The 576716-nt window shown below is 43.0% G+C and overlaps 5 protein-coding genes, 1 long non-coding RNA gene, 1 other non-coding gene and 3 pseudogenes across 18 annotated transcripts in view; 5 read left to right on the top strand and 5 right to left on the bottom strand.

Annotated features, from left to right (window-relative positions):
- Window positions 1–152660: 152660 nt before the first annotated feature.
- WDR27 (WD repeat domain 27) lies at window positions 152661–386632 on the bottom strand. The gene is given in 26 exon segments (XM_010331306.3): window positions 152661–152973; window positions 239995–240093; window positions 273264–273366; window positions 287508–287605; window positions 303589–303710; window positions 305043–305140; window positions 307410–307543; window positions 308652–308773; window positions 313821–313910; window positions 315343–315440; window positions 316793–316870; window positions 318827–318905; window positions 328847–328929; window positions 329348–329469; window positions 329691–329758; window positions 331014–331117; window positions 332155–332275; window positions 333796–333916; window positions 335413–335483; window positions 337227–337278; window positions 339374–339504; window positions 339507–339576; window positions 340586–340710; window positions 342879–343020; window positions 362012–362207; window positions 386217–386632. Coding segments are annotated over 26 exon segments (2976 nt in total). The 3' UTR covers window positions 152661–152940.
- LOC120362807 (large ribosomal subunit protein uL23 pseudogene) lies at window positions 201525–202053 on the top strand (annotated as a pseudogene).
- On the top strand, window positions 386322–388140 carry C4H6orf120 (chromosome 4 C6orf120 homolog). Of its 2 annotated transcripts, XM_010331304.3 has the most exons (2): window positions 386322–386379; window positions 386697–388140. In XM_010331304.3, exons 1-2 carry the CDS (start codon window positions 386347–386349, stop codon window positions 387204–387206), a joined length of 543 nt encoding a protein of 180 aa, XP_010329606.1. In that variant the 5' UTR covers window positions 386322–386346; the 3' UTR covers window positions 387207–388140. The 2 variants fall into 2 exon arrangements, with proteins under 2 accessions (XP_010329606.1, XP_074253234.1); XM_074397133.1 differs by lacking the exon at window positions 386322–386379 and having other exon boundaries at window positions 386631–388140.
- Window positions 388094–407921, bottom strand: PHF10 (PHD finger protein 10). 2 transcript variants are annotated; one of them, XM_039466945.2, is made up of 12 exons: window positions 407744–407921; window positions 404886–404992; window positions 402666–402796; window positions 401689–401766; window positions 400156–400289; window positions 399911–400060; window positions 398943–399052; window positions 396665–396818; window positions 394488–394643; window positions 389873–389981; window positions 389396–389584; window positions 388094–388300 (listed from the first exon to the last, which is right to left on the bottom strand). In XM_039466945.2, exons 1-12 carry the CDS (start codon window positions 407831–407833, stop codon window positions 388215–388217), a joined length of 1494 nt encoding a protein of 497 aa, XP_039322879.1. In that variant the 5' UTR covers window positions 407834–407921; the 3' UTR covers window positions 388094–388214. The 2 variants fall into 2 exon arrangements, with proteins under 2 accessions (XP_039322879.1, XP_039322875.1); XM_039466941.2 differs by having other exon boundaries at window positions 401689–401772; window positions 407744–407920.
- Window positions 407922–409539: 1618 nt separating this feature from the next.
- On the top strand, window positions 409540–468793 carry ERMARD (ER membrane associated RNA degradation). Of its 10 annotated transcripts, XM_074397129.1 has the most exons (22): window positions 409540–409626; window positions 437670–437759; window positions 438626–438784; window positions 439265–439522; window positions 441176–441344; window positions 442916–443055; window positions 444094–444195; window positions 444462–444551; window positions 446725–446822; window positions 447603–447739; window positions 448398–448512; window positions 450187–450289; window positions 454976–455005; window positions 456280–456348; window positions 457739–457912; window positions 460831–460914; window positions 461383–461454; window positions 462618–462694; window positions 463289–463414; window positions 463804–464028; window positions 466442–466555; window positions 468605–468793. In XM_074397129.1, exons 4-22 carry the CDS (start codon window positions 439448–439450, stop codon window positions 468786–468788), a joined length of 2184 nt encoding a protein of 727 aa, XP_074253230.1. In that variant the 5' UTR covers window positions 409540–409626; window positions 437670–437759; window positions 438626–438784; window positions 439265–439447; the 3' UTR covers window positions 468789–468793. The 10 variants fall into 10 exon arrangements, with proteins under 10 accessions (XP_074253230.1, XP_010329601.2, XP_010329600.1 ...); XM_010331298.3 differs by lacking the exons at window positions 409540–409626; window positions 437670–437759; window positions 439265–439522 and having other exon boundaries at window positions 438625–438784; XM_010331300.3 differs by lacking the exons at window positions 409540–409626; window positions 437670–437759; window positions 438626–438784 and having other exon boundaries at window positions 438820–439480.
- On the bottom strand, window positions 417724–418772 carry LOC101042464 (L-lactate dehydrogenase A chain-like; annotated as a pseudogene).
- On the bottom strand, window positions 425950–438580 carry DYNLT2 (dynein light chain Tctex-type 2). The gene is made up of 4 exons (XM_003943437.4): window positions 438461–438580; window positions 430999–431205; window positions 429279–429437; window positions 425950–426136 (listed from the first exon to the last, which is right to left on the bottom strand). Exons 1-4 carry the CDS (start codon window positions 438578–438580, stop codon window positions 426026–426028), a joined length of 597 nt encoding a protein of 198 aa, XP_003943486.1. The 3' UTR covers window positions 425950–426025.
- A 6931-nt stretch (window positions 468794–475724) lies between the features above and the next one.
- Window positions 475725–481483, bottom strand: LOC101045864 (uncharacterized; annotated as a pseudogene).
- A 65114-nt stretch (window positions 481484–546597) lies between these two features.
- On the top strand, window positions 546598–546703 carry LOC120363400 (U6 spliceosomal RNA). Its single transcript, XR_005578956.1, has one exon. It is a non-coding gene; the product is annotated as a U6 spliceosomal RNA (small nuclear RNA).
- A 22009-nt stretch (window positions 546704–568712) lies between these two features.
- Window positions 568713–576716, top strand: part of LOC120363234 (uncharacterized) — a 10722-nt gene continuing 2718 nt past the window's right edge. The window contains exons 1-4 of the long non-coding RNA XR_005578869.2: window positions 568713–568897; window positions 569117–569328; window positions 569832–569890; window positions 570002–570169. This is a non-coding gene — a long non-coding RNA (uncharacterized LOC120363234). The remainder of the gene's footprint in view (window positions 568898–569116; window positions 569329–569831; window positions 569891–570001; window positions 570170–576716) is intronic.

The following is a 576716-nucleotide window of genomic DNA, read 5'->3' as shown; positions in this document are numbered from 1 at the left end:
TCCATTGGTTAGATAAAGTTGTTTAAATAGTTGGTAAATCTGATTTTCTAAGTTGTCAACCTCAGGTTATGTCCATAAAAGTTGAGCGTTATTACATGTGTCCTATGTCTCTGCAGACATTGAGGACCCAGAATAGCTTTTCTGGCATTAGATGAAATATTCATAGTGGAACGTTTACATCTTTAATACTTGTAAAATGTTCAACCATAAATATCATTCTCCACAATAACCATAAGGTTTAGAAAGGGAAGTGCAGTTTAAAGCTCCCAGAGGAATTATGACTAACCATCGATGTTTAATAATGAACATCAAAGCCCAAAACATCATTTATATAACCAACTACGCTGTTTCTCACATGACGTGCCTAATAACGTCTTGTACTAAATGTTGATCCCAAAGATATCGTTTCCTTCTGGTAAGTTTTCAAAAATGTTGCAGATCAAACAATGGGCATGCATGTTCACAGCAGCAGCATTCACAGTCCAGAGGTAGAAACAGCTCAAATGCCCCCAGCAGATGAATGGCCAGACAAACTGTGGCATATACCCGCAATGGAATATTATTCAGCCACAAAAAGGAGCGAAGCTCTGACATGCGCTAGAGCGTGGATGAAACCTGACAGCACTGTACATCCAACACGAAAGCACGTCTATTGCATGGTTCCATTCATATGAAATGCCCACCCTGGGCAACTCCACAAAGACGGAAACTAGATCAGTGGTTTTGTGGGTTTGGGGGTGGCTGCTAAATGGGTGTGGGATTGCCCTTTGGGTGAGGAAAATATTTTGGAACTAGAGAGTGGCAGTGGTTGCACACGTTGGAAATTTACTAAAAGCCACCAAACTGTTCACTTTAACATTGTTAATTGTATGGGATGTGAATTTCCTCTCAATAAAAAAGCAGGAAAAAAAGGCGGAGGCCTTGCATTAGAAAGGTCACAAAGAGGTATTTAAAATTCCAAGGGAGGAATGTAATGTAGTAGCAAGATGGAGAGCCTGCTCTCCCCAGAGTGAGGGAGCTTCCATCCCAGCGCGAGCAATCCGCACAGCCCAGCCAGCGGCTCATCAGCCAGTCAGCCTCCACAGCCCCTTCTCCGGGAAGACAAGAGGAGCATCCGCCTTGCTTTGTTCAATGCACTGCTGTGAGTATGAAACAATAGAAAAACACAAAGACACACGTGCCTTTAAACTCTATAAACAAACAAACTGAGCTCCATAGAAATGCAAAGATGCAGACATCCAGACATGACCTTTTGAGGGTCGCCATTTGCAAGGGAAAAATGTGTGTACTATTGAGGATTCGGCTGGCACTCCACACTGGGTAATGTTTCCAGGGAACCACATGGTATCAAATGGGATTATAATTTATAGAAAATGTTACAATAATTCCTCTTTCCAACACTCTTCTCTGAAAACAATGTAAGTTCAATGTATTTGTGATGGCCAATGAATCGCTGTTTATGATGGTTTGTGGAAAACATTACTGACTCAAAACTTTGTCATCTTCAGATATTTTGGGAAATGTTCTGTGGTTGTCAAACATAATAAGTCCAAAATCTCAGGGTATAAAGTGCTCGAAACATTGGTTTATTGTTTCTATTTCTATTCTGTTTACATATATAATCATGTCAAGAATTTACATGTATTTTAAAAAATTTAAAGAGCACAGCTGCAGTTTTGTTACCTGGATATGTTGTGCAGTGGCAAAGTTTGGTATTTTAGTGTATCCATCACCAGAGTAATGTACGTTACACCAGCTGAGTAACTTCTCGTCCTCACCCCCTCCCGTGCCTTTACACCTCCAATGTCTATCATCCCACACTCTCGCGTTTACACATTATTTAGCTCCCACTTATAAATGAGAACATGCAGTATTTTACTTTCTGTTTCTGTGTTATTCACTTAAGATCATGGCCTCCAGTTCCATCCATGTTGCTGCATAAGACATGATGTTATTCGTTTTTATGGCCAAATAGCATTCCACTGTGTATATAGGATTGTATCACATTCTCTACACTTTGTCACATTTTCTTTATCCAATCGTCCATTGATGAACACTTAGGTTGATCCCCTCTCTTTGCTATAGTGAATAGTGCTGCAAAAAAGTTGAGTGCAGGTGTCTTTTTTATATAATAATCTATTTTCCTTTGGGCAAATAGACACACAGCAGTGGAACTGCGGGCTTCAGTGCTTGGTCTGTCTTTAGTTCTTTGGGAAATCTCCAGACTGTCTCCCATAGAGGTTCCACCAACGGGGTGTCAGTTCCCTTTTCCCCACTTCCTTGCCAGCATCTGTTGTTTTTGTCTTTACAGTAATAGCCATTCTCACTGATGTAGGATGGCGCCTCATCGTGGTTTTAATTTGCATCTCTCTTGTGAGTAGTGATTTGAGCATTTGTTCACATTTGCTGGCCTTTTGCACGTCTTCTTTTGAAAAATGTCTTGTCACGTCCTTTGCCCACGTTTTATGGTAGTTAGTTTTTGCTGCTGCTGTTGTTGTTGTTGTTGAGTTGTTTCGGTTCCTAGTAAATTCTAGATACTTGTCCCCTGTTGGGTGCATAATTTGCAAATATTTTCTCCCATTCTGCAGGTTGTCTATACACTCTGCTAATTGTTTCTTTTACTGTGAAGAAGAGTTTTAGCTTAATTAAGTCCCATTTGTCTATTTTTGTTTTTGTTGCATTCACTTTTGAGGTCTTTGTCATGAATTACTTGCCTAGACCAATGTCCAGAAAAGTTTCCTCTGGGTTTTTTCCTAGTATTTCAATAGTTTCAGGTCTTAAGATTTAAATCTTTAATTCATCTGAGTTGGTTTTTGATATGGGGAGAGATAAAATTGCAGTTAAATTCTTCTGCTCATGACAATTGATTTTCCCAGCACTATTTATCGAAAAAGGTGTCTTTTCCTCAGTGTATATTTTTGTTCACTTTGTCAAAGATCAGTTGGCTGTAGATATGCCACATTATTTCTGGGTTCTCGATTCTGTTCCACTGATTTATGTGTATGTTTTCATACCAATAGCATGCTGTTTTGCTTACAATAGCCTTGCATATGACTTGAGATCAGGTAATGAGATGCCTTCAGCTTTTTACTTTCGAACTGCCTTAGCTATTCAGGCTCTTTTTTTGGTTACATACAAATTTTAGGACTGTTTTTCATGATTCTGTGAAAAACGATGTTGTTGTTTTGATGGTGCATTGAATCTGTGCACTGCGTTGGGCAATGTGGCCATTTTCACAGGGGTGATTCCCAGCGGAGCAGTCCTCTTACAAGAATAGGTGGGGCAGGGCCTCGTTCTGGAGTCCTTAGAATGCACTGGGGCACAGGTGAAATGGATTCTATAAAACCTCTGTTCGTTTGAACACGTAGACAGTAGACACGGGAAGGATGAAGCCCTGGCAGTGAGGACAGCACCGCCCTGCCATGATCCCCAGAAGAGGATAAAGCTGAATAAACACAGGGAGAGAGTGCGGGGACGATGTGCTGGGCCCATTTTAAAGCTCCTAGACCACTGATAGAAACCGCGAAGAAATGAGCACAGGTCTGCTGATGATGAGGATGGCGGGGATCATAGAGAATGTGAGACCACGGCCACTTAAAACACTGTCTGCGTACACGGAACACTCTCTAAGAACAGGCTCTTCCTCAAGTCTCCTCAGTTTAAATACACCAGAGAGGGTTTAGTCTTGGGAGAGTAAAGTCATTGTACGATGTTGGACAAGTCCTTTCAACCCTCGGAGTCTTTATTTTCTGTAAAAGGAGAAAATAGCATCACCTAACATGCTGGAAAGAGAACGAAATGAGACAGCGTGTGTAATTTCACAGACTTCTGTGGCACCATTCTCAGTTCTTTACAAATAGGAGCTCGTTTCAATCCTTTACCCACCCGATAGCTGCGGCTCTTACTCTCCTTACTACACAGTGAGGCAACTGAAGAAGAGAAGTAAAGGGAATTGCTCACAGTCACACAGCAGGTGAGAAGTCAGGCTCGAATGTGAACCCAAGCAGTGAGGCCCAGAGTCTGTCCTGTTACTAATCACCATGCTATGTGTATAGAAATATATATATTCTGTACACCCACACACAGAATATTGTATAGACACATAAAATGCATTTATGTGTCTATGAAATGCATGTTAAAAATAAATTGTCTACAAATGATGGCTATTACTATAATGAATACCAAATCTACTTTGAAAAAGAGGAAAAGATGCCATATTTGGGTGGTCTCCTTAAGTCATGTTGTGGAAGAAGCAGACATCACATACAGAGCCATATAGGCAGGAAGTGAAAAAATCAACAACATATTTGACTCAATTCTCTATGCACATGGTTACCATAGTTTGTTTTTCTGAACACACATGAATATGCATTTACTGTGTCTGTTTAGGCTATCTGAGAATATCTTGGACTCTTGTCTTGATGTCTGGTTTTATATGTAGCTTTCATCATCTAGTTTGATCACAAAAACCAAAGTACATGAGGCCAAATCAGAGTATAATTTCTGACAAGAGACAAAGTGTGTAGACAGCACCTGAATCCCACAATGTCATAATTCCAAATAGAAACCATGTTTATGGAACAAGAGTCAATGGTGTCGCATTTCCACATCCCTCTTCTCACGGCACCGCAGGGTGGCAAGGCAGAGCTCTCAGGGGAAGTCGGAACACAGCCCTGGCAGTGATTTAACCTCAGCACACAGCTGCGTGCATGATCTGGGGGCACCTGGGCTCCTTCCAGCAGCTGCCTCCCCGGAACCTGCAGAAATAAGATGATGCACGAGGAGGGGGCATGAGAAACCCAAAACGCATTTAAACTGTATTCTGAATACTATGCATACAGACGGAGATGGGAAAGACCTCTCAGCCTTGTTCATGAGGGTAGGCAAGTATCCTGTGCATCTGTGGACTGGTGATGTTTGAGAGCAGGCCACCAATGAGCCACTGGCCATGGCTGGATTTCTGCAGGGTTTAGTGGCTCTCCCGGCTCCAGGATACACCAAGGCAAAACCGTGGGCCCCAATCCCCAAGATTATCTCGTGGTCCTTGGAAGTTTCTGGTGAGAGGGAGGGAGAGAAAAGGCATACTCGATGACTCCCGAGAGAGACGGGCGTGCCTCGACTCAGTCACCACTCATAGCGTGATCTTTTAGACATAAACCTACCTTATGATACGAAAAAGAATTAGAAATAAAATGTGGCTTTAATCAAGGAATTCTAGCACTATATAATTCCTCTGGATTTCTACACCATAGAAACACATGAAATTGGACTCACCCAAAGTTCTTCAATGACACAAAAGAATTACTCTAAATTTTGGCTGGACATGGTGTATACACCTGTGGTACCAGCACTTTGGGAGGCTGAGGCAGGTGGATCACAAGGTCAGGAGTTTGAGACCAGTCTGGGCAGTATGGTGAAACCCTGTCTCTACTAAAAATACAAAAAGTTGGCTGGGCGTGGTGATGGGCTCCTACAATCCACTGGGAGGCTGAGGCAGGAGGGTCGCTTAAACCCAGGAGGCAGAGGTTGCAGCGAGCGGAGATCGCACCACTGCCCTCTAGCTGGGGCGACAGTGCAAGACTCTGTCTCAAAAAAAAAAAAAAAAAGAAAAGAAAAGAAAGAAAAAAATAATTACTCCAAATTTTATTGGAAAAACAGAATTCTACTGAATGTTTTCTAAATCCCCAAAGATGATTTTTTAAAAACATTTGTTGCATAAATCATGATAAAAGAAAAACTAGCATGTGCTCTCAATCTTATTTGCATATTTCTTCAATTGGAACACATAGTGTTGGTTTAGAGGAGACACGTCATGTGGAATCAATCTTATAATTCACTTGGAATCTTCTCTCAAATGGAATGCCAATCACTGAATAGTTCGACGTGAAGCAAAGTGAGTAGAATACTATGAAATACAAGAATGTTTCATTAAAGGAAGCCATCTTGGAATCCCTCGAAGATGAGCCCGTTATTTAGGTATAAAGGCTGTTTCCACGGGGTGCCACACTGCCCCGGCCTTCAGAGCCAACGCCATGCCCCTGTTTTCTTGGCCGCCAGCAGCTCACACAGGAGGCGCTCAGCTAAAGCAGCCTCCTGAGATCTCCGCTTGCTTTTGCTCAGCCGAGCCTGCCTCCAATTCCGTCCGTACCCACCTCTGTTGAGCTGGTTAGGGAGCTCTGAGCTTGCTTCGGGCCGTGGGTGTGGGGCTTTCCTCCAGGCTGGAACTTGCTCACTGGTGTGACTCCCGCTCCTGCTCCCAGAGCTTCTCATGACCTCCCGAAGGAGCCAAGCTCTGGCCCTGTGGAAGCCACATCCATCAGCCCCCACTTGTGTCCTGCCCACATGACGTCTGGCTGCCCTGAGAGGCAGGGTAGGTTTTCTGTATTTCACCAGAATCCACGGTCAGTCCCTGGAATCTCCCATCCCCATCTCACCCCCTACCTCAGGTTCCAAACTGGAAAGGCTTTCGCCATGCCCTTTGCCTGGAATGGGAAGGCGAAACCACGGGAGGATGGCATCGAGCACGTTTCTCTTTTTTACGCTTGTATGTCAGAGGTGGAGGCTGGATCACTTGCCCTGAGCTTCCTGCAGGCGATGCAAGGCCAGTCCGTCACCGGCTGTGCATTCCAGCCTTGTTTCCTCCTGGGAAATCAGCGGAATTGGAGGCACATTGAAGCTGCAACAGAGTGACAGCGACGGTGTTGGGTGGTTGGTGCCAGCGCTTGCGGGGTCTCCAGGGTGGCATTCCACAGTCACGGAAAAACACTGCAGGGGGTCCAGCTGCAGCATCATCTTCAGAGAAGAGCTCTGCAGAGGCCCGGCTCCTCCAGCACATCCCACAGCTCTCAGCTAGCGCAAACCAACTCTGTCAGGAGGGAGGTCGGGATGCCGGAGAGCTTTCCAGAGGCTGATGAGTGCAGACCCACCTCACCTCACCTCTGCCTGCCACTGTGCACGGCTGAGAACACAAAAGAGCCCTCAGCCGACGCTGGCTACTCTCATGGACAGCAGGGGAGCAGCCTGAGGCGGGACAGCTGTTTCTCTGCACGACGTCTCTGTGCAGGACTCTGAGCTCAGCAGCTTCAGCTCCATTGCCAGGGACAATGGAAGGGACCAGTGGTGTCCAGCCTGGGTGCCCAGAAAAGGCAAGGGTAGCTCTGCAGACCCACTGCAGTGAGGGCAGCTGGATCCCATCTCCTAGACAAATGCAGGTGAATTCAGGCACTTCAGGCAGCTGTGAGATAAGGCCCTGGTCTTTCAGGCCGCTAGTGGACCAAAGTCCTTTCCAATAGAGGTGGACATGTGTTCTTCACACATGCTTCTCGCCCTCTCCCTCCCATCACTGTCAAAGCTCAGGTGCCCCAGGTAAGAAGCCGTGCTCTGGCCATGGTCTGCAGCAGCACATGGCCTCGCTTCCAACAGCTGCTCCCAGGACACTGTGCAGGCCTGGTGGCCTTCCATCCACCCCCAGGTCCCACTGACTGCGACTACTCAAGGCTACTAAGCCCTCCCTAGGAAGGCAAAACTCCCAGGAAAACAAGAGTGTATCATCGTAGGGCCCCTGGAGAAGCTGGCGTCGATGGGCCTGGGAACAGACGGAAGCCCACAAGGCCTCCATGGTGTCCTGGTAGCAGCTGTTGGAAGTGACTTCCATGTGCTGCCATGGCCCATGGCCAGGTCAGGCCAGGTCCCACCTCAGGGCAGCATCCCCGTGAATGTCTGCGGTCACCTACTCCCAGCCAATGAGAAAAGAAATGGCACCAGCTGGGGCAGAAGAGGCTGCCCAGGTGAGAAGACGCTTTGGTTTTTTGATCTATAATATTTATACAATTAAAATGAAAACTGGGCACCTCTCCTCTGTAACTGTCAATCTCACTACAGGAATGAGTCCACCATACCACGTTTGAATTCCAGTATTCCCTCCATGGGCGGGTCAGTCTACCTTCCAGAGCCCTGCTTCTCTCAGGGCAGCGCTTCCCCCTGGCAACACCCCACAATAGGGAGGGGGCATGTGGAGTTGAAGCCGACCTGGAAGAAGCACCAGGGCCCTGGGGCCACGCAGCGACTCCAGTGCCCGTGAGCGATGGGCTTGGGGTGGGGCGTGGGGACCCTCCTGCCTGAACACCTGGGAGTTCAGTGGACTTCCTTCTGGACCAGCTTTAGGAAGCCCAAGTAGGAGGGTGCTGTATGTGTGAGTGTGTGTGTTCGTATGTGTGTGTGTTCATATGTGTGTTTGTGTTGTGTGTGTTCATGTGTGTTCATGTGTGTTCATGTGGGTGTTCATATGTGTGTGTTTGTGTGTGTGTTCGTGTGTGTTTGTGTATGTGCGTTTGTGTGTGAAAGTGTGTGTGTGTGTGTGTGTGTGCACCTAAAGAAGATCTCCACCTCTGGGACAAAAAAAAAAAATTAGCAAGGAACAAGGCTTTTCATTCAGCAGTTACTTATTACTTCAAAGAGATCAGTCAAAATCACTGAAAGGTGTTACGCCTGCAGCAGACTCGCCAAGCGCTAAGGCCCCGTGCTTGAAGCTCATATTAGAACCACCTGTTGAAGGAGCCACTGTGTAATTTGAAAGAGAACATTTAAAATGTTTAACGTTGATTCTGAATAGACATTTTAAAATATTTCTACAGTTGATTATTAGTTTAGTGATAGTTTACTCATAAAACCAACTTAAAAATAATTCTTCTGAACACATTAACATGGCTTTGTACCTGGACCCAACTCAGGGTCGGGCTGCGGTTTCTCACTGCCCAGTAACAAGCGGGTGAACTGGGAAGGGAGAGTTTTATGTCGGTGCCAGTTACAGGAGAAGGCCTGGAAATTATCAGACCAACTCTAAATTACAAGGTTTTCCAGAGCTTATAAACCAAGCTCTATGTCTATTTGTAAGTGGGCATTCATCTAAAGATCTAAGTGATTAACTTCTTTTAATCTGTAACTAAGGTCTGAGTCCTGAAAAGCCTTCCTCTGAAGCCTCAGTAAATCTGCTTAATCTAGATGGGTCCAGGTGCTGGGGTGATCACCTTTACCCTGTCTCCTGTTAATCACAGAGGTTTGAGGCCTGGGGAGTTTCTTCTGACTCCCAATAAAACTTGTTTAATCATAAACAGGTCCTGTTAAAATTCATTCATTATCTTGTTAAGGCCCAGGAAAGGCCTGGGCAAAACTCTTGATGGGCTTTTGTTACATCCCAGCCTTTGTATAAGGGCACTGGCTTTTTTAGGTTTTCATATTTAACTTAACCACTTGCTCGGTACTGAAACAGTTGTGATGGAGGCCTGTGTTAGTGAGACCTGGCCTGCTGCAGCTAGAGGGGGCCGGCAAAAAATATGTTTTAAACTAGAATAGTGAGCATACGTAATAATCCAGGTTTTTTTTAAATCAAAAGAGCATGCATTATAAACTGAGAAAGGGGGGCTTCCGGTGAAATTGGGGGGGCTCAGCACTGGAGCTGCACGCAGTGAACCCCAAGATTCCAGAACACCCAGAAATAGAGTTCTGAGGGTGCCATGCAAATGTTCACTGTGATAAAAACAACTTTCCCTTAGAATCAGCGGCGACTCCAGGCTGTGTGACCTCGGACACAGGTTCTAAAGCTGCGGAGCCCTGCCTCCCAGTTCCCATCTGAGTGACATGCGGCCTCAGGGAGCATACATTTCAGTGGTTCCTTCTGGAGTCGGAATGGGAATCACATCTGAAATTCAAAAACAGCAGTGCCTTAAAATTGTCTTCGCTTCCATGGAAAAGGTTAATGAGGAAATTAGTCAATTAAAGTTTGCAGTGAAAAAACCTAAACTGTATCTCTATTTTCTGTTAAATGGCTAAAATTCAAATGGATAGAAATCCATTGACCAGTTAAAGTTAGCTTTACTCTTGGAGATTCAGGAAATCACCACTCTGAGCTTTCTTCTTCAAATTTAACGTGTGTTTTTTAGGTAACCAGAGAAATATTTAAATGTTTTCAGAACTAGCTGCCTTATGGAAAATAAATGTAGTGGGACTCCCTAAGAGGGTAGGAGTTTGGAAGGACAAGCCCTGTTTTCAGCCACCAAGTGGCAACTGCTTCTCCCCACCCTGCCTCTCAGACAGTTCCCTCTGGCCATAGCTACACTCATTGAAACAGAATATAAAGATGGATAACCAGGGAAATAAAGGAAATACTGATAACATTAACTTACTGATAGCAAGTGTCTTACAGTAAGTACCATTTACGGTTCTCAGAGTTTCCCTTCCAAGAGTTTCAGGAGATACTGTGAGCTCTGCAGCCCTTTCACAGCAAGCTGTTTTCCTACGGTCAACACCAGCGCCCTCTGAGACCACGCACAGGGTCAGACTTGGTGCTGAAGACAGAGTAGGTGGGCTGGCCCTGGTGGCTCTCTTTTTTTTTTTTTAATTGCATTTCAGGTTTTGGGGTACATGTGAAGAACATGCAAGATTGTTGCATAGGTACACACGTGGCAGTGTGGTTTGCTGCCTTCCTCCCCCTCACCTGTATCTGGCGTTTCTCCCCATGCTGTCTCTCCCCAATTCCCACCCTCCACTGTCCCTCCCCCATTTCCCCCGACAGACCCCAGTGTGTAATGCACCCCTCCCTGTGTCCATGGGTTCTCATTGTTCAATACCCACCTATGAGTGAGAACATGCGGTGTTTGATTTTCTGCTCTCGTGTCAGTTTGCTGAGAATGATGATTTCCAGGTTCATCCATGTCCCTACAAAGGACTCATTGTTTTTGATGGCTGCATAATATTCCATGGTATCTAGCACACAGGACAATGCAGTGCTGGCTCTGCAGGGACTCCGTGGCACCCGAGGGCCCCAGGCTTATCTGAGCAGGAAGCAGGAGTGAGTCTTCCTGTCTCCACGGTATTGTCACAAAGCTCTCCCTGCCTTGTTCTCAGCCATTGGCCTGACTCTTTCCTCCTGGGCAGACCCCAGTACTCAATTGTAGTGATTGTTTAGTCAGCTCGGAGCATTGAATACTGATATTGGAATGGGAATTCTTCTCACTGGGTGCGGGGAAAGTGCCTGGGGCAGGTGGAGACGGCCCTCCAGTCTCGGTCAGGTGTGCCCAGGCCGGCTGGCTCTGCCCTCCCTGCTGCTGCAAGGCCTCCAGCCCAGGCAGAGCATCCTCCTAGGAAAGCTCTGAAACCCCGAGAAGCAGTCCCCAGGGGCTCATAAACACGTTCCCTTGTCAGCTACCAAGTGGCATCTTCCTCTTCCTGCCCCACCCTGTGCAGCCACTGGCTTGGGTGATGACTCACACCCCCTGGCAGGCATGCCTCGCCCGGGCACGGCTCTCGCTGGCTGGCACAGGGGCTGGCTCCAGGGTGCTTGCGTCCATCCACGAGCTGAGCCAACAGCGAGCTCTGTGCAGACATGGAGTCAAAGGCCCGCTGCCTGTATCTGCGGGGCTCCACAGATTCCTGTGAACCAGCTCTCTCTCCACTGGCAGGGCCTTCCCAGGAGGCCAGGAAGAGCTGGTGTGGGAGAAAGACCCCAGGCAATCAGAGCCACACCTTCCCCGAAGTGCCAGGATCCTCCCACACCCAGGCTCTGCCAGGGCCGGTTCTCCCAGCAAGAAGAGAATGCCCTGGGCCCCAGAAAGCCGCACAGCCTTTGTGCAGGACAGAACCCCTGCCCCCACGTCGGCCACATCAGCAGGAGGCGGCCAGAGCCCAGTGAGGAGGGGAGGCCCCCGGCCAGGGAGCCAGTGTCTCCCAAAGGCTTCGCTTTACCTCACAATCCAGTTATCCACGACATTTCAGGAAGGCATATCCATCACCTAGGAGGTTCCTCCAGGGAACTACTGGCTGCCTTCTGCCATAAACCTTTCTAGTTAAAAACACGAGAAAGTTTAAGAAGTGGGTAACACTTTTCAACTTTTAAAATTGCTAACTACAAAATTCTAATGTTTGGTCATCGATAGTATCAATCTGTGTACCTGCCATTCTTTATCTGCAACCTCACAGCTTTCTAAAACAAACCATTTATTTACATTTTCTTCTGCCTTCACCACCCCTGAGACAGCAAGACCAACCCCTCCTTCCTCCTCCATCTCCTCTTCCTCCCTGTCTTCCTCCTCCTCCCTCTCCTCCTCCTCCCTCTCCCTCCTCCTCTCCCTCCTCCTCCCTCTCCTCCTCCTCCCTCTCCTCCTCCTCCCTCTCCTCCTCCTCCCTCTCCTCCTCCTCCCTCTCCTCCTTCTCTCCCTCCTCCTTCCTCTCCTCTTCCTCTTCCCTCTTTTCCTCCTCCCTCTCCTCCTCCCCCTCATCTTCCCTCTCCTCCTCCTCCCCCTCTCCCTCTTCCTTCTCTCCCTTCTCCTCCTCCTTCTCCTCCGTCTCCTTTTTCTCCCCCTCCCCCTCCTCCTCATCCTCCCCCTCCTCCTTCTCCCCATTCTCCTCCTTAGGACTTTTAAAATAACCTGCTCTTTACCATAGCTTACTTTATTTTGAGAATGCAGTATACAACATATACAACAGCAAAACGTGTTCATCATTTATATCCTAAGGCTTCTGGTGAATAGAAGGCTCTAGGAGTGTAAAGTTACATTCAGATTTTCAGCTGTGGGGAGTCAGCACCCCAACTCTTGCATTGCTCATGGGTCAGTTGTGTATGTTTTGGGCCCCATGAAGCCAGGAGCTGCCTGACCAGGGCCTGGAGCAGCCTCCAGACTGGCCCTGCTGCACCTGCATGCCCCTCCCCGGCCCCGCTCCCCTGTCCGAGCCTGCCACCTGTCACAGCTGTACCAAACCCTGGCGTGCGTTCTGCCCAGATGCCTTCCCCTGTGCGAAGCTCCTTCCTCGTGGGCTCTCTGCCATCTTCTGCATCTCACCCTCTACCCTGCTTGTCCTTCTCCACTTCCCATGCAGGCCAGCCCCTGACAATGGCAAGGCCCCTGTCCTTGACCCCACTGCTCTTGTGCAAAAGGGAATCACACTGTCTGTTTGGAACGTTCTAGGCTGGAGTCCGCCTTAGTCTCCAACAACTTCAGGCATTTCTCGGAATCCAGCCCCTTGTCTGACTGCTCAGTGAGCCTTCCTCTTAACTGCCTCTGTGACTGCGGTTGCTACACGGCTCCCACGGCCCGCCGGAGGGCTGGGCTGGGTGGGATATTCAGTCAGAGGCACCCTGGTCAGAGAGGAATCTGAGCAGTGTTTAAGGAAGAAACCCAAAGACATGCGGACTTACCCTCAGCGCAGCCACGCCGGCTCCCTTCCCCAGCAGGCCCTGTCCCGGTTCAGGCCTGTGATGCCGTGGAACAACGACGAACAGCCGACTGGCCACGCTCAGAAGGGCCCCAGTCCCTAGTCCAGATGATAAACTCGACAGTCACCCAGCTTCAACACCACGATTCACACGCACTGCAAACCCACGGTGAAGATGGAAACAGCTCTCTTACCTCATCGTGATTATTACTGCTCTGAGTATGGAAGTTATTTAAAATAATTTTACATAAGAAATAGTTTAATAAACCACAACAGTATAAGAATGTTTAAGGAACAGATGTGGTGGAATTAAGAAATGTGTTAATTTTGGCTCATGGGAGAAAGCATTAAAGTCTTGAGCATAAGACAATTTGGGGCCATACTGTAAGGGGTTGTAATTAGAAGCCTGTAAGTTGTAAGAGAAAGAGCCAAAGCTTTAGCTTTAGCTGTGACACAGAGAAAACTCATGTGTGTGTGTGTGTGTGTGTGTGTGTGTGTGTGTGTGTGTGTTTTCTATACTTGCCCTTCAACTTGCCCTTAGAGAACTAAGAACTCTCCCTCTGAGCTTTCAGGGAAGCTGGTGACCCCATGGAAAATCATGGCTGTGGAGCAGGCAGTGGAAGGGCAAGTCACACCCTGCGGGGTTTCTGGGAGTGAACTTGTGGTGGGGCAGGTAGGAAGCCAGAGGTCGTGGGGCACCATCAGCTCCCCTGCCTTGCCCGCGTAGGCACCCCGCCTAACCGCGCTCTGCCCTCTCTCTCCGGGAGACTGGTCCTTGCACCCGTGCTCCAGGGTGCTTTCCCGATACCGATTTCTCTAGAAGTCGACAGCAGGTTTCTCACACACACACAAATTCTACATTCCTGTTGAATGTTTGAAATCTTCGGCCCTCAAAGTCTGGTCTTCTCTGGAGCCTTCCCATTCTGTGGTTAAAGTGGACACCCCGAGAGAACAGCGGCCCAGATGAGTCTGGAGGCAGCTTGGGCCCGGCCCCCGCCTTGGGGCGCAATTCATGCTAGAACGGCAGGAAGGTGCTGGTCTCCTTCTTGAAGGTGGACAGGGTTCACAGCTGCTCTAAGCACCAGTGACGTCGGGAGTCTGACTCCGGCTGTATTTCCTGGAGCATGGACGGCCAGGAAAGCCTGGCTCCTTCAGGACATAACAGCGTCTGGGCAGGTGCCAGAGTATGAAGATGAACACGCAGAACTTTACCCTCCAAGGTTTCGATATCCAATTGGATAAATGTAAGCTATACATAAATTATTGCAATGTGAAGGCCAATATACATTAAAACAATAGAAATGTACATGAAAGAAAGTGGAAATAATATAAATTCAATTAACACGTCCTTTAAAAGCAGCGGTTTAAGACAAATGTGTGTCCCTCAAGTTACTGGGGAAGCAAAACGTCAGCCAGATACGGTCCTTGCTAAGAAAATGAGAGATGCAAAATCCGAAAGGAAAACACGCGAGGAGGGAAGGAAAGCCACGTGGCCCTGGACGCGCGTGGACGTGGATGCGGTGGATGCATCTGTCAGGATGCGCCGCAAACATGCGTGGCTCGGTGCCCCACCAGCCAGAGGGGCTGAGAATTCCACCTGCTTCCACGGAAGGGCCCGGGAGCCGCGATCCGAGGCCGGGGCAGGAAATTCCCGAGCGGAACCTGGAGCAGCCGAGCTGGGAAATCAGGAAGCGCTCGGAGGTCAGCGGGACGCGGAGCCCACAGAGGGCTGAAGCCTGAAGCGAGCGCCGTGGGTCCGCACCGATTCAGACAGGGGGGGCGAGGGCATCAACGGAGGGGGAGTGAAACCTCCCACGCGAGGAACTCCCGCCGTCCACACGGACGCCCAGTCCCACGGACGCGAGCTCGGCCCTGGCCCCTCAGAGTGGGTCGCGCACGGCCACTGCCTTCCACAAAGGGCGGTGTGGACACAGCGTGGCGGGGGAACCACGTGGGGAAGGCGCACGCCCACGCCCCTCCCTCACACTGGGGGGCACAGGAGGGCGCGGGAAGGCGAGGCGGGCTCTGTTCACCTGCGCAGCTGGGAAGCGGGGCCCCTAATGCCGGGTCCTGCCCCCGCACCCCGGCCTCCTCCTCCCGCCGCCCTCCCGGGCTGCGCCGTCACTGGAGGGTCTGGCGCTGCAGACGGGGTTCACACTGACTGGGGTGTTCGGTGGTGTTGCTACACAGGCGTTTTCTTACATCCGCTTCTGCTAAAACTCAGTCTGGATTCCCATTCTGACTTACATGATTTGGGGGAGAGTGTGGGCACTGTCTGCCAGCCTGTTCCTAGGAGCTGGGCAGACAGGGTGAAGCGAATCCTGCCCTCATTGCCCAGGAACAAGGGACTGAAAAACCCCACGAGGCTTCGGTTTCCTAAAACCCCTTCCACTTCCCTCAGGTGGCGCGGCTGTCGGGGCGCGGCTGGTGGTTATAGCATAAGGCGGGTGGTTGTGGTTGTGGTTGTTTGGTGACAGGGTCTTGCTCTGTCGCCCAGGCTGGAGTGGAATAGTAAGCAATCCTCCTGCCTCAGCCTTCCGAGCAGGTGGGACCACAGGCGTGTGCCACCATGCCCGGCTAATTTTTTGCATTTTTTGTAGAAACAAGGTTTAGCGTGTTGCTCAAGCTAGTCTCTAACTCCTGGGCTCAAGCAATCGCCCCCTCAGCCTCTCAAAGGGCTGGGATTACAGGCATAGGCCTCTGCACTGACCTCATAAGGTCGTTTTTAGAAAAGATCATTGCGATCCAGTCTCAGGATCAGCCAAGTTGCGTAACTCCGCAGCTCTCATTCACATTTCATTCTTGGATTAGGTGGGTTCACTGTGCTAGATGTCACAGGTCAAACACATGGTCTGGGCAATGGTCTAGAAACTGAGAAGAAACTAAATCTTGGGACCCCAACCTCATTAAGCCAAAGGGAAAAGTCAAGCTGGGAACTGGGTCGTGCAAACCTGGCTCCCCCTTTTGGTTCCTAAATAAGACGGCCGCACGATGAAAAGCCACATGCCTCACCCACATTTTGCCCACAAGGAAATTCCCAGTGAGCTCCAAGATCTTTAGTCTAAGGTGCTTCCGTTAAGATTTGACCGTGGCAATGCAAAGTGATAGTTTCTCCTTACAGGCGCAGCCACCTGCAGCCCACCAGACACAAAACATCTGACTGCTGCCCTGCCCCACTGTGTCTGCCACCTTCTGTCAAGTGCAGATTCCCTGAGTTTTTCCTCTGCCCCATCTGTCCATGTCATCTTATGTAAAAATAAAATAAAATGCAGATTCACTGAGCCAGACAAAGGCACGAGTGATGACTTTTCCCTATGCCCCTCTTACATGAAAATTGTGTACTTCTCAGTATCTCACCCTTTCCCCTTTAAATGTGGAGCCCTCAAAATCATCCTTGGAGAAAGGCATATATCTGTCTCCTGGTGCGTGTTCTTAACTTTGGCAAATAAACCTCCTAAAATGACTGGGGCTATCTCATCATTTTTCTTGATTGACAAAAGCTAACAAAGAAAACATTTTTAGTTGAGGAACTCAGTAAGTCTTCAAACATTTGGAGTGCATTATAAGATGTTCTCTTAGAATCAACCCCATGATTTTCTTTCTTTCTCTCAGTAAAGAAATATGCACATTTTATTGTGTATATATTACTGTAATAAAAAAAGTCACACCTGCCTAAGGCACAAGGTGCCACATTCTCCCTTGGAGCATCTGAGCAGGGCAGGGGGCAGGAGGTGCTCGAGGGACTCCCACACACCTTCGCCTGAATCCAGTGGCTGCAGAGGCTGAGCTCACCTTGAACCAACTTCCACTCCATCCATCAGGAAACCTATTAAAACGTTCCCCGGTGGTGAAGGTTCATTGTGGTTCATATTCCTTTTTAATCTATTTGTTATTTTTGAGATGCAATTTTTCCTGAGTTGAAAAATGATGGATGTTTGGGGGAAGTTCTGGCCATGGCACCCTGTCTTCCACTCATCTTCTTATTAAGAAATATATTGGCTTTAAAATATTAAACTTTGACTTTATTCTTTTGCTACTTTGGTCCTTTGAGACAGTCACAGAGTAAACTTGCTCTACTTTTTGGATTCTCTTATTGTCATCATGTCAGGCTCACTTAGCCAGTGGATGCATGACATGTGGTGTCCCCAGGTGGCAGAGCAGGGAGGCCCTCAGGGACAACCCACTCCCTGACCCGGATTCCAGTCCTCACACCCGGGCGGCGGCACGACCTCACCAAGGGAGGATCTGTTTGTTTTCCAGGTCTGGACTTCATTCTTCACCCAGCTGGTTGCTATTACTGCCTTTGCAGTAGCAGCAAGAGATTAACCACAGCCAAGTCTCTGAATCTTGACACAGATTCAACCCAAATTCGATCCTCCACGTTCATAAGGAGGTAAGAGGAATAGAAGAAGATGCCATTTCCATATTGCTCCTAATTTTATGACTTTATATTATCATTTTGGGATGTGCAGCACTTTTTAAAAATCCACAGGGTAATGTGTATTTAATTAATGTCAGTGGATCTTACAGGTGACATTTGCTTTTCCAGGTCATTTTCATGATGCAAAAGAAATGAAAGGAACTTGGTGCGTAGCAAGTTAATGAAGAATTACAGAATGTGGAGCCCCTGGGGTGAAAGTATCTGGAGCTTGTCTCAGACAGCTGTGTCAAAGCCGGCCTCAGGTCCAGTGCAGGAGTCATGACACGGTCAGTTCTTACTTCAGGTTTAAAATGCATGAGGCAGTGAAGATGAAAGACTGCACCTCTGTTCCCTCTGCAAGTCAGGAAGGCTTGGCAGTTTTCCAAAGGAACATTGGGTTGTGGTTCCTGGAAACTGGAGTGACTTCTGCAAATGGTGAACATTGAAATCATTGGTGAGAACATACCGGGAGGTGCAGGGCTCCGTCTCAGAAGCTGCTGGTTATAGCAGTGTTTGTGCACCTTCTCGCCGAATGCTCTGTGAATCTGTGGCAGTAACGTGGATGACTGCATTGCGTTTCCCTGTCCCTCTTTGTTTTACTCTGCAGGATAGGCCACTTTCTGTTGTCACAAGCAACTCTGTAATCACCAGTACTGTACACATATTTGCCAGCTTTACTGTATGTCTCAAAAATGGCTTCCATTCCAGCCCTGGTAGCTGATTAAGTTTCATGAACCATCCTCTAACTGAAAATACTAAAATTGTGAGTGCAATTTAAAAAAATTTTTTAAGTGCATTGCTGAGCTAGCAAGTAAGTAAGAAGTCCTCAGTGGCAAAGAAATAGGGTGTATGCAAGAATCTAGTGAGGCAAGAGGAACCTGAGACTGCCCTTGGTGTGGGGAACCTGATAAGCCTCAATCTCTTGTAATGGCCGCTCAGGTGAGGGAGTCTCTGAGTACAAGAGTCTGCTGCGTAGGGCAGGAGCCCCAGGGCCACAGTCTCCTCAAAGTGAGCCTCAGACCCCTGTAGGGGCCATTCATCAATTTCCTGACTGCCTGGGTGCTAAGTGGAGAAGAAATCATTCCCCAGACAGAATCTACAATTGTCAGCCAGCTCATCCACAAGAAATCATCCCCCAGACAGAATCTACAATCGTCAGCCAGCTCATCCGCTGTGTATTGGGTCCATGGTCAGATCCTCTCCAGTCAGGAGCTCACTTAGAATGATAGCAGGTTGTTGTTCACTCTGCCTTTATTGACACATTTTGATTCGTTTTGCATATGTGTTCCATCCGTTTCTGAGAGAATATTACAACCTTTCTTTGATTATAAAATTGTCAACTTCTATTTTTTGTTCTGTCAGTTTTGCTTCTTGTTTTGAGGACTCTTTTATTAGCCACATGCACCTTTATAAATTATTCTAATTTCCTGATAAAGCATCATTACATCATTACCATTATGCAAACTCCCTGTCTGTATGTGGTGATCCTCACTGGGTAGGACTTTGTTTCATCTGATACACAGTTACTCCAGCCATCTTCCTCTTACCATTGCATAGCTCGTCTTTCTGCATCCATTTATTATCAACCTATCCGTGTCTTCTTAGTTAAGGTTTGTCTCTTGTTGGCAGCATATAGTTTGGTCTTGCTTTTACCCATCCCGATAATTTCGGCCTTTTGATTAGAGTGTGTAGACCATTAACATTTAGTGTAATTACTGATCAAGTTCAATTTAACTCTATCATTTTATCATTTGCTTCTTTTTTTCTGCCATTTTTGTTTTGATTCTATATCTATATCTGTTCATTTTGTTCTATCTGTCAATACATATTTGTGTATATGTATGTATATATATATATATATATATATATATATATATATATATACACATATTTGGAGAAAGGGAGAAGTTAAAAAAGACTCTTAATTTTTATAATTTTTTAAAATTATACTTTAAGTTCTGGGATACATGTGCAGAATGTGCAGGTCTGTTACATAGGTATACACTTGCCATGGTGGTTTGCTACACCCATCAACCTGTCATCTACATTAGGTATTTCTATTAATGCTATCCCTCCCCTAGCCCCTCACCCCGCAACAGGCCCCGTCGTGTGATGTTCCCCTCCCTGTGTCCACATTTTCTCATTGTTAAACTCCCACTTGAGTGAGAACATATGGTGTTTGGTTTTCTGTTCCTGTGTTAATTTGCTGAGAATGATGGTTTCCAGCTTCCTGCATGTCCCTGCAAAGGACATGAACTCATCCTTTCTTATGGCTGCATAGTATTCCATGGTGTATATGTGCTACATTTTCTTAATCCAGTCTATCATGGATCGGCATTTGGGTTGGTTCCAAGTCTTTGCTATTGTGAATAGTGACACAATAAATATATGTGCACATGTCTTTATAACAGAATGATTTATAATCCTTTGAGTATATACCCAGTAATCATATTTCTGGTTCTAGATCCTCGAGGAATTGCTGCACTATCTTCCACAGTGGTTGAACTAATTTACACTCCCACCAACAGGTAAAAGTGTTTCCGTTTCTCCACATCCTCTCCAGCATCTGTTGTTTGCTGACTTTTTAATGATTGCCATTTTAACTGGCCCCATGATATGGTATCGCATTGTGGCTTTGATTTGCATTTCTCTAATGATCAATGATGATGAGCTTTTTCACATATGTTTATTAGCCACATAAATGTCTTCTTTTGAGAGATATCTATTCATGTCCTTTGCCCACTTTTTGATGGGATTGTTTTTGTCTTGTAAATTTGTTTAAGTTCTCTGTATATTCTGCCTTTTGTCAGATGGATAGATTGCAAAAATTTTCTCCCATTCCTTACATTTCCTGTTCACTCTGACGATAGTTTCTTTTGCTGAGCAGAAGCTCTTTAGTTTAATTAGATCCCATTTGTCTATTTTGGCTTTTGTTGCCATGCTTTTGGGGTTTTAGTCATGAAGTCTTTGCCCATGCCTGTGTCCTGAATGATATTGCCTAGGTTTCCTTCTAGGGATTTTATGATTTCAGGTCTTACATTTAAGTCTTTAATCTATCTTGAGTTTAATTTTTGTATAAGGCATAAGGAAGGGGTCCAGTTTCAGTTTTCAGTATATGATTAGCCAGTTTTCCCAACACCATTTTTTAAATAGGAAGTTGTTTCCCGTTTGCTTGTTTGTGTCAGGTTTGTCAAAGATCAGATGATTATAGATGTGTGGCATTATTTCTGAAGTCTCTGTTCTGTTCTATTGGTCTATATATCTGTTTTAGTACCAGTACCATGCTGTTTTGGTTACTGTAGCCTTGTAGTATAGTTTGAATTCAGGTAGAATGATGACTTCAGCTTTTTTCTTTTTGCTTAGAATTGTCTTGGCTGTATGGGCTATTTTTGGTTCTATATGAAATTTAAAATAGTTCTTTCTAATTCTGTGAAGAAAGTCAATGGTAGCTTCATAGTAATAACATTAAATCCATAAATTACTTTAGGCAATGGGGCCATTTTGACAATATTGATTCTTCCTATCCAAAAACGTGGAATGTTTTTCCATTTGCTTGTGTCCTCTTTACCATTATATAATGCCCTTATTTGTCTTTTTTGATCTTTGTTGGTTTAAAGTCTGTTTTATCAGAGACTAGAATTGCAGCCCCTGCTTTTTTTTGCCTCCAATGTGCTTGGTAAATATTCCTCCATCCTTTTATTTTGAGCCTATGTTTGTCTTTGCACATGAGATTGGTCTCCGGAATACAGCACACTGATGAGCATTTACTCTTTATCCGATTTGCAGTCTGTGTCTTTTAATTGGGGCATTTAGTCGATTTATGTTTAAGGTTAATATTGTTATGTGTGAATTTGATCCTGTCATTATGATGCTAACTGGTTATTTTTCCCATGAGTTGATAGAGTTTCTTCATAGTGGCAATGGTCTTTACAATTTGGTATGCTTTTCCAGTGGCTGGTACTTGTTGTTCCTTTCCATAATTAGTGCTTCCTCCAGGAGCTCTTGTAAGGCAGTGCTGGTGGTGACGAAATCTCTCAGCATTTGCTGTCTGTAAAGGATTTAATTTCTCCTTTGCTCATAAAGCTTAGTTTGGCTGGATATGAAATTCTGGGTAGAAAATTCTTTTCTTTAAGAATGTTGAATATTGGCCCCCAGTCTCTTCTGGCTTGTAGGGTTTCTGCAGAGAGATCCACTGTTAGTCTGATGGGATTTCCTTTGTAGGTATCCTGACCTTTGTCTCTGGCAGCCTTAACATTTTTTCCTTCATTTCAACTTTGGTGAATCTGATGATTATGTGTCTTGGGGTTCCTGTTCTCGAGGAGTATCTTTGTGGTGTTCTCTGTATTTCCTGAACTTGAATGTTGGCCTGTCTTGCTAGGTTGGGGAACTTCTCCTGGATAATATCCTGAGAAGTGTTTTCTAACTGTTTCATTCTCCCCATCACTTTCAGGTACACCAATCAAACATAGGTTTGGCCTTTTCTCATAGTCTCATATTTCTTTGAGGCTTTGTTGTTCCTTTTCATTCTTTTGTCTCTAATCTTGTCTTCACACTTTATTTCATTAAGTTGATATTCAATCTCTGATATCCTTTCCTCTGCTTTATCGATTCGGCTATTGATATTGCTGTATATGTCATGAAGTTCTTGTGCTGTGCTTGTCATCCCCATCAGGCCATATATGTTCTTCTCTAAACTGGTTATTTTAGTTAGCAATTCCTTTAACCATTTTGCAGGGTTCTTAGCTTCCTTACATTGGGTTAGAACCTGCTCCTTTAGCTCAAAGGAGATTGTTATTACACACCTTCTGAAGGTCTCCGCCTGTCGATTCATCAAACTCATTCTCTATCTAGTTTTGTTCCCTTGCTGGCAAGGCGTTGTGATCCTTTGCAGAAAAAGGAGCGTTTTGGTTTTTTGAATTTCAGCCTTTTTGGGCTGGTTTTTCCTCACCTTTGTGGATTTATCTACCTTTGGTCTTTGATGTTGATGGCTTTTGGATATGCTTTTTGTGTGAACGTCCTTTTTGTTGATGTTGATGCTATTCCTTTCTGTATGTTAGTTTTCCTTCTAACAGATAGGCCCCTCTGCTGCAGGTCTGCTGGAGTTTGATGGAGGTCCACTCCAGACCCTGTTTGCCTGGGTATCACCAGCAGAGGCTGCAGGACAGCAAAGATTGCTGTCCATTCCTTCTTTTGGAAGATTTGTCCCAGAGGGGCATCTGCCAAATGCCAGCCAGAGCTCTCCTGTATGAGGTATCTGTTGACCCCTGCTGGGAGGTATCTCCCAGTCAGGATACACAGGGGTCAGGGACCCACTTGAGGAGGGAGCCTGTCCCTTAGCAGAGCTCGAGTGCTGTGTTGGGAGATCCACTGCTCTCTTCAGAGCCAGGAGGCAGGAACAGTTAAGTCTGCTGAAGCTTCACCCACAGCTGCCCCTTCCCCCAGGTGGGAGATGAGAGTTTCATCTATAAGACCCTTACTGGGGCTGCTGCCTTTCTTTCAGAGATGCCCTGTCCAGAAAGAAGGAATCTAGAGAGGCCATCTGGCTACAGAGGTTTTCCTGAGCTGAGATGGGCTCTGCCCAGTTCTAACTTCCCAGAGGGGCAGTTTTGTATACACTGTGAGGAGGAAACTGCCTAATCAAACCTCGGTAATGGTGGACGCCACTCCCCCCATGAAGCTCGAGTCTCAGGTTGACCTCAGACGGCTGTGCTGGCTGGGAGAAGTTCAAGCCAGTAGGTCTTAGCTTGCTGACCTTCATGGGGGTGAGATCTGCTGGGCTAGACCACTTGGCTCCCTGGCTTCAGCCCCCTTTCCAGGGGAGTGAACGGTTCTATCTTGCTGGTGCTCCAGGAGCCACTGGGGTAGGGAAAAAAAAGCTTCTATAGCTGGCTCAGTGTCTGCCCAAATGGCTGCCCATTTTATGCTTGAAACCCAGGGCCCTGGTGGTGTAAGCACCCAAGGGACTCTCCTGGTCTGCAGGTTGCAAAGACCCTGGGAGAAGCGTAGTATCTGGGCTGGAATGCACCGTCCCTCATGGCACAGTCCCTCACGGCTTTCCTTGACTAGGGGCAGGAGTTCCCTAAACCTTTGCACTTCCCACGTGAGGTGACACCCCACCCTGCTTCCACTCACCCTCTGTGGGCTGCACCTGCTGTGTAAACAGTCCCAGTGAGATCAGCTGGGTACCTCAGTTGGAAATGCAGAAATCACCCACCTTCTGCATTGATCTCACTGGGAGCTGCAGACCAGAACTGTTCTTATTCAGCCATCATGCCAGCCACCTCAATTTTTAACATTTTTAATAAGAGTGAGACGCTAGTTTTGTGGGCCTAAATGTTATACAACTTGGAGAACTGTCTATGAAAATTGCATGCATAAAATTATAAAGACTTGAGAATATTGAGAGTAAGAAAATAATTTATGATAAATTAAATATTCTAAATATGATAGTTACCACAGATCACAAAATTCAAGGAAATAGCATTTTAAAAAATTGTTTCAGTGCTCAGCACACCTCTGTCATACTTTAACTTCACTTTTTGGCTACATATTGTTTTCTTATTTATTCATAAGTGGCCATAAGGCCATGCAACTTTGTAACATGATGCTGAGTAAGTCAGCAGAGCGTGTTACTACTAGAGTTGTTTTCAAAACCATTTTACTCTCAGAACAGAGAAATGACTATGACCATACACACATCCTCCACTGACTCTGAACCAAATGCACCCCTGGGTCTACTTCGCCTGAGACAGACTTGAAAGATGCTGTAGCAATTCTGTCATCATTTCCTACTATGGGAAATACAACTGCAGGGAAGTTGGATAGAGAAAAACAATCCTTTTTGCTAATTGCACTTAAAAGTCTTTTGAAAATATCACAAAAACACATGCATCATGCTGCTGGAGGCCCAACACTTCTGGGGAAGGGCCTTGAGTTTCAGCATTGTTAGTTTTATGGTTGATCCACGCTGATGTCAATGACATGACAAGAACTAACATTTCTCCTGTGCCTGTGCTTCTCTTCCAGCCCCCAGTCATCGGATTTCTCCCTGGCTTCAGCATCCTGGAGAATCTCCTTGTCTTCACATTTACAGCATCATATTCCAGAAAACATTGAGGTAACATTTCCAGATGTAAAGGAGAAGTGTATTCATCAAAAGTCCTTTCTTCATTTCTTCATTCATTCATGCAATCGATATTTAAGGAGCCCTTGTTATTCCTCAGGCTCTACTTGAGTTGTGAGAGATACAGCTGGGTATAAAATAGATGGACTTACCTCCCTGATAGAGTTTAAGATGCTGTGGGGAGAGGCAGAGAAGAGATGATTACTCTGAGTCATAGAAAGACATTCCTCATTATGCAGGTGAGATTAACTCAACTCACAAAGCCTTCTTAAAAATTTACCTCTAGAGCTATGAAAGCCAACTAAGATATTTACATGACAATCCATGAAATAATTTGGAAGAACTATAGGAGAGTGTTAGAAAGCATGTGCTTTGAGGTGAAACGCCTCGGAATTCAATCCTGACTAATGCTACTCTTAGATTTTAATCCTGACTTGCTGTGTCTCTAGTACTTACGCAGAAGTAAACTATATAAACATAGTCATATTCAGGACAGTGAGTAAACGGAATTAAACTACTTTAAGGTTATTACACATTACACAAAGTATTATATAATACTAACTTTAATTAGAATGTGATCAACTAAAGATCCATGTTGCAATTTAGTAATAGCTAAATCGAATAGGAACAATTTGAACAGCAGCATAAATAAACAGCATGAAAATGTAGGGTGGCTGCTGCTAAAATAATAAAATGCAACCACATAGATCCAAAAATCCAATGGGGAAATTAAATTGTATACCTAGAATATACAACTAACTAAAAGAAGCAGAAAAAAATGATCATACCAAAAACAGATGGGACACATAAAACATAAATAATATGATGGCAGGCACAAACTCAACCACATCAGCAGTTAAATATAAATATAATAAGCACTCCAATAAAAGTCAGAGATTCTCAGACTTTTTAAAATCACAAGCCAACAAAAGATAGACGGTAGGAAAAGATACAGCATACCCAGTAATATTGGACAGGCAGGATGTTAAGCCGTGCTGCGCCAGGGCAACACAGATTATTAGGGCTGGGCGTGGTGGCTCATGCCTGTAATCCCAGTACTTTGGGAGGCCTAGGCAGGCAGTTCGCCTGAGGTTGGGAGTTTGAGACCAGCCTGACCAACATGGAGAAACCCCGTGTCTACTAAAAAAAAGTACAAAATTACCTGGGCGTGGTGACACATGCCTGTAATTTCAGCCACTTGAGAGGCTAAGGCAGGAGAATCTTTTGAACCCAGGAGGCAGAGGTTGCAGTGAGCCAAGATCGTGCCATTGTACTCCAGCCTGGGCAAGAAGAGCGAAACTCTGTCTCAATAAAAACGATGATCAGGAATAAGAAGCAGAATTTCAAAATAATAAAATGATCAATTTATTAGAAAGATATAGAGCTTCAAAATCCATGAAGCAAAATGTTTGAATTAAAGGGAGAATTAGAAAATTTCACAAGAATAATTTAAGATCTTAATACTACTCTTTTAGTAACAAATAGTAAAAAAATAGTAAGACTATGAACAATTTGAACAGCAGCATAAATTAACTTTACCTAATTAACATTATAGAAGACATCACTCAACAAATATGGAACTCAAGTTCTTTTCAAGTACATGTGAAATATTGGCCAAGATATACACATGTGGGCCATAAAGTATGTCTCCATAAACTTAAAAATATGTCTCAATACATTTTGTACTACCCAGTATGATCTCTGACCATGATGGAATTTAACTAGCAATTATTAATAATAAAGTATCCAAAAATGCCCTTGTAAATTTCACAACAACTTCTAAATCATCCATGACTCAAATAACCGTGCTTTGAAGGTTTTGGGGTGTTGTTGTCCTTAGTTACTTTGCTCTTATTTCGCTCCTTTTAAGTTACTATCAAACTAACTTTTTCTTACTTGTCAGTACTTGCTTTTGATTTTAACAGTTCCTCAGTGTTACTTTCATAGGCTTTATGAATCTCTCCGTCTCATGAAGACTTGGGATTTCCCTTCCTTGTTATTTATGCTTACTTGAATTGGATCAGTAAGTGGGACAAAGGTAACATTAAATGAGAAAGAACATTTAGGAGAGGCCTAGTTTTCAGAGTGATGAGTTTATTATTGAATGTTTTTGAGTATGAAAATGGTTTTGAGTTATGTTTTTGAGTTATTTGCTTCATTACGCAACCTTGTAACTTTGGAGATTTTTTATAAACATTCAGATAAATTCTAAGGACTATCATGCCTATATTACACATCATGAAGTGGGGGAAACCAGTTATAAAAGTTTAAGTGAAAACAGTTAACATAGATGTATCCCCCAAATTGCAATTATGTGTGTGTGAGTGTGTGTGTGTAATATATAAGGGATGGAGTATATAAAAGAAAATAGTAGTTTGTTTTATCAAATATATTTTCTAATTCTACATCTTTAACGTGCTGCTTACTTTCTTATTTCTGTCATAAATTTCCTGAGTGTTTTTATGTAGTATTCTCAATCTGATTGACTGTTATAATAATGATTCCTGCTAATTTGTTATTGATGCAAAAACAGCAACAGTGCCATGTCCTGATTCTGCCATGCTGAGCGCATGCGTGAGTGAACCTGCAGGCTTACTTCCAACCCCCTTAGGACTAACGCATCATTCCTATTCCATTTACTTTATAAATGAGGGGAGTGAGGCTAAGGAAGGTTAATGAGCTTGAAGGCTGCTCAATTCGTAAGAGGCAAGAAAAAGGTGTAGAATTTTGCCAACACAAGTACAACCCACTCTCTCCATCACTGCCTCTGGGTAACATCTCCAAAAGTCACTGTCCCTACGTTAACTCATATACTCAACTACAAAACCCTTTAAGTGAGGGCGATTTTGACCAGTCACCTCTGAATCTTGGTCTCACGTGGGGCTTGGCCTGGGGCAGGTGTCCAAATATCATTTGTGGGTGGAACGTGGAATCTGACAGCGGGGCCCAGAGGAGCCCGCATGTGTCACTGTCTTGTGCAGAATGCTCAGTAATGGCATTGGTATTCATCAACAAACTCTTCATCTCATCTTTCTCTCTTGGCATTTGCAGAGAATAAGCCTATTTTGCAAACATTGTGTCAGAATTTGATATTTTGGTTTTTGGCATGGAGTTTGGAATACTTCATTCACAGCAAGGACAGGAAATGGCACTACCTGTGAGAAGTTGGACACCTGCTTCCCTTGGTCGTGGTCATGCTAAACCACAGGAGAAGCTGGAGCCCCAATCCTGACCCACCTTCCAACCTGTGTTTCTCTCTTGTATCTCCAGAGACTTTCCAGAAGGAATCCCTGTGCTAATGTTCTGTTACGCTTAGGTAATATATCACTTATTCAGAAGAAGGCATTATGAAGACATAGCATCTTTGGTACCCCTGAAGAATAAACTATTACTGTTTCTGGTACTGGTGTTGAAAGAGCATTTATATCATGTTACTTAAAAACAATTTTCCTATGTGTCTACAGTTTGATTGTAACTAGAATCAGGAGAGAAAATAAATAGATTAGGACCTTTCTCTGGTAAAGTGCTCAGATTTCAAAGTATTTGTTTCCAATCAAATACAAATAAGGAACATCATAGCAAAAACAAAAACAAAAACAAAACAAAAGCAAAAACCAATTCTGAGGAGTTATTAAAATGATATCATGGATGATTGTTTAAAAAGTATTGTAAACCAGAGACATAACACTTGAAAATTGAAAATACCATGATTATGTGGCGTGATGCATTATAAAACATAAAATGAAATCTCAAAAATTGGTTATAAGGTTATAATAAGATAATTTTTTCCTTCTTGTTATTACTTCCACAGCAAAAAATAAAAATATAACTTGGCTAATCACATACCTGCCATGTGTTACACCCACAAGCATCCCTCAACAGAGGAGCCTGATGAGCTCTGAGACTGGGTTTATGAAAAGCAAACCATGGACGGGATTATTCATCTCTCTGAGGAGGAACCTGGAGGCTGAAATTACATCCCCAGTGATGAAGTAACAATGGGGGGTGAGCATATGTTAATTCCTAAGTCATTACGGTCTGTAAAAAATAAAATTCTGGACAAATAGGTAGCTTTATGCACCCAGTGGAATGAAATAAGAGGGCTGAGTCGAGTAGGGACAAGGAAATCGAAGCCAGGTTCTCCAGGATTGGCTAAAAAAGGCCTGGCTGGACGGTGGACGATGCTAGAAATACAGTGTTTCACAACCATAAACACGCTCATTGGACATGTGATTGGCAAATAATAAGGCATCTGACAGTACGCAGGGTGGCATCCATGCAGCCGCCGTGGCAGTCTGACTCAGCACCGCGGACTCACACCACATTCAAGATCGCCCAGGAGCGTTTTCCTTCGGGAGATCTCAGCAACGTGAGCGCGTTTCCAGCGGCCTGGCCAAAGGAGCAAGACCCAAGCGCCAGCCAGCGCTGGCAGGGGAGTAAAGCGATCCTTTCAGAATAAAGCTCCATTTACTGTAGGAAAATGGTCTTTGGTGAATTCCAAACCTTCAATCTTCCCTGGTGCTTGGGCAGCGCTGTGACCTGAAGTCAAACTCACAGGCATCGGAAAGGCCGCGTTTCAACCCCAGCAACTAGTCCTCTTGCCTTTTGGTTGATTTCTCTACCGGGATTTGAACATGTTGAGCTCGTTTTGAGACGGTACCTCCCATGAAAATGAATCCATTAATCAGGAAGAGGAGGGGCAGGGAAGGAATTTGTGTGTGTGAGGGGGGAGCAGAAGTGCTGTGGCCAAGCCAGCGAGACTTTTCCCCGGAACAAATGTCTTTTCACGTTCATGCCAACTAGTCTCCGTCCACCAGGCAGCTGCGAGGATGTCAACGCACAGCTACAGACGCGGCCTGGAGGCCCGACGTCCCGGGGGTGGGAAATGGACGCCGCGCCCGCCTTCCAGAACCACAGGTGCACAAACAGCCGTGCCCTGCCAAGCCCTTCACAGCAGAAAAGCACCACCGCCCTATTCCACTTCCCGCAGGCTCCGGGCGTCAGCAAGATGGATTTGCCTCACTGCAGCCGCGCGTTGTTTCGCCTTTGAGGGAACAGAACGAAGGGGAAATCTCTTGGAACTCACGCACGTGCTCACAGGCGTCACCGCCGCGGACTCCCATCGCTCCCACAGGTGTGCGCGTCGCCGGGGTCAGGCGCGCCCAGCGTCCCGGGCGGGGAGGCTGCCCGCTGCCCGCCGCTTGTCGTACCGGGACACTGTGACAGGAGACAGGAAATTTCCCAGGTCCCCACTCCAGCTTGGAATCCCAAACACGGTACCAGATAGGCATGAGCCTCCGTTTCCTGAGACGCAATGAAACAACCGTGGATGGCTCTGGCACGGGGAGGCTGTGGGGATTCAGCGGAATGAATACCAGCGGGAATATCCCCAGGAGGTTCCAGGCGCAGGGGCGCACAGATACGCGCAGGAGGCCAGGCGCAGGGGGCGCACGGATATCCCCAGGACGCTAGGCGCAGGGGGGCCTTGAGGCCTCAGCCGTCGCTGGTGTGGTCTGCACTGCCCTGCGCAGTCCTTCATCTCTGGCACGTCGCCAGCCAGAGCGAATTAAACGAATTACAACTGGACAACCACACAGAGCTTGAAAATTGTGTGTGTGTGTGTGTGTGTGTGTGTGTGTGTGTGTGTAAAGAGAGAGCGGGGAGACAGAAATAGACCCTGAGACAGAGGCTCCTTCCTTCCTTCCTTTCCCAAGCACGCACTGAGCACAAGGTGGTCCAGGCCCTGTGGTGAAGCCGGGTCCCTTGCTACCTCCCATTGTGTTTCAGGAGGAGAAACACATCCGCCACCAGGCTGCACGGCAGAGAGAACGTGGCGGCCCGTGACTGCAGCCTCCTCCTTGTCTGTAAACTCCCACAGGCAGGGACACCCCTGGTGTCCTCACTGCCGAGGCCAGTTCCTGGCAGGCAGTGGGTGCTCAGCAAAGTCTTCCAGCGGAGCTGGGAAAGGCCCCTGGGGGAAGACACAGCTGTGGGCCTCATGGTGTGGGGAAGAACAGCAAGCCCAGCCTGGGCATCAAGAGCTGTCGGGCTGAGCGGCCTTCCTCTAATTTTTATGCTCAAGTCCTGACCACCCCCCCACCATCCCTCAATGTGACTGCATTTGGAGGTTGGGTCTTTATTTTTCTCTCTTTAATTTTAGATTCAAGGGGTGCAGGTGCAGGTTTATTACATGAGTATACTCCTCATGCTGAGGTTTAGGCTTCTGCGATCCCATCCCCCAGGTACTGAGCACAGCACCCAACAAGAAGCTTTCCAAACCTTTCTCCTCCCTCCATGCCCTGCCTAGAAGTCCCGAGAGTCTGTTTCTCCCACGTTTCTGTCCATGTGCACCCAGTATTAGCGCTCACTGAGCTAATGCGGAGGACATGCTGTATTTGGTTTTCTGTCCCTGCCTTAATTCTCTTAGAATAATGGCCTCCGGCTGCATCCACGCTGCTGCAAGGAACATACCTCATGCTTTTTCCGGCTGCATAGGATTCCATGGTGTCTGTGTACCACATTTTCTTCATCGGTCCACTGCTGATGGGCACCTAGGTAATTCCATGTCTTTGCTGTTGTGAACAGTGCCACGATAAACATGTGAGTGTCTTCTTGATAGTTATTTTCCTTTGAGTAATGAGACTGCCGAGTAAAAGTGGTAGTTCCATTTTTAGCTCCGAGAAATTAGAGATGGGGTATTTACAGACTTAAGTTAAAACAAGGCCATGAGGGTGCCAAATCCAGTGTGGTATGCATCCTTGGGAGAAGAGGAGATTAGGGCGCACAGAGACACCCTGTATTTGTGCACACAGAGGGATGGCCACGCTACGACACCACGAGGAGGTGCCCTCTGCCAGCCAAGAAGAGAGGCCCCGGACAAGCCAACCTGCCCACGCCTTGACCCTGGCGCTCCCGCCTCCAGCACTGCCATGAATACACATCTGGGTTAAGCCTAGACCACAGTGTTAGGATACCTAATTGCTTGGACTTAGACGACACCTCAACACCCCGTGTCTCCTTATTCCTCATGCAGGAGGAGGAGACCCCAGCAGCTGCGCTCACCTTTGAGGACACAGCCTGTGCCCCTGTGGAACACTCTGGAAAGCTAAAGGAGCATGGAAGCATGAGTGGCCACTCCCAACACTATCGCGGCTCACACCTCCTGTGGAACACTCCAGAAAGTTATAGGTGCATGGTGGCATGGAGCCTGCTCTCAATGCCATCACAGCTCACACCTCCTGTGGAACACTCCAGAAGGTTATAGGTGAATGGTGGCATGGGGGCTGCTCTCAACGCCATCACAGCTCATACCTCCTGTGGAACATTCTGGAAAGTTATAGGTGCATGGTAGCATGGGGGCTTCTTTCAACGCCATCACAGCTCCCACCTCCTCTGGAACATTCCGGAAAGGTAGAGCATGGAAGCACAAGGAGCGACTCCCAATGCCATCATAGCCTGCGACTCCAATTTTGTTGTTGTTATTGTTTGTGTTTCTTTATCCTGTCAACATCCCTCCTGAGAGTTTCTTTGCTTCTGTAGGAAAATCTGGATCGTGTTCCTGCTCAGGATAGCAGTCCAGGGCCTGGTTCCTGCCCTCAGGAGGCAGACGTTTCCAGTGGCGACCAGCCCGCAGCACGTGTAAACAGCAATGGCGCAGACGCCAGGCTCGGAGGACAGAGTCACAGTCCAGAGCAGCGGGGACAGGCATTCTCTCCAGTGCAGTCCAGGCCACCACGTCTTGGTGGAAATGGAGGTTTTTGAGTTGATTGTTGAGAAATAAATGACAAAGCAGAAAGCACAAGAAGGGATACTGGGGAAGGGAACAGAAGGAGTGAAGACGCAGCAGGATGACAGCTTCTGAAGGGCTGGAGAGACAGGCCTGCTGGCACAGCTCCCTCACAGGGAGTGTGCAGAGGAAGCGGGCACAGAGCCGTAAACTCCAGGCCTGTGTGCCAGGGATTTGTGTCAGGGCACTGCGTGACCAGGGCTGAGCTCGGGAAGAATCACCGTGACGTTCAACAATCAAAATAGAACCTCTTTAAAAATTAAGTAGGTACAAAGCACAGCTCTGAACAAGTTGATGATCTTTTGAGATGTCAGGGTGATAAGCAGGAGATGTGGCATCTCAGAATCTGAGACACTAAGGAGCCAGACCTTCCAGCTCTTTAGAGGATCCACTCCCTGAGTCCACAGGCACCTTCGCCCTGGAGAAATACCATCATTTAGTAGAGTCTTACACAGCGTTTATTCTGTGCACGACTAAGTTAGAAACTGAGGAAAATAAAGAAGGAAAGTCTGTTTCACTCTGAAGAGTCCCACAGTCTGGTCAGGGCGTCAGCCACCTTCCCAGTGAGCTACAAAGCCATCCACCCTTCAGTAAGTGCTGAATGAAGGTCTAAGAAATTGGCAAGGGCAGCTCAGAGGCAGGAGGGAGGGCGGCATCCAGGCTGTGAGGATGGAAGGGGCTTCGGGGAGATGCAGCATTTGAGTGGATCTTGGCAGGTGGAGTGAGCCCCCATCTGCACACCACTCACTGAGGCTCCAGGCCACCCATGCTGACTCAACTCACTGGTCTATCACGAGGTTCCTATGCTCTGTTACTGCCAGAAAATACTTCCCTTCTGAGTGGCTTCCTAAAGAAAGGATGTGAAAGATTGCTCCACAGACACAGAACTTTTCAGACACCACCTGTGTCTTCCCTAATCAGCCCCTGTGTGCAGCAGAGGATGTGTAATGTAGTTTCTTGTTCTTTCAGAAACACATCCAAATTTTAACACTTCTCTGAATGAATTATGACCTTTATGGAAAACTGTATTTGTTTGCAATCTTACAGAATGGCAAATGCCATGATGGCTCATAAAACATTTAATAAATTTGTTTTATTGCTAATTAATGGTGTTTTAGCATCTCTATGGGAAGTTTTCTGGTTATTATTCATCTATATGGACAGCATTTGAAACTACTACCATTTTCAAGAAACTTAAGTTACTTAGAAATAGATTAGGAAGACGAAAGCAGTATGAATCGCGGAACTATGCAAGCCACAGAGGTGCAGTCGCCTTTAGTATATGCATGCAGAGGTGTGGGGTAAGGTGAGCCAGCTGAGGCTGGCAGGGTGTGGCGGGCTGAGTAGAAACCACAGTCCACATGGAACACGAGGCACTGGGAGAAACCAATTTACACTTGAGTTTCTATGGCTTTTCCTAATTCATAAAGCAACCACATATAATTTGCCAGGAATTATTATATCAGCTCAGGATTTCAAAAGTCTCCAGGGGACAATGCCTGGCCTCTCTGGTCACTTTTTGGCAGGAAAGAGATGCAAAACTGCTTCACAGCCCCAAATGATCCCCCTCCCTCCCATGCCCTGAGACCTTCCAAAGTTATCTTAATTCAGAGGTCACTCTCGCTCCTGCAGCTGCAGCTGGCCCACCGCAGGGCTGGGGCATCAGACTGTGAGGCCCTGCCCCGACACCCCCTGAGGCAGCAGCAGGGCTTGGCTTCGGTGTCCTGGCAAGTCCCAGGAGGTGCTGCTGCAGGAGGCCACCCACCCCACAACCGGGACCACACTTGGAAAGTCCATCTCTGCCTTGACTCAGCAAACAAGAGAATCCACGTGGTAGATACAGACGAGGTGGCTGGCTGGGCCTCCAGGGCTCCTTCTCTCTGCCCACGGGGAAGCCCAGAGCTGTGAGGAGGAGGAGGAGCCAGGCGTTTTTTCACACTGCTTGAAATACTGTGCGTTTTTTTCATTGCAGAACCCTCCTGACAGCAGTCTCGAGTTCATAGGAAAGCCCAGTGGCTCATGGAGGGCACATGGGGGCGGCATTTCAGACCCGTGGGCCCCGACGCCTGGCAGCCCAGCCTCTGCTCCCCACCCCGCATGTCACCCCCACCCACGGCCTTAATGCAGGCTCTTTTCTTCACTGATGTTTTTGATGGCAAGGAAAATGACCCAGAAACTTCAGCAAACACAAACAACAGAGGATGTTTTGGAAAGCCACAAGGTGGTTCACAGGATGAAACCCAAGGCCACGGCTCCCTGCAGTGGATGCTGCAGCTGAGTCCTCCTGTCCAGCTGAACGTCTCGCCTTTTCATCAGTGTGCTGCCAGCCACAGCCTCCCCCAGACACCAGGTACTGGGTGTTTCCGACTTCTTAAAAGAGTCGTTTTAAATGTTCTCACCACAGAAAAAGATAAGCATGGGAGGAGATGACAGTTAATTAGCCTGACTTCACCATTCCACAGGCTACACATGTGTCAAAACTTCCCACCAAAACCCATCAATATATAACAATATACAATTATTTTTTAACATATATAAAGGGAAAAGGAAGGCATTCAATACTGAAAGGACAAAAAGCAAAGCCATCAGGCCTCCAGAGGGCAGCCGTGTGGGAGGCCCTGGGAACCCGTGACCGTCCCTCCATCCTCCAGGGCACTGCCTTGGGGACCCACCCCACACAGCGAGTGAGAAAGCTCCCATCACTTTCGAAGACTTGATGTCCTGGGAGGACTCAATCGACATCCTGTGGTAGGTGGTGGCTGGACCATGGCTGGCAGGTGAAGGTCACAGGGTCTGACGTAACCACCCAGTTCACCCCACATCCTGCTCCAAGGACCCTCCTGGAAGCCCGTGGCAACTCAGGGCAGGTGCCCTGCTGGGCTGACCCTTGCTGGGCTCCTCCAGGCCCTGAGTCTAGGCCACCTGGGGATATTTTTATTGACAACCATGTTCTCCACCCAAATAGTGTCCCTTGCTGGAATCTGTGTCACACATCTGGTTCCTGGGGCTGCACCAGGTGCTCCAGCAGCGCATTCCAGTGACAGCTGGAAATGGAAAAGGAGCCCCCAGCACCAGAAAGGGGCCCAAGGGGCTGTCAGGGAAGCCGAGAAGGAAATGCTGGGGAGGCACGCAGAGAACAGCGCTCCCATCCCGGGCTGAAGAGCCAGGCAAGGCTCTCCCTCTCTCAGACACACACAACAGACACACTACACACCACACACACCACACACTACACACCACAAACCACACACACACCACACACCACACACACACCACACACACCACACACACACACCACAAACACCACACACACACACACACCACACACACACACACCACACACATCACACACCACACACACCACACACTACACACCACAAACCACACACACACCACACACCACACACATACCACACACACACCACACACACCACACAGCACACACACTACACACCACAAACCACACACACCACATACACCACACACACCACACACCACACACACCACACACCACACACCACACACACTACACACACACTACACACCACAAACCACACACACCACATACACCACACACACCACACCACACACACACCACACACCACACACACCACACACCACACACCACACACACTACACACACACTACACACCACAAACCACACACACCACATACACCACACACACCACACCACACACACACCACACACCACACACACCACACACCACACACACTACACACACACTACACACCACAAACCACATACACAACACACACCACAACACACACACACCACACACACCACACACACTACACACACACAACACACACACCACACACACCACACACACGCCATACACACACGACACACCACGCACACCACATACACCACACACACCACGCACTGCATACACCACACACATCACACACACCACATACACCACACACACCACACACCACACACATACACACACACACACACACACACACCCCAGCATTACCGTCCAAAACTCTAATCCAGACTCTTCTACTACAGAGCCCACTCCCAGGATGCAGATCTAATTCACCTCAACTCAAGGAGCTCAAGTGAGTGTGGCTGCCCCAGGCCCAGACTCATGTCTGTGCTTTTGCGTTGAAGGGCTCCTCCCGTCCGAGGGGGTATTTGCTGCACACCTCGGAGGTGATGGGTCCCGGTTCCCACAGCCAGGCACCTGCCGGCATCTCTGACTGAAGAGCACCACGCAGCCCACACCTGCTCTGAGAACTCGGCATCTCAAAGCAGGAAGCCCTGCTTTTGGGAACTGTCCGAGATCATACAGGGAGTCTTTGCGAAAACAGGATTCAGGACTCAACCCCAAAGCTAACAGTCTGGTTTAACCTAATAACGGCGTTCGCAGCAACCAGGCTGGAGCTAGAGGCCATTATTCTAAGTGAAGTAACTCAGGAATAGAAAAACCAAACCTCGTGTGTTCTCACTTATCAGTGGCAGCCAAGCCATGAGATGCAAAGGTGTAAGAACGACGTGATGGACTTTGTGGGGAAGGCTGGGAGGGGTGAGGGATAAAGCACTACACACTGGGTACTGTCTACACTGCTCGGGTGACAGGTGCCCCAAAATCTCAGAGATCGCCACTAAAGAGCTTTTCCATGCAGGCAAATGCTGCCTGTTCCCTCAAAACCAGTAAAATAAAATAAAATAATAAAATGTGCATGTGAGGTAAAAGACAAAAAGAAACAAAACTAAGTATTTTGTCTGATGAGGCTGGGTTTCGCTTAGTGAGCCACCTCCCTGGCACCTTTAAATTACTGCAGTGCCAGGGAGAACGGTGTTCCTTGGCTTTGAAGTGACAGCGTAGGACAACAAATGCAGATTTAGTGAAATCGCATGCCATTTGTACTAATGCTCCTTTCTTGTTTCAGGGAACGGCCTGTGACATTTGCAATTGTATCCAGAAATGCAGGACAGCCTTGTACTTCAGGAGCCAGTCTGTCCATGTGAACCCCAGGAGGGTCAATAACAAACTCAAGGTTTTCCTATGAATTAAGTAACACATGTAGGCTCTCAGAATTTTATTACCTGACCTATTGCATGCAGATGAAAAACATGTTTTCATTCACTCAACTAATATTTATTGAGCATCCACTCTGCCTCCTTCGTATGTGAAACTTCTGAGTGGGGTTCACATTCCCCGTATGTTCCCTTGGCCCTTTTTAAGTCTGTAACTCCATCTGGAGATCACCACTCTTCTGATTTTTGTCATCATCAGTTACTTGTGTCTGTTTTGGACTTTGTGGAAATGGAACCAGACAGTGGGGACTCTTCCATGCCTGGCTTCTTTCACGCACATGTTTGTTGTGAAACAAGCATCAGTATTCTTGGTACACTCATGGTTCATTATGTTTTCTCATGCTACAGTTTTCCATCGAAGGCCATAAAAATGCATTTAGCTCTTCTCGTGTTATGAGCATCTGGGTTGTGTCCAGTGTGGGTCTACTCTGCATAAGGCTGCTATCAACCTTCTCACACATCCCTCTGTAGTTAGAGCTAGGAGCAGGATCTGGGTCATAGGACAGGCGTAGCTTCAAACTTAGTAAACCCTGCTGAAGACTCTTCCCAGAATGGTGGAGCCACTTCACATTCTCAGAGCGACGGGTGACTTGTCATCGCCCAGTCCACCCCAGAAGTTGGCATTTTCATTCTTCAGCCTTACCCATCCTGGTGAGTGTGCAGTTCTCCCTCACTGTGGATTTAATTTTCATTTTCTTGAAAACCAATGATGCTGATCACCTCCCCATATCTCCATGGCCACTGGGACATACCGTTGCGTGAAGTGCCCATGCAGGTTTTAAACTGGGTTGACTGTCTTTTTGACTGATTTGTTTAGGGGTTTTTCCTGTGTTGTGGGTATTAATGAAAATGCCTGCTTTTCACTTTCTTAAGGTCATCTTTTGATGGACGGATGTTCTAAATTCTGCTGAAGTCCAATCAATCTTTTTATTAGTATTTTTAGTGCCTTTTAGATCTTAAACTATATTAGCTTCCTGACACTCATGAAGATAATTGTAAGACCAGTTTCTAGAAGGAGGTAGTTCAGTCTGACTTGGCAACAACATGAGGATGCAGTAGGAAGAAAATCAAGTTTACTGTATATGACTATTTTCTTTTCATCCTATTGACTTCATTTCTCCATCTCCCAGTTGACTGATAACCGAGAGAAAGGTTGGTATGAAAAATACCCAGAAACTGGTTAAAGCCAGAGTGTCTGAGGAGACACAGCGAGTGAACCCCGGGGCAGAGGGCGGAGGAAACCAAAACAGAGGCATCTCATCTGAAGACAGATTCTGCCTGTAAGAATTCTTGCAAAAAGCAGATTGTCTCCATGCCCAGGTGCCATTTTTAAAGAAATGATTTATACAGATTTCACAAAAAAATGCCCAGTCAAAGGACATGAGTTCAAGTGACTTCTTCAGCCTGGCATAAACACTCATGCCTCCAGCCAAGAGGTCGTGTCCAGGCAAGGCTCGTGGCGTTCCTGCTGCGAGGAGTCATCACTGTCATCCAGGCTTCAGAATTTATACCAAGTTTTGCCTCTAAACTTTATTTTTCTTTTTTCTTCAAAACTTCAGGGAACACACTGCTGTTATTGTTTTGTTGCAAAAGGAATGACTGGGTTTCTGGTGAGGAAAATTTGAACAGACAGTTAATGTTACTAAAAAGTTTTGTTTCTGATCTCAGCCCACATTCCAGAGCAAATAGAACAAAGGGATTATCTTTTTGGTAAAATCTGAAGTCAAATTCTCCCAGCTGCCAGATCCTTCTGCTCACAAAAACCAGAGATAAATGTGTGACAAGATCTTAGGGCATTCCAAGATCAAGTTCGGGAATTAGGAAGGCACTTTAAATCAAATTTGCATTCTATCATTTTTCTTATTTCTCACTAATAGCTTTTATCAAGAAAACATGCTTTGGAAAAGGAATTCTCACAATGACATTCAAACATCTTTTAAAATATTAAAAACAATCAATTATTTACAATCAATTTATTCCCGTCTTTTTATTTTGTGTAGATTTTTTCCTAGCCTGTTAAAATTACAACAGAAAATACAATTACAAGATGTGTTAAATCTATCTCTCCCCTGCTACCTCTTCTTACTGGTGTCACCATTGCTGAGGATTATTATTTTCTTCTCCTTTTCTTCCATTGAATGAAGGTGGTTTTAATTTTGGCAGTTCTGTTAATATTGCCAGTCTTTTTTCAAAAATATTTGTTCTTGTAGCATAGACTGGAGGCCCATGGGGCAGCACATCCCAGACACTTGCTCTCTGGGTCTCTGTCGCTCATGATTCCATGCCCTTGACCATGACACACGTGCACCAAGCCACTGGCCTTGTTGTGAGCCCTTGTGCTGCTCTTCTTCCAGAACAGTCTCCTCTTTCCCCACTGCTGCGCTCACTGCTTGGCGTCAAAAATAAGGTCCCGCGCTCACACTCCTCACTGTTGCCTCCTGCCACCCTCCTGGCCTTTCCCAAATTGCATCTGATTCCCGGGTCTCTAGCTCCATCTTCCTCTATCTAGCAAGACACCTGCCACCCTCTAAGGTGACTTCAGTGTCCACAGGGACAGACCCAAGTCCTGACCTCCTAGGTGCCTTCAGGTCTACATGGACAGCACCCAAGTCCTGACCTCCTAGGTAACTTAGTGTCTACACAGACAGCAGCTGAGTCCTGACCTCCTAGGTAACTTCAGTGTCTACACAGACAGCACCCAAAGTCCTGACCTCCTAGGTAACTTCAGTGTCTACACGGACAGCACCCAAGTCCTGACCTCCTAGGTAACCTCAGTGTCTATACAGACAGCACCTGAGTCCTGACCTCCTAGGAGACTTCAGTGTCTACACAGACAACACCTGAGTCCTGACCTCCTAGGTAACTTAGTGTCTACACAGACAGCAGCTGAGTCCTAACCTCCTAGGTAACTTCAGTGTCTACACGGACAGCACCTGAGTCCTGACCTCCTAAGTAACTTTAGTGTCTACACAGACAGCACCTGAGTCCTGACCTCCTAGGGGACTTCAGAGTCTACACAGACAGCACCCAAGTCCTGACCTCCTAGGTAACCTCAGTGTCCACATGGACTGCATCCCAGTCCCGACCTGAGGGCTCCATGCTGGTCTGCTGACCCCCAGCCATCCCCGAGCCATCCACGGCCTTCCTCTCTCCCAGGCACACCCTGGTCTGCAGGAACACACAAGAGCGGCAGTGAGCTGAAGAATGCAGCACCTGGCCACAGCCTCCTCTCCTTCCTGCCAACCTGTCGATAGCTCCCCCACCACCAAATCCCCAACATACCCACCATTAGGGCATCAGCCAGTGTCCTCCAGGGAAGCAGCACTGACTGGCATGCATGCGTGCACACACACATGCACGCACACACACACACACACACACATAGTCACGCACATGCACGCACATGTGCGCACGCACACGCACCACACGTACACCCGTGCACACACACGCACACACACATAAATTCATCTTAAGGAACTGGCTTATGCAATCATGGGGCTGGCAAGGGTGGCATCCCCAGGGCAGGCTGGCACACTAGAGACCCAGGGAAGAGTAGATGGTGTAGCTTTGACTCTGGAGATTCAGGCAGAATTTCTATGCTGCTCCCTGGAGACAGAATTCCTTCTTCCTGAAGGGACCTCTGCTTTTTCTCTTAATCCCTCCAACTGACTGGATGAGGTCCACCCAAATCATAAAGGGTAACTCGCTATATTCAAAGTCTGCTGCTTTAAATGTTACTCACATCCACAAAATACCTTCACAGCAACATCCAGCTGATGTTTGAGCCAACGGCGGGCAACGTGGGCACCTCCTGTGGACTGAAGTTCCCATCTGCCTTCTCTCCACAACAACCTGATGAAATAACTGTGGTTAATACCAGCTGTGTTCCATATTCTCACATGCACACCATGTGAAATGCTGAAATCCCAGCAGGTCCAGGTCCCCACAGGCTTCCAACCGCGGCATCTCCTGATGTGTGGAGTTCCCAGCAAGCCCAGGTCTCCGTGGGCTCCTACACATAGCTGCTGGTGTCCAGAGCTCGCCCTCTCTTGGGCTTTGCCACGCCATCATGGCTTCCCTTCTCCTTCTTCCTCTTTGGCTTTTCCAAGACCTTAAATCTCTGCATTCCCTAAACAGACCATGAGCCTCGACCTGTCTCTCTGCACCCCCACAAGTGGCCTCATTTGTTCTGAGTCCAACACCATGCACATGCTAATGAGTAAATATATGCCCCTCCGGAATCTTCCCTGAGCACCAGAACTGCCTGGATTTTCCTCAAAGACTGGAGGAAGCATTGTCAAGAGCTCTGCTGAACACAGCAGCCTCGGCTCTCCTGGAAAAGGCATTCGGTGTAACACAATGATGTTTTCAGAGACAAGCTCCCTTCCAGTGCAAAGCAGCAAGCAGCACCTTCAAGGAAGGAGCCACGCCAGGGGACAGGCCAAGGGGCTGAGACAAAATCTGGCAGCATCCCAGGACAGGGCCTCAGGAAGCCCCCGTGGCCTCATCCCACATGCAACAGCCCATGCGCTCCTGGGCCCAGCTGCCCCTCCCCGTCACCGTAGGGCCTGGGATCTCACACATGGACAAAGCCATTGGCTTCATGCGGGTCTCACTGACGTGAACCTGAGGAAGCGTCGTTCACTTTGTGGTGCCCTGTCTGGGGGAAATTCCGAGGTTTTTCTGCTCTTCTTACAATTGCAGATGACCAGAAAAAGAACCTGGAAGTCAGGAGAATGGGGCTCCCCAGTCCTGAAAGACCTGGCCCTGTGCGGTTCTAAGCTGCAGTTACCTCGGAAAGAGGAGGCTACCTTTGGCTGCAGGTGCAGGAACATTCGCCCACATGGCTCAGAAACGTCCTCATGCGCGTGGAGCTGCGTCCAGTCGGCAACGGCCACAGAGCTGCACCCACAGCCTGCGGAAGCTCGTGGCACCCACAGCCTGCAGAAGTGTGAGGCAGCACACACACCCCCTTCTCATGTCACCGTCAGGACTTGGTGCATTTTATTGAGTGTTTGTGTGTATGTATGTGTGTGCGTGTGTGTATGTGTGTTTGTGTGTGTGTATGTGTGTGTGCATGTGTGTATATGTGCCTGTGTGTGTGTGCATGTGTTTGTGTGTGTGTGTGTGTGTGTGTATGTTTGTGTATGTGTGTACATACAGATTTTTTCACAACCTGTGATTCCAGAGCCTTGTACACCTCAAGTGAGACCAGCAGTGGACTGGGACAGTGGTTTACAGAATGGGACACGCAGCTCCCAGCTCCTCATCTAATGAGGACCCCAAAGCAGTTTGTGGTCCTGAACTCACCTGGTCTAAAAAGGCTGAGGTCTGTGCAGCATCCTCAATGCAGAAAGCCAGGAACACTTCCTTACAAACATTACATCACCAAGGGAGGGCTGTCCCTTCATCACTTTGTAATTGAGCAGACATTCACAGGAAAATATTTCTGCCAGAGAGGCTCTCTGAAGGAAGAGAAGAGTCAGGCTGCAGCCCAGCAGTGGGGCCCCAGGCCAGCCTGGCCCGAGAGGAGTGAGAGGAACCTGGAGCCTCCATCTGCACTGTTTTAACAACCAAAAGTGGCCACAAAGCTCAGGACCTTCCTCAGATGACACGGAGGGGCTGAGAAGGAGGCCCCAGGACCAGAGGCTGGCCCCCGTGAGCCAGCTGGTGGGGGCGTCCCACAACAACAGTCACAGGCCCACCCCCTGAGGCCTCCAGTCCAGGTGGAGAAATTGCACACAATGAGGGGAGCTCCATGTTGGAAACGGGTCTCCGGTGAGGCTACCACCAGAGCCTTGTAAGACAATAAAGACAAGAATTTCAGGTGCGCCGATTCACACGGCAGCGCGCAGACGGGAGCAGCGCGCAGACGGGAGCAGCGCGCAGACGGGAGCAGCGCGCAGACGGGAGCAGCGCGCAGACGGGAGCAGCGCGCAGACGGGAGCAGCGCGCAGACGGGAGCAGCGCGCAGACGGGAGCAGCGCGCAGACGGGAGCAGCGCGCCCGCTATCTTCCGGCATTACAGACACTTACTCACTAAATAGTGTTTAAAATCATCATCAGTGCTTCAGATTTAAGTTAACCACGCACATGATCAAATTTTCCTTAAAATTTCCATGCTTTGAAAAAAAGCAGAAAACCGCCTGGCAATACTACTAAAATTATTTTTTTCAAATGATTTGCGTTTAATTAGACATGTTTGCTGAGTCCAGTAACACGGCTGCTCAGCCGTCTCAACTAAAGAGAAATCAGGATGAGCCACAGGCAAACCTGAGTGCTGCTGCAAGCCCTGCAGTGACCAGGATTCCACAGATTTAATTTCCACATTGTGCCTCTGTCCATCTTTTTCCTGTTCAGTCACATTTTCTTTTGCAATTAACTCCAGAGACAATGCCTTGGTGTGTGGCAGGCGAGGAGAGAGAGCAGTAGGACAAATACCTAATGCATGCAGGGCTTAAAACCTAGATGATGGGTTGATGGGTGCAGCAAACCACCATGGCACATGTATACCTATGTAACAACCCTGCATGTTCTGCACGTGTCCCAGAGCTTAAAGTAAAATTAAAAAAAAAAAGTCAAAACTCACTTTCTAATTTTTCCATCTAGTTCATTATATACTTACGGTTAGAATGAAAATGAATAGTTATCTCTAGAAATAGCTGTTAAAGAAATACCACCAGTATTAATTAACCAACATACAGAATTTTCACCCCCATGCAGAAGATCATCAGCTCCAATGCATTCACATCAAAGGCTCCTTTCTGGGAAACAAACTTGTATTTTAAATTTTGAGGATAGTCAGCTTATAACAAAGAAATCAGCCTGAAGTAAAGTCATTTTATTTTTTATTAAAAACATAATGCTCAAATACGTGTGTGTATGTGTGTATATATGTGGTATGTGTATGTGTGTACATGTATGTGTACGTGTGTGTGTGTGTGTGTACACGTCTTATTCAGCTCCAACTGCTATAACAAGATACCCCAGACTCAGTAACTTTAACAGCAGACGTTTACTTCTCACAGTTCTGGGGGCTGGAAGTCCACGGTTAAGGTGCTGGCCAGTTTGGCTCCTGGCAATGGCCTCTCTTTCTGGTCTGCAGACAGCGCCTCCTCCCTGTGTCCTCACTTGGTGGAGAGGGGAAGCTCCAGTGTGTCCTTCCATGTAGCCACTGATCCCATCGTCAGCTCGCCAGGCCCCACATCCCAACAGCAACAGCAGAGGGTTCAGGGCCTCAGCATCAGAATGTGAGGAGGAAGGGATGCAAACATTCACTCCATGTCAATGTGCTTCACAGATGAACTTGAGAACAGCAGGCCCCATCCCAGTCTGTCACTGGGATTCATTTGCCAGGTTCTAATGTTTTAAGGAGGACTTTCAAATAGGATTTTATAATTACTCATAAATTTGAAATTACTCAAATTGAAAGGAAAAGTATTTCTGAAATCAGACTTTCCACCTCATCCCCAGGGAGCATGGCTATCTACTCAGGTGTCTTCATCATTACTCTTCTTTATGAACTGACTAGTGTGCACACATGTATGCACCTATATGTTGGTATGCAATGTGGAAAGGGGTGTGTATGTATCCTAAAATACGCATACATATCCTAAAGTTTCCATGCGTACCTAAGTTGCATACGTGCGCTCATGCACACAGCAGCTGTATGTTGCTGGGACCACAGAACTCCTCCCCCAGAAGGCTCCGGGAGAGACAGGGTCTCCGGGCTGTGATGGCCTTGGCTTCCTGAGACAGACCGGGGCCTTCGGGGCCAAGGCCCCGCAGCGGGGGAGCATGTGGAGGCTGCTCTCAGAGAGTGGGAAGAGAATATGGGCGGAGCTTCCCCCACTCAAGGCCTAGGTCCTTCCTCAGCAGGAGGTCAAGGCAGAGCCCTTTTGGGACGTGCCAGTGTCCTCCATGCCAATCCAGGGAGTGGCATGCCAGTCAGAGATGGCAGCAGCCTCCGCATTCCTGGGCAGAGAGACCTGCAGGCCTGATGCCTGGGCAGGACCTGCACGTGAGAGGATTCTCCTCACCCTCCCCACCCAGCACACCCAACTTCGGCTCCCTGGTCTCTTGTGTGTTCTATTTCAGCTTCCATTTTGTTGGGGTGCATTGTCCACTGGCTTCCTGAGAAACGGTGCCTGGGCAGTAAAGCCTGTAAGATCTCACATATCAAAAGACATCTCTATTCTCTCCTGACACTTGACTGACAATTTTCCCAGGAGTAGAATTTCATGTTAGAAATTAATTTCCTTCAGAACCACAAAGGCGATTCTCCATGTCGTGCTGTGTCCATTGTTTCTTTTGAGAAGCAAAAGCCTTCCTGTGTGCCAGTCTTTAGCCTGGACAGCTCCAGGCATCTTCCTGCTGCTCCCGAGTTCTGAATGCCACAGTGCACAGCTTCATGCTATTGTTCTCCTTCATGTGTGAGTTCTTCTGCTCTGGTGACTCATGTCTCAGCAGCCTGGGAAGCCTTCTTGAATGACTGTACTTTTACGTGGTTTTGCTCTGTGTCCCCACCCAAATCTTATGTCCAGTTGTGTTCCCTACGAGTCAAGGGGGGGAAGTGATTGGGTCTTGGGGGTGGTTCCCCCATGCTGTTCTCATGACAGTGAGTGAGTTCTCACATGATCTGCTGGTTTTGTAAATGGCAGTGCTCCTTGCACTCACCTCTCTCTCCTGCCACTATGCGAAAAAGGATGTGTTTGCTTCCCCTTCCACCATGACTGTAAGTTTCCTGAGGTCTCTCCTGGCATGCAGAACTGTGAGCCAATTAAAGCTATTTCCTTTATAAATGTCCCAGTCTCAGGCAGTTCTTCATAGCAGTGTGAAAACAAACTATTACATTTGTTGTTTATTTTCAGTGTTCTTGATTTTCTTCTTCTACAAATCCTTTTATTTTGGATATTAAAACTTCTGGACTGATTTTGCAGCATTTTAATATATTTTCTACATTCCATCTTTTTGTGATTTTTAAAAATCTTTCAAAGTGAGTTTTTGCATAATGCTAACAATAAAAAACATCTGTATATATACACTATTTTCTCTGATCGATTCTCTCTTCTGAATGCTCCTTTGCTGTGGTTTTCTGTTCTCAGCTCATGAGTGAAACATCTTCTCATCTCTCCAGGGCTGTTCACGGCAGGTCTCCTTCTGTGCCACCGGGACAGCGTCTGCTCTTCCAAGCTGTTTTTCTCCACTTGTGTTTTCAGTTTTGTCCTGATTCTCCTATGTGCTCATTCCGCCCTGGCTGTCTGGTCACAATTAACACCCAGTGACCAAAAAGCTGATTGACAACTCCAAGATGAGCAGCCCTTGTACTACCTGCCGGGGTCTGTTCGGGCACAGACTGCTGGGACACGGGTGCCTGTGTCTTCACCTCTCTAGACGATCCTCAGCAGAAAGCCTGATCCCCCCTGCTGATGCTGGGCAGACCTCAGGAGGGAGGAAGAACTATGGTGCAGGACTCAGTGTGGGCATGAGCACTCGAGGGACAATGTGGGGGCAGCTGCTACACCCTTGAGAAGACCAGGTGTTCCTCAAATGCCCCAGGCTTCTGCTAAGAAGAGGGCAGGTGTGTGCCAGAGGCATATATGAGATCTGGCCTAGAGATCCCTTCAAACTTCTTTTCAAACAGCCTTCCCCAAATTTCTCTTTTGGTTCCACCCTTCGTCCCCAGTTCTAGAGGTGAATGCTGGCAAGGCCTGAGGTTTGTGGAGACTTTGTGGCACTGTTCCTGCTGGCCTCGGCTTTTCCCGCTGCTGCTTCTGGACACTGTGGCACCCACTGAATCAGCCACTGTGAGTCTGACTGCCCACCCTGTCCCAGAATTTCATTACCACACATCCCTCCAGTGCATACCATCCTTGCGGCATTTTTCAAACAAAATGCCTTTATGTTAGATTAGGTGCATTTTCAAAATAGAAAGATATGTGAGATGTCTGTCTCAACCTATCACCTTTGATTTACAGTTGTCTTCCCAATTCAATTTGACATATAACTCAATGTATTTGAAATTATTTTGGCATGTGGTAGAGATAATGTTCTAACTCTATTCAAACAAAACTTTTTTAAAATGCCATTTTTTGAATAATTAATCCTTTGCTACTCTAAAGCATGATGCTGCTGTTATTATAAATTAAGTTCTTAAATCAGTTCAACTGGTTTTAAGATCATCCATGTCCTCCCATGGATCTGAAAGTCAGTTTTCATCCCATACTGACCAGTGCACCCCACCCTCACTCACACTCTCACTTTCACACACTTTCTCACACACATATGGCATGCAAGCACACATGCATTCACACACATGGCATGCACATGCTCTAACATACACACACACGACATGCACATGCACACGCTCTCACATACTCACACATGACATGCACATGCACACACTCTCACATACCAAGAACCAGCTCAGCTCTAGAGACCCCCACCCAGGCGGTGCTGAAGGAACTGAGAGGCAGACACCTAGATAGAGCAGCAAAGTGGGTCTATCCAGGGGGCAGCAGCCTTCCGAGCCGAGGGCCTCAGGGGTTGGCAGCATTCCTGGCTGAGGGCCCCGAACAGACTCTGACCCACGCATTTATTGTCTCTCAACAGATGATTATCACTAACAAACAGATGTTCGGTATTTTCTCATAACAAAAATATACCAAGTAGGCAGCTGGTGCCTGCTTACCACTGATCACAGACAAACTAAAAAGTATTCTCCATGAGGGAGCCACAGGGGCAGGGGCAGATGTCCCACGCTTAAAGAAGTTATACATTGTCCTGCCACTTTAGAATGCCCAGGTACTTTTCTACTTCGGTGGTGGGGACACAACCAGGCTTTCGTTGCCAAAACAAACAATAGATTCTATCACACACTCAGCAGTTTTCAATATTGACACACTTAGCATTTCTCAACAACTTAACATTACTAAACACTCACATACACAACATGCACACACACAGCATACACATACATGCACTCACACACGGCATGCACATGCACTCTCACATGCACAACAGGCACATCCACATTCACATGGCATGCACACACACACAGTTACATACACAACATGGACATGCACACACAGCATGCACACACACACATGCACAACATGCACACACACTCATACACACAACATGCTCACACAGTCTCACACAATGTGAACATGCACACACACAGCATGCACAGGCACACACTTTCACATACACAACATGCACACACACATTCACACATGGCATACACATGCACTGTCTCATATACACACTCACACAGGGCATATACATGCACACATGCACTCACACACATGAAATGCACTCACACAAAAACACACACAACATGCACTTACACATGGCATGCACACATACACACTCTAACATTCACACATGCACACATACGGTCTGCACATGCACACACACACAGCGTGCACATGCACACACACAGCATGCACGTGCACTCACACACACAACGTGCACATGCACACACACACAGCATGCACATGCACACACAGCATGCACATGCACTCACAAACACAGCGTGCACATGCACTCATACACACAGTGTGCACGTGCACTCACACACAGCGTGCACATGCACACACACTCTCATGTACATCTCCTGGTTTGATCTTCCTGGCGTAGCTGTCTCTGAGTGGACAACAGAAGACTTTCAAAAGCAGCCCCAACATGTGCCTGGATGCCTGTGCGTCCTCTGGAGGGTCCCCCACTTCTTTCAGGTTGGTAAGTTCCTGCGTTTTGGGCAGCAAAGTCTGAGCCAACTACCAAGTGGTTTTCTCACATTAGCCTACTCATTTGGCTCCATCATTTGTGGAAATTCTCCCAGTGTTTTGGATGTCAGAAGCATTTGAAATAGCATGGCATATTTGAACAAATACTTCAAGCCCAAATTTAGTGCTTTCTCCACTGTCATAACAAGCACAAGTGTTGCCAAACAAAAACAAGCAAATGAACAATAAATAAGTGGTAAAGACTAAGTAATTTCTTCTGACTGAACAAATCTGGGGACTCGGGTTGCCAACACAGCCATGTCTAGCTTTGAGTCATGGTTAGATGTAACATCGTGTGTGTTTGTCTTTAAATCAGAGAGAAAGGAAGGACGCAAAGAATAGGCCACTCTAATTATTTCCTACCTTCCAGAAGAAAGAAATTGCCTATGGCCGACTTGGAGAAGAACTTGCGGAAGTGCTGACTGACTTCCATACCCAGAAAAGGCACTGATGCCTGCCGTCCTAACGGCCTCCAGCAGCTCGGGTCGGACTCCACGCAACGGTGCAGTGGGGAGAAGCGGCACCGAGAAGCCAGGACGGGGCAGGACGCACGTCCCGAAAGCGCCCGAAGACGGTGAAGACTGAAAGGCGCTTGGGCTGGAAGTCAGGAACACTGAGTCTTATCTCAGAATCTGCTCTAAATTCGTTCTGTAACTCAGGGAATTAACATATCCTCTCGAAAAATAGGGCATCTATCCTCTAAAAGGCCTCAGCTGTCTCCAGGTCACTGCCCTCACAGGTCGCCCCTGAGTAAATGCTCTGCTGGGCCCCCATGAACAAGGATAGGTCACTTGTGACTTCAGGATGGCAGTTTCAGCCCAGCTCCTGAAAGTAAAGTCTGTTCAATTCCACACCGGCCATGTCATTACAAGCCCACCCCCTCAGGTGCAGAGCAAGGTCAAGGTGAGATTAGTCACACCCGCACCTACCCAGAGATGTCTTCCTTTCGTCCTCCTTCCTTCTCTTATGTAAAACTAGATTTGCTGGGGACAAGCTGAGGTCTCACAGGAATGCAGCCCTGCAGCCTCACCACCTACCTGCCTCTCTCCCTACAGGCCCCCTATAATTAGGAAATGGATCGGCACTAACCCCCCGAAGACCTCCCCAAAAACACACAGATGTGTGTGTGGCTCCCGTCCCAGACGCGCCCTAATGCCAGCATAACAAACCTCAGTGATGAGACCTGCCTCAGTCACTCATTTCGGTTTTCAGTGTCAGCAACCCACTTACACTGGCATTTAAAAAATGGGGCATTTATTCTAAGGATGTAAGGGCAAGTGATGCCACTCATTAAATGAGGAGCCCACCTTGGCCCCACATTGTCTTTGCCTCTGCACACTCTGTGCTTTGCTGCTGCTGTTCCCTACTCCTGTCCCTGTGGCACCCTGCAGCTGGTTCCCTGCTCCCACGACAGTTCCTCAGTTCTCGGTCTCTGCTCCAGGTTCTCAGGGGAAATAACCTGACCACTTACATCAGGCAGATGTCACGCCTCTGCTCATGCTGTCAGCTGTGACCCACAGAAGGTGCAGGCTGGGTTGTGTCTGCCAGGGACCACTCCTGTGATTCCAACGGGAATTCCCAGAGAAGAAGGTCAGGAAGATCCTCCTGTAGCAGCCACCACCTTCAGAGACACACAAGGTTTACTCTTGAGGGGAAATTTAGAGTCACCCTTTTTTAAAAATCTTTTCCCTTTTTAAAATATTCTTTTTCTTTCTTCCAAGAAATCCGTATGGTAAATAGAAGAAATAATTCATCTAAAAGTAGTCCTCTCTGTGAATCTGTATCCAAAGTATTTGAAGTAGCCATTCCAAAAAAGTGTTACCTGCTCATAAAATGCATTTTCTGTTTTAGCTTTGAGGCTCAGCCGGTACTGATCAGACGTCAAACCGTGGGAGGGGGGAGGTGCCTGTGGTGAGGGTGGCTGAGGCAGGTTCAGTCCAGTTTTCCAGCTGGGCTGTGGGCCAGTTTTGCAGCCTGGAACCACACAGCTTTGTTCACAGCCGTCTGGATTCCAGGATGTGTAAGTGAGGCTTCCTGGGGGCCAGAGCCCTGAACATGAACAGAGATGGTAAGAGAGCAGATGCTGTCTCCTGTGTCACGCCACAGCCCGAGAGTCTCAGCATGTTCCTCAGAAGCCCAGGTGCGCTAGGGGCCAGCAGCCTTGGATCAGCAGCAGGAGGCCTGTGGAGAGCACAGTGTGCAGTGAGGGGAGGTCATCACAGAGTGCCGAGGCCACGCAGGAAACAAAACGTGGGGACGCTGGGCAAGGCTGCACCTGAAAACCTCTGTGGAGGCTGCTCCTGAGAAGTAGGTCTCAGCTGGGGAAGACAGACAGCCCCACCTGCAGAGTCTCGGGAGCCAGAGCCATGTGGAGCAGCTTTTCCTCCCTTCCGATCGTAACCAGCTTGGGGGGCTAACCTTCAGCTGTGGCGCATCTCAAAAACTACCCGGAGCTCCCTTTCTCTCCACATATGCTCTTCCTTCCCCGAGAACAGGCTTTCTCACATTGTCCTCAGCTTCAGCGGCTCAACTGCTCAGCCAGCCAGAAGCCCTGCACTCCAGGTCCTCCTGTGCTTATTTGCAGAAGGCTTGTAAAGGAAACGAACAATTTCAGGACCCCCAAAACTTCTTATGCAAAAAAGAGAAAATCCCAAATCCATAACTGTCACTGACATCATGTATCAGCCAGACCCAGAGAGAATGGGAAAGGCCTCAGGCATCTGGAAGAGCTACCCCCAGAGATCACCCCCAAGGAAACTCTCTGCTGGCCTCCCATGAACAAGGACAGGACTTGCTTTATGTATCTGGGGGCTCCTGTATTGGGTGCATATATATTTAGAATCATTAACTCTTCTTGTTGCATTGATCCTTTTACCATTATGTAATGTCCTTCTTTGTCTCTCTTGGTCTTTGTTAGTTCAAAGTCCATTTTATCAGAGACTAGAATTGCAGCCTCTGCTTTTTTTTTTCTCTCTCTCTCCATTTGCATGGTAAATCTTTTTCCATCCCTTTATTTTGAGTCTGTGTGTGTCTTTGCACATGAGATGGATCTCCTGAATACAGCACATCAATGGGTCTTGACTTTTTATCCAATTTGCCAGTCTGTGTCTTTTGATTGGGGCATTTAGCCCATTTACATTTGAGGTTTATGTTGTTATGTGTGAATCTGATCCTGCCATTTTGATATTAGCTGGTAGTTTTGCCTATTAGTTGACGCAGTTTCTTGATTGTGTTGATGCTTTTTACCATTTGGTGCATTTTTGGAGTGGCTGGGACTGGTTGTTCCTTCCATGTTTAGCGCTTCTTTCAGGAACTCTTATAAGGCAGGCCTGGTGGTGACAAAATCTCTCAGCAATTGCTTGTCTGTAAAGAATTTTATTTCTCCTTCACTTATGAATTAATAGTTTGGCTGGATATGAAATTCTGGGTTGAAAATTCTTTTCTTTTAGCATGTTAATATTGGCCCCCACTCTCTTCTGGCTTATAGGGTTTCTGCTGAGCAATCTGCTGTGAGTCTGATGGGCTTCCCTTTGTAGGTAACCCAATCCCATCATTCCTTAAGATGATAAGCAACTTCAGCAAAGTCTCACTATACAAAATCAATATGCAAAAATCACAAGCATTCCTATATACCACTAACAGACAGCCAAATCACAAGCAAACTCCCATTCACAATTGCTACAAAGATAATAAAATACCTAGGAATACAACTAACAAAGGACATGAAGGATTTCTTCAAGAAGAACTACAAACCACCACTCAAGGAAATAAGACAGGACACAAACAGATGGAAAAACATTCCATGCTCATGGTTAGGAAAAATCAATATCATGAAAATGGCCATACTGCCCAAAGTAATTTATAGATTCAATGCTATACCCACCACGCTACAAATGATCTTCTTCGCAGAACTGTAAAACCCACCTTAAACTTCATGCAGAATCAAAAAACAGCCCACATAGCCAAGACAATCCTAAGCAAAAAGAACAAAGCTGGAAGTATCATGCTACCTGACTTCAAACTATAATACAAAGCTACAGTAATCGAAATAGCATGGTACTGGTACCAAAACAGAGAAATAAACCAATGGAACAGAACAGAGGCTTCTGAAGTAACCTCGCACACCTATAACAATCTGATCTTTTACAAACCTGACAAAAACAAGAAATGGGGAAAGGATTCCCTGTTTAATAAATGGTGTTGGGAAAACTGGCTAGCCATGTGCAAAAAGCTGAAGCTGGACCCCTTCTTCACACCTTACACTAAAATTAACTTTATATGGATTAAAGATTTAAACATAAAACCTAACGCCATAAAAAAAACCCTAGAAGAAAACCTAGGCAATACCATTCATGACATAGGAATAGGCAAAGACTTCATGACTAAAACACTGAAAGCAATGGCATCAAAAGCCAAAATAGACAAATGCAATCTAATTAAACTTAAGAGCTTCTGCACAGCAAAAGAAGCAATCGTTAGAGTGAACCAGCAACCAACAGAATGGGGAAAAAATTTTGCAAGCTACCCATCTGACAAAGGCTAATATCCAGAATCTACAAAGAAGTAAAGTAGATTTACAAGAAAAACAAACAAACAAACATATTCAAAAGTGGGCAAAGGATATGAACAGATGCTTTTTAAAAGAAGACATTTATGCAGCCAACAAATGTGAAAAAAATTCTCATCATCACTGGTCATTAGAGAAATGCAAATCAAAACCACGTTGAGATACCATCTCATGCCAGTTAGAATGGTGATCATTAAAAAACCTGGAGAGAATATGGAGAAATAGGAATGCTTTTACACTGTTGGTGGGAGTGTAAATTAGTTCAACCTTTGGGGAAGACAGTGTGGCCATTCCTCAAGGATCTAGAACCAGAAATACCATTTGACCCAGCAATCCTGTTATTGAGTATATACCCAAAGGATTATAAATCATTCTATTTTAAAGACACGTGCACACATATGTTCATTGCAGCACTGTTTACAATAGCAAAGACCTGGAATCAACCCAAATGCCTATCAATGATAGACTGGATAAAGAAAATGCTGCACATATACACCATGGAATACTATGCAGCCATAAAAAATGATGAGTTCATATCCTTTGCAGGGACATGGATGAAGCTGAAAACCATCGTTCTCAGCAAACTGTCACAAGAATAGAAAACCAAACACCGCATGTTTTCACTCATAAGTGCTGTTGAACAATGAGAACACATGGACACAGGGATGGGAACATCACACACTGGGGTACATTTGGAGGTGGGAGGCTAGGAGGATATCAGGGGGTGGGGGGATTGGGGAGGGATAACATTAGGAGAAATGCCTAATATAGGTGGCGGGGGGATGGAGGCAGCAAACCACCATGGCATGTGTATACCTACGTAACAATCCTGCAAGATCTGCACATGTACCCCAGAACTTAAAGTAAAATTTAAAAAATAACAGCTGATGAGCCAAAAAAAATCTCAAAATAAAATCTCATAATGTTTTAAGAAAGTTTATGTATATGCATTGGTTGGGCCACATTCAAAGCCTTTCTGGGCTGCATGCCGGCTGGACAAGCTTGTTTTAAAGGGAGGGAATACTGCCCGTCCCCGCTGAGTGGAGCTGACCCTGTGCTCTGTCTTAAACACTCTTGGGCCCCTCTTGCCTGCAGAGTGACTCTGAGCACCTCGCATTGTGGGAGCTCACCTTGCTCCCTGCTGCACTGCAAGCATCCTGTGGCTGTGCAGCCCTCAGAGCAGATCCATGAGCAGTGTGCATAGACGGTGGCACTGCAGCCAGGACAGGTGGGCAGGGCTACCGTCCACAGCTTGGGGCCCTCCTTGAACGTGTTATTTTTGTCCCAGTGTAAATGTCTATATCCTGATTACAAGAAAAATACAAGAGTGTTTTGTCTCCTGAAGTTTTCCTGTCAACAACGGATTTTGAGCATCTTTCAATGTCTGTAGTTGCTCCACCAGCCCGTCCCCTAATCCTGGCTTTCTTCCCTCCCTGCATTAGGAAGGCAGCAGGGAATACACATCCCTTTCAAGGATGCCTCCTTTCCCTTGGGTACAAACGGAGTTTCTTAGTGAAGCATGTTTTAAGATCAGCCCTGAGTCTCAGCAGATTCATCTATGCTCTGAAGACAGGAATCTGACCTAGAGGAGACCATGAGGTTTGAGAATCGTGTTTCACATCCGCAGAGTGCTCTAAAGCAAGTTCTCTGATTCACACCCTATTGGGAGGGGATGCTTCTCCCCACATTTCTAACTCAGCCAGCAGGATACAAAGAGAAGATATTTAATTTGTGTGAGTTTGGGCTATAGTCCCGAAAGACACACTACCAAATGTCATAATCCTGAAAGTTAATTCCTAAAATATCAAAATCCCAAAAATATAGTTCTGCAAAAAACAAATTTTAAGTGGTTTAAAAGACTTTTATTTTCACTTTTACAAGGGGATTTATTTGAGATATGGTATGAAAGCATGAAGGAACACTTCACAGGCCACTTTCCATAATAAAATAGGCAAAAATAACATATTTTCGCAAGCATAAACATTCAAGTAGACTAATGACAGTCACATAGATATAAGCTATGAACTATATTCATAAAGAAATGGGTCAAAAGGGAACTGTGGAATGCGTTGCGCTGAGGTTGGTGATTGTGGGCACCCGGCTCTACACCTGTGGGCGTCTGGAACGCCATGAGGGCAACCCGAGTATGTTGAGATCAGAACTGCAGCGGCCACCACCACCTCACATGCAGCCGCCCAAAGAGCTGAGATCTCAAGAAAGTTTCTGTCTCACAAATGCAGATGTGAAAAAGGGCATCTCCTCATTTACCGAAGAAGTTTCAATGCTTTTATGTACATGCACAATGCTTACATACCAAGTACATTGTGATAATGTACTTTCACGGAATGAAATCTGTAAAAAAATTGCATAGAGCAAATTAGAACTCTCTTAAGTCTTTAAGCAATGTATACATCCAGGACTGGAAATGATGTAAAGAAGAAATACATAGTGAATTCTAATAAATAATGCTAACAACTTAAGGTAGTCAGGGAAAACCCTAAAAAAAGAAAGAAAAAAAAACAGAAAAACTAAAAATAAACTGACATATGAAAAAGCATATTACAAGGATGGCAATGGGCAGTGGCGTGGAGACAGCCCTTAGAGCTGGCCGACTTTCAGGGTCATGGACTGTATTTTGAATCTTGCATCACGATGAGTGGCTGCTTTTTGCTTTTAGAACTTGGCTCTCCTTGGGAATGTGTTTGCATTCACTTTCTACGAGACGCTGCTCTTTTTGAAATCCTATGATTCGACGTGCACTGACACAGACATTTCCTATTAAATGTTCCCATCTTCTGTCCCATGCTTTTGCATTGCTTTGGGTTTTTGATATCCCTAGGGCTATAGGTGTGCTCAAACAGAGTGAAAGTTTACTATCTTCTAAAATCATTGTCGGCTCGACCACAAAGCCACCTAAAAGGCTAAGGTTTTTTATTTGTTTAGAGAACATTATGATGATAAGTGTGGATTTTTTCTTGCTGTCACTGTTTTGGTTTTGCCAACTTTTTTCGAATTCTTCAAGGTTCTTTGTTTACTTATGGAGGATTTTCATATTCGATGTTAGCTCACATATTGATCTAGTTTTATCATTGCTTAAAACAGGAGGTTAAACCTGCTAGTTATGCCATCATGCCCATGAACAAAAATCTCTTATACATATTTTTAGGCGACCAAACGGATGGGTTGCTGCTAAGTGAATGTTGGGAGTGGAACTGCTAGAAGGTAGGCTTGTGTTCGTCCTCTGTAGGTTCTGTCAAATAATTTTCTAAAATTTTTACTGGTTCAAATAACTTCACTTTCAGTTCTGTTATTGACAATGTCAAATTATCTCTACAACGAACCCTTATTAAGAAGAGTATTTTATCCATTTGTTTTCTGAGTCAACATGACTTAAGAGAACTCCCTCTCATCTTTGCACATGAACGTCTTGGCTAGTAGACAGTCCTACGAAGAGTATTTTTCTCCCATTATCTGATCATCTTTCTTTTTATCTCCTGGAATTTATTGTTGCTGAGATGCCCACCAGATAATCTGTTATTATCGTTTTTTAATTACTTTGTTTTTTTAATCAGAATGTTGAATACAACTTCTGCTAGAGTATGTTTTCCTGTAAGTATTCTTCTATTCATTTGGCCCATGAAGTTCTTTCTCTTTCTAGAAATGTGCACATGCATACACACACACACACACACACACACGCACACACACGCGTCCTCCACGGCGCCTCTCCCATGCCTGGCACTGTGAGTCCTGGCCCCACACATCTTCCTGTAAGTTTCCTGTCTGCTCAGGCACAACCCTCCCTGCTGCGTCCTTCTTATAGTCTGTCCTGGTCAGCGATGGGCTGGGCTTGCAGCACTGTTAATCATGCCCACACTCCAATAGATAGTATCTTTCAGATGGCCAGTATCAGCTTTATTCCAGAACTTCCTTTCTTTAATAATTCCAACTTTTATTTAAATGCTGGGGTGCATGTGCAAGTCTGTTACATGGGTCTACTGAATGATGCTGGGGTTCGGGGTATGGATGACCTTGTCACCTGAGTAATGGGCACAGTGCCCAGCAGTGGGTCTTTCACCCCTCGCCTCCATCCCTCCTGCCAGTGGTCCCATGTCTGTGGCTCCTACCCTGTGTCCACGTGTACTCAGTGTTCAGCTCCCACTTGTGAGTGAGCACATGCAGTATTTGCTTTTCTGTTCCTGCCTTAATCGCTTAGGGTTGTGGCCTCCAGCTGTGTCCATGCTGTTGCAAAGTACATGATCTCATTCTTTTTTATGGCTGCATAGTGTTCCATGGTGTCTATGTACCTACCACATTTTCTTCATCCAGTTCATGCTGACAGGCACCTCGGTCGATTCCATGTTTTTGCTATAGTGAATAGTGTCGCAATGAACATATGGGTGCATATGCCTTCTTGGTAAAACAATTTATTTCCCTTTGGGTATAATACCAAATAATGAGATTGCTGAGTGGAATGGCAGCTCTGTCCAAAACTTCCTTTTATCAGTTCACCTCATTTCCATCTCAGTAGGTTTCTCTATTTTTAAATGACATATCTTCTCATATTTTATTAACTTTTTTTTTTTGAGACAGAGTCTTTCTCTGCCACCCAGGCTGGAGTGCAGTGGTGAGATCTCAGCTCACTGCAACCTCTGCCTCCCCGGTTCAAGCAATTCTACCACCTCAGCTTACCAAGTAGCTGGGATTACAGGTGTGCACCATGACACCTGGCTAATTTTTGTATTTTTAGTAGAGATGGGGTTTTGCCATGTTGGCCAGGCTGGTCTGAAACTCCTGACTCATGTGTCCACCCACCTCAGCCTCCCAAAGTGCTGGAATTACAAGCACAAGCCACCATGCCCAGTCAATGGTTTCTGGAAATAATTTTCTACATTTTAGAGAACATCTACTTTTAGAGAAGACATACTTTCCCTTTGCACCTAAATATTTTAGCTGTAAAAATTTTTACATTTTTATTTAGATATGTTTGTAACAGGCAGGAATAATCCTGTTTTCCCCTTTTAATTTATTCATAAACAAGGTCATTTTGGGTACACTTCTGTGGTTATAGCAAGAATAGTGCATTTTCCTTAGTCTCATTCTCTGTCCATTAGTAAAATGGTTAAAATATTTTCTCAAACATAACAGGAGACAAAGTGAGGCAGGCAGGTTTAATGGTTGATTGCAAGTTTCACCTCACCTTGTACATAGAAAAGGACATTACCCAGGTTAAATATTAGATGTCTTCTAACAACTCACTTCTATAACTTTACCACTTAGAATATACCAGGTCACAACTGGTTTTCCTGTAACTCGTGTCAACGCATCTTCTAATGTTTGCAGTACTGCATCACCTTCAGAAAATTACAGGACAGAGAGATATTAGAAAGTCATCTGTCCTTCAGAACTCTACCTCACACAGTTTCAAAAGAGTTATGAGCGTGTGTTGTTATGGATTGCTGCATGACAGATTACCCTAAAGCTTCATGGCTTCGAGCAACTAACACGTGTCATCTTATAGTTCATGTAGGCCAAGAAACCACGGGACTTCTCTGCCCAGCTTCTCTGCTGGAACTCTGCTCAGGCCCCTCCTCAGGCCGTAGCCGCTGCCAGTAAGGGCCGTGTTCTCTTGTGCGGATTGAGCAGGGAAAAGGCCTCATGTGGCATTCACAAAGATGGCTGACGGGATGAACCTCAGCTCCTTAGTGATACTGGAAGGAGGCCGTCAGCCCTTGCCCATGCTGCAAGGACGTCTTCACAGCGCTGCTCACAACCCACACAGGTGCTTCCCCAGCATCAGATCTGAGAGCACAAAAGAGACTGATAACAAAGGAAAACCTCAGATGGTAGTCGCGTTTGTTTTCAGATCTAATGTTCAAAGTCACGTCCCCATGTCTCCTTACTTTTGTCATCCTCTCTTCATTAGAAGTGAGTGGGTGATACCACCAGTCAGGGGTGATTGCCTGGAGTTGGGCTCCCCTTCAATGGAGGGGGCCGTCTTCAAGGCTGTCAAGCCTGAACAGTAACCTGTGCCTCTTTCTAGAGGCTTCTGTGCTCTGGCCAGGGACGCATTGGAGAAGCAGTATGAAGCAACTCCCCACCGCTGTTTTCAGGTACAACTGCCAAGAACTAAAACCGGGGCCTTCCATGAAGAAGACTAAAGCCTTGGTTGGCTCTTCTTCATTTGTCTTCATCACCACCGGTATTTATAACTGCAAGGTTTTGGTATTAGATCGTCTGTTGGTCTGAATTTTTAACGTCAAGAATTTCTGTCTTTAATTATATTTGCTGTAATGTTGGATGTAAAACATCGCATGGATCTTGCTAGCCCGACATTAAGTGTCTTGCATTCTTATTTTTTCTCTAGCTCACTTTTGAACTAAATGTGCTTTCTAAGGAATAACTAGAGTTAGAATTAGATATATAAATCATGTGTATGTGTATGGTCTAGGAAGGACTCAAAGCAATGCTAAAAAGTATGCATATAATTTTAGGGGTAAGTTTTACTTTTATTTATTTGTATGTAATCACATCATGTGATCTCAAATCCCAAATAGGATAGAGGCATATTTGACTTAGGTATGAGGGCAAACGTGGCAACTTAAATACCCCCAGATGTTTTGCTAAATTGAAAACATAAGGCACATATGTTTAGAGTCTTGTTTAGCAAGAATGTATACTAGAGTTGTTATGACTATCATAAAATTACAGTAATACTATGAAACAGAGTGAGAACGTTTTTTGACTCAGTGGTGAGTCCACTGGACGGGACTCATTAGCATGTAGTTTGCATGTACCTGCGTTGACAAAGGCACAGAAGGCAGCAGCGTGTGTGGCCGTTGACAGGCAGAACTGTTTAACCCCATTTCCCACCTACACATTCATGACATGGTCACCACACCGTTCTTTCCGTGCAGATGAAGAGACGGACTGCTGGAACCCGGATCTGAAGCCGCAAGCCGGACCCTGGACTCGGGCTCGCTCCTTAGGCCCTCTAACCCCAGGCTCCGGCTCCCAACCCGCGCTGACCTGCCGCCTCCATCCAAAGCTGGAAGAGGCACCTGACCAGAATTTGCCGACTTCCTTAGCAGACTATGAACAGCTGAATGAGTGGATAAACCAGATATCATTTTAAACAGAATCTAAATCAACTTAGAGATACTGTCTTTTCTTTGGAAGCTTCTCATCCAAATAAATGTTGCCTGCAGAAAAAAAGCTGCTTTGTATTATTTTTCTTAGTCCATACGAAATCATGGTAACGCCACTTTAAGGGTTAAAAATTAAGAAAAAAGCGTCATCACTACTGTAAATGACTTTTAAGTGTGCAGAGTATTTCTGTCCACCCTCGTCCTTTATCCAATTCCAAAACCTCAGCTATGTGGAGAGTTCCCAGTCACCTCCTAAGACTTCTGGTGCTGGAAGCAAGGCCTGAGCTCCTGCTGAATTACGGCTGGAAAAATCCATGCTCCTCAAGTTTTTGCCATGTGGTGGGCTGAAGGCCTCTGTGCTCCAGCACGGAGAAGGCCAGCACATCTCCCCTGGCGGCTTTAAAGCTTTTATAAAGTGGAAAATATTTTGCTTCGTTGGACTGTGCAAGCTACGAGAGTGAAAGATGTTGCTCTTAGGTTTGGGTGCAGCACATTTATTTTTCTGCAGATGGTAATCTCTTAAATCAGTGTGATTTTAAAGAGTTTCAGGTTCTCAGCTTAATGTAATAATAAAAATGTGTGTATTTTTTTAATTAATATTTTGAGTACAGTGTCTCTTCAACTTTATTATAATCACATTCATTTATCTGCATTTTATTATTTTTCCCAAAATGTTACACGTTTTTAGTTTCAAATAAGAAGTAGAAAAAAAAAAGAGTTAGCTTTTCTCCATCCTGAGAAAAGACAACTGAAAATAGCTGAGGGACTCAAACAAGGCAGAGCTGCCACTTCCCGGTTTTCCGCTGCAGCCAGGGCTCCCTTCTGCACACTCCTTACAGCACACGGAAAGATAAAGAGCTCTCACAGCCAGGCTCTCTGAACGCTGATGCTTTTCATTGTTATCTCAAGTAGTTCCGTAACAGGTCCAAAAATTGTTAATAAGATGTTGGATTAGATGATTCTGACGAATGGCCTATTGAAACGGGCTTGAAATGAGATTTTCATCATTTTTCATTGCTTTCCAAAGAAAATAAAACTTGGTAAAATTACTAAAACTGTCCTGAAGGTCTTTATTTCAGCATGTTAGGCTTTGTTTTCTCTAATTTTCCCTTTGGCCATTAAAAGAATCATTTTGTTTTTCCAGGGGCTACTCCCATTTTGGCTGAGACCATCCAACATGGACGTTTGCAAAGATGAAACTGGAAATGAAAGAGAATAAAGGCCAGGCACAGTAATTCCGGTTTCAATTTTTTGTTTTACTAATATTATTTTACTGTGAGGAGTACATTAATATTTCAAGAGGTTTGATTTGATAAATGGTTCTTTGCAATTCCTTTGCCAGATGACAGCAAACGGATGTAGGGCTGGGATGGATTAAGGTGGGTAAGAAGGAAAATTCTGCTAAATATAATTTTGCAAGAGACAAGCTTCGAAACTAGAACATATTTTCTCAGAAACTTTTGAACTAAGTTGAAATAATGAATAGTAAAGAACTTAAAAACTTATGTTTCCAGCCAACCAATTTTATGACATTTTGCTCAAGGAGTATTTATTTTTATATCCTCAGATACTCTCTGGTAAGTGCATTAGGTCCAGGTCTATACATCCAAGGTACATGAGCAATTTGCTAAGAAAAGCAGGCAGACAGCATGGGGGACAACTCGACCCGACCGTGAGAGTTCTGACCTGAGGGAGCAGTTCCAGAGCTTCCTGCGGCCCACACCCCCAGACTGTTTAAGCTCCAAGTGACTGGCTTTTGTAAGGAGCTGGGATTTTATTCAGAGACTCTGGGCAGGGCTTTTCTTTCTTCTCCTAGATGGAGAAATGGGCTTTCAATAATTCACCTCTAAGTTTAACAATGTAGTTTATTTTTATTCTTCTTTTAAAATCTTTTTTTAGATTTTAAATATTGAGGTTAAATACACATAACATAAAATTCACCATGATAACCATTTAAAGTATACGACGAAGTGCGTTTAGGCCACCCACAGTGTGATGCGACCTCAACACTAATTGCTCCCAAACTCTTTTGTCACCTTGAAGGAAACTGTGGTCATTAAGTACTAACTCCTCATTCCTCGCCCCGGCAGACACAAATCTGCTTCCTGTCGCTATGGATTTGCTGATATGGGACATTTCATGGAAATGTGGTCAGATCAGACATGTTTCTGTGTGTCTGGCTTCCCTCACTTCCCACATTGCTTTTGAGGTGCACCCATGTTGTGTCATGTATCAGTACATGGAGGTTTTCTGCTTTTTCCAGACATAGCCGTAAATGTCTTCATTGCTATATTCATCATCATTACACGCTGTGCCTCCCCCATGCCCAGGATTCAGTCTCCCCAGTTATTCTCAAATTATCCAAAAGGGCCCCTTGAAAAGAGGCTGATTCTAAATTTTGTGCAGGAGAATGCAAGGTGATCATGAAAGTTCTTCTGTGATTTTCTTTTTCTGTGTTAGGTTTAGGGGAGACATTCAAAGAGGCCTGGAGATGATGATGAAGGCATTATCTCGTAGAAGCCCCAAATGACTTGAGGGAAACGGATGGTTACCCCCAATTAAAAGTGGTCAAGTTTGTGAAAAGACCTGAATTCCTGGGCTTAAGAGAGGCAAGCAGCAGAAAGTGTGCTGGAGAAATAAGCCATGGTCAAACAAATCAAAGGAAGAACACCCAGTCACAGAAAACATAATAAATGACAAAGTTGCTGGATACATGAGCAAGTTTCAGACGTGCATTTCCAGGAACGAGACTTGTTCTTATGATCCTTGGTCCCAACAGACTCAGATAAGAGAGGTCAGAAAGTGCCTTTCTAAATGGCTGGGAACCTGGAAGCAGATCTGTGACTCTGGCTCTGACTTCTGGTCCCAGTGAAGACCCAGCTCTGTGAATGCTGGTTGGGCTCAGGAGCAGGGAAGCTGGCGCCAGCAATGTTCCCATGCATGGAAGTCTCTCAAGGCTGTAGCAGGTTCATCAGAGTGGGGAGGTGACCCGCACGGAACACAGAAATGTGTTCTCCTGACGTTTGGAGACCCCATCTCGTGTGGCCATCCACACCAGCACTGCTGCCCTGCCAGCCACAGCAGAGCCATGCTGAGCCATCCTGCCTCCAGTCCCTGCCTTGTGTGGTGACCCCGCTCCCCAGGAGCCTCCACATTGTTAGCTAGAATAAGGGCGTTAGTCTCATGTGGGAAGGTTGTTCTGGTGGCTCTTCCCATAGATGAGGAGCCACTGAATACCCTGCTGTGTGCTCTTTCCCTAAGAAGGAACTGCCTGGAGTCCCATGGTGAGGGACCACCTGGACTCCTTGGTGTGTGTCCTTCCTGTAGAGGAGAAATCACCTGGAGTCCCGGCATGAGCTTTTCCCATAGAATAGGAACCCCCTGGAGTCTTGTGAGCTCATGACTACTTGCCACTTAGCATTCCATGACTGTTGTGCAGTCGGATGGGGAGTCTCAGAACCTGAAAGGACAGGGGAAACTTCACATGATTATATGAGAAGACAGGCTTTCCATATAAGTGGGGAAAATAGAACTTTTTCCATACGACAGAGTCTGAAACCACAGCTAGCCTTAGGATCAATGGGCGCAGACCAGGTGGTCAAAGGCTTGACATTTGGATCAGAAGCCAGTGCTTAGGTCAGGGCAGTGATGGTCCAATCGTGTTTCGTGCAGGCTGGTTCCGAGTGTTATTAAGACATTCCATGTGAATAACAGACCCATGGCCAGCATATGCAGGAGATCCTGGTTGGTTCAGTAACCAGCATAAAAATATATGGTTGTTTGCTCTGAGATTTCTCAGTGTTTCACTGTGATAATCTGCACTGAACGATGCTCGTCGGTCAGCTCCTCTTCTGGTTCCAGCGTCCTGGGGCACACAAAGCTGCAGTTGCCCACACATTTGGTCTACTCCCACCTGGGCTGGAAGGCTTCTCTGCAACGGCCCGGTCCTGTCCCTTTGTGGTTGTCGGGTTACTCTCCATCACATGCACGGAGGCCATGCTGTGGGTGAGGGAGGCCCACAATGCAGAGCCCCTCATGATGCGATTCCTTCTCACTTACTGTCAGATGTGGATCTCACATTCAAGCAGACCATAACCTAGGGCTGATCTTATGGGACTCCCACAGAGACATCTGTAGGAACACACTGGCCTAACCTAAAATGAAAAGTACTCTGTCACTGCTGGGCTCATCTCCCGTTACACAGATGACCAGGGGCAGCCACGGGGCAGCCTCCCGAAGATGAGGGCCGACACACACAGCACCCACCAACCTATCCAGAAAGGTGGGCACAGTCTTTTGGCAAATGGCAAATGTCAATGTTCCTAAGGAGAATAAAGTTAGGACCAGGCAAACAGGACAGGTTATGTGGTCCATTGCATCTGGGGGAGCAGAAGCTGTGAGGTGGAGTCAAATGGGGCAAAGAGCCACAAGCAACGGCGAGCAGTGCAGGCAGGGTGAGCCTGGCACCGCAGCTGGAAGGCAGCCCGACAGCAGATTTTCACAGGGTCTCTGCTGGCCTCACATGGAGTCCTGCGCTTGCATTTCTCACACTGAGCAGGTGTACCAGCAGACCATGGAGAGAAGCGCTGCCATTGCAGCTCAGACCAGGGGGAAAGCAGCAAAGCTCCACCCACCACCAGTCGCAAGAACCTTCTTCCCTTTTAGGAATTTTGAATTCTCCAAATGTGGGCCAGGCTGCTAACTAAACATAAATGGTACTGGACAAGGTTCAATCATGATGTCAAAAATAGACGACATGACATTCTGCAATTAAACCTATGGCATATTGTGGTTTACAAAACACTTTCCTGTGATTACCTGTTTAGAGCTTTACAACAACTGTGCAAAGAAAGGAAGTACGTATTCCAGAGTCCTGTAGGAGACCACTGTGCCAAAGAAGCCATGGCTCATGCCTGTAACTCCAGCACTTTCAGAAGCTGAGGTGGGAGGATGGCTTGAGCCCAGGAGTTCATGAACAGCCTGGGCAACATGGTAAGACCCTCTTTCTACAAAAGAATTTTTTTAAATTAGCCAAACATGGTGGTGTGTGCCTGTGGTCCCAGCTACTCCGAGTGACTGAGGTGGGAGGGCCACTTGAGCTTGGGAGGTCGAGGCTGCAGTGAACCCTGATTGCACCAATGCATTCCAGCCTGGGTTACAGAGCAAGACCCTGTATGTTCTACAGCATAGTTACGGCATGTTAACAAGTATCAATTAGGACACTTCTACTTTTGGCCACAAAGTAATAGCTTTTATCAAAACATCAGCTTAATTCTCCAACTCTTATGCCAAGAACAACTCTAAAAGCCAGAGAGGGTGCATACACAGAAACAACGACAATATAAGGCAAGTTTTTGAGGGCACCCACAGGCAGCCAAGGCAGGCAGGAAGTGAGGAACCAAAAGCCCCAGAAGAAGAGACGTGGACTCAGGTAAGCATCACTTTAGCTTTTTTGTTCTTTCCTTCAGGACATTTATAAATTGACACCGAGGGAAAAGAGGGCCAACAGAAAGTAGTGGCTAGAGGCTTTGGTGCTCTGGCTGGTTTGGGAGGGTCAGGACTTGAGTGGGAAAAGAGAAATGCAGAGGTTCATGCCCAAAATTCTGGCTCTACTTTTTCCCTGGGGCATTTGCTGGGTTCTAAAGGGTGCATGAGAGACTTTCAGAAAGCAGCATGGGACAGGAATGGGAAGGATAAAGCAGAAGCTGCTGTGCAGTGCTAGGGAAACAGAAGTTAGAGTTCAAGGCTTGACCAATAGGAGAGGACTTGCCAAACACCTTGGGCTTTCAGCTGAGTTTCCAAAATAACTATGCCCCAGAAATAAGGACAATTTGGAAATAGCCCAGTGCCAGCAAAACCTAAAACTGGATAAAACTGGATCAAAATGATTTGTCAATATTCTATCTATTTCCAGGAAGAAAGTTAAATCTTTCATAGATAAAGATGAAAAATGCCAGGATGTCTATAAGTTTCACACTAATGGCAAGCACTACCAGCCATGCCAAAAAGCAGGACCAAAACAACTGAAAACCAAGACGAAAAGCCAGATAATACAAACAGACCTACAAGTGACCTTATCTGGGGACTTTAATAAAAGTTTCATTAGTATATCCAAGAAAATATAGACAATTTATCTAAGAACTGCCATCAATAATTATTCTAATTTTTAAAATCGAGTAGCTAAAATTTAATGTCAGTAGGTGGGTTTAATAGCAGTCAGACATAGCAAAAAAAGTGGAATACTAGATGATCAATCATTAGAAAATATTCTGTCTACCATCAAGAGAAAAAAATATTAAATTTTTAAAAAGCAAAAGGGCATTTGCAACAGTATGAAAAATTAAACATTTATATAAATTGATTCCAGAAACAGAAGAGGAAGGGAGGGAAGGTGAAATGGGGGAGTGGGAAGAGAGAGAGAAAATGTGAATATGAATGCATTAGAAGCAGAATTAGACAAAAGAGATACTGGCTGAGATTTTCCCTAAAACAACAACAACAAAAGGCATGAAACCACAGATTAAGGCTCAAAAGACTTCAAGCAGGGTAGGTAGGAAGAAAGCCTCACCGAGTTATATAACGCAAAAGCCACTGAAACCCAAAGATGAAGAGAAAATCTTAAAAGCAGGCAGACAGAAAAAAGACGTATCTTCAAAGCAACAATAATAAGACTGACAGCTGATGTTTCTGAGGGAAAATATGGCAGACAGAAGAAAATGGAAAGAATGTTGAAAGAGCTAAATGAAAACTGCTAATCTAGAATTCCGCATCCTATAAAAATGTCCTTTAAAAACGCTTTAGAAAAAACTAAAGCTGATAGCATTTGTCAACAACAGATCTACATTAAGAGAAATACACAAAGGGATTTCCTAGGAAGAAAGAAAATCATCTGAAAAGGAGGAAAAAATTTATCGAGAAATAAAAAGCACTAGAAGGGTTAAACACATTGGCAATTCTACATTAATATTCAAAACAAAAATAATATTATCATTCAGAGTTTGGAATATATGTAGAATTAAAATATATGTAAACAATTGCACCCAAGATGTTGGGAGTAGTGAATGAAGTTAATTTGCTAAGATTCTGCATAGTCCTAGACATGGTGACAGTACTTAAGTATGCAATTGCAATGTCTAGAGTAACTACCTAAAGAATAACAAAATGTATATATAATCATCCTGCTAATACAGGGCAAACTGAGTAATTGAAGAGACTTGATTAATTTGAAAGGAACATAGAAAGGAGGAATAATTAAAACAAACTGTTTTATATGCAATTAGAATTAGTCATCTGATTACAAGGTGAAAATTATCAGATTTATAAGAAAGAAAAACTTAATATATGCTGCTTACAAAAGATGCAGCTTAAAATCAGGACAAATAATATTTGAAAATGAAGAGATGGACAAAAGATATTCCATGCAGATACTAGCTAAAAGAAAGCTTATGCACCTATATTAATATTTGATAAAATAAACTTTAAGGTAAAAATATTACCAGAGATAAAGGTGTTTCATAAATGTTAAAAAGGTTCAATTCAGCACAAATATATATCAATCCTAAATTTTTATGTGCTCAATAAAATAACTCAAAATACTTGAAGCAAGAATTATCAGAAATAAACAGAGTAAAAAACAATTCTTAAACCACAGTAGGAGGTTTTAAGATACCTCTGTTAGAAACCATTTGAACAATTTGCATAACAAACTTGACCTAATTGGCATCTGTAGAAATCTATCCGTAAAATCTTCAAAGCACACATTCCTTTCACATGCACATGAAATACAGAATGTTCTCTGACCACAGTGGAAGTAAACTCAAAATTGAAAACAGAAAGAAAACTGAAAAAAATATCAAATATTTTATAATAAAGTAATAATAGTGGATTCTTTCATTTTTCTTTTTTTTTTTTTTTTGAGAAAAAGAATAATAAGAAAAAGAATAAAAAAGAGAAAGAAAGAGAAAGAGGAAGAGGGAGAGAGAATGGGGGTATTGCTTTGTTCCCCGGGCTAGAATGCAGTCTAAATATGGGTATGCCTATAATTGTCCTTAATAATGGAGACATGAAAGAAAATGAGGGAAGAGAGTAACAAACAAGGAGCCAACCAACATTTCGTTTAAACTTCTAAGTTGATATGATGTGGTACTGATAAGAGTATATATTTTGTGTAAAGTGGAGAGTTCTATAAATGTTAATTACGTTTACTTGTTCCAGATCTGAGTTCAAGTCCTGGATATCGTTGTTAATTTTCTGTCTCATTGATCTGTCTAATATTAATGTTGAAGTCTCCCACTATTACTGTGTGGGAGTCTAAGTCTCTTTATAAGTCTTGTATGTCTGGGCATTCCTGTATTGGGTGCGTGTATATTTAGGACCTTTAACTCTTCTTGTTGTTGCATTGATTCTTTTATCATTATATAATGTCCTTCTTTGCTTCTTTTGATCTTTGTTCTTTAAATACTATTTTATCAGAGGCAAAAATTGTAACTTCTGCTTTTTATTTATTTATTTTTGCTCTCTGGTTGGTTGGTAAGTCTCTCTCCATCCCTTGTTTTGAGTCTTTGTGTATCCTTGAATGTGAGATGGGTCTGGATGCAGCATACAGTTTTAGTTTTTTGTCCAAATTGCCTGTCTTTGAATTGAGGAATTTAGTCAATTTAAATTTAGAATTAATAATGATATATGTGAGTTTAATACTGTCATTTAATATTAGCTGGCTATTTTGCCCATTAGTTGATGTAAATTCTTCATTATATTGATGTTCTTTACTTTTTGGTATTTTTTAGAAAGGCTGATACTGTTTGTTCCTTTCTATGTGTAGTGGCTCTTTCAGAAGCTCTTGTAAAGCAGGCCTGGTGGTGATGAATTCTCTGAGTGCTTGCTTGTTCACAAAAAACTTTATTTTTCCTTCACTTATGAAGCTTAGTTTGGCTGGATGTGAAATTCTTGGTTGAAAGTTCTTTTCTTTAAGGATGTTGAATATTGGTCTCCACTCTCTTCTGGCTTGTAGGGTTTCTGCTGAGAGATCTGCTGTAAGTCTGATAGGCTTCCCTTTGTGGGTAACCTGACCTTTCTCTCTGGCTGCCCTTAGTATTTTCTCCTTCATTTCAACCCTGGTGAATCTGACGATTATGTGCCTTGGAGTTGCTCTTCTTGAGGAATATCTTTGTGGTGTTTTCTGTATTACCTGGAGTTGAATATTATCCTGCCTTACTAAGTTGGGAAAATTTTCCTGAATAATAGCCTGAAGCATATTTTCCAGCTTGGATTCATTCTCTTCATCACATTCAGGTACACCTATCAAGCGTAGATTAGGTCTTTTCACATAGTCCCATATTTCTTGGAGACTTTGCTCATTCCTTTTTATCCTTTTTTCTCTAATCTTGTCTTCTCGTTTTATTTCATTGAGTTGGTCTTCGACCCCTGATATCCTTTCTTCTGCTTGATCAATTCGGCTGTTAAAACTTGTGCATACTTCACGTAGTTCTCGTATTGTGTTTTTCAGTTCCATCAATTCACTTATTTTCCTCTCTAAATTTTGTATTCTTGTTGACATTTCGTCAAACCTTTTTTCAAAGTTCTTAGTTTCTTTAGATTGTGTTAGAACAAGTTCTTTTAATTCACAGAAGTTTCTCATTATCCACGTTTTGAAGCCTGCTTCTGTAATTGGAACACACTCGTTCTCCATCAAGCCTTGTTTCGTTGCTGATGAGGAACTGGGATCCCCTGCTGAGGGAGAGGCGTTCTGATCTTGGGTATTCTCAGCCTTTTTTGACTGTTTTCTTCCCTTTGTTGTAGATTTATCCATCTGTGGTCTTTATAATTACCGTCTTTGTAATTGGGTTTCTGAGTGGACGTCCAACTTATTGATTCTCAGCGCCGAAATCTGAGCAACCCACTGTGCCGACCAAATCAGCGGCGTTAAGATTGATGGTGCTTTTCTGACTCTGCACCAAGAACCGACGCTCTGAGGCGCCGGCAAAACCGCCTCGCCGGTCACAAGAGTCGCGCTGGCGACCCGTGGGGCTCCTCCGCTGGGAATCTCCTGGTGCGTGAGCAACAAGAATTCATGTGAAGGTGTGGCGTCCTCTCGTTCTTTGCGTTTTCAGTGGGAGCTACAATCCCGAGTTGCTAGTGATCAGCCATCTTGGATCTCTCCAATAATAGTGGATTCTATAACCCAAATCAAAAATTAGAATAGTTAAGGAAAACATGACATCTCAACACAGGTGGTGTGCAGTTATAACTGCACTTAGAGTAAAATTTCTAACCTGGAATGAATGCATTAAAAAAATGAAAGGCTGAAAAATTAAGGATCTAAGCTTATATCTTAAGAAATTAGATCAATATAAAATTAAACTAAAATAAAATATAAGCAATAAAATCATTAATATATGTGCAGGTAATAGAGATAAATTAACAACACCAAAGAATACAAATCATGTATTTCTATATACTAGGGCACACAAATATATGTTTTTGTGTACAATTAGGCCCCATAATGTGATGCTGCTCTAAACCAATTCCAGATGTCTAAAATTTATTTTAAAATACCTGAAAACTAATAATATCAGTTGTTCATACGGATATGAGACAGATGAAACTTGCATACTCTACTCCTGGGAGTGTAAGTTGATCCTAGGAAAATGCCTTGCAGTATTTACTTAAACTATAAAGATCATAACTCATGTCTTAACAATTTCACTTCTAGATATGTGCCCCAAATAATATAAATACATGTTCATCAACACACATGTCAGCATGTTCATAGAAACTGTCTTCATGACAGCCTATGACTGGAAACCACTCAAATAATCCGACAACCTTGGACAAATCAGTTAGATGTGTAAATATAATGCATTTTACAATAATAAAAAAGAAGAAAGACCTGCTTCATGTAACAACAGAAGACTCTCACAGACATAATGGTGAATAAAATAAGTGCAAGATATTAAATATGGTATTGTTACTTTTATAATAAGTAAAAGTAGGCGAAACAAATATATTACCGTAATAATGGTTTCTCTCATGGAGAGTAGGTAGATTATTACTAAGATAGGCCAGGAAGCAGGCTTCTGGGGAATTGGTAATGTTTTGTACCTTGAACTGCTGGGTCTATGGTAACATTTGCAAACTTTATCAAGCTACAGAATGTACACTAAATATTACTATATTTTACTGTTTAATGAAAAAAGCAAAGTGAAACACAAAAATCAGATAATTTCAATTTCACTATCCCTGTTTAAAACTATTTAACAGCTTCCATTTTAAAAATGTACAGTAAAATTCAGGCTGCTCGTGCTGGCTGACCAGGCCCTGGGTGACCTGATTAATGAGTCACTGGCCAAGTTCATCACACACCACACTCCCTCTGCCCTCACCACACCTCAGCCTGAGGTCTGCTCTGCCACAAACCCTGGCTTCTCACTCTTCCTTTTGTCTGAAATGTTCTTCTCACAGCTTCCCTCACAGGCCCAACTCCACTCTTTGCATCTCAGCTCCTAGGAGTGTAAGTTGATCCTAGGAAAATGTTTTGCCATATTTACTAAAAATCTAGTAAAAGCTAGTTCTCTGTGATGCCATCTCATCACAGAGACCTTCCCTGGTCACTGTGTCTCAGTGGCCTTCTGCTGTGTTCCTTGCCAGACAGGGCCCCGGGGCAGCAGGACCTCTGGCACCTTCACTGTTGGGTGCCCAGCATCTGCTAGTGCCCGCCACGCAGAAGGAACACTGGGTATTTGTTGAAGGCATGAACCATTTCCACTCAGCCTTGCACATCCTTTAGTCCAATTTCCAATATCTCTTTGTGACAGAGACTCTTGTTCCTCTTTTCACTCTAGGATGAAAGCTCTGTGGGTGCAGAAATCATGTTTGTTTTTCCAACTTCTGTGTCTCGGTAGAGAGAGCAATGTACAGATTCTGCTGAATAAATGTTCTGAATGAAAGAACGGATGCCTGGGTGAATAATCTGGCAGTTATGGTAAGGAAGTAAAAATTAAATATTTTAACCAAAACTACATTAATCTGAGTTTTTTCCTATATGTCAGACTTACAGCTGCCTTTCTGTGCTATGATAAATGCTAAGACCAGCAGTGTGAAGTTCAGCAGGAGGCAGAGGGGCAAGGCCCGAGTGCAGCTTGGCCGCCTCGCCAGGCACCGTGGGAGCATGGCATGGGGTGGAAGCATTTCTTGAGAAAGCCTTGAGTCCTCAGAGCATCCCACAGTGAACAAAATCAGTCAATCGGCTTCACACAGGAAATTTCCATGGTGGTGGGGACAAACCCAGTACTGATGCCCCAAGACCCTAACTTACTTTCCAGATATAGTTGATAAGATAAAATCCAAGAGGAAAAACTAGCCCAATTTATAAAGAAAGGCTTTTGAAGTGAAAGATGCACGTGAAGCTAAGAGAATAAGTCAATTACCAGCAGGTGTATTTTATGTCTTTGTTGATGATTAATAATAATTAGCTAACTTAAATGTGAATCCGATCTTCCTCAAACTGAAAAACAACTTCAGTTATATTTCATGAAAAAGTTCTGAGTAGTATTTATTTAATTTAAATATTTTTAAATCAGCCTCTAAAAGGTTTAGATATTTATTTTATTACATCCCTGAAGCACAGCTTTTAGTACAGAAAAGGGATGGGATGTAGCTGCGGGTTTTGAAACATTCTCTTTCATCCTGGGCCTTTTCATTTCATTTCATTTATTTATTTATTTATTTTGAGGCAGGGGCTTACTCTGTACCCAGGCAGATATGCGGTAGCACATTCAAGGCTGTTGGAAGAAAACATGACACATACAACTTCCTGTAAGTAGTTTGCTAGGAGAAAAGAATATGTCAGCCGTTTAGAAAATACAAAGTAATTTAACGTTGAACAAATGACTGATGCTGCCATCAGCTGCATAATTAATAGGGTCCTCAAAAACAGTTCCTGGATAAACCTTCAAGGACTATTGAAATAGCACCAAGAATGTTAACTGAACAAGCCTTAGTTTCTAAGGTTTATACAATCATTTGAATTTTACTAGCCCTATCAGTGGTTAAGAAACAAATTCAAAAATAGATTCCACCACTTCACAAGCAAACTTGCAATTTATAAATCCTGGAAATACAAGAAACAAACCAGTTGTAAAATCGGAGGATGCTTGGGATGAAACAAGGCCATTGGCCCATAAGGATTGTTTCCTCCAATGGAGCCTCACAATTTGTAAATCTGAAGAGGATTTCACCTCCAGCAACATGGTTTTGCTTTAAAATTCCAAGTAGGGATTCCAGTGAGGTCCCCACGGCTCGTCTTCACAGAGCCTTGCTCTCACACCAGGTCAGCGTCTGTCCCTATGCAAGGAGGCGGCGAGAGGTGGATCAGTGAACCAAGAGTCTTTTGTGCTCAGGTTATGGGATTTGAAGACTGTCTTTTCTTTTTCTTTTTCTATTTTGTCTCTTTCTTTCTTTTCTTTTTTTTTTTTTTTTCGAGGCAGGGTCTCACTCTGTCGCCCAGGCTGGAGTGCTTAGGCACAGCCTTGGCTCACTACAACCTCTACCTCCCAGTCTCAAGCGATTCTCCCACTCAGACACCCAAGTAACTGGGACCACAGGCGCCACCAGGCCTTGCTAATTCTCATATTTGTTAGTAGAGATGGGGTTTTACCATGTTAGCAAGGCTGATCTCAAACTCCTGGCCTCAAGTGATCTGCCCACCTTGGCCTCCCAAAGTGCTGGGGCGACAGGTGCCCAGCCGAGATTGTATTTTCTTTCTCGGGAAACATGGCTTTTTCCCAAGCCTCCACCCACTGTGGAATCCCACCCTGTGTGTGTTGCATTTTGCGAGCATAACATTTCACTTTAGTCAACAGAGTGGTTTGTCTCAAGGATGCTGGAGGCGTTCCCACAAGTCCTCTGCCTGTGGACTGGGTGCCAGCCAGCCAGAACCCACCTTCCAATTGTCACTTTACCCTTCGACAACTAGTGAAGGTTCCGTTCCAAACGCAAGCACCCAGGAAACCAGGCAGGAAAAGGCACCTGAGGGAGAGAAAGGGAGGGGCCGGGAAGAGGACATCCCTCCAGGTGTCTGAAGGTGAGTGCAGGCGGCTTTTCAACGCGTGCTCCACATCCCTGCTTCTCCGGGGAGGTAGATTTTGCAAAATCCCTCAGCAGAAGTCAGCACAGCGTCCACACTTGACCTGTGTGGCTGCTGGAGGCTGAACATGGCCACATCTCCTCCCACTGAAGACCCCGCTCCATCAGGACCCTCTGGACTTTCACCATCCTCCAAACCCTCCCTCCTCGTCTACCTGGACCCACTGACCAGATACGAATTCTCAGTGATTTTTCGCTCGGCTGTTTCTCATATGCACCCTCCAGGGACTCTCGTAGATGCCTCCCCTCCTGCGGTGGGTAGCCGCTGCTCTCTGATTGCTCCGTAAGCTCTGTTCAGTCACAGCTGCTTCTCAGCAACAAGAGAAACAGCTTGTCCTGCCTTTGTCTCTGGTCATCTGGACACTGGCAGGTGGGTGAAGCCTGCTGGGCATTCAGTGCCCCGGTCACCCGCTGGCCTGTGGAGTGTCTGCTGTGGACTTCTCAGTGTGTTCAGGACACACAGGGTGTGGCGACAGGGCGGGGGTTTGTCCTCCAACCACCAGGTAGCTGTCACTCGCATCTCCCTAGGAACAAAGAAGCACCAGGCGCTTAGGCAATGGCTTTCTTTTCGAAAATGACACCACCGAGATCTAAGCTAAAATCAGTTCTCCAGGACACGCTTGACCCGTGAGCGTTTAGCTTAGTGTTACTCTAACTAGACCAGGCAGAACACAACCGACACATCATCAATTCAGAGGAGTTTCTCCTCCTACGAGAGGCTGAAATATTAGTTGTGTTTGCTGTTCCTTCTCTGGTTAAGAAGATACATTTAGGTCGAAGATGACAGCATTTCTTGAGACTCGGTGGTTTTTCAATCACGCAGTAGCCAGGTGTGTGGTAAAAATCTACCCGTGCCCCCAAAATGCCTGACATTTGTCCTCAGCTCCCGGGAGTGATCTTTATCCTTCTGAGGGCCTTGGGCTTGCTGAATGGTGACTGAGTGGGGGCTCCAGGCCAGGCAGCAGCAGGGGCCCTGCTGGTTGTCACACACAGGGCCTGGGGAAGCAGCACATACCGGGGCTAAGGTGACGGAAGTGCTGCCTTCAGGGACTCTCCTGGGCGCTGACCGGGACGCTCCGCCCTGGCTGATTTTCTCTGTCCCCTTGCCGTGGGACAAACTGTCACCATGCGCAGCAGCTCTCAGGGAACTCCCAAGTGCATCCAGTGACTCATCGAAGCTGAGGGTTGTTTCAGAGCCTGGAACCTGCATTTGCAGCAGGCGTTGAGCATCACGTTGGCAACGTGCCCTCCAGCTTCCTTGTCTAAACTCCTTGCACCAGGGTCATGTTTTGGAAAGCCGGATCAAATCTAATCATTTTTCTGCTCAAAACCATCCAGTGGCTTCTAGCATCACTCGAGATCCTTCAAGCAGCCCACCATGACCTCGCTACAAGCCCGTGCCACACCCCACCTGACAGCTCACGTCTGAGCCCAGCTCCTGTCCCCGCCATTTCCTGACTCAGTCCCAGGCTCTCCCTGCCAATCCCTGGCCGGGCTGAGTTCGGGCCTCCCCAGGGCCCTCGCACCCGGTTCCTCTGCATGGCTGCCCTTCCCCTCATCATCCAGACTGCCCGCCCCTCATTTCCTCATGTGTCCCCTAAAATGTCGTCTTGTCCTGGAAGCCGTGCCCAGTACTACACAGATGCCCCAGTGGGTGCTCCATACCCGTTTCCTGTTTATTTTCCTCCAAGCGCTCCCGACTTTACAGTCCACACTGACTGTCCTGCCCCGTGTCCTCCCTTAGCTCGGAGGAGGAAGCTCCGTGGGCTCTGTTCACTACTCACCCAGCAAGGGGAACAGGGCCAGCAGCGAGCACTCGGGAGCCTGTTGTGAAGGCCTGAGGGCACAAATGCACAGTGCTTCCACTCTACAACACATTGCAGATGGAAGGAAATAAAACAGGAAGAAAAGGCACCACCTTTAATGAACGAAACAGAGATGCGTGCGATAACTGGGAGGCGAGAGCCACCAGGTGCATGCGATCAGGCCTGCGTGTGATGGAACCCACGCGTTTGGAGGGGAGGAGGCTGCGCCCTGGTACCGAAGGGTCTCCAAGTGCTCAGTAAACTTAGAGGAGGGTCTACTGAAACAGGAAAACAGAAAGTGGATTCACCACCTGAAAGCTGAAGGCTGAGGTCGAAAGGGTCACCGTGGAAAATGTGACTGGGGACCGAGAGGGAGGAAAAGCATCAGAACGCAGGGAACGGCCAAAGCGAGGGGGAAGGAGCCGCCACTCAAACGGGCCGCAGCCCAGCAGAGGCAAGGTGGCCTCACTGCTCCAGGACCTTCGAGGTGGGATAAACCCGGGTGCTGGCTCAGAAAAATCAGGGTGATGGAGAATGGCAGAATTTTAAAATAACAGTTTTCTACATCAAGGGAAGGACACATTGGCTCCATCTGGAGTAAAGTTTTTAAAAAGGCACTGAGGTAAACTCAGTGAAAATCCAGACAATGCTTACTCCCTGCAAATATGCAAAATAGCCAGTCTCATCTCTACCTTCATTAGGGCAAGAAAGGAAAATAATTACTCACTAGCAATAGAGATTTTCCGGCAAAATGCAAGGAGGAGAAAATGCTGACTCGAAATCCCCTCTGTTCACAGCTAAGCGGGCCTGACAGTGTCCAGCTCGGCTCACTCAGAGCAGAGTCTCGTGGGCTTCCCGGTCCAACCCTCCGCTCAGAAGACAGAATGCCTTTGAGCATCTCGAAGCGCCTTGAGCCTGTCCCGAGGGGAACCCACGCAGCTGCAGTTAGCGGAGGGGCCATTTCCTCCGTTCTGCTGGGAATATCTGCAGCGATTAGCATCCAGGAGCCTGTGAGACGCACGCATCTCTGTGCTCTTCTCACGACCTCTGATGACCACATTGTGCCGAGGCCCAAGTGCTTCGCCAGGTCATTTTCATCAGAAGAAAATGAACATTTCTCCAGAGCTTGGACCTTCTCTGGCAGGTAGAAGGGAACGTGAACTGGTCCCGAGTGCAGGCACGATGACGACCTTCTAGAATGAAAAGGGGCATTGTTCTGCGGAGCGGCTGGAGGAGTGAGCAGCACGGAGAGACGCCGAGAGCCGAGGGCAGAGCAGCAGGAGGCCAGGTCACAGCGAGCTCTCCAAGGCTGACTCCGGCAAAGACCAGAACGCTGCAGGCTTGGGTGGAAGAGGCTGTGGGGTGACGCCATCGAACAGTCGGACTCGGTCAGAACCTTTACTAATGCTGAATCCCACTAAATACCTGTCAATCAAAAATACCTATTGAAGGTCCACATGATGAAACCGTAGGCAGAGAGTGTCGGAGTGCCTTCCGTGAGGTTCAGGGTCCTTCCTGAATCAGGTCAGTGCAGAAGAAGGAGTGGTGTGGAGGCTGCACACTGACTCAGGCACCAGCCCATGCAACCTACAGCCCAGTCCTTTTCCTCCTAACAGGCAGGACGCCTTCCTGGGCGCACGGGGGTGTTACTCCTGCTGGAGGTGCTTCCTCCCACACCTGCTCCAGCATCTGTGAGACCCGCCACAGACCAGGAGCTACTGTCCTGCTCCTCCCGGCTCTTGAAGCAAAGCCACAGTCGAAGTACTGGCCACAGGCCCCTCTGATCCTCCCACAGCTCCAGACCCTCCTCGGGGCGCACAGATTCAGAGTCGCCATCATCTACACCAGGCAGAGGCATAGCAGCCCCTTGTTCTCCATCATCTCCATGCGGTCCCTTGTGAACTGCTGGACTTACAACTCTGTCTCTGTGTTTCCAGCTGGAGGAGGACACCTCACAGCCCTGGATGCCTCTGCGGTTCCTCATGGAACCCCCATCTGTGCTGCCTGGCTGCCAGTTCCCCTCATCCAGCCAGGCCCTTCCTGAGAGCCTTGGATTCTCCACTGCACGTGGCCCTGTGTCTCTCCAACGCGGCTGAATTCTCGGAATGTCTGTCAGCTTGGCATCTCCTCAGCGCTACCTGGGTGCTGGCAACACACTGTGCCCTGAGAATACCCCCCAGGCAAGCCAGTTTGAGTCCAGCTGAGCAAGAGGAAGTCCAGGGACCTCCCCATCTGTGCACAGGAGGCGTCTGGGAGTGCATGGGGGGTGTCTGGGACCCTGGGGAGGCATCTGGGAGCCTGTGGCCAGGAGGAAGGAAGCCTTTGGGAAAGGCGAAGCCTTTGGGAAAGCTTGGGGAGGTGTCTGGGGTGTGTCAGTAGGTGTCTGGGAGGGTGTGTGAGGCCTTTGGGAAAGCTTGGGGAGGTGTCTGGGGTGTGTCAGCAGGTGTCTGGGAGCATGTAGGGGGCGTTTGGGAAAGCCTGGGAAGGTGTCTGGGGTGTGTCAGCAGGTGTCTGGTAGCGCCTGTCTGTGGAGGTGATTGTTGCACCTTCTTGCAGAGCCCAGCCCAGGCATGGACACAGCCACTTTTCTTAGGGTTCCACACCTGAGGATTCCTCTCACAAGAGCTCAGAGTGAGGGGCTCATTTTCGGATCATCTGGGGCAGTGCACATGCTCGTTTCCACAGCTCAGCCCACTGCTCCTGGAGACCCAGCCATGCTCCCTGCACTCCTCCGTTTTTCCAGAAACTCCGCTTCCTCCTCTGGGCTTAAAGGCACCTCCTGTGCTCTGATGAGCCAGGGACACACACCCAGGTGCACTGATCTGAGCCATTAGAGGAATTAAAACACTGGCCTCTGCATCACCTTCACCTGGCAGTTTTTTGAGAACGATGGAAAAACTCCCTTTTCTGCTCATTTCTTCTCTTTCCTCACCTGTAAATGGCCAAAATAGCTGCAGTCAGTTCAGGTGAACATCACTTAGTTGTTATTACATGACCAGCAAGCGATTGCAGCTCAGGAGTTTTGACAAGTCATTTTTTAACGTTATTGAAGGTCAACCATCTCAAACTCACAGTAAGATATAGGCTTAGTTTGTAAATGATGTCCATCAGAGCTATAACATTGATATCTGAACTATTAAGAGAAAAGCACTGGAAACTTCACGTGTCCCTTTATTGTGCCCGTTGAGTTCTGTGAGAGCTGCTGGAAGCTCCCCGTGATGCATCCACAGTCCGCCAGCCTGTGCTTCCTGCGCTGTCCCAGGATCACGGTGGGCCCCAGCAGTGATGAAAATTGGGATCTGTCCCTTTACTGGGTTCCGTGGGTGTCACTGTGCTGCACAGCATCTGCTGAAGCCTCGCCATGCCCAAGCACAGTGCCGAGCACAGGACACAGAGGTGCGAGTGGCCACACCTTCACACCCACTCTGCACCTGCCTGCTGCCTGCCTGCCATGTGCTGGGACTCCTTAGGAAGGGAGGGGACCCATAGAGAAAGTGCAGCTTCACATCCCTGGCTGTAACCCCCCCAGATCAGGGCTGTGGCAGTGCTGCAGCTGGCGGGGAGTCGGGGCAGGGGATGCCATCCTGTCCTTGTCGGATCAGAGGAATAAACAGACTGGCAAGAAATCAGCAGGTGAACTGCGGGAGGGACAGCCGGGAGGGACAGTCAGGAAGAGACAGTCGGGAAGGGACAGTCGGGAGGGACAGCTGGGGAGGGACAGCCAGGGAGGGACAGCCGGAAGGGACAGTCGGGAGGGACAGCCGGGGAGGGACAGTTGGTGAGGGACAGTCGGGAGGGACAGCCAGGGAGGGACAGTTGGTGAGGGACAGTCGGGGAGGGACAGCCGGGGAGGGACAGCTGGGGAGGGACAGTCGGGAGGGACAGCTGGGGAGGGACAGCTGGGAGGGACAGTCGGGAGGGACAGCAGGGGAGGGACAGCCAGGGACGGACAGCCAGGACGGACAGCCGGGAGAGACAGCCGGGAGGGACAGCCAGGGAGGGACAGCTGGGGATGGACAGTCGGGGAGGGACAGCTGGGGAGGGACAGCCAGAAGGGACAGTCAGGGAGGGACAGCCGGGAGGGACAGCTGGGAGGGACAGTTGGGGAGGGACAGTCAGGAAGAGACAGTCGGGAAGGGACAGTCGGGAGGGACAGCCGGGGAGGGACAGCTGGGAGGGACAGTGGGGGAGGGACCTCTGGGAACGGACAGCCAGGGAGGGACAGCCAGGAGGGACAGCCAGGAGAGACAGTCGGGAGGGACAGCTGGGGAGGGACAGCCGGGGAGGGACAGTCGGGGAGGGACAGCTGGGGAGGGACAGCCAGAAGGGACAGTCAGGGAGGGACAGCCGGGAGGGACAGCTGGGAGGGATAGCCGGTGAGGGACAGCTGGGAGGGACAGTCAGGGAGTCCAGCCAGGGAGGGACAGTTGGGGTGGGACAGCTGGGAGGGACAGTCGGGGAGGGACAGTCAGGAAGGGACAGCCAGGGAGAGATAGTTGGGAAGGGACAGTTGGGAGGGACAGCCGGGAGGGACAGTCGGGGAGGGACAGTCGGGAAGAGATAGTCGGGAAGGGCTCCTCTGGTCTCAGACCTGAGACCCCGGGCTAGAAAGCAGGTGTTGGGTCCTAGGAGCCTTGGAGCAGAGTGCAGGCATTGCAGAACTGAGCAGGTGGGGAGGCGGGACGGGCGTCACCACTGAAGCGCTCGCCAGGAGAGCAAGTGGCTACCTGCTCTCCGAGAGAAGGGAGCACAGTAGGTGGACCTGAGAACTCCTGGAGAGGCAGAGTCCAGTCCATGGGATTCAGAGTGTGATGGGACTGGGCTGGCTGAGAGACAGGGAGGACCCAGGAGGATTCCGTGAGGATCTCCCTCTGTCCTTAAAACTGTGCATACTGGTTTGGAAGCTGAAAGGAATGTTAATTCCTTTCTTAGAGAAAAGAAAGCCCCCTGTCTTAGAAGCTGAAAGGAATGTTAATCTACCCGTAAGCAAAGGCTTGTGTTTTTAAATTCGATCATCTCAGATCCAGAGGGCTGAAAGACAGTGTGCACAGGGGACTTGGGTGGACTCCCTGGGTCTCTGGCATCTTTTCCCCAAAGTGTCCCCTGTGTCTGCAGGGCAGGAGTTTCTGCCACTTCTCTGGATCCCAGCCCCTTGCCGGCCCGTGAGTCCTTTCTGTTCTGAATCCCACCTGCACCACAGGCCTGTGTGGAGAAAGAAGGAAGCCTAGAACCAATGAGACAGAGACAGGACAGGGGCAGCCTCTGTCTCGCCTTGCTTCCTTGGGACCAGTGAAGAGAAACAAAAACCTATTTCCAGCCAAATGGCCCGGATCCTTTTAGCCAACTCCATAGCTTTGGATAAACTTGGGCTGAGCATGAGAAGCACGCCTTTTCCACGTCAGCTCCGTTCACAGCAGGCTTTCAGCAAGAGAGCAGGACGGAGGCCCCAGAAGGGTCCCGGAAAACGCAGAGGAAAGCAGATTAGACGTTTTCTGAAATGCCAAAGGTCTAGCCTCCACTGTAAATCTCTGCAGTTCCAAAACGGAGGGCTGAGTCTTCACGCCCATGAAGTCAGGGGAGCCGGGAGAGCCATTCAGAAAGCAGTTTTTCTTTTTATTTTATCTTTTACTAAATATTGAGAATGGAAACTCCCGGCCTTTCCAGCACACATTTCCTCCAGTGCAGAGCTGGCAGGCTGAGCCGTCTCTTGCCCTGTTTTATCTTCTCTGAGGTCTTTTGAACTCTCCCCTGAGTGGGCTCAAAAGGGATGATTCAATCTCCAAGAAGCCCAGAAATTACTTTCAGAAAGTTTAAGGAAAGATTTGCAGCCATTTCAGAAAGTTTAGAGTGGTTTTAGTTATGGAATCTTAACACAGTTCTAAAGTTGCTGTGTATTCATTATTTGTTCTTAAACAGATGTATTTTCCAAAGTGAATGCCACAATTTTCTGTGAACATATTAATGGATGTCTCAGAGAAAAAAAATTATTCGTGGTCTAAAATGTTTGGGAAACCATGGGTGAAACAGTGTAAAACAGCTTTCTTTGCTGTGTGGGGCTTTTGCTCCTTTGATAGCAGAATCTTCACTGCAAAGCTCGAGGAACAAGAGAAGCACATTTCCCAAAGGCTGCAAGGAGGTGCCTGCTGTGCAGGGAGGGCTTGGCCTCCTGTGCTGAGGGATGGGTGGCTGGCACAGCATGAGGGTGAGCACTTGCCTTCATAGAAGGTGCCTGCCTGGTGGTTCTGGACAAGTCCCTTCCTTTCCCTGTTCACCTAAAGGAAGCCTGCATCCCACTGCACAGGGCTACCGTGAGCTCAGAGGAGGACGCGTGGCTTGTGAGGCGCTCTCAGCAGCCAGGGTTGCCCTCGCTGGTATATGGAGCTTGCACCACACTGTGAGTAGGGCAGACACAGGCTTCCCACAGCAACACTCCCAGGCGGAAAGCAGAGAGTAGGAAGCAGCATCCTTGGCCCCAAGAAATGGCAGATCCTGCCCTCAGCAGTCCTGCTCCTGCAGCCAGAGGGAAACATCTGTCCACCTTGTTCTCCAGCCCCAGACTTCCCTCTCCCAAGGCCACATCACACAGCACTGGGTGGTTTGCCTTCGACTGGTCCACAGGCCTGAGGACCCAGGGGCACTTGAATGCTTCACGGGCACAAACAATCCAGGCTTTACTTGATGACACAAGTGCCTGACAGCTGTGAGGGCTCCTGGTTGGTTTGCTTCCATCTCCCCCTGTGCCAAGGAGCCCACTGGATTGCTTCAGTGTCCAGGCCTCCCTTGCACGGGCATTTGTGAAAGAACCACACCCTCCATCTCATCTCTGCAACAAGACTAAGCCCTTTTTTTTCCAACTGAGAAGTCTTGCTTTGTCATTGAAAGACTTTTACAATTTTATTTCTGATTGTCTGCAATCGAGAAGTGATGAGTTCTCCCAGCACTTCGAGACCTCACATTACTGGTCTTTGTCTATTTTGTGTCACTTCTATTTGGAAATCAGTGGACTCCATCCTGGCCTCCTTTCTTTCTTATGGCGCTTTGCTGAAGGACAAACTAAACTCAGCACGCATGGGAGCAGGCGTTTCGACTTTGTTGGGCACCTTGGTCATCTGAAGGGTTATGAAAACACAGATTTCTGCAACCCAGAATTTCTGACGGGGGCCTCTGGGGTGGGCCCAAAATTTTGCATTTCTAACTTTCCAGGTAACAATAATGCTGTTGGTCTGGGGACTACAGTTGAGGTGCCCCGGCCTTAGAGCTGTGGGTTTAGGTGGTAAAGTCCTATTTCCAAGCAATTTCAGATGACAGTTTTACCGGATGTTTGCCACTGTGTGGTATGGGTCAAAACCCAGATGAGTGTTTTCCTTCAAGTTGTGTTTCAAGGCCAAGGCCCCTCACGTCCCCTGATTCCACCATCAAGGGTCCCAAGGTCACTGGGCTCATCTTCTCTGAGCTGCAGAAGGGCACAGGGCATGGGGCTGTGTCTTGAGGGCTTTATAATTTGGCCCTCAGGTGGGACACATCATGTCTGCCATATATCATGGCCCAAACTCCATCATGCGGTCACATCAGGCTGCAAGGGAAGCTTTGGTTCAGACACAGAGTGTAACTGTGCTACCTTAAGAAAGAGGGAAGAGCTTGGGAGTACCCACCTACCTGCTACAGGGGAAGGGAAGGCAAGCCTCTGGGGGGCCGATGCAGCAGCCAGAGGTTGGCAGCCTTTGAACAGGCCCCACCATGTAGTAGGGGATTGCGGCGAGGCTTGGGATATGCTTTGACCCAGGAGCAGAGGGTCTGGTAGAGAATCAGACGTGTGGTGTGAGAGAAAGAAGGGGGTCAGAAATGAGTACACCTTGGGCTGAACAACAGGAAAAAAGCAGGCTCTGCACAAGAGGCTTCTGTGGCTGTTTTGTCCCCTCCTAGATCTCCAATCCCAAGAGCCTGAACCCTAGCAGGCCTCATTATATATCCTGAATGAGGACCAGGGAAGTTCAAATGGAAAGCTGTAGCTTCCACAAGGATGAAGAAGGAAAACGGGACCATCACAACCCGGATGAAACATTACTGACACTTTCAAACGAGGCTCCACTTGGTGGGGCAGCTCCCAAGTCATTCTCTGGCACAGAGCTGTCCTCATCTATAATAATAATGATAAAGAATCTCGTAAGCAGAAAGTCATTTGAAGAAACGTACATGAATCTTTTCTTGTTAGAATTGTGAACCCCATGATTAGCTGGAACAGCTTTTCCTGGTGGGGAGAAGGTTGGTCTTAACCATAGCATCATAGGCTGCCCCCTCAAGTGCCTACTGTGAAAAATTGATGCTATAAATCGGAATTATCTTATCCTGCCCATAGAGACTATCATAGGGACCCGGGGCAGGAGCAGAAACACTCAGAGCACATGACACCTGCCCGAGGATTCTATCTGCTGAATGACCTGCTGCAGAATGACTTGCTGTCACCTAAGATCAGTTTTCCCTGGTAGCTGCCAAAGTGAACTGCCATGGCTCTAAGGTCAGTGTTACCTTCAACTGTCACTCACCAGCCAGGGATGACAGTTCCCAAAGCCTCACTAGTGCCAATAATTTGTTTTTCAAGATAATATATTTATCTTTCCAATAAAACCCTCAAACTTCTCTTTGTGTGTTGGATATATCCAAGACCACCCCAGTCTGTATGTATGCCCTAAATTGTTTCTAATTTTCCAAATAAGACATTTTATTTAGAGGTTTCTCTCTAAATTTTCATTTGACTCTGACATACTTGGTGTCAGAAGTGGGATCCAAAGTGGACTCACTTCGAAACATCAACAGCTTCTGGGACTACAGCACACAGCACCCACACTTAGTCCTCTTAAGCCCTCTGCTTTTCCAGGTCACCTTTCTCCTGAATAAGTCATTCTTAGATGGAGCTCCCATTTTTATACTGATTATTTGGTTTACTTTGGGATTTGTTTAAGATGTGCCTTTTCCCCTTCTGATTATATGCTTCTTGTTTATGAGGGATTTTTTCCCTGGTTAAAGGTGGCTCACCATCCTTCCTGATGAGTATGTACTTTGTCTTTAGGTTCTTTTGCCCACTTGAATTTTATTTCAGTTTTTGTGCATTTGATGTTAAAACAAATCACCTATATAAATTTACTTACAGTATGGACTGTCAAAGTTCAAATATTTGCCAAGATAATACCTCAGTTCTGGGACTCCAGCCTGTTCAAATGTTATGAGACGCATTCAAACAGTTTATTTTTCTTAGAACTAAACTAGAAGAATGTGGCTTTATATAAAATATACAGTCTAAATAGAACACATACCTCGGCTGGTATCTTAAGGTTCCAAAATGCTTTCAAAACACAAAGATTGCCTCACTGAAAACTCCAAGTGAGCTAAGAGTCTTTCTGTTTTGGTTCCTTCTCCCCCACTTCCTACACTTCCTCTTTTTAATCCTCCTGTAATCTAAACTTACTTGTTTTCAAAACTCCTCAGCTATTCTGGCATACTGACTATTTAAGTGAAGACACTTGAACAACAGCAGTCTCTCTCTCTCTCTCTCTCTCTCTCTCTCTCTCTCTTTCTCTCTCTCTCTCTCTCTCTCTCTCTCTCTCTCACACACACACACACACACACACACACACACACACATTTTTACCATCACAGTGTTTCTCAAAAGCAAAAGAGAAAATTCCCATGTAAAAGTAACCTTACCTACACTAGAAAGACAACACTTTTATTTTCAAGGATGAGAAATTGAGACCAAAAACATACTGTAAAACTTTATTAGAATAACTCTTATCTTTTAAACCTCTTCACATAATTTCACAGTTAACTATTTTCACAGTTAACTAGTCTTTGTCCAATCCAGTGTACTAGTAACTGACTTAAACAGCTTTACCAAAAATTTGATTCAGAGATGAGATCTTTGGTTGTGTCCCCACCCAGATCTCACCTGGAATTGTAGCTCCCATAATTCCCACATGTTGTGGGAGGGGCCTAGTGGGAGATAATTGAATCATAGGGGCAGTTCCCCTCTACTGTCCTTGTGATGAATAATTCTTACAAGATCTGATGGTTTTATAAGGGGTTTTCCCTTTTGCTTGGCTCTCATTCTCTCATGCCTGCCACCATGTAAGATGTGCCTTTAGCTTTCCACCATAAATATCATGACTCCCCAGCCATGTGGAACTGTGAGTCCATTAAACCTCTTTTCCTTTATAAATTACCCAGTCTCAGATATGCCTTTATCAGCAGTGTTAAAATGACTAATACAGTAAACTTGTACTAGGTAGTGGGGCACTGCTGTAAAGATACCTAAAAATGTGGAAGCAACTTTAAAACTGGGTAACGCAGTGGTTAGAAGAGTTTGGAGAGCTCAGAGGAAGACAGGAAAATGTGGTAAAGTTTGAAACTTCCTAGAGACTTGCTGAATCACTTTGACTATAACGTTTATAATGATATGGACAATAAAATCCAGGCTGAGGTGGTCTCAGATGGAGGTGGGGAACTTGTTGATAATCGGAGTAAAGGTGACTCTTGCTTTGTTTTTGTTTTGTTTTATTTTGTTTTTTACTTTAAGTTCTGGGATACATGTGCAGAGCATGCAGGTTTGTTACATAGGTATACATGTGCCATGTGGTTTGCTGCACCTATCAACCAATCATCTAGGTTTTAAGCCCTGCATTCATTAGCAGGGGTCTCCCTCCCCTTACCTCCCAACCCCAGAGGCCCCAGTGGGTAATGTTCTCCTCCTTGTGTCCACGTGTTCTCGTTGTTCAACTCGCACTTATGAGTGAGAACATGTGGTATTTGATTTACTGTTCCTGTGTTAGTTTGCTGAAAATGATGGTTTCCAACTTCATCCATGTCCCTGAAAAGGAAATAAACTCATCTTTTTTCATGGATACTTAGTGTTCCATGGTATATATGTGCCACATTTTCTTAATCCAGTCTATCATTGATGGGCATTTGGGTTGGTTCCAAGTCTTTGCTATAGTAAATAGTGCTGCAATAAACATATGTGTGCCTGTGTCTTTATAGTAGAATGATTTGTAATCCTTTGGGTATATACCCAGTAATGGGATTGCTGGGTCAAATGGTATTTCTGGTTCTACATCCTTAAGGAATTGCCATACTGTCTTGTACAATGGTTAAACTAATTTACACTCCCAACAGTGTAAAAACATTCCTATTTCTCCACATCCTCTCCAACATCTGTTGTTTCCCAACTTTTTAATGATCGCCATTCTAAATAGCATGAGATGGTATCTCATTGCAGTTTTGATTTGCATTTCTCTAATGACCAGTGATGATGAGGTTTTTTTTCCGTATGCTTTTTGGCCACATAAATGTCTTTTTTTGAGAAGTGTCTGTTCATTTCCTTTGCCAACTTTTTAATGGGTTGTTTTCTTCCCTTGTAAATTTCTTTAAACTCCTTGTAGATTCTGGATATTAGCCCTTTGTCAGATGGGCAGCTTGCAAAAATTTTCTCCCATTCTGTAGAGTGCTTGTTCAATCTGATGATAGTATCTTTTGCTGTGCAGAAGCTCTTTAGTTTAATTAGATCCAATTTGTCTATTTTGGCTCGTGTTGCCATTGCTTTTGGTGTTTTAGTCATGAAGTCTTTGCCCATGCCTATGTCCTGAATGATATTGCCTAGGTTTTCTTCTAGGGTTTTTATGGTTTTAGGTTTTACATTTAAGTCCTTAATCCATATTGAGTTAATCTTTGTATAAGGTGTAAGGAAGGGATCCAGTTTCAGTTTTCTGAATATGGCTAGCCAGTTTCCCCAGCACCATTTATTAAATAGGGAATCCTTTCCCCATTGCTTGCTTTTGTCAGGTTTGTCAAAGATTAGATGGTTGTAGATGTGTGGTTTCATTTCTGAGATCTTGGTTCTGTTCCTTTTGTCTGTATATTTGTTTTGGTGCCAGTACCATGCTGTTTTGGTTACTGTAGCCTTGTAGTATAGTTTGAAGTCAGGTGGCATGATGCCTCCAGCTTTGTTCTTTTTGCTTAGTATTGTCTTGATTCCATATGAAATTTAAAGTTTTTGTGTTTACTTTTCTTTTTTTCTTCTTCTTCTTCTGACTCTTGCTATGTTTTAACAAAGAGACTGGTGGTATTTTGCCCCTGCCCTAGAGATTTGGGGAACTTTGAACTTGAGATAGATGATTTAGGGTAATTGGCAGAAGAAATTTCTAAGCAGCAAAGCATTTAAGATGTGACTTGGGTGCTGTTAAAGGCATTCAGATTTAAAAGGGAAACAGAGCATAACATTTCAAAAAATTTGCAGACTGACGATGCAATAGAAAAACACACACTTTCTGAGGAGAAATTCAAGCCAGTTGCAGAAATTTGCATAAATAACAAGGGGCCAAATGTTAATTGCCAAGACAGTGGGAAAAATGTCTCCAGGACATGTCACAGGGCTTCACGGCACCCCTCATATCACAGGCCCAGAAATCTAGGGAAAAAACAATGGTTTCATGGGCCAGGCCCAGGGCACCCCTGCTGTGTGCTGCTTATGGACCTGGTGCCCTATGTCCCAGCTGCTCTAGCTAAGGCTGAAAGGAGCCAAGGCATAGCTCAGGCTATGGTTTCAGAGGGTGCAAGCCCCAAGCCTTGGCAGTTTCCATGTCATATGGAGCCTGAAGGTGCACAGTAGTCAAGAATTGAGCTTTAGGAACCTCCATCTAGATTTCAGAGGATGTTTGAAAACACCTGGATGTCCAGGCAGAAGTTTGCTTCAGGAGCGGGGCCCTCATGAAGAACTTCTGCTGGGGCAGTGCAGAAAGGAAATGTGGGGTTGAAGCCTCCACACAGAGTCCCCACTGGGGCACTGCATAGTGGAGCTGTGAGAAGAGGGATCATCTGCCAGACCCTAGAATGGTAAATCAAATGACAGCTTGCACTGTGCACCTGGAAAAGCCACAGACACTCAATGCCAGCACATGAAAGCAGCTGGGAGGGAGGCTGTACTCCGCAAAGCCACAGGGGTGGAGCTGCTTGAGGCTGTGGAAATCCACCTCCTGCATGAGTGTGACCTGGATGTGAGACATGGAGTCAAAGGAGATTATTTTGAAGCTTTAAATTTGGCTGCCCCACTGTATTTCATATTTGCATAAGGCCTTTAGTCCCTTTGTTTTGGCCAACTTCTTCCATTTGGAATGGGCATATTTATCCAATGCCTGTAGCCCCATTGTATCTAGGAAGTAACTAACTTGCTTTTGATTTTACAGGCTCATAGGTGGAAGGGAGTTGCCTTGTCTCAGATGAGACTTTGGACTGTGGACTTTTGAGTTAATACTGAAATGAGTTAAGACTTTGAGGGAATGTTGGGAAGGCATAATTGGTTTTGAAATGTGAGGACATGCGATTCGGGAGGGGCAAAGGGCAGAATGATATGGTTTGGCTGTGTCTGTCTCATATATTACTATGTTTTACTCATGATTATTTTTTAAATAAAAGCTGAAAGGTCCTTGTTTTTAGTCATTTGTATGTTTTTATGCTTTTTCAATGTCTGTATGTTATATGTATACATTTTTTCAACCAGAGTATGTAAAAGAGCTCTATTAGCTTAAAGAGAAAATAAACATTTAATTAATTTATTTATCAGAAATATAGTAATTAACCCAAATACCTCTTAGTTCTTATGACTTAAGTAAATTTTTGATATATAAGCTGATTTAAAATTTGTTCATAAAGAAAAAATAGAGCTGTTTTCAGAATTGTCAGCATACATTTTTGCCTGGGTTTATTGGTCACACAGCATTATATCTGTCTCTACTAAATGTTTTAAGGTCATAAAACTATAAATCCAGATTAAAAGCAAAATAATCTTTGTTGATGTAACTTATTGATGAATAAGACTAGTTTAATATTACTGGTTTAATGAAAACAACTGTATCTTCTGAGTTATCAGCTACGTATTCATATATGTAAGTTTAAGATTCTTACTTAGATGAACACTTGACATTCACATGCTGTTAAAAATACGATTAAGAGATGATAACATGAAATAATTACTAGCTCTGTCTAAAGTCTCAGTTTTCATAAGTAAACTATGAATAATTGTTAAGATAAATTAGGTAAATGTAAATGAGATATTTACAAACTTTTCATGTAATTTGAAATTTTACCATTATGTTGAATTAAATCATAGATTTGACAAAATATATGAGTCATTTCTAAATAAGCTAAAATACAAATTAATTGCTAAACATAGATTAATGTTTATTTATTTCAGCTTCTTAAATTTTATTAAAAGACAAAAAGTATGTGGGTCCATTAATATAATGTCCTGTTCCACATTAAAAGCTATTCTATAAAAATATGTTTTTATATATTATAAAATACATATTTATATGAGATAAAAATACATAACAATTCAAAATATCTTCCTGGGTTTTTACTAAAAATTAAAGTTACTAAAAATTATGACTTCTAATTAATATATGTAACTCTGTATACAAAAAAGTTATATGCAAAAGTAAAGTATATGACTAAGAATTTTGTGTGGTCTCAATGATAAGGGGAAGAAAAAGTTAAATTTTTTTCTGAGGCATAATCAGTGCTTCTTCCAATATTTTTAAAAAGGAAAAAATAGAACAAAAACTGGCAGGTCTAAGCAAATCATGGAGAGTTTATGAAGGATGGATCTTATAAAGGGAGTTTTGTATGTGACTGAATCGGCTAGAATTGGAAAGAAATGGTTTGTTTTTCTAATAATTAAGTATTGGTGTCAGGGATGCAGTGATTAAAGGCCAAAGTCTGGTACCCTATGTTTGAAATGGTTTTCTCAGATTGTTGATCTGCTGTGGGTTTAAAGAAAAATTGCAAGGGATTTTTATTTTAATTCTGAATTCTGTTTTTTTGTTTTTTGGTTTTTTGGTTTTTTTTTTTTTACATGTTCATCCATCTTCTGAAGTGCAGCTTTTTCTTATTTTACAGTTTCTACCTATGTTCAAGTTAGAAGTGCTATCTTCTTCTTTTGTGTATGTTTGTGAGATGGAGTCTTGCTTTGTCACCCAGGCTGGAGTGCAGTGGCGTGATCTCAGCTCACTGCAACCTCAGCCTCCTGAGTTCAAATGGTTCTCTGCCTCAGCCTCCCAAGTAGCTGGGATTACAGGCACCTGCCACAATGCCCAGCTAAATTTTGTATTTTCAGTAGAGACAGGTTTCACCATCTTGGCCAGGCTGGTCTTGAACGCCTGTCTTAGTGATCCACCCACCTCGGCCTTCCAAAGTGCTGGGATTACAGGTGTCAGTCACTGCACCAGGCCCGCTATCTTCCTCATATATGGTGATAATTTCATTTCTTAAGGTAGAGCTTTCCTTTTGAAGATTTTCAAACCCATATCTTCCTGGCTGGGCTTTATATGTAACCCACTCCATGTGATTTGTCTTCTGTTTTTTTCTTCTTTCCTTAAAAAGAAACATATTGTTGTTTAACTGTAGTGGTGACTGTCCTTCAACTTTTTTGTTCGTTTTTGTAATTTTTTTTTTTACCTATAACTACTACTGTGGCCTGATGCTGGGAATGTTTGTCTTAAAGTTCCAGGATAACTATATATTCTCTAGTAACATAAGATTGTACTCTTGGCTCTTCTTTTTTAATATGTAATTTAAACTTTTATTTTAGATTCAGTCGGTACAGTTTCTGGTTTGTTACATGGATATATTGTGTGATGAGGAGGTTTGGGGTTTGGATCCCATCACCTGGGTAGTGAGCATAGTACCCAATAGGTAGTTTTTCAACCCATGTCTTCCTTCTTCACCCCCAAGTAGTCTGCAGTGTCCATTGTTTCCATCTCTTTTTTTCCCATTGTTCTCATCTTTCTATTTGTTTACTCAGTGTTTAGCTCCCACTTGTAACTGAGAACATGGCTTTTCTTGATGTGTCTTAATTGTTCTACACAACCAGGCAATTTCACATGTTTTTACTTTTTCTAACAGCCATGCATTCCCCTGATCAAGGTACCAGTTTTCTTATTTACCTTATTCCTTTGTAATATAGTGTACACTCATAATCTTAGATACATACTCTTGCAGTGTCTAATTGGATTCAAGGACCTTTCCATGAGGTTCAACTTCTAGGTTATTCAAATGGGCTTCCCATAAGAAAGGCAGTCATACAGGAGGAGGCTTTTCACTTACCTTTTAAGTAATCGGCCTAAGAAACAGATATTTTGTGTTTTAAGATAATTTCTTGTGCTTGGTGCTGTCTTTATTAGTTTTTTTTTTTCTTCTTCTTCTTAGAAAAACTAGGTCATCTCTAGTATAGGTCTCAGTTTTTTCCCTCTGTACTATGTAACTTTTTATATTTGTTTTTGAAGTCTTTTAATAATCACTCTGATTAAATATTATCTCACGATGTCATCTGATTATAATTAAAATTTTTAAGGTTTTTTAACATTTTTAACAGACCTCTCCAAAATAAAATTCTAATTTAAGTATTTTTTAAGCTTAAATTGATTTTGGAATTTTTCAGTTGGGCCCCAAGAAAGCCTCAAAGGATGTGTCTGCCATGATGTTTATTTGATGGGTTGTATTGTATAAAAAGCACTGTCAAATAATAAAGTGACACTAGATCTTACTAAAATTATGTTTATATGGATGTATTATTGATGTGAATGCTCTAACATTTATAACATTTATAAAGGTCTGATGCTATTGGTAAGGATTTTGGTTGTTATCGTAAAATGCCAAAAATGATAGAAATAACTAATAGAAATTAGAAATAGAAATTAGTTATTTCTATTAGTTATTTCTATCGTAAAATGCCAAAAACAATAGAAATAACTAATTTCCTGATCAGTTGCTGAACTTTTATCACATTCTAACCCTGGCTGTTCTACTTTTTTGGTCATCTACAGTGCCAATTCTTATCTAGAGTCATCTGCAAAAAGATTAATAAAAAAGACTCCAGCAAGTACTCCTCAGTACTGGTGTCTAGTAACTTTAAGATTCCTTGGACTAAATAAAATTTCTAAAATACTAATAGATTCATAAAACTACTAATCAAGATAATGCAGAACAAAATTTAATTACTTGAGATTGAATAACTGATAAAAATTATGATTTTTATGACTTTTACTTGAAACATTATTGGTCCTTCATTTAAATATTTTGTTTTTCATATTTAAAAAAACTTTCTCTCTTGAGTTGCCTATAGCTTACAGCAATTTGGTAAAGTGCACTTTTGTGAACAAAGGTAAAAAACATTTACTTTTCCTTTCTACTTGATCCTTCCAAAGCTTGAAAACTATTCATGAGTTTTTTATGTTATGACAATATGATTTTAATAGGATGCAATTATAATTGTTAATTATATTATCAATGCTACTATTGGTAATATATTTAATATATCACATTTAAAATTAATATGATATCATATTTTACATTGTTTACACTCACACACACTGAAGATAAAATATAAAGCCTGCCTTGATTTGGCTTCCTAGCTTCAAAATCTTTTTAACAAAGATCCGATCTGAGGTTCAATCACTTTGCTTGCTATATTAATATATATTATCAAGCCAAATCTAATAAATCTGAATTTATCTTACAAACAAGTTCATCTTACTCTAATTATCTATTGTAAAAATTGGGCTTTCTACAATATATCTGTTATTAGACCATAATGCTATGCATTGTTTTTTGAGTTTTTATTGCCTAACTATAGGCCGGACTAGATACTAAACTCTCCTAGGTTCCTCTAGTTCAATTTTTCTCTCGTGGAATTACTAAGAAGAGAAATAATTATTTCCTAAAGCTCTATAAACAAATTATAGTTTAAATTTAGTTTTTAGTTTTCGTTTAAATGCATTTCAAGGGACATGCCTAATGTGTGGGCTACACAGAGTTCACCAAACCACCCAATGACATAACGGAGACATTCAAACGGCAAAACTGCTCACTCTGTGCTATAGGCAGCTTTACCCAACAGCACTAAACTGAGACTCCATGTTCTAATGAGACCCTTGCCCCTCTTAATGCCTACATTTTTCACTTTACAGGATAATCTTGTAATTAAAAGTTTAGAATCATACCTGCTATGAGAAACATAACAAGACCTGACCTAAGCAATCCTTAAGTCTGCCTGTTGGATAACTTAAATATCCCTAAAACAATTTTCTGTTCTGATTATACCAGTGGTCCTTTCTACAGAGCTGGCACTCTGCTTTAATTCCTCTTCATCATGAAATGCTACTCCGTAGCCACACTAGGTCTTCCCACTTTTCCTATGACCTTTTCATCTGCTGAGTTGGCCGCCCTTAGGCATGAGCTCTTGGTTAAAAAGCTTTGTACAGATTGAATTTGTTATATTGTTGCTGAGATTTTTGTTTCTGTTTTTGTTTTTCTTTGTATCATGCTGTTGATATCTGTTCATGTGTTTTGTCTGATCTTTGTAAAATCAGTTCTCTCAACAGGATAAGGTTAGCCAAATACTTTGAGATTATTCTCAACTCTTGCCAGTGCCTAACAGACTAATACGATAGAACTTGATGCTAAACTCTAGGAAAACCTGCACTAAGAGAGGTGTCTGTTGTTTCATTTTGTTTTTCTTTCTGGCACCTTTGGTGCCCAAATGTGGCCTGGGTCCCTGACAGTGACTGCCTTACCTTCCCCTGATGGGGTCCAGATACCACCAGGGCAGGTCCGACCGAGCACCAAAGACAAGCCTAATCTCAAGACAGTTGATCAGTGATGTTTTCAAAAAAAGATCTTGATCAAAAGCGGGAATGTAAGAATTAATGATGTGAGGTGGTGTTAACACTCAAGTAGATTAGAGTCAGGAGACCAGTGGCAGGTGGGAAGCACCGAGGCACAGGTCACTTGCCCAGGGACAGTGTCACCAGCCAGCTGCCAGGTCACTTCCCCAGAGGCACTATCATGCCAGCTCCATGTCATTTACCCAGGGACAGCATCACCAGCCAGCTGCCAGGTCACTTGCCCAGGGATAGTATCATCAGCCAGCTGCCAAGGCACTTGCTGCAACCTTAAGGCCACTTTTACCTGGGAGCTGCTGAAACAAATTTCTATGACTCCAAGACTAGTGTTACCCACTCTTGTCACTCACTGATCAGAGCTTGCCAGCTCCCCAAAACTTTGCTCGTGCCAATAAGTTTTCTTTCACAACAATACATAACATTTCTCTTTCTAATAAGACCCTTAACCTTTCTTCTCTGGACATACTGAAGGCCACCCGGTCTGTGTGTGCCTCAAACTGAAGTCTGTTCTCCAAAATAAAACTTTTTATTTGGAGATTCATCTCTACATTTTTATTTGACTTTGACAATACTCATATACCAGCTCAGAAGCAAAATGTTTTAAACAAGAGAATATGGCTTTAGGAACACCATCAAGTAGGTTCTATTTTTATGTTTATCTATATACACAGCTATGATATTCAGTCAAAAAAAAATAAAATATTTCCCCTGACTTGTGATGGCCATTGGCAATTATATGAAAAGTCATCCTAGAATTGAAAAGTTCAGTTATGCCCTGCCTCATGGGCCAGGTTCGTCTTTAGAAACACTCAGACAGCAAAAATTAAATGGCCCTCATCTCTGTTTTCTCAGTGTTGTGTTTGGAACTGAAAGTCTTTTCCTCCCTTCTTAATGGTGTTATTTGCATCTTCACCAATAGAATTCAAAAGGCTCCCTTTATTGCCCGCACGATATGCTCTCCTGAGGCTAATAATTTAGACTCGAGTAACTGCCAAGATTCCTGGAAACAATAAACCATGTTTACACATGTCTTTTAATGTTTTGTGTCTGAAATAATTCTTATAAAATTGACACCCAGTATCTGGAACTATGAGAGATATGGAAACTTCCTTTCAGTTTCTTTTTTGTTATGTTTTACAGGTAAAAGATAAAACTTCATATTTTTATTTCCTTAAGATCTTCTAATTTTAGAAAAATACTGTATCATTTTTTCCCCCTCCACAAACAATCATTCTTTTTCCTAGAAACATCTTGACTCCCTTCAGGAATTCCCCTTCTCATGGGGTGATAGTGGTGGCTCTATCCCCTGTGGTCTCCTGCCTTTCCCTGGCCCAGGAGTAGGTATACAACCCAGTGGCACCACACCTTGGAGTCTGGAGTGAGACTAGGTGGGCAGCTCAGTGGAGAGCCTCTGCAGCCACCTGGCCCTGGAGTTGTCCTGTCCTGGCAGATGCAGGATAACTGAGCCTGTACCTTTGCCTGCACCTCCTCTTGCTGCCTGGGCATTCTGCAGGCCACCAGCACCCCCATACATTCCCAATGCTCTCAAGCACTCCACAGTTATTTTCTGTGGCTCACAACCAAACAACTCTAACAACCTGTACAACTCTGCAGAGCCAATAGTCACAGACTACCAGAGGCAATGAGAGAGCAAATTCCAAAACACAATGTGATAAGCATTTAAAGAATTACCTATGTCTGAGTGAAGACCTATGGCACACATGCCAGAAAAGTGGGTTGAGGTTGAGAACACAGGAATTGTTTTCATGAGGTTTAAATGGTTCATGCGGATTGAAGCCAGAATGGCCTCCATGTCCTCCAGTCTCTCCTGCCCGTCAGCCACAGAACGGATGAGTGCACAGCAGCACGTGCAGTCATCCACACTTAAGCAGAACCCTCGCCTCCCAGCCTGGGTACTTGGAGCTAGGAGATTGTTTAACTCTCCTGTTATTCATTTGAAACACAAACTTTGATAGAAATAATTCTTCTTCATATTTAAGAGAATGGTTCCTTTGATAGGCTTCTTTTCTAGTCTATTTTAAAATACTATTCTATAGTGACATATGGAAATTTGCACGTGGGGTACACATTAGTGGTGCTGTGTGCACATTTTACTTTTGGATATCGGTAAGGCACCACAACCTTTCAAGATGGGAAGATTTATTTCCCTGTTGTTGGAGATGTCTGGAAGGCTGAGTGCTCTGGCCCTGCTGACCAACAGGAAGTCCATGCCAGAGTCGCGTTCATACCAATCAGAACAGAAACACTGGAGCTAAGCCAGAAATCTCGCAAGGGACCTGGACAACACGCACAGGCTGAGGAGGGGCCACGGAACACCTGACAGACCCTCCAGAGGCAGGGAGCGCAGGCCTGGTATCATTGCTCAGCCACCAGGGACATGCATTGGAAGGTGGTCCCTGGCAGCTCTGGGTTCCTCACAGCAGAGAGAGGCGGCTGCCTCCAGTGGAAGACCTCCTGAATGCTGAGACCCTTGTCTCTCTTTAAGGCCACAATGCCTCCCAAGAGGTCCAAACAAGAGGTGCCTTCAGTGCCATTCAGGCCTGGGCTTCCAACCTTGCATTGCCACCTCCACCAAGTCACGTAGGGATGTCAATTTCATTATTTATAAAAGGAAGACGCCGGCACAGACATGAGCTCCTTGCCGTAACTCCTCCTTTAGCTGGGCAGGTTGCAGTCAAGGAGCTCAGATGCTGGATGCCAACACTGGCTCCATTCCCAGGGTCTGGTGCTGAAGCGTGTGAAGCTCGTAGTCACTTGTCCAGACAGCTTTGCAGATGGCCATGATTCCATCCCCACAAGCACAGGTGCTGCGACAGCTCCCTGGTCACCCATATCCTTTATCTAACTCCCTCACAAACTTCTCGTGCTCCCGGCCTGGCAAGGAGTCTGCTGACCCCTCCTCCACCTGCCCATCCTTCACCTCCCAGGATCCCATAATGTCCTATTCATACACCATTGAATGGTGGTCTCCTCTGAAAAGAATGTGTTTGGCTCTAGGCTGTACAGCATGTTTGTCCTTTATCACCCCCATCTGCTGCCAAGGGCATTCGTCACGGGTCCCCATGTCAGATGACTTCAGCAGCACTCAAGTGTGAAACGGGCCTCTCTGGGATCCTTTGATGCAACTCAAGAAGCATTTCTGAGAGTCCGTGCTGCCCCTGCTCCGTCGTGGCTGTCCAGAGCCGGGGCCACACCTCTGAGGCCACCCACAGCTGCCTCCTTTTCAAGCAACATCTCGAGAGTCTCAAGCCAGTGATTGGTGCTTTCACTTTAGAAGTTGAATCATGAGCCAGTCTTCAAGAGATGACAGACTGCTTTCTTGCAGTGGTTTAGATTTTGCAGCTTTAGAAGCAACCAGATCCTACTAGAGGCAGAATCCAAGTAAATCTAAGTGAAGAAAGTGTACGTACAGGTAAAGACAGTCCTAGCCAGGGGCCTCTGTCATTCCCAGGGCGTGAAGCAAACAGTGTCACTGTTCTTAGCTCAAGTAGCGCCATCCTGAGCTGCCGTTTGGCCAGAGGCTTCCCAGCCCTCTGTGCACGCAGGAATCAGGCACGTTCTCTTATGTCCTCTTCTGCAAATGGAGGACAATAGTCTCCCTTACGTCATAAGCTCAAAGTGATGGCCAAATGTGTTAAAATAGGTAAAGAGCTTAGGAGAGTGCCTGGCACACGGGATGGGATTCATGTGTCATTCAAATACAAACAGTGATGACGGCTTGCCTGGCACAGGTCCAGCCCAGCGAGTTGAGGTGAGTGAAAATACCAAACTCCCCGTAGGAAAAGCATGATGCTATCATAAGAGTTGCCACCTGCGTAGACAATGGCTTGGGGTTACAGTTCAAAATTTGCTGGTTTTGTGTTGAACCTGAATACATTTAAAGCCCTTCCCGCGTTCACTGAGACTATGGTGAGTCTTCTGTGCTGCTGGAAAATCCCTAATAAATGCCCAGTGGAGATTTCCTGGGGTCTCCACCGCCGGTCCTGATCATGAGCCTGCACTGTGGAGGTGTAGGGTCTCCGGTGTCATTCCCACTTCCACCACTAGCAATCAGGCCATAAATGCCACCCTCTGCCCCAGTTTCCCCAGTCATAAAATGGGATGAACACTAGGTCCTACATTATGGTGGTGTTGGGACAACTGAATGAGTTAGTGTGTAGACAGTGACCGTCACCCGGCAAACACTGTGTGAATGTTAGATGTTACTACAAATGAAAATTTAAAAACAAGATCAGTCATTACCATGGAGATTTCCTGCCAGTCCCTTCTGAAACTCCAGGGGTGAATGGAACTACGAAATGCACCTGAGAGCTCTCTGGGCCCGCCCTGCTGCAGCCGTCAGCACTGCACCTTCGCCCTGCAGTCTCTCCCATCACAGCGGAGGACTGGCAGCGACGTCCCTGCCTGCAGCTGCAGACCAAGGCAGTGCTCCCAGCTCCCTGGAATCCAGCAATAGCAGGTGACGTCTTGGTACCCTGAGCGAGTCTTTGCAGGCTGGGTGGGTGAGGTGGCGGAGGCAGGACCATGCAGGCCCCCACTCCCTCTGCAACAGAGCTGGCTGCCCCAGCCCGCGATCTGTGTTCACATGGGCTTCCCAGTGAGGTGTGGTACTTAAAGAAAAGGCTCTGTCACTTACCAAGTGAAACAGGGAGACTGAAGACCAAAGAGCTGGTTACTTCTTGTGTGTGAGGCAGGACTACATGAGCTCCAGCCCAGAAGGAGCGAGGAGCGCTCAGCTCCCTTCAGTTCAGCACAGAGGAGCTGATCTGGTGCTGAGCTGCCCTGCAGCAGGAGCTGGGGACATGAGAAACCATGACCCACAGGCTTTGTCTTCAGAAAGCCTGTTGAGGGTGGCATGTGACGGGCACCTGAACACCCAGGTCGGAGGCGGGGTGGGAGGATTTCACATGACAGGGTAGGGGGACTTCTAGGAAGCCAGCCCTGAGTTAAAAAGTCTGGAAGCCCAGGGTGGGACTGGGCTGCTGGGAAGGTGGGCAGGGGCCGGGCACGAGGCGAGGTCTGGCTTCCATGGTGTGGTCCAGGACTTCTCAACATTTCCTCACCATGGCACACACAGAAACAGAAAGGTCTGTGGCACACAGCGGCAAACCACAGGATCTGGAGCGTCAGCAGGGGGCAGGAGGGAAGAAAATGCTTCCTTTTTTCTTTATATTATGTAATCATGAATGAAAAGTAAAACACAAAGCATGAGGAACGATCTTAGAAGGTTGAGTTTGAACAACACTTCCAGCAAAAGTCTATTCAAATTTTAAATGAAAACTTTCGCTTGTTCTTACAATCACAACTCTTTTACACCAAGCTTTATGAGTGCATTGGCTACAAGAATTGCCTGATTCAGAATTTAAGGAGAAACTGCGATGACCAGCACTGGTTCCAAAGCAGTCCTGCTCTGACGCTTCAGTGACGTACGAGTGGCATCCGCATTGCCACTTCTCCTGGTTCACTGAGTGCCCTGTCTTGCCATTAAACAAAAATTGGAAAAGTTGGTCTTTTTAAAATGGGCTGAGAAGTATGTGATCATTCTATAAATCTTTTTTATTTTCTCTCATTGAAAAACATAGTTGAAATTTTTATGATAATGCAAAGAGATTTCCAATCTAATGGCACTTTTAGAAATCAAATTTTTCAAAACAACAATAAAATTTTTCCATAACGAGATGCAGATATTTCTGTACTAATTTTTTACTTTAGGACTCAAATTATAGCACTACATAAACTACACATGACTGGAAAACCCAATTTAACACTTTTCCAAAGTTGAATTTTGGCTTCACATTTATAAGCTGTGTTTTTGCATTAGTGTATTTCAATTATATGCAATTGAAATATGTCAGTGAGGAAAGCCAGTTTTTGAAGAAAATACTACCCTAAACAGATCTTTTATAAAAAGTCTTCAATTTTTTTTTAATGTTTGATAAAACTTTCTGGGGTCATCAGGCATTTTAGTGGGAAATTTCCGAGTGGTCTTCGGATTCCATTTCTTCTCATGAAGTTAAAATTGGACAGAGAAATAATGACTTGCATTTCAACAACAAGCCATCATTGATCATGGAAGTCCCGATTTACAAGTAATTCTGTTATTCGTTTTTACATAAGGAAACTCTGTGATTAGTACTGTGCAATCCTGGAGTCTAGGGATTTTCAGAACAAATTCTCAAGTGGAGGCTGCCACACCTCCTCTTACCTCATCCACAGGCCAGGTGGACAGACAGGGGTGCGGTTTCCACCAGCTCATTTGTCTCGAGTCTTCAGTTACTACTTTGGATACTCACTCGGGTTGTTTGTTTTGGTACTTCCTTCAGGACAAATTATGTTCTTCCAAGAATGTCCCTTCAGGGATTCTAACCGGGGCTATTAACAATCACTAATGTCTATATACAGAATAATTCATCTGCAATAAAAACTTTTTCAATCAATTTCTGGGTCAGAGTTGGGAAGTCAACGAATTGGGTTATGTACTTACTTCCCTCACCAAAAATGATACAGCAGAAAGAGTTGTCTAGCTAAAACTCTATTAGTACTTGGGAAGTTATACTAAATCTACTCTTGAATATTTCCCTAGCTCAAACATTTCTGAATACAAGAATGCTATTTTGTTATACTATTAATAATGTTGAAGTGCATAACAGTTAAAAATATACTAATATTTTACACGTATTTTTTATCAGGCAATCAGTGGGATCATTTCTTTTATCATTCATAGTAGTGTTGAGGTCATTTTTTTCTCTTTTTTCTTATCACCACTATTTGGGACAGGGTGTATGGCTGCTCTGCTGTTGCTGCTGCCGTTGAAGGTATTTTCTCCACTAATATTTGTTTTCTTTACGGTTGTGCAGATACAGTTGAGGTTCATAAAGAGAAGCTGTGTCATGTGCACTGCTACGTACATGCAAGGCACACACTCCTGAACTCAGCTGAGGCTGCACTACACAGAAGCCTGAAACAGTCCTCAGAAGCCAGTGGGAGCTGCACTTCTGCTCCTAATCTATGCTTCCTTGTACCTGTATCTCAAGCCCTTTGCCAGGTGACTTTGCTATGTCCCTGGTGAGAAGAGGTGAGCATTCCTCTTCACCACATTCACTGACCTGGCTGTGGCTGTGTGGCCTGCTCTGGACTGCAACAGACACTAGGAGGGCCTCCAGATGGGCTTGCAGTTTGCTGGCGTCCTGCACTTCTGTCCTCTGCCATAAGCAGAGCCGATCCAGGTGGGCACTTGTCCACAGCGAGGAGACACCTGCAGGACTCTAACCCACATCCAGAGCAGAGCCCGGCCACCCCTGTGCAAAGCCACTAGCATTATCATGGCAAAGTGCATGCAGGTACTAACTGCCCTTCCAAAATCTCACTCTTTCTGTTTCCTTATCATATCACAACCCATACCAAAAATTATCACTAGCTTGCACATCAGAACTAAAACATAGGTCATATTTTCTATGTTTAGCTAAAAAACTTGCCTATGACTTGTATTGTTTCAAAGGCTGACAATTTCTCTCCAGTCCTGGTTTTTGGCAACTTGAGCAATGGATGTCTGAGATGGGAGACTGCCATACAGAATTTAAGCTACCAAATATATATTCAGAATCATATTTTCTGCAGAGATTACTACATTTTGAACGGCATTAACTTTCCATTGAGTACAAGCCACTCATTCACCCCTCTCCTCTATTCCCAGTCCTTGAAATAGTTGATTTCAAATGTTTTCGCCTAAGGTAAAGAATGACACATGCAAAGCTTTTGTAAGAGCTCCAGGGGAATTCCCAAGAAATCTCACAAAGCTTGAATCTACGGAGACAAAGGAAATTGTGCAATGAGTGGTGGTTTCCTTTCGCACAGTGCAGCAGACATGACCACATGGCCTCCAATGTGGGAAGTTTAACAGGCTGGCCCGAGGCAAGCCGGAGGCCTTCGCCTGCTGACTCCGTGGGTTTGTCCTGGGGCCTGAGCCACGTGTGGGTGCCTGGACTGCGGTCCTCTCACCTGCCCGCCCCAGTCCCACCATCTCTTGCCTGGAGGTCATTCAGTCAGCCCCTTAGCGTCAAAGGCAGAGGCTATGAGAAAGAAGGATAGGAGAGGGACGCAGGCCAGTTTTCACAACCGGCAGGAGGGGCAAGGTACCAGGAAACACGAGGTGAAAGGTGAGCATCCCGACCCAGGAAGGCATTTCCAGGTGCAGAGGAAACAGTCACTAAAGCGTGTGTCCATAACCATCGTGGAAACTAACTAGGGCTTCTGATGAGAAACATGTAAGCGAGAGCCCAGGCACACTAACCTACCACGATGTTTGAGCAGCAGAGTGAGAAAGAAGCCAGTTCTGCAACTTAGGAAGCTTAATATGGTGCTTGAATATTTGGGGTGGATAATAATACTCAATATTTTAAATTTCTCTTTGAATAAATATATTTGATTTTATTACCTTTCTTCCAGAAGTCACACTGACCAAAATCCATTATTTTTCACGTATGCCAATGAAATTAGAGCTATGGCCTCTGACCCTTTCCCACTTTTGAGTGTAGGTCTTGGGAAACAAAAACGTCATTATGAAGACTGCGGAGGGTCCGCTCATGGGCACCGCTGCGTTCTGCATGAGGCAGCCCTACGGTGGCCAGCAGGGAGCTTTGGTGGTGCCAGATCCCCTGGAGAGAGGAGGCTGCACCCACGTGCTTGGGGAGGCCTGGAGAAAGCGGCCTCTGCAGGCTCTACATATAGCGGCCTGTGCTCAGGGAGCCCCCAGGGTGACAGAGCTCGCCCATCGCCCACAGGGCGCCTCTGCCTTGTCCAGGCAGGGCCCAGAGCAGGCTCGGGTCTGGTTTCTCTAATCAGAGGTAGTTTGAGCCAGTCTAGACACTTCACAGAATCTGGGCACAGAGCACACACCCTTTCGCACCTGGGTCTTCCACTCAGCGTAGTGGTCCCGAGATCCAGTGTGACTCTGCTGGGATCAGCGGTTTGCTCCTTGATGTTGCTGAGGAAAATTCAACTGCATGGAACACCACCGTCTATCCACATTGGACAGACACCAGGTGAGTGCCTGGGTGAATGAAGCTTCTATGAACAGTCTCAAGTATGAAAGGAAAATAAATCAGTCACTAAACCAAAAGGAAAAGCCAAGCTGGCAGCTGCCTCCTCTTCTATTCCTGAATAAGATAGCTACAAAGATAAAAACGCTGTTCCCCACCGCCATCCGCCCCACACACGCAATTTGCCCACAGGGCAATTCCTTGTGGACCAAAGACAGACACAACTCAAAGTTACCCCTCTGCTCCTGTGAGACAAACGCAGATCTGATTCCTACATTTGCCTACTGTTTCACTCAGCCAGACTAAGGCATAGTGACTGTTCCTGTCAATTGCGCATTCAGTGAAAAGCTCATCAGAAACTCAAAAGAATGCAACGGTTTGTCTCTTATGTACCTACGACCTGGAAGCCGCTTCCCTGCTTTGAGTTGTCTGGTTTTTCCAGACAGAGCCCATAACATCTTTCATGTACGGACTGATGTCTCACGTCTCCCTAAACATGTAAAACCAAGCTGTGCCCGACCACCATCGTCAGGACCTCCTGAGGCTGCGTCACGGCGCGTCCTCAACCTTGGCAAAATAAACTTTCTAAATCTATTGAGACTTGTCTCAGATACTTTCTGGTTTACAAAGGTGTCTGTAGACATGTACATTCATCTCTCATAAATACCTAGAAGTTGAATTGCTTAGATACAGGAGTAGACGTATGTTTGACTTTTTGAGAAATTCTCAAGCATATTTCGAAACTATACCGTTTTCCACTCTCTCCGCATAATTTAAAGGTTTCCACCGAACCACATCCTTGTCAACTCTTGGAAGCATCAGTGTTTCAGTTATTGGCATTATTCTAGTGAATGTGCAGAGGCTTCTCGTTTTGGTTTTAATTTGCATTTTCCTCATGATTAATAACACTGAGAAATTTTTCCTTTCATGTTGACATATATGTAACTTCTTTCTTGAAGTGCCTCATCAAATATTTTGCTCATTTTTGATTGGCTATCTTTTTATTACAAATTGCGGTGGTTTTCTATATTATCTTGACACAGGTCTTTTGGCCTGATAGAATATTGTAAATATTTTCTCCCATTCTGTGGTCTCCTGATTGTTTCCTAATGCTGCCCTTTGAAGAGGAAAATATTTTTCTCCACTTATGAAGACAAGATGGTTAACTTAGTTCTTCCAAAGTGTTTTTAAAATTCTCGTTTCTTTTAAAACAACCACAGCGAACTGCATGGATTTGTTCCACGTCTTTGGAAGGAAAACATTATTTTATTTGTTTCACAGTGGAAGATCAGTGGGTATGGCTCCACTTAGGCAGGTTTGGTTTTGTTTCTTCATGCCTCTGCAATGCCGGGGAGTCGCCCACGCCTTACTCACTGCGGCTGGATCGAGACCAGCCTCCTCACTCCTCCCACAGCCTCCCGCGCCAGCCGCTCCACATTTGAAGGCAAAGTTAGAGATTTTTAGTGGAAATGTTCGTGTTTTCTTGGTGACTAGTAAATGGCTGCAAATTAGAAATGTAGTCCTTTGGGTGTAATAGAAGGCTGTTGAGTATTTCTGTGAAGATCACCCTGTGAAGAAACGGCTGCAGTGAGAGAGCAGCACGAGGTGGGACGTGGGGTCAGAAAGGAGCTGAGTTCGGGACGGAACGCAGGAGGAGACCAAGGCGGACCCCAGGAAGGGCCAAGTGGGCAAAGCCAGGGCTGGAGAGGGGAGAGCCAGGATTCGCGCCGCGTCTGACAGGGATGGCACAGAAGCCCGAGAGGCCACGGCCAAATGTGGAAATTAGCTTGGCCAAATCTTGCATTTCAGAGAGAAAAGGCAATATGGCATTCATGCTTGCCTTGTTTAATTTTTGTAATTTTCCCTTTCTTCCTGCCAATAGCTTGCTTTGTTATCCAGAGGGTAGCTACAATTTTAGCTCACAGTGATGTCAACTTGAAGCTTCTCTCCACAAGCAACTGCCACCTCAGCTAGTGCAGTCAGCCTTCCCAGCCTCCCTCCCGGGCCTCCCTGGTCTCCTAGGCACAAGGCTCAGTGCTGGCTTCACAGTCACTGCAAGTGCACCACCCCCAAGGCCTAGGACTGATCAGCATGGACAGCACCCAGCACAAAAAGTATGAAGAAATAGGATATGAGCTGTTTGTTCTCATGACTATAGCACAAACTATAAAGCAAAACACCTTCTTCCAGAACACAGCAAGCTGGATGTGTGGTGATCTGGACAAGCATTTCCTGTAGGTTTTGCAACTGGGGTTCAATGAGTGCTGGGCTCCCCAGGGCATACGTGTGGAGACAGTTAAGTTGCTCCCATTTTCCAAGACTCAGAGGGGTTGTATTTACATTAAGATTATAAATTTGCTATTCATGCAACTGCAGAATGTCCAAGTCATCTGTTGGAGAAAACAAAAATCGAGAAAGTCTGGGGCTGGTTTGTGCTGTTGCTGCACGGACTGCTCCACACCCACGCCCCGCTCACCTCCTCGGCCTCCGTCTCTGGGAGTCCTACGCTCTCTCTCCTGTGTTGCCTACGTATTCCTTTTGAAGTCTTCATGTTAGTGACAAGTTCAATTTTGTCTTCAACTTCAAAACTGCAGACAACGAATTTCTACTTCCTAGTCAAGTAGTATCATTTATCTTCCATGTTAACTTCATTTCAATTAAACTTTTAACCGTCTGGAATCTTTGCCCACTTAGGTGACAAAAATAGACATTAAATTGTATAATTTCTTAAATTCTCTGTTGAAAAGTCCTAATAAATTACTGTATATGATACAGATTAATAAGAATTTGGGCCCATTAAATATAAGATAATTTTGTAGTTTAAGGTAATTTCATAGTTTAAGATAATTTCACACCCCAAGGGACGTATAACCCAAACAGAAAGCAGATAACTAACATTAACTGTCAGCTGTCCACTGAAGAACTATACCGGGCAAAAAATAAAATTTGGATTAGCTCTCTATGGTACATGACACTTTTTTGAACCATCTCTTTTGGGTTGGCAGCTGCAGTGCATTCTGGGAGTATATTAATGCTACAATAGCAGTCAAAAGAAAATTAAATTGGGAACATAGAGAAAAAAGAAATTGATTACATTACTCCTAATGAGGACCTGAAACAAAGTTGGCCCTAAATAAAATTTTGTCAGAAAGGAGAAAAGAAATGAGAGAAAAGAAAAGAGAGCATAGCAGGATGTTATGTTCTGCTCCCTTTTTGGAAAAACGTATCTGGGTGAACCATATGGGATTGCCATTCAAAACCACATGCATGGTGGTCCTTGTGTATGGCTCAGTCTAGACTTATCGCCATGGAGATACCTGTGAGACTGAGGAAGATTCTTGGCGGTCCTTTCAGATGGTGAGTTGGTGCTGCCACCTGACTCCTCCAGGCTGCTTGACCTGCAGGTGCGTGCATGGCTCACACAGGTCATCTTTTTCGCCATTAGCCAATACTAGACAGTGAAAACAGCACCTTTACTCTGAAAACACCCAGGCATCCTCCTCCAGTAAGTCTGAATACACAGTTTCAGACTTAAAGAATACTTAAGACTTAAAGAATCCACAGTTTTCTTTAAGCTAAGGAAAAAGAATGAGCTCTCACATCTGCAAAGAATGCCTTTAAACAGAATGTCAAAAATGAACAGAAATTGTTTATTCCAGCATGTTCAGACCACCCCCTCTGTGGCCAGACTTGGGGCCACGATCACATTCTTGCTTTGTTGTCTAAAGAATGTGGTCTTGCCAAAGTTGTGCAAGCCCCATGACATGTGCCACATGATATGAGTCATTTTATCACGCAAGCACCAGAAGGAATCTTCACAGCCGTGTCATTACAGAGACAGCAGGCGAGACAGAGCCGGGCTCATCCTTCCTCCCCTGCACACCCCTGGCTGGGCTGCCAGGGCCGCAGGTGGACAGTGCCTGTCCACTGGTGTGTGCCCAGCTGTGGGCTCCTCACCAGCCTGCGTCCACTCGGTTGGTGAAGCAGAACCACCACAGACCTCAGAAAGCTGTCCTGGGGCATGGATAAGCAAAGACTGCTGGCTCTCATACCAGGCGACCTGGCCTAGTGTCCAAACCTGCACTTTCCTCGAGACCTGAGCGCCCTGGCCTGAAGCTGAGCCCTGAGAGCCATCCTGGCTGCCCTGCCCTGCATGAGGTGCAGCTGGAAAGCCTGGCCCAGCCCTCATCACACAGACCTCAAAAGAGGCCATGGCCTCTCAGCCTGATCAAGCCGACAGATTTTGTATGGGAAAAGTAAGCCTTTAAATGGATTTCCCAAGACAGAATGTCATGGCCTCTCTCTTGACAAGTATTTGGAAAGGGGGCTAAGAATAACAACAATGCCTATCAAACACACAGGGCTATTACAAAAATGAGATGATGAAGTGGAATCAAGTGAGAAATAAAAAGTTCTACATAAATATATTATTTTTATGACTACCTTTTGATGAAGGTAGAGCAACCAACCACTTTTACATGATAACACATTGTTCACTACTTGAGAACATTTCATTACGGATAGAATAGCACAGATAAAAAAAATAAGCATGATACATCACACCATTAGCAAGGCAAATCTCTAAGGCATCCACTCACAGTATCACCTACTCTTCCTCTGAGTGGCATGGAGAGCACTGCTGATCAGAACCAGGCAGGGGATGCCTTCTGAGTGCAGAGACCACACCAGAGCCCTGCTGTCCATGTCCCGCCGACTTTGTTCTCTGCCTTCCTGGCTGCTGTCTTCCCAGAAAGTCCTCAAGGGCAGAGGACTTACACTGCTGTTCTTATATTGCAAGCTGACACAGCTCTCTTCTTAGCAGTGGCTTTGCCAAGTTTGCCCTAAGTCTTCCCCTGATAGAAGTCTCTAAGAGATTTGGTATTTTACATAGTAGAGTTTCCTTTTTTGACATATTATTCAGCTATTATTATTTAAATATTTTTATATTTCTTTTTCTTAGAGTCATATTTGGCATAACTGGAATATGACTTACTTTGGAAAAATTTATATAAAAACCATAGCAATATGTGTCAGAAACAATATATGTCAAAATTTTAAATGATTTACTGAAATTAAGAATATTAAATAAGACTCTGGGTTTTCTTGCCCTTTATCTGCTTTATCTATTTTCAACTAGCTTTAAATAAATTTCATTTTAACAAAGGGAAACAATATATTTTTAAATGCTTGGGTAACTAAGTATTAGAAAAATAAAAATGAGTTATTCTAGACTTTTGCTTCTCAAAAATGTTAAGAGAAAAATGCATGAACATTTATGGTGAATGTGTGAAAGTTCCAGTAAGGATCCCAGGAAGTCAACCTTGTGACATTTTGTAGAAGGTGAGGTCACAGCACACTGCATTTCTTTCAAAAATAGAGACAAGTGGCGGCCAGTGGAGCGCCGTGTGGGATGAAATTCCCCAGCTCCCTAGTTTCATGGATAAGAGAGAACACTCTATATCAGGGCATTCCTAGCTGGTCCTGAGAGTCCTCACGTGGGGCACCACAGGCTGCTGAGGTTATCTGGAATCTTGAATTGCCTTGGAAGCATCCTCACTCTTCTAGGATCCTATAACCATGGGGTTCTGGGATCTCAGGAATCCCATCTACGCAGAGTCAATTCCCAAGACAGCTATTTCTCACTGATGAACATGTCCAAGCAGTCTGTGGAGCCCTGCCTCAGTTGTGCAACCATCAACTGTGGGAGGAAGGCCCAGAAGCCATGCCGTGCACACAGACGGCGTCCTGGGGCAGAGGCCACACTCACCACGCAGAGCCATGGGCCAGCTAATCAGAAGACCAGAGCCAGTTAGGACTGCTTACTGCTTTATTTTCACTTCTCAAAAGAAATCCTCTCCCTCTTTTTCCTTCCAGGTCTAATTATCAAACAAATACTGTATTACGTTTTATTGAAGGATATTCTGTTGTAACTTTGCCAAATTCTGTGCAGAAGCACTGGAGGCCATTTCCATTTTCCCAATGAGAGGTACCCTTTTGAGGAGCAGAAAGACTTAAAAACGTAGCAGTGGAACACGCAGGGTGCAGGCGCTTGCATAAAGGGGAAAGCTGAAGCAAGTCTCCGAGTATGAGAAGCAATTGCTGCCCTGGCCCGGGATGGATGAACCACCATTTCTTACTTTCCAGTCGTCCCTGCAGCATTCCTGCGCCCAGCTCACAGGTCAGCAGTTACTCAGCTAGAAAGAGCTGGAGCTTACCATCCAAGGTGGCTGTGGTGAGCTGTAATTGAAAATAAAATACCATGTAATTCCAATCACCTTTTATTAATTGAGAACTCTGTAAGAAAATAAGCCGCTGAAAGTGTATATTTTCCTTATTTGTAATGTTCTGGATCATAGAGTAACATGTACTACCATAGTAGAATCTATATATACAACAGATTGTATGCTGACAATTAATTAATTAATTCAAACTTCATTTCATTGCTGTTTTAATAATTTTAGGGACCCTGGTCAGAGCTGATCCATCTTTGGTGCACAAAAGGGCATGGGACATCCTGGTTAGCACCTGTGCACCTCCTTCCAGGCAGAGCTGAAGAGCAGGGCGCAGGAGAGCACTCCTGATCGACCAGGAGGAGGAGGCGCCAGGAATCTGCCCCCACAGACAGCAACTGCACTGGGAAACTCTGATGTACACACTTTCAGTGCTTCGGATTTCTGGAGTCTGTTGAAGGCTTGCAACTTCCAGGGGGAACACTTGAACTATAAACTGCGGTTAATTTTTGTCAACTTCAGATTCCGGCACATTAGCAGCTCCCCTTCCCCTGTCCCCATTCCCATGCATACCTTTCAAAAGTGATCTGCACAGGGCCTGCAGAAACCAGGATGGGTAGAAAGCACCCAGCCTCCAAATATCAGGGATCTGTGCTCTGCTCAGTGCTGGTTGCTGCTTATTACAGAGGTGCAAAAAGCCAGGCAGCCATCGTTACCCCTCCCGCATGGCGATGAGCCTCTCTTCTCCAGGAGAAGCAACTTCCAGAGCATTGAAGGAGCCAGCCCCCTTGATTCCCACTTTAATTTTCTCTCCTCCCTTTATGGGAGCTGGACAGTAAAAAATGAGACTTCAAAAACAACTATGTACTTGGGAAAAATTAGAAAGTGACTAAGGAAGCTGAGGTGGGTGGATCACTTGAGGTCAGGAGTTTGAGACTAGCCTGACCAAAATGGTGAAACCCCATCTCTATTAAAAACATAAAAATTAGGTAGGTGTCATAGCAGGCACCTGTAATTCCAGTTTCTCTGGAGGCTGAGGCATGAGAATCACTTGAACCCAGGAGCTGGAGGTTGCAGTGAGCCAAGATTGTGCCACTACACTCCAGCCTGGGCAACAGAGCAAGTACCTGTCTCAAAAAAAAAAATTTAAAAAAAAATTTAAAAAAGTGACTGTGGACCACACATGCCACAGGAAAGGCTCAAGAAAAAAGAACTAAGAAGATTTGAACTTTACAACTCAGGCTGGTCCTTGGGGCAGAGTCAAGCTACACCAATCAAAATAAACAAAAACAATAAATAAAACAATGACAAAAATCAAACCCAGGGGAAGGGGGAGAAACTAACTTCAAAATTACCAAAATACTACATTCACTTGTCAAGTGTTCAATAAAAGGTCACAAGGCATTCAATGAAACAGAAAAGTATGGCCTATTCAAAGGAAAAAGATAAGCAGATTAATGCAAATTGTCTCTGAAAAGAATCAGATGGCACATCTACAGCACAAAGACTTTAAAACAATTGTTTTCAATTACTTGAAAATTAAAGAGAGATGTGGATAAAGTCAGGAAAATTATGGATGTATTCATACATAACTTTGGAAATATCAATAAAGAGATAGAGAACCTAAAATGAAATAAAAAATATTTTGAAGCTAAAAATATATAACAATGGAAATAAAGTATCCCCTAGAGGAATTAAAAGGCAGAGTTGAGCAGGTGAAGAAAAAATAGAAACAATCAAGTCTGAGGCACAGAAATTTAAAAAAGGACTGGAAAAAGTGAACACAGCCTAAAGGGCCTATGGGACACCATCAAGGGTCCAACTTACACATTGCAGGAGAAAACATAACAGTGGAAAACTCCCAAATTTGATTTTATAAAATGGTTATAAATGTATATCCAAGAATTCAATAAACTCCAAGTAAGAGGTACTCAAAAAGTCCCATACTGGGACACACCACCATCAAACTTTCAACGGCCAAAGGCAAAGAGAAAATTCTGTAAGGAGCAAGAGAAAAGTCTTATCACACAAAAAGGATTCTCTGAGATTATCAGCAGATTTCTTCTCGTAATAAAGTTTGCAGACCATAAGTGGTCTTACTCACTAGACTAAAATAAAACTCAAACCCCCAAAAAACTATCAACCAAGAATCCTATACCAGCAAAGATGCTGTTCAAAAGTAAGGGAAAAATTAAGTCATTCCCAGATAAATGAAGATGAGGAAGTGTGTTACTACTAGACCTTGCCTGCCAGAAATGTATAGAAGGGCACCACAAGGTGGGAAAAAAAGGACTCTAGACAGGAATTTGAAGCTGTATGAAAAAATAAAGATCTTAATAAAGGTAAGCACATGGGCAGTTATAAAAGCTATTATTATAGCAACACTGTATGATTCCACTTTTTTGTTTCCCACATGATTTAAAAGGCTAAAATATTTTTAAAAGATTAGTCTAAAAGGTAGTATTGTCATAACTTTGGTTTGCAACTCCACACTTTGTTTTCTACATAATTTAAGAGACTGATATATTTAAAATAATCATTATTTTATGTTTGGGGGAATAAGATGTGTAAAAATGTAATTTTGTGACATCAGCAACTGACAGGGTGGGGAAAAAGATGTAAAGGAACAGAATTTTTTGTGTTACTGAAATTTACTGTTATAAATTCAAACTAGAGTGTTATAATTTTAAAATAAACTACATGTAATTCCCATGGTAGCCACAAAAACAAAATAGCTATACAATGTACAAAAAAGAAATTGGAAAGAAACTAAAACATTTTTCTAAAAATTTTACTAAAGAGTGAACAGTAATGCAGAAAATAAGAGACAAAAACTATAACGCATATAGAAAACAAACAGAAACATGGCAATAATAAGTCCCATCTTATCAGGAATTAGTTTAAATGTAAATGAGAAGGTAGATTGACAGAATGGATTAAAAACACATAATTCAACTACAGTCGTCCCTCAGTATACTTGGGGAATAAGTTCCAGGACCCCGACATAAAATTAAATCTGTACATACTCAAGTCCCATAGTTGGCCCTGTAAAGCCTGCATATACAAAAACTTGACCTTCCATTTATGCGAGTTTTACATCCCATAAATACCACAATTTTTATTGGCATTGGTTAAAGACCTGCACAGTTTGAACCCATGTTGTTCAAGTGTCAACTGCCTATGCTGTCATATATATTCTTTTTGAATGGAGTGGTGATCAAAAGAAAGCAGAGATAGATACACCAATATCAGAAATAAAAAGGTTTAAGTCAAAAAGGCTAAAAGAAACAAAAAAATTATATATAAATGAAAGATATAATACAAGAAAATATAAATATTATAAACATTTACATATCTAATAACAGATCATCAAAATATATGAAACAGAAACTAATAAAATTTAAGGAAGAAATAAACAGTTTTACAATAATAGCTGAAGATCTCAATACCCCTCTTTTAATAATGGATAGGACAACCAGACAGAAGAGAGGCAAGGATATAGAGAACTTATACAACATGATAAACCAACTAGATCTGATAAACACTTTACCAAACAAGAACAGCATACAGCATACATATTCTTCTCAAGTGCACATGGGACGTTTTCCCAGGATGGACCATATGTTAATCCACAAATTAAATCTCAATAGATTTTAAAACATAAACAACATACACAGTATCTTCCCTGACCATACAGGATGAATTTAGAAATTGAGAATAGAAGTTACACTTGAAAAGTCAAAAACTGTGGAAATTAAATGACACAAACAACCAATGGATCAAAGAAGAAATAATAAGAAAAATTAGAAAATACTTAGAGATGAATAAAAATAACACACCATCAGATCTCATGAAAACTTACTCGCTATCATGAGAACAGCATGGAGGTAGCCACCCCTGTGATTCAATTACCTCCCACCAGGTCACCTCATGAAACATGGGGATTATGGGAACTACAGTTCAAGATAAGATGGGCAGGACACAGCAAAACGATATCAGCTCTCTCTCACCAAATATTAACTTGGCAGGGCAGGATCTGCATTTTGAGGGTGAAGTCAGGAGAGTGTTAAGCTCTTTTGCCAGATGTCTCAGTCTGTTCAGGCTGCCATACCAAAGTAACACAGACAGGGGGCCTAAACACAGATATATAATTCCCAGATTATATATTTTAAACACAGATATAAAATTGATTTGCTTATGTTGAACCAGCCTTAACTCCCAAGGATGAAACCAACTTGATTGTGTTGGATACATTTTTGATGTGCTGCTGGATTCAGTCTGTTAGTATTTCATTGAGGTATTTATCAATGTTCATCAGGGATATTGGCCTGAAATTTGTTTTGTTGTATCTCTGCCAGGTCTTGGTATCAGGATGATGTTGGCCTCATAAAATGAGTTAGGGAGGATTCTCTTTTTCTATTGTTTGGAATAGTTTCAGAAGAAATGGCACCAGCTCCTCTTTGTACTTCTGGAAGAATTCAGCTGTGAACCTGTCTGGTCCTGGGCTTTTTTTTTTTTTTTTGGTTGATAGGCTATTAATTGCTGCCTGAATTTCAGAACTTGTTATTGGTCTATTCAGGGATTTGACTTCTTCCTGGTTTATTCTTGGGAGGGTGTAACTGTCCAGGAATTTATCAATTTCTTCAGATTTTCTGGTTTATTTGTGTAGAGGTGTTTATAGTATTCTCTGATGGTAGTTTGTATTTCTGTGGGATCAGTGGTAATATTTTTTATTGCATCTATTTGATTCTTCTCTGTTTTCTTCTTTATTAGATTAGCTAGTGGTTTATTTTGTTGATCTTTTCAAAAAACCAGCTCCTGGATTCATTGATTTTTTTGAAGACTTTTTCATGTCTCTATCTCCTTCAGTTCTGCTCTGATCTTAGTTCTTTCTTTTCTTCTGCTAGTTTTTGCATTTGTTTGCTTTTGCTTCTCTGGTTCTTTTAATTTTGATGTTAGCATGTCAATTTTAGATCTTTCCTGCTTTCTCTTGTGGGCATTTACTGCTATAAATTTCCCTCTACACACTGCTTTAAATGTGTCCCAGAGATCCTGGTACGTTGTGTCTTCATTCTCATTGGTTTCAAAGAACATCTTTATTTCTGCCTTCATTTCATTTTTTATCCAGTAGTCACTCAGGAGCAGATTGGTCCGTTTCCATGTAGCTGTCTGGTTTTGAGTAAGTTTCTTAATCCTAAGTTCTAATTTGACTTCATTGTGGTCTGATAAACTGTTTGTTATGATTTCCATTATTTTGAATTTGCTGAGGAGTGTTTTACTTTCAATTATGTGGTCAATTTTAGAATCAGTGCAATGATCAGTGGTGCTGAGAAGAATGTATATTCTGTTGATTTGGGGTGGAGAGTTCTGTAGATGTCCAATAGGTTTGCTTTGTCCAGAGCTGAGTTCAAGTCCTGGATATCCTTGTTAACCTTCTGTCTCATTGATCTGTCTAATATTAACAGTGGATTGTTAAAGTGTTCCACTATTATTGTGTGGCAGTATGTCTCTTTGTAGGTCTCTAAGAACTTGCTTTATGAATCTGGGTGCTCCTGTATTGGGTGCATATATATTTAGGATAGTTACTTTTTCTTGTTGCATTGATCCCTTTACCATTATTTAATGCTCTTCTTTGTCTCTTTTGTTTTTTGTTGGTTTAAAGTCTGTTTTATAAAAGACAGGATTGCAACACTTGCTTTTTTCTTTTCACTTTCCATTTGCTTGATAAATATTCTTCCATCCCTTTATTTTGAGCCTATGAGTATCTTAGCACATGAGATGGGTCTCCTGAATACAGCACACCTATTGGTCTTTACTCTATCCAATTTGCCAGTCTGTCTTTTGATTGGGGCATTTAGCCCATTTACATTTAAGGTTATTATTGTTATGTGTGAATTTGATTCTGCCATTATGATGCTAGCTAGTTGTTTTGCCCCCTAGTTGATGCAGTTTCTTCATAGGATTAATGGTCTTTACAATTTGGTATGTTTTTGCAATGGCTAGTACTGGTTGTTCTTTTCCATGTTCAGTGCTTCTTTCAGGAGCTCTTGTAAGGCAAGCCTGGTGTTGATGAAATCTCTCAGCATTTGCTTGTCCATAAAGGATTTTACTTCTCCTTCACTTATGAAGCTTAGTTTGGCTGGATATGAAATTCTGGGTTGAAAATTCTTTCCTTTAAGAATATTAAATACTGGCCCCCACTCTCTTCTGGTTTGTAGAGTTTCTGCTGAGAAACTGCTCCTAGTCTGATGGGCTTCCCTTTGTGGGTAACCTGATCTTTCTCTCTGGCTCCCCTTAGCATTTTTTCCTTCATTTCAACCTTGGTGAATCTGATGATTATGCTTCTTGGGGTTGCTATTCTTGAGGAGTATCTTTGCGATGTTCTCTATATTTCCTGAATTTGAATGTTGGCCTGACTTGCTAGGTTGGGTAAGTTCTCCTGCATAATACCCTGAAGAGTGTTTTCCAACTCAGTTTCATTCTCCCTGTCATGTTGAGGTACACTGATCAAATGTAGATTTGTTTTTTTCTCCTAATCCCATATTCTTGGAGGCTTTGTTCATTTCTTTTCACTTTTATTTTTCTCTAATCTTGTCTTCTCACTTTATTTCATTGAGTTGACCTTCAATCTCTGATATCCTTTTGTCTGCTAGATCAATTTGGCTATTGAAATTAGTGTATGCTTCATGGAGTTCTCATGTTGTGTTTTTCAGCTCCATCTGGTCATTTGTTCTTCTCTACACTGGTTATTCTAGTTAGCATTTTGTCTGACCTTTTTTCAAGGTTCTTAGCTTTCTTGCATTGGGTTAGAACATGCTCCTTTAGCTCAGAGGAGTTTGTTATTATCCACCTTCTGAAGCCTGCTTCTGTCAGTTCGTCAAACTCATTCTCCATCCAGTTTGTTCCCTTGCTGGTGAGGGGTTGTGATCCCTTGGAAGAGAAAAGACCTTCTGGTTTTTGGAATTTTCAGCCTTTTTGCACTGGTTTCTCTTCATCCTTTGTGGATTTATCTACCTTTAGTCTCTGAAATCAGTGACTTTCAGATGTGGTCTCTGGATGTTCTTTCTTATTTTTTTGACATTTAAACTATTTTTTTCTGTTTGTTAGTTTTCCTTCCAACTGTCAGGCCACTCTGCTGCAGGTCTGCTGGAGTTTGCCAGAGTTCCTCCCCAGACCCTGCTTGCCTGGTTATCACCGCTGGAGGATGCAGAACAGCAAATTTTGCAGCCTGTTCTTCCTCTGGTAGCTTCGTCCCAGAGGGGTACCCACTAGATGCCGGCTAGAGCTCTCCTGTATGAGGTGTCTGTCAGCCCCTCCTAGGAGGTGTCTCCCAGTCAAGATACATGGGAGTCAGGAAGCCACTCGAGGAGGTAGTCTGTCCCTTAACAGAGCCTGAACACTGTGCTGGTAGATCCACTGCTCTCTTCAGAGCTGCCAGGCAGGGATGTTTAATTCTGCTGAAGCTGTGCCCTCAATCACCACTTTTCTCAGGTGCTCTGTCCTAGGAAGGTAGGAGCTTTATTTAAAAGTCCCTGATGGGCTGCTTCCTTTTTTTTGAGATGCTCTGCCCAGTAAGGAGGGAATCTAGTGAGACAGTCTACCTGCAGTGGCCTTGCTGAGCTGTGGTAAGCTCTGTCCAGTTCAAACTTTCTGGTGTCTTTGCTTACACTGTAAGGTTAAAACCACCTACTTGACTCTCCCCCAACCAAGCTCACACATCTCAGGTTGAGCTCAAACTGCTGTGCTGGCTGTGAGAACTTCAAGGCAGTGGATCTTTTTGCTGGTCTCCTTGGGAGTGGGATCCACCAAGCCAGACCACTTGGCTGCCTGGTTTTAGCCCCCTTTCCAGGGGAGTAAGCATATCTGTCTCATTGGCATTCCAGGCACCACTGGGGTATGAAAAAACAAAAACTGCTGCAGCTAGCTTGGTGTCTGCCCAAACAGCTGCCAAGTTTTGTGCTGGAAACCCAGGGCCCTGGTGGTGGTGTAGGTATCAGAGGGAATCTCCTGGTCTGCGGGTGGTGAAGATCATGGGAAGGGTGCAGTATCTGGGTGGGAGTGCAGGATACAGACCCTAATGGCTTCCCTTGGCTAAAAGAGGGAGTTCCCTGACCCCTAGCACTTCCCAGGTGAGGCAACACCCCACCCTGCTTCAGCTCACCCTCCTTGGGCTGCACCCACTCTCCAAACATTCCAAATGAGATGAACCAGATACCTCAGTTGGAAATGCAGAAATCACCCACCTTCTGCATCAGTGTTACTGGGAGTTGCACACCGGAGCTGTTCCTATTTGGCCATCTCACCAGCAACCCCTCCAACCTCACTTATAAGGTGTTATTCCCACTCATGAGGGTGGATACTCATGACTTAATCATCTTTTAATATGATCACATTGGGTATTAGTTTCTAACACATGAAATTTGAGGGGACACCATCATTCAGCCCGTAGCAGGTCATACGTTATCAATCAATAAGTAGCATCATAGGATGATCATTTTTAGATGATTTATCTATCAGTAGCTTCCTAAGCTGATAATTTTTAGATTATCAATCTATCAGTTTCCTATGCTGAGGAGTCTTAGATGATCAATCTATCTGTAGCTTCCTAGGCTGATCATTTTTAGATTGACATTGATAGATCTTTGCTTTCATAATTGATTAAATGAATCAAACATAAAAAAACACAGAAATAATAATAACAGGACTTTTTAGTGCTATTTCAAACAGGTAATGCCCTAAGTCTGATATATGTGTGTGTGTGTGTGTGTGTGTGTGTGTGTGTGTGTGTGTGCATATCTCCTTCTTTAATGTAGGATATATAAATATATCTATCCTACATTAAAGAAGACTTGCAGAGCCATTAGAAGAAGCACAGAGAAGCATCTAGACCCCTTATTACTTGGTTAAAATTTTAAAATATATTCTATAGTTTCTGTGCAGTGATTATAAAAACAGACTCTAGAGTCAAACTGGTTCTCTCATGCATTTGCTACATGATTTGAGGGAAGTCACCTAAATTCTCTTTAACTTAGTTTAGGACAATTATTGAGCTAATAATATCACCTATCTAAAAGTTGTAAGGATTGAATTAGTTAACATATATAAAGCAGTTGTCATAGTGCCAGACACATAGAAAGTGTTACATAAATGCTAAGAATTAAATAAATGACAGATATAGATAAGAAAGAAAAAACTGTAAAATTTTCAGACTAAGTATTCAACTTACTCTTATTCCTACAAGTAATAAACTAATATTTATAGAACAGATTTTGGCCTGAGTGAGCATACTATCCTGGAGGGAGAAATTAATTATTTCCAGGCAAAAAAAAAAAATCTGATTTCATGTTGGAGTGAAACTGCATTTGCTTAAAAGTCCCAAAATAAATTTACGCTCATAGACACGTCAAATTTAAAATTTTCTCCTTAACTGGATTATAACAGAGACAATAACGTTAAGCCACACACATTCTACATTTTTTTTAAAGTGAGGCTTATCTGTTTTGAATAACTCAGTCTGCAAAACACTGCTACAAATTTCATACCAATGACATCTTGGAACATTAATAACTTGCTTAGGACAGCTCTTGAAGCAACATAAAAACACTTTTCAGATAGCTGTGGCACTTCTATTTCCAAATTTTTGAACCATTAAGAAAAAGGAAATGGCAATGAAGAAAAAGCAACAAAGTCCAGCAGATAAACATATTAGGGCTTATTCACATGAATCCACTTTGAATTGGGCTAGGATCAGATCTCTTCATGTCCAGTTTGTGCATGTAAACAGAAGATGTGCCACTTGCCCCCAGCTGTCTGTCCACGTTGCACCATTCCCAGAGGCAGGTGTGCTTGGAGGCTGAAGAGTGACAAAAGGGAAGAGTGACAAAAGGAAAAAAGGGGTTGGTTGCCCGCTGAACTCAATGACTAGCGTTGAGTTTTATTTTATGGAAAATGGGGCTGCAGAAACTGGGGAATGGGTTATTTTTAGAGAGATTTTTAAAGAGATATAGTGACAGGAGAGCCTCTTGAGCAAGGTGACAAAGTATAACCTAGAATGGGAAAAAAAAAAAGGAAAACTCTCCCAATGTCTCTTCAGTGATGAAGAAAAGGTGCTGTGATAATTTAGAGTGAATGACTAACTCAATGGCAAGTGACAGAAACCCAACTGGCACTAGTTTAGCAGAAAGGCATTTTATTGTATGGTCATTAGATGTCTAAAGGAGCTAAAGGAAAAAAAAAAAAGAACAGATTTGGGGGTTTGGGAAAACCAGAGCCATAGACATAAGTATCACCAGCATTTCATTTCAGTTTCGTCACCTGTGTCTATTTGCTGATAGAGGTGTTTCTCGTTATGCTTCTTTCACGTTGGAAATCACGTGTCTCCAGTCCTCTAACCCACATGGCCAGAGAAAACAAAATGAGCAAGCAAAACAAACAGCAACAAAAAGCTGGGATCTCTTCAGCTTCAGCCTCTTCTTCTCCATTTCAGTTTCAAAATATGGCCCAACTGGGGCCATGTGTCAGTCATAGCTGTCCCCAGGGTAACTGTGTGTGGTGCATGGAAGTTTCCCAGAAAAGCAGTAGGCTGAAAGGCAAGCTATGAGGGACAGGAACAAATCCTTTCCTAAAGTAAGTTAGGATATCTCCATAAAGTAAATCTGTAGCCACAGGACTTCCCTTATGCAAGTTTTCAGTTTTAATTTATGCTGTCCACATGCTTCAAATACAACCAACTCAAGAAATTAACAAAAACTATATATATGTATATATGGTCTTGCCTAGCAATATTCCTGGAGCACTTACAGAAGCAAAACTAGAGCTCCCTGCAGGGCCACATTCTGAACTAAAGCCACATGTGATCCTCGAGGATAAACTCCGCTGAAGATCATCTCTCCATAAATTATAGTTGACAATAAATAGCAGAAATAAAGTACTAAGAATGTTAACAATATAACTGTAATATGAAGTCTTTAAATAAATGTTTTTATTAAATACAAAACATTAACTGGGCATGGTGGTGTGTGCCTGTAATCCCAGCTACTCAGGAGGCTGAGGCAGGAGAATTGCCTGAACCCAGGAGGCGGAGGTTGCGGTGAGCCGAGATCCTGCCATTGCACTCCAGCCTGGGTAACAAGAGCGAAACTCCATCTCAAAAAAAAAAAAAAATGTTGTTTTATTATTAGAAACATAGTGAAAGAAAAAGACATTAGTTACAATAGAAATACAATTGACATCATTGATGATAAACATTGAATTCATGGGTGAAGACCTGATAAGAAATAGCTAAAGAGAGAATTAGTGAATTGGAAAACTGATATAAAGAAATCATCCAGAATATAACTCATAGAGTTGAGAGGATAAAAAATGTGCAAGAGAGTTCAGATGACAGACTAATTCCAATAGTCATTTAGTAGGAGTTACACACAAAAAAAAATACAGTGAAAAAAGATAAAGCAGAATAATAATGAAAATTATCCAGAATTAAGAAAAAAAAAACATCATTTAGGAAGCAAAATGAGTTCCAGGAAAGATAAAAGTAAATCCAGACCAAAATTACTATCAAATCTCTTATGTAGGATGCACAATAATCTTTGTAAATCAATGGGCTTCATTCTGAATCTATATCACATGGCAGTCAGCTCTTGATAAATAAAGTGCCCACCCCATTCACAGAAATTCAGTTTCAGTTAGTGTTCCTTGAGGTATAACAAGTGTAGAGGAGGGCCCCCAGTGCTTCTCAGGTCTAGCAAGAATGAAGGCCCACTTTTTAATATATTATTCCTTTCTCCACTTTAAACATTACTGTCAGTTGTTGGTCATTAACTTTGTCATGGTGTCCTTCATTGAAAATAATTCTGTTAACTACATTACATTTTTTGTCTCATGTTTTATACTTTTCAAGTTTTATTTAGAAAGTTTTTCCCAATCACAGGTTACAAAAATGTTATCCTACATTTTCTTCTACTTACTTACTGATTGATTTCTTTTGAGAGAGAGTTTCATTCTTTCACCCAGGGTGTAGTACAGTGGTGCAATCTCAGCTCATTGCAAAGTCTGCCCCCGCCCCCACCCCAGGTTCAAGTGATTCACTTGCCTAAGCATCCCAAGTAGCTGGGATTATAGGCACCCATCACCATGCCTGGCTAATTTTTGTATTTTTAGTAGAGATGGGGTTTTGCCATGTTGGCTGGGCTGATCTCAAACTCCTGACCTCAGTTGATCCACTCGCCTCAGCCTCCCAAAGTGCTAGGATTACAAGCATGATCCAATGCATCTGGTCTCTTCTACTTACTTACAGTTTTACCTTTCACATTGAGATATTTAAATCATATATTCAAATAGAAATAGTTTTATTTTTCACAATGGAGAGAGCAAGTTTTTTTTCTCTAAACAATGCACCAAATAACTCATTTTTTCCCCATTATTTTGTGCTGCCATATTTAATATGTATCAAGCCCAAAAATATACTTGGGTCTCTCTGAATTCTCTATTACATTCTTCTGGCTTAATTGCTGTTCTTGAGCCACTGCTCCATTTTTTTTTATTTCTGTGTCTTTGAAAGCATTTTTTTATTCTCTAATAGGGAAAATAAAAAGTTGACTTTATCTTTTACGGACGTTTTTTCTTCTACATATTTTTTGGGGGAATAAGATTACTGAGTCCTACTGGAATTTTGATGGAGATTGCAGTTAATTTACACACTAATGAAGAATTGACATTTTTATAACATTAAGTTGTACCATAAGCTATTGAATGATATGGAATAATCAGATCTTCTATGTAGTTTATTAGAGATTTAAAATTTCCTCCATGGTTATTCTTTTTATTTTTATTTTTAGATGGAGTCTCACTCTCGGCTCACTGCAGCCTCCGCCTCCTGGGTTCAAGTGATTCTCCTGTCTCAGACTCCCAAATAGCTGGGACTATAGGTGTACGCCATCACATCTAGCTAATTTTTGTATTCTTAGTAGAAACAGGGTTTCACCATGTTAGCCAGGATGGCCTTGATCACTTGACCTCATGATCCGCCCACTTCAGCCTCCCAAAGTGCTGGAATTACAGTCAGGAGTCACTGCACCTGGCCTCCATGGTTTTTTGTTTTTGTTTTTGTTTTTGTTTTTTTTAGATAAGCCCCTAGATACTTTCAAAAGTGAGTTGACTATATAAATGAAATCTTATTTTTAAGTTAACTTCATTATTGCTAGTGTAATTACTGTTGTAACTAGATATTACATGCAGTGACCTTGTGGAATTATGTTAATTATAATAGCATAATAATTCTGTTGGTCTTTCAAGCTAAATTAATAAAATCACCTGCAAAGTTTTTTCTCTACCAGTCGTTACCACTCTTGTCTTTCTTTGTTATATTGGACAGTATCTCCAGTATTGTATCAAAAGAAGTTGCAAAAGTGACATTTGTGTCTAAAAAAAAAAACCTTTCTTTGTCATGTTCTTATATTAAAGAAAATGCATGTAAAATTTCATTAAATATAACAATTACTGTAAGCTTTTGTTTACAGTAATTGTTATAATTACTAAAAAGATTCAGATCAAGAATCTCCGTTTTGTTCCTACTTCACTCGATTTCATTTTAAATCCTAAATAGTAACAAAAGCAAATGCTTCTTCAGTATCTACTGAGATAACACAGTATCTTCTTTTTGCTGTATCAAAGTAGTGAATCAAGTCATTAGATTTTCTGATACGTAACTGACCTTGACATTGGAGTAAACCCTATTTAGTCAAGATGCATTTTAAGAGCACAGGTGAATTCAGTTGGCTCATGTTTTATTAGGATTTACATAATTTTGTTAATAATTAAAATGGGCCCACAATCGTCTTTTTGCATTATATAGCTGGTGTTCAAATAAAACGTACCCCATTCTCACTGCAAAAACAAATGTAATTCTTTTTTTTTTCTCTTTTTTTTATTGCATTTTAGGTTTGGGGGTACATGTGAAGAACATGCAAGATTGCTTCATAGGTACACACATGGCAGTGTGGTTTGCTGCCTTCCTTCCCCTCACCTGTATCTGTCATTTCTCCCCATGTTATCTCCTCCCACATCCCCACCTCCCCGTCCCTCCCCAATTTCCCCCCAACAGACCCCAGCGTGTAGGGCTCCCCTCCCTGTGTCCATGTGTTCTCACTGTTCAACACCCGCCTAGAGTGAGAATATGCAGTGTTTGATTTTCTGCTTTTGTGTCAGTTTGCTGAGAATGATGGTTTCCAGGTTCATCCATGTCCCTACAAAGGACACGAACTCATCGTTTTTGATGGCTGCGTAATATTCCATGGTGTATATGTGCCACATTTTCCCTGTACAGTCTATCATTGATTGGCATTTGGGTTGGTTCCAGGTCTTTGCTATTGTAAACAGTGCTGCAATGAACATTTGTGTGCATGTGTCCTTAGAGTAGAATGATTTATAATCCTTTGGATATATACCCAGTAATGGGATTGCTGGGTCAAATGGGATTTCTATTTTTAGGACATTGAGCAATCGCCAAACTGTCTTCCACAATGGTTGAATTAATTTATATTCCCACCAACAGTGTAAAACTGTTCCTATTTCTCCACATCCTCTCCAGCATCTGTTGTCTCCAGATTTTTTTATGATCGCCATTCTAACTGGTGTGAGATGGTATCTCAAAGTGGTTTTGATTTGCATTTCTCTAATGACCAGTGATGATGAGCATTTTTTCATATGTCTGTTGGCCTCATGTATGTCTTCCTTTGTTCATATCCTTCGCCCATTTATGAATGGGCTTGTTTGCTTTTTTCTTGTAGATCTGTTTTAGTTCTTTGTAAATTCTAGATATCAGCCCCTTGTCAGATGGGTAGACTGCAAAATTTTTTTCCCATTCTGTTGGTTGCCGATTCACTCTACTGACTTTCTTTTGCCATGCAGAAGCTGTGGAGTTTGATTAGGTCCCATTTGCCTATTTTGGCTTTTGTTGCCATTTGCTTTTAGTGTTTTGGTCATGAAGTCCTTGCCTACGCCTATGTCCTGAATGGTTTTGCCTAGATTTTCTTCTAGGGTTTTTATGGTGTTAGGTCTGATGTTTAAGTCTTTAATCCATCTGGAGTTAATTTTGGTGTAAGGTGTCAGGAAGGCGTCCTGTTTCTGCTTTCTGCACATGGCTAGCCAGTTTTCCCAACACCATTTATTGAACAGAAAATCCTTTCCACATTGCTTATTTTTGTCAGGCTTGTTGAAGATCAGATGGCTGTAGATATGTTGTATTTCCTCTGAGGCCTCTGTTCTGTTCTATTGTTGGTTTGTCATAAATAGCTTTTATTATTTTGAGATACGTTCCATCAATACCTAGTTTATTGAGGGTTTTTAGCATAAAGGGCTGTTGAATTTTGTCAAAAGCCTTCTCTGCATCAATTGAGATAATCATGTGGTTTTTGTCTTTGGTTCTGTTTATGTGGTGAATTATGTTTATGGACTTGCATATGTTGAACCAGCCTTGCATCCCTGGGATGAATCCTACTTGATCATGGTGGATGAGCGTTTTGATATGCTGTTGCAATCGGCTTGCCAGTATTTTATTGAAGATTTTTGCATCTATGTTCATCATGGATATTGGCCTGAAGTTTTCTTTTCTTGTTGAGTCTCTGCCGGGTTTTGGTATCAGGATGATGTTTGTCTCATAAAATCATTTGGGAAGGTTTCCCTCTTTTTGGATTGTCTGGAATAGTTTCAGAAGGAATGGTAGCAGCTCCTCTTTGTATGTCTGGTAGAATTCGGCTGTGAACCCATCTGGACCTGGGCTTTTTTTGAGTGGTAGGCTCTTAATTGCTGCCTCGACTTTAGACCTTGTTATTGGTCTATTCAGGGTTTTGGCTTCTTCCAGGTTTAGGCTTGAGAGGATGCAGGCGTCCAGGAATTTATGTGTATCTTCCAGGTTTACTAGTTTATGTGCATAGAGTTGCTTGTAATAATCTCTGATGATGGTTTGGATTTCTGTGGAATCTGTGGTGATATCCCCTTTATTGTTTTTTATTGCATCAATTTGGTTATTCTCTCTTTTCTTTTTTATTAATCTGCCTAGTGGTCTATTTTGTTGATCTTTTTGAAAAACCAGCTCCTGGATTTATTGATTTTTTTGAAGAGTTTTTTGTGTCTCTATTTCCTTCAGTTCTGCTCTGATCTTAGTTATTTCCTGTCTTCTGCTAGGCTTTGAGTTTTTTTGATCTTGCTCCTCTAGCTCTTTCAATTTTGATGATAGGGTGTCAATTTTAGATCTCTCCTTTCTTCTCATGTGGGCACTCATTGCTATATATTTTCCTCTAGAGACTGCTTTAAATGTGTCCCAGAGATTTTGGCATGTTGTGTCTTCATTCTTGTTGGTTTTGAAGAACATCTTTATTTCTGCCTTCATTTCATTGTTTATCCAGTCAACATTCAAGAGCAAGTTGTTCAGTTTCCATGAAGCTGTGCGGTTCTGAGTTAGTTTCTGCATTCTGAGTTCTAACTCGATTGCACTGTGGTCTGAGAGATTGTTTGTTATGATTTCCGTGTGGTGTGGTGCTGAGAAGAATGTATATTCTGTGGATTTGGGGTGGAGAGTCCTGTAAATGCCTATTAGGTTTGCTTGTTCCAGGTCTGAGTTCAGGTCCTGGATATCCTTGTTGATTTTCTGTCTGGTTGATCTGTCTAATATTGACAATGGGGTGTTAAATTCTCCCACTATTATTGTGTGGGTGTCTAAGTCTCTTTGTAAGTCATTAAGAACTTGCCTTATGTATCTGGGTGCTCCTGTATTGGGTGCGTATATAGTTAGGATCGTTAGCTCTTCTTGTTGCAGTGATCCTTTTACCATTATGTAATGTCCTTCTTTGTCTCTTTTGATCTTTGTTGCTTTAAAATCTATTTTATCAGAGATGAGAACTGCAACTCCTGCTTTTTTTTTTGCTCTCCATTTGCTTGGTAGATCTTCCTCCATCCCTTTATTTTGAGCCTTTGTGTATCCTTGCATGTAAGATGGGTTTCCTGGATACAGCACACTGATGGGTTTTGGCTTTTTATCCAATTTGCCAGTCTGTGTCTTTTGATTGGGGCATTTAGTCCATTTTCATTTAGGGATAGTATTGTTATGTGTGAATTTGATACTGTCATTTTGATGCTACCTGGCTGTTTTGCTGGTTAGTTGATGCAGATTCTTGATTGTGTCGATGCTCTTTTACCATTTGGTATGTTTTTGGAGTGGCTGGTACTGGTTGCTTCTTTCTATGTGTGGAGCCTCTTTCAGGAGTTCTCGTAGAGCAGGTTTGGTGGTGATAAAATCTCTGAGTACTTGCTTGCTCACAAAGGATTTTATTTTTCCTTCACTTATGAAGCTTAGTTTGGCCAGAAAGGAGATTCTGGGTTGAAAGTTCTTTTCTTTAAGGATGTTGAATATTGGCCCCCAATCTCTTCTGGCTTGTAGAGTTTCTGCTGAGAGATCTGCTGTGAGTCTAATGGGCTTCCCTTTGTGGGTAACCCGATCTTTCTCTCTGGCTGCCCTTAGCATTTTCTCCTTCATTTCAACCCTGGTGAATCTGACGATTATGTGCCTTGGGGTTGCTCTTCTTGAGGAATATCTTTGTGGTGTTCTCTGTATTTCCTGGATTTGAATATTGGCCTGCCTTGCTAGGTTGGGGAAGTTTTCCTGGATAATATCCTGAAGAGTATTTTCCAGCTTGGATTCATTCTCTTCATCACATTCAGGTACACCTATCAAACGTAGATTAGGTCTTTTCCCATAGTCCCACATTTCTTGAAGATTTTGTTCATTCCTTTTTGCGCTTTTTTCTCTGTTCTTGCCTTCCCTTTTTATTTCATTGAGTTAATCTTCAACCTCTGATATCCTTTCTTCTGGTCAATTTGGCTGTTGAAACTTGTGCATGCTTCATGAAGTTCTCGTGTTGTGTTTTTCAGCTCCATCAATTCGCTTATAATCCTCTCTATGTTGTCCATTCTCGTTAGCATTTCATCCAACCTTTTTTTCAAGGTTCCTTGTTTCTTTGCATTTGGTTAGAACATGTTCTTTTAGCTCACTGTAGTTTCTTACTATCCACCTTCTGAAATCTGATTCTGTCATTTCATCACACTCCTTCTCCATCTGGTCTGGTTCCCTTGCTGGTGAGGAGTTATGATCCCTTTTAGGAGGAGAGGTGTTCTGGTTTCGGGAGTTTTCATCCATTTTGCACTGGTTTCTTCCCATTTTTGTGGGTTTATCCACCTGTTGTCTTTGTAGTTACTGTCTTTCAGATTGGCTCTCTGAGTGAGCTTCTAGTTCATGGATACTGAAGTTACTTATTTTTTTTTTAAGCTTTCCTTCTAACAGTGTGGCCCCTCTGCTGTAGGACTGCTGAGGTCCACTCCAGGCCCTGCTTGCCTGGGGATCACCTGCAGCAGCTGCAGAACAGTAAGGGTTGCTACCAGTTTCCTCTTCCGCTATCTTTGTCCCAGAAGGATGCTCGCCAACTGTCAGTCTGCTCTCTCCTTTATGAGGTGAGTCTCTGGATCTATGGGGGTCAGGGAGCTACTTGAGGAGACAGTCTATCTTTTATTGGGGCTTAAGTCCTGAGCTGTGAGCCCTGTTGTTCATTCAGAGCTGCTGGGCAGATATGTTTAGGTCTGCTGCAGCTGAACTCATAAACCCCTTTTTGTTCCCAGGTGCTCTGTCCCGTGGAGTTAGGGCTTTATGAGTTTCCATTGTGCTGTTGCCCTTGTTTTTTCTTTCAGGTCTGCCCCGCGCAGCTAGCAGCCCACCTGGCCACTGTCTGCCTGCAGAGGCTTTGCTGTGCTGCTGTGGGCTCCGCCCAGCTGCCCTGTGCTCTTCCCTGCAGTTCTGTTTATATGGGTGTAGTTAGAATTGCCTTGGCAACAGTGGCCTGCCTCCATAGCGGTGGACAGTCTCAGTAATGGCGGACACCCCTCCCTCACCAAGCTGGACCATCCCAGGTTCAGCTGTGCTTGCTTTGAAACGCTCAACCCAGAGGGTTTCCAATTACTGTTTTTGTTTTCCTTGTTGTTGGGGGTTGGGGGTAGGACCAACCGAGCCTGATCACCTGGCTCCCTGACTCAGAGTCTTTTTTTTTATTTTTTAAGTTGAACGACCCAGCGTTTCAGTCGCTTGTTGAAAAGGCACCGGGATCTCCCGTGCTGCGACTCACTGAGTCGGCTCAAACAGCGGTGCTGCCTCCTGGCGGATTTTTTGCCTAGGAATCTCCTGGCCTGGCTCACTATTTCAGATGAATGGGCAACTCTGCCATCTCAGGGCTCCAATCGCCAGCTAAGAGGGCTCCCAGACCAGTGGCTTTTGTATGGAGAACCGCCGCAACACGGTATGGTCACAGCAGCCGCGTGGGCCAAATCAGCCCCGTGGGGACCAAAACAGTCACACCGGCTGGAACAGCGGCGCTGGCAACCCCTCTGCCTGGGTATCTCCTGGTCTGTGGGCAATAAAAATGCGTCTGGAAATGCGGCGTCCACTCACCCTCTGCACTTTCACTCAGAGCTGAAGTCCTGAGCTGTTCTTAGGCGGCCATCTTCCCAGCATTCACAAATGTAATTCTTATGTGTCCCTCTGGTAGGAAGGTATAATTGCACAGTTGCTTGGAAAACAGTTTGGCAGTTTCTTAATTTTTTAAAATTTATTTTTGTTTGTTTGTTTGGTTGGTTGGTTTGCTTGTTGAGACAGAGTCTGGCTCTGCTGCCCAGGGTAGAGTGCAGTGGTGTGATCTCTCAGCTCACCACAACCTTTGCCTCCTGGATTCAAGCAATTCTCGTGCTCCAGCCTCCCAAGTAGCTGGGATGACAGGCATGTGCTATCATGCCCAGCTAATTTTTGTATTTTTAGTACAGACAGGGTTTCTCCATGTTAGCCAAGCTGGCCTTGAACCCCAGGCCTCAAGTGATCCACCCACCTTGGCCTTCCTATGGGATTACAGGTGTGAGCCACTGTGCCCAGCCTGTTTGGCAGTTTCTTATAAAGTAAAACACACAAATAATACATGACCTAGAAATCCCATGTGTATTTACTCAAGAAAAATAAAAATATGCATTCCTTCAAAGAGCTGTCCGTGAATGTTTCTAGCAGTCTCATTCTTAATAGATAAAAATTAGATACAATCAAAACATCCACACACTGGTGAATAAATACACGAAGTGTGACATATCTATGTAATGGAACATGATATGGCAATAAAAAAGACTACTGATACATGAACAAATCTCAAAAGCACTACGCTCATGAGGGAACACACAACTAAATGCACACGGCACTTTCCAACTTACATGACTTTCTGAAAAAAAAAAAAACAAGATTGGAGGAACAGAAGTCAAGTCAGTGACTGGGGGTTGGAGGTGCCTACAAGGGGTCCCATGAGATCTCTCTGGGTGGGGGTGTTCTTCATTCTGACTCTGGAGGTCACATGATGATGCCACTATAAATTCTCATTTACTTGTGAACACAAGAATGAATTTTGCTCTATGTAAATTATATATCAATAAGCCTTCATTAAAAAAATGAAGGAAAAAGTGATGTTGGAAAAAGTGATGCAGATAATGGAAGATGGCAAAAGATTATTCAAAAGAAATTGTGTCCAAAATTCTTATTGAATAATAAAATATGATTTTGTATTTTAAGTCATATAAAAGATGCTACTAATAAAATAATGTTGCTTATATCTCAGGTTAAGTGGGATGTATATGTATAGTAATACTTTATTATAAAGAATTATAAGCCCATGTCATAAACTAGATTTTTAAAATTCTAGATGTTTAAATGACCAAGGGAAAAAAAGTTGGCTTTTCTATATAATATCACATACCTATGTGCCCATAATAAAGCAATCTTGGAAAATGATGATTAAAAATCAGATGAAGCAAGTAACTAAAACAACATCGTACTGGGGGAAAAAAAAAAAAAAAGACACATAGACCAACGCAACACAATGGAAAACTCAGAAAGAAAGCCACACATCTACAACCATCTGATCTTCAACAAAGCTGACAGAAACAAGCAACGAGGAAAGAACTCCCTATTCAATAAATGGTGTTGGAATAACTGGGCAGCCATATGCAGAAGATTGAAGCTGGACTCCTAACTTTAACCATATATAAAAATTAATTCAAAATGGACTAGAGATTTAACTATAAGACTGCAAACTATTAAAATCCTGAAACGTAACCTAGAAAATACTCTCCTTAACATCATTCTTGGCAAATAATTTTTTGGCTAAGTCTCCCAAAACAATTGCAACAAAAGTAAATATTGACAAAGGAGGCCTAATTAAACTTTCATTTAATTTTGCTTCTATACATCAAAAGAAACTCTCAATAGAGCAAACAGACAATCTTTCGCAAGATGAAAACTGTGTACTTAACAGGGCCTAGCACCCAGAATCTGTAGGTAACTTCAAGAAGCAAAAAACTAACAATCTCATTACAAAATGGGCAAAGGACATGAATAGACACTTCTCTAAAGAAGACATAAAAGTGGCCAAAAAACAAATGAAAGAAATGCTCATTATCAAAAATCATCAGAGAAATGCAAATCGAAACTACAATGAGATACCATCTCCCAGTCAGAATGGCTATTACTAAAAATACAAAAAATACAGAGCTGACTTTAAACCAACAAAGATCAAAAAAGACAAAGAAAGGTATTACATAACAGTAAAGGGTTCAATTCAACAAGAAGACTTAACTGTTCTAAGTATCTATGCACTCAAGACAGGAGCACCCAGATTCTAATGATTTAGGCATCTAGTTTTTATTTGGTGACAGTTAAGAAAAATTGTTCATGATATAAAAATAAATGAAATAAACAAAATCCAATTTAATAAGTTACTATTTCTCATTTTGTACTGTATATCTAAAATGATATATGCACATTAGCTGCCTTATAACAACTTATCAGCATCCTATCAATCATGAAGTCATTTCTTTTTTAAATTTTATTTTAACTTCAGGGGTACAAGTGCTGGTTTGTTACATAGGTAAACTTGTGTCATGGGAGTCTGTTGTAGAGATTATTTCATCACTCAGGTATTAAGCCTAGTACCCATTAGTAATTTTTCCTGATCCTGTCCCTCCTCCTGCCCCCTACCTTCGAGTACATCCCAGTGTCTGCTGTTCCCCTCTATGTGTCCATGAGTTATCACTTAGCTCCCACTAATAAGTAAGAACATGCAGTATTTGGTTTTCTGTTCCTGCATTAGTTTGCTAAGAATAGTGGCCTCCAGCTACACCTACGTCCCTGTAAAGGACATGATCTTATTCTTTTTTATGGTTGCATAGTATTCCATGATGTTTATGTGCCACATTTTCTTTACCCAGTCTATCACTGATATACATTTATGTTGATTCCATGTCTTTGTTATTGTGAGTAGTGCTCCAATGAACATACATGTGCATGAGTCTTTATAACAGAATTATTTATATTCCTTTGGGTATATACCAAGTAATGGGATTGCTAGGTCAAATGGCATTTCTGTCTTTAAGCCTTTAAGGAATCACCACACTTCTTCCACAATGGTTGATCTAATTTTACTCTCTATAACCTCAACAAAATCTGTATTTTTTGACATTTAATAATTGCCATTCTGACTTGCATGAGATAGTATCTCATTATGGTTTTGATTTGCATTTCTCTCATAATCAGTGATGTTGAGCATAAAGCAAGATCTTAGAGACCTTCAAGGAGATTTAATCTCTCATACAAAAACAGTGGGAGACTTCAGCATCCCTCTGACAGTATTAGACAGATTATTGAAGCAGAAAATTCACAAAGATACTCAGGGCTTGAACTCAACACTGGATGAAATGGACCTGATAGATATCTACAGAACTTACCACCCCAAAATTACAGAATATACATTCTTCTCATCATCACATGGCACAAACTCTAAAATCAATCACACAATCAGACAAAATAATTCACAGCAAATGCAAAAAACTGAAATCATACTAACTACTCTCTCTGACCCAGCTCAATAAAAATAGAACTCAAGACTAAGAAAATTGCTCAAAACTATACAATTACATGGAAATTAAACAATCTGCTCCTGAATGACTTTTGGGTAAATAATAGAATTAAGGCAGATATCAAGAAGTTCTTCAAAACTAATGAGAACAAAGATACAACACACCAGAATCTCTGGGACACAGCTGAGGCAGTATTAAGAGGGAAATTTATAGCACTACATACTCATATCAAAAAGTTATAAATGTCTCAAATTGACATCACAACTAAAAGAACTAAAGAAGCAAGAGCAAACCAACTGTAAATCTAGAAGAAGACAAAAAAATAACCAAAATCAGAGCTGAACTGAAGGAGAGTGAGACACAAAAAAATTCAAAAGATTAACAAATCCAGAAGTTGGTGTTTTGAAAAAATTAGTAAGATAGACTGCTAGCTAGACTAATAAGAACAGAGAGAAGATCCAAATACATACAATTAGAAGTGATAAGAGGGATGTTATTGTAACACCACAGACAGACAAACTACCATCAGAGACTACTATGAATACCTCTATGCATACAAACTAGAAAATCTAGAAGAAATGAATGAATTTCTGGGCACATACATCCCCCCAAGACTAAAGCAGAAAGAATCTGAACGAATAACAAGCTCTGAATTGAATTGGTAATAAATATCCAAGCAACCAAAAAAAAAAAAAAAAAAAAAAAAAAAAACTGAAGACCAAATGTTTCCAAACTTGAGTTGTACCAGATGTATATAGAAGAGTTGGTACCATTCCTACTAAAACTATTCCAAAAAATTTAGGAGGTGGGACTTTTCCCCAACTCATTCTATGATGCCAGAATCATCCACCACATACCAAAACATGGCAGACACACACACACACACACACACACACACACACACACACACACACACAGAAAGAGAGAGAGAGAGAGAGAGAGAGAGAGAGAACTACTTCAGGCCAGTATCCTTGATAAGCATTGATGCAACAATCCTCAACAAAATACTAACAAATCAAATCCAATAGCACATCAAAAAGCGAATCCACCACAAGCAAGTAGGCTTTATCCCTGGATGGAAAGTTGGTTCAATATACACAAATCAATAAATGTGATTCATCACATAAACAGAACTAAAGACAAAAATGCATGATTATCTCAATAGAAGCAGAAAATGCTTTAGAGAAAATTCAACATCTTTTTGTACTAAAAACTCTGAACAAACTAGGTATTGAAGGAACATATTTCAAAATAATGACAGTTATCTATGACAAACCCACAGCCAACATTGTACTGCATTGACAAAAGCTGGAAGCATTCCCCTTGAAAACTAGCACAAGACAAGGATGCCCTCTCTCACCACTCATATTCAACATAATATTGGAAATCCTGCCCAGAGCAATCAGGCAAGAAAAAGAAATAAAAGACATCCAAATAGGAAGAAAGGAAGTAAAACTATCTTTGTTTGCAGATGTTTCTATATCTAGAAAACCCTAGAGTCTCAGCCTAAAAGCTCCTTGATCTAATAAACAACTTCAGCAAAGTATCAGGATACAAAATTAACATACAAATATCACTAGCATTCTTATACACCAGCAACAGCCAAACCAAAATCCAAATTATGAATGAACTCCCTGTCACGATTGCCTCAAAAAAAAAATAAAATACCTAGGAATACAGCTAAACAGAGAAGTGAAAGACATCTACAATGAGAATTACAACTACTGCTAAACAAAATCTGAGAGGAAACAAACAAATAAAAAAACATTCCATGCTCACGGATAGGAAGAATCAATATCATTAAAATGGTCATACTGCCCAAAGCAATTTACAGATTCAATGCTATTTCTATCAAACTATCAATGACATTCTTCACACAACTAGAAAGAACTATTTTAAAATTCATATGGAACCAAAAAAGAGCTTAAGTAGACAAAGCAATCCTAAGGAACATAGCTGGAGGCATCTCATGACCCAACTTCAAACTATTCTAGAGGGCTACAGTAACCCAAACAACATGGTGCTGGTACAGAAAGAGGTACAGAGACCAACTGAACAGAATGGAGAGGCCAGAAATAAGGCCACACACCTATGACCATCTGATCTTTGACAAACCTGACAAAAACAAGCAATGGAAAAGGACTCCCTGTTCAATAAATGGTGCTGGGATAACTGGCTAGCAATATGCAGAAGATTGAAACTGGACTCCTTCCTTTAACCATATACAAAAACCAACTGAAGATGGATTAAAGACTTAAAGGTAAAACCCAAAACTATAAAAGCCCTGGAAGATGACCTAGGCAACACCATTCTGGACATAAGAATGGGCAAAGACTTCATAACAAAGACACCGCAAGAAATTGCAAAAAAGCAAAAATTGGCAAATTGGATCTAATTAAACTAAAGAGCTTCCGCACAGCAAAACAAACAACAAAGTAGACAACCTACAGAATAAGATAAAGTATTTGCAAACTATGTATCTGACAAAGGTCTAATATCCAGCATCTGTAATGAACTTAAACAACTTTACAGAAAAAACAATCCCATTAAAAAGTGGGCAAAGGACACAAACACATACTTTTCAAAAGACATACATAAAGCCAATGAGCATATGAGAAAAAGCTCAGCATCACTGATCATTAGAGAAATGCAGATCAAGACCACAGTGAGATACCATCTCATGCCAGTCAGAATGGCTATTATTAAAAAGTCAAAAAATAATGGATGCTGGTGACATTGCAGAGAAAAAAGAACACTTATGTTGGTGGGAGTATAAGTTAGTTCAACCATTGTGGAAATCAGTGTTGTGATTCCTCAAAGATCTAAAGATAAAACTACCATTCAACCCAGTAATCCCATTGTTGGGTATATATCCAAAGGAATATAAATTATTTTGTCATAAAGTGTATGTTCATTGCAGTACTATTCACAATAGCAGAAATATGGAATCGACTTAAAGGCCCATCAATGGTAGAATGGATAAAGAAAATGTGGGACATATATACCATGGAATAATATGCAGCCATGAAAAAGAATGAGTTATGTCCTTTGCAGGGATGTGAGTGAAACTAGAGGCCATTATCCTTAGCAAAGTAACTCAGGAAAGGAAAACCAAATACTGCATGTTTTCACAAGTGGGAGCTAAATGAAGAGAACGCATGGACACATGAGGGAGGAAACCACAGACATCGGGTGCACCTGAGGGTGGAGGTGGGGAGGAAGAAGAGGATCAGAAAAAATAACTATTGGGTAATAGGGTTAGTACCTGAATGACAAAATAATCTGTACAACAAATCCCCTTGACATGATATACCTATATAACAAACCTGAACATATACCCTTGAACTTAAACTTTTTTTTTTTTTTTTTTAAGAAAAATATCAAAACACAATAGATGCTGGTGAGGCTGTGGAGAAAGGGAACACTCATACACTCTTGCTGGGAATATAAATTAGTTCAGCCACTGTGGAAAGCAGTCTGGAGACTTCTCAAAGGACTTAAAACAAAGCTACCATTTGGCCCAGCAAAGCCATTACTGGGTATTTACCCAGTGTCCTATGTGTGGGTCCCGCCCTGGCTGCAGCACAGTCTGCAAGTGTCACTGTCCACCACCCTTCTGTAGTCACCCAGCCTCGCAGGCTCCGGCAGCCTTTGTTTTCTCCACCAGGAGGCAGGATTTTAAAGCTGTCGTTTTCCTCAATGTTTTCACAAGCACCAAGACTTGTTTCCTATTCATTGACAGCCATTTTTCAAGTTTGCAAAAGGAGGAATAAATCATATCTAACTCTAAAAATAGTGACTTTCTCTACAATCCAAATTCTTGAGAGCCTTTGTGCTTTTATTATTTCCTATGCAAGTCCTGATGCACATGGGTACTGGAGGGCAGCACAGCAATTATGAGCAAACCAGGTCTGGCAGCCCAGGTTTGAGTCCTGGCACCACCATCCACCAGCTGTGTCATCTAAGGAAAGTTCCAAAGTCTCACCTTCCTCAGCTCCTTTATCTATAAATGGGGCTAATAAGAGCATCCATCTTAGAGGGTTGATCTTAGAACTGGATTAGTTAATATAAATAAAGTCTTGGAGCAGTACTTGACATACAGTGAATACCATTATTTTTATAATGTGAACATCAACCTCTTCTGATGACTAGGAACATGCCAGAAATATGTCTCCTCCACTTTGATCTGAATGAGGAACCAGGTCATTAACAGCTCCAGATTCTATCTGCTAGCTCCATGTGTCTCCTCAAGGAAACTGGAGAGAAGGCCCTTTGCAAAGAGAAGGAGTGTCAACAAGCAGAAGACGCGTGCTCACCCTGGCTCCACACGTGAGGGCTATTCAGACGTTGAAGCCTTGCTGCTCCCTGGGTTATAGGATCAAGGTGTGTGAAAAGGGTGGTAAACCCCATGCCTGAAGTTACAGGAGGACAATGGGAAGATGTTAGCATAAAATAACCAAAAGTGAGCCATGAGCCTCCCTGTAATAAAAATCCAAAACTTTCCAATGCACTATTTTGCCTGCATGAATATGGCCTAAGATAAGACTTTTTTAAAAAGTCTGGCACTGTAGTCATCTTCAAGCCATCCTTTCACTTGTGTTTTCTAAATGTAAATGAATCACCAAGCACAGAACATCCTTGCAGAAAATTAGGAAAATCATCACATTTACTCTGATCGATGAGCATGAGCAAATCTTTACTTCAGTCATGGTTAACAGTAGGAGTTTTAAGGACAGCTGATGAAAAGTGCCATAAAAGAAGCATGTTTAGTCTAATTTGCTTGAAACTCTGATTGAAAATTGTCCTAACAGCTGAGCCCTTTTACTCCCAGAGACACAGCCCTCCCTCTGTTCCCCTCTGAAAATTCTAGTCTCTGACTCCCCCAGCTGGGGGTCATGAGGAAATTGTAGAAACCTGGCACATGAAATGACAGACAAGTGCACTTTCCATAATTCCTTGGAGTTTTCCCTGTTTATTAACATAGAGGCAGAGAAACCATCATGTAGTTGCAATGAAGAGAGAAATCCACAGCCCTGTTTTACTTGATGGACCTGGAAGCCTGCCTCATTAAAACACACATGCGTTGAAGCTGCATGCACCCCCAGCTCAGAGCAGCATCTCTGGCATGGTGGCTGCTGTTGCTGGAGAAGCAGCCAGGATCTGTCTGCTTGTGTGCTTTGCAGATCTCCATGATGGAAGGGGCAAAAGGTCTGAAATTGTCTCACAAAGGAAATTACTGTTCAGCCTTATCCATCAAAAGCAGAAATCTAGAAATGAGACTTTCAAATGTTGCCTCAAGTAGAATTTTAAGATCATGTTCATGTTACTTTTCTTATCCAAGTTCTTCTAGCATGATAATGAGCAGCAAAGAAGGGAGAAAATGAGCAGCGTCAGAAGCACCTGGCTACAGCCAACTCCAGTTACCTGTCTTCAGATGCACAATGGACACTGGTTTTGATCTCTGCATTCCATTGCAAAACCCCCCTCGTCCTGTTATACTTCTCCATTCTCTTTGTTTTGCAGATAAAGGAGAACTTCCCAACTGTTTTCCCTTTTCCATACTTTGTGAAAAACAAACGAACTTAGAGGCTAGCAGGGAACAAATGTAACAAGAAGACACAGACTGCACAGTGGGAACAATGCAACCAAAAGGTGGGAGCAACAACACAAACTCACAAGCCAGAGCTCTGGTCCAGTCTTGGAGCTCAGGTGAGCTGCCTGTGCCCTCTGTACCCCTCTGTCAAGTGCGGATGGCAGCATAATTGTCCTTTGGAGTGTGAATTGATATGCACAATGTATAGGTCATATTAACGTAAACTCACTCCAGAGTATGGGTGGATGTCTGTGCTGCAAATGACACATTTGTGCAGGACATTTTATGCCCCTGTTTTTGCATATCTTAATTAAATCCTTTGTAAATTCCTAATGTTGACTTCTGTTGATACCTAATCATTTAGTTAGGCCATATAATTTCAGAGATATCTCAGAGACATCTAGTTTGGTGCTTTTATTTCCTGACAGTGGCGCAGATGCAGAGGTGTTCCGTTCATTGGTGCAAAGTCACTGAGCTGCCAGGAGCAGAGGCAGATGAGAACCCAGGTGCTCCAACCTTCTACTCAGCACCTCCTGTGCACGGCACCTGCACGAATGCCTCAGTGAGCACATAGGCTGTAAGATGTGACGTTCCACCATGTGAAAACTCTTAACAATGTCTCGAGCAAGTACTTTTCTTTGACAGAGGCAGTGATGGCAAAGATTTCATGTGGATTAAAAGCCTAAGGCAGTTTGTATTAGGAAATCCCGGCTCTGTGAGACTCTATGGCAGACAGCTGTCTTCCACTTCTGCACTGGACAGCCAAGGCTGTCACCTGCTGTGATCTAGATTCAGGAGAAAGAAAATCCCATGATGTAGCATTGGACATCTCTGTGAAAAGGCATTTCTACCATTTGATCAGGGCATTACATGCCTCAGTTTAAGGAGTGGTGTTGATTTACTCAGACTTCGTGAGGCATGACTGGCTACTGATCAGATCCCACTCCAGATCAATTCACTCAGCATTTCCAGGTTGGGGCCTGGGCACCGTATTTCTGAAATCCCTCCAGATGGTTCCAATGTGTGGCCAAGGCTCAGCTCTCCAACGACTTCAATTCTATAATTTCATTATTTCTCAAATGTCTCTAATCCAGGATAAATATTTCCACTTCGTTTAAAGTTCCTGAGTTCCAACATGTGGAAGCGCTTTGTGGTAGTCTTTCTGGCTTCATCCTCGTGTGCTGTTCCAGTAACTCAACTTCACAAACTACATTCTAAGCAACTTCTCTACCCTGGTGTGCAGGGCATTCACACTGGCTTGGGAACAAAGAGGTTGGCCTGGGAAAAGGCCCTCCCACAGGGGTCGTTACTGAACAGGACATGGACTCATAGGCTTTCAGGCTGCCCTGAACAGGTTACAAAATGCTTGTCACCATTAAGGGTCCAAGGCACATTTCTTCAGCACAAAGGTTTAAGCCAGGTGTCCTGGCAAGAACCAGATTCGAGGAATCACGTTCTCCCTGTTGGACTTTTTACTAGAATAGGTTTAACCTCTGTGCTGAGCCTGTGCAGGCAGCAAAGCTGTGACTGCAGTCAGTCAGCAGGACTTGGCTGTTCCTCACATGTGGAGGAGACAGAACCCATGTGGGATTTGAACACCATGCCAGTTTGTTTCTAAGAAGTTTTGGGATTGTACACGACAAACTATTCTTGTAACAATGCAAGTACGACATCAAATCATCAGGGAGCTGGGTGTGTGTGCAGAATGGGCTAAAGGAGTGCACGCGTTGCTTCTCAGCGCTTTCCACTGCAGCTGGCTGCAGAGCCTCCATGTGCTCAAGTGTCTGAAAAGGAAGGACCCACAAACCTGCCAAGGTCCGATCTTGGATGGGGGTGGGGGCTAAATGCTTTACCACTGAAGCGAGGTTGCTGGACTCAAGTACTCTCTCAATAACTATTCTATCAGCACAAGAGAAATTCACATTCTTTAAAGATATGGGGCTGAAAACAAGACAAGCTACTGGCTGGAGTTTCCTTAGTATCTCAGCCTCCAGTTCAAACAGGCAGAGAATGAGACATGTACTTCACATAATTATGTAAGTATCTGTGGTCTCTCTCTCTCTCAGCCTGCATCTCTGAAGAATCATGGCATGCTTTCATGGCCTAGAAATCTCCAGATTGCAGCATTGTAACTCTGAACTGCCCAAAATGTCCCCTGCAGGATAACAGGGTCAAAACTTCCAAGTGGCCCCCAATGCAACACACTGCTTTCAGCCATCCATACACCACTAATCATTCACAAAAAAACAAAAGCAATGCTGCATAGAAAAATGGGGACTTACGTGCTTTCCAAGTAGAAAATCCATTCACTGATACAGAACCCAAACACTTTCTTAAAAAGAGAGAAATTATACTACAGAGTTAGTGACTAAGGGTTACTAAAGAACACGGGCATTTAAGAGCTTCCTGGAAAATGAATGAGATCAGCTCCAGCCATTACCCAAGAATGAACTGACCCAAGAGAAAATATGGCTACTTCCTTAAAAATAATGCATCAAATTTCTCTCTAGGTTTTATTAGACAAAGTGAAACAAACTTGCCAGTAATAACCATGGAGGTTATTGCTGGAAGTAGGGTGTAGGGTGGAGTTACTTAGTAATTATTTTTTGTTTGTTAACTATATCTGAAATGTGAAATATACTGGTACTTTGAGAGAAATTTATATATTTAAATGCCAATTGTAAAAAATATAAATAAAATATTCAACTCAATAAGCTAGGAAATTACAAATACATTATGCTAAAAAGAGAAAGAATAAAAAAGAGGTATGAGCAAAAATTAACAAAAGAAAAATAAACTCTAGCGAGTATTAACAAGATCAAATGCTGCTTCTTTGAGATAACTAATATCTACACCGTTTCTGGCAATGCCAGTCAAGAAGAAAGAAGAAATGTTCTGCTTTAGTGAGTAGGATTAAAAGTAAAACATTTAAAAATAAAGAAGAAACAAATAAATAATGTTGAAACAATAAAGTATATTTGCCAACCAAAAAAGGTTAAGAAATCAATTTCAGAAGCATGCATACTACTGCCTCACTGACAGCTCAATCAATTGTCTAACAGAAATCTCAGATTTAAGATGTTCAAATGTTTTATTCTTGTTTAATCCCAGAACTGCTTTCCTCTAACTCTGTTTTTCTCCATTTCTACTAGTATAAACACCAGTCATCAATTGCTTTTATTCCTGTCTTTGGTTTGTTATGCAATAGTAAGTAATTGAATATAAAGGAAAATATTATTTTAAATATCTTAAATGTACTACATAATTAGCTATACTCAACCTACCTTTTTTTGCACATCAAGAAGACATAAGAAAAATATGTTACAGATATTATGCTATTAGTCATATTGTTGTATAGTTTTAAGGTACTATATGTAATATATATGACAGGCATATGTAAGTTTTACATAGGCTTTTGAGAAATAACATAATATCTAGCAACATTATTAAATAAAGAAAAATAACTCAATCTCTTAACTCAATTAATAAAAGAACACTTTTCCTATGGGATAAGAATGTAATTCCAGCGATATGAGGGCCAAATGCAAGTATGAGGTTCTCTTTTCCCACTGATACTTTCAACTGTCAGTTACAGTTAGATACAATGTAATTTCCTTATTTGCTGTGTTTATATATGTGTGACAATGAGTAGTGTCATTATAATGGTTAATATTCTGTATCAACTTGACTGGGCAATGGGATGCCCAGATATTTTCTCAAACACTATTGTGGATATGGCTGTGAGGGTGTTTTTGATGAGATTATTTGGAACTGTGGATTGAGTAAAGCAGATTCCCTCCCTAATGTGGGTGGGCCCCATCCAATCAACAAAATGGCTGACCCTCTCTTAGGTAAAAGAAACATCCTCCTGCCTGACTGCCTTGAGCTAGGACATTGGTGTGTTTTCCTTCCTTTGTACTTGAACTGAAGCATCAGTTCTTCTTGGGTCTTGAGCCTGTTGCCTTCAGACTACAATGCACACAATTGTTAAGGCTAGCAGTGCAATATATTTGTTTACACCAGCATCACCACAATCACTTGAGTAACACATTGCATTATGATGTTAAAATGGCTGCTACATTACTAGACAATAGAAATTTTCCAGCTCCATTATAATCTTAAGAGGTCACCATTGTATATCCAGTCCATCATCAGCTGAAATTTTGTTATGTGGTGCAAAACTGCATTTACAACATTTCCTCTCTAAGCAGAAAGGTTTACCCACAAAGGTTGCTGCCTGCTGGCCAGTGCAAACTCTTCTATTTTGAGCACCAGCAAGTCAAACCTAAAGTAAGTTCAGTATCAGATTGGAAAATTGGCTGCTAATGAATTTTTCATTACTAACTAACTACCTATTATTAGCCAGAGGTCAATTTTCCTGTGGAATATTTTGTCTCAAGCTCCAGTAGTCAATGTGCTTGCTCAAACACACGTGAAAGCATTTACTAAAGTGCTCCAGGTTAACATTGTTTTTCAGGCAATTATTTACTCTTTTAAGTACTCACACATTGTGATATAATGCTGAAAGAGAAAATGCACAAACATTAAAATCCACATACACATTATTGTAAGTCAATGTTTAAAATACACAATGTAATCAGTGAATCTTGTAAATTATGAGTTCATGAAAACATTAGAAAATTAATATAAAATACATAAATTAAAAGAAATGGCACGTGACAGATGATAGATGGCAAAGATAGATGACACATAGAAAGATAAAAACATAATAGATGATAAATGAATACATAGATCAGGGGTCCCCAAACTATGACCCGCAGGCCACATGCGGCCCCCTGAGGCCATTTATCTGGCCCCCCACCGCACTTCAGGAAGGGGCACCTCTTTCATTGGTGGTCAGTGAGAGCACAGTATGTGGCGGCCCTCCAATGGTCTGAGGGACAGTGAACTGGCCCCCTGTGTAAAAAGTTTGGGGACGCCTGACATAGATAAATGAATGGATGGATGGATAAGTGGATGGACAAAGCCATAAAGTTAGCACTTCTTTTAGAGTCTCCTAATATATGGGAAACAGAAAAAGCAGTGCTAATGGGAAAATTTATAGCTATACATACTTACATTTATAAATAAGAAGATTCTTAGATGAACAACCTAACTTTACAACTTAAGGAGCTACAAAAATAAGAATAAACTAAACCCAGGGCTAGTAGAGAAACAAAAAAAGAAATATTAGAGGAAAGGTAAAGAAGATACAAACCACTGGAAAAATCAATGAAACTAGCCAGGCAGAGTGGCTCACACCTGTAATCCCAGCACCATGGGAGGCTGAGGTGGGCAGATCATGAGGTCAGGAGATTGAGATCATCCTGGCAAACATGGTGGAACCCCATCTCTATTAAAAATACAAAAATTAGCCAGGTGTGGTGGCAGGCATCTGTGGTCCCAGCTACTTGGGAGGCTGAGGCAGGAGAATCACTTGAACCCAGGAGGCAAAGGTTTCAGTGAGCTAAGATTGTGCCACTGCACTCCAGCCTGGTGACAGAGCAAGACTCTGTCTCAAAAACAAAACAAAACAACAACAACAATAAAAAAACACAATGAAACCAAAAGTTGATCCTTCGAAAAGATTAAAAAAAAAAAAAAAAAAAAAAAAAAAAAAAAATCCTGACAAAGCTTTAGCTGGGTGGACTAAGAAAAGAAGATTCAAATTACTAAAATCAGAAATAAAAAATGTGGACATAACCACTGTTACTACAAAAATAAAAAGTATTATGAGAGCACTATGAAAAATTGTACACTAATTTGATAACCTAGATGAACAAATCCCTGTAAACATAAAACCTATCTACCAAGATTAAATCACAATAAAATAGAACATTTGAATAGACCTATCAGTAGTAAGAATAATGAATCAATTTCCAGCGAAGAAAAGCCCTGAATCTGATGACTTCATTAGTGAGTTCTGCCAAAAATTTAAAAAAGAATTATTCCAATTCTGCTCAGACTTTTCCAAAATTGGAAAAAAAAAAAATCTTCTTACCTCATTCTGTGAGGACAGTATTATCCTGATATCAAAACCAAAGATTTCAAAAGAAAGTGAATCTACAGACCAATATCCCTTATGAATACTAGTGCAAAAATTCTCAACAAAATACTAGCAAACAGAACTTAACAGCATATTAAAAGAATTATAAACCATGATCAACTGAGATTTACTCCTAAAATGCAAGGATGGTTCAACATACAAAAATCAATTAATGTAATATACCACATTAACAGAATGAATGAAAAAAACACATGATTATCTCAACTGGTGCAGGAAAAAACATGATTATCTTAATTAATGGAGAAAAAAATTCACAAAATTCAACAACCTTTTATGATAAAAACACTCAACAAAGTGAAATGGAAGGAAACTACCTCAACACAAAAAAAACCATATATGAAAAACACAAAGCAAACATCTTATTTAATGATGAAAGCCTGAAAGCTTTTCCTCTAAAATCAGGAACAAGTCAAGAATGCTCAATTTTCCCACTTCTATTCAACATAGTATAAAAGTTCTAAACATGGCAATTAGGCAAGAAAAAGAAATAACAGTTATCTAAAAAGGAAAGGAAAAAGTACAATTATCTTTGTTTGCAGATGGCATGTTTTATATATAAAATGCCCACAGAGTCCACAAAATTATGTTAGAACAAATGAATATGGCAAAGTAGCAGGATAAAAAAATAAGCAGGCAAAATTCAATTGCATTTACATACACCAACAATGACCACTCTGACGAGGAAGTTACAAAAACAATTCCCCTCACAAAAGCATCAAAAAGAATGAAATAGTTGGCAACTAAGTTAATCAAAGAAGTGAAAGACTTCTATGATGAAAACTGCAAAACCAAAATTAAAGAAGACATAAATTAATGGAAATACATCCCATGTTCATGGATTGGAAGACAATATTGTTAAAATATCTCTATTACCCAACGTGATCTATAGATTCCATGCAATCACTGTACTAACCCCAATGGTGTTTTCTGAAGACATAGAAAAACTCATCCTAAAATTCAAATGGAGTCTCAAGGGACTGTGCATAGCCTAAGCCAGGCATCCCCAAACTTTTTACACAGGGGGCCAGTTCACTGTCCCTCAGACCATTGGAGGGCCGCCACATACTGTGCTCCTCTAACTGACCACCAATGAAAGAGGTGCCCCTTCCTGAAGTGCGGCAGGGGGGCCAGATAAATGACCTCAGGGGGCTGCATCCGGCCCTGGGGCTGTAGTTTGGGGACGCGTGGCCTAAGCAATCTTGAAAAAGAGCAAAACTGGAGGACTTGTACTCTCTGATTTCAAACAAAAAATCAGTAATCAAAAAAAAACAATACACTAATCAAAACAGAATAATACTTGCATAAAGACAGACATACAGACCAATAGAATTAAATAGAGAGCCCAGAAATAAACCCTCAAATATAAGATCAAGGGTGCCAAGACCATTCAATGGGGAAAAAGTCATTTCAACAAATGGTGCTGGAAAAGCTGTATACTAATGTGCAAATGGGCCAGGCACAGTGGCTCATGCCTGTAATTCCAGCACTTTGGGAGGCCAAGGCGGGTGGATAGCCTGAGGTCAAGAGTTCAGGGTGGTGAAACCCCATCTCTACTAAAAATGCAAAAGTTGACTGGGTGTGGTGGGGGGCGTGGCGCCTGTAATCCTAGCTACTCAGGAGGCTGAAGTAGGAGAACTGCTTGAACCTGGGAGGGTGAGGTTGCAGTAAGCCAAGACTGGGCCACTACACTCCAGCCTGGGCAACAAAGCAAGACTCCGTCTCAAAAAAATTAAATAAAAATAAAATATAAAAATAAAAATGTGTAAATGAATGAAGTTGGAACTTTACCTAAAACCATATACAAAAACTAACTCAAAAGTGCATCAAAGGCCTGGATGTAAGACCAAAAACAATAAAACTCTTAGAAGAAAACACAAGACAAAAGTTTTCCAGCATTGAATTTCTTGGGTATAACAATCAAAGGCAAAGCAACAAAAGAAAAACACAGGCACATTGGACTTCATGAAAAATTTTTAAATGTGTGCATAAGAAGTCACTATAAACATAATAAAAAGGCAATCCATAGGATCAGAGAAAATATTTGCAAATCATGTATATAATAAGTGATTAACATCCAGAACATCTAGAGAACTCCTAAAACAAAACAAAACAAAAATCCAGTTAAAACATGATAAAGGACTTGAATAGACATTTCTCCAAAGAAGACACACAAATGCCCAAGAAATGCATGAAAGATGTTCAACATCACTAATCATTTGGGAAATGCAAAACAAAACTACAATGAGATTGCACCTCACACCCATTAGAATGCAACTAGCAAAAAAATTAAAATAACAAATATTGATGAGGAGGTGGAGAAATTTGAACCCTTGTACACTATTGGTGAGAATGTAAAATGGTGCAGCTGCTGTGAAAAATAGTATGGCATTTTTTTTCAAAAAATTAAAAATAGAATTATCATATTATCCAGCAATTCCACTTCTGGATATATGCAAAAAACTGAAAGCAGGGTCTTGAAGAGATAATTGTTCAAATATGTTCATAACAGCATCATTCACAATAGCTAAAACATGGAAGCAACACAATTGTCCATGAGTGGATGAGTACATAAGCAAAACATGGTACGTCCATACACAGAGTATTATTCAGCTTTAAAAAGGGAAATTCTGATAAATGCTACAATATAGATAACCTTGAAGACATTACATTAAGTGAAAAAAGCCAGTTACAAAAGGGCAAATGCTATATGATTCTACTTATATGAGGTATCTAGAGTGAAAATCATAGAGACAGATTCAAATCTCTCATCTGTTCAGAAACAGATCTGTATTCTGTTCTGGAGTGGTGGTTTACAGGAGCTTCTGGGGAGCAGGGAATTGGGAGTTAGTGTTAATGGGTACAGTTTTTCAATTTTACAAGATAAAAAGTTATGGAGATACAGTGATTAGTTACCCTAACATGGTGAATGCATTTAATATTGCTGAACTATGCACTTAAAATGGCTAGGATGGTAAATTTTATGTGTATTTTATAATAATTTTAAAAATGGAGAAAAAAATACATCAGGGACTTAAATGTAAAACTATTGGAATTTTAGAAAGCAAAATAGGAGAAAATCTTCAGGATCTAGGGACGACACCAAAAGTAGATTACATAAAAAGAAAAATAAATAAATAAATTGGTCTCCATCAAAATCAGAAGAAAGTTTTGCTTTTACTCATCAGCAGAACCAGGAGTTTGTTATGATGGATGTGACCATCTAAATGAATCTTCAGAGAAGACGTGAAGTAAAAATAGCTCATCTTAAAAGGTTTTATAGTATATGATCCCATTTACATGACATTCTTAACAAAATTAATAGAAATAGATAACAGATAGCAGTTGCTAGGGGTTATGGATGTGGGTGAGGGAGCATATGTGATTTAAAAAGGACAACAGGAGGGATGCTTGTGTGAGAACTGTCCGTATCTCCACTGGTGGCAGACATGCAAATCTAGACACATGTAATAATACTGCATGGAACTGCATACATACACCCATACATGACTACAAGTCAAAAGAAAAATGTGAACAAGAGCACCACATTATGTCAACAGTAATACCCCATTACTCAGAAATATGAGAAGTGTCTTAAGCTACAGCACTGACATGGAAAAGTCTTCATGTTGCTAAGCAGGAACAGACGCTGTATTTACAGCTCAGTAGACTGCACATCTCAAAGGCAAGAACTTGACTTGGACTCAGTAATTTAAACTTTGAATCCAGCCACACCTCCTTTGCAAGGTGAAGTCTCTTCTCCTGGAGCGCAGCATCAGCACCAAGCGTGCACAGCAGAAAGCTACACAAGCGGAGCTGCGTGGTTCCCAATGCACACTGTGGGATGTGCGAGGCAGGGCTCTGAGAAGCTGGGACAAGGGCAATGTGACAACAGCGTCTGGATGGCAGTTTCACACTCCATGTGCTCACTCCAGCAGCCTCACACAGTTTCAGGTATTCATCTGACTGGTCAGATTAAACCTATGCTAAATGGGGGGAGGTGCCAGAAGCATCCTGGAATGTGATCAGGAAATTCAAAACGTCTTGATATTATAGTGTGAAGTCATCATCAAATAACGACCCCTCCTAACCTAAGACAGCCAGAAGACAGTCGTTTCCCACAGTGTTGAGAAGGAAATCCATTTGTGAGAGCAGAAGAAAGCCCTGGAGAAGACAGTATGCACAGACCAGAGCACAGGAGAAGGTGCTGCCACAGACAGGCTCCTGTTTTCACTGCAGATGCTGGGACCCTGCCAAGTGGGCCACCTGAGTTCCTCCTCTAGATTAGAGGGTGGGGCCCCTCTCACAGGCAGCAGTAGGGACCTGGCCTAAAGGGCTGACTTGCAGCGACTAGGAGTAGCCCACTGACCATGGAAGCTCAAGAATCCATATATGTTCAATCAGTGCAGTCCCTGTGCACACCCACAGGAGATTACCGGTAAAGGGCTGAAGTCCGTCCCGGGCACCCAAGGAGCGCTCTGTGAATGCCTGCTGTTCCTCCCCCAGTTCCTTGGTGCATACTTAGATGGCCGTACTCAGCAACTGGCAGGCTCCCACACTGGCTCCCTGCTCTGCAAAACGTGGACTATTGTCCTAGGAAAGGAAATGTGAAGTGCTACTCAGTATAAAATTTTAAGCCAAAAGCAATATCACATCCACGAGGGAATTGCAAAGATTAGCACCACAATCAAAGACTTGGAAAATGATGAGTTTTTATTTCCTTTTATCCTGATTTAGCTCACAAGTTTGGCCTATGTGGAATACATGCTTCTTGGAAAATAATAGTGGGTTTTATAGCAACATGGTGACTAAAATTGTGCTTGCTGTTCCAGATGAGGTCTGTACTAACAAGCCAGGGCAGCCCCTGGCCTCAGGTTATCCATTACTGTCTTGCAAATGCTTAGTTGCTGCTGTCTTGGTTTTCTACTGTAAGAAGAAAATTCAGGAGCCACCTGCTTTCTCTTATCAAGCAGGGTCACCCGCCTTCATCTTCTCACCTTAGACCCACACTAACTTCTGAGCTGGGATCTAAGAAACCTCCCACTGTCTACGACCAAGAGGGCATCACTCAGAGAGGGCCTGCAGAGCAGGCTGTGGTAGTGGCAGGTAGTGCTGGTGCATTCTGCGGGGTGGAGGAGAGGCCATGACCATCCAGGACTTGCCCTCCAGGAGCTCTGGCTGCCCAGTGCTGGAATCTCTCCTTCAAAGTGGAAGCAGTCACTGCACAACACTGTCCTCACCACAAGGAGAAGGCACACGACATGATGGAGACAGCAGTGCCACCAGTTAGTGCTATTTTTCTAATCAATGAGGGGCTTGGAAATCTGCTGGCTTTGACTGGAAACCAAAGCAGCCTCTGCACAGCTGCAGACAGCCATGTGGGCAGCACTAGGCGGGGGCCCCGTGCACGGCAGGACACTTGCGCAGCCAGGCATGATGTGCTCCCTAGATGTGGACACCAGAAATGCTCCGTTGTCCTCTTTGTTCTCCCCCCTCACAGGTCAGGGGCGGGGATTCTCTGCATTTTAAAACTCCTTGCCACGAAGCCTCCAGTTGAAGCCTCCGTGTGAGATCTGACGGCAGACGAGAGGGAGAAGCCACTGTCACACCTACCATTTGGCAAGCAGGTGTGTGGGATTTGGCGACTGGGCATTCTTTTCACCCACTTTGATCCTGCAAGAGTTGAAATCACTGCAAGTTTCCCAAGTTGGGTGGAGATGAGATGAGGCTGATCCACCTGCGGACTGAAGGAGAGCGGCCCCACCGGGAGCCCAGACCGGCCAGTGTCCAGACATCCAGCAGGTCCAGCAGGAGAAGCAGCTCCCCAGGCATCCGGGCCAGGGCCAGCCACACCCACCCATGTGTCTGTGAGGACAGGTGGTGGCTGTTCTAAGCCACCAAGGAAGGCATGCAGCTTTCAGGCAGTAGCCTGCGGATGTACCTGCTCCCAGCCACAGAGAAAAGCAAGCTCCTTCTATGTGCCCGGTGTCGTACCAAGATCCATAAAATAATTTATGCCACAGAGCCAGAAACAAAAGATATTTAACGAAAATGAATCTAGCCAGCAGGAAAAGATGCAGTGAACTTTTGAATCTGCAGTAGCTAAAATGCATAAAGATGCATGAGGAAGCAGCCTTTCCCACGAACTGTAAGACTCGCCTGGATATTCTCACTGAGTGACTCTGGAGTGAGTGGGGTCTTGGTTGGCTCCTTACCTCACCCGACCCTTTTCTTTAATTACCGAGGATGCACATGGTATGGTTAAAACAGGAGTCTGCAGTCGTCTACTCAGTAACCTGGGGAAGCCCCAGGGCTGCCCTGCCCGCCCCCGCCGCCCTCGCGCTGGCTGAGGAGGCGCTAACACAGGACTTGGTCAGTGAGGCAATCCCTCCCTCCATGCTTAGGTCTGAACCCGAGGATCCCAGATCGTTCCACTCACACGAAGTCGGCTTAACAGCTTCGCCATCTCCCCTGAGACCGCAGCCGAGGCCTGGGCCCATCTCTCCAGTGCGACGCGGCGCCGGCGGCCGTGCCCCGGGGATCCAATGCCCGGAACCGAGCCCGGGGGATGCACGCCCCAACTCCCCCCAGGCCGGGGGCTGCAGGATGCTGGGGAAAACACTAAAGAGGGAGCAGGTCTGGTGAGGAGAAGCGGCAGGGCTGGAGAGCAGCAGGCCCGTGCAGAGGGGGAGGCGCCTGCGCGGGAGGAAGCGCGGCCTCTGAGGAGCCCGGCGGGAAGGCGCTGGCGCCGGGCGGGACCTGCTGGGCTCAAGCGCCGGAGAAGTTCCCCCGGAAGCAGAAGCGCATCCCTCAGAAGTTCCGCAGGAAGCGGAAGCGCGATGCTTCTGGAACGGGCAGGGTTCCGGAACATGGACGGTCCCGTTGCACGCCGCCGACTTGAGGGTCGCGTGCTTACCCTGTATTTTTTTGCTGCTGCCATAAAAATCACCGTAAACTCAGTGGATTAAAACAACACCAATTTATTCTTATGGGTCTGCAGGTCAGAAATCACGAATGAGCCTCCCAGGCTAAGATAGAGGAGGCAGGGCTGATCCCCTCCGGAGGCTTCCGGAGAAAACCCATTTCCATGTCTTTCCCAGCTTCCAGGCAGACCCGGTTTGGGGCTGTGGACGCTTCTCTTACCTCCTTGGCTCACTCCTTGGTGCTCCCTCTTGACTTCCTTCGTCATCATACTGGGTCCCCGTGTGACCTGGGGTGCTCCCCTCATCTCAAGGTCAGCCGATCACAGCCTTAATGTCATCTTCAACCTGGCATTTCCCACGTTCCAGGGGTTAGGACTTGAACACTTCCAGGGCTACAGGTCTGCTCACCACAGACACTGACCCATTCTTGAGGGGAAGCCAAGAATCCAGTAGATGGAGGAGGTGAGGAAGGTCTTGAACTACTTCTATAGGCCTCCCAAAAAACTTTAGACAAGTCCTAGAAAGCACTGGTAGCTAATCCCATGAAATTTCTACCTGGTCAAAATAGAGGAAAATGAGGTGACCATCACACTTCATGAGATTCAGTGGAGTGCATGGACCACAAAACACCTGGGAGGTTTGTCTCTGGCTGTGCCCTCAAGCAAGACACCCTCTGCCATGCTGTGAGCAGAGTGACTAGAAAGAGGCAGGGGCAGCCGATGCGGTGGCTCACGCCTTGTAATACCAGCACTTTAGGAGGCCCAGGCTGACAGATCACCAGGTCAAGAAATTCAGACCATCCTGGCCAACATGGTGAAACCTCGTCTCTACTAAAAATACAAAAAATTAGCTGGGAGTGGTGGCGGGTGCCTGTAATCCCAGCTACTCAGGAGGCTGAGGCAGAAGAATCACTTGAACCCAGCAAGCGGAGGTTGCAATGAGCTGAGATCGCACCACTGCACTCCAGCCTGGCAACTCAGTGAGACTGTGTTTCAAAAAACAAACAAAAAATAAAATAAAGAGGCAAGGGTTGGGGTGAAAACTTCGGAAGGACCAGTTGGGAATGCTCAGACCTACTCAACTCAGGTAGACAGCCTGAGTTCAAGCAACAGGTAACAGCTTCTGACACTAATTAACACGAAAGGGTCATAGACAACTAGGAGGAAAACTTCAAAGACTGTGCAGCCATGGTGAAACTTCATAAAACATAAGAAAAAGTTACATCAAAGGTATGTAATCATAGGTCCAAAGCTGAGCTATAAATGTACTGATAGTCCAGTCAGTGAGATGGCCTTTGTTAATCTAACAACAGATGACCTACCCCTCACCCGTGCAATGTGTAAACATTTCTGGGAAGAAATAAGAGTGAAGGAGTTCAGGGAACCAGATTCTCTTTCTAGACTTCCAAGAGCCGTCTCCAGACACTACAGCCTGTCATCTACTGGTTCATTAGATGCTCCTTTTTTTGGAAAGAAGATGAGAGAGTTTGACAAAAAAAATATAAGAACTTAAATGTGTTAGTTACATGTTTTGGGAACTTTTCAGTACGTGTGGTTTCCTGGCATTTCTGATTTCTGCTGTAATTTCCAGGGCCTGCTCGGTAATTCCACAGCCACAGAGAGTAGAAGAATCCATTTTCAATTAACTTCTAGTCACTAATACATCCTTTTCTCATTATTTTGAAACTATATCAATCTAGCTTGCCATTTCCATAAGATTTCAGCCAAAAAACACACAAGCAAAAGCTAAGCAGTCCATTCTTCATTATGTCCCTGGTGTGGTTTGCTGAACTTCCATCCCTGAAAAGGAAGGCGTGCTAACAAGTGAGACAACATTCTCGTTTAAAATAGAAGCAAAAGGCCAAGCTAAAAGTATGCTACATAGCAAATTATGGGGGCAGTGTACTGATGTGTAAAAATTACTTTAAAATTCATCAAAAATCGGACATTAATGAGTGGATAGAGGAAAAGATAGATGAACAGTTGTGTGGTTATGTGATAAATGTGGTAAAATATAATTGATAGAATATTCTAGTAGGAATTCAACTGTTCACCGCAAACACTTTCAACTTTGATGTATATTAGAATATTTTCATAATAAAATGTTAAGATACATAGTAGACTTCTGTCTTAGATGAATGTATCATGTTACTCATGGTTTGGCTCTGTGTCCCCACCTAAAAATCTCACCTTGAATTGTAATACTCCCATGTGTCAAAGGCAGAGCCAGGTGGAGCTAATTGAATCATGGGGGGTTTCCCCCATACTGTTGTTGTGATAGTGAATGTATCTCTCAAGATCTGATGGTTTTATAACTGTCACCATGTAGGATGTGACTTTGCTGTTTGTTCACCTTTGCCGTGATTGTGAGGCCTCCCCAGCCATGTGGAACTGTGAGTCAATTAAACCTCTTTCCTTTATAAATTACCCAGTCTCGGGTATGTCTTCATTAGCAGCCTGAGAGCAGACTAATACACTCACTTAAAAAAATTTTTTTTAGACAGGGTCTCTGTTGCCCAGGCTAGAGTGCAGTGGCATGAACTTGGCTCACTGAAGCTTCAATCTCCCAGGCTCAAGCGATCCTGCCTTGCTTGAGAAAAAGCCTCCTGAGTAGCTGGTACAACAGGCATGCATCACCATATGTGGCTAATTTTTAGGTCTCGCTACCCAGGCTGGTCTCGAACTCCTGGCCTCAATCAGTGCTCCTACCTCAGCCTCCCAAAGTGCTGCCAAAGTGCTGTGATTACAAGTATGATCTACCATTCCTGGCCTGTCACCTGCTTTATCTTTTTTCAAGACTTTTGTGAAAAATCTATTATTGTAGACAATAGAGCTTCTAAAAAACAAGTGAAAATTGTATCTTTTACTTCATTTTGCATAGTTTGCCAAAGATCCTTACATGAATTCTGGCAAGAAAGACAGTATTACTTGGCTACAATTACATCTGGAATTAATAAGTGATATGCAGTATTCTGTATGAAAATTATTATGCTACACTTAAGTAAATTTTCCTTTGCAGATGAATGCAGATCATATAAAATCATATCAAATTGAATATTGCTAGTTATTGTAAATATTCTTAAGATCCTTAGTAAGCTCCAATCAGTTAAAATTCATTTGCTAATTATCAAGATCTAGTTCTATTCATGGGGTGGGGGTGAGTTAATGTTATGAGTGATTTTTCTAATACTCCAATTAACACTTACATTAAGCCATCAATCTTAACCTATGAGGGCAATAATAATAGAAGCTCATATTCATTTATCTCTTATCACAGATAGGCACATGCACCATTTCATTTAAGCCTCAAAGCACCATTAGAAGATAGATACATTTGTTATTTCTTCTCAATACTTAGGGAAAGAGGGACTCATAATTTGAGAAATTTATCCTAGGTTATCTAACTTATTGGCAGAATGAAGAACTAAACCCAAGTGGACTGACAGCATTCCTATACTCCAAGAATAGTCTTCAGACCAGAAACAATCGTCATCACTTGCGAGTCTCCAGCTCACCCCAGACCTATCGGATTAGAAGCTGCAGTGTCAAACAACCTCAATTGCGTAGAAGGCACACTGAAGTTTAGAAGTGCTGGCAGATCCATCCCTTCACCATCATGCCATGCCAGTAGCTCTCAAATTTTGTGTGAGCACAGTCATCTGGAAGGCTTAAAATGCTGAGTGCTGGACCCTCCCAGCTGAGTCCAGAGTTTTGACTCAGTAGGACTGGGCAGGAGCCCTGAGAATCTGCATGTCTAACACATGACAGGTGATGCTGAGGCTGCTAGGACAGGGGCCATGCTTTGCACACACTGCCCACTGCCCACATGCACTGCCTCAGTCACTGTCATCATCAGAAACACATATACCACCTAAACCTCCTAAGCTTTTAAACTCATAAACAAAGCTCATAGCAGTTAACTCTGTAGCACACATTTGCATTTTTACATTTTCCTTTGTTTTCAACAGAATTGTGATTTCTTTAAAATTGTGCTGTATTTCATCTGAGCTAAAAATTAAACATATTGGAACTTTAGAAGCTCTGAAGAATTCCTAAGCATGAATTTCTCCATATTTTTCATTTTACTCTTGTTTTCTTCTTGATGGGAGAAAATTGGCATACACATCACATTCATCTGAGACTTCCAGGGAGATATGGAAGATCTTATAATGTATCTTCAGGATACATTATAATCCATATGCCATTAAGATACTCTGTCTTACAAAACAAATATTGAACAACTGTAATTTTTAATCTATTACATACTGACAGAACTTGAAGTAAGTGATTAAAAAAAAATCAAGGATCTTGTTGGTGCTCATCTTAATGGAGTAATTTTCCCAAATGTCTGGATTTGTAATTTCTAAATTTTGCCTCCTCTAGTAATAACTGTCTGGAAGTCCAGTGAAACAAAAACATTGTGACTAATTAAGAACAAGCTTGACTGAATAAGGAGAGAAATTATTCCAAGAATAAAAGAAAACCATAGATGGCAACAAATTTACAGAAGCACATTAGTAGAGTGAAAACATGGTTGTTACAGATTAGCTGTATACCTATATTTATATCTTCAAAAACGGTGTGTCCTTTGCAAATATATAGTACCTTGCAAAAACAGATTGTACTGGAATTGAAGGTGAGTAAGAATAACATGGACCAAGGGGCAAGATCCAAGATGGCCAAATAGGAACAGCTCTGGAGTGCAGTTCCCAGCAAGAGCGTACAGAGGGTGAGTGATCAGCCCATTTCCAAACGAGGTACCAGGTCCATCTCAACGGAACTGTTTGCACAGTGAGTGTAGCCCAAGAAGGGTGAGCTGTGGTAGGGTAGGGCATTGCCTCACCCAGAAAGTGTAATCCCCAGAGGACACCCCTTCCTACCCAACATCAGGGGCTTTTCCATCCACTCTAGTACCCTGGTTCAGTTACTGTGCTTCTCCTGCAGTTTATTCCACCCATAGACCAGGAGATTCCTCGGCTGAAAAGTTCCACGTGTTTTCAGCATGGCTGTTTCAGCTGGCGCTGTGAGTTTCCACACAAAAAGTCACACAAATCTGGGCAGCCAATTCAACTGGTGCCTGGAAGGCCAGAGAGACAGAGCTGCCCATTCAACTGAAAAAGGGGGCGCTGAAAGCAGGAAGCCAGGTGATCTGGCTTGGTGGGTTCCACCCCCACAAAGACCAGCAATCTGAAACGCTCTGGATAGAGAGTTTCACAGCAAGTGTAGCTGGACCCAAGATGGTTCAGCTGTGTCGGGGGAAGGGTGTCTGCCATTACGAAGGCAGTCTGCCACTACCGAGGCAGTCCGCCATTACCGAGGCAGTTCCCCATTATCAAGGCAGTCTGCCATTACCGAGGCAGTCTGCCATTACTGAGGCAGTTCTAACTGTACCTCTGTAAACAAAACTGGGAGGACATTTACACAGCAGCTGGGCAGAGTCCTCGGCAGATCAGCAACACCTCTGCTGGCAGACTGTGACTAGACTACCTCCTTGCTGGGCAGGGCATCTCTCAAAAAAGGCAGCAGCATGTCATGAACTTATAAATAAAGCCTCACCTCCCCAGGACAGAATACTTGGGAGAAGAGGCGGTTATGAGTTTCACTGCAGTAGACTTAAATGTACCTGCCCAGCAGCTCTGAACAAAACAATGGAGCTCCCAGCACAGAACTTGAGCTCTGATAAGGGACAGACTGTCTCCTCAAGTGGACAGACTGTCTTTTCATGTGGTCCCCTGGCCCCATATATCCAAAGAGGCACCTCATAAAGGAGCACTCTGGCTGACACCTGGCAGGTACCCTTCTGGGACTAAGAAAACAGAAGAAGAAACTGATAGTAACCCTTACTGTTCTGCAGCCCCCATGGGTGATTCCCAGGCAAGCAGGGTCTGGAGTGGACCTCCAGCAGTTCTGCAGCAGATGGGCCTATTAGAAGGAATACTAAAAAACAGAAAGGAATAGCTTTAACATCAACCAAAAGAATCTCCACTCAGAGACCCCTTCCGAAAGTCACCAACTACAAAGACCACAGGTAGATAAATCCATGAAGATGGGAAGAAACCAGTGCAAAAAGGATGAAAACACGGAAATCCAGAATGCCTCTCCTCCTAAAAAGGATCACAACTCTTCACCAGCAAGGGAACAAAGCTGGATGGAGAATGAGTCTGATGAATTGACAGAAGCAGGCTTCAGAAGGTGGGTAATAACAAACTTCTCTGAGCTAAAACAACATGTTCTAACCCAGTGCGAAGAAACTAAGAACACTGAAAAAAAGTTTGACAAAATAGAGTAACCAGCTTAGAGAAGTACATAAATGACTTGATGGAGCTGAAAAACGCAGTTCGTGAACTTTGTGAAGTATACACAAGTTTCAATAGCCAAATTGACCAAGCAGAAGAAAGGATATCAGAAACTGAAGATCAACTCAATGAAATAAAATGAGAAGACAAGATTAGAGAAAAAAAGAGTGAAATGAAATGAACAAAGCCTCCAAGAAGTACGGGATTACGTGAAAAGACCTAATTTACATTTGACAGGTGTACCTGAATGTGATGAGGAGAATGAATCCAAGCTGGAACACACTCTTCAGGATGTTATCCAGGAAAACTTCCACAACCTAGCAAGGCAGGCCAACATTCAAGTCCAGTAAATACAGAGAACAACGCAAAGATATTCCTCAAGAAGAGCATCCCCAAGGCACATAATCATAAGATTGACCAGGGTTGAAATGAAGGAAAAAATGCTAAGGACAGCCAGAGAGAAAGGTCAGGTTATCCACAAAAAGAAGCTCAACAGACTCACAGTGGATCTCTCGGCAGAAACCCTACAGGCCAGAAGAGAGTGGAGAAGAATATTCAACATCATAAAAGAAAAGAATTTTCAACCCAGAATTTTATATCCAGCTAAACTAAAATTCATAAATGAAGGAGAAATAAAATCCTTTATACACAAGGAAATGCTGAGAGATTTCATCACCACCAGTCCTGCCCTACAAGAGCTCCTGAAGGAAGCACTAAACATGGAAAAGAACAACCAGTACCAGCCACTGCAAAAACATACCAAACTGTAAAGACCATCAACACAATGAAAAAAACTGCATCAACTAACATGCAAAACAACCAGCTGGCATCAAAATGGCAGGATTCCATTCACAAAAAACAATATGAACCTTAAATATAAATGGGCTAAATGCCCCAATCAAAAGACACAGACTGGCAAATTGGATAAAAGTCAAGACCCATTGGTGTGCTGTATTCAGGAAACCCATCTTGCATGCAAGGAGACACATAGGCTCAAAATAAAGAAATGAAGGAAGATTTATCAAGCAAATAGAAAGCAAAAAAAAAAAAAAAAAAAAAAAAGCAGGAGTTGCAATCCTAGCCTCTGATAAAACGGACTTTGAACCAACAAAAATCAAGAGAGACAAAGAAAGGCATTACATAATCGTAAAAGGATCAATGCAACAAGAAGAACTAATGATCCTAAATACACAGGCACCCAATACAGGAGCACTCAGATATATAAAGCAAGTTCTAAACAACCTATGAAGAGACTTAAACACCCACAGAATAATAGTGGGAGACTCTAACGCTCCACTGTCAATATTAGACAAATCAACTAGACAGAAAATTAACAAGGATATCTAGGACTTGAATTCAAATCTGGACCAAGCAAACCTAAAAGACATCTACAGAACTCTCCACCCTAAATCCACAGAATATACATTCTTCTCAGCACCACAGTGCAGCTACTCTAAAATTGACCACATAATTTGAAGTAAATCACTCCACAGCAAATGCAAAAGAACAGAAATCATAAAAACAAGTCTCTCAGATCACAGTGCAATCAAATTGGAACTCAGGATTAAGAAACAACTCAGAACCACACAACTTCATGGAAACTGAACAACTGACTCCTGAATGTTAACTGGATAAACAATGAAATGAAGGCAGAAATAAAGATGTTCTTCAAAACCAAGAAGAATGAAGAAACAACATACCAGAATCTCTGGGACACATTTAAAGCAGTGTCTAGAGGGAAATTTATAGCAATAAATGCCCACATGAGAAGTGAGGAAAGATCAAAAGTCAACACCCTATCATCAAAATGGAAAAAGCTAGAAGAGCAAGACAAAACAAAACAAAATAAAAGTTTGCCAGAGACAGAAATAATTAAAATCAGAGCAGAACTGAAGGAAATAGAGACACAAAAAACCCTTCAAAAAATCAGTAAATCCAAGAGCTGTTTTTTTTTTTGAAAAGATCAACAAAATAGACAGACAACTAGCCAGATTAATAAAAAAAGAAAAGAGAGAGGAATCAAGTAAATGCTATAAAAAACGATAAAGGGGATATCACCACTGATTCCACAGAAATACAAACTACCATCAGAGATTACTACAAACAACTTTATGCAAATAAACCAGTAAACTAGGAAGAAATTAATAAATTCCTGGACACTTGCACCCTCCCAAGCCTAAACCAGGCAGAAGTTGAAACCCTGAATAGACCAATAACAAGGTCTGAAGTTGAGGCAACAATTAAGAGCCTACCAACCAAAAAAAGTCCAGGTCCAGATGGGTTCACAGCAGAATTCTACCAGACATACAAAGAGGAGCTGGTACCACTCCTTCTGAAACTATTCCAAACAATATAAAAGGAAGGAATACTTCCCAAATCATTTTATGAGACCAACGTCATTCTGATACCAAAACCTGGCAGAGACTCAACAACAACAAAAAAAACATCAGGCCAATATCATGATGAACATAGATGCAAAAATCTTCAGTGAAATACTGGCAAACCAACTGCAACAGCACAGCAAAAAGCTTATCCATCACAATCAACTGCCTTTATCCTGGGGATGCAAGGCTGGTTCAACATACACAAGTATATAAACGTAATCCACCACATAAACAGAACCAAAGACAAAAACCACATGATTATCTCAATAGATGCAGAGAAGGCCTTTGACAAAATTCAGCAGCCCTTTATGACAAAAACTCTCAGTAAACTAGGTATTGATGGAATGTATCTCAAAATAATAGAAGCTATTTATAACAAACCCACGGCCAATATCATAATGAATAGGCAAAAAATTGGAAGTATTCCCTTTGAAATCTGGCACTAGACAAGGATGCCCTCTCTCAACACTCCTATTCAATATAGTATTGGAAGTTCTAACCAGAGCAATCAGGCAAGAAAAAGAAACAAAGGTTATTCAATTAGGAAAGGAGAAAGTTAAATTGTCTGTATTTGCAGATGACATGATTGTATATCTGGAAAACCCCATTGTCTCATCCCAAAATCTCCTTAAGCTTATAAGCAACTTCAGCAAAGTCTCAGGATACAAAATCAATGTGCAAAATTCACAAGCATTCTTATACGCCAAGAACAGACAGAGCCAAATCAAGAGCAAACTCTCATTCACAACTGCTACAAAGAGAATAAAATATCTAGGAATACAACTAAAAAGGAATGTAAAGGACCTCTTCAAGGAGAACTACAAACCACTGCTCAAGGAAATAAGAGAGGACACAAACAGATGGAGAAACATTCCACATTCATGGTTAGTAAGAATTAATATCATGAAAATGGCCATACTGCCCAAAGTAATTTGTAGATTCAATGCTATCCCCATCAACCTACCAATAAACTTCGTCACAGAACTGGAAAAAAACACCTTAAACTTCAGGCGGAACCAAAAGAGAGTCTGCATAGCCAAGACAATCCTAAGCAAAAAGAACAAAGCTGAAGGCATCACTCTACCCAACTTCAAACTATACTACAAAGCTACAGTATTCAAAACAGCATGGTACTGATACCAAAACAGAGGTATAGACCAATGGAACAGAACAGAGGCCTCAGAGGCAATACCACACATGTACAACCATCTGATCTTTGACAAGCCTGACAAAAACAAACAATGGAGAAAGGATTCCCTGTTTAATAAATGGTGTTGGGAAAACTGGCTAGCCATGTGCAGAAAGCAGAAACTGGACCCCTTCCTGACACCTTACACTAAAATTAACTCCAGATGGATTAAAGACTTAAGCATAAGATCTAACCTCATAAAAACCCTAGAAGAAAACCTAGGCAAAACCATTCAGGATATAGGCACAGGCAAGGACTTCATGACTAAAACACCAAAAGCATTGGCAACAAAAATCAAAATAGACAAATGGAATCTAATTAAACTCCAGATCTTCTGTACAGCAAAAGATACAATCTTAGAGTGAACCAGCAACCAACAGATTGGGAAAAAAAATTTGCAATCTGTTCATCTGACAAAGGGCTAATATCCAGAATCTACAAACAACTAAAACAGATTTACAAGGAAAAAACAAACAACCCTATCACAAAGTGGGTGAAGGATATGAACACTTTTCAAAAGAAGACATATATGAGGCCAAAAAACATATGAAAAAATGCTCATCATCACTGGTCATTAGAGAAATGCAAATCAAAACTACATTGAGAGTATCAACATCCCATGCCAGTTAGAATGGCGATCATTAAAAAATCTGGAGATAACAGATGCTGGAGAGGATGTGGAGAAATAAGAACACTTTTACACTGTTGGTGGGAGTGTAAATTAGTTCAGCCATTGTGGAAGACAGTATAGCTATTCCTCAAGGATCTAGAAATAAAAATGCCATTTGATGCAGCAATCCCATTACTGAGTATGAACCCAGTAAATTTTTCTATTATAAAGTCACATGCACACATATGTTCATTGTGGCACTATTAACAATAGCAAAGACCTGGAACCAACCCAAATGCCCACTGATGATAGACTGGACAAAGAAAATATGCATATGTACACCACAGAATACTATGCATTCACAAAAAATGATGAGTTCATGTCCTTTGTAGGGACATGGATGAACCTGGAAACCATCATTCTCAGCAAACTGACACAAGAACAGAAAGTCAAACACGGCATGTTCTTACTCATAGGTGGGTATTGAACAATGAGAACACACAGATACAGGGAGGGGAGCATCACACACTGGAGTCAGTTGCGGGGGCTAGGAGAGGGACAGTGGAGGGTGTGGAGGTTGGGGAGAGATAACATGGGAAGAAATGCCAGATATAGGTGATGAGGGGATGGAGGCAGCAAGCCACTTTGTCATGTATGTACCTGTGTAACAATCCTACATGATCTGTGCATGTACCCCAGAACCTAAAGTACAATTAAAAAAAAAAGAATAACATGGACCAGAGATATGTTAGTTATAACTTGGGATATAGCAACAGAGAACCAGATATTACCACATGCAGCTTGGTTATTGGACCATTTCCATATGTGTTCTTCTGATTTGATTAGGAGTCCATTCATTTATTTGGTATACCTCAATGTGTACCTTTATTAAGTGCTAAATGATATGGACTTTACCTTATTATGTAGCATATAAACTGCATTTAGATGACCTTAATAAGGATTAGAATTGAATCCAAACACTTGACATACTAAAAGTATAAAATAAAATCTGATTAAACTTTAAATTATGTAATGTTTTATAAATAAAATTAAAATATTTTGAGTCCTAAAAAACACTAAGCTTGCCATTTCAGATTTGATTTTCCAAATCCTACTTTGTCTCCAACTTTGTTTCCCAAAAAGTTTGATTGAGAATAAGGTAAGCACAAATGTGGACACTGTGGCATCTATAAGCTGCTTTTTTTCCCCCTTTCCTGTCCTTTTTGACCTGACTTATTGAAAGGAGTTAAAGGTGAGGAAAGGAAGAAGCAGCATGTATGTAAGACTGTTTTGACTGGGGAAAGAACATCAATTCACTTGCAGGTTCACACCCATAGTGGTTCTGGGCACATGTCAGTGCACACTCTGCTTCAAGGATGTTCTCATTGGGACCACCCATGACACTGCTCCATCTTGATGGGGCTCACTGAGAGCTTTTATCCTTTCAGATGAGTGAAGACATAGTATAACCTGGAGCATATCAGCCAGAAACACAGTTGACAGATTGGAGCTCCTAGATCCCTCACCCAGGACAGAAACTCTATGCTTCTTGTCTGCCAATAGTAAACCCCACCAGGCTTCCCTGTAACTTTCTTCCATAAGGAGGAAAGTTTTCAGCAAACTATGGCTCATGAAACAGACCTTTGCATTGCCTGTTTTTGCATATCCAGTAGATAAGAATAATGTTTACATTTTGAAATGGTTAAAAACACTAAAGAATATTTTGTGACACATGACAATTATATAAAATTCAAGTTTCAACATTCATATATAAAGTTTTACTGGCACATAGATACATCCTTTTGAGTAAATATTGCCTGTGGCTGTTTTATTGATACATGGTGAAGTGGAGTGGCTGTGATTGAGACCACATGTGTCACTCTCACAACTTCACAACTGTGCTAGCCACTTGACAGGTCATAGCAATGCCATTATAAACTGACTTCCAACTGCTGCATGTACTTCTGCACTGTGAATGGTTTATTTTAAATTTTCACAGCATACCCATCATGCCAAAACAGGAAGAGAAAAGTGGACCTCAAATGCCATGCTTTTAGGGCACAGCAGAGTGTGGATTATTTTTATATAGTTGAATGGTAGAGCATTGTGTTTAATACATTGTGCACTCCAATGGAGCTGAAAGCATCTATGTGTCCAGACCAGGCTCACATAAAATAGGCCCAACTTGCAGGACAACAATGATCAGAAAAACAAACAAAAAAAAAAAACCTTAAAACAGAACATCTCAACACACAATATTCAAAAGACTCCAGAAGCATCTACATGACCAGACCAGGCTTACGTAAAATAGGCGCAACTCACAGGACAGCAGTGATCGAAAAAAAAAAAACAACTTAAAACAGAACATCTCAACACACAGTATTCAAAAGTAAAAAAAGAAAAACATCAAAATCAAGCTACAAGCAAAGTAACTTTATGAATGGCTTGTTAGCCAAATGAGGAAAGCCATAAACCAACTGTGTGTTGATTAAATCATAGTTGATTGCAGTAGCCAGAAAAATGCATCAGAGCTAATTAAGCTCATCTGAGACTGTTAGGTTTTTGGCTAGAAGAGATGTTCAAGAGTTGAGGGGAAATTATTTTTAATTTCTTTTTTTGACTCTATGACTCAACAAATGTTATTGATATTACTTAGCTGTTGTTTAAGAGTGAATAGTCTAAAGTGACTGAAAATTAGTCTCTATCAATCATCTGCATCGAACAATTGCACACAATAATATTTTGAAGTGATTTGGGAAGACAAAGATTCAGTACAATCTGAAGTGGAATCTGCTAAGATGTATAACAACTGCAGGTGGTAAACATATTAAGAAAATATGAGGAGAAAAAAGCTTAAACAAGTTTACAATACTTGTGAAAATATAAAGTATTTAAAACGTATGTATTACATTATTTATCAGTAGATACTTTGTAGAAAATATTTGAATTTATCACATGTTATTAAACCACCAGCATCACTGACAGACTTTATTCACTCTGGTATATTTAACTTTAATCCTTAAAGTTTTGTTAGAAATAGAAGCTGCATGTCCTGACTTGCCCTCCACGCAGCAGCCCCATGGCTCCACAGCAGTCAGGTTTTATTACTGTTGCTGAGCTCAGGATGAAGACAAAGTTTTCTGAATGAGAAAAATTTCTTCCTCCATTTTTATCAAGCATGAAATGACTATGGAATTGCTTGATACTATTTCTTAATGAAGTCAACCTAAGATTACAAGGCAAAAAAATTATTTATACACAAAACTTTTCCTGTGGTAAACTCATTTGGGTGACAACTAACATTTGAACCACAAGCAGCATCAGCAGCTTTATACACTGCCCATCCTGTCAAAAGTTACAAGAAGCAAGATAACCATTCCCACACACATTTGAAGCAGAAATATTTTCCAATCTGAAGCCATCTGTTCCAGTAGTACGTTTCAGACTTTGATACAAAAGCAAAGGTGATTTCCACATTTCAAAATCCATTTAGCTGCATTTGAAGAGCTAGCTTTTATATAATCTTCTATTTAAAGTGATTATTCTACAATGTAATGAGATCTCAACAGGCCAATATCAAATGTAAAATCTAATAGCATTCTCTGAATGTTTATCAAACAATAAATATGTTCCATTAAAATCAAATATTTGTGGTTTTACATAAATGTTTGGCAGTACCTCTTTGTGTGAAGAGACATTTTCAAAGATGAAATATGTAAAATTTCATTACAGATCAGCACTAACAGATTATGATATGCAATCAATTTTGATGCTAGGGAATGCTAACTTTGAATCCCAAATAAACAAAACATTGCCTTCCCCAAAAAATATAATTTCATTCTCTCATTCATGGATCTGTAATATAAGAAGAAAATTCCAGTCGTTTTTTATTAGTGTATTTTGAATGTTGCCTATGAAAATACTGTATAAACTTGTTTTCTTTCTTATGCTATAAGTACATACATAACATACTCAGTTTTGCCTCCTGATCCATAAAGCCTAAAATATTTACTATTTGGCTATTTATCAAAAAAAAAAGTTTGCCAACTCTTGCTCTAGATATTATCTGAGTACCCAAATTATACTTAATATCTGTATCTACTCATATCTGCCATTATTCATAAGATAATTGATGGATGGTTGGGTGAATGGATAATTTACTATTTTATAATCTTTAAACATTACAGTCTATGGCCATTGGTTTACTGCTTTCATAAAAGGGAAATAGCATCTTAATAAAATGTTGCAATTGGGGAAGCAAAGATCTCAGTAAGGACTTTAATCCAAATACAGGCTGTCACACTCATGTGTCTGCAGATGGCAGTTTACATATTTTTTTCAAACAAAAGATGTAAGTTCAAATAATAGAACAAACAGCAATAACCAGTATATATAAATTATTATAAATTATTTCCTTTTAAATAGAAGTGTAACTGATAAATATATTTTTTAAAATTGCACTCCAAATGATAATAGCTTGTAATTTGCAAAATTTTAGTGTTTTCTTAGCAAGTGTGGAAATTGTATATCCACATGTCTTGGAAATGTAATAAACTATTGTTAATACACAAAAAATAGCTTTTTTATATTTTCAAAAATCCAATATTTAGATTTAAAATAATGAAATGTTATTTCAACTTTATGTCTATGTGTAATTTAAGTTGATTCCTAAATAAAATTTAACTTAGAATTTTTAAAGAGTTCTGTATCCTAGAATGACCAAAAATTAAATTAAATTAAATTTTAAAACCTGTCAAGTCTACAAAAGAGAAGTACCACTAGAGAGCCCAAGGGGAACTTTAATTTATAATGTTAATTCATTTAGTTACTTTATTCTAGAGGAGCTAAGATTAGTAAAGCAAGAAAATGTTTAATAAGAGCTAGTGAGACATCATAAGTCAATCCCACTGGCTTTCTAAACCACACATAAGCCAGATTTTAATGATGTTATTTTAAGGTTGTTTAAATGCTGCAAACACGAGCATTTTAACAGTAGAATGCAACAGAACCATTTGTCTATTTTTACCTCTTTAGATAGTAGAGGTAATGGCTTGAATCACCTTTGATTTTGTATTAAAAGAAAGTCATGTTTGATGCTTCAAGAAAGAACATGGAAGAACAGTTCATGGCTAGTAGTTTTGAAGCAGTCTTTTCATGTTAAAAGAAAATCTGTAAAGACAGACAACTAAGGCTAATAAAGAAAATCTGTAAAGACAGAAAACAAAGACTAATAGAACAGTGATGCCAACACATTTATGAAATCACAACCAGCTCTAAAGGAGATGGACATTGGATAAGAAAATATACTTTCATGAAATAAAGAATACATTTAAAAACATTTTTTTAAATGTTCCAGTTACTTATTGTTGCACCACAAGCTACCCTCAAACTTAGTGGTTTAAAATAATAACCATTTTCTTATATTTCACTGTTTTGTGGGTGAGACTTCTGTTTTGTGTTGTGCTGACAGCAGTCACCCTGTGGTGCTCTGTTGGGGGTGGGCTCAGCGGTAATTTCAGGGGGCACCTATACAGTCACCAGCATGGTGGCCGCAGTGAGGGGCCCCTTACAGTGCACCCCAGTTTCCAAGAGAGAATATTCTGGAAAACAAAGGATTACTAGAGGCTACATCTGTTTCTATGGCTTGGCCCTGGAAATTGTATAGCCTCCTTCCTGCCATGCACAATTGGTCAGAGTAGTCATGGGAACCCAGGCTTAAGGGGAGGGAACGCAGAGGCCCACCTCTTGAGAAAAGAAGTGTTGAAGGATTTGCAGCCATGTTTCCAAATTCTACATTCAGAACCCCAGTGTTAATTCCCTAATTCAAAATTTTGGGGAGTCATATAAACTGTAGGTCTCTTTTATCCATGTTGACACATACACATGGATTCAAAGGCAGTAACTTCCAGAAAACAACCAGGCACTAAGTAGGAGAGTCTAGGAATAGAACATTCTGCACAGTAATTACTTATAAACAATGTGTTTATTTATAAGTAATTACTTATAAACAGCAATGTATGCTGGAAACTGTGGTCATTCATTCACTTGTTGAACTAACATAGACTGAGTGTCTACCTTTGCTAAGCCCTGTGACAACAGACATGGGCCCTGCACTAAAGAGGTTGAAAATGTCTCTGCTGTCATTACTCAGAGCATTAAAGCTCCAGACAGCAGAGGAGGAAAGACCAGCCTTCTGTAGAGCAGAGCCACTGAAAGAAATGGCATTGCAGTTGGCTTTAGCTCTTATCTCAGAACTATGGGACATCAATAAGAGCAAAAGGGAACAGCAGCTGGCAATCTACATTGATTGCTGACAGATCCAAGTCTGGATAAGGTTCATGTTATTTCAGGATGGATAAAGAGGGAACAATAAAACCACACATTCACACTAAAAAACTAACAAGACTATTGTAAGGAAGGAAAACACACACACACACACACACACACAAACATATATATTTTTAAAGATATGTCCAGGTCAATCATAAACAATTTTTTAAATAAAAAGTTATCAAACAAAATCCCTCAATATTTAAAAATGTTAATAAACTAAGACCAAGTTGGATTTATTCTAGGAATAAAAGGTGAGTTTAACATTGTTAAAGACATTATTCTAATCATTCTAACTTACTAAAAAAGAAAAAAAGAAAAAAATATGTATATATATGATCATTTCAATAGCCTCAGAAATAGCATGTGTTAAAATTTAGCATACATTCTTGGCAAACAAGAAATAAAAGGAGATTTTTTTTGACAAAGAGTAATTACAAAAACAATGGTAATTATTTTTTATTTTATTTTTTTTTAAATAAATCTACAGCAAATATCAAACTTAATGGTGAAATGTTGAGAGCTTTCCCTATGAGACTGGAAACAAGATCTCACCACTTGCATTTAATGCTAATATATGCACATAAGAAAGATTAAAATTAAATTCAAAAGACTGATAACACCAAGTGTTTATAAGTATGTGGAGAAACAAACTCTTTCATGGGTGGTAGGTCTTTAAATTAGTATAACTTCTTTGGAAAACTGCCTTCATTTACTAAAGTTGAAAATACATGTAGCTATGACCCATCAAGTCCTGTCCTAACTGTGTATCAACAGGAATGTGTGCAAGTGTGCAGCAAAAGAAATGGAGAAGGAGATCCAGGGCAGCCTTACTCACAATGATCAAAGCATAAAACTGGACTGTGTGCTATTCATAACAGGTTCAAAACAGGAATACATATGCTTTAGAAATGTGTGCCTTTAAAATTAAAAATAAAATGAAAGCAGTAATGATCATAAAAGCTAGAATAATGAATATCGAATTGCCTTTAGGGACATGGATACAGATCTTATCAGGACAAAGCTCAATTATAAGTCATGAGGTTTGCATGTTTGTTTTGTATTTTTCTTAAATGTCAGAATTAGATGTCAAAGTTGCCATTATTTACACATGAGTACTTACTTTAAAAACTTAGTGGTATGTGAATAAAAGTGTTCAGTAAAATCATAATTTGGTAATTGAAAGCCTTTAAAAGGTAAAGGATAATGTAGACTTTATGGATAACTAAAGGTAAATATAATAAATATAAATAAGTATATATTTTTATTATATACTGAACTATTACAAACATTTAAAATATAAAGTAACAGTAAAATAAAAGATAAATTTAAAATTTGTTAAGGATAGCATATATATTTAAAACATTTTAAAGATATGTAAGAAAACACAAATAAGCAGAAAAGCATGTTATGCTCCCGGATGAAATATTCAAATTATAAAGATTTTAATTCACTGCAAATGTATCTATGAGTTGAATGTAATCTTAATCATTCAATAACTTCAATATGGATAAGTAACTCCAGCATTCATCTGGAAATATAAATACAATAATAGCTAAGAGGAGAATGGCAGAAAAATCAGAAATTCTGACTTTGGCCCTTCCATAAAAGCAATAAGAAAACTGTCAAAAACCATCAGAATCAACTTTCTTCAGAACTCTGAAAATTCACCAAAGGGGTACAACAACCGGAAGAGCCGTTATTCAATGTAACAGCTGAATCCTGAATCTGCCGTTAGTAAGAAATAAGGATAATGAGATTCGTTGCATTTTTACTTTCTCCAGCTCCATTTCCAACTCCCTAGCTCATTGGTAAGAAGCCATGAAAATAAGTATCCACATTCCTTGTACTGGATGGAGCAGAACAGATCTCATTCACAAAGACTTTTATAATTACTGTGACCCATCTGATGTCTCCCTGGCAGACCGGCTCAAAAGGCTTGTCGTCATCTCACCTGACTCAGAACTCCTCCAGGGCTAATGTTGCTGCCAGGGGAGGGGAGGACATTTATCTAAAACATTTTTAGGTGAATGTTTTAGTTGCTGCTTCCTGTAGATAACATTTGGGGAAAACGATGGACAAAGCAGAAACCTTGAGAGGGAAGACTACTGAAAGGAGATGTCCATAGGGCTTAAAAGCTCTAGTACATCCTGGAACTCTAGATGGCTGGATGCTAATAAAGAACCTGAGAAGGCTCTGAAGTCTCTGTGAATAAGTGAAAAGTAAGACAGAGGTGCAAACTGCCTGAGCGTTAAAGGCATGCCCCAACACATCACACACACACACACACACACACACCCCTCTTTAGCAAAGACTGGGAGATTTGTTGGTTCCAGGCATTTAGAAAAACATCTGTCCCGAGTGAATGGTGGAATAAGTTAAGACTTCGGGGGACTACTAAGAAGTCATGACTGTATTTTGCAATGTGAGAAGGACCTGAGATTTGAGGCTGGGCAGGAGGAGGAGTAGAATGATGTCGTTTGGATTTTGTCCCCACCAAAATTTCATGTTGAAATATAACCGCCATTGTTAGAGATGGGGCCTGGTGGGAGGTTCCTGGGTCATGGGGACAGATCCTTCATGGTTTGGTGCTGTCTTTGCAATGGTGAGTGAGGGCTCGTGAGACATGGTTGTTTAAGTGTATGGCACCTCCCCACCACCAACTATCTCCTACTCCAACTCTGCCATGTGACGCATCTGCTCCTAGTTCACCTTCATCCCTGAGTAAAAGTTCCCTGAGGTCTCCCCAGAAGCTAAGCAGATATCAGCACTATGTATCCTGTAAAGCCTGTGGAACCATGAGCGAATTAAACCTCTTTTCTTTATAAGTTAACCAGCCTCAGATATTTTGTTATAGCAACACAAGAACAGCCTAACACGGGGGAACAGAGTGAAGCCAGCCTGTTTCCATGTCGTTTTGGAACTAAGAGTCTATAACTGTTGTTTATAATTATTGCTTTTCACACCTGTACTATAAAAGATTTAAAAAGTAAAAGAAGTTACAACAAAAATACATTCATGCTATCCTTTATATTTACCTATTTAGTTATCTTTATTTTTATTTTTTTATTTCTTCACGTGGTTTGGGTTATTTTCTATTCAACCTAAACAAACTCCTTGTGTCATTGGTTATAGGGAAGTTCTGGCAACAGTGGACCCTCTTAATTTTTGTTTATATTGGAATGTCTTAATTTCTTCTACATTTTTGAAGGATCGTTTTGGTGGATATAGAATGATTGGTTGAACTTTTTATTTTTCAGCATTGGACCTCATTGCCTTTTAGACACCATGGTTTCTAAGGAGAAATCAACTGATAATCTTATTCAAGATCCCTTACATGTGATAAACCACCATGTCTTGCTCCTTCCAAAAATTGTCTCTTTGTCTTTTGGCACTTTGCTTATGACGTATCTAGGTACAGATCACTGAGTTTATCCGACTTGGAGTTTGTTGCAACTTTGAAACCCAGCAGGGCAGGCATTAAATCTTAAAGTTCCAAAATAATCTCCTTTGACTTCATGTCCCACATGATAGGCACACTACTGCAAGGAGTGGGTGACCAAGGCCTTGGGAAGCTCCACCCCTATGGCTTTGCATGGTTCAGACCCAATGGCTGCTCTCATGGGTTAGAACTGAGTGCTTGCAGCTTTTCCAGGCACAGGGTACAAGTTGCCAGCGATCTACCATTCTGGGGTCTGGAGGGCAACACCCCATTCCCACAGCTCCACTAAGCAGTTCCCTCTTCAAGACTGTGTGGGGCCTCCAACCCTGCATTTTCCCTCTGAACTGACCTAGTAGAGGTTCTCTGTGGCAGCTCTGTCCCTGCGGCAGGCTTCTGCCTGGCACCCAGGCTTTTTCACACGTCTTCTGAAATCCAGGCAGAGGGTGCCAAGCCTCTTTCACTCTTGCACTCTGCATTACTACAGGCTTAATGGCACATGGAAGCCACCAACGCTTATGGCTTGTGCTCTCTTAAGTGACAGCTTAAGCTGTACCTGGGGTCCTTTGAGCTGTGGCTGGAGCTACAGTGGCCTAGATGCAGGCAGCACTGTCCCAAAACTGCACAAGGCAGTGGGGCTCGGGGCCTAACCCTTGAAATGGTTCTTCTCTCCTAGATCTGTGGGGCTATGATAGAAGGGGTTGCCTCTTAGATCTCTGAAATGCTTCTGAGACCTTTTTCCCATTGTCTTGATTGTCTTTTAGTTATGCAAATTTCTCTAGCACATGGCTGCTCGGCAGCCTGCTTGAATTCCTCCCCTGAAAATACTTTTTCTTTCTCTGCCCTATGGCCAGGCTGCAAATTTTCCAAACTTATATGCTCTGTTTCTTGTTTTAATACAAATTGTAATTTTAAGTCATTTCTCTGCTCACACATCTGACCAAAGGTTGTTGGAAGCATCCAGGCCACATCTTGAACACTTTATTGCTTAGAAATTGCCTCCACCAGATATCCTAGGTTGTCACTCTGAAGTTCAAACTTCCACAGGTCCCTAGGCCATGAACAGAACGCAGCCAACTTCTTTGCTAGGGCATAACAAGGGTTGACCTTGCTCCAGTTCCCAATAATTTCCTTATTCCCATCTGAGACTTCAGTCTTCATTGTCCATAGCACTATCAGCATTTTGGTCATAACCATTGAACCAGTCTTTTTAACTTCTCTAAGAAGTTCCAAACTTTCCCTCATCTTTCTGTCTTCTTCTGAGCCCTCCAAACTCTTCCAAATTCTGCCTGTTATCCAGTTCCAAAGTCATTTCTACATTTTCAGGTATCTTCATAGCAATACCCCATTTTTCAGTAACAATTTTCTGTGTTAGTTCACTCATGCATGGCTAAAAAGAAAAACATGAGACTGGGCAATTTATGAAGAAAAGAGGTTTAATTAGCTCACAGTTCTGCAGGCTAGGAAGCATGGCACTAGCATTTTTTTGGTTCCTGAGGAGGAGTCAGGAGTTTTAATTCATGGGAGTAGACAAAGCAGGAGAATCATGTGACAGAGCAAGAGTAACAGAGAGTGGGGAGTGGGAGAGTGCCGTATACTTAACCAGATCTCATGAGAACTCACTCACTACTGTAAGAAGAGCACCAAGCCATGAGAGATCTGTGCCCATGACCCAAACGGTTACCACCAGGCTCTACCTCCAATGTTGGGGATTACATTTCAACATGAGATTTGGGTGGGAGAAATAGTCAACCTATATCATCCCCTACCAACAAAAGCAAAAATAATATACAGCACCAATATTATCACCATCAACATCCCAGAACTCAATATGAATATAAGACAGTTCTTGGGGCCACAGAAAAGTGAAAAAACTCTAAGCTGACAGTGAGAAAACCAGACTTACTTGTCTGTAATGGCTTTCCCTCAATTTCCAGGCAAGAAATACATGGAAAATTTCCCCCAACTCATGGTTTCTACACACAAAAAAGGTGAGATTGAAGTGGACAAGCAGCTTCCCCACTACCTTGAACTACTTGATGGGAGACGTCTTCCTGCCTAAACCCCTGGGAAGCATCAAGAGTGCCTAAAATGAGAAAAAAGAGAAATATCCCTAAGAACAACCAGAGACAAAGCGGGGAAGTGGGACTACCATCCCACGCTAGAAATTTTTCTCTGTAGCTTGACAAAAAGAGATACCAAATCGGAGTGACTGTTCAGCACCATCACACTGTAGGAGGTTTATTCCACTGCTCCCCAGGGCATGAACCCATAGCCAGCCACACTGCTGGGATATCCCTTTGGAACTTCTCCTGTTCAGGGTACATGGTACTCTGATTATTTACTAGAACTGAGGCAAACTTGAGCTTAAGGCACCATCTAGTGCAGGAGCCCCCGCAGGCCACATGCAGCCCCCTGAGGCCATTTATCTGGCCCCCGCCGCACTTTAGGAAGGGGTACCTCTTTCATTGGTGGTCAGTGAGAGGAGCACAGAATGTGGAGGTCCTCCAATGGTCCGAGGGACAGTGAACTGGCACCCTGTGTAAAAAGTCTGGGGATGCCTGATCTAGTGGCAGAAAGGAGGCAGCAACATAGCAGATTTTTTTTTAACAAAAAGGAAATCAAAAGGTAAATTACAAAGAATTTTTTAGTAAACATATCTGATAAAAAACAAAACAAGTCAGATAGAGAATACTGGAATAAATAATACTTTAATACAAAGACACAGATGTACATCCACAGGAAAGAACAGCAAACAGGGAACCATGACTTCCTCAAACATACAAAGCATGAAACCAGTGACTGATTCTAACAAGATAATGATATTGTGAACTCTCTGACCAAGAATTCAGACTAGCATTTTTAAGGAAATTCAGTGATCTTCTAAGTAACACAGAAAAGCAGTTCAGAAATGTATCAGAAAGAAATTAACAAAGAGATTAAAAAGAAAATCTTGGAATTGAGAAATACATTTGTTGAACTGAAAAAATCATTAGAGGCTCTCAACAACAGAAGAGATCAAGCAGAAGAAAGAATCAGTGAGTTCAAAGATAGGGTATTTGAAATACACAGAAGAGGAAAAAAGGAAAAAGGAATGAAAAGCAATGAAGAATGGCCATGAGATATAGAAAATTACCTCAAAAGATAAAATCGAAGAATTATTAGTGTTCAAGAGCAAGCTGAACAAGAACAAGGAGGTAGAAAGCTTATTCAAAGACATATGAACAGGAAACTTGCCAAAATTTGAGAAAGACATAAATATCCAGGTACAGAAGGTCAGAGAACACCAAACAGATTTGATAATCAAACTCCTAAACTTCAAGGACAGAGAAATAATCCTAAAAATGGCAAGAGAAAAGTAAATAAAATGTAAAGAAGCTCCAATTCATCTGGCAACAAATTTCTCAGTGGAAACTGTACACTCCATTAGTGAGTAGGATGACATTTTCAAAGTGTTGAAAGAAAAATAAATAACTTATATCCAAGAATATTGTCTCCTTAAAGCTATCTTCCAAATATGAGGGAGAGACAGTCTTTCCCAGATAAACAAAAACTGAGAGAATTCACCACCACGAGACCTGACTATAATAAATGCTAAAGAAATTTCTTCAATCTAAAGAAAAAAATTAAAAAAAAAAAACTAACTTGCAAGAAGAAAGCATTTCAAGGTATTAAACCCATTGATAAAATTTAGCACATAGACAAACCCAAAATGCTCTACTGCTATAACTGTGATGTTCAATCCACTCATAATAATAGTATGAAGCTCAGAAGACAAATATTTGAAAAACAATAATATCTACAGCCACTTTTTAAGAAACAGTTCACATAAAATATGTAAATTGAGACTACTAAAAAGTCAAAATAGCTGGAGTTAAGTGTAGAGTGGTATTTTTTTTTCTTTGTTTCTGTTTTTTCTTTGTGGTCTAAGGTAAGTTGTCATTTATTTAAAATAACTTATTATATCTATAAGATGTGTTTTGTAATCCTCATAGTAACCACAATGTAAAAACCTAAAATACAGTCACAAAAATTAAAAACAACACATTAAAACATGCTACCAGAGAAAATCAGTTAAACACAAAGGAAGACAGAAAGAAAAAAGAGAGGGATTATAAAACAACCAGAAAAAAGCAAAAAATAGCAATTGTAAGTCTTTACTTATCAACAACACTGAATGTAAATGGACTAAAATTTCCAATTAAAAGGCATAGATTGGCTGAATGAATAAAGAAATGTGACCCAACTATATGCTGCCTACAAGAAATTTACTTACTCTATAAAGACACATAGACTGAAAGTAAATGGGTGGAAAAAGATATTTCATGTAACCAGAAACCAAAAAAGATCAAGAGTAGCTATACTTATATCAGATAAATAGACTACAAATCAAAGACTGTAAAAAGAGACAAAGAAAATCACTATACAATGATAAAGGGGTCAATTCAGAAAGAGGATATAAAATCATAATTATCTATACACCCAACACCATAGCTCCCAAGTATATAAACATTAATAGATCCAAAGGGATAGACTGTAATGTAATAATAATGGGGAACTGCAATAACCCATTTTCAATAATGAAGAGATCATCCATACACAAAAATCAACAAATATTAAACTACCTAGTTGACCAAATAGGCCTAAATGTCATTTACAGAACATTTCACACAGTTGCTGCAGAATACATATTCTCTTCATTAGCACATGGTACATTCTACAGAAGAGGTCATATCACAGACCACAAAGTAAGTTTCAACAAATTTTTAAAAAGTAGTAATCATATAAATATCTTTTCTGATCAAAATGAAATAAAACTAGACATCAATAACAAGAGAAATCTTGGAAAATACAGAAACACATGAAAACTTAACAACATGCCACTGAATCCCCAAGGGGTCAATAAATAAATTAAAAAGAAAATTTAAAAATATCTTTAAAAATAAAATGAAATATACCAAGATCTAAGGATATAGCAAAAGCAGTATTAAGAGGGAAGTTTATAGGAATAAACTTTCTTCATAAACCGAAAAAGTAGAAAGCCTTCAAATAAACAACCTAACAATGTTCCTTAAAGAAAAAGGAAGAATAAGTGAAACCCAAAATTAGTAGAAGGAAAGAAATAATAAAGATCAGAGGGAAACAAATGAAATAAGACTTAAAAAGCAATAAAGACAACCAAGAAAATGAAAAGTTGGTTTGGTTAGACTAAGAAACATTTGGCTAGACTAAGAAAAATAGAGAAAAAATCCAAATAAACAGTATCGAAAACATAACAACTAAGACCACAGAAATACAAAGAATCATTAGAGATTATTATGAAAAATGATATGTCAACAAATTGGAAAATCTAGAAGAAATGGATAAATTCTGGACACATGCAATTTATCAAGACTGAAGCATGAAGAAATAGAAAACTTCAAGAAACCAATAATGAGCAGTGAGATCAAAGCTGCAATGAAAGTATGCCATCAAAGAAAAGCCCACAGTGTTGACTTCACTGCTGAATTCTATCAAACACTTAAGTAAGAACTAATACCAATTTCACTCAAATTCTTAAATAAAATTGAAGAGGAGAGAATACTTCCAAACTCATCCTATGAGGCCAGCATTACTCTAATATCAAAACCAGATAAGGACACAGCAACAACGACAAAAAGAAAACTACAGGCCAATATCCCTGATGAATATAGATGTGAAAATCCTCAACAACATACTAGCAAACCAAATTCAACAACACATTAAAAAGATCATTCATTGTGGTCAGGTGGGATTCATCCCAAGGATGCAAAAGTGGGCCCACATATACAAATTAATAAACAGGTTATATCACATCAACAAAATTAAGGACAAAATCCATATAATCACTTCAATAGATGTTGAAAAATCATTTCATAATATTCAACATCCTTTTATGATTAAAAAACTCTCAACAAACTACATATAGAAGGAACATATGTCAAAATAATAAAGCTATATATGACAAAACCACAGCTAACATTGTACTGCATAAGTAAAAACTGAAAGTCCTAAGATCTGGAACAAAACAAGAATGTCCACTTTTATTATGTTTATTCCCATAGTCTTAGAAGACCTGGCTAGAGCAATTAGGTAAGATAAAGAATTAATAAATATAATAGGAAGGGAAGAAATCTAATTAGCTTCATTCACAAATGACATGATCTTATACTTAGAAAAACCTAAAAACTCCACCAAAAACTCTTAGAACTGATAAATTCAGTAAAGTTGCAGTATACAAAATCAATATTAAAAAATCAGTAGTATTTATATATACCAATAAAAAGCAATCTTAAAAAGAAATCAAGAAAGCAATCCCATTACAATAGCTACAAAGAATATAAAATGCCTAGGAGTCAATTTATCCAATGAAGTGAAAGATTTAATAAGGAAAAATATAAAACAATGATGAAAGAAACTGAAGAGGACATTTAAAAATGGAAAGATGTTCCATGCTTACGGATTGGGAGAATTAATATTGTTAAAATATTAATTCTACTCAAAGTAACTTACAGATTCAGTGCAATTCCTATTAAAATTTCAATGAAGTTCTTCACAGAAATAGGAATTCTAATATTTATTATACACACCCACAAAAGACTCCAAATAGCCAATGTAATCCTGAGCAAAAAGAACAAAGCTGAAGATATCACACCTACCTGACTTCAAAATGTCCTCCAAAGTTATAGTAACCAAATCAAAATGGAACTGCCATAAAAACAAGTACATAGAGCAATGAAACACAATAAAGAACCCAGATATAAATCCAAACATTTATAGCCAACTCATTTTGACAAAGGCAGCAAAAGTTACAATGGAAAAAGGACAGTCTCTTCAATAAATGGTGCTGGGAAAACTGAATAACCATATGCAGGGAAATGAAACTGGACCCCTATCTCTCCTCATAGAATAAATCTTTCCTCACAAAAATAAAATAAAAATGGATTAAAGACTTAAATCCAAGACCTGAATTTTTGAAACTACTAGAAGAAAACATTGGGCTAATCCTCAAGGATTTAGGTCTGGGCAAAGATTTTTTTTGTGTGTAAAATCACAAAGCACAGGCAACCGAAGCAAAAATAGACAAATGAAATTATATCCAGGTAGAAAGCTTCTGTACAGTAAGTGAAACGTTAAACTAAGTGAAGAAACAGCTCAGAGGATAGGAGAAAATACTTGCAAATTATCTGACAAGGGATTAATAACCAGAATATATAAGAAGCTGAAGCAACATAATAGTCTTAAAAATCTAATTTTTTTTAAATCTGAAAAGACATTTCTCAAAAGAAGACATACAAATAACTAAGAAGTATAAACATGCTCAATATCACTAATCATCAGAGAAATGCACACCAAAACCACAATGAGATATCATCTCACCCCAGTTACAATGGCTTTTATAAAAAGACAGGGAATAACAGATGTTGGTAAGGATGTAGAAAAAGAGGAACCCTAATACACTGTTTTTGATAATATAAATTAGCACAGCCACTATGGAAAATTGTATGGAGGTTTCTCAAACAAAACTATAAATAGGACTACTGTATATATGATCCAGCCATCCACTACTGGGTATATATCCAAATCAATATATCAAAGAGATACATACATTCTCATGTTTATTACAGAACTATTCACAATAGCCAAAACATAGAATCAACATAAATGCCCATCAATGGATGAATGGATAAAGACAATGTGATATATATACACAAAGGAATATTGTTCAGCCATAAAAAAAATGCAATCCTGTCATTTACAGCAACACGGATGGAACTGGAAGTCATTAGGTGAAATAAGCCAGACAATAAGAGATAAATATTGCATATTTTCCTTCATGTGTGGAAGCTAAAAAAAGCAGATCTCATGAAGATAGACAAAGAATAGAGTGCTGGTTACCAGAGCCTGAGAAGGGCAGGGGAATGATAAGAAGTCAATTAATGGGCACAAATATACCACTGGATAGAAGAAATAAGACCTAGTGCTCGACAGGGCAGTAAGGTGGCTGCAGTTTACAATAATCCATTATGTGCAAATGGATCAGAGGCTTAAACGTCAGAGCTAAAGTGACAAAACTCTTGGAACATGGGAGTAAACCTTCATGATCTTGGCTTTAGCAAATGATTCTTTGATGTGACATCTAAAATAAGCATCCAAGGCCAGGCATGGTGGCTCACACCTATAATCCCAGCACTTTGGGAGGCTGAGGTAGGTGGATCATTTGAGGTCAGGAGTTCTAGACCAGCCTGGCCAACATGGTGAAACCCCACCTCTACTAAAAATACAGAAATTAGCTGGGCGTGGTGGTGGGTGCCCATAGTCCCAGCTACTCAGGAAGTTTAGGCAGGAGAATCACTTGAACCTGGGAGGCAGAGGTTGCAGTGAGTCAAGATCACGCCACTGGACACCAGCCTGTGTGACAGAGCCAGACTTTGTCTCAAAACAATAAATAAAAATAATAAAATAAGCACCCAAAATATAATGGGACTTCAACAAAATTTAAAGTTTTGCTTATTAAGAGATACTATAAAGAAAATGAAACATCGCCAGAATGAAAGAAAATAGTTGCCAGTTATATATTTGACATGAGTTGGATATATATTTATTATTCAGAATAAATAAAGAACTATTAAAGCTCAAGAATAAATGTCAACCCAATTTTATAATGGGCAAATAATTTGTATAGACATTTCTCCGAAGAAGATACGCAGATAGCCAAGAAACACATGAAAAGATATTGAACATCATTAATTATTATGGAAATGCAAATCAAAACCTTGAGGTACCATTATGCATGAATAGTTATACTTTTTTAAAATGGAAAATAAGTATTGGCAAAGATCTAGAGAAACTGGAACTCTTATACATGGCTAGTGGGAATGTAAAATAATGTAGCCACTGGTATAAAGATTTGGCAATTCTTCAAACAGTTAAACATAGAATTACCATATGACCCAGAAATTCCACTCCTAGATATATACAAATAATTGAAAATATATGTTTACACAAAAATGTGTGCATAAATCTTCACGGCAGCATTATTCACTATAGCCAAAAAGTGGAAACAACTCCAAAATCCTACAACAGATAAATGGATAAATTGTGGTATATTTATACTATGGAATTTTTTTCAAATATAAAAATGAAGTAACAATATATAACACAAACCTTGAGAACATTAGGCTGTGTAAAATAAGTCAGACACAAAAGGCCACATATTGTAAGATTTCACTTATATATATGAAATATTTAGAATAGGAAAGTCCATAGAAACAGAAATTAGACCAGTGGTTGCTTGACAATTCGGGAGTTGGGAAATGGGACTGATTGAAAAGAGGTACAGGGCTTCTTTTCAGGGTGATGGAAGTATCCCAAAATTAGACAGTGGTAATGATTGCATAATATATGAATACATTCAAACCAAGTGAATTGCATAGTTAAAAATGGTGAATTTTAAGTCATGTAAATTATATCTTAATAAAAATATCTAATAGAAATATAAAATATTTACAGATGAAATGCTATTTGAGATTTACTTCAAAATAATTTTGCTGGAACAGATATGAAAAGGGATTGGCTGGGTGCTACTGGTTTAAGCTGGTGATAGGAGCATATATTAAAACTTGCACAACACATTTTGTAAAAGTTCTACTAAGTAAAAGATTTTTAAAAGGACATTGAGAAATATTTATTGTAAAGCTACATAATCAAAATTGACAGACTGTTTTTGAAATAAAAAACGTTAAGAAATAGACCCAATAATACCTAAAATTTATTATGTGACAAGTTTGGCCTTCCAGATTAGTAAGGAAGAAATGATTCCTAACTGGGTAGCTAACTAATCTTTCAAGAGAAAAATAAATGGGTGATAACTTACACAATAACATACACGCAGATATAATCCACAAGGATTAAGTTCCAAATAAAATTTAAAGTATGTAAGAACAAATTACATAAATGTTTAATATAAAGTTAGAAACATATTAATAAATATGTTACATAGGGGAAAGTACTACATCTAATAATAAAAATAGAACTTTTAAAAATATCACAAACTACAAAAAAAATTATTCTCATAACATATGGAAAGGCATTACTGAGAATAAGAGTACTTCAATGAAAAAACTGACTTAAAAAGTGAATAAACAAAAAATGAAATACAAATGCCCAAGATACTAAATATGTTTCCATTTTTTTGCTAACAACTGAAACCCTTTCTGATCCAGAGAAATCCTTACTTTGGGTTTTTCAGGCAGGAATTGAGGGGCGTCATCCATAAGAAGGCAAAATATGTAAGTCACTTTCCCTCCTAGGCCCATCCAGCGTGGGCAAACAACTGTGACTTGTGTTAACAAACATCTTTAAAATAATAATTTTTTTTCTTGAAACAGAGTCTTGCTCTGTTGCCCAGGCTGGAGTGCAGTGGCACAATCTTGACTCACTGCAACCGCTGCCTCCCAGGTTCAAGAGTGTCTTGTGCCTCAACTTCCCAAATAGCTGAGATTACAGACATGGGCCAACACACCTGGCAAATTTTCGTATTTTTAGTAGAGACAGGGTTTCACCATGTTGGTAAGGTAGGTTTCAAACTCCTGGCTTCAAATGATCCACCTGTCTCAGCCTCCCAAAGTGCTGGGATTACAGGTGTGAGCCATCACACCTGGCCTAAAATAATTTTTATTCTTTGATGTAGACAAATAGTTTCCTCACAGTTTATAAGAAGATATACATGTTGGCCCAAACTTTTTAGGGAAAATTTGGCAATATGTATCAAAAGCTATTAAACAGTGAAGACAATGACTCAGCAGTTCATTATGAGAAAATAATCACCCAAATATAAAAATGTGTTTACAGCGATGCTTATCATAGCATGGTATATATTTATAACACAAATCGGAAGCTACCTGAATGTACAACAGAACATGAATCAAATAAATTATGCTGCACCCACATAAAAGAATTATATGCAACCATCAAAATTAAGTAGGTGAATAATCAGGCTAAAAAACAGTATTTGTACTAGAATCTCATTTCACTATGTGTGTGTGTATGTATGTATGAATAGATACATCCATGCCCACACGTTCAGGGAGAGAATTAGGTTTACACACTAGCACATTAGCAGTGGTTACCAGTGCGGGGTGGAGCAGCTAATGCTAATAAGCTATTGTGTTTTTTCCCTTAGTTTCCTTTGTTTTGTCTGTTTATACTTTCTATTTTCTAAAATGTTGTTTCTTTAAAAAGAAAACATTTAGAAATAATATTTCTGAAGTTAAAAAATAATTACATCAACATATTATTTTTCTGTATCTGCATCTTACATTTCCCATAAAATAACTACATATTCTACAAAGATTCTACTAAGAATAGAGGGTTGTTTTAATGGCCAAACTACACTCATTAAATCAGAGTATGGTTCACTTTTTATTCAACTCTAGCTTGTCTTTCAGTAAATAACTGAAATAAGTATGCTTTGGACAGGCTCATTCAAATGGACCACCATTTAAAAAGTCTATTAGAATACTGTAAGCACAAATGCTTCAAAATTTGCATAAGCTTTTACATTGTGGGGTTTTCTATGTAGAAAATTTCATTGTATCTTTTCCCTTGGTATTATTTGTTTACTTTAAGGCTATTTATCCTTGAAGTGCAAAAAAAAAAAAAAAAGTTGTCATATTTTTGTAATTCTCAAACTTCATTAGCACCGTGCCATAACCAGAAATAATAGAATTAGATGTGTAATAGGAATCCTATGTGTTGAGTATAACCAAAATGCTGCAACCTATTTCAAGATTAATTTTTCAAGTTGCATTTATAAATCATTTACAAAGAAATTGAGCAGAACTAAAATTACAGTCCAACTGTCACATTCCTGCGATGTGACCACAATGTGCTCGGGCTGGAAGCCACAGCAATGAGTGTTTGCAGAGCCGAAAGCTCTGCCAGGCCATCAGGAACAAATATCTCCCACTGGCCAGATACTGGATCAACAACCATTAAATATAATATGAACCATCTTCCATGGCCATAGCTCAAAAGCTACAAACACAAACAGTTGCAAATATGTCATTGGAAACTCAGGCACTCTCACACTGATTTGTCCATGCACTGCACAAACTGCCTCCATTCTAGCTCAAGAGAAATCCCCATGACCTTTCAAAACAGAGATGAAAACAAGTCCTCAGTGACTAATTTTAGAAACCTGCCTTTTCTCTTATCCCTCCTTTGATATGTTTCTTGTTCTATGCATCAACATATACAAATGCTGCTCTGTTTTCCATAAGTTGCACACACTAGGGCCTCCCCACCTCTGCTCCTCAGCATGTGTGACTGTTTATGTTTTAGGAGGGGACATAAATGGCCTCAAATGTATGAAAGCATGACACAGCCTTTGGGATGGTTCTGTGGTTTCACCTGCTCATCCACGTTATGTGGGAGGCTGTAGTGCATGGAAGCAGCTGATGTTAATGGCTGGTATAATGCAGTACTGCCCAGCAGCAGCTCAGCCTTCTTGAGGCCGGTGCCTCTCCATCCTCCCTCACTCACAGAGCATCAAACCTCTCCATTCTGTAAATTCAATGAAAATAACACGTCCATTACCAAAGGCTGAATTCTAAATTCACCAGGAGGCACAAGTCTAAATTCTGTGATTAGAGATTACATTTCTAAGAATTATGGTAAACTTTCCTAACATTCATATATGCACATTTCATGTCTGAGATGCAGCCATGTCCTTCTTCATCTTAAAAAGCTGATGTCTGCTCTGATCTCAGCCTCCCACACTAATCAGTGGCTTTGAACCAAATTCTACCCTTTCTGCCATAGCACCTAGCATTGCCTGACATGTTGTCTGTGTTTTCCACTAGATTAAGTTCCATGAAAACAGAATCTTGGCCAGCCCTGTTCACTACTGTTTTCATGGCACTCATAAATATTTGTGGAATGAATGGATATATGGATTACATTTTGTGCATAAAAATATACCCTCTTGACATTAGCATTTCAATAAGTGAATTGATGCTGGTTTTCTTGTTTTCTTAGATCCAGAGTTAGAAAGCAAGGAAGTTTTCTAGAGTTAAGAATGACATTGACTCTTCATTTTTTTCTATTGGAGTTCATTCATGTTGATTCTTTTCCTTAAACCAGTAAAGACTGTTGCCTTTCAAAACAAAAGACAATTATATCTTAATCCCATGGACATTGGGGAACAAACGCTGCTTCTGATCTATCTGAGGAACAGAAACACTTGGATAAGAGAAAAACAATTCAATAACTTGTCAAATACTTCCTGGCAGAGAGCAGACATGCAACAGACTCCTGCAGAACAGAGCCTGTTTCCCAGTAGCACTCAAGCATCCACCTCACTGAGTGTTTCCTGCTCTATTCATGGTCTGCAATCAACATGGAATCACAGCAGGTACACAGGGCAGGTGAGGAGTATTCTGTAATATAAACCAGTTTTATTTATGTATTTATTTATTTTTTCTGAGATAGAGTTTCACTCTTTCACCCAGGCCGGAGTGCAGTAGTGTGATCTTGGCTCACTGCAACCTCCACCTTCCAGTTTCAATCAATTCTTCTGACTCAGGTCTCAGCCTCCCAAGTAGCTGGGATTACAGGCACTCACCACCACACATGGCTAATTTTTGTATTCTTAGTAGAAACAGGGTTTCACCATGTTGGCCAGGCTGTTCTCGAACTCCTGACCTCGTGATCTGCCCTCCTCGGCCTTTATTCTCCAGGCAGCTCTGTGTTTGCATGTAACCAGTGTGATGTGTTAATTACTACTTCTTACAGTGGCAAAGACAGACCCTAAAGGTTCTATTGTAATTTTCTTTCTTTCCTAATAAAAATATATTTAAGTCTTAAATAAACTAAAATATTTCAGCTTTTATTTAAAGTTTGGATACAATGAATTGTATACTTATCACTGTACATTTTTAATTTTAATAAAAGTGAAAGTTTTTGAATAATTATTTGAAGACATATGACCTTCAATTTTTTAATTTCTTACCTTTTTAAAACTTATATTTTATTATAATGGAAAAATATTTGACATTTTCATACTTTACATTATTCCCTTATTTTTTTAATACTTTGAGCCATTGAGAATGAGTACAAGATAAGATGTTAATAGAAATAGAAAACACTAAAAATGAGAATCAGGAAAAAAATAACAATCAAAATAGAAAATCTTCTCAAAGAAATTTACTTATTTTTAATTGCAAAAAAAGAAAGCAGATATGGATTTTACCAAAGTCCATAAAGATCTAATATTGAGTACAAAATTCTTTTTATCAAATTCATAATTTGAAGAGAATTGTCTCAACTTCCTATTTTTTTCCTATTTTATTTTTTCTTATTAATAAATGAGAATTAAATACATTGCCAGTCTTTTAGCAGAACACCCACAAATGCACAATGATAATCACATTCAAGTGTCTTTGAAGTTTTGTTTACTTTAGTCATATAAATGAAATTTTGTTTAGTCATAAAAATATGGCGAGGGAGGTAGTGGAACGCAGGGTTTCGAAGGAAGAAAGCATAGGACACAGGTATGGCCATGTGGAGAGCATAGTGCAGAAGAAGGGAGACAGCCCACATGGTTGAAGTAAGTGGCTTTGCAGGAAAATGGGGTATGAGGTGAGAAGGGGATGTGCTAGACAGAAATGAGTCTTATATCCCATGCCCAGGAGTGACCCGGGACTCCTGAAACTTTTGTGTACAGAAATGACAAAAGTTACTAAATAGGAAATAATGGAGGATGTATTTCCTGAGAAAGATCCATCAGAAAGTAATGCCTAGTTGAAATCTCAGAAGCTCCCTAAAGACAGCAGGAGTAAGGTTTTAGGCACCCTTCTTTACTAGGTCATCCATTCCCTGTGTTCAGAAACAGAAAAGGCAGAGAGGGAAGAGGGAATGAGCCAAGAGCCCACACTAGGTACCATCAGCAATGGAGCTGCAAACACAGGCAGAGACCCCAGGGAAGGAGTTGTGTTCACAGAAACATGTGAGCACCAGCTCATGGTTCCATCTGCTGCAGTGATAAGCACATGCTTCACCTTGAAACTCTCAAGGAAGGTGACAATCCCACAAGAAACCATGCATCACCAACTGGTAATGGTTCTCAAGAAGGTAAGCCTGTGTGTGTGTGTGTGTGTGTGTGTGCGTGCGTGCATGCACATACATGTGTGCATGTGTTCTACCTAACTGCCCTGACTAGAACATCCAGCATAATGATGAATAGAAGTGAGTGGTGAGAATGAACATGCTTGTTTTTCCTCATCTTGGGGAAAGCACCTAGCCTTTCACCATTAAGACTGATGCTAGTCACGGATTTCACAGGTGGCTGTATTAGGCTGAGGAAGCCCTTTTCCATTTGCCACTGTTGCTAAGTGTTTGTACCATGGATGGGAGTTAAATTTTGTCAAAAATTTCCTGTGTATGTTGACATGATTGTGTGGTTTTTGTCTTGCTGCTGTGATGCACTGGATGAGCTAATATTTTCATTTGTTAAACCAACCTTGCATTCTGGGGATGAATCCTACTTCGTGATAGTGTGTAATCCTTTTCATAGATTGCCAGATTTGATTTTATTCCCTCCTCTTCTATCTATTGGAAGAGTTTGTGAAGAATTGGTATTAATTTCCTTTTAAGTGTCTGGTAGGAATAACCAGTGAAGCCATCTTATCCTAGCTTTTCTTTGCGGGAAGTCTTTGTTTATTTTTGTTTAGTTTGTTTACTAAGTTAATCTCTGTACTTGTTATAGATCTATTTCAATGTTCTACTTATTCTTGAGTCAGTTTCAGCAAGTCATGTCTTTCTAGGAATTTGTTCAGTTTATCTATCTCATTTATAATATAGTAGTTAAAATATTCATTGATAATTTTTAAAATCTCTATAAAGTTGGTAGTAATAGTCTCTCTTTTGTTCCTGGTTTTAGTAATTTGAGTCTTCTCTTTTTTTTTTTTTCTTGGTCAGCTCTAGCTTTTATTCTTTGCCTCCCTGCTTTAGGAATTTCACATATTCAACATCTGGATACAGTAATTTGTTAGCCAGGTAAAACATGAACTTATTTATACTTAAGAATATATTAGTATGAAAAATACCTATGAATATCTATTAAATTATTATGTGAATTATTTAAGGTATAATTTTACAAAAAAATAACATCTATAAAATAAAATATGAAATCATTAAAAGGCAAAATTCTAACTAATACTACAAGGCTACCATGGCATAGTGTGAAAACAGCACCAATCCAGGACTCAGGATGCCTCTATGATGCTAGCTCTGCTATGAACTAGCACATAATTTTCAATAAGTAACTTATTTTCTTTTGGCTAAAAATGGAATCAGGTGGCCTTTAGGTCTCATCTGGTATGAAGATTCTATCATTGATACCTAACAGTAGAGTAAACAACTACATTCACATCAGTGTCAGAGCACCTAAGAAACATCAGATAAAATTCTATTCAGATCCAAATAATAAATACAGCTCACCAGACACGCCAGGGTCCATTTTCCCTTTCCATGGTTTTCTTTAAGACTCAAAACTGTATTATTAAATTGTCTTGGATCTGACAATTAAAAGGTATTGGGGCCACATAGGAATACCATGAAGGATTTTAAACTCAAATTCAGCAACAAGGAAAAAATAGGCTAACCTATCAAAAGTCCTTTCTTTCTTTCTTTTATAATCTAACATAAATCATGAACATTCAAAGGCAAAATTCAAAGGCAATAAAATATGTTCCAGTAGTTCACCTTATCCTGGGAAGTGAGGCTTACTGTTGCCCAGATATACTTAATGCAGCTTAAAATGACCATGTCATTCTAAAGTGTGGGGCAATAACTTAACCATGTGCATCTGCCTGTCCAAGACCACCCTGGCTTAGGAAAGCTCCACTTTCATAAAGTATGTGGACCACAGAACTTGGTAAGTCAGACAAGAGCAACAAAGGAGGTTTAAGACGAAGGTTAGAAAATGCAAGTTTCTCACCAGAATTGTACACACTAAATGATAAACAAGAGCGATTATTGTTTAACTCTGACACCCAGTGTATTCACTTCAGAGTAATGTTTCCAGCAGAAAATGCCAGTGCTAAGCCATGGTTCCAGACTTTGTCTCCATTAAATCCAATACTGTTTCCACATACTTAATTTAAAGGAATTAAGACCAATAACTACACACAGGCTGAGAGATCACTTTACAGAAGCAAATCCAGAAGTTGCCAGCATGCCTGTAAGATTTCATCTCTGGAAAGCATTAAATTATCCTTTTGTGCCAACAGCAAAAACAGGCTCAAAAGGAATAAAAATGAAGTACTGGGCTAATAGTTCAAAGAAGCATGAGGCTTTCTGTGATTTATAACTTGAGGACTTCTTCCTTTTAAGATTCCCTTCAGGGAGAGCTTTTAAAAATACAACCATAAGACTTATATCAGGACCACATCTGATGTGAGCCTTGCATAACAGCAAGGACACCCCACTTCCCTCAAGCTCAATCCATGTGTGTCACCAGAGCTGCACTTTCACTCCATCAGTTACAGCAGAGTCCTTAAGGATTTGCAAGGGTGCATTTTCCAAATTAGATCCATTATTTTTATGAACCTCAATTCCAACAAATGCTATGATGAACCTAGGTTTATTTCTAGATATCTGGATCTCCCATTTAAAGTGCAGAATTAATGAAACAGGTCTTATTCTGACATGGATTGCTTATGAAGGAAAAAATACTACTACAAAAGAAAACCATGGCTCTGCCAACCACTGCACAAATGTGTGATCATGCTCACTCACACAACAAATATTCACTAAATGCTCTTTAAGCCAAGCAGTGCTCTAGGCTCTGGGATTTGGTGGCTGGGCTCACAAAAGTGATCAGATGTTAAGTCAAACATAAACCAGAAATCTCACCCAGGACCCAGCTTTTCCAATCATTTCAGGGATACAGCCACCAAGAGGCACCAGAAAAGCAGGAAAAGGTTCCGACATCCTGTGTGGGTCTCCAGGTCTTCCCTTCCCTCTTAGTCTCTGGGCAAGGGACATGGTTTAGTTCACGTTGGGGCAGGGATGCAAGTTATGAAATATCTCCATTTAATACCTCAAATAGCTTTCTGGTTCTCCAGAGGGCCACGACTCATGGATCCATAGACCACATATTTATTTACCATGCAATCCTAACCCAGAGACATCCTGCTAAAACCAGCACATAGAAAAGGGCTCTTTTCATATCAAACATCATGACTCTATTTACCAGGAGGTCCATTATCCTCATATAACAGAGACTCAAGTAGGTCATCTGTCTTACTTCTTTTTCTTCAAGTACCCCCTGGTATTCCTAGTGGCTGAGAGGGAGGAATTGTGGCCAGCTACCTCCCAGACATTAAATAACATAGGCAAGATCTCTCTTCTTGTGTAGCCTCTGCTCTGCGGGGAGGAGCATCCAGTAAGTAAATGTACGAATAGACAAGACAATTTTTGTATTTTTAGTAGAGACAGGGTTTCACCATGTTGGTCAGGCTGGTCTTGAACCCCTGACCTCGTGATCTGCCTGCCTTGGCCTCCCAAAGTGCTGGGATTACAGGTGTAAGCCACCGTGCCCGGCAGATCACTCTTAAGAACAGATATACCATCTTTCACAAGTTAAACTGCTAATTCTTTAAGTCTCTCCTGAAACCAAAAATAGATATTTTCTTTAGAAATGTTATTTTCCTACTCTTCTTATCCTTTTCTTCATTCCAGGAAAACTCACTCCCTTTAGGACCTTGCAATTTCAATTAAGGTCTCCCTTTTCACTGGTTTATTTTTATAGGCTTGCAATATAGTCAAGCCTCCACATAATGGAATATACACACACATACACACACACGTGTGTGTGTGTGTGTGTGTGTGTCATAATATGATATTACAATATGCAGTAATACCAAGATTTTTTGTTCTTCAGTACACATAGTAAATGACATTACTCCTAAGATAAAATTGCATGGAAATACACACATTCCAGGCTACCAAATAAATGTGTAGACCATATAGTTTCTAGCACTTACCCCGTTTTACCTTAATGAAGGAAACATAGCTCAGCTTAAGAAATATTTTATTTTGGAGACAAATTTGAATCTCCTCTCTCCTCTAATTTATTAGAATGGGTTGACATTCTTGTCCCTTATTAATAAGCAATAGCTTAGGGCATAATTCACAACTGGATGGGATGTACACTGTCCTTTCATGGTTTACATGCTTTCCATTTTGTACTAAGGATGTACAGAACTTTGGAATTGTTTTCATTGCACAGCCCCCTGGTCTGCTGACAGCCTCACCATAGCATCCCAGTCCCTTCTGTCTACTGCTTATAAGGACAGGATCTCCACATCGTTCATCGAGGGATCTCCCCCTTTGCCTTAACCCCTGGGTAGCAACTTGGTTGTCACTTGTCCACAGTTAATTGGACCAAGGATAGGCAACTGACCCAGTCATAATATTCCATTTCATGTTCACAGGAAATAGTGATTCCAAATAAAGCTCTGGCAGTCAGCCGTCTCCGTCGGTGTTTCATTTTGCCTACTGTCTCAACTACATCACTTCCTTCTTGCTCTGCAAATCATGTCAGACATCCACCACCATCCCTTACTAAAAACATAACTTAACAAATAACACGATTTACATCTGAATCTAAGTAGTTCAAAGAACTCATACCCCAAATCAACAATCTTTCATCCCAGCCCTCCCCACTCACAAGCCTGCCTCAAAGAGGCAATGTCAGCTCTAAGGCTGACCATGCTGGGTGCTGTTCCTGGACTGATCAAAACCAGCTTGTAGCCTGTCCACAGGTGGGGGTAAAAGAATTTTTAAAAACAAGCTTTTGTCTATTGATTCCCTCTTGTGAAAGAAGAGAGATTACCTCAGCTGCAATAACCCCTGTGGACTTCGTATTCCCAGGGCTACACAATTATATTATCATTTTTACTATTTTCTTCCATTAACCTACACAGACTCCTCTCTCTCAACAATGAGTCCATCAGCAATGCTATCTCCCAACATCAAGCTACCCACCTTTACTTCTCACATCTTTTAGCCAAATTTTAAATGGACAGAGCTGCTAACATTTAGGTGGCTTTCTACAGCTACAACCAGGTTTTCTAACCTTTCCTATGAATGGTATAAAGAAATTCAAAATCAACAATCAGTATTTACTTGCTTTTTCTTGTGTAAAATTATTCATCATGCAGTCAAGTAACATGCTAGGATTGCTCTTCTTTCTCTATGGCCCCTAGAATGATTATTTAGGTAACAAAAGTACGTAATTCCTGGCACCCTGCTGAAATGTACCCTTGCCTCACACCATATAACTTGCTTACAATCACAATGTTTAATATCATATTGACTTCTTTCACATTGAAATCACACATTCTTTTGTTTTCTTAAACTATCTAATTTTCCTTTGATTTCTTATTAATGAAACAAATATTTTTCTCATATCTTGAAGATTTTCTATCTTCTTTTTTTTTTTTTTTTGAGACGGAGTTTCGCTCTCGTTACCCAGGCTGGAGCGCAATGGCGCGATCTCAGCTCACCGCAACCTCTGCCTCCTGGGCTCAGGCAATTCTCCTGCCTCAGCCTCCTGAGTAGCTGGGATTACAGGCACGCACCACCACGCCCAGCTAGTTTTTTGTATTTTTAGTAGAGACGGGGTTTCACCATGTTGACCAGGATGGTCTCGATCTCTCGACCTCGTGATCCACCCGCCTCGGCCTCCCAAAGTGCTGGGATTACAGGCTTGAGCCACTGCGTCTGGCCCTGAAGATTTTCTATCTTCTCAATATTGCTCTTACTGAATAGAATCTCTTTTAAGCCCCAAATTTTCTATCTGCATGAACCTGGGCCTGTTATTTTCTAACCCTGAGATGCAGCTGAGGCCTGAGATTTCCTTCCATTACTCTCCTGGGTTAGATTAGTTATTTCCTAGATTCTGTGCCCTCTCTGTTCTCAGAACCCTCATTTTATTGGTGTATATGCTCAGTTAAACCCTCCAGGAGGAGTGCCTTGGACATGAACACCATTTCTCAGCATCACTGAAGAAATGTTTATTCTAGCATTCAATATAATTGATTGTTTGCTATCTAAAATAAGTCTCCCTCAGAATTTATGATAAATTACAAGGTGAATGAGGAAAAACAGACTCAAATAAAAATGTAATAATGAGCATTAAGGAAAAGCAAAGAAAAAAAATCCCTAAACTAGAAATCAAGTTAAAAAGACATAAAAAGGGCAAGAAAAACAGTAAAATGAATGAGAGGCAAACAAGAAATAACATACATAAAACAAGATTCCCTGAAGACAGTAAAAATAAACAGTGGAAAAAGCCAATATTTAAAACTATAATCTAATAAAAATTTCCAGATTAATAAAAGAGAATACAAATCTATATCCTGACCCACAATGATCTACTCTGAGCTGTGTGTCACTGAAACAATGTGACTTCAGTGATAATCCTCTAGGTTGGATCAGATGAGCAGCAGAGGAATTTGACTGTGTCAAGCACAGCATGCAGGGCAGGGCAGCACCACTGTCGGATCATGTTGATAAGAAAATGTGTGCTGATTTTGGGGTACATGTGAAGAACATGCAAGATTGTTGCATAGGTACACATGTGGCAGTGTGATTTGCTGTCTTCCTCCCCTTCACCTATATCTGGCATTTCTACCCATGCTGTCTCTCCCCAACTCCCCAAGCCCCGCTGTCCCTCCCCTATTTCCTCCCAACAGACCCCAGTGTGTAGTGCTCCCCTCCCTGTGTCCATGTGTTCTCATTGTTCAACACCTGCCTATGAGTGAGAACATGAGGTGTTTGATTTTCCGCTCTTCTGTCAGTTTGCTGAGAATGATGGTTTCCAGGTTCATCCATGTCCCTACAAAGGACACAAACTCATCGTTTTTGATGGCTGCATAATATTCCCTGGTGTATATGTGCCACATTTTCCCTGTCCAGTCTATCATCAATGGGCATTTGGATTGGTTCCAGGTCTTTGCTATTGTAAACAGTGCTGCAATGAACATTCGTGTGCATGTGTCCTTATAGTAGAATGATTTATAATTCTTTGGATATATACCCAGTAATGGGATTGCTGGGTCAAATGGAATTTCTATTTCTAGGTCCTTGAGGAACCACCACACTGTATTCCACAGTGGTTGAACTAGTTTACACTCCCACCAACAGTGTAAAAATGTTCCTATTTTTCCACTTCCTCTCCAGCAACTGTTGTCTCCTGATTTTTTAATGATTGCCATTCTAACTGGCTTAAGATGGTATCTCAATGTAGTTTTGATTTGCATTTCTCTAATGACCAGTGATGATGAGCCTTTTTTTTTTATGTTTGTTGGCCTCATGTATGTCTTCTTTTGTAAAGTAAAAAAGAAAATGTGGCACATATATACCATGGAATACTATGCAGCCATAAAAAAGAATGAATTCATGTCCTTTGGTGGGACATGGATGAAGCTGGAAACCATCATTCTCAGCAAACTAACGCAGGAACAGAAAACCAAACACCACATGTTCTCACTTAAAAATGGGAGTTGAACAATGAGAACATACGGGTACAGGGAGGTGAACATCACACACCAGGGCCTGTTGAGGGTGGCAGGGGCAAAGGGAAGGATAGCATTAGGAGAAATACCTAATGTAGATGATGGGTTGATGGGTGCAGCAAACCACTATGGCACATGCATAACTATGTAACAAACCTGCACGTTCTGCACCTGCATTCCCAAAATTTAAGTATAATAAAAATAAATCAATAAATAAATAAAAAAGAAAATGTGTGCTGAAAATTGCAGAGCCAGGCTGCCTGGCCTTCGGGTATGAGACCATAGGAAAATAGCTTTATCATGCAGGAACTTGGGTGTTCTCTAACCACAAACTCTTTTTGAGGGATCTAATAGAAGAAAAGCTTGGTCTAACTGAGAGATGTCTAGAAAATTTTCAGCAAAAGGATTGATGGCCCCGGTAACCCCTATTAGTTGCATCCATAAGCAAATCTGGCAAATGGAAAAGAAAAAAGTACTTAATGAATTTTATACTCTATCCAAGAAGTAGGCATAAATCAAGCAAATCTTGAGACCTAAAAAATTCTTAAGTGATAAATAATGATGATAAATCTTAACATATCACTTAATAAAGATTAATTATTTTCTTAATGAATGACTATTGCTAGTTTTTCTCCTCCTCCAGACAAATAGGGAACAAAATTTTATATTAAGTGAACAATTTCATGATTTCTGAAAACAAACTGTTACATGGGTCCACTGCTCCTCCTTCAAAACTTTTTATAATAAAAAGCTGTAGATTTTAGCTATTTGCAGAAATCCTGAGGATGACAGTTTCATACTGTATTGTCTAATATATCTCATAATTTAATTTAAAAGTGAGTTTAAGGAGGTAAAAATATATGTACAAAAATGCCAGTTTATCAATGAATCATCAAATTGGTAGTTAAAAGTTTAATGATAAATAGTATATTTATATCATTTCAAAGCATCTAGCCAAAAACCACTTCTTAATTTTATAAAGAAAAAAAAAATTAAAAAAAAAGAAAATACTGACTTTATAATAGGGAAATCTGATGAGCAGTATCTAAGCCAGTTATTAAACAAACTAGTTGGAACAAACCAATATCATTTAACTGCTGATATAAGAAAAATATGACTTTGTTTCTGTGGCATTTCTGGCCCCAAAAAAATCTAATTAAAAGAAAATATCAAAAAAGTCAAATAAGAAAAATTTTACAAAAGAATTGACCCTCACTTTTTTAAAATGTCAAGGTCAAGAAAGACAGAAAGGCTTAGAATGTATTCCAAGAGACTAAGATAAAATAACTAAATGAAATGCATCATCCTGAAGTAGAAAAATGTGACAAAGCATTTTTAAATGTTAAAATTGGAAGTGAACTGCAGAGTAGATAAACAGAGAATAGCCTTGTATTAATGTTACATTTCCTGACTTTGGTAACTGTCCTCCACTTATGTAAGGGGATGTACCAGGTCTTAGGGAATACATACTAAAGTGCTTAGGCATAAAGGGAATCATATTTCAACGAACTCTCAGGCAGTTTGAAAACTAAATGTATAATATATACAATCTAATAAAAATATGTAAGCCATATGTATAATCTTAAATTTTCCAGTAGCCATATTTTAACAAGTAATTTGATATTTGAGTTAATTCAGTACACAAAAATATTTCAATACATAATCAAGATAAAAATTATCATTGAAAAAACATATCTTTTGTATGTCTTCAAAATCTCATGTGTATTTTAGACTTACAGAGCATCTCAGCATGGACTAACCAGAGTGAAGGTGCTAATCAGCTACACGAAGGAAGAATGAGAAGGAAGGAATATGAATAAATAATAACTCAGTAAAGAAAATTATTTTATTTACATGTATAAATAAAATAATTATTTAATCTGGGTAAAATATATATAGTATTTTATATAATTTTGTTTTTTTCTATAAATTTCAAATAATATCAAAATTTTTTAAATTACAAAAGTTAAGCAAAAAATGATAAGAAAATGCAATGAACAACTTTACACCAACAAATTTGAAAACTCGGCAAATAGGTAAAGTTCTACAGAAATGTTTTACCAAACTGAGTACAAGGAACTATTTAAAACCAGAATAATCCCATCATAGGACAGCAGTTCTTAAAAGCTGTAGTCTTAATACCCTCTTCATACTCTTAAATTATTGAGGATTCCAAAGGGCTTTTACTCATATGGGTCATTTCCATCAATATTTGGCAAATTAGAAATTAAAAATGAAAAGTTTTAAAAATATGTATTTATGAATTTAATAATAAATCCATTACCTTTTAACATAACTTATTTTTAAAAGTAATTGTATTTTCCAAAACAAAAACAAACTTGGTGAGAAGAGTGTCGTGGTTTTATATTTTTTCATATCTCATTAATGTCTAACCTAATAGAAGACAGCTGGATCCTCACATCTGCTCAGCATTCAGTCTGTTGCAATCTGTTGTGTGGGTTGAAGACATGAAGTTGGGAAAGGAAGAATTATTTTTAATAGTAGTTTCAGATAATTGTGAATATTGTTTTTTTAATACTACTTCAAAAAATGATGAGTATATATTTTTTAAAGGTTATGTGAGTTGTGAAATTTGAAAGCTTGTCAATAAATTGTTTGCATTTGAAGCATTAAAATCTACTGGCCCACTTTGAATAGATTTTCACTAATGAATAATTTTGTAACAACATGCATTAATCATATAGCAAACATCGGTTTACTGAGTTATGCAGACTTCAAATACTGACATATTATATGATACAGCATCAAAATATCACAGTTAACCACACCAATAAGCTAAAAAAGAAAAATTATATGATATCAATTGGTGCAGAAAAGTATTTGAAAAAGGCAACACGTATTTATGATAAACAGCAATTCAGCATGAGTGGAGCATTGATATCAACAGCATCAAAAAAATACAACTAATGTCAGACTTAATGGTGATGATTGGATGCTTTCCCCTAAGTTTGGGTGTAATGAGAAAATGTCTACTCTCACACCCTCAGTCCACATACTACTCTAGAGTCTAGCAACTGAGATAGGCAAGAGTAGGACAGATTTGGGGGAGGAATGGACTGTCCCTACTTGCAGATGGCATGCTTATTTACAGAGAAAATCCCAAGAAATTTATAAAAAAACAAATCAAAACAAAAAAAACTTCTTAAAACTAATAAGTAAATTCATCAAAGTTGCAGGATATAATATCATCACACAAAGTCAGTCTGAACATCTTTTTCTTTTCTTTTCTTTTCTTTTTTTTTGAGATTGAGTCTTGCTCTGTCACTGCACCCAGCCTGGGGTGCAGTGGTGAGAGCTCAGCTCACCGCAACCTCTGCCTCCCAAGTTCAAGTGATTCTCTTACCTCAGCCTCCTGAGTAGCTGAGACCACAGGCACCACCACACCTGGCTAGCTTTTGTATTTTTAGCAGAAATGGGGTTGGCCAGGATAGTCTCAAACTCCTGGCCTCAAGTGATCCACCTGCTTTGGCCTCCCAAAGTGCTGGGATTACAGGTGTGAGCCACTGCACCAGGCCCAAATCAGCCTAATTTCTATATAGTAACAATGATCATGTGGAAACCAACTTTAATTTACAATTATTCTAAAGAAAATTATATACCTAGTATAACTTTTTAAAAAAAGTTTATAGTATTGCATGCTGACAATTATAAAATGTTGACACAAAATGTTGATAAATAAAATTAAATGTCAAAATAAATGGAAAGATAAACCATGCTACATGGACTGGAAGACTCAACATAGTAAAAATGTAAATTCTCTCCCACATTTATCTATAAGGTTAATGCAATTTTTATCAAAATCCCAAAAAGAATTTTTGTAGACACAGACAAGCTTATTCTAATATTTATCTCGAATGGCACAAGCCCAAACATAGCTAAAACTTGACAAACAAGAATATAATGAGAGGAATTACTCTACCTCGCAGTATAGCTTACTATACAGCAACACCAATCAAGTGAGTATGGCAGTGGGTGAAGAGATGTGACATGGAGCAATGAGACAGGATAGAGAATGAAGAAACAGACCCACACAAATATGCCCAACTGATATTTGATAAAGGTGTAAAAGAAATTATAAAATTGTTAGAAAAACAAATAGGAAAACATCCATGGGATCTAGGGTTAGGCAGAGTTCTCAGACTGCATCAAAGAAGAATCCATGAAAAGAAAAATTGATAAATTATACCTCATCCAGCTGGGCCTGGTGACTCACACCTGTAATCCCAGTACTTTGGGAGGCTGAAGCAGGTGGATAGCTTGAGCCCAGGAGTTTGAGGTGGTGAGACCCCATCTCTACATAAACATATAAAAATTAGTGCAACATGGTGGTGTCTATAAACCCTGGTACTCAGGAGGCTGACATGAGAGCATCACTTGAGCCCAGGAGGCAGAGACTGCAGTGAGCTGAGATCACACCACTGTGCTCCAGCCTGGGAGACAGAGTGAGACCCTGTCTCTGAAAAATAAAAATAAAACACTTTTGCTCTGTGAAAGACCCTGTTAAGAGGATAAAAGGTGAAAAAGCAAGATGAAAAGGAGAACATATTTTCAAGCTAATTATCTGACAGAAGACTAGTATCTAGACTACATGCTTTATATAATACACAAATATATAAATTGTATGATATATAGTGATTATATATATATATATGAAATGACTCAAAACTCATCAGGAAAACAACAAACAGTGCAATTAGAAAAAGGGAATAAAGACAGAAAAAGAGTAAGAGATATGAACAGATAATCTGTAGGCCACTAAGAAGTTTACATAGATGACAAGTAAGCATGTTAAAGATGCTGAGCCTCACCAGCCATTAAGGAAATGCAGATCAAAGCCGCAAGTGAGGTTTCTATCAGACACATCTATCTCTGCCTCAAATAGAAAACAGTGACACCATCCAATGCTAGCAAAGACAAGAAGAAATAAATCGCTCACACACACTTGGGAATGTAAGAAGGTACGGTCACTCTGAAAACAGTTCAGTGTTTCCAATAAAATGAAACAAGCAAGTGCCCAACAACCCAGCACCTGCATACCTAGACATTTGCCCCAGAGGAGAGACAACTTCTGTTCACAAAAAACCTGTGTACAGGAGCATTCATGGCAGCCCTATCTGTGACAGCTGTGCCAAGGGAACCTGGACTCTAGCTGCTACAGGAAGCTGACTCACTGCTAGCCTTCATGGACACTCCCTTCTGCTTCCCTTTCGAATTTTCCTGGGCCCGCAGGAGCTCAGGGAGAGCCGGGGACACTGAGGATAGGGCAGATGTGTATCCACGGTTTCCTCAGACTTGCCTGGCTGCAGATTCTAAACCATTGAAGCCACCCTCTTCATGCCACTGAGCATACCTGAGGCCATCTCTTCTCCAGTTTCCAGATGAGAAATAGGACATAAACCCCTTCTACCCCTAGACCCTCAAACCTATCATGGAAGGGTTCCACAGCTCAAGCAAAGCTTAGCATGGATGCTATGGTTGAGGAGCTACCACAAAATGAGAATAATTTTATGAAAGAAACTTTATAATATCTCTAGCTGTCTGGCCATGTTTCTAATCAACAATAACTATACTAGGAGTTCTGGCTTATGTAAAACTCAAACTACTGGAGAGACTTCACAGTCCCTGCTTAGTTTGTTAGAGACAATTTTTACTTATAATCTAGCTCTTAGCTATGTTCTGACAAGTCAAAGTGGGGAGATAGCCAGGAAAAAAAGAGAGAGGACACAAATTACTAATATCAGAAATGAAAGAGGGGATACAAGTACAGATCTTATAAGAAAGATAAAAAAGGAATTCTATGCACAATTTTATGCTCATAAATGTGATAACCTACACAAAATGGACTAATTCCTTGAAATACACAATATGCCAAAACTCACACAAGAAGAAACAAGCAATCTAAATAAGACTACAGTATATCTCAAATTCAATCAATAATTAATAACTGTTCAAAACAGAAATCACCAGGCCCAGGTTTGCTGGTGAATTACACTAGAATTTAAATAAGAAATGACTCTGTAGATGGCGCCGAAAGCGAAGAAGGAAGCTCCTGCCCCGCCTAAAGCCGAAGCCAAAGCGAAGGCTTTAAAGGCCAAGAAAGCAGTGTTGAAAGGTGTCCACAGCCACAAAAAAAAGAAGATCTGCACGTCACCCACCTTCCGGCGGCCCAAGACACTGCGACTCCGGAGGCAGCCCAAATATCCTCGGAAGAGCGCCCCCAGGAGAAACAAACTGGACCACTATGCTATCATCAAGTTTCCGCTGACCACTGAGTCTGCCATGAAGAAGATAGAAGACAACAACACACTTGTGTTCATTGTGGATGTTAAAGCCAACAAGCACCAGATCAAACAGGCTGTGAAGAAGCTCTATGACATTGATGTGGCCAAGGTCAACACCCTGATTCGGCCTGATGGAGAGAAGAAGGCATATGTTCGACTGGCTCCTGATTACGATGCTTTGGATGTTGCCAACAAAATTGGGATCATCTAAATGGAGTCCAGCTGGCTAATTCTAAATATATGTATATCTTTTCAACATAAAAAAAAAAAAAGAAATGACTCCAATTCTCTATAATATCCTTCAAAGCATAGAAACAGAAAGAATGCTTCTAAACTCATTCTATGAGGCCAGTATTACTCTACAAAAAAAAAAAAAAAAAAAAAAAAAAAAAAAAAAAAAAAAAAAAAAAAACAAGGACAGTACAATTAAAAAAAAAAAAAACAAGGTAGAGATTAACATTTCTCATTTACACAGACAGAAAAATCCTCAATAAAATATTAACAAGTTGACTCCAACAGTGTCCAAAGAAATTATACACCTTGACCAGGTGGGATTTATCCCAGGCATGCAAGGCTGATTCAACATTTTAAAATCAATTGATGTAATCTATCCCATCAATAGACTAAAAAAAATCAACAGATGCAGAAAATCATTTGACAAAATATAACACCCATTCATAATAACAATTATTGGTAAACTAAAAACAGAGGGAAACTTCTTCAATTTCATAAAGAATATCTACCAAAAATCTATATCTAACATCACACTTAAAAGTGAGAAATTTAAAGCTTTCCCATTAAGATCAGGAACAAAGCAAGGATGTCCCCCTTCACCACTGCTTTTTAACATTGTACTGGAATTCCTAGCTAATGCAATCAGATAAGAAAAGGAAATAAAACATATACAGATTGATAAAGAAGAAATTGAGACTGCTTTTGTTTACAGATGACATGATTGTCTGCTTAAAACATTTGAAAGAATTCCCCCCCCCCCAAAAAAAAATTCTGGAACAAACAGTGGTTTTAGCAGGGCTACAGAATTCAAGGTTAATATACAAAAGTTAATCACTTTCCTATATACCAGCAATAAAGAAGTGGAATTTGAAATTAAAAACACAATATCATTTACATTAGCACCCAAAAAATGAAATAGGTATAAATCTAGTGAAATAAGTACAATATATATGTGAGTAAAATGACATAACTCTAATGAAGGATATCAAAGAGGAACTAAATAAATGGAGAACTGTTCCATGTCCATGAATAGGAAGACAATACTGTCAAAGTATCAATTCTTCCCAGTTGGATCTATAGCTTCATTGCAATCCCAATCAAAATTGCAGCCAATTATTTTGTGTATATCAACAAAATGATTCTGAAGCTTATATAGAAAGGCAAAAAATCTATAATAAATAATAATTTATTGTATTTTTCAAACAGCTAGAAGAGAGGATTTTGAATTTTACCAACACCAGGAAATCAGAAAGATTTGAAATGATTGTTATGCTAATTACCCTGATTCGATCACTATACAGTGTATGCATGTACAATATATATCCCACTGTATATATGAAAAGCAAAATATCTTTCATATATACATAGAAATATTTAATATTTCATATACTGAGATTAGCCAACTCAGTATTGAAAGAGTAGAACAAAGTTAAAAGGGTAACATTTCCCGACTTCAAGACTTGCTATGAATCTATGGTAATCAAGAAAGTCTGGTGTTGAAAAAAGAAGAGACAAACAGAGCAATGGGAAAGAATAGAGAACCCAGAAATAGACAGACCCACAGAATACAGCCAATGGATCTTTGACAGAGGAGCAAAGATAATACAATGAAGAAAAAAGTCTTTCAGCAAATGGTGCTACAGAACAACTGGACATACACATGCAAAAAAAAAAAAAATGAATCTAGACATAGACCTTACACTTTTCACACAAAAGTTAACTTAGTACTGATCGCAAACCTAATGGCAAAATGCAAAGCTGTATAATTCCTAGAAGATAACAGAGAAGAAAACCTAGGTAATCTTGGATATGGCAATGACTTTTTAGCTACAACAAAAGAAGCCATGATCTACGAAAGAATAATTGATAATCAGGACTGCACTGAAACTAAAAACGTCTCTGAAAAAGATAATGTCAAGTGAACAAGAAGACAAGCCACAAACTGGGAGAAAATAATTGCAAAAGACAATCCGATAAAGAATGCTAATATATGTGAAAGAAAATAACCCAATTAAAAATTGGGCCAAAAACCTCAACAGATGCCTCATCAAAGAGGACTTACCAATGGCCAATAAACATATAAAAATGCTGCACATCATATGCATCAGGAAAATGCACATCTAAACAACAAGATACTTTGCACACCTATGAGAATGGCTAGAGTCCAGAACACGGACAACACCAAATGCTGGTGAGGATGCGGAGCAACAGGAACTCCCATTCGTTGCTGGTAGGAATGCAAAATGATGCAGCCTTTTTGGAAGACAATTGGCAGTTTCTCACAAAAGTAAACATATGCTTACCATGCAGTTCAGCAACTTTACTCCTTGGTATTTACCAAAAGCAGCTGAAAATTGTTGATCACACAAAAAAACTGCACACAGATGTTTACAGCAGCTTTATTCATAATTGCCAAAATATGAAATCTACAAAGATGTGCTTCAGTAGGTGAACTAATAAATAAAACTGTGGTGCATCCAGACAATTGACTGTTACACAGCACTAAAAAGAAGTGAGCAAGCAAGCCATGAAGACATGGAGGAAGATTAAACACAGGCTATACAGAGAAAGGCACCCATCTGAATAGGCTGCCTGCTGTGTGATTCCAATTCTATGATCTCCTGGAAAAGGCAACACTATGGAGACAGGAAAGAAATTAGTGGTTGCCAGGAGTTAGGAAGGAGAGAGGGATGAATAGGCAGATTCTCAAGGTAGTGGAACTACAGTATGTAGAGAACATATGCTATGATGCCGTCATGGTGGATGCTGCCATTATACACCTGTCAGAACCCATAGAAGGCACACCAGCATGAGTGAACCCTGGTAAACTGTGGACTTTGGTGACGATGATGTGTCAACCTAGGTTTATCAACAATGGTATTTGTAACAAGTGTGCCACTCTGATGGAAGGTGTGGACAGCAGGCCAGCGGGGACATGGGAAATCTCCATACCTTCCTCACAATGTTGCTGCGAGCCTAAAACTGCTCTTTAAAAATAATTCGTTTAACTTTCAGAAAAGCTGCAGATATCATTATAAGAATGTTCAGTTACTTTTTATGTTTCTAAAAGAGCACATTTAGCATCAACAAGAAGGCTGATGAGTCTAGGCACTCCCGTCCAGAGTGGGTGAAGCAGTACTAGGGTACCATGCCCACAGATCCACTTAATGTTTGAGGGTCATTCTGAGTTATTTTTATTTTCTTTTTCTTTTTTTCATTTTTTTTTAAAAAAAGAAAAGAAAGAAAAACTAATCAATTAATTTTTTTAAAAATGAAGGAGAGGAAGAAAGAGGAAGAGGAAGAGGGAGAGAGAACAGAAGTGTTGCTTTGTTGCCCAGGCTAGAATGCAGTCTAAAAATGGGTATTGAAAACCTCTTTTATACCAATAATTGTGCTTAACAAAGGAGACAGGAAAAAAATGAGGGAAGAAAATAAGAAACAAGCAGCCAACCAATATTTCATTTAAACCTGTAAGTAGGTGTGATGTGGTGCCAATAAGAGTGTACATTTTGTGTATTTAAAGTGGAGAGTTCTATAAATGTTTATTGTTTACTTGTTCTGGATCTGAGTTCAAGTCCTGGATATCATTGCTAATTTTCCGTCTCATTGATCTGTCTAATATTGATGTTGAAGTGTCCCATTGTTATTGTGTGGGAGTCTAAGTCTCTTTGTAAGTCTTATGTATCTGAGTATTCCTGTATTGGGTGCGTATATATTTAGGATCCTTAGCTCTTCTTGTTGCATTGATCCTTTTACTGTTATGTAATGTCTTTCTTTGCCTCTTTTGATCTTTGTTGCTTTAAAGTTTATTTTATCAGAGGTGAGAACTGCAACTCCTGCTTTTTATTTATTTATTTATTTTTGCTCTCCATTTGGTTGGTAAATCTTTCTCCATCCCTTTGTTTTGAGTCTTTGTGTATCCTTGTATGTGAGATGGATCTGGATGCAGCATACCAATGGGTTTTGGCTGTGTCTTTTGATTGGGGGATTTAGTTGATTTAAATTTAGGATTAATAATAATATTTGTGAGTTTAATACTGCCATTTGATGTTAGCTGGCTGCTTTGCCCATTCGTTGATGTAAATTCTTCATTATGTTGATGCTCTTTACTTTTTGGTATATTTTTGGAAAGGCTGATACGGGTTGTTCCTTTCTATGTGTAGTGGTTCTTTCAAAAGCTCTTGTAAAGCAGGCCTGGTGGTGATGAAATCTCTGAGTACTTGCTTGTTCACAAAAGATTTTATTTTTCCTTTGCTTATGAAGCTTTGCTATGAAGCTTAATTTGGCTGGATATGAAATTTTGGGTTGAAAGTTCTTTTCTTTAAGGATGTTGAATATTGGCCCCCGCTCTCTTCTGGCTTGCAGGGTTTCTGCTGAGAGATTTGCTGTAAGTCTGATAGGCTTCCCTTTGTGAGTAATCCGACCTTTCTCTCTGGCTGCCCTTAGTGTTTTCTCCTTCATTTCAACCCTGGTGAATCTGACGATTATGTGCCTTGAGGTTGGTCTTCTTGAAGAATGTCTTTGTATTTTATTTACCTTTTTTATTGTATTTTATTTATTTATTTATTTATTTTTTGATACAGGGTATCATTCTATCATCCAGGCTGGAGTGTAGTGGCACAATCTCAGCTCACTGCAACCTCTGCCTCCTGGGTTCAAGCAATTCTCCTGACTCAGCCACCTGAATACCTAAGATTGGAGGCATGTGCCACCACGCTTGGCTAATTTTTGTATTTTTAGTAGAGACAGGGTTTCACCATGTTTTCCAGGCTGTTCTTGAACTGCTGGCCTCAAGTGATCCACCTATCTCAGCTTCCCAAAGTGCTGGGATTATAGGTGTGTGCCAGCACACCTGGCCTTATTTAATTTTAAGACAAGGTCTCACTCTGTTGCCCAGGCTGGAGTGCAGTGACTCAATCATAGCTCACTTGCAGCCTTCACTTCCTGGGCTCAAGCAGTCCTCCTACTTCAGCATCCCAAGTAGCCAGGACCACAGGCATGTGCCACCATGCCTGGCTAATATTTGTAAAGAGCGGGTCTTTCAAGACCAGCTGGTCTTGAACTCCTGGACTCAAGTAGTCTGCCTGCCTAGGTCTCTCAAAGTGGAGGGTTTACAGGTGTGAGCCACTGTGTCTGGCCATTTTGAGTTATCTTTATGTGGGCATAAATTAAAATAAATAAGGAAAGTGAACTCTTCTAAGAAAAAATAAATGAGGAAAAATATTACAAAATTCCAAAGGCAATTGGGCTAGCATGTCCATTGATGCTATTTGGAAAGGTGAATGAGTCTCCACTTTATAAAAATCATATTTCATTTGGACTAAACCACTACAGTAAACAAACTGACTTCTACTACCCCTACAGCTAATGTGCAAGGCTCTAATCACTTTATTACGTAACTTAGACACAAAGAGACCCCATGTCCACCTTCACTGGGCCCCCCTTATCTGGGCTATGTTTTTCATAGAACTTACCACTGTCTCTCCCGATTTATTGCGGTCACCTCCTAGTTGGTCTCCATGTCCACCCTCTTCCTCTAGAGATTTTTCTCAACACAACAACCTTAGTGGTTCTCTTAAAACAGGAGGAAGACCCAGCACTTTGGCAGGCCAAGGCGGATGGATCATCTGAGGTCAGGAGTTTGAGACCAGCCTGGTCAACATGGTGAAACTCCGCCTTTACTGAAAATACAAAAACAAAAAGAAAAATTAGCCAGGCACGGTGGTGAGCACCTGTAGACCTAGCTTCTTGCGAGGCTGAGGCAGGACAATTGCTTGAACTCAGGTGGTGGAGGCTGCAGTGAGCCGAGATTGCACCATGGCATTCCAGCCTGGGCCACAAGAGCTAGACTCCAACTCAAAAAAAAAAAAAAAAAAAAGTCTCATTAGCAGCCAGAGAGTAAGGATGATTCTGGCTTTGAAGGCCACGTGACTTGCATCATGACTACTCAAATCCACTGCTGCTATCCTGAACGCAGTCACAGTTGACACTTAGACAAATGCCTGCACGCTGATAAAACTTTACTTACAAAAACAGTGTCATCTGCAGACCCATGTCTTAGAAGCCAAATTTTTCTCAGCTGTCTACTCAAAACCCTCCCATGGCTTTTGTCCCATGCAGAGAAGCTGCATACAGAAAGGCATCTGGGGTCCGTGCCCCACTGCCCCCCACCACTCAGGAGGTCTTCTGCTCACTGCTGCCCCAGTGTTCATCTTGCTCCTCCAAGCATCCAGGCTCCGGCCTGTGTTCTCATCGTCCTGCCACCTGGCAGTTACACAGCCCACCCTGACCACACATTCAGAATCACAGTCCCCACCTGCACAAGCCGCCCCCACTTCCTTTCATTTAGTCATAGAACCTGTGGCCTTTTCTTAAGCACATAACTGACCACTCATTTTAATACTGTTCATCTGCCCCACTGCACAAACACAATGCACTGAAATGCCAGCTCCACAAGGACTTTCAGCCTGTGCCCACTGCACTCCTCACTCCCAGCGCAATGCCTGAATGCAGAGGACATGGAATACAGCTGTGTTGGACAAATGATATCTATTTAACAGCCTTAACCCCTGCAGTAGCTCCTTCATAAACCTTTCTTGAATTAACTTAATAATATTTCACTGATGAAACTAGCAATAAAAGAGGTGAAATAACTTGTCCAAGGTCATATAGCCAGTAAGAGGTAAAGGCAAGATTCATACCAGGTTCCACTGAAGAAAGGGCTTGCTCTAATCATTCAACTGCCTCACTGGAACCTTATTTATTGTGATGCAATTATCCCTCACTATCTTCTACTATCTAATGTTTAAACATTGTTAGTGGCATTTTATCACCATATATGTAAAAAGAATTGTATTTCCATGCATGCCATCTGTAATTGAAGATTTTTTTTTTTTTTTGAGATGGAGTTTCACTCTTGTTACCCAGGCTGGAGTGCAATGGCGCGATCTCGGCTCATCGCAACCTCTGCCTCCTGGGTTCAGGCAATTCTCCTGCCTCAGCCTCCTGAGTAGCTGGGATTACAGGCACACGCCACCATGCCCAGCTAATTTTTTGTATTTTTAGTAGAGACGGGGTTTCACCATGTTGACCAGAATGGTCTCGATCTATTGACCTTGTGATCCACCCGCCTCGGCCTCCCAAAGTGCTGGGATTACAGGCTTGTAATTGAAGATTTTTAACTGGTTTAAAATACTCTCTCAGTTGAGGCTAAAATAATCACCCTTCATTGATGTCCTCATGGCATGAACCTGAGTTTTGCAGGGGCAGATGCTGTTTTGAAAGGCAGTTAACCACTGCTTACAAGGCGCTCTGTGTGTAACTTGGGGAGGACCCACCCGGGGTGTGTGTGTGTGTGTGTGTGTGTGTGTGTGTGTGTCTGTGTGTGTGCGCGCGCGCATGTGGTGTGAATGCAGGGAGGTGGGAGGGGCCTGGCGGGAACACCATCAGAAAGACCTGAGCACTGTGGCACAGCAACACCCACCATAATTATATGTGCTCAGGGAACTGTTCTCAGACAGCACCACAGTCCTGGCCATCCTGATGTGGCCCCTGCCCTAGGGAGCCTCTGACCCCTCACTGCCAGCCGGGCTGTGAGCCATCTCCCTGCCAATCTGTAAGCTTTTCTTTACTGTTTAGTACACAGGTCAGGGTGTACTAAACAGGTGCCAGGAGGAAGACATGGCACCATTTTTAGTCTTTAGAAAAGAAGAGCAATATAAAATATTCTCTGTCAAATTTTCATCGAATCTTTATGACACATCTTAGAATATAAATAAGAAATGAAGTGCCACAAAAGCATGAATAAATATGATAATAAAATGGAAAGGCCAAAACATACAGGTCAGCTGTTCTGTAGCAGGAGGATTTCTCATCTTGGATGCAGGATTTTTGCTTCAGAACCTTCTCTGCCATGTAGTAACCGAGTGGCGAGGGATCAACCTCAAGCGCTTTAAATCTCAGTCTCTTTTATATGGGAATGATAACACCTTCTTTGTAGGACTGCTTTGAAGGCTAAATTGATACTGACTTTATGTGAGCATTACAACTTGCTAGAAGAGCATAACACGCTTAAGGTGATACTTAAGGTTCTCTTCTCCCAGAACAAACCACAAATATTTCCAAAAATGTCACAAAGAAAACATTTCCACAAATGCAGGGGACGTTACTGCTCACATGTTCAGACTGCATTGTGTTCTGAAGCCCTACCTAGATGTTCTGAGGAGGCAGAATGGAGAGAGGGAGAGAATGCTAGCTGAGGGCGGAAGACCTGATTTTGCCCTAAAAGTTTGCCACAAATTATGTCTATGGCATTTTACAATTCCCGACTCCTCTAAATGGCGGACGTTTCATCTGTAAAATGTCATTATTCTTTGTAATCTTTTAAGTCACTTTTTCTAGTGTGCTATTGTTCTAGTTCTGCTAAAATTTAGCGTGAACAAACACAATGACAACAAAGTCATGATTACTTGAGGAAATGAAGTAATAGCACACGGAATGCGCTTCCCCAGTCAAGGCAACTCAAGAAACCCAACAGCAAAGCGCAGATCTGAGGGTAGAACCATGCGGCTATGCCCGGCTTCTAGTTCATGCACAATTCATGCCCAGACCATGTTCCCTTCAGCCTCAGGGTCTGGAAAGACTCAGTGGCTGGGCGGGACAGAGCTGCAGAGAGGCACGAGTGCCTACCACGCTCCAAGGGAAAGCTTGATGGTTTATGCAAGAAGACGGGGATGCATCAGCAGGGGCAAGTCCTCTGATTGAGAAAATATGAGCGAAGATGCCTGTCAGTGCTTTGCCAGCAAATCACAGATGCGCTACGATTCATAGCCCTACTTGTCAACTCCGGTACTTTTTATATAAATCACTGCTGGCAAAATGCAATTTTAGATATTAAAATAGCATAAAGGATAACCAAATGAAACTATTGAAGTGGGGTGCATACTTAAAACTATAAACATTTCTGTATTACAGATCCCAAACCTTTGGAGCCGCAAAGCAAACACTGCTCCTGTGTGGCTTCTGTGCCACCTGGATCTTCTGCACTTTAGCTCAAGCAATGACTGCACCACCAGCCTCCGTGCTAGTCAACCACCACCATGCACGACTGTAAAAGGGGATTAGTGGCACTTTCCCTGTGGGTGCATTAATAACCTCCTAGGTTATGTTACAGCCTACTTTTATGCATAAAATTCACTTGGCTTCTGGTGATTTATCATTTTAAATGTTTTAAAAGTAAATTTACTATATAGATTTTGCTTTCTAGAATTATGTGTGGTAGATTTACATTTTTGCCTCCATGATGATATAAATACTCTTGGATGAAAAATACTCTGCTTTCTAGGCAATATTAAAATAAGTAACTTGTTAGAAATAACTGGTTTTAACACAGAATAATATGGATTGATTTCTTTCACCAGCATTCATTGAGCATCTGATTTATACCGATGATTAGGCTAATAATAATAAAAATGAAAAACTATTCTTCCCTTGAATAACTAAAATTCCAGTGGCACACAGGATATATAAGTTGACAGTTTACAATAGGATGCCCGGACACTCTTCATATCAGCATCTAAAGCCTGTGATGGAGACACCAAGGTCTGAAGCTAACTTCATTTCAGGGGATGTCTCAGAAAGGGTCACACTTGAAGGAGGACAAAGGGATAAGGAGGAGTCTGGAAAGAAGGAGTGGGGAAAAAGTTCCGTGCAAACCAAAGCACAGATTGCTCCAGGCCAAGCTCATCTCCAGAGCAGAAGAGGGTTCTGGGAACCAGTGCACCAGAGAAGGACAGAAGGGAGACCAGTCAAAAAGGTAGACTTGGCAGCCTGAGGTCAATCTCGTTAGCACTAAATCCTTCAGGCAGTAAAGAAGATGAAAAAGCAATGATCACTTACATTTCTCACTAAAATTTAGGGGAAAAATAAAAATTTTGTAAAAACACAGCAAAACAATGGCCATATGACACATGAGGTCAATTACAATAAAATTAACTGATCCTAGTGGGTAACTTTCTGTAATAATGTTAGTGAAACTTCACTTTTGTAATGGAGCCACAAGATCATCAAACATTTTAGAGGTATCATTAGGAGAGACAATAATTTTCCTCACTAGGCAACTACAAAAACAACCAGACCATTGGAAGAATAAGCCAAATTCACTTAAAATATCTTTTGAAATTATGATAAGATTATTAAGCAAGAGATTTAACTTACAGAGATAATGAAGTTTCACAAAGGACACCAGTGACATTTAGTGGGAAAAGGAAATTGTTTTAACATATGTTGCTGGAACAAATAGATACTCATATAAGGAAAAATGACTCTTTATTTTACCTTTCTCCCCACCCAAAACCAGTTCATGATGGAGGTGGAGGAGGGACCCATGCCTTCATGCGACTCCTCTCTGTGAGCATGGGAGGTGCCTGTGACATAGAACCCAGCACGTGTGACAGATCAAGGTGTACCTGTGCACATGGTTGCATCTTGCCGGAGTCCTTCTCCCTTGCTGGGTTTGAGAACACATGGTTGTGCTGGGGACCCTGTGAGGAAGGAGCCTTGGGGGCCTCAGGCAGCTGACAGTGGCTTCCACCCTGTAGCCGGCAAGGAACTGAGGCCCACAGTCCTGCAGCCACAAGGAACTAAAATCTGCCAACACTTCAGTGAGTCTGCAAGCAAATCTGTCCCCAGGGGAGCCTCTGAAGGGACCCAAGGCCCTGCTAACAGCTTGGTCTCAGCCTTGTGAGACACTGGGCAGAGGACCCAGCTCCCTGACACCCTGACTGTTGACCCACAGGAGCTGTGAGATAAAAAGGGTGTGGTTTCAAGCCATGACGATTTTGCTAATACTGTTATGTAGCAATGGGTCATAGATCTAAAAAATAAAATAAAAACCACAAACATCCTAGAAGGAAAAAAAGAAGAGTATTTTCTCAGTCTCTGGGTTAGCAAAGGTTTCTTAGGACGCAGAAAGCATTAAACAAATCTGATTTTAATTAAAAACTAGATTTCATAAAAATGTAAAACTTCTGTTCATTCAAGGATGTCATAATACCAACAGGCAAGCCACAGATTAGGGGAAAATACTGCAATACGTATATCCCGACACCTGTCTAGGGCTAAGAATACATTTTTTAAAAAGTTCTACAACTCTATACTATTGAAAAGAACCCAATTAAAAATAGGCATATAAGTATACGGTAAAGTGTTCAATATCATTCATTACAAAAGAAATGCAAATTAAAACCACAATTTAAATACCACTCCACATCCACCTCAACGTTAAAATTAAAAAGCCTAAAGAAATGAAATGTAACTGACATTATGGCACTGGGACTCTCGGAGCTTGCTGGAAGTATCAAGCAATGCAACCCCATGCACAACTGAGGGGTGGTTATGTTGCGATTGAACACACTCTGCCCTCAGCAACTGCACTCCAGTGTCTCTAGTAAGAGAAGCGAGAACATGTGTTCACATAAACAGCTGTACAATAATTTTTATGGCAGCTTTATTTGTAATCACCAAAAACTAGACACATCAAAAGATCCTCAACTGAGGGGCAAACTGTGTTTCTCCCACATGGGGGAAACACCCCCATGATGCAAAGGAAGGAACTAGAATGCGTGCAACATTGCGGAGGAATTTCTAAATCATTATGCAGGTGCCAAGCAGGGAAGAAAACTTGCCAAATGGCATTCATGTGACGATCCAGAACAGACAAAGCCAGGCTGAGATAGACACTAGAATAATTTCCACCTTGGAGGGTGGAAATCAGGACAACTGGGAATGTGGGGAAGGCCCTGAAGTGGAGGATGGGGTGCAGGTGCACTTGTGCCATGGGACTGGGGCCTCTGGCTGTTCATTTGTTCATTAAAACCTCAAAGAAAGGAGCCTTCACGCTACGTGATTTAGAACACGTGCCTATTCAGTGCCTCTGCAGATGAACAGCCAATACTTTTATTTCTTTATTTTCAGCCTTTCCTTTTTCAATTCTCATTCCAAAATTATTTTATTTTGATTGAAAATATCAGAGCAATAGCTGGGCATGGTGGCCCACACCTGTGGTCCCAGACATTCAGGAGGCTGGGGTGGGAAGTTTGCAGGAGCCCAAGAGTTAGAGTCCAGCCCAGGCAACATAGGGTGACTCTGTCTCTAATTTTTTTTTTTAATAAAAATAAATACATTGAAGTGTTTTTAAAAACCTGCATTCCCCTCCACATATTCAATAAGTTGTCAGGACAGAAGATTATCACTAAAATAAGAGACAGCTTTCATTGCCCTTTTCTGTACTGCATACTATTTCAGACTTCAAAAAACATACTGACTTGAATATAAAAATGGGAGAATTTTTTATAGCAGCCTGAGTGTCTATAAAGCCCTCTTAACTTTGTAGTATTTCTATGATGGCTAAGAACTATGAGAACATAAATCAGGCCACTGTATTTCCCAACACTATCAGAAAATGTCTTGGTTCAAACAAGGCAGTGTGCCCTGCATTTCATCAGAAATTGCTCTAAGTCCAATATTCCCTTTGACATTTCCATTTCCCACAAACAGCAATGGCTTCTGCACATAAAAACTCACTGAACTGATCTTGTGTCAGAGTATGTTAATTAGTGATTTTGATAGTATCTGAATTTAGCCTCTTCTGATTGCTGTTCTAACAGATCAGTTGATATTTTGGCCTCAGGAAGCATCAGTTGAACAGGGCATGCTCAAAATATTACATTAAATATTTAATAATCCATGCTTAGAATATCATCGGCCAGGCTGGAAACAGAGGCAGGTGCACTGTAGATTGCCAAGTTCAAGAATAAGCACCGGGCTCCCGTCCCAGTGGAGTCCTTCTACCGGATATGGGTCTTGCCGGTCAAGTGAGTAGAAGGCAGCAGTGGAGACCCAGAGCACAGGCAGCTAAGGGTTGGGCAGTTGTTGGCAAGGCGGCTCATCTGCAAACGGCCAGCGAGCACCTCCAGGCAACAGGATGAAGAGTCTCCGCAGTGTGCCCTGAGACCCTGAAACAAAGTCCTGAGATGGAAAAGCCAAACTTTCAGGCTCTTCCATGGACCACTGAAATAAAAAGTCTGAGATAAGGGCACAGAAATCTTCATTTTTTTTCAGAAACACTCTTGTGGACTTGTATGCAGTTTCATTCTGTATGCCATGATTTTCCAATTCAGTTATTTGTCACTCCATGAAGATAAATGCAGTACTCATCCAGAGTCCATAAGCCACAAATCCACAGCACAGCAGGCTTCTCATTTTGACTACTGTCGGTGAGAGGTAAGATACTCACATTTGAATCCTGGAATAAACCAGCTATTACTGACTCGAGTTCAGAATCTCTTGTTTTACACTGTAGCTCATAATGCACTGCACTTGGAAGTCACAGGCCTGACAGGTTTGGATGGTTTACGGTAAGAATAACAATATCCCACCAGTTTCGTAGTTCAGTTTCCTTCCCTTTCTGTTGAAGAAATTCTGTTGGCAACCACAAATCTTGAAGCCAATCCCTTATTTTCTCATTGTCTTAATTTATCATCTAGACAGCTCATCTCTGCATGGCAGTGAAAGACAAATACTATGTGGAGTGCATTTTTCTTGGCTCTTATAAAAATCACTTGAATGTAAAGTAGGTAACGTGGCAATGGCAAGTTGCCTGCTTCTGTAGTCTGCATGGCAGCGTTTACCTTTATAGTTTGGCTGTCGCCTTTGCTAGAATCTGTAGAACATTTTCCAAAAGGAAGGTAGTTTAGATTCCTTAGGAATGAAATTAACATTGATGTGGACACTGATGAGGCAGTCAGGAAATATCTGGAAATGACGCACTTTTCAGAACTAGAAATTGTACATGAAAACACACATTTGAAACCACTCAGGGACTAAAAAAGAAAAAAACAAGCATTAATGCCACACTAATAGAAATATAATATATATTGCCACTCAAAGAAACAAGCAACTTTTTTGAAATGTTTATTTGCAACTGAGTTCTAGTCAAAAAATCTGAGAAGGAAACCTTTCTCCAGTTCCTGAGTGTCCATAATAAGAAAGACATGGCTTCTGCTCTTGAATCTGCCCCGAAAGGCTCCGTACAGCTCAGCCCCCTTTTCTTCGAGATGCTTCCTGGTCCTTGCTGGTGGTAGCAGAACTCACATCTCTCTTTTGCCCTTATACAGCTCTGTGGGTGGGTAGGTAGGCACCATACTGAAGAAGACAGAATCTGAAGTCAGATCAGTGAGGTGCGAAGTGTTGTGTGTTCACTCACCCACTGTTTGGTTTGCTCAGGCACTTTAACTTCATGTGCCTCAGTTTCCTTATCTGCGATAGGAAAGCAATGAAGTATCCACTTGCTAAGGTTGTGATGATTACATAAAGCACTTACAGTGACTGTGACACAGTAAGCACCTAATCAGTGCAAGTAAATGTTTAAATTGACCTCTGACATGGTTTGGCTGTGTCCCCACTCAAATCTCAACTTGAATTATATCTCCCCAAATTCCCACATGTTGTGGGAGAGACCCAGGGGGAGGTAACTGAACCACAGGGGCCTATTTTTCCTGTGCTGTTCTCATGATAGTGACTAACATTCACAAAATCCAATGGTTTTATCAGGGATTTCTGCTTCTGCTTCTCTCTCATTCTCTCTTCCCTGCTGCCATGTAAGAAGTGCCTTTCACCCTCTCCCATGATTGTGAGGTCTCCCCAGCCATGTGAAACTGTAAGTCCAATTAAATCTACTTTTCTTCCCAGTCTCAGGTATGTCTTTATCAGCAGTGTAAAATGGACTAATATAACCTCAAACTGTTTTGCCTTTGGCTACAAATAAGAAGTAAGGTGTGAGCAGGTGGCCCAGACAAAAAAGTCCAGGTAACAGCCAGGCAAGACCAGTGCAGGGAGGCCACCAGCACCCGACGGGATGGCATCAAGCTGTTGGGCAGAGCCAGGTCCAGAGGCAAGGCCTTGTGGCTCTGAACCCAAAGACGGGGTTGATGCTGGCCCTGTCATTTGTTGATGGGACGCTAACTTTGGTCACTTTACCCCAACATCCTCAGTACATATCCAGTATACACAATAATTATCAGACTGCTTTAGCTTTACTGTTTATATATACTGCACATTTGTAAAACATAGACTATATGTAAAAATGTAAAGTATACATTCTATACTACTGCAAGCAGATACACACACATGCCCCCTCCAGAGTGTCACACCATATCAATCCACTCTGTGGATGGGAGACCCACTCAAGGGTCACAAAGATCATATAACCCAATACCTAATTTTAGGGATAAGAAAATCTAGGTTGAAAAGGTTTGCTGAGGAACTACATGGGCAAATATACAGAACTTTTTTCTTATTATTTAAGCATCTTTAAGAAGTAACTGTTCAAACCAAGTCAGTAATGACGTAGTGTGGAATTTAGAACAAATGCTGTCTTCGTCCACTCAGGCTGCTATCACAAGATGCCATCAACTGGGTGGTTTCTAAACAACAGACATTTGTTTCTTACCGTTCTGGAGGCTGGAAGTCCAAGATCAAGGTGCTAGCAGTGTCTGGCAAGGGCCTCTTCCTCACAGACAGTGACTTCTCACTGCCCCTCACATGGCAGAAAGCTCCACCAAGTGCCCTTAGGCCTCTTTTATGAGGGCATTATTCCTCTCATGAGGCTCTTCCCTTGTGACCGCATCACCTCCCAGTAGTCCCACCTCTAACACCATCATCTTGGGCGTGAGGCTTTCAATATATGAATTTGGGGGGCATAAAATAAACATTTAGATCATAACATTGTGAAAGTAAAATGCATGGCAGTGATAGCACACAGCCTGAAGAGGAGACATGGAAGTCTGCTATTGTGAGATTAAGTGGTATCATATCATTTAAGGGCAGAATGCCACAGTTAAAGATTTATACTTTAAACCTTGAAGCAACCTCAAATTAACTAAACAAAGAGTCACCTAAGAAACCAAAAAAAGAAAAAAGATGATAAATGGAAATACAAAAAATATCCAATGGGGCCAAAAGAAAGCACAAAAATAAAAAGAAAAGAAAGATCAGATGGAGCAGACAGAAAACAAATCAGCAAAACGGAGTTTTAAACATACTCATGTTAATAATCATACTAAATATGAACGGTGTAAACACACACAGTAAAAGGCAGAAATAGTCAAACTGAATGAAAGATCAAGACACAAGTAAATACAGCCTATAAGAAATGCAGTCCAAACGTACAGACCCAAATGGGTTTAAGAAAATAATTTTAAAAGATATGCCATCTGAACACTACTAAAAAGAAAAGCTAGAGTGGTTATATTAATACTGGACAAAGTATATTTCAAAGCAAAAAATATTCCCAGGAATAAAGACCACCATGGCATTACAATAAAGGTGTCTACTCATTAAGCAGAGATAATAACCCTAACCTAATAAAATAGCTTCAAAATAAACAAAACAAAAAAAACTGATGTAAATTACAAGGAAAAGAGAAAACCTAGAGGTATAGACAGAGATTTCAATGCTGCCCTCAATACTGGAAAGGACAGACGCCACATAAGGACGCGGAAGGCTTGAGGAACACTCTTAACCAAAGTGACGTGTTTCTCAGATGCTCTGCCGCCATCAGCAGAGTCTACTTTCTTTTCAGGTGTACACAGATCACAAAGCAAAGGCAATAAATTCAAGCCATGCAAAGCATTCCCTTTGTCCACATGGAGTTAAATTGGAAATCAATAAAAGAAATATTTCAAGAAACATCTCAAATATTTGAAAACAAAAGGGCACACTTTTAGATAACCCATGAATAAATGACAAAACTCAAAAGAGAATTTCAAAAGTATTTTGAACTAAATGAGTATGAAAACATTTTCACAATCTGAGGGATGCCCTAAGGCAGCATATGGGGGAGCACAGGGCACCCACAGCTGTGTCAGGGGCTTCAGAGAACAGAAGGAGACCCTGGAGCTTCGTCAGGGGCTTCTGAGAACAGAAGGGAATGCTGGGAAGGCACAGACATGACTCAGACTCTGCAGGATGACAAGCTCCAGCCTCTACACCTCTACACCTCCATGCCAGGCTGCACGAGTCCCCTGGCACAGAGCAGGAGAAACAAGAGATAATGCGGGAGGGCACGTGGGCATCACAGTGAGACCAGCGAGAGCAGAACAAAGGTCAGCTTCAGGAGCATTTGAGACATAGAAACTGGTCCAAAAAAAAAAAAAATCTGTACAATCTGTGGAAGTGAAATAAGGAACAGAGTGGGTGGGGAGGCCAAGGAGACAGAGGATGAGCTTGCAGGAGGGTTCCAAGGCTCCGGCTCAGGCTCTGGGAGTTGCAGGTGACAAAGTCAGGAGGGGAGCGGGCTACAGTCCGGGAAGGAAACACCTGGGCTGGATCAGAGTCAGGAGTGTGAGCACAGCAGCGCTTCCAGGGGGAATGCCCAGAGCAAGTGGGTCTAAAGGACACACGTTGAGGCTTTTAGAAAATACTCAGAGATCATCGGTTAAGATGAGGAAAAGTATGATAAATTCAGAGGTAGCACAGAGTGAGGAAACAATAAAGCTGACAGCGGATCCTACAGAAACCCGCACGTGGGGTGACCATTTCTTGTTCAGTCTGCCTCCCCGAGCCGTGGCCTCCCGAGGCCCTCTGCCTGCCTGGCCAAGGCTCCTCCACTGCAGCCAGGGCTGGGGACAGAGGAAATGGAGTTGGTGAAAAAGGCAAAACAAAGCCAAAAAGTCACAGCTGAAGCACACATGAGTCCTGATGGGAGGCCATAACCCCAGCAGCGTCTTCACAAAGCTGGACCCTGAACACTGAAGTGTTCAACTCACACCAGTCAGACCTAACGTGGGTTCTAATCCAAACATGTGCCTGGACTAACATCTGTGTGTCTGTAACAAACCAAAGGTCATCTTCAGTTTAAAATGTCAAGTGTACCTTAAACGAAATGCTGTACTCGAGGCAGAGGGGATGTCTATGAAGCGGGGGGCCATGGGGAACTGCGCTCTCACGAGAGACAAGAAGGGGCGCTGGCCACAGGGACGCGGCCGCAGCCATCTCTTTCACTTCAACATCATTAGGAAATAAGTTTAATCAAAAGAGAATCCCTTTCTTTCTAATTTTACAATTTAAAAATCTAATCCATGAGGATAAGAAAGTCTACTTTCCAAATTCAGAGTCTGCCTTCGTTTTGTGATTTCTGAATCCACGCCTGGAAGGGGGCATGGGTGGGCGGAGGTGTAAAAGAAAGTCTGTTTCACGAGCAGCTCAGAGGCGCTAAAAACATATCTGTGACATGATCTGGCCTTCACAAGACAGTGGCTGCATGAGTCAGGGTTTCTGAAGGGACAGGACTCATGGGACGGATTAATATACGGAGGGGGTTTAGGAGGAAAGTTGACTCACACTATCACAAGGGGAAGCCCCACATTGGTCTGTCTATGAGCTCAGGAGCAAGGAAGCCAGACCCAGTCCCAAAACCCCACAGGTGGGGAAGCCGACAGTGCAGCCTGTGGCCGAAGGCCTGAGAGCCCCTGGCAAGTGATGGTGAAGGTTCAAGAGTTCAGAAGTCAAAGAACTTGGAGTCTGGTGTTCAGGTGCAGGAAGCACCCAGCACGGGAGATGGAGACCGGGAGATTTAGCCAGTCCCGTCCTTCCACATTCCTCTGCCTGCTTTTATTCCAGCCATGGGGACAGCTGATTAGATGATGCCCACTCAGACTAGGGGTGGGTCTTGCTTTCCCAGTCCACTGACCTCACAGACATACCCAAGACAATACTTTGTATCCTTCATTCCAGTCAAGTTGCCACTCAGTATTCACCATCACGGTGGTACGGGGAGCAGCAGGCAACAGGAGGCGGAGGGAGCTCCGCTGCTTTGTGGCTCCGGAGCCGCGTCCCTCCCCCGCCACTTCCTGCCCTCTCCATGGTTGACCACCCTCCGCATTTGGGGAGAGCCGTGCTGGGCTTCGAGTCAGGTGCAAGGCTCCCCACAGGACAGAGCCAGCTGCAGGAAGCTCCACCACTCAGCACCGGGACAGAGTGCAGCACTCACACTGGCTCCCATGCAAGAGGTGTGTGAGAAAGAGATTTCTCACACCTGGCGAGGTGGGTGGGAAATAGAGATTTCTCACACCTGGGGGAGGTGGGCAGGAAATAGAGACTTCTAACACCAGGGGAGATGTTTTCAAGAGCTGAGACTTCAGAGTCCCTCTGAACTATTAAACTGATAATAGATGTGGGGCAGTGTTCGGCCTTACCTGAAATAGTCTTGATTTCCTTAGAGGTTTCTAATTTAGAATAATATGTAGAACTTCATATTAAAAATTAAGTCTTCTGATGAGTGACTAAAGTTTAATCTTGGTATAAAATTTTATGCAAAAAAATTAGGCTTTGCATTTAGGACCTTGGGCTCACTCACCCATCCGCCCTGGGAGTGGCCCTGACCTCTCTTCTAGCACTGGAACACTCTGTGGCTCCCATCTCCTAGCCCAGTTTTCTGACCCTGTCACCCATTCTGTCAGCTAGCCCTTGATGTGCTTCAGGTAATCAACCTGTGATTAAGTGAGTGAGTGAGCGAAGTAATGAACAACCACATCCTCATGCAAACACCCATGTGGGCCCCACATGCAACCACAGGTGCAGAACGTGTTAGGGAGGTAAGTGACCACTCCAGGGACCTGCATCACTGGGGCCGGGGAGGCCCTGCCAGCTACTTGTCAGCATGTACCCGCTTCCCACCTGCACGCCCGTCCAGAAGCCTTGCCGAGTCTCAGAAGCCTCCCAGCCTGGGAGCCTGCTCCTGCCACGTTGCTTTAAGGTAGCAGATGTGTTCTGACCAGAACAGGAAAGAAAATGAGAATCAAGAGACACCTCGCTCTCCCTTCCCAGAGAACAAACTGCTAACATTGTTGTTTGTGCTTCTGCCAAGACTGAAGGCAAAGTCCTAAGAGCAAAGCTTAATTTTATCAAGACTAACTTTTAATATGAACTTCTACATACTATTCTAACTTAGAAACATCTAAGGAAATCAAGACTATTTCAGGTAAGGCCGAACTCTGCCCCACATCTATTATCAGTTTAATAGTTCAAAGGGACTCTGAAGTTTCAACTCTTGAAAACATCTCCCCAGGTGTGAGAAATCTCGATTTCCCGCCCACCTCCCCAGGTGTGAGAAATCTCTATTTCCCTCCCACCTCCCCCAGGTGTGAGAAATCTCGATTTCCCTCCCACCTCCCCAGGTGTGAGAAATCTGCATTTCCCTCCCTCGCCTTACACAGTGGAGAGACTGAGTGTTCCTTTCACAATGAACCTTCAAAATCACACAGAGGCTGGACGGGCTTAAGTAGGCACACGAAGCCACTTCACTTCCTTTAACTAATCTTTTCCTAAAGAGGGAATGGTAAAGAACAGGTTTTGTAAACCAAGTAACATTTTTAAAATTATTCTTTTGTTTAGATATAGGGTCTTGTTCCGTTGCCCAGGCTAGAGTGCAGTGGTCCAATCCTAGCTCACTGCATCCCTGACCTCCCAGGCTCCCAAGTAGCTGGGACTACAAGCCTGAGCCACTACATCCAGCTGATTTTTCATTTTTGTAGAAATGGGGTCTCACGATATTGCCCAGACTGCTATCAAACTCCTGGGCTCAGTGATCCTCCTGCCTCAGTTTCCCAAAGTGCTGGGATTACAGGCATGAGCCACTGTTTCTAACCCCTTTTTTAATTGACAGATAATTATGAGTTCAACTTTAACTTTTATCATCAATGTGTCTTCAGTAGATCAGTTTTGTCTGTTATTATCCATTAAAAGAAACCTGTAAGAAATAAAACATTTTGTAATGTAAACAATAGCACTGCTAGACAAAGCTGTGGTTCTCATTCCTAACATTCCTCAAGTCAATTCTGAGAGTGACAGCAGTGAAGGGAACTTGTGGCTAGACTGGCTAGACAGCAGCCCTGCTCATGTGGGCAGTGGTGAGGGCACGGTGGTCTGACAGCCCCCACTCCTGGTCAGGGAGCCCCCAGCCAGCAGAGGGGCCAGCTCTCCAGCACCTGCCACAGACCCTGCGAGCAGCCACTGTCTCAGGGAGCCTCAAACAGACTCCCAAACCAGGTCACGTGATGAGAAATGAACCAACATAACTCAAACCACGTCACACGATGAGAAACAACATAAATATTTTGATGATGACCATTAATTCGTTTTCACTGTTCTGCCATTTATTAAGATGTGCAAGTACAGTACTGTATTATTAAGATGGGCAAGATACTGTACGTATCTTGGCAGTACACCTGGCATGTAGGTCAGTCACACACACTTTGGGTTTGTCCGTGAGAAACACAATTTGAATGGGGCACTTTCCTACAGGTGTGAGGAGTCCACGTTGGGGCAGTTACAGAGAAGTCACCTCACAATGATGTACGGGGCAGAAAAGTGCATGTGCCTGCCATGGAACTGTAAGGTACACGGACCAGGAGTGTAACCTTCTGGCCAGTGCGAAATTCCCAGTAGGAGGTTCTCAAGCTCTAAGTAACTTAATTTCTTACAGAGACTCCATGGCTAAATGAAGCCAGGGCAGGAGTTCCTAAGGGGGCTCCCTGACGCTCCCCAACAGCAAAAGATGAGAACTTCCTGTGGAGCACCAGGCGCAGATGCGGTAGCGCGAAAGTCTAGGAGGTGTTTCCAATAACCACAAGCAAGACTGAAGGTCACACACTGAGAAACAGTGTGGCCCACACCCGTGTCATGCTCTGAAACAAAACTGTACTGGCCTGAAAGAAATTTTGGAAGTCCTTCCAACCCCCTCAGCCCCACAACTCATTCCTGTCTTAGAAGCAGCAAAATCCAGCGCTTCGAGTCCTGCTTTTTAGGATGCTCCCACGACTTGCACCTCTCTTTCCACACCAACTTGGAGGCTGCAACTCTGAAAATAAAGTAGGAATCCCACAGAAGAGGATTCAGAGCAGCAGACCACTGTGTTCCTAGAGAGGCCAGCCCAGGCACCCCAGTCACTCCTCAGAGGCAGAGCTGGGAGGAAGTGCCACCAACTCCAGTGCCGAGAATACAGCACAGAAAAGCAGCATCTGTGCTTCAGGATCAGTACACAGAGACCTGAGAGAGCTGCAGAAACAGCACTGCAGACAGGAGAGGGAGCTTCAGCTCCACCAGGAAAAGCTGCTCTCTCAAAAGGGCTTGGGGAGACCAGTGGTTCTCAAACAGGAGTCCGTGGAAGCCCAAGTCTGACGGCAACCACTCAGGAACCAGAGGCTAAAGGACAAGGTGGTGGGAGGGGAGTCCCAGGCTGCTACCACCTAGCCAGAAAGCCCCCAGGATTGTGCAAAGTTTCATTTTGACAAAGGATTTCAAAGTAAAAAAGTATTGAAAACCACTTCCAAAGGAAACAAAATATTTCTTATACTTGCTCCATGTCTTGTACATGTCTTCCCTGAAAAATGAGCAAGAATCTGTAGGAGCTGACAGGAAAGGCACAGCCGAAACGAGACTGCCACGCCCAGAGAGCAAAGACACAGGCTCACACTTAAAGTCGCTGAACTCAGTACTTCAAGCCACTGAGCTCCGGAGCGACTTGCAGCTGTAGGAAATGAAGTGGATGGTGTAGAAGACCCAGCTGAAAACAAATTCTCAAAATGCTGAGAAGAGATCATAAACCCTAAAATGCTCACTTTCTCTTTTCAAAGAAAATAAGATTCAGCTAACTGGTTGACAAGCAAGAAAAACCCAACTTTCCAACGCTGCATATTTCTGAGGAACAGATGGAAATGGATGGAATGATGACCTCACAGTTCTTCACGAGTTAAGGGGCCATGCAACACCTGCCAGGAGCTCCGCTGCTTTTCAATATTTATGCTTAGCTCTTTTATTTAAAAATTTCAAATCTTAGAAGAAAACAGAACTGAGAGAAAATGAGTTGTTCTTCCATTTCATGCCCCTCATCCCTGTGAAACTTCTCTGTGGGAAATGGTACCGTGTTTGAGTATGGATCGAAGGGCTGTGACACGCTATGATTTTAGGAGGAGGCCGCGTGCCCGTCGTTTGCTGTCCCTGCTCTCTCCCAAGAGGAAGAGACACTGTCCACCCAAAGGCTTTGGAGCCCCTCTTCTATCAACAGAGAATGCAGCAAACAATTCCACCGAGACAACAGGAATGCCACAGAGGCCAGAGTGGAAAGCAATCAGCAAACACACAAGAGCGGGCCGTGATGCCACCACAGTGTGTTTCCAATGCACCAAGATGGTTTTATGGTTTATTTTGATGTTCATAAAATTATTCAATTATTAAACACTTCACATTTTAAAACCTTAGTCTTTAAGCCTTTAATCCTACTTAATATCTTTTATTACATTTAGCAATCTAGTAAATTTTAACAATCACATGCAAAGTAGCCTTTGTTTCTAATTCGGTCAACTCACAATGAGCAGATTAAAATCCCTTAGGCAATGAGTTAAAGTTACAACTTTGATCGAATATTTTAAAATTGTTAAGCTTCATTTTAAATTTACTATATTAGATGTTCTTGAATACCTAAGTGACAATAGTAAAAAGGTGGTCCCAAGTCTTAATTATTAAAAATTGAATAAAACATACTTATAAATATGGAGAATTTTAAGTTCTCTTAAACATTTAAATACTGCCCAAAAACTTAATCATATTTTCCTTCCTCAGCTAAAAAGTCACAAGGCTGAGGTCAATATAGATGTCAAATTAGAATTTGATCTTTTAAAATATCAACATCCTTAAAGCATTACAAATGCCTTAATAATTATTCCAGGTAATTCCTAACTTCATGCAAGTCTATTAATGCTATGGCTTTGATGTATTTTGCCATCCCTACATTTAATTCTAGCCAGTAAAGAAACCTTTTCCAAACTGAAGTGACTTGGGACTACCATTCTAGGGGAGCCATAATTGTTTAAAGACCAAAGATTTTGCCCTCTCACACAACCTGGAGCCATATACACTCAGAATGAGTCTTCCTGCCCAACTCACATGCAAGCTCAACCCTTTTTGTAACTGCTATAACAGTTGAAGTCTCCAAACCCACAACCTTGGAGATCGTTCTAGAGTTATCAGGTTCAGGTGATGCCTTTTCCTGATTCTCTGGCCCTGCTGGAGGCGGCTATTTCTGTCTCCTCTTGGTTGGGCTTTGCTGTATTTAGCCCTCCCGAGGGCAGGAGTGTCTTCCACCCTGCTGGGAAGAACCTTGATGCCCTCCCATCAGCCACCACTGAATGCTGTTTCCTCCCCATCTACTCTCATGGTCTGCAGGGTCACAGTGCACCCACGTGGACTCGGCAGATCTCTAGTTTGATGACACTCATGGCCACAAGGAAACCACAGGTGCTCTTCATGAAGCATGGGGCTGGGGAGTGGTTTAGTCGACGAGAAAGACCTGGGTAGCGAACAACTTAACTTTGAACAAAGACAAACACATTGACTAAGGCGGAAATGAAAACCAAACTTCAACACAGATAAAGATGCTAGACCAGGTGGGACCCAGAAGAAAGGAGAGAAGCAGCCTTCTCCAACCACTGTGAAGTGCTGTCTTCAGGAGCACACGAGACCTGCAGTGTGTACGTGATGCTTCGCTCCCAGAAATACTTTCAGTAAATCATGTAATTCTCTTCATGGATATAGGTTTACTCATTCTCAGCAGTCCTTTCTGTTATCTTTAAAAAGCTCAATTAGCCACGGTGGATAGCTCCTGTAATCCCAGCACTTTAGGAGGCCGAGGTGGGCAGATCACCTGAGATCAGGAGTTGGAGACCAGCCTGGCCACCATAGTGAAACCCCATGGCTACTAAAAATATAAAAATTAGTCGGCATGGTGGCAGGCGCCTGTAATCCCAGCTACTTGGGAGGCTGAGGCAGGAGGATCACTTGAACCCAATAGGCGGAGGTTGCACTGAGCCGAGATCGTGCCATTGCACTCCAGCCTGGGTGACAAGAGCAAAATTCCATTTTCAAAAAAAAAAAAAAAACCTCAATTGAGGAAATCTCTCCTCCTAAGACAGGATGCAGGTGAGGAGCCTCCTGTGGTGGCCAGGAAGGAGGGGACAGAAGGAGGCTGCACATCAGCCTCGCCCTCCCGGCCAGGCCACTCCCTGCCCGGTATTCTCAAGGTACAAGAATCACACAGAGCAGACTGTTTAAATTGTGAGTACTTAGAAGGAAATAGTGTGATCTTGCTCCTGACTTTATAAATTAGCTGATAAAGTGATCACAAATATTACAGGTTTTTATCCCATGTAAAAAACAAGGAAAGTAACCTTTCCTCCAGGTACATACTTATGTCATTTTTCCTTGGCAAAGCTAAACCACAACTCTCAAAGTAATATGGCCTAAATAAAACACAGTTAAATTTCACACTCATATGCCTTAGTCAAAAGAAAAGTTTGGCAAAAGATGACTCATGGAAGAATACTGGAGATTTAAAGTTTCCCAGAAGTTAGCAAGGCTGTCGTCTTTGCATTTCTACTTGTACAATGACTCATAGAGATTACTTCTGATAACTCCACTCTCATCAAAGTCTTAATAATTAAAGCAAATGGCATGCAGCTCAATTTCCAACTTTTCTTACTCAAACCAGCAATTAGCAGAAAAAGAATCATGCTATCCTGCCATAAACATTTATGCTCCACATTCAACACCCAGCAACCATTCAAAAACTGCAATAGGCCAGGTGCGGCAGCTCGCACCTACAATCCCAGCACTCTGGGAAGCTGAGGCAGGAGGATTACTGCAGCCCAGGAGTTCAAGACCAGCCTAGGCAACTTGGTGAGACACCATCTCTCCAAAAAAAAAAAAAAAAAAAAAAAAATTAGTCAGGGGTGGTGGCTTGAGCCTGTAGTCCCAGCAACTCAGGAAGCTGAAGTGGGAGCATCACTTGAGTCAGGGAGTTTGAGGTTGTAGTGAGCCATGATTATACCACTGGACTCCAGCCTGGGTGACAGAGCAACACTGTCTAAAACAAACAAACAAACAAAAAACTACAACACACACCAAAAAGCAGGAGAGGTTTGGAGGGAGACCAACTGTCTCTCAAAAGAGCAATTAACAGAACCAGATTCAGAAATAACCCAGATATTGGCACTGTCAGTCAGGAATTAAAAATTATTATAATACATTAAAAGTTCTACTGTAATTTCAGCAGAGATACAAACCTCTGGAGGAAGTATTTTCTAGGCCTAAAATAATCAGAATAAATCAAACTGGAAAAAGAAAATGAAACAAAACACAAAAAGCCAAACCAAATCTAGAAGAAACATTTACTGAAAATACAAATATGAAAATTTTAGTTTTAAATTAAAAGCTATAGCAGTCATTAACTAAAACAATGAAGTATAAAGCAATGAAGGATATAAACACTCAATTTAAAAATTAAAAGAATTCCAGGCCAGGCGCGGTGGCTCATGCCTGTAATCCCAGCACTTTGGGAGGCCAAGGTGGGAGATCATGAGATGAAGATCATGAGGTCAAGAGATTGAGACCATCCTGGCCAACATGGTGAAACCCTGTCTCTACTAAAAATACAAAAATTAGCCAGGCATAGTGGCTTGCACCTATAATCCCAGCTACTCGGGAGGCTGAGGCAGAAGAATCGCTTGAATCCAGGAGGTGGAGGTTGCAGTGAGCCAAGATCGTTCCACTGCACTCCAGCCTGGCGACAAAGCAAGACTCTGTCTAAAAAAAAAAAAAAAAAAAATTAAAAAATTTTTTTAAACTTCAATACCTAGTAGACTGTGGGAGAATGGGCAATCTCACTAGTATTCAAAGAGAGGTAAATTAAAATTTGGGAGGTACTGTTTCTTGATAATTAACAAAGATAATTCAAGTGTCAACAACCAAAGCTGGTGAGGAAGCAAATCGGAGGAAACATTTTGAGAAGCATTTGTCCACAGCAGAACCCTTTAAAGGTTTATTTTTCTCAGTAATACTACTTCTTGAGAAAGTAACATATCTTAAGAAAATAAATCAGATACAAAAAACACTGTATGCCCAAAGACATATATCAAAACACTGATAATAGCAAAATATTGAAAAACATGTCTATGTCCACTCTAAATGATATAAATATCTTCAAGATAAATCAGTTCACAAATGTCCATTTCTGCCTTTCCTGTGTGTGTCCCTGGGCTGCATGCCAGCCACCAAGGCAGAGCTGTCCCCCCAGCGCCCTGCTGTCCTTTCCTCCGCAACCCAGCGTTCCTCCCTTCCCAAGAGGTTGTGCTGCAACCTGAACCACACCGGGTACACCTGGGCTCTGCACACGCACCTCTGCCTTTGTCTGTGTCTTGTGTTTCAAAAAAACTCTCTGAGAAACCCCCCAGATTTCTACCTTGTGTTCTAAGGTAACAGTACTGACAGGGTCTAGATGCAACCCAGTATAGCTGGAAAGACCAAAGCAAATCTTCTTACAGTAAATCCTGCACGACTGAAAAATGCAAAATTGAAAATAAAGCCAAACTACCCAATACAATATGAAAAGAGCTTTTATATCATCTTACATTAATCCTTTCATTTCATTACAGTTGACCCTGGGACAACATGGGTTTGAACTGTGCAAGTCTACTTATAGACGAAATTTTTTTCAACCAAACTTGGATCAAAAATACAGCATTCCTAGGATGTGAAACCCAGGCATACGGAGGGCAGACTTTTTGACTATGTGGGTTCTGCAGGACTTGAGTGTATGAGGATTTAGGAGCACGTGGGGAACCTGGATGGAACCAATCCCCCATGTACATGGAGGGTGACTGTAACTATTTTACAACTGACAAAAGATAAAACTGATGATTGTGATAGTAATAGAGAATCAATTAGGGGCTAGGCACAGTGGCTCACGCCTTGTAATATCAGCACTTTGGGAGGTTGAGGCAGGCAGATCACAAGGTCAGGAGTTCGAGACTAGCCTCACCAACATAGTGAAACCCCATCTCTACTAAAAATACAAAAAAAAAAGCTGGCTGTGGTGGTGCATGTCTGTAATCCCAGCTACTCAGGAGGCTGAGGCAGGAGAATTGCTTGGACCTGGGAAGCGGAATTGGCAGTAAGCCAAGATCCCACCACCGCACTCCAGCCCAGTGACAGTGTGAGACTCTCAAAAAAAAAAAAAAAGAAAGAAAGAAAAGAAAATCAATTTGATAATATAAGGTAGGGTGATATTTGTGACTCTGTTATCCATTCCAATAAATTTTCTCTCTCTGTATCTGCATGTGAAGCAGCTTTCTCCATACCTAACCTGTATACTTCCTATTTTTCCTGAACTCCTGTGTGAACAGTAGGCCCCCTCGGCAGGCCACACTTTCAAACTCAGGGACCCATCAGTTTACATCACAGCTTTCTTTCATCTTTTGCATCTCTGGTTTGAGATTCGTCTGCCTTGCTAGTATTTTGCTGGAAATAAGTCTTGCTTAGCTACAATCTCAGCCAGGATAATTTAACTACGAAGCTTCTTGAATTTGTGTTCCCATCCTAAGCAGTTAAACAGCTATACTGATATCTTATGATAAAAATGTCACTGTCGTCGGACATCCAATAAACTGGAGCTGACAATGCATCCCTAAGTCACATCTGACAGGGCGCATGTGGCGTGCAGCTGCAGTTCCTGGCAGGACACCCAGGTGTGCTTCAGAATCTTGGATTCCGAAGCCACTCTGCAGAGCCTGTGGTCCCTTGTGAGCTGTTATGGTTCCTTACTCATTTTTAGAGTCACAAAAATTGTCAGAATAATTTTGTAAGTATGAGTATAATCCTCTTTTTCCAAAAGACTCACAAGTCTTATTTTGATAATTGAGCAATAACAGTGATGAAAAACATTACTTTTTCGTTAACCATATCTAAGAAATTTACTTTGAGAGGCTCAAAACTTTAGTTTTGGAAAGGGGATAATAGTTCTCACAATTAAAACATGTTAAAACAAAAACAAGTCATGGAATCTGTCTCCTGCTTTTTGAAAGTGATGTGAGTTCCCTGAAACAAGATTGGTGAATGCAACATATGCCCCAGGTCACATACTGGAAAGCACGGGTCCCAGAACATGCCGCATCTCTGTCCCAGCAAGAGGTGGGAAGCTCTTCCTGCTGTGCCAGATCTTCAGGATGATGAGCCTGAAATTGTGGGGAGGGTGGGCCACCTTCCAGCACTGGATAAGTCTGTGGTGGAGGCCAGCATCCTGTCCCCAACCCTTTCTCACAGCCCAGTGCTCTCACCCTCAGTCCCGAAACCGCAGAAGCCACCTGGAAGGGCCAGGCCAGCCACACAGCCAGGAAAGAAGGGCTTGAAAGAATAGCTTATCTCTGCAAGCTCATATTCAAATCAGGGAAGTCACCCAAAAGCATGAGATGAGAGAGGAAGTGGGGAATGTGGGTGGGCATAGTGCAATCCATTGAAGGTCTGAATAGGGCAGAAAGGCGGAGGAGGGTGACTTAAACCCTGGTCTTTCTACCTGCCTGTTCAAGCTAGGACACTGGTCTTCCCCTGCCTTCAGTCTGGGACTTACACCAGTACCCCCCAACTCTTTCCCCACTCTCAGGCCTTTGGACTCAGGCTGGAACACCACCACCAACTCCCCTGGGGCTCCAGCTTGCAGATAGCAGATATTGGGACTTCTCAGCCTCCACAACTGCATGAGCCAATTCACATAAAAAAACTCAATCCATAGAGAGATGGATCCATTCATCCATCTGTCTGCTCAACCGTCACCTATTGATTCCATTTCTCCCTCTCTCTCTGTCCATCCGTCCGTTCATCACCTATTGATTCTGTTTCTTTGGAAATGTGTCTCTATAACATGTGTTTTTTCCTCCTACTGGAAAGTTGGTGTTACTGTGCCCCGCCGCTGATCCCTGGGCTGCTGAAGGCAGGCAGCCTGTGTTTCCCGTCTGGTGGGAGAGGGGCTGCCCTGTGGGACGTAACATCTCATTCTCAATGTGCAGCCTGGTCTCTTGGCTGACACATGCACTTTACATGTTAATATGCCTGGGCGGCATCTTAGAGGGGTCTTTTCCACAATAAAAATTTCAACTCATTATTTTGATGCACCATCTAATAGATTTTCTTAAAACAAAAGCTTGAGTCCCATGTTTCATTTTATGGGCATTATTTTAAAGATTATGTGTAGGGTGCACCTGGGATTTAATAAAACTGAGAAAGAACACGCTACTTTAAAAACAAAGAATGAATATTTTAAGATTCAACAATTTCACAAATGTTAGTGAAGGGAGAACATGTCTCTTAAAATCATATGTTTTACTGCAAAACGAAGGCTTCTCAGCCTATCTGCCATGGGTTCCTGAAGAAGCATTGCTATTTCAGAGACCTGTCTGATAACCATGACTGGAAAAAAGACAATTCGCACCAGATTAACAGCACTCTTAAAATTCAGTAACAACATAACAAAATGAAATACGGTCGAGTGTGTTCATGTTTGGAAATATTCATTCTCTGTGTCCACCCAACCTCAGGGGACTCACTCTCTGCTCTGCTGGGTGGGGCTGGACCTCGTGGTGGGTGTGACCATGGGGTCTGGGATAGCGGCCAGCCTCCACCTTGCCCCACAGCAGCCAGCAGGTCTGGTGGGATTTCACCATCAGCCATGCTCTGAGACCAAGGGGATGCCCAACTGAACTCATGACCTTCCATGAGTGTCAGGGAAAGCCTCTGGTATTTAGGGAGTTCTGTCATGTAACAAAACTCAAAGATGAAGACTACCATAAAATAAATTTTTTTTCGGGCCAGGCATGGTGGCACACACCTGTAGTCCCAGCACTTTGGGGAGGATTGCTTGAGGGCAGGAGTTTGAGACCAGCCTGGGCAAGATAGCCAGACCCCATCTCTACTCAAAATAACAATTAAAAAATTAGGCAGGTATGGTGGTGCATGCCTGTAGTCTCAGCTACTTGGGAAGCTGAGGCAGGAGGACTGCTTGAACCCAAGAGTCTGAGGCTGAAGTGAGCTGTGATTGCACCACTGCACTCTAGCGTGGGCAAGGGTGAGACCCTGTCCCCCACACAAAAAAGGCTGGAAAGAAGAAAAGAAAATGATTTTTTTTCGAGACTGGAATTCAAGTATTTTTCGAAATACAGCAAGTACTTTACAGGGTACTTTCTTAGCAGAGGAAACAAAGAAAGAAGATGGCAACTTTCCTCGAGGGCTTGTTTATAATTAGCACAAAGAGAATTATGAAAATCACACAGTTAAGTAACTACTTGATGTGACTATAAACTCATTAATCATACAGTTAGGTGTTTTACGTGACCATAAACTGGCTTCGTTGGTGGCAAGGAAGAAGGATTGTCTCAGATACGGTAAAGAAACCAACAGAAAGCTACCTGGGCCACAGCAGGGATGCCAGCGGTGACCAAAGGGAGAGCCTCCCGGCACCGGCCCAGTCCGCAGGGCAGTTTCCGGTCGGGTGGGCACCGGTGTCAACGGGAGGACCGGGGGCGCGGCGGGAAGGCGGGAAGACAGGAAGACAGGGGGCGCGGCGGGAAGGCAGGAAGACAGGGGGCGCGGCGGGAAGGCAGGAAGACGGGGGGCGCGGCGGGAAGGCAGGAAGACAGGGGGCGCGGCGGGAAGGCAGGAAGACGGGGGGCGCGGCGGGAAGGCAGGAAGACGGGGGGCGCGGCGGGAAGGCAGGAAGACAGGGGGCGCGGCGGGAAGGCAGGAAGACGGGGGGCGCGGCGGGAAGGCAGGAAGACGGGGCGCGGCGGGAAGGCGGGAAGACGGGGCGCGGCGGGAAGGCGGGAAGACGGGGCGAGGCGGGAAGGCGGGAAGACGGGGGGCGCGGCGGGAAGGCGGGAAGACGGGGCGAGGCGGGAAGGCGGGAAGACGGGGCGAGGCGGGAAGGCGGGAAGACGGGGGGCGCGGCGGGAAGGCAGGAAGACGGGGCGCGGCGGGAAGGCGGGAAGACGGGGGGCGCGGCGGGAAGGCAGGAAGACGGGGCGCGGCGGGAAGGCAGGAAGACGGGGCGCGGCGGGAAGGCGGGAAGACGGGGCGAGGCGGGAAGGCGGGAAGACGGGGGGCGCGGCGGGAAGGCAGGAAGACGGGGCGAGGCGGGAAGGCGGGAAGACGGGGCGAGGCGGGAAGGCGGGAAGACCGGGGGCGCGGCGGGAAGGCGGGAAGACAGGAAGACGGGGCGCGGCGGGAAGGCAGGAAGACGGGGCGCGGCGGGAAGGCAGGAAGACGGGGCGCGGCGGGAAGGCAGGAAGACAGGGGGCGCGGCGGGAAGGCAGGAAGACGGGGCGAGGCGGGAAGGCGGGAAGACGGGGCGCGGCGGGAAGGCGGGAAGGCGGGAAGACCGAGGGCGCGGCGGGAAGGCGGGAACACCGGGGGCGCCGCGGGAAGGCGGGAAGACGCGGGGCGCGGCAGGAAGGCAGGACCGGGTCGCGGAGGCGGCGGCGAGGGCGGCGTCCAGGACGGGCCGGCTGAGGGGCGCCTACGTGGAGCCGGGAACGGCACCCCCGGGTGTCCACACCGCGGTCTGGGCACCTGGAATGGGCGGCCACAGATCCCCTCACCGGGAAAAGGCACTTTGCGGGCAAGGCTGCGTCGGGGGCCTGGAGACGGGGAGATGGCTTCGGATGTTCCAGGTGTCCTCGCGGGGCGCAGCGTGAGGACAAAGGGGCGCACACGTGGAGAAGGCCGGAGCGGGCCCGTGAGTCGGGCTGCGCCCGGAAGGCCAAGGACGGACCCAGCGAGGACAGGCGCCTCCCAAGGCCGGAGAGGCAAGACGGGTCCCCGCAGCCTCCGACCCGCAAACCTGCCTTTTCCTCAGCCGCCCCGGGAGTCACTGGTGAACGGCAGCGACCAGAAGCCTCTCCGGGTCCCACGCAGGCATTCGCCGAGCCCATGTTTACACCGTTTGCTTTTCTGCCTGCCTGCTGGAGCCGGGACTCTGCGCTTCTCCTGCCCTGGGGCTGGGACTCGCTACCCAACTCTTCACCCCTTCTCGGGCCTTCGGACTCCGGCTGGAGCAGCACCCCCAGCTCCTGGGGCTCCAACTTGCACACGAAAGATCGTGGGACTTCCCAGCCTCTGCAACTGCGTGAGCCAATTCACGTTAAAAAAAAAAATTCCATCCGTCTGTCTCCATCCATCTATCGCCTATTGATTCCACGAAGCGCGTCTCTCTGGCATGTGTTTGATCCTCCTGCTGGGACGCGGGTGTCGTTGCTCCCCAGTGCTGACACGTAGAGCATGCTTAGTGAGCAAACGCGGGTCCTTCTGAGATTGCAGGCGGAAGGCACGCTCTGTGGAAGTGCGACAGGGCCTCGGAATAACGGTGCCCACACCGTGCATGAGGTGAGAAGCCAGCATGAAGTTCACTTCCTTATCCACAGCCACACTGTGGGCTGCCATTTGGAAAATAAAAACAATGGCACGGCTTATCTTCCAGAAAGTCCTCTTGTGAATGTGACAGGCCAGGAAGTTGTTTCAGCGCCCAGGAAGGACTTGCAAAACACGCCTGCATTTTGGATGAATGTGAAGTCTATCTAGATTTTTTTTTTTTTTTTTACAATTTCAAAAAGAACTTTAAAATATTTAAATACAAATGGCAAAAAAACAATGTGTTTTATCTCATTACAAATGTGTGCAGCGCTTAACAGATTTCCCGCACAGAAGCTCACAATGGGGTGTAACTGCGTGGGCTTGGAAGCTGTCGGGATGCTGGTGCACACTCTGCATATAAACTGATCTGTCTGCATCCCCACACTCTTCATCTGAGACACGGCAGCACTAACACTGCAGACAGAGCTACTGACAAGAACTCGATAATGAGGAAAGACGCTCAAACAGCTCCTCACTCTTGAGGGATGCTCAACAGTCGCTTTGGTTATTTTATATGACATCATTTACTCCCAAGCAACCTTGTAAAATACACACAAATGCTATTAGCGACCATCTTTGTCTGAGAGACTCAGGGAGATCAAGACGTCTACAGCCTGACAGACACCCGTGTTATGAAGGAATAAGAAGCGGGAGCTGCAGTAGACGTCATCAGGCTCTGGGTCCCTAATGTAAGGACTCTCACTAGCACCCTAGGTACCTGGCAGCAGCCAGAGTCTGCCTCCTGGCTGAGCCGATTTCCACGAGTTTCTCCCCCTAATGGAAGGACTCTCACTAGCACCCTAGGTACGTGGCAGCAGCCAGAGTCTGCCTCCTGGCTGAGCCAATTTCCACGAGTTTCTCCTCCTGATTGCAAAGATCATCAAAAGCTGGGTGTCAGTGGCACCAGCTGTGCTTCTGTGACATTTCTCCACCAGGTTACAACAGTCAATAGTGAACTGGCCATTCCCAAAACCTGCTTACTCCTGGCATCAGATGTCATCCTGCAATGACCAGCTGTACATTTTATCAAGAAAAACTTGATGAAGTCATAGATGAAAGGTCTGATCATTTGATGAGGCTGTAATGTGGAGGTAGATTAGAGAGACTTAAACCATCTAACAAAACAGCCTACTTCAAAGTAGTAGTAATGACTGTGGAGCTAAAAATTTATTTATCATAAGATAGATGTTTTAAATCAAATTTATGTAAGAGAGAACATTACCAAGTACCCATCAGAAATTAACAATTAGAGGGTTTGAGGCAGGGGTCAGCAGGGCTTGTTTCCAGAGCCTAGGTCATGACTCTGCTGGTCAAAACAGGATGTAGCACAGGAACTGGCCCAAACCAGCTGGGACCAAGATGGTGCCAAAGCCATCTCTGGTTGCCCTCATTATCGATTATGCATGAATTATAATTCATCTGCATAAAACACTCTCACTGATAGGGTGAGAGTTTACAAATGCATAGAAACAACCCAGACATTAACGTCTATGGTTCTGGGAACTCCCACCCCTTTTCCAGAAAGCTCATGAATAGCCCACCCCCTATTTGGCATGTAATTAAGAGTGGGTATAACAATGCCCACCAGCAACCGTGTGCTGCTGCCAGCAGCTCCACCAGTGGCGTGGCCCTGCTCTGTCTGTGCAGCTGCTGTTTTGCTGCACACTTTGCTCTAAAAAACGTGCTTTCTTTCACTACGAGTTCACTCTTGAATTCTTCCCTGAGCAAAGCCAAGAACCCTCCGAGGGTGAGCCCTAATTTTGGGATTTCCTGCATCAGGTCTGGACCTGTTCTATAAAATTCTGAATAGTTGATTATAATCAATAAAGAAAGTAGCAATTCCCCAAGTATGACCTGTGCTCTCATTGCTTCACTTCCCAATTTTCACAGCTCCAGCATTTCTCTCATTAACCAGATCTGATTGTTAGACAGGGGAAATGCTATTGGTGTTTGTGGCACAGACTTCCAGTATTTGACCATACTTGTTCCCATGTTTTCCTTGTATGTGTGTTTTTATATCATAAACAAAATAAACCATGCTTAGGAGAGTACTATCAATCCTTCCTTCAAAACAGCAGCACCCTCATATACTGCAAAATGGAATCACATATTAAATAAGAGTTTACCTCCAAGTTTACCTGTGCTTCACTTGCTACCTGATGGTATTGATTTTAAAGTGAAGCACTCCTTGTTTATTAAATTATGCAGGATAGGCTTCAAAGGTTGCTGTTTTACTGAGACTCAGCCATTTTTCTTTCATACATGCTCTTTGGTTTGTTGAAAGCCTCTGGTTAATTTCAGAGTTCTAAGGAAGCAGGTTTTGACAATTTCTGTTACTGTTTTCATTGCCTTTGTGTAGGAGAAGATTTTTAGTGTCCTGTCCCTCCATCCCAAGTGCTTCTTTATCCTGTTTACTTTTAACAAAACTTTTCCTGCCTGTTGTTTCCAGATCTTACTTTTACCCAATTTTATGTGGTTAACTGTCTCTTCAATACTTACTAATACTGTCCAAACTGATAAAATCTACATGATCAGAAAACATAATTTAAAAGTTATTGTGGTCATAATATTTTAATACCATTTAAATAACAACTAAATAACAACTGAAATACTTCCAGTTGTTTGATTTACAATGCTGGGAAACAGAGGAACGATAGTGAGGTGATATATGTGGAAGAAAGTGGACTAATATCAGTAAAGAAAGGAAATTTTAAAAAATTAACAAAGAACCAATAATTATACTCACTCCTATATACATGAATAAGTATAATGAACTTAGTGAAATATATATACAATTCAGTGTTATATCATTATGTTTAATGAATCAGTATGATGAATACGTATACATAACTGGCTTCTCGCTGCCTGATCTTTAGCAGCCCTTCATCAAGAAGCAAGGTTCGTGACAACTACAACTTGTTGCTTTTTCCTCTTTCTTTCTTAGAACGATATTTACGCCATATTTACTTCTTTTATTGATTAATCTCAAGGCCAATAGAGACCTACACAACTTTTCATTGAAAATTTTCAAATACTCAAAAAAATTCCCTCAGTCAGGCTAAAAGACATTTTGATGCCAAATACTGAAGTGTCAAGACAACTAACATCTGGTTCCCCCCATAAATCACTATACCACTCCCCGCCATCCACCCTGCTGGGTCTGGCTTTGCACTTTTCATCTTTCTTTCCTGACCACTCCTCCATCTCACTGCCTAAATGCTGTTCAAAGGACTACAAAAGAATACAACACAAAACAGTACATTTTAAAAATGCAGAAATAGGTGATGGTACAAGTATTATCTAGAAAAGCAGGTGCTTTACAGTGTACATGGCACAGTCTCATCACAGGAAGAGTGAAGCATCATCAAGATGTACTTTTCAGTATTGTTTATAATAGGGAAGGAAAACTTAAATTCAAATTCCCATCTGCAGCAGACTGAAAAGATACATTAGGGCCAAGGATGGAACTCTGGAGTATCTCGAAGCCTTCAAACCACGGTGATGATGGGAACTCTAGTCCGTGATAGCATAAGATGCACTTACTCATTTTCAACATTCAATACTCAGTGGCAGGACCACTTGTGCCAGGCACTGCAACGTGCCCTGAACCACAGCAGTCATTGTCTAGTGGAGAAGAGCAGGTCAAAAGACACATGTAGAGTGTCGTTCCACCTGGTCACATGCACTAGGCCAGAGCACACAGTCACACAATGACGCTATTCTATGAATCAAAGCCTCAATCTTAAAGAGACAAAATGAAATTATTTCCAAACACTGGAGTTTAATTAATACCCAATATTTATTTTTAATTTTTTTTTTGAGAGTCTCGTTTTGTTTGCCCAGGCTGAAGTGCAGTGCTGCGATCTCAGCTCACTGCAACCTCCACCTCCCAGAGTCAAGAGATTCTCCTGCCTCAGCCTCCAGAGTAGCTGGGATTACAGGTGCCCACCACCACACCCGGCTAATTTTTGTATTTTTTAGTAGAGACAGGGTTTCGCCATGTTGGCAAGGCTGGTCTTGAACTCCTGACCTCAGGTGATCCACCCGCGTCAGACTCCCAGAGTGTTGGGATTACAGGTGTGAGCCACCATGCCTAGCCAATATCTAATATTTTTAATCTTTTGCTAAAAGTCTCCTCTATATTTAACAGAAGACCATTAATTTTTATATACAATTGATTTGCAATGGTTATTTTCATGTTTTCTTCTAATTAAGAAAGTTTCTAGAAATGTTGTGGTCTTTTTTCCATAAGAATTTTCAAAATCCTGTTCTTACTTGCTCTGCTGCTTGCTTTTTTGCTGGCACTGGTGTCCATGTCAGTGCCCCAGGTAACTGTATTTGTCCATGGGTCTTCCCACACATTCCTGTTTCATTCGGATCAAACATGCACGAGTGATGAGTGGCAAACACCTTCATTATAAAGAAACTTTTCCAGATTCATTTTCCTACAATGAAGGTTTATTTCTTTTTCTCCCCAGTAGAAGTTTGTTTCCTAAGTTCTCCCTGTACTCAGTGAATGCTGGCATGTAACCTTAAATATTGTAAGATTTCACCAAAATAAAGTCATAAAGATACAAATATATAATGTAAGACGTGTGCAGCAGAGGTGCCCCGCCCACTCAGCAAGACTGTACCTGGGGTGCTGACGGGTTGAAGGCCACTCCGGTGACAATGTCTGTGTGCCCAGCCAGCCGGTGAGAAAACGTGCTAGAGCCCATTTCATACATGTAAGCCTACAAGACAAGATGACCAGGTGTGCCGTGTTAACTCAGAGTCAGTAATCAGTTATAAGCTACACAGAGCAGAGAGACAGTCTATACATTAGTTTATAGATTAGTGTCACTGATGAAATGCAACAGCAACAACTCAGATGGCTGACAAAACATCATCCAACTTGTGGAACTAACTTTATAAAATAGGCATCTTTTCCTCTTCTGTCTGTAGATTTTTAACATCTTAGTGAACTTATGCCATACTTTTAATTTACATCAAAAGCCTCCATAGTACCCTGTGAACAGTTTTAAATATATGCTCATGTTTGATGACTAATTTTAAGGAAGGAGTATAGATTCTGTAATTCAACCTTACCTTGAATTTCCAAATGGAATGAAAAAATAAAAGATGCTCTATTGTCCTCCCCCATAAACTTGATAGGTACATACAACATACTTTCCTTCCTACTCATCAGCTTAGAATTTGAACAATTCAAATACTTAGATTTTTAAAGCTGTTGATAAGTTCTTCTCTAATTGTGTATGTGTGTGTGCGTGCGCGTGCGTGTATATATATATATATATATATATATATGCACGCGCGCGCGCGCGCACACACACACACACACATACAAACAATTCTGGAAATATATAGCCAGAATTGCCATCAAATATTTTATTTCCGAGACAAACTCTGTTATCAGATACCATTCTAATAGAATTGAAAGATGAGCTCATCAGTAAGTAAAAAAGTGTATCAACAAATATTTTCCAAAGCCTGCTAGTAATAAAGAGCAACGTCACACTGTAGCAGAAGGTGTCAAAGTTGATTCTTTTTCCACGAAAACCTACTATTTTTTAAAAAAATTAAGTGTATTATGTATACTTGCAGTTTGTAACATGATCTTATGGGATCCATACCTACAGAGACAAAGATAATAGTACTAATAACTGTAGTGAGGCAGATTCGTGTATCTATTATCCCATATCACTAATTTTGTTTGCGACAAGAACAGCTAAAATCTATGCAGCTCACGAAAATCCCTAATTACTATGGTTTCATTAACTTTAGCACTTGTGCTGCATGTTACATACCTGGACTTCTTCATCCTAGCAGCTGCTGTTTCGTATCCTTTCACCCACATCTCCCCATTTCTTACCCCTCCCCACCTATCCCATTTACCACACTTCCATCATCTATCTTGGTGTCTTTGAGCTCTGGTGAAGACACAGATTTCACACATAAGTGAGATCCTGTAGGGGGGTGTGTGTGTGTGTGTGTGTGTGTGTGTGTGTGTCTAGTTTATTTCACTTAGCATAATGTCCTCCAGGTCCATCCACAGTGTGGCAAATGGCAAGCTCTCCTTTTGCAAAGCTGAATATTCTATCGTGTATATGTGTGTGTATACACATATGCACACACACTCCTGTATATTTTTTTTATTAATTTGTTCATTGATGGGTTTTTAGGTTGTTTCCATAGTTTGGCTGTTGTGACTAATGCTCAATGAACATGGGAGGGCAGATGACTTTCGTGATGTTGATTTTCTCTCCTTTGAGCATATACCAGAAGGACAACCGCTGGGTCATACTGTATTTCTATTGTCAATGTTTTCAATGGTGTTTTCCAGAGTGGCTGCAACAACCTACATTCTACAAACAGTGCACACAGTTCCCTTTTTTCACACCGTCACCAACATTTGCTATCTCTTATCTTTTTGATAATAGCCATCCTTACAGGTATGAGGTACTAGCTCAGTGGTTTTAATTTTCATTTCCCTTAGGATTAGTGATGTGCACTAATCATATATGAAAAGGAGCACCTTTTCATATAGCTTTTTGGCCATTTTTATGTTGTCTTTGGAGAAATGTCTATTCAGGTCCTTTACCCATTTTTTAATCAGGTCATTTGTTTTTCTGCTATTGAGTTGCAAGAGTTCTTTATAAACTTTGGTTATTAAACCCATATGTGGTTTGCAAATAATTATTTCCCAGCTCATAGGTTGCTTTTTCATTTAAAAAAAAGAAGTTGGAGGCATCATACTTGATTTAAGATTATATTACAAAGCTATAGTAACTAAAACAATGCGGTACTGGCAGTAAAACAAAAACACAGACCAATTAAACAGAGTATAGAGCTCAGAAATAAATCTAAATATATATGGACAACTAATTTTCAATAAAGCCATCAAGAGGACACAATCAGGAAAGAATAATCTCTTTAACAAATGGTGTTAGGAAAACTGGATTTCTACACACAAAATAATGAAATTGGACTTTTATTTTACTATACACAAAAACCAACTCAAAATGGATGAAAGGCCAAAAATCATAGAACTCCTAGAAGAGAACATAGTGGAAAAGCACCTCAACCTTGACCTTGGCAATATTTTGAATGTCACAACAAAAGCTCAAACTACAAAAGTAAATAAACGGGACTGCACAAACTAAAGAGCTTCTGCTCAGCAAATAAAATAATCACCAAAATAACAAAAACAAACCATTTTAATGTAAGAAAGAGTTCTTTAGATTTAGGCCTTCCCAATGATTCTGTCAAGGACTAAGCAGGTTTTGAAGTAAAGTCTACAAATGAAAGTCTGATACACAGTTGACCCTGGAGCAACGTGGTGGCTAGGGGTGCTGGCCCTCCATGCTGTCAAAAATCCACATGAAACTTCTGACTCTGCAAAAACTTTACCCATAACCTACTGTTGACTAGAAGCCTTACCAATAACATAAACAATTACCAAACATTTTATATGCTGTATGTATTAATGGTTTATTCTAACAATACAGTAAGCTAAAGAAAAGAAAATGTTATTTAAAAAATTATCAGAAAGAGAAAATATATTCACTATTCATAAAGGTCTTCATTCTCATCATCTTCATGTTGAGTGGTCTGTGGAGGAGGAGGAGCAGGAGTTGATCTTGCTGTCTCAGTGGCGGCCAAGCCACAAGAGATGGAGGAGGTGGAAGGGGAGGTAGCAGAGGCAGGCTTGCTTGATGTAACTTTACAAAAACACATCCTAATTTCTTCCTGACAGTTTTGCTTTTTCATTTCTCTAAACATTTTTCCATACAGTACCAATCCTTCTTCCACCATTTGCTTTTGTTTCGGCGCCCATATCATAAAACCATCCATGTTGTGAAAGACGTCAAAAGCATTGAGTCATCAGGACCCTTCTGCCACATTGTCTAATGTCAATTTGTTTGGTTTGAATATATTTTCTCGTCCTGATAATTTTTAAAATAACATTCTTTTCTTTAGCTTACTGTATTGTTAGAATAAACCATTAATATATATAGCACATAAAATATATGGCAATTGTTTATGTTATTGGTAAGGCTTCTCCATCAAGTGGTCTTCTGTTAATTCCTCTGGTGTGGTGTCTTTTAGCTCTTGAATTTCTCCAAGATCCATACCTTGAAACTTTTTTTGCCATATCCATGATTTCCTCATGATTTCCTTTGTTGGCCCTGTCATAAATCCTGTGGTGTCATGAACAACTCTGGACAGTTATCTCCAGTGGGAACTGTTTCAGGGCTGATGGCCTGCATGGCTTTTTCTATAACGCTAATGGCATCTTCAATGGTGCAGTCTTTCAGATTTTCATGATGTTCTCTCTATCAAAGTTCTTTTCCATAGCATTAACAATCCTTTCCATGGAGTTCTATGTGTAATGAGCCTCTGATCTAGAGGCTGGATTAGAGGCATTGTTTTGGGGCAAGACCACTTTGACATCTTTGGTGTTAAACTCAGGGTCCTGGGTGGCCAGGGGCATTATGCAATACCAAGAGAACTTTAAAAGGCAGTCACTTACTGGCAAGGTACTTTCTGACTTCAGGGACAAAGTATCAAAGGAACCAATCCAGGAAAAGGTTCTCACTGTCCTCCTTTCTTAGTAGACGATGAAAAGATTGGCAGGTGATGTCTATCTTTTCCCTTCAAGGTTCAGTTTTATGGATGAGGGCAGTTCTGATCACAAACTCAGCTGCATTTGCACAAACCAGCAGAGTTGATCTATCCCTTCCCAAGTCCTGGTGCTCCTTCTCTTCCTTACCAATAAATGTCCTTTGTGGAATGTTTTTTCCTAAGAATAGGGCCCAGGCTGAAGTGCAATGGCATCATCTTGGCTCCCTGCAATCTCCACCTCCAGGGTTCAAGCAATTCTCCTGCCTCAGTCTCCCAAGTAGCTGGGATTACAGGTGCCCACCACCGTGCCTGGCTACTTTTTGTGGTATTAGTAGAGACAGTGTTTCACCGTGTTAGCCAGGCTGGTCTCAAACTCCTGACCTCAAGTGATTCACCTGCCTTGGCCTCCCAAAGTGCTGGGATTACAGGTGAGAGCCACACCTGGCCCTCAGTGATTTTCTTAATGGCGTCTGGGAACTCATCTGCTGCCTCTTGGTCAGCAGAAGCTGCTTCTCCTGTTATCTTGAACTTTTAAGGCCAAACCTTTCTAAAATTATCAAACCATCCTTCACCCTCTTTTTGCTTTAAGTTGTCAGGAAAGAATTCACTTTTTCTTGAATCATATTAGAGTTTATAGGTATGTCTTTCTTACAGCAATCCTGCACCCACATAAAAGCTTCATTTGCAATATGAGATTAAAAAGGATTTAACAAAATGTGCCAGGTTTTCGTGCCTGCTGGCATAGCTGCAGCAGTGGCTTCACGAGTTTTCTTTTGTTACGCTGTTTCTTACACTGGATTCATTTATCTCGAAATGGCAGCCGACTGACAGTCTATGGTACATACCAAGCAATTCCGCTTTTTTTGTAAATTTGTGGCTTTCTCTGCTTCTTGGGAGAAGGTTCAGCATCTCTAGGGGCACTTCCTATGGGCCCCATAGTGTAATTCAGGGTTTACAGTATTGTATTAGGCACGATGTAAAATACATAAGAGCCGTAAGAGAGCACCTTTTACTGCAACACACAATTTACTGGACAGATGAACAGCACACGCAGAGGCGATGAGCATCACACAGTGTTTTAAGGGATACCTGCAACTCCTGAGCTCACCACAACAGCTACAGAAGGGGCGATGAAATGAGGACAGTAGTGCTGGATGGACTATAGTTAAATTTACAAAGAGATGATTTAATACTGCATTTCTGCATGTGCTTATGTTTCTCTTGACTAAGAATGTGCATACATTCTAATAAAGTTTAACTTTTTGTAAAGATGTGTGTATATTTTATCATAGTAAATGATAAAATAGACTACATGTAATTTATGCATTCATGACATACCTTTTTCAATTTTTTTTTATACTTTTAGAGTATGTAGTTTATCTTCGAGTTTTTTTTCAAATTGTTCAAAATCTCCAAAAATTGTAATACATTTGTTGAAAAAAATCATGTATAAGTGGACCCATGCATTTCAAACCCATGTTGTTCAATGGTCAGCTGTATTTTGAAGGAAAGTGGGGAAATAAAATGTCTATGTTTTATTTTCTTCTGTCACAAGCATATATTTATTTGAAAAGTATAATTTGCTTAACTCTGAAAGTTCCTGTGCCATTGCTGCTGGAAAGGGTGGTATAGGGCCAGGGGATGTGTACTCCTAACACGAGTTCCCAGGTCAGGCTGACACTGCTGGTCCAGGGCACCCAACTTTGGGAACCACTGGGTAAGGGCAACCCTAACATTTGCACAGGTTGTCACTATTTATAAAACACAACTGTTAACGTAAACTATTTACAATAAGGAGCCAAGGTGCATCCATATTTTATTGAAACTTAAATTTTTTACTGAGAAACTCATGACAGGTAGAGAGCACATTACCAGTCGAGCCCGGAGCCTCGGTGTTGAGATTCCAGACTGATTTTTCTGACTAAGTTTTTGCTGTTTATTTCACTAGGCTGCCAACGACAACTCCCATTCACACAGGGCTAGGGCATCCTCAAATTCCCTCTAATTTCACAGGTGTTTCCAAAACCATCTTTGCTTATTTTGCTATTTTTTTCTTCAGGACTGATTTAATATCAAAATGTTTCTGAGGATCCAAAACTCCCGTCTGTCTGCTTTTCAGATTAAATGGATAAAGGAAATTATAATGACTGAATCGCTTTTCCAGCCATTATTTCCAATGACAAAATACGGAGGTTGACAGCAGCAAGTACTTACTGGACACTGATTTTTTGCCAGGCACTCTGATAAGAATTTTATACAAATTTTCTCGTGTAACCCTCTCGACAGCACTATGAAGAAAACACTCTTGTTGTCCCAATTCTATAGACAAGGAAGCCAGGCTGAGGGCAGGCAGCCTTCCGAGGCCTCTCACCTCTGTTGAAAAGCCCTTCCTGAGGTCGACTGGCTTCTCTTTGCATGAAACCTCAAAACACACATAGAATGACATAATATAGTGGCAGGAAGCGAGGTAAAACTTATCCAGGGAACGGCCTTTTGTTTCCTCTTTGAGAATGGAATTAAATAAAACACACCTTTTGGTCCAGGGGATTCTTGGGGTTCATGAATTTTCTGATCATGACAACTTTACAAGTGAGAGAGCAATTTGAAGCCCAAATATCAGAAATATTTTAGTAGATACACAGGTTTCTTATGCTGTGATCCTACACAGTGTCCATAAAGACAGAAGGACAAGAGGTAAGCCTCTTGTATGACACAGAGCAATGGTAATGAACAGCTCTGCAAATGAGTCAATGTAACCACAATTCATGTGTAAAAAAAATGTTTTAATTAGAGGTACTCACTTGAGTCATGAAGCACTTCCCCCACCACAGAGAAACGAACTCTGGCTAAGACATATTCAGAAAACAAACAGAGCTAGAAAGAAAACCTATGTAAGTAAATCCTATGCCAGAACCAAATCACGAAGGCCTGAGAGAAGCAGCAAGAAAAAAGGAAGCAGTATTATTCAGGCAAAAGATGAGGATATGGCATAAATCTGTGGGTGCTGGAACAATGCTTGACTGCTCAAAAATGTTTTCACAAAAATCGTACAGGACTGAATGTACTACTGAAGAAGGGAAGTGTTTTGGAAAGAGGACTACACCGATTCATTACAACTATTTTGTAATTCTGTTGAGCCGTGTCCTCGAGGATGAAGTTTCTTTCATTTTTCCTTTCACAGAGTTCCTAACATGTGACCTTCATTTCCCTTTACCCAAATTAACCCCACCGAAGAAAGAGGACAAAGAATTACAAACAGAAGTGAGTTCTGCACTTCTGAAACTTCACAATGGTAGCGATGTTTTCCACAGGGGAATCAATTATTATTATGCTCACTTATTTTGTTTTTGAAAATAATTCCAGAAATGACATTTTCTGAGTATTCTGCACATTTCTTCAGATCACTGAATTTTTAGTTTACAAAACAGTAAACTATTCTCAGAAGACCAAAAGTTTCAAGATGTATTAAACTCACACTAAGACAGAAGCCTTGCCTTCTTACAGCAAGGGACAAAGGCTCTAGAGAATTCCAGCTTGTGGCACACAGGGCCACCTGGTCGCCTGCCACACAAGCCATGGGAGGCGAATGGCATTGCTCGGCACCACCTCATCAGGCTGCAAGGCTGACACACAATCTCCAACTCTTGTCAACCTCCATCAGTCTGGCAAAATAAATATGGCACACTCAGTAATAAACCCCACCCTTTTCTCTGGCACTTCCTCTTGCAAAGATGCAGCAGAATAGGATACTGGTGTGGTACCACCCACTGGTCTAACTAGTAGACAGTGGAAAATACCTAAGGCAGCAGTAACTTTTTAAGGCCTTGGGATAAGATGTCATTCCACGTCTACGCTACATGTTCCTTATCCATTCCTCTGTGATGGACATTTAGGGCACTTCCACATTTTGGATACTCTGAAGAGTGCTGCAGTGGCCATGGAAGTACAAGTATCTCTTCAATATACCGATTTCAGTTCTTTTGGACAAATACTCAGGAGTGAGATTGCTGGATCATGTGGAGTCTACTCTTTGCTTTGTGATGAAAAACACACCCTTTTCCGCAGTGGCTGCCTCATTTTGCATCCCCCAGACAGTGGTCAGGAGCTCCCCTTCTCTGCATCTTCATCATCACTCAGTACCACTTGTCTTTCTGATGTTCTAACAGGTGTGAGGTGGTATCTCATTATGTTTTTTACTTGCATTTTCCTTATGATTGGTGATGTGAGCCCTTTTTCCTGTACCGGTTGGCCATTTGTTTGTGTGTTCTTAAGCAAAATATCTATTATCCAAGCTTCCTTTGGGCCATTATCTCTATCTGATAATTTCATCTATTGATGTCAATTGCTTAAGTCAATTACTGCATCTGAGATTGCAAGAGGGTGATTTTCTAATTCTGTCATTCATCCATTCCCATAAGAAGTAACTTTCCCTTACCAAGTAGGGTATTTGGTTTACTTAAAATACAGTCTGAACAGGAAAGACAGACAAATGTTTAATTATTTTCATTTATAAGGCACATTTCTGAGTAAGGGACTGGTGCCCTAGTTACCTCCAATGGGGACGAATGACATTTGGTTTTGGTTTTGTTTTTAGGTACAGCTTTTTGGGGAAGTATTATCAAATATGATGAGGGTTTAGATATACAGTGTTTGAAGTCAATCATAGTCAGTACTCTTTGGATGCTCAGCCAGCCCTCCTTTGGCTGACAGAATAGGGCATTGGTGTGGTGCTGCCCAGTGGTCTAACCAGTAGACAGTGGTACATGCCTCACACAGCAGTAGCTTTAAGGCCTTAGGAACTGGTTGTTGCCTGTGGCCTTGTTATATGACTCCTTCTTTTGATTTCGCCTTTGATTTCTTCTTTTCTCTTTGGCAAAAGATATCCCTGGCTCATCTTGTAAGTCTTCTGCCATAGGCCTGGAACTAGCTCTCCACCCAGGGAGTTCTGGCTTCTATTAGTGAGGAACGGTATTTAGAGGCTGCAAAGAGTGTACTGAGGGTGATCACCGGAACATCGCCACTTCCAAGAACATTCCCCGGTGGGAGCTAGGAAATACTGGTATTCATGCACTGTTCCACATGGCTTTAATCTGAAAGGCTTATTTCTAACATAGGTTAATGGCTGACAGAGCAAGTTCTCCCCATTGTAACGTTCTTTTTTTCAGGGGTATTTTGATCACTGTTAACTTGTTTATTCTCCCAAGTAACTTTACAATCAAACAGTACAGCTACAGAAAAACCTGCTAGTATTTTGTTGTTGTTGCTGTTGTGGGCAGTGTTAAATTTACAAATTACCTACAGAGAACTGCCTCTTTATGAGATTAAACCTATCTATCCAAGAACAAGTTACAATTTTGTATTTATTTAAGTCTACACTTCCGGGGGAAAAAAATAAAATGTTCTTAATGCAGGTATTGTAGAAATCTTGTTAATACCTGAATGGTTTATCCTTTTTGCAGAAATCTTGTTTATCCTTTCTGAGGCTATTCTAAATGAGTTCTCCTCTTCCACTATAACTTTTCAGAGGTTATTGTTTGTATCTATAAAGATCATTGAATTCCATATATTAGTTTTAACACCACTACTAATCTTTCACTTGATTATTTTATTGCCACTAAGTCTCTTCACCTTTCCAGATATGCAATCTTGTCACCTATGAATAAAGACAATTTTAGCTGTTCTTTTCAGTGGTAATGTCTGTAAGTTCTCCTGTCAAATTTCATAGGGAAATAACCTCCGATACCCTGTAAAATAGTCATGGAATTAATGAACATTCTGGCTCTGTTCCCAACCACTTTTCTCAGTAAGATGTCAGCTTTTGGGCTGAGATAAGCATTTTATCATTTAAAAGCAGCATTCATGGATTCCTCTTTTACTGGGTGTTTTAGCAGAAATCCAGAATTTTGTTGAAGCATCTTTCTGCATCCAGGAACACGGTTATAAGAGTACTCTTTTTATATCAGTTAATATTACTAGAGAATTATTAACGGATTTATTCATAGTGAATCATCCTTGCATTCTATGCATAAACTCCACTTAGGCATAATAAATTATTGTTAATGCACTGTCTATGTTCCCATTTAAGATTTTGAATTAATATTCTTAGATTAAATATAACTCTTTTCTGAAATTTCATCAAGTTTTCTATCAGTTATGGTTACTTCAAAAAGCAATCTGATGTCTTATTTCTCTATGCTTTAAAACAGCTAGATATCTTTAAGACTCTTTGATGTTTAAGAGGTTAGTAAAATCCTCTGAGAAAGCACATGGGCCTGGTACTATTTCACAAGGAGCTCTTATAAAATGTTCTCTATTTCTTCTAAGAAAAGTGGCCTGTTTAATTTGTTTCTACTTTGGAGGGAAGTTTGATAAACTAAATTTCCATAACTCAACTATTTTTATAGAGGCTTTCATATTAATTTGCACAAATTATGAGAACCAGTTTCATGATTTTCAAAATCCTTCGGCTCCATGCTTTTGCCTCCTCCTTATTTCTTAATTATAGATTAAGCTTTCTCTATTTTTAAAAAAATACTTGCACTGGCTTAAGTTTATTTTGTTGCTTGTTTTTTAAAAAACTAGTGTTTTGGAAGGCACAGTGGCTCACTCCTGTAATCCCTGCAATTTGGGAGGCCGAGGCAGGTGCATTATTTGAGGTCAGGAGTCCAAGAACAGCCTGGTCAACATGGTGAAATCTCATCTCTACTAAAAATACAAAAAATTAGTTGGGCGTGGTGGCAGGCGCCTCTAATCCCAGCTACTCAGGAGGATGAGGCCGGAGAATCTCTTGAATCCAGGAGGCAGAGGTTACAGTGAGCAGAGATCGCGCCACTGCATGCCAGCCTGGGTGACAGAGTGAGACTCCATCTCAAAAAAAAACAAAAGGAAAAACAAACAAACAAAAAACCAACAACAACAAAACTCGTTTTAATATATTTATTAGTTCTACTGATTTTCTGTTTTCTTATCACCTGCTTTTATCTCTATCAATTTATTTTTTCTGATTTACTTTGTTATTCCTTTTCTGGCTTTTAGATACTCATTTTTTCCTTTTTAAAATTCTGTATGATATAGGTATTTGGTGCTATAAATTTTCCTCCAAGAACTGGTTTAGGGAAACAGCATTATTTTCAAGATATTCAACATTTTCATATTTTGTTTTACACCTTTAAAGAGTTCTTTAAAAGAATTTTAATATGTACATGAATAAACTTTTTGTTTTTAAAATTTGTACTTTGATTGCATTATAGTCAGAGAATGATGATTTTTTTTGTTCTTATTTTAATTTGAGTTTTTCTGTGTGGATTCATTTACAGTCATTGTTCATAGATGTTTGATGTGCACTTGAAAATAAGACATCTTCCTTGTTGGCAGACAAACATTACTATGAACTTGTTTCCTATAACCTTATAATTTCTGTGCGCTCAACCTGCCACAGACTGAGACAGACACATTTGTCTCCATTATTAATGTGTGGCTACTTATTATTTAGTTCTTATGGTTTCCACCTTGTGAAATTTATTTTCTTCAAGGATTAGATATTAACATATATTGTATTTTTGTTGTGAATTTTAGCCTTTGGAATCATAAGTATCTTTGCCTTGTAATTTTTAGTTGAGCTGTGCTTTGTGTGATATTAAAATCACATAATCTGCTTCATTTTTATTTTCATTTGCCTGGTACACATTTCATATCTCTTCTCTTTATCCTTTCTGGATCACTATGGCTTAAGGTATCTCCTATATTCATCATGGACTCAGATTTTTTTCCTCATCTGTAAAATCCAATCTGAAAGGTTTTTTGCTTTTTTCATTAAACGTCGATATGAGCCAGGCATGGTGGCTCAGGCCTGTAACCCCAGCACTTTGGGAGGCTGAGGCTGAAGGCTTAAAGCCAATTGTTTGAGACCAGCCTGGACAACAAAGGGAAACCTCATGTCTATAAAACTAATGAGCCAGGCCAGGTGGCATGTATCTGTAGTTCCAGCTATGCGGGAGGCTGCGGAAAAGGAATGGATTGAGCCCAGAAGTTCAAGCTCATAGTGAGCCATGATCAGGCCACTGCACTTCAGCCTGGGCAACAGAGCAAGACTCTGTCACAACAATAAACAAAACGACAACAACAAAGACATCAATATGACTGACATATTGTTTTATTTTTAATTCTATTTAATGTATGGTACTTTATGGTCTATTTTATTTGTCCTATCTAGATATTTCTTCGGGTACTTAAAAATGGCATAATTCTTGTTCCAGCAGGAATTATGTATTAAAATCTTTATACAAAACTCTCGGTCTACTCCTGCATAAGACAATGCATGTTAGCTCCCTACTGTGCCCAATAGTGAGGCTGTCTAGCGACTATTCTTCCATCTCTCTTCCTCCACATCCAATTTTAGTCATAATTATCTTAATATTTATGCTCTTAATTACATTTAAGGGTTTACAGTTCTATTGTCAGTTTCAACTGATCTCTTATTTAATTAACATCTACAAGAAGAATCAAGGGACTTATTCTACTTTCTATATTCTCACACCTCCCATTTTTGTACTATTAAACTCCAACAGATAAGAGCATTTACAGAGTATCTGGTACCTTCATTCCGATATTTTGATCTTACATAGTTAAACATATTCACTGTTAACCTGGAACCTTTTGCTGAAACTTCTTCAATCTTGCCTTGGTTTAATTTTATTCATTTATTTTTTTGAGACAGTCTCATTCAGTCGCCCAGGCTGGAGTGCAATGGTGCAATCTCGGCTCACTGCAATCTCCGCCTCCCAGGTTCAAGTGATTCTCCTGCTTCAGCCTCCTGAGTAGCTGGGATTACAGGCACCCACCACCACACCTGGCTAATTTTTGTACTTTTAATAGAAACGGGATTTTACCATGTTGGTCAGGCTGGTCTTGAACTCCTGACCTCGTGATCCACCTGCCTCGGCCTCCAAAAGTGCTGAGAGTACAGGCATGAGCCATCTTGCTCAGCCTTACCTTCGTTTTATAAAGCTTTTTTCTTCACTATAACTCAAGCAAACACCATTCAGTTCTGGCAGATTCATAACTGTGTGTCTGGTTTTATACTCAAGAAACAATTTAGCTAGAGAGTAAAATTTTTGACTCAGATTCTCTTTTTGAGTATGTTAAATATGTTCTTCCCAATGTTTTTTAACAACAAAAAAATGATGATTTACAAAAGTTCAATCCAAGCTGATACTTGTTCCCTTATAAGCATTTGAACATGTTCATGGATCCACAAAGTTGTTTTATTGTTAATGTTTATAGTCAAATAGATTTATTAAGCTATTATTTCTTTGCAAACTAGTCTGAGTCAATTTTCCCAGGCATTATTCAATATTTAGATTTAACTAATTTTTTTAACTTTAGGAAATATATTTTTGTATTTTTAAAAAATATTTATTCTGTTTAATAGCCGTTTTAAAAATTTACCAGGGACTCATTTATATGCAGGTTGAATTTCTTTTGCCAAACTTCTATATTTACCCTTTCATCCTGAATTTCTTTTATTATTTTCTTTGTTTGCTTTTCTCATTGGTATCCTTTTCCCTATTGTGCTCTCTGGAGGATTTGCCTTCTATTGTATTCCTTTGCATTTGGTCTTTATTTCTGAATTTTTTTTCTAATGCTTTCCTAACTTTAATCAGTTCTAACTTCATATATTCCTGTTGTATAGCAATTTCTGATGTTTTAGGTGTTTTCTTTTTAAACCCAATTTGCAAATATATCATTAGTTTTCACCTCTTTAGAAGACAAATTTTTCTGATGTAGTCTTGTTGTCTGTGAGAATACTGGTTCGTCCTCATTTTTTTTCTTTTTTGTATTATAAAAAGGACTGTGATATCCAGAAGTTGTATGACACAGAGAGTAGGATATATAGAAAAAAAGAGAGAGAGAAGGTAGATAGGTGATTTGGAGACATGTTGTAAAAGTCCTTTTAAGCCAGACATAAGATCTTGGTTCTACATAGAGAACTGGCAGAATATTGTAAACACACAGTATTGACAAAGAAAAGTGTAATAGTATTTACATTAAGAAGTGTCATGATCATTAATAATCTGTTTTCTTTCTAGTAATTAACGGAAGTTTGTTAAAGTCTTCCATGATGATTGAGGATACTTCTTTTTCTTCTTAGAGTTGTATCACTTTTGCTTTATATATTTTGAAACATGTTATTGGGTGCATACAGGTTTATGACATTTTCTACACAGACTGGCATCTTTGTCATTAAATGTCACTCATTATTTCTAGTAATGCATTAAGACCCAAAATCTACTTTACACTCAAGTATCATATTAGCTTCATTTCCCATCCTCCTACTTTCAACATTTAAGTATTTACAGTTTTAATTTCAAATAATATGTCTTTCAGTTCTAGAAAATTCCAATTATATGATAAAATTCTCCATCCTTATATCTATGGTCTCTGACTTCCACTCTATTTCCTTGAGTATATTAATTATGGTTATTTTTAAATTCTTGTCTGCTAAGTCCAATATCTGGGTCACCCATAGTATTGTTTCTATTTTTTTTCTTTTTTTGCTCTATCTCTTGACATATTTATAATTTTTGACTGAAGGCTGAATACTATGTATAAACCTGCTCTACAAGAACTCCTGAAAGAGGCTCTACACATAGAAAGGAACAACCAGTACCAGCCACTCCAAAAACACATCAAATGGTAAAAGAGCATCAACACAATCAAGAATCTGCATCAACCAACCAACAAAACAGCCAGGTAGCATCAAAATGACAGTATCAAATTCACACATAACAATACTATCCCTAAATGTAAATGGCCTAAATGCCCCAATCAAAAGACACAGACTGGCAAATTGGATAAAAAGCCAAAACCCAACAGTGTGCTGTATCCAGGAAACCCAGCTTACATGCAAGGATACACAAAGGCTCAAAATAAAGGGATGGAGGAAGATCTACCAAGCAAATGGAAAGCCAAAAAAAAAAAAAAAAAAAAAAAAGCAGGAGTTGCAATTCTCATCTCTGATAAAATAGATTTTAAAGCAACAAAGATCAAAAGAGACAAAGAAGGACATTACATAATGGTAAGAGGATCACTGCAACAAGAAGAGCTAACGATCCTAACTATATACGCACCCAATACAGGAGCACCCAGATACATAAGGCAAGTTCTTAATGACTTACAAAGAGACTTAAACTCCCACACAATAATAGTGGGAGATTTAACACCCCATTGTCAATATTAGACAGATCAACCAGACAGAAAATCAACAAGGATATCCAGGACCTGAACTCAGACCTGGAACAAGCAAACCTAATAGGCATTTACAGGATTCTCCACCCCAAATCCACAGAATATACATTCTTCTCAGCACCACATCACACCTACTCTAAAATTGCCCACATAATTGGCAATAAATCACTCCTCAGCAAATGCAAAAGAATGGAAATCATAACAAACAGTCTCTCAGACCACAGTGCAATCAAGTTAGAATTTAGAATGCAGAAACTAACTCAGAACCGCACAGCTTCATGGAAACTGAACAACTTGCTCTTGAATGTTGACTGGATAAACAATGAAATGAAGGCAGAAATAAAGATGTTCTTCAAAACCAATGAGAACGAAGACACAACATACCAGAATCTCTGGGACACATTTAAAGCAGTCTCTAGAGGAAAATATATAGCAATGAGTGCCCACATGAGAAGAAAGGAGAGATCTAAAATTGACACCCTATCATCAAAATTGAAAGAGCTAGAAGAGCAACATCAAAAAAAAAAAAAAACTCAAAACCTAGCAGAAGACAGGAAATAACCAATATCAGAGCAGAACTGAAGGAAATAGAGACACAAAAAACTCTTCAAAAAATCAATAAATCCAGGAGCTGGTTTTTCGAAAAGATCAACGAAATAGACCACTAGCCAAATTAATAAAAAAGAAAAGAGAGAATAACCAAATTGATGCAATAAAAAACGATAAAGGGGATATCACCACAGATTCCACAGAAATCCAAACCATCATCAGAGATTATTACAAACAACTCTATGCACATAAACTAGTAAACCTGGAAGAAATGGATAAATTCCTGGACACCTGCATCCTCCCCAGCCTAAATCCGGAAGAAGCCGAAACCCTGAATAGACCAATAACAAGGTCTGAAGTCGAGTTAGCAATAAAGAGCCTACCACCCAAAAAAAGCCCAGGTCCAGATGGGTTCACAGCTGAATTCTACCAGACATACAAAGAGGAGCTGATACCATTCCTTCTGAAACTATTCCAGACAATCCAAAAAGAGGGAATCCTTCCCAAATCATTTTATGAGACAAACATCATTCTGATACCAAAACCTGGCAGAGACTCAACAAGAAAAGAAAATTTCAGGCAAATATCCATGATGAACATAGATGCAAAAATCTTCAATAAAATACTGGCAAACCGATTGCAACAGCGTATCAAAAAGCTCATCCACCATGATCAAGTAGGATTCATCCCAGGGATGCAAGGCTGGTTCAACATACGCAAGTCCATAAACGTAATTCACCACATAAACAGAACCAAAGACAAAAACCACGTGATTATCTCAATTGATGCAGAGAAGGCTTTTGACAAAATTCAACAACCCTTTATGCTAAAAACCCTCAATAAACTAGGTATTGACGGAACGTATCTCAAAACAATAAAAGCTATTTATGACAAACCAACAGCCAATATCATACTGAATGGGCAAAAACTGGAAGCATTCCCTTTGAAATCTGGCACTAGACAAGGAAGCCCTCTCTCACCACTCCTATTCAATATAGTACTGGAAGTTCTAGCCAGAGCAATCAGGCAAGAAAAAGAAATAAAAGGTATTCAAATTGGAAAGGAGGAAATCAAATTGTCTCTATTTGTAGATGACATGATTGTGTATCTAGAAGACCCCATCGTCTCAGCCCAAAACCTCCTGAAACTGATAAACAACTTCAGCAAAGTCGTCGGATACAAAATCAACATGCAAAAATCACAAGCATTCCTATACACCAATAACAGACTTAAAGAGAGCCAAATCAAGAATGAACTGCCATTCACAATTGCTACAAAGAGAATAAAATACCTAGGAATACAACTAACAAGGAACGTAAAGGACCTCTTCAAGGAGAACTACAAGCCATTGCTCAACGAAATAAGAGAGGACACAAACAGATGGAGAAGCATTCCATGTTCATGGTTAGGAAGAATCAACATCGTGAAAATGGCCATACTGCCCAAAGTAATTTACAAATTCAATGCTATTCCCATCAAGCTACCAATGACCTTCTTCACAGAACTGGAAAAAAACACCTTAAACTTCATATGGAACCAAAAGAGAGCCCACATAGCCAAGTCAATTCTAAGCAAAAAGAACAAAGCAGGAGGCATCACACTACTGGACTTCAAACTATACTACAAGGCTACAGTAATCCAAACAGCATGGTACTGGTACCAAAACAGAGATATAGACCAATGGAACAGAACAGAGGCCTCAGAGGAAATAAAACATACCCACAACCATCTGATCTTCAACAAACCTGACAAAATCAAGCAATGGGGAAAAGACTCCCTGTTTAATAAATGATGTTAGGAAAACTAGCCATGTGCAGAAAGCAGAAACAGGACCCCTTCCTGATACCTTACAACAAAATTAACTCCAGATGGATCAAAGACTTAAACATCAGACCTAACACCATAAAAACCCTAGAAGAAAATCTAGGCAAAACCATTCAGGACATAGGTGTAGGCAAGGACTTCATGACCAAAACGCCAAAAGCAATGGCAACAAAAGCCAAAATAGACAAACGGGATCTAATCAAACTCCACAGCTTCTGCATGGCAAAAGAAACAGTCAGTAGAGTGAATCAGCAACCAACAGAATGGGAAAAAATTTTTGCAGTCTACCCATCTGACAAGGGGCTGATATCCAGAATTTACAAAGAACTAAAACAGATCTACAAGAAAAAAACAAACAAGCCCATTCAAAAATGGGCGAAGGATATGAACAGATACTTTACAAAAGCAGACATACAGGAGGCCAACAAACATATGAAAAAATGCTCATCATCACTGGTCATTAGAGAAATGCAAATCAAAACCACATTGAGATACCATCTCACACTAGTTAGAATGGCGATCATTAAAAAATCTGGAGACAACAGACGCTGGAGAAGATGTGGAGAAATAGGAACAGTTTTACACTGTTGGTTGGAATTTAAATTAATTCAACCATTGTGGAAGACAGTGTGGCGATTCCTCAATGACCTAAAAATAGAAATCCCATTTGACCCAGCAATCCCATTACTGGGTATATATCCAAAGGATTATAAATCATTCTACTATAAGGACACATGCACACGACTGTTCATTGCAGCACTGTTTACAATAGCAAAGACCTGGAACCAACCCAAATGCCCATCGATGATAGACTGGATAGGGAAAATGTGGTACATATACACCATGGAATATTACGCAGCCATCAAAAACGATGAGTTCACGTCCTTTGTAGGGACATGGATGAACCTGGAAACCATCATTCTCAGCAAACTGACACAAGAGCAGAAAATCAAACGCCGCATGTTCTCACTCATAGGCAGGTGTTGAACAATGAGAACACATGGACACAGGGAGGGAAGCACTATACACTGGGGTCCGTTGGGGGGAAATGGGGGAGGGACGGGGGTAGGAAGAGATAGCATGGGGAGAAATGACAGATACAGGCGAGGGGACGGAAGGCAGAAAACCACACTGCCATGTGTGTACCTATGCAACAATCTTGCATGTTCTTCACATGTACCCCAAAACCTAAATTGCAATAAAAAAATAAAAATTAAAATTAAAATAAATAAAAAAATTAAAAAACTCCCAAAGTTCAAAATTATGTTACTGTGCCCCAGAAAGGTGGGCAGATGGAACAGAAGACTTCCTTATTATAAACAGAGTTGAGCACACTCAAGGCTGGATTGCAGCTTGGGTGAGATTCCATGAACTCCTGGTTTATCCAGGGGTAAGCTGAGGTGTCCATTGGGAACTCCCACCCCACTAGCAGATACTGACATCTAATATTCATATCCTCAGCCCTGAAATATTGTTAAAAACCCCCACTCTGCTTCTAAAGGTTTTCTGCTGAGCTTATCAGTTTCCTGCCCTCCTTAGCTCCAGAACTGAATAAAATATGTTGACAGGAATACTGGTAGTGTCAGGCATGGCACTTGCTCTTCCACAGCCCTGAAGTTTTCAAGTTTTTATCTCTACATCCCTGCAATATCAAAAAAAGTCTGCCAATTTTTTACACAACTTCACCTCTTACCCTTCATACACACCCAGAGAGAGAGAGAGAGAGAGGGAGAGAGCTGCATCCCTCTGTAAGGCCTTTGCCTGAAACACAGGTCTCTTCTCCTTGTGGGCAAACTCCTTCAGAGAAAAAGTAGCTGCAAAATGTCAGCTGCCCCTTTGCATCTCACACCCTAGATAAACCTAGTTTTGTGTAGTAGTTCTGATAGGCACTCTAGTCAGTTCCAAGCTATTCCAACATAGCCAGTGCTAAGCCTGAATATGAAGATAATTCTGGAAACAGTATAGAAAAAGAGAAGTTAATAATGGACACCAGTTAATATTTATCGGGCAAGAGATCATACAAGTCTGAACTAATTAAATTATGAGAAATAAGAGGAGATGTTTCAAAGCACCAGAATATAGAGTTGGAGAATTTCAAAGGCTGAGCCCATTTTAAGGGTAAGAGAAACTATAATGAACAATGTTATTTTAATTGATCATGTTTGGGATTCACTGAAAGCTTTGACTCTGAAATTATATTTCTTTTACTTGACAATTTTTCTGTCATTGTTTTTTCAAATGTTTTTTTCTGCAGTATTTAAAGTCACAAAGATTGGTGTTGTCTATGCAGAGGACATATAATGAATAGGTAAATAATTCTGGACTTAAATCTCAGTGCAGCACTCATCCCCAAAAATAGTTGTATTCATTTCAAATACATTAGTTCCTTCCAGTGGTTTTTATCTTATCCTTCATAGCTGTTAGGAAGCAACTATATTCAGTATTAATTAAGAAAATACACATTTCTGTGATTTATTCTTTTACTCTAATTGATCAACACTAAAAGGTCTCAAATAAAATGTCCAAGGGAATCTAGAAAGTGTGTGATATTATTTAAGAAGACTGCTTGAAATGTACAGGTAAATTAATTTTACCTTTGCCTTATTTGTGAATAAGAGGGAAAGCAAGTATTGATATCTGCTGAGTCAACATAAGAAGATATTGACTAAAATAGACTTATATTATATTGTTAATGACAAAAACAGTATTTTTATTCTTGCAAAATAAATAATTTATTAATTATTCTACTTTAAATGTACCATTTGTAAGGTACACTCAGTGCCATCCTCATTTCGTTTTCTCCTGTTCAGTCCTCAGCTACCTGTTCATCTTCTATGGCCTCTGTTCATCACTGATCATTCCACTTTGCTGCTGCCACAGCCTGTTGAATCTTTCCCGTTCACTGAACTGCAGCTTTCCTTGGCCCTCACAGGAAACTCCACTTCCATTTTCCTCCTGTACCTTGAATCCTTTCTGTTTCTCCCCACTGGCTTCAACTGTCGAGGTTCTCTGGAATTCTACTCACTACCTTTTGGTCTACTCATTGTACCCACTCTTCATGGGCATCTTATTTATTACTAACACTTCAGTTACCATCTCTATACTGATCATTAGTCTTTATTTGTAGAGTTTTGATTTACATTCCCAACTTTAAACCTGCCTATTTCAACAGCAAATGGAATGACTTCAGATTTCTCATTAAAAACAAATACAGTCAGAAACCAGTGACATAACATGTTTAAAGTGATGTAAGAACTGTCAAGTCAGAATTCCAGACACAGTGAAAACATGTTTTAGCAGTGAAAGCAAAATAGAGATAATCTATGATGAAAGAAAATTAAGGGAATTCATAAAATGCATAAAAACAAATGCTTAAAAAATTCTCCAGGCCAAAAAAAAAAAAAAGAAAAAGAAAAACTATACATATTCCATTTCCAATGTTAAAAACTGTAACATTCCATTTCCAATGTTAAATGGAAACTTGAAACTTAAGGAATGAAGAAGAAAACAGAAATTGGTAAGTGTCTAAATAAATATATTACACTATTATTTTCCTCTAAAGTCCTTTAAAATATGTATAATTGTTGAAATATTAAAAAGTATAACATTTTGTGATGGAGTTCTGAACACATGTAGATGTAATACCTATGACAGCTACAGTACAGAATGGGAAGGCTACAGGGACCAATTTGGTGATAAGGTTTTAATTTCACTGAAAATGAAGAACCATCTCTAAGAAGACTAACAAGATATTAGGCATATATGTTGTAATCTCCAGAACCACCACACATACATGTATACAGCACTGTACAAAGAGATATGGTTTCAAAATACATAAATTAGGCCAGGCGTGGTACCTGACACCTATAATCCCAGCACTTTGGGAGGCCGAGGAAGGCAGATGTCTTGAGGTCAGGAGTTCGAGACCAACCTGGCCAACATGGTGAAACCATGTCTCTACTAAAAATACAAAAATTAGTGGGGGCGTGGTGGCACACTTCTGCAGTCCCAGCTACTTGGGAGGCTGAGGCAAGTGAATCACTTGAACCCAGGACGCATAGGTTGCAGTGAGCCGATATTGTGCCACCGCACTTCAGCCTAGGTGACAGAGGGAGACTTCATCTCAAAACAAAACAAAACAAAACAAAGATAAATTAAAAGAGAATTCAAAAAGTATTAAAATAACCTAAAAGGGGACAGGGAAAGTGAAAGAGGAAGCAAACAAAAAAATAGTAGGCTATATTCAAATGTACCGATAATTACATTAAATATAAAAGGACTAAACACACCAATTAAAGAGAGTTTGTCATATTAATTAAAAAATAAGACTCAGGCTTTCTATTAAGAAAAGCAAAGTTAAATGTCATGACATGGATAAATCAAAGTTTAGAGGAAGATATAAACACTGATCAAATAAAAGCTAGAGTAACTGTATTAAATATCTAAGTACACTTCAGAACAGATAAAATCCATTGAAATACACAAATTTTAGTTCATTTAATTTTTTAAATCATCAGAAAAATGTATTGCATAAGTGCTATGGACTAAAGATACCCCCAAGTGTATTTGTTAAAACCCTAAACCCCAATGTGATCACATTTGGAGGTGTGGCTTTTGAAAGGTGATTAGATTTAGATGGGGACATGACAGAGTGGTCTTCAGGATGGGATTACGGCCTTTATAAGAAGAGGACATATAAGGACACAGGAGAAGATAGCCATCTGCAAGCCAGGAGAAGAGCCCACACCAGGAACAGGCAGGCACCTTCATCTCGGGCTTGCAGCCTCCGGAGGCTTGAGAAATAATTCCTGTTGTTTAGGCCACCAAGTATTTGGAATTTTGTATGGCGGCCTGAGATAAATGAGTGAGCTGTGCCAGCTATGAATTCTCTTAGTTTTCTTTCATCATAGATTATTTTGCCTTTGTTCCTAAAGTATATTTTATGTGCATGGAATTCTGACTTGACAGTTCTTATAGCACTTTAAAAATGTTGTTTCACCATTTTCTGGCTGCATTTGTTTCTAATGAGAAACCGGAATTCACACCAAATGAAGAAATATGCCCCTAGTGTGCTACCTATTCCAGTGACCTACCTATATTGAGAATTGCACTCACATGTATGTTGAACGTAAAAAAATGGTGACGAAAAAATTTCAAGAAAATTCAATGTACATAGTTCACTTACATTTGCCTCCTAAAGGAATCGTGCATACTTAAGAAATCTCATTAATTTCCTGGACAACATACAGGGAGTGCTCAAATCTTTGAAACAAATGAAAGCCAGGAAGATATCATAGGCAACAGGAGGTTCCAAAAGAGAAGTAGATTTGATGAGTAGATTTGAATTGGTAGAAACCTTGGGTACATGGATACAGAGAAACAAATTAGAGGAAAAAAACAAAAATTCCATTATTTTATTGTTGTTGGTGGTGGGGGCTGGCGGGAGAGATGTTCAAAATTGCAAAAAAGTCACTTATTGTCATGTGTATCCAAACGGTGGCAAACTGGCAATACTGTTAAATAAAAGTTGCTTATTTTAAAAGAAACAAGTCGTTAGAGTGAATCAGCAACCAACAGAATGGCAAAAAATTTTTGCAGTCTACCCATCTGACAAAGGGCTGATATCCAGAATTTACAAAGAACTAAAACAGATTTACAAGAAAAAAAACCAAACAAGCCCATTCAAAAGTGGGCAAAGGATATGAACAGACACTTTACAAAAGCAGCAAAAGAAGACATACATGAAGCCAACAAACATATGAAAAAATGCTCATCATCACTGGTCATTAGCGAAATGCAAATCAAAACTACATTGATACCATCTCACGCCAGTTAGAATGGCGATCATTAAAAAATCTGGAGACAACAGATGCTGGTGAAGATGTGGAGAAATAGGAACACTTTTACACTGTTGGTGGGAGTGTAAATTAGTTCAACCACTGTGGAAGACAGTGTGGCAATTCCTCAAGGACCTAAATATAGAAATTCCATTTGACCCAGCAATCCCATTTCTGGGTATATATCCAAAGGATTATAAATCATTCTACTATAAGAACACATGCACACGAATGTTCACTGAAGCACAATTTACAATAGCAAAGACCTGGAACCAACCCAAATGCCCATGGACGATAGACTGGACAGGGAAAATGTGGCACATATACACCAGGGAATATTACGCAGCCATCAAAAACAATGAGTTCGTGTCCTTTGTAGGGGCATGAATGAACCTGAAAACCATCATTCTCAGCAAACTGACAAAAGAACAGAAAATCAAACACTGCACGTTCTCACTCATAGGTGGGTGTTGAACAATGAGAACACATGGACACAGGGAGGGGAGCACTACACACTGGGGCCTGTTGGAGGGAAATAGAGGAGGGACAGCAGAGGGTGGGGATTGGGGAGGGGATAGCATGGGGAGAAATGTCAGATATAGGTGATGGGGAGGAAGGCAGCAAATCACACTGCCATGTGTGTACCTATGCAACAATCTTGCATGTTCTTCACATGTACCCCAAAATCTAAAATGCAATTAAAAAAAGAAAAAAAAAGTTGCTTATTTTAATTTTTAGAATTGCTTTGATAAATTTTTAAATAACTTATTGGCTGCATGGTAGTTATTTTCTATAACACATTGTTTTCTTTGGAAAAAAAAAAAAACACAGGTGTCCATTTCTACACATTTTTCAAATGGTAACACCACTTTGTTCAGAGAGGAGCACCAGTATCAATCACAGCAGATGCTGAAGATGGCAGAGTGGGATGTTTACTTAATCATGAACTAGCAAAATTTTAGAATAACTTTTCCTATTTTCCATAAGAAAATGTTTCAATGTTCTTAAATTTAAATTCTTGCCAGTTAAATTGAATAAGAAAAAAATGTTTAGAAAATAAAACTGTCTCTCAGATCAACCGTAATTTTTTCCAAATAAACTTTATGATTCCCTTTAATTTTTGGAATGTCCTCATACATTATTTTTATCCACTCAGGCTGCTATAGCAAAATACCATAAGCTCAGTAGCTTATAAACAACACACATTCATTTCTGAAAGCTGGGAAGTCCAAGGTCAAGGCGCCAGTCAATTTGGTGTTTGGTGAGGATGGAATCTCTGGTTCACAGACAGCGCCTTTTCCCTGTGTGCTCAGGTGGTGGAAGAGATGAGGGAGCTCTCTGGAGGCTCTTTTATAAGGGACTAATTCCATCCATGTGGGTTCCACTCTCAAGACCTAATCACCTCCCAAAGACCTCATCTCCTCTAATACCATCATCCTGGGATGAAGGTTTCCACATGGGAATTTGGAGGGAACACATACACCCATATTCTGTTTTTAGAGAAGCCTTACAGACCAGTGACAAATGAACTACTATAAGGCTTAAAATATGTTCAAGTCTTAACTCCCAATACCTATGAATGTGATCTTACTTGGAAATAAGATTTTTGCAGATGTAATTAACTTAAGGGTATTGAGATCAGCTTGAATTTAGGGTGGGCTATAATCCATTATCAGTGTTGTCTTAATCTGTTTTGTGCTGCTATAACACAATACCTGAAACTGGGTAATATACAAATAATAAAAATGTATGTTCTTACAGTCTTGATAGCCGGAAAGTCCAAGGTCAAAGAGCCAAAATCTGGCAAGGCCTCCCTTCTGCATAATCACACAGCAGAAGGCGATAGGGCCTAGAGGCAAGAGGGGACACACTCAACCTTTGGAAGGACCCCCCCTCTCATGGTAATTGCATTCATCCTTGCAGGAGGGCCAGCCCTCATGGCCTAATCACCTCTTAAAGGTCCCGTCTCTGAATACAATACAATTTAAACATGGCAAGTAAATTTCAACACAAGTTCTGGAGGAGACATTCAAACCTAGCTAGTGTCCCCAAGAGAAAGAACAGGGAGACAAGTGACACACAGAGGAGGAAAGGCCAATTGGAGACAGAGGCAGAGGCTGGTGTGACACAGCCACACTCCAGGGCATCCCAGGGACTTGGCGGCCACAGAGGCCAGGGAAGCATGGAGGATTCCTCCCTCAGACCCAGCAGAAGGGGCCGGCCCTGCTGATACTTTCATCTCACACTTCGGCCTCCAGAGCTGGCAGAAAAATAAATGTCTGTTTTTTTAACCCTTTTCCTGGTTAGAATTTTAAAATGCAGGTTACTGTCAGTGCTCATTTAACTGAAGCAAATCTGACTGATTTTCAATGTGAAAATAAAATACAAAAACTGTTCTTGAAGTTATTTCCAAACAGAACATCAGAATCATCTGAATTACCAGAATCATCTATTTCAGAAAACTCAGATTCATTACATGAATCTTCAGCCAATAACTATTCAGGAAAGATATGAACATGACACACAGAAATGCTACATTTTCGATCCAAGATGGCCGATTAGGAGCAGCTCAGGATTGCAGCCCACAGTGAAAGTGTGGAGGGTGAGTGGACGCCGCATTTCCAGACCGATTTTTATTGCCCATGGACCAGGAGATTCCAAGGCGGAGGAGCCCCACAGGTCACCAGTGCAGCTATTTTGGGCAGCGTGGCTGTGTTGGTCGGTGTGGCTGTGTTGGCCAGCGCAGCTGTTTTGGCCGGCGCCCTGGTGTGGCGGTTCTCCGTACAAAATACACGGGTCTGCGCACTGTTTTAGCTGGCGATTGGAGTTCCTGGGAGACAGAGTCACCCACTCAACTGATAGAAAAGGGGACTGAAACAGGGAGCCAGGGCAGGAGATTCCAGGGCAAAAAAGTGCCACGAATCTCAGTGCAGCAGTTTCAGCCCATGCAGTGGGTTGTCACACAGGAAATCACACAGATCCAAGCACCTTTTCAACAGGCGACTAGAACACCTGGGAGACAGAGTCAACCGTTCAACTTAAAAAAAAAAAAGGGCTCTGAGTCAGGGAGGCAGGGAGCCAGGTGAACCAGCTCGGCTGGTCTCACCCCTACAAAAAAACAGCAATCTGAAATGCTCTGGATTGAGAGTTTCATAGCAAGCACAGCTGAACCCGGGATGGTACAACTCTGTGGGGGAGGGGTGTCCACCATTACCAAGGCAGTCCACCATTATGGAGGTAGTCCGCCATTGCTGAGGCAGCCCGCCACTGCCGAGGCAGCCCGCCATTACAGAGAGAGTCCGCCATTATAGAAGTGGGCCACCATTGTCGATACAGTTTTAACTATACCGGTATAAAGAGGACCTCAGGGAAGTTTACACGGCAGCTGTATGGAGCCCACAGCAGCTCAGCAAAGCCTCTGCAGCAGACATGACTAGGTTGCCTCCTCGCTGGACAGGGCAGCACTGAAAAAAGCCAGCAGCACAACAGGAACTCATAATTAAAGTCCTAACTCCCTGGGAGAGAGCACCTGCAGAAAAAAAAGGAGGGGATTTACGAGTTTTGCTGCAGCAGACTTAAATGTACCTGCCCAGTAGCTCTAAATGAACAAAAGAGCTCACAGCTCAGCACTTGAGCTCCTATACAGGACAGACTGTCTCAAGCAGCTCCCTGAAACTGGTATATCCAAAGAGTCACCTCATAAAGGAGAGCTCAGACTGACATCTGGTGGGTATGCTTCTGGGACAAAGATAGCAGAAGAATAAACTGGCAGCAACCGTTATTGTTCTGCAGGCACTGCAGGTGATCCCCAGGCAAGCAGGGCCTGAAGAGGACCTCAGCAGCCCTACAGCAGAGGGGCCTGACTGTTAGAAGAAAAACTAAGAAACAGAAAGAAATAACTTCATCATCAACAAACTGGACATCCACTCAGAGACTCAATCTGAAAGTCAACAACTACAAAGACGACAGGTGGATAAATCCACAAAGATGGGAAAAAACCAGCACAAAAAGGATGAAAACACCCAAAACCAAAATGCCTCTCCTTCTATAAGGGATCACAACCCTCCTCACCAGCAAGGGAACAAGGCTGGATGGGAATGAGTGTGATGAATTGACAGAATCAGGCTTCAGAAGATGGATAATTAGAAACATCTCAGAGCTAAAAGAACATGTTCTAACCCAATGCAAAGAAACTAAGAACCTTGAAAAGGGATTTGACGAAATGCTAACAAGAATAAACAACAGGAATTTAACTGAATTGACGGAGCTGAAAAACACAACACGAGAAATTCACAAAGCATACACAAGTTTCAACAGCCTAATTGACCAAGCAGAAGAAAGGATATCAGAGGTCAAAGATCAACTCAATGAAATAAAATGAGAAAGCAAGGTTAGAGAAAAATGGGTAAAAAGGAATGAACAAAGTCTCCAAGAAAGGTGGGACTATGTGACAAGACCTGATCTACGTTTCATAGATGTACCTGAATGTGACAAAGAGAATGAATCCAAGCTGGAAAATACTCTTCAGGATATTATCCAGGAAAACTTCCCTAACCTAGCAAGGCAGACCAATATTCAAATACAGGAAATACAGAGAACACCACAAAGATATTCCTCAAGAAGAGCAACCCCAAGGCACATAATCATCACATTCACCAGGGTTGAAATGAAGGAGAAAATGCTAAGGGTAGCCAGAGACAAAGGTCAGGTTACCCACAAAGGGAAGCCCATAAGACTCACAGCAGATCTCTCAGCAGAAACCCTACAAGCCAGAAGAGACTGGGGGCCGATATTCAACATCCTTAAAGAAAAGAACTTTCAACCCAGAATTTCACATCCAGCCAAACTAAGCTTCGTAAGTGAAGGAAAAATAAAATCCTTTACAAACAAGCAAGTACTCAGAGATATCATCAACACCAGGCCTGCTTTACAAGAGCTCCTGAAAGAGGCTCTACACATAGAAAGGAACAACCAGTACCAGCCACTCCAAAAACATACCAAATGGTAAAGAGCATCAACACAATAAAGAAACTGCATCAACTAACCAACAAAACAGCCAGGTAGCATCAAAATGGAAGGATCAAATTCACACATAACAATATTAACCCTAAATGTAAATGGGCTAAACGCCTCAATCAAAAGACAGAGACTGTCAAATTGAATAAAAAGCCAAAACCCATCGGTGTGCTGTAGCCAGGAAACCCATCTCACATGCAAGGATACACAAAGGCTCAAAACAAAGGGATGAAGGAAGATTTACGAAGCAAATGGAGAGCAAAAAAAAAGCAGGAGGTGCAATTCTTCTCTCTGATAAAATAAACTTTAAAGCAACAAAGATCAAAAGAGACAAAGAAGGCCACTACATAATGGTAAAAGGATCAATGCAACAAGAAGAGCTAATGATTTTAAATATATATGCAACCAATGCAGGAGCACCCAGATACATAAAGCAAGTTCTTAATGACTTACAAAGAGACTTAGACTGCCACACAATAATAGTAGGAGACCTTAACACCCTATTGTCAATATTAGATCAAAGAGACAGAAAATTAACAAGGATATCCAGGACTAGAACTCAGACATGGAACAAGGAAACCTAATAGACATTTACAGAACTCTCCACCCCAAATCCACAGAATATACATTCTTCTCAGCACCACATCGCACCTACTCTAAAATTGATCACATAATTGGAAGTAAATCACTCCTCAGCAAATGCAAAAGAACGGAAATCATAACAGACAGTCTCTCAGACCACAGTGCAATCAAGTTAGAACTCAGAATTCAGAAACTAACCCAGAACTGCACAATGTACCAGAATCTCTGGGACACATTTAAAGCAGTATCCAGAGGAAAATATATAGCAATAAATGCCCACATGAGAAGCAAGGAAAGATCTAAAATCAACACTCTATCATCAAAATTGAAAGAGCTCGAGGAGCAAAATCAAAAATACTCAAAATCTAGCAGAAGATAAGAAATAACTAAGATCAGAGCAGAACTGAAGGAAATAGAGACACAAAAAAACCCGTCAAAAAATCAATAAATCCAGTAGCTGGTTTTTCGAAAAGATCAACAAAATAGACCACTAGCCAGATTAATAAAAAAGAAAAGAGAGAATAATCAAATAGATGCAATAAAAAACGATAAAGGGGATATCACCACAGAGTCCACAGAAATACAAACCATCATCAGACATTATTACAAACAACTCTATGCACATAAACTAATAAACCTGGAAGAAATGGATAAATTCCTGGACACTTGTATCCTCCCAATCCTAAACCAGGAAGAAGTCGAAACCCTGAATAGACCAATAACAAGGTCTGAAGTTGAGGCGGCAATTAAGAGCCTACCACCCAAAAAAAGCCCAGGTCCAGATGGGTTCACAGCTGAATTCTACCAGACATACAAAGAGGAGCTGGTACCATTCCTTCTAAAACTATTCCAAACAATCCAAAAAGAAGGAATCCTTCCCAAATCATTTTATGAGAACAACATCATCCAGATACCAAAACCTCGCAGAGACTCAGCAAGAAAAGAAATCTTCTGGCCAATATCCATGATGAACATAGATGCAAAAATCTTCAATAAAATACTGGCAAACTGACTGCAAAAGCACATCAGAAAGCTTATCCACCATGATCAAATTGGCTTCATCCTGGGGATGCAAGGCTGGTTCAACATACGCAAGCCTATAAACGTAATTCACCACATAAACTGAACCAAAGAAAAAAACCACATGATTATCTCAATTGATGCAGAGAAGGCCTTTGACAAAATTCAACAGCCCTTTATGCTAAAAACCCTCAATAAACTCGATATTGATGGAATGTATCTCAAAATAATAAATACTATTTATGACAAACCCACAGCCAATATCATACTGAATGAGCAAAAACTGGAAGCATTCCCTTTGAAATCTGACACTAGACAAGGATGCCCTCTCTCACAACTCCTGTTCAGTATAGTATTGGAAGTTCTAGCCAGAGCAATCAGGCAAGAAAAAGAAACAAGGCATATTCAATTAGGAAAGGAGGAAGTCAAATTGTCTTTAATTGCAGACAACATGATTCTATATTAAGAAGATCCCATCATCTCAGCCCAAAATCTCCTTAAACTGGTAAGCAACTTCAGCAAAGTCTCAGGATACAAAATCAATGTGCAAAAATCACAAGCATTCCTATACACAATAACACACTTAAAGAGAGCCAAATCAAGAATGAACTGCCATTCACAATTGCTACAAAGAGAATAAAATACGTAGGAATACAACAAACAAAGGATACAAAAGACCTCTTCAAGGAGAACTACAAACCACTGCTCAATGAAATAAGACAGGACACAAACAGATGTAGATACATTCCATGTTTGTGGTTACGAAGAATCAATATCATGAAAATTGTCATAATGCCCAAAGTAATTTACAGATTCAATGCTATCCCCATCAAGCTACCAATCACCTTCTTCACAGAACTGGAAAAAACCACCTTAAACTTCATATGGAACCAAAAGAGAGCCCGCATAGCCAAGTCAATTCTAAGCAAAAAGAACAAAGCAGGAGGCATCAAACTACCAGACTTCAAGATATACCACAAGGCTACAGTCATCAAAACAGCATGTTATTTGTACCAAAACAGAGATATAGACCAATGGAACAGAACAGAGGCCTCGGAGGCAACACCACACATCTACAACCATCTGATCTTTGACAAACCTGAAAAAAACAAGCGTTGGGGAAAGGAGTCCCTGTTTAATCAATGGTGTTAGGAAAACTGGCTAGCCATGTGCAGAAATAAGAAACTGCACCCCTTCCTGACACCTTACACTAAAATTAACTCCAGATGGATTAAACACTTAAACATAAGACCTAACACCATAAAAACCCTAGAAGAAAACCTAGGCAAAACCATTCAGGACATAGGCGTAAGCAAGGACTTCATGACTAAAACACCAAAAGCAATGGCAACAAAAGCCAAAATAGACAAATGGGACCTAATTAAACTCCACAGCTTCTTCACAGCAAAAGAAACAGTCAGTAGAGTGAAACGGCAACCAACAGAATGGGGAAAAATTTTTGCAGTCTACCTATCTGACAAGGGGCTGATATCCAGAATCTACAAAGAACTAAAACAGATCTTCAAGAAATAAACAAGCCCATTCAAAAGAGGGCAAAGGATATGAACAGATACTTTACAAAAGAAGACAAACATGAGGCCAACAAACATATGAAAAAATGCTCATCATCACTGGTCATTAGAGAAATGCAAATCAAAACCACATTGAGATACCATCTTACACCAGTTAGAATGGTGATCATTAAAAAATCTGGAGACAACAGATGCTGGAGAGGATGTGGAGAAATAGGAACACTCTTACACTGTTGGTGGGAGTGCAAATTGGTTCAACCATTGTGGAAGGCAGTGTGGCATTTCCTCAAGGACCTAGAAATAGAAATTCCATTTGACCCAGCGGTCCCATTACTGGGTATATATCCAAAGGATTATAAATCTTTCTACTATAAGGACCCATGCACACGAATGTTCACTGAAGCACAATTTACAATAGCAAAGACCTGGAACCAACCCAAATGCCCATCGATGATAGACTGGACAGGGAAAATGTGGCACACATGCACCAGGGAATATTATGCAGCCATCAAAAATGATGACTTCGTGTCCTTTATAGGGACATGGATGAACCTGAAAACCATCATTCTCAGCAAACTGACACTAGAACAGAAAATCAAACACCGCACATTCCCACTCATAGGTGGGTGTTGAACAATGAGAACACATGGACACAGGGAGGGGAGCACCACACACCGGGGTCAGGCGGAAGTAGGGGAGGGACAGTGTGGGGTGGGGAGTTGGGGAGAGATAGCATGGGGAGAAATGCCAGATACAGGTGATGGGGAGGAAGGCAGGAAATCATGCTGCCATGTGTGTACCTATGCAACAATCTTGCATGTTCTTCATATGTACCCCAAAACCTAAGATGCAATAAAAAAATGAAAGGCTACATTTTCTAGAATTTTGCATTTTCAGCAATCAAGAATTACTACTGTATTTTGTAAATGAAAATACCACTACTAAAAACAGAATGCTATAGACAGAATGGTGTCTTTTGTTTCCAAAGCAAGTATACTAGTGCCATGAGAAAATAATAATAAAAGCAAGGTATTTTGTAGTTACATGATTTTGAGGTGAATCCTGCAGCTGCAAGGCTGCCAGTCAGTATTCTTGGGGCAAACGGGAAGAGGGTTAAGCTTCCAAGTTTGTGGTAGTTTGTGGCATCCCTAGGAAGTTAATACAGGCCTTTTAAAACGTATTATGGACAAATGGATGTGTATCAGTACCTGCCCCAAATCCACTATGAGGCATATGCACATAATGTGTAATGTGGGAGGACGGTGGAGGGCAATTTCATTAATATAAGCACATTGTTGCCTAAGGATCTAACTTAGGAAAGGATCACACCATTGAATACACAGGATCTGGTATTTCACTAATTAATATTATCATCTTTTAATAAAAAAAAAAGATAATGTGTAGCACAATGTTGTTCAAATAACAGGCACTCAACAAGTATCTGTGAAATGATTAATAATGAATTCTTGAGTGATTACTATTTATCATGCTTCAATAAACACATTTCATATCTTACACATTATTAAAATGCTATTATGCATAAGTCTTAAAATACTGACCAACGGTCAAGCTTAAAGTAGGCTTCTATCCTAACATGTAACAATATTAAACAGTCTAAACATTAACAAAGTCTAGAATCTCTGCATTTATAGACCCTCAAATAGTACATACGTGTCTGTCTTCAGCCCCACAAGCCGCGAATCGTCCACAAGGACTGAAAGCTATTCCACATGGATAGCCGCGGTTTGGATGCCCTTCAAAGTGGCGCTCACACCTATGGGGAGGAAAGAAACACCAAGAGAAAAATAATTTTTAAATTTTAATACAAATTAAATGAGAGAAAACAACTTGTTGCTTTTCTTCACAAAAAGGCAAAAATGAATAATGAAAGTATTTTATATGTGAGAATTATTAAATGGTTAATGAGTCTCTCTAGAGATAGTTAAAAATAATTCAAACACTATTCAAAAATCACAAATCCCAAAGATGACAAAACTAATAGTAAATAAACTTTTATCTATGATAAATATTAAATGTAATCATATTCTGGAAATTTTTAAAATATCAGAGCAAACCTAACAAATCTTCTAAAATAGTAAATTATTTAGATAAATTATTCCAAGACTTTTGGGAGGCAAAACATTCTATCAAGGGTGGTTAAGTTTCACAACTATTTAAAAAGTACCATATGAAATTTGTTTACTGTAAAAAAAATGTCAAGGAATTCTTATTAATTATGGAGAGAATCTCCAACACCTTTTGGGGATGACCAGAGCCTTCCTAAGAAGCCTCCATAAGCCTTGACCAGCACAGGGCTGGGGACCACAAAGATGCCCTGCAGGGTCCCTGCTGAAGGTGCCCTGAGTGGTGGCAAAGGCACAAAGCACACAGGTAACTATACAAAATACAAATACAATACAACACAAATATAATACAATACAACTGCAAATACGAAATACAAATACAATACAACACAAATATAATACAACTGCAAATACAAAATACAATACAAACGCAAATGCAAATACAAAATACAAACAAAAAATACAAAGGATGCACTTTTGTTATTTGTTCTAGTGATTAAAGTGATGAAAGAGCAGAGCAAAGACACTCTGCTAATTGTATCCCTGTGAATAGGTAGGTATATGTGCATGCACATACACGTAAAAATCCATATCAGCTTGTTATATTGTAATGTATATTACATATGCAGTGATCATAATTATCAGGAAATATATACTTTTTTGCTTAAACAGGATTTTATTTGTATATAAAATAATTTACGTTTCATATAAATACATAAAGTTAACAGAATATATGTGACAAACAATCTGTAAACAAAGCATATGACTGTTGATAACAATGTGACTGCCTAAACTATCTAAATTTGGAATGCTGGAAGCCAGTTCACATAAAGATATGTAACCTTTACATATCTAGTAATGGCTTTTACTGACATAAAATTGGCTGTAAAATAAAATAGCACTGGCAGAAAGAGTAATCAATTAGTTCTACATAAGCAATTTCATAACAATTTCACTTTTTGGAATAAATATATGTTTTTATTCCCTTAAAAAGGTAATTTCGGCTGGGCGCAGTGGCTCAAGCCTATAATCCCAGCACTTTGGGAGGCTGAGATGGGTGGATCACGAGGTCAAGCAACACCATCCTGGTCAACAAGGTGAAAACCCGTCTCTACTAAAAATACAAAAATTAGCTGGGCGTGGTGGCGCACGCCTGTAGTCCCAGCTACTTGGGAGGCTGAGGCAGGAGAATTGCTTGAACCCAGGAGGCGGAGGTTGCGGTGAGCCAAGATCACACCATTGCACTCCGGCCTGGGTAACAAGAACGAAACTCCATCTCGAAAAAAAAAAAAAAAGTAATTTTTGTTGACCACCTACAAGGAATACTGATTGAATACTTTATATTTACAGGAATGATTTATATTTTCAAAAAAATCTTAGGAAAATAAATTAAGATAGCTTAGCTAAATATTTTTTATTAACTTGTTTTCCATATGGTATCTGTAGTTCTAGATGTCACAGTAGAGGCTCACCCTAAGTCCTCTGGATCTTAAAATGCTTCTGTCCAAATCCTCTGAGGATTACAAGTACAAATCTTCAAATATTCATTATCCAAATTTCAATGAAAAGAGGCCCTGTGCAGTAAAGCAGTGTCCACTTCATTATACAACACAGCAATGGAGGTGCACAACGACTGAGCTATCTCTGAGCAGGGCTGATCTGGCTCCACGTGAGCAGCAGTTCAGCTGAAAGCACATCCCCACAACCACACCTATCATCCAGAATCATATTAAATGCAGCTACTGCCTTAAAACACTGGTTTGAAGAACAAAGCTATTTAAGCATGAAATAGTTCTACACAGTTGTGATAAAAATGCCATATCTATGTAATATCTTAATTTGTGTGTCAAGTTCAGTATTTTATTTATTGACTACCTATTACGTCCTATGTAGTATAAATTCTACAGAGATTTTTTTTTTTTTTTGAAATGGAGTCTCACTCTGTCACCCAGGCTGGATGGAGTACAGTGGCATGATCCCAGCTCACTGCAACCTCTGACTCCTGGGTTCAAGTGACTCTCCGGCCTCAGCCTCCAGAGCAGCTGGGATTACCACATCCAGCAAATTTTTGTATTTGTAGTAGAGACGGGGTCTCATCATGTTGGCCAGGCTGGTCTCAAACTCCTGACTTCAGATTATCCACCTGCCTTGGCCTCCCAAAGTGCTGGGATTACAGGCGTGAGCCACTGTACCCAGTCAAGATAATTCTTTTTTTTTTTTTTTTTTTTTTTTTTGAGATGGAGTCTTGCTGTGTCACCCAGGCTGGAGTGCACTGTCACAATGGCCAAGATAATTCTGTCTAGAAAAATTCTGTAGATGGTAATACAGTGCAGTAGAAAATAACCTGAACTATACTGTACTACTGAGAAAAGATTAAATCTTTGTAAAAATGTCATAAACATTTGTCATATATGTCTTTCTTTCTTTTACATTATTTTTTAAATTTTCACATTCTTCTTTTACTATTTAAAAAAAGAAACACAAAGAAAAAAAATCGTCAAAGCACTCATAATCCTTCCATTCAATGACAACCACAGAAAGTAATGTGGCACATGTACTGCACATTTTCTCTGCATATGCAAAGGGCTTTTTTTCTTTTAACAAAGTAGAGGTGCATATCCTGCTATGTCTACCCCAAAATACACCATGAACATTTTCCTCACAATCATTTGTTTCTTGTCTAATGAGCTCAGCGAAGAGGCCATAGAAAGCAATGGCCAAGACCAGATGACCCAGAGCCAGGTTCAACTCTGACCCTAGATCAGCCCCTTTCTACCAAATGAGCAACTCTGGTGAGTTGCTCACCTCTGTGCTGCAGCTTACCCATTCCTGAAATGGTCTTAAATAACTTCACAAAGTAAATTTCTTCTTACAGCAACTGGCACATAATTAAGTGTTCTAGAAGTATAATTAGACTGGGTTCAAGAGAAGTTTTAAAAATTTTGAAATAAATGAAGGTGATAACACAACATAGTAAAGCCTGTGGGATACAGTAAAAGTAATGTTAAGAGGGAAGTTTATGCCATTAAATGCCTATATCAAAAAAAAAAAAAAAAAACTAGAAAGGTCACAAATTAACAACGTAATGTTGTACCTCAAGGAACAAGAAAAGCATGACAAAACCAAACCCAAAGCTAGCAATAGAAAAGAAACTAAAAAGAAAGATCAAAGCAGAACTAAATGAAATAGAGACCAACAAAACAACTTAAAGGATCAACAAAAGGAAAAGTTGGTTATTTGAGGAGACAAACAAAATTGATAAACCACTCATAGACAAACCAAGAAAACATGAACTCTAAATAAACAAAATTAGAAGTTTAAAAAAAAAAGGCATTACAACCACAGGAATGCAAAATATCATCAGAAACTATTATGAAAAAACTACACACTCACAAAATAGAAAATCTAGAGGAAATGGATAAGTTCTTCAAAACACACAACTCCCCAATATTGAACCAGGTAGAAATAGAAAACCTGAACAGACCAATAATGAGTAGAAAGACTGAATCAGAGAAAAAAAAAGTGTTCCAACAAAGAAAAGCCCATGACCAGATGAATTCATAGACAAATTCCACCAAACATATAAGGAAGAACTAATATCAATCTTGAAACTGTTCCAAAACATCAAGAAAAAGGGAATTCTGCCTCATTCATTCTATAAGGTCAATATCACTCAGATACTAAAACCAGAAAAAGAAAGAAAACTACAGACCAAGATCCCTGATGAACATAAAAACAATTTTCAACAAAATACTAGCAAGCAGAATCCAATAGCACATCAAGAAGATAATACACCATGACCAAGTGGGTTTTATACCAGGGATGCAAGGATGGTTCAACATATAAAAATCAATAAATGTGATACATCACATAAACTGAATCATGAACAAAAAAACATAGGATTATCTCAACAGATGCAGAAAAAAAAAGCACTTGATAAAATTCAGCATCTCTTCACGATAAAAATCCTCAAACTAAGTATTGAAGAAACATACGTAAAAATAATAAAGCCATAATACAACAATCCAACAGCCAAGGTTATACTGAATGGGGAAAAGCTGAAAGTCTTTCCTCTAAGAACTGGAACAAGAGAAGGATGCCAACTATCACCAGAAGTCCTAACCAGAGCAATTAGGCAAAAATAAAAATAAAAAATAAAAAAATAAAAATAAAAATAAAAAGTTTGTTTGTTTGTTTTTAAAGAAGCAACCAAATTGGTAAAGAGGTTCTCAAATTATCCCTATTCACTGATAATAAAATCTTATATCTAGAAAAACCTAAAGACTTCACCAAAACCACTATTAGATTTGATGAATTCAGTAAAATTTCAGGACACAAAATCAATGTGTAAAAATCAGTAGCATTTCTATACATCAATAATGATTTAGGTGAGAATCAGACATTAGTCCTATAGACAACAGCTACAAAAACAATGAAATATCTAGAAATATAATTAATCAAGGAGGTAAAATATCTCTAAGGGAAAACTATGAAACATCAATAAAAGAAACTACAGATAACACAAACAAAAGTTCCCATGCTCATGGATTAGAAGAATTAATATCATTAAAATGACCATACTGCCCAAAGCAATCTATAGATAGAATGCAATGCCTATCAAAATACCAACGTTATTTTTCACAAAAACAAAACAAAACAAAACAAAACAAAACAAAAAAAACCCTAAACTTCAAAACTTCATAAGGAACCTAAAAGGAGCCAAAATGGCCAAAGTAATCTTAAATAAAAAGAACAAAGCTGGAGGCATCACATTCCCTGACTATGAATTATACTACAAAATCACAGTAACCAAAACAATATGGTCCTGGTATAAAAATAGACATATAGACCAATTGGAACAGAATCTAGAACTCAGAAATAAAGCTACATATTTACAGTCAACTAATATTTGACAGTTGACAAAATCAACAAGGGGGAAAGGACACCCTTTTTAATAAATAGTGTGAATAACTGGATGGCTATATGCAAAGGAATAAAATTGGATCCCTCTTATCTCTCCATATACAAAAACAAACTCAAGATGGATTAAAGACTTAAGTGTAAAACCTGAAACTATAAAAATACTAGAAGAAAATCTTACACCAAAATTAACTCCAGATGGATTAAAGACTTAAACATCAGACCTAACACCATAAAAACCCTAGAAGAAAATCTAGGCAAAACCATTCAGGACATAGGCGTAGGCAAGGACTTCATGACCAAAACGCCAAAAGCAATGGCAACAAAAGCCAAAATAGACAAATGGGACCTAATCAAACTCCACAGCTTCTGCATGGCAAAAGAAACAGTCAGTAGAGTGAATCGGCAACCAACAGAATGGGAAAAAATTTTTGCAATCTACCCATCTGACAAAGGGCTGATATCCAGAATTTACAAAGAACTAAAACAGATCTACAAGAAAAAAACAAACAAGCCCATTCAAAAGTGGGCAAAGGATATGAACAGACACTTTACAAAAGAAGACATACAGGAGGCCAACAAACATACGAAAAAATCCTCATCATCACTGGTCATTAGAGAAATGCAAATCAAAACCACTTTGAGATACCATCTCACACCAGTTAGAATAGCGATCATTAAAAAATCTGGAGACAACAGATGCTGGAGAAGATGTGGAGAAATAGGAACACTTTTACACTGTTGGTGGGAGTGTAAATTAATTTAACCATTGTGGAAGACAGTGTGGCGATTCCTCAATGACCTAAAAATAGAAATCCCATTTGACCCAGCAATCCCATTACTGGGTATATATCCAAAGGATTATAAATCATTCTACTATAAGGACACATGCACATGAATGTTCACTGCAGCACTGTTTACAATAGCAAAGACCTGGAACCAACCCAAATGCCCATCGATGATAGACTGGATAAGGAAAATGTGGTACATATACACCATGGAATATTACGCAGCCATCAAAAACGATGATTTCGTGTCCTTTGTAGGGACATGGATGAACCTGGAAACCATCATTCTCAGCAAACTGACACAAGAGCAGAAAATCAAACACCGCATATTCTCACTCATAGGCGGGTGTTGAACAATGAGAACACATGGACACAGGGAGGGGAGCACTACACACTGGGGTCTGTTGGGGGGAAATGGGGGAGGGACGGGGAGGTAGGGAGGTGGGAAGAGACAGCATGGGGAGAAATGACAGATACAGGTGAGGGGAAGGAAGGCAGCAAACCACACTGCCATGTGTGTACCTATGCAACAATCTTGCATGTTCTTCACATGTACCCCCAAACCTAAAATGCAATTTAAAAAAAAGAAGAAGAAAATCTTAAAAAACAAAAAAAAATCTTCCAGACATTGGCCTAGGCAAAGAATTCATGACTAAGAACTCAAAGCCAGAGACAACATAAACCAAAGTAGACAAATGTGACACTTCATTAAACTACAAGTATTCTGCACAGCAAAAGAAATAATCAACAGAGTTAATGGAAAACCTGCAGAATGGGGGAAAACGTTTGCAAACTATTCATTTTACAGGGGACTAATATCCAAAATTTACAAGGAACTCAAAGGACTCAACAAAAAATACCACAAATAATTCCATTAAAAAGTGGGCAAAGGACATGAATGGATATTTTCACTTTATTTCACGTTCCAGGATACATGTACAGGATGTGCAGTTACACAGATAAACATATGCCCTAGTGGTTTGCTGCACAGATCAACCCATCACCTAGGCATTAAGCCCCACAAGCATTAGCTACTTAACCTGATGCTCTTCCTCTCCCTGCCCCACTGACAGGCCCCAGTGTGTATTGTTCTCCTCCCTGGGTCTTTGCATTCTCATTGTTCAGCTTCCACTTATAAGTGAGCACATGCAGTGTTTGGTTTTCTGTTCCTGCATCTGTTTGCTGAGGATAGTGGCTTCCAGCCCCATCCATATCCCTGTAAAGGACATGATCTCATTCCTTTTGATGGCTGCATAGTATTCTATGGTATATATGTACCACATTTTCTTTATCCAGTCTATCATTGATGGGCATCTGGGTTGATTCCATGTGTTTGCTATCATAAATAGAACTGCAATGAGCTTATGCACACATGTATCTTTACAGAAGAATAATTTATATTCCTTTGGGTATATACCCAGTATTAGGATTGCTGGATCAAATGATATTTCTGGTTCTAGGTCTCTGAGGAATTGCCACATTGTCTTCCACAAGGGTTGAACTAATTGACATTCCCACCAACAGTGTAAAAGCATTTTTTTTTTTATTGCATTTTAGGTTTTGGGGTACATGTGATGAACATGCAAGATTGTTGCATAGGTACACACATGGCAGTGTGCTTTGCTTCCTTCCGTCCCCTCACCTGTATCTGTCATTTCTCCCCATGCTATCTTTTCCCACCTCCCCACCCCCCGCCCCTCCCCCATTTCCCCCCAACGGATCCCAGTCACAAGAGCAGAAAATCAAACACCGTATATTCTCGCTCATAGGCGGCTGTTGAACAATGAGTGTAAAAGCATTTTAAAAGAGGATATACAAATGGCCAGCAAGCATACATATGAAAAAATGCTCAACATCACTAATCATCAGAGAAATGCAAATTAAAACCACAATGAGATTTCATCTTACACCAGTCAGAATGCCTATTACTGAAAAGACAAAAAGTAACAGATGTTTGCAAGGATGCAGAGAAAAGGGAAAGTTTATACAATGTTGACGGGAATGTAAATTAGTACAACTTCCATGCAAAATAGTGTAAAGATCTCTCAAAGAACTAAAAATATAACTACCAATCATTCCAGAAAGCCCACCACTGGGTATCTACCTGAAGAAAAAGAAATCATTATTTCAAAAAGACAATGCACTCGTATGTTTACTGCAGCACTATTTACAATACCAAAGACATGGAATCAATCTAAGTGCCCATTAACAGATGACTGAATAAAGAAAATGTAGTATATTTGTGTATGTGTCATGCAAATATAATGTAACATTATTCAGTAATGAAAAAAGTAGATCAAATAACACATGTTCCCACTTATGTGTGGGAGCTAAATAATGTATACACATGAGCACAGAGTATGAAACAATAGACACTGGAGACTCAGAATGGTAGAGGGTGGGAGGGGGATGGAGGAAAAAAATTACTTAATGGGTACAATGCACATTATTTGGGTGAAGGATACCTTAAAAGCCGTGACTTCACCACTACAAATCTGACCATGTAACAAAATTACACTTGTACCTCCTAAATGTATAAAAATAAAAAAATACGTAAATAAGCAATTGGCTGTTTGCTAAATACTAAGAATGTGTCAGGAGTTAACTATACAGTCATGCATCACTTAATGCCGGGGATACATTCTGAGAAATATGTCGTTAGGCGATTTTGTCCCTGTGTGAACATCACAGAGTATACTTAACACATGCCTAGATGGTGTAGCAACTACACACCTAAGCTGTGTAGTGTAGCCTATTGCTTCTAGGCTACAAACATGTATAACTTGCAACTGTACTAAGCAACTGTAACACAATGGTAAGTATTTGAATATCTAAGCAAAGAAAAGGCACAGTAAAAATATGATATAAAAGATAAAAATGATATCTCCATAGTGTTTTCCATGGAACTAAAAATGGATAAAAGTATATCTAGCATACCATCCAGCAATCTCACTACTGGGTATCTACCCAAAGGAAAATAAGTCATTATATCAAAAAGATAACTGTGTGTGCATGTTTATTGCAGTACAGTTCACAATTGCAAAGATATGAAAGCAACCTCAGTGCCCATCAATCAATGTATTAGTCCATTTTCATGCTGCTAACAAAGACATCCCCTAGAATGGGCAATTTACAAAAGAAAGAGGTTTAATTGGACTTATAGCTCCATGTGGCTGGGAAAGCCTCACAATCATGGCTGAAGGCAAGGAGGGGCAAGTCATGTCTTACATGAATGGCAGCAGGCAGACACAATGAAGAAGGCGCAAAAGCAGAAACCCCTGATAAAACCATCATATCTCATGAGAATTATTGACTGTCATGAGATCAGTATGGGGGAAACTGCCCATATGATTCAATTATCTCCCACCAGGCCCCTCACACAGTGGGAATTACGGGAGTACAATTCAAGATTAGATTTGGGTGGGGATGCAAAGTGAAACCATATCATTCCACTCCTGGCCCGTCTAAATCTCATGTCCTCACATTTCAAAACTAACCATGCCTTCCCAACAGTCCCCTAAAGTCTTAACTTACTTCAGCGTTAACCCAAAAGTCCACAACCCAGTGTCGCATCTGAGACAAGCCAAGTCCCTTCAGCCTATAAGCCTTACAGTTTCATGGGGCTGGAGAAGCCTCACAATCATCAAAAGCAAGCTAGTTACTTCCTAGATACAGTGGGGTACAGGTATTGGGTAAACACAGCCATCCCAAATAGGAAGCACTGGCCAAAACAAAGGGGCTGGAGGCCCCATGCAAGTCTGAAATCCAATGTGGTGCTCCAAATCTTAAAGCTCCAAAATGATCTCCTTGGATGCCAAGTCTCACATCCAGGTCACACTGACACAAGTGGTGGGTTCCCATGGTCATAGGCAGCTCTGTCCCTGTGGCTTTGCAGGATACAGCCTACCTCCCGGCTGCTTTCACAGGCTGGTGTGGTCTGCAGCTTTTCCAGTCTCACAGTGCAAGCTGTAGGTGGATCTACCATTCTGGGTCTAGAGAATGGAGGCCCTCTTCTCAACTCCACTAGGCAGTGCCCCCAGTAGGGACTCAGACCCCACATTTCCCTTCTGCACTGCCCTAGCAGAGGTTCTCCAAGGGGTCCTTGCCCCTGCAAAAACTTCTGCCTTGGCATCCAGGTGTTTCCATACATCTGAAATCTAGACAGAAGTTCCCAAACTTCAATTCTTGACTTCTGTGCATCCGCAGGCTCGGCATCATATAGAAGCTACTAAGGCTTAAGGCTTGCACCCTCTGAAGACATGGCATGAGCTCTACATTGGCCCCTTTCAGCCATGGCTGGAGCGGCTGGGATGCAGGGCACCAAGTCCCTAGGCTGCACATAGCACAGGGACCCTGGGCCCAACCCATGAAACCACGTTTTCCTCCTAGGTCTCTGGGTCTGTGATGGAAGGGGCTACAGTGAAGACCTCTGACATGGATTAAAGACATTTTCCCCATTGTCTTGGCAATTAACATTTGGCTCCTCATTACTTACACAAATTTCTGCAGCCAGCTTGAATTTCTCCTCAGAAAATGGGATTTTCTTTTCTATCACATTGTCAGGCTGCAAATTTTCCAACCTTTTATGCTCTGTTTCCCTTTCAAAACTGAATGCCTTTAACAGCACCCAAATCACCTCCTGAATGCTTTGCTGGTGAAATTTCTTCCACCAGCGACCCTAAATCACATCTCTCAAGTTCAAAGTTCCACAAATCTCTAGGGCAGGGGAAAAATTCCACCAGTCTCTTTGCTAAAACATAACAAAAGTTACCTTTGCTCCAGTTCCTAACAAGTTCCTCATCTCCATCTGAGACCACCTCAGCTTGGACCTTATTGTCCATATCACTACCAGCATTTTGGGCAAAGCCATTCAACAAGTCTCTAGAAACTTCCAAACTTTCCCACATTTTCCTGTCCTCTGAGCCCTACAAACTGTTCCAACCTTTGCCTGCTATCCAGTTCCAAAGTCACTTCCACATTTTTGGGTATTTTCTCAGCAGCACCCCACTCTACTGGTACAAATTTGCTGTATTAGTCTGCTTTTGTGCTGCTGATAAAGACATACCCAAGACTGGGAAATTTACAAAAGAAAGAGGTTTAACTGGACTTACAGTTCCATGTGGCTGGGGAAGCCTCAGAATCATGGTGGAAGGCAAGGAGGAGCAAGAGCTGTCTTACATGGACAGCAGCAGGCAAAGACACAATGAGAAGGAGCAAAAGCAGAAACCCCTGATAAAACCATCAGATCTCACGAGACTTATTCACTGCCACCACAAAAGCATGAGGAAACTGGCCCCATGATTTAATTGTCTTCCACTGTCCCTCCCCCAACACGTATGATTCAAGATGAGATTCGGGTGGGGACATGGTCAAACCATCTCAACCAATGAGTGAAAAAAGAAAACGTGGTATATATACACCATGAAATACTACTCGGCCATAAAAAAGAACAAAATAATGTATTTTGTAGCAACTTGACAGAAGCTGGAGGCCACTATTTTAAGTGAATTAACTCAGAAATGAAAATCCTAATACTTTTTTCTAAAATATATGCTTTAAGTTCTGGGGTACATGTGCAGACTGTGCAGGTTTGTTACATAGGTATACACATGCCATGGTGGTTTGCTGCATCCATTACCCCATCATCTACATTAGGTATTTCTCCTAATGCTATCCTTCCCCTATCTCCCACCCCCTGCTACCTCCCATAGCCCCCTATCCCCCTACAGGCCCCAGTGTGTGATGTTCCCCTCCCTATGTCCATGTGTTCTCATTGTTCAACACCCACTTATGAGTGAGATCATGCGGTTTTTGGAAAAACCTAATACTTTATGTTCTTACTTCTAAGTGGGAGCTAAGCTGAGAGTACACAAAGGAGACTCACAAGGGGAGGGTGGGAGGTGGGTGAGGGGTAAAAAATGACATATTGGCTACAATGTATAGACTCAGGTGGCAGGTGCACTGAAATCTTAGACTTCACTACTATACGATTCATTTGCATAACCAAAAGCCACTTGTACCACAAAAGCTACTGAAATTTAAAAAAAAAATTAAATAAAAGATTAAAAAGGGTGCACCTGTATAGGGTCCTTGCCATGACTGGAGCCTGCAAGACTGGAGGCTGCCCTTAGCAGGTCACTGAGCAAGAGGTGAGTGAATGTGAAGATCCTGGGCATGACCGTCACTGCTGCAGACTTTATAAACACTAGACACTTAGGCTACACAAAATTTATTTTAAAATATTTTTATTTGCTCAATAACAAACATTAGTTTACTGTAACTTTTTTAGTTTATATACTTTTTAAAAACTCTATGCTAATGTCACTTAGCTCAAAACACAAATGCATTGCACAGCTGTACAAAAATATTTTATTTCTTTATATTCTTACTCTACATGCTTTCTTCTATTTTGAACTTTTTCTTACTTTTTAAACCTTTTGTTAAAAACTAAGACAAAAACACACACTGTAGCCTAGGCCTACATGGAGTCAGGATCATCAACATCATCGTCTTCCCCATCCACATCTTGTCCTACTGGAAAATCTCCAGGGGCAGTGATACACAGGGCCATAACCTCCTGTGATAACAATGTCGTGGCTGGGCATGATGGCTCACACCTGTAATCCCAACAATTTGGGAGGCCAAGGTAGGTGGATCACTTGAGGTCAGGAGTTCAAGACAAACCTAGGCAACATGGTGAAAACCTGTCTCTACTAAAAACACAAAAATTAGCCAGGCATGGTGGTGGTACATGTCTGTAGTCCCAGCTACTTGGGAGGTTGAGGCAGGAGAATGGCTGAACCCTGGAGGCAGAGGTTGTAGTGAGCCAAGACTGCACCATTGTACTCCAGCTTGGGTGATAGAGTGAGATTCCATCTCAAACCAACAAACAAATAAGAAATTGGCTGGGCATGGTGGCACTTGCCTGTAAACTCAGGAGGCTGAGGCAAGAGAAACACTTGAACCCAGTGGTGGGTGGTGGGGAGTGGAGGTTGCAGTGAGCTGAGATCGTGCCACTGCACTCCAGCCTGGATGACAGAGCACGACGCTGCCTTAAAAAAAAAAAAAAGGCTTCTTCTGGACACCTCCTGCAGGAACTGCCTGAGGCTGCTTTACAGTTAACTTTTTTTATAAGTAGAAGAAATTTACTCTAAAATCATGATAAAAAGTAGTAAGTAAATTAATAAACAAAAAGAATTTTTCAGCTCCATCATAACCTTACGCCACCAGCAATGTGATATGGTCAGGCATTGATCAAGACGTCATCATGTGCAACATGACTGCTCATACAGATTCTCATCACTAATTTGAAATCACAATTGTCAACAAACCTGCCATAAGTTTTATTATTGCATTCAACAATAAACAACAAATCTTGTTATATCATGACTTTTTAAATGTCAATAATTACATGTCAATATAACTGGTTTCCTTCATAATCCTATATATTTCATTTTATGCATTTAACAGTCTTCTTAAAAAGTGTCCAGAAGAGTTTATTGCCAAATTTTCAATGGTACAATGACAATAACAAGGTTAAGAATTCCTATCCTAAAAGATTTGCAAATATTTTCCTGATAAAACTAAGGTGGTTTCTAACTTTTTTGTAAAAGGCATTCTCAAAGTCTACTAAAGCATCTAAAATATGCATGATGTGAAATGAGAAGTAATTTACTTAATGATAGTATAACTAAGGAAATGCCCTCCCAACTGTGACGTGAGAAGCAGGAAAAGTAGAGTTAGGTACCACTGGTCCTGCGTTACAGGGGTGCTCGGCGCCTGATGGGCGGCACCCAACAGAGATGGGAACACGCTTGGGAGAGAGGGCAGTCATCACACCACAGGGGTAACTGTGGTTTAGGAGCTTCCAACCAATGCCTCCGTCAACATCACTGATGCTCAGGAGAGGCCTGCGATTACTCTCCTAAGCCACATGTGGCAGAAAGACCAACTAGTGCTTCACCATTCCAAAGGTAGAGCTACCTCTTCTGTGCATAAATCACCCTTAGATTAGTCAGTGTGCACAGAATAACCACAACCTCATTACATTCGGAAAAGAGCCGATTGCACTTAGAGCTCTTGAGCTCCCCACCTCTGCACTGCAGGGCACACAGCAGCCTTACCTCAGAGTTCTCAGGTCCCACAGTCTCATCCCATCGCCAATGGCCGTGGTCAGGAAAAGGTTATAAGCCTGAGGCTGTTGGGTCGTAAATGATGAACCCTATAATTGTAAGGGGGAAATCAAGATGTATTTTCAAAGGTTGAATTAATAAGCATTATGCTAATGACACCTCATAATTGCTGATTCTCAAGTAAGATATTAACACAACTATTTCTTATTTATAACAATTTCAGAATTGGACTGCAAAAACTTGTACATAAAATAGTTAATGAGGGTATATTTTGACCTAGAGAATTACTGATATATGTTCTTTTTATGTGTAATGCCACTGAGAGGTACGGAAGTACAAAATAGTCAAAGACCAAAAGACCAAGAGAGTAACACGCCACAATTTATGTTTAGAATATAGGCCATAAGCCATGTTCAGTAAATCATCTGAAACATGCCTCTCAACAAGGCATTTAAAGTGAAGGTGACTTATTAATCTACCAATTATCAACCCCTAAGATACACCGAGCAGGCTCCTGCAATGGTGAGGCAGGTGAGCTCCCTCCGGGCCTCAAGTCCCAGCCCTGGCTCTGACTTGCTCCCCTTTCCCTGTGCTGCTATCCAAACTAAGTGGAACTGACTCCATCTACAGAACCATTTGGCACAAAACATTACCTAAAAACTTCATGAGAAATAATGATTTCCATCCTCTTGGGTCAAGAATATTCAAAATATTAAGACAAATTTCATGAAGGATATCCAAACCATTGATGCTTAAAATGTGCTTAGACATCATCCTTCATTTGCAAACAGAAAATAAAAGCTTACTAAGTTCAATAATAACAAATTAATAATAATTCAAGGCCAGGTGCAGTGGCTCACGCCTGTAATCCCAGCACTTTGGGAAGCTGAGGTGGGCAGATCACCTGAAGTCAGGAGTTTGAGACCAGCCTGGCCAACATGGTGAAACCCCATCTCTATAAAAATACAAAAAATTAGCCAGATGTAGTGGTGCATGCCTATAATCCCGGCTACTTTAGGAGGCTGAGGCAGAACAATTGCTTCAACACAGGAGGCAAAGGTTGCAGTGAGGCAAGATCACACCACTGCACTCCAGCTTGGGCAAAAGAGTGAGACTCTGTCTCAAAAAAAAAAAAAAAAAAAAAAAAAAGCTGTAATACATATTTTAAAATAATAATAATTGACACTAATAATTCAGCAGGCATTTAACAAATATTTACAGATCATCTACTGAATGCTGGTGTTATAAGAGATACTCAGCATAAAAAAAAGAAAACGTAGACTTAGTCTAACGAAGACAGACAAGGCGGCGGCACCGACAACACCTTACACAGTGGCTACCGGAGGCTAAAGAGTAAAAACCTCAACAGAACGGAAATAATACGTAATGGCCAAACCTTTCAACAGTAAAGGTAAACTTTTTAAAAATGTGTTCAATCCAGTAGAGGGTAAGAAAGAAGAAATAAAGAACCAAAGAAAATTCATGACAAGGAGAAAGCAAAGAAATAAAAAATGTGTAAGAGAAAGCACAAATGATATTGAATATATGAATAATCATAATTTCAAACAGACTAAACTCAACAATATTAGGCTGGATTTCATTATTATCATTATTATTATTTCACTTTTATTTTAGGTTCAGGGGCACATGTTCAGGTTTGTTATATAGGTAAACTTGTGTCACAGGGGTTTGTTGTACAGATTATATCACCACCCAAATACTAAGCCTGGTACCAATAACTATTTTTCCTGCTCCTCTCCCTGCTCCCATCCTCCAGCCTCAAGCAGACCTCAGTGTCTGTTGTTCCCTTCTTTGGTTCATGAGTTCTCATCATTTAGCTCAAAATAGCATAGTATTGATAATAAAGCCACATACCTACAACCATCTGATCTTCAACAGGACTGACAAAAACAAGCAATGGGGAATGGACTCCCTGTTCAATAAATGGTGCTGGGATAACTGACTAACCTTGTGCAGAAGATTGAAATTGGACACCTTCCTTACACCATACACAAAAATCAACTTAAGATGGATTAAAGACTTAAATGTAAAACCCAAAACTATAAAAACCCTGGAAGACAACCTAGGCAATACCATCCTGGACACAGGAACTGGCAAAGATTTCATGACAAAGACATCAAAAGCAATCGCAACAAAAGCAAAAAATTGACAAGTGAGATCTAACTAAACTTTAGGGCTTCTGCACAGCAAAAGAAAGTATAAACAGGGCCGGGCGCGGTGGCTCAAGCCTGTAATCCCAGCACTTTGGGAGGCCGAGGCGGGTGGATCACGAGGTCTAGAGATCGAGACCATCCTGGTCAACATGGTGAAACCCCGTCTCTACTAAAAATACAAAAAATTAGCTGGGCGTGGTGGCGCGTGCCTGTAATCCCAGCTACTCAGGAGGCCGAGACAGGAGAATTGCCTGAACCCAGGAGGCGGAGGTTGCGGTGAGCCGAGATCGCGCCATTGCACTCCAGCCTGGGTAACAAGAGCGAAACTCCGTCTCAAAAAAAAAAAAAAAAAAAAAGAAAGTATAAACAGGGTAAACAGATGACCTACAGAATGGGAGAAAATATTTCCAAATTATGCATCTAACAAAGGTCTAATATTCAGCATCTACAAGAAACAGGCTAGATTTTAAGAAAAAGACTGAAAACTTAATTTAAAAAAAAGTTGAAAGTGAAAGGTGGAGATCAAACAGTACACGTGAACTACAAAGAGGTAAGATTATGTAAGCACTAGAGAAAAACAGATACAAGGTAAAGAAACTCTCATAAGAAACAGTTTCTTCAAGAAAATGATAAAAGAAAACTGCACATGAAAATATAAGACTGAACTTAAATATGCCCAATAACGTGTCCTTCAAATACATAAAGCAATAGTCAACAGACTTATACGAAGAAACTAAGATTACAACCACAGTGATAGATTTTAACGCATCTCTCAGTAATTAAAAAAATCAAGCAATAGAAAGCCTTGAACAATTTAAACACACTTAACAAGTGTGAGTCAAAGAATATCTGTGTAGACATGTACCCACTAATCAGCAAAACCACATTTTTCTCACACACCTATGTAATATTAAAAACAAACCATATGTCAAGTTTCTCAATAGATAAAAATCTCAAAGATATCAAGAAAATCAGTACTATATATGGTGATTAGCTAAGTGTGTTGATGGCAGCAGCTCAAACCAGCCACAGCAACAGAACTGGCTCGTCTGCAGAGCGTGTGCTTGCGCGCTCGCTCGCGCGCTCTCTCTCTCTCTCTCTTTCTCTCTCTTTCAAGAGAGGGGCCTCCCAAAGGAAACAGCCAGCCTGAAGTGGATTGTGCCAGATTTTATAGGCAGTCTTGAGGCAATGCCTGATAAACATAGAGCCCACAGATTGGTTCGATCAAGTATGACATTTACATGATGGGCAAGAAAGGGCTCGTTGCACCACCCTAATCCTTTTTTTTTTTAAGACAGTTTCACTCTTGTTCAGGCTGGAGTGCAATGGTACAATCTCGGCTCACTGCAAACTTCTCCTCCTGGTTTCAAGCAATTTTCCTGCCTCGGCCTCCCACGTAGCTGGATTACAGGGGCACACCACCACACTCGGCTAATTTTGTATTTTTAGTAGAAATGGGATTTCATCATGTTGGCAGGGCTGGTCTCAAACTCCTACAGCCGTGAGCCACTGCGCCCTGCCACCCCACCCTAATCTTGTTATGCAAATGGACTTTCTATTTGGCCAGCCCCATCTTGTCTGCTGCACACTGTACACGTGGCTGGTAGAAGAGAGAAGATGGAGCAGTCATTTTGAAGGTGCCTACTCCGAGGTAGCCTTTCCTACTGGCACAACTGCTGGCATTCACTGGTGTGAGCTTCCAGCCTGTTTGTCTATGTCTGCAGCTCGATTTTACAGCCTGCTCTTTGTTAGAAAAGAAAATGATTTGGGGTCTGCTTTTCGTTAAAAGGAAAACCTTGCCGAGGATTCCCATACCCTCACTATCGCCTCAGTAATGTCTTCTTAACTCCTATATTATTGTTTTTCAATGGGTACTAGGGAAAGACCCACACCAAATTCAGTAGTGGTTATCAGAGAAGAAGAAAAAGGAGGGATGTGGGTAGGGTTTTCTTTGTATCAATAATCATTTCATTTCTTTTTTAAAAATACAGCAAGATCTAAAACCAATAAAGCAAAATAACATAAGTGATTATTTCTGAAATCTAAAATCATGTGTAATCAAATTATGTCATTAAAAAAGCTGTTTAAACTTTTACACATTCTTGTTCATAGTTCAAATTAGCTGTCTAGTATTATATATTTATATCACAAAATAGTATATATTTTAGTCAGTCGGGCAAAAAGAGTAGTATCCTGTCAAGTTTTAGAAATACATAAAGTATCTACACCTGCTATGATTTAAGGATAACAATAAATCATAAAACACTTATTTTCATTTTTTAAATGAGTCATTTATTAACATAACACATAAAACAAGAAAATATGGCCATCATCTTTTGATGTGTTTGGTACTCTTGTTAATACTATACTAAAATGAAATAAAAATTCTGTTTGTCTAACAAAATTAAGATAACTATAGAAGTTATTTTCAGAAGAGATCATTTTAATGGTAGTGCACTAGGATGACTGCAAAAAAAAGTCATTGATACATGACTAATGTGGTTGTGCTGGTTACTAAGCTTAGAAGAAATTAGAAATGCCCTATTTTATATTTTACTGGAAATACAGCATTTGGGCCAATTATAATTTTTGCTTCTTCTGTATTTGGACTTGCAGGATGACAGTTTGTGAGTAGCAGCCCCACATGGCTGTGGTTAGTTTGATATACATTGTGCAACTGAACAAAAATGTAAGAGAAAGTATTTTTTAAAAAGCTATTAAAACATAGTGTAAACCTCTGTAACCTTATACTCTTTCCTTTCATTCCATCGAATATCATTCAGATGTTTATTTTCAGGAAGTAAAACCCGTAATTTCCCCATAAAAAGCCTCAGAACTATTTTTCTTAATATAACACTTCTCATCCAAGAGTACACCACAATGATTCACAAAATATTACAATCCTTACTGAAAGACCACAGAGATTTGAGGAAGATTCAAGCTACTGTATAGGCATTGCTCAAGCTGCTACAAAATGTAGATATTTTAAGCAGTTTCCTAAAGCAAAGACACTAAACCTCTTAACAAAAAGCTAAGATTTTAAAAGAGAGAAACTCTCCTTAAATTGGGAAATTAGATGGTCACTATGTCATTCCAGAAACAAAGCGAGGCACATCTACACAACGTGGCTCGTCACAGGGCCAATTCGTGAAAACAGTCTTCACCACAGCACTTGGCATGAAACATCCTATGCACCTCTTGTTAACGAAAGTGTAAAACTGTGTAAAATATTTGGAGAGATTTATTCTGAGCCAGACGTGAGTGACCATGACCCATGACAGAGCCCTCAGGAGGTCCTCAGAACATGTGCCCAAGGTGGTCAGGGCGCAGCTTGGTTGTATACATTTTAGGGAGGCATGAGACATAAATCAAATATATCTAAGAAATACGTTGGTTTGGTCCAGAAAGGCAGGAAAACTCAAAGTGGGGGCTTCCAGGCTACAAGTAAATTTAAATATTTTCTGGTTGACAATTGGTTGAGTTTGTCTAAAGACTTGGGTTCAATAGAAAGGAAATGTTCAGGTTAAGATAAAAGATGGTAGAGACCAAGGTTCTTTTGAATCTTACAGTGGCTGCCCTTAGAGATAATAGATGACAAATGTTTCCTATTCAGATCTTTAAAAGGTGCTAGGCTCTTCCTTTAGTTTTGGGAGGGGCTGGAAGAAAGAGATCTAGATATGTTAATAGAGATTCTTCACAGATGCACACCTTCCCCCACAAAGGACAGCTTGGCAGGGCCATTTCAAGATACGGCAAAGGAAATACGTTTTGGGGTAAAATATTTTGATTTTCCTCCTTGTCATAACTTATGCCAGAGTCAGTTTGGAAAGCAAGTCACGATACACAGGGTTAAATAAAACCCATCTGATGAGAACTGTGGTTTGTAGGGCACATCCTGGGCTGTAACATGGGCAAATGATGAAGGCAGGTATCCTTGCGATTGACCAGGCACCGAGGTAAGACTCTCTTCCCTAGTCAAGTCTGTGAGCAATGCTGGAGTTTTTGAGCACATCAATAAAGAGTGTCTGCTTTGCCTCTACTTAAAAGGAGAAGGATTTAAATGTTAAGTGCACTCTGAATGAAGAGAACCCCTAAACAGGCTTTGTGTGAACAACATGACTGTTTATTCACCTGGGTGCAGGCAGGCTGAGTCAGAAAAGAGTCAGCGGAAGGTGGTGGGATAGGAGTTGGTTTTATATGTTTGGGGTAGGCAGTGGAAAGTTACAGAAGTTATAATTCAGGGTGGTTTTTGCAAGCTGGGGAGGTGTTGCCAGGAGGCAGGGGTGTCACTAGGTCTAAGGTCCAGTGTCACTAAGTTGGCTTATCAGTTGAGGCAGGAACGGTTGAGGCAGGAACAACAGCAAAATGTTGCAAGGTTGGTTAATCATTTTGCAGGGTCCAATGTCACAAGGTTGACTCAGACCTTCTGGCTCTGGGAGTCCATCTGGAGGTGTACATGCAGGTCACAGGGGTCACGATGGCATAGTCCATGGTGCAGTCTGCTTAAAGAACCTTGCACTCCCCAGACCCCTTAATCAGAGCTTAGTCCCTTTTAGGGCACACCTTAACTGCAAGGATGCTTTCTCAGGGAGTCAGTTTGTCCAGATGTCCATGTGAAAATAAAACAAACCTTGGGACCCCCTAATCACCAAGCCAAGGGAAAAGTCAAGCTGGGAACTGCCTCAGGCAAACCAGCCTCCCATTCTATTCCTAAATAAGATGGCTACAGAGGTAAGAAGGTACAGAACTCCCTTAAAATTTGCTCACAAGGAAATTCCCTGTGGACAAAGGACAGACAGAACTCAAAGTCATCCCTCTGAGGCTCCCCTGAGACAAGTGTGTATCTGTTGCTTGCTCTCCCTTATTGTTTATGCAAAAATGCAGATTCACTGAGCCAGACTAAATTGTGTCTTCAGTAGAAGGATAATCATGGACTCATAAGAATGCAACCTTTCGCCATTTATCTGCTTATGACCTGGAAGCCCTCGCCTCAAGTTGTCCTGATTTACCTGACTGAACCAAGATACATATTGATTAGTATCTCATCTCTCCCTAAAATGTATAAAACCACGCTGTATCCTGACCACCATCATCAGGACCTCCTGACACTATGTCATGGGTGCATCCTTAACCTTGGTGAAATAAACTTTCTAACTGACTGAGACTTGTCTTAGATATTTTGCGTTAACAAGGGCCTTGAGGTCCACTCCTCCATCGGCTTCACCACACAGCTTACCTCCTGCGCTCTGCTCCTCTAGACATAGGCCTGGCTCCCTTCCCAGTGTCATGAACCGGCTGCTCCAGTGACCTGATCAACACAGAGCACCTGACCTCATGTAATACACGTGTTCCTTTGTAAGAAAATACATTCCTCAAGCACAAGGACTTTGCCCTTTCTTCACTCATCTAACTTTATTCATGGAACACTGCCAAGCACAGAGTAGCAGCTAATACATATTTTAAATAAATTAATTAATAAGCAGTTCAATGCAGATACTTTAAAAGCACATACATATGCACACACATGCACACATACATATAACTACACATTCACACATATGCATCACACATGCATTCATTATATACATACACACATAACCATTCATGCATGTACACATACATACCCACATGCACGCACACATACATATACATTCACGCATACACACATGCATGCACACATATACACACGTGCATGCACACATATACATACCCACATGCACTCATGCATATACGTATGCACACACATGCATATACATGCACACACATGCACACATGCATACCCCAAAACATGTTTTTTTGCCATATCTTGAAATGGCCCTGCCAAGCTGTCCTTTGTGGGGGAAAATGTGCATCTGTAAAGAATCTCCATTAACATAGCTAGATATCTTTCTTCCAGCTCCTCCCAATACTAAACAGATGAATAGTCTAGCACCTTTTAAAGATCTAAATAGGAAACATTTGTCATCTATTACCTCTAAGGGCAGCCATTGTAAGACTTCAAAAGAATCTTGGTCTCCACCATCTTTTATCTTAACTTGAACATTTCTTTTCTATGGAACCCAAGTCTTTAGACAAACTCAATCAATTGACAACCAGAAAATGTTTACATTTACCAATAGCCTGGAAGCACCCCACTACCCACACACCTGCTTTGAGTTTTCCCACCTTTCTGGACCAAACCAATGTATTTCTTAAATGTATTTGATTGATGTCTCCTGCCTTCCTAAAATGTACAAAACCAAGCTGCACCCCAACCACCCTGGGTACATGTTCTGAGGACCTCCTGAAGGCTATGTCACGGGCCATGGTCACTCATGTCTGGCTCAGAATAAATCTCTTCCAATATTTTACAGGTTTGAATCTTTTTGTCAACAGACATATTGTGTAGTGTGAAGTCTGGGCTTTAGTGTAGCCACCACCCCAATATTGTACATTGTACCCATTAAGTGATTTCTCATCCCTCACCCCCTCCCACCTTCCAGGTCTCCAGCGTCTTTGATTCCACTCACATGTCCACTTGTGCACATTACTGAGCCCCACTTATAAGTGAGAACATGTGGTCTTTGGCTTTCTGTTTCTGAGTGGTTTCACCTAAGATAATGGCCTCCAGTTCCAACCACTGGATCTGCATGGGACCTGATCTCATTCTTTCCACGGCTAAGTAGCGTTCCACTGTGTGTTTGTATCGTGTATTCTTTATCTATTCATCTGTTGACAGACAGTTTGATTCCATGACTTCACGAATGTGAATCATGCTGCAATAAACACACAAGAGTGCAGGTGTCTTTTTCATGCAATGATCTCTTTTCCTATGAGCAGATGCCCTGTGGTGGGATTTCTGGATCTAATGGTAGTTCTATTTTTGGTTCTTTCAGAAATCTGCATACTGTTTCTGTAGAAAACTTAGTTCTAATTTGTATTAAGTTAGATTCCAACTCACAGTGTATAAATGTTCCCTTGTCTCCACATCCTTGCCAGCATCTTCTGATTTCTGGGGCAAGATGAAACTCTAGTTCAAGACTTCACTTGGCATCTGGAATAAACACACATGAAGCTGCTTCTCTTATGTCACCACTATGGAGAGCCAAAGGCTGAGTCCTGGAGTCCCGGCGCCACCAGCAGTTCGTGGAGCTCTCATCGGTAAGCAATGGCCCAACTAAGAAGGAAAAGCAGCTCCAATGGTTGTAACTCCAACAGATCCCTTAAAACTGCCAGGATTGAGCACGGACTAAGCAAGCAACTTTTGAACACCTACTGTACGCTAGCAAGAGATGGCTCTGTCATCAAGGTGAGAATCACACAGGAGAGGATTAATCACACGTCATTCTGACTGCACTGATGAGCCCTGGAACAGCAGTGTAGACACGAGACCAAGTAAGGGGCCAAGCTCAACTACTAGGAGGCCAGGAAGGCCTCCTGGGGGGGTGGTGGAGACAGCCTGGACACAGTTGGTTGTGGGGGTTGCCTATGACCCAGGCCACAGAGCAGGAGCACAGAGTGCAGCCGGCAGATGCTCAGCTCTGGCTTCCAAGAGTCCCACGGGCTGCGGTGTGGGGGATCAGGCCCAACGGAGTCAATCCTGTGTCTCAGAGTCAGCCCTGTTCGCTAGGCTCATCATCAGGTGGGTGCAGCTGGGAAGTCAGTGTGGAGCCTCAGCTGCTCTGTGGGGTCAGAGCTTGGGTGCCAGCAGTGCCTGCTCAGATCTCACAGCTGGCACCCCCACTCCATCTGGGGCCCCGGGGGGATGAGGATGCCCCGTGCCCACGTTCATGCTGCTGCGATATGGGGACAGAGCCCACCCCTTCCTGGCAGGTAGATCATGTGTGTCACATACAAGCTGGCCCCGATGCACTCCTGTGACCGCACCACGGGAAAACACAGCATGTCCAGGTCACCACAGAAGCCAACCGGGGTGTGAGAGAATGGCCCAGCCCAGCAACCTGGGCTTCACATAGGCCCCCAGCCTGAGACCAGGTCCAAGGCGTCACCAAGGACACTAACAAGGTCAAGGCACAAGAAGACACCACAGGGGCGATATGTAGCCTCGGGTACTTTTCCTAAAAGCTGCTGAGGACCTCCGAAGAACTGGAAGTGAAGATTAAAATGACCCGGCTGGGGTTTTGAAGGCACAGGTCAACAGCAGGTAGTGATGGGGAGACTAGCCCATGGGGACGGCTGCTGGGAAGCAAAATACAGGCTGCAGCTGGGACAGAAGACGGGCAGCGCTAGGCCTCCCACATCTGCACCTGCCTGGTGGCAAGTCCTCGTGGGGCTGTAGCTAGGCAAGTGTGGGCGTCACCTTCCTGTGGCTTTGCACACCCACAGAGGTTGACAGAGAGGGGCTGTGCTGTGATGAGCAGGGTGGGTGCAGAGGCAGCAGCCTGAGGGGTGCTGCATTGCCTGTGGGGCCAGGAACAGAACACGGCAGGCTGTGCCAGGCTCCTGCTGCCTTCTCTAGGCCACTCAATGGGCCAAGGGGGCCAGATCCGGGCCCCTCCTGCTGCTGCAGCTGCCCCCTCCCCCTGCAAGGCTCAGCCCAGGACCACCTCCTGAGGACACCTTCCCTGACCCTGCCTTGTTCAGAGGCACCACTGACCACTTCAGGAGCTGAATATACCTCCTGCCTGTGATCTGGGAGGTGCTCCTGAGGATGACATTGCGTGGCTTTCCACACGAGTCCACGCTGTGCAGTGCAGAATGTGCTCAAGCCACATCCATGAGGAAGCAGACGAGGCTGTTGTTCCACGGCAGAAATGGTCATCACGTCCGTGAGGAAGCAGATGAGGCTGCTGTTCCGCAGCAGAAACCATCACCACATCCATGAGGAAGCAGATGAGGCGGCTGTTCCGCAGCTGAAACGGTCACCACGTCCATGAGGAAGCAGATGAGGCCATTGTTCCGTGGCAGAAATGGTCACCACGTCCGTGAGGAAGCAGATGAGGCCGCTGTCCCGCGGCTGAAATGGTCACCATGTCCGTGAGGAAGCAGACAAAGCTGTTGTTCCACAGCAGAGTACTTCCATGCTGAAATGGTCGCCTGTCAGAGTGGCAGTTTTTAGACACACAGAACCAGTCCTCCAAGAGACTGTGTGGTCATCCAATGTGTGATGATGCAGAAGTCTCCTAGTGGACTGGGAGTGAGGACTCTTCACTGTGGACACCCACGGCACCACTGGGCAGGGCCTGCACCTCCAAGGAGCTGGACACCTGTGCTCTAAAGAACCCTCACTACAGCAGACAAGCAGCTGCCTGCTACTGACAGCACATTTCTCTCAAGAACAGCAGAGTTCTGATTTGAAAGTCCACAACTGCTGTAATTCATGACTGGTCCTCCAGCACTTCTGTCATTCATAAAGGTCCTGCTCCATTATCTCCTGGATAACTCCTCACCATCCTCCTCTATATTGCTGATTTCTAACATATATTTAGAAATAACAATGTTCATTACAGTAAATTAAATGGGAGAAGAATGAAATTTGATGCTTTAAGTCTTGAAAATAAATGTATTATAATTAAGCGAACAAAATACAAAAACCTATTTAAAAACAAACCTTTATCGCACTGTGAATTCACTTCCTGTATCTTCATTCTCCAAGTCAAAGCTTTTTCACGGCTTGAAAAAAATCTATGATGATGCTTCCAACACAACGTATTTCAAAAGCCAGAATGAAGCTAAATGTAAGCACAGCCTCATCTGGTTCATGTCTCCTCGATTATTGAAATAAAAGATAATACCCAAAGAAGCCAAATGAACCCAGCACTAGGGAAGAGATGAATAACACACGTCCAACTTTGGAGGTCATCTGTGTCTGAGCAGCATTCACTGTGCCTGCTGTCCCCAGGCCCAGTGTCTCTGTCCTCCTCCCATGGGGTGTGCACGTGGAGCCACCCCGACGCTTAGGCAGGTGCGGCCACAGCACGGGGTGTGGTGTGAAGTGTTGGGAGCGGATTGTCCTGGTCAAAATACTGGGTTCACTTGAGATAACATGACATTTAGATGGTGAAGAGGGAGGAAAAATGGCATCCAGACAGAGGAACCAGGCAGCTCTGGAGTCCAACTCCCAGCTCACAGCCCATGCAGAGGGAGGAGGAAGGCCCTGCACTCTGCGTCCTCATCCATCAGATGTTCTCACTGAGCCTGTGAGAACACACAGGGACACAGGGAAAGGCCAATGCATTCCAGAGACTCAGTAAACGTTAGCAGCCCTGACACTCAAAAAATTTCACAGCAGACTCTAGCAAGCACCTGGGGTGACTCGGCGCCACGGTCTGGACATTGGTCTCCCACAGAATTCATCAGTGTCCATTGCAATGGCACTGAGAGGTGATTCGGTCCTGAGAGAGGAGCCTGCATGAATGGGCTGAATGCCCTTGTGAGGGAGGTTTCAGGGAGCTTGTCTTCCCTTCCTTCCACCATGTGAGTACACAGCAGGAAGGCCCCGCCTCTTAAGCAGAAAGCTCTCACAAGACGCTCATCTGCCGGCGCCTTGATCTCACACTTGCCAGCCTCCAGAACTGAGCAATACACTTCTGTTGCTTGTCAATGTCCCAGGATGGGCATCTTGTTAAAGCAGCCCCAAAAGACTGAGACTCTGCATGGAGGAACTCACGCACACCAGCCTGCCTGCGGGATTTTAAATACGCGTCACTCTACCTGTGGGAACACAGCGTGTCATGGGGAGACTAGGACACCTCGCAGCTTTCAGTCCCAACTTGCTGACTACATGGGAAGCTAAACAAGTTGATGCAACCTTTCTATTTCTCCATTTTATGCATCTTCAAACTCCTCACAAAACCAAAAGTTTTACCTAACAATATGTGAGAATGGATAATTCCAGTGTAGATGCAGCCTTCTCTAATCCACTAGGGCAGGATGGCTGGTCCCATCCCTACTCTCTGGCAGTGATTTCACGTCATTTTATGGTGCTTAGAATAGTCAGCCTTGTGCAGATGTTATTCCACCCATGACTACCACCTTCTGCCTTCTAATTTCTGTGAAAACTGAAACCATATCTAACTCAGCTTCTGATCTGCTGCTGGAAGTGGAGAAATTCTTGTGCATCCATCCCTAAAACTCACAGGAACAAGAATTGTGTGAGAATAGCTGCATATGGAACTTAAGAGTTTTCTAAAATAGTACCCATCAGCCTGCATAAATTCATATTTCAAAAATAAGAAAAATAGCTTTCATTTAATGGACTTAGCACATGCTAAGAGATTTACATGCATTTAACCCCTTAACAGAGAACAGCTTTATATATGCAAAAGGTTAGAAACTCTTCTATTACAAAATGGAAACACAGAAGAAAGGAAGCAAAATTACAAGATCACACCAAATAATATCATATCATTTTCTAAAATAATTCTCTTGAAAATATGAGAAAATTGGTTAGCTAAAAAGAATTATCTTTACCATTATCTTAAAATTAGCATGTTATTTTTTAAGTTATAATTTAGAAAGCATTGAAAACTCCAAAATTATATTTTGCATTTGCAACCTAAACATCTGAAACAATTTTAAACAAATTTGGGAACTAAACTGAAAAAAAAATCTCAGACTGAGATCTAATAGGCCAAGTTTTAATCTAGGCCAAGGTTTATGGCTCTGTCATAAACTCAGAAAGAAAAGAACAAAATGAGAAAGAAAATAGAGATTTATAATGGAAATGCTGACAGACCATTTTCCAAACATCAAAAATAAATTACAATTGGCTTTGAAATGACCACCTTTAGTAAGAGTCATGAACAACCAATACAAAAATTAAATGAACTAAGAAATATTTTTCTAACAATTGACAATGTTTGACACCAGAAGCACCAAGTGTCAAAAAGCACGGTTAGAAATACATTTTAAATAAAAAGTTGGCTGGGCACAGTGGCTCACACCTGTAATCCCAGCACTTTGGGAGGCCAAGGCAGGTAGATTGCCTGAGGTCAGAAGTTTGAGACCAGCCTGGCCAACATGGTGAAACCCCCTCTCTACTAAAAATAGAAAAGGCAGCCCAGTGTGGTGGCACACACATGTAATCCCAGCTACTTGGGAGGCTGAGGCAGGAGAACTGCTTGAACTCAGAAGGCAGAGGTTACAGTGAGCCGAGATTGCACTCCAGCCTGAGCAACAGAGCAACAGAGCAAGACTCCATCTCAAAATAAGAAGAAGATGATAATGGGTACTAGGCTAACAATAATTTTAAAAGTTAATATCTCAATTATTAAATTCATTTAAAAGCCCAGAAATATATAAAATCTAATAATCAAATGTTTGCCTAATCTTGACAGATCTTAACTGCAAAATTAGTAGCATCAAATCATGGCTCTCAAACACAAACAGTGCTGCCTTTCTTGCCATAAATTACCTAATTTATTTCTTTTTCTTCACAGCTTTTCCAGAAAAAAATAGAAACATAGAGCATTACACATAGCACTGATTTGACTGGTACACACTTTGTTTTTGAAGTACGCCATTTTAATAGCCTCATAAAGAAGTTACAGATTCTTCAAAGGGATTCCTTCATTCATCTCGGAGACCTACTGCACAATGTTTAAAAACATGTTTGCTCTGGTTTATATGCAGGAAGAGTCTAAACAAAAAGAGAATATGTAGAAAAATAATCTTCTCTCCAACAACTCTCCCCAAGCTGGTATTTCCATGGTGTTATTCAAACCAGAGAAGCCTTCTCCTGTTGTAACTTGAAATGTCCTATTAAGGGACTGTGGGGGTGGGGCGTGGAAGGTTAAAAGGAAGGCAAGAGAAAGACACCTATCGGAGCCTTTAAACCCTCCCTTCTCTGACCAAGGTTGCCCTAAGGGAGGGCACAGAGGTTGGCTTCTCCTCAGCAGGCAGCCTTCCAGACATGCAACTTCCTGGCCTCCAAAGCTCTGACTACCCCACACTGCCAAGTCCCAGATCTGTCTCTCTGAAGAGCTGTCCAGACGGACATGTATGGAGACTGTCGACATGGAGCCTCTGAATCCAGGGGTCTTTCATGCTGCACCTGTGAACATCTTCCTGTGACCCCAACATCTCCATCTCCCCTTTCCCCAGAAGAGACACAGGAACAAATCTGCTTCAATGTAATTTAAGTTAACAGCCCAGAATCTTTGCTCTTTCCCATTTGAACTTATCAAAAAACTTTATAGATAATCAGGCCATACCAGTCCTATTAAACAGAAATTTAAAGACTCAAAATGTGTTAAACTGTGGATAACAAAGTCTCTTTAACCAACATACCAACACTTCACTTAGCAAAATGATACCCTGAATCCTTGACTTGGAAAACCTTTCCAGGCATATGAAAAACCAAAATTGCAGTTTTAGTCCAGGGAAATACAGTTTTGTCCCCAAGACTTAGATGCCCTCTTAGGTAACCAAGTGTCTTTTGAAGCATGTAGCTACCAGACAACAAACTCATCAACTGTCTCTCCCATAATGCCAACCCTTTAACCCACCACTATGGATATTTGTTAACTGTGTCTCTGTCAAAATGGACTGGTTATATCCAACAGCCTCCACTTTAAAAAAAAAAAAAAAAAAAAAAAAGCTATTGATTTGGCAAGGCTGCCCCACAGTCCATAGCACCTGTGTGTCTACCATGCAATCCCATTATTGCTTAAAATATGCAACCCTATCAAGTTTTATGTGAGAATGTTTTACTAGTAAAAGCTTAATATCGGCTCATAAAATAGTCAAATACAGAAGTACAAAACTTAACATTCCACATGACAGCAAAATATCTACTAAGGTCAAACATCAAGGCTTCGAATAATTTAATGAGCAATAAAAATTAACATTGAATTTGGTAGCAAGCACTTATAAAACGGCATCACACATCTGTATCTGTTAAACACTTTAAGTACATCATTTTACAGATGATATCTATTATCCAAAAACTTACTCACTTTATTTTGGCAGATTTGATGGACAGGCCGCGAGTGGGCTTCTGCTATCATGGCTGCACTGCAGCCGGCGTTGAGATCAAACACTTCCACGGTCCTGTTCCGGCCAGCTGTGAGTACGATGTCTGCATTAATCCAGTTAACGAGCTCTTCTCAACACTCTGACCCACAGGGAAGGGACAGTTCCCTCTCTTTTACTAATAAAAACTTTGGAATATTAGAAGACTCATGAAGGGACAACTAGTTAAGAATTTCTGAAGTTCCACTGGAAAAGTCCTGAGCTCAGTCCAGCTCCACTCCATCTGGCCCCAGGTATTGGCAAGAGCAGGTGGGCAGTGATGGATGGGCTGCCTAGGAAAAGAGAGACCACCACAGTGCCTATTTTGAGGTGGAAGTTCCAGTTTTAGAAACGTGGTGTTTGAGATGTTCATGAAACACCCAAATCAAATGTCAAATAATTGAATATGTAGATATTGTGCTGAGAAGAAAGGACTGAACTAAGATTAGACAGACCCACAGAGTGGATGACAGTCCCTGGGGCAGGCTTTATGGTGGGAGCATACAACCCCAACAGTGCCATGTTGGCAGGTGACCACGATGTGCTTCATCAACTTGACATAAAAGGAGCACTTTTACATTGAGGGCTCCTGCGACCACCAACACCCTACAAGCTTCATGCTCAGCCCTGAATGCTGTAGTCATGAGCATACCTGGTGGGAATATAGGGGCACTGGAGTCAAGAGACCCGAAGGCTGCAGTTAGCACTGGATTATTCTCAACGCTAGTACCCTTATATTCCAGAAAACGTCATTTAGGCTAGAATAATCCTAATGATATATTTCTTATTTCTGCTAGGTATTTTAGCACCTATCCTAGCATGAAATTACCACATTTCTAACTAAAACATACTACAACCTCCTAACACTTTATTTTAGTTCAACTATAAAACCCTCCAATAGAGTTCAACTTAGATCTAACTTTGAATAAATTAAAACTATACAATGAATTCCTAAATATCAGGAACTTTTCCCTAAATAAATTAAAATCAACTTTTAAAATTAAAAGGAATGATGTTAGCCATAAAAATCTCAAATATTAAAGTTTTGAATTCCATTTCATATTATTTTGAACAGCAGCAGCTATGATTTTTGCCAGTTCTGCAGATGGTACAGAATAACTAACTTACTACACATTAGTCAACAAAGTCTACACCGGAAGTGCAAGGTCAGCCCACCTGCAGGATGGCATGAGCTACACGGCACTCAGGTTTCTGTTTCCTGTGAGGCTCTTCTCAACACTAACGTGAAATTATTACATGCACAATTAACACAAAGACAGTGGGCTCCATGAGGAGGGCCCCTGCATTTCCAGAGCCCTGCACGATGTTGACACTCATGAGATGCAAGGCACATGCCTCTGCCAGAGGAACAACACTCAGGATCTGGGAGAAAGGATACGGGAATAAAAGTCATTTACTGCTGACAAACAGGTCATGTCTCCTGCATCCGTCATGGAGAGCCTGCAAACCAGCTTGGATTTGCTCTTCTGTTTATACCTGGAAGAGAAAATCAAGATGACCAAGCTTTTTGCTTTCCTTCCACTACAACAATGTTTTAAAGATAAATATCTTATCTTTAGAAACATTAAACATGAAAAGCAAGTTTTTGTATCACTTAAGAAGTCACACTTTATAATACTGAGGGAAAAAGTGAGTTGGTGACCTTAATTTTTCTTTAGAAAAAAAAAAGTGGTTTTCCATTAACATCTAATTATTTGTGGTTATTTTTGACATGTAAAAGATCTGCCACCCCCTCCTCCTTTTTCAGTCTGTGGTCAAATGCACCAGTTTTTTTCTATAGGGTATTTCATTGCATGCTTAGAAAATCCTACCTATCTCCCACCACATGTAACTGAGCAATGCCTTAGCTTCACTACCTTCCAAAACCCAACTGAAGTGGCTGCCAAGTGATTTCTAAGAGAAAGTCCCACAAGATCAGAAAGAGGAGGCAGGATCAGAAGAGAAGCCGCTAACTCTCAGAAGCAAAGGGCTGTATCAGCTGAGACAGGAACCCTGGGAGGTGAGCTGACTTGTGAAACTCCCTCCCAATAAGAAAAATAAACTTTAGGACTGAAAGGCCCAGGCATCTCTGAAGAGAAAGCTGAGAGGGGCCACTGAGTCCTGGAGCCCTTCCCTACATGCAACCCTCCTGCTCCCCAGAACAGGCCAGAAGTCACTCCGGGATGCTGTGACCTGGGACAGAGAGAATGGGGACACTCTCATGGAGATCAGGGATTCCTTGCAAACCCATCTATTGATAGAAGCCCCAGCCCTTTGCATGTCCCAATCCGAAGTCCCTCCATGAGAGAAGCAGGCAGACCCGGGCTCCTCCCAACCGCAGGGCATCCACCCCAATTAACAAACCAAAGTCAGACATCTCAGAAATATAACTTTGATTAAGAGCAGTGTGCTTAAATTACACTCAAAGCCTCAAAAAAATAAAATGACCTGAATACCTAGAGATACAGCAAAAATATAAAACTACGGCCAGGAAGCCAATACAACAATCTCAAAAGGAGGAAAAAGGAAGAGGCCAGGACTGGGAGACAGGTTCCTAATTCCCTCTGTAATATTTCATTTTATTTTATATATATATATTTTTTTTAATTGCATTTTGTTTTGGGGTACATGTGAAAACATGCAAGATTGTTGTATAGGTACACACATGGCAGTGTGATTTGCTGCCTTCCTCCCCTTCACCTATATCTGTCATTTCTCCCCATGCTCTCTCTCCCCACCTCCCCACCCCCATCCCTCCTCCATTTCCCCCCAACAGACCCCAGTGTGTAGTGCTCCCCTCCCTGTGTCCATGTGTTCTCATTGTTCAACACCCGCCTATGAGTGAGAATATGCGGTGTTTGATTTTCTGCTCTTGTGTCAGTTTGCTGAGAAAGATGGTTTCCAGGTTCATCCATGTCCCTACAAAGGACGTGAACTCATCGATTTTGATGGTTGCATAATATTCCATGGTGTATATGTGTACCACATTTTCCCTGTCCAGTCTATCATCAATGGGCATTTGGGTTGGAAAACAAAGATAGTAAAATGTTAATACTGGCCAAGCACAGCGGCTTATGCCTGTAATCCCAGCACTTTAGGAGGTTAAGGTGGGTGGATCACAAGGTCAGGAGATCAAGACCATCCTGGCTAACATGGTGAAACCCCGTCTCTACTAAAAATACAAAAAATTAGCCAGGCATGGTGGCATGCACCTGTCGTCACAGCCACTCAGGGGGCTGAGGCAGGAGAATCACTTGAACCTGGGAAGCGGAGGTTGCAGTGAGCCAAGATCATGCCACTGCACTCCAGCCTGGGTGACAGAGTGACACTCCATCTAAAATAAATAAATAAATAAATAAATAAAAATGTTAATACTTGTCCAAGCTAGATGTAGCTAAGAAGATACTTATTATTCCCCATATATATGTATATATTTGAAATAGTTCATAATTTAACTTTATTATCAATAGTATTTGTCCCACATGACATCACTTCAATATGCTGCAGAGCTGAGATGATAATTCAGGTTTCTCAAATCCCCCAAATTCTCACATTCTGTCATTCCAAAGGCCCCACACATAGTAACACAAAGGAAGGTTTAAAATGGGTAGGATCTGGATTATTCAGCTCTCATCAGTAGTTTGGTAATAGGAGGTTATTATTAAATTCAAGGTGACATTTTAAAATGTAAATACCTTTTTTAACATCACATTATTGAAACGGCTTCCTCTGATCTAAAAATAAGGCAGAAAGGAGGGCTGCCTACCTCTTAATCTCATCTTTGCAAGTGTCAATGTGATACTTCAGTAGCTGAAATTCAGGGCCAGAAGACAATAATATAAAGGCATCTATGTAATAAAACTGTGCAGACTGTATTGGTTTAGAAAACATGTCTTTGCCCTGTAATGCAAATCGGTAATTATTGTCAATATAATCTCAACAAAAAGACTATTGCTGTAAACACAAAATTATTTCTTCTTAAAACCCAACATCTATTTATTCTAAATGTGTACATATATTTGTTAGACCCAATCTACAATTTTTGTTTCCTCCTACTCCTTCTGAAAGGTATTATATAATTAAAATTTTACTGTAACGAACGTTTTGAATTCCAGCCCTTTAACAACTTTAAAAGAAAATTGAAACTTAGCAGTAAACATACTAAGTAGCAAGGATTGTATTAAAGGTGAAATTTAAAACATTTTTTAAAATGTAGTTCTGAACTGTCTACTCTCAAATTTAGACCTCACAACCAAACATTACAACACAGAGGAGGCCAGCGGCGCCCACGGCTCTCACAAACGCCTCCTTCCTCCCTCAGAGAGGCCCTAGGTCTTCCCTAACGTACACTTCCTTTCTTATCTGTCTCATATTCAATCCCCATTCTATAAAAGACCCATAGAAAGTAAATGCCAATGTCTTTGAAAATTGGCCTGCGTTTATCTTATGCGCTTTGCAAGTCACCTGCTCGTATCTGATGATTTGAAGATGAGTTTCCTACCGTTTCCTCTTCTTTCCCTGTCCTGGTCATAAGGTTGTATCTTCCTGTCTCTCCTTTCCTGTTCCGCTTTCAAATTATCTCCCATAAGTTCATCAACATGTCACTTTTCTCCCCAAAATATACTTCCCCCACATAATAGCCTTTGGCCATTATTACTGTCTGACTATAAAATCACATTGAATCAATATTTAAAATTATTCAAATATTTCAGTGTTAATCATTTGGCATTCCCAGACCATAATAAACATAAGGATAGATTTAACCGTATGAATTAAGCATGCGTGCAGCCAGTATGTAGGTATGTACCTGTGTACCATATGCATGTGTGCCTACTGCGTGTGTGTGGATGCATACAGGTAGACACACGTTTAAGAAACTAATTAATCAAAAGCAACTCTTGGTTTATGTCCATTTCTTCATCTCCTATTAAGGTAAAACAGAGAAGCTCTCAGCTGAGGGCTGCTCCTTTGGAAATGACAGCCCATGGCAGATGTGACCGTCCATTACCAGTAGCAGTGCATGCTCTGTCCTATGCGCCGACCACACCCGCAGGGTCTGGTCCCGGGCCGCGGAGAGCAGCCACCTCTGGTCATGGCTCCAGCAGACGGCGTTAACCGCCCCGTCGTGACCTAACAGGAATGATCAGAGAGGGTTACCATTTCTATTATTAAAATCAGTTTTGACTGACTGCTACTTATCTGGTGCTTTCATACAACACAACTGGAACAGTATTTTCCAAGTAATCAGAGGCACGCCATAAGGCTTCTCCTCGCCCCAGTGAGGCTGTGGAGCCTGAGGCCGGGGGCACTCTTTCCCTTCAGTAGAGGCTCAATGTGGCTTCTGAAGGCGGTTGCTCTAAAGCCTCAGGCTTCATTTTTTCAAGTTTTATTTTAGATTCAGGAGGTGCAAGTATAGGTTTGTTACGAGCGGATAGTGCATGGTGCTGAGGTTTGGGGTATGATTGACTGCCTCAGCCAGGCAGTGTAAAACCTCACATTTCTTAAACTATGATGTTCAACATATGTGTGCATCTGTGAGTGTATGTTTTCAGAGAAGAACATGGTAACATCTAGTGTTATGAACTACGGTATAGAAATCTATGGACTCCATGATAATGTATCAGTATTTTAAATAACTGCTATCAACATTGAAGAAAAAAGTTTTTAAAAAAATCACTGAGCACACACATATAAGTCAATCATTTGTTGTGACAGATTTGAAAAGTTTTACCTAAACTCAAAATGGCTGTTTTGATGCTGATTGGTGAGAGTGCCAGTGCCGATCTTCAGGCGTCTGAATATTGGCAGTGTGTGCCACTCTGATATTAAACTAAGGTAGGCTACGAGGTTAACAGTGTTTATTTCACATACCCATAAAAGCTTTCCTGTCCGGTCCCCACCTCATCCTACTTCCAGCCTAAATCTGTGGCCCAGGCCCTGGGCACGTGCTGCTTTCTGGACCTGTCTTGCCTCATAATTACTAGAACGGCCATCAGGCCAGGAGGTGTCTTAAAACAGCCTCTCAGCTGCCACCACCTGACGGCTCTAAGAAGCGGTGGACACAGAGGAAAGGATAAAGCTAAGACGACCAGGGCTGGGCGTCTTCTCAGAGGTCGGCCCTGGAGCAGAAAGCCAGGTATGTGTCCTGGTGAGCAGGGAGAGATGAGAGGAGCTGGGGAGGTGAGGGCAAGGAGAGGTGGAGCCCAGCCCTGCAGCCTCTGACCCCCTGAGCACTCGAGCTGGGATAACGGAGAAGACTGACCACAAATGACCCCAGACCTGCTCAACGACCCCATTTCACTTCCACAGATAAGCATTCTGTGATTAAAATCACAGGGGATGGGTAAGCACAGCTTCCAAGAAAATTCTTGTCATAGCCGAGATCTCCCCACGGAGGAGAAGGCCCCATCCTACGGGCCTCAGCATGTGAATTGCACATGATGATTTATAGACTAGACAAAAAACTGCAATCTCACTACATCGTATCTGTCAGAGCAGCAAGATAAAAAAGATGGGAAAACCAGGAAAGGCTTAAGAATATAACTCAGTTCTGCAACAGGACGCCAGGAAACACAGGGCTGAAATTCACAGCACAGAAAAACAGAAAACAGCTTTGCTGCCCTCACGTGTAGAGTTCTGGCAGTTTTAGCAGAAGTATCAAGGCCAGTTAAGGAAAGCTCCGAACATTCCTCACTGCTGCTCAGCTAACAGCAGCTGCCAGACTCAAAGGAAAGTCACGATTCATGACTGCCATTAATAGCCGCCCCCCATGCCGCTGGTACCGAACGCCGGTGGCATCCACAGCTCTGCGCCATCCCGAGAATGTCACAGGTTCACAGACATCTGCTGTAGCACCCAGTGCCCTCATCCTGGGCCGTCAGGGCATCCTCCCAGTGGCAAGGGCTTGACGCATCCGCCCAGGCACTGACCTCAGAAGTTACTTCATTACCAGCCGTGTGGCCACCCTCTTCCAGTATCAAACTCAGACCAGCCCCCTCGCCTGGCCCACAGGCTGCATGAGGTCGCACAGGAGAGAGGGTGAAGCTACCGCTACCACCCATGTTCTTCCTTCTTACTGAGACTGACAATGTGTTTCTCCAGTCCTTCCTACTTCCTCCTATGAGCATAGTGTTTGCTGGGCACCCAGTGGCCAACTATGCCACCAAGGCCAGCAGAGGCACCAGCAATGCAGGAACTGCAGAGCAACACCCTCAGCTCAGCCCTGGCAAGTTGGCCTGTCCTTCATCTCAAGTGTCAGGGACGGACCTCCCACTCCCAGGATGAAAACCACGGAGATTCCTCAGAACCTGCCAACGGGGGGAGTCCCCCTCCTCTCCGGAGCTCCAGCCCCAGATACAGGCGAGAAGCGCTTCGGCCACAGGGTGCATCCAAGACAAATCACTGCAGGGAAGGCTGGGCCCTCTGGAGCCAATCCCCATGAGCAATGGGCCCATGGGGGACCCCACATGGGTGCCTCTTCCAATCTCCCCTCAATCTCCTCACTATACAGAAGAGCTCTCTCTTCCTTTCCAGTTGATCAGTTTCCCCTGTGGTGTGTGGGATGAGATGAGGAGCTTCAGAAATAGAGTGAAAAGAATTCTAAAATCCTGTCCAGGTCGGGGTTTTTTTTGTGTGTGTGTGTGACAGAGTCTTGCTCTGTTACCCAGGCTGGAGTGCAATGGTGAAATCTCGGTTCACTGCAACCTCTGCCTCCTGGGTTCAAGTTACTCTACTGCTTCAGCCTCCCAAATAGCTGGGATTCCAGGTGCCCACCACCACACCCAGCTAATTTTTGTATTTTTTAGTAGAGAAGGGGTTTCACCACGTTGGCCAAGCTGGTCTCAAACTCCAGACCTCAGGTGATCCACCCACCTCAGCCTCCGGAAGCACTAGGATTACAGGCGTGGGACACTGCGCCTAGCCTAGGTCAGGGTTTTAGGCCTCCTCTGGACCTAGATTCCTATGGACACGGGCCCTGCTAGGGGGAAGCAGTCAGGGGTAGGGGGCGTGAGCGGCACAGAGGTGATGTGTGCAGTCCCTGCTCAGAGAAGGAGCCGAGGAGAAGCCACTCAGCCCAGCTCGAGCCAACCAAGAGCCCAGGAGCAGGAGAGACGCAGACCTTCACTTCATACCTTGACAAAGATTCCTTTCATAAACAATTTCACATCTATCATGGAATTGTAGATTTAATCTTCTGAAATGCCTGACCCCAGAACTTCACAGTGATTACCACTGACTCCTGGGCATGTGACAGACAACGCAGCTCCCCTGCGCAGCACGCTCAGAACCTGCCATCCCACATCGCAGAGAACCTATGCTGTGCCAGGCATGTGTTCGGAGGAAGGCATGGGACTGGGGTGCCTGTCTTTGTAATTGAAACCATTTTTGATAGGAAACATTCTAAAATTTAAAGCAGAAACATGTAACTCCTCTCTTAAATTAAATACGATTGCTCTCAGTGGCTTTCAGGCTGGGCTGCATTACCTGACTGTACACTCAGAGACCCCGAACTCTCCAGGAGGGCATTTGAATTTATACTTATTTGTCCCAGATCACAATGAAAATAAAGACACTCGTTTTTCTGTGTTCTGGGCAGGTGCTGAGAGACCAGTCACATTTTCAAAGCTGAGTACACACTCAAAGTGAAACGATGTGGCTTGTGCAGTTGAGGCAGGTAAATGTGACCCTTCCCCGTACAGAAACAGAGTAAGTTTTTGTCAAGATGAGTTTGAAAACCCACTGCATTTTAGTTCAGGGAAAAGTCCTTTTTCCAACAATAAAATAGTGGTAAAATATCCACAATCAACAGAATAACCACCCATATCAACCATTCAGCCACAAAAGAAGCCAGCTCAGGGTTCTGGGGTGCATGGTGGAGGCTCTGAGGCTGCAGGATAGACTCGGGATGGGAGGAGAAGCAAGCGTGCTCGGAGGGCAAGGGCGGTGTCCAGGCCACGCAGGGATAGATGTCAGGTGGGACCAGAAGCAAGGGGGCTGGAAGGGTGAGGGTGGCATTCAGGGCACAACAGGAGAACCACACTCTGCACAGGCCATGCAGGGTAGACACGGGGTGAGATCAGGATCAAGAGGCTCAAAGGGAGAGGGTGGCGTCCAGGCCAAGACGGGAGAACTGTGTTCTTTCCAGACCATGCAGGGGCGGCAGCTTTGCTCATGCAGGAGCTGAGTCTGGCTCTGCCTGCCTTTGGGGGCCTCCCAAACCTCACTCTGGGGGTTAGTGAGTCGTAGTCACTGGGGGGCTCGTCTGCTCCCAGGTGTGGCCTTGCCCGGGCCTGGGCCCCACTGCCTCCGCCCCCCTCAGCCCCATCGGTCCCCACCTCTGCATTTCCCAACGACTGCCCTTGGGGTGGTTACATCACAGGCTGAGTGTCCCATATTCTCAATGCTTGGGATTAGAGATGTTTTGGATTTCCCATTTTTTTGGATTCACATTATGGCGGTTAAGCAACCCTAATCCAAAAATCCGAAATCTGAGATGCTTCAGTGAGCATTTCCTTGGCGTCGTGTTGGCACTCAAAGAGTTCTGGATATGGGAGCATTTGGATTTCAGAATTTTGGATTAGAGATCCTCAACCTGTAAAAAAACAGAAGGACTAGTGAAATATTTTTTGTTGTTTCTGTGCTTTTGTTAAAATATCTACCAAGTATGAGTTCTGATGCAAGTAGTATCAGTATCAGTAGTAATGAAAAGCTGTCAGGTTTTATGGAACTGGAATTAGAAATCAAATATATGCCCCAGTTATGAGTTGACATGGTGGTCATTTTAACACTGTTGCTCTCAGATCTACTTTTTTAAAAAAAAACATTGTTTGCTTTATTATGTTTATCAAAAAGTCTATGTACAAACCCCACTAAATTTCAAAATATTTCAATCTTATGTCTTTTGATTATATTAACTAACTATATTTCAATTATTTAGGATTCAACTTCACTCACTCCCCTAAACCTCTACAGATGATCAGCTCTTGGCCTCCAGGGCACCAGTCACAAAAGTGCTGCCACGCTGTTCTCATGAGTTATGTCTACCCTGAATGGTTTAAGAGCTCAGTGAATCCAGTTTAGAAAAAGAAAACAAAACTGTCATTTAGCAACTGAGAACCAGAACCTAAGTGGGACCCACCCTTACATTCATACTGATTGAAATTAAGACACGTTTTACCTGAAAACACAGCAGGTGTCCCAGTCAGGCTGGAATCAAAAACCAGACACAGATGGTTGGCCAACCCACAGGCCAGCCACTGTCCATCTCCTGTTAAAAAAATAAAAACAAAGGCCTCTTAGAAAAGCCTAATTCATAGGAGTCACATTAACCCCAGGCAAGATGTAGAACTTCTCGTAAATTTGGTTCTGAAACACACACGCGCACATCAGCACGGGGGTCTGCAGGCACCAGCCCGTGTCCACCCTTTCTCAAGTCCTCTACCTGACAACCTTGTAAGGTACTGCTCTGTCATTGTCATCAGCCTCCCTTAACAGAAGAGGAACAGCAGGATGAGAGAGCAAGGCTACCGAACAAGGTTGTGAACAGGAAGTGCTGCACCCAAAAGGTACTGTACCCAGGACAGGACAGAAACACAGTGCTGGGGCCTGCATTGAATCAGCAGACTGCCCAGAGGCACATTCAGCCAAGCAGTTACGTTGAAACAATTTCTGAAAACAGGGTAGAAACAACTGACACATGTCACAGACAATATTCAAACTTGAGGGCCGGTAACACTGAAGGAATGTTCTGGTCTATCAAAGATCAAACAGACTTTACTGATAATACTACATATCTAATTTCCAAAAGTGATTTTAAAACTTCTGTGGCTACAATTATATAATAAAATAAAGGGAATTTGGCAGAATGGTACATAGTAACCCTTAGGCGACTCAATTCTCTGGACAGGTGGTGTGAGGGTTGGGGATGGCGCCAGCCCAGACAGGACTTTCTGTCTAGCCCCAGGCAAGGGCACAGCTCGCCTGCAAGTCCATCTTGCTTCCGAGAAGCATCTGAGTGGTGCAACTATCTAGCCGAGGCCAAGGGCACTTTCACAGGCTGCTCCTCCCTTCTTTCAAAGATTATTTAGAAAAAAAAATGCGAGGTCCAACAGAAGTCTGGTGAAGGCATTATCAGGACACACGTGAGAACAGGGCGGCTCTCACGGAAGCCGAGACACAGCCCTGCAGGAAAAGGCCCCAGCTGAGGGTCTGGCAAGGAAGGGACACTGTGCACAGCCTGTGCAATGGCATTCATGCCCGTTCCTAGCCTGGCGCCTGCAGCCCATCCATGAGCAGAGGCTACGTCTCTAGAGGGAACTGGTGACTGTTCTGCTAGCTTCTCTGCCTACCAAAACCCTTCCACCAGGCCAACCTTAACGCTTCGGTAGGAGGGGTCAGATACATAGAGAGCAAAACCCAGAGGAGCTGGCCACAGAACAGCAAATTCAGTGCTAATAAGTGAGTGCCAGTCTCCGTGCCACCACAGGGGCAAGACACTCCATGATCACCCTCACTACAGTCATGTGAAATGAAGTCTCGGTTTTAATCTAGACACAAACCATCCCATGCAACTTCAAGTTATCCAAGGCTTTTACAAATATATTTACAATTTATGATACAATAGAAAAATGTTTACAGTGGACAGAATAAAAGACTCTTACAAACGAAATGCTACCCAGCTCCTGCAGGACGTGGCGCACCTGAGTACTGGATGCAGCACACACGTGTGCAGGCAGGGGCTGCAGCGACCCGGGGGCCAGGCTTGGCAGGCACAGCGCTGTCCACGGCGTACGCCTCCCTGAGGAAAGGCCAGAGGTTAACAATGATCGGGAGACACTCAAAGTGAGATGAGAAGTAAAATACAACCAAGAAACGAAGCGGGTTTCCCCTCATCTACATGTATAATTGTATTCCAGTAAACTTGAATATTTATCTATAAACGTGTATATTTAGACTCTTACATTCAAAATCATGAAATAACTCTTTTAAATAGACTAACATTTCACATCGCCAAAAAAGACATATATTTTACATATAAAACAGCAAGGATTTGTTGTGTTTCATATAAACTGATGTGAGTACTGTGATGATTAGGGATGAGGGTTCTCACTAAGAGAAGATGAATTTCACTTTCCAGTCTCATGCCACTATGGATGGTGGTGTAATGTCAATCACTCAAATCATCTGCAAATGCCTTCCATGTACACACCAGCGTCTTCTGTGTACACTAACGCCTTCTGTGTACACGCCAATGCCTTCTGTGTACACGTATGAGCCCTGCGCGGGCATGTGGAGGCCTCGCCACCACTGCTGCCCAGCAGTTCTCAACAGAAGGCCCGCAGGAGTCAAACGCAAAAGAAACAGCATGCTCTGTCTGGAAACCAGGGCCCTCACAGAAAAAAATCACCAAAAAAATCAGAGTTGAATGTAACGGTGATGCCACGTTTCACCTGCATAAGGCCAGATGCATTTTGCTGACAGCCCACACACAATATCAAGCAGAACGTGGCGGGGACAGCAGCACGCTGCAGAAAAGCACAGTGAGCATGGACACGGTCAACACGGGCGCTCAGTAATACAGCAGTTGCAAAGTAGACCCACGCACATTAAAATAGGTTTTAAGTACAGTAGCCCATATCTCTTCTTGGACAATCTCATCTTAAATCCAGGACTGGGAGAGGCCCCAGATGCCTGCCTGTCTAGTCACAAGGGGCCCAGGTGTCTGCAGGACATGCCCACAGCCAGTGTGAGCCAGCCCCGTGGACAGGTGCTCTCCCAATGGCGTGGACCACGGCCACTCAGAATGGGCACCTGGCGCTACAGCGGCCCCAACATTTTCACCCAATCCACCGGCATGGCAGGGTGAGCATCAGCTACAACATTTTCTAAACTGAATTTTAACAAAAATTCAATTCATTTCAAAATTGTGTTAAGGTGGTAAGAACACGGCATGTCTGAAAAATTAACAGGAAAGAATTAAATTTGACTAAAAAGATATATAAATAATATAGATATACGTATCTGTGTACATATGTACATAAACACATGCACACATGTAAGGTCTTCTACCTGTTTGGAAAGGAACCAGTTGAAGCATTGTAAAGGTCTGGGCTATTTCAAATGAATTTGGATGCATACTAGATCACACACCATGTGCAGCTGCTCCTGTGTCTTGACGGTCCTTTACCCTCACTCTTGATGTTGGTCTTTGGCGAAAACATAGTTAAGCTGTGGAAAGAAAACGCTATATCACTCTCAAATATTAAGAGCTCTAAGGTTCCCAAGAGATTTATATTTTACAGTGACAAAAATTATATACATAGACACAGACGTCTGCATAAATGCTTCCAAGCCCCTCCCTCCTGACCTCCAGCCCTCAAGTCACCTCCTCCCCTCCTGTGTCGCTCAGGCTGCCCCAGAGACATCACCCTGCTACACACTATCCTGTGACTCCTTTAAAATCTTGTAATAGGAACCTGATGCTGGGCTTTTTCTGTTAAATCCAAAGCCCCGGGTTGGCACTCAGGGCCACCAATGTCTGGCAACCCCTCATCCCCCAGGGCTCCCACACAAAGCCCAACACTCACAACATGCCTTAATATGGCAGACCTGGGGAATCCATACAAAGCTGCAGATGCCACTGGAGAATTCCTCCACCCAACCATCATCCATCCATTCACCCATTCCTCCATCCATCTACCCACGCATTCATCCCCCCTTCATTGACCCACTCATCCATCTTTCATCTGTATCCCTCCATCCCTACCATCCATCCATCCACTCATCCATCTCTTATCCCTCCATCCCTCCATCCCCACTCCATCCATCCACCCAGATCCATCCCTCATCTCTGCATCCTTCCATCCACCCTTCATCCCCCCACTCATCCATCTCTCATCCCTCCATCCCTACCATCCATGTAACCACTCATCCATCCCTCATCTCTCCATCCATCCATCCTCTCCATCCATGCACCTGCTCATCCATCTCTCACCTCTCCATCCATCCCCTCCATCCATCCCCCCACTCATCCATCTCTCACCTCTCCATCCATCCATCCTCTCCATCCATCCCCCCATGCATCCATCTCTCACCTCTGCATCTCTCCATCCCTCCATCCATCCCCCATGCATCCATCTCTCACCTCTCCATCCATCCATCCCCTCCATCCATGCAAGCATGCAGCCATCTTTCATCCCTCCATCCCCTTCCATCCATCTCTCCATCCATCCATTCATCCCTCCAGAAATGCCTTATGAGAGGGTTTAGGGTACTGAGTGCTGTCCAGGGCACAGTGGTTTAAAGAATAGATAATAAGTAAGGCACAGTCACCACTGTTAAGCCAAAGAGAACAAACAAGCAGATCAGAAAAGCCATTGGGCAAGAGGAGGCTGTGAGTTTACACAGAGTGGCCTGGGATTTCTGCCTGGAGCACAGCAGAGCCAGGGGGAGGGGTGGGGTGGGGGAGAGGCCAGGGGCACATGAAGGGGGAGCTTGGCAGAGGTGAGCACCAACCAGGGAGACTAGCGTGTGCTCTGAGAACAGGGATTCCAGGTCACAGGGCCATTTTGGCCGCTGTGTTAAGAGACATAAAAGGTCAAGAGATGAGGTAGGAAGAGGGGATACGTTTGCATTTTCTTCAGGAAAGTCAGCTTTCCCTTTGAGGAATGGGCTTGTAAGGTTTGGGAAATCTCAAGCCCCCCCTCCCCCGTGGTTTCTCAGAGTATCCTGCCGCTTCATCTCTCCTTGTCTCTGAGCAGCCTTGCAACTCGGGTCTTAAATATACTCTGTGATCTGCTCTGATGTTACGGCAAAGCTGTGTTCTAAGAAAAGCACTGTGTCTGGCCTTGAGGGGCCACAACTGCTTAGAGAATCATCACGCTCTCCCAGCCCCACACCCCACCAGCTAGCCCTCACCTCACGGGACCACTGCATTATCGGACAAGGACTTGGGCCGCTCCGTGGCCCAGCGCACAGTGAGTGCTCAGGAAACGTTTGCTGCTGCAGCTGCTGCTGACGGGCATGCTGGGGTCCAACCCAGCACATTTTAACTCCTGTTTATATTGCCGTGTCCTCTCTCCATAATGTGACCCTCAGGGACGTATCTCTGTCCCTGCTGGTGTTAAAGCCCTGCATCTGTGACGCAGGTGCACTCCTGATTCTCACTAAGACGAGTTTACTCACTGTGGTGTCGACGCATAACCAGACGACTTAATTTTACTGTGAAAAACCAGGAATTGGTCCTTCATGACGTTCCGTTTAGCTGCAGAAAGGCAATTTTAAAGAAGACACAAACACCGAAAATTAGCATCTCATTAGGGACATGAAAAGAACAGAGACTCTTCAAAAAAGAAACATTCACACCAACAGAATGAGTTTCCGACTATAAATATAAGAGGTTTCGTATCTGAAGTCACATCAACCATCACCAGCAAAAGATTAAATCAAGGGGTTAAAAGAATAAGAAAATAACCCAAGTTGGTTTTTGTTTGTTTTTAAGACAGAGTCTCATTCTGTCACCCAGGCTAGAGTGCAGTGGTGAGATCTAGGCTTACTGCAACCTCTGCCTCCCAGTTTCAAGTGATTCTCCTGCCTCTGCCTCCTGAATAACTGGAATTACAGGCACAGCACACACCACCACGACTGGTTAATTTTTATATTTTTAGTAGAGAGGGGGTTTGACCATGTTGGTCAAAATGGCCACAAACTCTTGACCTCATGATCCACCCACCTCGGCCTCCCAAAGTGCTGGGATTCCAGGCATGAGCCACTGTGCCTGGCTCAGCCTATTTTACATTTTGCATATGACTACCAGTTGACAAACACTCTGACATCACGTGAACTTACCATAAATACTTACAAATCAAAAAAATGTTTTCAGATGAAATATAGTTTTGCCAGAACTATTTATTTTCGCATAAACATAATAATTGGTGTTCAATATGAATAGTCTGTATATTATAAAATACCTTTGGAAAAAATGAATATTTGCATAATACTGAATAATTCTAAAAATAGTTCCTTTTTTTAAACAAATTCAGTTCTGTTTCTCGTACTATTTCGTATCGGATAACCTAAATCATATTCCCATCAAGAATCAAGTGGCCTGGCTTGGCATGGGGACTCACAACTGGAATCCCAACCCTAACAAGGTAAGGAGATTGAGACCATCCTGGCCAACATGGTGAAATATCATCTCTACTAAAAATAGAAAAATTAGCTGAGCATAGCAGTGGGCACCTGTAATCCCAGCTACTTTGGAGGCTGAAGCAAGAGAGTCGCTTGAACCCTGCTTCAGCCTCCCAAGGAGGTGGAGGTTGCAGTGAGCCGAGATCATACCTATGCACTACAGCCGAGGCGACACTGCAAGACTCCATCTCAAAAAAAAAGAATCAAGTGGCCCTAACAGAGCATTAAATTAAGATTGTGGACATCTCACTGTGCAAATCAAAGTCCAGGAGGTGACCAGGAACCTGTGAGTCAGGTCTCTACCCTGGGCCTGGGCCTAGGCCTGGGTACTGCCAGCCTCACAGGGTTGCACAGGGCAAAGCTGGACCTGGAAAGGGAGAGGTTTCTATGAAAAAGGAAGATGCCACACACAGTTGGGACCCAAAGGGACCCTCAGAGGATGGAGGAGAAGCCCAGGAACTGCCCTGTCCAATCTACACAGTCAGGAAAGGAGAAAAAGCCTTCTTCAAAAAATGATAAAGTATCACCAAAAGGAAAACAATTTAAGGATAAAATAATAAAGTTATGGACACATTAGTAGTATACTTCATTATGAGAAAGTCTAAAAAGTCCTAGAATAAGGTTTATAAATATATAACGGCATGTTACTTTCACAAATGCTCTAAGCATTAACATATAATAGTTTCTCGTCCACCACATACATTCTTTTTTATATTATCTCTGTTACAGTTTTATAAGCAGAAGGCAGCAAATTTTGGGATTATAGCATTACTGTAAATAAAACATATCCATTAATTTTCCAAGGGAATATTTTCTAAACTACACACAAAACATCAACATGTTAAAATTTCATCACTTTGTAAAAGTTATCTCCATATTAAAACTATTTATATGATTGTTCTTATTAAAGGTTTTATTCTAAACTCTAAATCAGGCGTCCCCAAACTACGGCCCATGGGCCGCATGCAGCCCCCTGAGGCCATTTATCCGGCCCCCAGCCGCACGTCAGGAAGGGGCACCTCTTTCACTGGTGGTCACTGAGAGGAGCACAGTATGTGGCGGCCCTCCAACGGTCTGAGGGACCGTGAACTGGCCCCCTGTGTAAAAAGTTTGGGGACGCCTGCTCTAAATGCTATCACTGGTTGCGAACAACAGTACATCACATATGCTCATCTGAAACAAGATGATCCATGTTGACAAAAAGCCTAAAAATTCCACTTCCAAGGCGTGATCTAAATCAATGAAGCGAATGTAAAAAGGAAAGCTGAGGAAACAAACAGGGTAAGTTTTGAAAGAGAAAATCATGAGACTTGTGTCTCCTTCACGACAGATTGTGCGGCAAGATCTCACTCCCCAAATGTGCAGCTGTCCACGGAGGCAGAAAAGACAAGGGACTCCGTGTACTGGAAACACAGGAGGCTCTGCTCACCACTCAGCGTAAAGTCTACGAACACAGGGAGCTTCTTTCCACGCAAACAGTCAGAACTTTGGAAAACCATCTAAACAGTCTAGTATTACTGCAACAATCAGGCATTTTAATTAATATTGGTTAGTCAAGTTTTTCTGAAAATTTTTCACTAGAAATGTATGTATACACATAAAATTCCTTTGGTATTAATTAAGCAAATGGTTCAAAAAGCCTTTTTTCACATTGCGCAACAATGTGAAGGTACAGAATGCCACTGAATCATACACCTAAAAAGGTTAAAATGGTAAGTTTTATTTTATATATATCTTATAATTTAAAAAAAAGAAATGAACAGAAAATTTAAAAGACACGAAAAACAGACTACTACATAAATAATGCATGAAGACCATACTATTTACCTAATAAACAGTTTCAATTCTTCACTAACATAATTACTATCTAGGACTTTTTCAATTTTTTGAGAGTGCTGCTATTTAAAAGGCAAATGCTGACTTTATCTGTGTAACATGCTGGTTAGGTATTCAGACAGCCTCTCCCACAGAGAAACGCCACAAATGCCAGGTGAAATATATGCTTTATCTTGTTAAAAGCAGAAGAGAGAAAACAAACCAACAGCCAATATCATACTGAATGGGCAAAAACTGGAAGCATTCCCTTTGAAATCTGGCACTAGACAAGGAAGCCCTCTCTCACCACTCCTATTCAATATAGTACTGGAAGTTCTAGCCAGAGCAATCAGGCAAGAAAAAGAAATAAAAGAAATTTTCCAAATTGGAAAGGAGGAAATTAAATTGTCTCTATTTGCAGATGACATGATTGTATATCTAGAAGACCCCAGCGTCTCAGCCCAAAATCTCCTGAAACTGATAAACAACTTCAGCAAAGTCTCAGGATACAAAATCAACGTGCAAAAATCACAAGCATTCCTATACACCAGTAACAGACTTAAAGAGAGCCAAATCAAGATCGAACTGCCATTCACAATTGCTACAAAGAGAATAAAATACCTAGGAATGCAACTAACAAGGAACGTAAAGGACCTCTTCAAGGAGAACTACAAGCCATTGCTCAACGAAATAAGAGAGGACACAAACAGATGGAGAAACATTCCATGTTCATGGTTAGGAAGAATCAACATCGTGAAAATGGCCATACTGCCCAAAATAACTTACAGGTTCAATGCTATTCCCATTAAGCTACCAATGACCTTCTTCACAGAACTGGAAAAAAAAACACCTTAAACTTCATATGGAACCAAAAGAGAGCCCGCATAGCCAAGTCAATTATAAGCAAAAAGAACAAAGCAGGAGGCATCACACTACCAGACTTCAAACTATACTACAAGGCTACAGTAATCCAAACAGCATGGTACTGATACCAAAACAGAGATATAGACCAATGGAACAGAACCGAGGCCTCAGAGGAAATACAACATACCCACAACCATCTGATCTTCGACAAACCTGACAAAATCAAGCAATGGGGAAAGGATTCCCTGTTTAATAAATAAAACTGGCTAGCCATGTGCAGAAAGCAGAAACAGGACCCCTTCCTGACATCTTACAACAAAATTAACTCCAGATGGATTAAAGACTTAAACATCAGACCTAACACCATAAAAACCCTAGAAGAAAATCTAGGCAAAACCATTCAGGACATAGGCGTAGGCAAGGACTTCATGACCAAAACGCCAAAAGCAATGGCAACAAAAGCCAAAATAGACAAATGGGACCTAATCAAACTCCACAGCTTCTGCACGGCAAAGGAAACAGTCAGTAGAGTGAATCGGCAACCAACAGAATGGGAAAAAATTTTTGCAGTCTACCCATCTGACAAGGGGCTGATATCCAGAATTTACAAAGAACTAAAGCAGATCTACAAGAAAAAAGCAAACAAGCCCATTCAAAAATGGGCAAAGGATATGAACAGATACTTTACAAAAGAAGACATACGGGAGGCCAACAAACATATGAAAAAATGCTCATCATCACTGGTCATCAGAGAAATGCAAATCAAAACCACATTGAGATACCATCTCACACCAGTTAGAATGGCGATCATTAAAAAATCGGGAAACAACAGATGCTGGAGAGGATGTGGAGAAATAGGAACACTTTTACACTGTTGGTGGGAATGTAAATTAATTCAACCATTGTGGAAGACAGTGTGGCGATTCCTCAATGACCTAAAAATAGAAATCCCATTTAACTCAGCAATCCCATTACTGGGTATATATCCAAAGGATTATAAATCATTCTACTAGAAGGACACGTGCACACGAATGTTCACTGCAGCACTGTTTACAATAGCAAAGACCTGGAACCAACCCAAATGCCCAACGATGATAGACTGGATAGGGAAAATGTGGTACATATACACCATGGAATATTACGCAGCCATCAAAAACGATGAGTTCACGTCCTTTGTAGGGACATGGATGAACCTGGAAACCATCATTCTCAGCAAACTGACACAAGAGCAGAAAATCAAACACCGCATATTCTCACTCATAGGCAGGTGTTGAACAATGAGAACACATGGACACAGGGAGGGGAGCACTACACACTGGGGTCCGTTGGGGGGAAATGGGGGAGAGACGGGGTGGTGGGGAGGTAGGAAGAGATAGCATGGGGAGAAATGACAGATACAGGTGAGGGGACGGAAGGCAGCAAACCACACTGCCATGTGTGTACCTATGCAACAATCTTGCATGTTCTTCACATGTACCCCAAAACCTAAAATGCAATAAAAAAAATTAAAAAAAAAGAAAACGAGGACAAGACATTGAAACTGAGGTGAGCTGTGGACACTGCAACTCCAGCCGCAGGGACCTAGGATTTGTGTGGCCTCAGGGAGGTGCGGGCAGAAAGGCCAAGCCCCCCGGCCACTGCACAATCTCCGACTGGCCCAGGAAGCCTGTGCTGTGATGGTGTGTACTGGTCCCAGGCTCATGGTCCTATAGTCAGATGGACCGTGGCGGAAGCTATACACTTGTGCACCCAAACCCCTAGAAAGCAACACAAATCTCTTCTGATGGAATGCACTGCACTTCATTCAGTTCCAGAATATATATAACAACAAACAAAACAGAACACAATTAAGCATCCATTTCTGTGATGAAAACTGATACAAAAATCCTCAATAAAACATTAGCAAACTGGATTCTACAACACAACAGAAAGATTATACATCATGGGATTTATCCCTGACATACAAGGCTAGTTTTACACTTAAAATCAATGATACACCTAATTTAAAGCTGTACACCAATCATTCAGGTATAGAAACAGCGAAAGCTCTTGCTAGGGCATTCTGTGGAGCTGGCACACCAACACCAAGCCCAGTAAGTTCTTGAGAAATCAATCACTCAAGAACGTGAATCCAAAATGTCCTGTACAAAATAACAGTGAAGAGATAATAAATGCAAATTAGGTTTATGACAGCGACGTGTGGCTGATTAAACACAAGCAACAATCACCTCAGGAAAAGGCAAACAAAATCATAAGACAGCTTTGTATCTCCGTTGGTTGCCACACGGCTCAGGAGGGTCTCCAGATGCTGGTGAAACCCCACCCTCAGCTGGTTTCCAGGTTCTTGGCACCTTCAGAGCAAGAAATTAGATGTGAAAAGCAGCACCTTTTGCTACAAAGTGAAAGCACACACCTAAGTGAGAAGCCAGATGAGCTCAGGAGAGGGAAGCATGTTTAGAGGACTTTGAGCCCCCCATTTTGTGGATGTTTCTTTAATGAGACGGTGGGATCATCATCAGGTATCCTGGGAATGGAGGGGATTTCAGGTAACCCCCCATTACAGCCCCATTCTCTTATTCGGGTTTTCCCAGAACAGAAGAGGCCTCACACTGATGGGTTGGCCTTCTCTCTCCCTTGCTTTGGGTTTTCGGCTGTCTGCGGTTACTTTGCCACCTTCCTGTGTTCACTGTTGCTTGGGTCCGTCTTCCTGCGACCACCCAGTACTAATCCTGTCTCACACTGGGTGAGCAGAAATTGCAGTGCCCAGCAACATCCGGCCTTGGCCAGGGCTCAGGGCAGGTGGGGAGGTGTGTGCTGCTAGAGTAGCAGCCGGCCAGCTACCTGGGAAGACCTTCACCATCGTCTGCCACGTGGGGAACCTTAACCAAGCCCAGCAGCTGCCCCCGCAGACCTCAGGGCAGCCCTCCCGGCTCCAGGATACAGCAGGTGCTGCACAGGCTGCTCACAACAGCAGCGGCCTGGGACAAGCTGAACGTCTGTTAATACTGAATAAACTGTGGGTACATAAACAGCAGTATATCCAGACAACAGAATGCTATACAGCAACTGAAACAAATCTCACAAAGTGAAAACAGCACACCACAAAAGAATGCACATAAGAAAGAATATTACTCTATGCATGAACAGCTCCAGCCCCAGACCAGACAGGTTAGAGGAGACATTGTGATGAAGGATTTTTCGGTGTCTTTGCCAGCTGGAAGCCCCCAAGGCTGGCAGTGCCCCTGCCCTGGCCTCCCTGGGCCCTCACTAGGTACAGGAAGTACCTGCCCTCTCAGCTCATTTGTGTTACGGCCCATTCAGGACCGCTGCCCTGCCCTGGCCTGTGGCTCTGGGGCGGGCCTGGCCCCACTGCTGTTCCCGTGTGGGGGGTGGCTGCCCAGCGCTGGTGGAGGGTGGAGGGCTACAGCATTACAGCATTTTTCATACCTGCATTCAGTGAGTCCTCAGTTCTTGTCCTGCATCCAAGAATAGGTTACCCTGACCACTGAAGGGTGAGAAGGGTGGAGTTTTTTTGTTTGTTTTTGAGATCGAGTCTCGCTCTGTCACTCAGGGTGGAGTGCAGTGGTGCAGTCTCAGCTCGAGTCTCCCTCTGTCACTCAGGGTGGAGTGCAGTGGTGCAATCTCAGCTCACTGCAACCTTCGCCTCCAGGGATCAAGCAATTCTTCTGCCTAAGCCTCCCAAGTAGCTGGGATTACAGGTGTGAGCCATTGCGCCGGGGCAGAGTGTTTTATCAAGTGACAGCTCTCAGCAGAGAGGGGACCCAGAGACGGCAGCCCCCTACCCTCAGTCAGGTAGTCCCCCCATAACCACCGCTGTGTGGCTGAGTTCAGGGCTTTTATGGGCTCAGAATGGGGGAGTGCATGTTGATTGGTTTATGACTATGCAAAAAAGGCTAAAGAAAAGGCATCACTCAAAGATGGGCACAGCAATGTAAAAACCAATTCGAGAAGGGCAGGTTTATGTAAAATAGGTGAAAGGTAGGGACCAATCAGAGGAAAGCACGCCAAACAGGAAAACAGGTTCTCAGTCCAATCTGTGGATTTATCTGACACTTACAGTTTGGCTTTCAGACTTGAAACTGTCTTTGGTTTGGAGGTCAGGTTTCACTGGGGACCTGCCTGCATCTACCTGGGGATTTCTCTCACTCCTGCTGCTGTCAGTTGTTAAGAATGAATGGTAGGAGGTGAGACTCACAAGGCTAAGAGAGACCAGGAGGGGTTGGGGAAAAGCATGTGAGGAGGTTTGGGGATCCAGGAAGACGAGGAGGTTCGGTGGGGGCTAAGGAGAACAAAGAGGCTGGGAGGACCAGGCAAGGAGGCCTGGAGGACCCAGGAGGACAGGAGGTAGGAGGCAGGAATGCTCAAGAAGGCAAGAAGGAGGCTGGGAGGGCCCAGGAGGAGGAGGAGGCCAGGTAGGCCCAGGAGGAGGAGGAGGAGGCGGCCAGGAAGGCCCAGGAGGCGGCCAGGAAGGCCCAGGAGGAGGAGGAGGAGGCGGCCAGGAAGGCCCAGGAGGAGGAGGAGGCGGCGGCCAGGAAGGCCCAGGAGGAGGAGGAGGCGGCGGCCAGGAAGGCCCAGGAGGAGGAGGAGGAGGCGGCCAGGAAGGCCCAGGAGGAGGAGGAGGAGGAGCAGGAGGAGGAGGAGGCCAGGAAGGCCCAGGAGGAGGAGGAGGAGGAAGAGGAGGCCAGGAAGAGGAAGAGGCTGAGAGCACCGGGGAAGAGGAAGAGGCCAGGAGGCCCAGGAGGAAGTGGCAGCTTGGGTAGGCTTAGGCCTGCAGCAGCCCACAGGCGTTGTCTTCTCAGCCATCATCCAACCCACCTGCTGTTCAAGTCTTTTGCAATTTAAGATGACTTCTCAATGATGAGTAATTAGCGCCTCCTTACACAGCAGAAGTGCCATGACTTCATGAGGTCAGAGGCCACTCCCAGCGAGGAGTCAGCTTGGCCTGGAGGCTGCGATGCTGGCTGAGCCTGGCCACCTTCCCCAGGCCTTCATTCTCACAGTTTCTCAGAACTGTCCCCATGGTGATGGGATGGCAGCAGAGCATAAACCAGCAGGAGACGGGCACTTAACCCCGAAGGTGGGTCTTTCATGGAAAGAGGGCCTAGGAATGGGGGACCTGTCAGAAACCCCACAGCAGCAGGGACACGAGGGCATGTAGGGCAGAACAAGCAAACAGTTCCAGGCCCAAGCTCAGCTCCGAGTCCTAGCCTAGCACCTGAAAACGGCCCTCCCCAATCTGCAAGGCGGGCGGGAACCACACAGTCTGTGAGACCCAGGAAAGGCACAAGTGCTCAAGGCGTGATTTCAAAACGTCTGGTGGGGGCGGGGGGCGGGCAGAGAGGCTGGGACGGAAGTCCCAGAAGTCAAGCTCAAGGGCTTTGGGGGGCATAAGGACATGGCCCATGTCAGAGGGCAGGTGCCACGGGGGTTCCGGACATGCCTGAGGAGGGAGCCCCGGTCCAGCCCAGCCCGGGAAGAGGCCTGAGGGCAGGGTCGCCAGGTCACTGGTGGGGAAGATGGCCCTTCCGGGAGGCGAGGGCCAGCGGTCAGGCAGCTACAAGGCAGAAGGTGAAAGAAGGGTATGGGGAAGCCACAGGCTTTTGAAGTAGGTCCAGTAGGAGGTTAATAAGACCAATTAAAGGGTTAGGCTGGTCACTGAAGGAAAAAAAGACGTAATTATCAGTAAGCCTTGAAAGAAATGGAACATAACAAAGTTTACCATCTTAAAGTGAAAGTTAATTTTTATATATTTGAAAGATGCAACATGTGGATTTATTTGGCTGCTGCCTAATTAAAACAAAGCAATAAAAAATATTGTTGAGGCAATCAGGGATAATTTATTATGGCCTTGCTAATACAAGATTCCAGAAAGTTACTGGTTTTGACATAATGTCATGGTGGTAAAAATGTACGGGTTCCAGAAATGTGCGCTGAAGTGTGCAGGTGTACAAACACTCAGGATTTGCTTTCAAACTCCTCAGCAGAGGACCAAGGGAGAAAGATGTTCTCACCATCAATCACTGCTGAAGGTGCACTCTGCACTCCCACTGCACCAGGCACCAGCCTTCAATCTCGGGCACGGTGCTGAATTGCTACGAGGGACGCCCAGTTCAGGAGGGAAGCACCCAGCATATTCCCACCACAGCAGGCATGTAACAAACACCTGAGAGGCAGAGACACGAAGGAGAGAAGGCTGGAATGAAGTGCAGAATGCGTGTTTTAACAGATAGGAATTCTCAGAGCCATGTAGCAGCCCTAACCACAATGAGAAGGCATCAGCCTGTGTTCTTAGATTTCACAGCTCACTGAACTCACCACATCGCTGTTCACTAGCAGCCTTGGTGCTTTTCTCCTTGGCAATTCCCAGATACAGTGGAGAGGTAGGTAGGACACAGGAGCTGTAACAGAAACAAACCACAGAAAACCAGGAGTTCAAAGAATGATACGATGGACACATTTCAATGACACACTCACTTTAAAGACAGTTACAAATGACTAATTCATGCAGCTATGTACAGAGCAGTATTTGAAAATGAAAACCGTCAAGCATATTCTTATCCTTGTTGGGAAAAAATTAATATATTCTTAATAAAGGTGCTGTTTTATAATGTACATTCTATCCTGAAATAAAATAGTGGTTCACACTAAAGTTAACTATGAACCATTTAGTTTTCAACAAGATAGAAGCAACAGCATGAGAAACTGTTTCTTCCAACGTTGAGCTGGTAAGAGCTCAGAGTTTCCTACACTTTATTTCTCAACACAAAGAAATACGGGTGAACGTGCACACCCACTCCACACCTGAAGACACTCTACCTGGCTGGCACTGAGAGGCCCTGTCCCACCCTGGGGCACTGCTGAGCCACGACCAGCGCGGCTGGGTCCACCTCCAGCGCAGCGATCTTCCCTCCAAACAGGGAGGCCAGCAAGCACAGCGCCTGCAGGGACACAGTTTCCACGTGGTTAGTGACACTGTCTGGGAAAGGAGACTCAGGGAGTATCCGGACACGCGTCTAACACCGGCCTCATTCTCACAGCAGGGTCACCACCCTGTCACTCCAAAAACGTTTTCTCACACAAAATCCCATTTCCTCAGCCAGTAGTTACTAGATCACTCTGTAGAAAGGAGAAATAGGAGGCGCCATGTCTCAGGACCGACCTTGCCATCTGCGGAGCAGCTCCTCAGGGCACATGATCCGGCCAATGGGATGCTGAGGCTGTGGAAATCTTCAGTTCAGCAAGACCAGGAGGAACATGACGGGGAGGAAGGGAGCACATGTACACGGAGTCACTGCCCAGGCCCCGCCACGCACGCTCCGGGCCCCATCACACACATTGCAGGCTGTGCACCACATACCACACACACCAGGCCAAACGCCACACACACACCAAGCCCTGAGCCTCACACACTCCAGGCCCCACCACACATACGCCAGGCCTGGCCACACATACTGCAGCCTGTGAACCACATACCCACACATATGCAAGGCCCCATGCCACAAACACACCAGGCCACACATCACACACACTCCAGGCCCCGCCACACACACACCAGGCATGGCCACACACACTACAGGCTGTGCACCTCACACCCACACATACGCAAGGCCCCGTGCCATGCACACACCAGGCCACACACCACACACACTCCAGGCCCCGCCACACAAACACCAGGCTCCGCTCTGAGGCTGGGATGTGACTTGGACTAAGACCTGCAGCTCAGCCTCCTGGAGAAGCCACACATCCAGCAGGAGCTCAGAAAGGAAATGTGTTATTAAGAGTTGTGACCGTTTTGGGGAAGAAAGGCTGAGTTTGCAAAGAGGAGCTGCGCCTGGCTGAACTGAGGAAGGGGAGGGATGGGCGCCTGAAGGGAAGGGGGAGTGTGAAGATGCAGATGGATCCCGCAGCCCCACAAAGGCCTGAGCATGCAGGGCTGGAAAAGAGGCACCGAGAGAAGCCAGTGCCTAGAGGCGACCGCGGAGGACCCCCTGCAATGGAGGAGAGGGTTGGAATCCAGCCTGCTTTTCAAAGTCACCTGGGTTCCTGGGCAGAAAGTGTGTGGCCGGAGGCAGCCAGGGAGCTAGGAGAGGAGCGTGGGAACCTCTGGGGTTGGGGGATGAGATGGGGGCCTTGGGGGCAGGAGGTGGGTACAGGTTACTATTTCTACATGCCTGGGGGGTGGCAGAAACGGGGGAAGGGAACCAGCGTTGGAGAGCAAAGCACCTTGGCCGGATTTACGCTGCGCGAGCCTGGGGCTCCAGAAAGCTCTCTAGGGATACTGGAGAAGCCAGAGGCTTCCCAGAGGTGTTCCCATGGGTGTTGGGGTGTTGCACACCCCAGGTGTCCTGGAGTGTCTGGCAAGGGCCTGGTGGATTGTGGGAAGGGGCAGCTCCAGGGCTGAGTGCCTGAGGGTCTGGGAAAGGTCTTCATCCTTCAGATCTGGCAGCACAGAGGTCCTTGCCATTTACACCAAAGATCTTACCCTTGTAACATAAAGCAGCTTCCACTTCCAGGTTTGCCAGGTTAAACACGAATAAGCCCACTGAGCTTCCAATCCACAAGCACTGGGTGTTCTCAGAGGAAAGACTGATTTACGAACAAAAAGTAAAGAACACACACTAATCTTACTCCTGAAGGTTTGGTCCCATGCATGCCCCTTGGTCTGGCTGTGAGCTCTTTGCAGAAGTGGGGAGCACAGGCCGGGGTGGGTTCCTGCCAATGAGAACCACATCTATGCTGGGCTCCCATTCAGTCCATGGTGGGTCCCCTGGGTACCTGCTAACATCCAGGTGTTAGCATCAGTCCATGCTTCCCCCACTAGCTTCAACAGAAGGTGTCATGTGGCTCCTGCTTTGCTCTAAGGGCCCCCTCTGCTCTAGGTAAGACGGGGGCCTCGAAGAGCCTTGGGTCCATGCATCCTCTGGGAGCACAGCACCCAGCCTCCATGCCCACCCTGCTTCCCCTCCGTGGTTTGGACCCAGCAGGGACTATTCTGCTCCAGGGATGCCCTGCACAGAGACATGGGCGAGCAATGGCCAAGGCCATTCAAACCAACGCTGCCCCCTAATCTCCAGCGCTTTCCAAGCATTTTGGGGAGGAGAGGTGAACATAATTGTGGCATGTTCTTTAATAACAGGTAAACAGTACTTCTTTATGTTGCCAAATATGTATAATATTTCTGAGGCCAGAAATCAATAGAATTCATCTGGTGTTAACTTTAAATGTGTAACATACAGTGCAAGTGGGAAATGGGAAAGCTGTGGCCATACCATCACCATTTCCTCTTTCTAAAGAAAAAGTCATACCACAGAGGAGAAGGTCTGCCTAGACTTTGGTAACAAACTTAAAAATCATCAAATTTCTTTTATTAAAGATACTTACACATCACTGTCCCGTTTGCCAACTTTAAGATTTAAAGCATGCAATCCCAAGAATGACGTTAGTAATAATAACAGACAAAAATAATTTGGTTTTATTTCAATCATTCCTAGAAAATAAACCTAATGTTCATCTAAGGAATTTAAGGTCCCCTGGGCACCTCCTAACATCTGTGAAGATGCTCGCTCTGACCTCTGTGGTTTCTGTTTTCTTTACACGGCACAGGCCAAGCTTTTGATGCTTACCATCCACATGCAGAATGTGGGACACGTGAGAGATCGCAGGGTGCAAGTCTCAGTATAGGAAACGTCACTCCCACCTGCTCTCCTTTTCCCAGGGCACTTGTAGAGGGAAGCCAGCTTTCTTCTAGGAAACAGAATTATTGACAATCTGAGAAGTGAACTTAAACACATCCGTCAGGTTTAAAGGCCAAGGACTGCCCCATGGAGATGCTGAAGTAAATATGCACTGCAGAGTCACTCGGATCATGTGGCAAGGAAAGCTCTAAGGTAGCACCCAGCACAACACATGTGCACCGCAGAGTCGCTCAGATCGCACATCAAGGAAAGCTGTAAGGTAGCACCCAGCACGACACGTGTGCACCGCGGAATCACTTGGATCATGCGTCAAGGAAAGCTCTAAGGTAGCACCCAGAATGACGCGTGTGCACCGCAGAGTCGCTCAGATCACGCGTCGAGGAAAGCTCTAAGGTAGCACCCAGCATGACGCATGTGGACCGCGCAGTCACTCAGATGCACTGCGGAGTCACTTGAATCACACAGCAAGGAAAGCACTAAGGTAACACCCAACATAGCACTGCCTGGGAGCGATGAAACTTTAGGTGCAGAACCAGAGCAAGAGAGTGGGAAAGAAGAGATGATCGATGGAAAGAATTTAACTTCATGTTTCCTAAAACTAAGTTTAAGATTTGCTTCAGTAGTAAATAATTATTTATCAAATAAATAACAAAAACCAAAGCTTAAAGCATTAGGGAAAAAACAGTTATGCTTGATAAAGGTAATTTCAGATCTAATATGAAAAGAAATAGTTTAAAGTCATTTGCAAAACACAAAAGCTAAAAGAAAGAACGAGTAACAAGAGCGAGAAAGAGCATGTACACTGTAAACACAGAGGTGATTGCTGTAATACGAAATGTCCGCTGCATGTTACCAATGAAAGAAGTGGCCCCTGGATTGAAAAGTAAAATCAGTCTTTTCCTCCAGGAGAGGGTCAGCTCCTTTGCGACAGTACAGGAGATAAAGAGCACACATGAGGTGAGCTGTGGTCAACAGGAAGCAACTCTGGACAGCAGGAGACCAGGTGAGAATGTGGGGGTGCGAGGCAGGTGCAGGTGGTGTCTGAGATGCAGAGGAGGCCAGGTGAGGATGTGGGGGTGCTGGGTGGGTGCAGGTGGTGTCTGAGATGCACAAGAGACCAAATGAGGACACAGAGGGTGCTGGGTGGGTGCAGGTGGTGTCTGAGATTCACAGGAGACCAGGTGAGGATGTAGAGGTTGCTAGGCAGGTGCAGGTGGTGTCTGACCCATGCAGTGCACCTTTCTGATCAGTATGACCTGCCCTCCCTGGTCATCCATTACAGGACAGCAGCCCAAGGTAGCCGCGAAGCTGCTGTATTGGGGCCTGGTGTTCTTCTGTTCACCAAAGCCCCTCAGCCCTCTCCCCACACACACCAGGTGCCTCTATCTGCTGACTGCCCACCCCTCACATGACCTGCAGGGCCTCATTGGATTTCTGAGGTTGCAGCCCTAGGCTTCTCCTATACTGGGACCTCTCTCTCCCCTTGGTTGGACCTAGGGTCCTTGACGCGGCGCCTGGTGAAAGATCCAGGCCAAGTGGGAGGCCTGAGGGAGGGGCTGAGCAACCTACCTGGCTGGCTGTACAGCCCAGACTTAACCCTTCTTGTGAAGAAAGTCTCTGTCTTCTTCCTTAGGTCAACCCGTGCCACAAGACGATAGTGGTGTCCATCCATCAAACTGAAGATCCAAAGCTACAAAACCAAAGAACACACAGACATGGCAGCAACAGCAGAGGCCCTTCCGCAAAAGCAGAACGCCAGAGCAGGAGCATGAGGGAAGATGTGTCACAGGACAAGCCCTTCACGCCCCACAGAGGCTCCCTGCACAGCTCTCTCCTGCCTTCAGCCTCCACCCTGGAAGCCCTCCTTATGGCCTACACCCGCGGTGTCAGAGCACTTTCGCACTGCCAGCACATCAGCTCAGCGCACACAGGCAGGGTCCCATTGCGCAGGCCTCCCCACATGCTCCCGGGACCCCAGCCCTGGGCTCTCTACACACACCCCATAGCTCCTCCAGGCCCTCCAGCCCCAGGCTCTCTACACACACACCCTGGCCCCCAGGTTCTCTGCACACACACCCTGGCCCCCAGACTCTCGGCAGACACCTCACAGCACCTCCAGGATCCCCAGCCCCAGGCTCCCTGCACATACCCTACAGCTCCTCTGGGGCCCCAGACCCAGACTCTCAGCACACACCCCGCAACACCTCCAAGACCCCCAGACCCCAGGCTCTCTGCAAACACCTCACATCACCTCCAGGACCCCCAGACACCAGGCTCTCTGCACACACCCCACAGCACCTATAGGACCCCCAGACACCAGGCTCTCTGCAAACACCTCACATCACCTCCAGGACCCCCAGACCCCAGGCTCTTGGCACACACCCCGCAGTACCTCCAAGACCCCCAGACCCCAGGCTCTCTGCAAACACCTCACATCACCTCCGGGACCCCCAGACCCCAGGCTCTCTGCACACACCCCACAGCACCTCCAGGACCCCCAGAACCTAGGCTCTCTGCACACACCCCACAGCTTCACAGCCAAGAGTATGTCCCACATGCCCTGGCTGAAAAGACAAAGTCAGGAGTGGTCAACTTTGTCAGAAGGAAAAAAGAAATCTAAGTTTTCAAAAATATCTTTTTCAAATTATATCAACAGCAACTTTATCCAAGCTTTGTGAAATGAACCTAAAATGCTCACCTAAAAAATGTTTTGAAAAAGATCGATATATTCAGATTTTTGACAGTGTGTAAGCTGACATGAAACAGGAGCACAAGGAGTGCTGGGGAAGCCACCAGAGGAGAAGTCCAGGGAGTGTCTCCCCAGAGGAGAAGTCCAGGGAGTGTCTCCATGGCCACAGGCAACATGTGTGGGATGTCTGCTCACAGCCCTCTTCCCATCTGGTTTAAAGGTCATGTCAGTGGCTCTCACTTTGGCTGCACTCCAGAAGCATGCATGGAGCTCTGGGACGTGTAGACCCAGCTCCTTTGCAGACCAGGGAGCCTGGGACCATACTGAACCCACAGGGATGCTGAGACCCACAGAAGGTCACATTCTCAGCACTAAGGTGGATGAGTTTTTTTCAAATCACAGACAAATACAAAGCAGCATGAAGACAAAGACGTTTGTGTACACGCTCACATACAGGAATGTCTGAGAACTGAAACTTAACTCCGTGGCTGTCTCACCTGGCCATCAGCACACCCAGTGACCAGCTGCCTGCTTTCTGCATCAATGAATAAGCTGAGAAGAGGATATGCTGGTGAAAGGAACATCAGAAAATGTAGCTTTATAAGTGCCTGGTACCAATTAAGCTAAGAACTATCATCTCTTTATACGTTTACTTACAGCATTTCTGTTAGTCAAGTTTGAACAATTCCGAAAAAATTTCTTCAAAAAAAAAGGTGAAAATTGCATGTGAATACAAATGTTGGAAACCTCTTGCACACAAGGAAGGCTGGGAAGTCACCCAAAAGGATGCCCGGGGAGTCTGCCACATATTGATCCCGGGGATTCCCATCCCACCTGCCCAACAGAAGGCCTGGTGTGATTAAACCACCACCCAATCCTCAGCTGCTTTATAACCTAGAGGGAGGGCAGCACTGGTGTTCAATCAACATTGCACTTGGAGCAGAAGGATTCCTCAGTCAGCCAGATGTAATAAAATTATGGACTTAGTAATGAAAACAGCAATTAAATGGATATCTGGTTTTCCTGGAAAAAAAATTATTGCCTAGGATGTCATTTCATTTAAACTGTCAATAATTCAGGAAAATTAAATAAATGAATATTGAAAAATATTACATGTCCTAATTAAACTATAAATGAAATCTAAGATCAAGTGTATCATTGTTCTTGGCAACCAAATAGTAATTCCATATCATTAATTTCAGTAAAAAGATTCCAACATATTTCTAAGAAAAGTGCTTCACCTTGAGAGAAAGCAATGTATTCAAGTCATTAGAGTACCATAATCTACACATGGACATATTGACCTCAGGAAGAATGTTAAATCTTTGAGAGGTTGTAACAATAACTCTACCAGTGTCTGTATATGCTTTAAGTGGCATTTTCTTTTTTTCTTTTTTTAACAGAAATTGATGCTTACTGAGAGAGTAAAAGAGATGCCAATATTCCTGCTGAAAATGTCCACCTGAGCAGGATGTGCTGTTGAGCCCACATGCCATGAGATAGCTTAGCATGTTATCATAGCACTTTTTTAAATTGCATTTTAGGTTTGGGGGTACATGTGAAGAACATGCAAGATTGCTGCATAGGTACACACATGGCATTTTCATGTCACTTATCCCACGAAAGAACGCTGTCCTTGTAGCTCCCTACCCCTCTTCTTCTTCCGGGAAGATAGAACGTGCACAAGAGGAACAAAGCGCATGCAGGAAACCAGCGCCCCGAGGCGCCCGGGGGACACCACCGGGGCTGCACCGGAGAGGTGCTGAGGCGTCGCAGGTGCTCCTCCCGCCGCCTGCACCAGCAGTGCTGCATCGGTGTGGCCGTGGGGCAGCCTCATTTACCAGCACAAAAGCCACCTGAGGAAGAACGCACCAACCCTGGCGGTCACGAGCTGCGCGCATGCTCAGTGCTTGGCCCAGAGGCCGCCGTGGGGCGCACTCCCGCGCACGCGGGATGAGCGGTGCAGTCCTGGCCCCACCAACACCGCTGGTTCTGGGACTCGCTTCTACACAGAGAGCAGAGGGCTCGCCTTCCCTGGGTACTCCGGCATTTTATCTGACAGCAAACATGCTTTACTGTTTTCCAAAACAGAAAGGCCCAGACTCCAAGCACACGTTTAATTTTAGTTGAAAAACTTCAAGGGCGTTCACTATTAAGTGAATCCTTTCCCTATGGGGACGGTCGTGAAGGGCTGTAAGCCTGAGATCGTCTCATTCACATCCACCTGAATGTTACGGCTTCATCTTATGCCCTGAAATATGCTCTAGAATAACTGGGTTATTTATAGGAAACATGAGAGTTTTAAATTTACCTGATAACACAGATGAACTGTATATTAACGATCCTGTACAATGGTCCCAGACCTTTGGATAAACACAGGATTCTTGAAAAGAACGTTGCCATTATTGCAATAGGTTAAGCTAACAGTACTACCCAATATTAGATTGGTCAAACTAAACGATTATCTAAAACAGAAAGCAACAAAATGAGCACATAAGTAATAAAAATGTAGACACACAATAAAAGATGTCAGAATCAAAAAAGAAAAAAATCACATCATTCCATAAATAACCCCTGATGGGTTTGAAGACTTGGAAACAAAAATAAAACAAGGTTAGAAACAGCTCTCAGGCACTTGGTCAACATTGCCAAGATAGGGGCACCAAGCAGAAACTGCAGCAGTCTACACCCTATCAGCTGCACACTCACGTGTCAGGCCCACACCCTGACCTCCAGGTACAAAATTGCATGTCAGGTCTACACTATCAGCTGTCAAGTGCACTCCCATGGGTCAGATCTACACTGTCAGGTGCACACCCGTGTGTCATGACTACACTGTCAGCTGTCAGATGCACACCCGTGGGTCAGGTCTACACTGTCAGCTGTCAAGTGCACTCCCACAGGTCAGGTCTACACTGCCAGGTGCACACCCGTGTGTCATGGCTACACTGTCAGCTGTCAGGTGCACACCCGCGGGTCAGGTCCACACTGTCAGCTGTCAGGTGCACACCTGCGGGTCAGGTCTACACTGTCAGGTGCACACCCGTGGGTCAGGTCTACATGGTCAGGTGCACACCTGCATGTCAGGTCTACACTGTCAGGTGCACATCCGCATGTCAGGTCTACATTGTCAGGTGCACACCCGTGTGTCATATCTACACTGTCAGTTGTCAGGTGCATAACCGTGGGTCAGGTCTACACTGTTGGGTGCACACTCATGGGTCAGGTCCACACTGTTAGCTGTCAAGTGCACACCTGCGGGTCAGGTCTACACTGTCGGGTGCACACCCATGGTCAGGTCTACATGGTCAGGTGCACACCTGCATGTCAGGTCTACACTGTCAGGTGCACATCCACGTGTCAGGTCTACACTGTCCGGTGCACACCCATGTGTCATGTCTACGCTGTCAGCTGTCAGGTGCACACCCGCGGGTCAGGTTTACACTGTCAGCTGTCAGGTGCACACCCACGGGTCAGGTCTACACTGTGAGGTGCACACCTGCACATCAGGTCTACACTGTCAGGTGCACATCCACGTGTCAGGTCTACACTGTCAGGTACACACCTGCGGGTCAGAGCTACATGGTCAGGTGCACACCCAAGTGTCAGGTCTACACTGTCAGCTGTCAAGTGCACACCTGCATGTCAGATCTACAATGTCAGGTGCACACCCACAGGTCAGGTCTACACCGTCAGCTGTCAAGTGCACACCCACGTGTCAGGTCTACACTGTCAGGTGCACACCCAAGGGTCAGGTCTACATGGTCAGGCGCACACCTGTGTGTCAGGTCTACACTGTCAGGTGCACACCCAGGGGTCAGGTCTACATGGTCAGGTGCACACCTGTGTGTCAGGTCTACACTGTCAGGTGCACACCCACGGGTCAGGGCTACATGGTCAGGTGCACACCCGTGTGTCAGGTCTACACTGTCAGGTGCACACTGGCGTGTCAGGCCCACATCCCAGCCACCAGGTGCACACTCATGTCAACTGGATAAAAGCTGAATTTGCATTTCATTTTCTTCCAGATCCTCATTTTGTCCTGACTGAGCCCTCTATCCTGGAACTGGCTCTTCTGCTCTGGGCTTGGGAAATGCTGTGGAGAATTCCTGCTTGGGCTCTCTCAGGCCCTGGATTCCATTGTGGGAAAGCTGAGGCCTTCCAGTCAGGAATCCAAGCCCAGCCAGTGGCCCTGCAAACATCAGGGCTTGGTGTTTATATGGCAACTGGGACAGTGTTTCCCTTGCAGAAATGGGGTAGAAACACCCCCACTCAGGCGGCAGTGGCCATGAAGCATCAGGGCGTGGTGTTTATCTGGAAATCAGGACGGCAGAATGGGGCAGAAACAACACCACTCAGGTGGCACTGGCTGTGAAGCAGCCGCACAGCCCCCGTGTAACCACAGGTCTTTCCACAACGCGTGCCACGTGGGAATACAGTCCAGCATCCATCACTCACCTTAAAGCCTCTGTCCTCGGATACTGAGATGATGATGCCTGCTTGCCAGGGACAGAACTCCGCCGCAGTCACCGGGCCCAGGTGGCCCTGCAGCTTGGCCAGGACAGCCTGAGTCTGAGAGAATGTGTGCAGAAGGTCGGGGATGGAACTTTGTGGTGGTGATTAACATCAGGACGTTCTATGGATGTCACAGAACATGGCTGCTATTAAAATAAGGCCCATATTATTCCTCTTTTCAAGTTGGAACTGTGTACATAAAACAAGAGTGAAGACTCAGATGTCGGAGCCAAGAGGAAAGCTTCGTCCATAGGCACAGTCTTGTCAGTGTTAACAGACGGCACTGACCAGAGCTGACCCTGAGCGAATTAGGAAGTGGCATCTCCTCAGGACTCCTGTCTCCACACCGTCTGCCCCATGCACCCACCCTGAGGCTCCCTGCCTGTACCTCAAAATGTACTGCCCTGTGTTCCCAACCCCTCAGCGTCTATTCTCCACCTGGGATTTCCTAAAACAAGACAAGATGGTGTGGCAGTAGATGCTCATGAGTTACCCTTTCCTCCTCAAGTCCCTAAACCTCCTACAGCCAAGACAGCACCCAGGAAGCCACTGTCACAGCTAGAGACCCACAGGGCTTCATGTTCATATGGAAATCGGGCTTGAAGAGCAAGAACTCAGAGGAAACAAAGTCCTCCTTCGTGTTCCCTTAGATTCCACTTCCTGATTTCTACCACTGCTTTCTAAAATTGCAAAGGGGACAGCTGACTATTCTAGCCACACACGAAGTACAAATCAAACAGGCAGGGAGAGGTGACACATTTCCTTAAACTAATCCTGGTGATGAGATGGTTGCAAAAAGTCTGATTCTTGATAAAAAGAAAATTTTGATAAAAGCAAAAGTGCTATGCTAGGAAGGATGCTTATAATCAGGGAATATCTGAGAAATGAAAGTTTTGCAGAATGTGTTTTCTTAAGTCATGCCTGATACGCAGATTCCATGGGGAGTTTTAATGTTTATATAAATGTTACTATCTGATACCAGTGGTTTTCCAATTGCAAAATAAAGATGATTTTATAAAAGTAAACTAAATTTAACATATAGCTTTAAAAAAAAGGAGTACAGAAAAAAAAAGAGAGTTGGGCAGGGTCCCAGAACCCAGGCAGCCCCATCAGCTATACCCTTCTGTGAAATCCAGATGTGAAGTTCAATCTTACCTCGATATCCAGTGTGAATATTTTGTTTCCAGCACACACGGCAACAAATCGATCATCCAGGCTCAACTGTAAACACAGCACCTTTCCCAAAAGTGAGCCCATGATAGTCCCTCGCGGGACCAGCCCTAGAGTGAGTTTCACCATTAGTGCCCATTCACCAAATGCATTCAGCGTTGCATTAATCTGAGGAAAGTACTAAGAATGTAACCCTCTATTCTAAAATTACTGAGAGAATGACAATGAGCTTTGATGTGGTTTTGATTCTTTAAGTATATCAAATATACTGAATAAACAGAAGTCCGAAAACCTGGGAAATGCAGCACTTCCCTGCAGAGAATCCCTCAGCATCAAAACAGGAAGACCTTTCCTGGAGGCTGCAGTGAGAGTCATGCACATCAAACTGCATGTTTTGATGCTTCTCACCCACATCCAGCCCCATGTGCACCCTCATGTCCAGGCTCAGCCAACATCAGTTGGAAGGAAGGCAGTAGGAGCTAGTCCAACCCAGGCCTCCAGGGACTAAGCAATGTCAGGACACCTACAAGCAGCCAGGAGGTTGCCGAGACCCAAACAACATGTGCGGCAGCTGCAGCCTGATGCAGGGCCTGTCCTCCAAACCCGCAGAGATGAAGAAAAAAATGGTGGGCAAGGTTATCTGGTCTTGGTGTGCACCATGGACCTATCACCAACAAAATACAGATATACTCCCCTCAGAGCCTGTGAGAGACACACGGCTCATGTCCCATAGCCACCAAGTCTAGAGAGAGACATGCTCAGGTCCTACCACCATCAAGTCTAGAGAGAGACACGCTCAGGTCCTACCACCACCAAGTCTAGAGAGAGACATGCTCAGGTCCCACCACCATCAAGTCTAGAGAGAGACACGCTCAGGTCCCACCGCCACCAAGTCTAGAGAGAGACACGCTCAGGTCCCACCACCACCAAGTCTAGAGAGAGAGACATGCTCAGGTCCCACCACCATCAAGTCTAGAGAGAGACACGCTCAGGTCCCACCACCACCAAGTCTAGAGAGAGACACGCTCAGGTCCCACCACCACCAAGTCTAGAGAGAGACACGCTCAGGTCCCACAGCCACAAAGTCTAGAGAGACACATACTCACATCCCACAGCCACCAAGTCTAGAGAGAGACATGCTCAGGTCCCACCACCACCAAGTCTAGAGAGACACACGCTCAGGTCCCACAGCCACCAAGTCTAGAGAGACACACACTCAGGTCCCACAGCCACCAAGTCTAGAGAGACACACACTCAGGTCCCACAGCCACCAAGTCTAGAGAGACACACACGTGCTCAGGTCCCACAGCCACCAAGTCTAGAGAGACACACACGTGCTCATATCCCACAGCCACCAAGTCTAGAGAGAGACACGCTCAGGTCCCACAGCCACCAAGTCTAAAGAGAGAGACACAAGTGCTATATCCCTATATAGACTACATAGATTTAGAGTCACTTTTCATCTGTGTTTTAATGCAATCCTCTAACTTCTCTATATAATTGTACAAAACTCGAATTCCTTAATGTGGTACCTACCTAACTTTTTGACTTTCTCAGATAAGACTCTCCTAACATCAGCATGCTCCAAGAACACAAGCAGGTTCTCACTTTTCCTTCCCAGGGCCTTGGCAAAGTCAGGTCCATCTGCCAAAAGCATAGGCCCCTATCCCATCCCTACACATCCTCAGCCCACAGGCTCCTCCCTGAGGTCCTGCTTCTCAAAGTGCTTCCATGCACGTGCGTGCTGCCCTGTCCTCATCTGCCTTCTCTGCTGCACATCCACAATTCATAGCCACGCAGTCACCGGCTTCCACAGCAGCGTCTGTCTGTCTCAAACTCTGAGCTGTGACTTCCACAGGATTTGGGACCAAGCCCTTCCTATTCAACATTGTGTTTCCAGCCTAAATAATTATAGGTGCTCAAGAAACCATGCTGTGCAAGAACAGAATATTTCAACTTGCCTACATGTTTTCAGGTTGACACAAAATTGACAGTTTTTGAAATAAGAAGTGACGTAAGATCAAAACCAGTGAGCCTCCAAGATCAGCATAACACACAACAAAGGTCAGTGAGTCTGCACGGTCTGGTCTCCTCGCCATATAAAGCACCCTGCTTGCATGCCTGGGTTCAAGGTAAAGGGAATACAAAATTACCCTATATCCCCCCGAGGGATTGGGAATTACCCAAGGGAAACACTCCTTGGGTAGTACCAAGTATACTGAAGGATGAGTTATTCTGTTTGTAGGTTTTTAAAAACATGTTTTAGATTTTCATTTACCTTGAAGTACTTTCTTTCTACATTCATCCAGGTTCCACATTATAACATAATCCAGTGATGCTGAGCAGATTAGAAGTGGATTCACTTTATTTCCAAAAGCCATAGCAGTAATTGGCTGATGGTGTTCTCGTAGGATTAGAAGCTGAGAAAGTTAACAAAAATAAAAAATAACACATACAATAAACAACATTTAAAAATAAAAGAGTATAACAACATAACCTCAAACCTAATAAATTAAAAGATTTTTTTCAAATACATTTATTTTACATATTCATTGTTAATTCATTTGTTAAAATTCCTGCTATGTACTACTAAATTATTCTCTCAAGTTAACCATTTCACTGCTATTTACTGTCACACATACTAATAAAATGATACAGGTTACCTCGTTCTTCCATTTCTTTATTACTTATTAGTTAACCAAATATAGAACATGTCTCCACTACCACATCAGAAGAGGTAACAGCTGAGCTAAAAACTGAGGAATAAGGAGAAGAATGAGGAATTGACAAGAGGAGGGGGACATTGAGGTCCGTGGAAAGACAAGGCATGGGTAAGAAACTGCTGGGACAAGCAAAGGAGTGAGAGGAGGCTGGAGAAAGGTGAGGCCCAGGTGTGGGGACCTTGGCAATTACACTCTCTAGGGAATTAAAATCCAGCAAAAAACGTGCTGTCAGAATAATATAATGACCAGATTTGTTTTCCAGGAACATAACATTGCTACAAGTATGGAGGAGATGAGTGTTGGGGGTACACTGGGCTAGAGAGACAGATGGGAATGCATGAGAACGCTCAAGGAAAATCCAGCAAAGACATGGACTAGGATAGTAACAATGAGGATGGAGAGAAGATGATGACTGAAGACTCCGTGACCAATGGATATGGAGGGATGGAGGGAAAAACAAAAGCAAAGTGAATCAGGGTTTGAGGTTAAAATCTTGGGGGAATGATGTCTCAAGAACAAAAAACAAAGGGAAAATGGGATAGGACTGGGGTAAATCATGGTCCATTTGGTCCATGGTAAGTTGAGATGCTGACAGGGTGATGTTAGACAATAGGCAGTTTGACATGAGAGATATCACTAGAGAATTCCACTTCTAATAAAGACAGGCTACATCACCTCATCTGTACCAACCCTACTGATGAGAAGGACAAAAACTGGACAAAGTTTGTAAAAATATATATGTATGTATATATATACACACACATATATACATACAGAGAGAGACACACATTTTGAAGATATCAGAAAGCAAACCAATTCACTGAAGAATTATGATAATGCGATTATAGGGAAGAAAAAAAACTGAGGGAAGTCACTCCAGTTATCTGGGGTCACTTGTCTCATAAAGACATCTACTAACGACATCTTCTGACAATTCCAGTAAAGGCAGCTGAGAAGCTGAGATTCAAGGGGCTAAGGGCACAAAAATGGTGTAATCAAATGAATCATCTTCTGGGGCACAAAAAGAACTACCATATTGGGAGAAAGGCAAAGATTTCTGTCACCTTACCCTTAATGTTGAGAACTCTACAATTTTTTCCTGTAAAGAAATATGAATGGGTTTTAGTAAATGTCTACCTAGAATACAATCTCCCAAGATAAGAGGAAAGGGCATGCTGCTAAAACTGCTAGGCTTACAATGGGAACCCCAAGAAAGACAAAATCTAAGGAGTAAAGATAAACTGTAAATAAAACAGCCCTCACAAGAACTGAAACCCAGCTATGAATTGTCTTAATACCTGACTGGCTTAGGGTAATCCTGGATTGCCAGAGCCCTAAGCATGCCTGATTTGGAAGAATGTAAGGTAATCCAGAGTATCAAATCAGCTATACTTTTTTTTCATATACAAAGTCCAGTAATCTAAAAAATAACCAGGTATTCAAGGAGACAAGACCATTTAGTCAAAAGCAAAGAAAAATGAAGAACAGAGAAATGCAATGCCACAAGTCATCCAGATAGACTTGAAACCAAACTAAAACTGATCCAAATGTTAGAATTATTAGACAAGAACATTCAAACCATTATTAAGACTTTTTCCATATGTTCAAAAGTTAAATAGAGGCATAGAAGATATTTAAAAGACCCAAATCTAACTTCCGGAGATAAAACTAGAATTAGATAAAATTTGGACCAAAAAAACACTTAGTGGGATTGATAGCATATTAGATGTTGCAGAGGAAAAGACTGGTAAATTTAAGGACAAACCAATAGAAACTATGCAAAAATGAAAGAGAAAAAAAGTATATTCACAAACATGAAAGCATATCAGTGAGCTGTGGCAAACTTCACGTGACCTGACATGTATGTGTAAGCATCATCCACAAAGTTCGGGCAGAAGGGAATGTTTGAAGAAATAATGGCTGAAAATTTTCCAAATTTGATGAAAACCATAAACCCATAGAACCTCAATGATAAAATTTGGATGCCCCTCCAAATCCCATGTTGAGATGTAATCCCTGGTGTTGGAAGTAGGGCCTACTGGGAAGTGTTTGGGTCACGGTGCAGATCCCTCATAGCTTGGTGCCATCTTCACCATAGTGAGTTCTCACAAGATCTTGTCATTTAAAAGGGTGTGGTACTTCCCCCCACCCCTTGCTCCTTTTGCTGTATGACATGCGTATTTCTCCTTTGCCTTCTGCCATGATTGTAACGTTCCTGAGGCCCTCACCAGAGCCAAATATTTGTTGGTGCCATGCTTGTTTCAACAAAAAGAGTTGAACTCTGTAAAATATTTTAAAAGATTCTGAGCCAAATATGAGTGACTATGGCCCATGACACAGCCCTCAGGAGGTTCTGAGAACATATGTCCAAGGTAGTCGGCGTACAGCTTGGTTTTATGTACTTTAGAGAGGCATGAGACATCAATCAAATACACTTAAGAAATACACTGGTTTCTTTCAGAAAGGCGAGACAACTCAAAAGCTGGGGCTTCCAGTCTACGGGTAAACTTAAATATTTTCTGGTTGTCAACGGATTGAGAGTTTATCTGAAAACCTGGAATCAAATAAAATGTTCAGTTTGAGATAAAGGATTGTGGATACCATGTTTTATTGTGCAGAAGAAGCTCTCAGATAGCAGACTTCAGAGAGAGCAGGCTGTAAAATTTTTCTTATTGGACTTAAAAGGGTGCCTGGCTCCTAGACCTGGAAAGAAAGGAAGGAAAACAAACAGGAAAGGGGATTCTCTATAGAATGTGGATTTTTCCCACAAGAAACTTTGCAAGACAACTTCAAGGGATGGCAAGGAAATATATTTTGGGGTTTTCTTTGTCTCATCATGTTATGCCAGAGTCAGACTGAAAAGTAAGTCATGATATATAGGTTCAAATAAAACCCATCTGATGAGAATTTGTGGTTTGTAGGGCATGACTCCTTAAACCCCTATGGTAGGAATTTGGGCTAGATAAAAAATCAGAGTTTAGTCCTCACTTGTACAGCCTGCAGAACCACAAGCCAATTCACTCTCATTTCTTTATAAATTACCCAGTCTCAGGTATTTCTTTATACCTGAGGACTAAACTCTGACCTTTTCCTTCTCTTACCCAAATTCCTATCTAAGGGGCTTAAGGATACAAAGCATAAAGTCTCATCAGAGGGGTTTTATTTAACCCTATATAATGTGGCTCACTGTCCAACCTAACTCAGCCATAACATCACATGACAGATAAAGAAGGGAATTAAAATATGTTTAACTCCAATTATGTTTCTTTATCATATCTTGATAGGCCTGCAAAGCTGTCTCTTATTGGGGGAAAATCTGTATTTGTAGAGGATCCCCTTCCTTTTGTAGGCCTTTTTTCTGGAATCTTAGTGGATTCCAGGAAAGAATCCAGAACAAGACTCTGGCGCTAAAATATTTACAATCTATTCTCTCTGCAGCCTGCTGCTACCTGGAGGCTTCTTATGTATATTGGGGAACTTGGTCTTCACAATCCCTTATTTTAACCTAGACATTCCTTCTATTGAGTCTAGGCCTTTGGACAATAACTCTTTCAACCAATTGCAATTTAGAAAATTATTAAATCCACCTATGACCTGGAAGCCCCCACTTTGAATTGTCCCACCTTTCTGGACCTAACCAGTGTACATATTACATGTACTGACTGATGTCTTATGTCTCCCTAATTGTATAAATCCAAGCTGTGGCCTGACTAGGCACATTAGGCACATACATGTTCTCAGGACCTCTTGAGACTGTGCTTCAGGCCACTGGTCACTTGTATTTGACTCAGAATAAGTATCTTCAAATATTTCACAAAGTTTAACTCTCATCAACAGAACAATTCGTGAAAGGCCTAATACAGAAAATTGGTACCAAGGAGTGGGGCATTGCTATAAAGAATCCTAAAAATGCAGAAGTGGCTTTGGAACTGGTTACCAGCAGAAGTCAGAATAGTTTGGAGGGCTCAGAAGAAAAGCAGATGATGGAAAGTCTGGAACTTCTCAGAGACCAGTTAAATGGTTATGACCAAAACACAGATAGTGATAAGGACAGTGAAGTACGGGCTGAGGAAGTCTCAGATTTAACTGAACTTACTGTGAACTAGAGAAAAGGTCACTCTTGTTATGCCATAGCCAAGAGTTTGGCTGCATTCTGTTCATGCCCTACGGCTCTGTGGAAGATTAAACTTGAGAATGATGGCCTAGAGACCTGATGGAAGACATTTCTAAGCAGCAAAGCATTTAAGATGTCTCCTGGCTACTTCTAACAACCTACAATCATATATGGAAGCAAAGAAATGATGTAAAGTTGGAATTTACATTTAAAAGGGAAGCAGAGCATAAAACTTCAGAAAATTTGCAGCCCAGCCACGTGGCAAAAAGAAACAGTGTTTTTGTGAGAGGAATTGAAGCAGGCAGTGGAGTAACCATTTACTAAAGATACTTGTGTAACTGAAAAAAAGAACCAAATGCTGATAGTCAAGACAATGAGAAAAAGGCCTCCAAGATATTCCAGAAATCTCCAAGGCAGTCCCTCCCATTACAGGCCCTGAAGAGGAGGAAAGAATGGTTTTGAGGGCTAGGACCTGCTACCCTACACAGCCTCACGACACTGCTCCCCTCTCCAGCTCCAGCCTCAGCTCAGAGGACCCCAGATACAGCTTGGGCTGCTGTTTCAGAGGGTGCAAGACACAAACCTTTGTGGTTTCCATGTGGTATGAAGCCTGTGGGTGCACAGAATACAAGTGTAAAGGAGGCTCAGCAGCCTCCAACTAGATTTCAGAGGATTTGTGAGAATGCCTGGGTGCAGCAGTGGAGTCTTGACAAAGAGTTTCTACTAGGGCAGTGCCAAGCAGAAACGTGGAGTTGGAGCCCCCACACAGAGTCCTCACTGAGGCTCTGCCTGCTAGAGCTGTGAGAAGACGGGCACCATCATCCAGATCCCAGAATGGCAGATATTCCAGCAGCTTGCACCCTGCTCCTAGATTCAACAACCTGTGAGAGCAGCCACAAGGGCTGAATCCTGCAAAGCCACAGGGACAGACCTGCACCAGGCTTCGGGAGTCCACCCCTTGCACCAGTGTGCCCTGGGTGTAGGACACAGAGTCAATGGAGATAATTTTGGAGCTTTGTGATTTAAAGACTATACTGCTGGGTTTCAGACTTGCATGGAGCCTACAGACCCTCTCTTTTGGCCAATTTCTCCCTTTGGAAATGGGAATGTTTACCCAATTCCTATAATCCCCTTATATCTTGGGAGTAAATAACTTGTTTTTTATTTTACAGGCTCATGGGTAGAAGGAACTTGCCTTGTCTCAGATGGAACTTTGGACTTGGAACTTTTGATTGAGTTGATGCTGGAACAATTTAAGACTGAGGACTAAGCTCTTAGTTTTTTATCGTACCAAAATTCCTTTATAAGGGGTCTGGGGAGTCATGCCCTACAACCCATAAATTCTCATCAGATGGGTTTTATTTGACCCTGTACATCGTGACTTACTTTCCTATCTGACTCTGGCATAACAAGGAAGAAAATCAAAATATTTTACCTGAAAATATATTTCCTTGCCATACCTTGAAATTGCCCTGCAACGTCTCTTGTGGCAAAAAATCCACATTCTATAGAGCATTCCCTTTCCCCTTTGTCTTCCTTCCTTCCTTCCCAGATCCAGGAGATAATCAACTAAGAGCCTGGTGACCTTTTAAGTCCAATAAGAAACAACTTACAACCTGCTGTCTCTGAAGTCTGCTATCTGAGAGTTTACTCTGCACAGTAAAACTTGGTATCCACAAGTTTTAAAGATAAAGGTATCCTTTATCTTAACCTGAACATTCCTTTCTATCAATCCCAGGCCTTTAGACAAAACCAATTATCAACCAGAAAATGTTTAAATTTACATATAGCCTGAAAGTCCCCACTTTGAGTTGTCCCACCTTTCTGAACAAAATTAATGTATTTCTTGTGTTTGATTGATGTCTCATGCCTCCCTGAAATACATAAAATGAAGCTGTGCCCTAACCACCTTGGGCACATGTTTTCAGGACCTCCTGAGGGCTGTGTCATGGGCCATGGTCACTCATATTTGGCTCAGAATAAATATTTTAAAATATTTTACAGTTTTACTCTTTTCATTGGCAAGACTTTGGGGAACTGTTGGAAAGACATGATTGTATTTTGCAATGTGTGAATGACATGAGACTTAGGGGACCAGAAGTGAAATGATACAGTTTGCACGTTTCCTACAAATCTCATGTTGAGATGTAATCCCCAGTGTTGGAGGTAGGGCCTGGTCGGGGGTGCTTGGGTCATGCCGGCGAATTCCTCATGGCTTGATGCTTTCCTCACCATACTGAGTGCATTCTCGTGAAATCCGGTCATTTAAAAGTGTATGGCACCTCCTTCTGACCACCTGTTCCTGTTTCTACCCTGTGAAGTACCTGTTCCCCCTTCGCCTTCTGCAATGACTGTAAGGTTCCTCAGGTCCTAATCAAAAGCAAAGCAGATGTTGGTGCCATGCTTGTAAAGTCTGCAGAACCATGAGCCAGTTAAATCTCTTTTCTTTATAAATTACCCAGTCTCAGGTATTTCTTTTTAGCAAGGCAAGACTGGCCTAAGACACACAGAATGAGAAATATGAAGAAAAATACACCAAAACATAGCATGATCAAATTGTTCAAAATTGATAATATAGAAAGTTTTAAAGGCAGACAGACAAAAATGATATATTGTATGCATGGGAACAAAGATAAAGATAACATAATTCTCACTGAAATGATAGACAGCAACATATTAAAAAACTGAAGAAAAATCTGTCAAACTAGAATTCTCTACACAATATAAATACCTTTCAAAAACAAGGCAAAATAGAAACTTTTTTAAACACACAAATTTTGAAATAATTTATCACCATATTTGCCCTAAGGCATATGTTAAATAAAATACTTCAGACAGAAGGAAAATGCTACCAGACAGAAACATACATGTACACAAAAAAAAAGAAAAGCACCAAAAATACAATTACGTAGGTAGATGTGTAAGACATTTTTTTCTTAAATTTAAAAGCCTTAAAATTTAAAAAAAGAAGACGTTTTTCTTATTGTTTAAATATCTTTAAAAGATCCCTGAATATTTAACAAAAGTAATAATGGATTGTGATGTTTGTAGCACTACACACTGGGGTCTGTTGGGGGGAAATGGGGGAGGGACAGTGTGGGGTGGGAAGTTGGGGAGAGAGAGCATGGGGAGAAATGCCAGATACAGGTGAAAGGGAGGAAGGCAGCAAATCAAACTGCCACGTGTGTACCTATGCAACAATCTTGAATGTTCTTCACATGTACCCCAAAACCTAAAATTCAGTAAAATAAATAAAACATAATTGTCTCCATTTCATTTCTCATTTATCTACATCTTGAATTCATTTACAAAAAGGCATTCATCAGGAAGTAACATTTACAGACTATGCTTTCAGGGGTCATTTCTTTTCTTTTCTCTTCTTTTTTAGACAGAGCCTCACTCTGTTATCCAGGCTAGAGTGCAGTGGTGCCATCATGGCTCACTACAGTCTTAACATCCCAGGTTCAAGCAATCTTCCCACCTCAGCCTCCTGAGTAGCTGGGACTACAGGCACGCAGCATCACACTTGGCTAATGTTTAAAATTTTTTTAGAGACAGGATCTCACTGTCTTGCCCAGGCTGGTCTCAAACTCCTGGGCTCAGGCAGTCCTCCTGCCTCAGCCTCCCAAAGTGCTGGGATTACAAGTGTGGGCCCTCATGCCCAGTATGGGATCATTTCTATAGTTCCTTCCTAGGGAAGTTTCTCTGAACATGTAGAGCAGGCGTCCCCAAACTTTTTACACAGGGGGCCAGTTCACTGTCCCTCAGACCGTTGGAGGGATGCCACATACTGTGCTCCTCTCACTGACCACCAATGAAAGAGGTGCCCCTTCCTGAAGTGCGGCGGGGGGGCTGGATAAACGGCCTCAGGGGGCCGCATGCAGCCCGCGGGCCATAGTTTGGGGACACCTGATGTAGAACATGCTTTTTGAGAAAAGTAACATTTATCAAAAGAAGACTAGATAACTAATATAGAAAGTAGAATTTTTCAGGTTAGGCATGTAATCCCAGCACTGTATGCCTGTAATCCCAGTACTTTGGAGGTCGAGGTGGGCAGATCACTTAAGGTCAGGAGTTCGAGGTCAGCCTGGCCAACATGGTGAAATTCTGTATCCACTAAAAAAAAAAAAAATACAAAAATTAGCCAGGCATGGTGGCAGGCACCTGTAGTCCCAGCTACTTGGGAGGCTGAGGCGGGAGAATCGCTTGAACCTGGGAGGCGGACGTTGCAGTGAGCTGAGATTGTACCACTGCACTCCAGCCTGGGTGACAGAGCAAGACTCTGCCTCAAAAAAAAAGAATTTTTCAAAAAAAAAAAACAAAAAGAAACCCCAGTGGAACCAAGATCTCAAAAGGTCATTTTGAGAGTTCAGCCCCACTTCTAGGTGGCTGATTCAATAAGTATGCTCTTAGCTTCAAGCCCAGAAATGGCTCAGTCCTCTAAGGGGCTTGGCTACCTAACCTCATTTGGCCTTGAGCTTGCAAACAAAACCATCAGCCAAGAGGTCTGGAAGGATACCACTACCTGATGGAAGGGCTCATCTGCCTGTTGACATTGGTCTAGGCAGTGAACCTGAAAGTTGCCCTGTAGCTTGGCTCCAGTCCCCTCATCTGAGTTCCCAGGTAAGAGCTGGTTACACAAAGATCCAGAGGGAGACCTGACTATATCTTGCAACCAGACAGTCTTAGCCTCCCTGACAGGCTTGCCACGCTTTCTCCCACGACAGATCCTGAGGCTACCCAATCTCGGCTCTGGCCTCTTCTGGTGCAATCAGGAAACTATCCCATCTGTGCTGAGACCTGCTGGGAGATGCATGCTTTTCTGTGTCAACTAGACCAACCTCTCCAGTCTCTCTCCCAGATCAGATCGTAAGGGGGACCAATCCCAGCACCAACTCCTCCTGTTGAAATCAGGGAACTATCTCATCTGTGTAAGGACTTCCTCAGAGATGTGTACCCCTCTGAATCAATGTGACTCAGCTCTCCAGCCTCTGTCCCACAGCAGATCCCAGAGGGAAACTATGTTATTGGCGCAAGGTCCTCCTGGAAGACATGTGACCCTCTGAGCCAACAAAATCAGCTCTCCAACCTCCATCCCATAGCAGATCCTGAGGGGACCCAGTCTCAGTTCTGGCCCCTCTCCCTGCTGTTAGAAAACTCTCCATGGATTCCCAGTCTCAATTCCCATTCCTCATGCTGCAGTTGGAGATCTGTCTCACCTGTGCAGAGACCTGCTGGGTGACACACCACTCTGAGCCACTAGGACAACATTCTGGACTCAGGGGCCTGGTGAGCATTCCCACACAGCCCCAGCATCTACTTTGAGTCCTACCCCGGTCCATCTGGGCCAGAAAGCTATGTCAACCTCAGAGTTCTTGCAAGACTCACAGCAATCCTGAGCTTAGAGCATCCTCTAATGCTGAGATGGCTGCAGTGGTCACGGGCTCAGGGAACTCAACAGTCAGTATATGTAGAATCCCTGGAAGGCCTTTTGAAGAAGGACAGGCACAAACAAAGCCAGACTTACAAAGACTTAAATGAATACCTAATCCCTCAGTGCACAGACATAATCACATGTCCACAAGCATTAGCAACACTCAGGGAATAGGGTGCCACAGACTGACCCTAAAGTAATGACTATAGGTGATCCCTCAGATAAATCATTCAAAATAGTTGTTTTAAGGAATCTCAGTGAAATTTAGAAAAACAGAGAATCACCTCAGAAATTACCATAGAAACTTAACAGAGAGATTGTTAATTTTTTTTAAAAATCAAAAATTTTGGAGCTAAAAAGTATAATTAATGAAATGAAAAATGGAATAAATAGCATCATCAACAGAATTCAGCAAACAGAAGAAAGAATCAGTGAGCTCAAAGACAGACTATTTGAAGACACACAGTCAAAGGAGAAAAAAAATGGAAGACGTTTATGGGAGCTATGAGACAAAAGACTAAATATTCAGGTTATTATAGTTAAAGAAGGAACTGAGGAAGACAAAGTGGCAGAAGGTAATTCAAAGAAATAATAGAAAACTTCCCAAACCTGGAGATATAAATATCTAGATACTGGAAGGTCAAAAGTTACCAATAAGATTCAACCCAAATAAGAATACTGAAAGATATATTATAATTAAACTTTCAAAGGTCAAAGACAAAGAATCCTGAAAGCAGTGATTTAAATTAAGTAAATAACATATAAGGGAGACTTAATATGCCTGAGAGCAGACTGTTCAGCAAAAATCTTATAGGTTAGAAGTGAAGGGGGGCAGTGAAACATTAAGGGAAAGAAAAAAAATGCCAATCAAGCATACTGTACCCAGAGAATCTGACAACTAGACTGAGTGACACCAGCAAGATGGCTGACTAGAGACACCTGGCACCTCCAAAAGAAAAAAAAAAGACAATAAATAAGTAGCTAAGATTTGACTAAAGTGTCGAAGGAAGAGCACTGGATATACATGGATATACCTGGCCACTGCAGCCCCATCTCCCCTGCCTGGATTAAATCTGCCCAGAGTCAGAAGGAACTTCATTTTTCAAGAAAAAGGTAAGCAAAAGATCCCCAACCACCCTGCAAACAAGACAAACACCTACAGTCTTTACAACAGGAGAATCCCATAGTCCTTGCAAGCCCTGAGCCCAGTTTGGGAGCTGCTGGGAATTCATGCTGCTCCATTGTCCCAGATTAGGAGCACAAGTTGTGCACACCTCACTCCCCACCCACCCTGTGAGCCAAAGCTGCTGTAGCACAGCACCATCCTGAGACCATGGCTGCCCTTGTAGCATGACCTGCTCTGGGGGCCAGAAGTCACTGCCATTCTCCAACCCTAGGGCTCCATCTTTATTATACGAAGCCCACACGAGTGGCTGAATGTCACAACCCCAGGTGCATAGAGCCTGGGATAAGCATCAGCTATGAGTCTGGACCTGCACAGCAGAGAAATCAACCCTTGCCACTGCACTTCCAGCCAGAAGAACAGCCCAGCAGTCCTGCCCAGGACAAACCTGCCCCTAATTTAGCCAAACCATTACATACTCTCCCCAAAGCCAGAGAGGCTCCTGAGCCTCCTAACAGCTGATTCACCCCTGGGCCAGCAGAGTTGCTAAACACCTGTGCTCAGGACCTGGAAAACAACCCTATCGCACCCCTGCCTCAAGCAGAAACACTTCTGAGCTGCCCAATGTCCCCGAGTCTCCAATAGACACCTGAGAAATAGTGCTACAGGCTGCCCACAGTAAGCATGCTCCCAGTACCAACACCCAACAAACAGCTATGTGCCCATGTTTCAGACTCAAGAAAAAGACCCATTGGTTGCTTTTGGGGGCACACCACCAGGCGAGCTGAGCAGCCCTGTTCCCACGTCCTGGGCCTACAATAGCCCTACACCCACATCCAGGAGACATGCCCTCAGGCCAGCCAAGCAGCCATGTGTCTGCATCCCAAGCCAGAGAAACAGCCTCACTGGAACACCCCAGCAGATATGAACTAAGGCCAGTCAATAAGCTGTGTGGTGGTGTCCTGGGACTGAGAAGCAGCCCTGTGGGTTTCCTCCAGCAGACATGCTCTCAGACAAACCCAGCAGCTGTGTGCCCATATACAGTGCCTGAGAAACAGCTCTGTGGGCCACTCGTAATGGGCATTCACCCAGCCAGCTGAGCAGCCTTGTGCCTATGTCCAATGCTGGAGAAACAGCCCCATGAGCTGCCTCCAACAGATATGCCCCCATGCTGGCCAAGTAACCATGTGCCCATGCTCCTGGCCACAATAACATCCCTGTGGCCCCAACCCCAGCAAGCCAGACACCAAGTTGGCTGGCCCCATGAGTACATGTTTGGCCCCAACCTGAGAAATAGCAGGTGAACCCATCCTTGGCAAAGTTACACAACCCATCACCACAAATTATCTTAGTCAAGGCTATCAAAAAACTCATAAATGTCACTAGTGTGGATTACAACTGAAGAAACCACACAGAGACTACACTACTACATCCACCTAGAACCAAGATCAAAAGTCCCCACTAAACTGATAACCTAGGACCAATTCATACAAATAAGTCCCTATGAAACATATTCCATATAATTGGAAGGTGCAACTTTCCTATCAGATGCACTACAATTAATGTCAGGACATATCAACCATGAAAATGAAAGAAAAAAAAGCCAAAAACAAACAAACAAAAAAAAAACAGTCACCTCCAAAGGAAAACAACAATTTTCAAGTAACAGACATCATAAGAAAATATATACCAATAACTTGAGGCAGCAATTAACAGCCTACCAACCAAAAAAGGTCCAGGTCCAGACGGGTTCACAGCTGAATTCTACCAGACATACAAAGAGGAGCTGATACCATTACTTCTGAAACTATTCCAAACAATCCAAAAAGAGGGAATCCTTCCCAAATCATTTTATGAGACCAACATCATCCTGATACCAAAACCCAGCAGAAACTCAACAAAAGAAGAAAACTTCAAGCCAATATCCATGATGAACACAGACGCAAAAATCTTCAATAAAATACTGGCAAACTGATTATAACAGCACATCAAAAAGCTTATCCATCACGATTAAGTAGGCTTCATTCCAGGGATGCAAGGCTGGTTCAACATACACAAGTCTATAAATGTAATCCACCACATGAACAGAACCAAAGACAAAAACCACATGATTATCTCAATAGATGCAGAGAAGGCCTTCAACAAAATTCAACAGCACTTTATGCTAAAAACTCTCAGTAAACTAGGTATCAAAGGAATATATCTCAAAACAATAAAAGCTATTTACGACAAACCTACAGCCAATATCATACTGAATGGGCAAAAACCGGAAGCATTCCCTTTGAAATCCGGCACTAGACAAGAATGCCCTTTCTCACCACTCCTATTCAATACAGTATTGGAAGTTCTAGCCAGAGAAATTAGGCAAGAAAAAAAAAATAAAGAATTCAATTAGGAAAAGAGGAAGTCAAATTGTCTCTATTTGCAGACAACATGATTGTGTATTTAGAAGACCCTATCATCTCAGCCCCAAATCTCCTTAAACTGATAAGCAACTTCAGCAAAGTCTCAGGATACAAAATCAATGTGCAGAAATCACAAGCATTCCTATACACCAAAACAGACTAACAGAGAGCCAAATCATGAGCAAACTACCATTCACAATTGTTACAAAGAGAATAAAATACCTAGGAATACAACTAACAAAAGATGTAAAGGACCTTTTCAAGGAGAACTACAAACCACTGCTCAAAGAAAGAAGAGAGGACACAAACAGATGGAGAAACATTCCATGCTCATGGTTAGGAAGAATCAGTATCATGAAAATGGTCACACTGCCCAAAGTAATTTATAGATTCAACGCTATTCCCATCAAGATACCAATGACCTTCTTCACAGAACTGGAAAAAACCACCTTAAACTTCATATGGAACCAAAAGAGAGCCTGCATAGCCAAGACAATCCTAAGCAAAAAGAACAAAGCCAGAGGCATCACACTACCTGATTTCAAACTATACTACAAGGCCACAACAATTAAAACAGCATGGGCCGGGCGCGGTGGCTCAAGCCTGTAATCCCAACACTTTGGGAGGCCAAGGCGGGTGGATCACAAGGTCCAGAGATCGAGACCATCCTGGTCAACATGGTGAAACCCCATCTCTACTAAAAATACAAAAAATTAGCTGGGCATGGTGGCATGTGCCTATAATCCCAGTTACTCAGGAGGCTGAGGCAGGAGAATTGCTTGAATCCAGGAGGTGGAGGTTGCAGTGAGCTGAGATAGCGCCATTGCACTCCAGCCTGGGTAACAAGAGCAAAACTCCATCTCAAAAACAAACAAACAAACAAAAAAACCAGCATGGTACTGGTACCAAAACAGAGATATAGATCAATAGAACAGAACAGAGGCCCTGGAGGCAACACCACACATCTACAACCATCTGATCTTTGACAGACCTCACAAAAACAAGCAATGGGGAAAGGATTCCCTGTTTAATAAATGGTGTTGGGAAAACTGGCTAGCAGTGTGCAGAAAGCAGAAACTGGACCCCTTCCTGACATCTTACACTAAAATTAACTCCAGATAGATTAAAGACTTTTAAACATAAGACCTACCACCATAAAAACCCTAGAAGAAAACCTAGGCAAAACCATTCAGGACATAGGCATAGGCAAGGATTTCATGACTAAACATCGAAAGCATTGCCAACAAAAGCCAAAATAGACATATGGGACCTAATTAAACTCCAGAGCTTCTGTACAGCAAAAGAAACAATCATTAGAGTCAACTGGCAACCAACAGAATGAAAAAAAATTTTTGCAATCTACCCATCTGACAAAGGCCTACAAAGAACTAAAGAATCTACAAAGGACTACAAAGAACAAAACAGAATCTACAAAGAACTAAACAGATATACAAAAACAAAACAAAACAAAACAAAAAAACCATCCAAAGTGGGTGAAGGATATGAACAGATACTTTTCAAAAGAAAACATATATGAGGCCAACAAACATATGAAAAATGTTCATCACTGATTATTAAAGAAATGCAAATCAAAACCACATTGAGATACCACCTCACGCCAGTTAGAATGGTGCTCATTAAAATCTGGATACCACAGATGCTGGAGAGGATGTGGAGAAATAGGAACACTTTTACACTGTTGGTGGGAGTGTAAACTGGTTCAACCATTGTGGAAGCACCATTGTGTGGTGCTTCCTCAAGGACCTAGAAATAGAAATTCCATTTGACCCAGTAATCCCATTACTGGGTATATATCCAAAGGATTATAAATCATTCTGTTGTAAAGCCACATGCACACGTTATGTTCATAGTGGCACTGTTTACAATAGCAAAGATCTGGAACCAATCTAAATGCCTATCAGTGATAAACTAGACAAGGAAAACATGGCACATATACACCATGGAATACTATGCAGCCATAAAAAAGATGAGTTTGTATCCTTTGTAGGGACATGGATGAATCTGGAAACCATCATTCTCAGCAAACTGACACAAGAACAGAAAATCAAACACCACATGTTCTCACTTATAGGCGGGTAATGAACAATGAGAACACACTGACACAGGGAGAGGAGCATCACACATTGGGGTCCGTTGGAGGGGGCAAGGGAGGACAGCAGGAGGGTGGGGAGGTCCGGGAGGGATAACATGAGGAGAAATACCAGATGTAGGTGACAGGGGGATAGAGGCAGCAAACCATATTGCCATGTGTGTACCTATGCTACAATCCTGCATGATCTGCACAGGTACCCCAAAACCTAAAGTACAATTTAAAAAAAATTAAAAATTAAAAAATTTTAAAAAGAAAATAAATGAAATGTCAGAAAAAGAATTCAAAATAATAATTTAAGAAACCTCATTGAAATTCAAGAGAATACAGATAGGCAATTCAACAAAATCAGGAAAACAACTCATGATTTGAATGAGAAATTCAACGAAGAAATGGATATTTTAAAAAAAGGATAAATCCTAAAGAATTCAATGAATAAAATTTAAAAATATAATTGAGAGATTTAACGATTGAGCAACTAGCTTGATCAAGCTGAAGAAAGAATTTCTGAACTTGAAGACGGAACTTCTGAAATAATACCAGCAGACAAAGAAAGAATAAAAAAGGATGAAGATAGCCTATATCATTTATGAGACATCAATGAGCAAATAAATATTCATAATATGGGCATTCTAGCAAAAGAAGATAAGGGAGAAGGTGAGGAAAACATATTTAATAAATCATAGCAGAGAACTTCTGTCTTGGGAAAGAGATGGAGATCCAGGTCCACGAAGCTCAAATTACCACATAGTTTCAATTCAAATAGTCCTCTTAGAGTTACATTATTGTCAAATTGTCAAAATCCAAAGACACAAAAATTAAAGCAGCAAGAATAAAGCATCAAGTCACATATAAGGGAATGTCCATTTGACTAACAGCATATTTTTCAGCAGAAACCTTGTAGTTCAGGAGAGAATAGGATGCTATATTCAAAATACTGAAAGCAAGTAAGCTTCAGCCAAGAATATTACCCAGCAAAGCTATTTTTCAGAAATGAAGGATAAATTAAATCTTCTGAGACAAACAAAACTCAGGGAATTCATCACCACTAAACTGGTCTTACAAGAAAGGTTCAAGGGAGTCTTATATCTGGAAGTATAAAGGTGATAATCACCATCATAAAAACATAAAAAACTGTAAAATTCCCTGGTAGAACCAATACACAAAGGAGAAAGACAAAGGAATCAAATCCACAGAAAACCCATCTGAGAAAATAAATAATAAGACAAGAAGTAAGAAACAAAAGATATACAAGACAAATAGAAAACAATAAATAAAATGACAGGAGTGATTCCTTACCTATCAATTACCCTGAATGTAAATAAATATCATTCCCAATTAAAAAGATACAGATTGGCTAAATAAAACAAAAAATATGACCCAACTATATGTGGACTACAAGAAACTCATCTCAGCAATAAAGACACACATAGTCTGAAAGTGAAGGGATGGAAAAATACATTTCATGCAAATAGAAACCAAAAGCAAACCAGGAGTAGCTATACTTACATCAGATAAAACAGACATCAAGTTAAAAGCTGTACAAAGAGAAAAACTGCACATTATATAATAATGCACTCCCATATTTACTCCAGCATTATTTACAACAGCCAAGATATGGATCCACAGACAAATGGATAAAGAAATGTGATATATATACACAATGGAATAATATTCTGCCATAAAAAAAGGTTGAATCTTGTCATTTGCAGCAACACGGATGTAACTGGAGTTCATTATGGTAAATAAAATAAGCCAGGCACAGAAAGACAAATATCATATGTTCTCACTCATATGTAGAAACTTAAAAAGTGGATCTCATGGAAGTGGGGAGTAGAATGGTGGTTACCAGAGGCTAGGACGGGAAGTGGGGAGAATGAAAAGAAGTGGGCAAAAGAATAAAAAAAATAGTTAGATAGTAAGAATAAGTTGTGGTATTCAATAGTACAGTAGGAAAATTATAGTTAATAATAACTTAACTATGTAGTTTAAAATTTCCAGAAGAAAAAAACTAGAATGTTCCCAACACAATAAAAAGGTAAATGTTTGAGGTGATAGCCATCCCAATTATCCTGATTTGATCATAACACATTGTATACTTGTATCAAAATATTACATATACCCCCCCAAAGTATGTACAACTATTACATGTCAATAAAAAATTAAATTACCATATGATTCTATTTACATAAAACTGTAGAAAATGCAAACTAATCTAAAGGGACAGAAACCCTACATTTATAATATGAAGAACTCTTTCAAATCAATGGAAAAAAATGACAAGAAATCCGAATACATATATCACAAAAAAGAATATCTACATGGCCAATATATGTGCAAAAAAGTGCTAAACATCATTAATAATCACAGAATTACTAATTATAATTAGGTAACACTACACCCTTTAAGAAATGCTAAAATAAAAATAAACAAGTATAGGTGAAGACATGGATCAACTAAAACTCACACTCCATTAGAAGAAACAAAGATTGGTACAGCCACTTTGGAAATCTGCTAGGCATTACCTATTGAACAGAGACATCACTCACTATCATGAGGGATTGGTTCCAGGAACTCCACATAAACCAAAATCTTTGCACACTCACATCCCACAGTTGGCTGTGTGGAATACACATATATGAAAAGGTGCCCCTCCAAATACGCAGTTTTCATATCCTGCAAATTCTATAGTTTTGACCCACATTGGGTTGAAAAAAATCTGTGTGTAAGTGAACTAGCACAGTTCAAATCCATGTTGTTCGAGAGTCAACTGTTTATGTATCCTTCACAACTCAGAAATTGTATGTGTGTGCACCAAAACACATAGGAAAGAATGTAGCAGCCAAAAAAACTAAAATACAACAAATGTCTACCAACAGAAGCATGGATAAAGTGAGGTCTGTTCACATAATACTATACTGTGCAGCAATGAAAATGAACAACTGGATGAATCTCATAAATATGCTGGTTAATCAAAGAGACAAGCACAAAAAAGTACATAATATATAATCACATCTATATAAAGTTCATCAAAAGCAAAACTAACCTATGGTTATTAGAAATCAAGACAGTGTTGCCTTTTGGGGAGGAGAAAAGTGGGTGTTGATGGAGAAGAGGCATGACCTAGGGTGGTTACCTAAGCGTATTCATTTAGTTATAGTCATTACAATGTGCACTTATCATATGGAACTTTTTTTCTATGTAGTTTATACTTCACTGAAAAAAGTGAGAAAAGTCAATCTGGATATCCAAACGTAAGGAGATTTGATTATGTTAACATGAACCTTTTCTTGATCAGCTTATTACTGAAGAATTTTTTTCTAAGTAATTCCAGATAGCTCATGTTCTAAATATAAAAATGTAATATGATATTTTTATCAATATTTCTCTCCCATAGTTGGTAGCTGAATCCACAGAAAGTAATGCTGTCCAAACAGTATCAAAGACATGGAAAGTCAAGGGCAAGGCCTTCATGATACTGGACATAACACTTGTAAAATACCTGATGAGAAGGATCCTTGGTGTTCCATATGCAAAGTTCATTCCCATCCAAAGGGAAAGCACAGTGCTGCATGCTACAAGCAAGCTGAACATGAGATGCAGACTCCTTGGATTCAACCAGGTATTTCTCTGTAACTATATCACTTACACAGCCACCATTACTTGAGAAAACATCTTGGGAATTTTCCATCTTCAATCTGAAAACAAAAAGTACATACAAGATGACTATAGGTGTCATATTTAATATAGAAAAAAAGTCTATTATCTATTGATAGTTACTAGTGTGACCACACATACATGCCACATCACACCTATTTATTCACCTTTCCTCACCCCAAGAAAAAAGAAGAGAAATTTGCTAAAAACTCTGGAGGTTCCACATTCACAACTGCTCCATGCCTCTCATGGGCTCCATTCCTCTCCTGAAGAGCTGAATGTAAAGTTGGATGAAGAGCTTATTTTTGTGTGTGTTTCATTAGTTTATGCTTTATAAAACATAGCCAGTGAATCACTGATTATAGAACCTATGATAGCTTAACTGTAATTACATAGAGGGTTGTGAAATTGTTGATTAATCTCAGGTTAGCTATGGGAGAGTTCCAGTGACTTCCAGATACCCCTAAAAGCACCAAGAGTCAACACTTTCTCTCAGCTTACAGCACAGCAGGGCTTTTATTGCCTCAGGACACACATTTTATCTTCATCTTCCATTCCTCCCCATATCTGCACCTTGGGGGCTCTTCTCATTCCCCAGGCCTCAGCAGAGGCCCCTGAGAGCTGGTTCCCATCTGCCCCCCATCTCATCCTCCTCCTTCCCAGCACTTCACACCATCTAAAGTGTATACCACAAGAGAATGAGATATGCTTCAAGAGATCCCTGCCATTCTAACTCCATAAGAGACAGTGAATTCACCCACATGTCAACAATATAACTGTTATAGCCAGCATCGGGAAAAGCCAGCGCAAAAAGATTATCTGTAACTAAGGAACTCACACAGAGTCTTCACTCCTAAAAGCACCAAGAATCAAATTAGGCTAAAATAAACATTAAAGTCTGATCCATAAGAGGGAAAAAAAGAAATTTAGATTTTTTAAAAATGCAATAAAAAATAAATTCAAAAACAATTTTAAGTAATAGTCTACCCAAATAAGAAGAAATCAGAAAAGAAATTCTGGTAATGTTTAAAAAAAAAAAAAAAAAAAAACAGGGCTCTATACCACCCCCAAAAGATCATGGTAACTCCCCAGCAATAAAGTCAGACCAAGAAGAAATCTCTGAATTGCCAGAAAAAGAACTCAAAAGGTTGACTATTAAGCTACTCAAGGAGATACCAGAGAAAGCTGAAAACAAACAAAAACTTCAAAAAAAATGCAGGATATGGATTAAAAATGTTACAGGGAAATAGATATCATAAAGAAAAAAAAATCATAACTGGATATGAAAGACACACTTAGGGAAATACAAAATGCAATGGGAAGTTTCCACAAGAGACTAGAACAGGTAGAAGAAAGAACTCCAGAGCTCAAGACAAGGCTTTCAAATTAACCCAATCTGTAAAAGATAAAGAAAACATAATTCTAAAAAAGTGAACAAAGCCTCCAAAAAATTTGGGATTATGTTAAATGACCAAAGGTAGGAATAACTGGTGTTGCTGAGGAAGAAGGGAAATCTAAGTTTGAATAACTTATTTGAGGGAATAATTGAAAACTTACCTAGCCTTGCTAGAGATCTAGACATCCAAAAACAAGAAGCTCAAAGAACCCCTGAGAAATTCATCACAAAAGGATTATCACCTAGGTATAGTCATCTGGTTATCTAAAGTCAGGAAGAATGAAAGAATCTTTATGTTGTACTGAACCGAGCATAGAAATTCAACACCAAGACAAAAGTATGCCAAATTGCAGGGTCTTTATTGCTGGCAGCCATGGAAGAATCGCATCTCTCCAACCTGTGGCCCCGAAAGGAGGGAGTCAAGATCTTTTATACCCGTACAACCACCTCGGGAGTGAGGGTGACGAGTGGGGTTGGGGGTGAGGGGATTCAGACATTCCAAGGACTAGTAGATTCTGTAAATCACCTCCTGGGTGGAGATGAAGGTGAGGGGCTCCGGACATTCCAGTGGATTCCTGGGCGAAGATGAGGGTGAGGGGCTCCAGACATTCTGAGGGCCAGGGGACTTCTGACATTCTGATTGTTACTTAAGTGGTTCACAAAAGTCAAGATAAACATTTGTTTACACACTGTCTGGGTAGGGTGGAAGTTTCAAGTTGCAGGGGCCAAGATGGCATGGGTTTGGACTGCTTGCCTGTCACATTTGACTTACAGAGAGCAGTTCCAACAGCAGTTTCAAAGCCGAGGTATGGTTGTGGTATGCAGGTTTATGGGGCTTTTTACCATGTCACATTTAGAGCTGTGAGACAAAAGCATCACATAAACTATAAAGAAAAACCTATCAGATTAACAGCTGATTTCTAGGCAGAAAATTTACAAGCTAGAAGGGATTGGGGTCATATCTTTAACCCCCTTAAACAAAATAATTGTCAGCTAAGAATTTTGTATCCAGCAAAACTAAGCTTCAGAAATGAAGGAGAGATGAAGTGTTTTTTAGACAGACAAATGCTAAGACAATTTGACACTACCAAGCCAGCACTATAAGAAATGCTAAAGCAAATTCTAAATCTTGAAACAAAACCTTGAAATGCACCAAAAAGAACCTTCTTAAAACATAAATCTCACAGGGCCTATAAACAATAACACAATGAAAAAGGGTATTTAGGCAACATCTAACATAATGAATAGAGCAGTACCTCATATCTCAATACTAACGTTGACCGTAAATGGTCTAAATGTTCCACTCAAAGACACAGAATGGCAGAAAGGATAAAGGTCCACTGATCAAATATCTGGTATCTTCAAGGGACTCACATTAACACACAGGGACTCACATAAACTTAAGGTAAAGGAGAGGAAAAAGATATTTCACACAAATGGAAACAAAAACAAGCAGGAGAAGCTATTCTTGTATCAGAGAAAAAAAGACTTGAAAGCAACAACAGTTAAAAAAAAAGACAAAGGGGGATATTATATAAATGATTAAAAAATTAGTCCAATAGGAAACTATCATAATCCTAATTATATATACACCTAACACAGGAGCTCCCAAATTCATTAAACAATCATGACTAGACCTAAGAAATGACATAGCAACACAATAATACTGAGGAATTTCAACAGTCCACTGACAGCACTAGAAAGGTCAACAAGACAGAAAGTCAACAAAGAAAAAATGGACTTAAACTATGCCATTGAACAAATAAACAACAAATATTTACAGAACATTCTACCAAACAGCTACAGAATACGCATTCCTTTCACCAGCACATGTAATATTCTCCAAGACAGACCATATGATAGGGCACAAAACAAGTCTCAATGTGTTTAAGAAAACTGAAATCACATGAAGCATCCTCCAGAACACAGTAGAATAAAAATGGAAATTAGCTCCAAAAGGAACCCCCAAAACTATGCAAATTCTGCTCCTGAATGATCTTTGGATCAACAATAAACTTGAGATGAAAACAATAAATTTTTAAAAATTTAAAACTTATTTGAACTAAATGATAACAGTAACATAACTTATCACAACCTCTGGGATACAGTACAAGGGGTGCTAAGTGGAAAATTCATAGCATCAAATGCCTACATCAAAAAGTCTGATAGAGCACAAACAGGCAATCTAATGTCATACCTCAAGGAACTAGGGAAACAAGAACAAACCAAACCCAAGCATAGTAAAGAAAAGAAATAACAAAGATAAGAGAACTAAGAAAGAAAAGAAAAGAAAAAGCTGGTACTTTGAAAAGATAAACAAAATTGAAAGACTTAGTGAGATTAACCAATAAAAAAAGAGAGAAGACCCAAATAAGCTCAAATAAAAATAAGTGGGAGATATTATAACTAATACCACAGAAATTCAAAAGATCATTCAAGGCTTCTGTGAACACCTTTATGCACACAAACTGGAACATCTAGAGGAGATGGACAGATTCCTGGAAATACACAACCCTCCTAGACTAAATCAGGAAGATATAGAAACTCTGAACAGAACAATAACAAGCAGTGAGATTGAAACAGTAATTTAAAAAATTACTAGCAAATTTAAGTCCAGGACCAGATAAACTGACAGCCAAATTCTATAAGACATTTAAAGAATTTGTACTAATCCTACCAATACTATTCCAAAAGATTAAGAAGAAATCCTCCCTAAATCATTCTATGAAGCCAGTATTACCCTAATACTAAAATCAGGAAAAAACAACAAAAAAGGAACACTACAGATTAATATCCCTAATGAACATAGACACAAAAATCCTCAACAGAATACTAGCTAACAAAATCCAACAGCATATAAAAAAGACAATACGATATGATCAAATGGGTTTCATAACCACGGATGCATGGATGGTTTAACATTCACAAGTCAATAAACCAGACACATCACATAAACAGAATTAAAAACAAAAATTATATGATTATCTCAATAAATGCAGAAAAGCATTTGACAAAATCCAACATCTTTTTATGATAAAAACCCTGAGCAAAACTGTCATAGAAGGGACATAACTCAAAGCAGTAAAAGCCATCTATGACAAACCCATAGCCAATATCATACTGAATGGTGAAAAGTTGAAAGCATTCCTAAAGAAATAGAACAAGACAAGATGCCCACTTTCACCATTTCTATTCAGCATATTATTGGAAGACCTAGACAAAGCATTCAGACAAGAGAAAGAAATAAAGAGCATCCAAATCAGAAAAGAAGAAGTCAAACTGTCACTGTTCACCAATGATATGATCACATACCTAGAAAATGCTGAAGACTCATCCAAAAAGCTTCTAGATCTGATAAATGAATTCAGCAAATTTTCAGGATACAAAATCAATATACACAAATCAGTAGCACTGCTAAACACCAATAACGACCAAGCTGAGATTCAAATCAAGAACTCAACCCCTTTTACAATAGCTGCAAAAAAATCCACAAAATATTTAGGAATATACCTAACAAAGGAGTCAAAACACCTCCACAAAGAACACTAGAAAACTGCTGAAAGACACCACAAATGACACAAACAAATGGAAACACATCCCATGCTCATGGATGGGTAGAATCAATACTGTGAAAATGACCGTATTGCCAAAAGCCATCTACAGGTTCAATGCAATTCCCATCAAAATACAACCAGCATTCTCATAGAACTAAAAAAAAAAATCCAAAAATTCATATGGAACCAAAAAAGAGCCTGCGTAGCCAAAGCAAGACTAAGCAAAAAGAACCAATCTGGAGGCATCACATTACCCAACTTCAAACGCTTCTACAAGGTCACAGTTATGAAAAGAGCATGATACTGGTATAATAATACATGCATAAACCAATGGAACAGAAGAGAGAATCCAGAAATAGATCCAAATACTTACAGCTAACAGATCTTCAACAAAGCAAACAAAAACATGAAGTGGGGAGGGCCGGGCACGGTGGCTCAAGCCTGTAATCCTAGCACTTTGGGAGGCTGAGGCGGGTGGATCACGAGGTCAAGAAATCAAGACCATCCTGGTCAACATGGTGAAACCCCGTCTCTACTAAAAATACAAGAAATTAGCTGGGCATGGTGGTGCATGCCTGTAATCCCAGCTACTCAGGATGCTGAGGCAGGAGAACTGCTTGAACCCAGGAGGCAGAGGTTGCGGTGAGCCGAGATCGTGCCATTGCACTCCAGCCTGGGTAACAAGAGTGAAACTCTGTCTCAAAAAAAAAAAAAAAAAAAAAAAAACATGAAGTGGGGAAAGAACACTCTATTCAGCAAATGATGCTGGGATAACTGTCAAGCCACATGTAGAAGAATGAAACTGGATCTTCATTTCTCACCTTATACAAAAGTAAACTTAAGCTGGATCAAAGACTTACACCTAAGACCTGAACCATAAACATTCTATAACATCAGAAAACCTCTTCTAGACACTGGCTTAGGTGAAGAGTTCATAACCAAGAACCCAAAAGCAAATGCAACAATAACAAGAATATTAAATAAAAGGACCTAATTAAACTAAAAGGCTTTAGCAGAGAAAAACAAATAATCTGCAGAGTAAACAGGCAACCCACAGGATGGGAGAAAATATTCACAAACTATGCATCTGACCAAGGACTAATATCCAGAATCTATAAGGAACTCCAACAAACCAGCAAGACTTAAAAAAAGAAATACCATCAAAGAGTGGGCAATGGACATCAACAGACAATTCTCAAAAGAAAATATACAAATGGCCAAAAAACATATGAAAAAATTCTCAGCATCACTAATAATCAGGGAAATGCAAATCAAAACCACAATGACATACCACCCTGCTCCTGCAAGAATGGCTATAATTAAGACAATCAAAACATAATAGATGTTGGGATGATGTGATGAAAAGGGAACACTTTTACACTGCAGGTGGGAATGTAAACTAGTACAACCATTATGGAAAATAGTATGAAGATTCCTTAAAGAACTAAAAGAAGAACTACCATTCAATCCAGCAATCCCTCCACTGGGTATCTACCCAGAGAAAAAGAAGTCATTATATGAAAAAGACACTACACATGCATGTTTATAACAGCACGATTTGCAACTGTGAAAATATGGAACCAACCTAAATACCCATCAACCAAGTGGATAAAGAAACTGTGGTATATATACACCATGGAATAGTATTCAGCCATGAAAAGGAATGAACCAATGGCTTTTGTGCAACCTGGATAAAGTTGGAGACCATTATTCTAAGTGAAGTAACTCCAGAATGGAAAACAAGATATCTTAAGTTCTCACTTATAAGCTAAGCTTATGAGAACACAAGGCCTTCAAATGATATAATGGACTTTGGGGACTCTAGGAAGGGTGGGACGGGTGATGGGTGTGAGGGATAAAAGACTACAAATTGGGTGCAGTGTACACTGCTTGGGTGACAGGCTCACCAAAATTTCAGAAATCACCACTAAAGAACTTATTCATGGCCGGGCATGGTGGCTCACACCTGTAATCCCAGCACTTTGGGAGGCCGAGGCGGGTGGATCACGAGGTGAAGAGATGGAGACCATCCTGGTCAACATGGTGAAACCCCGTCTCTACTAAAAATACAAAAAATTAGCTGGGCATGGTGGCTCGTGCCTGTAATCCCAGCTACTAGGGAAGCTGAGGCAGGAGAATTGCCTGAACCCAGGAGGTGGAGGTTGTGGTGAGCCGAGATTGTGCCATTGCACTCCAGCCTGGGTGACAAGAGCAAAACTCCGTCTCAAAAAAAAAAAAAAGAACTTATTCATGTAACCAAAAACGAACTCTTCCTCAAAAACTATTGAAAAAATTTTAAGTTGTTAGGTAACATTTTTCCCCATTTACAGACAGAAAAAAAAAAAAATCAGAGCTTAATAAGTAATAAAACTAGTTAGGAGCTAGAATTCACATTTCCAACTCCTAGTCTACATCCCCACAGCAGCACACACAGGGCTCTGTCCCCACAGCCACATCTGACCTGAGAGCATCAGCAGCAAAGGCCATGTGCTGTGAGGAAGAAAAGGGATGCAGATTCAATGCCTGCTTGAGACTCACTACTGCTCTGACTGGCTCAGCATCCTATCAATGTCACCCAGCCCTAGGTGGCCCAAAACACTGCCAGGAAGAGCCCAGATATCTCCAAAACCTACTTACTCTACTTGTTCTGACTTGAGAACCATTGGGGATGTGCTTCCCCTCAGAACTAAAGGTAGTTTCTGGTTGGCTTTGCCCAAGACATAGGCATAGTTTTCCTTTGCTATGGGCAGTAGGCCATCTCAACCAAATTTCCACCCGTCAGGCTGCCAGAAATCCCCAATTAGGGTGAAAACCTTGTCAAGGCAAAACTACACAAAGAGGCCCACCCTAACTTGACTAATATATGCAGGAATATAATCTTAAATAATGAGAAATAAAGTTTTTTTAATTGTTCAAGGAGAACTAAAGAGATATTTCAGAAATAACAAAAACAAATTTCAGATGGATCTCAAGATACAAAAGAAAATTAAAAATCAAAAACGAATACAAATATACTGAAAAATCTGCAACAAAGAACCTTAATATTTCTAAACTATTATAAAAAATAAGAAAAACTATAACACTTCAATAAACAAAAATGGGAAATAATAATAAGCAATATATTCAAAAAAGAATTAGTACCAGGGCCTACTAAACATAAAAACAATAGTTAACTAACTAGTAATCAAGAAATTGATGATTAGTAAAAAAAAAAAAAGTACCATTTCATTTACCAAATTGGCAAAAACTACATTATAAAATAAAAATACCAGCCAGGCACAGTAGCTAATGCCTGTAATCCCAACATTTTGGGAGGCTGAGGCAGGTGAATCTCCTGAGGTCAGGAGTTCAAGACCTCAAATTTTTTTAAGTTGTTAGGTAACTTTTTTTGTTGTTGACATGATGAAACATTGTCTCTAATAAAAATACAAAAATTAGCCAGGCATGGTGGCAGGCACCTGTAATCCTAGCTACTCAAGAGGCTGAGACAGGAGAATCATCACTTGAACCTGGGAGACAGAGATTACAGTGAGCTGAGATCATGCCACTATACTCCAGCCTAGGTGACAAGAGTGAAACTCTGTCTCAAAAAAAAAAAAGATGGCTGAATAGGAACAGCTTCAGTCTGCAATTCCCTGTGAGAGTGCACCAGAAGACAGGGATCTCTGCATTTCCAACTGAGGTAACAGGTTCATCTCATTGGGAGTGGTTAAACAGTGGGAACAGCCGAAGGTGGGCAGGCCAAAGCAGGGTGGGGCATCACCTCACCCAAGAAGCACAAGGGGCCAGAGAACTCTCTCTCTCAGCCAAGGGAAGCCATTAGGAACTTTTCTGGACACTGGTACTCCAGCTCAGATACTGCACTTTTCCCATGGTCTACACAACCCACAGACCAGCAGATTCCCTCTAGCACCTACAATGCCAGCACCCCAGGTTTCCAGCACAAAACTGGGCAGCCATTTTAGTCAAGTGTTGCCTGGAATGCCAGCAAGACAGAACTACTCATTCCCCTGTAAAAGGCGGCTGAAGCCAGGTAGCCAAGTGAGCTGGCTCGGTGGGCCCCACCCCCATGAAGACTGGCAAGCTAAGATCCACCGGCTTGAAATTCTTGCAGCCAGCACAGCAATCTGAGCTTAACCCGGGAAGTTGGAGCTTGGTCGGGGGAGGGGCGCCCACATTACTGAGGCTCAGGCAGATGGTTTCAATATTGCCTATGTAAACAAAACTGTGGGGAAGTTTACACAGCAACTAGGTGGAGCCCAGCACAGCAGTTCAACGAGGCCTCTGCACCAGACTGTCAGGTAGATTCCCTTCTTGTTGGGCAGGCATCTCTGAAAAAAAAAGATGCAGCAGCCCATCAGGGACTTACAAAGACCCCACATTCCTGGGATAGAGCACCTGTGGGTTCTGCTTCAGCACTTAAATGTCCCTTACTGGCAGCCCTGAAGGGAGAAACAGATCTCCCAGCACACTGCATGAGCTCTGTTAAGGGACAGGCTGCCTTCTGAAGTAGCTCCCTGACCACCCATATATCCTAACTGGGAGTCACATCATACAGAAGAGCTTGGCTGACATCTGGCAGGTACCCTTTTGGGACCAAGCTACCAGAGGAAGGAACAGGCAGCAATCTTTGCTGTTCTGCAGCCCCTGTAGGTGATTCCCAGGCAAGCAGGGTCTGGAGTGGACCTCCAGCAAACTCGAGCAGACCTGCAGCTGAGGGGTGCGACAATTAGAAGGAACACTAACAAATAGAAAGAAATAGCTTCAACATCAATAGAAAGGACATCCACTCAGAAACCCCATCCAAAAGACACCAACTTCAAAGACCAAAGGTAGACAAATCCATGAAGAAAGGAAAGAACCACGGCGAAAACACTGAAATCACCAAAAGCCAAAACACTTCTCCTCCAAGGGATCACAGCCCCTCACCAGCCAGGGAACAAAACTGGATGGAGAATGAGTTTGACGAATTGACAGAAGCAGGCTTCAGAAGGTAAGTAATAACAAACTTCTCCAAGCTAAAGGAGCATGTTCTAACCCAATGCATGGAAACTAAGAACCTTGAAAAAAGGTTAGACGAAATGGTAACTAGAACAACCAGCACAGAGAAGAACATAAACGACTTGATAGAGCTCAAAAACATAGCACAACAACTTCGTAAAGTATATACAAGTTTCTATATCCAAATCAATCAAGCGAAAGAAAGGATATCAGGGATTTAAGATCAACTCAATGAAATAAAGCAAGAAGGCAAAATTACATGAAAAAGAATGAAAAGAAATGAACAAAGCCTCCAGGAAATATGGGATTATGTGAAAAGACCAAATCTACATTTGATCAGTGTACCTGAAAGTGACAGGGAGAATGAAACCCAGTTGGAAAACACTCTTCAGGATATTATCTGGGAGAACTTCCCCAACCTAGCCAATCAGGCCAACATTCAAATACAGAAAATACAGAGAACACCACAAATGTAATCCTTGAGAAGAGCAACTCCCAAGGCACATAAACATCAGATTCACCAGGGTTGAAATGAAGGAAAAAATGCTAAGCGCAGCCAGAAAGAAAGGTCAAGTTACCCACAAAGGGAAGCCCATCAGATTCACAGCACATCTCTCAGCAGAAACTCTACAAGCCGGAAGAGAGTGGAGACCGATATTCAACATCCTAAAAGAAAAGAATTTTCAACCCAGAATTTTATATCTAGCCAAACTAAGCTTCATAAGTGAAGGAGAAATAAAATCCTTTACCAACAAGCAAATGCTGAGAGATTTTGTCACCACCAGTCCTGCCCTACAAGAGCTCCCGAAGGGGCCGGGCGCAGTGGCTCAAGCCTGTAATCCCAGCACTTTGGGAGGCCGAGGCGGGTGGATCACGAGGTCGAGAGATCGAGACCAACCTGGTCAACATGGTGAAACCCCGTCTCTACTAAAAATACAAAAAATTAGCTGGGCATGGTGGCACGTGCCTATAATCCCAGCTACTCAGGAGGCTGAGGCAGGAGAATTGCCTGAACCCAGGAGGCGGAGGTTGCGGTGAGCCGAGATCGCGCCATTGCACTCCAGCCTGGGTAACAAGAGCGAAACTCCGTCTCAAAAAAAAAAAAAAAAAAAAAAAAAAAAAAGAGCTCCTGAAAGAAGCACTAAACATGGAAAAGAACAAGCCACTGCAAAAACAGACCGAACTGTAAAGACCATTGACACTATGAAGGAACTGCATCAACTAATGGGCAAAACAACCAGCTAGCATCAAAATGGCAGGATCACATTCACACATAACAATGTTAACCTTAAATGTAAATTGGCTAAATGCCCCGATCAAAAGACACAGACTGGCAAATTGGATAAAAATCAAGACCCACTGGTGTGCTGTACTCAGGAAACCCATCTCACCTGCAAAGACACATAGGCTCAAAATAAAGGGATGGAGGAAGATTTATCAAGTAAATAGAGAGAAAAAAAAAAAGAGACATTGCAATCCTAGTCTCCAATAAAACAGACTTTAAACCAACAAAGATCAAAAGACAAAAGGCACTACATAATGGTAAAGGGATTCATGCAACAAGAAGAGCTAACTATCCTAAATATATATGCACCCAATATAGGAGCACTCAGATACATAAAACAAGTTCTTCATGACCTACAAAGAGACTTAGACTCCCACACAATAATAGTGGGAGACTTTAACATCCCACTGTCAATACCCGACAGATCAACAAGACAGAAAATTAACAAGGATATCCAGGACTTGAACTCAGATCTGGACCAAGTGGACTTAATAGACATCTACAGAACTATCCACCCCAAACCACAGAATATACATTCTTCTCAGCACCACATTGCACTGATTCTAAAATTGACCACATAATTGAAGTAAAACACTCCTCAGCAAAAGAACAGAAATCAAAACAAACAGTCTCTCAGACCATAGTGCAATAAAATTAGAACTCAGGATTAAGAAACTCACTCAAAACCCCACAACTACATGGAAACTGAACAACCTGCTCCTGAATGACTACTGGATAAATAATGAAATGAAGGCAGAAATAAAGATGTTCTTCAAAACCAATGAGAATGAAGACACAATGTAACAGAATCTCTGGGACACATTTAAAGCAGTGTGTTGAGGGAAATTCATAGCACTAAATGACCAGAGAAGCAAGGAAATATATAAAATTGACACTCTAATGTCACAATTAAAATAACTAGAGGAGCAAGATCAAACAAATTCAAAAGCTAGCAGGAGACAAGAAATAACTAAGATCAGAGCAGAACTGAAGGAGATAGAGACACAAAAAAAAACCCTTCAAAAAAATCAATAAATCCAGGAGCTAGTTTTTTGAAAAGACCACCAAATAGAACGCTAGCCAGACTAATAAAAAAGAAAAGAGAGAAGCAGCAAATAGATGCAATAAAAAATAATAAAAAGGATATCACCACTGATCCCAAAGAAATACAAACTACTATCAGAGATTACTACAAACTCTTCTAAGCAAATAAAACCAGTAAATCTAGAAGAAATGGATAAATTCCTGGACACTTTAACCATTCCAAGAACAAACCAGGAAGAAGTTGAATTCCTGAATACACCAATAACAAGGTCTGAAGTTATGGCAGCAATTGATAGCCTACCAACCAAAAGAAGTCCAGGACCGGATGGGTTCACAGCCAAATTCTACCACAGGTACAAAGAGGAGCTGGTACCATTCCTTCTGGAACTATTCCAAAGAATACAAAAAGAGGGAATCCTCCCTATCTCATTTTAGTAGACCAACATCATCCTGATACCAAAACCTGCCAGAGATGTAACTAAAAAAGAAAATTTTAGGCCAATATCCATGATGAACATTGATGCAAAAATCTTCAATAAAATACCGGCAAACCAAATCCAACAGCATATCAAAAAGCTTATCCATCATGATTAAGTCAGCTTCATCCCAGGGATGCAAGGCTGGTTCAACACCTGCAAATCTATAAATGTAATCCATCACATAAACTGGTTTGAACCAAAGACAAAAACCACGATTATGTCAACAGATGCAGAAAAGGCCTTTGACAAAATTCAAATGCACTTTATGCTAAAAACTCTCAATAAACTAGGCACTGATGTATTGTATCTCAAAATAATAAGAGCTATTTATGACAAACCAACAACCAATATCATACTAAATGGGCAAAAACTGGAAGCATTCCCTTTGAAAACTGGCACAAGACAAGGGTGCCCTCTCTCACCACTCCTATTCAACATAGCATTGGAAGTTCTGGCTAGGACTATCAGGCAAGAGAAAGAAACAAAGGTATTCGAATATGAAGAGAGAATGTCAAACTGTCACTGTTTGCAGATGACATGATTGTATATTTAGAAAACCCCTTCATCTCAGCCCAGAATCTCCTTAAACTGATAAGCAACTTCACCCAAGTCTCAGGTTAAAAAACCAACGTGCAATAATTGCAAGCATTCCTATACACCAATAATAGATAGAGAGCCAAATCATGAGTGAACTCCCATTCACAAATGCTACAAAGAGAATAAAATACCTAGGAATACAACTAACAAGGGATGTGAAGAACCTGTTCAAGGAGAACTACAAACCACTGCTCAAGGAAATAAGAGAGGACACAAACAATGGAAAAACATTCCATGCCAAAAAATCAGTATCATGAAAATGGCCATACTGCCCAAAGTAACTGATATATTCAATGGTATCCCCATCAAGCTACCAATTACTTTCTTCATGGAATTGAAAAAACGACCTTAAACTTCATGTGGAACCAAAAAAATTTCCCACATAGCCAAGAAAATCCTAAGCAAAGAAACAAAGCTGGAGGCATCACGCTACCTTGATTACAAGACTACTGTAATCAAAAAAAGCATGGTACTGGTACCAAAACAGAGATATAGACCAATGGAACAGAACAGAGGCCTCAGAAAGAATGCTACACAATTACAACCAATTGATCTTTGACAAACCTTACAAAAGCAAGCAATGGGGAAAGGATTCCCTATTTAATAAATGGTGTTTGGAAAACTGGCTAGGCATATGCAGAAAGCTGAAACTGGATCCCTTCCTTATATCTTTTACAAAAATTAACTCTAGATGGATTAAAGATTTAAACATGAGACCTAACACCATAAAAACTCTATAAGAAAACCTAAGCAGTGCCATTCAGGACATAGGCATGGGCAAGGACTTCATGACTAAAACACCAAAAGCAATGGCAACAAAAGCCAAAATAGACAAATGGGATCTAACTAAACTTAAAGCTTCTGTACAGCAAAAGAAACTATCAATAGAGTGAACCAGCAACCAACAGAATGGGAAAAAATTTTTGCAATCTACCCATCTGACAAAGGGCTAATATCCAGAATCTACAGAGAACTTAAACAAATTTACAAGAATAAAACAAACCCATCAAAAAGTGGGCAAAGGATATGAACAGACACTTTTCAAAAGAAGACATTTAGGCAGACAACAAACATGAAAAAACACTCATCAACATTGGTCATTAGAGAAATTCAAATCAAAACCACATTTAAATACCACCTCATGCCACTTAGAATGGCGATCATTAAAAAAATCAGGAGACAAAAGATGCTGGAGAGGATGTGGAGAAATAGGAACATTTTTACACTGTTGGTGGGAGTATAAATTAATTCAACCAGTGGAAGACAGTGTGGTGATTCCTCAAGGATCTAGAAATAGAATTATCATTTGACCCAGAAATCCCATTACTGAGTATATACCCAAAGGATTATAAATCATTGTATTATAAAGACACATGCACATGTATGTTTACTGCAGCACTGTTCACAATAGCAAATACTTGGAACCAACCAAAATGCCCATGAATGATAGACTGGATAAAGAAAATGTGGCACATATATACCATGGAATACTATGTATCCATAAAAAAGGATGAGTTCGCCAGGTGCGGTGGCTCAAGCCTGTAATCCCAGCACTTTGGGAGGCCGAGGCGGGTGGATCACAAGGTCAAGAGATCGAGACCATCCTGGTCAACATGGTGAAACCCCGTCTCTACTAAAAATACAAAAAATTAGCTGGGCATGGTGGCATGTGCCTGTAATCCCAGCTATTCAGGAGGCTGAGGCAGGAGAATTGTGTGAACCCAGGAGGCGGAGGTTGCGGTGAGCCGAGATCGCCCCATTGCACTCCAGCCTGGGTAACAAGAGCGAAACTCCATCTAAAAAAATAAATAAATAAATAAAAGGATGAGTTCATGTCCTTTGCAGGAACATGGATGAAACTGGAAACCCATCATTCTCAGCATACTGATACAAGAACAGAAAACCAAACATCACATGTTCTCACTCATAAGTGGGTGTTGAACAATGAGAACACATGGACACAGGGAGGGGAACATCACACACCGGGGCCTGGGGGTGGGGGGCTAGGAAAGGAATAGCAGTGGGTGGGTGTATTGGGAAGGGATAGCATTAGGAGAAATTCCTCATGTAGATGACGGGGCAATGAATACAGTAAACAACCACCATGGCATGTGTATACCTATGGAACAAACCTGCAAGAACTGGACATGTACCCCAGAACTTAAAGTATAATAAATAAATATTTTTAAAAATAAAAAATTAAAATTAAAAAAATAAAAAAGTCAGGAAACAGAGAGGCATGTCGGCTCACACCTGTAATCACAGCACTTTCGGAGGCCAATATGGGTGGATCACGAGGTCAGGAGTTCGAGACCAGCCTGACCAACATGTTGAAACCCAGTCTCTACTAAAAAATAGCCAGACATGGTAGCACATGCCTGTAATCCCATCTACTCAGGAGGTTGAGATAAGAGAATCACTTGAATCTGGGAGGCAGAGGATGTAGCGAGCCAAGACTGTGCAACTGCACTCCAGTCTGCATAACTGGTGACTAGAGTAAGATTCCAACTCAAAAAAAAAAAAAAAAAAAAAAAAAAGTCAGGAAACAACAGATGCCGGTAAGGCTGTGGAGAAATAGGAACGCTTTTACAGTGTTGGTGGGAGTGTAAATTACATCAACCATTGTGGAAGACAGTGTGGCTACTCTTCAATTATCTAGAACCAGAAATACTATTTGACCCAGCAATCCCACTACTGGGCATATACCCAAAGGATTACAAATCATTCTACTATAAAGACACATGCACACATATGTGTTTTACAGCACTACTTACAGTAACAAAGACTTGGAACTAACCCAAATGCCCATGAGTGACAGACTAGATAAAGAAAGTGTGGCACATATACACCATGAAATACTATGCATCCATAAAAAAGAATGAGTTCATGTCCTTTGCAGGAACATGGATGAAGCTGGAAGCCATCATCCTTAGCAAGCTAACACAGAAACAGAAAACCAAATACCACATGTCACTCATAAGTGGGTGATGAACAATGAGAACACACGGACACAGGGAAGAGAACATCATATGCCAGGGCCTATCAGGGGAGTGGTGGGGGAGGAGAGCAAGAGCATTAGAACAAATACCTAATGCAGGCAGTGCTTAAAACCTAGATGACGGGTTGACAGGTGCAGCATACCACCATGGCACATGTATACTGAAGTAACAAACCTGCACTTCTGCTCATGTATCCCAGAACTTAAAGTACATTTTTTTAAAGTGCTACATTAAGAACAACAAAAGTCTATTAAATATTTTTCTAAGATGGTATCTTGCTGCTGCACAGGCTGGACAGCAGTATTATAATCATAGCTCACTGTGGCCTCGAACTCCTGAGCTCATGCTATTAGGGAAACAGGAGCCCAGGAGAGCTACAGTGACCCCATTTTAAAGTCAACTCCAACTTGAGACTAACAAGGCACATTCCTTGCCAGTCACAATCCATGGTCCTAAGATGGTGACAGCTAAGGAACCAGCATGGTAATTCCTGCAAGGACAAGTTCCTGCAACAGAAAGTCCAGATGTCTCAGTACACATAAAAATATATGCTTTCAAGATAAGTATAGTTATGCTTTGAGGTACTTAGGCACTAAAATGTCAAGGATAGTTTTCTTTAAATCAAGGGAATAATAAATTGTGTCATGCTGTCAGCTCATTTGCATGTAGGCACAGCTCAGTTTAGTCTTTACGTAGATAGTATTAAAAACCTTATAAAAAAGATAGTGTGTTCCTCTGCTTGCTTTCTGAGGATTCCCTACTCTGTAACTGAATAGCTTGCAATAAACTATCTCCTCTCACTGTAAAAAAAAAAAAAATACAAAAACATCAATGCACACACATAGAAACATTTCCTCATACACTGCTGGTAAGAGAATAAACTGACATAAACTCTCTGGCAATCAAAAATTCTATTTTTATTCTACAATAATTCTAAACTTATAACAAGTAAATCATTTTACCTTTCCCAAAATGTATTTCTTCAATGTTGTCCATCATAACATTGATTATAATATGAAATGTAGCAACGGTTCTTACACTGAGTGGAACACAAGGCAGATGTCTTAAAAAATGACATTGAAAAATAGGTTTACTTTGTGTCTCAGAAGAGAAAGCAAGCTCAACCTAATCCAACTGAAAGAAAAGGGGGTTAAAATGTAATTTAAAAGTCTGCAAATGTCAGGGCTCAGTGGTTCACACCTGTAATCCCAACGCTTTGGGAGGTCAAGGCAGGCAGATCACCTGAGGTCAGGAGTTGGAGACCAGCCTGAACAATATGGAGAAACCCCTTCTCTACTAAAAATACAAAACAATTAGCTGGGTGTGGCAGCGCATGCCTGTAATCCCAGCTACTCGGAAGGCTGAGGCAGGAGAATCACTTGAACTAGGGATGCGGAGGTTACGGTGAGCTGAGATCGTGCCACTGCATTTCAGCCTGGGCAGCAAGAGTGAAACTCCATCTTTTTTTTTTTTTTTTTTTTGATACAGAGTTTCGCTCTTGTTACCCAGGCTGGAGTGCAATGGCGCGATCTCGGCTCACCACAACCTCCACCTCCTGGGTTCAGGCAATTCTCCTGTCTCAGCCTTCTGAGTAGCTGGGATTACAGGCACCCGCCACCATGCCCAGCTAATTTTTTGTATTTTTAGTAGAGATGGGGTTTCACCTTGTTGACCAGGATGGTCTTGATCTCTTGACCTCATGATCCACTCGCCTCAGCCTCCCAAAGTGCTGGGATTACAGGCTTGAGCCACCGTGCAAAACTCCATCTTAAAAAAAAAAAAAAAGAAAGAAAGAAAAATCTGCACATGATTGGCAACAGCAGCTTCACTGACACAGTCAAGACCAACCCCTGGTCTCCCCCACCCTCAGCTCCTCCTGTCTAGGTGCTGCTCACTGTCCCTTCCTACGTGGTGGCAAAACGACGGCCAGCAGAACATGGGCTCCTGTGTTCCAGGGCACTGGGGAAGAAAGCATCTCTTTCCACTGATCCCTAAACATTTCTCATGAGTTTGGGCCAGTCTGAGACACTTTCTATCTTTGAATTAATCATGTGATCAGAAAGATGAAATGTTGCCACGAGTTGGGCCTGGGACACAAACCTCTCCACTGAGTCCTGACCAGCAGAGGGAGAAGGGTCGTAGCCCAGAGGAAATCCAGGTGCTTTTGCCGAAAGAAGAGGTGGATGCTGAGACAACGAAAATAACAAATCTCTATGCTTGTTTAAATATATACTAATGTTTAGATGTACAAAAATATCAAGAAAGATAAAAACATTAATGAAATAAATATCTACAAATTTAAAACTTCTATTTTTCAAAAGATCATTGGTGCTGGAGCCTAAGAGCAGGGTTTAAACAACTGGACACCACGTTATTTCTGAGCTGAGACCAACAGAAGCCAATATGGGTGGGTTGCTGAAGAGGGATTTGAGGAATCAGGAGTGGCTCCTAGGCTTCTGGCCTGAGCAACAAGAGACCCACTTACTGAGCTGGGGAAGAACATGTTTGGCAGGGGAGAAACATAGATTCTGTTTTGGATACGTTATGTCAAATGCCGAAACAGTTATGGCTTCCTCCAGGCACTGCACCAAAATTTCTTTCAAGTAACTGTGGAAGAAACATACATCTCTAATTCACAGTGTGTCCATTTTAAAGGGTAACACTCAGAAAGCCATCTTGTTTCTCTCACTTTTAAATTATTACAGAGCACCCAGCATTGCCCTTTTGCACCAATTACATAAAACAATATTCATGAGCTGAACAATGAGGAGTCTAAATACCCGAGGGCACGATGGTGACAGAGTTACTCTCTCCCTGAGATGTCCACAGGCTAAACCCCAGAACCTCTGCACACATTAGGCTACATAGCCAAGGGAATTGAGGTTACTTATCAGATGGGCTTCAGAAGAGAGATTATCCTGGATTCTCTGGGCATATTCAGTGCAAATACTTTCACTAACAAAGCTAGAGAGAGAAAAGTTGGGATGATGATGCACCAACCTGACGTGGTCACCAGCTCTCAAGACAGAAGGAGCCAGGAGTCGAGGCCTGTGGTGGCCTCTAGAAGCTGGAAAAGGCACAAAAAGGAGTTTTCCCCAGTTTTCCTTCCTCCTCTGGAAGGAGCCAGCCCCAACAACACCGACTTTAGCACAGTGAGACCCATTTTGGATTTGTGACGTCCAGAACCGTAAGATAATCCATTTGTGCTGTTTTAAATCACCAAATCTGCAGGAATTTGTCACACTACGAACAAACAAATACAAGTGCCTACAAAATGAAAACTGTAGAAATGAAATGACGATAGCCTTCACACATCTACACAGTGATCTGTTTCCTATCGGGACTGAACCCTGAAGCAAGACTAGAACAAGCAATCAACAGCAAGAGTCCAGGGTGACCAAAGGGTTGAGATGGTGCTAGATCTTGGGAAAAATGGTGCACTGAAGCTCTTGAGGAAGAAGTTAAGGTATGGGCAGTTCTGGGGCAAGAGATCACATACACACACACACACAGACACACACAAAATCTCACACACACCTGTACATGAATATGCACACACAGAATCCCACATATGCACTCAAACGTGCACACACATATGCATGCACACATATAAAAAGCTGTCCAATCCAAATGGGTTTAGTGAAAGGTGTGGAGTCAGAGAGCCCAGGGTCTTAGAAGAAAGACAATCCAAAGACCTGGAGACAAATGCCATGCCTGAAGCACAGGACCCCTTCTTGTCTTAAAAACAAAAGCAGAAACAGCAAAAAAATGATCTCCTGACGCCCAGCGCCTGATATCACTGGAATTATTTCCAAAATGTGCTTCAATTTCCTGATGTGTGCATAATAAAAAAATAACACCCATGACTCACTGGTGTTAAGAGTTTACAGAAACAAGGGTATGAAGCCAAGGAGAGAAGAAAGCCTTGTCAGGACACATAAGCCACCTTCAGGAAGAAGCATCAGCCTGCGCTCAGAATCTCTGGGTCTGGCCCCAGTGTGCACAAGCTGACATCCCACCTTCCCAGCTGCCCACACCTCCGTTCCTCAGTGTTCTCGGCTTCAATGCCTACCACTCCTGCTCCATGGCAGGATGGTGCAGACGGGAGTGAGGGAGTGTCTGTACAGGTATAAACATTGTCAGTGACACACTGACTGACACACACACACACACACACACACACACACACACAATACACACACACGTGTCTATGTCCAGGACATGAGTCCAGGGCAGCTAACTGAACCTCACCTGCCCTCCGCCACTGAACAGAGATCAGATGGCCCCTAAAATCATTAGAGTGAAAAGTTATTTTCCTATTTGTCAAAATATTCATTTTTCTATTTCTGTGGTCTGGCAGTTTTCACCAAGCTCTTTCTGCTTCCTCCCTGGAGCCACTAAGAACATGGCAGGACCACATTTCCATCCTCTCTGGAGTCGAGGGCAGCTGTGTATCAAGTTCTGGTCTGGAAAGCACACCACACAGACACAGGCACGGTCCTGTCACAGCCCGTACGCAACCCTTCATGCTGCAGGCAGAGGGTTCCGAAAGCTGAGAAGAGGGGCCATGGAGGAGGCACCCGGCGGCCTGCACTGCTCCCACTAAAAGGTGACCAGGACACCAGGCTGGGCTGTTGTGTAAGCAAGAGAGAAACACTTATTGCACGAAGTTCAGGTCACTTCTGTCAGCCTACCTCGGCTGATGCAGGTACCTTAAAGTAGGAGGCTTTGGTGAAAAGTAGAATGTTGCTTAGTGACTGATGGGGCACAGAAATTCAGGAGGGAAAATCTCAAGACTCATATTATGCAGTGACAAACAAGATGAACTGCAATAAGCTATAATAATGTTTCCTCTACTAATGTGGAAACTGACCACATGCTTACTCATCCTGTAGCCCTACAGGAAATTATTGAAAAGAGTTAAGTGTTGGCAGCATGGAACTGGACTACAGAACTGGCTGATGTGCAAGCGGAATGGACAGGAACAGAAAATGCAGAACATGGGGCCACAGCACTGGGAAAACTGAGTGCCCTGAGAGGCCGCAGGGAGGGACGAAGGACCATCAAGTGATGGCCTTTGAGCAAAGATCTGATCTAGGATGGCTGCCTTCCCACTCAAGCCTTAGTTCCACACAACCTCAGGGTATCAGCCGCCCAGGAGACCAAAAGAAAAGAGGCTTGAACAGTAGACACAAGAAAAACAACAGTGACATCACCCACACACAGAGCTAACAAGATACACACAGACCAGAGGCTGTTACGCTTCTGAGGACACGAGACAGAAGTAATATCAAGCAAAGAACAAAATAAAGGCACACGGGGCTCAGGGTTGACTGCCTGGTCCCCACCGCCATGGCTTCACAAGGGGACTATGGCAGCCCTCCAAGACAGCATCCTAACAGTCACATCAGATGAGATCATGGAGGAAAAAGACCAAGGGTAGAATCAAGGGCTTCAGAAAACAGGCCGGGAACAGTGGCTCACACCAGCAATCCCTGCACTTTGTGAGGTCAAGGCAGAAGGGTAACTTGAGCCCAGGAATTCAAGACCAGCCTGGACAACAACGAGATCCTGTCTCTACAAAAAAAAAAAAAAAAAAAAAAAATTAGCCAGGTGTGGAGGTGCATGCCTGTAGCCCCAGCAGCTGGGGAGGCTGAGGTGGAAGAATGGTTTGAGCCACGGACATTGAAGCTGCAGTCAGGTGTGATTGTGCTACCGTACTTCAACCTGGACAACAAGTGAGATCCTGTCTCAAAGGAAAGAAAGAAAAAGAACAATGGACAAAGGAATTCCTCCTAGACAGCTGAATCAGGATCTAGTTGGGAAACTCCCCCCACGTCCACCCCAGCAAAATTTCAAAACTGCTGTAGACCAGTGTCTGCCATGTGTCTCCCTTTTCCCAAAGGGGAATGGTTACAAAAACCATGGTTACATTTCACTGCTGCATTTTGGTGAGGAGAGCAACTACATTGTCTTCTTAGTCCTGGGCCATGAGGAACCACAGCCAGGCCTGATGTAGAGAAACATGGAATCCTGGGAAATGCTCTGTGTTGCACTGGGCACCCTGACAAAGTGTCCCCCTTGGGGGATCAAGGACGAAGCAGATATTTGGAAGACAGACTAAGGCGAGCGCTGCTCCTTTTTCACTGAGCCACTTCCCTTTCCTTCTAGACACAGAACTAAATCACATTCCTTAGCTTCCCTTGCAATTAGGTGCAGCCATGTGGCTGAGTGCTAGGCCCAGAAATCCCTCCTGCACTGACTCTCTTCTTTCCCCACCCCTGGCTAAATGCAGAGAATTCAGAGGGCCGAAGGAAGAAAACCACAAGATGGAAGAGGTCTTGGCTGCAGCTGTCAGAGAACTGCCCAAAGGAATGGTTTGACTAGAAACAGCTGCATAGGAACCTGTGAGCAAGAAACATGCAACTGTTCTATTGGGGTGAATTGCTACAGCACTTAGCCTACATGCCCTAATATAAATTGTTTAACTTTTTTAAATTACAAAAGCAATACAATGCAAAACATTTAAACAATGAAGAAATAATAAAGTGTCTTATCCCTACCTCCTCTTCCTGCTGTGCCAACCCTAGGAGATAACCAATGTTATGGGATATCCCCAGGGAAATCCATGAATGCACGTGCAAACAAGAAGTCTGGGAGGACAAACTAATTTTTTTAGTGAGATTCTAATGCATCTAAGACTAGGTAAGCACTTCAAGAAAAAGCTGTGGCAAGTGACTGCTAAAGAGACCACTGTCTTCAAAGATAAGTTGGTAAACACAAGACAGTAATCCCAGATAAACTGGAAGCTGTAGTAATACTGGTACAGAGCAGTGTGTGTAAAATATAGAAAATTTAGAAATACAAAAAAAGATGAATTCTCTTTTACCCGAAAAGTACCACTGATAAAAGCCTGTGCATTTCCTTCTGGGTTTTTTATTTTCTATGTATATACGAATATTTCTAGAAAATTACTCGCTTCTGATTAGAAAAGACCGAAATTTTTCTTTTAGTGACTAAGCAAACCAGAAACTTGCCTTTTGGCTCGAGTTAGGAAAATCCAGCCTGGTAGTGACCACGCAGGGTGAGAGGCCAGTGGGGCAAAATTCAGGAGCCCTCGGGTTCCACGCTCCCGCCGTCCGAGCACAGAACGGACGGGAGGTGTGGGAGCCCGGGCATTTCTACAGCCCTCGTTCGTTCCTAAACTCCCGAATCTCTTAAAGAGGTCCGCGATCTCTTCACACACAGATGCTTTAATTAAAACAACCACCTGCGCCCTTTTCGGAACTCCACAGGCGCTCAGTTCTCAAAGAGCTGATCCTGCGCCTTCGCGCCACGGCCGCCCGGACGCTCGGGTCTAACTTGAGCCCCGAACTCCCGCGCAGACCCTCGCACCAGGCCGGCCTCAGGACCGGGCTTCGCTGACGAGACGGCGAGCAACGGCTCCGGACCAGAGCGCGCGTCCCCGCCGTTGGGAGCGGCCACGGCGGAAACCTCACATCGCCCCCTGTCAGAGAGAGCTCAGTGGAGCCCCTGGGCTCCAACCCTGCAGCCTCGGCACGCGCCCCAGAGGAACAGCTCGGGTTCCTCCCAGACTCCGCGCAGGGAGGACCGCCGCAACCAGCTCACAGGAAAGCAAGCAGAAGCCCGACGCGCCGCGCCGCGCCCCACTCGCGGGCGGCTACGGTTACTAACCCGCGACTCCTCGCGCCCACGCCCCCTTCGCTATCTCGCGACAGCTGGCGAGGTCTCGCTTCCGGCCGGCTTACTTCCGGGCCTAGCGTGACTTCCGCCTCCTCCGGTGAGGCTCCTGCCTCACGTCCTGATGGTCGCAGCGCGGCGCTCTTCGTGCACCGGGGTGAGTCCGAGGGCGCCGCAGCAGCCCTGCTCCTGCCCCTGGTGGGTGCCGCGCTGCGGGGGAGGGGCCAGCCCCTCCTCTTCTCCCGGGGCCTCAAACGGGTGGGAAGGGACAGTCCCCGCGGCAGACCAGGCGCCTGAACGCGCCGTGGCCTCGCAGGCGCGCGGCAGGGACGGGCTCCGGTGTTGAGCGCCTCCCGTGTCCCCACCAGCGCCGACCCACGCTCGGGCCCCAGAGCCGAGCCGCCAGCCATGGCCGCTCCCCGCGGGAGGGCCGCACCCTGGACGACCGCCCTGCTGCTGCTCCTGGCCTCGCAGGTCCTATCCCCGGGGAGCTGCGCGGACGAGGAGGAGGTCCCGGAGGAGTGGGTGCTTCTGCACGTCGTCCAGGGCCAGATAGGCGCGGGGAACTACAGCTACCTGCGGCTGAACCACGAGGGCAAGATCGTCCTCAGGATGCGCAGCCTCAAGGGCGACGCGGACCTCTACGTCTCCGCCAGCAGCCTGCACCCCAGCTTCGACGACTACGAGCTGCAGTCGGCCACCTGCGGCCCGGACGCCGTGTCGATCCCCGCGCACTTCCGGCGCCCAGTGGGCATCGGCGTCTACGGACACCCGTCCCACCTGGAGAGCGAGTTCGAGATGAAGGTGTACTATGACGGCACGGTCGAGCAGCACCCGTTCGACGAGGCCGCCTACCCCGCTGACGGCGCAGATGCCGGCCAGAAGCACGCTCGTGCGCCAGAAGATGCCTCGCAAGAGGAGGAATCTGTTCTCTGGACGATATTAATTAGCATTTTGAAGCTAGTACTTGAAATTCTCTTTTGAGTTCTTAACCACGCCCTGGAGTATAAAATCCTCCATCTGTGAAGCTGATTGCAGTTTGCTGTGAACCTTGCTACTTGTACTTGAAGTTGTAGTTACCTTTTTCTAGTCAAGGGATGGAAAAATAAAGCCATACGCATTTTGTTACCTCAGTTACCCCCAAAATAGGAAAAGCAGCAAGCACAGTATTTGTTTTCTTTTAAAGATCAAAATTCCTATATTAAAAAAAGGACCGTGTACCATAAAAAGTTGACTCTATTTTCATTAGGTTGACTAAAAATGATGATTGCCGTCACTTAGGTTTATATAAATCGAAGTAGAGCAACCTTTCATGCTGTTACACAGATGAGATTAAAAAGTTGGTAACTTTATAATTTTACTCTGGAGATTGTAAGCGAGTTCAAGGTGTTAACAGTTACTAAAATCACTGGAAATGATTTATGTACACTTCCCTGAGCCTGGACTAAAGCCCCCATGCCTGTACCCGAAGTATGGATGGTACTTTTCTATACAAAAGGGATTTCCTGGCCGGCAGGTATTTACAAACTTTGTTCCTGTACCAGTCCAAGTAATGACAACTCTAAATCAAGCTGCACCAGATCTTATTAGGCCATTTGTCAATTTTGGGCTATGAATGAAAATTCTTTAGTTATTAAATAACTTTGTTAATGCTACCTATGGTAGGCCAGAAACCATGTAGATTAGGAAGTTTCATAAAAATAACTTTTTGGACTATGGAGAAATAGTTAAGTTCCTAAATATTTCCACTGAATTTTTGGAGTGAGCTAATGTTACTATAAAATACTTCAGAAGATGAATTCTCTACCTGGAATCAGTTTCAAGCATAAGAGTTGCTTTTAACAGAAATAAATCAAATGCAGATTTTAAGCTCAGTTAATTTCCAAAAAAAAAAAAAAAAGTTTTATTAGCATAAAAATGAAAATGTTGTAAATAAATTGGCACCAAATTCTCCACTTAAATGCATATACAATATTAGGGTCAAAAACTATTTTAGCCCTCTTTGCTGTTTTTCCCCCTTCTGCCCACTTTCTTGGGTGTTGAGGGGGCCCGCTGACAACAGTCACAAATCCAGCGACCTAGGAAAAAAATTGTTAGTTAATACAGAATGAAAAGTAATTTTTATGGGACTGATTTTTAAGCCTATTTTAACTCTTATTCCTTAGCTATCACTAATGAGATTCCTCTGTGGATTTTGTGGTGAGAAGGACACTGAGTTCCTTAATTTAAGGAGAAAAACGTAAACTTAATGTAATCAATGCTGTGCAAAATTCATTCCAAGTCAAGGGGAATGGGAGAGATGCAATGCCATACAGTGATATGGACCTTTAAAAAATAAAAAATCTTTCCTGAAATTTTAACACTATCATACTTCAGAAGTTCAATACAAACAATGCAAAACCCATTCTGGAATTTGGCTTTTTTAAGCCATTTTCTCTCCTGTTTACTGGCAGCTGTGTGTCTCAGCATTCTTTCAAGTCCTGGTGTACTATGCTGGCAGCACTTTAAAACTTCAAGTTTCTAAGAGCACAGTCGTAAATTGTACTACGTACTTGATCTGAATTACTACAGAACCTTAAATACGTTGCTTGCTTAATGATTCCCAGGAAACTTCATTGTAGGCATATATTTTATAGAGCATTATACAGTGTTAACACTATGCAAGTAAGTTCTAAAATTACACAATTATCTGTGTAATATTTTAGTCCAATTACTGTGATTTATTCAATTCTCTTTGTTGTAAAGTTATCTGGAACTGTCATGCTGCCCTGATTTATATAAATCTATAGTAGACTTTCTATAGAAATATGTAAAGATGTAGCAGTCATTTTATTAAGTTTCTAAATAGATAACATAAAAATAAAGGCTTTGAAACAAGATGATGCTCTGTTACTTTAGTATTTCAGTAAAAAAAACACCAGCTCATTCTATGTATAGAACTATACTTCCAAAACTTAGCCTGGGCATTCTGGCCTCTCATTTATCCTTTAGTTGGGTTGTCTAAGGATGAAAAGCTGGTGGACATGACCTGTAAAATCACAGCTTTGGTCATGTTTGCACATAGGAGTCCACAAGCTCTTCAGGTCATGATAGGCTTTATGCACCCTTAAGAAAGGAGTGCCAGGAGAGTCTCATCACCAAAAGATAACGTTTGTTCTTTTTAAAATCTTTACCTGATGGAATAGCACCAAGGCCCACACAAAAAGTATGATAACCTCTGTCACACACATCACAGAACATCATTTCTTCTTCATGGTGGGGCTGTCCGCATATAATGCATGTTTTGCATTCCATACACTGCCATGGGTACGTCTTAATCATAGAAACAAGCTCCATTGTCATATCCAGGCAAGAAGGATGGCCTAAATCAAAACCAGTATTAGTAGTATCTCACATAAGAATTTTTAAGTTAATATGGCATATAAAATACTAGTTTTCTTTAGGACTTCCAGAGAATGGCTATAATGTTAAATCACCAAAGAGAAATGAAAGTACAATGTAGAAGAAGACACATGAACTGCATCTATGCTTCACAAGGTACCCTGCTTATTTGATAACATCTGGTTGAAATCTACCTGAAACTATAAATTACAGTTTTCGAACCAACAAACATGGTGGTTAAGATTTTAAAAAGATATTTAAATACTTACCACTATTCTCACATTGGGAGCAGTGTATAAGTGATTCAGCCTTTCCTTTCTTGTTGGACTCCTTACCCTTCAGACAAATTCCACATATAGCATTTGGAATGACCTTTGGCTGGAAGGGTAGAAGAGGGCTATAAATTCATGCCAGAAGAGCTTACTAAGGGTTCAAAAGGAATTGTTACTTTATTGCCCTATTTTTACTTTTGGTAACTTGCTAATTAGCGAGGACCATTTTTTGAAAGACAAAGCTTGACAGGAGTCTGTCTGCAACGTAAGACTGCCTACTGAAGAAAGCATTAATTTCATTGTAAAATTTTGTAAACAGCATGATCTCTCATATTAAATGTAGCATTCTATACTCCCTACATGCACAGTAAGATCTGTTTAAGGACAGAAGGATAGACTTAAATACAATGTAAAATGTCACTTAATTGGACAAGAATATCCAATTACCGATAAATTTAAGACTTAACTCTAAAGAGAAAACCATTTTAAATAGCTTATATATTGTTTAAAAACTGGTATTTTCCAAAGCTGTAAAACTGAATCTATAAAATCTAAGTTAAAAAATCAGCTTATCCTCTTTGGCATCATGGTATTTTTTTAAAAATCACTTTAAACATTTTTAATTGAAAGATGTCTCATGCATACATTGCCATGTACATAAATGTTTGTGGAAAACTTAGTTGTGTGATTATTCTCTTTGTATATCTAATAAAAGAATCCATACTTAAAAGGATTCACTATAAAATGTAAAATTATAAAAGGGAAAAGTTTTCAGACAAGCAAAAAAAAAATTGCAGTCACTTAAAAAATTAAACATTCTGAGTACTACTCATCTTTCAGATTAAAAACATGCATGGTCCAGTGAAGGTGTTTGGGTTTTAGACATTTGGCAACACATGGAAATGACAAAGGAAAAAGGGTTCACTGCACTTAAAATTACCAGGGAAGAGAGGACATCCGAACGTCACAGCCTTGACTGTTACGAATGACGTTCACTCATGCTATAGGAGTAAGTAAATAACAGTGGTAAAACAGGAAAAGCAAACATGGGCCAAGAATAAAATGGGAGAAAGGGGCAGGCATACACACATACATACACACACACACACACACACACACACACACACACACACACACACACACGAACTGGGAAAATAAATATTTTAACTGTTTCATTGCTGTTTTATTCCCACTCTGCCAAATGCATCCCTTTCCTAATTTACTGAACCAAAGAAGAACCTAAACAAAACTCAAACTTTGTATATATTCCAGCTTTGAAATGTCTCACTGCCACCTTCATTACCTGTTAGGCCTAAACAATTTTTTCTTAATTCTTTTAAGTTTTGTACTTTTTAGATTATCTTTCTTTGCAAAAGATGACAGAGGCATTCAAAAAGAATTTTTGGCTTATTTATTTAAAAAAAAGTCAACCTTATACATAAATATAATAAAAACAAGAACTCTAAACAATCACAAATGTCTCTACAAAATAATAAATATCATGGAAGTTAAACATACACATATAAAACTTTACTATTAAACTAATCTCCTGTATGTATATTTTTATACCCTGCTCCCCCCAACAAAAGGATAGTGTCACATGCTTAAACCATTTAAGTCTTGCAGTGTAGTTACCCTCTGTTGTTACTGCTACATTCTAAGCATAAGGTTCTCATTGTGTGTTCCTATACCTAAATAATAAACAGCTAGGAAGTGCACTTCTATAATCCAAATTCTGGTTCAATTATGATAATATCTCTACCTGCCATAATATACAGCAGAATGGTATCTCTTCATCAAAACTAAGAAATCTTTTTTTGGTTATGGTACCTGTACTAAATGTAAAAGATATACTTATTTAATACTCAGTTTAAGTTAGATACTGGCATATTTAAGTACTCTAGTATCTTCCACTAAAGTCAGGGAAATAACCAAACAATATTAAATTCTAAAAACAGAACCCCTCATAGGAGATTCTTTACAAAACAAAAGCCAAAAGTAATAAAACACAAGGATAGTCATTCACATTCTAGAGCAATTCAAGTTCTACAATCATTAAAATATACATTAAACACCTATGACAAATGGGACACCAAAAAATTCTAGGTTTATTTCTAAGTTTAAATCATAATGCTTTGTTAAATCACTTAGTTTTTCTTACCCAACAGTCTTCATCTGGGTGAAAAGAGGAAAAGATGAGAGAAGGGGAAGAGAGAAGCTTTGTAGCATTTTCTATGATGAATGCTGCAGCTCAATATACAAAGTATCTGCCCTCCCTAAGAAGCCATAGTGCTGCCATCCAGGGCTTTACACAGAAGATAACAACCGTGGCTTAGAGAAGCCAGTTGCAGTAAATTGCACAGTTGGAGGGGTTAAGGGAACAATGTGCAGCCCTCTCCTGAAGGCCAATGGAACACAGCCCTATGTGTGTCTGGTTAAGACGATCAGTTCTACTTCAAATAAATGCAACATCATCAGAGTTTCACTACTGACAAGAAAATTAAAATACTCATCCTAATAGCTCTCAGTATCTCAAAGGGCTCACAGTACACTTACTTTTCTACTTGAAAAACAGCCAAAGATAAGACTATCATGGTAGCAATAATATAGATTTTAATTATATACTTATAGGCCTGAATCCTAACAATTATGCTTTAAATTTCAGGTTAATGTAACCTAAACAATACTGTCCTACAAATTAAGGGCAAGCACTAGTGAAACTTATTAAGCAAAACATCAGATACATTATTCTTTTTCTTGAATCTCATATTTTACATATATAAAATATGACCTTTAGCTTGAAGTACCCTAATATTTAGGCACATCTGGCTTATTAATACTTTTTATAAAGAGGTTAACTTTTAATAAGCATGTTCACATTAATGTATGACTAGATACTGGTTGTTTCCATCTTTGATATCAACCTGAAACATTTTTAGGTATTAAAAATGTGCACAGATTATGTAAAATATAAATTTTGCATATCCAACTTGAGTACTATTAAGTTCAGTTAATCTATATGATTTCTTGTATACTAAATCAATGATAGTGTTAAATAGTTCTTCATTTCCAGCCTGTATTAAAACAACTATTTCAATATTCTCTCTTTTCAACCCATGATCAATCAAGCTTATTGTCTTAAAGATCTACTTAGCACTCAAGAGTTATTAACACGATGGTGTGCTTTGAGTGGCCACTTCCATTTAAAGCTCTTAGCAGACCAATAGAACACACTCATTCATGGAGGCTGTTTCTGAAATTTCATCTTTGGAGCTCACTTGCTTTCAGTTATTAAGCATTAACTTACATATTTAAAGAAATTAGATAAGCTATATATGTAAAAACAAGTGCAAAAATCACATAGCTGCAGCCTATTGCAGACACCTTGGAAGTCAACCCTTGCTGAATTAAGCTTAAAATTTGCTTGCCATAGGCTAAAAAAAAAAAAAAATGAATTTTTAAGTTAATTACATAAAAGAATTTTCTAATAAAATATGAAATACATGAATTTAATAGGTCACTTTTTTTTTCTACTTGAAGAAAGGTGAATGAACATGTTAGAGAGTGTTCTAGTTAGTTTGAGGAAAAGCTGAGTTACTTCAGCCTGTTCTTGTGGATTATTTACCACAATCACAGTTCTGACATACAAGGTGTTTAATAATTTCACTCGGCAAAACTTTCTCATTGCCTTACTCTAAAATTTTCCTTCAATACACCTTCCTAAGTGCAATAAAAAGCATGTTCTAAAACATTTCAGACCAAAAGAATCAAAAGGTAATATATTTTACTACCACCATCCCACACGTAAAACTGTACATCTAATTCTTTCTTTTACGATATTCTTAAATACCTATATGCAAATAAGTCTGCTCACCTCTCACCTCACTTTTCATCAAAAGAAAAGAGAGAGGGGCAGAAAGAGGGAGGAAAAGTTCAAAATAGTAATAATAGCTGCTGACAACCTACTACTTTACTCTGAGGATAATCGGACCAACAAGTTAACAGGTATGTTTTAATTCTTGTCATGGAATCATATAACTCTTTACCAAGGTTATGCTAAAAATCACTACAATGTAAATAACAGGTTTTATTATTTTTTATCCCAGAGTTAGCTAAATTTAGCAGATGGATCAAATAATCCTTAGATTAAACCCAGATCTTTCTTAATGAAAGGCACTACAAAAATGCAACTTCATCTAACAGTATATCCACTCATACTTCATAGCTCAGCAGGTTTAGCTACACTAAATGCTGGGGCACTTCAAATGCCAAATAATTACGATCTTTACTCCAAGGAAATAAAGTATAAACTTCTGCCTATGAAATAATGTTTTAAAAACCCATACTTGCTTGGTTATTATTTCAAAAAAAAAAAAAGACTTATAAATTGTACATATACAGAAAACAGAAGCTAAACCATAGCCAAAAGTGACAGAAAAGCCACCAAGGAAATAAAGCAAAAAAGAAAGCAGTGGACAGAGGGCACACCATAGAAGAACAGCTAATGAAGTACAGCAGGCAGAAGCTCCACAATCGTGAAAGTCAAGTTAAAATATTTCAGGGAGAGAGGCTGGTCAGTAAAGAGGCTCAGTCAGGGGCTTTTTTCTTCTACCTTGTACCCAGGAACTGACTTGGACAGTACAGAACGTTTGGGACCATCTTTTCTTGGAGTGGCAGCTTTGTCTTTTGATTTCTGTCTTCCCTGGAAAGAGTCCTCCTGGCTGTCAGGAGGGCTTTCCCCTTCAGATACATTGCCAGAGGAGCTGTCCTGGAGTTTAAAAGGCAAAAAACAAAGATTCTTTGGAATTAAGACAAATTTGAGTCTGAATTTTGAAAACTATGGAAAATACTCAAAAAAACGCTTTAAGGCTTTATCAATTTAAAAATAAAAAAAACATTCTAAATAAAAGAAAGCTTTTTCCAGTGAAAACTTAAGTAAGCCATGTTAAAAATCATCCATCCTTCTAAGTATAACATCATATAAAACTGATTTCACATATATCAGTGCCTTCATCATTTTGTTTTCTAAGTCACAAAAAACGAATTATCTGCTTTAGCTATTATTACGCCACACAGCTTCAACATCATTTTCCATGTCACAAGGGAGCATATTTGTTTCATACAAAAACACATTGTTAAAAATAAGTGTGGGTATTTTCACTGAGTACTAAAAATCATAAGAAGGTACTTCAGGAAAAATAAAGGGCTATAACTAAAAAAAAAAAAAAAGTCCTTCTAAGCACACATTTGTGTTTCCATGTTAAACTATGCAGAGCCAATCCCTCAACTATCTACAACAGCATCTGAAATATTTTTTTTTTTACGTATTCAAGATTTAAGACCTCAATATCTGACTATTTAATCCTTCATTTTATAATTTAAAATTTTCTAATTAGAACTTTCATATGAATTATGAAAATTATAAATGAAAAAATTAAGTTATCTAGAACCTCCCTGATAAACATACACTGACTAGATACATGAGTTTATCTACTTTATCTTTTTTATGGGTGTCCTTTATATAAATAAAGATACCAAGACTCACACATACCCACTACCTCACTGTGCCCTCATTTTTTAAAACACAAAACTGGATTACAATGTGTGTGTATGCATGTATGTGTTTTGGTATTTTTTTAAAGGCATTATGGGCATTTTCTCACAATCATTAAATATTCTTTGAACTGCATTTCTATACTATAAAAACAATATAATATTGCCCACTGCAGGCATTAAAATTTATTTGTAATTTCCAGCATAAAAATTACTGTAAACACTCAAACAGACCTTTTTATTTCTAATTAAATTTTTTCAGCATCTAAGTCCTAAGGATAAATTATATTAGTGGATTTGCTAGGTCAAATTCTGTGGAACTTAAATTGGTAAGACTGTCAAAATGCTTTCCCATAATGTTGGATTAGTTTACACTTTTCCTAGTGGTATGAAAGGAAGTCAGCTTCATCACCCTTAGTATGCCATAGCTCCCGTTTTAGCAACATGACAAGAGAAAATTTATATCACCACTTTAATATGTGAATGGCATCTTATTCTGCATAACATGTATTACTAAAGATGTTTTAGAAGCTGTTGCTGACAAGGAAATATAATGTCCATTCAATCTCACATTTAGGTTGGCTACAATGAAAAGTTTAAAATAGCCGGTTACTTAAAACACAGTACTAGAGAAATTCAAAGCCCTGCGGCATCACTGGGATCAAAATCCTAGACTCATCATTGAAATTTTGTTCTCCTTTAGGTCCACAGAATACACAGCTGCCCACTGTCTTGCAACTGCATTTTGCTACCAAAAAAAAGTCATACAGCAAAACCCAACAAATTGCACAATATGTTACTAACATAATATTTTCCCATAGGAAGCCTAAGATTAAGCAAAAGAAACATAAGTTAATGCACTCCCCTAAACTAAGAAAAAAACACATTGCTGTGTCAAGAGATCAAAGTCTGTTTTGTTCAATATTTTAAATTAAAGAGACAGCAAGCTGAATAAACAATTGTAAGCTAATTTTCCGTATCCTTGCCTAACCTGCTCATGGTAACTACAAAGGAGTGATTTTAAGTATAAAGCTTACCAAAGGCCATGCACTGCTTGTTTTTATCAAAACACACTATAAATAACTTTTCTTGATGAATACTTTCTGGAAATTATACGCAACTGTCCTTTTTCAAAGAGAGAATGATGACACAAGTTCAATTTAACATTCCAGGAAAGCAATTAGCAAAAATTCAAAGATAAAGTTAATGCTTCCTACTAGACAGAAATGTTCTCACCGAAGTGCCTTTATTTTTCTGTTTCTCATCACCTCGACCATCTTCACCATCATCTGAATCACCGTCACTGTCTAGAGCAGGGAGCTCAGGATCCAGAGGGGGCTCATACAGGGCTGTGTTTAATGGCAGATATCGCAACTCATCTGGTGAGTACCTGAAGTTCAGAGAGTTTATTTTCAGTTTCTCTTTATTATTAAATATGAATAGACTCATCTTTGAGCTATGAAGATAGCCTTAAACTTCTCGAGTAACCCCAAAGACTTTTGAAAAATAGAGTATTAATTTTTCATTTTTGTCATCAAGTAGGGGTAATTAATAAGAAGCCTGAACGTCTTTTCATTAGACTTATAAAAATATGCATTTGATTTTAATTCCTTTTTTTTTTTTTTTTAAGATGTGGTTTCTCCATGATGGCCAGGCTGGTCTGCAACTCCTGACCTCAGGTGATCCACCCACCTCAGCCTCCCAAAGTGCTAAGATTACAGGCGTGAGCCACAGCGCCCAGCCTGATTTTAATTCTAAGAGATAATGTGTCTCTCCTCTTTGCCCTCAACCCCAAAAAAGAAGAAAAGTAAATTTATTCTCAGTAACCCCAAGTCTGGCTACCACCTCATATCCACTTCCACAACTGTCCCAGGTCTTTGCCACTTCTCTGACCTGTCATTCCACTTGTAAAACAAGCCTAATAATGGCGTCTACTTCATACAATTGATATATATGCATTTCCCACAAGCTTCTGGGTGAGAATAGTGCTCTGGATCACGAAACAAACTCTGAGCAGTGAGGTGCTACAGAACCCCAGCATCTGTCTGTGACAAACCCAAACAGAATGGGCAGACACCCTACTACAAACATATCACACCAGTACATGGTACATGATATTACTTAATATAGAAAGCAAATATTTTAGTAACAAATTATTGTAAACAAATTTGGGAAGCATATATTCTAATGAATTTAATCATCTATTTTGTCTGAGGCCAGATTGGCAATCTCTTCCCAGACAGCAACACTCAGTGCCACCTTCATTCTTACCCTCTGTGGCCCTTATTCAGGAAGTGACCATGGATCAGGACTTCCCCAACTAAGACAACACACCAAAAAACAAAGGGGTTGGCATACTTGCATGCGACTTTATAATTTGCTGACACCAAAATAAAATTTTTAAAAATTAAAGTCCAGGTGCAGTGGCTCACACCTGTAATCTCAGCATTTTGGGAGACCTAGGTGGGCAGATCACACGAGGTCAGGAGTTTGAGAGCAGGCTGACCAACACGGTGAAACCCCGTCTCTACTAAAAATACAAAAAATTAGCCAGGCATGGTAATCCCAGCTATTCAGGAGGCTGAAGCAGGAGAATCACTTGAACCCAGGAGGCAAAGGTTACAGTGAGCAGAGATTACACCACTGCACTCCAGCCTAGGTAACAAACAGAGCGAGACTCTATCCCCCTCATCCAAGAAAAGAAAAGAAAAAAAAAAAGTAAAACTTTTTAAATATTTCTGCTTATGACTCAAATTTGAATTATTTTTTTAAATTTCTGCCCAAGATTTGACTTTCAAATGGCAAGTTATGATACTGTACTTTAAATTCTATTCTCTAAAAATACAGTCTATTCTGAAGAACATATGGTTCCAGAGGAAGGTTTAAGGTTGAAGTAAAAGCTGAGACTTTAAAACAAAATGAATCCATTAGCCCTGTTTTTTCCAGTAACATTCAGTTTCGGGATAGGAGGTAAGTAGTATTTAGGGTCCAGATTGACAGCAGCAGCCAGGCAGAGTCAGCAATGTGACTGGGGCACTCAGGTGCCTGTCCCTGCCCCTCTCTTTTCTTGTCTGCAATGAAAGTCAGTGGTTCTCAAACTCTAACCTGCACATGAATCATGCAGACATCTGTTAAAATGCAGACTCTTGAGTCATAGGTCTAGGGTTGGGCCTGAGATTCTGCATTTCCAACTAGCTTCTGAGAAATAATAGTGCTCTGGACCACGGAACAAACTCTGAGCAGTGAGGTGCTATAGAACCCCAGCATCTATCTATGACAAATCCAGAGAGAATGGGCAAAGACAGGGGCATCCAGACTTTATCAGCATATGTTCAAATTCTGACTATAGGGTGATGTTTACCACAGAACCAGAGAAGATAAAGAACAGCAACACAAATCCTATGCGACATCTTATGGTGGTATCTATAGACCTCAAAATTGTTAGGAGGCAAGTACACAAGGCTCTGAAACCCCTTACCAAGAGCCAATACCAACTGTAACTAAAATTTAATACCTCTTATAATACTCCTGGAACTGTCCGGGGATGAGAGCCACTGGGTAAGAACTGACCTTTGTTCGCTCTGTGGGCAAAACTTTGTACTTCCCTTGAGGCACCTGGATAACCTATGTTAACATCAAGAGAAACACAGAATTGATTCCATGCTAAAACTCAGGCTGTAGGAAAAGAGTCCCCGGATGCTCTCCACTGCATGCCCATTTCCCCCCCAAAAAAGCTAAAATTTTGGGAGCTATTACCTAAGGGGACATTTGGTGCTTTCAGTTCTTTCTATATATTATCATTTTAGAGGCCTATTTTCCATGAAAATAACTGCCAAGGAATGGCAGTGGATCTCTTGCTCACTACTTAACAGCAGAGTTATCTGGGTAGCTTATACAACCTCGCTAGCTCGGTTTCTTTATCTATTAAATGGAAGTAATCCTACTTTCAACCTCACATGGTTACTTTGAGAATTAACATGCAATTCTATTTTTAAAACTCCTGGGACACATAGCAAGTATGACATGTCACTATTATTAGTTTCATTTAGTAGCATATCAACCATAAAGCAAAAGACATCTCACAAAAAATGTAAATTGATTATTAAGCACATCATTAAAAATAATATCTCAAGTTCTAAGGAGGAAAAGAACACATAGGTGCCAGCCTGGACAACAGTGGTAAACCCTGTCTCTACTAAAAATATGAGAAATTAGCTGGGTGTGGAGGCAGGTGCCTGTAATCCCAGCTACTGGGGAGACTGAAGCAGGAGAATCCCTGGAACACAGGGGGCAAAGGTTGCAGTAAGCCAAGATCATGCCACTGTAATCCAGCCTGTGCTACAGAGTGAGACTCTGTCTCAAAAAAAAATAAAGAAAGAATACACAGTTGGTCCAAAAAATCATGATCAAGGGGGTAATAGGCACTCTGCAATAACAAGTAAGAAACTAAGTTTGGAGACTACTAAATTTAAGTTATCCTACATGTGTCTGCAAGTCAAAATAAGCTCTTCTTTCTTCCATGCGTTCCCGGTTTAAGTTGCTGTTAAATTCAGCTGCTTTTTTGGCAGCTTTCTTAATATATTCAGGCACTTTACTAGCTTCAACTTTCTGAGTATTCTGTTGTTGCATTTGCTGGGAAAAAAAAAAAGTTGGAAGTCACATGTAACTTTATAAAATGTCATTTTCCCCAACCCAAATAAAAAATACTAGTCACCTCAGTTACTTACAGAATACTCTTTATAATGGTCTGTAATTCGTTGACGTTCTTTTTCTTGTAGAATAACAGAATATTCAGCATGTTTGGCTGGATATTCTTTTATCATTAAGTCAATCACCTCATCACTGCGCAATGCTGTTAAACCTATTTTAGACCAAAATACAAAAAAATAAGCCCTTTTAAGAATAAGTGAACAAAAGCACTCTTCAAAATTTACTTCTTCAAACCACTCCACATTTTAACGGGTTTTCCAATGGCCAAAGCAAAATATCTTGGTACATTTGAAAATAACTAAGCTTAATATTCATAATAGAAATCCAAGCAATTAAAAGATTATCTTGCAAAAGGTAAATATATCCATTTTTCAACCAAACAAGTTTATTTTTAAGATTCTATGTGCTTTAAACATAAATCCCTTCAGTTAGAAACAATTGCTAAATAATGAAATACACTAACAAGTGCTACAAAATATTGGATAAGTTAAAAAAAAAAATTCAACGTTACTATAGTTCCCAGTCTTCAAATTCCTTAAAACTTCACTGAAAACATCAGCACACACACACACTCATCATGTAGATAATTCAAAACTCACAGTATCAGATTTCACCAACTGCTGAAATGCATTCCCATGAATTTATATTAAAAAGTAGCCATGCTGCATTAAAATGTGAAAGTAAAACTACAAATAAAACATGGACATAATTATACAGAACTGAAAATTGAATAAAATTTGCCTTTTTGCATTTTGGAGATGTGGTCTCACCATATTGCCCAGGACAGAGTGTAGTGGCTATTCAAAAATATGATCACAGCACACTACAGCCCCAAACTCCTGTGTTCCAGTGATCCTCCTCCCTCAGCCTCCCAAGTAGCTGGGACTACAGGCACACACCACTACACTCAGCAAAGAACCAATAACTTAAAAAAAAAAAAAAAAAAATTGTACAACCTTTGCACATAAAATACGCTCTGAAAACTCTGTAAAAATTATTAGACAATTGTACTGTTATAGAATACAGGTGATCCTAACGTGCAATGGGGTTACATCCAATAAACCCATCCTAAGTTGAAACTATTCTGAAAAGAAAAAGCATTTAATACACCTAACCTACCAAACATATTAGCTTACCCTTGTCTACCTTAAACATGCTCAGAAAACTTACATTAGTCTACAGCTGGGCAAAATCATCTAACACAAAGCCCATTTTAATATCAAGTGTTGAGTATGTCATGCGATTTGTTAAATATTATACAGAAAGACAAATGAATGGTTGTATGGACACTCAAGAGTATGGTTTCTACTGAATATGCACTGCTTTCACAGCATCGTGAAGTTGAACCATCATGAGTCAGGAACTATGTATGTGTTCAAGCTTCATTCTCCTTTGCATTTTAACAATAATCAAAAATGCAGTAAACAATGTAGCATTTAAACAGTTCAATTTATTTTAACTTTGTAAAATACTTTAGGAAAGAAGATACTTATACAATATCATCTTGTAAATGTTCAGCTTGAAAACTTCACATTACAAGCTATTCTTACCTAGAGTGCACTGAGTTTCAGTAATGACATTTAGCTCTCTCAGGTAGAGTTTCTCCTTGTGAGACAAATCTCGTCGCTCTAAATCTCCAAAAAAAAAAAAGATCAAAAGACTATTAAAAACAGTAAAACATTATGCATTTGTAAAACTTTTAAAAGCTTAAAAAACTTGATTTTTGAAAGTATTTATATTACATACTCCAAACATTAAAGAGACTACAGAAAAATACTATAAATTCAAGAAATAAAACCCAGTAAGATACAAAAGTTGGAATAAAATTGAAAATAGAATAATCCAAAGCAATAAGGTAATATAAATAACTAGACTAGTTAATGAGGAATAGCCTTTCTCAAATTCAGATATGGTTCATATAGCTAATTCTATTCCTTAGATCAAGGGACAATGGTAAAAATCCAAAACTTTTCTATAAAATGGATTTTTTTCTAAAATCTTCCCCAGGAAATTCACCTTTCCCATTTTGCTTTTAAATCAGTTTATAAGACATAGAATACATCAATAATGAAGAGAGATGCTGAATGATAATAAATTTAAAACAGCCAGGCATGGTGGCTCACACCTGTAATCCTAGCAATTCAGGAGGCTGAGGCAGGAGGATAGCTTGAAGCCATGAGTTTGAGATCACACTGGGCAACATAGCAAGACTTCATCTCTAAAAAAATAAAAATTAAAAAAATTTGCCAGGCATGGCTGAGCCATGGGGACAGCTAGCACAGATGAGTGCAGGGCTGCAGTGAGCTACGATTGCACCACTGCACTCTAATCTGGGCGAAAGAATGAGAACCTTAGTCTTTTTTTTTTTTTTTTTTTTAAAAAAAGAAAGAAAAAGAAAATAAAAACAGCAAGCACAAGAATATAAAATATATTATAATCTATAGAAAAATTCAGAAGTTGACAGTATATATCATAAAGAATTACTATTAATTATAAATTAGATTTAATCTAGTATATAGACTAGTACCTGGATATTTCCTTTTAAAGGAGGTCACACCCAAATATTCACTGACTTGTTCTTGAAGCATATAGTATTCTCCTGTTTCATCAGGTGGCCATTTGTACTCTATCAAATTTTCTGCTGGATAGTAACTAAAGCTAAGTACAGAAATATATATTATGCATTAAATTTGGCTTTCATTAACTTTTAATCACTTTTATTGAGGATATTTTGAAAACTATTTTAAGTATTTAAATTATTTGTCTGCTATGACTTGACTTCCTGTATATAAAAGAAAATTACAAAACAGCTACATGGAAGAGAAATAATTATTTGGTCTACCAAGTCAAAAAGGTACAATGAAGATAACTTTTTAATATATTTTGGGAAGAACCAAGAATCTCAACTGCTAAGAACAAAGGCATTTTTAGTTTAAGGGACCTATGAGGGCAAAGCAAGGTGATGGTATCAGCTCTGAATTCTTTCTCTTGGGTTAAAAATGTATAGCCAGTATTTCATCCACCCAAGGAATAATCAACTACTTCTGTCTCTTGTCTACTGTTCAATGAGTCATAAATAGCTAAGAAAACAGAACTCTTAAAAACCTATATCTCAGTGCATCATGACATAAACCGTAACTATTTGTTCTCAGATACTCCACAAACCCAGAAGCAAAGGATAGACCTAGTTTAAAGGTGCCAGGGTATCCCAGTCGATCTCTATCCTGAATAACAGAGTACAGATTTCAGGATCTGGGCCAATTCAACCTCTAAATTAGACACGGGTAAGTGACAATATGGTATGCATCTATCTGTTTAAAAAGTAACCTTCGAAAAGAACAGTGTTCTCAAAAATAGTGCTGGGAAACTGGGTATCCACATGCAAAAGTATAAAATTGGACCTTTACCTCGTATCACAATTCAAAATGGATCAACAACCTAAATATAAGAGCTAACTAGAAAACTCTTAGAAGAAAATATAGAAATCTTCACAAACTTGGATTTGGCAATGGATTCTTAGATATGACACCAAAAGCACAAGCAACAAAAGAAAAAACAGATAAAAAATTTGGGCTTCATCAAAATTAAAAATTTTGTACAGGGACACTATCAAGAGAGTGAATGACAACCTACAGAATAAAGAAAATGTGTGTAAATCATACTTTTGATCAAGTATTAATATATAAAAAACACTGAACAACAACAAAAAAACCCAAATGAAAAACGGACAAGGAACTTGAATAGACATGTCTCCAAAGAAGATATACAATGGCCAAGAAGCAGACGAAAAGATGTTCAACATACTACGCATTATGGAAACGCAAATCAAAATCACAATAAAATATCCCTCCACACCTTTTAAAATAGCCATTATTTTGAAAAATGAAAAACAAATTGGTGAGAAACATGAAGAAACTGGAAACTGTGAATCGCTGGTAGGAATGTAAATTGGTGCAACCCCTATGGAAAAGTTTGGCAGTTTCTCAAAAAGTTAAACATAGGATTACCATGTAATCCAGCTACTCCATTCCTACATACACATTCTCAAAAAAACTGAAAACACAAACTCTGACCAATGCTCACTGTAGCATTATTCACCTTAGCTAGAAGGTGGAAACCCAAATTCCCATCAACATCCAAATGGATAAACAAAATGCAGTATATACATAAAATGGAATATTATTCAGTCTTAAAAACAGAACAAAATTCTGACATATGCTACAAGGATGAACTTTGAAGATATTAAAAGTTCTAAGAGAAATAAGCCAGTCACAAAAGGACAAATATTTTATGGTTCCACTTCTTATGGTTCTACTTATAAGAAGTAACTAAGTAGTCATATTTATGGAAATAGAAAGTAGAATGATGGCTCCAAGGGGCTGGGTAATGGGAGAAAGGGAAGTTATTGTTTAATGGTTATAAATTATAGATAGGGTAGTGAAAACATTTTGGAAATGGATGGTGATAACGGCTGCACAACACTGCAAACGTAACTGATGCCAATGAACTGCACACTAAAAAATTGTTAAAATGATTAATTTTACGTATTATGTGTTTTACTACAATAAAATTGTTTTTTAATTACACTCAGTATCAAGACCAGTTTTGGTGGCACATTATAAAACAGTAAGAAAATATTCTACAATTTTTAATAATTGTCTTTGCCAGAGCTGGGGGAAAGGGAAGAGGATGTTATCGCAAAGAGAAACATCACAAAAAATACTAATAACCAGTAAAATGACAGTACCCGAGATCTTGACTTGAAGTTTCACAACTCCTGGAACTATCTCCTGAGCCCATTCGCCTCCTTTTGGATGGCTGGGTCCCATCATTTGAATTATCTTCATTATCATCCTACACATTTAAAAGATTCAGAAATAATAGAGAAAGAATAAAAGAACAGTAAGTCTCAGTAACTGAAAGACTGTCTAAGGACAAGTCATACAAGTATTTACTTCATATTACAATTAAAAGGGACCAAGAGTTTGGCATGAGCAAGACCTGGAATAAAATTTAAAACTGATCTTCAATCCAATCAAAATAAGAACATTTTCAATTAACCTGTAAATGTAAATCTGCTTTTGCTTTCTCACCAACTGAGGTTAAAATGCTTTCTGCTCTTCATAAACATATAAAACTGCTGCATCACTCTAAGATTAAAGCAAACTCTCCTACCCAAGCTGGGGGGAAAAAATGTATGGACTTTTTACATTTCGCAATTCAACTTGGCGCCTGTTTATAGGACTATTTTGACTACTTTAGGCATTTATGTCCCTGTGAAAAGGGGATATAAAAGACTGAAAACAGGTTACCAATTCTAACTATTCACTTTTCTTCTTACATTGCTATTAATTTAGCAAAAATACACCCTAATAAGGGTCATCAATCTATAATACAGCAACACACAAACCAAAAAGAGGGTTGAGAGAGGGAGGGGATTTTTTTAAGAAGCTTATAGATTTTAATTGCAATCCATTATGTGGCAAGAACATCAAGGTTATAAATTCAACCATTTCACTCAGTAAAAGTATCAGACGTTAGGAAACTGATTTATTTACATATTAGCCACAGCTTAAGGTAGAAAAAGGATACTTTTAAAAAATATAATACTGTTTTTAACTCTAATCCAATTTTACTAAATACCATGGTCCTCTTGCTACATATTAAAATGAAAGCAAACCTGCAAAAGAATATAAAGTGGCAATATGGTATAGTGGCAAGGCATGCCAAACCTGGACAGCCTGGGTTCTCAATGGGCACTCACTAGCTGAGGTTATTTTCTCTGAGTATCTTCTAATCTGAAAATTTGAGACTATAATATTGCCCCTATTACATTGCTAATTCAATGATTAAATGAGCTACTATATTAAAAGCACTTACAAGAACTAGCAAATAATTATCTCATAAATATTATTTAAAATGATTATGATAATAAAGTCTCAAACGTCCCTAGCTCCTAGAAATTTACTGGTTCTCTTCCAAATAGTAAAATATATATTCTTTCTCAGACCTTATAAAATAAGCATTTCATGAAAGAGTTCTGCATAGTCTAAATCTACTCTGAAAATTTGCATGTAAGTATCAAAACTGCAACATTTCATATTCAGTACTTCCAACATAACTCATTTTAAACATTCCATTTTTTTAAATCTTTTTTGTGAGCATTTTAAGGATTTTTATATCCTTAAACTGCAGCATATTTCCCTTTAGCTAAAAAACTATGACACTCAAATATATACAAAAATAAAAAGAAAGTTAAAAATGTGAAGTGCTCAAAAAAGCTGAGACCACAATTTTATACATAAAGTGTTTTAAATTACTACTATAAATTCTAGGCAAAGGCATTATTATATAAAGTGAGCATCTGGGCAGCAGGCCCTTTTCTAGAGGGAGGTAGTAACAGCAATGTTGTTCCCAAGACATGACGGAATAAGGTAAGAATTTCCTTGCAACCCGGATACTGATCCAGAAGCCCGTGTTTTCAAAGACTCTCAGATAAACCAAAGATGTGCTTTCCAGAGTTACAGGTGGTTTCCAACTACAGATTAGATGAGTTTCTATGCATCACATCCTTCCCAAGGTTCAGGGGTCAAGCATGCACTCAGGGGGCACTGGCTCAGTGACTCCGTGCCCTCCAGATGCTGCGCCAGACATCAAATGCTGGAAGTGCAAGAATGTGCATTTGGAGTGTTACAATCTAGTTACTTCCATTGGCGGGATCCTTTCGGGAACCTTCAAAACGAGTCTTTCTCTGAAGGCACAATGGACTTGCGCGATAGGAAAAGCCCTCAGGCAGGCGCAGCCCCGCTAGGCTGCCCTAGGACGGCTTCCCCGGCCAGCGCCCACACCGCGCACCGTACGAAGGCTCGCTGGCCAAGAAGCATTCCAGTTCCCACCGCCTTCTAATTTCAGCTTTCCAGTTTCAAGCTCTGAGGTTTTTAAAACATCATTCCTCCCTTCCAACCTTCTGTCACAAACTGCTAGCCTAACTTTAGAACCAAAGCGTTTTGATGCGTGACAACCGACTGCTCATCTCCATTTTCTCCACAAACACCAAGTTCTTTTCACCTCACAGCAATATAAAGTTAAAAAAAAAAAAAAAGACTTCCGCTGAAAACATCCGGACGCTTGTGTATTAACTTAATTACACTAAGTTCACTAACGGTGTTGATTTTCCACTTCGTTCGCCAATGTTTTTGCAGTAAGCTCTCAAACACTTCGGCGAACTATGCACGGAATGAAGGCCGAGAGAACGCGCGCGTCTGCAGGCCCCTCCGAGGACACGTCTCGCCGCCCCGGGCGCGTTCCGTCCCGCAGCCGGCCCGGGAAGAGGCGTTTGGGGGCAACCTCGTCAAACGGGGCCGGCCGCCAACTTCAGGGAAGCCGCGCCGCGCGGCCCGCCCGCACTTGTTGCTCGCTAGGGGCCGTGGGCTCCTCTGCCGGCCCCGCCTCGCCGACCACCGCGGGTCTCGGGAGCAGCGCACGGCCCGCGGCCCACGCCCCCGAGACGCCGGCCGGCCGCCGGTGGGACCGGGCCGAGACCGCGACGCCGCGGCCCCGGAGGGGGTCAGAGTTGGGGTCGGGTCGCGCCGGCCGCTTCCTCACCTTCGGGGACTGCGCTCCGGGGGTGGCCGGGTCGCTTTCGCACGGCCGCGGGGACAGCGCCGCCCCGGGCCCGGCCGCCGCCGCCGCCATCAGCCCGAGCGCCCCGCGCCGCCGCCGCCGCCGTCGCCTCCGCCTCGTCCCGGCCGCCGCCGCCGCCGCTGCCGCCGCCGCCGCCGCCACCGCGCGGGCCCCCCGCCGCCCCGGCCCCGCCCCCTCCGCCCGCCCGCCCGGGGGCCGGCCCCTGCCGCCGCGCGCCCCGCGGCCCGCCAGCGCCGCCGCCACCGCCATGGCCGCCGCCAGCGCGCCGCCCGCGCGGGAGGGCGCCGGAGGCTGGGAGGGCGCGGGGATGTGGGCCGGAATGGAGGACGCCCGGCGGCGGCGGAGCTCCTCACGTCAGCCCGGCCCGCCCGGCCGCCGCCCCCCACAGCTCGGCCGCTGGCCTCCCCGCCGCCGCGGCTCCCTCCACGCCCGCCGCCGCCTCAGCCCCGCGGCTCCCTCCACGCCCGCCGCCGCCTCAGCCCCGCGGCTCCCTCCACGCCCGCCGCCGCCTCAGCCCCGCGGCTCCCTCCACGCCCGCCGCCCCTCAGCCCCGCCGCCCCTCAGCCCCGCCGCCGCCCTCAGACCCGCGGCTGCCTCAGCCCCGCGCCGCCCGGCTCCCCACGGCCCGGCGTCGTACTCGGCCGCGGCTCCCACCAGCCCGCGGCGCGCCCCACCTCCCGCCCGCCCTCCGGCCCGCCCCGGCCCGGCTCCTCGCCTCTCGGCGCACTGGCAGCCGCCCCCTCCCCGCGGCCCCCGGCCCGGCCCCTCCGCGCGTCACCCTCGCTCCCTCCCCGTCTCCGCGCCCCCGCCGCGCTCGCCTGGCCCGCCCCGCCCCTCCGGGGGTCCCCGCCCCGCCCCCTCCCTGCCGGGGGTCGCCGTGCCCCGGAAGCCGCTCGGGCAGCGCCCGGCCTCCGCCTTTGCGCGCTCGCAGTCGCCGCCCCTCGCCCGCCTTTGTTCTCGGGCCGCCCCTCTCGCTGGCGGCGCCGGAAGAGAGCGTCGGAGCCACCTGTCCCGGCCGCGCCTCCCCCGGCATGCGCCGCTGCCCCCGGGGGCTGCGGGGAAGGCGCGGCGGGAAGAGGTCGCCGAGATGCGGCCCGCGCGGCCTCGCGTTCCCGCGTGGTTGATGCCTCCGCCGGGGACGCGGTTCGCGGGGAGCCGGGGAGGCGCCCGAAGGCCGGCCTGACAGGTGCCCCCGGGAGAACGTGGGAGCCCGTGCGTTTCAGCTGCGTTTGTGACTGATCTCGGGCCGCGTCGGGGCTCCTCTAGGACCGCACTGAAAACAGGAAAGTGAGGAGCCGAGCCTGGGCCCGGGCCAGCCCGCAGCTGACATCACGGACTCCATGACCTGCGCCTGCAGACGACTTGCTCTGGAAGGTAGAGAGTGTTCTCAGATGTAAAGTACGATCCCGCTTGCTTTCCATTCGTTATTGTTGCCTACACTCGGCAACAGAAGTTCGGAAAGATAAAGGGATTATTTCTGGGGCGTCACGTTGACAAACACCGTCGTTAACGCGCCCAGCCCAGCCTGCCTCAGTTGCTCGGGTCACAGAGGTCACCACCGACTTGCCGGGCCTTCCGGCCTTACTGATCGAGCTTCGTTCTCTCGGCTGAGGCCGCGCCATCCCCACAGCCTCATCCTGCCACGTGCAGCTGTAAGCTGCCGCTGCACTCCTTGTCTGAATCTGCCAAGAGGAAACTGCATCTTTCGGCTAAATTATTTTCATTCATCAGGACCCTCAGTCAGATTCTCAGGATAGAGTTGAGCGTAAAAAAAAAAAAAAATCTCTTCAGCTATCTACACTGTGAAAGCTGTCACAAAATGGAGTCAAGGAAAGCCATGAAGGGTAGGTTCTCACTAATAATAGCTTGATATCGAGAATTGTCGGCCGGGCGCGGTGGCTCAAGCCTGTAATCCCAGCACTTTGGGAGGCGGGTGGGTGGATCACGAGGTCAAGAAATCGAGCCCATCCTGGTCAACATGGTGAAACCCCGTCTCTACTAAAAATACAAAAAATTAGCTGGGCATGGTGGCGCGTGCCTGTAATCCCAGCTACTTAGGACGCTGAGGCAGGAGAATTGCCTGAACCCAGGAGGCGGAGGTTGCGGTGAGCCGAGATCGCGCCATTGCACTCCAGCCTGGGTAACAAGAGCGAAACTCCGTCTCAAAAAAAAAAAAATTATCACAAAAAACTGCCAAAACCACAACCTTGCACAAAGGCCACAAAACGGTACACAAAAAATGCTTTAAGGACATTTGCACAGCAACTTTCTGCCCAATCTTGGACTGGTATCCCCTTTGTTATTGATTTTTATAGCCAAGGATAATTCTTTCAAAACAACTTAGGTAATCCTCACTTTTTCTTGTAAACCCCTTGTCTTCCTTTACCTCCCTCAATACACCTGTAGTTTACTATGGCACCTTATTCCACATTGCAATGTCTACTCTCAAATAAATTTGTCATGTTTGGCAAACCTGTCTGTTATTTAGGTTGACAAGATCAAATGCAAATTTATTCCGGAGTCAACAAATACTGATTCAGTCTTCCAATGTGCAAGGCAAGGAAAAATATTAAGGACGCACTGTATAGATTGGGATCCTATAGGCAGCTTCAACACTAATAGAATATAGTCCAAAGATATAATTGTACTTTACGGCAGTTTAGGTGGAAGACAACCAGCAACTGAAAAAATGGAGTTTGCTAGCAACTAAAAAAATGGAGATTTCAAGGTTGACATAGAATTTGAAAACTGCTTTAAAGACAGGTAGGAAAGATACAGGTAGATGTGCAATGGGTTTCAAATCCAAAACAGGCTGAGGGGGGAAAATAGACATATTCAGTTACATCAGTCATTCCAGTTTGGCATAAGAATAAGGTAAATGAAGATGGATTCTAGGAGTTAAGGACCAAATACATAGGGAGGTACTATGATGTAATGGAGAGAACAAGGATTTAGAGTTAAGACTTTGGTTTGAATCGCAGATGTGCCACTTATTAGCTGTGTGACCACAGGTAAATTATTTAATATCTCTGACCCTCCATTTCCTCATTTGTATGGTAAGAATAATAATGACCATTCAATTATTCCACAAATACTTGATGGCAAGCCAAATATTAACTGAGAACTATGTTAAATGATGGAGATATAAAAAACCATTCATCAAATACTGCCTTATTGTTTAATAAGTTACACCCTGAGTTAGGCCCTGGAAATACAGTGATAAGGGGGGAAAAATACATGAAACTGAATGAGACCACTTAGATTATGCAGATAATAGGTGAAAATAAGGCCCAAAACCAAGAAGTCCAAAGGCATTTAACTTGTGGAAGTAAGAGAAGGAAAAAGAAGAAAACTGAGTGTAAAGTACTGTAAACTGAAAGGAGAAAGTGTTTTTTGTTTTGTTTTTTTTTGAGACGGAGTTTCGCTCTTGTTACCCAGGCTGGAGTGCAATGGCGCGATCTCGGCTCACCGCAACCTCCGCCTCCTGGGTTCAGGCAATTCTCCTGCCTCAGCCTCCTGAGTAGCTGGGATTACAGGCACGCACCACCATGCCCAGTTGATTTTTTTGTATTTTTAGTAGAGACGGGGTTTCACCTTGTTGACCAGGATGGTCTCGATCTCTTCACCTTGTGATCCACCCGCCTCGGCCTCCCAAAGTGCTGGGATTACAGGCTTGAGCCACCGCGCCCGGCTGAGAGTGTTTTTAAAAGGAATTGCTCACCTCTCTCAATGGAGAAGTTAGTAAGTTTATAGAGAAGTAGCCATTGTATTTAACAACCTGAAGGTAATTAACTATCTTAACTGTTTCAAGCTACTTCAGCAAAGTGGTAGTTTCAGAAATTAAATTGAAGCAGATTAGGGGAGGAATGGGAGACTAGGAATTGGAGCCAGAGTATAGACAACTCTTCTGTGAAGTTTTATTATTAAAAGTAATGGAGAAAGAGAGTATCTGGAGAGGTGGTAGTAATGTTTTTAAGATGGAAGACAGTTGTTATACTAACAAGAATGACTGAGTCCAAAGGTGGAAAACCATGATTGAGCAGAGACAGGAAATGCTACTGGAAGGCAGCTTGTAAGAAAGCAAGAAGGAATGGGCCCCAGAGCACAGGTATTAGATGAGAAGCAGAATCCACCCATTCTAACAGGAAAGACAGAAGGTGGCTGCAGCTGCAAGCAGGTGAATGGAAAACTTGAAGGATTTTTATTTCTGACATATTTTCTTTCCTTAATGAAATATAAAGGGAAAATCAGTTGACAGTTGAGTAAAGGAGAGAGATAAGAAGGTTTGAGGAAGAAGAAAGTGTGTCAGAGAGCAAGAAAGCAAAGTTTCCAGGATGCCAAGTGCTTTGCCTACTTGAGACTTGCGGTCATGAATTTAAAGTGAAACTAGTCAGTCTGGCTTTGTGAGGTTCTCAGTCAAGTTTAGCTACTTGGATTCCAGCTTGGACAAAGCAGATAACAGGGTACATTCACGAAGGAGTTTTCTAGGTGAGGAAGAGAGACAAAAAAATTGGAGTGTGTTTCGAAAGGAGTGATTATAATGATGAGCCATGAAATGTAAGCTGAATAAGGAAGGAAATTAGAGGGCTATAAATGGTGACAAAAGCCAATGAACTGGTGATTTCAATAAGATTAAAGAGTGGCTGTCTTCAGGGTACTAGAGGTAGTGAGCTGAAAGGACAGGAAATGATTGCATGAGAATAACTTGCTTGAAATAAAGATTTCAGAGGTCATACTAATATTGGCGATAGCAAGGTGTAGAGGGGTAAAAGGAAGTAAAAGGCAATTGAATGTGAGTTGGTTAAGGACTTGAGAAACTAGCATACAGCCAGTCCTAGCTTGTCATGGTAGAACAGGACTACAAAAATGAATATGGAAGTTGAAATCGTGCAAGGTGATCTTAATAATCAAAGAGAAAAATTAAAGTTGTTCAGTGACACTTAAGAACTTTTGTTGAAACATCAAAAACTCTCTTACTGCTAGATAGAAATATATCAGGAATTTTTTAAATTGTAAAACTAATTTATTTAGTATGCCATAATTAGAAACATGGAAAATTAGTCTTTATTCTTTGTAAAAAACAAAAACAAAAACAAAACAAAAAAAAAACAAAGAAAACAAAGTTACCAATAGTAGTGTGAACTGTGTTTGCCTCTTCTCATACTATTACTTAATCTTCTGTATTGATAAATTGTCATTCTGCTTTCTAAGTTTAGATCAGCTTCCAACATTTTATCTTTGCATTTTCAGTCTTGTGAACTATTCCCAGGAATTCTTTAATACAAAGTGTAGCAGCATCACTTCCTGTGGACTTCTTCACCCTTTTGTCACAGCCACTTTCACTAATCTCTTAACAATAAGCAATTCATAAAATTATGAAACCAGAATTTACTGGCTGAAAAAGGTTTTTATTTGGTCTCTTTGTAATTGTCATTTTCGTTCAACAAGACAACCATTTAAGAGGACTGCAGTGGCACTCTTCAGGGAAAAGTCAGATTGCTTTTAAGGAAAGAAACTCAAAATGCATGTGGAAAAGAGGTTGGGAATATAGAGGAGCCTGATGAACCACATAAAGAAAGTTCCATAACCCACCCCCACCCTGAAACGCTTAGAGAAGCAAGAAGTCAGATGAGTAGGATGTTCAGATTTGACTGAAGGAAAAGTTTATGTGATATTTCATGTGAGTGATTTTCACAGTGCACAAATGGTTCAAAAGTTATGTACTGGAATATTTAGCATGATAGTCTGGTGGAGTCGAGTGATTCCACCCGTTTTTAGGATCCTGGTGAAGTGTGGCCTAGGTGGAATGGGGAAAGAGGCTGATGATAGGAGGGCAGAGGTTTTTTTGATACAGGCCTCAACTTAGTATATTGGGAAAGAAGAGGAGGAAAGGGGTATTATGGTATAAGAAATGTAATAATAAACAATATTATAAGAGGACAAAGGAAGGTATCTAACCCAACCTGGAGAAGCAGTGAGAAAGACCTTGGATTGGCAGTAACAAGTGTTGCTAGGATCTGAAATGTTTATAATGCACCTGGAATCCACTTAACCTCAGACAATAGCAGAATATTACATTAGGGACAATCTAGAACCTTAAAAGTAGGCAGAAGAGTTGGTATTCATGCACAAGGCAATCAAGAACCACTGAGGGGTTCTGAGGCAAGGAGTGATTTGAAGTTATGCTTCCAAGATGAAAACTCCTTCAGCTTTATGTGTAAGGTATGTAGATGAGACTTATGGCAAAGAAAAATAGGCCCATTGGGTTTTCTCCCTGGCTTATTCTTGGAAGCATTTACTATAAAAGAGGTGTAAGTTGCCGAATACCCCCAATACAAAAGAAGTTCAGTGAGGTCAAGGGCATTGTCTTTTTTTTCACCACAGTACAATCTACATCTCACACAGTGCCTAGAACATGGTAGATGCATGATGCTGTTGAACAAAAAAAATAATAATAATAAATGAATCATGGAGCAAAAGGAGCTATTGAAACAGATTTGAGAGAAGTGAGTACCTATGCTAGAGATCTAATAGAAATGGAAAACTGAAGCTATTTTGAGCCACTTCAAAAAATTAAAATTATAGAATTTTAAGTCTATAGAATTTTAACTAAGTATATATGGGGATTTAGAGAAGGGTAAGAGAAAGAACAGAGCTAAAGGTAACGTGGAGATTTCAGACTTAAGAATAAATGTGCACAAGTGCTTGATTACATATTATTTACTTTAATTCACATACAAATCTTAGGAAAAAGGTGTAATTCTCATTTTACAAACAAGTCTATGAAGCAGTCAAGTCAATTACTAGGTAGTATATTTTGCAATTAATTCATCCTGACAAGTTCATCAGGAAGGCACATTTCATGATATGGCATATTTCATAGGTTTCTTATTACTAATTTTTTCCGTGGTCAAAGTTTGCATCAATTGCTCCTTTTTTAGAGATTTTTTGGCTACAACTATGACATGTATGCTCTGTATAATGGTGGAGTCATTTTTTTTCCACCAACCATATTTTTATTTTATTATGAAAGAATAGTTGTTCTGATATACAGGTGCAAGAAGGAAACTCTCAGAGAATTTTAGTTTACTAACAGAATTGGTATAAGTAGTAAGAAAATGATCAAAATGTTTTTAAAATTTCTTCTAAAAACACAGAATAAATGTGCAGAACGAGCAGGTTTGTTACATAAGTATATGTGTGCCATGGTGATTTGCTGTACCTGTTGACCCATCCTCTAAGTTCCCTCCCCTCAACTCCCACCCCCAGCAGGCCCTGGTGTGTGTTGTTCCCCTCTCTATGTCCATGTGTCTCAATGTTCAGCTCCCACTTATGAGTGAGAATGTGCAGTGTTCGGTTTTTGCTCCTGTGTTAGTTTGATTCTGTTGAACAACAAAAAAAAAAATGATGGTTTCCAGCTTCAGCCATGTCTCTACAAAGGACATGATCTCAATGATCTCATTCCTTTTTATAGCTACATAGTATTCCACGGTGTATATATACCACATTTTCTTTATCCAGTCTGTCATTGATGGGCATTTGAGTTAGCTCCATGTCTTTGCTATTGTAAATAGTGCTGAAATAAACATACATGTGGGCCAGGCGCGGTGGCTCACGCCTGTAATCCCAGCACTTTGGGAGGCCGAGGCGGGTAGATCACGAGGTCAAGAGATGGAGACCATCCTGGTCAATATAGTGAAACCCCGTCTCTACTAAAAAAAAAAAATACAAAAAATTAGCTGGGTATGGTGGCGTGTGCCTGTAATCCCAGCTACTCAGGAGGCTGAGGCAGGAGAATTGCCTGAACCCAGGAGGCAGAGGTTGTGGTGAGCCAAGACCGCGCCGTTGCACTCCAGCCTGGGTAACGAGCAAAACTCCGTCTCAAAAAAAAAAAAAAAAAAAAAATACATGTGTATGTGTCTTTATAGTTGAATGATTTATATTCTTTTGGGTATATACACAGTAATAGAATTGCTGGGTCAAATGGTATTTCTGGTTCTAGATCCTTGAGGAATTACTGTACTGTCTTTCACATGGTTTAACTAATTTACATTCCCACCAACAGTGTAAAAGTATTCCTATTTCTCTACAGCCTCACCAGCATCTTTTTTTTTTTTTTTTTTTTTTTTTTTTTTTTTTTTTTTTTTTTTTTCTGAGACGGAGTCTTGCTCTGCCATCAGGCTAGAATGCTGTGGCACAATCTTGGCTCACTACAACCTCTGCCTCCCAGGTTCAAGCAGTTCTCCTCGCTCAGCCTCCTCAGTAGCTGGGACTACAAGCACGTGCCACCATGCCCAGCTAGTTTTTGTATTTTTAGTAGAGACAGGGTTTCACCATGTTAGCTAGGATGGTTTCGATCTCTTGACCATGTGATCTGCCCACCTTGGCTTCCCAAAGTGCTAGGATTACAGGCGTGCACCACCATGACCGGCCTGTTACCTGACTTTTTAATAATCACCATTCTGATTGGTGTGAGATGGTATCTCGTTGTGGTTTTGATTTGCATTTCTCTGATGATCAGTGATGTTGGGCTTTTTTTTTTTCTTAGCCACATAAATGTCTTCTTTTGATAAGTATCTGTTCATATCCTTTGCCCCCTTTTTAATGGGGTTGTTTTTTTCTTGTAAATATGTTTAAGTTCCTTGCAAATTCTGGATATTAGACCTTAGTCAGATGAGATTGCAAAAATTTTCTCCTATCCTGTAGGTTGCCTGTTCACTCTGATGATAGTTTCTTTCACTGTGCAGAAGCTATTTAGTTTAATTAGATCCCATTTGTCAATCTTGATTTTTGTTGCAAGTGCTTTTGGCATTTTTGTCATGAAGTATTTGCCCATGCCTATGTCCTGAATGGTATTGCCTAGATTTTCTTCTATTTTTATGGTTTGGGGTAATACATTTAAGTCTTTAGTCTATCTTAATTTTTGTAAAAAATGTAAGGAAGTGTTCCAGTTTCAGTTTTCTGCATATGGCTAACCAGTTTTCCCAGCACCATTTACTAAGTAGGAGATCCTTTTCCCATTGCTTGTTTTCGTCAGGTTTGTTGAAGGTCAGATGGTTATAGATGTATGGTATTATTTCTGAGGTCTCTGTTCTGCCCCATTGGTCTTATGTTTGTTTTGGTACCAGTACCGTGCTGTTTTAGTTACCATAGCCTTGTAGTATAGTTTGAAGTCAGGTAGCATGATGCCTCCAGCTTTGTTCTTTTTGCTTAGGATTGTCTTGGCTATACGGGGTCTTCTTTGATTCCATATGAAATTTAAAACAGTTTTTTCTAATTCTGCAAAAAATATCAATGGTAGTTTGGTGGGAATAGCATTGAATCTATAAATTACTTGGGGCAGTGTAGCCATTTTCACAATATTGATTCTTCCTATCCATGAGGATGGAATTTTTTTTTTCACTGTTCAAGCTTTATTGGGGGTTTTAGCTGGTGTAACACTTGGATAGTTGGTTGCATTGTTTATATCTAGATCTTTTTACATTGTATGGTAATATACACTACTGATACATATAGTTCACAAAATAAGATCCTTTGGAACAAGACATGTGATATTGGATCTATACACTGAATGCCAGGATATGACTGATTGGAAAAAAATGTTGGACTAGGCATGCTCAGTGAAGGATCCGGGAAGTTATATAACAAAGGAATATCTCTCTGGCTCAAGGGGCAACTGCAGCGTGTGCAGCATTGGCAGTGGTGCCTCAGAAGTGGCGGAACTATTTCACACTAAACAGTTTAGGACTACACAAGGTTACCACCATCCAGCATCAGAATATAGCTGTAGGACTTTACAAACCATTCCTATTTCTAACTTCTGGAATTGATTTTTTCCCAGTCCATCTTAAAATATTACTGCTTTAATCACAGATCAGATAGAAAGGACAACAGGCACAACCTCCAACTAAAATCCTGTTGTAGCCTAGACAGTGAAATGGTATGACATCAGAAGACTAAAATTGCAGCTCTTTTTGGATCCCCCAAAGTGTATCTGCACTCTTCTTCAAATGGGCCTCTTCCTCAGGAGTCAGGGTCACCTTCACAACGTCTGAGATTCCATTCTGTCCCAAAATGCAAGGAACACTAAGGAAGACATCATCCTTTATTCCATAGAGACCCTTAATCATGGTGGAAATTGGGTGCACCCTACTAAGATTCTTAATTATAGTCTCTGCCAAATCCGCCACAGAGAGTCCAGTGGCCCAGGATGTGTAGCCTTTGAGTTTGATCACCTCATAAGCACTCTCAACCACCTGCTTGTGAACCTCTTTCCACTGTTCCTTATCTGTATCAGTCCCTAAATCTGGGTGCAGAGTCTTCAGGGAGACACCAGCAACATTCACTCCACTCCATACAGGCACACTGGAATCTCCATGTTCCCCAAGGACCCACCCATGACAGCTTAATGGGTGAACTCCCAGCCTTTCCCCCATCAGGTAACGGAATTGGGCTGAATCCAGATTGCAACCACTTCCAATAACACGGTTTTTGGGAAAGCCACTTATCTTCCAAGCCACATAGGTCAAGATATCCACTGGATTTGAAACAATAAGCAACTTGCAGTTCGGGCTGTATTTTACAACAATAGGAATGATGAATTTAAAGATGTTCACCTTACGCTGGACCAAATTAAGACGGCTTTCTCCCTCTTGCTGACATGCCCCAGCCGTAATAATGACCAGCTTGGAGTTTGCAGTTACATTATAGTCTTTGCCGGAGACAGTCTTTGGTGTTCTAAGGAAAAGGCTGCCATGCTGGAGATCCATCATCTCTCCCTTCAATTTGTCTTCAATGACATCAACAAGAGCAAGTTCATCTGCCAAGTCCATTAAGATACCAACCAACTATCCATTAAGATACCGATGGCACAGGCCATACCAACAGCACCAACCCCAACAACTGTAATCTTATTCTGGGGGGTCTGTTGTTCCTTTAGAAGATTATGAATCAGCTGATCCTTGAGAGTTGCCATTTTGGACTTGGAACCAAGAGGAACCAGGAATGTACGTTGGGCGGGTGTCGGGGGCACACAGCAGTGGGCAGTGGTGCCAACACTCCAAAATGTTTTTCCATTTGTTTGTGTTCCCTGTTATTTCCTTGAGCAGTGGTTTGTAGTTCTCCTTGAAGATGTCCTTCATATCCCTTGTTAGGTATTTTATCCTTTTGTAGTGATTGTGAATGGGAGTTTATTCATGATTTGGCTCTCTGCTTACCTATTGTTGTTGTAAAGGAATGCTTGTGATTTTTCCACATTGATTTTGTATCCTGAGACTTTGCCGAAGTTGCTTATCAGTTCCAGAAGTTTTTGGGCTGAGATGATGCGGTTTTCTAAATATAAAATCATGTCGTCTGCAAACAGAGACAACTTGACTTCTTCTCTTCCTATTTGAATACCCTTTATTTCTTTCCCGTGCCTGATTGCCCTGGCCAGAACTTCCACTATTATGTTGAATAGGAATGGTAAGAAAGGAAATCCTTGTCTTGTATGGGTTTTCAAAGAGAATGCTTCCAGCTTTTGCCCATTCAATATGATATTGGCTGTGCATTTGTCATAAAAAGATCTTATTATTTTGAGATATGTTCAATCAATATCTAGTTCATTGAGAGGTTTTAACATGAAGGGATATTGAATTTGATTATGAAAGGCCTTTTCTGCAGCTATTGAAATAATCATGTGGTTTTTGTCTTTGGTTCTGTTTATGAGATGGATTAAGTTTATTGATTTGCATATGTTGAACCAGCCCTGCATCCCAGAGTTGAAGCCAACCTGATCATGGTAGATAAGTTTTTTGATGTGCTGCAGGATTCGGTTTGCCAATATTTTATTGAGAACTTTTGCACTGATGTTCATCAGGGATATTAGCCTGAAGTTTTCTTTTTTTGTTGTGTCTCTTCCCAGTTTCGGTATCAGGATGATGCTGGCTTCATAAGATGAGTTGGAAGGAGTCCCTCCTTTTCAATTGTTTGGAATAGCTTCATAAAATGTGTTAGGAAGGAGTTCCTCCTTTTCAATTGTTTGGAATAGTTTCAGTAGGAATGGTACCGCTCCTCTTTGTATCTCTGGTAGAATTCAGCTGTGAATCCATCTGGTCCTGGGGTTTTGTTGGTTGGTAGGCTATTAATTACTGCCTCAATTTCAGAGTTTGTTATTGGTCTATTTAGTGATTCAACTTCTTCCTGGTTTAGTCTTGGTAGGGTGTGAGCATCCACGAATTTATCCATTTCTTCTAGATTTTCTAGTTTATTGGCATAGAGGTGTTTATAGTATTCTCTAATGGTAGTATTTCTGTGGTATCAGTGGTATATCCCCTTTATCATGTTTTATTGTGTCTATTTGATTCTTCTCTCATTAGTCTAGCTAGCAGTCTACCAATTTTCTTAATTTTTTCACAAAAACTGGCTCCTGGATTCATTGATTTTTTTGGAGGGTTTCTTGTGTCTCTATCTCCTTCTTCTCAGATCTTAGTTATTTCTTGTCTTCTGCTAGCTTTTGGATTAGTTTTCTTTTGCCTCTGTAGCTCTTTTTTTTTTTTTTTTTTTTTTTTGAGACGGAGTTTCGCTCTTGTTACCCAGGCTGGAGTGCAATGGCGCAATCTCGGCTCACCGCAACCTCCGCCTCCTGGGCTCAGGCAATTCTCCTGCCTCAGCCTCCTGAGTAGCTGGGATTACAGGCACATGCCACCATGCTCAGCTAATTTTTTGCACTTTTAGTAGAGACGGGGTTTCACCATGTTGACCAGGATGGTCTCGATCTCTTGACCTCGTGATCCACCCGCCTCGGCCTCCCAAAGTGCTGGGATTACAGGCGTGAGCCACCGCTGTAGCTCTTTTAATTGTGATGTTAGGGTGTTGATTTGAGATCTTTCTAGCTTTCTGATGTGGGCATGTAGTGTTATAAATTTCCCTCTAACACTGTTTTAGCTGTGTCCCAGAGATACTGGTACATTGTCTTTTTGTCCTCATTGGTTTCAAAGAACTTCTTGATTTCTGCCTTAATTTCATTATTTCCCCCAGGAGTCATTCAGGAACCAGTTATTAAATTTCCATGAAATTGTTTTGCCTGGGTGCAGTGGCTCACACCTGTAATCCCAGCATTTTGGGGGTTGAGGTGGGTGAATAACGAGGCCAGGAGTTTGAGACCAGCCTGGCCAACACAGTGAAACCCTGTCTCTACTAAAAATACAAAAATTAGCCGGGTGTAGTGGCACACACCTGTAGTCCCAGCTACTCAGGTGGCTGAAGCCGGAGAACTGCTTGAACCTGGGAGGCAGAGGTTGCAGTGAGCCCAGACCCTGCCATTGTACTCCAGCCTGGCCTGGGGAACAGAGTGAGACTCCATCTTAAAAAAAAAAAAGAAAGAAAAGAAATTGTGTAGTTTTGAGTGAGTTTCTTAATCCTGAGTTCCAATTTGATTGCACTGTGGTGTGAAAGACTGTGTGTTATGACTTCAGTTCTTTTGCATTTGCTGAGGAGTGCTTTACTTCCAATTATGTGATCAATTTTAGACTAAGTGCTATGTGGCACTGAGAAGAAAGTATGTTCTGTTGATTTAGGGTAGAGAGTTCTGTAGATGTCTACTAGGTCCACTTGATCCAGAGCTGAGTTCAAGTCCTGAATATCCTTGTTAATTTTCTGTCTCATTGATCTGTCTAATACTGACAGTGGGGTGTTAAAGTCTCCCACAATTACTGTGTGGGAGTCTAAGTTTCTCTATAGTTCTCCAAGAACTTGTTTTATGAATCTGGGTGTTCCTGTATTGGGTGCATATATATTCAGAATACTTAGCTCTTGTTGAATTGTTCCCTTTACCATTATGTAGTTCCCTTGTCTTTTTGATTTGTCAGTTTTGAGTCTGTTTTGTCAGAGAGTAGGATCGCAACCCCTGCTTTTCTTTTTTTTTTGCTTTTTATTTTTTATTTTTTATTTTTTGTTGTTGCTTTCCATTTGCTTGGTAAATTTTCTTCTATACATTTATTTGGAGCCTGCGTGTCACTGCATGTAAGATGGGTCTCCTGAATACAGCATACCGACGGGTCTTGACTCCTTATGCAATGTGCTATTCTGTGTCTTTTAATTGGAGGCATTTAGCCCCTTTACATTTAAGGTTAGTATTGTTATCTGTGAATTTGATCCTGTCATCATGATGCTATTTGATTATTTTCCATACTAGTTGGTGCAGTTTCTTCATAGTGTCATTGGTTTTTATATTGTGGTGTGTTTTGCAGTGGCTGGTACTGGTTTTTACTTTCCATATTTAGTGCTTCTTTCAGGAGTTCTTGCAGAGCAGGCCCGGTAGTAACAAAATCCCTCAGCATTTGCTTGTCTGGAAAGGATTTTATTTCTCCTTCGCTTATGAAGCTTAGTTTGGCTGGATATGAGATTCTGGGTTGAAAATTATTTTCTTTAAGAAGTTGAATATTGGCCCCCAATCTCTTCTGGTTTGGAGAGTTTCTGCTGAGATGTCCACTGTTAGTCTGATGGGCTTCCCTTTGTAGGTGACCTGGTCTTTCGCTCTGTCTGCCCTTAACAGTTTTTCCTTCATTTCAACCTCGGAGAATCTGATGATTACGTGTCTTAGAGGTTGATCTTCTCATGGAGTATCTTAATGGTGTTCTCTGTATTTCCTGAATTTGCATGTTGGCCTGTCCTGCTAGGTTGGGGAGGTTCTCCTGGATAATATCCTGAAGTGTGTTTTCCAGCTTGTTCCCATTCTCCCTATCTCTTTCTGGTACTACAATCAATCACAGGTTTGGTCTTTTTATGAAGTCGCATATTTCTTAGAGGCTCTGTTCATTCCTTTTCATTCATTTTTCTCTAGTCTTGTCTGTATTTCTTATTTCAGTAAGGTGGTCTTCAAAGTCTGATACACGTTCTTCCAGTTGGTTGATTTGGCTATTGATACTTGTGTATGCTTCACGAAGCTCTCATGCTGTGTTTTTCAGCTCCATCAGGTTGTTTATGTTCCTCTCTAAACTGGTTATTCTAGTTAGCAATTTTGCTAACCTTTTATCAAAATTCTTTGCATCTGGTTAGAACATGCTCCTTTAGCTCATCATAGTTTTTTATTAACCTTCTTCTGAAGTCTACTTCTGTCAATTCATCCATCTAATCTTCCATCCAGTTCTGTACCCTTAGTGGAGAGATGTTGCAATCATTTGGAGGAGAAGAGGCACTCTGGCCTTTTGGGTTTTCAGCATTTTTTTCATTGATGCTTTCTCATCTTCATGAGTTTGTCTAGTTTTGATCTTTGAGGCTGCTGACCCTTGGATGGGGTTTTTGTGGAGGACTTTTTTGTTGTTGATGCTACTGTTGTTGCTTCTGCTTGTTTGTTTTTCTTTAAATAGTCAAGTCCCTCTTCTGTTGGTAGAGCTGCTGCAGTTTGCTGGGAGTTCACTTCAGGCCTTACTCATCTGATTCACTGACGTGCCTGGAGGTGTCACTCAAGGAGGTAGAGCAACAAAGATGGGTGCCTGCTTCTTCTTCTGGGATGTCTAATTTCAAGGGGCTTCAACCTGATGACAGTAGGATAGCTCTTGTTTAGGGTTTCTGACAACCCCTGTTGGAGGGTCTCACCTAGTTGGGTGGCATGGGGAGCAGGACCCATTTAATGAAGCACTTTGTCCCTTGGTAGAGAGGGTGTGTTTCACTGTGGGGAAACCCACTCATCTGGGCTGCCTGGATTGCTCAGAACTACCATGAGGAGAAGCTAAGTCTGCTGGTCTGCAGAGACTGCAGCCACCCCTCATGCTAGGGGCTCAGGCCTAGGGAGATCAGAATTCTGTCCCTGAGCCTCTGGCTGGAGCTATTGGAGATGCTGCAGGGAAGGCTCACCCACTGAGGAAGGATGGGTCAGGGTTAGACCTGAAGAGGCACTCTAGCCACAGACTGCCACAGCTGGTGTGCTGGGTTGTGGGGACAAGTCTTGGAACCAAACTGTCCAGCCTCACTGGATACAGCAGGGGAAAACCATAGCCTTGAGCTATAGAAATGGGTGCCACCCTTCCCCCACCCAGTAGTTTAGCATGTTAAGGAGTTGTGAGTCCCAGTGCTGGCTGCTGCCCCTACCACAAGGAGCTCAAATGGCTTAAACAGCAGGCAGCCATAGCCACTGTTGGTCACCCCTTCCCCTGGGAAGTAGGCTTAAGCAGATTCCAGCTGAGAGGCTGTAAGAATCTGTGTGTTCCAGGGTTGTGATGCTAAGCCCCAGTGGCATGTGTTCGTGAGTGGGATCTTGCGATCCGTGGGTTGCACAGTTCTGTGGAAAAAGCAGTTTCCCCAGCTGGGTAGCACACTCACTCATTGTCTCCCTTGGCTAGGGGGCGAAGGAGGGGGTTCCCCTTCCTCCTGTGACTCTCAGGTAGGCTGCAGGACCACACTACTCTTCCTTCTCTCTGTGGGTCACGCCAGCCTTCTAGTCCATTTTGATGAGAGAACCTGGGTTCCTTGGTTGCCAGTGAAGAATTCACATGCTTATGTTTTTTTCAATAGGAGCCTCCAATATGACCCTGCTTCCAGTCAGTCATCTTGGCCCTGCTCCTAGTTTCTGCAGGGCTGGGAAGGCGTCAGGAAACTTCCAATCATGGCTCACGGCAAAGGGAAAGCAAGGCAACTTCTTCACAAGGCAGCAAAAGGGAGCTGGAGTTATTTCCTGAGAATAATTCTGGCCAAACTTGCATGCACTTTCTCAGTGAAACTCCACTTGGATCTATTCAGGCAGGAATAAACCAACTCATTATCAAACCTAAATGGAAAAAAAAAATCCTCTTCTGCTATTTTTATCTTTTTGTTTGTAGATAACTGAACTAATAGGTATTTTTAGTGGTCAATATTTACTGGTCAATGGTTGTTTTCACCTGTAATGATGAAAATCATACTGGCCGGGCGCGGTGGCTCAAGCCTGTAATCCCAGCACTTTGGGAGGCCGAGGCGGGTGGATCACGAGGTCGAGAGATCGAGACCATCCTGGTCAACATGGTGAAACCCCGTCTCTACTAAAAAAGTGCAAAAAATTAGCTGGGCATGGTGGCACGTGCCTGTAATCCCAGCTACTCAGGAGGCTGAGGCAGGAGAATTGCCTGAGGCCAGGAGGCGGAGGTTGCAGTGAGCCGAGATCGCGCCATTGTACTCCAGCCTGGGTAACAAGGGCGAAACTCCGTCTCAAAAAAAAAAAAAAAAAAAAAAAGAAAATCATACTGATTATCACAGACATTATTGCTTGCTTCCCACAAGTCCATACCCTGCCTCCTTGCTAGAAGAATCCCAATTTGTACACTGGATCCACAATTTTCTCACCCTTTTTGTTTTTAGAGGTGGAGTCTCAGCATGTTGCTCACGCTGGTCTCAAATTCCTGGGCTAGAGCAATCCTACCACCTTGGCCTTCCCATGTCTAGGATTACAGGAGTGAACCATTGTACCTGAGCAGTATCCACAATTTTCACATGATCTCGTGCTTCAAGAAGGGTAGGCTCCAGCCCCAAACCTAAGGAGGGAATTATGACTGGTCTTGTCATGGGAAGATGATTAAATTCTGTCAAGTAAAATTAATGTATGTGGAAGTCTGTGGGGAGAGTGGGAAGTTGGATAGAATCTGGATCCTTAATCAAATCCCTGGGAAACAACATTTTCCTCATTTCTTTAAACAATTATAATCAGCTTTCAGTTCTTGCATCTAAAAAAAGAGACTGACAGGCTCACAGAGCCTGACTAACAGAGTCTAACAGATTAGTAAATTGACTACACATTTGTAAGCAGTTTGGTTGGAGAGGGAGGATAGTAGGGAATTATGAAATATATAACATCTTTCTTTCAAACTTGGTAATTTCTTTCAAAAGAATGAATACAAAGTATTAAAATATCATTAGGAATTTCCAAAATCTATCTTAACATCTACTGAATTTGATGCTTTCCAAAATTGCATTTTAATTTCCTGTAGCAAATTACAATTTTCTTAAATCTTACAAAAGTGATATTTTCCCTATATTCTGCTATAAGAATTTGTATATGCATACATACATACACACACAGACACACACACCTCTTTTATACTACTTTGGGGTAATATTACGTTAGTAAGTATAAATGTAAAAATCTAGCTTCTACTTTGTTGTTAATATAATTAAAACGCCTCAATTAGAAATAAAAATATAGCAAATTAGAACTATTATGAGATTCACAAATATATAAATTTCATTTATTTTTTAAAAGTTCAGAGGTAAACACTCCTTAGTACCTGTAATGATCTATTCATAATAAAGGGCAAACACCAAGACCAGTGCCATGTAGGATTCTGCTTCGTGTTTCGCTGCGACCCAGCTGTCCCATGCAATGTCCCAGATCCATCTGCTGGCAATCTGTGAGAGAGTTTTTTTAAAGGCCAATTTTAAATGAATATGTTAAGAAGTAATTTTCAAATCTGCACTTGTTTTTAAAAAATGAGTGCATCAGTATCTCAGAAATTATTTTTAATATGTAATTTGTCTGGTTTTCCCTTTCATAAAGAGACTGGAGAATGACACTGCCCCCACTCATCCGTCTTCTTTACTGGAGGCCGGCCTTTCTCTAAAACAGAGAGAGAGGTTCCCTTAGCAGTGTTTCCAGGGCCAGAAGCAGAAGGTACCTGGGAATGGGGGCATAGTGGCTCTGAATACAGTGTAACTCTGTCATGTAGTGCAGGACAAGGAAGTTTTCTCACCCTTTAAAGATTTTCAGTCAAAAAGTTTGTCAGAACCTTGCCTTGAAATGAAAAAATGGCATTCATTATACAAGTAGGCTGTAACAGAAAATTCTAAGACAATTCTAACTACTTTTCTCCATATACAAATTCATATGTGATCTGACTCCAGCTGACTTATTTGTGGAGGATCTAAAATTCTAAAATGGCCCAAATTCTTTTTTTTTTTTTTTTTTTGAGACATAGTTTCACTCTTGTTTCCCAGGCTGGAGTACAATGGCATGATCTTGGCTCACTGCAACCTCTGCCTCCTGAGTTCAAGTGATTCTCCTGCCTCAGACTCCTGAGTAGCTGGGATTACAGGTGTCTGCCACCATGTCTAACTAATTTTTGTATTTTTAGTAGAGACGGAGTTTCAGGCTGGTCTCAAACTCCTGATCTCAGTTGATCCATCTGCCTCGGCCTCCCAAAGTGCTGGGATTACAAGTGTGAGCCACCACATCTGGCTGAAAATGGCCCAAATTCTTTATGGCTTCTCCTATTAAGAAGTTGACTTTATGTCCCCACTCTGTGAATAAGACTTGGCCTTGTTACTTGCTATGAGTTGCAAAATATGACACTGAACCTTCCAAGCAAGGCCTTCAGAGGTCTTGTAGCTTCTGATCTTATGCTCATGGAATGCTATACTGAGACTCCCATGTTAAGAAAGCCCACTCAATCTACTGGAGGATGCTGGCTCACATGCAGAAGAACCCAGGTGCCCAGCCCACAGCTAGCCCAATATCCAGACAAGTGAGAGAAGCCATCTTGCACCTGCAGGCCTAGGTAAGTCATGAGATGGCTACAAGTACATCAGTGAGACCAGCAGAAAGGCCAGGTAACTGACCCAGACCAAGCTGACTCACAGAAAGTAAGCAAATGCAGCGCTGTTGTTATAAACTACTGAGTTCTGGGGTGGTTTTTTGTGCAATAATCTAAGCTGAAACATTCGCCCACTCTGCATCATGCCACTCTCTACTTGCTACTAGTCCAGCTCCACATTACATATCAAGCACACCAACTCATCCCTGCCTCAGGATCTTTGCACTCGAATTTTTCTCTGCTTGAAACATACTCCCTCCTCTTTGGTACAGCTGGTTCCTTCTTATCTGGACATCAGAGGGTTTTCCCTTCTCTAAAGAATCCCAAATAGCCACTCTGATCCTCTGTCATATGCCTACTTTAATGTTCTCTTTGTGGTGCTTATCATGTAGAACACCCCTATTTCTTAAGTGTGTATGTCATATGTGGTGCAGCTTCTGTTCTCCATGGGAGCCAGGACAGTTATTTCTTGCTGACTCTTCCCTCACCAGTACTCCTCTACCAGTCCAGGTCCCCTTCCCCATGCTTCATCACGCAGTCCACTCCTGCATGGAACCTCTACAGATTCCTCCAAACACAATTTTTTCTGGCTTTTCTCTCCAACTCCCACATATTCATTATCAACTCCTTAGGTAATTATACAGCCTAGTGATATTATCTTTTTATTAATAAATAATGTTAATAATTACCTTGCTGTTTATTGAGGGCTCTGTGCTGTTATGTTAAGGATTTTAATACAGATAATTTCATTTAATCTTCACAACAGCTCTAGGAAACCATTTTTTTTGTTTGTTTGTTTGTTTGTTTTTTTGAGACGGAGTTTCACTCTTGTTACCCAGGCTGGAGTGCAATGGCGCGATCTCAGCTCACCGCAACCTCCACCTCCTGGGTTCAAGCAATTCTCCTGCCTCAGCCTCCTGAGTAGCTGGGATTACAGGCACGCGCCACCATGCCCAGCTAATTTTTTTTAGTATTTTTAGTAGAGATGGGGTTTCACCATGTTGACCAGGATGGTCTCGATCTCTTGACCTAGTGATCCACCCGCCTCGGCTTCCCAAAGTGCTGGGATTACAGGCGTGAGCCACCGCGCCCGGCTGGAAACCAGTTTTATCATCACCATTTTATAGATGAAGAAACTGTGCTGAGGCCACAGCCAGCAAGTGTTGCAGAGGCAATCTGACTCCAGAACCCAGGCTGTTTACATTATCCCTATCATTTTAGTTCCTTAAATTCTAAATTGTGCTGTTTTATTTCCTTAACTAGAGTAAAAACTCCTTGAGAATCATTCTTGTATTTTCCTTTATCATTATCATTCCTTGTATTTTCCTTAGTACCTAACACCCATTAGTGCCCAAAATAAATGTGTTGATTAATTAACTTAAATGACATTACACTGTCAAAACTGATATGATCAAGGAATAGAATAACCATGCAATTTAATAAATTATTAGTACCAAATTGCCACTTCTAGGTTTGTACTTTTCTTTTTCTTTCTTTCTTTTTTTTTTTTTTTTTTTTTGAGATGGAGTCTCATTTTGTTGCCCAGGCTGGAGTACAGTGCAATGATCACAGGCCACTGCAACCTCCACCTCCCAGGTTCAAGTGATTCTCCTGCCTCAGCCTCCTGAGTAGCTGGGATTACCACCATGCCCGGCTAATTTTTGAATTTATTAGAGATGGGGCTTCACCATGTTGGCCAGACTGGTCTCAAACTCCTGACCTTAGGTGATCCACCTGCTTCAGCCTCCCAAAACGTTGAGATTACAGGCATGAGCCAATGCACCCTGCTGGTTTGTACTTTTGAAATAATTTACAGTGAAATAAATATATTTACCAAAATGATAATTTCATTCAAAAGGTACCTCAGAATCAATGGCGTACCTTTGAGTCATCACAATGAAAATCAAATCACTAGAGAGAGATGCCTTAATTGCTAGATTCTGTATCAATGGGGTACTTACATTTATTGCTTGGCCAGTCTTTTGAATGAATAATACTTTTATAATGAACTTATAACGGTGGTACCCAAATTCTTTGACCGCTAACAGTATGCGGTCTGCCAATTCGAGTGACAAGTGAGAGAAGACTTTATCATCATATTTGACATCTTTAAGACTTTCCTTCAAGAAAATTTAAGAAAAATACTTTTATTTTCAAACCAAATATTCTCTATACATAAAAATTCAAGCAGAAAACGTATCTAAATAATATATATAACTGTTTTAAAAATAAATATATTCTTCACTAAATAACATTAAATAAATTTTAGGCCAGGCACAGTGGCTCACACCTGTAATCCCAGTACTTTGGGAGGATGAGGTGGGTGGATTGCCTGAGGTCAGGAGTTCGAAACTAGACTGACCAACAGTGAAACCCCATCTCTACTAAAAATACAAAAAATTAGCTGGGCATGGTGGCAGGCACCTGTAATCCCAGCTATTTGGGAGGCTGAGGCAAGAGAATCACTTGAACCCGGGAGGCAAAGATTTCGGTGAGCTAAGATCCCACCATTGCACTCCAGCCTGGGCAACAAGAGCGAGACTCAGTTTCAAAAAAAAAAAAAAAAAAAAAAAAAAGGCCGAGCGCTCACGCCTATAATCCCAGCACTTTGGGAGGCCGAGGCGGGTGGATCACGAGGTCAAGAGATCGAGACCATCCTGGTCAACATGGTGAAACCCTGTCTCTACTAAAAATACAAAAAATTAGCTGGGCATGGTGGCACGTGCCTGTAATCCCAGCTACTCAGGAGGCTGAGGCAGGAGAATTGCCTGAACCCAGGAGGTGGAGGTTGCGGTGAGCCGAGATCGCGCCATTGCACTCCAGCCTGGGTAACAAGAGCAAAACTCCGTCTCAAAAAAAAAAAAAAAAAAAGAAAAAAAAAGAAAAAAAATATATATATATATATGCTTACCTATTTCAGTAACAGTTTTGAGAAATATTTATTTTGGTTTTCAAATTATGTTCAATTACTTTTCATTATCAACATAAGCTGTAAGTTGTAATTTACTACTCTAACAAACAATAGAGAGACACAAAAAGATTTTTTTTGAAGAAGACTTCTAGAAATTCTTAGGTAAAGGAAAGAAACGTTTTAAAATTGATACATTTATTAAAATTCATATTTTGGTTTTCTTATAGTGAAGACTACTTGGACTCAGAACCTGTACCAAGTCACTGTGCTGCTCAATGGGCTTACATTAAAACTACTTTCTAACCCTCCCCTGTAGCCTCTCACTCCACTGATTTTTCTCTTTGGCCTCTAGGAAAGTGAAATTAAAGATTTCTAACAATGTTTATTAATAAATTAATGTATAGCTTGAAGGAAATGGACATGGCTAGTGGGCTGGAAAACATTATACATTCTTACAAACCAGGAGCAGAACTGGACACCTAGCATGCAGACTACACATCTTTAATTAACTGACTTGTTGTGCCTGCACCAATGACACAATGCTTCTGGTTCTAATGACAATTGCCTGAGCCAATTCCTGGAATAAATATCTCCATATGTATATGTATATATATATATGGAGGCATTTATTCACACACACACACACACACACACACACACACACACACACATATATACACACACACACACGTATGAAGAAATCTTCAAAGAAAGAGATTATATATATATAACCCTCATACAATACTGCTATCATATATTTATCAACCTACTGTTAGTATCTGCTGGACTTTAGTTTCTACTGAATGAGCTTGGAATTTCTTCACTGGCTCCATTCTGTATGAATTAGCAAACTTTAATTTTGCCAGGGCACTCTTCCATTCTTTACCTATATCAGCAATTGAGTCATCAAAAGGAGGCTCCACATACTGAACATCATGAATTGACTCTCTCAGTCTTTCTCTCAAAATCTGTGCATACTGGAGGAGAAAGAGGGGAAGAGAGAAGGGGAGAAAATATTAATTTTTAAACTGTAAAATTAGATTTTAGATTAAAGAACACTGTACAGTGGGACAAGTCTCACACAAAGCTTGGAAATATTAGAAATCTGTTAAACAGATTTCTACAATAATGTAGTTACTAAATCCTAGATTCACTCCTGGCTATCAATTTGGCGAAAGACCATGGATGATTCAAAGGAACTAGAAACGAGTGGCCTTCAAGGAAGGCAACTGAGTGGCTATGGGTTGAAGACATAGGGAAAACCTTTCTTCCTCCGTACCCTGAGATTATGAAAATATTATCCTTCATTGTCCTAAAATTTTATTTTACTTTATTTACCCATCTTTAAATAATAAAAGTATTTAGGTAGCACATTCATAAGTCTTAAGCTGAAAAAGCACCAAAAGTGCATTGATTCTACATATACTCAGTTCATGCTTTTGACATGAAACATCCATTCTGTGACATCCAATATGCATTAATGAAATATTTATTTAGTGCCTAATATGTCCCAGATAAATGCTCTAGCCTCTTAAGTTAAAGCAGTGAGCCTCATTTTGTTAATAGCCAGGAATTTTCTTTTCTTGCCTAATTGCTTGGCTAGAATTTCCAGTTCTATGTTGAAAAGAAATGGCAAAAATGGACATCCTTGCTTTGTTACTAGTATTACAGGAAAAGCTTTCAGTCTTTCCCCATCAAGTATGATGTTTGCTGTGCAGTTTTCATACAGAGCCTTTACTATGTTGAAGAAGTTCCCTCCTATTACTAGTTTGTTGGATGTTTTTATAATAAAAAAAAGTGTTGAATTTGACATATGCTTTTTCTTCATCAGTTGAGATTGATCATGTGGTTTATTTCTTCATTTAGTTAAAGTGGTGTATTACCTTGATCAGTTTTCATCTGTTGAACCATCCCTGCATTCCAGGAACAAATTTCATTTGGTCTTGGTGTCAGATCCTTTATATAAAATGCTGACTTTTTGCCAGTATTTTGTTGAGAATTTTTGCATCAGTGTTAACATATGACACAGGTCTGTAGTTTGCTTTTCTTGTGGTGTCTTCATCTGCCTTTGCTATTAGGGTAATGCTGACTTCATAAAATGAGTTAGACTGTATTCTTTCTGCTTTTTTCTTCTGAAAGAGATTGTAGATAATTGATACATATCTTTCCTTAAATGCTTGGTAGAATTCACCAAGGAAATCACCTGAACCTGGTGATTCTGCTTTGGAAGGTTGTTATTGATTCAATTTTTAAAAACAGATACAGGCTTATTCAGATTATCTATTTCTTTTTTATAAGATTTGGGAGACTGCATCTTTCAAGGAATTGATCCATTTCATCTACACTACCAAATTTCTGGGCACAGAATTGTTCATAATATTATTTTATTATGTTTTTGGTGTTTATAAAATTTCCAGCAACATCCTGACTTGCATTTCTGCTATTAGTAATTTGTGTCCTCTCTTTCTTAACCTGGCTAGAGGCTTATAGATTTTATTGATCTTTTCAAAGGAAAAGGTTTTGGTTTTGTTGGTATCTGATTTCAATTTCATCAATTTTGGCTATAATTTTTATTATTTCTTTCCTTCTGCATACTTTGGATTTAATTTCTTCTTTTTCTAGTTTCTTTTTTTTTTTTTTTGAGATGGAGTTTCGCTCTTGTTACCCAGGCTGGAGTGCAATGGTGCGATCTCGGCTCATCGCAACCTCCGCCTCCTGGGCTCAGGCAATTCTCCTGCCTCAGCCTCCTAAGTATCTGGGATTACAGGCACGCACCACCATGCCCAGCTAACTTTTTTTATTTTAAGTAGAGACGGGGTTTCACCTTGTTGACCAGGATGGTCTCGATCTCTTGACCTCGTGATCCACCCGCCTCGGCCTCCCAAAGTGCTGGGATTACAGGCTTGAGCCACCGCGCCCAGCTCTAGTTTCTTAAAGTAGAACCTTATATTATTTTAGCTCTTTCTTTTCTAATATGTGCATACATTTAATACTATACATTTTCTCCAAGCCCTGTTTTTGCTGCATTCTACAAATTTTGATGTTTTCATTTTTACTTAGCTCAAAATATTTTTTAAATTTCTTTTGAGATTTCTTCTTTTGTTACAGTGTTTTTGGTGTCTAGCATTTCTATTTCTTAGGATTTCCATTTCTGTGCTTACATTGCTCATCTGTTTTTGCATGCTATTTTATCAACTACAGCCTTTTAACATATTAATTATAGTTATCTTTTTTTTTTTTTTTTTTTGAGATGGAGTTTCACTCTTGTTACCCAGGCTGGAGTGCAATGGCGTGATCTCGGCTCACCGCAACCTCCGCCTCCTGGGTTCAGGCAATTCTCCTGCCTCAGCCTCCCGAGTAGCTGGGACTACAGGCACGTGCCACCATGCCCAGCTATTTTTTGTATTTTTAGTAGAGACGGGGTTTCACCATGTTGACCAGGATGGTCTCGATCTCTTGACCTCGTGATCCACCTGCCTCGGCCTCCCAAAGTGCTGGGATTACAGGCGTGAGCCACCGTGCCCAGCTAATTATAGTTATCTTAAATTCTGTCTGATAATTCCAACATCCCTGCTATGTCTGGTTCCGATGCTTACTTTGTGTCTTTGTTGTTGTTTTTTAGTATGCCTAATTTTCTTCATGATAGCTAGACATGTTTCACTGGGTAAAGAAACTGCTGTAATAAGGCCTCTAGTAATGTCCTGGTAAGGTATTAGCAGAGAGGAAGCATTCTATAATTCTATGACTAGGTCTTTTAGTGAACCTGTGCTTCTGGACTGTGAACTTCACTGATGCTTCTGAGTTTTCTGCATTTTTTTCTCCTACTTGCTTAAGTCATACAGGCTGGCTAAGGCTTAAGTCATGCAAACACAGAGCAAACTGCTGCTTGTCACTCTACTTTTGGGGATAGCAGTTTGTCCTGTGACTTCACTTCTCTTATGGATCTAAGAAGAGTTAATTTTTTCAGTTTGTTCAGCTTTATACTTGTTAGGACATAGTAGAAGCTTTAAGTCCCTCACATGTAGAACAAGAAGCTGAAAGTCTTATATTTGTTTTTTGAATGATATTTTAGCTGAGTATAGAATTCTAGGTGGATAGTTATTTTCTTTCAGTCCTTAAAGATGATGCTTCAATGTCTTCTGTCTTGCATTGTTTCTGAGAAGTACACTGTCATTTTGTCTGTTTCTATGTACATAATGTTGCTTTGCTCTAGTTGCTTTTAAATTTTTAAATCACTGGTTTCAAGCAATTTTATTATTGTATGTCCTGGTATAATTTTCTTCATGTCTTGTGCTTGGATTTCACTGAGGTTCTTAGATTTGTAGGTTTGTAGTTTTCATCAAATTTGGAAATTTCTCATCCCTTTCTTCAAAGTAATTTCTTCAAATACTTTTCGTCTGTCCTCTCTTACCTCATTTGGGGACTCAAATTATCATTAGGCTACTTTAAGTTCTGTCAAAGTTCATTGACATCTTATAATATTTTCCCAGCAATTTCTGTGTCTCTGTCCTTTCTTCTGCACTGTTGAATCTGCTGTTAATACCGTTTAGTGTATTTTCATCCCTGACATAGTATTTTTCATCTACAGAAGTTTGATTTGCATTTAACATGCTAAATATTTCTCTACACTCTTAAATATAATGTAAGATTTGATTTGATGAAAACTAGTAACTCTCATAACTAATGTCTGTTTATACTATTTTTTCTGTAATTCCTGGGCTGTTTTTACTGTTTCTTCTATTTTGAATTTCATTTTCCTGCTTCTCTGCAGGTCTGTTACTGTTTAGAGACCAGATAGTGTGAAATTTTACCTTCTTATAGGCTGGATGTTTTTGTATTCCTAAAACTCTTGAGCTTTCTTCTAGAACAAAGACATTTGGAAACAGTTTAATCCTCTTGAGTCTTGCTTCTCAGCCTTGATAGGCCAGATCAGAGAAATTATTCTCTTACTTTTTTCCCACTAATGAGGCAAAATACACTTCATAGCACTCTAACCAAAGCTCTATATTTTTCATGGTTTCCACTTTTTCTGGTGGGAACACGTCCAAGGATTTTTTTTCTGTTCCTTTTAGGTGATTTTTCTCTACTTCCACTCTCCATCTCTGGTGAGAACTTTCCTTACCAGATGCACTGCTGCACTTAGCTGAATACTCAGGGAAACCCTCTGTAGATCTTTGGGGTGATTTGTGCAGCCCTGTCCTAGTACTCTGCTCTCCAGTCTCATGCTATCTTGGCTTCCCGGGCTCCCAACTCCTTTTGAACTAAAGGAGGCCTTTCCTGTGTTGTAGCCTGGAAACTCTCCCCAGGCAATTAAAGTGGGGTCAATATGGGAGCTCACCTTACCTGTTTCTCATCTCTCAGAAATTACTCTCTTGTCCTGCCTGACACCCAATCAATGGAAACAATTGCTCCATATATTTTTGTGTGTTAAGTAGTTTACGGTTAAGAATTACTCCATATTGGCTGCAAGTAAAAGTCGCTCACCAGAAATAAATCTCCTGCTGTGATCATCTGTCAGGTTTCTGTGCCTCTTATTTCCAGAAGCAGCATTATTAGCTCCCTAAACCTCTTAAAAACAAAATCGTTTTGTTCTTATTTATTAAAAGAATGCTTTTCTAGGGCAGTGATTGGGACCTTCCTTTCCTATACAATATACTCAAGGGATACAACTACATACGTACTATCATTAACAGTGGCTCTCAACTGCAATGATTCTCAAGGAAATGGGACATTCATGTGTGACCTGAAAATAACCATTAATGCTTCTAAGATGAAGCGTATTTTATTCTTTTTATTAAGAATCTTTATAATCTTTTTTAAAATTAGGAATAGGCTTTAAATATGATCAACTTTTTGGCATCTAATAATACTTGAGTTTCTACTGATGTAGCATTTCCTCATATTAAGCCTACACATGGTCCTAAAATAAAATGAGCTTGGGCATATTACTTTTATTTCTAAATTCCACAAGCTAGTGTTTAAGATTGTTTCCCTTTTTCTTTTCTTTACTGAGATGGAGTCTCACTCTGTCACCCAGGTGGAGTGCACTGGCACAATCTCGGCTCACTGCAACTTCCTCTTCCCAGGTTCAAGCGATTCTCGTGCCTCAGCCTCCCTGAGTAGCTGGGATTACAGGTGCCCACCACCACACTCAGCTAATTTTTGTATTTTTAGTAGAGACGAGGTTTTGCCATGTTGGCCAGGCTAGTTTTGAACTCCTGACCTCAGGTGTTCTGCCCACCCTGGCCTCCCAAAGTGGTGGTATTACAGGTGTGAGCCGCTGCACCCAGCTGTGTTTAAGATTTTCAAATGCACGTGCACAAGAAAGAACAAAGTTTTCCATTTTGAGTAATCTACTTTGCATTTTTGTGACCTTTGATCACAACAACAGGAACTCATTCTTTGTTAAGCAAAAGCGTAATTTATTGGAAAGATACAGTTTACATAACAGCAGAGAAGGTCGATGAACCAGATTCAGAAAGACACATGGAGCACTTTAGCTTCTCATCTTCAACCTCAATCATTTTCTTTGCATTATTTCAAAGAATTCATCTAATTAGCTTAGTTTGGGTTTCATCCTCATTCCAAAGTCAAGGAAAGTAGCTGACAATCTCATCAAAGCTCTATACAATTGCAGATGAGTTAATTCCCTAAAAGTTACCAACGTGCTACCACTAGAAAAAAGGAAATGGAGGCAAAACAGATAAAATCAAGAGACAGTCATTGGTTAAACGGTATGTCTTAATTTTTCCATGCTCAGAAATGGGAAAATTAAAAGCTATCTTAAATTAGAAATGACTAAGTGCACAGTTTCCTCAGGTACATTTAGTGAGTTTTTTGTAGAATCCTTTCTCAATGTCTTCCCAATTATTGTTCTATTCAAATTTCTCGCCTGTATAAGACTCAACTTTAAAGTAGCCATAATTGATCACATCCATATCAAATAAGCAGTAACTACTTTGGTCCATGTCCCCTCACTCCCAGGTTTTAGCCTATATACCAAGTGCATCTTTATGTCTCCTCATTTTGAGTTCAGGCTCACTAAATTTTAAAGACCACTTCAGACCTCAAATAGGCAGTTTATAAAAGTCACCCTTGTCTGCCTGAATATACAGAAATTTTTCTTTACTGTTGGTGACCTGTTACTCAGACTTATTGCCAAGCAATACAGTATAGTGTTTGGGAGTGTGAAGTTTCAAGTCCAGCTGATTTAGGGGTCTAGCCCTGCCCTGCTTTTTTTCTTAGCTGTGTAAACTTGGCCTGTTTACTTTTCGTCCTTTAGTTCATTCATTCCTCTCTAAAATTTAGACACCAAGGAAACATTAGAACCTGAAATTTTGCCATTACTTATTTTGAGAATTCTCTATTTGAGAGTATTCTTAAACTGTTTCAGGGTCTTCAAAAATTGTTTTGCTTGTTATCTGTTTTCATCCTATTAAAGGTCCATGAAATAAGTATGAAAAGAAATCAGCACAGGCCAAGTGGACTGAGCACCAGGATACAAGTTCTGGTCCCAGCTCTATCATTACAGGTTTGTATTTTTGGGCAAACTAGTTTTCTGTTAAAGTATCAACAAAAGATGGAGTCTTGAACACATTAACGGTTTTCAAAGCATAATCATATAGAAATACCTGTGTTATACCACCAATAAAACTGAACAATGACCCTTTCCATCAATACCAGACAATAAGTTTTGGACAGAATACGTTCAACTTGTTTTTTTTCTCCTGTATATTCTTCAAATATCCAGACTGCTTATGTTTTTAAAGACCCTAAACACGGCACTATTCTGCCTGGTTTATCCATTTTTAAAAAAAAATACAGCATACACTCATTTTTCCCTAGCAAAACTGCGTAGGATGGCACTAGATACACTAACATAATGTCTTTTAATAAAGCAATAATGCTCAGAGTAGTCTCAGGAAATCCGCAAGCTGAGTAAATCTGAAAAGGACTGCAGGTGATCTTGTAACCACCCTTCCAATCGATTTACGTAGGGTTCTATGGCCCTAATTAAAACAACCAAGAAAACCTTAGCACTGAAGTCCAAAGGGGACCGCCCAACTCGGTGTCGGTCTTCAATTTTACATCTGGGGGAAAAAAGAAACAGAAAAGGGAAATGCTGCCTCCTTGGCTCTGGGACTGGTGTCAGGAGCGGGGCCCACTGAGGAGCGATTTCAGTTAAAGGGTCGGACAGGGCCGTCTCGGGCCCCTGGCCGTGTCCGCACTCACTGCCTCCTTCTCGAACATGCTAGGCCTTCTCTCTTTCCTAAGGGCCAGCGGCGCCTGCTGAGGGGTCTGGTTCAAGGTTTGGTTGACGCCCGGCTTCACGCCTCGGGCTCGCTTCTCCATCTTGCTCTGTTCTCTCAGACGCCCACCGCCTCCCCTTCTCCTCAGGCTGTCAAACGCCCCAGCCACTCTCGCGAGACCTGGAGTCTAGCACTGCGCTTCTAGCGGCCGGAAGTGCCCGCCCAGGCGCCAAGACTCCTGGAGACGCGGCAGGCAGGCGCCTGCGTCATTCACGCGCGCCTCAGCGAGGCGCCGGAAGTTATGGAGGTAGGGCGGGTTCCGGGCCCGGTAGCCCCGGGTCTGGGCAGGGAGTCAACGCCGGGCTGCGTGGTGCTTGGCGACCTGGAGTGGGTGGGCGAGCACGCGCTGGGACGTCGCGGCCGCGGCCTGGGCGGCGGTATCGGGCTCTCGGCCCTGCTAGACGCCGGGCGGGCCCTGCCGGCCTCCCTGTGCCGGGCTCGGTGTGTCCGTCGCCCCTGGCCCCGAGCTGAAAGGCGGCGGACCGTCTGGGAGGGCTGCGCGGTGGCACGGGGACCGAAGGCCGCAGGCCGGGCTCTCAGCTGACCGTGGCCTCATTCCTAGAAGCGCAGTTTCCTAGCCATTGCCTGACAGTAAATTTGTGTTCATCGCTTTTAGACCGTTTGAGTAACAGTGTAAAACTCATCACGACTGCCTCACCGACGTCGTGTCAGGAGATCTGGTTGTATGTGGTTGCCTCATAATATTTAATTTTTTTTCCTCCCTGAGGCAATTAAATACCAAACACCTATCAGCAGCAGTAACGACAGCGGAGCCGGGCGTGGTGGCCCCAGCATCTCGGGAGGCTGAAGCAGAAGGATCACTTTAGCCGGGGACGTGGAGGCTGCAGTGAGCTGAGATCGGGCCACTGCACCCCTGTCTGGACGACAGCGAGACCCCGTCTCCAAAATAATGATAATGATAACTACCATTTTTGAGTACCATGTACTAGACGCATTTCCTGTATTATCTCATTACCGCAACCCTGTAAGATGCAGTCTGACACCATTTTATTTCAGTTAGAACTGAGATTCGGATGTGTTAAGTAACTTTTCCAAGGCAAGAGGTAGTCAGAGGCCGAGGAATGATTCAAATTTAAGTCTAGCTCCAAAACACCAGCCCAGTGTGGTCTTCACAGTTCTAGCCCCACAGGGCCTAATTGCAGGCAACAATCGTCGAAGACAATCAACAAATAGTTAATACACATTTCTTTAGTGATGCGTTAACTGTTAGGGCCTGCTGGGATTGTTAGAAAACCAGGACTGAGAGTGGAAAGCGCAACATCTGGGGAACGGGAAGAGCAAACAGGGTAACATACTGAACAGGACAAGGGAACTGAAACTGAACAGTTTCCAGGTTAGGAGGTGCCCAGAGTTAATGGTGACTATCACAACACAGTCACCCCTTAACTCGAAACGCCAAAATAAAAGAGCCTCGGTTCAGCTTTAGATCCTGAATTTGAATTCTTCGCAGGTTTATACGATGGTCCTAGTGTCATGTGGGATAATTGTGAGGATTTTGGTTTTATTTAATTCTCCAAAATTAGTGGAAAATTTTGGAAAACCAGTACGGCTTGCTATTTTTTACATGGCAGAGGAGGCTAAACTTTACCTCTGCCCATCTTAGTTCAGAGTGACACCTTTAACAAAAGAAAGGTTAACAAGAAAAAAGTTTATTAATGCACAGAGTGCACATCACAAGGGATAAACCTCAGTGAAAGATAACTTGAAATGGTGGCTTAGAACTACATGTGTATACCATCTTCAACAAAGAACTATAGATTTGCAGAGAAATGACAGTAGAACAGTTTTAGGCTTCAAAGGGCAGGAAACTGGGAAGGTAGATACATGTTTGGAAACTAATGGAGTAAGAATTGTCTGTAGATTCCTTTGGTGCCTTCTCTGGTCTGTTAAGAGTCAAAAGTTACCTCCAGTAAAGAATTTATATCCTGTCTTTGGGCGGAAGAGTGGGAGGACAGAGAGAGCTTTTCCTTCATTTGCTGCCTCTTGTCTTCAGCTAAGATTTTTTTTATATCAAAGAGGCGTGTTTTGTGATGACATTGTGGTTTTCTTCAATACCATTTAGGGAGTCAGAGGGATTCGATTTTTTTTTTTTTTTTTTTTTTTTTCTTCTTTTTCATTATGCTTGATGTCTGCTCTTCCGTTCCCCATTTAAAAAATTGCTTATTTTGATAACTCTGGGATAGTGAAGGAATGCTGAGAGGAATAGTGCCCTGTTCATAAAACACACTGAGCTTCCGTGAACTCATATCTTTTTTTGTTTTTTGTTTTTTGTTTTTTGTTTTTTTTTAAAGTAAAGTGAAAGCAAGTTTAAGAGTAAAATGAAAGCAGGTTTAATTAAGAAAGTAAAGGAATAAAGAATGGCTACTGCATAGGCAGGGCAGTCTGCAAATATTATGATTGATAATTTTAACTTTAAATCTTTCTCATATTTGAGAGCATTTATGTACATATCTTTAATATTTAATCATAATGTTGTGATCATACAGCTCTCATGATATCTAGAAAACATGTTAATAGTATCTACACCTGAGTTCATTCAGTAAGAGCGCTTTCTTGTGACTTAAATATATAATACTCTATTTTTCTTTCTGTTAATCAGTGCCTTTTTTTTTTTAAGGTATTAATAGGGGCGTCTATTACCACATGTCTTTCTCCCTCAGTATATGATATAATTTGTAATCTTGGGTTTGAACTCAGAGAAAATTGTGACATCAATAGCATTGTAACTCAGAATGGTGAGGTATGCTGGAAAACAATCACAGACTGTGTGTGCTACACAGAGTCAGGTTTGTGCTGTCTTTGTACTCCAAACTTTTGTAATTGTTCTATTGAAAATGTCTTGACCTGTAAAATTCCCCTTTCTGACCATTGCTTCCTTTTATTAGAGAATGTTATAATATAGGCCTGACTCCAAGGAGAAAAGGAATTAATGTGAAAGGAGAGGAGATGAGGCCAGAGAAGCATGGAAAAATTCATGAAAAGCTAGGCTAAGAAAACCACCTCTACAGAAGAGGTGTCAGGAGGCAGAGAGGGGCTGGTGGGCTGTTGATGATATAGATCTCAGGGCCTTGAGATGATTTTCCATAGGAGTCATATGAATTAAGGGTATAAAATGACCAACAATAGATTATACAGTTATTTTAAATGTCTTCTAGGCATTCTTGCACATTTTAGAAATATGGGTGGGGAAATTTAATAATAGTTATAAAAATTACAAATGAACATACTCTGGCCTAACAGTCCATTTTCAGGAATCTTTAAGACAGATACAGATATCAAAATGTGTTTGTGCAAGGTTACCCTTTAATAAATAAACAGCCAAACATCAAGCAGTAGGGGTATGGTTGAGTAAATTATGATAAATGCATATAATGGAATATTATGCAGTGGTAGAAAAGAATGAGGAGGCTCATCTGATACAGAAATCTCTGAGCTAAGTGGGGAAAAAAAACAGGAAGAGCATGTATTTGTATTTACCTTTTGCTTTTTCATTCATTCATTCATTCATTCATTTGAGATGAAGTCTTGCTCTTGTACCCCAGGCTGGAGTGTAATGGTGTGATCCTGGCTCACTACAACCTCTGCATCCCAGGTTTAAGCCATTTTCCTGCCTCAGCGTCCTGAGGAACTGGGATTACAGGCGCCTGCCACCACACTCAGCATTTTTAGTACAGATGGAGTTTCACTCTGTTGGCCAGGCTGGTCTCGAACTCCTGACCTCAGGTGATCTGCCTGCCTCAGCCTCCCAAAGTGGTGGAATTACAGGCGTGAGTCACCGTGCTTGGCCACCCTTTGCTATTTATTGATCATTAAGCAAGTGGATGGTTAATCCCTAACTTATATAAAAACAAAACAAAAACCTAAAACAACAGAAGCTTCATATAAAAAAAAAAATTAAAGCAACAAAAACTTTGTATTATAAATGTTTTAAAATAATTCATTGTCATAAGAAATCTCAGCCTAATAATGTTAACTTTAAAAAAGCCAGGTTACAAAATTGTATACACAGAGTGAGACTGGTTTAACTTTAAAAAAATCAGGTTACAATATTGTATATACAATGTGAGCCTATTTTCCTGTGTATTTATGTACAGGTAAAGACATTGACAAAAATAGCTTTTTCTTGTTTGAAACTTTTTGTATTTTCCAAATTCTCTGCTGATAGTATGTTTTTCTTTTATAATCTGATAAGCATTATATGATTTATTTCTAACAACATAAAAAGTTTATCATATGTTCAATGGTAAACTGATTGTTGATTTTGTGTAAGTTTTATAATTAAAGCATTTTCTTCTTTGATGATGTAGATGTTTGATATGAAGCTATGGTGCTAAAATTTGTTTTCTTATCCTTTAAGACCAGGGTCTGGATTGCTGGGGAAGTGTGAGGCTGCTGGGCCCTGTGTGTGAAGCTGTCCATTCACATTTCTTATCTTTGACCAAGGGGCAGTTTGAAATTCAGTATGCACCATGGTTCCAGTGGACAAGTTTTCCACAGGTTTGGCTTTTGAACAACCTTTAAAAATAAAAAACTGTGCAAATACTACTTAGAGGACTTATTATTTGCCAATTTTAAAGGGGCCTCCTTCATCCCCAGGCCCTCCAACTGTGAAGAACTGTTGAGGGTTGCAAGAGAACCCTGGCTGTTATGCAGGGTCTCCAGAGCCTGAGCTGAGAAACATTCCTTGGAACACAGGAATTCATTATCACAGGATTAGGGGTTGGAGAGCTAACACTTGGCACTTGGTACTCATCCAGGGACAGAAGAAAAATTGACCATTCCAGAATAAGAGGCCCTGTGGAGAGGTATTGAAGTGTTCTAAGACATCTAAGACAGTGGGGCCTGAAGACCAGAGCTGGGATACTTGGTTTGTTGTGAGGAATTGAAGGGAGTATGGGTAATTTGGGGCCCAACCCAAAATTTTGTTTTGGTATGTTTTTGTGGTCAGTTTTTGGCACACTAAATGACCACAGTAAAGCAGTAACTATAACAAGTCTAATTCTGCTTTGAATTTGGAGTGAAGGAATCATCGCATCCCCCTTGTACTAGCATTTTTTTTTTTTTTTTGAGACGGAGTTTCACTCTTGTTACCCAGGCTGGAGTGCAATGGCACGATCTCAGCTCACCGCAAACTCCGCCTCCTGGGTCAGGCAATTCTCCTGCCTCAGCCTCCTGAGTAGCTGGGATTACAGGCACGTGCCACCATGCCCAGCTAATATTTTGTATTTTTAGTAGAGACGGGGTTTCACAACGTTGACCAGGATGGTCTCGATCTCTGGACCTCGTGATCCACCCGCCTCGGCCTCCCAAAGTGCTGGGATTACAGGCTTGAGCCACTGCACCCAGCGAGCTATTAAAATATTTTTATGGATTCTTTAGGCAATATAATTATACAGAAAATGCTTACTTATCCCCTGAAAATAACTAAAATATGAAAGTTAAAATCTTTAGAGGTTTGAATTTCAATAAATAATATTGTTACTTTGAGAAATAGTTTTAGATTGCACATCCTAATATGTGTTTTATTCTAAACAGTTATTTCCTGAAATATTTGAAGCCTTAAAAAGTCTACAATCTCCTGCTATTTGTCTTAGCTTAATGAAACTGACATCATGTCTAGAACGAGCCTTGGGTGATGTAAGTGTGAGATCTCTTTCATTATTGGCCCATTAAATTGAATGAACATTAAACTATTTTACAGTTGCCCTCAGATTTCTTATTTTCCTCTAAGATAAAATCATTTGGTACAAATTTTTAATTTTTGCCTTTTGAATGATTATGAAATCAAAGGATTGGTGTCTAAGTATTTTTCTCCCCTCATGTCTACAGTTGCTTCATGGGTAATGTTTTTAATGTTATTGGCTCATAATGCAGTTGTTACACAATTTTTGTTTGAATTTTAGGTATTTTTACTGATTGGGAAGGAATGCCCCTTTCTTTTAAGAGATCTACTTGCATCTGAAGAGCTTGCTCAAATCTTTGGGCAGTCTGTGGTAAGCTTGTTCATCTAAACTCGTGGAGTATATTAGTCTGTTTTCATGCTGCTGATAAAGACATACCTGAGTCTGGGAAGAGAAAGAGGTTTAATTGGCCTTACAGTTCCACATGACTTGGGAGGCCTCAGAATCATGGCAGAAGGAGAAAGGCACTTCTTACATGGTGGCAGCAAGAAGCAAAAGAGGAAAAAGCCAAAGTGGAAACCCCTGATAAACCCATCAGATCTCATGAGACTTATTCACTATTCTGAGAATAGCACAGGAAGGACCAGGCCCCATGATTCAACTACTTCCCCTGGGTCCCTCTCACAACATGGAAGGATTTTGGAAGATACAATTCAAGTTGAGACTTGGGTGGGGATACAGCTAAACCATATAATGAAGTAAGTGCAAAACAGCAATTCACATATGCTGTGCTTTTTTTCTTCCCAAACTGATGATGCTTTAGGAAAAAAATGTATCAGTGATTCAAGCATATTCTCCCTTCCCACCTTCCCTTTCAAAATCACTCCTCCTCCAGCATGTGGAAAGCTTTCCTATCCTGGGTGTGAATAACTCTGGGGTGCCACAGGGCCAATGTGAAGCATGTTGCCTCAATCACTTACATATTAATAACTATAATACCAAATCCAGAATACAACTTTAACTCTTTAAATGAGTGATAATACAGTTTTATTTGAAATTTTTAACGTCAAATTATGCTTTTTGCAACTATTTAAACTTAGAGTGGAAAAAAAATCAGGTATTAAAAAATAATACAGTTACATACTATATTAAAATCTCCTAAAGGGCACAGGATCAAGAAACTTAAGACTAATGAATAACCTTTAGGCAACTGAGTGAGGGAGGGTCAAGATGAAGAAACCCAGGAGAGCCTTGTGTGGAAGCTGTGCTTGCCAAGTCAGGGAACCACTAGATGATTTTTGAAGTAAAGAAATCTGTCTTCAGTGGAGCTTTTGCATTGTGGATCTTTACTTCTTGTCAGCTTAAAGATCATTTTCTTTTGTGGAAAGCATGGAGTGAATATGAAAGGTACAAACCTCTTGTTACACTGACTTCTTAAACACATTTTGTTTCTCTGATTTGTTCTTTGGTACTTGCCTATGTGTGATTGGCCTTCTGACCCCTTGTGGCCACTTCAGCCACCAGATACTTTTACTTGGTCACTGGCATTTATACATCTGATTGACCAGATGGTGTGAACCATGAGTATTTCACAAATTAATGCTAAAGCAAAAAGATCTCCTGAAGTTGCATAGAAGAACTGCTTGTTAAATGTTCCTGCTTTGAGTAGAACCTGATCTTGATCATTTCCACCTGCTGGTTTTGGGTCTCCCTGCTGAGGGAAGTTGAGAATGCATCCATATTCCCTTCTCAGCAGCATCTTCACATGCATGAAGACAGTGTTCACTTCTTTCTCGAGTCTTCTGGAGGCTCAACCATTCTTCCTCCTATGACATGGCTTTAAGTTCTTTTAGTCTTTGAGCATCTTCCATTTTTTTCTGAGTTTCTTCTAAGTATGGTGCCTCAAACCCAAAGCAGTTCTCTGGGAATGGCATGATTGCAGTCCATTAAGTAGAACCCCTGGTTTGGTGTTTTCCTCACTCTGTAGATAGTTGGTGGACCACTCAGTGATGGGCTTCAAGTCAGACAGCTGGGAGGTGGAGTCTCAAGCCTGGAGCCATGCTGCTGTGTCATTTGCCCTACTGTCTCTGTTGAACCACGCAACTGCATGCTGCTTAATACAACAATAACTTTCTGCTTATATCGTTATCTTCTTGCATTTTATTTAGATACTAGGCACATTTGAAGCACTTTATTAATGCAGGATAGCCTGGGTCAGATCTTATCCCCCATATTGATTTTGTCACCTTTGAGGCTTTGATTTCACCTTTCCATGCTTGTATTATTTTCACCTGCATGCTGGGGATAATGGTAGTACCTTCTTCATAGGTTGTTCTTAGGATGAGTTGATGAACACATATAAAATGTGTCTGGCACATATTAGGCAGTCAATAAATGTTGGTTTTATTATTATTACTGCTACTCACTAGCCAAAACTGTTGGCTCTGTCAGTTAAAAAGAAGAACACAAACATTATCTTCATATTGTATTTTTTTATTCAATAATAATTAACTATGTCATGATTTATTGTCCTTAACTGGATTAGATGAATGTGCTAAAAGTCTTCGTTGGCTCTCCATGTGGTCTCAACCTGCGTAACATCTTATGGCATGGGTTTGCATCACCTGAAGAAATTCCTCCGAAGTAAGTTTCAAGTGAAGACATTTTCTTCCTTTTTTGAATCTACCAAAGAGTCTTTTAAGTTTTGAATTTCACAAGAAGGAAATATGTATTTTGTGAAAGATGAGTGAGTTTTGAGATAGGATTTTGAAGATAAAATTGAATATTACTGATGTAGTCACTAGAGTGATGACAGGGTTGTGGTTTCAGTGACTTACATCCCAAAGGCAATTCAGAGGTAGCACCAGAAGGATGTTATGCCATTCACGTCTCAGGTGGGTGGAAGACCCTGAGGTTTCATCAGGTTCTTCATCAGAGTTTCTCTGGTGTTATTGTGCCTCACAACCATTGCATAACTTAATTCCTACATCTATAGAATTGTGTGCATTTTTTTTTTTTTAAGATAGAATTTTGCTCTGTCACCCAGGCTGGAGTACACTGCTGTGTTCTTAGCTCATTGCAACCTCTTCCTCCTGGGCTTAAGCAATCCACCTGCCTCAGCCCCCTGAGTAGCTGGAAGTACAGGCACATGCCACTATTCCCACCTAATTTTTTTGTATTTTTTATGGAGATAGGGTTTCACCTTATTGCCCAGACTGGTCTCAGACTCCTGAGCTCAAGTGATCTGCCCGCCTCAGCCTCCCAAAGTGCTGGGATTACAGGCATGAGCCACATGCTCAGCCAGTTCCGTGAAATTTAATGGTGCTTTGCTTTCTTAATTTTAAATTTGTACTTTTCACAGTGAAGCTTTTTATAGGTATGACTGAGTACATTTTTGTAACAGATCTATGGTATTTCCCCTAGATACTGTTCAATGATGATACTGTTGACAGTAGGATTGGGTCAGTTACTGAAGAGTTACCTTCAAAACACTAAACTTATATTGACACATCGCTCTTTCATAACTCTTAAAAACCTAGAAGATTTGGTTATTTTTCCTGGTAAGTACTACATTTTACATTTTTTCCTTAATGTAGTTTTGCATAGATATTTGCAAAGTCAGCATTGAGGTGTGTACTCGAGGTGGGGTGAAGTAGTTACTCTTCAGTGGTCAGATGTCTTTCAGAGTTGCTTGAAGAACCTCCTACATCTTGCTACCCAAAGCCCTGTCTCATCCCACCATGCCCCGGGGTGGTTTTGGGGTTCATAGAGTTGCGGCTGGATGAATCCATCTCTTTCTTCCTCAGATGTGCTATGCACAATAGTGGCCTCAGGCTGTGGTAGGATGTATATTTTCTCCTCCTTTCACCTCTGGTATCTTTATACTCATGATCATTATGCCAGAAGTACTTACAGTATCAAGGGTCTTTTATACCTTCTGAAAATATATTTTACTTCTCTTGGTCATTGTACTCAATTGGTCCACCCTGAGCTGTTGCCTGAATCACTGAAGAGATGTACATGCCCTCCTTTCAGAGGGTCATTTGTACCTCAGGCTCTTGGTCAGGGTGACCCTGCTCTTTGATGAGTCCCCTGCAGCAGCGGCTACAGTTCAACCGCCTAAAGTGATTGACTCATTGGTGTCACTCCCTCAGTATGTTCCCATCGTTTTTCATGTGATTAGTATGATTGTGTTTAAAACTGTTTGTTATTTTGCAGATGTTACTTATGAGGTGCTTTCAGTATTAGAAGAAGTGATGACAAAATCTGCTTTTATATTAAAAATCATGTTACCATATTGGGAAGTTGCACTGATCAAGTTCAGGTCACAGAGGTAAGTGAAGGGTGCATAGCATGGTGGTTTTCAGTGGTTGGAGGTCAGTCTTTCTTGATGCCCTTCACTTTTGATGCTTTTTGCTATTAGAGTAGAAGTGAAGAGAAGCTGGACTGACTTGAGCAGACCTGGAAATAAAACACCTTCGTAGAGTCACTTAAAGGACAGCCTGTGATTATATCTTAAACATTGTGTGTCAGCCTTTTGGCAGTTGATATAATTATTTTTGGGGATCCACTTTTTAATATTTTCTGGAATTCTTAGAATGAGTGAAACATGTCCAGAATCAGGAAACAAAGACAAGACAGCTTTTTCCTTACATTCTTTTTCTGTTTCCTCAGGAGCAAACACATGTTTGGTAGCCACCAGAAGGTCTAGTGAGCTAGTCTTTAGTTCTTTAAAGGATATTACCCTATTCATTCATTTTTATACTTTGAGAATCCACTGAAATCCTGGTATTTGCATTTTTGTTTTTTCTTTTTAAGACTAGATCTCACTCTGTCCCCCAGGCTGAGGTGCAACGGAACCATCTCGGCTCACTGTAGGCTTGAACTCCTGGGCTCATGTGGTCCTCCCACCTCAGCCTCCTGAGTAGCTAGGACTGTAAGTGTGTATTACCATACCTGGCTAATTTTGTACTTTTTCTAGAGATGAGGTCTTATTCCATTGCCCAGGCTGATCTTGAACTCCTGGGCTCAAGTGACCCTCCTGTCTCAGCCTCCCAAAGTGCTGGAATTACAGGAGAGAGCTACTGCACCCAGCCTCAGTATTTTTTAGAAGCAATGAAATGACTTAGAAAGTTCTTTGATGATGTTTTATTCTATAGAAGCTACTAAAAATGGTTCATCAAACATGAAAAAAACACTGGAAAATGTTTTTAAAATCACTAGTAGATGAAACTGGTTTTGTGTGGGTTTTTTTTTGTTTGTTTTGTTTTGTTTTGTTTTGACACAAAGTCTCACTGTGTCACCCAGGCTGGAGTGCAATGGTGTGATCTCAGTTCATTGCATCCTCCGCCTCCTAGGTTTAAGTGATTCTCCTGCCTCAGCTTCCCAAGTAGCTGGAACTACAGGCATGCACCACCATGCCTGGCTGATTTTGTATTTTTAGTAGAGATGAGGTTACGTCATATTGGCCAGGCTGGTCTCAAACTCTTAGCCTCATGTGGTCTACCTGCCTCAGCCTCCCCAAGTGCTAGGACTACAGGCATGAGCCACTGTGCCCAGCTGCTTCTTTTTGTTTCTTATATTAGCAAGTATTATCACTTCTCTTTGCTTTTGATATCTAGACTGCAGCAGTTACTGTGATGTTGGTGTCAATATTGTTTTTGTTTTTTGCTTTTTTACTTAGAGACAGTTTTACTTTGTCACTCAAACTGGAGTGTAGTAGCACAGTCATAGCTCACTCCAGCCTTTAACTCCTGGGTTTAAGCATTCCTGCTGCCTCAGCCTCCTAGGTAGCTAGGACTACAGGCATGTGCCACCACACCTTGCTAATTTCTAAATTTTTTGTAGAGATGGGGTGTCCCTGGCTGGTCTTGAACTCTTGGCCTCAAGCGATCTTCCTGCTTTGAATTCCCTAAAATGCTGAGATTACAGGCATGAGCCACTGTACCTGGCCTAATATTTATTTTTGAAACATGGAGTTTTACCTATTTTCCCTTCAATTTCATAGATTTGCTGATTGTGCCATATTGTTGCTGGCACAGCTAGAGACTGGACTTAGGAATGTTTTTGCCACACTTAACAGATGTCCAAAAAGACTCCTGACTGCTGAGGTAAACTTGTTTTTATTATTGATTGTGATTGTTGTTGCTTTGTTAACAGTTTTCTGTGACCAATTAAAAGGTTTTTAAAATTTTATTCTTTTTAACATTAAAATAAATTTTTAAGCTAAGAAGTGGGGAAGGCTTTACTGTCATTTTTGTAGGATATATATTTATGTTATTTTTAAAAATATTTCTGTAATATTTCAAAATAGCCTTTTAAACTTATTGATGTCATGAAAGTAGTGGGTGCTGATTCCCTCTCTGTCCATACTGATGGTGTGTCACTGTAACCTCATGAGATGGTTGGGTCCAGCCAGGAGGCCGAGGCTGACCAGTGGTTGATTCTGACCTTGGGAAAATAATCAAAACCTTCTGAGCATGGGAAAATAATTCTGACCTTGGGAAAATAATCAAAACCTTTCTCCATCTTAAAATGGAAGATGTGGGATTTAGAGATGATTTGGTTTAGTGCCAGCCCTGCAGCAGATCATGGAAGCCTCTGTCAACGTTTCTTGAGCCCCTCCCTGCGTGCACACATGCATGTGCACACAGTTGTCTCAGAGTTCTCACATCAGCCCTGGTTGCCGTGTCCGAGGCAGGCGTCTCTGAGCTTCCAGCCGACCTCCTCTGGCTCCTAGAATTTCTCCTTTCTGCTCCTTTTTGGTAGTTACGGTCAGATCTGGCTGCTCGTGACAGAGATCAGGAAATAGGATGGCTGCAGTGACTGAAATAGGATAGAAGTGCATTTCTGCTTTTCCTAAATATGAGTAGCCCCCGCTGAGATGGCAGCGCCCCTGTCATCAGCACTCAGACCCCTCTGTGTCATCTTCCACTAATGAGGGCCAGGCCTCTCTCATGGAGACTTCTTCCTCATGGCTCCAGCTGGCTGTGTCAGCCATCACATCTGCTTTCCAGCTAGCAGGAAAAGCAAAGATTGGAGCATGCCCCTCTCCAAGGGCACTTCCTAGAGGTAGCACAGACCGTCCTCTTGGCCAGCACACGTGCTGCCAGGGAGGCATGGAAGTGTCCTGGGTGGGCGAGTGCCCAGCTCCCCACTGTGCACTCTGTTGTGAAGGGCCGGGAGGTGCAGCCTCTCTACAACTCGGATTCTCGTCTCCTTCTCTAGGTTAGCTTTTGCTTTTTGCCCCTCTTTGTAAGCATTTCTCAATGCTCTGCTCTCAACCCCATCCTCTTGTTTTCTCTCCCTGGGAGATTTCATACAGTTCTGTGCCTTATATTTTCATCTCTGGGGGAATAGCAATTAGAAAATACATTGAACCCAATGAAAATGAAACCCAACACATGCAAAGTTTCGGACCCAGTGAAAGCAGTGCTGTGAGGGCAGCTTATGGCCCAGGAGCCAGGCTCCCCAGTGTTGCTTCTCACTGACCTTCATCTGATCTGTGCAGTTAGGTCTGTTCATGTTCGCTGAGTATCTTCATGTGAGTTTTCCTTAGCACTTTCAGAAAGGCATTGTTTCCCACAGATTTGGCCTCTGACCCTTCCTCTGTCATCTCAGCCTCACCAGCTGCAGACTCCAGCAGCACCTCGTGTTTCCCCATGCTTCCCATGTCCACTCAGTGGCCAGCGTGGCTGGTGGGTTCCACTCAGCCGACCTCGTCTCTTTCTGTCCAAGCTGAGAAGCCCCGCCTGGCTCCTCGGCCCACCCAAGCTTATCTCATGATTCTTCCGCCTTCTTAATTTCATTCTTACAGTCCTGCTGATTCTTCTTCTTTTTTTTTTTTTAGGTTTCTTTTTGAGACAGGGTCTCTCTCTGTTGCCCAAGCTAGAATGTGGTGGTACGATCATAGCTTAATGCAGTCTCAACCTCCGGGCTCAAGCGATCCTTCCACCTTAGCCCCCCAAGTAGCGGGACCACAGGCATGCGCTACTACACCCAGATAATTTTTAATTTTTTTTTTTTTTTGGTAGAGATGGAGTCTTGCCATGTTGACCAGGCTGGTATTGAACTCCTGGGCATAAGCTATCCTCCTGCCTTGGCCTTCCAAGTTTTGGGATTACAGGTGTGAGCCACCATGTCTGGCTCCACTGATTATTTTCTAAACTGATATTCTTACGTTGTTTATGGTTTTTTCTTTGTCTGACCTCTTTTATGATGTCCTGCTACCTGTCAGATGGCGATCATGCTCTTCACATGGTGGCAAGGCCTCAGGTTCTAACCCTGCGCTTGTCTTTGGTTGTGTTCCCTGTTTGTGTTCTCCAATGTAATTTAGGCTTCTTGTCCACTCCAGAACTTGCTGGTCTTTCCTCTTACTTTGTCCCTCACCCCCAGACTTACCAGTCCAGGTCATGGGCTATGGCCATAAGAGTGACCTCCCAGAGGCTCATCCACTCAAAGGTGGAGGCTGCTTTTCTCTGTGTTTCTATTTCATCTTAGAGACCATCCTGCTTTGCCTTACTCTCGTGTGTTTCTGCAGAGGTCTCTGCAGGTTCTCCAAGGCAGGCCTTCATATTGCTGTCGCCTGGTGCCCATGCCCAGTGCCTTCTGTGTAGGCTGCATGGTGTGGAGAGAAACTTAGGAAAAAGTTGGGTCCTTGCTTCATGAGGCCTGCATGGAAGTCGGCTGCATGGTGGCACGCTCCATCACTGTAGGGCCATGTCATACAAATAAACTTGTGTATTTGGATATTTACTTATCATTTGACTTCATAAATAAATAAAATGACTGTTTCCACAGAGGATATAATCTATCAAAGAATATGTTAAGTTTTAGCCTGGGCTTTTATCCAGAATAAACAGGATCAGTTTGTAAGGCAGTACGTTGGGAACCAGCCCAACCCTCAACGTGGTTGCCCCTGTCCTGGCAGTGATGAGGGAGTGAGAAAAGAAGTAAAGACAAAGACACAAGAATAGAATTTGGCAGCATGGGTCCAGGGGTCCAATGCACTCTCTCAGGGTGATCTGAATTGGCATTGAGCTCTGGGCTCCAAGCACTTTTATTAGGTATATTGCAGGCTGTGAGGTGGGGGTTGAGAAGGAAGATAGCCAGAGGAAGAGCATGTGTCTGCAGCATTCAATAGCAAACATGGTTCTCCTAAGAAATGCCAAGGACACTGAGATTTCACCACCCATTGTCTATCCAGGTGTTTTGGCAAGAGAGGTGCAGCGGACAAGGTGCCGTAAGGTCTGACCACACACAGTGCATCAAGGGGCTTTTATCTCCCGAGCATTGTGGACACAGAGCAATCGGAATTGCTCCATATTCTGAGAACATAGGCAGAGCCTGTGACCTTGCAGTGTCTCTGCCCTGTAAGGCCTTCTGGCTTTACCAGCTCCCGTCTGTGAAGACCCTTCCGAGTCTTAGGAGCCGAGGTTGCATTTCCTTCCCAGAGTCTTTGGCATCAGCTCCCTTTACGAGACCCTCATACAGACTCTACGTTGGGAAGAGCTGTGGGACTAAAGCAGTTTTTCTTTTCTGCTCTGCACCCACACCACAGTGTTGCACGGTTATAGGGCACTCTCAGATGGGCTTTACCATAGGCCTCCTGTTACTGCTTGATCTCTGCTTTTATTCTACTATACCATAGTCTGGATATGATCTGTGGCACAAATCTCAGCATATAAAAAGCAAAGCAAGCTTGTAATCATTTAACTGTACCTGGCCATCTCTTCCCATAGCAGTACCTATATGAAGATATTTCATAAAACTTATCAAAGACTTTTGTTATTTACTGAATACTTTTGTGGCATGAGGTATCTTCAGGATCAGTGGAAGATATGAATATGAGTGAGATTTTCTGACTTCAGAAGCTTATTGATCATGGGAGAGTGAGAAGGCATTAATACTAGTTTTATAAAACAAAGTAGAAGCTACTGCATGTAGTTGATGGATGTAAATGAAAAATTCCACTTTTTGGAGAAATTAGGAATATGTGGTAGACAATTGGATGTTTAGAACAGAAGGAATTTTAGGGCTAGCAATACAGATTTGAGAACTAAAGATATAGATTTTAGAGTCATCTGCATAGTCAAAAATGTTGAAGAATATTGGTAATATAAAATCTAAAGTAGGTTATTAAATCTTAATAAATCAAAAAACATTTCTAGAGAGCTAGCTTACACGAAATCCTGATTTTATCATGCTGTCTGTAAAATATTTACTTTACTTTACACCCCAGAAATCGTTTGAGGTGGGCATTATTCACTTCTCGTTTTGCAGAGAAAACTTGAATCTGTGGAGTCAAATCAGTTGCCAGCGTTTCTTGTCTAGAAAATGTTTAAGTTGGGATCAGAACTCAGGGCAGCCTGTGTCTGTAGGCTGTGCTGATGTTGCAGAGAAGCAGCATGAATGAATGAAATAAATAAAACAGACAAGGCTATTCGTTGGCAAAAATAGGAAGCTGTGCACACTTGTGCACAAATACCAGTCGTCAGGTGAAATACTGTTGTATGAGCAGTGATTTGTGAGGGTCTGGGATTGAACGTTTTAGAAAGGACTGGGCTAAAGCTCCATTGAAGGCAGTGTCCTAATGTGGCTTCATGGCCAGCTGTACTGTGTTTTTGCAGGTTTTGTAATGTGTTAATTTTGTCAGTGATATTCCTCTCATAGTGTTTCTAGATGAATGTTTAACAAGAAACTTTGGGATATTTGGCCATGTACCAGAATTTTTTCTTATTTTGAATAGTGTTACCGTACTTGTATTTTGCTTTAATTGTTTATTTTCATTTCTTAAGTCAACAGCTCTTTATACCACCTTTGATGAAGTAAGTAATTAAACTTGATGAAGTAAGTAATTAAACTTGTTTCAAGGTAACTTGAAACAAGCAGAACATTGTCTTCTTTTAAAATACAAATTAAAACAAAATTAAAGATCAGCCATAAATCATATGCTTACAGAAAAGTGTCCATAGTAATATAAACCAAATAAAAGCTTTTAATTGATATTTCAGGTTAATTTTGAGGCCCCGTATTACTAATCTAGTTCCTAAAGCTATACAAAGTTCAAAGTTGGAAAATACTGAGTAATCTAACATGATTAGCTATAATTATTTAGAGGCTTGCATTTTAGATTTAGGGGTAACATCTTTTTTGTATGAGAAATATTCCCTAACCACTGTTATGAGTGTATAGTATATACTGATTCATTTAATCTGCATATTGGGGGTGTGAAGAGTCAAAATCACAGTTGAAAATGCCTTTTATCACCCATAAAGCATAGAGGCTTTTGTGTGTGTAATCCTGGGTAGCATTCATGTGCACCTAAAGTGTGATAGCCTATAGGAATCCAAGGGAAGGGCCACTTGATAGGGGTCTGGATATTCAGTTTTGCCTTTAAGACAACCGTTAGATTCCTAAGTGAGTGTGTGGTGGGTAAGTTAAAAATGTGCCTGCTTACTTGCAGAGTGTCTTCCATTAGGCGAATAATCTGCTGATATTTTAATATATAAGACCTTTGGTAACATGAGGATTTGACTGGATAGTGCAGTCCAGTCTGTAGAGAGTCAGGTCTATGGGATCGGTTGGGGTAGTTGGGCAAAGTCCATGATGAGTTAAGAAGTGACTTAGGAAGTGACTGATATATATAAAAACAACACACATGTATGCACACACATACACACACAAACACATACCTCCATGCCACATATACAAACAGGCATACACACCCCCACACCAATTATGCAGACACATATACTACACACACACACACACATGCACGCACACACACACACACAGAGGCACAGTTGCATATAAACACATAAATGTACACACCCCCACTCCACCTATGCACATACATATATACACACACCACACACATACACAGTCAAATATACAAACAAACATGTATTCAATTAATAATATATTCTTAAAGACATTCTATTGGTTAAGAAACTATTTCCTGAACACCTGTTTGCTGTATTTTAAAGACTATCCTTATGCCATTTAATTGCTTGGACCTTAGATAACAAGTAACGCTGAAAGTTCTCTATGTTTATGTATGGGGACCAATTAATCAATGTATTTATTTTTGATGTTTTAGATATTAGCAAAACACTTGAATGATGGTAAAATCAATCAGCTTCCTCTTTTCCTTGGAGAGCCTGCTATGGTAAGTATTAGGTATTTTCCAGGGTAATATTCTTTGATTTATGGATGTCATCAGCACTTCGCTAAAATGAAATTAATTTTGGCTTGTGGTTTGCTCAAGAAAAATACTTCTGAACCATTCCTGGCTGTCTCAGTTTCAACCACCAATCAGCTCATGTTTCCCAAGCTGTCACTCCAGCTGGGGTACTCTGCTTTATGCCATTATTTAAATGTCTTTTATAAAGGCCTGATGATTCAGCTGCCCTATCCCTAAGCAAAATTTGAATTTGTTTTTTACATGTATTTGTGCTGTAGAATGGACATGTATTTGTGCCTTGTTAAATGCAACAGGCTGGGCGCAGTGACTCAGGCCTGTAATCCCAGCAATTTGGGAGGCCAAGGTGGGCAGATCACCTGACGTCAGGAGTTTGAGACTAGAGCCTGGCCAATATAGTGAAACCACATCTCTACGAAAAATACAAAAAAATTAGCTGGGCATGGTGGCATGTGCCTGTAGTACCAGCTACGTAGGAGGCTGAGGCAGGAGAATCGCTTGAACCCAGGAGGCGGAAGTTGCAGTGAGCCCAGATCGCACCACTGCACTCCAGCCTGGGTAATAGAGCGAGACTCCATCTCAAAAAAAAAAAAAAAAAAAGCAACCAATAGGGAGTAATAAGATTGAGTGGATGAAAAGAGAATCACTAATTATTTAAAGCCATCTATCAACTTTTTAATATTTTATGAGGATATTTCAGTGACTGTTTTGAACTACAGTGGGTATTTGACATTTATTCCTTCAGATTGAGTCAGGTGACCTAGAACCATGCTCCTGTTCTGTGACTTTACACTCTGTGCTCTGCGGGCATCCGTTTTTACCATCAAAAAATAAGACGATTGAACTAGTTTAATGTTCTTTCCACCTTGAGTCTCTGTGACTCTTCTGACCATTGGCAATTTGCCTAGGGCAGCAGTTTTCTGACCTCCTTTCCCTATAACCTGTGGGAGAGGCCTTGGACTTGTGTCATAAGAAGCAACAGGCTTCGAAGGTAAAAGAGCAGATAAGAAAGTGCGGGGGCTGTGCTCACACAAGCAAGAGCCATGATTTCTTATATTGCCTTGGAAAAGCTCATCTGCAGATGTTCATACTCAGTTCCCTTCCTTGGAGGAGGGTGAAAACAAGCAAGACTGGAGTTTGATAAGACTCCAGCAGCACCCAGGCAGCTCTGCCTTCCCTACCACCTCTCTGACTCCCTGGTCTGTCCTGTGGGCGCAGAACAGCTCTCCCCAGCAAGGTCCCACCCAGGGCTTCAGAGGGCTTGAGGGATGTACTCTTCCATTCTGTTCAGCAGCATCAGGCACAGCTCTCTGCTGCGGATACTAATAAAACATTTTCTCTGTTTATTTTCTGAAAGGAATTTCTCTGGGATTTCCTGAACCATCAGGAGGGTCCCCGCTTAAGAGATCATTTAAGCCACGGGGAGATCAACTTACACGAATTTTCAAAAGAAACAACTAATCAATTACTTGCATTTTCTGTTGTACTATTACTCAGATTTGTTGATGAAGGTCTGCTATCAGTTTTTAAGGTAATTTATTGGGAAGAAAATCATTAATTAGATTAACTGTCATTCAGCTATGAAAAAATACAGTTTATTTTTGAAATGTAATTAACTATTAATCATCTTTTAATATATCTGAGTTACAGTATCCTCCATTAGAAAAAAAGTGATTGGATTATATGTATGTTTATATTCTCTATCACATATCAATCTATTAATCTCAGCTAAAATTAACTCATTTCTTAAAAACACATTTACTTTTGTAGTAACTAGCTAAGTATTGAAAACAAAAGAACAAATTATAAAACAGGATTAACCAAATATTAGGAAATTTTTACAGATTTTTGGTAAATCGATGGGGTAGGATGTTTTTGCATCATCAATAAACGAATCTTCTATTTCAAAATAATTAAGTTAGAACATTTGTTATTAATATTTTAATCTTTTCAGATCATACGTATGATAGTTATTTTAAAAATTGAAAGTTCAAACAAAATAGAAGCAAAAATTAATGTGAAAAGTAACAGCCCTCAGGAATTCCATCTCCCAGAAATAATTACTGTTAATAATTACGTGGTGTTGCTCCCACATTTTTTCTGTGAGTACACCAAAGTGAGTTCATAGGAAGATACATCATGTTTTATAGCTACCGTTTCTCATTAACAGTGTGATTTTGGCATCTTTGTTCTGCCTTATTCTTTTTGTCAGCTGTTCGATATTTCGTTTTATCAGTATGTTGTAATTTACCTCTGCAATCCTTCACTGATGGATGAGTTGTAATATTCCCTAATGTGGAAAATTCCTAATTATGCTGCTGAAAGGAACATCTTTGTTCATTTGAGCACTTATGTAAATACTCTTAAAAAGTAAAGTTCGAAGACAAAAGATATCAATACATTTTTTTTTTAACAAGACAGGGTCTCTGACGCTTAGGCTTGAGTGCAGTGGTACAGTCATGGCTTATGACAGCCTCAACCTCCTGGGCTCAAGCCATCCTCTTATCTCTGCCACCTGAACAGCTGGGGCCATAGACACAAGCCACCATATCCAGCCAAGATTTTGTTTTTATTTTCATTTCTGTTTTTTTTTGTGTGTTTACTAGATGTTTATAATTCATTCATGAATTGCTATTACTGTGTTTTCTCCATTTTTTTCAGTTTTATATTTCCCGTTGGTTCACTAGCCTTATTTGTGTACATACTGCTTTGTTATTTGTCCATAGGTTTTGATTTTTTTTCTCTCTTTGGCTTCTACATTTGGAGTCATTCTGAAAAGAATCTTCACTTTTCAAAATTAAAAATACATATATACATTGTCTCTAGTACTTCTGTTGTTTCTTTATTTTCCTTTTACATCGTTTGATCCAACTGGAATTTATTTCATCTTGAGAGTAAGGTACAGAATCTAGCTTTACTTTAAAAAAAAATTAATTGCCAGCAAGTTGTCTCAACACCATTTATTATTCTGTGTAAACCTGTACAAACACAAACAACAAGGAGCACATCATGGATTGTGTTATGGATAATTGACACTTTTCACAATGTTGAAACTTATTCAGGGACACAGTGTCTCCCCATCTTCATTCCTCAAGTCCTGAGCCTCCTGTCTACGTGGCATCTCCTGCCCCTCAGGTGGCTGCTCAGGCTGGAAGCCTCAGAGTCCTCTTCTCTCTTCATACTTGGACCTTGGAACAAGTCTTAGAAATATGTTCCACAGTCCAGGCGCAGTGACTCAGGCCTGTAGTCCCAGCACTTTGGGAGGCCAAGGCAGGTGGAGTTCAAGACCAGCCTGGCCAACATGGTGAAACCCTGTCTCTAATAAAAATACAAAAATTAGCCAGACGTGGTGGGGGGCACCTGTAGTCCCAGCTACTCAGGAGGCTGAAGCATGAGAATCGCTTGAACCCAGGAGGTAGGTGTTGCAGTGAGCTGAGATTGTGCCACTGCACTATAGCCCGAATGACAGAGCAAGACTCAGTCTCAAAAAAGAAAAAAAAAAATATGATCCATATCTGCTACTCCCTGTCCCTCCTGTGCCACCACCTGGCCATGCCGTCCTGGCCCCTCCCTGAAATGTCATTGGCACTGACTTGTCTGCCCACCAACTTCTGCGAGCCCTTCACCCTGTCATAACACAGCAGCCAGCACGATCCTTTTACAAATGTCATCCCTGTCCTCGGAAGCCCTCCGCTGGGTTCACATCTTGGAACAGAAGCCAGGTGCTCTTCAGTGGCATATGTACACTGCATGTGTGTCTGCCCAGTGGGGACGTTACCCATGCAGACACACATGTGCCTCCTACATACTGCCCAGCACTCTGCTTGGTGCACTCCAGGTTCTTGGACATCTGAGTGAGTGGAAGGCGAGCACATTTCTTCTGTAGTTAACGTCTAGCTACTTTAGTTGTTTGTTTTATGCTATTAAGAATTGTAGGTAGTTACAGATTTTTTACTTTGTCAACTATCAATTCACTGATTTTGTTTCTCATGGGTTTTAGTTGGCTGACAAATTTTTAAGTTAAGTGGTTATGTCAGCTGCAAATAATGTAATTTTTATGGTTTTAAAAATATGTATGTATGCTTAGCAATTAAATGTTTATGTGATCTTTTTTAGTTGTATAGATTTTTAGTGTTCAAATGACTTTCCTAGTTAAATTTTCAGTTCTTTGGGATCTTTTTTTTTCTTATTCATTTCCAGTTTTGTGCACAGAGGGTGGGTGTGGCATTTGTGATCTATTTTTAAGGGCCATCATTTAAAATCATTTTGTTGGCTGTGATTTTTCTGCCATGTCAAACCTATTTTAATGAAATGTTTGCTTTTCTAGCTGCATAGAATTATTTGAAGAAAGATAATGAGAAATTGGGATTCTAAGTGGCCTGCAGTTCAATAGAAGAAAGCTAAAAACGTAACCATATATTATAGTAACCACCATTTTCTCTAAACTAGGAAAAAGCAGCAGTAGAATTGTTGATTCATCTTGCAGAAGGCTATAGTTCTCGTTGCCATCCGGTTTCTCAGCTTAAAAAACAGGTATGCCAAATGCAGGGTGCTGGGAGGGGTGTGCATGTTTCTGAAACCACCTGTCTCTTGCAGAGCGAGGGTGCCGTTTGCCTGCTGACTCAGACTTTGAGTTGGGCAGATCCAGCTTTCCAACCAGCGTGGTGCCTGCTGTGGCCTGGCCTGGTTGCTCAGTCCTCAGAGGCTCAAGTTCCATGTCTAGAAGTTGCAAGTAATGCAGTGCTGACTGCACTGAGTGTTTTTAGTGTTACATGGATGAGCACTGGGAAGTGTTTTTGCTGAGTCTGCCGGCAGGCTGTTACTGCTGTCACCAGTAACACAGAGCTAGGAGCAGTTTTTATTTGTCAGTGGTGAGTAACATCCGTTTTTCTGCTACACAAGACTAGCTTTTGTTAACTTACTGGAACAACAATTTTTTAAGCATTTCTGCCAGGAGGTTCCAATTTGGAAGTCAGCTGAGGTGCTTTTTTCTATATACAGGAGGACATGAGGGCAGTGCAAGGAAGAAAAAGAGGTAGTCCCCAGAATATACGCATCATGATAATCGCGCAGGTGAACATTCGGGAATTATATTATTTCTGAAAGGAAGCTATAAAATCAACACACACGGGGCCAGGAGAGATTTGCAAAGGCACTTTAAAGAAACGGTGCCTTGAGAAGTCTGAGGCCTCCTTGAGAATGCCTTCAGGAAAGTACTGTCAGCAGTGGGTTGTCAGCAGTGAAGTCGGGAAAGCAGCCTCCTGGAGGTGTGGGCCTGGAGGCGGAGCATGGGGCTGTGCTGGTCGGATGCCATTCCCCGTTCATGCTGCAGACCTTTTACCAGGGGAGTATCATGCTTTCCAAGAACAAGCCCTTACGAAGGTAGAGGTAGACGGGTGGGGAGGAGGGAGGACGTAGGAAGAGGAGCTTCGGAAAGGCAGGCTTTGTCTTCCAACCAGAGCTGCCGAGGCGCCAGGCCATCCTCTCCCATGCCCCATGGTGGCTGTTTTGGGTCCTTACCATTCCCTGTCCCCCTCCTGGCATCTCACTGGTATTCAGGCAGCTTTGCATCCTCGGCTTTGGTTACTCCTGCTGTTGAGACCACCCATGCTCAGTGGTGTCAACAGCCACCATTTGACTTGCTCATACTCTAGTGGGTTAGAAATGGGGGAGCATCTGCCAAGGGATCTGTCTTGTGGCCTTGCCTGGGTGTTGACGGCTGTGGTTCCCTCAGGGCTTTGTGGGGGTCCCATCTGAGAAGGCTGGAGTTGGCCAGAGGTCTCATGGGGTACCTGCAGGGACATTCCCCAGGTGACAGCTGCTGCACCCTAAGCGTGGCCTGAACTGGAGAGGCACCTGCACCCCTGACATGGCTTCGGATGCCATGCAGCACCTTCACATCTGCTGTGTTCTGTTGGTTATAGGCCAGTTGCTGGAGCTGGTGCAGATTTGGTGGGGACCTCCCTCTCAATGTGAGGTGTCAAAAGAACCTGTGGACATGGTCACAGCTACCCCAGACATTTACTCCCTACCACTCCCCTGGTAGTCTCCCCAGCCTCTGAACGTATTGAAGAACTGACACCCACCATCTAGTTTTTACAGTGTTTAGAATTTGTCACAATTTTATAGATAGGTATTTTCTAGAGAGGGATGTAACATCCCTAACAATCTAAAAACATCGATTTTCTAGGAAGTTGTTGTGAAATCTACAAAAGCAATATAACGTTTCCTCCCAGGTGCTGAGCTGTGAGGAAAGCATCAGGGTTTGGGCTCTGCTTCCTTTCCCCGAAGAACTCACTCAGGAAGCTGTCAGGTGCGTGTTGTCCTGGGGCCTGGCTGACCTCGAGCTTGTCTGGTACTGTTAATTTCAGCAGCATTTCTCCTTTAATGAGGCTGCTGGAAGATAAAGGGGGAAGGAGGAATTTCTGGACCTTGGTGGCTGGTGCAGCCTGTGAAGAGCTGGAAGTGATGCTGAATGTGATTTCCCAGCTGGCATGGGGCCCTGGTGGAGACTGAACATGGAACGAGAGGCAGGTTCTATGAGTGGACAGTGGTGCCCATGAGAAATATTGAGTAGATAGTAAAAAAGATGAATCTGAAGCCTAAAAGAGAAGTGGGGATGGAGACGTAAATCTTGGAGTCGTACACTACAGTGGACATAACTTGCTCAGCAGGAATAATACTTCACTGATTCGTCGTCTTTCATCATCAGCGTATTTTGCTTTTGGCATTGGTGTCGTTTGTTTCTCCACTGTCTTGTCCTCGTGGCTTTTTCCATTTTATATTTGGGGAGATTAAGATTCACATTAAGGTTGCTGCTTAGTGAACCATTAAATATTATTATGCATAGGCACTAATATGGGCATTTTAATTATTGTCACATATCTTTAAATATTTTCTTTTTCAGATTAGAAGATAATTCTGAAACAAATGCCTGCCACTCTTTAATTACAAAAATTATGGATGAACTGTATCACCATATGCCTGAGAATCACTGTGTTTTAAAGGACTTGGATAGTCTTCCTACTGAGACGTGAGTTCCAAGACATCCTGACAACTGTTGAAACATTGATTCAGCCGATTAGCATAGCAAACTTAGCCATTATCGATGTTTTAGATTTTATTAACTTGGTACTCTTAGAATCCCACTGTTACTGCTCCAAGAGCAGTGATGAGATAAGCTTTGACAGTCTCGGTGCAAACTTGGCACATCTGATGAAGCTGTGAATGCCACATTCTGTTGACCACAATTCAGTGTATTTAGTTAACACTTGCCACACGTCACAATTGCCCCTGCAGACCAATCGGCAATACGCGGCTAGCCCTGGCTCCCAGAAGGCCGCAGCCTTGCAAGTGCAGGTGCAGAGAGTGAGGCGCAGCTGAGGATCATGATGCCTGTTGCAAGTCTCACTCTGTTTGCAGGTGGCCCAGCTCACAGCTGCTCTGTGAGCTCTGCAGCACACCGGTCCCCACCCTGTTCTGCCCCAGGACTGTGCTGGAAGTGCTGGTTGTGCTCCGAAGCATCAGCAAACAGTGCCACCACGTGTCCAGCCAGGTCACTGCTGCCTCAGAGCTGAGACACACACAGTGGGTGGAAAGGACTCTGCGGTCTCGCCAGCGGCGGAACTACCTGAGCATGCGGAGTAGGTGCGTACTCACTTTCCTGTTTGGGAGGGACACTGTGGGGCAGGAAGTTGTCACAGATGCAGTTCAGTCCTCACTTTCAGACACACGCAGTAGGCCCTCACTGAACCCCATCAACAGGGGATATACTTGGAGTTCACAACTGATAGTGTGAACCCAAAGTATCTGAGACAGTTCTCAATCCATTTAGAAAGTCAACTTTCCCAAGGTTAAGGACGGGCTGTGACAGCCTCAGGAGGTGCTGACGGCATGTGCCTCAGGGAATTTGGGACACAGCTGGCTTTTACACGTTTTAGGGGACATAAGACATCGATCAGTAGGTGTAAAGTGTATATTGGTTTCATCTGGAAAGGCGGGAAAACTCAAAGGTGGGTAGACAAGAGACAAAGGATTGTATTATTTTGAGTCTAAGAGACAAAGAATTGCATTATTTTGAGTCTTTGATTGGCTTTCAGTGAATACAGTTTACTGGTGAGGTGGGTAGAGGAATAGTCACTTACACCACAGTGTGGCTCAGTGAAGCTGCATTTTCCATAAACATAGGGCAGAAGAAGCAGTCATATATGCATTTGTCTCAGGTGAGCAGAGGGATGACTTTCTGTCGCACACCTGTGAAGAATAGCTAGCAATTACCAGAGTGAAATTCAGCAGAACTCTTAAGAGTATCTAAGATCTTGAGGCCCAGGAGGAATTTCCTTGTGGACAAACTGTGAGGTCTGTAGCTTTTTTATCTTTGTAGCCATCTTATTTAGGAATAAAACCAGAGGCAGGTTTCCTGAGGCAGTTCCCAGCTTAACTTTTCTTTAGTTAAGCTTTTCCTTAGTTTGACTTGGCTTAGTGAGTTTGGAGTCCTGAAATTTATTTTCCTGTCACAATGGAAACAAAAGTTCCCACAGCCTGTTTCTGGTCACAGAAATATTACCAAGCTTCTGAATAAGGACCCAAGACACTTATAATATTAAACACTGAGATACATATGAGCTCTTTGGACATTTAAGAAAGATGAATAAAAACAAGTGGAAAAACTACTCAGTTTTTGGTGAGGCAGTGAGTGATGGCAGTCCAGGTGGTAGTTGAATTGGGGAACAAATGTTTGCGGAGTGAGACCTCCCCAGGCCTGCGCCCCTTCCTTCTGGCAGCTCCAGCACCAATAAGAACAAATGTGTGGGTCACTAAGCACTTTTGTCCCCTACCGCTTACTGTCAAGCACTTATTGTAGACTTTACAAGTTCTTATAATTTGTATTCATTCATTCATCCATTTTCCCACCTGCTTATTCCAGTTCAGGGTCCGGGGTGCAGGTGGCTGGAGCCTATCCCAGCAGCTCAGGGTACAAGGCAGGGCCCACCCTGGACAGGGTGCGGTTCCATCCAGGGCGACTCACACACCCACACTCACTCTGGGACCACATAGGCATTGCCAGTTCACCTCATGTGCACAGCTCTGGGACCTGGGAATAAACGGGGCGGGAGAAAACCCACCCATGCAGACTGCGCTTCTCCACACAGACAGCGGCCTTTGCCGGATACCAGTTTCTTTTCTCACTGATGTAACAAGACAAAGTTGTATGAAATGTTATTTGAGGATTTGCTGTGCTGATTTTCATAGAAAGTGATAGTACATACTATTTTAAATATTGTTTGTAATTTGGGCATGTGGAAATGTGGGTTCTAGCTACCCAAATGAATATTTTTGGGTTTAAAATACAACAGCAGATTAACTTCCGTATAACCAGCATTACAGTTTCTTCACTTATAGTGTATATTTTAGAATGTGCTACATCCTTAAGAAATGACCATTTTGGACACATTTCTAGAATGTTTCGGTTGAGTGTATCTGTGGTTTTTAAAGCTTTAAATAGATCCCCCCCAGAAAAGTGCTTCTCAATTTACACTCTTACTAGCAGTTTATAAGACAAGGTCATTCTCTTGTTACCACTTTCCAAAACCAGAATATTTTAAAATGTGTCAGCTAGTTTCATGGGAAAAATAAGATCTTACTTTAATTGGAGTTTCTTTAATATGGTGGCATTCAGCCAGCTTTCATATTGAGGCCATTTGTTTTTTTCTGGTGAGAGTTCCTTTCTGGATGTCAGAGGGCAGGGAGCATGGGGGCAGCTGGGCGCAGACTGGGCCTGCCTGGTGCCCCGTGAGCATGCAGAGCCCCCAGCAGCCCTTCAGATGATGACTGAGAGCAAGGAATGTGGATGTGCAGGGCGGCCGGGAGCAAGGGCTACACTGGGCATTCCCTCTGGCCACGAACCTGGGGCCTGGAAGCAGGCATCGGGCTCTAAGGATTAGGAAAATTACTTTTTGAGAAATTGAAGAGGTGTTGATTAGGTGAAACATCTTTTTCCTGACGAAGGTGGAGAACACCAGTGTTCCTCAAATTTTAATTTACTTTTATCTGTTTTTAGTATCAGACTTCTGTCCCCTGTGCTCAGCCTGGTTCTGTTACTCATTGTGCTGGAATTGGTCAACATTCATGCTGTTTGTGGAAAGAATACGCATGAGTATCAGCAGTACCTAAAGTAAGTATGTCACACTTCTCTGGAGTATCAGTGTTTCGTGGGGCAGATTGGGAGTGAGCCTGTAGGAGTGAGATTGTGGCAGCGTGAGAGTTCCCATTTCCTTGGTGGCACCACTACCGTCTCAGGCAAGGGTCTGGCATCTGGCCTACAAGGAAAATGTCTGCCTCCAAATGGCTCAAAACCAATTTTTTTTTTTTTTTTTTTTTTTTTTTTCCGCCAGAGACAGCATCTTGTTTTGTTGCCCAGGCTGGAGTGCAGTGGCATAATAATGTCTCACTGCAGCCTCAACCTCCCAGACTCAAGTGATCCTCCCACCTCAGCCTCCTGAGTAGCTGGCACCACAGCTGTGCCACCATACCTGGCTAATTTTTAAATTTTTTCATAGAGATCAGGTTTCACTATGCTGACCTCCGGTGATCCTCCCACCTTCACCTCCCAGAGTGCTGGGATTACAAGTGTAAAAGCCACAGCACCAGGCCAAAAACCAAATTTGTGTATGTTACTAATAGTTTCATATTTGGGAAGTTCACTTTTTAGGACCATCCCAATCTAGGAATATAAGTGGTGTGACACTTGTGTGTCCCACTTGATAACCAGAGATTCCAAACTGAGGAGGCTTCCAGGTAGAGGTTTCAAAAGTGGTCATCTGGACTTGGGTGCAGCCGCAGCTCCAGCCTCCCTCAGCTGCCAGGAGGTTCTGGGTATCTTGGTTTTAAGCCAATGCTTTGCAAGCGCCAGGCAGCTCAATACATGTTTAAATGAATGTGAAAATACAACTGGGGTGTCTTATGGAAAGAAGCATAGGCTCCTGCTGACGTGCAGCCTGTTAAACAGCACAGCTCAGTGTTAGGGGACTCCAGCTCAGTGTGCCCCATGCTGGGCACTGCTGGCATTGTGGACTGGTGCGGGGACTGCCCTGCTCATAATAGGACGCGCAGCAGCAGGCCTGCCTCTACCCATGAAGTACCAGTCATGTAGAGTCATGTCCCACCCTCCATGTGACAGTCAGAAGTGGCCTAGACATTGCCAGATATCCCCTGCAGGTCAAAATACCCCAGTAGCGAACCCTCTTCTAGACAAAGTAGCTGTGGCTTTTCATCATACTATTCTTTTAGCTTCTCTTTAAGTTTGAGTATTTTCAAGATAAAATGTTGGTAAAAACTACCTGGCAAATGTGGAAAAAGTAAAGATGACATTTGTCAGTCAGAGCTGCCCCGCTGTTAACATTCTGTCAAATAATCTTAGAGAAAATCTCTTTAACAGCAACAACTGTCTGGCATGTGTCTGCTCTGAGCTGGCCCCTCCATCACGAAGGACGGAAGCTGGACATGTGAGGAGGGAGAGGGTGTCCTGCCCATGAGGCTCCTGGTGGGGCTAAACGGCTTACTGGTCATTGCCACTGACCCCTGAACAATGCAGGTTTGGACTGCACAGGTCCACTTGTACAGGGAGTTTTTTTCAGTAAATACGGTTGGTCCTCTGTATTAGCAGGCGCTGCGTCCCATGCAAACACAGATTGAAATTACAGTGTTCTTGGTTGCAGACATGAGTGTGGGAAAAAACACGAAAATCTCATTGTGAAAACTGCATGTACAGGGGGCCAATTTTTCACGCTGAACTTTAGTATGCTTGGATTTTGGTATCTACTGGATGACTGTGTATTGTGTGTTTATTCTGTGTTGTGCATTTATTCTATGTTGTGTATTTAGGATGTGTTGTGCATTTGGTCTGTGTTGTGTGTCAGTTTGGTGCAGATGACCTCTAAGTTCCTTCCTGGAATTACAGCCATCATGTCCAAGCCTGAGAAAGAATGTTTGCGAAGGTGCTTGCGTGGGGCCTGTGCCGGTGTCCAGCAGTGTTTACGTTTCAGCATTTTTCTCTTTCCTCTAAGTCGTATGCCCTTAATTTTGTTTTATATGGATTTATTTTTCTTGAATCCTCAGGCGTAAATTAAGCGCAGTTTACGTAACTCCAAGAATTAAGAGAAAATATTTAATTCATTGTTTCATTTTATAATGGAGTAGATAAAACAATTAATTTTTCTTACAGGTTTGTAAAGTCCATCTTGCAATACACAGAGAACCTGGTGGCTTACACCAGCTACGAAAAGAACAAATGGAACGAAACTATCCATCTTACACATACAGCTTTGTTGAAAATTTGGACTTTTAGTGAGAAGAAACAAATGTTAATACATTTAGCCAAGAAATCCACAAGTAAAGTACTCTTATGAAAACACTTATAAGTCAGGATGTGTTTAATTACAACAGATTTTAATAGCATGTAAATTGAAAACCCAGAGCTAGGGTGGACTTCAGGGTCTGTTTCTCTGCAGCATCCTGATTTGCCCTTTCTGAGTGATCGGTGTGAGTCTCAGTCTGGCTTCTTTTGTGGTGACCAAATGGCTGCTGTAGTTTTTGGTTCCATCTCTGCATAATACGCGTCCAGAGGAAGAAGGAGGGGCTGCTTTCACCCAGCTGTTACTCAGAAATACACGGCTCCCCTGTTACTGGCCATGTGCCTACTCGAGAATTATTGTGGCTGGGACCCTCCCCTGCATTCCCTGGCAAGGCCTCAAGAGACATAGACTCCTGGACCAGCCATCAGGGCAGGGAGGGTGAGGCCCTGGGGCTGAGGAGAGGACTGATACAGTTTAAATTTCCCAGGTCAGTGCTGGAGACCAACTCCTAAAAGGGGAGGTGGGCAGGCAGGGGTGTTGGCCAGTGTTTGGCAAAAAAAGCAGAAGCCCTTCCCTGTTTTTAGATGTGCGGGTTTCAGTGCAGGGTCTGGGAGAGCTGGGGGAAAGGAGATGAGGGAAGCTGCCATTCACAGGCTCTGCCTGGAGAACCCAACTGTCTGACTCAAGGGTTCCTGCAGCCACTGCAACTCTTGAGGGTGCCTGGGAGTTCCTGCTGTCCGAGTTGGCGGCTGCAGAGCCGGGGCTCTAAAGAAGCCCCTGGATGGCTGTCCTGACCTCATGTCTGCTTGGGCATGGGCCACCCCACCCTCCATGAGTCACTGCTTCTCTTTTTCCACCTTCCAAACCTTAACAGTGTGCAGCTGGTAGCCAACTAAGGATGTACGTTCTGTGGCTGCTTCAGATGGGGAGACCTGGGGGCCGCATGGGGCGGCAGAGCTGAGCACGTGCTGTCTGTCCCTCTGCTAGCTCAGCTCTAGCCCCTTTTAAACAACACCTCTGCATAAGTGCAATGCTTCTGGCTAATGTGCTACAACTTTCTCTTGTACAACTGAAAATGGTTCACCCTGATGTGTCAGTATTCCCACTCTGGGGATGTTCTTTGATGGTGCCGTCACACCTTTCTCTGATACACTTGCATTTAAATGGTGACTGTGGGGTTGACCATCCTGCTAATAATGGTGCTGGGATGGGAAGAGGGAGATAAAGATCTGACTAGTAGAGTTAGCTCCTAGATACAGGTGTATCTCACCAAAGCAATGAGACCACAAAGCTACTGCATGCCCTGTTTTTGCCACCTGCTGACCTGGCAGAAGTGTGTTTGAAAATGCCCTTTCTGCCACTGTTCCATGTTCCTTTCCTGTGCCTCTCTGGATTGTGGTTGCACCGGATGTGTCAACCCAGACCTCATTCCCAAAAGGTCTTTCCCATTAGAAATCTTTCTCCTTTGGGGTAACTGTAGGTTTCCATTGACTTATCACTGGACTTGGGTATACCAAGAGTTCTCTAGAGAATCTGCTAAGCTGCAGACCTCCTGCCAGGCCCCCATTCTGTGGTGGGAGCTGTATTTCCCCAAGACAGTTGAGAGCAGTCAGCTGGCCATAGCAGTAAACCTTGGCACGAGGCATCAGTGCTGCTGGGTGGCAGCCTCCACCTGCAGCTGGTGTGCACCCATGTCCCTCTGTGGAAGCATCCAAGGAATGAAGACACCCAAACCAGCAGAGTGCAGAATTGTGAGCAGAGAATCCAAAACCTTGCTAGTGGTGCAGGGTCTTAATGAGAGGAGCCATTCCTGCTTCACATGCGCCTGCACTTGTGTTTTCTGGCCATGGGAGAACCCACACCACGTACTGACTGATGCAGTGCAGGGCACTTCTTGGGTGACCCAGCAGCCCCCAAGGGGGCCTCGTCACAGCCAGCACTGCCCGGTGCATGGGAGGCTCCCCAAGTGATGAGGGGTGTGCCGGGATCATGATTGCCATGGGCTTCACTGCTGAGCTCTGCTGTGAAACGGGTCTCCTGGAAGCAGAACTGTAAGCTGCCTGTGCAGCAGAGGAGCCTTCTGTGAGCCAGCTGCAGTGGCCAGGAGGTGTCTCTGTCCCTCCCAGAACACGGCCAGATGTGCTCGGGAGCTGGCTGTTCCTTCCAGGTGAGTTTTTCGTCCTAGGAATTGTGCTGCTCTCTCCTGTTAGGCAGTGGACCTTAGCCAGGCTAGCCTTGGAGGGAGGACACCCATGTGGCTGAAGCCATTTGCAGCATCCTTCACTGTCTCCACAGCCACTTTGTTGATGAGAACGCTGAGCCAGGCTGGGTGACTGGAGAGAAAGGCCGTCGGGCCACCTGCTTACTGGGAGCATTCACGGAGCACTGGCCACTGGTTTCCAGTCCTTTTCCTCCTAGATGCGGATCCACCAGCCAGACTTGCCCACTGAGCACTCGTGAGCATCCATGCTGGTGGCCATCACTCTTTCCAGAAAAAGTGAGCACCAGGATGCATAAACTGGCATGGGCCTCTCCCATCCTGTTCTCTGGGGCCACTTGAATAGGCTAGAATGTGGCCAACTTTCACCCTCAGGTGGTGTCAACATCTTCTGTAGAAATCAAATCTAACTTTTAATTCAGGTGACTGATCCTAGAGAACTCCCCATGAGGCCAGTAGGTGCCAGGCCAGGGGTGCTGTCCATGCAGCAGCGTGGGGCGTGGTGAGGGTGCTGCCCGTGCAGCAGCATGGGCTCACAGAGCATCTGAACCACCTGCTTATGTATCTTGTGCCGCAGAACATGCGAAAGCCTAATCAGTGTGTGCATGCCTATGTGTGTGTGCTCGTGTGTGTGTGTGTGTGTTCACCTATATCTCTATTAAATACATCCATCTTGCCTGAATGTAACGATGACATGCTCCCACAGTTGCCTCATCTGGTGACATGACGGGTCAGATAACAGTCTTTGGTGGTTCACTCAAGTTCCAGCTAGCTGTCACTATCTGCCGTGGCGAAGTGTAGATTTTCAGTATTCATCAGGGCCCAGAAAGCAAGCTGAGAGCTGGTTCTCAGAAGAGCTCTGGGTTTTGTGGAGGAACTGGCCAGGTAGCAGAGCCCCGACGCACGCCCACCAAGGCTGCTGCTGCCCCCGCCGGGTGGGAAGAGACAGCTTCCGGACCTGAGACTGGAGGGGACAAAAGCCCAACCTGTTTCAGCAGGTATAGAGAAAAACCGTTTACCAGCTCAGTGGCTGCATACCGGAGACCAGGGCTGTATTGGTTTGTTCCATGACAAGACCACATCTGAAGTAGCAGATGCTCGGGATCCTGGGCCCGGCCTGTGTCCCTGGGAGGCTTGGCCGTCTTGAGCAGCGACGGTTCCCTGCGGATGCCAGGGCAGGCCTGCTGCTGGGCAGCTGTACTTTCCCTTGCTGGTCCTCCCCCTGCTGCCCACCCTGCTTCTGATGGACGCTTCCCTTGGTCAGCTGCAGTGTATGTCCATTCAGGTTACAGTCACATCCTGTATGGCTACAATTTGTTATCTTGCCTTAAACAATGTTACATGTCTGTGCTCACAGTTGAATTAACTTAGAATTTAACCCTTTAGAGACAAACGTCCTCTGTTCCCGCCTTCCCGAGGGATTCCGCCACATTGACCCTCTTGCTAGCAGGGGTTACAGGTGTAGCAAGAACGAATGTCTGCTGCTGGCTGATGGTCCACGGTGTGGTATGGCTTGGGGACCCAGGAACTCGATGGCAAAGCTGCTTTAAATTCTCCTGTGTGCAGGAGCAGAAAATCAAACACCGCATGTTCTCACTCATAGGCGGGTGTTGAACAATGAGAACACATGGACACAGGGAGGGGAGCACTACACATTGGGGTCTGTTGGGGGGAAATAGGGGAGGGACAGCAGGGGGTGGGGAGTTGGGGGGGATGGCATGGGGAGAAATGCCAGATACAGGTGAGGGGGAGGAAGGCAGCAAACCACACTGCCGTGCGTGTACCTATGCAACAATCTTGCATGTTCTTCACATGTACCACGAAACCTAAAATGCAATTAAAAATTCTCCTGTGTGCTTGTGGTTTTCTTTTTGCCTTTTTTTCTCCCCTCTCTCCATTCCCCTCCCCTCTCCTTCTTCCGTCCTCTTTCTCTCTCTTTCTGTGTCTCTCTTTTCCTTTCTCTCCCACTCCCATCCCCTTTATCACCCAGGCTGGGGCACAGTGGCACAATCGTATCTCACTCCAGTCTCCAACTCCTGGGCTCCCATGCTTTTTCTTTTCTTTTATTTATGTATTTATTTATTTGAGTTGGAGTTTTAATCTTTTTGCCCAGGCTGGAGTGCAAGGCATGATCTGAGCTTACTGTAACCGCTGCCTCCTGGATTCAAGCAATTCTCCTGTCTCAGCCTCCCAAGAAGCTGGGATTACAGGTGTGTGCCACCATGCCCAGCTAATTTTGTATTTTTAGTAGAGATGGGGAGACCAAGTCTTCAGTAGAGGTGGGGTTTCACCACATTGGTCAGGCTGGTCTTGAACTTCTGACCTCAAGTGATCCACCTACCTTGGCCTCCCAAAGTGTTGGGATTACAGACATGAGCCACCATGCCTGGCCTTTATTTTCTTTCTCTGCTGGCTGGCTGAATACCTTGAGCAGACCAGAATTACTGGAGGCTGGGAAAAACTGAAAGTTAGCTAAATTTGTTTTCCATCAAAAACAATGATGAAAATGATTCTTTTCAAAGAAACAGCAAACGTTGCCACAAATTCACAAGTGTTCATCTGACAGGCCATATTGGAGAGTAAATGAAGTTGTACATGGTCCTTCTGAGTGCACGGACGTGGGATTTAGCTATGGGATGATGTTTTCTTGCTTTTGCAAGTTGTTTTGATGAGATGTGAAGGCATGTTCTGAGCAATATGTGAAGAATGCATCACCTTGGTACATCTGGCACCTGCACCTGCCCTGCCACTGACTTTTTCCTGAGTGAATAGAGCCACCTCCCTTCTTAAATGATGGAACAGCCTGGCCTGCTCTGTGTCCTTGCCACTGTCTCCTGTACTTGCTCCTCTGGGGCTCTAAGTGTGTGGCTGAGAATCCACCTGGGACATCGGTTCCCTGTCCCCACCTGTCTCTGTCATTAAACAAAGTGAAGATAGTCTGGTACAATTGGCTTTCCCAACTCTTCTTTGGATTCACTGTAATGTGGACTAAAGAAATGGCTTAAAATTCACTGTTTGCAGACACACTATCCTCTGCTCCACTCAGTAGAGATGTGACCTGCCCCTCAAAGTTCTGCCTGTGCCACTGCCTTACTGGCAGGCATGTGCACAGCTTCCGGAAACTTTCTGAGGTCAGATGCCCTGTCATTTTACCTGTTTGCTCCGCCTCTTTGTGTGTTCTGAATATTTCTACTACCTTAAATGTACACTCTTCCCCGACAACATTTTTTTTCAATAATTTTAAAGATACAGAAATGTTTCTAGAATAGTCCAATGGCTTCCCACATGACTGTTCAACTGTCATTGGCATTTTGCCACATTTATTTCCCCCTTTTGAGTATATATATCTCATTCTTCTGACTGAACCATTTTGAAAGTTAGTCATTGTGATGTTTTGCTCCCAAATACTTGAGCATTCATCTATTGAGAACAAAAACGTTCCTCTTCAGTTATCACATTGAGGAAATTTAAGAACACAGCACCATAATCTAATACAAGGTCCATATACAATTTTTCCTAGTGTGAATAATAATGCCGTTTATAACTTCTTTTGTTTGTATCCAAACACCACAGCTGCTTTTAGTTACTGTATCTTTTATTTTTAGACTCTAGAATAGCTCCCTTTTTTTTTTCTTTCTCTGTCAGAGACATTTTTTAGGTAGTTATGTCACCTTTACAGAATGTTCATCAATTGGTTTTTGTTAGATTGTTTCCTCAAATTTGACAGTTTTAAAGAAACGCAGCATCCACGATTTTTACCGCCTGAGCCAGTGCATCGCATCGACACACGACCGACACAATCCTGCGGTGTGCGACCAGCAGGACGCAGGACGCAGGACGCACACAGGTGCTGCTGTGCACTCCCCGAGCATCACTGCAGGGCATGTGGGCGTGTGGGTGGGGCCCGGTGCTGGGCAGGTCCCAGCGGGTCGCTCTGCCCTCTAGACACCGTGGCTGAGCGGGCGGTGGACGCCTGCTCAGCAGAGCCTGGGCAGCAGCTGGAGACGGGGCTCGGAGGGGCTGCTCAGCTGGGGCTGGACGGTGAGGAGGACAGGACTGGGCCGGCTGCCTTGCGGAGACAGTAGGACACATTGAGGGACAGGCAGGCCAGCGATGCGAAGCGTGAGGAGAAACCGCAGCGCCGTGCACAGCCTCAGCTCCCTTCCTGAGGCCCTGTGGATGTGAGCGCTTTCAACAAGCACTCGAGGGAAGCTCTGCTGCTTGCAACCAAAAGGTGCCAACCGCCAGAAGAGCCAGCGCCTGCCAGGGGACAGGGACATGGGGCCCATCAGGAGGCAGGTAAATCCCAGAGAAGGAGGCCACAGACTTGTCAGTGGACGGCCAGAGTGCGACCTCAGTGCCACAGGTCACTGGCTTCGTGGCAAAACGTGTACCTGCTGACGGCTTGGCTTCCTCGTCTGTGGAGTGTGACGGTGACATTCTCTGCCTCATTAGACGCATGTTAGGACACAGTGAGGCACTGCACTCAGCCCCATTCTGGACACGTAGCGTTGATAAACACCAGCTCTCACCAGATCGTTCCCTTACGCTGGGAGGAATTAAATGATTTGGGTTCCCTCTGTCTAGAGGTCCAGCTATCTGCATTGTGTGTTCAGAGAATGGTCTCATATCTCAGGAGTAAAACTAAAGCATCCCCTGTACATCTTTCCCCCGTCCCCACTCATAGCCTGGGATTCTTTACACAGCTTTAGGTAAAGGAGCTGGCGGGGAATCGGACGCGTGACCCTGAGTCCTCACTCTGGGGCCCGAGCTCAGAATAACTTCAGGTTCAGCTGAGAAGGCCTCTGAACTGCGACTCCGTGTGGCAGCTCCTGCCTGCCCTTGGCCCTTCTCAAGGCTGTGCTTGCCTGGAGGAGCCCTGGCAGCAGGAATGAAGCTGAGCAGGTTGCATTTTCCATATGGCTGACTAAAGGAGATATGGTGGAGACTCATTTCTCATTTTATTTTTCAGTGATTTGGGACCAGGTGGCAATTTCTGTATGGCTGACTAAAGGGGATACCAGTGGAGACTCTTCTCATTTTATTTTTCAGTGATTTGGTGGAGAAGCTCCTCTTGTGAGTGGACTCTGGATTTCTGGAAACTGTGCTGCGGGTTCCCCTGTGGGGCTTTGGGTCTCACCGTGTGGCTTTCGCCTGTACTGTGCAGGCACCTGCACTTCCTCTGTGGGGCACGGGGTGGCACTCCCGGGCAAGGCAGCGGCCGGGGTAGCCCTGAGTGAGGGGCTGCCTCTGCTAAACCCGGATCCTAGGGACCATCCATCGAGGCAAAACATGTTCTTTCCTTTTTCCTTTGTGAATAGATGGGGACGAGGCTTCACCGAGGGGTGAAGGTGACCCATTGGGTCGAAACTGAGGAACGGCAGGGCTTGCCTGACCAGTGGGGTATCCACCCTCATACATGTTGACAACAGACAAGAACAAACGTCGCCTGGAATCTTCACATCTCTGGGAGGGAAGCCCGGCTCTGGGAATGTGCTGCAGGGAAGTGATCCCTGAGTGAAGAAGGAGGTGCCAGGAGCATCATTAATCAAACCTCGCAAGGCAATGCCGGGAAGGTTCTTTGTTTAAAGAAACACTCATGTTTAAAGAGCACCCTTGCAGGACTTGCTGGGGCAACCGCCTTCCAACAGCTCATCTTGAGGAGGTGTGGGCTGAATTCACACCTGGTGTCATCCCCTGTCTGCTGCAGTGCAGAGGAGGCAGCCAGGCTTTCCAGCTGCTCCACTTTTACAGGAAGTTCTTCACATTGGCTAGACAGGGAGTGGCTGTGCTTTGGCTTATAGCCACATTAAATAATTTTTTTTTGAGATGGAATATATATATATATATATATATATATATATATATATATATAGTTGCCCAGGCTGGAGTGCAGTGGCACAATCTTGGTTCACTATAACCTCTGCCAGCTGTGTTCAAGAAATTCTCCTGTGTCAGCCTCCCAAGTAGCTGGGATTGCAGGTGCCCACCACCACACCCGGCTAATTTTTTTATTTTTAGTAGAGATGGTGTTTCACCATGTTGGCTAGGATGGTCTTGAACTCCTGACCTCAGGTGATCCACCCACCTCGGCCTCACAAAGTGCTGGGATTACAGGCATGAGCTACGGCACCCAGCCAATAATTTTAATAAAGCTAAATAACTCTGTTGCCTTGCTGTCTCTGAGTGTTACAGGCAGACCCAAGTCCAACTCTTCCTAAGGTTAATTGTCCCCTCTACATTTCCTGGGGACCCCAGATAAGACGGCATCAATGTCAGTTAATTTGGCACTGTTTAAAATAGATCTAGGATCAGATCTTAAGATTTTCTAAATAAGACCTTGGATGAATGCAGGAAGTTCGTTTGACAGGTCATTTGATTACTTTAAAATAAGAGTATTTTAAGTTTGAAAAAGCCAGTCAAAAAACTAAGCCCTATACCAATGTTGTACCTTGGGAAGCCAGCAGCACAGGGTTATTATTATAAATATCACAACCATTATAAGTAAGCTCATTTATTTTCAAAGCACTTTGCGATCACTAATTATGTCTGTGAATACCTGCAAGACAGACAGTATTATTAATGCCATTTGGGAGGAAGAGAACTCAGGCACCGAAAACCCAAAATTCATTGCCCTGAAGGGGAAAAGGAGACACCAGGAGCACTGGCTGTCCTTTGCTGCAGCTTCTCTCTGGTAGAGACCCGGGGCCAGCCACCCTCCCTCTCCCATCGCAGCCACCCTCTAGTGCCGCACGAACGTGTCCTCTCAGTCTCAGGATGGTCACATCGATGTAACACTTGGCAGGCTGGTTATCTCAATGTCTGTCATCTCAAAAATCAATCCTCATGGCAAGCTTAGAAAGAGGCAATAGTAGCCCCATTTCACAGGAAAATGAAGGATCAGTGTGAAAGTGACAGGCCCGTCACTGGTGGTGGAGGGCAGAGCCACTGTGGCGAGTCAGGCCTTGGCTGCAGGTCTGAGTTTGTGCCACCGCTGCCATCTGTGGGGTCCAGGAGGCTGCGGTCTAGGCAGGGGGCATGGCCCACCTGCGGCTATGGGTGGTGGGCACAGCGACTGGCCATCTGACTGCCCCCCCATGCCCGTGCTCTTTGTCTCATTTAAGTCTGAGAGGGTAGTTTAGGCCCTTGTCCCTCCCCACAGCATCGCACGGAAAAACAGGCAAGTCCGGACCAGGGCTAAATCCACTTTAAAAGACCCTCTGAGACGGGCGGAGTCTCTCCCTCCCAGCTTGAGAGATGATGTTGCCTTGACTGGCCCAGCAGGGCTCTGTCTGTCCCTCGCGGAGCCTGGGACCTCTCTGCCTTCACAGGGGTGTTCCCGTGCTGCTCGCTCTGTATTTCCAGCTCTTGCTTTTGTCCTTTTATTTTCTAGAGTAATTGATAATTGCAATTTCTCTGGCCTGCATGAAATTTGTAAAATAAAAGGACATATAGAAAATAAGTATGGTATGGAGCCACCACTATGTGCAAGATATTCTGCCAGGGAGGCTGAAGAGTCCCACAGCTTCTAGGGACCGGTCCCTGGCCTAATGGAGCTCACAACAGATTGAGAAGGGAGGAGGGACGCTGCAGACACAGCCCACGCCGCCCAGTGCCGGGTGCAGGAGGGCAGTGGGTGCAGCGGGACTCTGGGCCGGTGTGGGGGGCCCGGGCCCTGGCTCGGTTCGGGAGCCTGACGGCTGCCCTGCTGTCTTCCTCTGTGCGCAGCCTGGGCCGCACTGCATGTGGAGTTGTCGGATCAGACCTGGATGCTGCAACCCAAGGACAGAGGAGGACAGAGCCCTGGAGAAGAATGGCACTCAGCAGCCTGACCCCCAAAACCAGAAGAAGCAGAAACCAAGCCAATGGTGATGGTTGGGAAGAACTGAACCAGCAGCATGTAGGGGAGGCCAGGTGGTGTCCTGGGCATCCAGGGCGGAGGGCTCCAGGGAAAGGAATGGCCAGAAACACAGCTGGGGAGGCCTGGAAGGCCGCGGGCTCAGGCTGAGTTGTCTCGGGGGTCCCGGGGCCTGACGGGGGAGTGAATCATCAGAGGTGAAGGCCAGAGCCACAGATTCCCGGGAGACACGTGCTGTGGCTCAGGATGAAAAATGGTGTGCTGAGGTTGGGACAGTGGCTGCAGGTGGGTGCAGGAAGGCATCTGGAGGAGGGTAAGTGTCACAGCCCATGTCCTCGAGGGGGCTGCACACGGGAGGCACCGGTGTGTGGGAGACCACGAGCTGCTCCTTTTCATCTGCGAAGACGGGAGTGGGGAACGTGGGAGAATATCAGAGCGTCTACTGTGAAGAGGAAGGATTTACCTGCCGCAGCGTCGCCGCCTGGCCTGGGCAAAGCTAGGGGAACCGATTTTCAAGGAGTGAAGAGAAAGGCTGGGGTGACTGAGGGGATCCCGCTGCGGGAGACAGAGGCACTCAGGACAGCGGAGTCGGCTTTTCCTTCTGCAAATAAATCTCGGTTTTCCACATCGCAACGCAGGAGGCAGTTGGCTCACCCCAGTTTCCTGTTCTTTCTCTAAGTGGGTTTGGCCTTCCATTGCCTATAAACGGGAGAAAAGCTAATAAGGCTCATGTCCGTGGAGGGGAGTTCAGGATGAGGCTGGGGTTCAGGCATCCACTGAGTCCATGGGGAGGCCGCTGGCCTTGTGGTGCTTACGGCTACATGCAGAGGCTGTGATTCTCCACCTCGGGGTGAAAAGAAAGAGGGGGTGAGGCTGCGGACACCTGAGAGGCACCATGGGGGCAGCACCCCACAGGCAGAGGCAAACGGTGGGAGTGTGGTTTTCCTTCCCATCTGGTGTCCACTGGGCTGGCAACCCCATGCCAAGCAACCTTGGGCGTCTTTGCTGTCCCCACACCCTTTCTACCCAGGGCCCTCGATGTGCTCGGCTCTGCCTGGCACAAACCCCACAACTCTCCCTGCCTCCTGCTTGTGCAAAATGAGCAAATATGAAATTGCCCAGTATTGAAGAGCTCAGGACCTTGAATTCCAGGAGCTGGGGATAAATAGTTTGTTGTTCTTTAGCACGAACCAACAAGCCACATCTGTTAACACCAAGCCTTCATTCCCAAGACAACCCTCCCTTTTGATGGTCCTGAGGTGTTGCCACCCAATTTCATGACTTTTGCCTCTGCAAAGGCTTCCCAAATTCGTGCTGGGGCCACGCCACTCAGAGTGAATGCGCGAAGGGTCCTGATTCTCTGCAGACACTCAGGCTGTGCATCGGAAGTGAATCTGAGATTAAACCCCTTAGCTCCCCGCGCTTCCCTTCATCCCTTCCAGAACTTATGTAATAGCATGTCCTGGTCTTCTTGGCAGTCTCCTTAGGGATGTAGGGGAAGGGCAGTTTTCATATCCACTTTCTTTATGTTACCATGAATTAGCAGCTTGCTGAATAAACTTCTTCTCAGACAAAAATCACACACTTCCCAAGAGTGTTCATCTTTCCACACCACAGTCATCTGCTCTAGTATTTGCATACAGTTACATTATTGTCAAAACTGCAGTTCAACTAAATGCCCCAAGTGCAGGTGAAGGTTGGTCCTCAGGTGCTGGTTGAAGCAGGTGAGTGGAACAGTTACGGGGCCCTGCCGTTCTGAGGTTGTCAGCGCCAGGTCCATTCAGGGGTGACAGACAGTGAGGCCCCAGCTGGGAGAGGCTAAGGGGACAGGGGTGAGAGGGAGAGCTCAGAGGTGGGGCAGGAGCCCCAGGACGGGGGACACCGGGGCCCTGGCAGGCGGCCACCCCAGGACCAGGCAGGCTCCTCAAGCCAGGGGCTGCTTCCCTCCCAAAAGCAGGACTAAAAGTAGGCTCTGGAGTAAGAGGATGGATAGTGGCAGGTGCAGAAGGCGAAGGGGCCCCACCCAGGATAAGATGGCAACAGAGGCCAAGGAAATAGAAGCAGCCACATTGCCACAGTGGCAGGAGCGGGTGCTGCTGGGAAGCCGGGCCGCAGGCTTCATCCACGTGGTCTCACTGTAAGTCCGCTCCCTACTTGTCCGACTCCACAAATTGCCATAGCCCTGCCAGGAGGGGCTTGCAAAGACCACAGCGCTGTGGAGTGGGCGCAGGAGGGAAGCACATCAGGAATTCTCCCCGGTCTGAGGTGGCAGGAGACAGCTGGCTGAGGTCAGCAAGGCCCAAGCCCCAGCTCTGGAGCCTGTGAGCCACCCTGAGGGTGCAGAAATCAATGCCTGGGGACATGTGCAGTGTGGCCATGTCGCAGCTGTGGCTTCAGCATTCTGAGCCTCCGCCTCCACTGGGGATTAACGTGGGTTTCCAAAGTCCTCTGTGTTTAGTCAGTGCTGATCTTTTTCCTAACTGGCGACTTACTGGTTCCAGGAGAGTACTGGGCAGGCTGCAAATGTCTGTTAAAACAGCTCCGCTGGGCTAAGACAGGACAGAAGCAGACAGCAGGTGGAGGAGACACTTTCCCATCCAGCAGAATCCTTCGGCAAGCTCCACAGCCCCTCCGTGCGCTCCATCTTGCTTCTGGGAAGAGGGTTAATTCCATCAGGTAATTCCACACCTCGCGAGCCTCCACTTTCCTCTGTGTGTTCTCTGAAACCCACGCCCCTGGGCTTGCCTCCTAGACGATTCCAGAATTCCCTCACTACCCTCCACATGCAGAACCTGGCCTTCCTGTTATGGGAATGATTAGGAAAGAAAGTTGCTTCAGGAAACGGCCAGAAACGGGTACCACATAAATGGCTTGTGAAATGGTTTTTCAGAATCTGTAATTAGTAAGCTGGAAACAAATGCAAAAGAAAAATAGAAAATCTTATTGTAGAAAATATGCTTTGTAGTGTTTGAAAAGGCTGTCCTTGTTAAATTAAACCATTAATAACTACAAACTACATAGCATTTGCTTTTTTATTGTTGTCTATAGAGCCAAAATAATTGGTCTATGAAGCCAGTGGGAGTCTGTCTAGTTGGAAAATAGTAGTGTTCATTTTTTGAGGCCCCAAACATAAAAGAAAAGTGTTGTTTAAATAAGAAAGATGCTATGTGAGCATGGGAGGTGGGTGGACAGTGGGAAATTACTTAATGGCTACAATACTCACCGTTTGGGTGAATACTAACAGCTCAGACTTCAGCACTGTGTAACACATCCATGTACCAGAATTACACCCGTACCCCATACATTTATACAAACAAAACAGATGCAACAAAAACTGAACAAACAGCCTATGATGTATCTTGAAGAAATCATGCTTTAAGAAAGATAATTTCACTCTCTAAAATTCAATTTTTAAATTTAATTTATTGTATAGGAGATAACTCATATGGCTCAGAAATGAAAAATATGAAAAGCATTCAGTATAGTCTGCTTTCCATTCACATCCTCCTCTGCCTGGTTTCACTATACTCCTCTGTGTAAGAAAGTCTTTCTTAAATTTTTTTAAAAAAAATCTTATTGATTTCTAGGAACTCTTTATATGTGGTACTCAGTGGTGAGTTATGATTAGCTTCTTGTGCATCCTTACAACTTCCTGATGCAGACGCAAAGGCACAGGAATGTGAGTACTCACCTTTATCTTCTCTGTGCTTTACACAAATGGTGGCAGATCACATGCACTTTACCATATCTTGCTCTTACAAATTGCATCATCTCCCATATGACTACATGGAGCATTTCCATTTTCTTACAGCTGTGAAGTATTTCAGTGTGAATGGTTGGAGACACAGATTCTTTCAAATCTTTTGTTATATAATGCTGTTCTCTTGCTAATATAACATTTTGCATCTATGTTTAGAAGCAGTCCCTAGGAGTGAAGTTGTTGGGTCAGAGGACACATGTCTTTGTAATTCTGTAGGTGTTGCCAAATTATCCTGCATGTGGTCATGTGATTTGCTCTTCCCAGGTATGAAGGTGACTGCTTCTCTATGGCTCCTTACCTGCACATCATGAAAGTCTTCTGACATTTGCTGATTGAACAGGTTTCCTATAATATTACTAGTAAGACTGAGCATCTATTTCGTTTCTTTTCACTGGACTATGCCATCAAAGCTTTTTGCCTATTGATCTATTGAGCTTTTGATCTTTTTCTTTCTTATTGATTTTTAGGAGTTCTTAATATATTAAGGATATAAGTTGTGATAAGAGGTGAAAATGCATTCTTTTCCTCAGTGTGGGTCTTGATTTGTTAGTTTGCTGATGGTAGCTTTTCATACAGAAATTTCTATTTTTATGTAGTTTAACTTATAAATTCTTTTACTGCATTTGGATTTTTCAATTTTTATTTTAAAAATCATGGAATTTGTTCATGATTTATGTTAGCATTTTTATGACTTTGCTTTTAACATTTAAATACTTTATTTGAAATTTATTTTTATATACATTGTGGGACGTGTGTACAACTTTCAACTTTTATTACTTAATTTGCTGAATGCTAAGCAGTTGTCCTAATGCCATTTATAACAGTTTTTTTTTTCCACTAACAATTTGAAGTGCTACTTTTACAGCTTACTAATTGACCCCCTATTTTTGTGTCTATCTGTATGCTTTTCTGTTGTTCTGTGTATTTATTCACCAACCAGTACAACAATGTTTTAGTTATCAAAACTGTTATTAGTTATTAGTTAGATGATCTAAGAATGGGTAAGGCTAATTCTTTCTCTTTGCTCTTCTTTTTTCTGAATTTTCCTATTTTTGTTTGCTTCGTTTTCTATTTGAATGTTAGAATCAGATTGTCTAATTCTCACCTCACAGTAAAATAAATAAATAAATAAATAAATAAAAGACAAAGATCCAGAAAAACCTCAGTCTATTTTTATTTACGTGCATTCATTTACCTAATAAGGCAGGGAAAGGTGGCATTTTATGATGTTGAGTCTTCCTACTCAAGAACATCATAAGTCTTTCTACTTGTTCAAGTTTTCTTATATGAATTTTTGAGGGTAGAGAAAAATGCATCTCATATAGATCTTAACTTTCTTGTTAAGTTTATTCCTAGGAACTTTTTCTTGCTAATTATATGAGAGTAATTCCTTTTATTATATCTTCTAAAGCTATTGGTTTCTGTATATCAATGTTATTCCTATGTCTGACTAAATTTTCTTGTTATTTGTAGAAGAAATTAACTTCATATTGTCTTTTGGTTTGAGATAGGCATATCTTACCATGCTACGGAAATACTTACCAAATCCTATGTTATTAAGTTTTTTAACACTAAATTTCATCAGATACCTTTTCAGCTTCTATATGGATTACCTTACTTTTTAAAATTCTTGGATCTGTTAAAATGAATTACCCATAACCAACTTTTGAAAACATTGCTTTTTAGTTTTTGAATTTTATTTTCACATGCAAATGTGATTAGTCATCCTTTGCAGCTTATGTCATTCAAAACCCAATTTTCCATAAGGACACCATGCTTTCCTAAGCTTTTGGAGTTCTACAGCATCTTGCATTCATTTAACAAAATGTTATAGAAGAAAAAATTTAGAATTAGTGCAGTTGTGTCATTAGTTAAAGCTGATACTTTTCTCTGACTTCGAAAAATAATAGATACTTTTTCTAGCGAAGAAAGCAATTTATAGTACACCCACCTTGAATTCTTTCTTGAACAAAGTAGGTGTGTGTAGATGGATGAGTAGATTGGTAGGCAGATAGATTAGATAAACATTGTCAGTAAATTTAAAAGGATGTGATGCACACTTCAAAATTCTTTCTGAAGTAAAATAATGAGAAGAAATCCAAGCCCACAGATGTTGGCCTGTTCAGGTGGTCCTGCCTGAGCACTGTCTCCATGGAAACAGAGGAATGCCAGAAGGAAGGACTGAGGAGACGCTGCAGTGAGTCCACTTTATTCCCAGAGACACCATCATTTCCTAAGCTTATTTATCACCTTTTAATTCTACAGAATCACACTGTGATTTTGTGGTGACTAAGGACCATGAGTAGAAATGTCTATCTCCAAGGCATGGAGCAGGCATTTACAATTTAAAGGAAGCAATCTTCAGGCTCTTTATGAACATTTATCTCCTGGGAATGTCAGCAGGGGCACAAGGAGAGCAGTTGATGTGTCTGGACTCAATTCGCTCACGTTACATCCAATATCCAGTGTATGGCATGTCATGTGTCATGGAGGTGTCTGTAAAGGCTCCACAAACAGCAACCTCTGGGTTACTTATTTGTCTCCTCTGCTGTGAAGCTGGCAATAAACACATCTCCCAGAGGCTGAGGGAGGTGGGAAAGAAGGATCAAATGGAAGCTGCTAAAATGAGGGATTTTCTTCTGTCTTCCTGAATCATCACCGATAAAACAACAGCAGGGCAGGGGCTGCATCCTTCTTTCTGCTGCTACAACCAGCAGGTGATGGATTTGACATGGTGGCTACAAAATGCAGATGAAGGTCAGCACTGTGTTCTGGTTGATACTTCTCAAACGCTCATTTCACAGTTAATTTTTGTTTGAAACGTGAATGTTGTTGTTATTTTAATGATAGCATGAGTTTAAAACTTTGATGCTTTCATTTTTCAAAAAGGGCAAGTAACCACTGACAATAACAAAATCCTCTAATGCAACAGGACTGGGGAACGGAGCCCAGGGCTTCTCCATCTGCTGATTCTAGGCACCTCCATTTCTGTTACTCTCTGATGTTTCTTAAAGGCTTTCGTATATGCATGGGATAAATGCGGCACGGCAGAAAGCCAGAAATAAATAACAATGAGAATGAAGATGAGGCGGTTCTGGACATGGTGCTGCTGAACCTGGAGGTGGCAGGAGCCAGAGAGCGGAACACCTTCCACTGAAGCTGCGCGGCCACAGGACCTCGGAGGCCGGTGAGCTGGATACAAAGCTCCCTGCTTCAGAAGGGACGTGGCCTGCTCCAGGCAGAGGAGAGTTGAGTAAAGGAGAGAGGCAGCAAAGCAGGATGACTTTAACTTTTTTAAAGGTTGAAAAACGCTGAATAAAGGCATAGCTGTGAAGAGCATGCGACTGCTCATATTTGCTGAGTAATCAATACCACATATTGCTTTGGTGGTGTTTGCTCAGCTCTGTCCCAGGGTACATCCAAGAAGCATGGGCGTGTTTCTGTGCTTTGACAAACTCTCCTTTTTCTATCAGGAAACCTGCAGCATGCACAAAACAGCCATCAGCAAGAGTGTCTGTGGTGAGCAGCACACGAGAGTGAATGACGTTGGGTCCTTTATTTTCTGCTCTCTGGAAGGGGGGCTTTAAAAGGATTTTTTTTAATATATATATTCTGCCTAGCATTAGAGAAGCAGGTAACTTTAGTCCGTCATTCAAGACCATCCTGCAACCTCAGCTTCTGTGCTTTACAACTTACTTGTGAAGAAACACAGTACCAGAATTAATTAAAATTACAACACTGTGATGTGAAATTTCAGTCAAAAATCTAAGCCACTGCCTTTGGCCTGAATTCCTTTAGCATAATCTCAGGCAGGAACACGCATCCCTTATGGAAGGGCCTGTGGGCCTCAGGTGCCCCTCCCAGCAGGAAAGGCTCGCAGGCGTGGGCCAGGGGGCTCAGGCAGACCTGGGTGTTCAGTCAGCATCCCTGGGAATCAGGGCGCTGCACCCACACATACATTTGCTACTCAACTTGGCAGGACCTGAGATGAGGTAGTGCCACTTTCATCTTTAAAAAGGGGGTTTGAAAACATTCACTGCAAATTAACACAACTTCTCTGACCGGTGTGTGCCCACAAATGGTTGCAGCTGCACCCTGAATCGAGCTGGCTCATTGAAAGATCAGAGAGATATGTGAGGGCAAACCCATCCAGTGCAGAGCTCTTTCTTCAAGCAAGGGAAGGGAGGTTTCCAAATTTGAAAATGACCTTCGCACCTGCCCTCCTTCCCGGCTCCCCTCTGCAGTGGAATGTTTGAACAAGCACTGGTGACTTGCTCCCTAATAGCCCAGATAAGGTTTTACAAGAACAGGTGGGCCTGCTTGAAAGATAAACTTTCCCTGAATCAACAATAAGACAAATGACCTGAATCTTGCAATTTGGTTAATGTTTCTCTCTCCGCCTTGCTGTGTACACAGCTCCTTCTGGCTGGCAGCAGGAAGAGTGGGCCTGTGTGTGCCAGACCCTGCAGTCTCTGCTCCCACCTGATGTCTCCAGGGAGGGGCCTGAATCATCGCACACGTGGGCTGGAGCTCCACCTGCTCATCTCCTGCCTCCCACCAGCTGCTCCTCAACTGCCAGGGCCAGATTCTAGCAAAGTCTCGCTCTTCTGCAGATGCTTGGGTTTCCCTGGTGTCAGGGTAGGCGGGCGGGGGGAAGGCCGGGGGGCTGGGGGGATGGGGGCCTGGAGTGCTTGGTGGCCTGAGAGTGCAGTGAATCCACGTGGCCCACGGCTCTGGCCAGGGACGCAGCCCAGCCGGTGCCTACCCCCACTCTGCCCATTTCATAAGAGCCCCCAGTTTCCTCACTTCCCTCAGATTTTGCCAAGAGAGGGGTCCCAGTGTGGCCCAGAAAGGCCAGCGGGGTGCAGCCTGGACTTAGAGCACAGGCAGCTCTGGTGGGGAGAAAGTGGCTCTCCAGCCGAGCCCCGCTGGGGCGCGGCACCTCCTGGCTCCAGGCCGTCTGTTGTCCCAGTCCTAGGGAAGAAACACAGACACAAAAGCCAGCCCGGTGGGGCTGGAGAAGCAGGAGGCCGCTCTGACAGCAGCACGCGGCGTGCACAGCTCCGGAGCCGGCGGGACCCTGGAGCTGCGTAGGGTGCGGACCCGCCGGGAAGCCGAGCACGGTTGTCCTGAGCTGAGCAGCAGGAGCCAGTTTGTTGCTCAGAGCCTTGTGTTTTCACAAAGAGCCCCAGGCCACAGGGGCTTCTCCGGGTGCCTCTTTGCTGCCACGATTGCCTGAGGGCGGAGGGCGGACCCTGTGGACCCACTTGCTTTGCTGTCTTCAGATGGAAAAGCCACTGTCCCAGCCCGGAGGAGGGGAAACTGTGTGATTTGGGGAGCCTCTATGCTGATTTCAAAAGATTGTCTCCTATGTTCTCCAGGCTGGGCAGGAACCCCAAGCTGCCTTAGGCCACAAGAGCTTTGCCCTCTCTAATTAGCATCCCTGTGACCCGCTCTGCACCCTGCAGATACTTTGCTCAGCCAGCCAGAAGGAGGGAGGCCAGACACCAGCCCCCACGGACCTGCGACTGGGACCCCCTGCCTGGGGACGATGGGGTCGGGGTCCAGCAGCTGCCCCAGAAACAAGTGGGGCCTCAGGAGGCTGATGGTGAGCTTGGAGGTTGGCAGGATTCTAAATCTGGGCACTGCAGGGTCCCCACAGGTCACGACCCTACTCTGCTCCACCCAGGCTCCTGAGGACCTGAGCAGGCGAGCCCTGCCCTCTCGGCAGCCTGGGGCTCTCCTCCTTCCCGTAGCTCGGTGGTTCGCTGTCGCCAGTGTGGCTGGGCCTACGACTGGCTCCTCTTCTTCCTGAAGCAGGGCAGTCCATCCTGCCTCAGTTTCTCGGACTAGGCTCCCTGTTCTATCCCAAGGCACTGAAGACTCACAGCTGTTTCTGTCCGCCCCATCTGACTGCGGGGTCTCCCTCTGCGTGGTCCGTTTGCTGTGTTCCCGCAACTCGCCCGTGTGTAAAATTTCTTCTCTGCTCTCCAAGCTCTATGTCCTGGAGGGCAGGGCCACGCCTCACATGCTTGCTGCCCACATAGCTCAGCAACAGAGGAACTCACGCTTGTTAAAAGTAAAACCAATTAGCCAATTTAAAGGAGTTTAACTCTACAAAGAACGATCCACAAATCAGGCAGCCCGACCCACAGTGGACTCAGAGACTCCGGCACAGCCATTTGGTGGAAGAAGATTTAAGGCTGAAAAAGGAAAGACATATAGAGAAAACAGAAGTGAGGTAGAGAAACAGCCAGATTAGCTAAGCTTGGGGTTTGCAGTATGTGAACCCGGCTGAAGAGTTGGCCACCTTAGACTGGCCAAAACACAGTGATTGGCACAAGCGTAGGCCACAGTCTGTTTACGATTCCATTTAGGTTATTGTTCATGATGTACCGAGGAACCTTTAGGATGAAATTAAAATACGCGAGGAGGTAGCTTTAGGCTACACTTGATTTGAAAGCAAGAGATGCCTGGTGGAGGCTACACTCTCCTCTCCACATTTGTGGGCTGCTGAGCCACACAATATGGGTGAACAAAAGACAGCTAGAGAAGGCCACGAGCTGGACCCAGTCCCCACATATTCAGGAGTAAACACTGGTGCTGTGAAAGGGTCAGTGCCTCCATAAACATCTCCACCGATAGAGCTTTGAACAGACATGGACCGCTACACACAACGGAGCTCGACAAGCCATAGGGCCCTCTACAGACAGATTTCTACACCACATAGATTTCCATACCACAGGGCTCTCTCCATGACACAAAGCTCTCCACAGACACAGAGCTCTCCACACCACAGAACTCTCCACAGACACGGAGCTCTCCACAGGCACGGAGCTCTCCACAGACACGGAACTCTCCACAGACACGGAGCTCTCCACACCACGGAACTCTCCACAGACACGGAGCTCTCCACAGACACGGAGCTCTCCACACCACGGAACTCTCCACAGACACGGAGCTCTCCACAGACACGGAGCTCTCCACACCACGGAGCTCTCCACAGGCACGGAGCTCTCCACAGACACGGAACTCTCCACAGACACGGAGCTCTCCACACCACGGAACTCTCCACAGACACGGAGCTCTCCACAGACACGGAGCTCTCCACACCACGGAACTCTCCACAGACACGGAGCTCTCCACAGACACGGAGCTCTCCACACCACAGAACTCTCCAGAGACACGGAGCTCTCCACACCACAGGGCTCTCCATAGACTCAGAATCTACTCTCCACAGACACAGAGATTCCCACGTCACATAGTTATCCACACTACAGAGCTCTCCACAGACACGGAGCTCTCCACACCACGGAACTCTCCACAGACACGGAGCTCTCCACTGACACGGAACTCTTCACACTACAGAGCCCTTCATATAAACAGAACTCCACACCACAAGCTCTTCACAGACATAGAGCTCTTCACACCAGAGCTCTTCAAAACACAGAGCTGTTCACAGACACAGAAGTCTTCACAGACGTAGAGCTCTCCACAAACACAGAGCTCTCACACCTCAGAGCTCTCTGCAGACACACAGTTTTTCACATAAACAGAACTGTCCACAACACAGAGCTTTCCACAGTCACGCAGCCCTCCACACCACAGAGCTCTTGACACCACAGAGCTTTCCATATACAAAGAGCTCTTTACACCATAGAGATCTCCACAACACAGAGGTCTCCACACCACAGAGGTCTCCACAAACACAGAGTTCTCCACACCACAGAGGTCTCCACAAACACAGAGATCTCCACAACACAGAGGTCTCCACAACACAGAGCTCTCCACAACACAGAGATCTCCACACCACAGAGGTCTCCACACCACAGAGGTCTCCACAACACAGAGGTCTCCACAACACAGAGCTCTCCACAACACAGAGATCTCCACACCACAGAGGTCTTCACAACACAGAGCTCTCCACATCACAGAGGTCTCCACAAACACAGAGATCTCCATACCACAGAGTTCTCCACACCACAGAGGTCTCCACAAACACAGAGATCTCCACAACACAGAGGTCTCCACACCACAGAGCTCTCCACAAACACAGAGTTCTCCACACCACAGAGGTCTCCACAAACACAGAGATCTCCACAACACAGAGGTCTCCACACCACAGAGCTCTCCACAAACACAGAGTTCTCCACACCACAGAGGTCTCCACAAACACAGAGATCTCCACAACACAGAGGTCTCCACACCACAGAGCTCTCCACAAACACAGAGTTCTCCACACCACAGAGGTCTCCACAAACACAGAGATCTCCACAACACAGAGGTCTCCACACCACAGAGCTCTCCACAAACACAGAGTTCTCCACAACACAGAGGTCTCCACAAACACAGAGATCTCCATACCACAGAGCTCTTGACACCACAGAGTTCTACACACCACAGAGCTCTCCACAGACACAGAACTCTCCATGGACACAGGACTCTCCACAGACACAGAATCCCACACCACGGAGCTCTCCAGAGGCATAGAGCTCTCCAAAGACACAGAGCTCTCCACACAACGGAACTGTCCACCGAAACAGAGATCCCCATACCACAGAGCTCTCCACACCACAGGGCTCTTCACAGACTCAGGACTTTCCACCGACACAGAGATCTCTCCACATACACAGAGATCTCCAAGCCACAGAGCTCTCCACACCTCAGAGCTCTCTACAGACACAGCTCTCTCCACATACACAGGTCTGCACACCACAGAGCTCTCTTCACCAAAGAGCTTCCCACAGACACTGAGCTCTCTACACCACAGAGCTCTCCCCATACACAGAGCTCTCCATGGACACAGGACTCTCCACGCCACAGAACTCCCCTCACCAGCAAGCTCTTCTCACCACCGTGCTCTTCAAGACACAGGCATCTCTTCACCACAGCGTTCTCCCCACAGACACTGCACTTGACACAGACACGGAGCTCTCCACACTACAGACACCCCCTGCACTTGCCCCTAGGTCTGACCCCCCACCTTAGCACAAACCCCAACACTTAAATTGTCTAATTTTCTGCACTAACACTAGCAGCAGGAACTTCCCCAGCACTGACCCCCTCTGCACCGACCCCTCATCACTGATATTCCCAGCACTGCCCTTCCCAGCACTGACCCCTCTAACACTGAGCCTCCCTGCACGGACCCTTTTTGCACTGAGCACTCCCTGCAATGGGCACCCTCCCCTGACACCGCAGCACTGATGCACCTATAACTGACTTCCCCAGCACTGACCTCCCCAGCACCGACACCCCTAGCACTGACCTCCGCAGCACTGACCTCCCCAGCACTGACACCCCCAGCACTGACCTCCCCAGCACTGACCTCCCCAGCACCGACCCGCCCAACACTGACCTCCTCAGCACCGACCTCCACAGCACTGACCTCCACAGCACCGACCCCCCCGGCACTGACCTCCTCAGCACCGACCTCCACAGCACTGACCTCCACAGCACCAACAACCCCAGCACTGACCTCCCCAGCACTGACCTCCACAGCACTGACCCCCGCAGCACTGACCTCCTCAGCACCGACCTCCACAGCACTGACCTCCACAGCACCGACACCCCCAGCACTGACCTCCCCAGCACTGACCTCCCCAGCACCAACACCCCCAGCACTGACCTCCCCAGCATTGACCTCCCCAGCACCGACCCGCCCAACACTGACCTCCTCAGCACCGACCTCCACAGCACTGACCTCCACAGCACCGACCCCCCCGGCACTGACCTCCTCAGCACCGACCTCCACAGCACTGACCTCCACAGCACCAACAACCCCAGCACTGACCTCCCCAGCACTGACCTCCACAGCAATGACCCCCGCAGCACTGACCTCCTCAGCACCGACCTCCACAGCACTGACCTCCACAGCACTGACATCCACAGCACCGACCCCCCCAGCACTGACCTCCCCCGCACTGACCTCCACAGCACCGACCTCCACAGCAATGACCCCCGCAGCACTGACCTCCTCAGCACCGACCTCCCCAGCACTGACCTCCCCAGCACTGACATCCACAGCACCGACCCCCCCAGCACTGACCTCCCCCGCACTGGCCTCCACAGCACTGACACCCTTAGCACTGACCTCCCCTGCACTGACCTCCACAGCACCGACCCCCTCAGCACTGACCTCTCCCGCACTGACCTCCACAGCACTGACCTCCACAGCACTGACACCCTTAGCACTGACCTCCCCAGCACTGACCTCCACAGCACCAACACCCCCAGCACTGACCTCCCCAGCACTGACCTCCCCAGCACCGACACCCCCAGCACTGACCTCCCCAGCACTGACCTCCACAGCACTGACCTCTACAGCACTGACCTCCCCAGCACTGACCTCCCCAGCACCGACACCCCCAGCACTGACCTCCACAGCACTGACCTCCACAGCACTGACCTCCACAGCACCGACCCCCCCAGCACTGACCTCCCCCGCACTGACCTCCTCAGCACTGACCTCCACAGCACCAACACCCCCAGCACTGACCTCCACAGCACCGACCCCCCCAGCACTGACCTCCTCAGCACCGACCTCCACAGCACTGACCTCCTCAGCACTGACCTCCACAGCACCGACACCCCCAGCACTGACCTCCACAGCACCGACCCCCCCAGCACTGACCTCCTCAGCACCGACCTCCACAGCACCAACACCCCCAGCACTGACCTCCACAGCACTGACCTCCCCAACACTGACCTCCCCCGCACTGACCTCCACAGCACCGACCTCCCCAGCACTGACCTCCCCAGCACTGACCTCCACAGCACCAACCCCCCCAGCACTGACCTCCCCCGCACTGACCTCCACAGCACTGACCTCCCCAGCACTGACCTCCACAGCACTGACCTCTACAGCACTGACCTCCCCAGCACTGACCTCCCCAGCACCGACACCCCCAGCACTGACCTCCACAGCACTGACCTCCACAGCACTGACCTCCACAGCACCGACCCCCCCAGCACTGACCTCCCCCGCACTGACCTCCTCAGCACTGACCTCCACAGCACCAACACCCCCAGCACTGACCTCCACAGCACCGACCCCCCCAGCACTGACCTCCTCAGCACCGACCTCCACAGCACTGACCTCCTCAGCACTGACCTCCACAGCACCGACACCCCCAGCACTGACCTCCACAGCACCGACCCCCCCAGCACTGACCTCCTCAGCACCGACCTCCACAGCACCAACACCCCCAGCACTGACCTCCACAGCACTGACCTCCCCAACACTGACCTCCCCCGCACTGACCTCCACAGCACCGACCTCCCCAGCACTGACCTCCCCAGCACTGACCTCCACAGCACCAACCCCCCCAGCACTGACCTCCCCCGCACTGACCTCCACAGCACTGACCTCCACAGCACTGACACCCTTAGCACTGACCTCCCCAGCACTGACCTCCACAGCACCGACCCCCCCAGCACTGACCTCCTCAGCACCGACCTCCACAGCACTGACACCCCCAGCACTGACCTCCACAGCACCGACCCCCCCAGCACTGACCTCCTCAGCACTGAGACCTCCACAGCACTGACCTCCCCAGCACTGACCTCCACGGCACTGACCCCCGCAGCACTGACCTCCTCAGCACCGACCTCCACAGCATCAATACCCCAGCACTGACCTCCACAGCACTGACCTCTCCAGCACTGACCTCCATAGCACCGACACCCCCAGCACTGACTCCCCGACACTGACCCCCTCAACACCGACCCCCCAAGCACTGACACTCCCAGCACTGACCCTGCCAGCACTGACCTCCTTAGCACAGACCTTTTTTCCACTGAAACCTCCAGCACTAACCCCTTAAAGTGACAGTCCCAGCACTGACTTCCTTAGAAGTGACACTAACCCCTTAAAGTGACAGTCCCAGCACTGACTTCCTTAGAAGTGACATTCCCAGAAGTGACTTCCCTAGCACTGACTCTTCAACCCCGACTGGACCAGCATTGACGTACCCAGTTCTGACAGAGCAGCACTTCAATTACCAGCACTCTCACTCAAGCAGTAACAATTCCAGTATTGACCCCCCATCACTGACACCCCCAACACTGACACCCCCAACACTGACACTCCAGCACTGACACCCCAGCACTGACACCCTCAGCACTGACACCCCCAGCACTGACACCCCAGCACTGACACCCTCAGCACTGACACCCTCAGCACTGACACTCCAGCACTGAAAGCCCCTGATGTCAATAAATAACAATAATTTGTTATTCATTCTTGATTAGAACTCACAGAATAGTACAGAGAATAACATAAGGAACTTTTGCATCTCACCTCCTAACGTCCACACACAGTATTTTTCCACACTTACTTCCTGAAATACACCAAGCATCATCACATATACATTGAAACCCTTCCATTCCTTTCCTCAAGTCAATGCCCCTCCCTCCGTGGTGACTCTGCTCTGAATTTGCTGTAGGTGTGTGGAGTTGGGTGACATTTGGAAAGAGAGCATGCTACACATAATGTGAATGTACCTACTTATGTTTCCAGTATAGAATTCAGTATTTTATGCCCTACTTGAATCTTGAAATAATACAACTGAAGTTCAAACCTGAAGTGCTGTAAAAAGTTTGAAAAGCTAAGTTCCACCGCAGGATGTGAAGATTCCTCTGGGGCTGGGGCTGAGGCTGAGCAGTTGGCCCTGGCCTGGGAGGGTGTGGAGCTGTGTTGTTGAGCGTGGAGCCTCAAGGGTTGTTAACTATTTTGAGATCACCCGTGGGTTAATTTTGTTGGTATGTGAGTTCTAATTCCTTTGTTTTAATCTCCATGTCGCATCAGCATTTTCTTAGCTGTTGATTTGTTCATGAGTGTGTTAGTTTGTTCTTGCCTTGCTATAAATAAATAACTGAGACTGGATAATTTATAACGAGAAGAGGTGCCATTGGCTCATGGTTCTGCAGGCTGTTCAGGCTTCTGCTTTTGCGGAGGCCTTAGGGAGCTTTTAGTCCAGGTAGAAGGCCAAGCGAGAGCAGGTACATAACAGAAGCAAAAGGGGCAGGTATCACACACTTTTACATGACTGGATCGTGTGGGGACGGCACCAAGGAGACGTTGCTAAACCATTCATGAGAAATCCACCTCCATGATTCAGTCATCTCCCACAGGCTCCACCTCCAGCAACGATCAAATTCCACAATGTCGTAGTTCCTGCCTACAGCATTTCCAATGGAAGGTGGGACTGCAACATGTAATATTGTATTATAATATGTGATATACACATTATCCATTTGCATGAGTGTGCCATTCAATGGCACTGAACACTTTCACGGCGATGTGTGCCCATCACCACCATTTTTGCCCAAGATTTTTCACCATACACAACATAAATTCTGTTTGTTTTAAACAGCAACTCCTCATGCCCCCTCCCCCGGCCTCTGGTTACCTCTTCTACTTGCTGTCTCTGTGAATTTGCCTATTCTAGGTACCTCACACAAGTGCAGTCAAATAACATTTGCCGTTTGGTGTCTGCTTATTTCACTAAGCATAATGTCCTCCAGCTCCATCCATGCTGTGGCCTGTCAGAAGCACCTTCCTTTCTAAGGCTGAGTTATTCTCCGTGGTGTGGATGAACCACACTGTTCATTCATTCCTCTGTGGATGACATTCGTGTTGTTTCTACCTCTTGGCTGTTGTGAATAGTGCTACTATAAACTTGGGTGTTCAGATATCTCTTTGTGATCCTGACTTCAATTATGTTAGATGTCCTAGGTGTGGAACTGATGGATCTTAACGGTCATTCTGTGTCTGATTTTTTGAGGAACCTCCAAACTTTTCCACAATGGATGACAGTTCTGATTTCTCCGTCCACATCCTCACCAACACTTCTTCTTTTCCATTACATTTCTTGTATTATAGCCATCTTATTAGATGTAAGGTGGCATCTCAACTGTGGTTTTGATTTACAGTTACATATGATTAATGATATTGCACATCTGTTAATGTGCTTATTAATCATTTGTGTATCTTGTTTGGAGAAATGTTTATTAAGATCTTTCCCATTTTAGCATTTTTTAAAAATTGCTGTTGTTGAGTTGTAGGAGTGCTTTGAATGTGCTGCATATTAATCCCTTATCAGATATATGATTTGTAAATATTTTCTCCCATTCTGTAGGTTCTCTTTTTGCTTTCTTGATAGAGTTCTTTGACACACAAAAGTTCTTAATTCTGAGGAAGCCCAATTTATCTAGTTTTTTTTTTTGCTGCCTTTGCATTTTTTGGTCATATGATTATTACTTTTTAATTAGTATATTATTTTCCCTCATTTTTACTGTTATCGCTGCCATATATCAACATTCCAGGAGTGCGTGCCTCTGTCTCTGGATTCTATAGAGGCACAGGCAGCCACCTGCTCACTGGCCTCAGGTTCGAGGGTTACGTTACGGTAACCGCTCCCCCCAGTGTTTCTGCTTCAGGTGAAGCTCCTGCTCCTCGTTCTATCACCCCGCCTCTCCTCCTGCTCTGGTCTGTGGCCTCAGACACAGAGAGCAGGGGGAGCTGCAGCCCTGCCTGTTCAAAAGCCACACACCCTGGATGTCCAAGCTCCAGTTGTGTCTCTTCTGCTGTCTCTTAAGGCAAAAATTTCTGGGAGGATGGCATTTTCCGCCCATTCCCCGTCTATTTGTGTCTCTCTTCAAAGGGTGCTTGGGTATTCTGGCTGTCTAGAACTCATCACCTGGGTTACCATTGGCCTTCCTGCATCATTTCTTTTATTCTTGGGAAGCGCTTCCCTGATTCTCCTGTTACAGTCATGGCCAGGCCTCGGCGTGTACAAGGCAGCCACCTGACAGTGACCAGATTCTGAAAATAACTCCCTTTCCTTCCAGTGATCTCCAGCCACTGACAATATTCCACCATTAGAAATTCATTCCTTTGATGTGTGGCGTTATGTATCTGACGTCAAACTTTGAATGTGAATTAATTCTGGAAATACATGTAAAAATTCATACAACTAATTCTGTGAGTGCTAAGGTATGGAGTAACTAGGGTTCCACACAAATTAGCTTCAAGAGTTCAGTACCTGGGTTGCACTGTCAAGCATGGTGGCTGCCAGTGGCCCTGAGACCTAGAAATGTGGCTGGTCTGGGTTAAGATGTGCTGTCAGTGTAAAAGGCATCCTGGACTTCAGAAATGTTGTATGATAGAAGAATATAAAATATGTCATCAACAATCATTTCATATTGATAGCATGTTGAAATTATAACATTTTGGCTCTGTTGGTTTAATAAAATATATTATTAATTTCTATTTCTTTTTTCTTTCTCCTTTTTTAATGTGGCTCTCTCTCTGCTGGTCTGCGTTACTCTCCAGCGCTGCCTCGGGAAGCTGAGTTTAGGATGGGTTAAGGGAACAACTGGGCAGAAAGCCTGGGTGGGAGGCGGAGGAGGCTCTGAGCCGGTGATGCAGGGCTCGGGGAGCCACCCCGGCAGGCGGGTTGCACGCCTGTGCCTCTGGGGGCTGTGAGCGGCCACTGGCAGTTACTGCAGCTGAACCAGACACGAGAGAGGCTTTCTCTGGTCAAAGCCTTGGGAGGACACTGGGATTCCCCAGGCCTAGTGTGTGCAGATTAGCTGGCGTGAGCCCTTCGGATAATGAAACTCCCTGACACTGATCTTCCCTCGGGTGGGCACCAGACAGATTCTAGGCGTGGTTTCCCCCAGTTCTCGTTCAGCCAAGGAGAGGCCCTGCTCTCTGGGGTCCCAGGAGAGTGTGTCCTGCAGGGAATTAATCCCAGGGCCTCAGGTCGCCTTATGATTCACTCGCTGGATAGTTAAAAGACCCAGATTCAAAAGGGGCAGCTCAAACCTTTGCCCCCTGGGAACAAAGGCAGGAGATTAGCTCTGTTTTATCAATCAGCATTGTCAGGATGGGATGAAAAAGGCTAACTTTAAAGGCTTCACCTGTTGAGGCCCTAGTTAGAGCCTCCATGGGAATCAAAGGTCATTCCTGCCCAGGGTTTTGTCTCAAGTCCTCAAATGGGTAGCACTGAATTACCTTTAAAAATGGCCTCAAAGGGCCGGAGATGAAGCATGGATTAGTGTCCTAATCCTAATAGCAGGAGGCCTGCAGTTAGGACCCAGGGAACTTGGGGAAGAGGTGGCATTGTCCTCTGCTGTCCCTGGCATGAGAGTGGGCTTTGCGCCCCGGAACAGGACCCTTTCCCTGGCTTTGGGGACGTTCTCGCAAAGCTCTGTCAGCTGACAGCCTTGGCCCTTGGACGGTGGGATTTGTCAAGACCCAGATAAATGAAATCTTAGGCTCAGACAGGGAGAGGCAGGCATCCTGCTCTGGTATTTCTGTGAGGAACAGTGTTGGGCCAGGCTAAGCCACGGGGCTGGAGAAGACCCCAAATGCCAAAATCATAACTAGTGTCTCTACAGCCCCTTACCCCACCTTAGAGCCACTGGGGGGCAATCAGATCTGATCAGAGGCCACCTGTTTCTGCTGTGGGTCTCCAGTGAGAGGGGTTTTCCCACTGACATGGACCCCAGCCTGCTGTGAAGCTGCCTTCACCACAGAAGAGGAGGCTGTGGGGCTGGCCTCTGAGGAGTGACCTGGCTGAGCCCTCTGTCCACCACGGCCTCAGGCCCTTCCCTGCCACGTGGGATCCCAGTGTCGGCCTGGTGACATGAGGCTGTGCCTGAGCCTGTCATCCCAGACCCTGGGCGAGAGCTGCCGCAGGGCAGAGGAGACGGCACAGACCCGTCCCTGAGTGGCCCCTGGGCTAGGACAGGGCCCGCTAGGGGAGCAACCTCACTTCCTGCCCCCTCGCCATTCCGTCCATACTGAGAGCAGACTCCCCTCCTCCGTCTCCAACCAACCCTGTGCTGTGGATGGGCTGCAGCTCTGTGGGGCGCCCCCAGCTGCTGCCCCTCTTCCTCTCCATTCCTGGCCAGTGGGTCTTGGCTTCCTTTACTACAGGCAGAACCAGAGCCTGGGCTGTGCCCTGATGAGTGATGCCCCTTCCTTCAGGGCTGTTCTGTGTGGCTGTTCCTTTGCCACCTCCCACTTCCCACCCTGACGTGACAAAGATCCCCAAGTCAGGGTGGACTTGGGACCCCTCAGCATTCCCGTGTCCCTGTGCATTACACAGGCAAATCAAACCTTCTCAAACTTTTGCCTCCACAGGTCCCCAGGGGCAGATGCTCCCAGGCCTCCATCGCTCCCGTCCTCTGCCAGCCGCCTGGCTGCCTGAATTGGTGGTCCTGCCCAGGCAGTCACCACGAGGCTAGCTGGCCTCAATGTCAGAGCCTGTCTTTCTGAGGGTGACTTTCTGAGACCCCAGGCCCTGGCAGGGGGGATTTCTCTCTCCTTCCATCCACCCCCTGACATCGTCATGCTGGCTGTTCAGTGTGGTGGCCACATCTGGTATCCAGCTACAGCCCATGGAGCCAGGGACAACCCGGGGTTTAGTCAGGATCCCCGCAGCATTGCCTCACCTCTGTGTGTGGGGAAGTTACTGCCAGCATCCTGGGGTGGGAATCCTTCCAGGAATGCTCTCACCTACAAAAATTTAGAAGTTCAACAAAATGTGAAACTGCAGGAAATGGGTTTGAGATATTTATATGATAAAAACAGATTTGTATAAAATTTCTTAGAGGAAAGACTAAATTATCTTTCTCGTCTCTTAATAGAAAATGAGATATCAGCTGGGTGCAGTGGCTTACACCTATAATTTCAGCACTTTAGGAGGCCAAGGCAGGGGGATCACTTGAGGTCAGGAGTTCAAGACCATCCTGGCTAACACGGTGAAACACCATCTTTACTAAAAACAAGAAAATTAGCTGGGCGTGGTGGTGAGCGCCTGTAATTCCAGCTACAAAGAAGGCTGAGGCAGGAGAATCACTTGAACCCGGTAGGCAGAGGTTGCAGTGAGCTGGGATCCCACCATTGCACTCCAGCTTGGTGACAGAGCAAGACTTCATCTCAAAAAAGAAAGAAAGAAACAAAATGATATATAAAAACTGTCATACACAGAGGAAGTCAAAGACGTGAGAAAGTGTAGAAAAAGTAAGAGCTGGAGAAATGAGGCAGCTTCAGGCAGGTGACTGAAAACACTTATTTTGGATTCTGTGGTGTTTGTGGTGTTGCTGATTTCTCAGGTATGCAGTGGGTTCCTATTTCCGCTCTCTTTTCGAATGTGCGTGGAGGGACTCTTTCTTGAACAACTGCCCCCACCAACCAGCCCGGTTATAAAACCACAGGCTTCCCAAGGCCTAGTTCTGCCCACATCTTTATTTCACTTCAGACTTCACCTGCTCTTGGCTTGAACAATGACTTCTTTTTTTGGGCTCACAAATTTATTTCTGGAATAAATTTCTCCCTGGTGATTTGTCCTTTATTTCCCATTTTCTAGGTACAAGAGGTTTAATAGGGTCATGTTGATGGTTAATGCTGACATTTGGCCACGGAGGAATACTGATATTTTAAACAGAAATACAGCAACACTCATAGAGTATTTTACCCAACAATTTTGGAAGCATTTTCACAAACATTAGCTTTGAGAAATGTTTTCTAAATTTTATTATTAGCCAAGTGGTGTAAGGTGGATCTCCAAGTGATCTTTAGAAAGAGGTATTTCTAGAGGCTGAGGACAGAAGGGCCCCATTCAAATAATTGTTCTAACCTAAAGCTAGATACAAAAGGCAGTGTAGGAAAGAGGAAACCGCCAAGAATGCGTCTAAAACGTTCAGACAATCCATATGCATCTGGGGTCTGGAGCAAAGGGAAGAAAGACGCTTCTACAAGAATCAAACCTAAAGAGGGGGACCCTAATCCCAGTCACCAGCTCCCCCTGGCAGCACCTGTGCCTCTTTAGTGTCTGTGACAACAGGCCAGCATTGGCTTTGGGTCAGCTGTGGAGGGCTGAGAACAAAGGCTCCCACCTCTGCTTGGAGTCCTTGGTGGCTCATGAAGCTCTTCATGTGGTGCCTGGTGACCAACCTGGGATCCCAAGGGCCCTCATGCCAACTGCGGCCATGGTGATACATGGGAGGACTCTCCTGAACCTGCAGGACACACCGATGGAAGGATGGGTCCTTCTGCACCTGCAGGCCACTCTGATGGATGGAGGGGTCCTCCCGTACCTGCAGGCCACCCTGATGGACGGAGGGGCCCTCCCGCACCTGCAGGCCACACTGATGGATGGAGGGGTCCTCCCACACCTGTTGATCACCCTGATGGATGGAGGGGTCCTCCCGTACCTGAAGACCACCGTGATGGAAGGAAGGAGGGGCCTTCCTGCACCTACAGGCCATGTGAATGGAAGGAGGGGTCCTCCCACACCTGCAGGCCACGTGAATGGAAGGAGGGGTCCTCCCACACCTGCAGACCACCCTATGGATGGGAGGTCCTCCTGCACTTGCAGATCACCCCATGGACAGGGAGGTCCTCCAGCATCTGCAGGACATGCTGTGTTTTTTCAACTTTGTTTTTTTGTAAATGGACAATATGTAATTGTCTATATTTATGGAATACAAAACAATGCTACAATTAATATAATATTGAATAATTCAGTCACACTAATTAGCATATATCCCTTACCTCAAATACTTAACAATTTTTTATGGTGAGAACATTCAAAGTTTATTCTCTTTTTTTCTTGATTTTTAAACACATTTTTTATTTCAATAGGTTTTTGGGAAACAGGTAGTGTTTGGTTACATGCATAAATTCTTTAGTGGTGATTTCTGAGATTTTGATTCATCCATCACCTGAGCAGTGTACACTGCACCCAATGTGCAGTCTTTTATCCCTCAGCCCCTCTCACCCTTCCCCCGAGTCCCCAAAGTCTATTGTATCATTCTTACCCTTTTGCATCTTAATTTAGCTCCCACTTACGAGTGAGAACATACAATGTTTGGTTTTCCGTTGCTGAGTTACACTTAAATAATGGTCTCCAGTTTCATCCGGGTTGCTGCAGATGCCATTATGTCATTCCTTTTTATTGCTGAGTAGTATTCCATGGTATACATGTATCACAGTTTCTTTATCCATAATGGGCATCTGGGCTGGTTGCATATTTTAGCAATTGTGAATTGTGCTACTATAAACATGCAAGCGCAAATATCTTTTTGATATAATGACTTTTTTTCCACTGGGTAGATAACCAGCAGTGGGATTGCCGGATCAAATAGTAGATCTACTTTTTCTTTAAGGAATTTCTACACTGTTTTTCATAGTGGTTGTGCTAGTTTATGTTCCCACCAGCAGTGTAAAAGTGTTCCCCTTTCACCACATCAATGCCAATCGCTATTATTTTTTTGATTTTTTGATTGTGGACACTTTTGCAGGAGTAAGGTGGTATGGCATTGTGGTTTTGATTTGTATTTCCCTGATAATTAGCGATGTTGAGCACGTTTTTACGTTTGTTGGCCATTTGTATATCTTCTTTTGAGAACTGTATGTTCATGTCCTTAGCCCACTTTTTGATGGGATTTATTTTTTCTTGTTGATTTGTTTGAGTTCCCTGTAGATTCTGGATATTAGTACTCTATCAGATACATAGTTTATGAATATTTTCTCCCACTCTGTGGGTTGTCTGTTTACTCTCCTGATTATTTATTTTGCTGTGCAGAAGCTTTTTAGTTTAATTAAGTCCCATCTATTTATTCTTGTTTTTGGGTTCTTGTTCATGAAGTCTTTGCCTAAGCCAATGTCTAGAAGGAGTTTTCCAATCTTATCTTCTAGCATTTTTTTGGTTTCAGATCTTAAAGTCTTTGATCCATTTTGAGTTTATTTTATTTTTGTATAAGGTGAGAGATGAGGATCCAGTTTCATTCTTCTACATGTTGCTTGCCAATTATCCCAGCATCATTTGTTGAATAGGGGCCCTTTCCCTATTTAATGTGTTTGTTTTGTCGAAGATCAGTTGGCTGTAAGTATTTGGCTTTATTTCTGGGTTCTCTATTCTGCTTCATTGGTCTATGTGCCTCTTTATACCAGTACCATACTGTTTTGCTGACTACAGCTTTATGGTATACTTTGAAGTCAAGTAATGTGATGCGTCCAGATTTGTTATTTTTGCTTAGTCTTGCTTTGGCTATGCTGGCTCTTTTTTGTTTCCATATGAATTTCAGGATTTTTTTTTCTAGTTCTGTGAAGTATGATAGTCGTTATTTTGATGGGAATTGCATAATTTGTATATTGCTTTTGGCAGTATGGTCATTTTCACAATATTGATTGTACCCATCCATGAATATAGGATGTGTTTCCATTTGTCTGTGTCATGTATAAGTTCTTTCAGCAGTGTTTTGCAGTTTTCCCTGTAGAAGTCTTTCACCTCCTTGATTAGATATATTGCTAAGCATTTTATTTTATTTTTCTTTTTGCAGCTATTGTAAAAGGAATTGAGTTCTTGATTTGAATCTCAACCTGGTTGCTGTTGGTGTATAGCACTGCTACTGATTTGTGTACATTAATTTTGTATTCTGAAATGCTATTGAATTCATTTATCAGTTCTAGGAATTATTTGGATGAGTCTTTAGGGTTTTCTAGGTGCACAATTATATAATTGATGTACAGTGACAGTTTGATTTCTTCTTTACCAATTTGGATGCCCTTTATTTCTTTCTCTTGCCTGACTGCTCTGGCTAGGACTTCTAGTACTATGTTGAATAAAAGTGGTGAAAGTGGGCATGCTTGTTTTTCCCAGTTTTTGGGGGAGTGATTTCAAGTTTTCCCCATTCAGTATAATATTGGCTGTGGGTTTGTCATAGATGGCTTTTATTTCCTTAAGGCATGTCCCTTCTATGCTGACCTTGCTGAGGATGCTGAGGATTTTAATCATAAAGTGATGCTAAATTTTGTCAAATGCTTTTCCTGCACCTATTAAGATGATCATGTGATTTTTGTTTTTAATTCTGTTTATGTGGTGTATCACATTTATTGACTTGGGGGTATTAAACCATCGCTGAATCCCTGGCATAAAACCAACTTGATCATGGTGGATTATCTTTTTGATATGCTGTTGGATTTAGTTATAGTATTTTGTTGAAGATTTTTGCATCTATGTTCCTCAGGGATATTGGTCTGCATTGTTGTTGTTGTTGTTGTTATGTCTTTTCCTTGTTTGGTATTAGGGTGCTACTGGCTTCATAGGATGATTTAAGAAGGATTCTCTCTTTCTCTATATTTTGAAATAGTGTCAATAGGATTGGCACTAGTTCTTCTTTGAATATCTGATAGAATTCAGCTGTAGATCTGTCTGGTCCTAAACTTTTTTTGTTTGGCAGTTTGTAAATTATCATTCCAATCTTGTTGCTTGTTATTGGCCTGTTCAGAGTTTCTATTTCTTCCTGGTTTAATCTAGGAAGATTATATATTTCCAGGAATTTATCCACCTCCTCTAGGTTTTCTAGTTTGTGTGTATAAAGTTGTTCATAGTAACCTTGAATGTCTTTTGTATTATTCTGGTTTCAGTTGTAATATCTCTGGTTTCATTTCTCATTGAGTTCATTTGTATCTTTTATTTTCTTGGTTAATCTCACTAATACCCTATCAATTTTGTTTATCTTTTCAAATAACCAGCCTTTTGTTTAATTTGTATTTTGTATTTATTGTTTCAATTTCCTTTAGTTCTGCTCTGATTTTTATTATGTCTTTTCTTCTGCTGAGTTTGCGTTCATTTGTTCTTTTATCTCTAGTTTCTTGAGGTGTGAGCTTAGATAGTCTATTTGTACTTTTACAGACTTTTTGATATAGGCATTTAATGCTATGAACTTTCCTCTTCACACCACCTTTGCTGTATCCCAGGGGTTTTGACAGGTTGTGTAACTATTATCATTTGGTTCAAATAATTTTTAAATTTCCATCTTGATTTCATTGTTGATCCAAAGATCGGTCAGGAATAGGTTGTTTAATTTCCAGGTATTGTTTTGAGGGTTAACTTTGGAGTTGATTTCCAATTTTATTTCGCTGTGATCTGAGAGAGTACTTGATATAATTTCAACTTCCTTAAATTTATTGAGACTTGTTTTGTAGCCTGTCATATGCTCTATCTTGGCGAATGTTCCATGTGCTGATGAATAGAGTGTATATTCTGCAGTTGTTGGGCAGGATGTTCTTAAATATCTGTTGAGTCCATTTGATGTAGGGTATAGTTTAAGTCCATTGTTTCATTGTTTATTTTCTGTCTTGATGACCTGTCTAGTATTGTCAATAGAGTATTGAAGTCCCCCACTATTATTGAGTTGGCATCTATCTCATTTCTCAGGTCTAGTAGTAATTGTTTTGTAAATTTGGGAGCTCTAGTGTTAGGTGCATATATATTTAGAATTGTGATGTTCTCCTGTTGGACTAGTCCTTTTATCAGTATATAATATTCCTCTGTGTTTTTTAACTGTTGTTGCTTTACATTCTGTTTTGTCTGATATAAAAATAGCTGCTCCTGCTTGCTTTTGGTGTCCATTTGCATGGAATGCATTTTTCCACCCCTTTACCTTAAGTTTATGTGAGTGCTTATGTGTTAGGTGAGTCTCTCAAAGAGAGCAGATAGTTAGTTGGTGAATTCGTATCCATTCTGAAATTCTATATATTTTAAGTGGAGCATTTAGGCCATTTACATTCAACATTAGTATTGAGATATGAGATACTATTCTATTAGTTGTCCTAATTGTTGCCTGAATACCTTGCTTATGTTTTTCATTGTATTACTGTTTTAAAGATCCTTGAATTTATGCTTTAAGGAGGCTTTATGTTGATGAGTTTTTAGGATATGTTTCAAGATTTAGAGCTCCTTTTAGCTGTGCTTATAGTGCTGGCTTGATAGTGGCAAATTATCTCAGCATTTGTTTGAAAAAGACTTTCTCTTTCCTTCATTTATGAAGCTTAGTTTTGCTGAGTCAAAGGAAACTATCTTGAGTCCCTGAAATCACTGAGCTAAAGGAAATGTCAAGTTGGGAACTGCTTAGGGCAAACCTGCCTCCCATTTTATTCAAAATCACTCCTCTGCTCACTGAGATAAATGCATATTTGATTGGCTCCTTTGGGGAGGCTAATCAGGAACTCGAATGCAACCATTTCTTTCTTATCTCCATACATCTTGGAAGCCCTGTCCCCACTTTGAGTTGTCCTGTCTTTCCAGACAGAAGCAATATTCATCTTATGTATGTTGATTGATGTCTCATGTCTCCCTAAAATGCCTAAAACTAAACTGTGTTCTTACCACCTTGGGCACATGTCGTCAGGACTTCCTGAGGCTGTGTCACGCATGTGCGTCCTCAGCCTTGGCAAAATAAACTTCTTAAATTAACTGAGACCGGTCTCTAATGTTTGAGGTTCACATGTTTGTACCCATGGAGGGACTGTGAGTGAAGATGCCCCTGACCTTTGACAAATCTTCTATTGGTGCTTGGTATTAGCATGAACTAACTTTATGGCTCAAACCAACAGGACAATTTGCTGAGGTCTGGGTGCACCCCATCCAGAGAATCCCTTATCTCCCCAAATTTGGTCAAGATCTAAAGTTTATTTTGCTGTACATCTCTTTTTTTTGGAGCTTTAGTTGCCTCCAACACAGGAAGGCAAGTTTTTCCTGCTTCCGTGATGATGGAAGGCAGGTTAACTCCATTATGGAGTTTAAGCTTGCTTAACTGTTTTTTTGCTGTGGTTGTTTGTTCTTTTTGTTGTAGTTGTTTGTTTCTGCTTTTATTTCAGTCTTTTTCCTATTGGGTTTAACCAACTCTATCCAATTTGATCAAATCTGAAGGAAAGTTCCAAATTATGGATAACGAGGCCTCTAAGCAGCTGAATTCCCATCAAAAAAAAAAAAAAAGAAAAGAAAAAAAAGAAAAGAAAAGAAAAGAAAGTGGTATGGTGGGGGTAGAAAAATGGCTAGTGAAAGAAAAAAAAAAAGGAAAGATTTTTGATTTTGACTACTTAAGGAGCTTTATTTACATCACAAGGCCACCTTTTTGCTAGCCAGGTCAAACCTAAAGAACAATGTCTGTGCTTCAGCAATAGCAGCACTTTGTCTTAGCTCATATATTGTAATGATATTTGAAAAGATTTTTTTTAAAGGAGCTCAATGGTTAAAATTCAGCTTAATTAAAAGCTGACATTCAAGATGTGTGGTGTGTGTGTGTGTGTGTGTGTGTGTGTGTGTGTGTGTGTATTTAAAATACCTTCATGTTTTTATTGTTGTTTTCTGAGGACCTTTTTTTTTTTTTGCAAAAGTTTTTTTTTTTTTCTCAGTTGACTGAATTCTCTTTTCTTCATTTACTTCCGCTGTCTTTCCTTTTTCTTGCATCCTCTGCTGCATGAGGGACCTAAAATAGTTTATAATGCCTAGGGTTCCTTTAAGAAAATGGAGAAGGCAACAGACTCCATTTAGGGTAGAAACTTGTTTTTCCTTATGGAACCCCAAAAGTGTAAACAGACAAGTTTATCTCAGCTTTTAAACTGCTTGCTTTTAGTCAATAAAATGATTTATTGACCAAAATAGTTATTGCAACAGAGGCTACTCTTGGGTTTCTAAAGAAAAATGTAGTTTAGACACTTAGAAATGTCTTTGTTAAAAAAATTTTTTTAATGCACTGTAAAAGCATTATGTGGTCCAGCCTCATAATAATTCTCTTTTGGAGACCCAGGATACAATGTGGGCTCTGCCCAGAACTCAGAGATCCAGTTAAAAGAGAGGTAGTCTCCATCTAAGTAAAATTGGTCTCCTCATACAATCCTATGATATATTTCTATAATTTTATGTGTAACTGGCAATTAAATCCATTTTAATTTTTCTCTAGCACACCAGACTTTTCTCTCCACAACTTAAAATGTCAATTTTGCCATTTACTTTCACCTGAGTTTTTTCCTTTAATATGCAAATTTAAAACTACTTAGCTGACAACTGCATAGGGTTGCAAAACAGGTTATCAAGAATCGGAAAGTCTAAGATAGGGAAGAAACAGTTTTTATAAATCTATTAAGATGTACTTATATTGGCATGCCTAATATGTCTATGAACTTATGTGCTGCGTACAAAATGTTTCAATACTGAAAATATATAAAAGCTCTCCAATTAATCGGCTTAAGAGAATAAAAATATTTAAATCAAATATTTTATCAGAAAAAAAGACAAGCCAAATGCTTTTTCACACTTACATAAGTTAAGTAAAATCCTTAATAAATAAGCTAGTTTTAAAATTATTGGTAAAGTAATATTAGAAATGTTTTAAGAATTGTTAGCATACATCTTTGTTTGCATTTATCAATAATGCAGTTTCTCACTTTGTTGGCATTTATTAATCAAGCCAAATACTGTAAGGTGTCAAAATTTGGCATAGACGTTACAAAACTGTAAACCCAACCCAAAACAGAATCATCTTTGCTTGTATGATCTTTAATAAATAAGATATTAATATTGGATTAATAAAAATAGCAACATATTGAATTTATTAAGATCACCGTAAGTTCTAATCTTGTGGCTGTAGGCAGTCTAGCCAACAGGCAATAAGGTTTCTTATCCCCTTTGTTTCAGAGCTAAACTATAAACTAAGTTCGTATCAGTTAGTTCAGTCTGTGCCTAGAATTGAACAAGGAAAGCATGGAGGTTAAAAGCAACGTGGAGTCAGTTAGGTCAAATCTTTTCACTGTCTCAGTTATAATTTTGCAATGTCAGATCCATAACTTTAAATGATGACAATAGCAGCTTTTATAAATAGTCTAGGTAAATGATTAAAATAAAATAATTAGGTAAATGTAATGAGGTAAATAGTTGTAGACAAACTTGTCATAATTTAGAATCTAAAGTTACATTAAATTAAATATAGATATTTCATTATTTGGGAATTTTGCAATAAAAATCTATTGTAGGAAAACATTCTTTAAAAAAAAGTTGTCTCCTTTTTAAATGGTTGAACAATTTTTGTCTAATTTAAAGCTTATTTAATGGTTAAGTATAAAACAAAGTAAAAGAAACTGAAAATAAAAGACATGTAAAGAAAGTTATAAAAATAGTTTTTTGTTTGTTTGTTTGTTTGTTTTTTTTTTTGGTAAGAAAGTTTAAGGAGAAATAACTTCATATGAGAAAGAATCTTGTATGGCAAATTTAGTTCTAGAGTAAAATAACTGGTTGTTTAAGAAAGAGGGATGCTCAGGACAAACCAGAAAGTCCAAGCATCAAGCAAGTCATAAATGGTCTGTATAAATCACAGATTGTCAAATATCAAAGGTTTAAAACACTTGATATCACAGGTCACTGTAAAATAAGTCATTCATTTGACTAAACTTATAACCCTAATATTTTAAAGAAAAAAAAAAAAACCTTCATTCTTTGATAGAGAAGACTTAATTTTCCAAACAACAGAGAGGCATAGAGTTTATGAAACTACAAACCCAGACCAAAACGGAATGTATTTATGTAAAAAAAAATCAAAATCTTTTATATGATCAAGTTGCCATGGTATTATTAAGTGTTGGTTTGCTTAGGAAAAAAATGAATTTCTTTAAAAAAATTAATGTTATTACATTCACGTGTCTCTATGTATACACTTTTAAAGTACTTATAACATTGAGCTACAGGGCTTTGACTTCTGGATCTAAAAGGACACCAAGTCCTGCTAAATTTTAAAAACTAACAGCAATGAAAGCCCCATCTTCAGGCCCAGTACAAGATGCCAATAAAAATAAACTGCATTCCTAAACACAGGGCCAGAAATTAAAGCTATTTCAACTCAAGGTCCAGGGACTATTGTGGAAAAAGTGGGTGCATGAAATTGTTAAGAGCTGATTTTGAAAGATAAAACAAATTTAGTTTCTCTATAAATTAATAATTAATGTTAAAGACACACTGATGAAAGACCAGCATATGGACCCCTATGTCAAATTAACAATGTTTTCTTGAAGCATTAAACAACTGCTTAATAAAAGTTATAAAAAGCTTATTGAAGTCATATCTTATGGTCAAGATTAAAATTTTATAGATTGTTTATAAAATTTTGAAAAAACAATTTTAATTGGCTTCATGCTATTTTCCTTAGTGTATGTTGTTTGGAAAATTAAGCCTTCTCTCTCAAAGAATGAAGGTTTTCACCTTTTTTCTTTAAAATCCTTGAGTTACCAGTTTGGTCAAATGAATGACTTATTTTATAATGACCTGTGATATCAAGGGTTTTAAACATTTGATATTTGACAAACTTTCCAAAATCAAATTATAAATTATGCCTTTTCTGATATAATTTATCCTTTCAGATATCAGTTTCCCTAGAGTCCAAAAATTACATAATCTGGCTTAGTTGGTATAAAAATTATACAGGAAACATTGCAAATATGAAATGATGTTTGTTTTCTTTAGGCTGTATTTGTATAAATATTTATTAGTTTGTGTTCCAAAATTATAAGAAACTTCTGTAATTCTGATATGACTTAGTGTACATGATCAGTAATAATTATAGTTGTTATATTAAATTATTGTGTGGCACAGAGGTAATAAATTTCCTTGTCAATTGCATCTATGTCTGTGGCTGCCCTAAAACTTTTTGTCATCCATGGACAATTGTTGCCTTGTTTTGATCCTTCTTAGAAGGTGGTTTTATAATCAGCTATAGAACTCTAATGGGTGTTCTTAAATGTAGGTTTCTGATAACTTTGGAGACTATGGCATTAGACTAGAGGAAAAGACTTTCAGGACTCTCAGGGAAAGGTGAAATTTTCATGAGTATCAAAAAGAACAAAAATTACTGTGTAAACTGAACTGATAGAAGACTAAAGTAATCTTTTAAACTTTTGCTTTAAACATTGCTGATCCTTTTTTTGTTTTTCAGAGTCAAGGAAACTCTTCTCTTGAGATACTGACAGCTTTCAACAATTTAGTATACTTCAATGAACAAAATTTGGAGCATATTTGCTTCTTGCTACCTGGTTTCTCCATAATTTGGAACCTGTTTGTGAGTGTTATTAATGTATGGCAATGCAGTTATTTGCACAAGTGCCATAAAAATCTGTTTGCAAACACAATTGAAGAAACTGTTTATCTTAACAAGGGTTTGACTAGAATACTGTGCTTTTCTTTAAGGGATCAAACTTGACTTACAGAGCCAATAAAAACCCCTTGGGAAAGCTGGCCTCATACCTTCCCTGTATAGGGTTCCTGTCCTGTGGTAAGTAAAGAATGTCACTTTCTGACAGGCCCAGGAGCTCTAAGTTTATCTTGGAACTCCAAGAGGAGAGGATCACTCAACTCATAGGTATTTAATGGCACAAATCAATGGCTGGGCTTGGCTTAAAAAAAAGTCTTATCTGAGATTCCTTCTATGGAACCAAGTTCCATCAGAGCCCACTTAAAAGCTTATGTAAAAAATAATTATTCTTGCTGCACTGTCTACAAATAATTAGGCCAAGTATAATAAAGCTTTCAGTCCTATTGTAACAGTAAAAATGGGAAACTGAAGAAAGAAAAACTATAACACTAATGCTAACTATAATCAAATATACATTAGATTCTAGTTTTGCCTAATGTTTTTCAATTTTTATTATTTTTCTACCATTTGGACTGAATTATAATTTTTCTTGGCTACAAGTCTTCAAAGTAATGTCTTCAATTTTTTGCCTTCTTCTTTTTGATTTTTGCCTAATTTGGAGTCAATGAAAACTAAGCTGAGCTTTTTCAAAGCCTTTCAAATGAAGCCAGACAAATTTCAGAAGAAAAGAACAGCAACCTATTTACATACACAAGCTACTTTTATACCTGCCGACTGATGTGTAAACTTAAGAATAATGAGGCCTATATCAATTTTCCAGGATTGTTCTTTCGTTTGTTATTGTTCTTCTCTCTTCCTCCCCCTATTTTGTCTTTATAGGACAAGAGACTTCACAACTTTCTAAAAATGAACTTTCCTAATAACTTGGGACCTACCTGTCTAGGAATAAACCATCCTTGCTGTGAGAGCTCAGACAAAACCTGGAACCAGAGACTCATTTTCTCTAATGTTTTCTCCAAAAGATTTTTTTTTTTAATAAAAGAAATGGGGTGGGGAATGTGTGCCAAGATGACCTATGTTATTTCTAGTTAAATGATTAGAAGCTTGCTTCATTTCTTATATACTGAGATTCATGCCGCTCATCAAATATTGAGTTAAGAAAACCCCAAACAATGGTGCAGTAAAATAAAAAATTTTTTAAATTTTTATTTTAAGGCTTGTGAAAACAGAAATCAGGCAGTAACAGGAGGCCTGTAGTAAAGACCATCTGAGAGTGCTTTAAAACTGTGGAACACTATGGTGTGGTTGCAAGGCAGGAAAGACTGCTTTAGTCCCACGATCTCTTCCCAACATAGGGCCTGCATGAGGATCTCGTAAAGAAGGCTTGTGGAAGAACTCTGGGAAGGAATGCAACCTCTGCTCACAAGACTTGGGAGGGTCTTGGCAGATGGGAACTTGTGAGGCAAGAAGGCCTTGCAGGGTAGAGATAACTGGAATGCCACAGGCTCTGCCTAGGTTCTCAAGAGTATGGAGTAACTCTGATTGCTGTGTGTCCACAATGCTTGGGAGATAAAGTCCCTTGATGCACTGTGTGTGGTCGGACTTGGTGGTGTCTTATCTGCTGTGCTTCTATGCAGATGCACCTTGTTAACCATGGGTGGTAAAACTCAGTGTCCTAAGTTAGCGTTTCTTAGAAGAACCACCCATACAATTCAGTGCTGCAGATGCTTGCTCCCCCATCTTATACCACAATAGCTTTTGGTTTACCTTTTTCACCTCTCCTTACCATAGCCCCCAAGATTAATGAGATAATGCACCTAATAAAAGTGTGTGGAGCCCAGAGCTCAGGGCCAACACTGTCCCTGTGAGCTTGCGTTGGTACCATGAAACCATGCTGTGAAACTTCTCTCATCTTTCTTTTATCACTCCCTCTTCACCACTGGGACTAAAGGCACCCATGTACAGGGTTGGGGCTGGCACCCACGTAAAGGGTTGGGGCTGGCACCCACGTAAAGGGTTGGGGCTGGCACCCACACACAGGGTTGGGGCTGGCACCTAGAAGGTGAAAGAAAAATATCTTGGGTTCCCAAAATCACTAAGCTAAAGGGAAATGTCAAGCTGTGAACTGCTTGCAAACCTGCCTCCCATTCTATTCAGTCATCTCTCTGCTCACTGAGATAAATGCATATATGATTGCCTCCTTTGGGGAGGCTAATCAGAAACTCAAAAGAATGCAACTATTTGTCTCATATCTAACTACAGTTTGGAAGCCCCCTCCCTACTTGAGCTGTCCCACCTTTCCAGACAGAACCAATGTTCACCTTACGTATCTTGATTGATGTCTCGTGTCTCCCTAAAATGTTTAACACCAAACTGTGTTCTGACCACCTTAAGCACATGTCATCAGGAATTCTGAGGCTTGTCATGGATGTTCATCTTCAACCTTGGCAAAGTAAACTTTCTAAATTAACTGACACCTGTCTCAAATTTTCAAGGTTCACAGCTGGATACAAATTTCTCGACTGGTAATTGTTTGGTTTGAGGAAGCTAAAAATAGAATCCCAATCCCTTCTAGCTTGTTAGGTTTCTGCTGAGAAATCTGCTGTTAATATAACAGGCTTTCTTGTATAGGTTACCTGATGTTTTTGTCTCTCAGCTCTTAACATTTTTTTCTTTGTCTTTATTTAGATAAACTGATGACTATGTGCCTAGGCAACGATCTTTTCGTGATGAATTTCCTAGGTGTTATTTGAGCTTCTTGTATTTGGATGTCTAGATCTCTAAAGGCCAGAGAAGTTTTCCCTTATTATTTTCTCAAATATGTTTTCCAAACTTTTAGATTTTTCTTCTTCCTCAGGAACACCAATTATTCTTAGGTTTGGTTGTTTAACATTATCCCAAACTTCTTGGAGACTTTGTTTATTTTTAAAAATTCTTTTTTCTTTGTCTTTGTTTTCTGAAGTTAACTCAAAAGCCTTGACTTCAAGCTCTGAAGTTCTTTCTTCTACTTGCTCCGTTCTATTACTGAGATTTTCCAGTGGGTTTTGCACGTGTCTAAGTGTGTCCTTCATTTCCAGTAGTTGTGATTTTTTATTTATGCACTCTACTTCACTGGAGAATTTTCCATTCATATTCTGCACTATTGATATGGTTTGGCTCTGTGTGCCCACCCAAATCTCATCTTGAATCCTACTCCCAAAATTCCCATGTGTTGTGGGGGGCCCTAGTGGGAGACGTTGGATGGTGCCAGGCGGTTCCCCCATGGTCTGCTCATGGTAGTGAACAAGTCTCGTGAGATCTGATGGTTTGATAAGGGGAAACCCATTTCACTTGGCTCTCATTCTCTTTACCTGTTCCCATCCATGTAAGCTGGGACTTGCCCCTCCTTGCCTTCTGCCGAGATTGTGAGGCTTTCCCAGCCACACGGAACTGTAAGTCCAATTAAACCTCTTTCTTTCATAAGTTGCCCAGTCTTGGCTATGTCTTTATCAGCAGCATGAAAACGGACTAACACAACCATTAAAAAAAAATTTCTTTAAGTTAGTGTTCACCTTTCTCTGTTGCCTCCTTGATTGGCCTAATGATCAACCTTCTGAATTCTTTTTCTGGCAATTCAGAGGCTTTTTTTCTTGGTTTGGATTCATTGCTGATGAGCTAGTGTGAACTTTTGGGGGTGTTAGGAACCTTGATTTGTTATATTACTGCAATTGTTTTTCTGGTTCCTTCTCATTTAGGTAGACTATGTCAGAGGGAGGATCTGGAGCTGAAGGGCTGCTGTTCAGATTCTTCTGTCCCACAGGGTGCTCCCTTGAGGTGGTGCTCTCCCCCTTCCCCTAGGGGAAATCAGTACACCAAAGACACACCTTATCCCCGTGTTCACTGCAGCACGATTCACAATAGCCAAGGTATGGAATCAACCCAGGTGCCCATCAACAGACTACTGGATAAAGAAAATGTGGTACAGATAGAAATTAGAATACTACTCAGCCACGAAAAAGGCTCAAATCCTGTCATTCATGGCAGCATACATGGAACTGGAGAACATTATGTTAAGTGAAATATGCCAAGAACAGAAAGACAAACATTGCATGTTCTCATTCATATGTGGAAGCTAAAAGAAAGTCAATCTCATGTAAGTGGAGTAGAATGGTGGTTATGAGGCCTGGAAGGGTAGGGGAGAGTGAGAAGGTGGTTTACTGATACAAAGTCACAGCTAGACAGGAGGAATAATTTTTCGTGTGTGTTGCACTGAGGGGGCTACAGTTAATATTTTCAAGCAGCTAGAAGGATTTTGAATGTTCTCAATGTGAAGAACTCATCAATGCTTGAGGTGGCAGTTACGCTAATTACCTTGGTTTCATCACAATACACTCTAAGCCTCAGAATATCACAATTGCTGTGTGCCATTTAAATAAAAAGAGCCACTGTGCTGGATGCTAGGGGAGGGGCGAGGTCCCAGTGTGAGATGGGAATGAAGGACTGAGTTAGGAAAACCGAACTGGCCACTCTTAATGGTTCCAATGCCAGGGCACTTTCCACACCAGCAAAGAGCTGGGGAAAGGAGGTGACAATGGGAAGGGCCCTAGACTACAGGCTTGGGAGGAGTGGACATCAAGGCTGGCCTGCTCTTCCTGATCGTGATGACACAGGACTCCAGTGTCTTTCCTGAGGCAAAGCCTTTGTGGAGGGCAGGGTAGGAAGAGAGGATGGGAGGGGCCTCTCAGATAGAGAAGACTTAGAGCAGGCAGTGAGGGACTGCGGGCCCCATACAGACCAGCACAGCCCCCAGCCTGCCTTACACCCCATCTGCAGCTCCAGGGGGGACATTTCCTTGGACACCTCAGCCTCAAGGAAGAACTGCGCCTCACCAGGCTCCCCCAGTTACCCTGTTCTCTCTGCTCTCACATTCCACACAAGCCAATCCCACATCTGGGATGTCTGGGGGCACATGAGTGAATAGCAGGTACCTCGGGCAGAGGGCCAGCAGCTTTGGGTTCCAACATGAAAACACCTCATTTTTAATATAAACTTTTTAAAGACCCCAAACACATCTGCAGGCCAGTTAAGGGTTGCTGGCCATAGCATGCAGCTGGCCCTATCCCTTCCCTCCCTTAGCCTTGTGAGTTCAACCCATTTGTGCAGCACTAACTGTAAACCAGGCGTGCTGTGGGCTCCTGGGGTAAAGCTGGGTCTCAGACAGCAAAGGCTCTGCTCTCCTGGACCTGCAAAGGTCTTGAGGCCGCCTGAGTGGCCCTTGGAAAACTGCGGCTAGGCCCTGGCCCAGGAGCCCTGAACCCAGGTGGGGTCTCAGCCTTCAGGGTGGCAGGGAGACCTGAGGGGTACCCCTGCATACCATGCATGCCTGGGAAACCTTCTGGAGTTTATTTCGGGGGCAAAGTGAAGCCAGTGAAGGGCCCAGGTGGAGGAACAATCTCCTGTGTTTTAAAGGCTCACAGCCAAAGACCACAGGGACAGTGCAGCCTGGTGGTCCAGGCAGGGTAGAGGTGGCTTGGGCTGGGACAGCTGCGGAGGGAAAAGGATGGCAGGGGGCAATTGGAGGTGGGGGATGAGGAGAACCCAGGGACTGAAGGTGACTCAGGGTTTGGGTCTGAAAAATTCGGTAGACTGAGAGTGAAGCTGTTTACTTGGCAAAACAAGGGTGCAGGGTGGGTGCGTAGAGGGGTGGGTCAGTGGCTTTCAGCTGAGTGTCTTCTCATGTCCCATGTAGGTGCAGGAAGTGCAGGGGAGGGGCCAGGGCAGGTTATGGGCCGGTGAGTAAGCCGCGGCTGCAGGGCTGGACAGGGTCACCTGGGGGAGAGTTGGGGCAGGAGGGTGTCTGGAAGCTGAGACTAGAGGCTGCTCTAGAGGCAAATGCTCCATCAACACTGTGGCCAGCAGAGAAGTGAGCATGAGGGTCCTGGCCTGCGGGCCCTGACTAACTATGAGGTACTGCCCACAGGGCCAGAGGGAAACATTAATGGACCCACACCGCACACCTTATGACACTCTCCCATTTGTAACTCAAATATGTAAGTATATATTTTGCAACAAGACAAATTTTAAACTATGGTTTAAAAATCCCCCTGATTGCAAACTTCTTGGTTAAACTATGGTTTAAAAATCCCCCTGATTGCAAACTTCTTGGTTAAACTATGGTTTAAAAATCCCCCTGATTGGAAACTTCTTGGCAAGTGTGTCCAGCCGGAACTCCTCTCCATCTTCTTGTTCTGCTGCTGCTGCTGCTGTTTACCTGCTTTTCAAGAGCTTAGGACATGTACCGGCCATTAGTCAGGTAAGAGCGGCTGTCTCTCAATTAGTCCCTTGGCCAGAACCCCTACCTCTGCTAACAGAGAAATTGTCTCAGGTGCCTTAGATGGCATCCTCAGCCCAGAGCATTAAGTCCCAGTGGCATCACAGGCCTTGGCCACCCATTTAGGGTGCAGCTCCCTCATCGGATCCTTCTCCACCCCCAGGCATCAGGACTCAAGCCCCCAGAGGCCATCTGCTGTCACCCGGGTATGCCTGGCCTTCTCCACCTCCCTGCTCCAGAGTCTGGGTGTCTGCAGCAGACTTCCTGGTTCACAGATGGTGCCTTCTTTTTGAGCCCCCACGGGTTGGAAGGAGCAAGACTGCTCCCTGGGGCCTCTTCTGTAGGGGCACTCATCCCACCATGAGGCTCTGCCCTCATGACCTTATCACCTCCCAAAGGCCCCACCTCCTGACACCGTCGCCTCGTGGGTGAGGCTTCCGCCTAGGAATCTGGGCTGCAGGAGCATTCCGTCCGCAGCACTCACCGCGTACTTCCCGTGTTTGCCAAGGACGCGGCCTGAGACTTTAACCAGCCCGGAGGCGCCCCTGAGCGGTTCCTCCCCAGCAGGCGGCCCTGCGCGGCCGCCCCGCCGCTTTGCACGGCGCGCCCGCACCCCGTCTGCAGCTCCCCCCCAGCGAGCCCCTGTCAGCAGCCTCCGCCTCGGGCGTGGGTCCTCCCTTCAGGGTCACGGTGGGAAAGGCCCGTGTCCTCCCTTCGTTCTCCAGCTCGCGAGGCAGCGGCGTCCGCGGGCCCCAGCGAAGGACCTTCTACCTGCCGATCCCTGCGGACGCCCCGCGCGGTCACTCTCCCGTTCTGGCGGCTTCCGTGGCTGCGCGCTCCTCCCAGACCCCGACGGACGACCCCGCGAGGCAGACATGGCCGCCGTGCCCGCCGCCGCCCGAAGGGCAGATCCCTGTGGTCACGGAGGACGAGGAAGCCGCTGACCGCACGTGCCGGGAGCCGGTGTCCGCGCCGACGAGCGGAAAGGGCCGACGGGCCGACCCCCAGGACCGACCCCCAGGACGACCCCGACCGGCGGCCGAGCGCTCTCCCGGGCGGGGCGGCCTCGTCCGGCCGCGGCTGCGCAGAGGCGGCCGCCGGGGCGTCTCCGCGCAGCCATGTCTCCGCCGCACGGCAGGTGGCGCTGTTCCCGCGCGCGCCGACGCTCCTCGGAGAGCCGCGCCCCCGCCCCGACGGGAGCCGCCACCGAGCGCGCTTCGCTGCCTGGAGGCGGGACTGGCAGCCGGGATTCCCGCCGCCGCCGTCCCGGCGGAAGCGGGGTGAGCGGAAGAGCGTCTCCCGGGAAAGCGCGTGCGAAACGGGGAGAGGAGCCTGACGCAGATCCAGCAGGAGCGCGGCGGAAAGAAGGAGCCCACGAAAGCGGCGGCAGGGGAGCGAGCTGCGCGCGGGGTGCACCCCCGCCTGGCTGCGAAGAGTCTAAAGACACCCGCGGACTGGGAAATCGGGGGCCGCGCAACAATAGATGCAGAAAACAGATTTATATGCACAGATATATACATGGATGCGCACATCTACACGCACACCAGTTTTCTATTTACTTTTTAAAATTTAACTTTTAATTTCGACGTTTAAAGAGTGCATACAAATGTAGAAAGGACTGTGTAATGAACCCCTAGGTACCACGTACCGCCTGATTAATCAGTAGTGGCTCAAGACTAATAATTATTGACTCATGACCCAACTCGTTCCATCAGTTTCTGCCTCTCCCCATTCTCTCTCTAGCTCTCTTTCTCTTTGGATTGGAGTATTTCTGAGCCATCCCAAAATATATAATTTTATGTAACTACTGTGTCTCTAATGGATAAAGGCTTCTTAAGAGCAGCAGAGGGAGAGAGTTGAATCAGAACCCAGAGCCACAGGGTGAACTGTGTCCAAGCAGCACAGATCCGAGGCAGCGCTTCTGGTTGCCCAGCTTGTTTAGAAGCATGATTAAATATGTGACATGTGAAGCAGCATTTACCTTTCTAAAAAGTGCCTCTGCACATGTGTCTCACAATAAAGTATAATAAAAAACACATTTTAAAAAAGAAGACTTGACAAACCGTCTTGTCTCTCCCTGTGTTTCCAACTCTGTAACTATGAAATAGGCAAGTTAGGAGAAACGGTCTTCCGTATCTGTATGCTTCTGTCATTTGCTCTAGAAAATTAGCTTTAAAATCAGTATTATGAAGACCTATAATGCTTACAAATTAAATACGTAGTAATAAGAATTATTTTCTGCCAAATAGTTTTTATTAAATGTGGGTGCAACTGAAACAAAAAAGTGCATTCGAGGATAGATTGGTTGAAACCAAGCCTCCTTTACTTTTTTTTTTTTTCTTTTGAGACGGCATTTCGCTCTTGTTACCCAGGCTGGAGTGCAATGGCGCGATCTCGGCTCACCGCAACCTCCGCCTCCTGGGTTCAGGCAATTCTGCCTCAGCCTCCTGAGTAGCTGGGATTACAGGCACGCGCCACCATGCCCAGCTAATTTTTTGCACCTTTAGTAGAGACGGGGTTTCACAATGTTGACCAGGATGGTCTCGATCTCTCGACCTCATGATCCACCCGCCTCGGCCTCCCAAAGTGCTGGGATTACAGGCTTGAGCCACCGCACCCGGCCTTACTTTTTCAAATAAGAAGAGATACACACTGATAGAAAATGAAACAGGGGATGCCCTTGCTGGCTAATGGGTGGGTTGGGTGAGATGATTACTTCAACGTGCTCAGCATGGTGCCTTCTCAGGATGTGATGGGAGTTCATGTTGGGATTTAAGAACATGGACTTCTTGGCTCTGTTGGTTCTGTGTTCCTGGGAAACCTACTTATGCATCAATTTCACCTGCAAATTGGGGTTAGTAATGCTTAAGCTCACAAGGTTGTTCCAAGGATAACCCAAGAGCGTGCAGGAGAAGAACTTGGTTCAGCACCTCCCGTGTAAGAACTGCTCAGCCTTCGTCAGCTGTTACGATGATTGGTGGACATCCCCTTGTGAATTGCTGTGTTCTGTGAGCCCCCCAAGAAGCACCTTGTACTTGTCACACAGAAGGCCTTTGCCTCCACTTTTCACCCTACTTTAGAACACAGAAATAATATATAAGACGCAGACTGAAAATGTAGGCTGTCATTTTTTTCCTACTCAAAAATAATAAAGAGAAATATTTCTTTTTTCTTTTTATTTCTAGTGGACCTATATATGTGTAGGAATGGTTTATTACTCTTGATTTTCTAAGTTACTTTTGGGGGGAAGTAGTAACTCAAGACTCTAGAATTTCCTTTAGGCAGTTAGACACCTTGAACTTTATATCCAGCAAAGGTGTTTTTCAGTAATGAATGTGAAACACAGACAGTCTCAGATGAGAAACTAAGAATTTATTTCCAACTTACTTGTGATGAATGAAACACCACAGGAAACTCTTCAAGTAGAGAACAACAGTAATAAGATAATCTGGAACTTCAGGAATGAAGGGAAAGTGACAGAAATGAAAAATATCTGGGTAAATAAAATGGACCTTTTTCTCAATGTATATTATGAACAAGGGCAGAATCCATAACACTTTGGTGTTTTCAGCCAACGTAGATGCTCCACACAGATGGGAGGGCACAGGGACTGCTGTGGAAGTGGCTTCTGTATTCCACACGAAGCAGCAAAATATTATCCCCCATATACTGAGAAAAGTTAAACGTGTAAATTGGAATTCATATGTGAAACAGACACCCACACGCTGTGCAAAGAGATATAAACCAGACCCCAATAGAGAAATTAACATGGAATATTAAAACTATTCCAAATGAAGATATAAAAGGAGAAATGAATGAAAAAAATGTAAGGGACAAACAGAAAACAAACAATGACATGAGAGATTTAAATCCAAATACCCCAGTAATTAAATTAAATATAACTGGCTTAAGTGTATCAATCAAAAACCAGATGATCAGATTGAATATTTTTAAGAGAACAAACTATGCTGCCTCCAGAAAGCCTACTTTAAATATAATGATGTAGGGGGGTGAAAAGATGCACCACGTAAACATTAGTAATAATAAAAAAGCTTTGGTGGCTGCAGAGACTAGATAGACATCAGAGCCAGGATGATGAAGAAGGACTTTGCACGATGGTGAGAGGTCAGGTCCATAAGCAGACGTTGCCATCCTGAGTATCCATTTGACAGAAGAACTTCAAAATACACAAAGCATAAACTGATGGAACCATGAGGAGAAATGATGGATTAATAATTGTAGTTGGAGGCTTCAACACTCCTCTATCAGTTAGATGGTTAGATCTACTAATGGTTAGAACTAACAGGACAGAAAATCTTCTAGAAGGAGGATAAAGAACTGAACAGCATCACCAACCAGCTGGACTCACTTGACATGTATAGAACATGCTACTGAGCAATAGCAGCACACACGTTCTTCTCAGGGGCACATGAATTGTTTACCAGGATAAACCATGCCATGGGTCATTAAAAGCTCTAACAGATGCAGAAGATCTGAAATCATGCAAAGCATGCTTTTGACCACAATAAAACTAAACTATAAATTAATAACAAAAAGATATTCAGGAAATGTCCAGCTACTTGAAGGCTAAGTGACATACTTAGATAATGCATAGGTCAGTTGGACATTTCAAGGAAATTAGAAAAAAATTTGAACTGTATAAAAATTGGAAACAGAAAAACAAGAAAGAAAATCAATGAATTCAAGAAAGTTCTTTAAAATATCAACAAAATTAGTAAATGACAAAGAGAAAAGAGAGAAAACAAATGATCAATATCAAGACGGAAAGAAATGATAGCATTATAGACACAACTGACATAAAAATGACAGTAAGTACCACTATGAACAAACCTGCACACCTAAATCTGACACGTTAAAAGAAATGGACAAGTTCTTTAAAAGTCACACAGTATTAAAACACACTTAACAAGAAATAGATAAACTAATTCTGTATCTATTAAAGAAATTAAATTTTTAGTGAAAAGTCTTCCAGAAATAAAATTTCAGGTCCAGATGATTTCACTGAAAAGCTCTACTGAACATTTAAAGAAGAAATATTAGAAACTGTATAAAGTCTTTTCGAAAATAGAAGAGGAAGGAGCACTCCCTTATTTTATAAAAGCAGTATTATCTTGATGCCTAAACCAGAGAAGGAAGAGAAACACAACCGGCAACCCTCATCATCATCAATTCTCAACAAAATATCAATCAAAACATGATATGAAAGGAATCATCCATCACAATGAAATGAGCTTATCCCAGGCATGCAAGGCTGGTTCTACTTTTGACAATCAATCAATGCAATTCACTATATTAACAGACTAAAAAAAATATGTGATTTTGTCCACTGATGAAGCAAAAGCATTTGACAAAATTCAGCATCTAGTGACGATAAAAACTCTGGGGCGTTTATTTAAAAAATTCCCTATAGCTGATATGTTAGTGCCAGAGCAAAGGCTTTTATCCTAAGATTTGGAACAAGGCAAGAGTGTCCATTCTCACCACTCTTATTCAGCATCACACTATAAACCCTAGCCAGCAGATGGAAGCGGAACAAGGAAATTAAAAGGCATGCAGTTGAGAGGAAAGAAAACTATCCCTGTTCATAGATGATGTGATTATTTATCTGGAAAATTTCAAGCAGTGTACAAAAAAGGCTTCTAGAACTAATAGGTATGCTTAGCAAGGCTGCTGGGTAGAATGTCAACATTCAAAATTAATCATATTTCTATGTACTGGCAATGAACAACTGGAAACTTAACCACACAAGCACACAAACACACATATGTACACACACACACACACACACACACACACACACACACACCCCATTTACCATAGGGCCAAAAATTGATTAGGTATAAACCTAACAAAATGTATAGACTTTATAAGCCGAAAACTACAAAACACTGATGGAAGAAATCAAAGAATATGTAAATGAATTGAGAGGCATATTGTGTTCATGGACTGGAAGACAGAACTTAGTTATTTATCAGTATTATCCACATCGGTCTATACATGTAACACAATTTCAATAAAAATTCCAACAAGTTTTAAAAAATAGATATAGGCGGCCGGGCGTGGTGGCTCAAGCCTGTAATCCCAGCACTTTGGGAGGCCGAGGCGGGTGGATCATGAGGTCCAGAGATCGAGACCATCCTGGTCAACATGGTGAAACCCCGTCTCTACTAAAAATACAAAAAATTAGCTGGGCATGGTGGCGCGTGCCTGTAATCCCAGCTACTCAGGAGGCTGAGGCAGGAGAATTGCTTGAACTCAGGAGGCGGAGGTTGCGGTGAGCCGAGATCGCGCCATTGCACTCCAGCCTGGGTAACAAGAGCGAAACTCCGTCTCAAAAAAAAAGTAGATACAGGGCAAGCTCACTCTGCTATTTACATGAAAGGCAAAGAAACTGAAATAGCTAAAATAGTTTTGAAAAAGAAAAAAAAAGGTTGGAGGACTCACACTGCCTGCTGTAAGACTTAACGTACAGCTACATTAGTCAAGACAGTGACATTGACAGAGAGACAGAAACACATGTAAGACTAACAACAGAGAACCCAGAAATCCACACACACACACACACACATATTGTCACGTGGCTTTTGACAAGGGTGGAAAGACAATTTGATGGGGAAAGGACAGACTTTTCCACAAATGATGTGAAAAATGGGGCATCCATATGCCAGTACAGGCAAATCAATCACCTTGTTCTAAACCTCAAACCTACAAATGTTAACTGAGATTGAACTGCAGAGTTAAATGTAAAACATAAAACTAAACATTTACGAGACTTCATAGGAGAAAATCTTTGTTGCCTGGGGTTAAGCAAAGGGTTCCTAGATTTATCACCAAAATTGTTATCCAGAGGAGAAAAAATTGATAAATTTAACTTTATCAAAATTAAAAACCATTGCTCATGAAAGACATGTTTAAGAGAAGGATGGAAGAAAACAGTTGCCAATCATGATATCTGACAGCTTAAAAAGAAGTCTCAAAACTCGACAATAAGAAAATAACTCAACTTAGAAAATGAGCAGAACATTGGAAGAAACACTTCCCCATAGAAATTAGGAGGGCAGCACCTGAAAATGTGCTGGATATCATCAGGCAGTAGGAAGTGCAAACTGCAACCACAGGGAGATGCCACTCTAGACGCAATAGAATCGCAAAACACACAAGCCCATGCAAGCACAGAACTGAAGGCAGCAAGCGCTGCAGGGGATGGAGGAATTCTCATGCACGGCTGCTGGCAATACAAGGCAGGGTGGCTGCTCTGGAAAGCAGTTTGGCAGTTTCTTAGAAACCTTAGCCTGTGGCCCCACAATTCTACCCCTGTGTACACCCTAGAGGGAGCACAACACGTTACTGTAAAAACCTGTGCACCAATGCTTATAGCAACTTTATTTCTGATCTTCAAAAACTGGAACTGGCCTCAAGGGCATTGAACAGGTGAATGAATAAACAAATCGTGGCACATCCCCATGATGGAAATACAATGCAGCAATAGCTAGGAATTGACTATTGCTACATGCTACGTGCTACACCATGGCGCGCCTCATAGCTATTCCCAGGGAAGGAGGCCAGTCTCAAAGTGACATACCGCAGGGTTCAACTCTTATGACCTTTTGGGAAAGGCAAAACCATGGGGCCAGGGAAGGGACTGGGGGCTCAAGGCAAGGCAGGTGTGCCCTGGGGCTAGTGTGAGGAAGCCTGGTGGGGTGTAGAGCTGCCCTGTGTCTGCCGTGGTGGTGGCAACATGAATCGTATCTGTGCTGAAACATAAATCTCTACACCAACAAAACGTTAAACAGTTTATTTGACTGTATGTAAATTTGAAAAAATTGGGAAGAACATCCTTTATTTGAGCTAAAAACGTCCTAATTTATTATTATTCACGTATTAGCCTAAGAAATGTTTGTCCTCACTGTAGACTGTTGTAATTTTTCCCAACAGTGAATCTTTGTGGTGCATCTACTGTGCGCAAAGCGCAGAATTCATGGTCTAATCACACAGACACATCTGGTCATTCTTGCCAGCCACTGGCATCATTTTCCTCTGCTGTTCAGAAGTTTTCACCTGAAAGTCCTCTTAGGATGTGTAGTGGGAAGAACAATGGCCCCAAAATGTCCGTGTTTAAATCCCCTGATCCTGCAAATGTGTCTCGCACACAGCAAAGAGGGATTCAGGCAGGTAGAATGAATGTGGCCAGCGCTGGCCCTGAAGTGGGGAGCTCATCCTGGGTTGTCAGGGTGGCCGCTGTGATACCAGGGCCCTTACACTCGGAAGAGACCCACCTCAGAAGGGCTGTACTGACCACTGCTGGTCTGAAGAGGGAGGATGGACCATGAGCCGGGAAGGCAGTGGCTTCCAGAAGCTGGAAATCAGAGCGAGTCACCCCTGAAGCTTCCACAAGGGACAGCCTGCCGACGCTTTGATTTCAGCAGTGGGAGCATTTCCAACTTGCGGCCCACAGAAAGCTAGGACAGGCCATGGATTCTGTGTCACTTGCCATAGCTGCCATCAGCATCTGACACAAGTGTCTGGTGCTCTCAGGAGAGTCCTCAGTGTGGTCCTCTGCCCACTGCCTCTGGGGTCCTTTGAATGCTGATGAGAAGTGCAGCTTCTTAGACCTCACATGCAGGGGCCGAGGGACCCCAGAGCCTGCGCTGGCCACTCCCTGGCCTGCCCGCGTGGCTGGGGCACTGCCCCAAACACCCTTTGTGCTGGGCCCACCGGGGCTTTCCAGGCTAGCAGGCCCCCAGGGAGCAGAGAGCAAAGAGCAGCGGGAATTTTCGTGTCTTCCATCTTAATTAGAAATCCAGCCTTCTGTTATCCTGTTATCCTGACTTCTCATCAGCTGCGTGCGTGAATGAGATTTCCACAGCCCTGGCCATTAGAGGGCCCTGGACAGAACGCAGGTGAAGAGGTGCCACTGCCTCCTGACAGCTATGTCCTGGGCAGGTCTGTCCGTGACTGCTCTCAGGTGACTGTCGCTTCATCACGTTAAAGATGATCTCCGTCCCCCTCTGTCGCCTCTGCACCCCAGGCCGCAGGACACGGGGCAGGACGTGGCACGGCTGACAGATGGTGACGCTTGGCTGCGGTGCTGACAGACCAGCCGGGGACCTCATGGGGAGGACCGATCACCGCCACATCCCCTCAGGGAAGAGCCTCTCAGCTGCATGTGGGCGCTCATGATAAATGAGTTGGAAGGAAAAGATTGCACTTGGAACACCATAGTCCAAGGATTCGTGTCAGCAGGTCGTAATTAGTTAATTAAATGCCTGGCTGGTGGGATGGCCCCATGGGGCTGCTCCTGAAATGGGCAGGAACGTCCTGGAATCTGTGGGCAGGGGCGCAGCCGCACCTTCCACCACATGGAATCTTTTCAGGAAAGGTCACTGGGAGATTTGGTAAGAGTCTCTGGGGTTATTCAGTGTCTAAAGTCATTGAAATGAAAAGGAGATGAAGACACCCGTGATCACAGAGCTCCAGGCGGAGCGGGCAGGGATGGAGAAGGCAGAAACAATGGATGTGAGCACAGAGACTGGTGAGGGAGAGGGCGAGGGAGGTCAGGGAGTGGGCAAGGGAGGACAAGGAGTGGGCGAGGGAGGACAAGGACAGGGCGAGGGAGGCCAAGGACAGGGCGAGGGAGGCCAAGGACAGGGCGAGGGAGGACAAGGACAGGGCGAGGGAGGACAAGGACAGGGCAGGAAGCTTCCCGGAGGTTAAGGTTTCCAGACTCAGTTTTCCCAGTAGCGTCGGGCGTCGGCATTGTGTGGGCTGCTCGGTGAGGGTAATAACGATGCATCCTGAGCTCCGAGCGATGATGAGTCCATGCTGCATGTGCACTAGGCCCACGTATATGAGCCAAAACCCAAACCCTCCCATGCCCCCGCAGCTTCGCTGCGCCGGAGCCCCCGGACTCCCAGCACCTGCCTGTTGGTGTTGCGCTTACATCTTGGATCCCCCTGACTCATAAAGGCGCTTGGGAAAGTCGACCTCTGTGTGGATGCCCCTGTCTCTCTCACACCCCTCCTGCCCCCATCGAATCCCCTGCAGTGCCCACTCCAGGTGTACCCTGAGGCCTAACGCAGTTCCAGGTCCTGCTCCTCAAGCCTCAGTTCGGCTGTGGAATTCCCACTGGAGACAGCTGCTGTGGAGCATGGGTCTCCACACCACCTGCCCTCTTCATCTCAGTGAATTAGAAATTTTTTTTTTTTTTTTTTTTTTTTGAGACGGAGTTTCGCTCTTGTTACCCAGGCTGGAGTGCAATGGCGCGATCTCGGCTCAGCGCAACCTCCGCCTCCTGGGTTCAGGCAATTCTCCCGTCTCAGCCTCCTGAGTAGCTGGGATTACAGGCACGTGCCACCATGCCCAGCTAATTTTTTGTATTTTTAGTAGAGACGGGGTTTCACCATGTTGACCAGGATGGTCTCGATCTCTCGACCTCGTGATCCACCCGCCTCGGCCTCCCAAAGTGCTGGGATTACAGGCTTGAGCCACCGCGCCCGGCTTGAATTAGAAATTAATCCAGGGCAGTGCCTCAGCCACACAGGCAGGCTGGGAAGTGGCCAGCATGGGCTCCCGAGTCCCTCGGCCCCTGCACGGTGAGGTCCAGGAAGCTGTGCTTCTCACCAGCATCCAAGGGATCCCAGAGCAGGTGTGCAGAGGACCACACTGAAACCCTCCCAGGAGCACCAGATGCCTGTGTCAGCCACCCATGGCTGCTGCGGCAAGAGACACAGACTTGGCTGCAGATGACACGGACGCGCTAACCACAAACGTATTTTGAAATATGCAGATCAACTCATGCTACTCTCCTTCCCGAAACCAGCAGGAAGTCCCCACTGGTCCTGAGTAAAGCTGCCCTCTTCACCTGGCTGCCAAGCTGCTAGCTGCCCTTCTCTCCCAGGCCCTCACCACGCCCACTCCACACCACGGCCACACCATGCCCACACTACATCCATTCCACACCACGCCTACTCCACGCTACACCCACTCCATGCCCACATCACACCCATTCCACGCCATGCCCACTCCATGCCAGCCCACTCCACACCACACCCACACCATGCCCACATCACACCCACTCCACACCCCGCCCACTCCATGCCATGCCCACGCCATGCCCACATCACACCCATTCCACACCATGTGTACACCATGCAGACACCATGCCCACTCCACGCCACACCCAACCACACCACGCACACACCACACCATGTGCATGCCACACCAGGCCCACTCCACATCACACCTACTCCACACTATGGCCACTCCACTTTTTTTTGCAGGCCTTCTGGTACCCAGGACAATGGCCTTCTCAGGGCCTGGCACTGCAGCTCTCCTGCTGATCTTCACCTGCCAATTCTGTTGACTAAAGCATATGGCACTCTTCTCCTGTATTCTCCAATTGTTAGTTTCTCCATCAGTTCTCTAGGGTTTTCCAGAGCAATCATGATGACATCTGCAAATAACAATTATCATCTTTTTATCAGATCATCATATTATTTTATTAGTAAAGACTGAAAAGCAGAGAGTGGCGGGCACGTGCCACATTCGTCAGCTGTCAAGGGTGAGGACGCTGTGTCCCCACCACCTGGCCCTTTTTGCTGGACACCGGTGACCTTCATGTGGAGCGCACACTATTGGAATTAGTTCCCTTGCTGTGGACAATGAAGAACCTGAAGAAGCAAAATCAGGACTTAGCAATGAACTTCCTCACTGGGAAGATGATTCCTCTGATGACAAAGAGCACACTCAGGTAGCTTCAGAGGACAGAGAGTGATCACAGGGACCCACAGGGTTCTGAAGAGCATGGCCAGGCCATGCAGACCCCAGGCCTGGAGTTCCAGAGAGGACGGCTGGGCCATAGGAGCCCCAGGCCTGCCCGGACCCCAGAGCAGAATTCACTGCAGTCCTCCTCTGGCAGGGCCATCTTTATTTCACGTATTCTGTAATCTTTTGGAAATTTGGAAGAAAGATGTTCCTCAGAGAGAGTTGATGAAGAGTGTGAACCCAAAATATCGAAGACAGGTCTCAGTCCATTGAGGAAGTTTATTTTGTCACTGTTTAGGATGCGCCGTGACACAGCCTCGGGAGGTCATGACGGTGGTCGGGCACAGCTTGGTTTTACATGTTTTAGGGAGACAGAAGACCTCAGTCAATATATGAAAAATGTACGTTGGTTCTGTCTGGAAAGACCGGACAGCTCAAAGCAGGGAAGGGGCTTCCAGGTTGCAGGTAGGTAAGAGAAAAACGGTTGCATTCTTCTTAGTTTCTGATTAGCCTTTTGCTGCATGCGCAGCTTACAGGGATAGTCGCGTATGGCTTATTCTGGCTCAGTGAAACAACAGGCTGGAGGAAGCGGTCAGATCTGTTTGTCTCGTGTGAGCAGAGCAATGACTTTGAGTTCCATCTGTCCTTTGTCCACAAGGAATTTTATTGTGGGCAAATTGTGAGAGGTCTGCAGCTTTTTAAAAATCTACTTAGCCATCTTAGGAATAAAACGGGAGGCAGATTTGCTCAACACAGTTTCCAGCTTCATTTCCCTTAGGCTTAGTGACTTTGGGATCCTGAGATTTATTTTCCTTTTGTAAGAGACTGCAGGTGTTACTGCAGTGTCTAAAATACATTATTGTATATTTTGAGTGGACTCAATCCATCAGTTGAATTTCCTAGGTCTTCAAGAATGAGTAGCAGTTTCTCAGCGGTGGCAGCCCTTCTGGCCCCCAGGGGAGGGTTGCTGTCTTTTAGGACAAGACTATTATCCCATACCCCTGGCTGTCCTCCTAAGCCAACACCTTTTAGGAGCTACAGCTGTCAGGCTCAGAAAACTGAGGCAGTTCCCACCCTATTTATTTTGTTTTACTAGAGATAAATCTGTCCAATGGGAAGCAATTGTCAAGTGTTACTCAGTAGATGTTCATTGAATTGTACTGATTAAAACCTGAGGGTGACTATTCTGAACTCTGGAAGACGAGGCACACATTTTTGGGGAGGAGAGCTTCTTCCACCCCTTCTTCCAACTGCTCCCCAGGCCCGTGGTCCTCTCCGGTCTGCAGAGCTCCTGCGCTCCTCCGGCTTGAGCCTTGGATACCTTCCCAGAGGCCTTTTGAATTCACTACTTCTGTTCTTTCAATGGACCCTGCCAGTCCCAATGCTGCACGGAGTTCCCGTCTCAGTCTCAGCTCCTTGAGAAGTTCTTTCTGACCAGGTGGGTCTGTAATTATTTTCCTCTTTTGAATGGTTATGCCAGTTACTGTTTAAACTGCTCCTTTGAAACTTAAATACTACACTAAATCATAAAATTTATATTTTATACCTGTGTATGCCTTCACTTGTCCCCAAGGATACTTTCTGAGAACAGGGACTGTCGTATATGTTGTTGAATAATATATTGCTTTTCCCATCTCAGAATCTCAATACACATTTGAAAATTAATCGTGGAATTAACTTTAGGCTATTTTCATAGCCTTGCTGCTGTTACGTTCTTCTCTCCTCTCAGTTGGCTTATTTTTACCCTTCAAAAAATTGATCTATTTCTGAGACTTTCTGATACTTCCGAATGAAATCTTGAGCCACTAAGATGAATCAGGAGGGCTAGTCCAAGGAGGGGAGTCCAGCAGTCTTAGGTTGTGGAGTAGTTTAGTCACCACTAAGTCTGGATGGACCCCCAAACTCAGACTAACCTTGTGCTGGCCATCTGGCGGACCAGTCGCCCCATTATCTTTCCCAAGCAAAGAGGTGTTGGCTGAGCTGCAGTCACACCTACATCTGGTCAGAAGGTGCTGCGCCCAAGGTGTGCTCATTCCTGACCTGTGAAGCTCCTCCAGGAAGGAAGCGGTCTCTGACTGGGCAGGCCCCATGAAGCCATCTGGAAGCTTCACAGCTAAATTGCCTCTTGACCCACCATGCCTCTTGAGGAAGCATCCAGGTTTCCATCTTTCTCTTCATTAGCCCCTCTGCGGCCTGGAGTCACATCGCTCAAGGATAACTTATAGGGAGTTGCCTGGGCTGCTTCCCCATCACTGTTTCAGCAAATGGAAAATGACAGAGATCCTGGGTCTCCCCATCTCCTGCCTAGAGAATGGGAATTTTCCAGCTGCAGTACCATTTTGGCTTGGGTTGCATGAGCTTGGGCTGTCTGTTTAGGGGATGCAGAGCCTGCATATTAGGATACTAGCTTATTGTCTCTCTAGACCAGTGGGATCTGTGGTTGGGCTCTTTATGTAATTTATGACCATCAAGTGATTATTTCGATGGCTATAACTTCACAGTTATGGCCACCTAGCTTCTGACTTTTGAGGCCATTTTTTCCGAGTCTGGGCAATATTGGCTGTGAAAGAAGGCTAGCCTGTAGCTAGTGAATTGCCTTTACATATAGTGGACCACTCATCCATGTGACATAGATGTTGTGTCCCAAATCCTGCTGCATCTGATCCCAGTTTCTGGGAGGGAGAGGCAACATTGCTTAGTGAAAGGTTTAATTCCAGCGGAATCATCATGGGACTCTAGTGATGGTTTTGTGCCACTGACATCACCTTAATTTAGTATGCTAACAAAGGGGTTGGCATGACAAGGACATAGAGACGTGATGATCCCTTCTCATCAGTAGTTACTATTTCAGATGCCCCTAATTTTACTTTGTGGGTGTATAGGCCTCAACAAGCTGAGTGTGACCGGGTCACTGTAATGCGGCCATTTCAAGATACATGGCAGCTCAGTCTTCTAAGAGAGTTTTGACAGATGAGAGAAGTTTTGTTCTGGAACATCGTCTCATTCTCTCCTTCCAAGTCTTCAGGTCTCTTTCCCTGCATCCCCAGCGCAGGATGTGCTGATCCAGAGCAGCATTTAGCTGCCAACACCGCAGGAAACGCCCATGGCTGTGAAAAAGGAAATGTCCTGGGTCGTGGCTGTCAGTCTGGGCTGGGATTTCCCACCAAAGGAAAAGCAGAGTCACTCTTTAAAGACAACGTCCAGCTTCACCCATGTCCTTGCAAAGGACATGAACTCACTCTTTTTATCACTGCTAACCTGCATGTTCTGCACATGTACCCCAGAACTTAAAAACAAAAAAACAAAAAAACAAAAAAACGAAGCCCAGCAGGATTAGAATGATGTCTGTACCTGCTACCACGAGGCCAGACCAAACGACACCTACAACAAAACCCAAGGCCAGAGAAAACAACACCTACAACAAAACCCGAGGCCAGACCAAACACCTACAACAAAACCCGAGGCCAGACCAAACACCTACAACAAAACCCAAGGCCAGACCAAACAACACCTACAACAAAACCCGAGGCCAGAGAAAACAACACCTACAACAAAACCCGAGGCCAGACCAAACACCTACAACAAAACCCGAGGCCAGACCAAACAACACCTACAACAAAACCCGAGGCCAGACCAAACCACACCTACAACAAAACCCGAGGCCAGAGAAAACAACACCTACAACAAAACCCGAGGCCAGACCAAACAACACCTACAACAAAACCCGAGGCCAGACCAAACAACACCTACAACAAAACCCGAGGCCAGACCAAACACCTACAACAAAACCCGAGGCCAGACCAAACACCTACAACAAAACCCGAGGCCAGACCAAACAACACCTACAACAAAACCCAAGGCCAGACCAAACACCTACAACAAAACCTGAGGCCAGACCAAACGACACCTACAACAAAACCCGAGGCCAGACCAAACGACACCTACAACAAAACCCGAGGCCAGACAAAACAACACCTACAACAAAACCCGAGGCCAGACCAAACACCTACAACAAAACCCGAGGCCAGACCAAACGACACCTACAACAAAACCCGAGGCCAGACAAAACAACACCTACAACAAAACCCGAGGCCAGACCAAACACCTACAACAAAACCCGAGGCCAGACCAAACACCTACAACAAAACCCGAGGCCAGACCAAACCACACCTACAACAAAACCCGAGGCCAGACCAAACACCTACAACAAAACCCGAGGCCAGACCAAACAACACCTACAACAAAACCCGAGGCCAGACCAAACAACACCTACAACAAAACCCGAGGCCAGACCAAACAACACCTACAACAAAACCCGAGGCCAGACCAAACAACACCTACAACAAAACCCGAGGCCAGACCAAACAACACATACAACAAAACCCGAGGCCAGACCAAACAACACATACAACAAAACCCGAGGCCAGACCAAACAACACATACAACAAAACCCAAGGCCAGACCAAACAACACCTACAACAAAAGCAAGAGAAGTCAAGGGTGTGCGAGATTGTGCACTGTTGGTAGAACCCAGGTGGAGCAGCCGCATGGACACAGATTGAATAAAATAGGCAAATGCCATGTTATGCGCATATGTTTTGGAACTCATTGAAGACAAAGCACAAAAAGAGAATTTTAATATGCAAATAAAAACTATTTTATAGAAAATATTTGCATGTGTGTTAAAAGCCCACGGATTTAGGGTGTGGTAATGGAAAAAAGCAGACCCAATAAACCTTCTTGTGCCCCACAGAATCCCTGGGCCTGACAGGTTTCTTGCAGCTGAGGAGCTGAATCACACCGCTCGTACCTGTCGGCGTGTTTACTGTGTACGTCCCACCTGCCATATCACTCCTCCTTTTTGCAAAGTCAGCGAAGGCATCTTGGCAGATGCGAGCCTGAGAGGGAGGCCCCCTCTGTGGGCTGCTCTGAGGCAGTGGACTTCCAGGAGTGTGTCTTGGAGGCTTGGCACCGCCCTCTTCTTGCATTGATGAGATCTCTCACCTGGCTTGTGGCACAGCCAGGCTGCACCTGCCCATTGGGCTGGACCCTGGCCCTGCTGGAGCTTGGCTTCAGGTTCTGCTCATTGGAAACAAGCTCTGGTGCCCTCTCGCTGCCTCTTCTCTCTCCTGCCACTCACCCTGCCACAAAGCAGCCACGTGTTTCAGGACCCAGGCCCTGAGATGCTGCCCATCCTTTTTCTTACATGGCAGGCAGGGCGCTGGAACTGCACTCACGGGCATGGAGCTCAGAGCTCTTCATCTGGCACCAGCATGGCAACTTCAAGGACACAGGTGAGCTTCCCAGACTTCTGCAGCTGCTGCTCGAAATGCCTATTCATTTTTGTCTTTTCTCTTCTCTCACTCTTCTCCAGCCTTCCTGTGAAGACAAAAGCACACCCAGTGCTTCACCAAGTTGGAGGCCAGAGGGATCAGGGTGGATATTTTCGGGAGAAAATGAAGAGAGAGTGTCCTTGTTGGTCAGGACCAACCCTGGGGACGATGCCTCAGAGACAGGTGCACAGGGCCCCCAACAGGTCAGACAGGAAGCAGCTGTTGCTGATGGAGAGCCACCGGCTCAGGCTCACACATCCCTGGAGGAACTGCGGCAGGTTGGACCAACAGCCGCTTACGAAAAGATTCAGCCTGGGGGCTCCGGATTCAGACACTCCTGGGCCTGAGTTCACACCACGGAATCACCACTGTGAGCCGAGTGAGCTCGAGCCGCCAAACTCAGCTACTCGCCTGTAAATGGGGTCCCCATCTCCAGACCCCAGAAGGTTATAGTAGAGATTATGTAAGACAGTAACATGAAAAGGTTAGTGCCTGCCAGAGCTCAGGAACCATTACCTACTGTCATTCCCCCGCCAGAGGTTCTGTGGAAGCCACTGACAACACACCATGGGTTTGTTAATGTGCCCACCATCTCCTCCACAGGGCCACGTTTCTCCTGAGGAGATGACGCTGTCAGAAGCAGCGTGGAGCCTGCAGCAGTGCTGCATTCTGGCAGTGCTCATGGAGCTTATTATAACGAGGGTGCTGGGGAGAGACATCGGAGTGGTTAGGATGGAAGGGTCATATTCCACCTCTTTTGGGGGTGGCAGGACCCTGATCCACTCATTGGCTGAGGAGGGTGTGGGGCCCTGCAGAGGTGACCCCAGGGAACAGCTCCATGCAGCTCTCCTGATCCCTGTGCCTGGGGAAACCACGTGTTCCTGAGTGCTCACCTCCAGTGCTTGAGTTTTGGGGATTGACACACAGCCTCCCTGCTCCATCACTCCTGTCAAGCCCCCAGGGGTGCAGTGTCCCCAGCCCCTTTTATCTGTGGTACCCACACTTGGCTCTCACTGCTGGGGTTCTGGAGTTGCAGCCCTATTCTGTTTCGGACGCCAGACACCATTTCAATGGAATCTGCCCAGTGTCGGCAGCTGGGTGGGTTGAGGCTTTTCCAGGAGCAGGAGCACACGGGCACGGGTGTCAGAGGAAAGGAGCAAGGCACACTTCTGCCCTCCCCAGGAAACAGGATTTCCTGGCTGCTGAGGAGCCCGTGGGAGCTCCCTGATGCCCCGGGCAGGCTGCTATGTGCTCCGAGAGGCTCAGCACCTCTCAGCCAAAACCGAGGGTCCTCAGCACGTTTGGGACGTCACTTGTCCTGCCTGGTGGATGCATGCAAGGTTGCCAGTAATCAGGCAGGCTCCCCAGGGCCTCGAGGACCCTCCTGGAGACATCAAGCTCAGCCAGTCACTCTTGAAACCACTCACGGACTTCACGGAGCTTCCAGGCTGACGCTTCCTAGGCACTCGTTGCTTGATGGAGAGGCCGCAGCAGCCTGGCCCCACCTGCGCTTGTGCCCGGCCTTCACGCCTCTCTTCAGCAGCACCTCAGTCGACCTCAGTCATTGCAGATTCGCCACCTGTAAATCCACCCACTTGCTGAACGCATTTTCCCCAAATCAGTACTTGGCACTTTTGTGGTCTTTCAATGACATTGGAAGGACAGTGGAAAGTCTGCGTCTCCAAGACTCAGGTTCCCGGCTGAGTGGCCACTGCCCTCTGGCTTCAGCTCATGCCATAAACAAGTGCTCTTCACACCCTAGTTAGTCCCACATTTTTGTGCTTTTTGTTAGAGATTTTGCTGTTACACACAGCCCCAAGGGCCCGAGGAAGTGCTGGTGCTCGTCTTCCTGGGTGAGAGCAGGCAGTGTGTGCCTCAGGCTGAGACGCTGCCCTAGGTGGTGACTTTGGTGTTGACATGGTTTGGCTCTGTGTCCCGCCCAAATCTCAGGAGGAGCTGTCATTCCCAGTGTCGGAGGAGGGGCCTGGTGGAGGTGACTGGCTCATGGGGGCAGATTTCCCCCTTGCTGTTCTCGTGATTGTGAGTGAGTTCTCAGGAGATCTGGTGGTTTGGAAGTGTGTGGCCCCTCTGCCTTCTCTTTCTCTCTTCCTCCTCCCACCATGTGGCATGTGTCTGCTTCTCCTTTGCCTTCTGCCAAGTTTCCTGAGGCCTCCCCAGCCATGTGGAACAGCGAGTCAGTTAAACCTCTTTTCTCTATAAATTACCTAGTGTCAGGTATGTCTTTATAGCAGTGAGAGAACAGACAAGTGTTAACAACCCATTTTAAATCAGGTGTCTGTAAACAGAAACACACATAAAACCAGCTTATGTACTGATGGGCTGATGAAAATGGGACCAGAGTCTTTCAGGCTTTCGGGAGCTTCACCCTACGGGTTCAGGACTCACTGACTCAATGTTGGCAGTGACTTGATGGAACACAAGGACAGTGAGGAACTGCTGTTGCTTTAGGATATCTCTTTCCTCATCCTTTCCTTCTGCCTCATCGAGCTGCCAACTCACGGCTGAGTCAGCAGCACCCTGCAAAGATTCTCCCAGATCCTGGACTTTCGGGAGCAATGTGGGAGCATCAGTATTTGTTGATTAGTCTGCTAAGTGTTTGGTGAGTTTGTTACAGGGCAATAGAGGGCTGACACACAGCCTTCATCCGCGGAAGCGGGAGGCGGCACTAACGACTGTGCTAGGACCCTCGGCTGCTGGTCCTGGGCTCCTGGTGCACGCACCCTGTTGGCATGGTCTCCCCTCTGGAGCCTGCCCCACTGCCCATCACCTGTAGTGTCCGTGATGCTGGGAAACAGCTGGACAGGGTTGTTAGAGACAGCTGCTAGAGGGAGGGACAGGGTTTCCTCTGCAGGGACAGCACTCACTGGCACATTTGGGGACTCTCGACTTTCAGAATTCTGGAGGCAACCCACAAATAGGTTGAAAATGTTAGTATTCCCCCAATTTAGCAAAAGTAGAAATACCACATGTATACAATATCAAAGCTTACAACTTCATTTTGTCGTTTGCATTATTGTCTTCCAGATGAAGTTTCTGGCTACATGAGTGCCATTGTTTCCCTTTTGCCTCCAAACTCAATCGTATCAACACTTTCATTCATGCTTCGCCTGTGGTTACTAAGGGTCTAAGTCTTTTTGCCTCACCTTTCACAGAGAATCCCTTCTTGGGCAGAACGAGGCTGGCCTACGTTCCCATCTTCACTGAACTCTTTTGGCCTCCTCTCCTTCCACCACTGTCCTGGGTGCAGTGAGATGGAAGCTCTGGCTTCTCAGCATGGGTGCACTGGTGGCTGGGATTTAAAGCCTTCCGCTTGTTTCAGGACAGGGACTGCTGCAGTTCCAGGCTAAGCTCTGCAGCCACGCCTGGAGGCAGCCAGTTTTGTTGGCCACACGGGGCCCTGCGTGTCACTTGTCATGTGTAACAAATCTCCCAAACAGCAGCTGGCCACACCCCAAACCCGCAGGTCTGCTTGGCCCCCACATTCAGCAGCTGTTACCTCTGCTCATCAATGGCCATTCAAATGGCTGCCTATTGATCTTGGGCCTAAAAAGACACAGCTGAACTCATTAAATGACGTTTGTCACGGAGCTGCAGGTTTCCATATTGACCTTCCTGCCCTGGTTTTCATTCCCCACTCCAACATTCCCGCAGCTCTCACTTTTATTTGCAAACCTCTGGCAAAATGCACTGTCATTCTTTCTGAGTCATAACAGTCACTGTGGCCTTTGTGCTCCACGTCTCCCGACAGGGGGTCAAGGGTGCGGAGGTCCCATCAGGAATGGCGGGAGGCTGGCTCCCTGCCTTTCCCCTGGGCAGGTCAAGGGTGTGGAGGTCCCGTCAGGAGCAGTGGGAGGCTGGCTCTCTGCCTGTCCACCTGGGCCGATGTTTTCCCAGAGCTACAGCTTCAAATTTGCTTTGTGCCTCTAAAGGCTGCTTGGAGGTGCTGGTGTCTGTGCAGGGGCCACGTGACACTGAGCTCAGGGCCACTCTCTGGGCCCCTTAAATGGGAAAAGGGAGTGCTGGGGAATAGGAGGAGCCATCTTCCTGGAGAAGAAGAACCAGAGGCCATGAATGCTGTTAGAGACCACACAGCCTCAGCTGCAGTGCTGACAGTAAGTCCACTCTTTTAAAATTCTTTACCTTAAACATTTTCAAGCACATCTAAAAGTAAAGAGAGAGGTAGAGTGAATCCACAACTCAGGTTCAAAAATCAGCAATGTCCTGCTCCCCTGCCTCCAGCTGTGTCCCCACATATTTTAAAGCAAATGCCAGACAACAGGTAATCTCTTCCATCTTCTTCATGTCTGTAACAAATAGGTTTTCTTTACGTCACCACAATATAATTATTTCAGCTAACAGTAATAATTCCATAGTGTCTTCCAATACCCAGTCCATGTTCACTTTCCTTGACTGCCTCTCAAGTTTTTTTTCACCCGTGGACATGGTCATGTTTGCATTGACTCTGAACATGCCCAGCCAGCCTCTGAACTGCACATCTCTGAAAGTCCTTCAGTCTTTAACAGTTTCCTGCCCCCATGAAGCACATTTTAACTGATGACACTGGGTGATTTTCCCTGTAAAATGTTCTACATTCTGGACGTGGCTGAGTGGGTCCTCATTACATCTTCCTCTCTTAGTTGTGTTTCCTAGAAATTGGTGGTTAGATCTAGACGCTCTCTTTTTCACAAGAATCCTCCCAGAGGGATGCTCTATGCTCTCTGCATCAGATCAGGAGGCAAATGAGGTCAGGCTGAGCACCCACAACTTCCAATTTCTCAGGGAAGCAAGCTCAGGAAAACCCACCAGATTTGGATTCTGAGGAAGAGACAGTGTTGATAGAGCTACCACAAGATGTGCTGATGGAGCCACCATAGGAAGACGCACTGGTGGAGCCACCACAGGAAGACATGCTCGTGGGGCCACCACAGGAAAATGTGCTGGTGGAGCCACTATAGTGAAGATGTGCTGATGGAGCCACCACAGGAAGACACGCTGATGGGGCCATCACAGGAAGATACATTGATGGGGCCACCACAGGAAGATGCGTTGATGGGGCCATCACAGGAAGATGCATTGATGGGGCCTCCACAGGAAGACGTGCTGATGGAGCCACCACAGGAAGACGCATTGATGGAGCCACCACAGGAAGATGCATTGATGGAGCCACCACAGGAAGACACGCTGATGGGGCCATCACAGGAAGATGCATTGATGGGGCCACCACAGGAAGATGTGTTGATGGGGCCACCACAGGAAGATGCATTGATGGGGCCTCCACAGGAAGACGTGCTGATGGAGCCACCACAGGAAGATGCATTGATGGAGCCACCACAGGAAGACACGCTGATGGGGCCATCACAGGAAGATGCATTGATGGGGCCACCACAGGAAGATGCGTTGATGGGACCACCACAGGAAGATGTATTGATGGGGCCTCCACAGGAAGACATGCTGATGGAGCCACCACAGGAAGACGCATTGATGGAGCCACCACAGGAAGGTGCGTTGATGGGGCCACCACAGGAAGATGTGCTGATGGAGCCACCACAGGAAGACGTGCTGGTGGGGCCACCACAGGAAGATGTGGGAGGGCTGTGCACAACATGCTTCCATATCAGGAAGTGTCTTCGCTGTGATGGCTCCTTCAACATGTCTTCCTGTGGAGGTTCCATCAACACATCCTCCTGTGGTGGCCCCATCAATGCATCTTCCTGTTGTGTACAGCCCTCCCACGGCTGACAAATGTATCAGAACCCCTCTTTCTCCTGATTTCAAGATGAGGTTTAATATCCACCCCTCCTGGCCTACTGGCTTTCTCCCCAGGGTGAATGTGGGCTAAATTCTCCCCTCATCCCCTTCATGAAGTCGGCCTTGCTCCTTCTGCTCCTCACCTCCCTTCCCTCCTCCATCACCCCCTTGTTCTTTGTCCTCTCCCCCAGGCCACCAGGACACACCCATATCAGCTCCCCAACAGGGCTGCTCAGTCATCACTGTGCGTCATCCCACTTCTCTTTTGAAAGTCTCCATGACACATTCTGTGCTTATCTGACGCTTTTCTTGGATAGGGGTCTTAATGTTGGCATTTCCCAAAACTCCATCCTTGACCGCTTTGTCTTCTACTTACACATCCTTCCTGGTTATCACATGCATTCTTAGGACACTGATTGAGAACTGAATGCTAATTGTTCCCAAATCTATAAATTTTCCCAAGCCCTCTCTCTTGAGATCAAGATGTATTTAAGAGTGCTGGATTTCTCTGCTTAGAACACACAATATCTCAAATTTAAAATGTCCAATTCAGAGTCCATCCTCATCTCCTTCAAGCCTGTTCCTTCCCCTGCCCGACATCCCTTGAATGAGGATCTGCTGGTGTTTCAGACACAGTGAGCCTTGCAACCACTGAAAATGGAAAACGTGTCCATTATGGAACCGACCAATAGTGGGAGCCCAGCCAGGTGTTCCTTCCTCGAGGGCGTGTGCCTGTGGGAACACGAGTGAGGATGGCAGGGAGAGCCATGAGGGCACGTGAGGCCCTAGTAACTGGAGAGGAGGCCCAAGGACTGCTGGGCCGTGTGCAGGAGCTCCAGCTCTACCAATGCCCAGAGCACGGGGCACACAGATGTCGGAGGGCATAGCCTCCAGAAGACCCATGCACCCTCCAAAGTGCAAGAGAGAAGAACCACCCACCGAGACAGGGAGCATGCGCACACTTCTCTGGAGGCTTTGGGACTGCGTCTGCTGTGTGCAGAGGTGAATGAGCCCAGCCCAGGCTGTTTTGCCTTCTCCCTGGAAGCTGGAATAACGAACCACCAGTTTTGTTTTGCCAGTAGTTCTGCCTTTTAATGGTGAAGGACAGGGACCCTGTGTGCATGGAGATTTATCTCTGGGATAACGTACCAGAGATTAAAGGATGAGGAAGGAACTAAGTCTTTCTGAATTTTATGACTTAGGTTTCTAAAAACCTTTGCAATAGAAAAATGTGTAGTTATAAAGAATAAAATCTTATAGAAAAAGTCACACTAGGTGACCAAGGTGGAATGTGGACTGACATATTCATTAGAGGCTTTTTAAATGTTCAGTAAAATAAACTGGTGAGGACCCACGTTCGCAACGCTGACATGTTCGGCAAGGAGGCCGCATTCCCTGTGATCCCCGAGAATCTCTGTTGATGCTGTAACAAGTCACCACAGACTTATTGGGTTAAAACAGCATGGACATATTATCCTACAGTTCTGGTGGGCACAGCTCCAGCCTTGGTCTCACTAGGCCAAGTCCAGGTGCTGGCAGGCTGGTTCCTGCTGGTGGCCCCATAGCAGCGTGTGTGTCTTTGTCTTCCAGCTTCCAGGGGCTGTCAGGGTGCTCTGGCCCTGCCTGTTGTCTCCAAAGCCTGTGGTCTCAGCCTCCGCTTCTGCCACCTTGGGGTCTTCTCTCTGCCGCCTCCCTCTACAGGGAACCTGGTGATTACACTGGGCCCAGGGTAATCCGGGATAATTTCCTGTCTCAAGGTTCTTAACGTAATCCCATTTGCAAAGTCCCTTTTGCCTCACAGGTCACAGAATCCCAGGTTCTGCGGATGAGGACATGGCCATATTCCAGGTGAGGCTATGACTCAGCTAGCACAGACATCACATCGGGTTGACTTTTATGACTTCATCGGTCTTAACTAACAATGGGTCCTTCCTGAGGCTGATTTCCGCTCACTCACGCCTCTTGTAGGAAACATTTTTGTGTTTCCTTTGTGGCAGCTTTTCCTCCTCGTAGCTATCCTGCATCTGACATCAGGTTTCCTTGTTTGCATGCCTGCCCTGCTCCAGATACTGATCTAGAAACAGCTTTGGGAGCTCCTTTTGGAGGCCTAGTGCCCTGTAGCTGAGGAGGTGGCTTCTGGGACCCTTGCCACCATCTGAAGGCTGTAGGCCCTGTTCCCCTCTTGCCTCCCACTGGCTCTTACACTGCCTGCCCCTCCCCTTCCAGGCACCCGCCTCACCTTGCAGGAGTGAGGCCTGCACAGCTGTGTCCATCTTCCCTGCTCGTGTTGCTCAGCAGAGCCTCTGGCTCCTCCCAGCCTCACCGGCTCCTCCTTCTCTGCTGACTTCAGCTCCCACTTTTCCTCCCGTTATTCCTTAAAAGTCACAGAGCTCCAGGACCTCCACACCCCTTGCAGGTGAGGAGAGGAGCTTGCATCAATTCCTTTCCACGTTCCCAATGCTGACATGTTCGGCAAGGAGGCCACATTCCCTGTGATCCCCCAGAATCTCTGCCATTAGAGCAGGGCCACTGCCATGGGCCTCTGTGTCCAAGCCACGCCCCTGCCTAGGGATTCAGCTGCTCTGTAGGCCCTGCTGCTCTGGGGCCTACTTTCCGCGGAGGTGTGAGCCCTCCTAGTGTATTCTGCTGACTGGTGTTTTTGCACTGCACAGTACCGGGCCTCGTCCATCTCTTCCAAAATGCAGAGAGGCTCCCAGGGACGAGGACGCCATGGCGGCTGCTTGGGCTTCTTGAACTCCAAGGTTTCGATGTTAGAAAAACAGTTCTTGCAGTTCACACACAGCCATGTGTGTGTATGTGCATGTGCATGTCTGTGGGCGTGTGCATGTAGATGTGTGCATGTACTTGTAGGTTTGTGTATTTGCATATGTGTGATTGTGCATGTTCATGTGTGCAAAGGTGTGTGTGCATGTGTATGTGTGTGCATGTGCTTAGATGTGTAGGTGTGTGCATGTATGTATCTACATGTGTGTATAGATTTGCTCATATGCATGTGTGTGAATGTGTAGGTGTGCACGTGTGTGTAGATGTGCACATTTGTGTGATGGTGTGTGCATATGTGTGCATGTGCGTGTGTGTGCACATGTAGGTGTATGCATGTGTGCATGTACATGTGTGTCCATGTGTAGGTGTGCACATGTGTGCATGCATGTGTACGTGTGTGCATGCATGTGAAGGTGTGTGCATGTGAAGGTGGGAGCATGTGTGCATGTGAAGGTGTATGTGAAGGTGTGCACATGTGTGCCTGCATGTGTAGATGTGTGCAAGTGTGTGAAGGCGTGTGCATGTGTAGGTGTGCACATGTGTAGGTGTGTGCATGTATGTGTGTATATGCATGTGTGTGTGGATTTGTGTATATGCATGTGTGTGAAGGTGTGTGCGTGTGTATAGATTGTGCATGTGCATGTGTGCATGCATGTTGGTTTGTGCATGTGTAGGTGTGTGTGTGCATTATGTGTAGGTGTGTGCATATGTGTGTAGGTGTGTTCATATGTGTGGGCATGTGTGTATACATATGTGCATTTGTGTGTAGGTGTGTTGGCATGTGTGCATTGTGTATGTGGGTATACCTGTATGCATACATTGTGTATGCGTGCGTGTGCATGCACGCACGTTCCCTATATGCACACCTCCTGGACAGCTCTGGGACAGTCCCCATATCCTCTGACCTGGGGCGGCACTGCTCTTTTCAGGGTCTGGGCTCATCGCCTGTCTGACGGGCTCTCCAGGATCCCTCCTGCTTCCTTCTCCCCTTTCACATTCTGTCTGTATCCCTCTCCTGGGTCGTGTGTCTGAATGCTAACTACAGAAAGGCCGGCAGTTTCCCTGAGGGAGCCCTCAGTTCCCATGGTAATCAGGCCATGAGAAGGGATAATTGGAGGAGTGTGTGGGGGAGAGAAGGTTGTTACCACCTCCTCATGGTAAATCCACTCACGTCTCAGCTGCAGCGAACACAAGCCCTGGCAGCGCTGGGGCCCTGTCGGCATGCTTGGTGCTGGGGTACAACTCCGCTCATGGATTTGGGCTGTTTGAAAGATCAGCCAGGTCTGCGTTGAACCGGCTCTGATGAGTTGAAAGCAAATCAATAATGCCTTGGGCTAAAATCACGTGATTCAGTTTTACGCTTTTTAGAAGAATTCGCTTTGTCTACTCTCTATTCTGACCACAGGAATAGGAGATGATGTTGAAAATATTTACTAAACGTAAAGCCCATGGCGGCACGGGTTCTGGGCAGTCCAGATAGCTGCCTGCCCCAGTGACCACAGGGCTGTCCTGGCCCCAAGTTGACTTTGGAAGCCGGTAGTTGTTCAAAGATAAATCATGGCAACAGGTCAGCTTGTTTGGCTGCCCAGAAGTATGTATTGGAGGGAATTCTTTCTGGGTGATGATGTGGGAAAATGCCGTTCACGCCCAGCACGGATGACTGCACCCACTCTGAAAGTCATCCAGGTGCGGACGGCATCAGTGGGGTCCGTTCTCGTACTGGCGCTGGGACTAGCCCACAGCTGCCTCCCGGAGCACCCTGACTGCATCCCAGGGTTTGGGGTTCTTGCTGGTCACCCCCCAGGGGTGGAGAGTGGGGCGGTGGCCACCCATCCGCTTTTCACTTGCATGATCCTTTGGCTTCCGGTCGCTGACATGTGCAGGTGTGTAGCCCGATTAGAACCCCAGCCCCTCAAAGCTTGCCTGTTGGTGGCTTCTGCTGAAGGCTGAGCGGTGAGGCAAGGTGCTCAGGGAGAGCTGCTTGCGCTGACAGAGGTGCCTCCATCACCCCTCCAGGCATCCTGTGCCTTGGTCTTTTGGAAGCTGAATCCCTGAACAACCAGCCTACCGGTCAGGGTTCTCCAGAGAAACAGAACCAACTGGATGCATAATTCAAGGGATTTGTTTTTCACAATTGGCTCATGTGGTAGTGGGGGCTGGCAGATCTGAAATCTGCAAGGCAGGCTGGAAGTCAGGCTGGGCTTCTGTGCTATGTTTTTGAGGCAGAACTCCTCGAGGAAACCTCAGTTTTACTTTTCCTTAGGTTTTACTCCTGTGAATGACTGGACAAGCCCTACCTGCATATGGCCGGGAACCTGCTCTACCCAAAGTCAATCGATTGTAGTCGTCGATGACATCTTAAAACACCTGCACAGGGGCAGCTAGACTGGTGGTTGACCAAACAGCTGGGCACAATGGCCCACCAAGGTGACACAACATTCGTGATCACACCTAGTCTGGAACTCCTTTCAATGGTTGTCCTTGAATATTATTTCCTGAACTTTACTAGCAGTTTTCTTCAAGCACAGTAATGTAAGTTCAAGTTTTTCATTTACCTTAAGATGGTTGTTGAGAAAATTGTGCTTTATTGAAGTACCTAATGCCCCTATATTTGTACCATGTGAAAAATTTCTCTTGAAAATTAATGTTAAGAACATATTTTATTTTCCTGAGAAATAGAAACTAAAAGTTTTTTGATAAACCATGTTTACATTTTTGCCTTGGCTGTGAGGGAGCTCAGAGCCAAATTTTATTTATGATTGCAAGGACTATGTTGATTTTGTCTTTTTTAAAAAGCCAGTTTCTCTCATATTTCCCTTACCCATTCCCTTCTGAATTCCCATTTGCATTGTCTACTTTTTGCCAACTACCTCAAAACGTTTTCAAAGGCATACAATACAAACACATTTTCATAAATAAATTCTTCCAATGCTCGCAAATAAATGGGTCTAAACTTAACATTTTAATAGCCCAAATGTGTTTAAAGTCAGCCTTCAGTAACTATCATTAAAAATAATGTGTTCAATTCTCTTTAAATTGTCATTATGTTCTGATTGGCAATAATTGTATATAAGTAGCTACTTCTTTCTGCATATCAAAAATTCTAGTGCTCACTTCGGCAGCACATATACTAAAATTGGAATGATGCAGGGAAGATTAGCATGGCCCCTGTGCAAGGATGAACGCACATTCATCAGGTGTTCCATGTTTTTCAGACACTTTACAAAATAAGACATCTATGAGGCCAAGAAACATATGTAAAATGCTCATCATCACTGGTCATTAGAGAAATGTAAATCAAAACCACACTGAGATACCATCTCATACCAGTTAGAATGGCTATTAAAAAATCCGGAGACAACAGATGCTGGAGAGGATGTGGAGAAATAGGAACGTTTTCACACTGTTGGTGGGAGTGTACATTAGTGCAACCATTGTGGAAGACAGTGTGAGGATTCCTCAAAGACCTAGAAATAGAAATACCATTTGACCCAGCAATCCCATTACAGGATATAAACCCAAAGAATTATAAATTGTTCTATTATAAAGACACATGCACACGTATGTTCATTACAGCACTGTTTACAATAGCAAAGACCTGGAACCAACCCAAATGTCCATCAAAGATAGACTGGCTAAAGAAAATATGGCATATATACACCATGGAATACTATGAAGCCATAAAAAATGAGTTTGTGTCCTTCATAGGGCATGGATGAATCTGGAAACCATCATTCTCAGCAAACTGACACAAACAGAAAACCAAACACTGCATGTTGTCACTCATAGGCGGGTGCTGAACAGTTAGAACATGTGGACACAGGGAGGGGAGCATCACACAGTGTGGACAGTAGTGGGGGCTAGGGGAGGGCCTTTGGGTGTGGGGAGGGTGGGGAGGGATAATGAGGGGAGAAATACCAGATATAAGTGACGGGGGATGAAGGCAGCAAACCACCTTGCCATGTATGTACCTATGCAACAATCCTGCATGATCTGCACATCTTCCCCAGAACCTAACGTACAATAAAAAAATTCGAATAGCATTTATACAAATATGTATTTATATATTAAAAGTTTTGGTGCACAGAAAGGGTAGAACTACTAAATCTTGTATATATATACATACGTAATATATATACATATATATTATGTATAAAAGGTCTTCATTTGCTTATAAAAGAAGCAAACCTTTGTAACCTTTGCTCATAAAAGAAGAAACGTTTTGTAACTCAGCAGACCCTGGATATAACCCCTTTCTAGGGCACTGGAAAATGAACTCACTTTGGTTCCATTTTTAAAGGTGATTTTGATGTTTAGTTTTTACTCGCGGAGCAGCTGTCCTGCCTGATAGCATGCTTGGGACTTTACATGCTCACTCACAACTCTCAGACTCTGAGGCACGTGGCTGGGGACAGCACACCTGCCCAGGGTCACTGCACACGTGAGGCGTGCCACGGAGCCTTGGCGATTGCCTACAGAGCTTTCGCACACTCCACAGGCCACTGAGCCTCCTGCCAGTGCTGAGCTTGCTCCTGGACAGCAAATGAGAATTTGCCAGAAATCAATGATAAGATTCTCTTTCATGGAAGTGAGGAAGGGATGATTGGTGTGGCGCTCAGCCAGAGGCTCAGCTTTGAGAAGTGGATTTGTGGATCACCTGTTTCAAGGTGGTGACTGAAGCCCTTGCATCGAACACGATGTGATCTGAGGACAGGCAGGCCCTGGGGTGTGGAGGGAGCCTGGCGTGCTGAGGCTGACCTGGCCACAGAGCTTCAGGAGGGAGGGCTCCTGAGGGTGGAGTTGCCATAGCAGCAGCCTCCACCACCACCTACACACAAAGCCACATCCTAGGAGCCTTGGCCAGGTGCGTGATGTTTTGTGGACTCCCTGTTTAAACCTGCCCAGCACCTGGGGCACAGCAGTGACCATCGCCATTCTCACTTCCCAGGTGAGGAGGTCGAGGGGCAGGGAGGCCAAGCATGTCTCCCTCATGTGTGACAACACACCTTGCACAGCTGGCAGGGTCCATGTGTGGAGCTGGCCTGGGGCCTGCTGTGACTGGCTGGCTTGGGAAATGGGTCCACTCAGCTTTCTTAGTTCAGGACTGGAGGAATGGCCAAGCCTGGAGATGCTCTGCAGGGGTGGGGGCATCCCGGGGTGGTGACAGGAGTGTGCAGTAGCTCCCAGGGATCCCGCCGGCCCTCAGCTGCCTCCAGACCCAGGTGGCCCAGGGTGTCTCCAGGCACAGTGGCCAGGAAGCCTGAATGGGGTTCTGCAGAAGAGCTGAGCGCCTTTCCTCTGTGGTTTTCTTCCTCCTGCTTCACAGGACAGAGCCTGGTTGATGGGATGTTTTTCAAGTGTTGCTTTGTAGAGGTCTTGAGCCTCCTCCTCCCTCACACAGACCTGTGCACCCACGTTCCCTGGGGCAGCGTGCCTATGTGCGTATGGGAAGGGTCCTGTCAGTCACACTGCTCAGCGCACTGCCCTGGGCTGGGTGGGCTGCTGGCTACTGTCCCAGGCAGAGGCAGCATCTTTGCCCAAAGAGAAGCAGGCATTCTCCCCTGCAGCTGTTGAAAGAGGGGAATCAAGGGCTGGGCAAGCGCTGAAGGACCCCAGCCACCCCCACGGGCCACAGTCCTGAGCCCAGAGCCCCAGCGCTGGTGTCTACGCAGGCCTCCCTCTCAGGCTCCAGAGCTGCATAATCCCCTGAACCCACAGGCTCCCCAGAGCACAGCCCCGACTTCAGAGACCCAGCTTGGGGTGGCTGCCAGGTGCCAGGAGGGCCGCTAGCTGTCCACACCCAGACTTCCAGCCCTCCTGCCCTGGCGGCTCCAGCTCGTTCGACACTCCATGTGTCTGTCCGGGGTGGACTGTGGCTCCCAGCTGGTGTGGCTGCCAGGAGTCCTCACCACTGCCTCCCTGCTTCTGTGGCCACCAGCCCTATCTTTCTAGGCCATGGCTTCCTTCTTCCCCTGCTCTGGAGGGGCCTCTGGTGCTTGTGCAGAGGCCCCTGGCCCTCCCTTGCCTTCAAGATCTGGGCAGGTCCTTTCTTACAAGTTCCGGTTCAGGTTCTTTGCAGCCCAGTGTTGAGCAGCATCTTGAGCTCATCTGAGCCACCTCTCCCTTAGTGCGGGGCCTGGCAGGGCTGGCAGGTGCTGGGTATGTACCCTGCCTCTCACATTGCTGCTGCCATCTGTGGGCTGGGACTGGGTGGCTGTGACTGCGTCTGCTCCTGGTCACAGCCTCCTGGGCAGCCAGGCAGGGCTTTGGGAAGAAGGTGCCTGTTTCCCCTTGGACTTCCACATGATTGTAAGTTTCCTGTGGCTTCCCCAGCCATGCACAACTGAGTCAATTAAACCTCTTTCCTTTCTAAATTACCCAGTCTCTGGTAGCATCTTTATCGCAGTGTGAGAATGGACTAATACTTTTCTGGATGACTTGGGGAATAACTCCAGGAGTTTAGGTTTAAAAACCTTCCCCCTGACAGTGAACATCCAAACTGTGAGCTTGTTTTTCCTTAGACCAGGACCCCAAATGTCATCTCTACGGGATGCCCAAAATAGCACAGTGAAACATAGTACTGTATATTAAGATATAATTACATAGTTAATGATAACTGGTGTACTTTAAAATATAAATTAGAGCTTAAGCACCTTTGTAAAGGAATAATTCCGAGAATGGTTTGTAGCTTTTGCCAGCGTTCCAGGAGGCTCTGGGATGTTAAATGTTTAAGAGTTTTGCTTTCAGCGTCTACCTCTTACGTTAGAGTCTTCCCCGGGCCAGTGGTTATTAAACTTCGCTATGCATTCAGATCATACACGTTTGCCAAATGCATGGGACCTGCCACAAATCTGGAATTAAGCAGGTGATGATGACACCCATGTCTTTGGCTTGGGACCTGATTGACCCCTTTCCCGGGACATGTCTGGGGGAATAGCAGGAACTGTGCCCATCAGGCCTCTCCTGACGGCTCTGCGTCTCTGTGAGGGAAGATGACAGCAGTTTCTGAGCGTTGAGATCAATGGCACCCTGTTCACAGGGTGTGTGGATTCCCGGAGGATGTGAGCACTTAGACAACCTGTCCTGGAGCCCCGAGGCATGATGGGCCAGTTGCAAAACAAGACACATGAGGAGCCCCTGTGTTTCTTGCCTGCCATCTGTGGCAGCAATTCCCCAAGCAGGGAGCAGGCCTTCATTTCCCATGACCACGCTGTGCCCACCACCTGGTACAAAAGATGCCCTGCATGGAGGCACAGAGCTGGTGCTGGCCCCAAGGTGGGGATGGTCAGCAAGGAGCAGATTGAACCAAGGAGAAAGCGCGAGAGAAATGGAAAGTTTTGGTACAGAGACAGAGAGAGCAGCAGCAATCCTGAAGGAGGTAATTCTTCTCACAGTCATGGTGCCCCATGCTATGGGCAGCACTGGCTGGAACTGCCAGGAAAGGTTACTGTCTGCCTTCACTGCAGTCACCCACTTCTTTTGCTGAGAGGACACTGCATTGTGTAATCAGTGATGGGTTGTTAATGTTCTGTAGGCTGTTTCGTTTATTCCTAGATAAACATTAACCGAGTGTAGTCACATACATTAATATATGACCATACCGTCACACACACGTTCTCATGGGTGTGGACACCTCACTCCATCTGTCTCGTGTCTACGTTTTAAATATTTAACAAGGAGAATGCAATGTTATGGGAAAGTAGCCCCACATCTAGACACTTTGGCCTGAGGAAATCGTTTTGCCTCCTCATGTTTAACTTCTTGCTTTTATTTTTAGCAACAATAAACACAAACAAAGATACTGGGCTCTGAAAACCCTCTCTGTGACCTTCGTCCTGGGTGTACCCGTGCTTTCGTGTCTCTGTAATGCTGGTTTCCCAGCAATGGGGGGAAATCCAGCCATTCATTTATATTTTTCTACCCTGTCATCAAACCAGGGGCCATGCTGGCCTTGGCCAATGTCTAAGGACACAAAGTGCGATGGCTCCAGAGGGCTGGGAGCAGCTCAGGTCCTGGCTCTTGTCCGCACCCTTTTAGCACCACTGGCTTCACTCCTGGAGTGTGCAGACTTGAGAGATGGCACGTGCCCTTGTTGCAAACAACATAGCTGCAGACAGAACTCATGGGGTTCTTTTCCCCACACTGGCACGCTTGGCATGCCTCAGTCTCTGGATGTCTGCATGTGAGTGTGTGTATGTGTGTGTGGGGAAGGTCGGAGTGCCAGATGAATGCTTTTTCAGGTTAAGAAGAGGAAATGGGCCTCTGGAAGCAGCAGGGAGGTTGGCCCGAGTGAAGCATTGGCGCACAGAGAATGTTCCCTGGCTCCCTCACACCTGCCCCAGCCACGTATGTGCTCTCGGACCAGCTCCTTCCTGTATGTGCCAGGGCTGCCTCGAGGTGAGGGGTAGGTGGGTGAGCGTCCTTTGTAGTGACACACTGCAAACAAGCTGGGCTAGGGGCTGGGGCTGAGGGTTCCTTTGTCCCTCCCACCTTTCCTCCTTCCCAGCCTCCTTCATTGCCAGGTGAAAACCTGCCTTTGCCTCGAGCTGCTCTGGCACTGCTCGGGCTTCTCCCTGAGTTGTCCTCCCTCACACCCCCACCCCACAGCCTCCCGCTCAGGCAGGGACGATGGCTCTCTGCGGGTCAGGCAGCAGCACAGGTTGCTGGCTGGGGCATTCATCACTCACCCCAAGGCCCAAGGACACATCCCTGGGGCTGAGAGCCCAAGGTCGCTGCGGTGCTTGGGACTTCAATTAGCGGCCCAGCAGGCTGTGCCCATCCCCTTACCTGGCCTTCCTTCCTGTCTTTCAAATTGGCTTCAGGACAACACTGTGTTTCCATTGGTACGGGCTCCCTTGGCACCAGTGACACACATGCACATGCACTCATACACACACACGTGCTCACACTCACCACACATAAAAACACATACACACAGTCACACATCCACCACACACAAACACACATGCACTCACATGCACACACACGCTCACACTCACCACACACACAAATACATATGCACACAAATGCTCACATTCACCACACATAAAAACACACATGCACACACACCACATACAAACACACATGCACACATACCACACATAAAGCAAATGCACACACACACACACGCTCACTCACCATATATAGACACACATGCACACACACCACACATTTAAAACACACACACACACAAACCACAGACAAACACACATACACACATGTGCATACACACCTCACATATAAACACACATACACACACATGTATACATGCTCACTCACCACACAGAAACACACATGCACACATGCTTACACCCTGCACACAACACACATGCACACATACACTCACACCCACATACAGGCACACACATTGGCATACACATGCACACACACATATGTGCAAACACTCAAGCATTGACACACATGGCACACACACATGTATGCTCACACTTGCACTTCTGCACACCTGCACACACACACACATGCACAGGCGACTGAGGCTTGGCTGTGTCCAGTGTACACGGCACCCTGGTGCTCACAGCTTCTCGAGAAACCCACAGAGTCCGTGTCTCCCCAGCATCCCCCACCCCTCAGGCCTCCTCCCTGGTGCTCCTGCCCCCTGCAGCTGAGAGAGAGCTGAGAGAGACAGGTCCACGGAGAGAACCTGTGGGAGACATGCCTAAGGTCGCTTGCCACAGCCAGACTGAGCTTCTGTCGGTGGCCAGATTGGGGGCTGGTACTGGGGAGCCCCTGGGACAGGAGGGGCCAAACAGGAGTTGGACCCAGCCACCCAGGCCCAAGGCCATGGGCAGGTCATCCCTTTGCAGGCCGCGTTGGCTCACCTGCAGATGGGTGATAAACCAAACACAGGGCATGGGAAGTGCCTGCTGAGGAGGAATGTCAGTGTCGGGCACACTGTGGGGACAGTGGTCAAGGGCCAGGCTCTGGGTAGCTGTGCAGCAGGACTCAGATGCCTGTGGGGTCTGAGCAAAGACGCGTCTGTGCTCTCCTGGTTTGCCACTGCAGTGTTAGGACATGCCCGAACCATGGCTGCTTGATGTGTTGATCTTGCTGGGTGGAGTCACAGTTCTGGGTGCACCTCCGTACCTGTGCCTTCCAGCAGGGTTAGTCAGGGCTGCATCAGTGGGGCAGAGCCTCTGGACATGCAGTTAGGATTGGCTGTCTCCCAAAAGGTGCACCTGCTGGCAGCAGAGCCAGAGCAGTAATTCTTTTGAGAAGTAGGCATTTATTAAGTGCCTGCTGTGTGCAAGTGGACAAAAAGGCATTTGCTAACAAAAGAGTTACTCAACCAAATAAATATGCCTCTCAACAGCGCACTTGGATTCATCAGGGCTCTCCAGAGAAACAGTCCAATGGGATAGGCAGACAGACAGATAGACAATAGGTAAGTAGACAGACAGACAGGGTCAGTGGGTGAATAAATGGATGGATGGGTGGATAGACAGGCAGATAATGAGAGATAGACAGATAGAAAGACATTATGAGGAATTGGCTCATGAGATTGTGGGGGCTGAAAAATCCCAAGGTCTGCAGTTAGCTCGAGACCCCAGGAATACCAATTCTGTTCAAAGGCCAAAAAGAGCAAGGTCCCAGTTCAAGCAGTCAGGCAGAAGTCCCCTCTTCCTTGGGGCAGGGTCAGCCTCTTGGGTCTCTTCAGGCCTTCACTTGGTCGGCTGAGGCCCACTTACATTGGGAGAGTGCTCTGTTTCCCTGAGTCTACCAAGTCAGCAGTCCATCTCGTCCCAGTGCCTCCTTGCAGACTGAATATCTGGACACCGTGTGGCCCAGCCAAGCTGACACACACAATACCCCCTCACATGCTCTGCCTTGGAACCACACCAGGGAGCGGGAGCAGAGTTGACTGCCACTCCCCTGGCTCCCTCCTCCGTTCCTGGCCCCTGGCAGCTGCTGCCATCACGGACATCTTGTGGTGGCTCACGCTGTGTTCTGACAACTGAGTTTCTGGAAAACCCACACGGGGCTTTTCTTTTCTGTTGTGTCAAGGAGAGAAGCCTGGTGTTGTCCATGGGAAGAGGCAGCCACTAGCAGAAGCCTGGACAGGACTGGCGGTTTCCCTGCAGTGTCATGGAGGCCAGAATTCCTCCTGCAGCCCCGGCCCTCAGCCGCCCTGCCTTGTGTGCCCACAGGGCCAGTCTCCGCGTGTACCTGCTGTTGGACTGAGAGGACAAAGCAGAAGCCCCCAGGCCTGTGCTGGCACACACAGTGCCAGAGCGGTTTGCTTCTGAGGCCCCATGCCAGGGCCTGTCTGAGCTGCCCCAGGACTGGCGAGATTTGGCTCCAGGGACACAGGGAGGTGCTTGGGAAGACGTCTTTAAACTGAAAAGCCACTGGTGTCTTCAATTCAAAACTGAATTTTTCAAAACATTTTAACGTTTCTGAAGTCAGATGTCTTGATGTGGCAAGATTAACATCCCAATATGTAAAATCATGGTGGCCGGGTTGAATGAGGGGCAGCAGGTGCCAGCAGAGGCCTGGTTGTGCCACTGTGGCAGGAGGGGCAGCCTCGTGATGGGCGGGTGGGAATCAATGGACATTTGCTGAGCGGCAGCAGGGACGTCTCCCTCCTGGTCCAGGCCCCACTGCCACGCAGGGCTGGGTGCTGTCCACCCTGGTTATCAGCCTCACCCAAGCAGACCCTGGAGCCTGGCCACACTGGATACTGACATTCATTCCCGTAGATTCATGCTTCTGGCATGGGTTTTGTGATATTCTAGGTGGATGGAGGGATTTGCCGGTACTGGGCTAGTTAGTTACCAGTAAAAGGTGTATGTCATGCTCCAGGAGCCTGCACGGTACACGCAGGACGTTTTCCTTGTTCTATGCACTGGGCTACATAAACAAAGGTGCCTTTTACTGTCTTCTGCATTGTGATAGGTAAATGGATGGTGCTTCTTTTAGCTAGGTGCTGTGCTAGGTACATGAAGGTCCCTCCCACGTGGTAGGTGTTCTTCTGGGTAAGTAAAGGCACCTTCCTGTGCTACATGCTGTGCCGGGTACATGAAGGTACTGGGTAAATGTGGTTACTTTCATGTGATAGGTGTTGTGCTTAGTAAATGAAGGTGTCTACCACATGTTAGGTGCTGTGCTGGGTAAATGAAGGCACCTTCCATGTGCTGGATCCCATGCTGGGTAAATGAAGGCAGCCTCCAGTAGCCAGGTCCTGTACTAGGTAAATAGCTTCCATGTGCCAGGTCTTGGGCTGGGCAAATGAAAGTAGCTTCCATGTGGTAGGTGCTGTGCTGGGTAAGTGAAGGGGCCTTCCAAGTGCCAGGTTCCATGCTGGGCACTTGAAGGCGCCTTCCATATGCGAGGTGGTTTGCTCAGCAAATGAAGACCCTTCCATGTGCGAGGTGCTGTGCTGGGGAAATGAATGGTGCCTTCCACGTTTTCAGCTCTGTGACAACTGCATTCGAATATTCTCTTGGCATCTTTTTGGCAACCAAGGAAAAATACAAGTATTTCCATTTCATATGGAAGGATGATGAGATTTGGGTGGTGAAGCTGGTACAGATTCCTCTGCTATCAGGCCTGTGAGATTTTGTGTGGGACCTTTAGGCTCGCTACACAGGTTTTGCTGGCCCGTGGCTGTCTGTCAAGTTCTGGAAATTCTGAGCTAGAATGAAGCCCTCTAGCACGGTCTTCCCAAGGACTAGCCCACACAGCACCCGCAGCCCATGCAGCCCCCACAGCATGGCCACTCACTGCAGACCTGCTGCCCTCACTGGTTGAGGCCTGGTGCTCCTTCTCACACGGGCCATGCTTCAGACCCCACATCTGCTCTGTAACCTGGAGTGCACCTGCCCATGGTGTGAGAGGCATTTGTGGGAGATGCCTAGCGCAGTACCTGCACTGGAAAATACTCAGTGCCTACTGGGGCTGTGTGGGCTGTGGGTGCTGCAGGTGCTGTGTGGGTTGTGCGGCCTGCAGGTGCTGCGTGGGCTGTGTGGGCTGTGGGTGCTGTGTGGCTGCATGGGCTGTGTGGGCTGTGTGGGCTGCGGATGCTGTGTGGGCTGCGGGTGCTGTGTGGGCTGTGTGGGCTGAGGGTGCTGTGTGGGCTGCGGGTGCTGTGTGGGCTGCAGGTGCTGTGTGGGCTGTGTGGGCTGAGGGTGCTGTGTGGGCTGTGTGGGCTGAGGGTGCTGTGTGGGCTGAGGGTGCTGTGTGGGCTATGTGGGCTGAGGGTGCTGTGTGGGCTGTGTGGGCTGAGGGTGCTGTGTGGGCTGTGTGGGCTGAGGGTGCTGTGTGGGCTGCGGGTGCTGTGTGGGCTGCAGGTGCTGTGTGGGCTGTGTGGGCTGAGGGTGCTGTGTGGGCTGTGTGGGCTGAGGGTGCTGTGTGGGCTGAGGGTGCTGTGTGGGCTATGTGGGCTGAGGGTGCTGTGTGGGCTGTGTGGGCTGAGGGTGCTGTGTGGGCTGTGTGGGCTGAGGGTGCTGTGTGGGCTGCGGGTGCTGTGTGGGCTGCAGGTGCTGTGTGGGCTGTGTGGGCTGAGGGTGCTCTGTGGGCTGTGTGGGCTGAGGGTGCTGTGTGGGCTGAGGGTGCTGTGTGGGCTATGTGGGCTGAGGGTGCTGTGTGGGCTGTGTGGGCTGAGGGTGCTGTGTGGGCTGTGTGGGCTGAGGGTGCTGTGTGGGCTGCGGGTGCTGTGTGGGCTGCAGGTGCTGTGTGGGCTGTGTGGGCTGAGGGTGCTGTGTGGGCTGTGTGGGCTGAGGGTGCTGTGTGGGCTGAGGGTGCTGTGTGGGCTATGTGGGCTGAGGGTGCTGTGTGGGCTGTGTGGGCTGAGGGTGCTGTGTGGGCTGTGTGGGCTGAGGGTGCTGTGTGGGCTGAGGGTGCTGTGTGGGCTATGTGGGCTGAGGGTGTTGTGTGGGCTGTGTGGGCTGAGGGTGCTGTGTGGGCTGTGTGGGCTGAGGGTGCTGTGTGGGCTGCGGGTGCTGTGTGGGCTGCAGGTGCTGTGTGGGCTGCGGGTGCTGTGTGGGCTGCGGGTGCTGTGTGGGCTGCAGGTGCTGTGTGGGCTGCGGGTGCTGTGTGGGCTGCAGGTGCTGTGTGGGCTGTGTGGGCTGAGGGTGCTGTGTGGGCTGTGTGGGCTGAGGGTGCTGTGTGGGCTGAGGGTGCTGTGTGGGCTATGTGGGCTGAGGGTGCTGTGTGGGCTGTGTGGGCTGAGGGTGCTGTGTGGGCTGCAGGTGTTGTGTGGGCTGAGGGTGCTGTGTGGGCTATGTGGGCTGAGGGTGCTGTGTGGGCTGTGTGGGCTGAGGGTGCCGTGTGGGCTGCAGGTGTTGTGTGGGCTGAGGGTGCTGTGTGGCTGCATGGGCTGTGTGGGCTGTGTGGGCACGTGATCTCTGGAATCGTGCATTGTAGGAATAAATCACTTCGTGTCTGCACCTTTTCACACTTACGTGACGGTGAAACTCCAGTGCTGTAGGTTAAAAGGAGTCCCGCTGACGGAGCCCGGCTCTTTCCACTGTGGTCCGGGGAGCAGTTGCATGACAGTTTCCTGTGAAGGTTCAGGACGGCACACTCGGGCTTTGGGGCCACATGGCCTCCACCGCGCCTCGCAGCTCTGCGGCTGAAGCCTCAACGCAGGCCGCTCACAAGGGGCAGCTCTGGGCAGGAAGCCACGTGCAAGCGGCGTCTCGGCGGGGTGAGTCCCTGCCCACGGAAGGAGCGGCAGGTTCTGTCCGCCGAGCTGCCTGCGCGGGGTCCCCACGGGGAGGATGAATCCCGCGGGCTTCTCGCAGCCCGGCCTGTCGTACCTGCCTCTCCTGCAGGCCGGCTTTTTTTTTTTTAAAGGAGAGAGTACATTTATTATAAGCATTTATCACCCAAGGTTGCCATAGTCAATGATATAAACATTGGCTCTGTTGGTGGAAAATGTTATGGCCGTGGGATAAATTTATGATTAAATTTATTCAGATCAGAGGGAAGGTAAAGCCTGTGTCTCCTTGCTCTTATCTTAGTCACGGGAAACGGAGGGGAGGCCGTCAGGAGGCTCCATGGGCATCTTCCCCGGGCCCTGGAGAGGCGTGGCCGGCGGGAGGCAGTGACCTCCAGGCTGTGGTGTGAACCAGGACGTTAGCATCGGCACCACGTGAGGCTCCGAGGTCTACCCAGGCAGTGGAAAAGGATTTTTCAACAGAGACTCAGCAGACCTGGAGCTTTAAGAGATTTAAAATCTCTTGAACTGGTGCTTTCCCAGGTCCGTTGACCACCTGCATCCCTTCGGCAGCAGGTGCGGGGCTGTCTTCTGGAGCGGCCACAGGCCTGCTTCTGGAGGTTCTGCTTGATGGCATTGGGTTTTGTTTGTTGATTTCTATAACAATACTACTCTTTTTATTTTTACGGCTCCGTAATATGTGTTTTGTATTTGAAAAGCAAATCTTTGTATTTTTCTAAATTGTTTTATCTATGCTTTTACAAACATTTCAAAATAATGCTTTTTTTTTTTTTTTTTTTTTTTTTTTTCTTTTAAAGAGACAGGTTCTCAATCTGTTGCCAAGGCTGGAGTGCGGTGGTATGATCACAGCTCACTGCAGCTTCAACCTCCTGGGCTCAAGTAATCTTCCTGCCTCAGCCTCCCAAGTAGCTGAGACTACAGGCACACACCACCACACTGAGCTAGTTTTTTTAATTTTATTTTTTGTAGAGCAGGATCTCCCTACATTGCCCAGATTGGTCTCAAACTCCTGGCCTCAAGTGATCTGCCTCAGCCTGCCAAATGCTGGGATTATAGGCATGAACCACTGTGCTTGCCCTTAAAATCAAATTAAATTTAAAGCTTATTGCATGTAAAATTGCCATACTAACAATGTTATTTTGTTTTATATAAGATCCCAGTGTTTCATCATTTATTCAGGTTTTTCATGACTATTTATTTGTTTGATGTATTATAGATGTACATGGTTTCAGGCTAAATACGATAATTTAATGCATTCACATATTTTGTAAAGATCGAATCAGTGCACTTGGGATATCCACCACCTTAAACATTTGTCTTTTCTTTATTGCTAGAACCATTAAAATTCTTCTCTTCAAGCTATTTTGAAATATATCATAGATTATTGTAAACTATAGTTAACTTACCAAAAATTAGGTCTTATTTCTTCTATCAAACTGTACGTTTGCATCCACTAATCAACTTCTCTTCATTTCTACACCCCATGCCCTTCCTCGTCTCTGATAACCACCAATCTACTCTCTATCTTCACGAGATCCACGTTTTTAGCTCCCGAGGTGATACTTGTCTTTCTGTGCCTGGCTTATTTCACTTAACCTAACGGCCTCCAATTCCATCCATGTTGCTGCCAATGACAGCATTTCATTCCTTTCTATGGCTGAACCATATTCCATCGTGTGTATGTGGCACCTTTTCCTCTTCCATTCATCTGTTGATGGGCACTCAGATTGAGTCTCTATTTCGGCTACTGTGGATAGTGCTGCAGTAAACATGGGAATCCAGAGATCTCAATATCTTGAGGTCCTTTCTTTTGGGCGTAGACTCCGTAGTGGAGTAGACGGATTGGATGGTAGTTCTGTTTCAGTGTTTTGGGGAACCTCCATACTGTTCTCCATGGAGGCTGTACTAACCTCCATGCCCACCAACAGTGTCTGAGGGCTCCCCTTTCTCCGTATCCTCGCCAGTATTTGTTACTGTTTTTAAAAAAATCAATTTTAATGGGGGTGAGATGGTACCTCATTGCAGTTTGGATCTGCATTCCCACGATGATCAGTGAAGCTAAGCATTATTTCATATACACACTGGACATTTGTTTCTCTTCTCTTGAGAAATGTCTATTCAGATCTTTGGCCCATTTTTAAAATCAAATTATTGGATTTTTTTCCTAGAGAGTTGTTTGAGCTCCTTACATATTCAGGTTGTTAATCCCTTGCCAGTGAGCAATTCCCAAATATTTTCCCCCACCCTGTGGGTGATGTCTTCACTTTGTTGATTGTTTCCTTTGCTGTGCAGAAGCTTCATGTGATCCCATTTATCCGTTCTTCTTCTTCTTTTTTTTTTAGATGGAGTTTCACTCTGTTGCCCAGGCTGGAGTGCAATGGCATGATCTCAGCTCATTGCAATCTCTGCCTTCTGGGTTCAGGCAATTCTCCTGCCTCAGCCTTCTGAGTAGCTGGGACTATAGGTTCCCACCACCATGCCAGGCTAATTTTTGTATTTTTAGTAGGGAGAGGGTTTTGCCATGTTGGCCAGCCTGGTCTCAAACTCTGAACTTCAGGTGATCTGTCCACCTTGTCCTCCTGACATCTGTCCATTTTTGCTTTGGTTCTTTGCCCTTTTGAAATCTTACCCCAAAAATCTGTGTGCCAAAACAAATGTTTCATAGCACGTCCCCAATGTTTACTTGTAGTCATTTCATGGTTTCGGGTCTTAGATTTAAGTCTTCAGTCCATTCTGATTCGTCTTGTCTGTGTGGTAAGAGACAGGGGCCTAATTGCTTCTGCATATAATTATCGAGTTTTCCCAGCATCATTTTTTGAAGAGACAATCCTTTCCCCATTGTGTATTCTTGGAGCTCTTGTTGAGAATCAGTTGGTTATAAATGCACGATTTTATATCTGGGTTCTCTATTCTGTTCTATTCGTCAATGTGTCTGTTTTTATGCTGGTACCACGCTGACTCAGTTACAACAGCTTTGTAGTAAATTTTGAAGTCAGACAGTGTGATGCCTCCAGCTTTGTTCTTTGTGCTCAGGATTGCTTTGGCAATTCAGAATATTTTGTGGTTCCATATAGATTGTAGGATTTATTTTCCATTTCCGTGAAAAATGGCATTGGTATTCTGATAGGAATTGTATTGAATCTGTAAATTGCCTTGGACAGTGTTGTCACTTTGACAGTATCAATTCTTCCATAGTACTGAATATTTTCAGATAATCCATGAGCATGGAATATTTTTCCATTTTTTGATGTCCTCTTCAATTTCTCTCATCAGTGTTTTATAGCTTTCCTTTCATAAGCCTTACACTTCTTTGGTCACATTGATTCCTAGGTATTTTATACTGTTTGAAGCTATTATAAGTAGGATTACTTTCTTGATTTCTTTTTCTAATTGTTCACTGCTGACATAAATAAATACGATTGATTTTTGTATGTTAAAGTTATCAATTCTAACTTTTTAAAATTTTATTTATTTATTTATTTATTTATTTTTGTGGAGCCAAGGTTTCTCTAGGTATAAAATCATGTCATCTATAAACAAGGCTAATTTGACTATTTTCCTTTCCAATTTGGATGCCCTTTCTTTCTCTTGCCTGACTGCTCTGGCCAGGACTTTCAGGACTATGTGGAATAAGAGTAGCACAAATGGGAATCTTTGCATTGTTACAGATCTTAGGAAAAAGGCTTTCAACTTTTCCCTGTTCAGCATGATGTTAGCTGTGGGTTTTAATTTACGGAGTTTATAATTTTGAACTTCTATATCTAGTTTGATGAGAGTTTTTATCATAGAGGGATGTTGAATTTTATCAGAATACGATTATATGGTTTTTGTCTTGGTTCTGCTAATGTGACATATCATGTCTATTGACTTGCATATGTTGAACCACTATTGCATCCCTAGGATGAATCACAATTGTTCATGGTGAATGATTTTTTAATGTGTTGTTAAATTCAGTTAGCTAGTATTTTGTTGGAAACTTTTGCATCTATATTCATCGGTGATATTTACCTATAATTTTCTTATTGTTTCCTCATCTGGTTTTAGTATCAGGGTAATGCCATCCTTGCAGAATGAGTTTGGAAGTATTCCCTTCTCTTCAGTCTTATTGAAGAGCTTTAGTGAAATTGACATTAGTCCTTTTTCAAAAAAAATTGTGGGCACATGGTAGATGTATATATTTATGGGATACATGAGATGTTTTGATACAGGCATGCAATGCATAATAATCACATCAGGGAGAATGGGGCATCCACCCCCTGAAGCATTTATCCTTTATGTTACAAACAATCCAATGACATTCTTTCAGTTATTTAAAAATGTACAATTAAATTATTATTCACTATAGCAATCCTGTTGTGCTATCAAATAGTAGGTCTTATTCATTCTTTCTATTTTTTTTGTACCTATTAACCATCCCCATCTACCTCCCACCCCTATGCACCTCCCCACAACCCTACTCGGCCACTGGTAGTCATCTTTCTGTTCTCTATCTTTATGAGTTCAATTGTTTTGACTTTCAGATCCCAGAAATAAGTGAGAACATGAGACGTTTATCTTTCTATGCCTGGTTTATTTCATGTAAGATAATGATTTCCAGTTGCAACCACGTTGTTGCAAATGACAGAATCTCATTCTTTTTTATGGGGGAGTAGTATTCCTTTGTGTATATGTACCACATGTTCTTTATCCATTCATCTGTTGATGGACATTTAGGTGGCTTCCAAATCTTGGCTATTGTGAACAGCGCTGCAGCAAATATAAGAGTGAAGACATCTCTTCAATGCACTGATTTTCTTTCTTTTGGGTATACACACAACAGTGGGATTGCTGGTCACGTTATAGTTCTATCTTTAGTTTTTTTGAGGAACCTACAAACTGTTCTCCATAGGCGCTTATACTAACTTACATTACCATTAACAGTATACGAGGGTTCCTTTTACTCCACATCCTTGCCAGCGTTTACTGTTGCCTGTCTTCTAGACATAGCCATTTTAACTGAGGTAAGACAGTATCTCATTGTAGTTTTGATTTGCATTTCTCTGATAATCAGTGATGTTGAACACTTTTTTGTGTGTCTCTTTGGCATTTGTATGACTTCTTTTGAGAAACATCTATTCAAATCTTTTGCCCATTTTTTGATTGGATTGTTAGATTGTTTTTTCCCCTGTAGAGTTGTTTGAGCTCCTTATATATGCTGGTTATTAATCCCTTGTCAGGTGGGTAATTTTCAAATATTTTCTCCTATTCTATAGGTGTCTATTCCCTTTGTTGATTGTTTCCTTTGCTGTGCAGAAGCTTTTAGTTTGATGTGATAACATATGTCTATTTTTGATTTGTCTGCCTGTGCTTTTGAGATCTTACCCAAAAAATCTTTGCCCAGACCAATGTCCTATAGCATTTTCCCAATGTTTTCTTTTAGTAGTTTCCTAGTTTTGAGTCTTAGATTTAAGCCTTTAATCCATTTTGATTTGATTTTTGTATATGGCAAGAGAGAGAGATCATTTCATTTTTTATATATGAATATCCTGTTTTCCCAGCACTATTTATTGAAGAGACTGTCTTTTCCCTGGTGTATGTTCTTGCCAACTTTGTCGAAAATTAGTCCACTCTAGGTGTGTGGATTTGTTTCTGGGTTCTCCATTCTGCTCCATTGATCTATATATCTGTTTTTATGCCAGTGCTATACTACTTTGGTAACCATAGCTCTGTAGAATAATTTGAAGTCAGGTATTGTGATTCCTCCAGTTTTGTTCTTTTGCTTAGGATAGGTTTGGCTATTCTGGGTCTTTTGTGGTTCCATATAAATTTTAGGATTGTTTTTTCTATTTAAGATTGTTATTTTCCATATAAATGTTAGGATTGCTTTTAGGAATGTCATTGGTATTTGGATAGAAATTGCATTGAGTTTGTAGATTGCTTTGGATAGTATGGACACTAACAATATCAATTCTTCTAATCCATGAACATTGACTATCTTTCTATTTTTTTGATGTCCTCTTCAATTTCTTTCTTCTTTAAATGTTTGGTAAAACTCAGCAGTGAAGCCATCAGGTCCTGAGATTTTCTTTGATGGGAGATTTTTTATTACGGCTTCAGTCTTTTTACTCATTATGGGTTTATTGAGATTTTATATTATTTTACATGGTTCAATCTTGGTAGGTTGTGTACGTGTCCATAAAGTTATCCACTTCTAGGTTCACCATAGTGTCTAATGATAGCTTTTATTTCTCTGGTCTCAGTTGTTATATCTCCTTTTTCATTTCTGATGTTATTTATTTGAATTTTCTCTCTTTTTCTTAGTCTAGCCAAAGTTTTGTTGATTTTGTTTATCTTTTCAAATAACCAGCTTTTTATTTCATAGATCTTCTGTATTTTTTTTTTTTTTTGGTCTCAATTTACTTCTGCTGTAATCTTTATTTTTTTCTTTCCTTCTACTAACTTTGGGCTGGCTTTGTTCTTGCTTTTCTCATTCCTTAAGGTGCACTGTCAGGTTGTTTACTTGAAGGCTTTCTACTTTCGTGATGTAGGTGTTTATTGCTATAAAGTCCCTCTTGCACTGCTTGTGCTGCATCCCATAGATTTAGGTATGTTATATTTTTGTTGTCATCTGTTTCAAGACATTTTTAAGTTTTCTTCTTAATTTCTTCATTGATCCATTTGTTGTTCAGAAGCATGTTGCTTAATTTCTATGAGTTTGTGATATTTTTGAGGTTCTTTTTGTTATTGATTTCTAGTTTTATTCCATTGTGATCAGAAGAAATACTTGATATGATTTCTACTTTGTTCAGACTTGTTTTGTGGTCTAAGGTAGGGTCTATCCTGGAGAATATTTGATGTGCTGATGAAAATAATGTATATTCTACAGCAGTTAGGGGAAATGTTCTGTAAATGACAGTTAAGCCTATTAGGTCGAGAGTGTAGTTTAACTCTGATGGTTCCTTTTTGACTTTCTTTCTGGATGATCTGTGCATTACTGAGAGCGGGTGTTGAAGTACCCTACTATTATTGTAATGCCATCGATCTCTCCCTTTAGATCTATTACTGTGTGCTTTACATACTTGGGAGTTCTGGTGTTGGATGCATAGATATTTATAATCATTATATCTTCTTGCTGAATTGACTTCTTTATCATTATGTATTTACCGTCTCTGTCTCTTTTTGTAGGTTTTGATTTGTAATCTATTCTAGATGATATAAGAATAGCTGTTTTGCTTTTTTTAAAATTTATTTCTAGTTGCATGGACTATTTTTTTCCATACCTTCACTTTCAGTCTGTGTGTGCCTTGATAGATGAAGTGGATTTCTTCAGGCAACATATAGTTGGTTTGAGACCAGCCTGGGCAACATGGTGAAATGCTATATCTACAAAAAGTACAAAAATTATCTGGACATGGTGATGTACACCCACAGTCCCAGGTACATGGGAGACTGCGGTGGGTCGATCACCTGAGCCTGGGAGGTTGAGGTTGCAGTGAGCCGTGATCACACCATTGCACTCCAGACCGGGTAATAGAGTGAGACCCTGTCTCAGAACCAACCAACCAACCAACCAACCAACCAACCAACCAACCAAAAAGCCCAATCATATAGCTGGGTCTTGTTTCTTTATTCATTCATCCACTCTATGCCTTGTAATTGGAGTGTTGAGTCCATTTACATTCAGTGTTAATACTGGTACGTAAGGACTCGCTCCTGCCATTTTGCTGCTTGTTGTCTGGTTATTCTGTAGCTCCTCCTTCCTTTCTTCCTTTCTCACGGTCTTCCTTTTTAGTTAAATGATTTTCGCTGATAGGATGTTTTAATTTGTTATTTATTTTTAGTGAATCTATTACAGGTTTTTACATTATGGTTTTCATGAGGCTTACACAAAACGTGTTACAGGTATAACAAGTTATTTTAAAGAGTGACAAGTTATCTGAAATCACAAGGAAAATAATAGAAACAAAAATGAAAAGGTCTGCACTTTAAGTCTACCTTCTCCCCATCTGGCTTTTAGTTGTCTCAACTTATATATTTTTACATTGCTTATCTCTTCACAGGTTGCTGTAGCTATTGTTGTTTTTGATTGATTTGTCTTTTGAGATTCATACTAGAGTTATGAGTGGATTTCACATAATAATTACAGTATTCGAGTTCTGGGTTTGTCCATGTACTTATTCTTACAAGTGGGTTTTATACCTTCATTTCTTTTCCCATTAGTGGTTTCTTTTTTTCTTTCAAATTGAGAAACTCTCTTTAGCATTTCTTGTAAGACTGGGTTGGTGCTAGGGAATTCTCTCAGCTTCTGTTTGGGAAAAACTTTATCTTCATCTCTCCTTCATACTTGAAGGATAACTTTGCTATATAGAGTATTCTTGGGTGGAAGTTTTTTGTCTTTCAGCACTTTGAAAATGTCATTGCACTCCGTCTAGGCCTGTATGGTTCCATGGAGAATGTTATTGACAGATGAATTGGAACTCCTTTATATATTATTTGCTTCTTTCCTCTTGCTGGTATTAGAATTCTCTTTGTCTTTGAAATTTGAGATTTTGATTATTGTATTATTATTATTTGATTATTGATTATTATTATTGCCTTGGGGAAATCTTATTTGGGTTACATCTGTTTGGTGTTCTCTGACCTTCCTGCAACTGAATATTTATATCTTTCTCAAGATGTGGACATTTTTCTGTTATTATTTATTTGACCAAGTTTCCACCCCTTGTTCCTGCTCAACTCCCTCTTAAATACCAATAATTCTTAGAATTTGGTCTTTTATTTAATTTGCTACATCTTGTAGGAGATCTTTGTTTATTTTTATTCTGTTTTCTCCTCTGTGTATTTTCAAATAGTCTCTCTTCCAGTTTACTGATTCTTTCCTCTGCTTAATCCATTCTGCTATCAAGAGACTATTTTTTAGTTTAGCAAATATGTTCCTCAGTTCCAAGATTTCTGTGTTTTTTCTTAAATTTTTTTTATTTCAATCTCTGTTAAATTTCTCTGATAATTTTTTGAATTTCTTTTCTGTATTATCTTGGTGATGACTGAATTTCCTTGAAACTACTCTTGAATTTTTCGTCAGAAAGCTGCCATATGGATCTCTCATTAGGGTAAGTTTTTGTTTCTTTCGTTTTGTTTTGTTCATTTGGGGAGATCATGGTTCCTTGCTTACTGTTTTTGTGGGTGAACATCTACATCTTTGCATTGAAGCATTTGTTATTTACTCCAGTTTTCTCTGCCCTGCTTTATTTTGTTTTTATTGAATATTTATTCCAGTTTTCTCTGTCCTGCTTTATTTTGTTTTTATTGAATATGTTTGCTTAGAGGTTCCTTACCACCAAACTACTTACTGCCTCCTTTTTGGATTCAAGAAGGACTTTGAACCCAGTTTTGCCTCAGCTGTAGCAAAGGATCAGAATACTCCTGTTCCTGGATGGGGGAGGTCCCAAAAGGGATATCCCAGCAGTGTGAGAAGGCTGGTTTAGGGGTTTGCACCAGGAGGCTGTCGGAACAACTTCCTACAGGCTAGTGCTGCTGAACATCCACTCTGGTTTGGCATCTCCTGTGGCTCAATGACAGAGCAGTTTCCAGGGCTGAGTGTGGAAATCATGCTCATCTCCTTTGTCTCTGGCTGTCCTCAGGGATGTTTCTCCCTCCAGGCACTCATGATACTTCCTGTGGCTAAGAGAGGGACAGATCTCCTGCCAGGGAATCTAAGATGGTGGGGAAGCTATTTGTCTACATCAGTTTCACCTTTTCCAATGTAGAAACAGTGAGATGGGGGAAATTGTTTCATGTGCTTGGTACTAGGCAGAATAGGAAGAAGGGTGTCAAGGATGTGGAAGTCCAATTCTCTTACCATTTGCTCACAGTTTTTTCATTTCTCTGTGGCTGCAGAAACGGTTCTTTGTATTTGATTTCTGGGATATTTCTGGTGATAATCTCTGCACCATATGTTTGTTTTAGGCTTTCTGTGTTTGGGGAGGAGTGAATCCAGCTTGTTTCTATGTATGCTACCATCTTGGAACTGGAAGTCTTCTATGTAGGTTCTTTAAACTTTTCCTCCAGGGATAGCAAATGCACTCTAACTATTGTCTCAGCTTCTAAAATTTGGCAGTACTGCCTGGACTCCTCTGGTGAGAAGAAATGTCACAATTGATTAACAATGTCTGCCATGAGGGTGAGTGGGGCAGGCAGTGGTATGTGTGCTGAGGATTTGCCATCTGGGCCCAACTGCGTCAGAATCAAGACTGATCCTGTCAATTTAATCAAATGCCTTTCAAATCCAAGAACAGGCCTTATGAGACAATACTGAGATAATGAGACTGAATTTCAAAAAGCGTGCCTGATCTTTGGGGGAAATTAAATGAGGATAGTTCCTTTATACAGGCTGCTCTGGAAGGCTTTGCACTTGTTCCAGTGAGGCTAGCTTTGCTTGGACATTTTTAGAGTGCTCTTTTAGGATTGCTGGTTAATAATTGACCACAAAGCACATAATTTTCAATCATTTATGGGCTCATCTCACTTTTAGCTTCAAACGCCATTACTCTGCCTTACCATTTGCTGTTGTTCTCTGGGCTTGAGCCCATTTAACTTTTGGTTAGGCGACCTGTCCTAATAAAATGAAGATGTATCTCCTCTGGAAGTGCCAAGAACAGCTTGCAGTCTCTGCAGGTCATACGGAGATGGAAATTCCCAACATCTAAGCACAGGTGGCATCATTACAAGAGTGAGTGCCTTCCCAAGAAGTACTGGTAAGGGGGAGACTCTTCGGTGTTGAACTGTGGTTGTTGCTTGGAAGCCAGTTCTGTTACTCCGAATCTGTGCCTGGGCCACCACTAAAGAGCCACACATCACCCACGCCTGGCACTCCTCTTGCTGACCATTGGATATTGCTGACGTCATTTTCATGGACACTGATTTTGTCTTCTTACTGTTTGCTCCACAGGAGCCAGGTGAATGCACCGGTCCTGCCTCCCCCGCTTCCCGACTCTGTGCCCGTGAGCCTGGGGTCTCTGTCAGCGACTGGTGGCTCCTTATTCTACCTGAGGCCAGACTTCACTCCTGGAACTGAGGCTGCAGGTTTTCTCTGGAGGATCCCAACCCTTGTTCCTCAGCTCCAGCCCTGGGGCATCATCTGTGCTCAGGCAGTGGTCCCAGGTTAGAGACCTGGTTTCCCTAGGCCTGGCCCCACCAGAGGAACCCCGGCAGCTGCTTCCAGTGGCCTGGGCTGCAAATCATCAATAACTATTTGTTCAAACTACTAACATCTTGGCTCATGGAAAATACCTAAGGGATCTAATGGAAGATTTTCTTCCTGGGCTGGTTCCATCTGCCAGGGCCCTGGGGTTTTCTTCAGCTGGTTCTGATTCCTGGAAACCGGCGAAAGGAATATTTCCAGGCACTTTTGGAAGGAGCCCCAGCTGTGGAAACCTGCCCTGAACAGCCAGACCACCAGTGAGGCCTCATCTGGCCAGCAATCCCGGTGGGGCAAAGGGCCTAGTGGTGGTACCCCTGAGGTGTGCCCCGGGGCAGGACAGAGCAGGGCAATAGATTATTACTGAGGCCAGGCTCAATTCTCCTTTTAATTTTTTCCCCTGGAAAGAAAAATCTCTTTCTTTGAATTTGGAAGGCTTAGCTTTAACCTTACGTTCCACTTTTAGCTAATGACGTGGTACACCTCGCAAGAAACGGAAGTTCCTGTGACTTCTTCAGCATCTGAGTATGTGAGAGCTGGATTTTTAAAGGAAATTTGTAAATGACTTTTATTGTTAATTGAAATTTCATTCACAGATGTTCTTCTTTTTTCTTTCTGCTCCTGTTTGTCACACAGACACACACCACAAGACCATGGCTACTACCCCAAACCTGCTTTGCCTGGAGCATCTCAAAGCAGCCGCTGGCCCTTGCAAAGCCTTTCCTGTGTGACAGCTGCGACCAGACACGCTCCCGTGAGCCTGCCTCAGACGTACTCATTGACTCCTCAGGATCGTCCCATGAGGTAAGCAGCTTTAGCATTCCTATTTTACAGATGGGAAAACTGAGGCACACACCAGCTGTCACCTTTCCAGGCTGCCTGGGGCCAGAGTCCAAGCCCTGACCACTGCACCAGTGACCTCAGGTGGGTCCTGCATCCCCGTGGCCTCTGCACACGCTTCGTCTCTTTGCTCCACAGCCTTCTCTCGGCCTCTCGGGGCCCCAACTGTCTGTTTCTGTCTTCCTTCTGCAGCTGGAAATGGCCATTGTTTCACACGTGCCGGGCTCTGGTGCTGTGTATTTAGAAGCCCTTAATGAATGGGTACCTCTGTTCCTAATCCATTCCAGAAGATAACATGTACATGCTTTTCTGGTAGAGCAGAAAGAATTATTTCGTGGTCAGAAACGTTTGACATGGAGTTGACTTTCAGAGCTTGAGAAATAGACAATGGAAGGAAGCAGGTTTAACGAAACGGCCTTTTAGAACACAGGGTTCGGTGTGGTGCTGAAATCTGATGCCGAGACCAAGCTCAGATGAGGGCAGTCGACCTGCCGCTGCGTTCTGCTAGCATTTAAGCCACAGGGACAGGAGTTCTGCCTGTTCCTGCTGCGTGGACCCAGAACTGTGCCCGACACATCTTCCCGATCACCTGCGATGGGCTGGGCACCAAGCTGGACAGTGGAAGTGTGGCCAGTGAGAGTGCTGGGCTCCTGCACTCAGAGGGTCAGACAGAAGGGAGAAGTGTCCGTTCGGGTCTGGACCTCAGACTTTGGGTAACTGTTAGAGTTCAGGGAGGATTTTTAAAATGAGTGCGGTTTCTGCTGAGCTGAGGCCACATCTCCTCTAAGCGTCCCTCAAAGGCTAGGGCTGCAAGGTCTGAGTGGAGCTATCAGGCTTGGAGGTCACTTGCCCCACTTCGGCCTCAGGGGCCCTTCGTTCATCCGGCTGCTGGTTCCACCTAGGAGTGGGGCACATTTCAGGAATGAACCCCAAAAGGCCTAGAAACAATGTGTTTGGTAACTTGTTTCTTTTCACATTTGTTTAGAGAACAAGAGGCTAATTACCACAGTAACATAAAGGCCAATTAACTGTCCACATAATCGGGGTCACCAGGAGCTTCCCCTCCTTCCTCCTGCCTGTGGACAGGCACCTCGTGGGCAGACAGGACTGGAAGCATTCATCTGACTCACTGTGCCAGGAGAGCTGTGGACAGCATTGCCTTTGCTGTATCTTCTAATGAAGCCTTTTATTTTACGGTAGCTGCTGGAAAGAAAGCGGAGGACAGAAACGCTTCTCGCTCTCTCCTTAGTGGATGTCTGCCACTGCTGAGACTCCATTTGGATCAAAGCTAGTTTTATGTGAGGTCTCTCTCTGATCATTTCATCTGTGCAGTCAAATCCCACCTTTCCACAAAGGCGCCTTCCCAACCCCGGTCCTTTCTGATGTGTGCAGCCAGTCCTCAGAAAGCATCTAAGGCTTTCAGCTGCATTGAGGCTGCCTGTGTCCAGCCTGAGCCCAGCACCTGGCACCCAGCAGGTGCTCTGTAAGTCTCTGCCGATGGAGGAAGGCAGGAGGAGGCTTGGCTTCCACTGTGTATCTTGCCACATTCAGGAGAGAGGAGCATTTTCCTGTCTTAGGTCATGCTGAAGTCCCTCTGGCTTGAGAGGCTGGCGCCCAGGCCTGTCGTCATCTCTGCCCACCTTCTTTTTCCAGATAAGTCAAACACTGTGAGTTGGTGAGGTGACTTGAGCGTCCTCTGGGTTATCAGGGCATAAAGATGAGACCTCTCAGAGAACCGAAGTTGTGATTGGCCTCCCTGCAGACAAAGGCTGGCTTTCAGGCAGGTCGAGGGGGACTTGGTCACCATACCTGACTTCACAGCACCATACCCCTCACCACACAACACCACACATTACTGCATACCATATTGCTACTACAAAACACCACACCCCGTATCACCTCACAACACGACACCCTCACCACACAACCCAACTCACCACACAAACCATACCCCCACCTCACAAAACCATACCCCACATCTCATAATACCACACTACAGTGCACAACATCACATCATACTGCACAATACCTCAACTTACAACACCACAGCTCATCACACACTATCACACCTCACCTCACAATACCAAATCTTTCTTCGTAAAATACCACACCACACAGTACCACACAGCACCATTTCACACTCACCCACCCCCTCCAACTCAATTTCAACCCAGTAGTACCCTACCTGTGAATAAATACTGGGCCCACCAGGGTTCCCCAGAAGGCAGTTATGACAATCTACCCAGCTGGAGGAAGAAACAAATGTTTGTTTGGACAATTTGCATCTGCTCCTTCATACTACTTCTTCAAACCGGATAAAAGAGAACTCTGTGTAATATACACAGAAACTTCTGTTACTGGCAGAATCTTAAAATATTTATACAGCATACAAACAATGCCAAGGAACTTCCTGCAAGCTATATATTGCCTTCATAAACACAAGGCCATTATGTATTTGTCTTAATTATACACAACAAGTTATTGATTGCAGTAGAGTAAAATCTGAAGGCAGAAATCTCAAGATCAACACTTCTATATACACTGTGCTGCTGCAAATGGCTACTGTGATAAGCTAGGAGCTCAACGCATGGCACTGTTAATCCCAGAGGCTGAAGATGCATGACCTTCGGCAACCTGGGGCCTCTCTGTGTGGCTGGAGAGGGAGTTAGCTCAGCCTGGTGTGATGGGTGTGTCCCACTGTCCACACAGCAGGATGTTCATTTGGTGGACCATGGTGCCGGGAGACCCTGAAGCACCTGGGTAAGCTGCCGTGTCCCTGGCCTTGGTCACTTCCCATGTGCTAGTGAGTGATGTTCAGGTTTTGTATTAGGGTTCACTAGAGGGACAGTAGTCATGGAACACACACACACACACACACACACACACACACACACACATAAATGGGAGTTATTAAGTATTAACTCACATGTTCTTAAGATCCCACAATAGGCTGTCTGCAGGCTGAGGAGCACGGAGAGCCAGTCTGAGTTCCAAAACTGAAGAACTTGGAGTTCAGTGTTCAAGGGCAGGAAGCATCAGCATGAGCGGAAGATGTAGGCTGGGAGGCTAGGCCAGTCTCTCTCTTTTCACATTTTTCTGCCTGCCTGCTTTATAGTCTAACCTCACTGGCAGCTGATTAGATGGTGCCCACCCGGATTGAGGGTGGGTTTGCCTTTCCCAGCCCACTAACTCAAATGTTAATCTCCTTTGGCAACACCCTCACAGAGACATCCAGGATGGATACTTTGTATCTTTAATCTAATCAAGTTGACACTCAACGTTAACCACCTCCGGTTCCTCACAGGAAGGAGAATGAAGGGGAGAACCGGTATTCCTTGCCCTTCCTCTCTCTGCTCTGCACCCACTTCGGGCCAGCACTGTGTCCCTCAGTACCATTTCTACTTCAGATTCCGGTATCTTTAAACATAAAAAGAAAGCAAATGGGGCTTCTTCCCACAAAATGTCCATTTCTGAGGTAAATGTTTTATTTTAATGTCATTTATCTCTAGGAATAAAGGATAATCCCCAACCAGCCAAGTGGATAAAAACAAAAAATTCTCCATCTTGGTCCATTGGTACTGCTGTAGCAGAATACTGGGGCTGAGTAATTTATAATGTATAGAAATGGATTTGACTTGTGGTTCTGGAGGCTGGGAAGTCCAGGAGCACGGTGCCAGCATCTGGTGAGGGCCTTTGTGCTGTGTCATCCCACGGTGGAAAGCAGAATGGAAAAAGAGGGCAATGGTGAGAGAGGGCGGGTAGGGGGCCGAACTTGCACAATTAGACATTAATCTCTTCATGAAGACAGAGCCTTCATGGCCTAAACACCTCCCACGAAGCTGCCTTCCAACACTGTTGCACTGGGAATTAAGTTTCCAGCACATGAACTTTGAGGGACACGTTGAAACCAAAGCACCTTCCTAGTGTCGAGTCCAACTTATTAAATGGTCTTTCGTATGTATGCTACATGTCATTTATAGGCTCCTAGATTCTGGACAACAGGGTCCTTATGTTGCCTTATTTTTGTAGTATTAGTAGAGATGGGTTTTCACCATGTTAGCCAGCCTGGCCTCGAACTCCTGACTTGAGGCCATCCTCCTGCCTCGGCCTCCCTAAGTGCTGGGATTACAGGCATGAGCCACCATGCCCAGCCACTTGCTTTGGATTTTTTTTTTCCAGAAAGAAAAAAAGAATAATAAGAAAAAAATAAAGAAGAGGAAGAAAGAGAAAGAGGAAGAGGGAGAGAGAATGGGGGTATTGCTTTATTGCCCGGGCTAGAATGCAGTCTAAATACGGTTATACCTATAATTGTCCTTAATAATGGAGACATGAAAGAAAATGAGGGAAGAGAATAACAAACAAGGAGCCAACCAACATTTCGTTTAAACTTCTAAGTTGATATGATGTGGTACTGATAAGAGTGTATATTTTGTGTATTTAAAGTGGAGAGTTCTATAAATGCTAATTGCATTTACTTGTTCCAGATCTGAGTTCAAGTCCTGGATATCGTTAATTTTCTGTCTCACTGATCTGTCTAATATTAATGTTGAAGTCTCCCACTATTATTGTGTGGGAGTCTAAGTCTCTTTATTAGTCTTGTATGTCTGGGTATTCCTGTATTGGGTGCGTATATATTTAGGATCTTTAGCTCTTCTTGTTGCATTGATCCTTTTATCATTATATAATGTCCTTCTTTGCTTCTTTTGATCTTTGTTGCTTTAACGACTATTTTATCAGAGGCAAAAATTGTAACTTTTGCTTTTTATTTTTTTATTTTAGCTCTCTCTTTGGTTGGTAAATCTTTCTCCCTCCCTTGTTTTGAGTCTTTGTGTATCCTTGAATGTGAGATGGGTCTGGATGCAGCATACTGATGGGTTTTAGTTTTTTATCCAAATTGCCTGTCTATCTTTGGATTGGGGGATTTAGTCAATTTAAATTTAGAATTAATAATGATATATGTGAGTTTAATACTGCCATTTAATATTAGCTGGCTATTTTGCCCATAGGTTGATGTAAATTCTTCATTATATTGATGCTCTTTACTTTTTGGTATTTTTTAGAAAGGCTGATACTATTTGTCCCTTTCTATGTGTAGTGGTTCTTTCAGAAGCTCTTGTAAAGCAGGCCTGGTGGTGATGAAATCTCTGAGTGCTTGCTTGTTCACAAAAAACTTTATTTTTCCTTCACTTATGAAGCTTAGTTTGGCTGGATGTGAAATTCTTGGTTGAAAGTTCTTTTCTTTAAGGATGTTGAATATTGGCCCCCACTTTCTTCTGGCTTGTAGGGTTTCTGCTGAGAGATCTGCTGTAAGTCTGATAGGCTTCCCTTTATGGGTAACCTGACCTTTCTCTCTGGCTGCCCTTAGTATTTTCTCCTTCATTTCAATTCTGGTGAATCTGACGATTATGTGCCTTGGAGTTGCTGTTCTTGAGGAATATCTTTGTGGTGTTCTCTGTATTACCTGGAGTTGACTATTATCCTGCCTTACTAGGTTGGGAAAATTTTCCTGAATAATATCCTGAAGCATATTTTCCAGCTTGGATTCATTCTCTTCATCACATTCAGGTACACCTATCAAGCGTAGATTAGGTCTTTTCACATAGTCCCATATTTCTTGGAGACTTTGCTCGTTCCTTTTTATCCTTTTTTCTCTAATCTTGTCTTCTTGTTTTATTTCATTGAGTTGGTCTTCGACCTCTGATATCCTTTCTTCTGCTTGATCAATTTGGCTGATAAAACTTGTGCATACTTCATGTAGTTCTCATATTGTGTTTTTCAGCTCCATTAATTCACTTACGTTCCTCTCTAACTTGTGTATTCTTGTTAACATTTCGTCAAACCTTTTTTCAAAGTTCTTAGTTTCTTTGGATTGGGTTAGAACAAGTTCTTTTAATTCACAGAAGTTTCTCATTATCCACATTTTGAAGCCTGCTTCTGTAATTGGAACACACTCGTTCTCCATCTGCCTTGTTCCATTGCTGATGAGGAACTGGGATCCCCTGCTGAGGGAGAGGCATTCTGATCTTGGGTATTCTCAGCCTTTTTTTGGCTGTTTTCTTCCCTTCGTTGTAGATTTATCCATCTGTGGTCTTTATAATTACCGTTTTTGTAAATGGGTTTCTGAGTGGACGTCCGACTTATTGATTCTCAGCGCCGAAATCTGAGCAACCCACTGCGCCGGTTAAATCAGTGGCGTTAACATTGATGGTGCTTTTCTGACTCTGCACCAAGAACCGATGCTCCGAGGCGCCGGCAAAACCGCCTCCCCGGTCACAAGAGTCGCGCTGGCGACCCGTGGGGCTCCTCCGCTGGGAATCTCCTGGTGCGTGAGCAACAAGAATTCATCTGAAAGTGTGGCGTCCTCTTGTTCTTTGCGCTTTCACTGGGAGCTACAATCCCGAGCTGCTAGTGATCAGCCATCTTGGATCTCTCTCCCTATTAATTTTCAAAGTAAGGCTCAGACACATCGTAAGACACATAGTAAGGCTCTAGAATCACACAATAGATTCTA

Source organism: Saimiri boliviensis, chromosome 4, assembly GCF_048565385.1.
Source record: "Saimiri boliviensis isolate mSaiBol1 chromosome 4, mSaiBol1.pri, whole genome shotgun sequence".
Classification (NCBI taxonomy): domain Eukaryota; kingdom Metazoa; phylum Chordata; class Mammalia; order Primates; family Cebidae; genus Saimiri; species Saimiri boliviensis.
This window is presented reverse-complemented; position numbering and strand designations above follow the sequence as displayed.

Bases quoted from the DNA above. Each gene is read 5' to 3' on its own strand.
- C4H6orf120 (XM_074397133.1), top strand. From the start codon at position 386,631: ATGGCCGCTCCCCGCGGGAGGGCCGCACCCTGGACGACCGCCCTGCTG.
- PHF10 (XM_039466941.2), bottom strand. From the start codon at position 407,833: ATGGCGGCGGCGGCGGCCGGGCCCGGGGCGGCGCTGTCCCCGCGGCCG. The intron at 399,053-399,910 runs GTAGGATAACTT...ATGTTAACATAG, and splicing joins ATTTTGACTTGCAGACACAT to GTTATCCAGGTGCCTCAAGG. The intron at 396,819-398,942 runs GTATTAAATTTT...TCTGAACTTCAG, and splicing joins TTCCAGGAGTATTATAAGAG to GTACTCACCAGATGAGTTGC.
- DYNLT2 (XM_003943437.4), bottom strand. From the start codon at position 438,580: ATGGAGAAGCGAGCCCGAGGCGTGAAGCCGGGCGTCAACCAAACCTTG. The intron at 431,206-438,460 runs GTGAGTGCGGAC...TTTCTCCTCCAG, and splicing joins GCATGTTCGAGAAGGAGGCA to TATGCACAGATTTTGAGAGA. The intron at 429,438-430,998 runs GTAGGTTGATAA...ATTTTCTTGAAG, and splicing joins AAGTCCAGCAGATACTAACA to GAAAGTCTTAAAGATGTCAA.
- ERMARD (XM_074397129.1), top strand. From the start codon at position 439,448: ATGATAATGATAACTACCATTTTTGAGTACCATGTACTAGACGCATTT. The intron at 450,290-454,975 runs GTAAACTTGTTT...TCATTTCTTAAG, and splicing joins AAAGACTCCTGACTGCTGAG to TCAACAGCTCTTTATACCAC. The intron at 456,349-457,738 runs GTAAGTATTAGG...ATTTTCTGAAAG, and splicing joins TCCTTGGAGAGCCTGCTATG to GAATTTCTCTGGGATTTCCT.